At 42.3% G+C, this 576716-nt stretch overlaps 1 protein-coding gene across 3 annotated transcripts; it reads left to right on the top strand.

Moving 5' to 3' along the window:
* Positions 1-121525: 121525 nt before the first annotated feature.
* Positions 121526-544278, top strand: tbc1d5 (TBC1 domain family member 5). 3 transcript variants are annotated; one of them, XM_033050914.1, is made up of 24 exons: positions 121526-121644; positions 216166-216235; positions 233768-233827; positions 277882-278033; positions 322148-322217; positions 352525-352633; positions 356211-356300; positions 356386-356460; positions 363278-363345; positions 377341-377443; positions 378171-378259; positions 380562-380612; positions 380699-380768; positions 383356-383528; positions 418303-418445; positions 422440-422546; positions 453235-453320; positions 456712-456956; positions 471056-471121; positions 478457-478623; positions 510678-510777; positions 523868-523947; positions 532013-532189; positions 542433-544278. In XM_033050914.1, exons 4-24 carry the CDS (start codon positions 277916-277918, stop codon positions 542757-542759), a joined length of 2514 nt encoding a protein of 837 aa, XP_032906805.1. In that variant the 5' UTR covers positions 121526-121644; positions 216166-216235; positions 233768-233827; positions 277882-277915; the 3' UTR covers positions 542760-544278. The 3 variants fall into 3 exon arrangements, with proteins under 3 accessions (XP_032906805.1, XP_032906813.1, XP_032906799.1); XM_033050922.1 differs by lacking the exon at positions 471056-471121 and having other exon boundaries at positions 121528-121644; XM_033050908.1 differs by lacking the exons at positions 121526-121644; positions 216166-216235 and adding an exon at positions 146207-146229 and having other exon boundaries at positions 542433-542759.
* The last annotated feature ends 32438 nt before the right edge of the window (positions 544279-576716 follow it).

Raw genomic sequence — 576716 nt, 5'->3', positions numbered from 1 at the left:
CTGTTTTCTCTCTCCCGCCTTTCTTAAAAAGTGGGATAACATTAGCTACCCTCCAATCCACAGGAACTGATCCTGAGTCAGGGGGTGTGGTGAACTTAAGCTACCTCTATCGGGTTCATATGTGTGTAAATCTGGCTCTGATACTAGCCAGTGCCTCCCCAGCTCACTGCAGCTTGAAATCCCAGATAACCCTGGGAAAGAAGTTGCTCCTAAGTCTGGACTATCAGACTCCTGTATCAATCACCTCTTTCAGAATAGAATAGACTAGTTTCTTTATTGTCATTGTAACATGAACCATGTACAACAAAATTTAAAAATGTCAGCCAGTCAGTGCACCATTCAAACATTCCTAAAAGCTAACGATACATACAAGATAAAATATTTTAAAAAAAGATAAACAACTAAAATAAATAAACACCCAACCCTACATCCTTCTGTCGATTTCACAGTGTACCACAGACCCTTAGTATGTATCACCCCTGCGTTCCTTGGCGGCTATATTTAGTGCCTTTATAGCAGTGGGGTAAAAACTGTTTTTAAGTCTGTTTGTCCTTGTCCTTGTAGATCTGTACCGTCTGCCTGACGGCAACAGTTCAAACAGGGAGTGTCCGGGGTGGGAAATGTCCTTTATAATACTCTGGGATTTTTTGATGCAGCGGGAACTATGTAAGTCCTCCAAGGTAAGGAGAGGGCAGCCGACAATCCTCTGGGCGTTGTCAATGGCCCTCTGGAGCGCTTTCCTCTGAGCCGCTGTGCAGCTGGTGTACCACACGCATACACAGTATGTTAGGATGCTCTCAATGGAGCACCGATAAAAGGACAGCAGCAGTCTCTGAGTGATGTTATTCTTCCTGAGCACCCTCAGGAAGTGCAGTCTCTGCTGGACCTTTTTCAGCAGCGCAGAGGTGTTCACGCTCCACGTCAGGTCCTCCTCAATATGGATTCCCAGGAAACGGAAATCCGCCACCCTCTCCACACAGTCCCCTCTGATAATTAATGGTACCATGTCCGTTTTATTCTTCCTGAAGTCTATTATTATCTCCTTGGTCTTTAAGGTGTTGAGGAGCAGGTTATTTTCTCCACACCACACTGTCAGCTGCTCCGCTTCATCCCGCTCACACCCCTTCCCAAAGTTACAACCACATACTCTTACTCTTATGTGCAAGAAAGGAACTGCAGATGCTGGTTTACACTAAAGATAGACATAAAATGCTGGAGTAACTCAATGGGTCAGGCAGTATCTCTGAAGAAAAGGAATAGGTGACTAGGTTGAGACCCTTCTTCAAACTCTTACTTTTAACTCTATTTCAGTACTTATTCTATTATTGCACTTTAGTTTTTTTTGTGCCTGACCTCAGATTGCCGCACGATCTTGCACTATTCTGGTGTTTGCCATTTGTTATTGTAATTACAGTTGTATCAATCATTATCATATATGCTGTTTACAGGGAACTTCATTGCACCCACGTCCATATGACAATAAATTAATCTAAATCTGAAGATCCATCGAATCCATTATTCTCTTTCATGGAAGGAAGGAAGCCTGCCAAGCATTCTTCCACAAGCCTTCAGGTAACTCCAGATCCATCAATGTTACTGAAATAACTGTAAAGGGCCTGTCCCACTTGGGCAATTTTTTAGGCGACTAAGCTGTTGCCACATGGTCACTGGGGTGTCGCCTGTATGGTTGTGAGTAGTCTCCTCAGCCGCCCAAAGAGTCGCAGTGTCGTTCTGGTCGCCGCTGGATTTTCAACATGTTGAAAAAAGTTCTGAGACATTCGGCAACAGTGGGTTTGACGCCAATGAGCGTAGCTTGACTTCTCCTGACTTAGGTGCTGTCGTAGTTGTCACCAGGTTAACCTAGGTTGTCGCCAGGTTAACGTAGGTTGCCGCCGATGCTGGCTTCGTTTTTTTTGTTGTTAAAGTAATGATTCTATTTCAAATTTCATATCGTAGGGGGGTCTAGTTCCCGGTTTTACGGCAACCTGCTACGACTATGACAGTCGCTGGCAGTCGCCTGAAAATAGTCGAAGTGGGACAGGCCCTTTCGTTTTTGCGTTAAGGGAGCAATTATTAATGCCCAACAAATGCTGGCCGAATCAAATCTGTCCACACCCCATGAATTAAAAGCAAAATAAAACACCTACCGCAAGATTGATTCCATTCCATTTTACTTTTCATTTTAAAGTGCTGTATCACAAAGTTCCTCAGATGTGAAATAGCTTCAAATCTCACTGTTTATTAAAAGATGACAGATTGAAAGCATTTACTACTACTTAAAGTATAGTTTGGATTTATATCCTTATATCCCCTTCTTTGGCAATGAACAGGTTAGTGGGTTAGGCCTTTGAGATGGAAAATTAAATAGGTCCTGATGAGAAAAGAAATGAAATGGTAGAAAAGCCTGAATCCATTAAAAACAGATGAGCTTGTTGGTCCTAATGGCAATTCCCTGCTCCCAAAAAAGTTTCAAGGTAGGTTTTCCTGGATGTGTCATTTAATTAATGTCTGAAAAATGGTGCCTAAATTTAGGAAAATGTTGTTAATTGTGTGCTTGAAATCAACTCTCCCAAATCTCCTGATGCCTTTCTGGTTGCTGAATCTGTAGAACGTTCAGATAAATGTCAAGCGTATCTGAACACAGATGGGTAATAGATTCAGAATAGATTTCAGTAGCTGATTCCAGAACTATCAGTTAGGCAGAATGCAACCTTGTCAAAAAAATATTGTTTTCCTCTTCACAAGAAGTATAATCTCATATACTTAGTGAACAAGGCCATTACTAATCCCAACTCAGACCAAGTCCCATTTACCTCCAGCTCCTGCTTATAATCTACATCACCTTGCAGAGGAAACAAAACCCTGATTTTAAACTACTCGGCCTTGTTTTCAACTTTGCTATATGTTTTTATCTCTTTAGCCTCCTCCAGTTCTAAAAACTTCTGGACTACTTGTGCCTCCATGTCTGGACTTACATGCATCCTGATTTCAATCATCGAACCATCAGCTTTGTCCCTGCAATTGTCATAGCCATAAACTTTCACCTTCTTCATTTTATTGAATTTTTTAAATAACAAAAGTTAACTGTGTGTATAGTATTTACAGGCCTGGTATGGAGCTGTAAGTGAGAATTGTTCTTATGGCCCTATCTCACGGTGCGAGTCCACCCACGAGTGATCCCGAGTGAAAGAAAAAATCACACTCGTGGTTGTTTACGAGATTCCAAGTTTATGTTCACGAGTTTAAATGAGTTCCCACGTGTATGTCTAGGTTTGCCGTTTACTTCTCATTTCTGCGATGTACCAAGTTCCTCGTCCAAATTACCAAGTTCCTCTCCCAATTTACTCTTGAGCCAACCGTGAATGAAAGTCTGTTTTAAGTATCAAATAGAGGAGCTGGACAGCATCTCATACAGTAAGTATATTCTGAATCAGCATTGAAAGTTATTCAATTTCAGAACTTAAAAAAACTAGGCAGGATCTCGGCCCCTCACTCGCTGCCATTGTGCAACAAGGAGGCGGTGGTGGCGAAGCAACAGTGTTAAAGAATACAGTTCCATCCTGCGGCTTTGAGTTAAAGATAGAATTCAGCATGGCCGCATTTATTGATGTGACCTACAAAGGGAAAATGTACACCGTCCAGTGCCAGATCAGTTATACTTAAGATTTGTTTGAAACATGCATCACGTCGTTAGAAGACCCGCATGCGGAGGTTTGCTATATTTTAATTGAATTTACTGCCAGGTCTACACACTGCGGGGAGACGGGAGATGAAATCTTTGAATGTGGATGGATGTCTCCACGCCTGCTCGTTCTAAGCGGAATATATTTTTAGTTGCCTTTCAAGCCGGGCTTTGGTTTTATTCCTTGTTTTTGCTTATTCGGACACACTTTTCGTGTGTGAGGGTGTGAGAAGTCCATGCCGGGTGCTGGCCGGCTGCAGCCGCTGTTCTTTCACATCAGTTGCACATCAGATTGTTGGGAGACGGAGCTCAGAGTTCGCCTCCTGAGCTGCTTTGGTACCAGGCATGAGTTGAGGTGGAGGGAGGTTGGGCTGAGGGGTGAGGGGGGGGTGCGCAGGCGTCATTAATCTGTCTGAGGTGACAAGGCTCTTGGGCTAGGCTGGGATCATTCTCTGCTCTCATCTCTCTCTTTCTGTGTGTGCATTAGAAGGGAGAAGAGCGGTCTACCTCGCTGGGGCACAAGACCTCTGCCGCCTGCCCCTTGCAGCCATCAACTTGTTTGTTCCTTTGGTGCGCCTCATCTGCCCTGCTCCCATCCCAGCCCTGCCCCAGCTCTCTGCCCCATTCTCTTGGAAATGTCGCTTCCGCTGCTGTAACGAGGAGGTGTCCGGCTGGCTGGCTTGGTGGGTGGGTGGGTTGGTGGGCAGGGAGGGGGAGTGGGTACAAACCACCGAATCCATTCTCAAAAGTCGGGCTGAGCCGCGTAGAACTCACGTTTCTCTTTGCTTCATATACGTAGGAATTCCCTCAGGCAGCATCTCTGGAGAGAAGGAATGGGTGATGGGATGACGTTTCCAAAATTCTGCTGCGTCTTTGTGTTACTCCAGCACTGTGTGTTCACTTTTTGTCAACCAGCATCTGCCCTTTCTTGTGTATGACATTATTTGTATCCGTGGCAGTTGATTGTCGCTCCCTTCAGTTTCCCAGGGGGTCGGGACGGGACTTCCACAAATTTGGATGAAATATAATAGAGAAGGATGTCATAACTCGTCAGTGCTGAAAGTTGCACATTAATTAATTAAACTAATTAGAAAATGAGATTGGGAAAGTAAGCACCATCTAGTGGGCAATGCCCATCAATACCTATCAATAACCCCTGCCTGCCTTCTCCCCATATCCCTTGACTCCACTAGCCCCTAGAGTATCTAATTCTCTCTTAAATCCTCTAACTCTCTCTTAATACCTCTAACTCTCTCTTAAATGCAGTCCATTGCAGTCCATTAAATTATATCTTATTATACATATATATATATATATATATATCTATATTACTAAAACTCTGTTCTTGAACGGTTTCGGCTTTCTGTGCTGCGGTTTCCGAGAGTACGCCGCCACCTACGGCCGTCATTTTTGGCCACCTCGCTCAGAGCCCCTCTCCGCCATGTGTGTGCCGAGGATTTTTCCCGTCGATGAAAATTGACAGAGATATTAATGTTTTTACAACATTCCCCATTCTCTCTGTTGCCCCTGCTGGAGGGAGGGGGAGCGACTATAAAACCAGGAAGTGGTGTGCCTCAATCAGTCTCTGCAAGTGGTGTGCCTCAATCAGTCTCTGCAAGTGGTGTGCCTCAATCAGAGCTTTGAATGACACTGACAAATGTCTACAACAATGTGAGTACCCTTAATTTAGTTTGAAAATGAAAATATGGTTAGAGGTAAAAAAGCACTGCCTGCAAATAGTTGTTTGGGTTGAAGTGAAAAGGCACTCTCTCTTCCCCCCCCCCCCCTCCCTCCCTCTCCTTTCCCCCCTCCCTCTCCTCTCCCCCCTCCCTCTCCTCTCCTCTCCTCCCCTCCCTCTCCTCTCCTCTCCCCCTTTCCTCTCCCTCCCCCTCAACCCCCTATCCTCTCCCCCCCTCTCCTCTCCCCCCCCTCTCCTCTCCTCCCCTCTCCTCTCCTCTCCTCTCCTCCCCTCCCCTCACCCCTCCTCTCCTCCCCTCTCCTCTCCTCCCCTCTCCCCACCTCTCCTCCTCTCCCCTCCCCCCCTCCTCTCACCCCCCTCCTCTCCCCCCCTTCCACTCCCCCCCTCCTCTCCCCCCCCCGCCTCTCCCCCCCTCCTCCCTCCCCTCCCCTCTCCCCTCTCCCCCCCTCCCCCCCCCCCCCCCCCCCCCCCCTCTCCCCCCTTCTCCCCCCCCCCCCCTCCCCCCCTCTCTCCTCCCCCCCCTCTCTCCTCCCCCCCCTCTCTCCTCCCCCCCCTCTCTCCTTCCCCCCTCTCTCCTCCCCCCCCTCTCTCCTCCCCCCCCCCTCTCCTCCCCCCCTCTCTCCTCCCCCCCCTCTCTCTCTCTCTCTCTCTCTCCTCCTCCCCTCCATTAGCGTGAGTGCGGGGGGGGGGGGGGTAGTTAATGTGTGACGCTGCATGCCGCCTCCCCCCCCCACAACCACACGTTGGGTGTACAGACCCAACGGGTCTGCACTTGGTCTAGTATATATATATATATATATATATGACTTGTAAATATGACTGTAATCATATATAATTAAGTATAATTATATTATATAAAATTAATATGATGAATATAATTGTGAGTGTTTCATTAATGACATTGTCGCAGAGGTCCTGCTCCTGAACCAGCCTAATTAATGGGTGTGGGCAGTTCTTGTGGGTTCCTCCCTTTACTGAACCCCACTGACTGCCAGTGTGCAGAGTGGGGGTCACAGCCATAGTGGGACTGGGACAGTTCCTGGCTGGGGGACAGTCCTGCAAGGCATCTTCCAGTCGCTTTAATAGGAAATTTAATGAGACTGCAGCAGAGGTCCCAGGTTTTAAGGGCTCATGAACCTGCCTAATTAAAAGGTCAGGACAGATCCTCTAGGTTCCCCCATTTACTGAACCCCACTGACAGCCAGAGTGGGGAGAATGGGGGTAACGGCCATAGTGGGACTGGGGCAGTGCCAGACCTGTAAGAGGCCTGTCTTATTTCTGATGTAAATGTCACATCCTGACCAATAATCAAATGCTCTGATGTTTACTCGATGAGTATTCATTTTAAGCTACAATGAGCCTATATGTGTGGATGGATGTGTGGATGTATGTGTGTGGATGTATGTGTGTGCATGGATGTGTACATGTATGTCTGCGTGCGGATGGATGTGTGGATGTGTGTGTGTGCGCGGATGTATGTGTGCATGTATGTGTGTGTGTGCATGCATGGAAGTGTGCATACGGATGGATGTGTGTGTGGATGTGTGAATGTATGTATGTGTGGATGGGTGGATGGACTCTCGCACTGTCATTCACCAGCACGCCATTATCATGTTATTCACTCATTGTTTAAATAATTTGACCAAATAAACATTGAAACGATCGACATTAAAATAAAACTTTATATAAACATTTATTTCCCCAATTTATTTGTTTACATTACATCTGATCTTCATCTGAATATTCTTCATCAGATTCCAAGTCTTTTGATAAGTCCATTGATAAGTTAGTTCAAGTTCAAGTGGAGGGTCAGGCTGAGGCTACAAAAAAAAACATCTCATAGTCATTAAGTCTGCATGGACTTCAATTCATAAAATGTCAACTTCTTCTTAATGTTAATGAGGATAACACTGTTACTACCATAGATAAATTAGTTCAAGTTCAAGTTCACATACACCAATTCATTTCTACATAGCCATTTCTGACCATTTCTCACTCCAATGAAAGCTTATAAAGTGCAGTGAATATTTCTGTTTTTCTCCCGTGGTTGGGGCCTGGAAACAGCCTCCCCCCCCCATGAATGAATGAATGAATGAATGAATGAATGAATGAGTGAGTGAGTGAATGAATGAATGTACAGCCTCCAAATCTCATTGTTTCACATTATAAAAGGGTGCAATTAAATTAATTAAAGTCCATACAGATTAATTTTCATAAATTCAGACTTTAGATCTTACCTTTCAGTTCCAGTTGATTCACAAAATGTCACTGGTTTCACGACTTGGCTGTCCTCTTTGTGTTGCAGCACCTCAGCAGGGACTTTGCTTTCAAGGCTTTGTTCCACTTCTATCCACTTAGCTGCACATTCTTCATACTTCTAAATGCTTTTCTCACTAAATTCAATTACCCTGCTGCAAGTTTCCCCGACATGTATTCCACAGAACAACAAAGAACCTTCATCGGAATCTCCAGTAAAACAGGCATCAGTAGAAGCACTCTCAGCCATGATGTGGGCTCCCTGCCTAGCTAGCCTGAAACAAAACGCGTCATTGGCCAACTGGCGTCTGACTCAATGTCAAACGTGCTTTGATTGGACTAAAAATACTCTAACATTTTCTGTTTTTTTTCTAATTTAATTAAAATGTGCAAGTGTTGTTCTTGACGAGGTTCAGGAATGATTTATATAATATTTTTACACAATATGCGAAAATTTCATGTAGTTCCGTGAGTTGGGTCACGAAACTGCACAAAAAAAGCTCCTCGGTAAACATGGCAATGAAGTACTCTTGAGTCCTTGACTCTTTCTAAAACCTCAGCATCTCGACCTCTCTCTCTCCACCTAAGACAATCAATAAACCACATTGAAGGCGCTATAGCAATGAACGTTACAGTTGTTGTATTGAGGTCTTGTAATCTTTTCCATCATCCTATTTGATTTCAAATGGGGAAATCCTGAGAAATTTAAAACAAAATCAGAACTCTTTAAAACTACCAAAAGCTATTTCAGAATAGGATTCCATCTCCCTGAATACATGCAGCTCTGTATCTGGGATTAAAATAAAACTCTTCCTGCAACACCGCTCATCCTTACCTTTGCTTCCTCCTGTCCCTCCAATTTCTGCTTAAATTGTGACCCCCTTATTAACTCCCTCCACTGCAGAATGCAAGGATACCCAGACCAGTGCTTACAGTGCTGCTGTTGTTCCATTTATAACACAAACATACTCTCAGCAATAGGCTTCTTAATATAATCGGAAAGAGCAGAGAGCTTCGTTTTTATTTGCTTCCAGCTGACATAACAGATTAGATCATGCTCAATTATTCATACCATCTGACAGAGTAAAGATCAAGCTGCAATAAACAATAGCAACTGGCTACATTTATGTAATTCATGGATGGATTCTTTATCCTACAATTGGCAGTAAAGCCTGAATTGTTCACAAGTCATGACCACATTTTGTACACCCCAGGTACCCAAATGCCACCTTCAACATATAGATTTGTGGCGAGGAGTTGCAAGGTAAAGATAGAGGGAGGTACTGAAGGAAAACAGTATGAATGGGACTGAGAGCTATGCAATCCCCAGGGACTGATAACCAAGATCACAGAGAGCTAAAGGAAGTGTTCCTGGAAATAGTGGAAGCATTGATGCTCGTCTTTCAATTTTTTTAACTGCAAAGCCGGTCCTACAGATTGGCGGATGGCAAATGTAACCTTACTCTTTAAAAGAAAGGAATAAAGGAAAAACAGGCAGATCAGTCAGTTTAATGTTAGTATTGGGGGAAAAAGCTGGTATTTATTGTAAAAAATGTAAATGCAAATCACTTGGAAAACATAAATGGGATTGGACAAAGTCGGCATGGGTCTATGGAGGAGAAATCATGCTTAACAAATCTACTAGGGTTCTTTGTGGATGTAAATAGTAGAATAGATAATATTTGTGGTTCATTTGGAATTGGAATGTTTTGTAAGTTGACAAGGTTTGAAAGGCAGGGGCGGAAATCCCGGGGGACGATGACAGGGGGGACACGTCCCCCCCTGTTTTGTAATCAGTATTTTAAAACTGTAAACGAAAGCTATTAAAAATCTCCGCTTTCCGCGAGACAGTGGGGGTGGGACTGATGACCAAAGGCGCCGATTGGACGAAAGAGAATTTGGTCAGCAGGCAGATTCAGCGCGATGATTGGAGGAGGGAGGTGTCGGTCAGAGGCGGAAGTAGAGGGGTGGGACTGAGGATAGAGCACGGTGATTGGAGGAGGGAGACGTCCTGGTCGAGCAAAGATCATAGAGCAGAACTTGAATCGGCACGTTCGCGGGGCTTTTCATCGCACCGGCCTGCGGTCAAATTGCGCCATCAAGGCGATCGAGGCTCCTGATGTAGAAGCCCTCGCGAACAGGCCGATTGAAGCCTCACGATTCACGGCGGACAAAGTTGCTGTTGCTGGAGTTCGGAGTCAGTCACCAACCAGGTCAGCTCCCGATGTTACCGCCCACAGAGCCCATGGCCGAAGCCTCGCATGTGTGCGTGTGTGTGCATGGCCGCCAAGAAATTGTGTCCCCCCCCATGTTTTGATTGCGATTTATGTGCCTGTTGAAAGGAGCAATGGGTAATTGCTCCTTGCCAATTACTCTCACAGTGCAATATGATTTGGAGAACGATGGAAGGCACAGGGTGAAGCAAAGCCTGGAGGGCGATGGAGAGAAGAGCTAGAGCAGGGCCATAATTGTGCATAACTGTATCAATCTGTCTTGGCTCCTACATTCGTTCAATGCACCAAGAAACCATTTACCTGTTTAACCACATGTGACACATGCAGATTTGGTTTTAGTAACTGGTGTACAAAAGACACCCGGGTATTTGTTAGAATTAGAGTTAACTCTTATGGGCCTGTCCCACTTAGGCAACTGTAGGAGACTATGTGGTCGCCACTTGGTCGCCACACGTTCCCGGGTGGTTGTCAGGGAATCGCCTTCATGGTTGTGAGGAGCTCCCGCATTCCGGGAACTAGTCGCGGCCTCATTATGGTCGCCGCAAATTTTTCAACATGTTTAAAAATTAGCGGTAACCAGAATGAAACCGCCATGGGGAGTAGCGAGAATTCTCGTGCCGTAGGTGCAGTGGTAGTGGGTTGTAGGAGGTCGAAGGTTGTCATAGGTTCTCATAGGTTGTAGCCGGTGCTGACCGGTGAATTTCATTGGTTCATTGGGAAAAAACCCATAAGCAGTAGTTTTCAGAACGAAGGATAACCGACCGGTAATGGTAATGTCCGCCGAGCCGTGTATCTCTGGCTCCTTAATAGTTGTCTCCCCCTTCTCCCCCCTGTCTCCCCCTTCTCCCCCCCCACCCTCTTTTAAAGGAGTTACATGACCCTTCCCGTACACTTACGTTTCCCCGTCTTAATTACAGCGCCAACCTTCCTGTTCATCGCGATGTGTGTCTGTATCACTTTGGCTTTGCACCGTGTGAATTTCACTAAAAAGAGCTCCCCATGCTTGACCTGTCCCCCGCCTGCATAACGGGCTGGTGAAGGAAGCGATGTGTGTGTGTGCTCCACTCTGACAGTCGCCGTTCCCGGCGCCGGTTCCTGTTGACAGTCGCCGGCAGCCGCCTGAAAAATCGCCTAAGTGGGACAGGCCATTAGGGCTAAAAGGAATCAAGGCATATGGGGAAAAAGCAGGAACGGGGTACTGATTTTAGATGATCAGCCATGATCATATTGAATTGCTGTGCTGGCACAAAAGGCCGAATGGCCTACACCTGCGCCTATTTTTCCATGTTTCTATGTATCTTTGTCCATCGATATTTCTCAGACTCTCATCATTTGAGTAATACTTTGTCTTTCTACGGTAACCACGTTAATTCACATTATACTGCATCTGTTTGGTTCTCTCATTCATTGATAGTCAAGTCAAATAGATTGATGCAGTGTGGAAACAAGCCCTTCGGTCCAACTTGCCCACACCGACCAATATGACACGGCTACACTAGTCCCACCTGCCTGTGTTTGGTCCATATCCCTCCAAACTTATCCTATCCATGTGCCTGTCTAACTGTTTCTTAAACTTTGGGATAGTCCCAGCCTCAACTACCTCATCTGGCAGCTTGTTCCATATACCCACCACCCTTTGAGTGAAAAAGTTACCCCTCAGATTCCTATTAAATCTTTCCCCTTCACCTTGAAGCTATGTCCTCTGGTCCTCGATTCACCTGCTCTGGGCAAGAGATTCCGTGTATCTACCCGATTTATTCCTCTCATGATCTTATACACCTCTATAAGATTCCCCCTCATCCTCCTGCGCTTCAAGGAATAGAGGCCCAGCCCACTCAACCTCTCCCTATAGCTCAGACTCTCTAGTCCTGGCAACATCCTCGTAAATCTTTTTTGAACCCCTTCAAGCTTGACAATATCTTTCCTATAATAATGGTGCCCAGAACTGAACACAATACTCTAAATGCAGTTTCACCAACGTCTTATACAACTGCAATATGACCTCCCAACTTCTACACTCAATACTCTGACTGATGAAGGCCAATGTGCCAAAAGCCTATTTTACCACCTTATCTACCTGCGACTCGACCTTCGAGGAACCATGCACCTGCACTCCTAGATCCCTCTGCTCTACAACACTCTCCAGAGGCCTACCATTTACTGTGTAGGACCTGCCCTTGTTAGACGTCCCAAAATGCAACATCTCACATCTCTCTGTATTTTACTTCGGAGTCACGTGAGTGACTACGTGAAGAACCCCGCCACGATGCATGCGTGTCATATCGCTTCACGCTTGCGAAACGACAGGCGGGGGGGAGCGTTCCCCCGCAGCGGTAAGTTTGAAACCGCGACCTGCAGGTAAGAAATTTACTCTGCGGTAGTTTTGTTCCCCGCGCTGTTTTTTCACAGGGGGGGAAGCTGGACAAAATAGTGTCCACAAGTGCTGCGAGTGAAGCTGGCTGGGGAGGACCGCGAAGTTGCGGGAGCCAGCAGCAGCTGAAGGCACAAGCCCCGTAAGGGATCAGCTGTGCCGACTTTTGGTCCCGCGCCGGCCAGAACACCACGGCCGGGCAGGAGACTATTCAGAATGGGGCCGTCGACTTTTTGGACAAGTCAAAAACGGCAGGAGACGGGGTGGAACGACGTTCCCCCGTAGCGACAATTTTAACCTGGACCTACAGGTAAGAGCTGCGGTCTTTTTGTGTTTTTACCATGCTGATTACAGGTGGAGAAACCAACGGGCTGCGACAAAGCTGGTGGGCTAGATGGGATCAGCTGCGCCCGATGTCGCCTCCGCACCAGGGCCAGATCCACTCCACGGAAGGGCAGTAAGGACAAAGCTGGTGAGGGAGGACCGCGGAGCAGCGGGCAGCCAGCAGCAGCCAGCGGCACTCGGATCACCGATAGTGGGTTCAGCTGTGCCCGATGTTGCCTCCGCACCGGCCAGATCCACGCGGCCGGGCGGTAAGGCTAGACACAAAAACAAACAAGGTCGTGGACTCAGAGGAGTCCGACTTTGAACAACCGCGGGCGGCCAGCGCCCGAGAGCGCTGGAGCCGGATGGGGCGGTGTGTGGAGCATTTGCTCCAACGTGACAGACTCCGGGAGATGGAGTCGGGTCACTATGGGCCCTATGATAAACCCACAGCAGTACCTCTTGAAGGTCTGCACAGTGCTTCTACCTCATCAGAGGGGAGCACTGCGGGTCAGTTCTGGGCTGACCTGGAAGAGGGGTCCGCAGAAGGAAAGACAAGTGTGCAAGTGGTGCAGGAACAAGAGAACCTACTGGAACCCACTACAGCCAAAGACAGCACCCTACGCTCCCACCAGCAGAACTGGTGAAAGCTCAAAGGCCCGGTACTCAAAACATGAGTCTTTTTTAGGCCATGGCCCAGGCCGGCCTTCTTGGAAGATGCGGGGACCTCCAACACCAACCAAACCGAAAATCCAGACACCAGCGCAACAACAGCAGCGAAGAACCTACAAAAAGAAGTAAACCTGCCACTGGTAACTATGGAGGTAGGTGGGTCTGGTTCCCTACAAAATACAGGGAGCATGGAGGTTGGGTGGAGATTACACTCTCTTCTGAAGGCATGGAGCATGTTAACAACCGATACTTACATCTTAAGCAGTATCCAGGGATATATAATAGAGTTTATACACAAGTACAGCCCTCCAGTTCAACATATACTGAACCGAATGTTCGTGCCTTCTGATAAAGAAAAATCAAAAGCGCAAGCTGAACTGGAGTGGCTTTACATAAAAGGTGTAATTGAGAAAACTCAACACGAACCATTAGAATTCGTGTCCAATATATTTATCAAAAACAAAAAAGATGGTGGTTGTCGCATCATCATAGATCTGACAAAATGGATACCTTTGTTACTGCTAAACAATTAATTTCCAAAGGTTACTTCATGGCCAGCATCGATTTAAAAGATGCTTACTATTCAGTGCCTATACGAGGTGAGCACAGATGTTACTTAAAATTCAACTGGACGGGACAACTCTGGCAGTATAAAGCACTGCCAAATGATTTATCATCAGCCCCAGGCTGTTCACAAAATTTTGAAACCAGCCCTAGCGTCTCTACGGAAACGTAAACACATGGTCATGGCATATTTAGATGACATACTCATTGTGGGCAAAATTTTGGAATTGGTCAAATAAACTGTAACAGCCACAAAACAGTTATTTGAAAAACTGGGATTTATTATCCATCCAGTTAAATCTAAACTAACGCCTTCCACTACTATGGACTATTTGGGGTTTCACCGTTGACTCAGTTCACATGTCGGTGACTCTGCCTAAGGGAAAGGCTAGAGATTTAATAGAGGCTTACAATAACCTCATTGACATCAGCAAACCATCCATCAGATTGGTAGCAAAAGTAATTGGCAAAATGGTGGCTGCCTTTCCAGCCACACAATTTGGACCTCTACATTACCTAAACTTACAGAGAGCAAAAATACAAGCACTCTAAATTAATGCAGGTCACTTTGACAGACCTATGAAACTACCAATCAAGCTAAAATGGAACTAAAATGGTGGATAGATAACATCTGGCTTTGTTCCAATCCAATCATTGTCAGTAACCCTTCCATGGTACTACAAACTGATGCCAGTGCACTTGGGTGGGGAGCCACCAATACCATCACCAGCTGTGGAGGTAGATGGACTGCTCAGGAGGCATCATTATTACTCACACTGGGCATAAACTACCTGGAAATGTTGGGTGCATTACATGGCCTAAAGTCATGTTGTACTGGGTCATATCACCAGCATGTTAGACTACAGATAGACAATACCACCGTGGTAGCATACATTAACCACATGGGTGGAAACAAATCGACATCATGTGACAATCCGGCTAATACAATTTGGCGATGGTGTATCCAGAGAGATATTTGGATATCAGCCACTTACCTACCAGGAAGACTAAATTTAGTGGCAGATACCAGGTCACGCAAATTTAATAAAAACACCGAATGGATGTCGAATAAAAAAGTATTTGCTGATATTACAGCAAAATATGGAACACCAGATATCGATCTATTCGCATCCAGACTTAACCACCAGTTATCAAATTATGTTTCATGGGAACCAGACCATGGGGCAGCGGCGACAGATGCATTTTCGCTGCATTTGGGGGGGGGGGGGGGGGGGGGAATTGTTTATTTACGCATTCCCTCCTTTCTGCCTCATCAATCGGGTATTAAGGAAAATACAACAAGACTCTGCGTCTGGTATTGGTAGTACCCGATTGGCCTACTCAACCATGGTTCCCAGTGGTATTAAACATGGTATTAGAACCATGTATCACCATCCCACATAGACCAGATTTATTGCTACATCCCGTAACAAGGGATAGCCACCCATGCCATAAACATTTGAATTTATTAATTTGTAGAGTTATAAAAACACCTCTACTACAACTGGGACTGACGGACGAACAGTGAACATGATCTCGGCGGCCCAAAGACAGTCAACCAAAAAACAGCATCTGGTCTATATCAGGAAGTGGGCGATGCACGGCCATAAAAACAACATCACCTACAGAGACATGAACATCCCGTCTGTTCTGGAATATCTGGCAGGCCTCCACTATGATAAGGGGCTCAGTTACAGTGCCATCAACTGTGCCAGAAGTGCCCTATCGACTTACCTATGGCAGGGGACAGAGCGTTACTCTGTTGGGACTCGCCCACTGGTAACAAAACTTATGAAGGGAATTTTTAATACTAATCCCCCAAGAACCAGGTACTCCCAAATATGGGATGTAATTATTATCCTGAAGATGCTCAGGAATTGGTCTCCTGCAACAGCTCTGTCCCTACACAGACTGACATTAAAAACAGTCATGCTAATGGCATTGGTCACGGCACAGAGGGTACAGTCACTGCATAAACGAAGACTGGACAACATGACTTCCTCCACAGAAAATATTACGTTTCATATCTATGAGTTAGTAAGCAGAACAGACAGGGATCAGCAGGCCTCAATATACAATTTAGGTCATACCCAACAGATGACCGTCTGTGTATAGTAAGACATCTGTCGTTATACATGGAGAAAACGAAAATCCTAAGAGGCAATGAGAAGGCACTTTTTGGTCAGCCACTAGCAACCACACAAAAGAGTGATGGTCCAGACCATCTCAAGATGGCTGAAACAGGTGCTAACACAGGCTGGGGTGGATACTAATATTTTAAATCTCATCCACCAGGGCTGCAGCTACATCGGCAGCGATACAGTTGGATGTCCCAATGGACCAAATCCTCAAGGCAGCAGGATGGTCTGGGGGGGAAAAAACATTCCAATTATTTAACAATAAACCAGTAATGAAATCTGGAACGTTTGCAGAAACAATTTTAAGTTCTGTAAATTAATTTAAACCCATAAAAAGGGGTTATAAATTTGTGTTAATAAATTTTATGATTTCAATGTCGAATTCATGTCCAAATTATGTTAACACAATTCCTCCTACAGTCATCAAGGCAGACGTGATGCATGGACTCGTTTCCACGGCATGAAATCACAAAGCTTTAAAATCTTCACGTAGTCACTCACGTGACTCCGAAGTAAAATAGTAAGATTAAACGAGAATTTACCAGTTTGAAGTTTGATCTGTATTTTATGAGGAGTTACGATGAGGGATTACGTGCCCTCCGCTCCCACCCTTGATCATATACTTAACTGGTATCTCTTCTCTAATCTTACTATGTTTAGTCATTACAGTTATCTGTGATTTCACACCGCTGCTTTGAAGAATGACATGCATGCGTCGTGGCGGGTTTCTTCACGTAATCCCTCATCGTAACTCCTCATAAAATGCAGATCAAACTTCAAACTGGTAAGTTCTCGTTTAATCTTACTATTAAATTGCATCAACGATTCCTCAGCCCACCTGACCAATTGATCAAGATCCTGCTGCAATCGTTCACAACCATCTTCACTATCTGCAAAATCACCCACTTTTGTATCATCAACAAACTTGCTAATCTTGCCCTGTATGTTCTCATCCAAATCATTGATGTAGATGACAAACAGTAACGGGCCCAGCACGCTACTTGTCACAGGCCTCCAGTCCGAGAAGCAACCTTCTACCTCACCCTCAGCTTCCTTCCATTAAGACAATTTGTTATCCATTCAGCTATCTCTCCTTGGATCCCATGTAATCTAACCTTCCAGAGCAGCCTACCATACAAAACCTTGTTGAATGCCATGTCCATGTATACAACATCTACAGCTTTGCCCTCATCTACCTTTTTGGTCACATCTTCAAAAAACTCAATTGGATTTGTGAGTCATGACCTCCCACGTACAAAACCATGCTGACTATCCCTAATCAGCCCTTGCCCATCTAAATGCCTGTATAACCTCCTCTCCGGTAACTTTCCAACTACAGATGTTGAGCTCACCGGCCTATTGTTCCCACCTTTTTCCTGCAGCCCTTCTTGAAATGAGGCACAACATTTGCAACCCTCCAGTCTTCCGGCACCTCTACTGTATTTAAGGAAGACTCGTAAATTTCATCCAGGGCTCCCGCAATTTCCTCTCTAGTTTCCCTCAATGTCATCGGATATATCTGATCAACCCCTGGAGATTTGTCTACCTTCATACATGATAGTACCTTCAGTAATTCTTCTCTGGTAATACTGACTGCTTTCAAGACACTTCCATTGACTGCCCCAACTTCCTCCGTCCCTCTATCTTTCTCCTCGGTAAATACAGAGAAATACTCATTAAGGACCTTGCCCATCTCCTGTGGCTCCACACTGAGGTGACCGCTTTGATTCCTGAGAGGTCCCACTCTCTCTCTAATTACCCTTTTCCTCCTTATGTATTTATAAAATCTTTTGGGATTGTCCTTAATGCTACCCGCCGGAGCTATCACCTGGCCTCTTTTTGCCCTTCCTTTTTTAGTTTATTCATTAGTTCCCAAAACACCTCCAGCGATGCACTTGATCCCAGCTGCTCATACGTGTCCCATGCATCCTTCTTGTTTATGACTAATGCCTCAATTTCCCTCGTCAGCCAAGCTTCCTTACGTTTGGCTGCTTTGTCCTTCACTCTAACAGGGACGTACATATCTTTTGTCTGCACACTTTTAAAAACATCCCACTTGGCTGTTGTTCCTTTCGCCTCAAATAACCTCCTCCAGTCAAGTTGAGCAAGACCTTCTCTCATACCCCCAAAGTTGGCCTTACCCCAGTTGAGCATTTTAACATGTGGACCCTCTCTGTCTCTATCCATAAATATCTTAAACCTAATCGAACTCTGGTCACTGGTCCCAAAAGGCTCCTCCACAAACACTTCATTACCTTGCCCTTCCCAATTTCCCAATACTAGATCCAGTGTTACCCTCTCATGTGTGGGGACCTCTACATACTGCTTGAGAAAACTCTCCTGAACACGTTTGAGGAATTGCACCTCTTTTAAACCCTTCACACCATGCTTTTCCCAGTCTATATTGGGAAAGTTAAAATCCCCCACTACAACAAACTTATTTGACCTGCAGCTGTCTGCAATCTCCCGGCATATTTGTTCTTCTAATTCACATTAACTATTCGGGGGTCTGTGGTACACCCCCAACAAGGTGATCATCCCTTTCTTGTTCCTCACCTCCACCCATATAGCCTCACTAGATGATCCATCCGTATTGTCAACTCTGACCACTGCTGTGTTATCCTCCTTAACCAACAATGCAACCCCCCCTCCTCTTATTCCCTCACCCCTGTCTCTCCTGAATCTCCTGACCATTGAACTGCCAGTCCTGCCCCTCCCTTAACCTGGTTTCAGTCATAGCTACAACGTCCCAGTCACTCCATGCCCTAAGCTCTTCTGTCTTACGCGTCATGCCCCTTGCATTAAAATACATGTAGTTTAAACCTTGCTCTCCGCCTTTCACCTGCATATTCTGTCCACTAACCTTTCCCTCACCACCCTCCATTCCAACTTCTGACCTCTCACCTTCCTCTGTCCTGTATGAGATCCCACCCCCCTGCCAATCTAGGTTAAACCCTCCCGTGTAGCATTAGCAAACCTACCTGCCTGGATGTTGGTGCCCCTCCAGTTAAGGTGCAACCCGTCCCTTTTGTACAACTTACCCCTGCCCCAGAAGAGATCCCAATGGTCCAGATATCTAAATCCCTGCCCCCTGCACCAACACTTCAGCCACATATTCATTTCTCCAATCTTCCTGTTCTTACCTTCACAAGCACGAGGTACTGGAAGCAATCCTGTGATAACTATCCTGGAGGTCCTGCTTATCAGCCTTTCACCTAACTCCCTAAACTCATGTTGCAGAACCTCCTTCCTCTTCTTACCTATATTGTTTGTGCCAACATGCACAACAACCTCCTGCTGCTCCCCCTTCCTCTTGAGGATGCCGTGCAGCCGTGCTGAGACGTCTGGAGCCTGGCACCAGGGAGGCAGCACACCGTCCTCGAGTCTTGCCTGTTGCTGCAGATATTTACTATTCATAGATGGGGCTCAAGTACCGGTTCCTAATCTTTTTCAAGTCACTCCTGCCACTCTGAAAAAGGTTAGTTCTATACCTACTCTCTGTTTCCTGTCTGTTACCCAATGTTCAATCCATATAGTACCCTTAATCCCATGTGCTTTAATTTTGAACTCTAATCATTTACTTGAGACTTTGTCAAAGACTGACTGGAAATACAAATGCAACTCTTAGAGAGTTACACAGCATGGAGAGAGGCCCTTCAGCCCATCATGTCTGCACTCACCATCAAACATTCCTTTATATAAATCACATTTTATCATCCCCATGTTCCCATCAACTTGCCCCAGGTTCTACCATTCATGAACACCAGGGACAATCTACAGAGGCCAACTTCATTGCCACTTATGGCTATGGAGGCCAAGGCACTGCGTATTGTTAAGGCGGAAATTAACTTGATTAGTATGGGTGTCAAGTGTTAAGGGGAGAAGGCAGGAGAATGGGGTTGAGAGGGAAAGATAAACCATCCATGATTGAATAGCAGAATAGATTCAATGGGCCTAATGGCCTAATTCTGTTCCTATGACATAAACTTAACAAACCAACCTGCACAGGATTTAGGATTTTGCATGGAAACTAAAGCACTCAGGTAAATTCCACTAACTCTGCACTGACAGAGTTGCAGGTCAGGATTGAACTTGGGTCACTGGTGGTGTGAGGCCAGAGCTCTATTAATTGCACCATCCTGGGACATTGCTTGTAAGCTTTTCCATTAAGATAGAATGAAAGATTTTGTTTAATTACTCTGCTACTCCTTTGTTCTCCATTACAAACATTTCTGTTTGCTACATTTTTCTTCCCTAATCTTTTTCGGTTTTCGTGCTTGTAGAAGCTTTACAGTCCATTTTTATGTTCCTTGTGAGCTTACTCTTGGAGACTATTTTCCCTCTCTTAATTAATCTCATGTTCCCTTTTGGCTTAGAGTTCTAAACTGTTCCCAATCCCCAAGCCTGCTACTTCTTTTGGCAATGTATATGCCTCTGCTTTAGACACAATGTTTTCCATAATTTCTTTTATAAATCATGACTGGATTTATTTTCCTTTTGCATGGAAAAGGAATATATAATCATTGCACTTCCTGCATTCCTTCCTTAAGCTTCAAATCTAAATGGTGCTAATCCACTGCTGTGCCTTTTACTGAAACTTCGCCAATATATCATACTCACTCCTCACACCTTTATAGATTCCTTTTTGTAAATGTGGGGTCCCTGTTTCAGATTGAAATATATCACTTTCTATCCCAATGAAAATTGTAATTGTATTATAGGCATAGTTCCCTAAAGGACACTATTAACAAGATTAACAACCTCTTCTCTTTGCACAATATCCAATCTTAAATAGTCAACTCCTAGTTGGCGTCTCCATAAAAAATAACTAATACGCATTCGAGTAATTCACTCTCCATGTTATTATTGCTAAGTTGGTTTGGGGTAAAGACCTCCATGGTTATTGAAATACCAATTTTTTGCGAGAAAACAGTATGTTTGAAGAACTCAGATGGTCAAGCAGCACCTGTGGAGAAAAGGTGTTTCGGGTGAAGACCTTGAATCAGGACCCCTTGCTAGCATTCTGGGTTTTTTTGTTCCTAATTCCTTTCCTCCTTGTGTCTCCCAAGTTCCTATTTGATTAATCAATGTTGTACACTCACAAAATCGAGCACAATGGGGTTCCTGTAATGCAATAACAGCAAACCTAACCGTGGCCTGTGCAATGTTGTACGAGTGTAAGTTAATTGTCATGCTAATTCTGGCACCCATTTGTTGACACATTAAATCCCCGTAATGTTTGCCTTACACCAGGAGCTGCAAACTAACCTGCCCTTTGCAAACCCATGAACACGCTGCAGGATGTGATCTTTCACCCTGGCAAGTCGATTCAATACCCCTGTCCTTCCCTGGATCACCACAATTGCAGTTATCAGCTCTGTCCAACTGATAACAGCCTTCCTATTAGTTTGACTATTGCTCAATTTAAACTAATTTCCTGCCTGGCACTTCAAAGGAACATGAGGGGAAATTAAGACTATCCCAGATGGTTAATGTGATGTAGGGTGCTTCTATTGTTTGAGCTAATCTGATATTAATTCTTCACATTGGATGCTGCCACCCCTTCTGCTTGAAGCTGCTTCGTCATTGCTGCAGCCGGTTTCTAATATTAGCATGTCTTAACCAGGGTCATGATCCCTTGAACTGATTAACTCCTGGCTTCCGTCAAAAATCGCCAATTAACCATCGTCACCTCTGAAAATTTGTCTTATTATTTGCTTATGTAATAGGAGAAAATGAAAGGAAGGAAAAAGGGTCTTTCAAGTTAAAAAAGGAGAAAGTATTTTGCTTACAGATAACAAGTCAACCTGTCTTTGTGAAATCGCCACATAATTGTCAATATATTGGCGACGGCATTTAATCAAATTGTTCAAATCTGACCCAATTTGTAAGCGCAAATTATGTTTATTAGCAAATACACACATCAAATAAGACCTATTCTAGCATAATGGACAGCTTGAACTATTATGTGATTGACATAATATTTAGATGAACTATAATTGGATCTTATTTACATACACTGTTATCATTTATCAACCATTTTACGTATTATGTATCAGTAGAAGTAGTCTTAGTTACATACAGAAAGACAGGAAACTGAATTAATGTGTTTAGAGTTTAGTTTTTAGGTTTTCTCTTTTGTTATAATATTAAGCCAATCTTACGATTTTGTTTCATTCTTTAATTTAGAACTGCCATGTTTTTGTCTTCATTGTGAATGTAAAATGTTACTTTTATTAAATATCATTTATGCCAATGGTTATACAATGGAAAATATTCTGAAACTAATTAAAATAAATACTAAACCAAAAATAAAATAAATTTGAATCTGAATAGGCATCTCAAAGGCATTTTCCCATATCCTGCTCTAACTTTGCCAGCAGTTCATCTTACCTCCAGGCAGTTACATAAACAGCATTTTACACCATTTCCCAGGTGTTCTATAGGACAAAGCCCGCAGAAATTCCAAGCAAATCCATCTTTCATAAGATCAAATGGTCGGTCATAAGGAGTAGATTAGGTCATTCGGCCCATCAAGTCTACTCCACTATTCAATCAAGGCTGATCTATCTCTCCCTCCTAACCCCATTCTTCTGCCTTCTTTCCATAACATCTGACACCTGTACTAATCAGGAATCCATCTATCTCTGCCTTACTATCCACTGGCTTGGCCTCCATAGCCTTCTGTGGCAAAGAATTCCATAGATTCACCACCCTCTGACAAAATAAATTTCTAATCTCCTTCCTGAAAAAACGTCCTTTAATTCTGAGGCGATGACCTCTAGTCCTAGACTCTCCCACTAGTCAAAACATCCTCTTGACATCCACTCTATCCAAGTCTTTCACTATTCTGTATTTTTCAGAGGTCTCCCCTCATTCTTCTAAACTCCAGCGAGTACAGGCCCAATGCCGACACATGCTCATCATCGATTAACCTACTCATTCCTGGAATCATTCTTGTAAACCTCCTCTGGACCCTCTCCAGAGCCAACACATTCTTCCTCAGACATGGTGCCCAAAATTGCTCACAATATTCTTAATGTGGCCCTACCAGCGCCTGATAGAGCCTCAACATTACATCCTTGTTTTTGTATATAAATGCTAGTATTGAGTTTGCTTTCACCAGATCACCAGATTTTGCCAGATCACAATAAATTCTATTTTTGAAATGCACATTGTTTGATTAATGATGGAATTTGACTGGATGTAAGCAAACAAAATGCATTAAATTCATGAGTTTTTTGATACAATGTGGAATCTGCATGCCTGAATAATAGCTTTTCCCCTCATTTCAATAATCACTCGAGGTTTAAATGTTTTAGACTATGACCATCAAGAAACATGATTTAAGAGATTGTGAACATGAGTAAAATGTAATCAAACTGAATTTTCCAAGAAGGTAACAAAGAGGGTCATGAGGGTACCACAACTGATGAACTCTACTTAGATTTCATTATCATTTCAAATATCATTAATCATTTGATAAGTTCCCACATAGGAGATTATTGGGCAAAATTAGATGCCGCCTGACCCGCTGAGTTACTCCAGCACCTTGTGGTCTACACTTATAGGTGAAGTGATTTACAAAGTCTATAGATGATACAAAAATGAGCTGAGTTGGTGGTAATGAGAAAGAAAGGCTTGGATTGCAGTAAGATATTGAGGAGTTGACTACAAAGATTGCAAGTGGAATTGCATCTGGAGATTTGAGATGGTAAGCAAAACATGGAAATGAACAGTGAGTGACAAGAAATTGTAAAGTGTACTAACGTCATGGATCCTGAAGAGCCCAGCCACAGATTCCTGCAGAGAGTCTGAGCAAGGGTCCTGATCTGAAATGCCGCCTATCAATGTTCTCCAGAGATGCTGCCTGACCCGCTGAGTTACTCCAGCTCTTTGTGTCCTTTTCTCTCTAGAAGGAAGATGCCCTATCCTGCAATACAAAGGAGCTCAAGTGAGCTGCATTATTTAAGCTGTGATGATGATGCCCCCAAAACTCAAAGTCAGCATTGGTGAAGTGAAATGCTTATTCCCATGCCTGTTACACTAAACTTGCAAACACATTTCCCCCAAAGATTTCCAATGGCTTTCAGCAATGATTAAGCGGAGGAGGTCCAAGTGGGTCTGATTGTTGTAATGCTTTTAACTCCCAACATTCCTCATTGTTTGCATTAGCCAAGACCCTGATAGCTGAGCTTTGTTGTGAGGACTATATGTAACGATTCATCCAAAAGCTGGTTAGTCTCAGCAACGAGATGAATCCTGGCACTATCAGATTTATTTAATTAAAACACACAACTCCTTGTGTGGTAAATTCCAGTTCTTAAGTTGTTATCATATCACATTTAATGTCTACACTTCCTCTAATTTTAATTGAATAATCACATCCTTCATGATATTTTGCTGTCACGCAGTCTGTAACCATGTAAAGGGTTCGTTGGGACATTGACAGCCTTAGACAACTACAGGAAATTACTTCTTTTAGAACAGGAAATGTACTCTCAAATTGTGTATTTGACACCATTTAGCGAACATTTATGCATTTCTCATTACTTTGTCATTTATTCATTGTTTTGTTTAGTTTTGTTTAGAGATACAGCACGGTAACAGACCCTTCGACCCACCGGGTCCGCACCGACCAGCGATCCCCGCACACTAACACTATCCTACACACACACCAGGGACAATGTTACATTTATACCAAGCCAATAAACGTACAAACCTGTACATCATTGCAGTGTGGGAAGAAACTGAAGATCTCGAAGAAAACCCACGCACGTACAAAATCCGTACAGACAAGCACCCGTAGTCGGGATCAAACCCAGGACTCTGGCGCTGTAAGGCAATAGCTCTACTGCTATGCCATCATGCCGCCCAAATTATTTCTGTCCAAAAGCAGAGCATTTAATTAAAATGCCGAAAACAGGCTCCCTTTTGATTCAATGAATTTATCCAACAAATAGGTGAGTCCTACCAATGAGAAGGGCCAACCATTTAATATCCACTGCCAGCCAATAACTCTTAGCAGCCTGAAAAAGGGTCTCAACCCAAAACGTTACCTGGCCATCCCCTCCACGAATGCTACCTGCTGAGTTCTCTAGCGCTTAACAGCAAGACTAGCAAATGAATTCATCTGTCTCTATGTGCCACAGCATACTCAGCCTGCCCATTAACCTTTCCTGCCAGAGGTCAGAATAATCTACATGTTCCTGGTCACCCAAACTCATCCATGCAGACCAGCAAGTAGCCAGCTGGACTCTGGTCACAGCACTTCATATTCCACTTGGGTAGCTTACAATCTAATTGTATGAACCTTGAATTCTCCAATTTTAGGTAGTCATCAACAAACCACCCCCCACCCCACCCCTCCTTCCCTATGCCGCACCTGGATACGCGCCTATCTCTTCCCTCCTCCTCCTCTTCTATCTATATTTCTTCCTCTATCATTATAGTTCGCACTTCTAACCTTATCTCACACCATTTGTCTTTTCATCTCTGGCCTGTGTCCAACCATCTCTGCTTATCAAAAAATCCCCATCACCTGCATCCACCTGTAACTCACCAGGCTTTGTCTTGCACCTCCTCCTTTTCAGTTTAAAATCAGTCTGAAGAAGGGTCCCGACCCAAAACGTCACCCATCCATATTCTCCAGAGAAGCTGCCTGACCTGCTGAGTTACTCCAGCGTTTTGTGCCTTTTTTTTTTATAGATACTAGTCTTGAGGGACAGGCTTGAGGGGCCTGGTGGCTTTCTCCTGCACCAACCTTCTTGTGCTTGTGTATTCTTGTAAAGGCAGCTGGTCTGTCCCAAAGCTGGCAGCCTTTCTTTAACTGCCACATTTCTGGGTAAAACAGGTTAAATCAGAGGTAGATACCCTGATTAAAATGTGTAAATTGCCAATTTAACTCTGGCGAGCAGCTACCTGTTTTCTAGTAAACCTGGAAAGTGGCAGGTTGGGCCCAGCAGGAGGTGGTTTGGTTGAGATTTTGTAATATTTACCCGTTATATGAACTGAACCCACTATTCCTGACACTTGGCCACAAAATATCAGCTGTTAGATACATAGAACATAGAAAAGTAGGTGCTGGAGTAGGCCATTCGGCCCTTCGAGCCTGCACCGCCATTCAATATGATCATGGCTGATCATCCAACTCAGTATCCTGTACCTGCCTTCTCTCCATACCCCTGATCCCTTTAGCCACAAGGGCCACATCTAACTCCCTCTTAAATATAGCCAATGAACTGGCCTCAACTACATTCTGTGGCAGAAAATTCCAGTGATTCACCACTCTCTGTGTGAAAAATGTTTTTCTCACCTCAGTCCTAAAAGATTACCCCTTCATCCTTAAACTGTGACCCCTTGTTCTGGACTTTGCCAACATCGGGAACAATCTTCCTGCATCTAGCCTGTCCAACCCCTTAAGAATCTTGTACGTTTCTATAAGACCCCCCCTCAATCTTCTAAATTCTAGCGAGTACAAGCCAAGTCTATCCAGTCGTTCTTCATATGAAAGTTCTGACATCCCAGGAATCAGTCTGGTGAACCTTCTCTGTACTCCCTCTATGGCAAGACTGTCCTTCCTCAGATTAGGAGACCAAAACTGTACGCAATACTCCAGGTGTGGTCTCACCAAGACCCTGTACAATTGCAGTAGAACCTCCCTGCTCCTATACTCAAATCCTTTTGCTATGAATGCTAACATACCATTCACTTTCTTCACTGTCTGCTGCACCTGTATGCCTACTTTCAATGACTGGTGTACCATGACACACAGGTCTCATTGCATCGCCCCTTTTCCCAATCGGCCACCATTCAGATAATATGTTACTGTTACAGTACAGAGGGGTGTTACACGGTCAACAGTGCCATCTTTCAGCTGAGATATTAAGCAGAGGCCTGCTCTGCTCTCTGAGATGAAGATACTGTAGCATATAGCACTTACCCTGGACATATCCCTGGAGTCCTGTACATATTTACCCCTGAGTCGACCTCATTAACACAGATTATATTCACATTACCATACTGCTGTTTGCGGGTGCTGGCTTTGTATATATGACTGCTACACTGTATGTGTATGTGTACATTGACTGGTTGTGTATGTGGCTACAAAGCAGCATTGACTCAAATTTAGAAATTACCTTATTGCCCATAAAGAACCCTGAGGTCATAAACGATACTTTTTAAATATAAATAAACTAAACTAAACAAAAAAAGTGTTTTGTTTATTTTTCTTATTGGTTGCTAAAATCTGGTACAACATTTTTCGGTGAAAGCACAACTCCAGTGGCAAGATTTAATTCCATGGAGATACAGCGTGGAAACAGGCCCTTCAGCCCACCGTATCCGCTCCAACCAGCAATCCCTGCACACTAACACTATCCTACACACACACTAGGGCCAATTTACAATTTTACACAAGCCTATAATCCTACAAACCTGTACGTCTTTTGCGTGTGGGAGGAAACGAGAGCACCTGGAGAAAACCCACGCTGAGTTATAGGGGGGGAACATACAAACCCATAGAGACAGCACCCCTAGTCAGGATCTCTTGCGCTGTAAGGCAGAAACTCGACCGCTACTCCACCATGCCGCTATATCTGATATTTTTTGCTGCAAATATTTTGTGAGGGTGAAAACATACATATAAATATTGAAGGTAGATAAAAAAGCTGGAGAAACGCAGCGGGTGAGGCAGCATCTATGGAGCGAAGGAATAGGTGACGTTTCGGGTCAAGACTCTTCTTCAGATTCTGCATCTGCATCTGCAGTTCCTTCTTAAAACGTCACCTATTCCTTCGCTCCATAGATGCTGCCTCACCCGCTGAGTTTCTCCAGCATTTGTATCTACCTTTAATTTTTCCACCATTTGCAGTTCCTTCCTAAACATATAAATATTGATGCTGCATTCAATGGGCTGTTCTGGCCACAACTTAACCCGGTGCAGGGTCAGTGGACTGATTACTCACCGCCCCGTAAATTCCACCAGGAGTTGTGGCAGGCAACATACTGCAGAAATCCCACTGCAACCTTCACCCGGGAATTGCCCAGTTACCAGCAAATCCACCGCCAGATGCATTGCGGATCTCAATAGAAAATTTGCTGGATTGTTATTTTCCATTTACAGAACATTCATTAGAAAATGGATAATCCTAATGAATATCAAACAGCTGAGACCAACATAAGTACCTTGCACAGAATTACACTGGAATGCAACTGATTCCAGGAGAAGTGATGTAATTGAGGCCACAGTCAGCAAGACATAACAATTTGACATTCATGGGCAACAATTCTCCACACATTCTTCACAGGTGTTGGCTATAATTATTTTCTCCCACAGGAAGATATGTTAATTTAACAACTTGACATTCTCTGTCAACTTTATTTATTCATTCATGGGTCTGAGCATGACGGCAAGGAAATTCAAGTTGGGACGTTATGTCGCAACGTTACTAAGTGCGGGTGGGACTGCATTGATAGAGTGGACAGTCAAAACTTTTATCCATGGTATCAAAGATATAAAGATGTAAACATATCCAGACAAGAGTGCTTAGGTTTAAGGTGAAGAAAATTAAAAGGGATTTGAGGGAAATGTTTTATTTGCACAGAAAGTGTCCATTATCCTTTATCTCTGGAATTCTCTGCCACAGAAGGTAGTTGAGGCCAGTTCATTGGCTATATTTAAGAGGGAGTTAGATGTGGCCCTTGTGGCTAAAGGGATCAGGGGGTATGGAGAGAAGGCAGGTACAGGATACTGAGTTGGATGATCAGCCATGATCATATTGAATGGCGGTGCAGGCTTGAAGGGCTGAATGGCCTACTCCTGCACCTATTTTCTATGTTTCTATGTTTAGACAGGTGCCCAGAACTGCACACAATACTCCAAGTATGGTCTCTCCAACATCTTGTGCAGCTGTAGCATGATGTCTCAAATCATGTACTCAGTATCCTGACCAAATAAGGCAGTTTCAAACGTTGTCTTCACCACCTGAGCCTCCACTTTCAAGGGATTGCGTATATATCGGTCTGTGTGCGCTACAAAACTTATGAGCTCGACATTCACTGAGCAAGTCCTACCCTGGTTTTATTAACACAATGCATAATCTCATAATTCTTCAAGTTACATTCCATCTGCCGTTCCCTGGCTCACTTCCCTAGTTGATCTAAATCCTTTTGTGAAGTTATGCCCCTGTCCCACTTAGGAAACCTGAACGGAAGCCTCTGGAGACTTTGCGCCCCACCCAAGGTTTCCGTGCGGTTCCCGGAGGTTGCAGGTGGTTGCCGGAGGTTGCAGGTAGTGGAAGCAGGTAGGGAGACTGACAAAAACCTCCGGGAACCGCACGGAAACCTTGGGTGGGGCGCAAAGTCTCCAGAGGTTCCCGTTCAGGTTTCCTAAGTGGGACAGGAGCATAAGATAGCCTTTCTCACTCTCCACTATACCACCAATCTTGGTCTCATCCACAAATTTACCAATCATGTTAACCACCATTGACATCCAAATCATTAATGTTGATAACAGGTAACAGTTAATCCAGCAAGATTCCTGTGTCACACCATTGGTCACAGGCCCAGTCACAAAAACAAACCTCCACGACCAAAAGATCATGTGATAGGAGCAGAATTAGACCATTCGGCCCATCAAGCCTACTCCGCCATTCAATTATGGTTGATCTATCTTTCCCCCCTAACCCCATTCTCCTGCCTTCTCCCCATAACCTCTGACACATGTATTAATCAAAAATCTATCTATCTCTGCCTTAAAAATGTTCATTGATTTGTCCTCCATAGCCTTCTGTGGCAAAGAATTCCCTCATTCAAAGGTTCAAAGGTTATTTATTGGTCACATACACCTAGGTGTAGTGAAATGCTTCTTGCCAATGCAGCAGCAACATTCTTCTAGCGAGTAGAGGCGTATATATGATATGCTCATCATATCCACTCATTTCAGGGATCATGCTTGTAAACCTCCTCTGGACCCTTTCCAGAGCCAGCAAATCCTTCTTCAGATATGGTGCCCAAAATTGCTCACAATACTCCAAATGTGGCCTGACCAGCTCCTTATACAGCCTCAACATTACATCGCCATTTTTGTATCCTAACCCTCTTGAAATAAGTTCCTGACTATTCCTAATCCTTGCCTATCCCGATGCTGGTAGATTCTGGTAGATCCATCAGAATTCCCTTCAATAACTTATTCACCACTGACGTCAAGCTCACTGACTTGTACTTTGATGGCTTGCCCTTGCTGCCCTTCTTAAAAAAAGGTACAACATTAGCCACACTCCAGTCATCCAGTAAGTCTTCTGGTACCTCAAATAATGTAAGTAACTGTATCTACATCTCGTCTAAACAGCAAGTCATCTCAAACAAAAACTGAAATGCTGGAAGAACGCCACCAGTTGAGCAACATCTGCAGAAAGGGAAACAAGTTAACATTTTGGATCAATGACCTTTCCTCAGACTGGGCTGGGCCCAGGACAGATCTGCAGAGAAATGCAAGTTGAGGAATATGAAGCTGTTGACTCTCTCCCGCTGTCATATCGATGAAGACGGGTTCATTGATCCTCAGCTTTCCCTTCCTGTAGTCAACACACAGCTCACAGTGGCTAGCAGTAGAGTTGCTGCCTTACAGCGAATGCAGCGCCGGAGACCCGAGTTCGATCCTGACTGCGGGTGCTGTCTGTACGGACTTTGTACGTTCTCCCCGTGACCTGCGTGGGTTTTCTCCGAGATCTTCGTTTTCCCCCCACATTCCAAAGACGTACGGGTTTGTAGGTTAATTAGCTTGGTAGATGTAAAAATTGTCCCTAGTGGGTGTAGGATAGTGTTAATGTGCGGGGATCGCTAGTCGGCGCGGACCTGGTGGGCCGAAGGGCCTGTTTCCGCGCTGTATCTCTAAACTAAGCTCCTTGGTCCTGCTGATGTTGAGAGTAAAATTGTTGTTCAGTCAGTTTCATTCTCCATCCTATACTCTGACTGGTCATTACCCATTTTTTGTCTAACAACGGTGCTAACATCGGCAAATTTAAAGATAGTTGGAAATGTGTATGGCCACAAAGTCATGCGTATAGAAGCTCACAAGAGTGAGGTGCTCCTGTGTTGATCGTTATCGGGGAGGAAATGGTGTTACCGATTTGAATGAACGTAGTCTACTGATGAGGATATCAAGGATCCAGTTGTATCAGGATGAGTAGAGACCCAGTTCTCTGAGTTTGAAGATAAGTTTGGAGGGGAAGAAGGTATTGAATGCTGAGCTGCTGTCGGTGAACAATAGCCTGACATATGTGTTCTTATTGCTCAACTGGTCCAATATAGAGTAGAGAGCCAGCGAGATCACAACCCTGTATATCTGTTGTGGTGGTAGAACTTCAACGATCCAGAAAGAAGACATAACACCATCTTTTCAAGGGCAAGCAAAGAAATGCCAACCTTGCTCATCGTACCCACATCCTGAGAATGAATAATAAGAAGTGAGGAATAGATGTGACAAGAGGCTGTACATCCTAGAAAACCTTGCGAACTGGAATAAGAGTTGTAATTACATCTGCCCGAGCATGGTGTCTCTACAGAATGGTGGTTATGCCAATCATATTTGTGCACAAATGAGCTTACAAGCTCACTTGTCCAGATGGACAGACGAAAACATAATTCATCACATCTAGGATTGAGAATTCATCTGGGTCAAAGAATTGAGCACGTCCAAATCTACCTTGTTTGATCAAAATGAGTTAAATCAAAACCTTTGCCAACTCAGTTATAATTTATGTTACATTTTTAATCATAATTATGCATGTAGATTACACTGGCCCTTCAACACATTGTGTTACTGGCAATACGTGCCTAAGGTGCTCCACTTTTGAGTCTCTAATTTTGATCATGTCATTCCATACATGCACGACAGCGCCTTTCTCCTTTACTGTGCAGAAGGAGGAGAAATCAAATGGTGATTCATTTTCGAGGTAACTAATGCTTCTCACAGCAAATTATCAAGGAATAGTAAAATAAATGATTGGAAAATATTGTCTTGTGTCACAAGAAGTGAGAGTTAGAATGGATAAATAAATAAAGAAATAAACATGAAAACAAAGAAGAAAATCTTGCGTAAAGCAAGATTTGTGATCACTGATCAGTGATCACAAATTGCCAAACACCGCAGATCATTTCATTACAATCTTGGGAAAGAATAAACAAATAATACACATCTATGCATCTTCTAATAATACTAAGTGACCATTCTGAGAAATTACAACAGCAAAGGGCAGCACAGTGGCTCAGCAGTAGAGTTGCTGCCTCACAGTGCCAGAGACCCAGGTTCAATCCTGACCATGGGTACTATCTGTACGGTGTTTGAACGTTCTCCCAGTGACTGCATAAGTTTCCTCCGAGTACTATGGTTACCTCCCACATTCCAAAGTTGTGCAGGTTTGTAAGTTAATTGGCTTCTGTAAATTGCCCCTGCTGTGTTGATTGCAAAACTGGGATAACATAGAACTAGTGTACAGGTAATCGTTGGATTCGATGGGTCGATTGGGCTTGTTTCCACACTGCATCTCTAAACTTTAAACTCAAAGATAAGATGTGGGTGAATTTCTAAATATTTTCGAGTTATCTGGGAAGATTGCAGCTTGACAATGCTGGTCCTTAATAGTTCTCCAAACTATTACTTTCTAAATACAATGCCATCCATGTACTGACAGTTAAATAATGCACGTAGGTGGCTGTCACTGGTGGTGAAAATTCATGCTTAAACGGTTTCAGAACGGCAGCAAGTTCCCAAATGACTTAATGAATTTATCCAGTGAATAATTTAATCATTCAGAGCAGAAAGGTCACAGATTCTATCATGATGTTACTAAATTGACTGAACTCTGCTAAATTGAAGGTAGACAAAAATGCTGGAGAAACTCTGCGGGTGTGGCAGCAACTACGGAGGGAAGGAAATAGGCATAGTTTCGGGCCGAAATCCTTCTTCAGACTGATGTGAGGGTTGGGGGGGCGGGAAGAAGAAAGGAAGAGGAGGAGCCAGTGGGCTGAGGGAGAGCTGAGAAGGGGAGGAGAAAGTAAGGACTACCTGAAATTAGAGGTCAATGTTCATACCACTGGGGTGCAAACTGCCCAAGCGAAATATGAGGTGTTGCTCCTCCAATTTACGGTGGTCATGGAGGAGGCCGAGGACAGAAAGGTCGGATTCGGAATGGGAGGGGGAGTTCAAGTGCTGAGCCATCGGGAGTTCAGGTTGGTTATTGCAGAACGCAGCCGCCCGACTCATCACCCACACCAAATCCTGGCATCACATCACTCCAGTCCTCAAAAAACTTCACTGGCTTCCCATCTCCCACCGGATCACCTACAAAATCCTGGTCCTCACCTACAAAGCCCTCCACCATCTGCCCCCCCCCATATCTCACTGACCTCCTCTCCCCCTACCAACTCTCACGGTCCCTCAGATCCACATCAGCCGGTCTCCTCTCCATCCACAAGTCCAACCTCCGCAGTTTTGGGGACAGAGCCTTCTCCAGGGCAGCTCCCAGGCTCTGGAACTCCCTCCCCCAACTGATCCGCAATTCCGTGTCCCTCACCATCTTCCAGTCCCGCCTCAAGACCCATCTCTTCACCTCTGCCTATCCTTAGCCCCACGTCCCCGTCCCTTTTCATCTGTGCATTAATTGCCTCATACTGTGTTTTGTATTGAATTCTGTCTTTACTTTGTGTACTAGTCATGTCTCTACTATTTATTTCATTCCCCTTACATGTTTTTCCTCTACATGCTCAATTTTTGTAAGGTGTCCTTGAGACTCTTGAAAGGCGCCCATAAATAAAATGTATTATTATTATTATTATTATTATTATTGCGAACCGAGCGGAGGTGTTCGGTGAAGCTATCGCCAAGCCTACGCTTGGTCTCACCGATGTGGAGCAGCTGACATCTAGAGCAGCGGATGCAGTAGATGAGGTTGGAGGAGGTGCAGGTGAACCTCTGCCGCACCTGGAAAGACTGCTTAGGTCCTTGAATGGAGTCAAGGGGGGAGGTAAAGCGACAAGTGTAGCATTTCTTGCGGTTGCAAGGGAAAGTGCCCGGAGAGGGGGTGGTTCAGGTGGGAAGGGACGAATTGACCAGGGAGTAATGGAGGGAGCGGTCTCTGCGGAAAGCAGACAGGGGAGGAGATGGGAAGATGTGGCAAGTGGTGGGGGCACGTTGGAGGTGGCAAAAATGACGGAGGATTATTTGTTGTATGTGACGGCTGGTAGGGTGGAAGGTGAGGACAAGGGGGACTCTGCCCTTGTTACGAAAAAAGTTCTGACTGTCTACCCTATCTCATAACTTTATATGCTTCTATCAAGTTTCACTCAACTTCCGATGTTTTAGAGAAAACAATCCAAGTCTAACCAACCTCTCCGTATAGCTGAAACCCTCTAATGCAGGCAGCATTCTGGTGAACCTCCTCTGCACCCTCTCTACTCTTTCCCGTATTGAGGCGACCAGAACTGCAAGCAATACTCCGAATGCGGCCTAACCAAAGTCCTATGGTCCTGCATCAGATAGAGATGAGAGGAACTTTCTTCTCCTTGAGGGTTGTCTGTCTTTGGAAGCTTGAGAGAGCTGTTAAGGCAGAGTAACTGTATATGTTCAAGGCTGAGTTGTAAGGGAAACACAGGGGATCAGAGGAAGGGGCCAGAAAGTAGTATTTAGACTGGATTGTCCATGATCTTATTGTGGGGTTGAGTGGTCTACTCCTACTTCTATTTATTTGTGTTTATATTTTTGTATTTATGTATGATAAATACAACCTGAAATGCATCAGGTTGAAATGGGCAATCTCCATTATGGATGCAATTTAAAAATGAAACCTGAAACATGTGGTTAGAGGGTTGTCCAGAAAGTCATTAATTCAGTTGCTGTATTTTATAATCATGCTCATTGTTTTTACTCTGAGAGAACTACATGGAACGTATAATTGAGATAAATGCTTGGGCAGACTTTGACCATATATAAAACATTACACACTCTGAAGAACATCCTGCTGTTCTGTGCTTACAGCAATTTTTGCTTTTGTTTGACAATAAGATTTAATTTACTCTTACTTGGTTCTTAAGCAAGTGAGTTGTATATTGTGACATCGGATTAATAATATCACTGGGCTGAACTCTGGCAGAGCCGCTGCCTCACAATGCCAGGGGCCCAGGTTCGATCCTGACCTCAAGTGCTGTCTGTGTTTGCACATTCTCCCTGTGAGCTCGCGGGCTTCCTCCAGGTGCTCTGGTTTCCTGCCACATCACAAAGATGTGCGGATTGGTAGTTTAATCAGCCTAGTGTGTAGGGAGTACATGTAAAAGTGGGAAAATGTAGAATTAGTGTGGACAGGTGATCAATATTTGGTGTAGACTCGGTGGGCCGAAGGGCCTGTTTATACGCTGTATCTCTAAACTAAACTGAACTAATTGAACAATCCACACCCGTTAGCTGCCATGATTTATCATTGAACTATGCTAAATGAAGTAATCTATCGATTAAAATTGTACAGTGTGGTATTCAATTTCAATTCTGGATTCCCTCCTCAAATTCCATTTTGAAGAGCACGTCCATCTTTGATGAAAGAGATATCCTGTTGGAGGTTTTCTCCTGTCCACTAATTACATCTAAATCTGCCTTCCTGCCCCACTGAGTCAATCATATCCCTGAACAGCAGAAGATTATCAGATATCTTCTGACTGGTTACAGCACAGATCTGTTCCAGGTTGATGAATGTGACAGTATTATAATTTCCTGCAATGTCTTTGGATTAGATAACAATTAAGTCCGTGGTTAGACGCGACTGAATGACCAACTGCTGCTCGCTGTTAAGAGTCACATGTGAATAATGACATGTAGATAAACGGCAATACCCAACAAGTGAGTATCTTCAAGATAAACATGAACAGTATTCAAGGTAAAAGGGCAGAGGAGAGCCCGGGGAGGAGAAAACTTACAATGATCAACCTTCAAGAAGTCACTGTCAAGTTGATTCTGGACCTGGTGGATCCAATTCATGCTCCATCCAGCAGGAAGTTTTCTAATAGCCGCACTCTATTTAAAAATGTGATTGCCTATGCATGGGACAGGAAAGAAGATATATATTTAATCTGCAGACCCAGAGAACATCCAAAACAAAATATTGTTTTCACACACAAAGGAACAAATCCAGAACAGGATCAGGCCATGCTGCCCCTATTCACCACTTAATAGGTCAACTCGGCACTCCCATCCACATGCAATAACCTCTTGGCTTATCAAAAATCCATCTAACTCTAGTTTAGAAATATCCAACAGTTTCCATTACCTTTGTGGAAATAGCCACTTACCGAAACAGTGATACCTGTATCACAATGGTTCTGTATTCTCCCACAAGAGGAGAGGTCCTGTCCATATTCATCCTATCAAGACCCACAAGATCCTATCCGTTTCAATTAAGTCTTTTCTCTAATGTATAAACTCAAACAGATGCATGCCTAACCTCTCCTGCCTTTTCTCACAGGGCAATCTTACCTTACTCTTGGAGAATGGTTTATTTTTCTCCTGTGGCTGTCTCACCAATTAAAGCTGATCGGTAGTTTTAAATATTTGTTGTCTATTAAAATTGCAAACCATTCTGAGATTGGAACTGAACTTGTACTACATGTGTAACTATTGCCTCATTTGGCACTATCGTTAAATATATTTATTTTCAAATTAAGTCAACCCACAATCATTTAGATTAAGAGAGATAGCAAGAGATTGCATGAATAAATATTAGATTTATTGTTTCATTTTGGGGTTTCTGCTGAGCATGCCATTTTGGGTTGGTAAGTCAGAGAGTGAAGCCATTGTTCAGAATTGTTTTTGCAGGAGTATTAGGAAGACAAACAACTGAAAATGGCAGAAATGCTTTGTATATGTGATTTGGTTGCTCCCATATGAATGATTTTCATTGTGGATATTATGATAATGTAGCAGCTTATTTCTGGCATTCAGTCTAATTCTGGGCAAATTGCCAGTCAATTTAAGAATATTGAACTGAATCAGCCTACTCAACCAAACAACACATGGTATAAATCCATGGCTCAGAGGTAGTTATCTCTGGTTGCCTCAAGCGAAGGAATGGCTGTATTGTTGAAGCTGAGCCGAGAGTTGACTGTAGATATGAAATCTCTATTCTTAGGCAGACTGCATTTGTGAGCCCAGCTGTTGAAAATGAAAGATTCAATTCAGGGACTTAAATTACAAATAAGTGAAGTATGAAACAGATGTGATTGGTAAGAAGTTGAAAATGCTCTGCTCAAAAGCCATATTCCGGCTTTAGCAGGGAACGTGGACTGTCTGGAGACCGCATATAAAAACAACCTGCTGTTTTATAAACTCCCTGATGGTAACACAGGCTCTAGATTGTAAAAGCCTGGTAAAGCAAGTCATTAAACTAAAATTGGCTATAACTAAATTTAAATCTGTGATAAAAATGCAGAGGGCCAGCAGAAAATGAGACAGTCAATGTCGTTATAATATAAAGAATGTGTTCCGTCAGCTGCTAAAGAACAAGAGGAAATGAATTGCTGTCCACTTTGTTTAAACTAATTCTATAATAGTGGAATTGGACAGAAGAAACATCCATTGATTAGATGGTGCACTAATGACACTTTAAAAAAAATAAGTGGCTAAACTGTGCAGTTTGTGTGAAAGGGATAAGGTGTAGTAAAATCCCCATGTGTTCATTTTCATGTTTTGTCAACAAAATTTCTAACACAAATCAATTGAAATGAAGCCAATTAAATAGCACTAACAGCTGCTTAGTATCATGTTCCAGATCATGCCACCATCTGATGGTGTCTCCCCTGCTTTTGAACTTCAGGTACTGAGGTTAAAAACATAGTACATGTTATAACATATCAATTAACATTTAACATATATCATATAATAATCAATGGATACACAATATGTAATGGGCTTGTTCACTTGCTGCTTAATTGCATATTTCCCCGCATTGATTTTTGTACGACAGTTTTTTGCCTTTTAAGAATATTTCTATTAATTGTTTAAATATCAAATTCTGTGTTTACATGAATCTGTGTATCTGTGTGTAAGTGTGTGTCTATGTGTATATACAGCGTAGGTATAGAATAATGATCTGTGTCACACAACACTGACTGGCACAGAATAATTTTGGCTTTGATTAAGATGCAAAATGAATGTGCCTTTTGATACTTCACTGCCTATTTATAACAAAAAAAATGACAATAAGCACATAATCACATAAATGCACCAGAGATGCAAATATTAATCATTCTTTGAGAAATATAACTGATGTAGTACAATATTAGTAAGGACAAATGCAGGCAATTAAAACAAATAAGATGAAGCACATTGCATGCAATGCAGTGGCGACAGAAACAACAACAGCAGGGTAAAGCACTGGAAAAGTCATCTTGATTAACAGTAGGCTGACATGAAGGGTTGGGGAAGAGTATTCATTTCCAGGATGTGGGCGTCACTTGCAAACCTAGCATTTATCATCCATCCCTAATGGCCTTTGAGAAAGTGATGATGAGCTGCCCTCTTGAAATACTCCCACTGCACTGTGATGTAGTGAGTTCCCGTATTTACAACCAATAATGATGAGGGAATGACTAAATATCTTCGGAATTGTATGTAACTTAGCAATTCCACAGGTGGTGGTGTTCATGTGTCCCGGTACTCTTGCTTTTGGTGATAGCAACCCAGGCAAGTAGCTGCACCACCAGTTTCACAAACAGCTTCTTCCCTCTATTATCAGGTTTCTGAGCGGTCCTTCCCGACGATAGGGTACTGTCGATTCACCTCCACCTCATCACTAAATGTGATCATGGCTGATCATCCACAATCAGTACCCCGTTCCTGCATTCGCCCCATATCCCCTGACTCCGCTATCTTTAAGAGCTCTATCTAATTCTCTCTATCCAGAGAACATCCAGCGAACCGGCCTCCACTGCCACCTACACAGATTTTCCTCATCTCTGTTCTAAATGGCTTGCCCCTTATTCTTAAACTGTGGCCCCTGGTTCTGGACTCCCCCAACATCGGGACTGTCATATAACCATATAACCATATAACAATTACAGCACCGAAACAGGCCATCTCGACCCTTCTAGTCCGTGCCGAACACGTATTCTCCCCTAGTCCCATATACCTGCGCTCAGACTATAACCCTCCATTCCTTTCCCGTCCATATAACTATCCAATTTATTTTTAAATGATAAAAACAAACCTGCCTCCACCACCTTCACTGGAAGCTCATTCCACACAGCCACCACTCTCTGAGTAAAGAACTTCCCCCTCATGTTACCCCTAAACTTCTGTCCCTTAATTCTCAAGTCATGTCCCCTTGTTTGAATCTTCCCTACTCTCAGTGGGAAAAGCTTATCCACGTCAACTCTGTCTATCCCTCTCATCATTTTAAAGACCTCTATCAAGTCCCCCCTTAACCTTCTGTGCTCCAAAGAATAAAGCCCCAACTTGTTCAACCTTTCTCTGTAACTTAGTTGCTGAAACCCAGGCAACATTCTAGTAAATCTCCTCTGTACTCTCTCTATTTTGTTGACATCCTTCCTATAATTAGGCAACCAAAATTGTACCCCATACTCCAGAATTGGCCTCACCAATGCCTTGTACAATTTGAACATTACATCCCAACTTCTATACTCAATGCTCTGATTTATAAAGGCCAGCACACCAAAAGCTTTCTTTACCACCCTATCTACATGAGATTCCACTTTCAGGGAACTGTGCACAGTTATTCCCAGATCCCTCTGTTCACCTGCATTCTTCAATTCCCTACCATTTACCATGTACGTCCTATTTTGATTTGTCCTGCCAAGATGTAGCACCTCACACTTATCAGCATTAAACTCCATCTGCCATATTTCAGCCCACTCTTCCAACTGGCATAAATCTCTCTGTAGACTTTGAAAATCTACTTCATTATCCACAACCCCACCTATCTTAGTATCATCTGCATACTTACTAATCCAATTTACCACACCATCATCCAGATCATTGATGTACATGACAAACAACAGTGGACCCAACACAGATCCCTGTGGCACCCCACTAGTCACTGGCCTCCAACCTGACAAACAACCATCCACCATTACTCTCTGGCATCTCCCATTCAGCCACTGTTGAATCCATATTGCTACTCCACCATTAATACCCAACCATTGAACCTTCTTAACCAACCTTCCGTGAGGAACCTTGTCAAAGACCTTACTGAAGTCCATATATACAACATCCACTGCTTTACCCTCATCAATTTCCCGAGTAATCTCTTCAAAAAATTCAAGAAGATTAGTCAAACATGACCTTCCAGGCACAAATCCATGTTGACTGTTCCTAATCAGACCCTGTTTATCCAGATGCTTATATATATTATCTCTAAGTATCATTTCCATTAATTTGCCCACCACTGACGTCAAACTAACAGGTCTATAATTGCTAGGTTTACTCTTAGACCCCTTTTTAAACAATGGAACAACATGCGCAGTACGCCAATCCTCAGGCACTATTCCCGTTTCTAATGACATTTGAAATATTTCTGTCATAGCCCCTGCTATTTCTACACTAACTTCCCTCAATGTCCTAGGAAATATCCTGTCCGGACCTGGAGACTTATCCACTTTTATATTTCTCAAAAGTGTCAGTACTTCCTCTTCTTTGAATCTCATAGTTTCCATAGCTACTCTACTTGTTTCCCTTACCTCACATAATTCAATATCCTTCTCCTTGGTGAATACCGAAGAAAAGAAATTGTTCAATATCTCTCCCATCTCTTTTGGCTCTGCAGATAGCTGTCCACTCTGACTCTCTAATGGACCAATTTTATCCCTCGTTATCCTTTTGCTATTAATATAGCTGTAGAAACCGCAACCTCATATCTTCTTTTAGCTTTTCTAATTTCTTTCTTAAGATTCTTTTTACATTCTTTATACTCCTCAAGCACCTCATTTACTCCATGCTGCCTATAATTATTGTAGATCTCCCTCTTTTTCCAAACCAAGTGTCCAATTTCCCTTGAAAACCATGGCTCTTTCCGATTTTTACTATTTCCTTTCAACCAAACAGGGACATAAAGATTCTGTACTCTTAAAATTTCACCTTTAAATGTACTCCATTTCTTTTCCACATCTTTCCCATAAAACAAAATGTCCCAATTTACTCCTTTTAAATCCTTTCGCATCTCCTCAAAGTTAGCCTTTCTCCAATCAAAAATCTCAACCCTAGGTCCAGTTCTGACCCTCTCCATATTTATATTGAAACTAATGGTATTGTGATCACTGGTCCCGAACTGTTCCCCAACGCATACCTCTGCCACCTGACCCGTCTCATTTTCTAACAGGAGGTCCAGCACCGCCCCTTCTCTAGTAGGTACTTCTATGTATTGCTGCAAAAAACTATCCTGCACACATTTTACAAACTCCAACCCATCCAGCCCATTTACAGAATGTGTTTCCCAGTCTATGTGTGGAAAATTGAAATCTCCCACAATCACTACCTTGTGCTTACTACTAATATCTGCAATCTCCTTACATATTTGCTCTTCCAATTCTCGCTCCCCATTTGGCGATCTATAATACACCCCTATAAGTGTTGCTACCCCTTTCCCATTTCTCAGTTCCACCCAAATAGCCTCCCTAGACGAGCCCTCTAATCTATCCTGCCAAAGCACCGCTGTAATATCTTCCCTGATAAGCAATGCAACACCTCCACCTCTTGCCCCTCCAATTCTATCACACCTGAAGCAATGAAATCCTGGAATATTTAGTTTCCAATCACAGCCCTCCTGCAACCATGTTTCACTGATCGCCACAACATCATACTTCCAGTTGTCAATCCAGGCTCTAAGTTCATCCACCTTTCTTACAATGTTCCTAGCATTAAAATATACACATTTAAGAAACCCACCCTCTCTTATTCTCTGTTTATTGTCTTTTTCTTCTCTCTCCCCTACATTTTGGGTCAGAGTGCTACCATTCTCTGCCTCCTGCCTCACACACTGACTGCTAGCTTTCCCAATTTGAGTCCCTCCCCCCAACCATACTAGTTTAAAGTCTCCCCAGTAGCCTTTGCAAATCTCTCCGCCAGGATATTGGTCCCCTCGAGTTCAAGTGCAACCCGTCCTTTCTGTACAGGTCGCACCTTCCCCAAAAGAGGTTCCAATGATCCAGAAACTTGAATCCATACCCACTGCACCAGTCCCTCATCCACTCATTTATCCTCCACCTCGCTCCATTCCTACTCTCACTGTCGTGTGGCACAGGCAGTAATCCTGAGATTGTTACCTTTGCAGTCCTTCTCCTTAACGCTCTACCTAACTCCCTAAATTCTTCTTTCAGGACCTCTTCTCTTTTTTTACCTATGTCGTTGGTACCTATATGTACCACAACTTCAGGCTCCTCTCCCTCCCATTTCAGGATTTCTTGGACCCGTTCAGACACATCCCTGACCCTGGCACCAGGGAGGCAAACTACCATCCGGGTCTCTTGTCTGCGTCCACCGAATCGCCTATCCGACCCCCTGACTATAGAGTCCCCTATTACAATTGCCCTCCTTTTCTTTTCCTTACCCTTCTGAGCAACAGGACCGGTCTTTATGTCAGAGGCCCGGCCGCTGTCGCTGCCCCCAGGTAGGCTGTCTCCCCCACCCTTACTCAAACATGAGTACTTATTTTCAAGGTGTACAGCCACCGGGGTACTCACTAGTCCCTGCCTCTGCCCGTTGCCCTTCCTAACTGTGACCCAGTTTTCTGTCTCCCGTGGTCTTGGAGTGACCACCTCCCTGTAACTCCTATCTATGACCTCCTCGCTCTCCCTGAGCAGACAGAGGTCATCGAGTTGCTGTTCCAGGTTCCTAACACGGTCCCTTAGGAGCCCCATCTCGACGCACCTGGCGAAGATGTGGACGTCTGGAGGGCACTCAGACTCCATGACCTCCCACATCTGACATCCAGAACAGTAAACTGTTCTGGCACTCATTCTCCCCCTTAACCGAATACAATAAAGCCTTACCCGGGATACAAGCCAATCAGCTGCTTCCTCTAGTCCTGTAACGGCTGCTTCCTCTAGTCCGTTTGACCAATCAGAGGCTTCCACCAGCCCCCTTAATTTGAAGTGTGATCTGCGAATGGAACGTTGCAGATTTTGATAGTCCTCCCTCTGTAACGGCTCCTGGGCCTCTGTTGAGACAAGCCCCGCGATGGGTTTTTTAACTCACCACACGAAGGTCGCTCCTCCCTCTGTAACGGCTCCTGGGCCTCTGTTGAGACAAGCCCCGCGATGGGTTTTTTAACTCACCACACGAAGGTCGCTCCTCCCTCTGTAACGGCTCCTGGGCCTCTGTTGAGACAAGCCCCGCGATGGGTTTTTTAACTCACCACACGAAGGTCGCTCCTCCCTCTGTAACGGCTCCTGGGCCTCTGTTGAAACAAGCCCCGCGATGGGTTTTTAACTCACCACACGAAGGTCGCTCCTCCCACTGTAACGGCTCCTGGGCCTCTGTTGAAACAAGCCCCGCGATGGGTTTTTTAACTCACCACACGAAGGTCGCTCCTCCCTCTGTAACGGCTCCTGGGCCTCTGTTGAGACAAGCCCCGCGATGGGTTTTTTAACTCACCACACGAAGGTCGCTCCTCCCTCTGTAACGGCTCCTGGGCCTCTCTAATTTCATTTCATTTCCATTTCCATTTCCATTTCCATTTCATTTTCAAGCACAGGGCAGGCCAAACAACTCATTTCATTTTCATTTCATTTCCACTTCCATTGCAGTTTCAAGCACAGGGCAGGCCAAACAGCTCATTGCATTTTCATTTCATTTCTATTTCCATTGCAGTTTCAAGCACTGGACAGGCCAAACAGCTCATTGCATTTTCATTTCGTTTCCATTTCCATTGCAGTTTCAAACACAGGGCAGGCCAAACAGCTCATTGCATTTTCATTTCATTTCCATTTCCATTGCAGTTTCAAGCACAGGGCAGGCCAAACAGCTCATTGCATTTTCATTAAGGGCTAACAAATCATTTATTGCAAGTACATTGCAGACTCACAGTTCAGTTGATTCACAACTTAAAATCACAGTTGTGGCCTCTCCCTCTCGATCTTCCAGAGTGACTGACTCAAATCCAGGCATCCGGGGTTTTATAGTCCTGCTCCCCCCCCCCCCCCGCCCCCCCCCCTCTCCCTCCAGAAGGGGCGTTACCTTCATCATCATGATTTTCAGGCGAGATGTATACAATAGAAATATGTAGAAGAATTGACTAGAGGGTACACAAGAATGCTGGAGAAACTCAGCGGGTGCAGCAGCATCTGTGGAGTTAAGGAAATAGGCAACGTTTCGGCCAAAAACGTTGCCTATTTCCTTCGCTCCATAGATGCTGCTGCACCCGCTGCGTTTCTCCAGCATTTTTGTGTACCTTCGATTTTCCAGCATCTGCAGTTCCTTCTTAAACAGAATTGACTAGAGGACAGGCCATCCTAGATTGGGTATTGTGTAATGAGGAAGGATTAGTTAGCGATTTTGTTGCACAAAGCCCCTTGGAATTCTGCATTAGGATGGAAAGTGACACAGTTAATTCAGACACTAGTGTCCAGAACTTAAAGAAAGGAGACTTTGAAGGTGTGAGACGGGAATTGGGAATTGGCCAGGATAGACAGGCAAATTATACTTAAAGGGTTGACGGTCGAGATTCAATTATCTAAATGGTGTCAGATTAGGAAAAGGGGAGGTGCAACGAGACCTGGGTGTGTTGTACATTAGTCTCTGAAAGTAAGCATGCAGGTATAGCAGGCAGTGTAGAAAGCTAATGGCATGTTGGCCCTCATTGCGAGAGGATTTGAGTTTAGGAACAAGGAGGTCCTATTGCAGTTGTACAGGGCCTTGGTGAGACCGCACTGGAGTATTGTGTGCAATTTTGGTCTCCTCATTTGAGGAAGGACATTTTTGCTATTGAGGGATTGCAGTGTAGGTTCACAAGCTTAATTCACAGGATGGCAGGTCTGACATATGATGAAAGATTGGGTCGACTGGGCTTGTATTCACTGGAATTTAGAAGGATGAGAGGGTATCTTGTAGAAGTATATAAAATTCTTAAAGGATTAGACAGGCTAGATGCAGGAAACATTTTCCCCATATTGGGGGAGTCCAGAACCAGGGGTCAGTATAAGGGCTAGGCCATGTAGAACGGAGATAAGGAAAAACTTTTTCACCCAGAGTTGTGAATCTGTGGAAATCTCTGTCTCAGAAGGCAGTGCCGGACGATTCTCTGGATGCTTTCAAGAGAGAGTTAGATAGAGCTCTTAAAGATAACAGAGTCAAGGTATATGGGGAGAAGGCAGGAACGGGGTACTGATTGTGGATGATCAGCCATGATCAGGTGCTGGCTCGAAGGGCCAATGGCCTACTCCTGCATCTATTGTCTATTGTCTATTGTCTATTGTTATGGGTTGAAAGCAGGAGAATGGGGTTGAGAGGGAAAAATAGATTAGCCATGATCGAATGGCGAAACCGACCCCATGGGCAGAATGGTCTAATTCTGTTCCTACAGTATGTCTCATGATCTTATGAATTCAGAGCTTCACATACTTAACCATAGAATATCTATAACCCACCACATTATATGAAATCCTAATGTAACAAATTGGCAGTTACACTTCCCACAATTCTCTCTTTTTTGTAAATTCCAATGATGAATTCATATTATTGTTGAAGATATTTGGATGGTAGACATAATTATTTGAATTTGAATTACTTTGAGATTGAAATTCTTATTAAATTTTAAAGATAAAGAAAAATAGTTGCCAGCGATGGTAAGTTGTTGCAAATCGTTTTGATCCAGATGTATTTTCAATAATTAATACCGTGCAATGGTATTTCACTGGAAAGAGTGGAGTAATTTGGACAAGATGTTGCCTGGGATGAAACACTTTAGACTTTAGAGTTTAGAGATGCAGCACAGAAACAGACCCTTCGGCCCACTGAGTCCACGCCAACCAACGATCATCCCATACACTAGCACTATCCTACATACTAGAAACAACATAATTTTACTGAAGCCAATTTACCTACAAACCTGTACGTCTTTGGAGTATGGGGGGAAACCGGGGCACCGGGAGAAAACCAACGCAGTCACAGGGAGATAGTACAAACTCCATACAGACAGCACCAGTAGTCGGGATCAAACCCGGATCCCTGGTGCTGTGAGGCAGCAACTCCACAGCCATTGTGCAGACCCATGTGAAGGACTAAATTGGCTGAGTATGTTTCCCTTGGAGTGAAGGCATGTGAGAAGGTTCTGATAGAGATGTACAAAAATTATAAGAGGCCTGGGTAGGGTAGCAGGGAGAAACCTTTTCCCTATGCACGGGAGACGTTGGAGGAAGAGGAGGAGTTTCCGGGCGGTGAGTGTTTAAATCGGGCGTGGGGCTTTACTCCACAGAGGCCCGGGAGACGTTGGAGCAAGAGGAGGAGTTTCCGGGCGGTGAGTGTTTAAATCGGGCGTGGGGCTTTACTCCACAGAGGCACGGGAGACGTTGGAGCAAGAGGAGGAGTTTCCGGGCGGTGAGTGTTTAAATCGGGCGTGGGGCTTTACTCCACAGAGGCACGGGAGACGTTGGAGCAAGAGGAGGAGTTTCCGGGCGGTGAGTGTTTAAGTCGGGCGTGGGGCTTTTACCCAAATCTGTAACGTTCCACACTTCATAGGAAGGGTTCTGGTGGAAGCCGCTGATTGGTGGAAGCAGACTAGAGGAAGCAGCTGATTGGGTGCAACCTCAGGTTAGCATTTCTGCTTTCTGGTTAAAGGTACAGTGAGCTAAGGGTACAGTGTTTTTTCTTTAGTATAGGTACAGTTTAAAGGACAAGAGGGAGCAGCTGATTGTGAGTCAGATCCCTGCTGATTGTATTGTATTGTACTTGTATTGTATCCAGGGTAAGGGGGAAGTATGAGGGCCAGGGCAGCTTACTATTCTGGATGTCAGATGTGGGAAGTCATGGAGTCGGATAGCCCTCCAGACGTCCACATCTGCGCCAGATGCGTCGAGATGGGGCTCCTAAGGGACAGTATTAGGAACCTGGAGCAGCAGCTCGATGACCTCTGTCTGGTCAGAGAGAGTGAGGAGATCATAGAGAGGAGTTATAGGGAGATGGTCACTCCAAAACCATGGGAGACAGACAAGTGGGTCACGGTTAGGAAGGGCAAGGGGCAGAGGCAGGGACTAGTGAGTACCCCAGTGTCTGTACACCTGGAAAATAAGTACTCCTGTTTGAGTACGGTTGGGGGGGGGGGGGCCAGCCTACCTGGGGGTAGAGACAGTGGCCGGGCCCCCGGCACAGAGACCGGCCCTGTTGCTCAGAAAGGTAGGGAAAAGAAGAGGAGGGAAATAGTAATTGAGGACTCTATAGTTAGGGGGTCGGATAGGCGATTCTGTGGACGCAGTCAGGAGACCTGGATGGGTCTCGGATGTGTCTCAACGCGTCCAAGATATCCTGAAATCAGAGGGAGAGGAGCCTGAGATCGTGGTACATATAGGTACCAATGACATAGGTAAAAAAAGAGAAGAGGTCCTGAAGGGAGAATTTAGGGAGTTGGGAGGAGAGTTAAGGAAAAGGACCAAAAAAGTAACAATCTCAGGATTACTGCCTGTGCCACGCGACAGTGAGAGTAGGAATGGAGCGAGGCGGAGGATAAATGCGTGGCTGAAGGACTGGTGCAGTGGGCAGGGATTCAAGTTGCTGGATCGTTGGGACTTCTTTTGGGGAAGGTGTGACCTGTACAGAAAGGACGGGTTGCACTTGAACCCGAGGGGGACCAATATCCTGGCGGGGAGATTTTCAAAGGCTACTGGGGAGACTTTAAACTAGAACGGTTGGGGGGAGGGACTCAAATAGAGAAAGCTAGTAGACAGAGTGTGAGGCAGGAGGCAGAGAAGGGAAGCACTCGGACCCAAAATCAAGGGGAGAAAGAAGAAAAACATAGAAACATAGAAAATCACTGCAGGAGTAGGCCATTCGGCGCTTCGAGCCTGCACCGCCATTCAATATGATCATGGCTGATCATCCAACTCAGTATCCTGTACCTGCCTTTTCTCATACCCCCTGATCCCTTTAGCCACAAGGGCCACATCTAACTCCCTCTTAAATATAGCCAATGAACTAGCCTCAACTACCTTCTGTGGCAGAGAATTCCAGAGATTAACCACTCTCTGTGTGAAAGTAAACAGAGAATAAGTGAAGTAAACAAGAAAATAAACAAGCTGCAGTTCCTTCTTGAACAGAGAATAAGAGGCGGTGGGTTTCTTAAATGTGTATATTTTAATGCTAGGAGCATTGCAAGAAAGGTGGATGAGCTTAGAGCCTGGATTGACACCTGGAAGTATGATGTTGTGGCGATCAGTGAAACATGGTTGCAGGAGGGCTGTGATTGGAAACTAAATATTCCAGGATTTCGTTGCTTCAGGTGTGATAGAATTGGAGGGGCAAGAGGTGGAGGTGTTGCATTGCTTGTCGGGGAAGATATTACAGCAGTGCTTTGGCAGGATAGATTAGAGGGCTCGTCCAGGGAGGCTATTTGGGTGGAACTGAGAAATGGGAAAGATGTAGCAACACTTATAGGGGTGTATTATAGACCGCCAAATGGGGAGCGAGAATTGGAAGAGCAAATATTTAAGGAGATTGCAGATATTAGTAGTAAGCACAAGGTTGTGATTGTGGGAGATTTCAATTTCAACATAGACTGGGAAACACATTCTGTAAATGGGCTGGATGGTTTGGAGTTTGTAAAATGTGTGCAGGATAGTTTTTTGCAGCAATGCATAGAGGTACCTACTAGAGAAGGGGCAGTGCTGGACCTCCTGTTAGGAAATGAGACAGGTCAGGTGGCGGAGGTATGCGTTGGGGAGCACTTCGGATCCAGTGATCACAATACCATTAGTTTCAATATAATTATGGAGAGGGTCAGAACTGGACCTAGGGTTGAGATTTTTGATTGGAGAAAGGCTAACTTTGATGAGATTGTTTTATGGGAAGGATGTAGAAGAGAAATGGAGGACATTTAAAGGTGAAATTGGAAGAGTACAGAATCTTTATGTCCCTGTTCGGTTGAAAGGAATTAGTAAAAATTAGAAAGAGCCAAGGTTTTCAAGGGAAATTGGACACTTGGTTCGGAAAAAGAGAGAGATCTACAATAATTATAGGCAGCATGGAGTAAATGAGGTGCTTGAGGAGTATAAATAATGTAAAAAGAATCTTAAGAAAGAAATTTGAAAAGCTAAAAGAAGATATGAGGTTGCTTTGGCAAGTAAGGTGAAAGTAAATCCAAAGGGTTTCTACAACTATATTAATAGCAAAAGGATAACGAGGGATAAAATTGGTCCATTAGAGAGACAGAGTGGACAGCTATCTGCAGAGCCAAAAGAGATGGGGGAGATATTGAACAATTTCTTTTCTTCGGTATTCACCAAGGAGAAGGATATTGAATTATGTGAGGTATGGGAAACAAGTAGAGTAGCTATGGAAACTATGCGATTCAAAGAAAAAGAAGTACTGACACTTTTGAAAAATATAAAAGTGGATAAGTCTCCAGGTCCTGACAGGATATTCCCTAGGACGTTGAGGGAAGTTAGTGTAGAAATAGCAGGGGCTATGACAGAAATCTTTCAAATGTCATTAGAAATGGGAATAGTGCCGGAGGATTGGCGTACTGCGCATGTTGTTCCATTGTTTAAAAAGGGTTCTAAGAGTAAACCTAGCAATTATAGACCTGTTAGTTTGACTTCAGTGGTGGGAAAATTAATGGAAAGGATACTTAGAGATAGTATATATAAGCATCTGGATGAACATGGTCTGATTAGGAACAGTCAACATGGATTTGTGCCTGGAAGGTCATGTTTGACTAATCTTCTTGAATTTTTTGAAGAGGTTACTGGGGAAATTGATGAGGGTAAAGCAGTGGATGTTGTCTATATGGACTTTCGTAAGGCCTTTGACAAGGTTCCTCATGGAAGGTTGGTTAAGAAGGTTCAATTGTTGGGTATTAATGCAGGAGTAGCAAGATGGATTCAACAGTGGCTGAATGGGAGATGCCAGAGAGTAATGGTGGATGGCTGTTTGTCAGGTTGGAGGCCGGTGACTAGTGGGGTGCCTCAGGGATCTGTGTTGGGTCCACTGTTGTTTGTCATGTACATCAATGATCTGGATGATGGTGTGGTAAATTGGATTAGTAAGTATGCAGATGATACTAAGATAGGTGGTGCTGTGGATAATGAAGTAGATTTCCAGTCTACAGAGAGATTTGGGCCATTTGGAAGAATGGGCTGAAAGATGGCAGATGGAGTTTAATGCTGATAAGTGTGAGGTGCTACATCTTGGCAGAACAAATCAAAATAGGACGTACATGGTAAATGGTAGCGAATTGAGGAATGCAGTTGAACAGAGGGATCTAGGAATAACTGTGCATTGTTCCCTGAAGGTGGAATCTCATATAGATAGGGTGGTAAAGAAAGCTAGCCTTTATAAATCAGAGCATTGAGTATAGAAGTTGGGATGTAATGTTAAAATTGTACAAGGCATTGGTGAGACCAATTCTGGAGTATGGTGTACAATTTTGGTCGCCCTATTATAGGAAGGATGTCAACAAAATAGAGAGAGTACAGAGGAGATTTATGTTGCCTGGGTTTCACCAACTAAGTTACAGAGAAAGGTTGAATAAGTTAGGTCTTTATTCTTTGGAGCGCAGGAGGTTAAGGGGGGACTTGATAGAGGTCTTTAAAATGATGAGAGGGATAGACAGAGTTGACGTGGATAAGCTTTTCCCATTGAGAGTAGGGAAGATTCAAACAAGAGGACATGACTTCAGAATTAAGGGACAGAAGTTTAGGGGTAACATGAGGGGGAACTTCTTTACTCAGAGAGTGGTAGCTGTGTGGAATGAGCTTCCAGTGGAAGTGGTGGAGGCAGGTTCGATTTTATCACTTAAAAATAAATTGGATAGGTATACGGATGGGAAAGGAATAGAGGGTTATGGTCTGAGTGCAGGTAGATGGGACTAGGGGAAAATAAGTGTTCGGCACGGACTTGTAGGGCCGAGATGGCCTGTTTCCGTGCTGTAATTGTTATATGGTTATATGGTTAACTTAAGGTACTTAAGTACCTTAAGACCACAGAGGTACTTAACGGCTAGGTTTTAAGAACACTTAAGAATGTTGTGTCCTAAAAAATAGGTTTTAAGGATACAACATTTAAGAAGTATCTACCATGTGAATTACCAAAGCAGATAGAAACATAAAAACATAGAAAATAGGTGCAGGAGTAGGCCATTCGGCCCTTCGAGCCTGCACCGCCATTCAATATGATCATGGCTGATCATCCAACTCAGTATCCTGTACCTGCCTTCTCTCCATACCCCCTGATCCCTTTAGCCACAAGGGCCACATCTAACTCCCTCTTAAATATAGCCAATGAACTTCCCTCAACTACCTTCTGTGGCAGAGAGTTCCAGAGATTCACCACTCTCTGTGTGAAAAATGTTTTTCTCATCTCGGTCCTAAAGGATTTCCCCTTTATCCTTAAACTGTTACTCCTTGTCCTGGACTTCCCCAACATCGGGAACAATCTTCCTGCATCTCGCCTGTCCAACCCCTATAAAGTCATGGACCATATGGGACTGTCCAAATGGTCGTCATTGAAATGGTTGTTGAAGGGCTTGCTTCTGTGCTGTATGTTTCTCTGTGACTGTATGATTCTATAGGGTAAATTATTAAGATATTTATATAAATAGAAAAGTTATTCCAAAATTACACATTAAATTTGAGCGGATCAATATTAGTTGCAACCACAATAAATTACAGATTGCCATTAGGGCATCAATTTACCACTTTACATAATTCTTCATAACTGTAAAAAGAATATTAGTTAGGATCCTCCTCTGGCTACCTGTAATTAAAATGGCATAAATATGAACTGTGTGTCGATGAAAATACTTTGGACTGTAACCTTTCATCAAACAATCCCCATAGAAGCAAATATGATTGGAAATCAAACTCAGCCTGAATGGAAACAAAATGATTATTAGTTTTTAACATTCTGAACTGTTCTTGAAAAAATGTTCAGAATGTTAAAAACTAATAATCATTTTGTTTCCATTCAGGCTGAGTTTGATTTCCAATCATATTTGCTTCTATGGGGATTGTTTGATGAAAGGTTACAGTCCAAAGTATTTTCATCGACATACATTTTAATATTTAACAGTATGGCACACAATTGTCGAGGTATTGGTATACGTTGACTGATTCCTCACAGTTTATACGAGGTGTTTGGGGATCAATATGAAATGCTAGTACAATGTGTGAGAGGGGCAGGTTTGAAGGCACTAAATGTGACCCTGACCCCTGGACCCATTGTGGCCAGTCATGTCGATGTCCTACTCCTCAGTATCACAAATCCTCATTATAACATTAATAATTGACCCCACAGTGCATCTGGCATTTTGATTATATTTTTTTGGCCTAATGTTGAGAAATCAGGTCAGGATCAGCTAGATTAAGCAAGTATGTAATTTTCATCGCACTGAATTTCGGTCAGGAAAGGCAAAATGTTTTCTTCATACTCTGTACATTGCCTCCGTTTGGTTCCATGATGCTTAAATCCCCCTTCAATCATCAATCTTTGCCTCATTTCCTTTCATTTGCCATCTCCTGAGCAGAACATTCCATAAACCACCCCCGATCTTTACCCTAATCATATTTTACAACCCAATTGTATAAAAATTGAATTCTCCAATTTTAGGTAAATACCGAACTAACCCCCCAATATCCCTCCATTCTCCCCCCCCCCCCCCCCCCCCCCCCATCCCCCCTGTTCCCCTGTGCCTCACCTAGACTCCCATTTCTCCCCTCTCCCCCGCTACTATCGTTCCTGTTTCCTGCCTCACAGTTCTGATTTTTACCTCTGGCCTTTGTTCCAATCAGCTGTCTAGCAAAACCCCTCCTTGCATGTGTCCACCTATTACCTGTCATGTTTTCTCAGATGTCTCACCTCTAGCTTTCTTCTTTCACCTACAATCAGTCTGAAGAAGGGTCTCGACTCCACAGTCACCTCTCCATGTTCTCCAGAAATGCTGCCTGAGTTACTCCAGCACTTTGTGCCCTAGCGTGTCAATCTGTCTAAGCTGTTCTGTTCCAGTTTAGAAAAACAATGGAAAAATGGTAGTGACGATTTAACATAAAAGTCATTCATCAGGCCCTGTCCTGCCATCCTGTAAATAATATGTTTTTTATTATATCTTCCACAGAACAATGAAATCCATCCCAATATTTTGTTCGTGAAATATAGACTTGTTCAGACTCTGAAAAAATGTATTTAGCTATTCATATAACATAAAACATAGCACAGTACAGCATAGGAACAGGCCCTTCAGCATACACTGTGCCGAATATGATGTTAAGATAAACTAATCTCATTTGCCTGTAGATGATCCATGCTCCTCCATATCCATGTGACTATCTAAAAGTCTCTTAAATGCCTCTGTTCTATCAGCCTCCACTGTATCTGCCTCCACCACCTGACCTAGCAGTATATTCCAGACACCCACCATCTTGTGTGTGCAAAACTTACCCAGTTTTCATCGACTTTAACTGGGTAAAAGTTGTGCAAACAATGATAAATTATCTGGATACTAAATACAATAATTTGTATTGCATGCCATCACCAGTAAAGGAGTCGAACGGTAAAATCACATTCAATTGATTTTGTTCAGGCCTTCATGCTTACAGTCACCAGAAATCTGAATGTGTCAGATTCTGTCTTCGTCATAGTCATACAGCACAGAAAGAGGCCCTTCAGCCCATTTTCCCATGCAGCCCAAGATGCCCCATCTACACTAGTCCCACCTACCAGTTCTTGGCCAATAATGTTCTTAAACGTTATTGTCCAAATGTCTTTCAAAATTTTCTGTTGTTATTTCCTGCAGAAATTAGGAGTGGAGCTTCCATCGATCTCACACATAGTTTCCCATACCCGAGAAGATACGGCTATGAGATGGAACTCACAGACTCGGGTGCCACACACATTCCAAACCTACAATTCACTGGTCAACTTGCAAACCTGAATCCTCTAAAAGTCCTCACCAAGTCTATCTTTTACTGGATCACCAAGTAGGAATCTACTGGATTATATCACTTTCCTTCAGGAAGGGTCTGCAAACGAAACTACTTTGTAATAGCGCTGGAGGAAGACGGTGCATGTGGACAATGTGATGAAACAGAAGATGCGCTTTTAGTCGTGCAGGGCCAGACAGCAGCATACAAATAGATGGCCTTGCACTGACCCTGAACCGTTTGGTAGGGTCCTTGGAAGGCAGCATTAATAGATACATCCCAGGAATTACGTTGAGATGGATTGGAGTCCAGACAATTGAATGGGTCAATAGTAATGCACCAGTACACAACAATTGTATTCGTTAATATACTTTCAATAAGCGGATGAGTAATGCAGGCAAATGGAATTAATGTAGAGGGGCATAAAGGTCAGCATGGACATGGTGAGCCAAAGGATCCATTTCTTTCCTGTGCAACTCTATGACCCCTTATGATGATACAATTATTGTCTGTATTTGCTCTTCCCAGTGTAACATGATTTTCTTTTATATAACAACCAGCATAGACCATAATTCAAATTGATTGATACCACATTAAGAATTCTGCTTGCTGGTACAGATCATGAATACTGTATTCAAGCTATAACATGCAACTTAATAAAATAACTTCTGTTGTAAGCATTGCAGTATTAAGCTATGATGTGGAATTTATCAAATTTAACTACATCATATTGTCATATATACTACTTAGTGAATAGGCTTGTAAGTCACTGTTAAAAAGACTGACTAATGGTACCCTGACAAATAATGGTATAATCCCACTCACAACAATCAGCACACATTGCACAATGCCGTACCCTCACAGCAGCTCAGCTGAAGGGAAATTGCATTTGCTTTCATTCCATTAATGTCTATGACACATATTGCACATTTATGCATCCATATGTAAAGCATACCTTGAGATGCAATTTTGGTATTCTATCCTTCTGGTTAATTCATGTGTGTCAAACCATTTTTACAGTTTCCAATCATGAGTGCAATGCAAATTAAATGCAAATTATATTATAATATATTCAAATTAGGCACATTGGCACATAACCAGGCATCCTTGAGGCTGAGGCCCTCACAATGAGGCACTGAAAATAAATGGTAGAAAATAACTCGAGCTCTAGCAATAGTACGGGAAAGCTTTCTGCAGCAGGAAATTGTACTCCTAAAAGCAAGATTTAGGGTGTCATGAAAAGCATCATACGCAGAGACAACCAATATATCCATGCCGTAAAACTATGCATGTAGTAAAACAACTTAAAATAATAAAAAACGCATATAAATAAGGCATTTCGATTGTAGCCTTCCAACTCGACTGTAAATGAGGACAGTGTAACTAAGCAGTCCCAACAAAGCGGGCAACGGTAGAGGGGCAGAAGGGGAAGGTGCCTCCTTGGGCACTGCATGGGGTCTTTGTAAGTTCTCCCTGTGACTGCATGGGTTTCCTCCGGGTGCTCCAATGTCCTCACATATACTGAAAACGTGCGGGATTGTAGGTTAATTGATCTCCTTCCTGTAAAATTGCTTCCCTAATGTGTAGGAAGTGGATTAAAAAGTGGGATAACATCCAACTAGCATGAAAGGGTGATTGATGGTCGGCGTGGACTTGGTTGGCAGAAGGGCCTATTTCCTTGCTGTATCTCTAACTTAAAATTTTAAAAAATCAAACTAGGTGAAGAGGATGATACTTAAAAATGGCACCAACTGGCATGGCTGTACATTTATGACCATAATGGAATATAATAATGAAGTGCCCACATTCACATCATAGCAGATGCAAAGCTGAAGTACTGTACTATAAACCGAAGTCAGTCAATCTCACAGGGAAAAGGGCAGACTCAGTGTGGTCTACTAACTTACAGTACACTCTTATATTTAGTACGATGGTGCCTAATGTATCGTAGGATAGCCACTGAACTGTACGCAAAAAAATAATTTCACCGTACTTAGCTACACGTGACAATAAAGTACCATTGAACCATTGAGGCTAGAATAACAGGCTATTCTTTTGGAAATTGATTAAAATGACTGGGCCACATCTATAATGGATAGGCATATGGATATGCAGGGCAAGGAGGAAAATGGATTATGTACAGGTAGACAAATGGTGGTCTTGCTATCAAGTTCACCACATACATTGTGGGCCTAGGAGCCTATTCTTGTACTGCACTGTTCTATGTTCTAATGGCTGTATTTAATTAGACTAAAGATTGCAATTGTGTTGGGTCAACTAAAATTAGCTATATACATGGAACACTCCAATGGACCTAGATACAAAGTTAGTAGCATCAAAGATATTTACAAAATTCCACTTCTTCTATTTGCATGTTAAATTAAATGTTGACAAACAAAAATAATCATCACCACAGAAACATCGACATGAAGAATGTGCTCTACCAACGCACAAAGTTGCCTGATGGAGTCAATTCGTTAACCAGGAACTTCCAGACAATGACGAATATTTTTTTCAAGTGGTGGATCACCACATCAGTAATCAAAGTGATCTGTTGACTGCTATGTTCACAGGAGAAGAAAATATTCTGAATTTGGTGCAAGCGTTGAGGAGCTTATATGAGCACAATGTGAAATTGAAATGAAGCAAATGTATATTGAAGATAGTATTAGATCAAAGCAAAAGCCTTACAATGTTGCCAAAAAGAGCAGTAAGCCTGAGAATTGGGAACATTTCAGAATTCAGCAGAGGATCTAAAGCATTGGTAATAAATGAGAAAGTAAAAAATACGAGAGTAATCCAGCGAAAAACATAAAAAAGATAGACACAAAATGCTGGAGTAACTCAGCGGGGCAGGCAGAATCTCTGGAGAGAAGAAATGGATGATGTTTCGGGTCGAGGCCCTTCTTCAGACTTCTTCTCGACCCAAAACATCACCCATTCCTTCTCTCCAGAGATGCTGTCTGTCCCACTGAGTTACTCCAGCATTTTATGTCTATCTTCGGCGTAAACCAGAATCTACAGTTCCTTCCTATGAAAAACATAAAAAACAATCAATCAGTAGGGACTGAGAAGGGGTGATATTTCCACACCCAGGAATCTTGTCGTTTTCTATTCATGTAGGTGTGGAGACACAGTCTCTGAGTATAGCGGGGGGGGGGGGGGTTGGTGGGTGGGGGGGGAAGAGGGGGGGGGATAATGGGATAAATTGATGTGTACTGGGGTGGGACACAGGAAAGAAGGAATGGGCACTAGGAATGTTCCTAAAAATGCTTTCTCAAATTTTACATAACACCTTACTCGCTGTGGAGCTTCAGTGAACATTTCTCTTACTGAAACACCATTGAGTAGCAATGTCACAGGCGGGTTTCACAAAGGGGACTAAGATGGAGCTCTATTGCCTGCTGCAGCTACAATCCAACCATTGACCTAGGACATGGGTAGAGAAGGAGATACAACAAATTGCAGATGCAGGAATCTTGAGCAAAACACTAACGGCTGGAGGATCTCAGCAGGTCAGGCAGCATTTGTGGAATGAAGGGACGTGGATCATGTGCAGGTAAAGGAGATTAGTTTAACTGGGCAACATGTTCAGCACAGACATTGTGGACCAAAGGGCCTGCTCCTGTGTTGTACTGTTCTATGTTCTAAAGGTACCTCTCAGCAATTACTGCATACAGTATTGTTAACAAAATTGTCTGCACAGCTAAAGTGGATCAAGATAGTCCTGGTGATGTAATTTTGCTTTTCTATCAATGTTATGCACATAATTTGTCTTTAAATTCTGTATTTGGGGCATTTACATCACCATTTTTCGAGCTTCCTAATACAGCATGAAGAATGAATTCTGGCGAAAAGGGCTTCTCAAATCGCCTTGATATTGTTAAATACAGTAGAACAAGTAATGCAGCCTGAAACTTTGCTCTTTTTACACAACAATAATAATTGAGGAGACCTGCGAAAGGACAACTAGTTCCATGTCACCAAAGAACAATTGATTTCACAAGCTTTTGTGAAAACCAAACAATATGAAATATTTTCATTCATGACTTTAAGTCGTCCCCAAATTATTACTGGCCAATTCAATATTTTTTAAGTGTACTCTCTGTTATGTAAGAATTACAACAACTATTTTTACATTGAGTAAGATCTCTCAACCAGAAATCGGACACTGATCTCAGATGCTCTAAGTATTCTTGGTTGAAGGATAAATATTCCTATGATCTTTGACAAAATAGTGTCATGTGATATTCATCTCCATCAAGAGGACAGACAGTACTTCAGTTTATTCAAAGGTGTCATTAGTGCACTGAGGCCCCTGCTTATATTTGCTCTTCAGTATCTAGATTGAGCCATGAACCAACAACCCTCTGTTGTAAAAGTGAGAACGCTATCAATATGCCATAGTGTGAAGTAAAACCAATAACAAATGATTCAGGAAATTTATAGCAGCAGGATTTATATTTTCAGGCTCTTCCAGTTTGTAATAATGTTTATGTGGCCTTTGATTCCAAACTTTAAAAACTGATTTGGCATAGTTACGTTAATAATCGCTTAATATTGTACAAACTGAGCAATGACTTCAGAGGGTTTTAAGAGCTGTATATAGTTTCTCTGCACAATCCTATTTGCCATGTACATGGGTACTAAAAGTGTTTTTAAATCTAAAGCAGAGAGAAAGTCCCTAATTTTATATATAGAATATGTATTTGGATCAATATCCCCTTTGAAAACATATAATCTTTTGAATAATTTTGCAAATATTGCTTTAAATATAAAAATATGTAAAATGAGAGTGAAAATGAATTAAAAAGGCTGCAAGATAACTTTCAGAATGATTTGTTGCAGTGCTTGATTTTCAGCAGATGTTGCAGCCATGATCCAAATTACAGAAAATGAATAGATTTAGCAGTTAGTAGAGTTTCTGACCACAACTTTTCTCTTCATAGCAGTTGCTGTGGCTGCTGTTCATTCCCAATACCATTTCTATTGGGACGTCCGCCCCCTCCAGATGAACTGAATGAGGGTTAGAAGAAGATGAGGATAGATTATGCTCCAAATGATATAAAAACAGACAAGATACTCTGATCTGCTGAGTGTTTCCAGCATTTTCTCTTTTTGATTCAGACTTCCAACATCTGTAATGTCTTGCTTTTCATTTGCTTCGCTTCACCCAGCATCACAGAGCCACAGAGCATGGAAACAGGCACTTCGGCCCACATTGCCAACACCAACCAACATGCCCCAACTATACTAGTCCCACCTCCCCACATTTGCTTGTGTTAGGCTGCAGTGGCCTCATTAGAAGTGCAGCAGCAGTTACATCGACAGCTTATTTCTGATGAAGTTGCAATGGAGAACTGTGACAGCTGTCTGGTAATTCATGGCCTTTAATGCTTTCCACTATAGCAGACCCACTATGTTGATGAAGAGAGTCTTATAGCATAGGAGGAATATATGTGATTCATGTAGGGACACGAAGTGCTGGAGTAACTCCGCAGCTCTGGCAGCATCTCTGGAGAAGATAAATAGGTGACGTAGTCATGGGGTGAGCCTGGTAAGTTAGTAGGATTGGGAAGTCATAGTTTTGGGTCGGGACCCATCTTCAGGTGTCCTTTTGTGTAAACCAGCATCTGTAGTTCCTTGTTTCTACTGATTCATTCAGCATAATCATTCAGCATCATTATTTGTTCATCTGCTGTCATACTTGTTTTTGATTCAGGAGTTAATTTTGAAATTCAGATCTCCTTTTTTTCCTTCATGCAAATCTTTTACATGCCTTGACTTTAAATTGAATTCTTGCTCCTAACTCTGCCTCATTTGTCCTGTTGCTTATTCTCCATTTCCGTGGTCTTCACTCCCATTACACCTGTGCCTACCAGACTAATTCAGCCTGAGTTACCTCCAGCCTTGCACCTGTGCATAATTTCTCTCTGAAGGATAACTGTCAAACCTCCTGTGGTTGACATCAAAAAACGTCATTATCCGGTCTTCATTACAAAACAACCCCTGCACAACTGTGTGAGCCATTTCAAGAAATCATTTGAAGCACACCTGTCAATAACACAGACGTTACAATTATTTTATGAGGTCTCATTGCTGCCATTAGGTATGATGCTGTTCTTCCTGAATTAGCTTTCTTGTAGCAAGAGTTGATCTTCTCCCTGAAGTTAAATCCTTAACATAAAAACTAGTTGTATATATTACTTAAGACATTTTGACAGAAGGAATGTCCTGTAACAATCCGGATAGCTTAAAGAACAGCAGAATTGGACAACAGGTTAAACTTGTCCCGAACCATGGCATGGATCATTTAAATAAATTTGCACAATCTTAATATATTTTGTGTTATATAGGAACTACATCCAATGAGATATTGGGGAGGGGGGGAATTATAGTTATGGATTAGTGAGGCTGGGAATGCAACTAGAATCTTGTAGAGGAACGTGGGTTAGCCAGTGAGGGGCTGCTCTTAAAAACTCCCCAGGTTGTCTCTATTGACCTATAAAATCAATAAATATGTGTAATTGTGATAAGTTACTCATGTTTATTTAGCATGTTTCAGAGACCTTAGAACACAGACAAAAATCCTGGAATATGGCTGCACTAAAAAGTATGTTGTAACTAGTGCACATGGAAGATGAATGTATTCATTTCGACACACAAGGTTGACATTTGGCTCATTGGGCTACTAGCAGAGCAACCCCTAGGATATGGGAGGAAACCGGAGTTGTGGCGGAAACCCAGGCAGTCACACAAGGCAAACATGAAGGCATACTACATATGTCATCCAAACATTGACAAGAATATTGCATTGAACAAGGCGACCTTCAACTGCCAACCTTTGCTTGCATTCTTCAAAGGCATTGTGTAGCTCCTTGGTGTAAATTTATTTCACATTCTTTTTAAACTAATGATACAATTGGGTCAAGGCCGATTTTGGAGGCATTATGCGAGAACTTGTAGAGGTTGATTGGGTGAGTTTGTTTACAGGCAACAGGGTGGCTGACAACTGGGAGGTTTTCAAAAGTGAAATAAGAAGAGTGCAGAGGAAGCATATTTCTGTTAAGCGGCCTTTTCACGGGGCGACTTGACGCAAGAGTTAACTGGAGTTTAACATCGTGGGAACCTCGTGCGATAACAGTGCGGCATTCGTGGACCACCGTGGACCACCGTAGCGCTAACGGCAGGTCATCGTGTAACTTGGTCACTCGGGAGAAAATTCAAGAAAGTTTGAATTTCTCCAAGATTGACTTGTACACTTGTGGTTGAGTATTGCAACATTATATGAACGTAGTGGCCAGTGCGATATCCGTAATAACTCTTGCGGGTACCGTGGGAACTCCTGCGAACGGTGAACCCGGAAGCTGGACAGAGGGAACAGAAGGTGAGTAAAAATTATCTTATGTGGGATTGAATTTAAAAAATAAATAAAAATAAAGATTTGCATCCGCATATGGACATCAACTTATTCATGAGTTATGTTAATGAGATTCAAGAAAATAACTATAATCTTTAAAAGGGACTTTAAAAAGGACTTTACTGAAAGGTTACGCATTTTTATGGTCCGTGAGAATTTTTTCACATGTACTTCTTTGAGAGATACAGGTCGGAGTCCTCGGGTCCAGGGGTCCGGAACGCTACCAATCAATGTTGTACAGAGACCCGTGTAAGGAGTGAACTGTACATGCTGGTTTAAACCGAAGACAGACACAAAAAGCTGGAGTAACTCAGCAAGTCAAGCAGCATCTCTGGAGAAAAAAAGCTGATGTTTCGGGACGAGACACATCTTCAGACTCAATTCCGATTAGGCTGTCTGAAGAAGGGTTCCGGTGTTGGGGGAGTCCAGAACCAGGGTCCCAGTTTTACAGTCTACCGTGGGAACTCTTTAACTCAGTAAAGTAAAGTAGCCTTTATTGTCATATCAGCGCACAGGCAGCAGTTGACTGTTGCTCTATTCAGTTTCCCAGGGGGTCAGGACGGGACTGGGGTTGGGAGAGAAAGGTGGGGGAGTCGAGGGAGAGGAGGGGGAGACAGATGGGGGTGTCTTCATTTACTGACGGCGGGTGTCTGTCACTGAAACAGGCAGGTGAGATTTCACATCCACCTTGTGTGTGCCTCTCTCTCTCTCTCCCTCCCTCTTACACAGGCTGAGAGACTCTGCCTCTGTGAGTGTACGTCTCTTTCTCCCCCTCTCCCACACACAGTAAGACCGAGGTACTGTGCTCAGTCCATCTGTGTCTCCCACATACACAGTAAAATATGTCTCCAAATGAGCCAATTCAACCAAGGGAGGATATATATAGTGTGTGAAAAAAAAAGTTACATCATTTGTGTCACGTGTAGTTCACGATGTTCATTCAAGATTTAACGGGAATGCTCGGGAAACGGACAAGTCACTCGCACAAATAGCAGAAATGCCGAGTACCGTGGGAACTCTTTATCTACTGCCGTTATATCGTGCGAGACTCGTGCTGGACCACGACCTCTTCACTCTGGTGACATCTTGCGTCAACTCGCCCCGTGAAAAGGCCGCTTTAGGGTAAGGAGCAATGCTGGCAAGTTTAGAGAACCCTGATTAAGGAGAGATGTTGAGGCTCTGGTCAGAAATAGGCAGCATGTGCCAGATTTAGGAAATCGAGATGAAGCAAATCCCTCAGTGAGGATAAGTTTAAGAGTGTATTTAAGAAGGCAATCAGGAGGGTAAAAAGAGTACATGAAAAATAAGGGCAGACAAGGTAAATGAAAACCCTGGGAGATTCTACAGTTATATTAAGAGTAAAACAGTGACTAAGGAGAGAAGAGGTGCCCTTCAGCATGGCCCTCATTATGCAGAGGCACACGACATGGGAGATTATTAAATTATATTTCTCATCAGATTTTATTGAGGAAAAGAGCATGGAAGATAAGGAATTGAGGCATATGAGCTGTGATGCTGCAGACCACATACGAATGACCAAAGAGGTACCCGGACGTGGCGCCGATGGATGAGAACCGAAGCGAAGAAGTCGAAGCCAAACAACCAAATGGAAACGAAGCCAAAACGCCAAAAAACTGAAAGAGTACAAAGACGAAACGCCAACTAACTGCAAGGATGGGACGCCTAAATGCAAACTAACTGAAAGGGCGGGACGTCTAAAAGCCAACTAACCGAAAAGCTGCGTCGCCTAAAAGCAAATTCACCGAATGGCCGCTCTGTCAAAACGCCACCTACCCGAAAGGCGGCGTCGCCTACAAGCCAACGAACCGACTGCCGCTTAAAAGAAAAGTCTCTCATCTTTTTTCTCATTTTCTACTTTCTATCATCTTTTTCTCCCTTTATCTTTATTCTTTAAAAAAAAACTGAAGCTATGTAAGAAATCTGTAATTAAATTGCCGCTTACTAGTATTTGTAAACATGCTTCTAGAAAACCCCCCAGAAAAGTCCAATAACAGACATGGCGTTGCCGGGGGGCGGGACTTGTCAGCGATTGGCCCAGACCCCCACGTCCATCACATCACTGTGGAGGGATGAACATTGTCCCACACCTCTGCTCCACCCGACCCACAGCCCATGGAGGGTGGCTGTGGGAGAGTGGAGACTGTCCCGAGGGATGCGCACCTACGGCTGCTTACAACTTGGTGCTTGGGTTCAGATTTCCCAGTCACCTATGGCTTGTGTGGAAAAATGACCCCCACCCTCCTGTCTCCCCCTTCTCTCTCCCCTCTTGTCTCTCTCCCTTCTCTCTCCCCTCTTGTCTCTCTCCTTTCTCTCTCTCCTCCTCTCTCCCCACTCCTCTCTCTCCCCCTCCTCTCTCTCCCCTCTTCTCTCCCCCTTCTCTCTCTCCTCCTCTCTCTACCCCTTCTCTCTCCCATCCTCTCTCCCCTTCCTCTCTCCCCTCTTCTCTCTCTCCCCCTCTCTCTCCCTTCTCTCTTCCTCCTCTCTCCCCTTCTCTCTCCCTCCTCCTCTCTCACCCCTTCTCTCTCTCTCCTTCCCTCTCTCTCTCCCTTCTCTCTCCCCCCTTCCCTCTCTCTCTCCCCTTCTCTCTCCCTCCTTCTCTCTCTCCCCTTCTTTCCCCCTACACTCTCTCTCTCCCCCACTTATGCAGAGCGGCTATGGAAGTTGAGTAAACTGGCAGCGTTCCGTGTGAAAATACAGAACCTACCAACAATGCAGGCACTATAAAATCAGTTGACGCTTGCCCTTCCCACGGGACGAGGTTTTAACTCGGCATTAAAAATCAAAACAGAGTTACATAGGATTTATAAACAAAAATGTTACATATATAAATCGTTCTTACATTCGGGAACCTGGTTAATTAACTGGTGGTATTATTTCCCTGTCCTAACTGCCTTTGCTTTAGCCAGTGGTCACATCCCTCCCTCGCAAAGATGTGAGATTTCAATTTGAGCGCACTTGGTTGAATAGATGCAAGCGGCATGTAAAGCGTCTCTTCTAGGCACGCAATACATGAAGCCGATGAAATGAGACAACTGTCACACCAAAGATAGACACAAAATGCTGGAGTAACTCACTGAACAGGCAGCATCTCTGGAGAGAAGGAATGGTTAGTGTTTCGGGTTGAGACTCTTCAGACTCCGTCTTCAGGTCTGAAGAATGGTCTCGACACGAAATGGATGTAGCTCTTCTTCCGTCGCCTCTGCCTCACAGCGTTCTTCCATGGGAAGGAGTCCTAGCCCCCCCATTGATGATCCCTTTTCCAGTCTCCAATGGACCCCCTCCTCTTGGACCCCCCCTTATGGCCATCTTCCGGCTTTAGACCTTTTTATTATAAACTGCCGGTGGGACATCAACCGCGTCAACTTCTCCACTCCCCTGTCTCATTCTAACCTCTCCCCCACTGAACGTACAGCCCTCCACTCACTCCGCAACAACCCAGACTGCGTGATCAAACCCGCCGACCAGGGAGGTGCTGTGGTTGTCTGGCGCGTCGATCTCTACAAAGCTGAGGCCACGCGCCAAGTCTCAGACACCTCCTCCTACTTATCATTGGGCCATGACCCCACAGACTTTGAAATGTGTCTACCAATTGATGAAAGAGGAAGCCCAGATTAATCCCAGTAAGGGGTGTTGAGACAATGTCTGATGTCTTTGAGGTATGCAGTGAAATTTGGGGTCCCCATCCGACGTCGGAACGGGAGAACATTCTCAGCGGCTTCGACTTCTGAATTGGCCACTTCTTACCGGAGACCGTGGCTCCCGAAGTCCACAGGCTGAGCTGGGCGGAGATTCACGCTGGCGGCCCTCGGTAAAGGGATCCCAGGGCTCCGCGATGTTGAAATCAGCACGGTCCGAAGCTGGGAGCTCCGCAAACCACAGTTCTGATGTTGAAGCAGCAGGCCCAACACTCCGGAGCTTCAAACGGCGATCCAGGTAAGGCATCGCCCACTCCGCGGTGAATTGAATATGTATTTTAAAACCAACTGTTTAATGACAACATACAGTAGGATCTAAAAGTGTCACACTGTCACTGTCGGATAGTCATGGTCCTCTAGTTGTGGGGGTGGGGGATTGGGAGGGGGGGGGCTCACAAGTGAAATAGCCTACGGCCTCTCTTCATCTAAATCCGGCCCTGCCCGTACAAGAGGTTTGATGGGGTCCATGAGTGTGGGGTTGAAGGATTGAAGTGTACATGAGAGTCATGGATATAGAGAACGTTCACAGTTTTTTACCCCAGGGTAAAGGATTCTAAAACTAAAGGGAATAGGCTTAAGGTGGGAGGGGAGAGATTTAAGAAGGACCTCAGGGGCAACCATTTCACTCCGAGGGTAGTCTGTATCTGATTGAGCTGTCAGAGGAAACTAAATAAGCTGATACAATTATGTATTTTAAATGATATTTGGACAGATATATGGATAGGCAGAGCTTATAGAGCTAAGGGCAAATGGGACGTTCAACATGCCAACTTGGATGGCATGGACAAGGTGGTCCGAAGGTCCTGTTTCTGTGCTGCAAATGACTCTAAATCAGTTAAACTTTTTTTATTATTTCTTTTGAGTACGATGGTAATTACTTCATGAAAACTATCCACTTGATATAATCTATCATGACATTGGTGACTAAGGAGCTTGGATTGGAATATACTCTCTGTAGACATAAGTCTGGGCATAAAGAGAGGTCACTGAAATATTTGGGGTGATTGTAATGGAATTCAAAGAAAACCCAGTAATGGTCGCTGCTCACACTGAATGTGCACTAGAACATAGGTGCTGCAACAGAGGCTGTGCCGAAACCCCTGGAGTGGGCTACTTTCCCCCAAAAATTGCCGTCTCCCTGGCTCAAATCATGATGTTATGGAGTTCTCATGCTTTTACCTTCTCTGCCAATAAAAAAAAATCTCCCAACACATCACAATATTTGGCATTAAGTGAAAAACTATGGATTTCTAATTTCAAAAGAAGGTCTTTGTTATCCAGCCTAATTGTAGAATTTCTGGGGTAACTTAATCAGAAATCAATGTTTGGACCCTGATGCATGATAACTCTACTTGCGCCATCAAAAAGACTGATTGCCACACAATGGAAATTGGACTTAAATCTAACCACTTAAGCAAAACCATATCAGCTGAATCCTGAAATTCTGAAAAGCATTTTTAACATATAACTATACAAATATGTCAACACCATGTAATGTAGGCTAACATGACAGATTCCCATATCAACCTGCACAGCATGTAAAAGACAGATACTGCATTTTTTAAATGCTTTTATCTCCATCTCATAAAATGTGTAAGAAAAAAAAATAAAATACAGTGTCTCTTGCTACAGTTTAAAAGCAGATGATGCAGAGCCCAAAGTGACATGTTTATAAATCACATTTTCATACCCAAATAAATGAATCATCTGTATTCCTGTCCAACACTGATTCCCCAGAAGAAGCTGCATTGTCTTGGCTGAGGAAGAAGATGAAGACAGAGTGGAAAGAGCAGATGAAGAGAAGGGAGTTGATACCACTGGCATTGCTTATCCAACGTCTCAAGGGCATATAGCACAGCCAAGGCTGAAGGACAGCAGCTCAGCCAAATGATGCACCACCTCCTGAAAACATGAAACATTAGCCAAAGGGATCACATTTGCTTCCTAAAATTTCAGATTCCCTTACGGTGACTGTCAGGTCAACACATCTGCAAGTGGTGATAAACAAATGCCAATGGGACTTGGAGAGCCATTTTATTCCAAAACCTCTTGATTCCAAACACAGCTGCAGGTTTTTAACCAACCATCTTTTTTATAAAAAAAACAAGGGTAGCTTGAAGGCCACAAATATCTGTGAAGTGAAATATAAATTCACAATCGTTGTGTACAGACAGATGCTAATTGCCATCAGCTTGATCCTGCAGCTCGGATCAGAGAGTGTAGAGGTCCCAGCATACATGATTTTATTATATATCAGTGGAATCTAAAATCTATCGCTGGATTCTAGACTTACCTACATGCACTTTATGCCCAAACTTTACATATGAAATGTGTTTTTTCATTGGTGGCCATGATAGATTATTGTTAACTGATGGAGCTTCAGGCATCATCAGTTTCCTCATTATCATGCCCTCCTCAACCATCCTCCATTGCAGGTACTACTTGTCATGCCCCCCACACAATATCTAGAGTGAATGTCTCTCAAATTCCATCAGGATTCTCCTGGTTGCTCATCAAACTTTCTCTGTAATCTGTGGATAACATGAGTAGGTCTGAAACCCTTTAATCTCTGTTATGTAGAATCATAGAATCCTATTTCACAGAAACATGCATGATAACCATAATACCTATCTATGCTGATCATACTTATCTGCATTAGGCTCATATCCCTCTACATCTTTTGCATTGAAGTATCTATCCAAATGCCTTTCAAAACGTTTATATCTCCTGCATAACTACTGTGTAAATTCCCATTCCCTAACAAGGCAAGTAGTGGGATAAGATTAAGAACATCTAACATTCCCAGTCTGAATGAGGACCAGGCATGTCAATGACAATCAGTAAGCAGAAAGGAGAGTAAAAGTAGACACAAAATGCTGGAGTAACTCAGCGGGACACGCAGCATCTCCGGAGAGAAGGAATGGGATTCCTTCTCTCCAGAGATGCTGCCTGGCCTGCTGAGTTATTTCAGCATTTTGTGTCCAACTTCCATTTAAACCAGCATCTGCAGTTCCTTCCTACACAGGAGAGTAAGAGTGTAGAAGAAAAATTAAAATCTCCAGATACTTAATTATGGTTGGAATTAGATAAGGCAACGGAAGGGTGTACGGATGTGGCAATTGGCATCACTTGTTGACCAGCTGCAGAGAAGATCATGAAAATCTTGCAAAACAAGTTTTCTCGTCCGGTCGAAGTCTTCCTTGAGATAGATAATACTCTTGAAAGATGAGATAGAATAATGTCAGGATGTCCTTGTATTATGTTTGACTTGTATTAACCATCCGTTGTTGAATAAGATTTACATAAACAAACACTATATTATGACTAATTATATAATTAATAGCCATGTAGTAGATAGTAATAACAGGAAAACATATAGCCAAGGACGAAGTATATTTCATATAATTGTATCTAACCGAAAAAATGTTGTTTACTGCACTGTATAATTATCGGCTAATTCTGCAGCAAGAAAGAGAACTGATGAGCAGTTAACTGCCGCCATCTCTCCATGATTTCACGCAATAAAGCCTCTTGAACCGAAACTCGGTCTCCCTTTTTCCTTCAAGTCAATTTCCTCGACAAAGAGTCATGGGTTTAATGATTCATATAGTGATTTAAATTCTTTGTAGTAGGTCTTTATTTTCAGATCTTTGTGCCGGATAATACATTTTACGAGAATGTTGCCAAGGCTTGAGGCCCTGAGTTATTGGGAGGGATTGACGAGGCTAGGAGTTTATTCAGTAGAGAGGCAGAGGTTGAGGGGTGATCTTGTAGAGCTGTCTAAAATCAAGAGGGGAATAAATAGAGTGAATCTATTCCCCTCATGACTGTCCATGTCTTTTTCCTGGGGTAGGAGAATCATGGACTGGAAGGCATCGGTTTAAGGTGAGAGGGGAAACATTTGATAGGTACCTGAGGGGAACTTTTTCATGCCGGGGGCAGTGAGTAAATGGAATGAGCGACCAGAGAAAGTAGTTGGTGGAGGTACAATAACAACATAAAAAATACATTTTGACAGGTACATGGATAGGAAAGGTTTAATGTTATATTGGCCAAACATGGGTAAATGCGAATAGCTTATGTGGGGCATTTTGGTTGGCATGGACAGGGTAATCCACAAAGCCTGTTTCCGTGTTGAATGGCTCTTTGATTATATTTATACTGAAGGGGGCTTCCAGAAATCATGTCTTGCGTACACTCCTCTAAGTTCTAATCTGAGAATGACTCCTATGGAAACCATTGTTGTCAGGTCTCAGGATTGTGTGGATTGCTGCAAACAGGGGTGAAAACTGGACAGCAACCAAACATGCTAAGACATCATCTGAAAGAATAGGCATCACCAAATCAGATGGTCAGTGGTGGGCAGGAAAATAAATTGATTTTGATGTCCTTGAGGTATCAATGGAGAGTAACTACTTTCCACTGGTGCATTTCCCAGGGTTTCTGCTTCCCTGCTACCAAGCAATATGGACATTGAGAAGATATTGGCAAATTGCCATTACCTGAATAGACATGGAGTCCTGCAGGGACTTCAGAAAATTTGTGGCTTGAAGACACTGACCAGAAGTTGTATCGTTTTTTGAGCTCATTTTAAAAATCTCAATCATTGATGAAGCTCACCTTTTGAGATCTTGGATATTTCAATGCGATCCCACCCCAGCTCCAGATATTCAGACTTTCAGAGAGATGGGTGGAATGGAAAATTTGAGATGGGAACAAGTGTCTCTAATAGTTGGCCATCAATTTAATGACCATATCATTTTAATGTGGAGCCAGGAAGAGCACAAAGGAAGAAAAATCAGTTAACTTCCCAGTCCATGACAGAGTTTGGTGGGCCATTTAACGCACAGCTATCTCAAGCCTGATGAAACTGATTACAACATGCAAGATTTATGTTGTGATCAGATGCTATCCCCATTTTCAATATCCTTGTTTTGTCAGGCTCCCGGGGTGACCTGGGAATAACCTAACAGCAATGGAAAATTTGATTTTCAAAAAATCAGTACCAAAATGGTTATCAACTATCCACATCACATCACATCTCATACAGAAACAGTAATAATGGATCCACTCTTCACCACGTTTCTTCTGGAAAACTGTTTGTTCCCATGCATATATTTCCAGAAAGTTGACCTGAATATGCTCTGGATATTTGCTGCCTGAGATCCTATTTCTTTAAGCGAATGTTGCACTCTGACCACACTTTCTCTGTAAAATATTTACTTTGCTTTCATTATTTAAATATCCTCCCATTTCAAGAGGTCTGGAAACAAGTCCTACCAGAGGTTTGCATGTATCATTTAGATTATCACGCTAAACTGAATTCTTTTAGCTGCTCTCCGTTGTTGTGACTCCGTTCCCAATTTCAACATTCTTCCGAACAATGCCACTGCATAAAATCTTCAGCAGTCAGTCATGTCCACCTTGTTGTGACTATTGCAGCATAACATTTAAACTGAGTTTGTGCTTCCAACTCATTTGCTTCTCATTTTTACACAGAATTCTTAGTTGGGCATCCTCTCCCACCTTGCTTATGGTGATGATTTTTAATTGGTGTGTGTAAAACTGGATTCTTTTTTGTATTTGTTTCTTTTTCCAGAAGACTCAGAAGTGTAGAAGATGTTTTGTTTAATCCTAATGCTGCAGCTGCCTGATTTTTGTGATAGGAGCGTACATATTTCCATCAGTTAGTATTACTCATTAAAACACTATTTAATGCAAGACTTGGTTTAAAATACTTCAGCACTGTGAAGATGGATTCCACTCATAACTGGCTTTAGCAATGAAACAATTATATGCTGTCTGATCACCTTCCAACTGCATTTTACATTGTTTAACTTAGTTAATTGGCATGAAATGTTATTTTGGAACAGGAATGGAAACTCCTCTGACAAAAACTGTCACTTTCAAAAGACTGGTAAACAGAAAATTTGCGTTTTCTAATTTTCTACAACACCTGCAAGCATTGATGCTTTCTTTCTTGTTTGACAATGAACAATCAGCAGTTATTGTTGAGCAAGCAGAAAATCTCTTTAACCGTGAGTAAAAGATGCATTATTGATAAATGAAAATCAGAAATACTGCAGATGCTGGAAATCTGAGAAAGAGAAAATTCCAGAAACACAGCATTTCCTGTATTTATTTCATATTATTGATAAAGCTCTAGGATTGCACAGCAAAAATAATCACGATTGATTATGGATGAGTTAGTACAAAGGGCCTGTTTCCATGCTGAACAGCTACGTGACTTTATGTATATTGAAGGGAGAGTTACAGAGGTCATGTCATTGAAGGATGAGGGGTGAACCTTATTGAAAGTTACCGAATCGTGAAAGGCCTGGATAGAGTTGATGTGGAGAGGATGTTTCCACTTGTGGGAGAGTCCATAACCAGAGACCATAGCCTCAGAATAAAAGGACGCACCTTTAGAAAGGAGATGAAGAGGAATTATTTTAGTCAAGGTGATGAATTTGTGGAGGCCTAGTCATTGAGTATTTGTAAGGCAGAGATTGACTGATATTTGATGGTGAAGGTGTCAGGGATTATGAGGAGAAGGCAGGAGAATGGGGTTGAGAGGGAAAGATAGATCAGTCATGATAGAATGGCGGAGTAGTCTTGATGGGCCGAATGGCCTACTTCTGCACCGATAATTTATTAAAAATTTATACAGGATATATTGGCAAGAAGGGCTCATCTGTCCACATGGACAGGAACGTTTGTTTCAGACTGTATAAAGGGAGTCTCCAGAAACTGTCCACCTCAAGGACTATCTGAATAAGAAAGTTGAGGTATCAATATATGTGATTGCACATAAACAAGCCCTTCGACCTGCAAAGTCCACACCGATATCAATCTCTCATTTTCAGTAACTTAACATTAATCCCATTTGATTCTTCCCCAGATTCGACCCCTCATCCATACATTAGGGGCAATTCACAGCAGTCAATAAACCTACCAACATCTTTGGGATGTGGTTGGAAATCACAGCACCCAAGGGAAACTTATGCAGTCATAGGGAGAATGTGCAAACATCACTCGTACAGCAGCCAAGGTCAGGATCAAACCTGTGTCTCTGCCAGCTGTGAGGCAGCAGCTCTGCCAGCCGTGCCACTGTGTCAGCCTTCGACCATTCATTCAATCTGCACATATCACCTATCCTCATACTTTTCCTCAGTTTTTGATTGTTAGGGGTATTCATTCACGAGGAGCAGCATTGCAAAATGTTCAAGAACCATCTGCTGCAAAAGCTTCTGGTTTCATTTCAAGGGCAATCTATTTATAATTCTTCTATTTGCCTCCGTTGGTATCCAACTGGATCTGCCTTCAGAAGTGAATTCATCCAGAAGCATAAAGCATGGGCTTCAATTTAGCATCTGCTGTGAGCAACATACACCACCTGTGTAAATCTTTAATGTCCTACATTTGGATTTTGTTTCATTTCAGAGTTCCATGGAGGGATTGGGATCCTTATCATCATCATCAAAACAACTTGCTTAGTTTCTGCTTGCTTAGAGTTAAACTGCTTGCTTAGATTCTTATAGTTCCCTGTTCATGACATATGAGATGGACATTAATATTTTAAAAACATCCAGAAAGTGAATTTGATGATGCAGTGACATGGTTGGACCATACTGCCAACCTCTCTAAGTCCTCCTACTCTCTGGCCAGTGTATGTGCACTGTGAGGATTGTGCAAAAGAGAATCTGAAATTCTTATGAATATCAATGAAGCTGCTAACTTCTAAATGAACACATCAACGAGCAAAAAACAGATGCAGGCATAAAAGGTAACAAACTCGTCCTAAGAAGACAATTGATTAAGTGTCAGATGCCCCTGGCATCCACAAAGCAAAAAGCTATGGGCAGAGTGTCAACCAAATTTTCCAGATTATGTGCGAGGCCTCATTGCCTTCATTTAAATATTAATGTGAGGCTTACATGCCCCTGTTGTGCAGCCCCCTTTAACTCCCCAAATAGGGTTTCATAAAATCAGCGATACAGTAAATCCGATTTAAAGAACCCTGCTGGCTCCTTTGTGGAGTGCATGTTAACAGTGGGCAATCATTTCCTCAAGCCAACTGAGTGGGAGTTATTATTCATAGCTACACGGCTTTTTTGTTATTCATTGAATCTTTTCTATTATATGTCATTTTCTTCTTTAAAACCCAATTGAGATTTGGAAGTCCAATGAATTTCTAGTAAATATTGCATTTCTAAGCTGTTACGATCCGTTTGCACCTCTGCCTCTTTGTTGATAACTTTGATTTGGTTCCAAAAAATCTTTCAATTTTATGGGACTGATGGTATCTCAGTTGACATGTCTGGAAAGATGCAAACGTCTGCCCCCACACCACTTCCCAATGCCAAAAAATCACAGAGCTGCATCCCTACTCCTTCTTCAATGCTGCCTGCTGCCCATATTGTGCCCAGCTTCTTCATCAAGGTAGGCCAAGCATATTCTGAAGTAAAGGACCTTACTATCAATAGGACACTGGTATCATTCTCACTCACTAATACGGGCATAGACCTCAGAGATTAAAGCACATTTATTTTCCTCTGTTGCTAAACATTCAAGATGTTCAGCACATGGTTAGTGTCTTTCAGATCAGTTATTGGAGGTAAAATAGCAGAAAAGGAAAAGGAGCAACAGAATAAGATAGGCCTAAATTGCAGATACCACCATAATGTTTAAAAAACATTTGGACAGGTACATGGATAGGCTAGGTTTAGAAAGATATGGGCCAAACGCAGGAAGGTGGAACTAGTGTAGTTGGGGCAGGTTGGTCGGCATGAGGAAGTTGGGTCTAAGGGCCTATTTCCACGCTGTATTATTCTATGACTCTAAAATGAGAATACAGAGACTGCATGAGAATGCCAGTCTGTAAGCTGCCCTACTGTACCAATTGGGACTAAAGGCCTAGAGCAGGTTATCTAGATTTTAGTCAAAGGCCAGCCCAGCAGGAAAGCTTCACAAGGCTTACCATAAAGCAACACACTCATCCTACAATCCACTCTCTCAGGTCTCTAGGCATTGCTTTGAGACAGTGATAATGGCCTTTAAAACGTTTTTCTTTTGCCTTAAGCTCATTTCAGTCAATAGCAAGTGAAAGTCACATTCATCACTCTTCAGTCCATGTCTGCATCAAATAGATCACAAAAGGGCTTGTCCCACTAGGTGATTTTTTCAGCGACTGCGGCATCATTCACTGACGTATCATGTCACCGAAAAATAAGCGGCGTGACGACATATGACGTGGCGTGATGACGTATGACGCAGCGATGACGCGGCGTGATGACGTATGACGCGCAGTGTTTTTTCAAGTGTCGCAACCACTTTTTTGTCGCCGCTGGATTTTGAAATGTTCAAAATCTTTTGGCAACACTGATATGACGCCGGCAAAATCGTCAAGTGGAAAAGGCCCTTAATATCCTCCTTGCCAGGGCTAATGACTTTATTAGTGGCACATGAGTGTTGCTCTCCAGCTCCAACAACCCAGATTCAGTTCGTAACTCTGGTGCACTCTGTGTGGAGTTTGCATGTTTTCACTGTGTGAGTTTCCCAGGGTGCTTGAGTTTCTTCCCACATTCCAAAGACATGCCAATTGGTGGATAAATTGGCACTGTAAATTATCCCTATAGTGGGCGAGGAGATAGGATCTGGGGGAAATTGATGTGAAGGCAGGAACGGGATACTGATTGTGGACGATCAGCCATGATCACATTAAATGGCGGTGCTGGCTCGAGGGGCCAAGTGGCCTACTCCTGCACCTATTGTCTATTGTCTAATATGACAGAATAAAAATGCAATTAGTATAAATAGGTGCTTGATGGTTGCCAGAAACCAGAAGATCCTGTTTCTATGCATTATACTCTATTACATTCCCCGTTGACATTAATTGTCAGGAGTGAACTTTATTGCGGAAATGAGAGGTCATACTAATTATCCAATAGCCTTGATAAATGGGAAAAAGTTACCACCCTGTTAATCATCACATGATCCCTGACTGTAAGTCATATAGCTGGTCACCTAGTTTCTTGTCAGTTCTTAGCACCAGCTCATCATTCCCAATGATTTGCCCAAAGTCAGCATGTCAGTGAGCAGATCCTTCAAGACAGAGCAATCTGCTTCCTAGTTATATTAGATTGGTGATGCTCCTATACAGTCACTTTGTTGGAATGGGGAGAGTGCTAGAGTCATGGTGTCATCGAGTAATACAGCAGAGAAACAGAACCTTCAGCCCAACTCATCCAATGCTGATGAAGATCAAAGCTGGTTCCATTTGCCTATAACCTCAAAACCTATCTTACTCATGTATCTGTCCAAATGTCTTTCAAATATTGTAATTGTATCTGCCTCAACAACTTTCTCTAGCAGTTTGTTAATATACACACTCCCTTCTGTGTGAGGAAGTTGCCCCCCTCCAAGTTCCTTTCTCATTTTTCCCCTCTCACCTTAAACCTTCTAGTTTTTGCTTTCTCTTCCCTGGAAAAAAGACTATGTGCATTCACCTTATCTGCGCCCCTCATCATTTTATACACCTCTATAAGGTCATCCCTCGGTCTTCTATCAGTCTCACTAAAACTTAGGCACTTGAATACTGGCCACACTTTCATAAAGCTTCTATGGGAGAAGGTTATAAGATCAAGTGATAGGAGCAGAATTAGGCCATTCGGCCCATCAAGTCTACTCTGCCATTCAATCATGGCTGATCTATCTCTCCCTCCTAACCCCATTCTCCTGCCTTCTCCCCATAACATCTGACACCTGTACTAATCAAGAATCTATCTATCTCTGCCTCCAATATATCCACTGACTTGCCCTCCACAGCCTTCTGTGGGAAAGAATTCCACAGATTCACCACCCTTGAACCCTTGAATTCACTCGGTGTGTGGTCTTACCTTCTAGTAGTACAAAAAGCAAAAGCAATGCTAGCATTTATTTCAAGAGGGCTTGTATATAAAAACAGAGATGTTATGCTAAAGCTCTGTAAGGCGCTGGTGAGGCCGCATTTGGAATATTGTGAGAAGTTTCAGGCATCATATGACCAGTCAGCGTGTTAGTCATTTCTACTTGTTTTTTTTTAGTATGTCCAAATGTGCGTTTTAATGTCTCTCGGTGTGTCTTGTGTGGGGGATGGTGAGGGGGGGGTAAGGGGGAAACCTCTTTCGGTCGCCTCCTCTACGGAGAGGTGACTTTTTCCATGTCGCCTCCTTCGTGGCCTAACGCCAAGCATTGGTGCGGCCTTTCCTGGAGTCAGGCCCGGAGCTTCAGCAGCGGGCGCAGCGTGGACTTTTTCCGATCAGACTGTTCAGCCTGAAGCCGCAGTCCGTGGAGCTTCTAGCCACGGGCGCGGCGCCTGGAGCCTGGGATCTCACGTTGGGGATCCCCAGAGAAGAAGAACTCGGACCATTAACATCCTGAAGCCGCGGTCTGCGGGCTGCGGAGCTTCAAGCGCGGGCGCGGCGGGAACTTACCATCCGGAGCGGGATCCCTCACCAGGGATCCCTGGAGAAGAGCTCCAACCGCTGGCCTGCGGCCTACGTCATCTTGAAGCCGCGGTCTCCGGTAGGGAAGCACTGATTCGGGACTTACCTTCCAGACGAGAGGGACTGTACATCTGCCCGCCCGCAGCGGCGACTGTGGAGGTTTATGGCCCCGACCACGGGGGAACAATGGAGGAGGACTGACTGTACTTTGTGCCTTCCACCACAGTGAAGATTGCTGTAGTGGATGGTTGTGTTAAATTTTTACTGCGTATTGTGTGTTCTTTTTGATTGTACCGCTGCTGACAAGTTCATTTCACTGCATTTTATTGTGTTTGTGATGAATAAATCTGATTGATTGATTGATTGCTTGATCATATCTGAAGAAGGATGTGCTGGCTCTGGAGAGGGTTCAGAGGAGGTTTACAATAGTTAATCCCAGGAATGAGTAAGTTAACATATGATGAGTGTTTGATGGCACTGGGCCTGTACTTGCTGGAGTTTAGAAGAATGAACAAAAGAATCTTGGGATCCTAGTCCATAGTTCCTTAATACAACAAGTAGTAAAGTGGTAAAGGAGGCATACGGTATGCTTGCCTTCATTGGTCATAAGAGTAAGGATATCATGTTGCCGCTTTATAAAAGCAGGTTGCCCCAATACAGGAGGGATGTGGAGGGTTTGGAAAGGGTGCAGAAGAGGCTCAACAGAATGCTGCCTGGATGATAGGGCTTTAAGGAGAGGTTAGACAAACTTTGATTGTTTTCTCTGGAGTGCTGGAGGTTGAGTTCTCATAGAAGTTCTTTAAATTATGAGAGACATAGATAGGGTAGACAGTCAAAACCTTTATCCCAGCATAGAAATGTCAAAGACTAGAGGGGCAAAGTTTAAAGGAGATGTGCAGGGCAATTTTTTGTACACACAATTTTTTGTGTGATGGGCACCTAGGACACTCTACAAGGGGTTGAACGATACGATATACGATATAACTTTATTTATCCCAGGAGGGAAATTGATCAATTTGTGGAAGCAGATAAGACTGACATTTAAGCTACAGAACTGCTGTAGCATTGGGAGCAACAACAACAGCAGCAGCAGGAGGAGATTAGCAAGAGATACGACTGATTGGCTCTAGCCCAAGTAGGAGGAGAGAAGTGAAAACAGTTTAAATACAGGTCAAGGACAGGCAGACTTGACTCAGAACTGCTGTAGCTTTGGGAGCAACAACAACAGCAGCAGCAGGAGGAGATTAGCAAGAGATACGACTGATTGGCTCTAGCCCAAGTGGGAGGAGAGAAGTGAGTCAGTGCTGGGAAAACAGCTGAAAACTGAGGAATTTGGTTTGTAAATTGGTAAATCAGGCAATTTATCAGTCAATTTAAGTAAGACTGCTCTTAGGGAGCGGCAGTGTGTGAGCGGCCCTGTGAGTGAAGTGTGAGTCTTTGGCTCGAGAGTCTTAGGAGAGGAGACTATGCAAAACACTGCAGAGGGAGAGACGAAAGAAGGAGATGTCAGGCAAGCTGATTCAGTGTGATGCTTGCAGTATGTGGGAGGTCAAGGACACCGCTGGTGCCTCTAGCTGCTACAAATGCGAAAAGTGCATCCAGGTAGAGCTCCTGAAGGGCCGTGTTGGGGAACTGGAGAAGCAAGTGGATGACCTCCGGTTCGTCCGAGAAACGGAGTCGTTCCTCGACAAGTCCTACAGTACGATTGTTACACCTAAGGTACTGGAAGAGAGAAGGTGGGAGACAGTGAGAACGGGAGGGAAGCATGGAATGCCAACGTCCCCGGGGGTTGTACCTCTTGTGAACAGGTTCACCCACTTAGAAGCTGTCGGGACAGAAGAGGTGTTTACACTGGGCGGCGGACTGGCTTGTGATGCGAATAGGGCTGTTGAGCCAAAACCAAAAAGGCCTAAGGCAGGCAACGCCATTGTAGTAGGGGACTCCATTGTGAGAGGTACGGACAGGGGTTTCTGCGGCAACAGACGGGATGCGAGGATGGTGTGCTGCCTTCCTGGTGCCAGGATCCAGGATGTCACGGACAGAGTGCAGAAAATCCTCAAGGGCAAAGGTGAACATCCGGAAGTGGTAGTGCATGTCGGCACAAACGATGTCGGAAAGAAGGGGATGAATATTCTGCAGCGTGACTTTAGAGAGCTCGGAAAAATGCTGAAAAACAGGACCTCCAGGGTTGTTATCTCCGGTTTGCTTCCAGTTCCTCGTGCTGGCGAGAGCAGGAACAGGGAGATACGGGACCTGAACGTGTGGCTGAGGAACTGGTGCACGGGGCAGGGATTTAGATTCTTAGATCACTGGGATCTGTTTTGGGGTAAGGGGGAACTGTACAAAAGGGACGGATTGCATCTTAACAGGTATGGGACCAGCATTCTGGCAGGCAGGTTTGCCACTGCTACACGGGTGGTTTTAAACTGAATAAGGGGGGTGGGGTGTCGAATGGGCTAGTGGAGGATGGAGTTAAAGGGAAAGGGTTTCTTAAAGGTGTGAGCGTAGAGACAGAGGGGTGTAAAATGAGGGTAGAAGCAATAGGTAGCAAGGTGAAAAGTAAAAGTGGCAGGCCGGAAAATCCAGGGCAAAAATCAAAAAGGGCCACTTTTCAACAAAATTGTATAAGGGGTAAGAGTGTTGTAAAAACAAGCCTGAAGGCTTTGTGTCTCAATGCAAGGAGCATTCGTAATAAGGTGGATGAGTTGAATGTGCAGATAGCTATTAATGACTATGATATAGTTGGGATCACGGAGACATGGCTCCAGGGTGACCAAGGCTGGGAGCTGAACATCCAGGGATATTCAATATTCAGGAGGGATAGAGAGAAAGGAAAAGGAGGTGGGGTAGCGTTGCTGATTAGAGAGGAGATTAACGCAATGGAAAGGAAGGACATTAGTTTGCAGAATGTGGAATCGGTATGGGTAGAGCTGCGAAACACTAAGGGGCAGAAAACGCTGGTGGGTGTTGTGTACAGGCCACCTAACAGTAGTAGTGAAGTTGGAGATGGTATCAAACAGGAAATTAGAAATGCGTGCGACAAAGGCAAAACCGTTATAATGGGTGACTTCAATCTACATATAGATTGGGTGAATCAAATTGGCAGGGGTGCTGAGGAAGAGGATTTTTTGGAATGTATGCGGGATAGTTATCTAAATCAACATGTAGAGGAACCAACGAGAGAGCAGGCTATTTTAGACTGGGTATTGAGTAATGAGGAAGGGTTAGTTAGCAGTCTTGTTGTACGTGCCCCCTTGGGAAAGAGTGACCATAATATGGTTGAGTTCTTCATTAGGATGGAGAGTGACATTGTTAATTCAGAAACAATGGTTCTGAACTTAAAGAAAGGTAACTTTGAGGGTATGAGACGTGAATTGGCCAAGATTGACTGGCAATTAATTCTAAAAGGGTTGACGGTGGATATGCAATGGAAGACATTTAAAGACTGCATGGATGAACTACAAAAATTGTTCATCCCAGTTTGGCAAAAGAATAAATCAGGGAAGGTAGTGCATCCGTGGATAACAAGGGAAATCAGGGATAGCATCAAAGCGAAGGATGATGCGTACAAATTAGCCAGAAAAAGCAGCATACCGGAGGACTGGGAGAAATTCAGAGACCAGCAGAGGAGGACAAAGGGCTTAATTAGGAAAGGAAAAATAGATTATGAAAGAAAACTGGCAGGGAACATAAAAACTGACTGCAAAAGTTTTTATAGATATGTGAAAAGAAAGAGATTAGTTAAAACAAATGTAGGTCCCTTGCAGTCAGAAACGGGTGAGTTGATCATGGGGAACAAGGATATGGCGGACCAATTGAATAACTACTTTGGTTCCGTCTTCACTAAGGAAGACATAAATAATCTGCCGGAAATAGCAGGGGACCGCGGGTCAAAGGAGTTGGAGGAATTGAGTGAAATCCAGGTTAGCCGGGAAGTGGTGTTGGGTAAATTAAATGGATTAAAGGCCGATAAATCCCCAGGGCCAGATAGGCTGCATCCCAGAGTACTTAAGGAAGTAGCTCCAGAAATAGTGGATGCATTAGTAATAATCTTTCAAAACTCTTTAGATTCTGGAGTAGTTCCTGAGGATTGGCGGGTAGCAAACGTAACCCCACTTTTTAAGAAGGGAGGGAGAGAGAAAACGGGGAATTACAGACCAGTTAGTCTAACATCGGTAGTGGGGAAACTGCTAGAGTCAGTTATTAAAGATGGGATAGCAGCACATTTGGAAAGTGGTGAAATCATTGGACAAAGTCAGCATGGATTTACAAAAGGTAAATCATGTCTGACGAATCTTATAGAATTTTTCGAGGATGTAACTAGTAGCGTGGATAGGGAGAACCAGTGGCTGTGGTGTATCTGGACTTCCAGAAGGCTTTCGACAAGGTCCCACATAAGAGATTAGTTTACAAACTTAAAGCACAAGGCATTGGGGGTTCAGTATTGATGTGGATAGAGAACTGGCTGGCAAACAGGAAGCAAAGAGTAGGAGTAAACGGGTCCTTTTCACAATGGCAGGCAGTGACTAGTGGGGTACCGCAAGGCTCAGTGCTGGGACCCCAGCTATTTACAATATATATTAATGATCTGGATGAGGGAATTGAAGGCAATATCTCCAAGTTTGCGGATGACACTAAGCTGGGGGGCAGTGTTAGCTGTGAGGAGGATGCTAGGAGACTGCAAGGTGACTTGGATAGGCTGGGTGAGTGGGCAAATGTTTGGCAGATGCAGTATAATGTGGATAAATGTGAGGTTATCCATTTTGGTGGCAAAAACAGGAAAACAGACTATTATCTAAATGGTGGCCGACTAGGAAAAGGGGAGATGCAGCGAGACCTGGGTGTCATGGTACACCAGTCATTGAAAGTGGGCATGCAGGTGCAGCAGGCAGTGAAGAAAGCGAATGGTATGATAGCTTTCATAGCAAAAGGATTTGAGTATAGGAGCAGGGAGGTTCTACTGCAGTTGTACAGGGTCTTGGTGAGACCACACCTGGAGTATTGCGTACTGTTTTGGTCTCCAAATCTGAGGAAGGACATTATTGCCATAGAGGGAGTGCAGAGAAGGTTCACCAGACTGATTCCTGGGATGTCAGGACTGTCTTATGAAGAAAGACTGGATAGACTTGGTTTATACTCTCTAGAATTTAGGAGATTGAGAGGGGATCTTATAGAAACTTACAAAATTCTTAAGGGGTTGGACAGGCTAGATGCAGGAAGATTGCTCCCGATGTTGGGGAAGTCCAGGACAAGGGGTCACAGCTTAAGGATAAGGGGGAAATCCTTTAAAACCGAGATGAGAAGAACTTTTTTCACACAGAGAGTGGTGAATCTCTGGAACTCCCTGCCACAGAGGGTAGTCGAGGCCAGTTCATTGGCTATATTTAAGAGGGAGTTAGATGTGGCCCTTGTGGCTAAGGGGATCAGAGGGTATGGAGAGAAGGCAGGTACGGGATACTGAGTTGGATGATCAGCCATGATCATATTGAATGGCGGTGCAGGCTCGAAGGGCCGAATGGCCTACTCCTGCACCTAATTTCTATGTTTCTATGTTTCTATGTAAGAAGCTTTTAGATATGCAAATACAGAGGATGGAAGGATATGGATCACATGCAGGCAGAGATTGGTTTAACTTGCCATCATGTTCAGCACAGACATTGTGGCTGGAAAGCCTGTTTCTGTGCTGTACTGTATTGCTCCATGTTCACTTTCACCTGCTCAATTACATCTTTCTTAAAAGTGGAGAGCCAAATCACCAAACGTGATTTTCTTTCTCCCACAAATGTGAAGTGGAGTGCCATTCTGCATGTCAAGTTCTCCTGTGGGATAAGAGAGAAAAGAAAGTTGCAAAGGGTAGTGCCCTTGCAGATCCTTTAACAGTGTGTTATGAGAGGAACAATGGAAAGGATTCCTAAAGAAAAAAAGTGCCTTCAAAGTGGAAGCTCTGAGATGATGGGTGCTATGTTTTGTGGTTTCTATCAGGTATAGGCAAAATGTTGCTCCTGCTTGTTGCAATGGTAATAACAGGTGAATGAATGGCCAGAATGTGCAATTAATATAGTGTCTCCTTGTGACTGGAGAAGCATGTGAACCAAGAGGGGATATATTTAGAATGATGGCTGCTAGGCACTGGAACACTGGAAATGGTGTAGCTAAGACTAATGCAGAGAATTAGAAATTGTAATCCTATGGTAATACATGCTCTCCTGGTCAGATTGATGACGTACTTGAGCACCGGAACTGAAATGCAGTCCTTTGCATTATCTGCCACTAACTGATGGGTCGAGGCTTGCTGTCCAACTGTGGCAGGGCCTGGTGCTGGATCCTTATGCCCCTGTCCCACTTAGGAAACCTGAACGGAAACCTCTGGAGACTTTGTGCTCCACCCAAGGTTTCCGTGCAGTTCCCGGAGGTTCCCAGAGGTTTTTGTCAGTCTCCCTACCTGCTTCCACTACCAGCAACCTCCAGCAACTACCTGCAACCTCCGGGAACCGCACGGAAACCTTGGGTGGGGCGCAAAGTCTCCAGAGGTTTCCGTTCAGGTTTCCTAAGTGGGACAAGGGCATAAGTGGCTCTCCTCTGTGTTATCGATTTGGAAGACTCTTCATTTTAAAAGATGCATTTACTTATTAAGTAGTTACTGTACTTTTTCCTCATCTTCATCTTCAAGTTGGCTGTCATTGCTGGAAACAAAAGAAGAGGTGCAATGATTAAATTCAGGTTAGATGTTAGGTAAGTAGTCTAATCATCTTTCACTTTCATAAAACACATAATAATAATAATAATAATAATAATAATGGATGGGATTTATAAAGCGCCTTTCTAATACTCAAGGCGCTTTACATCGCATTATTCATTCACTCCTCAGTCACACTCGGTGGTGGTAAGCTACTTCTGTAGCCACAGCTGCCCTGGGGCAGACTGACGGAAGCGTGGCTGCCAATCTGCGCCTACGGCCCCTCCGACCACCACCAATCACTCACACACATTCACACACATTCACACACAGGCAAAGGTGGGTGAAGTGTCTTGCCCAAGGACACAACGACAGTATGCACTCCAAGCGGGATTCGAACCGGCTACCTTCCGGTTGCCAGCCGAACACTTAGCCCACATGCGGTGCTCCTTCAACTGCAACAATGGCTACACTTCAAAACTCCTTATTTAATAGTTAATAATTTTTGGAAATTACGGGGCCATAAGAGTTGAAAGGTATATTTTCACTTTTTACTTCCTATCCATATTTTCTAAAAACATTGATATTTTGTTTATAACAAAGTATAATATTGGTGCTCTTGATGGCGGATGTGCGGGAGTGGGCGCCGTCTGTGTATGGCAGCCTGCCCGCAGTCCGTCTCTACACCTTTTTTTTTAATTTTATTTTATTTTGTCCTGTTAAAAAATGTTAGTGGAGGTCTTCTATGTGGGGGGTGGGGGTGGGGAAGGGGGAAACTTTATTTCTTAGTCCCCTACCTGGTCGGAGAGGCAGCATCCCTCCAAGCTGCTTCTTCGCCCCGTCCTCGCGGCCTACCATCGAAAATGGAGCGGCGTTTCCTGTCGGGACCGGCCGGGACTACAGCTTCGGCAGCGGCGGTGCAGCGCTGGGATACCAACAGGGAGCGGGCGATGCCTTACCAGGTCGCCATGCGGTAAGCTCCGGAGCGCTGTGGCCGTCGATCCCAACATCGCGGAGCTGGGGCTGCGGGCGTCCGGCTGCGGGCGGCGCTGGATTTGGAGCGCCGCAGAGCCAGGGATCGAGTTCGCCGGGGTCGGAGCTCCAACCGGCGCGTCCTGAGGGCTACGAGTGCCCCGGTCTCCGGGGAGGAGGCAGCCGCTTCAGACTTTTCCAAGCCGCTGAGGAATGTTTCATTCGACGCCGAAGTTCCATCTTCACGGCAAGAGGGCCCTGAAAATCATCGGACTGGCTGCACGGCCACAAATGGGCTCCAACCTCGGGTGTTTCACAGAGGAAGAGGACTTAACTTTCTGGTGCCTTTCCCCACAGTGGAAATTTTTGATTCTGCTGTGGGGGGACATTTGTGTTGAACTCTATAATGTGTCCATTTTATTCTTTTTTTTTTTTAAACCTTTTTCTATGGTTTGTATGGAAAATTATTATTTAATTTATGTAAAGCACTTTGGTGTCAATGCGAGTTGACTTAAAACGTGCTATATAAATAAAACTTACTTACTTACTCTTTTTAACAGGTGTAATATCACAAAAATATTGTTTTTACTTTGCACTTAGACTCCATTTTCTTCTCTTTACCACAATCAACATAAAAACATCATATTGATATACATCAATTTATTTCAGTTTGTTTGTATGCCAAATTTTGACTACTTTTGGCAGTGTGTCATTGAGCATCTTTAATAATGCAATGGTGAGATGAAGAGACTGGAATATATAACATTAATAGCTGGGCAGTAAATGGTATGCAGTTACCATCAGATCTCTGCATTAATTTAATACTCAATAGCCTGAATATCTGCCCTATTGACATAATTATTATATTTTATTGCTGATAACATAGGATGATGGCATCTCATTAAATAATTCAGTCATTCCTCTCTCTATCCCTATCTTCTAACATTAGTCCCAGTCACACTTGCTCCATTGAACTTCAACTAACAGTTAGATCAGGCTATACATCACTCTTCCTTAATACACAGTATACTCATTTTATATCTTGTTTCCAAGTATTAATTAAACTTTTATAATTTAATCCACACAGGAAAAGAAGATATAATAGTGATTGTTTCTGCTTAATGAGAAAAGCAATTTATTGCTTTCGAGAGATTATCAGTGGCCATCAGAACAAAGATCCTCTGCCTGTGTTCTATGTTCTTAAGAAAGTTTTGTATGAAAGCACAGAGATAAGGTCCAGTGCCAACTTTCCTTTACTTTGACCCAATTGAATTTTGATATGTATAGGATAAGGGGTGGGGGGGGGGTTAGTTTACCATCTTTGTGTTGCCTGCTTGCTGAACCAATCCAAATAAAACCCACTGCCTCACTCTCTTGTCATAATACCAGATCTTCCCCTGGTTGAACTATTCTTAACATTTCCTTTGAAAGATGCAATGAGCTTTGCCTCATCTATTTCTGCTGCTGAAACTATTATTGGAAACAGAATGTGTAAGACTTATTACAATCAATAGTCAGAAAGCACGAGCAGGACTGGACAATGGTTCAGCTTTCCCCGTGTCAACATTTGTCCATGTAGACAATTTTAAGATTGTTGCAAAATTAAACTTCTGTTTTTCAACTCTGTTTTCCCATTTGCAATATTAAAATATGTATTCCAATCTGCTTGAGGTAAAATTCCTTCAGGGTTTCCTCGATCTCCTGCCTTTTATGTGACTTCTTTAGGATGTCTGCCAACTTCCCGTAGGAAATAGGAAGGATTCCCTTGGCAGTTACGTTTGCTGTTTAAAAACAATTTCAGTTTACAAACCATTTCAGTTTTGCAACAGTATCTTACAGGAATACATCAACATTTAACAAAGAAGCTTTATAGCACTTCAGTTGGGCCACATTTGGAGTATTGTGTGCTGCTCTTGTCGTCCCATTACAAGAAGGATGTGGAGGCTTTGGAGAAGGAGGTAGATTTACCAGAATGCTGCCTGGATTAGAGGGTATGAGGAGACGTTGGACACATGTGGATTGTTTTCTCTAGAGCATTGGAGGCTGAGGGGAGACCTGATAGAAATATTAAGAGAGGCAGAGATAAGGTAGACAAAACCATTGTCCCTGGGTGGAAATGTCAGACTAGAGGGCATCACTTTAAGGTGAGAGGGGAAAAGTGTAAAGAAGATGTGCAGGGCAGGTTTTTTTTTACACTGAGTGTTGAGTGCCTGGAATGCGCTGCCAAAAGTAATGGAAGCAATTACAATAGTGGTATTCAAGAGGGTTTTAGATAGACAAATGGATATGCAAGTAAAGGAGGGATGTGGATATGAAGGTAATGGAAGGATATGGATAATGTGCTGGCAGAGGAGATTCGTTTAACTTGGCATCAAGTTTGGCATGACATTGTGGATCAAAGGACCTGTTCCTTATTTTTTATGTTCTATTTTCTGTAGATAACACTACTTCTGATCTTCGATGTAAGTAAGATCACTGATGAAGCAGCCGAGGTGGTTAGGCTTGGGATACAGAAATAATGTTCTGGAACTTGAATGATTGAACTCAAAAGATCACTACCATCCTTATTCCAACAATTGGCTTTCCCCTTACTGCCCATTGACCAGTTCTACCAGAGCTCCCTGATGCTTAACTCAGTCAAATTCTGGAATGATCTTGAAATGACCTGAAAATGGGGCGACACGGTGTTGCTGGGATAGAGTCGCTGCCTTACAGCATAAGAGACCTGCGTTTGATCCTAACTACGGGTGCTGTCTGTATGGAGTTTGTATATTCTACCCGTGACCGCGTGAGTTTTCTCCGGTTGCTCCGATTTCCTCCCATACTCCACAGACGTACAAGATTTCAGGTTAATTGGCGTTGGTAAAATTGTAAATTGTCCCCAGTGTATAGGATAGTGTTATCGGATCGCTAAGGGGATCGCTGGTCGCCGTGGACTTGGAGGGCCAAAGGGCCTGTTTCCTCGCTTTTTCTCTAAACTAAACTAAACCAAACCTCACCTCTGAAACTTAATTCATTGGTCCGTGTTTGGGATCTAGAGTCAAGTAGTCCTGATGAATTCTAAATTGGGCATTGGTGAGCAGGTTTTGGTGAATAAATGCATCTGGACCCCACTGTCCATGTTATCTATATTACCAAAACTAAGATCTTGACCGCTTTTGACTTACTCTATCGTGATGTCCGAGAGAACGGCGCCACCTATGGTCATCATCTTTGGCCACCTTGCTCAGAGTCCCCCTCTGCCAGACTGGACCAGAGGATTTTTCCCATCGATGAAAAATCAGAGAGATATTAATGGGTTTTTTTTAATTTGCCATTCTCTCTGCATTCTCTCTGCTGCTCCCGCCTCACTGAGTCTCTGCCAGACAGAGGAAGCGAGAGGGTCACGGCTCTCTGAGCTGCAAATAACACTGAATGCACGTCTACTCCACAGTGAGTCCTCTCGATGTGGTTTTCAGAAAAAATGTGTTTGTTGCTTGCAATGTGTTTGCCCAATTGGCTTGGCTTTTAAAGGGCTTTCAACAAATGTGTTTTGTTGGTTTGCAAAGTGTTTGCCCAATTGGCTTGGCTTTTAAAGGGCTTTCAGCAAATGTATTTTGTTGGCTTGCAAAGTGTTTGCCCAATTGGCTTGGCTTTTAAAGGGCTTTCAGCAGTTTTCGGATGGATAAAGCGTGAATAAACATTTTATTAGATCAGGACTGTGTTTAATTGCAAAATTGGCGCTCATTCTGTGACTTCCGGTTAGCGGCAAGATGGCGCTGAGTGCGTCATTTACGGTTCGTGGCAAGATGGCGCTGACTGCAGAAGGTTTTACACATTAATCAGAAAAGATAAGGATGGCAGATACCGGTTTCCTTCCAATCAATCGATCAATCAGATTTATTCATCACAAACACAATAAATTGTAGTGAAATGAATTTGCCAGCAGCGGTACATTAAAAAAGAACACACAATACACAATAAAAATTTAAGACAAACATCCACCACAGCATTCTTCACTGTGGTGGAAGGCACAAAGTACATTCAGCCCTCCTCCATTATTCCCCCGTGGTTGGAGCCATAAACCTCTGCAGTCGCCGCTGCGGGCAGCCAGATGTACAGGCCCTCTCGTCTGGAAGGTAAGTCCCGAATCGGTGCTTCCCTACCGGAGACCGCGGCTTCAAGATGACGTAGGCCACAGGCCGGCGGTCGGAGCTCCCTTTAGGGAACCCCGACGAGGGATCCCATTCCGGATGGTAAGTAAGTCCCCGCCGCACCAGCGGCTAGAAGATCCGCAGTCCACGGCCTCAAGATGTTGTAGGCCGCAGGTCGGAAAGACATTAGTGAACTAGAGGGATCATCATGACAAACTGGTACACTCATTATTAGTCTTAGTCTGATTTACCAAAAACATCACCTATTCCTTTTCTGCAGAGATGTTGCCAGACCCGTTGAGTTACCCTTTTTGTGTCTACCCTCATTACCAAGGTTATTTAAAAAATAATCACATGTTATTAACTGCATATATATTCCACAACTGCCATGGTGAGTTTGATCTCTTATCTCCAAATTGTTAATCCAGGCCTTTAAATTACTAATCTATTAACAGCTGCACAATCAATGATAATAAAAAGAAAAACAACTTTACATGTTTTTTCAGAATATTCTATATATAATTTTTAGTAAATGGTGAAGCATTACCAAATCCATATTAAATATGTTTTTAAAATGTTACTTAGGTTGGCGTGTCTGGCTATGGAATTAGAAAAACATTTGCTTCCCAAAGGTTTCATTAAGTTTTAAAGCAGGAGGATCCTGGTAACAGGAAATACATCAGGAAACACCACATGGAGATTACACAACTAATCCATTTTTCAGAAACCAAGGGACTGATGTTATTTAAATCTTTTAGTGACTATCTGGCAATCTGCGTAAATAGAGAAGTCATTTATCCATTGAAAGTCTGTAAAATCTTGTACTTCCTTACTAGAAAGCCATTGATTCAAGGTCTGACACTATACGTTCCAGAATGCCTTGTGGAAACAGAGGGATATAAATACAAAACAGATAAGCAAGCCCCTGTGCCTCAAAAATGCTTCCAACTACTTGTCAGCTGACAACGGAGTACAGAGACACTACTTGAAAATAATTTAACTCTGGATGGTGAATAGAAACAAGAAACTGCTGGACAGTGTTATTGATGTACACATACCCAGGTCCTCCCTCCAGCAATTTAATAATTGCATAAATCCATTCAAAATGTACAGATAAGAGAATCATAGAGTAAAGAGTTATACACCATGGAAACAGGCCCTTTGGCCCAACTTGCTCGTGCCAACTAGGATGCCCCATCTACGCAAGTCCCACCTGTGTGTGTTTGGCCCATATCCTTCTAAACCTTTCCTATCCATGTACATATCCAAATGTCTTTATGCTGTTATAGTACTTGCCTCAACTATACCGTCTGGCAGTTCATTCCATCTGGCCATCACCCTTTATATGAAAAAGTTGCTCCTTAGGTTTGCATCTATCCCCTCTCACCTTAAGGAAAGATATTGTCAAGCTTGAAAGTGTTCAGAGAAGATTTACGCGGATGTTGCCAGGACTAGAGGGTCTGAGCTATAGGGAGAGGTTGCGTAGGCTGGGTTTCTATTCCTTGGAGCGTAGGAGGATGAGGGGTGATCTTATAGAGGTGCATACTGTAAAATCATGAGAGGAATAAATCGGGTAGATGCTCAGAATCTATGCCCAGAGTAGGGAAATCGAGGACCAGAGAACATAGGTTCAAGGTGAAGGGGAGAAGATTTAATAGGAATCTGAGGGATGGTGGGTGTATGGAAGAAGCTGCCAAATTAGGTATCCAAAGCTGCCAAATTAGCTATCCCAACGTTTAAGAAACAGTTAGAGAGGTGCATGGATAGGACAAGTTTGGAGGGATATGGACCAAATGCAGGCAGGTGGGACTAGTGTAGTTGAGACATGTTGGCAGGTGTGGGCAAGTGGGCCGAAGGGCCTGTTTCCACACTGTATCCCTCTATGACTCTATAAATATGTTCTCTAGTTGATTCAACTACTCTGTGCAAAATATTATGGACATTCACCCTATCTATTCCCCTCGTGATTTTATACACTTCTATGAGATCTCCTCTCAGTCTTCTTTGCTCCAAGGAATAAAATCCTAGCCTGCCAAATCTCTCCTTATAGTTCAGGGCTTCAAGTCCTGGCAAAATTTATTTTATTTATTTATTTATTTATTTTATTATTTATTTCGAACAGAATAAAAGAATAAAAAGCAAGTGTGAAACAGCATACAAAAAAATAAATAAAAATATTTATAAAGTGTCATAAACAATATCTATAAATAAATGAAATCATATGTGTCCGAAAAGGAGCAGGAAGAAGCCAAAGCTTCTTCTCTGTGCTCTTTCCAGCTTAACATCATTCATGTAGCAGGGTGGCCAAACCAATGACAATAATCCAAATGCGGCCACACCAACGTCTTGTACAACTGTAACATGACATTTTTTATATCAGCAAGAATGCTAGGTTGTATTCTAGGTAACATGTCAGCTTCTATATTTTATAGAAACAAAGAACTGCAGTTGCTGGTTTACAAAAAAAGACACAAAATGCTGGAGTTACTCAGTGGTCATGCAGCATCCCTGGAGAATGTGGAAAGGCGACATTTCGAGTCGGAACCCTTCTTCAGACTGCTTGTAGGAGGGCGGGAAAGAATACTCTTCCGAGAGAAGAGGATAACTTCTTCAAAGTAATATATCTTCAAGAGACTTAGCAGTGGACTTAGCAGACTTAGTCATTATAGTTTAGGTTACGTTATTGCCCCACACACTTTTTAAAGGTAAAGTTCAGGAATATTGTGTTTAGCAGATTCCTATAAATAATTTACACTTCCTATACAGATGGCCCAAACAGCAAGCAACCATGTGCGAGCATTTTTGGAAGGGCTACTGTTCACATTTAGAGAAAAAGTTTGTATTGAAAGCCGCTGTAAGCTGTAGAAGCAAGTCACTGAATACAGGAATTTACAAATTGCTCTGCACTGCTACTGCTAAAAGCCTTGGGTCTTCTTCTAATTACTGGATCCTAGTGTTCCCACTCCGAGTGTGCGACTGGAAAAGACTGTCGTAGCCCTCCAAAACAAAATGAAATGTTAAAATTCAAAAAAAGGACTATTTTGTTTTGTTTCTGAATTCAATTTTTAAGTTAAAGGAAGAGATTATTATTGAAGAGTCATTATAATTGTGAGAAATGTGAATATTAAAAATGTGCTTCCTGATGATGGCCATTATATATAACAGCAACTGTTAGGCTATTTTCATTGGAGAGGAAATTAGATTTTTTGAGAATATATACAATGTGACCTTGCTGCAGCAAGTACCATGGCAGATTTCAAGAAAAGGAGTCAACACGTAGCCACGAGAAGGAAGGGTGCTATAGATGATTCAGAACACTTCAAGGTCACTGTGACAATTTTCTGCCAGTTGGTCAGTGAGCAGATACAAGTCAAGTTTTTCTCTACTACATCCATCTTGTAAAATTATTGAAATGTAATAAAAAGGACATGCAGATGATTGTTTCATATCAAAGATAGACTCAAAATGCTGGAGTAACTCAGCAGGATAGGCAGCATCTCTGGAGTGAATGGATAGATGATGTTTAGGGTCAGGACCCTTCTTCAGACTGAATGTAAAATTATCGACTTTTCTAAAACTTTATGTCTAAAATGAACTTCAAACAGTAGAAGAAACATCACAGAAATAAATGGTTTGTGTTACTTTAACTGCACTTTATGGTAAAAATTAGAATTCCAGAAGCAACATACAACATGCTGCAGTTGTTATAAGACCCCAAGTCTGGATAATGTTTGCACAATTGTTTTTATTTTGCTCGAAGAGGGTGTATTGTTAATAGTATTCCATTGTTCATTATTGTAACGTGTGCCGAGATACAATGGAAAGCTTTGTTTGGATGTTATCCAATAAAATCATACTGTACACATAAGCTCTACTTTCAGTATTAGCAACCAGCTCTGATGTATCTGTGTCTTGGACAAACTATGTAGGTTATAGTGTTTTAATTTTCAGAGTGACTTCTGGAGAAATACATTTTGGCATGCAACTGCTGTTAATGCAAGTGTCACCTAGTCAAACCTAAATGCTTCAGAGCATTACTATTGGAGAACATTTCTGACAAAAACAGCCTCTCATCTGTGATCAGAACAGTGCACCAACCATTTAATACACTCCTCAGTTCCACCATATACCTCCATCAGCTACCTATCCATCTACATTTAGACCTAGCATCCATATATCCAGCATACCTCCAAACACTGCCCACAAATTCAAACCTCACTCCCACATCTCACATGTGTAGCTCTGTGCAGCAGCCATGTCAGCAGCGCGTCAGTTTTTTCAACTTTTTTTATTTTTTCGTATGTTTTAAAGTATGCATTTAATGTTCCTTCATGTGTTTTGTGTGGGGGGTGGTGTGGGGGGGTGAGGGGGAAACCGCTTTGGTCGCCTCTTCCATGGCCTAACATCAAGGATCGGCGCGGCCTTTCCCGGAGACGCGCTCGGGGCTTCAGCGGCGGGCGCAGCGTAGACTCTCGTCGTGGAGCGGGTGAGCCCTCGCTGGAGGGGAGCGCTCCGTTTCGCTGGCCTGGGGCAGCCGGCAGCCTGAAGCCGCGGTCTGCAGAGCTCCAGCTGGTGCGGCGTCTACAGCCCGGGATCCCTCGTGGGGGACCCGGGGGAAGAAGAAGCCATCACTGCCGGCCCGCGGCCAACTTCTACCGCGGGCCCGGCGTGGACTTACCATCATCCCTGGAGGGGAGCTTCTACCGCCAGCCCTGCAGTCTACGGTGCTTCTGGCTGCAGCGGAGACTTTAAATCTCGACCGCCGGCCTGCGGCCTACGCCATCTTAAAGCCGCGGTCTCCGGTGAGGAAGAGCTGATCCTGGACTGACTCTGGACTCTGGTCCTGTACACGGGGGGGAAATGGAGGAGGACTGGCCTAATTTTTGTGCCTTCCACCACAGTGATGAATGCTGTGGTGGATGTTTGTGTTACAGTTTTATTGTGTGTTCTTTATTATTGTACTGCTGCTGACAACCCAAATTTCCACCGACCCTGGTTGTGTGGCAATAAATTATATCTATCTTCCACACATTTCCAACTATTCAACGACAACAAACGTAATTCTCACGAATATGTATACCCTACTTCAGCAGTAGATGGTGGAACATCAATGACCCAGGACAGGACAGGTATGATCACATCACTTTAACCCTTGACATAGAGAGCAATATTCATAATTGGAACAACAATGATGAAAAAGTCTGCAGGCGTCCAGACCCAAAACATAATCTTTCCATTTCATCCACAATGCTGCCTGACCGGCCGAGTTTCTCCAGCACTTTGGATTTTTGATCAAGATTGCAACATCTGCAGCAATGTCTAATGTCCAAATACAGTAAATAAGTAAATACAGCCAAATTAGTCGACAGGCCAAAAAACCTTCATGCAATGTCAAGGAGAGGTTGAGATAGGGAAGTGGGAAGTCTGGATCTAAACATATAATCTCCAAGCAACAAGCAAAGCTCTTTCTATCTCTATCTCCTCCTGCATGGTAAAGGCAACAAACCAACCATAAATGCAGTTCCACATGCCCAATGGCTCTAATTATATTGCTATATTAATAGAAGCCAGTGTGGGTTATAGACAAAGCTTTGAAGTTTGTTCTGCAAAGGCTGACTGATGTTAATTTAGTTATGGATACCACCATTCAAAAGAATGTCACAGCAATTGAATAATCTGTTCTCTGGAAGGTTAATAGGGTGGCACAGTGGGAAAGTTGCTGCCTTACAACACCAGACACCCAGGTTGGATCCTGACTATGGATACTGTCTGTATGGAGTTTGTACGTTCTCCCTGTGACCGTTTAGGGTTTTTTTTCTGGGTGTTCCAGTTTCCTCCCACACTCCAAACACGCAGAGGTTTGTAGGTTTTATTGGCTTCTGCAAAGTGTAAATTGTCCCTAGTGTGCAGGATTGTCTTAGTGTATCACCACTCAACACGGTTTCATTGGGCCGAAGGGCCTGTTTCCACGTCTAAAATTAAGTCTAAAGTAAAGTGAAAGTCTAATACAATTGCTGTGACATCCAACTGGGTTTGAATCAATAGATCTGTGAGGCATGAATTGGATGTCTCCTCATTGAATTGTGGCATTTGTCCTTTCACACTTGCCAAACCACAGTGACCATTCCATTTCCTATCAGTCATCCATACCAGTTTCTGCTAAAGAGAAGTCTGTAGCTGGAACAGAGTTAGTTTATAAAGAAATCTGAAATCATCCTTATCTCTTTCCATTCCAAGAAGTCTTTACAGGTGAAGCATGCATGCACGCGCTTGTTCTACGCTAGTGCACAGCATTCAGTGCTAGCTGTGCTCTCCTCTGCATTAGAGAAACCAAACCAGATTGGGTAATCTCTTTATGAGGCACCTGAGTTCAGTCCACAGGAGGGACTTATGCGTCCTGTTGCCTGTTACTTTAATTCTCCATTGAAATCAGATCCGGGCCTGCCCCTCTATGGCCTCCTGCACTGCAATAATGAGACCAAATGCAAATTTGTGGTGGCACCTTTGGCTTCAGTGATGCAGGGCAAATTATTCATGCTTATTGCCTCTGCCAGGTCACCATTTGGTTACGAATTAGTCCAACTCTTTTCTTATTACCCATCAACTAATTACTGCTCATAAACCTCCAATTCCTTTTTATAATAGTATACTTCTGCTTTAAAATTCACTTAACATTTTTCCACCCTTGCCTTTTTTCATGGTCATCAAGCTTTAGCCTACTGTGCTAAGTCTGTTTGTTAAACACAGTTTTGAAAGCCTTCGGAAATGATTGCTGCAAATGGGCATAATGGTGTCAAAGCCATGATATGAGCACAGCATACATTTCAAACACTGAATTACTGCTTAATCTTGTGAAGGAAGTCTAATTACAATATTGATTAATCAAACAATGATTGATTATATGTTTTGATCAATAGATTGCTGAAATGTCATAACTGTTACAATCATTACTACTGTTACTCAGCAGAACAAACATCATTTGGAGCATCAAAAACCTAATGAGCCTATTCCTTAAATCCAGAAAATTGATAAACAATGTTTCTCCATGCTTTAAAAAATAACTTAGTGACAGCATAAATTAAGCAAAAGCTGGATATGACAATTAAGTTTGAAATAGAATAGGCTTTTACTACAAGTGAAATTGACTTTGTCCATTTTAGAGTATTATATGAAATGAAACAAATAGAGTAGAATTGATAAACCGAAATACTCCAGATAGTTGAAATATGAAAAAATAAATAACATACAAATATACAGAATACAAATATACAGAATACAAATAAATAGTCGCCAGATAAGAGTGTTTTACATAATCTGGCAATAGAATGTTTCCATCCAGGGCAGATTAGATACCATAGGTGGAGGATACATGAAGCAATGCATGAAAATAAGTGGGATAAAGACAGTAATTCAGGGTTTGTCAAAGCATATGGATCAGTTGCAGATATGGGCAGAGAAATGGCAGATGGAGTTTATTCCGAGCAAGTGTGAGGTGTTGCACTTTGGGAGGTTGAATATAAGGGGAAAATATACAACTAATGGCATGAGCTGTAACAGCCTTGATGTACAGAGGGAACTTGGGGTCCAAGTCCATAACTCGCTGAAAGTGGCAAAAGCCTGTAACTTTAGACAGAGACTGTTAGGGATAGTCAACATGGATTTGTACATGGGAGATCATGTCTCACCAATTTCATTAAGTGTATTGAAGAAATAACCAAGAAGGTTGACAATGGCAACCCGATAGTCATTATTAATATGGACTTTAACAAGGCCTTTGATAAGGTTCTGCATGCTAGCCTGTTCTGAAAGGTTAGATTGCCTGGCAACCATGGAAAGTTATCAAAAGGTTTCATAGCAAAAGGATTTGAGTATAGGAGCAGGGAGGTTCTACTGCAGTTGTACAGGGTATTGGTGAGATCACACCTGGAGTATTGTGTACAGTTTTGATCTCCAAATCTGAGGAAAGACATTCTTGCCATAGAGGGAGTACAGAGAAGGTTCACCAGACTGATTCCTGGGATGTCAGGACTTTCATATGAAGAAAGACTGGATAGACTCGGCTTGTACTCGCTAGAATTTAGAAAATTGAGGGGGGATCTTATAGAAACTTACAAAATTCTTAAGGGGTTGGACAGGCTAGATGCAGGAAAATTGTTCCCGATGTTGGCGAAGTCCAGGACAAGGGGTCACAGTTTAAGGATGAAGGGGAAATCTTTTAGGACTGAGGTGAGAAAAACATTTTTCACACAGAGAGTGGTGAATCACTGGAATTTTCTGCCACAGAATGTAGTTGAGGCCAGTTCATTGGCTATATTTAAGAGGGAGTTAGATGTGGCCCTTGTGGCTAAAGGGATCAGGGGGTATGGAGAGATGGCAGGTACAGGATACTGAGTTGGATGATCAGCCATGATCATATTGAATGGCGGTGCAGGCTCGAAGACCCGAATGACCTACTCCTGCATCTATTTTCTATGTTTCTATGTTAGCTACCTGTATAGAGAATTGGCTTCATAGAAGGTGATAGTGGAAGGTTGTTTTTCAAATTAGAAGTCTGTGACTTCAGGCATCGGTGCTGGGCCCATTGATGTGCAAGGCATGATTAGTAAGTTTGCAGATGGCAGTAAAGTAGGTGGTATCGCAGACAGTGAAGATGGTTATCAAATGCCAGGATCACCTCGGCAATGTGGGTGGAAGAATAACCATATAACCATATAACAATTTACAGCACGGAAACAGGCCATCTCGACCCTTCTAGTCCGTGCCGAAAACGTATTCTCTCCTAGTCCCATATACCTGCGCTCAGACCATAACCCTCCATTCCTTTCCCGTACATATAACTATCCAATTTATTTTTAAATGATAAAAACGAACCTGCCTCCACCACCTTCCCTGGAAGCTCATTCCACACAGCCACCACTCTCTGAGTAAAGAAGTTCCCCCTCATGTTACCCCTAAACTTCAGTCCCTTAATTCTCAAGTCATGTCCCCTTGTTTGAATCTTCCCTACTCTCAGTGGGAAAAGCTTATCCACGTCAACACTGTCTATCCCTCTCATCATTTTAAAGACCTCTATCAAGTCCCCCCTTAACCTTCTGCACTCCAAAGAATAAAGCCCTAACTTGTTCAACCTTTCTCTGTAACTTAGTTGCTGAAACCCAGGCAACATTCTAGTAAATCTCCTCTGTACTCTCTCTATTTTGTTGACATCCTTCCTATAATTAGGCGACCAAAATTGTACACCATACTCCAGAATTGGCCTCACCAATGCCTTGTACAATTTTAACATTACATCCCAACTTCTATACTCAATGCTCTGATTTATAAAGGCCAGCACACCAAAAGCTTTCTTTACCACCCTATCTACATGAGATTCTACTTTCAGGGAACTGTGTACAGTTATTCCCAGATCCCTCTGTTCATCTGCATTCTTCAATTCCCTACCATTTACCATGTACGTCCTATTTTGATTTGTCCTGACAAGATGTAGCACCTCACACTTATCAGCATTAAACTCCATCTGCCATCTTTCAGCCCACTCTTCCAACTGGCATAAATCTCTCTGTAGACTTTGAAAATCTACTTCATTATCCACAACTTCACCTATCTTAGTATCATCTGCATACTTACTAATCCAATTTACCACACCATCATCCAGATCATTGATGTACATGACAAACAACAGTGGACCCAACACAGATCCCTGTGGCACCCCACTAGTCACTGGCCTCGAACCTGACAAACAACCATCCACCATTACTCTCTGGCATCTCCCATTCAGCCACTGTTGAATCCATCTTGCTACGCCACCATTAATACCCAACCATTGAACCTTCTTAACCAACCTTCCATGAGGAACCTTGTCAAAGGCCTTACTGAAGTCCACATATACAACATCCACTGCTTTACCCTCATCAATTTCCCGAGTAACCTCTTCAAAAAATTCAAGAAGATTAGTCAAACATGACCTTCCAGGCACAAATCCATGTTGACTGTTCCTAATCAGACCCTGTTTATCCAGATGCTTATATATATTATCTCTAAGTATCCTTTCCATTAATTTGCCCACCACTGACGTCAAACTAACAGGTCTATAATTGCTAGGTTTACTCTTAGACCCCTTTTTAAACAATGGAACAACATGCGCAGTACGCCAATCCTCCGGTACTATTCCCGTTTCTAATGACATTTGAAATATTTCTGTCATAGCCCCTGCTATTTCTACACTAACTTCCCTCAATGTCCTAGGGAATATCCTGTCCGGACCTGGAGACTTATCCACTTTTATATTTCTCAAAAGTGTCAGTACTTCCTCTTCTTTGAATCTCATAGTTTCCATAGCTACTCTACTTGTTTCCCTTACCTCACATAATTCAATATCCTTCTCCTTGGTGAATACCGAAGAAAAGACATTGTTCAATATCTGCCCCATCTCTTTTGGCTCTGCAGATAGCTGTCCACTCTGACTCTCTAATGGACCAATTTTATCCCTCGTTATCCTTTTGCTATTAATATAGCTGTAGAAACCCTTTGGATTTACTTTCACCTTACTTGCAAAGCAACCTCATATCTTCTTTTAGCTTTTCTAATTTCTTTCTTAAGATTCTTTTTACATTCTTTATACTCCTCAGGCACCTCATTTACTCCATGCTGCCTATAATTATTGTAGATCTCTCTTTTTCCGAACCAAGTATCCAATTTCCCTTGAAAACCATGGCTCTTTCCAATTTTTACTATTTCCTTTCAACCGAACAGGGACATAAAGATTCTGTACTCTTAAAATGTCACCTTTAAATGTACTCCATTTCTCTTCCACATCTTTCCCATAAAACAAACTGTCCCAATTTACTCCTTTTAAATCCTTTCGCATCTCCTCAAAGTCAGCCTTTCTCCAATCAAAAATCTCAACCCTAGGTCCAGTTCTGACCCTCTCCATAATTATATTGAAACTAATGGTATTGTGATCACTGGTCCCGAACTGTTCCCCAACGCATACCTCTGCCACCTGACCCGTCTCATTTCCTAACAGGAGGTCCAGCACCGCCCCTTCTCTAGTAGGTACTTCTATGTATTGCTGCAAAAAACTATCCTGCAACATTTTACAATCTCCAACCCATCCAGCCCATTTACAGAATGGTTAATGGAGCTCAAGTAAATAAATGTGACATATTGCATTTGGGAAGTCAAAACAGGACTGGATCTTCACAGTGAATGCAGGTCCCTGGAGTGTGGTATGTAGGTGCAGTATCTAGGAGTCAAGGAATCTAGGCGCAGGTACATAGTTCCCAGTAAATAATGTCACAATTAGATAGCGTGGTTAAGAAGGCTTTTGGTAATCAGTAACTGTATTGAGAATAGAAGTTAGGATATTACGTTACAGTTGTACAAGACATTGATAAGGCCACACAGAGTATTATGTTCAGTTTTGGTGACCTGAAATAGGAAGGATACCGTTAACTGAAAAGAGTGAAGAAATGATTTACAAGAATGTTGCTAGGAGTGAAGAAATGATTTACAAGAATGAGCTATAGGGAGAGGTTATGCAGGCTAGGACTTTATTCCTTGGAACGCAAGAAGCTGTGGTGTGATCTTATAGACGTGTTTAAGATCATGAGGGGAATAGATAGGGTGAGTACACAGAGTCATGGATAGGACAGGTTTAGAGGGATATGGGCCAAATGCAGGCAGGTTGGACTACTTAACAGGAACGATTTAACAGGAAACTGAGAGGCAATTGTTTTCCACAGAGAGTGGTGGGTACATGGAACAAGTTGCCAGAGCAGGGGCATCTTATTGGCATGGGTAAGTTGGGCCATGGTGTATGACTCTCAGTAATGTTGCAGCTTTATATGGCTTTGGTTAGGCAGCATTTGAAGTTTCACATGCAGTTCTGGTCGCCCCATTGGAGGAAAGATGTGGAGGCTTTGGAAAGGGTGTAGAGGTCATTTTATCAGAATTAAATCTGATTTGGGGGTATTAGCTACAACAAGAGGTTGGACACTTGGATTGTTTTCTCTAGAACACCGGAGTTTGAGGAGAGACCTGATAGAAATAGATAAAATTATGAGAAGCATTGATAGTCTTGACAGTCAGAACCTTTTTCCCAGGATGGAAAAATCAAATACTACAGAACATAGATTTACAGTGAGAGGGGCAAAGCTTGAAGGAGATGTGCGCGGCAATTTTTTTTTTACACAGAGGGTGGCGAATGCCTGGAATGATCTGCCAAGGGCGGAGGATGAAACAGATAGGACAATGACACACAAGGGGCTTTTGGATAGGCGTATGAATATTCAGGGAATGGAGGGATATGGATTATGTGCAAGCAGATAAGATTTTGACATCATGTATGGCACAGACATTGTGGACTGAAGGGCTTGTCCCTGTATTGTACTGTCCTATGTTCTATGAAGAGAAATGTCCCTGTCCCTGGAGCTTAGAAGAAAGTAATCTAATTTAAACATACTGTATATGTTTCTACAGGGTCTTGAAAGCATAGGTGCTGATTAGATGTTTTTGCTGGTGGTGGTGGGGAGGGAGAGAGGGAGAATAAAATAATTTCACATTATTTTAGCAGCCACTTAACACTAATAAGAATGTCCACTCAGAGGTTTGAGAATCTTTGGAATACTTTATGCAAGTGAATTGTGGATGCTATGTCATTAAATATAGTCAAGATTAATTTAGTGGTGTCAAAGATTACATGCATAGGGAGAAGAATGCAATTAAGATATGATATTGAATGGCAGAGCAGGCTCATATGACTTTATGACCTACCTCTGCTCCCATTTCTCATGCTCTTAATTAGTTGAAACATTGTATGCAAAATCGTGGAGGTGACATTTGAATCATAAAAACAGTTTTTATCCACGAGTAGTTGCTCTACTCAACAGCCAAAAATCTGTAGCCTCCCTTTGATCTGGTATTTTGTTGGTTCACATGCTTGATCAATGGTGTTTTATCATTAATGTTTTATTATTATTAATGTTTAGTGTTTTCTGAGTCATTCGTAACTGTCACTGTATGTCATGTTGTTACTTGTGGGCGGAGTACCAAGGCAAATTCTTTGTATGTGAATACTTGGCCAATAAATTTACATACTTACTTATTTAAAACACTGGTTTGGACAAAGCCAGAAGAACTGTGCGGTCCTGGTCACCATACAGCAAGGATGGTGTAGGCGGGGAAAGGATTATAAGGTCTGGTGAACTAGATGGAATACTACTGTATCATAATCATAAGTACCAAGACAAGTTTTCTTTAAAATATCCTGATTATTAACTGGAGGATTCTAATTATTTTTCTACGAAACAAAGGAAACTGGGGAGGATTTAATGGGGCTACACAAAATTACAAGAAGCCTGTGCAGTATGACCAGGAATGATTTATTTCTCTCTGCAGAGAGATCAGTAACAGGAGACTCAATTAGTGGAAAGATTAGAAGAAATCGAGACAAACTTTTCTTTTGATCAAAAGGGTAGTAGGGGTCAAGGACTCCATTGGATGAGAAAATGGCAAAGGCAGGAGATTTCCCATCACATTTACCTGGATGAGCATAGGAAGAGCTGCAGCAATCGATCGATCAATCGATCAATTTGATCCATAATATTTTATGTCTCTATGATTTCATCAGCCACTTTGAGTTTAAAGATGCCTCCAACTACACTAACAAGTTCAACAGGATATAATGCAAAGTGCCAGAAATGTTCTCCTGTTATCATCTTGTGCATCTCCCTCTTTTCACTAGGGATACAAGGAGAAAGGGACACATGGAAAATGGTTACAATTAAGAATTAAATAGAAGAATACATGTAATCATTCACTCTAGTTAGATTGTGGCACACAGTATTGTTAACAATGACAAATAATAACAATACACTTCACAGTGCATTAAGTAATTACATTGGGAAAAGTGATGTCGAGTAACATGACTTAACTCCACTGTCATTTATTTGTAGATATTGGGATCAAGTTGATTACATGTATATGTGGATAAAATGTAAAAATTAATTTAGAAGTATAAAATATAGAAAACAAAAAGGAATCCATTAAAACAATAAATTAGCGATTATTCAGAGCTGTAGATGTAAATATAATTTTGTAAGTGGACGAGACTCCTTTCCAGAGAAACACAAAAAGAAAATTCAATGTATAGAACTTATTTAATTTATTATTAATTCTTCTGAAGTTGAATAACTTGAATTTGGTGTCTTGGTTCTTTTTCTTGTGTGTATGACTGCAGAAACCAATTCACAACTCTCTGGGTGAAATTTTTTTTCCTCATCTCTGTTCTAAATAGCCTACCCCTAATTTTTAAACTGTGGCTCCTGGTTCTGGATTCCCCCAACATTGGGACCATGTTTCCTGCCACTAGCGTGTCTAATCCCTTAATAATCTAACATGTTTCAATAAGGTCCTCTCTCATCCTTCTAAATTCCAGAGTATACAAGCCCAGCCGCTCCATTCTATCAACACATGACACTCCGGCATCCCGGGAATTAACTTTGTGAACCTACATTACACTCCCTCAATAGCAAGAATGTCCTTCCTCAAATTTAGAAACTGCACACAGTACTCCAGGTGTGCTCTCACTAGGGCCCTGTACAACTGCAGAAGGACCTCCTTGCTCCTATGCTCAACTCCTCTTGTTATGAAGACCAACATGCCATTAGCTTTCTTCACTGCCTGCTGCACCTGCATGCTTACTTTCAGTGACTGATGAACAAGGACCCCCAGAACTCGTTGTACTTCCCCTTTTCCCAACTTGACACCATTCACATAATAATGAGTCATCTGCAAAGCTTTGTGTCATCTGCAAAGCATGGTGTCATATCAGATGCTCCTGAGCGAGACCAACTCCAGCACTAACCATTCTATGTGGTCAGTCAGGGTCTTTAGCTTCACACTTCCCAGAGGATTTCCCTGTGACCATCTTAGATACTGTTTGGGGAGATGGTGGTGGAGGAGGAGGGGGGGAGACAAAATGGCTTTTCAGAAAAGAGCAGTGACTGCTCTGATTGCTACCTCTAAACTATCAGGACTACAGAGGAAAGAGAAAGGTTTTACGTTAGCTTACCTCTCAGTCTCTGCACTGAAGCCTTGCAAGGCATAGTCTTAGCACTTAAAGCCCTGTCCCACGGTACGAGTTCATTCCAAGAGCTCTCCCGAGTTTGCCCTGATTCGAACTCGGAGATTTACGGTAATGGCCACTCATCGGTACTCGGGGCTCTCGTGGACATTTTTCAACATGTTGAAAAATCTTCACGAGTCTTCCCGTGCTTACCTGCCATTAGCGAATCTTCCTGAGTACCTGCCGTTAGCGTTACGAGCCCCTAAGTGACGTCCCCGAGCTCCGATGTACCCGTTACGTTCATTCTCCGTGCTTAACACGAGTTTGATTTTTTTTAAACTCGGGAGAGCTCTTGGAATGAACTCGTGCTGTGGGACAGGGCTATTACACTCAAAACCATCACTTTGAGTTCAAAAAGTGATCAAGACAGCCATGAAGTAAGTTTTCTTTTCATGACTTTCTCTTTCATTCCTAAGTGCTGCATCTGATTCAAGGCTGACACCCAAGTACACAACATGACAAAAGTTGAAGGTATGACGGCTTGGCTCCCAATATTTTGCTCCATGTAGAAATTTCAAATGAAACTAGCTTCATTAATGCTTAAACTATTTTATCTAAATGAAATGCAGCTGGGATCAATTTCATATAAACAGTAGCTCATGCAGAATTCTGTTTTGAACCAATCTATATCTGTTTGATGATGCAGATGACTGCTCTGATTGCTAAAGCCGAACAAGACTTTGTGTCAAACAACCTTACCACAGCAATGAAAGAAAACGTCAAGCAATTTTGGTCTTATATGAAACGTTTGGGTAACGGAGAGAAGGGAGCTGCAGACCTCATGGTGAGCAACACGGTTGTAAGTGATGGGAAATGGAAGGCCGAAGCACTTAATTCAATTCAATTCAATTCAATTCAACTTTATTGTCATTACACAAATACGAGTACAGGTACAACGAAATGCAGTTTAGCGTCTGGTCATAGTGCAAGATAGTAGAAATAAAAATAAAAGTACAAAATAAAAACACAAATAAAAATACTGGTTAACAATGTGTGGACTGTGGATGAATTAAACTGGTACATAGGCAAATAAATGTATACAAATGGGAAAGTCTAAAGATAGCTAGCGACGGGACTGTGAGTTCAGCAGTGTAATGGCGTTATTGAAAAAGCTGTTCCTCAGCCTGCTTGTGCGAGACCTGAGGCTCCTGTACCGCCTCCCTGATGGGAGGAGGGCAAATAGTCCATGGTTAGGGTGAGAGGGGTCCTTGATGATTTTCCCGGCCCGTCTCAGACACCGTTTGTGGTGGAGGGCATCCATGGCAGGGAGCGGGGCACCGATGATGTGCTGAGCGGTTTTCACCACCCGTTGCAGTGCCTTCCTGTCAGCTGTGGTGCAGCTGCTGTACCATACCGTGAAGCAGGTGGTCAGGATACTTTCGATGGTACAGCGGTAGAAGTTGGACAGGATCTGGGGGGACAGGTGAGCTTTCTTAAGCCTCCTCAGAAAGTAAAGGCGCTGCTGCGCCTTTTTGATCAGTTTTGTGGTATTGAGGGACCAGGACAGATCCTCTGAGATGTGTACCCCGAGGAATTTGTAGTTGGAGACGCGCTCCACCTCAGTCCCGTTTATGTGGATGGGGGTATGTCTGCCACCTCTGGTCTTCCTGAAGTCAACAATGATTTCCTTCGTCTTCTTGGAGTTGAGGACGAGGTTATTGTTGGCACACTAGGCTGCCAGGTTCTGGACCTCCTCCCTATAGGCTGATTCGTTGTTGTCGCTGATCAGTCCTACCACCGTGGTGTCATCGGCAAATTTTATGATGGCGTTGGAGCCATACTTAGGGACACAGTCATGGGTGAAGAAGGAGTAGAGGAGAGGGCTGAGCACACAGCACTGTGGCACGCCGGTGTTCAGTGTTAGAGTGGAGGAGGTGAGGTTGTTGATCCTAACAGACTGTGGTCTGTTGGTGAGGAAATCCAGTGTCCAATTGCAGAGGGAGGTGGTGATGCCAAGTCCGCTGAGTTTGGTGATCAAGCTGGCGGGGATGACGGTATTAATTGCGGAGCTGAAGTCGATGAACAACAACCTGATGTAGGAGTTGTTGTTGTCCAGGTGGGTCAGGGCAGAGTGTAGGGCCGCAGATACGGCGTCCTCTGTAGACCTGTTGGGCCGGTAGGCAAACTGATGGGGGTCCAATGTGGGGGGGAGGCTGGCTTTGAGGTGAGCCAAGATCAGCCGCTCAAAGCACTTCGCGATGACGGGGGTGAATGCCACTGGGCGGAAGTCGTTGAGACTCCCTGAAGCTGACTGTTTAGGCACTGGCACAATGGTTGAGGTCTTGAGGCAAGTAGGGACGACACCCTGGGCCAGTGACAGATTGAAAATGTCAGTGAAGATCAGGGATAGTTGTCCAGCACATGCCCTGAGTACACGCCCGGGGATGCCATCGGGGCCGGCAGCTTTGTGCTCATTCACTTTGCTCAGTGCGCCTTGTACAGCAGAGGTGGAGAGACTGAGGGGTTGTTCGTTCGGGGGTGGGGCAGCTTTGATGGCTGGTGTTTTGTTGTCCCGGTCAAAACGAGCATAGAAGTAGTTTAGCTCGTCAGGAAGGGAGGCGTTGTCTGGGGGGGGGGGGGGGGTTAACTTTATGGTAGTCGGCAATGGACTTGATGCCTTGCCACATGCGTCTGGGGTCGGAGTTGTTTTGAAAATGTTCCTCGATCTGTCGTTTGTGTTTGAGTTTTGCGCTCCTGATTCCCTTTTTCAGGTTGGCCCTGGATGAGCTGTATCCCTCAGCGTCGCCGGATCTAAAAGCGGCATCGCGAGCCTTCAGCAAGAGTCTGACCTCTCTGCTCATCCACGGCTTCTGATTAGGGAAGGTCTTTATTTGTTTATGGGTTGTGACGTTGTCGGTGCAGAATTTTATGTAGTCCAAAACGGATGAGGTGTATGTGTTAATGTCCACTTGGGAGTCAAAGGTGGCCTGAGTGGCAAACAGACTCCAGTCTGTTTGCTGAAACTGTTCCTGTAGCACAGAGACAGCCCCTTCAGGCCAAACCTCACGGTTGGTTTCACATGTCTGATGAGAGGTGTGTATTTGGGGAGCAGGAACAGAGAGAGGTGGTCAGACTGTCCCAGGTGGGGGAGGGGGAGGGCTTTGTAGACTTCAGTAATATTAGTGTATACTAAATCCAGAATATTGTCTCCTCTGGTTGGACAGGAGACATGTTGATGGAACCTGGGGAGTACAGTTTTAAGGTTGGAGTGGTTAAAAATGCTCAATTCACCAGTGGATTTACGAGGGAAAACAAGTCATACATTTCATCGATGGGAACCAGTAACATACAGGATATACCTGAACTAGTGATCCATGAGGCAGGAGTACTAACACAACTACAGAACCTAATGCCAAACAAAGCAGCGGGCCCAGATCAGTTGCCTCCATGGTTTCTAAAGATGTTCGCATCGAAAATAGCACCCGTACTCACAGATTTATTCCAGTCCTCAATTGATTGTGGGTCACTACCACGACAGTGGAAGGAAGCAAACATTTGTGCAATATTTAAGAAAGGCAATAAGGCTGCGCCTGAGAATTACAGACCAGTTTCACTGACCAGTGTTACATGTAAGATCATGGAACACATCATACACTCTATCATCATGGACCATTTCGAAAAGAATGGGACACTGGTGGACTCACAACATGGCTTCAGAGCAAAACGTTCAATGGAAACACAACTTATTATCACTATTGATGACATCACAAGGGCATTAGATAAGGGGAAATCTATGCATATGGCAACCCTGGACTTTTCGAAAGCATTCGATAAAGTTCCTCATGAAAGACTCCTAGGAAAACTGGATTACTATGGCATCAGAAATAGTCTACATAACTGGATTAGGGACTTTCTCACAAACCGAACGCAGATCATTGACGTACGTTAATGATCTACCTGAACACATAAATTATAAAACAAGACTCTTCGCAGATGATTGTCTTGTATATACACCTGTCACTGATGTAGAGGATATGAACTCCTTACAAGAAGACCTTAAGTCCTTGGAATTATGGCAAAACACACGGAAGATGAGTTTCAACCCAACCAAATGTTCAATTATGGTAATTTAAAACAAGAAGAAACCACCTACTCGAGACTACGTCTTCTGTGGACAAATACTTCATCATACAAGTTCACAACAATACCTTGGAGTTCATCTTGATAACAAGCTTTTGTGGAGGGAACACATGAACAACACGGTCACTAAAGCCAACCGGACACTAGGATTCCTTAGACGAAACCTCTGGTTCTGCCCAAAGGAAGTGAAAAACAAAGCATATATAACATTGGTTGGACCCTTACTGGAATACGCTTCATGCGCCTAAGACCCATACAAAACTGGTCATATCAACAAACTAGAAGGGGTACAGAGGAAAGCAGCACGCTTTTGCATAGGGAACTACAATAGAGGTAGCAGTGTCACCCAGATGCTGTCCGACCTGGAGTGGGAAATGCTGGAAACAAGAAGGGCAAGGAACAGACTAGCCATGTGGTACAAGATTCAAAAGGGGATGGTGGGCATAACTACAGATAGATACATAACGTACTCAACAGAAAGGAGAACAAGAAAGAGATATGATATGCAAATAGAAATCCCATTCACCAGGACAGATATTTATAAGAACTCATTCTTTGTAAGAACCTTAAGGGAATGGAATAAACTAGACAACAATATGGTCAAATCACCTTCACTAGACAGTTTTAAGGGGGCACTAGCAGCACGTTAGTATGCACAACACATCCAAGTTGGCGATATGCAGAGTACTGCCCTGCCGACTACAAATTCAAAAGATTCAGAACATGAATCTGATAAGCGTTTCCTCCAACCAAATTTGCAAGATACAGGAACAAGAACTTATTTATATAGCTAGCCAAAACAGAAAGCCGAACATTCCATTTACTGCGCCTTTCACACACAAAAATAGTCAATTAAAGAAGTAGGGTTAATATTTTCGTTTTTCAGTTCTTCCACCAGCTTTTCTTCTCATCTTTACCACTGATATGCAACATTTTGGAACAGCAGATACCATAAACTGTATATCCCCGGTGTAGTGTTATATGTCCATTAACCCTAATGGATAAAAAACAAGTCTGGCAATGGAGTTTTTTTGTAAATATTGCAGCATGACAATTCCTTTACAATTACCAAGCTGAGAAGTTGGTAGTGGGTAGTAATAAATAAAGTTATCTGTTTTTATAGAGAAGCAGTTAATCGGAGTTAAACTGAAAACTTTACTCGAGTGTTATTCTTCGAACATATTCACAGTGAGCATGGTACTATGTGCCTACTTGTCAATTATTTTTATTTAGCTGTAGCATTTCAATTGCCACTTTTTTTCCAATGGAAAATGTAGAATTTAGTTAAGGACAATATTAACAGAGAAGAAAGTTGTATTTGATGGCAATGAAAAATGTCAAAAATGAGAAGAACCATTTTTCCCATTGAGTTCTGCCTTCTAGAATTTTCATTTGTCCAGAACATGCAAACTCTGCACAAACAGCACCGGAAGTCATGATTGAATTTGGATTGCTAGAGCATTGGGAGGCAGTAAGTCAATACACTACATTATTGTGTTTGGTGTAGCGGCACCAAACGTGGTGAATAAACAGTTGCTTTATTCAGGTGTTACATGTAAGTTTGGTCCACTAACATAATTGTCATTGCTGCTGTAGCTGAGTGAGGGTGTTGTTTCGAGCTCAGCTACCTGTTGACTCTGGAGATCTCAAGGTGAGATAAGCTTATGTAGCAGGACACTCCCCCTAGCCCATGAAGTCACGTGCCAGCCCTCGTAGCTACTGACGAGGGTTCGACCATAAGTGGTCGGTGTATCAGCTGACGCCACATTGGTATCTTTTGTAGCTAGTGTAAATCGTGGCTTAACAAAATTTAATGTTACTGCATGTAGATCAAAGGAAAGTAGAATCAAAGAAAATTATGATTCCTCCGGATGCCATTCAGTCCATTCAGTCAATCCTAGTCTAAACACATCCTAATTCCATCAAATTACTTTTCAAATTTCCTTTGCACTTCTGATCCAATTACTTCATCTTGTTAATTATTTCATGAATTTATTATGTTTTAAACAATTTCATTTTCTCATGTTTAAATTTCCTCTTCAACTAAGTTATTACTCAAATTCAAGTCCTTGCCCTTGAAATGCTAGCACTTCGGAAAGATGGGAAAGGTCAGCTTATCCCTGAATAGAAGGAGTGGTGATGAAGGTGATGAGGAGGTGGAGGGTTGGAGCTCTGTTGAAAAACCTAAATTATATGGTTTCCACCATATGTTAACTCCATCAACACTGGAGAAATGTTGAGGGGAATTTTCAAACTTCCCCAAATTTCACTTAAGTTCAAGTTCAAGTTTACTGTCATGTGTCCCTGATAGGACAATGAAACTCTTGCTTTGCTTCAGCACACAGAACATAATAGGCATTGACTACAAAACACATGAATAATTAAACTGATAAAGTGCAAAATGACAGATAATGGGTTATTAATAATCAGAGTTTTGTCCGAGCCAGGTTTAATAGCCTGATGGCTGTGGGGAAGTAGCTATTCCTGAACCTGGTCGTTGCAGTCGTCAGGCTCCTGTACCTTCTACCTGAAGGTAGCAGGGAGATGAGTGTGTGTTATTATATACTCATAAGAACCATGGCTATTAATTGTGCATGTTTCATGCAACACTAGCCTTGTTACTCAGATTCCAGAGCAGGCAAATTATTTTTATTGAAAAATAAACTTGTTCCTAAGGAATTATGTAGAACTGCACAGAATCCACAGCAACATGTGTACCATTCGATTGAACTACTCTGTTTCGCAGGTTAAACTTCATCTGCTTGTTCCCTTTCCACATTATAGTTATATCATAGCATTTTTTTTTCTCTCTCTCGTGTACTTTAGGTTCCTGTGAAAGGATCTAGCCATTTACTTCAATCTCCATCAGGTTAGCAAATTCTACATTTAAACCACCCCTGTAAGATAGGAATCTGCTGGACTATGTGCTGCAAAGGAATAATCTTATTGCCCACAAAATGCAATCTGTATCTTTATTAAATTAGTTTGTTAGTTTGTTCATTTATTTATTGATTAGTCAGTCATTTGCTGTATATCTCTTGAATTGATAGACACAAAATGTTGGTGTAACTCAACAGGTAGGGAGACTGACAAAAACCTCCGGGAACCTCCGGGAACCGCACGGAAACCTTGGGTGGGGCGCAAAGTCTCCAGAGGTTTCCGTTCAGGTTTCCTAAGTGGGACAGGGCCATTACTTAGTTAATAATATGTATACCACTCGCAACAAAATTAGTATCTTGGGAAAAGCAAGACAAAACTACAGAAAAAACAATGACTAACAGCATAGTGGCAGAGCTGGTAAAGCCTCTGCCTCACAGCATCAGAGACCCGGGGTCAAACCTCACCTTGGTTGCTGTACGTGTGGTGTTTGCACATTCTCCTTGCGACCTCGTGGGTTTCCTCCAAGTGCTCCAGTTTCCACCCACATCTTAAAGATATGTGGATTTGTAGCTTATTTGGCCTTTGTTAATTGTTCCTAATGTACACAGAAAGTGGGATAACATAGAAGTAGTGTGAAGTGAACGGATGATCAATGGTCGGCCTGGATTGGGTGGGACGAAGAACCTATTTCAATGTGGTATCTACAGTTTAAACCAAACTAAATTAAAGGCAGCTCACTCACATTGGCAACCCATTCCATTACCTTAAGCATGCACTTCCAAATTCACCAGCACGCTGTAGGCAATAAATTCTGGCCTTGTAGCAACATCCATGTCTAGTAAATAGAAAATAAATTTGTACTTTGCTTTTTCTTAAACTTCTATCCGAGCACTTCGGCTTCAGATTTAATCTCTCTTTTTTAAATGGGGAAGATTGTTTATAATGTAAGGAACATAACAGGAGAACTGATGTTCTGGATGGAGCTCCTTCTCCAACAAACTGGAAGATCCTATGGCAACCCCCCACCCTGTCAACATTAACAGAAGCTGTTCCCCTCAGCCCTCCTGTGTGCCATCAAATTAGTTCCAAACTGTGTAATTGTTAGACTAATTATTGCCATTGAAGCAGAATTGCCACCATTTTAAGAGAGGATTCAGGAGATTTAGCAATCATGGTCAGCAGAGATGGAATCCATGAGGACTGAACTTTGCTCTTGCAAACTGTTATCTCCCTTTATCTGCAACCTCTGCTGAATTTTACAATCACTAGCCAAGTGTCTTATGGGCCAAATTTTCTGGGCAAGCTACTCCTTTGCCTGTAGCTCTTTAAATTAAAGGGAAGGCCATCAATCACAATATTCAGTGTGGTGCACTCTCAATGGAGGGTGAAGAGAGCCTATAGCACTGTGGTCAGCATTCCAATCAAGTTTTATTTATGAATTATCCATATTACATTTCAAAGTAGTCGTTTTCCTCAATAAAATTATGATTATCATTCTTATATTTTCATTTCTAAACAATTTCTTTGATGTTTCATGATTTTTAGATAATTACAGAATTAAATATGTGAGACCTCACTGTTTAACCATTTTTCCAGGCTTTGTGTCATCCACAAACTTGTTCATTTTATGTCGCACGTAAAGTGTAAGTTGCCACTGTACTATGAGTTACAGTCTAAGCACATTTTTAAAAAAACATTGGTCACTGAGGATCATCACCATTGTCCTTCAGTCAGAAAATGGCTTTAGTCAGTTCATTTTGATTGCTGCTTTCAACCATTTTTCCTATCTATTCTGCCTTTGACCCTCCAATCTTGTGGGGCTCTGTTTTGCTAACCATTCTTATGTGAGGGACTTCATGAAACAGAAGATTGAGAGTATAGGTGATTCTTTCATGACCACGGTACACGACCAGAAAGAGCGCTCCCCACTCACAATGCAATCTGTGGCTGCTCAGGGAATTTCATAAGGTTCATATGTTCATAAGTGATAGGAGTAGAATTAGGTCATTCAGCCCCTTCAAGTCTACTCCACCATTCAATCATGGCTGATCTATCTCTCCTTCCTAACCCCATTCTCCTCCTTTTCCCATAACCCCGACACACGTACTAATCAAGAATCTATCTATCTCTGCCTTAAAAATATCCATTGACAGCCTCCACAGCCTTCTGTGGCAATGAATTCCACAGATTCACCACCCTCTTAAAGAAGACTTAAAGAAATTCCTCCTCATCGCATTTCAGCTGAGCTCTCATAATTTTGTCCGGATTATCGGGCCGGGCGGAGCATCAGTTGCCGGAAAATCGGTGTTCAACCTGTACAAACTTTGAAACTTTACTTATAAGAGTTTTCTCTTCTTAAACCATTCTGCTATTCTGCTATTGACCCTTAAACGCCATGAGCCTCAATTCTTCTCTCCGGGCTCTCAAACATTTCATCCCGAACATCAATATTTACAGCTTTTATTACATTCCTTTCAATGTTCACCCAACATCCAAATTTAGGTTGAGCTGAATGGATTACTCTTCAAACAGCACCATAGCTCATCCCTTTTTTAGCAGCTGATCTGCAAAGACTGGTTCTAGGGCACAACCAGCTCCTATTGTATACTCAGGCATATTAAACTTCGGTCATTTTCCTTGAAATAAATGATCAACTTCCTAGATTCTGCTATGCAACTCGGCATTGACTAAAATGGAAGGTGGCTGATGAGGGGTGGGTGGGAGTCGGGGGTGGAGAAACTGTTTATAGCCCTGACTCACGGTGCGAGCTGACCCACGAGGTACCCCGAGTGAAAGACTTGTGGTTGTGTATGAGATTCCAAGATTTTAACCGAGTTCCCACGTGTGTGTGTGTGTGTATAAGTTTGCCGTTTACTTCTCATTTCCGCGATGTGTCAAGTTCCACTCCCGAGTTACCAAGTTCCTCTCCCGAGTTACTCTTCTTTCAGTTCCCATTTCGGACCCAAACTCATTGTTTCATACGGCCTTCCTCCCGTATTAGTGGAATTGTAAAACAAGTATTAATAATTGTATTTCGAAATAGGACATACGGGGTGAATTCAGTAGGTCAGGCAGCGTATGGGGAAAGAGGAACAGTTAGGGTTTCGGCTCTTCTGCTTCCTCGTCAAATTGGGAAACTACTGTTGGAAGGAACTGCAGAGAACTGCTCCCAGTTTGCACAGAGCCTGCCTTCCCAGTAACGAGACTGGGGCTGTTCTAGAGATTATAAAAGTACAGTAAGTGACGCCATATACACGAGCGGGTTCTGATGAAGGTTCTATCATGGGGCTGCACAACCAATTAAGAAATGCACTTGTTTTCTTCAAGGGATCTGGAGCTTCTGCAACCATGGCTCTAGCTTCAGCTGGGGTCCAGGGTTTCAACACGGGGATTTCTCCTATCATAATATGGGGGGCTCTATCAGAGACTCGGGCTTAGACTCTTCCTTAACATTCATCACCTGGAGCTTTGTTTGCTCATCCTTCTTGATATCTATTTTATTTCTTCTCAATCGTGTATCTGGTCCCCACCCATTGGTAACATCCGCTTCTTCTGGACTAGCCGGAGGAGCTGTGACTCCTTTACCGGTAAACCAATCCATCTGAGCCACCAGAGGTGGAAACAGAGCCTCAGCAACTGATGGGGCTGCAGCCTGTTCTTCCTCTATATACGCCGGGTTATAGGGAGGTTGGCGCTGGCGTAATGCGGCCGCCATCATCAACAGATCATTAAAATCATCCTCTACCGGGTTGCTTTCTCCACAGGGTGTCGGGGATATTTTGCTGCCACTTGCTTTGTTATTATAGGCACAGGTCCATCATTTCCCTCTTTCTGCTTAACACGTTTCTCTTCCCCTAGGGGATTTTCTCCATCCCTGCCTATTTCCTTATTATTTTCATCCATTTTAACATATTCAGCACTCCAACTATCACTAATAATTCTACCTTTGCAAATACTAATTGTGCTCCCATCTCGCCAAAACCATTTTTTTCCAGAGATAAGTAGGACAGAGATGGCTTATAACTTGCCCCCACCCACCGGCCAATCTCCATTTGATCGATCAGCTAGACTACCACAAGATAATTACCGGACATTGGTCATCTCCATTTATTTTTTATTACCACATCTGCTGGCGATCCCGGTGAAACAACTCCAGGCCCGTCCCGACCCCCTGGGAAACTGAAGGGAGCAACAATCAACTGCCACGGATACAAATAATGTCATACACAAGAAAGGGCAGATGCTGGTTGACAAAAAGTGAACACACGGTGGTGGAGTTACACAAAGACACAGCAGAAATTTGGGAATGTCATTCCGTCACCCATTCCTTCTCTCCAGAGATGCTGCCTGCCCGCTGAGTTAAAGAGTTCCCACGGTAGACTCACGAGACACTAAGGTAAATGCACGGGCCACTACATTCTTAAAACGAGTTTAAATGTTTCAATTTTTAACTTCAGCAGTACATTTTATTCGTGGAAAACTTTAAACATGTTTCAATTTTTCCAAGAGTTAACAAATTTCACGGGTACCTGACGTTAGCGCAACGAGTCGCTAAGTTGCGTCCACGAGTTCCGACATTCCCGCTACGTTAATTGTACGTAGTTACCACAAGTTAAATTTGTTTTAAACTCGGGTACCTCGTGGGTCAATATGTCACCGTGTGACACGGGGGTTTCAGAGTATGAACTGAAGTTTGGAATGTTTGCCCTGTGTTTCAGTAAATTTGCTTACTTAGGACTGGATAAAGTTCAAAATGTGATGCATTTTCATTTGTGGAGGCATAGCAGTACAGATTGAGACTCAGAATGCTTATTTTTATTCTATTCCTATGGCTCTATATCTGTTCCTCAAGTTGCTATCCATTTCCATTAGAAATCATCGATCATCTCTGTTACCTCAACCATCATGGGTAGTAAGTGACAAGTCATTAACATGCGATGGGTAAAGTATTAAATCCTCACATCTAGTTATTGTCCAAGAATTTCCAATCTAAGATACTGGGAACTGCAGGTACTGGTTTACAAAAAGAACACAAAGTACTTTGCGGATCAGAAAGCATTTCTAGACATGAATAGGTGATGCTCTGGGTTGGGACCATTCTTCAGACTGAAACTTCCAATATAAGTTATGTTTGTTTGAGGCACTCAAACATTTTAGATCACAAGCTAAAGTTAAGTTACTGCATCACAGAGTTGCACAAATAACTAGTTCAATGACCTGCCTGCGATCAACCACACCTGAATATAAATACAACTGCAGCCAGTGCTTCATATAACCACAGTCAACCCTCCACACGACCAAAGCAAACTAAACATTCCCTTGGGAATTTTGCTTGGGTAGCATACAACCCAGCGGTATGAATATTGATTTCTCTAACTTCAAGTAATCCTTGCTTTCCCTCTCTCCACCCCCCCCCCCCCCCACCCTAGTTCTCCAACTCGTTTCACTGTCCTTATTGATTGTACTCCTCCTTGTCACCTTCTCCTCGGCTAACAATGAACCATTCTACATTTCCATCTCAGCTTTTGCTTTGATCTGTCGTTTTCACACCTTACCCTTCCGTATCCCTAGACTCCCTCTGTTGACTCTCAGTCTAGAGAAGGGTGTCAACCTGAAACTTCACCCATTCCTTCTCTCCAGAAATGCTGCCTGTCCTGCTGAGTTACTCCAGCATTTTATGTCTATCTTTAGTGTAAACCAGCATCTGCAGTTCCTTCCCAAACATTCCCGACGTTACAATAAGGGAAATCTGTGGTTTGATCTCATGCTCCATAGTAAATGAGTCTCTAGCATCTCCGCACTATATTCTATTAAATCACATACTGCATTTTCACCCCAGAGTACATCCAAACCACAGATGGCAACAATGTCAAGTTCAGATAGAATGGGACATTTCACCTGCAGAGGAATATTCCGTCCAACATTCCTTCTTTAGCCAAAATGCGGCTAATTAATTTGCTGGTCGTCTGCATTCAATGTGCTGAACTCAGTGAGTTTTGTGTCAGGTGTTCTCCTCCAGGCTGTGGAGTCTGATAGGAGTTATGCAAACCTCTTGCCAAACACAATGCCTGCTGCCACACATGCACAGAAATGCTATCTTGTTACAAGATGATCTACACAGCTAAAATATTAATTCACGTATCAAATTTGTAGAAGAAATAAACTGTATAGCTACCATTTTCTGAATGTCTAAATAACATTTTAAGCAATAAAGGAATGATTGAATTGAATTCTTGCAATTTTTTCTAGTCTACAGTAACTTTTCATCATACTTATTCTCAATGCAACGAGCATATAGAAATCAATCAGCCTACTTTGGATGTCAACTTTGTGTCCTTTATCCCTTTCCTTCAGGCATGATCTCTAGACGAGATAGAAAAAAATATTATGATGATCAAGATCTGATATTGATGTTAAGAGTAAAGTTAATAAATTAACAGATAACCATATAACCATGAAACAATTACAGCAGGGAAACAGGCCAACTCGGCCCTTCTAGTCCGTGCCGAATACCTATTCTCCCCTAGTCCCATCTACCTGCACTCAGACCATAACCCTCCATTCCTTTCCCGTCCATATACCTATTCAATTTATTTTTAAATGATAAAATCGAACCTGCCTCCACCACTTCCACTGGAAGCTCATACCACACAGCTACCACTCTCTGAGTAAAGAAGTTCCCCCTCATGTTACCCCTAAACTTCTGTCCCTTCATTCTCAAGTCATGTCCTCTTGTTTGAATCTTCCCTACTCTCAATGGGAAAAGCTTATCCACGTCAACTCTGTCTATCCCTCTCATCATTTTAAAGACCTCTATCAAGTCCCCCCTTAACCTTCTGCGCTCCAAAGAATAAAGACCTAACTTGTTCAACCTTTCTCTGTAACTTAGTTGCTGAAACCCAGGCAACATTCTAGTAAATCTCCTCTGTACTCTCTCTATTTTGTTGACATCCTTCCTATAATTAGGCAACCAAAATTGTACATCATACTCCAGAATTGGCCTCACCAATGCCTTGTACAATTTTAACATTACATCCCAACTTCTATACTCAGTCAGTCAGTAATACAGTAATACAGTCTAAATACAGTCAGTAAATAAGTTTGTTTCTACATTTCACATATTTTGAAAAAAACTGTGTTTTTCTGTTTTGTTTACATCGTGTTTCAGTGAACTTTTTTTTACCAGTATATTGCACCTATATTGAAATTTTCACTGTGCAACATACAAGTAACTTCACAGAAAAATGATTAATCGGTAGTTGGAGGGGAGGAACACTAGTGAATTACAGTCAGGGAAGTGATACTGAGCATATTGATAGATCTGTGGGCCAGAAGTCTCAGGTCGTAAAAGGTGTGGGCGGTGAGATATTTGATGAACGTTTTAATTTTCCAACATTTTCTGGATTTGATTTTTGATCGGAGAATCGCAAATATAATTCCTTTATTGAAAGACACGAAAATTGATGGTGTTAGTGTAGTGTAAGGGTTAACAAGGAAGGTAATCTAAGGCTACAGCAGGATAATAGATGGAAAGATGGGAAGTGTTGATTGTTGAAATTTAATTACAACTAGTTCAGGATAATGCATTTTAGTAGGTCAAATTGAAAGTCGAATTTCAGGACAATAGTGGGGCACTGAGGAATGTTGATGAACAGAAGAGCCTTTAGGTTCAAGTTCATAGTTCCCTGAAAGTGCCAACAGAGGTAGATAGGGTGCTGAAGGAGGTACATAGCATGCTGACCTTTATAGGGCAGGGCACAGAATATAAAAGTTGGGATGTTATATTGCAACATTACAACATTGGTTAGAGCGCACGGAGCATTGTATGCGGCTCTGGTCAGCACGGGAAGGATGTGGTTGCACTGAAGAGAGGACAGAGATGATTTACCAGGATGTTGATTGGATTGGAGAACTTTACCTATGGCTAGAGATTGGGTAGATTGGGCTTACTTTCCCTGCAACACAGGAGAGACTGTGGGGTGATTTGATAGAGGCACATAAAAAATTAGGCACAGACATGTCGGATAGTCAGAATCTTTTACCCATGGTAGAGTGCATCAAAACCAACAGAGCATAGATTAAATGTGAGAAGGAGTTTTTAAAAGGAGTTTTGAGAGGATTTTTAATATATAAATATATATAAAGTGTTTTGAGGTGCAACGAGACCTGGTTGTGCTTGTATATCAGTCACTGAAAGTAAGCATGCAGGTACAGCCGGCAGTGAAGAAAGCTTATGGTATGTTGACCTTCATTGTGAGAGGATTTGAATTTTGGAGCAAGGAGGTCCTACTGCAGTCGTACAGGGCCCTGGTAAGATCGCACCTGGAGTATTGAGTGCAATTTTGGTCTCCAAACCTGAGGAAGGACATTATTGCTATTGAGGGAATGCAGCGTAGATTCATCAGGTTAAGTCCTGGGATGGCCGGACTGACATATGATGAAAGAATGGGCGACTGGGCATGTATTCATTGGAATTTAGAAGGATGAGAGGATATCTTATAGAAACATATAAAATTATTAAGGGATTGGACACGCTAGATGCAGGAAAAATGTTCCCGATGTTGGGGGAGTCCAGAACCAGGGGTCAAAGTTTAAGAATATGGGGTAGGCCATTTAGGACTGAGATGAGGAAAAACTTTTTCACCCAGAGAGTTGTGAATCTATGGAATTCTCTGCCACTGAAGGCGGTGGAGACTGATTCACTGGATGTTTTCAAGAGAGATAGATTTAGCTCAGGGCTAAAAGCAGGAACGGGGTACTGATTTTAGATGATCAGCCTGATCATATCGAATGGCAATGCTGGCTTGAAGTGTAGGCTGTACGGCCTACTCCTGCACCTATTTTTCTATGTTTCTATGATTCTATTGTGTACAATTCTGGTTGCTTATTACAGAAAGGGTGGGGGCGTTGGGGGCGCTGCGAGTCGGCTGCCCTGCCAGTAGCGTGTTCGTTATTTCGACTTTAAAAAAAAAAATGTTATATGTCCGAGTGTTTGGTTTTTTATGTCTCTTGGTGTGTCTTATGTGAGGGGTGGTGGGGGAAAGGGGAAAACGGTTTTTAGTCTCTTCCTCATGGAGAGGCGATTTTTCCATGTCGCTTCTCCGCCTCCCCTCTCGCGGCCTAACAGCTTGGATTGGAGTGGCCTTTCCCGGAGTCGGGCCCAGAACTTCAGCAGGGGGCGCAGCGTTAACTTTTCCATCACGGAGCGGGGGCAAACCCTTGCAGGTGGTTGCCAGAAAGGAGTGCTCCGATCGCTGGCCTGGAGACTTTGGCATCGTGGGGCTGTGGTCTGTGGAGCTTCTAGCCGCGGGCATGGCATGGACTTACCTTCCGGAGTCTAGGATTGCCGGAGAAGAGCTCCAACCACCGGCCTGCGGCCTATAACATCGTGAAGCCTCGGTCTCCGGTTGGAAGTGGCCGATTTGGGACCTCCAAGCCGACGTCGGAATTTCGACCATCCCGATGAGAGGGCCTGAACGTCGGGCCGGCCATATCGGCAACTACGGAGGGTTCATGGCTCCGACCACGGATGAACAAAGGAGGAGGGCTGACTGAACGTTATTGCCTTCCACCACAGTGAAGAATGTTGATTCCACTCTGGTGGATGTTCATGTTATATTCTATTGTGTATTATGCTCTTTTTGATTGTGTGGCTGTATGGTAAATCAAATTCCACTGTATCATAACTGGTGCATGTGGCAATAAATGTGAACTTGAACTTGAAGCATGTGGAAGCTTTGGATAGGGAACAAAGGAGTTTTGATGCCTGGATTAGGGAGTATTATCGAAAGGGAAAGGTTCAACAGGTTTGGATTGTTTTCTCTGGAATGCTCGAGACTGCAGGGAGACCTGATGGAAGTATATAAATTTACAAGAGGCATAGCTAGGATAGTCAGAACCTTTTTCCCCAGAATGGAAAAATCAAATACTAGAGGGCATGGGTTTAAAATGAGAGGGGCAAATTTTAAAAGAAATGTGCATGGCAACTTTTACGCAGAGGTTTGTGAGTACCACTGCCAGGCATTTAAGAGACGAGGAATATGGATTGTGTGCAAGTAGTAAGTGATGCGCTACAGGTCTCTCCGTTGCCGGACCAGCAGGTCCAGGAACAGCTTCTTCCCTGCGGCTGTTACATTACTTAATTCTGTACCTCGGTGATTGCCAGTCACCCCCCCCCCCCCCCCCCCCCCCCCCGCCCACCCGGACACTCCTTCCCCCAGAAAAATTGCACTACTACGACTGTATGTACGTATATATTTATTGCTCATATTCTATGTTCGCTCTTCTGGGGAGATGCTAACTGCATTTCGTTGTCTCTGTACTGTACACTGCACAATGACAATAAAGTTTGAATCTGAATCTGAAAGCTGAATCTGACATTGTGGGCCGAAGGTCCTGTTTTTGTGTTATATTGTTCTCTGTTCTAGGACTGATCTCCTAAGATTTACATTTCTATAATTCAGCTTTTTCTCTCTGTTGACCTGATACTTTTCTTGAATATAGTCTTGATTCCAAGCTCCAAATACAATAATCCTAGCAAAACTAAACTGATATTATAATAAGAGCACAGATTTAAAGTGTGTAAACATGTGTGATAAAATTGATGGCACAGAAATATTAAGTATCTATTTACACTAATATCATTTTCCAGCTGAGGCTGCCTTGTATTCCACGGCATTTCAGATAATGTTGGTTGTTAATGTTGTGAAACTACCTGCTTCCACCACTCACTCAGGGTCTCCTCCCTCCTTCCTTTCGACGTTCAATCGCAGCAGAGCGTGAGCTGCGCAATTCTTTTGCCAGCTGCCGGCGTGCAGTAGTACGCATGCGTAGTCGCTGCTGTCGGCGCACAGCAGTGCGCAGGCGTAGTCCCGGTCGTCGGCTGCCGGTATGCGGTAGTACGCATGCGTATTTCCGACGTTCGGCTGCCGGCGTGCGGGGATGCGCAAGCGGAGTGCCGGCCGCCGGCTGGAGGCGCTGCTGGTGCGCAGCCGCGCTGCCGGTTGTCTGGCCAGTGGTGGCGGCGGCGCGGTGCTGGAGACTCCTATCTCTGGGACAGGGTGGTGGAGGCGGAGTCCGTGGCGGCGGCGGATCAGGTAAACAAACACAATCAGCTTTGCTGGGCCTGAGCTCAGCTGCACACGCTGGGGGGCGGAGGGTCGGTGCTCCTGCACACTACAACCCCATGTGTCCCACGAGTTGCTCCCAGGCCTAGAACCAAGGCTTTTGGTGAGGTCGAGTAAAGGCAGAGAGCTCTCAATGTATGGATCCACCAAAGGCTTGAAGTTAAATATTGGTCATTGATAAGATCTTGATTTGATTTCGAGGATGAAATAGACATGCCCTGGTCGCGTGTGGCGAGATTACAGCTGCATGTAAAAGAAAATAAACTTTTTCTCTTCTCTTCTTTATTTATCGTTTTGGTGGTTCTGTTTGATTGCAACCACCCGGATTGAGGAAGTGTCTTTTTGAAGAGGGTTAAACTAATATGAATCGAGTGCACTCCCCTGTATTCATTATATCCAAAAGGCGAGTGAGATTTTATCCATGTAAATTACATGCAGACACTAGTTCGTCAGTGAAACTTAAAATAAACAAAAACAAAAAGATACAGTAATCGATCAACAGATCAAACGGCGTCTGTGAAAAGAGAAACTTGGTTGTTGGCGTAAGACTCAATTGAATCTTGGAGAAAGACACCAATCTGAGATATTGTACATCCATTCCTCTCTACAGATGTTGCCTGACTCGCCAAGTTCCTTCAGCTGTTTGTTTTTTACTAACTGAGTTAAAGTTTCAGGTTGAAAATGCAATGAGTTTCTAGCTTCTGTTTTTATCTCATATTTCCAGCCACTGAAGTATTTTTTAAATTTTGTGATCAATAAAGAAAGATGTGCAATCATCTTTCACAACTGAAGGCAGTGTGAAAAGGCCTTTGTCCAACCATCTACCTATCAAATAACCTGCCAGGCTTTCTCCTGCCCCTCCTTTCTTCCAGATTTCTTCCTAAACCCCCCACCCCCTCAAATCAGGCTGTAGAAGGGTCTCGACCTGAAACGTCACCGATCCACATTCTCCTGAGACTGACCCGCTGAGCTACTCCAGCAGTTTGTCGTCTTTTCGTAAACCAGCATTTGCATCTGTAATTATAGAAAGATAAATGATTGTAAACACTTTTAACTGTTTCCATTTGTTATATGCCAAATTGACTATGTTTAAGTTCCTTGTTTCTACTAGTTCTCTTCCATGTCCTGGTAAATTAGCGTGCAACGATGCAAGGACATGACATGCATGACAATACAACATAAGATTCCATCAGTCGGTAGATACCAATGACCTTTCATCTTTCCATTACTACATTGTTAAAATACTCCAGCTTTCTACAGTCACAAGATAATTATCAAAATATGAAATTGTTCATTTTCAGCTGAAGTTACTTCAGTTGAAACATACAGTTGTTTATATGAAATTTGTGTCGGAGTGGCACCTTGTTTTGGTATTTGGCTATCCATGAAATAGTCTGAGTTGTAATTATAGAAAGATACATTATTGTAAGCACTTTTTTAACTGTTTCTATTTGTTATATGTCAAATTGACAGTTTAAGCGCTTAATGCAATAGTTTTGTAATGGAGAATTACCATTATTACCAGAGTCACAAGCACATGTGGATTTGTGTTTGCATTAATGGGTGCATCGCGGGATTTTGAGTTGGGAAACTAAAAAATAAATATATAAAAACTTTCTTATGACTCTCCTATTCAAGGATGTAGATGAGATTTTCGAGAACAATACAGTGATTGTGGTGAGATGGGATATTCGGGCACAGAGAAAGTTAAAGGGAGATGTAATGGAGGTAATAAAAAAATAGAGGTGTTTTAATTGGGGGATAAAAGAGAGAAAAGGGATTGATAAACTGAAAACACAGATTTTAAAATAAATGACAAAACATTCCGAGGAGTGATTTTCTTTTTAAAATTTGCCCTGTGGGTTGTTATAAACTGGAAAGTGCTGCCTGAAGAGATGTAGACGAAATTCAACAGTAACTTTCAAATGATAATTAGATATACATTTGTCAACAATTTATGGAAGATATTTGTGTGAATCTAGTTTGTTGCTGTAAACAATATAACAATGTTTTCAAAAGCATATTTTCATTTTGCTATTGTGAATGGTTAAATATTGTGACATTGTTTTCTAACTCAAACAAGTATTTTATGCATGAAAATCACACAGTGAAAGAAGGTTATTGAAATTCTAGTGCAAAATGTAAGATTTTTGTTTCTAAACGATAATGGATCTATTGAGTTATTTTGGAATTTTCTGTTTTAGAGTAGTTGCAAAACCATTTCATTGAGATTTAACCTTTTGTTTTTCTTTTGTTTTGACGTACTGTGATGTGCAGTCCAGTACTTTATATAACTGATAAACATGTCTAAAATTCACATAAAAGCTACAGAATGTGGAATTCTGCAAGGCTGTTAAGAACTCGTTTTGAGTTTCGATTAGATGAGTTGATTTGTATTTACCACTGTTTTCATATATGTGACCTCTAAAAAATTAACGTGGGAATGATTTATTTTCCCTTGCTGGTCTGTTTAGAATTGGGGATAGCAATCTAAAATGGATTGGATATTCATACTGGGCACGAGAGAAATTTCTTCGCACAGACAATGCTAAATTTTTGAAATTCTCTTCCAAAAAAGCTGTGTCAACTCTGTTGTGTATATTCAATGTACAGGTAAGTGGCACTGAGGTTAGAAATCAGCTGTCATCAACTTGTTGAATGGCAGGAAGGCACGATGGGATAATTGGGTAATTCTCTTGTAAATTATCTAACTTTTTTCTTTCCATATTTCTTTTCCCTCTTGGCTTTCTTACCGAAAAGTTTTTCTAAAAGTGTAAAAAAGGTCCTCGATAAAAGGATGAAAACAGACTATTTTCATCAGTGTAGACAGAAATGCTAGCGAAACCTAGCGGGTGAGGCAGCATCTATGGAGAGAAGGAATAGGCGATATTTCAGGTCGAGACCCTTCTTCAGACTGATGTCGGGGGGGGGGACGGGAAAAAGAAAGGAAGAGGCGGAGACAGTAGGTGTGTGGGAGAGCTGGGATCACCAAGCCAGCGCTTGGTCTAGTCGATGTAGAGAAGTTGACACCTGGAACAGCGGATGCAGTAGATGAGGTTGGAGGAGGTGCAGGTGAACCTCTGCCTCACCTGGAAAGACTGCTTGTGTCTTTGGATGGAGTTGAGGGGGGAGGTGAAGCGACAAGTGTAGCATTTCTTCTACATCGGCGAGACAAAGCGCGGGCTTGGCAATTGCTTCGCTCAACACCTCCGCTCAGTTCACACTAACCAACCTGATCTCCCGGTGGCTCAGCACTTCAATTCTCCCTCCCATTCCGAATCCGACCTTTCTATCCTGTGGCTCCTCGATTGCCAGAGTGAGGCCCAGCGCAAATTGGAATAAGAGCACCTCATATTTCGCTTGTGTAGTTTACACCCCAGCGGTATGAACATTGACTTCTCCAATTTCAGATAGTGCTTAATTTCTCCCTCCTTCCCCTTCTCCTTTCCAGCTCTCCCACAAGCCTACTATCTCCGCCTCTTCCTTTCTTTTTCCCGCCCCACCCCGACATCAGTCTGCAGAAGGGTCTCGATCCGAAACGTTGACTATTCCTTCTCTTCATAGATGCTGCCTCACCCGTTGAGTTTCTCCAGCATTTTTGTCTACCTTTTTCCAGCATCTGCAGTTCTTTCTTAAACATTTTCATCAGTGTTCTTTTTAATATTCAGACAGGCTGTATTCCAATAAGTGGTGGTGTATTTTATGTTTAAACTTTTAATATTTTACTTCCATTGTTCTTAACGTCCTTTCAAAAATGTTGTGTAGGTAACCCCTCTGTGTAAGAGAAACCACTCATATTCCCAACTTTAGTGGAAATCCTATTGAAGACAAGATTGACCTTGGCTTTGGAGCTCCTGTTTGATAATGGCAATTTTTCCATCAGATACCTACATACCCTTATGACTTGAAGGTTCTTAAATATCTTTGCAGATAGCTAAAATGGGGAGTATGGGTGTGGGTAGGAGAGGGATGGGGGAGGTTAGCTGTCAGAACTATACACTGAAATAAGAAATTCTGGGCATTATTAAAGACAAAACAACCAACATGGCAGAGATGAAGGTTGAAGACATTGTAGTACTGTGCAGTGGTTTATTTTTATACATTACAAACTTCATGGATTAATTACCAGAAGTTGGCAGAGTTGTGAACATAGAGCCCCAGAGGGTTCAGTAGTTTAAAGTGTCCTCTAAGAAATACAGCCCCCAGGATAGTTGGAAGTTTATAGCTTGGTCAACTTCGATTATCTTGACACATGTGGGAAAACCAGGTTGTCATAGATTTGCACAGCATAGAAAAAGACTCTTTCGCCCATCTCATCTGTGCTGACCATCATGTGTATCTGTGCCAATCCCACTTGTCTGCATTAATTCCATATCCCCTGTGCCTTGCTCATTGGGGACCTTGGCATTGAAGGTTCTGCACTCAGCTGGCTCTGTTCCTACCTTTCCAACAGATCCCACTTCATCTCTCTCCATAACCACACCTCTGCTACAGCCACAGTCACTCAAGGCGTTCCCCAAGGCTCCGTACTCGGCCCCCTCCTCTTCATCATCTACATCCTCCCCCTTGGTCAGATACTCCGCCACTTCAACCTGGACTTCCACTGATACGCCGATGACACCCAGATCCACCTCGGCACCAAATCCCCCCACAACCCCCCCCCCCCCCCCTCTCCCATATCAACTCCTGTTTGTCAGCTATAAAAACCTGGATGCAACATAACTTCCTCAAACTCAACAGCGATAAAACAGAATTCCTCCTCATAGGCTCCAAATCCACACTCAGCAAAATCAATAACCCCACTCTCACCATCGACTGCACCACTGTCTCCCCCATCTCCCCAGGCCCGCAACCTTGGCGTGATCTTTGATTCCACCCTCTCCCTTGAGCCTCACATCCGCCATGTCATTAAAACCTCCTTCTATCACCTCCGTAACATCGCCAAGATCAGACACTCTCTCACATCTCCCGCTGCTGAAAGACTCATCCATGCCTTCATCTCCTCCCGACTGGACTACTGCAACTCACTTCTCCTTGGCATCAGCTCCACCTACATCAACCGACTCCAACTGGTCCAGAACGCAGCCGCCCAACTCATCACCCACACCAAATCCTGGCATCACATCATTCCAGTCCTCAAACAACTTCACTGGCTTCCCATCTCCCACCGGATCACCTACAAAATCCTGGTCCTCACCTACAAAGCCCTCCACCATCTGGCCCCCCCATATCTCACTGACCTCCTCTCCCCCTACCAACCCTCACGGTCCCTCAGATCCACATCAGCCGGTCTCCTCTCCATCCACAAATCCAACCTCCGCAGTTTTGGGGACAGAGCCTTCTCTAGGGCAGCTCCCAGGCTCTGGAACTCCCTCCCCCAACTGATCCGCAATTCCGTGTCCCTCACCATCTTCCAGTCCCGCCTCAAGACCCATCTCTTCACTTCTGCCTATCCTTAGCCCCACGTCCCCCTCCCTTTTCATCTGTGCTTGAATTGCCTCATATTGTGTTTTGAATTGAATTCTGTCTTTAATTTGTGTACTTTTTATTTCATTCCGCTTACATGTTTTTCCTCTACTTGCTAAATTTTTGTAAGGTGTCCTTGAGACTCTTGAAAGGCGCCCATAAATAAAATTTATTATTATTATTATTATTCAAGTACATGTCCCGCTGGCACTTAAGTTACTGCTCCCTCCTCCACGACCCCTCTCTCAGTTCATTCAAAACTCTTAACTGCTCTTCTTTTGAAAGATATTTTATCCTGCAAATCTTCTATAAACCTGCTCCCACTCATCTTATGCCTTCTAGTTTTAGATGCCCCTACCATGGAAACATGGGAAAGACTTTCTATCCATTTACCCCTGATAGTTTAATATACCTTTGTCACTTCACAACTCAGCCTCCATTGCTTCAAGGATAACTGACCTAGCCTATTGAAACATAGAAAATAAGTGCAGGAGTAGGTCATTCAGCCCTTCGAGCCAGCGCTGACATAATCATGGCTGATCATCTAATCAGTACCCTATACCTGCTTTTTCCCCCATATAGCTTGATTCCTTTAGCCCTAACTGCGAAATCTAACCCTCTTGAAAACATCCAGTGCATTGGCTTCCACTGCCTTCTGTGGCAGAGAATTCCACAGATTCACAACTCTCTGGGTGATAAAGTTTTTCCTCATCTCAGTCCCAAATGGCCTACCCCTTATTCTTAAACTGTGACTCCCAGTTCTGGACTCCCCCAACATCAGGAACATTTTTCCTGCATCTACCCTGTCCAATCATCGAAGAAATGTATATGTTTCTATAAGATCCCCTCTCATATGTCAGTTCTGCCATCCCGGGTATTAACCTGGTGAACCTCCACTGCACTCCCTCAATAACAATAATGTCCTTCCTCAAATTAGGAGACCAAAATTGAACACAATACTCCAGGTGCGGTCTCACCAGTGCCCTGTACAACTGCTATAGGACATCCTTGCTCCTAAACTCAAATCCTCTCGCAATAAAGGCCAAAGGTAGTGGCTTTCTTCACTACCTGCTGTACTGCGTGCTTACTTTCAGAGACTGATGTACAAGCACACCCAGATCTCGTTGTACCTCCACTTCTCCTAATCTGACACGATTCACATTTGCACCTCCTCCAACCTCATCTACTGTATCCGCTGTTCCAGGTGTCAACTTCTGTACAAAGCGCAGGCTCAGCGATCGTTTTGCTGAACATCTTCACTCAGTCTGCCTTAACCTACCTGATCTCCCGATTGCTCAGCACTTTAAGTCCCCCTCCCATTCCCAATCTGACCTTTCTGTCGTGGGCCTCCTCCATTGTCAGAGTGAGGCCCTGCGTAAATTGGAGGAACAGTACCTCGTATTTTGTTTGGGTAGCTTACACCTCAGCGGTTTGAACATTGACTTCCCTAACTTCAAATAGCCCTTGCTTTCCCTCTCTCCATCCCCTCCCCCTTCCCAGTTCTCCCACCAGTCTTACTGTCTCCGACTATATTGTGCCTCTGTTCCGCCCACTCTCCTGACATCAGTCTGGAGAAGGTTCTCGACCCAAAACATCACCTATTCCTTCTCTCCAGAGATGCTGCCTGCCCCGCTGAGTTACTCCAGCATTTTGTGTCTACCTGCCATTCAGATAATAATCTGCCTTCCTGTTCTTGCCACCAAAGTGGATAACCTCACATTTATCCACACTATACTGCATCTGTCCACTCACCCAACCTATCTAAGTCACCCTGCAGCCTCATAGCATCCTCCTCGCAGCTCACACTGCCACCCAGCTTTGTGTCATCCACAAACGTAGAGATGTTATATTTAATTATCTCGTCTAAATCGTTAATTGTAAACAACTGGGGTCCCAGCACTGAGCCTTGGGACACCCAGCTAGTCACTGCCTGCCATTCTGAAAAGGACCCCTAAATTCCAACTCTTTGCTTCGTGTCTGCCAAGCAGTTCTCTATCCATGTCAATACCCTACCCCCAATACCATGTGCTCTAATTTTGCTCACTAATCTCTTATGTGGTCAAACGCTTTTTGAAAGTCCAGATACATCACATCCACTGGCTTTCCCTTATCCATTCTACTTGTTACATCCTCAAAAAATTCAAAAAGTTTAGTCAAGTATGATTTCACCTTCATAAATCCATGCTGACTTTGACAGATCCCGTCACTGCTTTCCAAATGCACTGCTATAATATCTTTAATAATCAACTCCAGCATCTTCCCCACTACCGATGTAAGGCTAACTGATCTATAATTCCCCATTTTCTCTCTCCCTCCTTTCTTAAAAAGTGGAGTTACATTGGCTACCCTCCAGTCCACAGGAACTGATCCAGTGTCGACAGAACATTGGAAAATGATCACCAAAATGATCATCCACGATTTCTAGAGCCACTTCCTTGAGTACTCTGGGATGCAGACCATCTGGACCTGGGGATTTATCTGCCTTCAGTCCCAACAGTTTACCTAACACCATTTTCTGACTAATGTGGATTCCCTTCAGTTCCTCCCTCCCACTTGATCCTTGGTCCCCTAGTATTTCCAGGAGATTGTTTGTGTCTTCCTTAGTGAAGACAGAACGAAAGTACTCGTTTAAATGTTCTGCCATTTCCTTTTTTGAATTATAATTTCACCTGTCTCTGTAAGGGACCTACATTTGTCTTCACTAATCTTTTCCTTTTTACATACCCATAGAAACTTTTACAGTCTATTGAATTTCTCATAATCTAAGCCCTACAATCAAGGCAACATTCTTACAAATGATTTCTTCACCCCGTCTAGCTTAAACACACCTTTTCTCCTGTGTGGTATCAGGAACTGCACAATAGTCCAAGTATGGCCAAACCAATGTTTTGTACAACTGTAACTCTTGTACTCGGTGCCTCATCCTATGAAGGCAAGTAGGCCATGCACTGCCTTCACTTCCTGTTTACATTTATTGTCACTTTCAGGGACATACAGTAAACCCTCAATTTAACGGATCTCTTTATAATGGATTTCTATCATACAGGACTGCCCTACTGAAAGCGGCCCACGCCACCCCCGGCTTGGGCCGTCTCCCCTACCACTCACAGCGCCAATCACCCGTGACGCCACCAGCACGCGCTGCCTCCCCCGGCGCAGCCGCTTGCTCTGCCACCCTCGCCACTTGCAGCACCTGTCGCCTGTGCTGCCCCCATCCCGCATCGCCCTGCTCGCAGCGCTGGTCGCTCATGTTGTCTCCCCCGCCGCTTTCTGCGCTGAACAACTGCACTGCTCTCGGCTTGCACCGTCACCCATGCCACTTGCAGCGCCGGCCACTCGCGTCACCTCCGGGCCGGTCCAACAGCTGCCACCACTGGAACCGCTTTGAAAGCGTCTGGACCTGATCTACCTATCCATGTTCTCAAAACCTGGCTGTTGATCTGGGTCATCTTCAACCTCTTATTGCTAAGGATCGAGGTTCCTACTTGCTTTAAAAAAGCATCAGTAATAACAGTGCCCAAGCAAAGTAAGGTGACACGCCTGGATGGTGGAGCTAATGTTTGTTGGTGGTGAAGGGCTTTAAGAGGTTGGTTGTGGCATCTATCAAGTCTAACCTTAGCAAGAACATGGACATGCTACAGATTGAATACCATCACTGAAGATCCAAAGGGGATGCGATCTCGCTGGCTCTGCACTCCACCCCCAACAATCTACTCCCTTGCTACCCATAACGTCCTAGGATAAACCTGATCAGGTGCCAGGAATTTATACACCTGCATGCTTGTCACAATCTCCAACACCTGCCCCTAACTACCATGTCCCTTCTCCACAGTATGTACAGACTAGAAGTATTCATTTAAGATTACACATAACATGCAAATTTGATTCTTAAGGGGACCCTTCTCTCTCCCCACCTATCTTTTTACTCTTTACATGCTTACAGAATCTTTTGGGATTATCCTTTATCATGTCTGCCAGGAATATTTTATTGCCCCTTTTGCCCTCTTTATTTCCTCCTTTTGTGTTTTGCATCAAGGGACTTGTTTGACCTAGCTGCCTATACCTGATATATGCCTCATTTTTCTTGACCAAATCCTTAATATCCCTCGTTTAACAAAGTGGCAGTCATGCTCTTCACTCTAACGAGCATTGCTGATCCTGACTCTTTTAAAAGACTCCCACGTGTCAGATGTCCCTTTACCTGTAAACAACTGTCCCAATCAACTGTTGAGAATGCCTGTCTGACACTATCACAATTGGTCTCCCAATTTAGGATTTCAACTTCAGGGACAGATCACTTTTTCCATCTTGAAACTAATAGAAGTTGAGGGAACACTTATCCCAAAATGTTCCCCAACAGACTTCTCAAACCACTTGCTCAGTCTCATTTCGTAAGAGGTGGTTTATTTAATTACTTGTCAATTAGTGGAAAACTTGTATTAAAAGAAACATACAAAATATATTAATGTCAAATATTAAAGTTTGTTATTTAAAGAAGTATTTCCCATCCAATTCATGCAATAGTTTTGTTAACAATGGGAAAGGTACTTATTGTCGCAAGAGCCAAATGATCCTGAAATACCCTGTAGATTTACTGTGTGGGATTGGCTTTGCCTATGACAAGTAGCCATTTCGGCAAAGTATTAGTGGATATCTGGGTCTTATGGAGGCACACTCTAGAATATGTCAGCAACATCAAAAGATGAATTTGACGAAACAGTATATGATATATGCTAAGTATTGCTTTCTGGATCATAGAATCATAGAATCATAGAAAGTAGGTGCGAGAGTAGACCATCAGGTCCGTCGAGCCCGCACCGCCATTCACTCATGGCTGAACACTAAACAGACACACTTACCCACAAACAGTAGACACAAGACACAGAACACAAGACACTACCCTCCCCTCTATACCGCTATCACCCCTCTTCACCCCAAGAACCGCGTGATCTCCTGGGGGAGGCAAAAAACCGGATAAAAACCCAGGTCCAATTCGGGAAAAGAAATCCGGGAAATTCCTCTCCGACCCCAATCCAGGCGATCGACACTTGTCCAGGAGATCACTCAGGTCTACTATACTAACCATACCTAGGTCCATATCCCTGCCCTCTCCCCGTAGCCCCTTATCCCCTTGGCAGCTAAAAAACCATCTATTTTTGACTTAAATAAATTTAACGTTACTGCTTCCACTGCTCCCTGGGGCAGTGAATTCCACAAACTAACCACCCTCTGGGTGAAGAAGTTCTTCCTCATCTCAGTTTTAAAAGAGCCCCCCCTCACTCTGCAACTATGTCCCCTAGTTCTAGCCTCCCCGATCATTGGGAACATCCTCGGTGCATCTACCCTTCCTTTCCGTTTTTGCCCCTTTTACATCTAGAGCTTTATCTTCACACATTCTGGATCCTCCTGTCACATTTTGATTTTCCGCTTCCCTAGCCTCCCTTAGCTCACTGTACCCTTACTAAATCACTGTACCTTTAACCAAAAAGCAGAAATGCTAACCTGAGGTTGCACCCAATCAGCTGCTTCCTCTAGTCTGCTCCCACCAATCAGCGGCTTCCCCAGAAACCCTCCCTATGGAGTGTGGAACGTTACGGGATTTGGTAAGCTCTGACCCTCCACCGCTGTCTCCAACGGTCCTGGGTCTCCGCGAGAACAAGCCCCGTGCCCGACCCAAGCCCTCACCGCTCTGACCCTCCACCGCTGTCTCCAACGGTCCTGGGTCTCCGCGAGAACAAGCCCCGTGCCCGACCCAAGCCCTCACCGCTCTGACCCTCCACCGCTGTCTCCAACGGTCCTGGGTCTCCGCGAGAACAAGCCCCGTGCCCGACCCAAGCCCTCACCGCTCTGACCCTCCACCGCTGTCTCCAACGGTCCTGGGTCTCCGCGAGAACAAGCCCCGTGCCCGACCCAAGCCCTCACCGCTCTGACCCTCCACCGCTGTCTCCAACGGTCCTGGGTCTCCGCGAGAACAAGCCCCGTGCCCGACCCAAGCCCTCACCGCTCTGACCCTCCACCGCTGTCTCCAACGGTCCTGGGTCTCCGCGAGAACAAGCCCCGTGCCCGACCCAAGCCCTCACCGCTCTGACCCTCCACCGCTGTCTCCAACGGTCCTGGGTCTCCGCGAGAACAAGCCCCGTGCCCGACCCAAGCCCTCACCGCTCTGACCCTCCACCGCTGTCTCCAACGGTCCTGGGTCTCCGCGAGAACAAGCCCCGTGCCCGACCCAAGCCCTCACCGCTCTGACCCTCCACCGCTGTCTCCAACGGTCCTGGGTCTCCGCGAGAACAAGCCCCGTGCCCGACCCAAGCCCTCACCGCTCTGACCCTCCACCGCTGTCTCCAACGGTCCTGGGTCTCCGCGAGAACAAGCCCCGTGCCCGACCCAAGCCCTCACCGCTCTGACCCTCCACCGCTGTCTCCAACGGTCCTGGGTCTCCGCGAGAACAAGCCCCGTGCCCGACCCAAGCCCTCACCGCTCTGACCCTCCACCGCTGTCTCCAACGGTCCTGGGTCTCCGCGAGAACAAGCCCCGTGCCCGACCCAAGCCCTCACCGCTCTGACCCTCCACCGCTGTCTCCAACGGTCCTGGGTCTCCGCGAGAACAAGCCCCGTGCCCGACCCAAGCCCTCACCGCTCTGACCCTCCACCGCTGTCTCCAACGGTCCTGGGTCTCCGCGAGAACAAGCCCCGTGCCCGACCCAAGCCCTCACCGCTCTGACCGCTGGATCAAAACTTGTGCTGAAGTACATGTTCATCTTGATATGTGTTCTGAATGGCTTACTGGAAAATGGAAAGTGTCTACTGAGTGGAAAGATAGGAGAAAACACATTAGGCTAATTGGTCTGTAATTCCCTGGTTTCTTGTAAAAATGACATCATTTTTTAATTCGAAGATCAGCTTCCTCCTGAACTAAGACATTTTAAAAAAAGGTTATTGTTAAATCTTCTATAATTATTGCATTTTCTTTAAAATTCTGGGAGGAAACTACTTGGGCCATGTCACTTTCCTTGTTATTTTTCGGTCTGAACGAAATTTCGTGCCTTGCAGTCATACATATAATAAAAATAACAAAAACACACAATAAACACAAATTTAACATCTACCACAGTGAGTTCACCAGGCACCTCCTCACTGTGATGGAAGGCAAAAGTCTTAAAGTCTTTGTCTCTTCCCTCCTTGTTCGGCTCTTCCCTCCTTGTTCTCCCTCTGCTCTGAGGCGATCCAGGCTTCCGATGTTGTGACCCCGCCGGGTGATGGCAAGTAAGTCAGTCCCGCGGCTGAATCCGAGCTCCGCGAGCGGGCCGGTTCAAACTCCGCGGCCCAGGGTGGTCGAAGCTGCCGCCCTCAAGTCCAGCAGACAAAGCTGTTGTTGCGGGAGCTCCGGAAAAACAGGTCACCAACCTGTGACCTGCGAGCTCCCGACGATGTCGTCCACTGGGCCCGCGGCTGAGCCTCCAAAGTCGGGTCGCCGCCGCCACAGCCCCGAAGTCGGGTCCGCCGCCGGAAAGCCGCCACAGCTCCGAAGTCGGGCCTCCGCTGGAAAGCCGCCACAGCTCCGAAGTCGGGTCGCCGCCGCCGGAACGCCACCACAGCTCCGAAGTCGGGCCAACGCCGGAACGCAGCCACAGCTCCGAAGTCGGGCCGCCGCCGGAACGCCGCCACAGTCCCGAAGTCAGGTTCCGCTGCCGGAACGCCGCCACAGCCACAAGGCTGCCAGTTCCGCCATTAGGCCTCAGCGGAGACGGAGACAGGGGATACGACAAGAAAAAGTCACATCCCCCCGAAGGAAGAGACCAAAAACATGTATCTCCCACCCCACCGCCACTTCCGGGTCTTCCGTTTCATTGCCCATCCCTAATTTGGATTCAGGAACCGCTTCTTTTCTGCTGTTATCAGACTATGAAATGGTCCTCTCATAAGCTAGGATGTAGTGCCGATCTTTCAACTTACCTCATTGTGGATCTTGGACTTTCCTCAGTAACTGGAACACTATAATTCTGTAATAGTATTATTCTCTGGATTTTTCTCTTTGTTCCACCTATTATACTTGCGAGTGGTTTATTGTACTCGGAAATAATATTGATGTCAGGATAACACCCAAAGACTCTCTGTATCTCGGTATGTGTGACAATAATAAAGCAATACTAATATCAATTGCCCACATGAGGTTTAGGTGAACTGTTGCAACCCTACTAAATGTACTCCAAATAGTACTGTTAAGTGAACGATTCCAGATTTTAGACACTACAACAATGATGAAATGGTGCTATATTTCCAACTTGTAGATGAACATGAAAGACCCATAACTTCAGACAACAAGGACAAGGACAATTCAATATTCTGAAAGAAAAGTCTGATGTCACCAACTATCATTTGCTTCTATGTTTCTTAAATAAATGATAGTTTGGTGACTTTTCTTTCAGAATATTGTAGGTTATAGGCGAAATGGAAGACTATATAAAAGGTGCTTCAGTTCCGAGATCCTGATAAATACAGAGCAAGGCGAGATGATTGCACGATTAATTTGTCAATGAGGAAAATATCATTTTGTTTTAAAGGTATGCGTTTGAAATAGAGAAGTAGGTAAAGGAGGTGGAGGAGTTGCCCTACACGTTGATGTAATCACAAAGGGATCCCAAGGTAACCCACACGAAACAGCACCTATCTATGTTCTCCAGAGATGTAGCCTGAGCATCCAGCACTTTGTGTCCTTTTGTAAGGTGCAGAGAATACTGACTGGTTGCATCTTAGCCTGGTTTGGACATTCAAATGCTCAGAAACAAAAGGCAGAAAGTGGTGGACACTACAGTCCATCACTGGAAGGCAGCTAATATCACAGATCCACATCACCCTGGCCTTCTTACTGCTATCATCAGGAAGAATGTATCAGAGTCTGAGAACCATTACCTCCAGTTTCAAAAACATCTTGCTCCTATCAACCTCCAACCTAATTTGAGGAAGGACATCCTTGTGATTGAAGCAGTGCAGCGTAGGTTCACGAGATTGATCCCTGGGATGGCGGGACTGTCATATGAGGAAAGATTGAAAAGACTAGGCTTGTATTCACTGGAGTTTAGAAGGATGAGGGGGAATCTTATAGAAACATATAAAATTATAAAAGGACTAGACAAGCTAGATGCAGGAAAAATGTTCCCAATGTTGGGCGAGTCCAGAACCAGGGGCCACAGTCTTAGAATAAAGGGGAGGTCATTTAAGACTGAGGTGAGAAAAAACTTTTTCATCAGAGAGTTGTGAATTTATGGAATTCCCTGCCACAGAGGGCATTGGAGGCCAAGTCACTGGATGGATTTAAGAGAGAGTTAGATAGAGCTCTAGGAGCTAGTGGAGTCAAGGAATATGGGGAGAAGGCAGGCACGGGTTATTGGTAGGGGACGATCAGCCATGATCACACTGAATGGTGGTGCTGGCTCGAAGGGCTGAATGGCCTCCTCCTGCACCTAGCTTCTATGTTTCTAATCACCCTGCACAACCCTAGCAACAACCCTGCCTCAGCACCAAACCACTGTGCTTTGCACTATACTTGTTGCTTTACACACTTTAGTATTTGTATGATCATATATAGTTTACTTAGAATTATTAATCATTTATTGTTTAGTTTAGAGGTACAGCGTGGAAGCATGCCCTTCGGCCCACCAAGTCGACGCCGACCAGCGATCACCCGCACACTAGTTCTATCTTACACACTAGGGACAATTTACAGAAGTCAATTAACCTGCAAACCTACATGTCTTTGGAATGTGGGAGAAAACCGGGGCACTCAGAGAAAACCCATATGGTCACAGGAAGAAAGTACAGACTCTATACAGTAGTCAGGATCGAACTCCGGTCTCTGGCACTATAAGGCAGCCATTCTATCGCGGCGCCACTGTGCCGCCCTTGTGTATTATTCTATCTTTGTTTTTTGTTATTTTTGCACCCGATGTGTCTGTCGAGCTGTAGCAAATAAGTGTTCAGATTTAAGTACATATGCCAAATATATACACTTGATTCTTGACTTTTGTGACTAATGATGCACTTGAAAATGTGAACAAAGTGAGTGATTTGATATTATGTGCAATTTTCAGAACTTCATTCCATGTCTCTCTCATCTTAACCATAGTGATTTCAATTATGAAAAAAGCAGTGAATCTATGCTTTTTGGGATAAGTTACCAGAGCTGAAATAGAACTGGAAGATAACTGGTTTTTAATTCAATTCAATTCAATTCAACTTTAATGTCATTGCACAAATACAAGTATGGGTACAACGAAATGCAGTTTAGCATCAGTCCGTAGTAATAGTGCAATATAGAAATAAAAATACAGAATAATCAAACAATGTGGACGGAGAGACTGGAGAAATCTATCGGCGGGACTCCGAGTTCAGCAATGTGATGGTATTATTGTAGAAGCAGTTCCTCATCCTACTAGTACGAGACCTGAGGCTCCTGTACCGCCTCCCTGATGGGAGGAGGGCAAACAGTCCATGGTTGGGGTGGGAGGGGTCTTTAATGATCTTCCCGGCCCGTCTCAGACACCGTTTGAGGTTTTAAGGTTGTACCTTATTAAAGTTTATGCAAGTCGTTGAAATAAGGAGAGAGTTATTCGATACTTCAAAAAGCCTGGAGCATTTATAGAAATATAGTTGCTGAGATGAATGGTATATCATGAAACAACACTTAGAGGCAGCTTTACCAAAGTCCTTACCAAGGCTTAAATTTATGCTGCTCTTTTTAAAGATGGACATTGCTGTTCTTTCAAATGCATTCATTTTTTGTTTTGTTTTAATTAATCTTAACATGTCAAGAATGTAGTAGCTTTGTTTTAAATATAGTTGTTGAGTCTTTCTCGCATTTTTCTATATAGTTTATAAGGTGATGTGATGCTTTGGTGAGATTTCTTCTTTGGTTTTGCCTGATGGATGACCTTGGCTTGTAATTGGAGCTTGGTCCTGATGAGGCCAGAACTGGCAGTGCAATGGGAGTGGGAGTGGTTGTAGGATGGAGGTGAAGTGGGGGAATACAATTTTAAAATGTGGTTCAATGTGCAACAGAAAACTAGAATTAAGACTGAGCTCTTGAGGCACAAAGCTTAAGTATAAGCTGGCCATTTTCGTGAAAATTATTTCTGCTGCGCTAGTGGAGATATAATAATAATAATTATAATAATACATTTTATTTATGGGCGCCTTTCAAGAGTCTCAAGGACACCTTACAAAAATTGAGCATGTAGAGGAAAAACATGTAAGGGGAATGAAATAAATAGAGACATGACTAGTACACAAAGTAAAGACAGAATTCAATACAAAACACAGTATGAGGCAATTAATGCACAGATGAAAAGGGACGGGGACGTGGGGCTAAGGATAGGCAGAGGTGAAGAGATGGGTCTTGAGGCGGGACTGGAAGATGGTGAGGGACACGGAATTGCGGATCAGTTGGGGGAGGGAGTTCCAGAGCCTGGGAGCTGCCCTGGAGAAGGCTCTGTCCCCAAAACTGCGGAGGTTGGACTTGTGGATGGAGAGGAGACCGGCTGATTTGGATCTGAGGGACCGTGAGGGTTGTTAGGGGGAGAGGAGGTCAGTGAGATATGGGGGGGCCAGATGGTGGAGGGCTTTGTAGGTGAGGACCAGGATTTTGTAGGTGATCCGGTGGGAGATGGGAAGCCAGTGAAGTTTTCTGAGGACTGGAGTGATGTGATGCCAGGATTTGGTGTGGGTGATGAGTCGGGCGGCTGCGTTCTGGACCAGTTGGAGTCGGTTGATGTAGGTGGAGCTGATGCCAAGGAGAAGTGAGTTGCAATAGTCCAGTCGGGAGGAGGTGAAGGCATGGATGAGTCTTTCAGCAGCAGGCGGTGTGAGAGAGGGTCTGAGTTTGGCGATGTTGCGGAGATGAAAGAAGGAGGTTTTAATGCTTGGGGAGATGGGGAGACAGTGGTGCCGTCGATGGTGAGAGTGGGGTTATTGATTTTGCTGAGTGTGGCTTTGGAGCCTATGAGGAGGAATTCTGTCTTATCGCTGTTGAGTTTGAGGAAATTATGTTGCATCCAGGTTTTTATAGCTGACAAACAGGAGTTGATATGGGAGAGGGGGGGGTTGTGGGGGGATTTGGTGCCAAGGTAAATCTGGGTGTCATCAGCGTAACAGTGGAAGTCCAGATTGAAGTGGCGGAGTATCTGACCAAGGGGGAGGATGTAGATGATGAAGAGGAGGGTGCCGAGTACGGAGCCTTGGGGAACGCCTTGAGTGACTGCGGCTGTAGCAGAGGTGTGGTTGTGGAGAGAGATGAAGTGGGATCTGTTGGAAAGGTAGGAACGGAGCCAGCTGAGTGCAGAGCCTTCAATGCCGAGGTCTTTGAGTCTGGTGAGCAGGATGTTATGGTTCACTGTATCGAAGGCTGCGCTCAGGTCGAGGAGGATGAGGATGTTGAGGGAACCAGTGTCAGCAGAGGTGAGGAGGTCGTTGAGGACTTTGAGGAGAGCAGTTTCTGTGCTATGGAGGGGGCGAAAGCCAGATTGGAGGGGTTCAAGTAGGTTATACGCAAGGAGGTGGGAATGAAGTTGCGACGCAACGATACGCTCCAGGGTTTTTGAAAGAAAGGGGAGGTTTGAGATTGGGCGGTAGTTAATGAGAGAGGAGGGATCAAGACCAGGTTTCTTTAAGATTGGTGTAACGGCAGCAGTTTTGAAAGCGGAGGGGACAATTCCTTGGGACAATGAGGAGTTGAAGAGATTAGTGAGGTAGGGGCAGAGAACGGGGAGGCAGGACTTCAACAGGGGAGTGGGGAGAAGGTCGAGGGAGCAGGTAGTGGGTTTGGAAGAGCTGATGAGTTTGGAGATTTCAATAGGGGTGACCAGGTCAAACTGGGAGAGGAAGCAGTGTGGAGGAGGGGTAAGGAGGTCAGTGGAGATGTTGAAAGGAGGGGCCTTGGTAGGTATAGGCATATGAACATTAAAATATTGAGATGAGAAAGACAATAGAACAGTGAGAGATTTTTGCCGGGACACTTGAGTTCGGGTGAGAATCTTTTTACTGTTTAGAGGTTTTGGTCCTTAGATGAGTGCATCAAGTTTAATGAATTTGAATCACGGAATCAGAGAAAATAATTGTCACAATAAAAAGCAGTTTAACTCGTGTCCATTTTGATCGGAAAAGAGCTGGTGAGCCTTGTAGGTCTTGGTCTGCAACTTTTCAGGTCGTGGCTGTTCTAGTGCATTATAAGACACTTACTTTGAATAAACTGAGGATTTCTACATCAGACAATGAATTCCAGCCCCCACTAGTACTTCTAACAATTATTTTGTAAATCAGGGACCCTTAATCACTATGGGGTTTTTTTGTTTTTTTTTTAATTTTATTTTTATTAGAAGTACAATAAGTTACAGTAATACACACCACAAATATCTTATTACATTTGTTGTACCCCTTCATTTTTGAGCTTTAAGAAAGATAGAAATAAAAGAAGTAAGGAAAGTGAGAAAGAATCGTGAAAGTGCAGGAAAGTGTTGGAAAAAGAAATCCCATTAGAGAGAGAGTTAGAGAAGAAAGTTAAGAAATAGACCCTAGAAAAGAAAGAAAGAAAGAGAAACAATCGCTCTATTATAAAAAACTCCGCAAAAAGGGATATACCAACCATATTTTTCATGTTACCAGATCCTGGCACCATTTATTTTTTAAATTACTATTGCATCTTAAGCTTCTAGTAAGCTCATAAATGCAGACCACGTCTTTTGGAAGTGGTCTGCTTTGCCTGCGAGGAGGAGTCTCATATCTTCCAGGTGTAATGTTTGGAACATGTTTGAAATCCACATTTTTATTGTTGGTATAGGAGCTTTTTTCCAGAATTTGAGTATAAGCTTTTTTCCCGTTATTAGCCCGTAATTAAATAAATTCTTTTGAAACACATTTAGTTCAGGGAATCTCTATGTTAAAAGTAATGTTTTCCTGTTCATAATTTTGTACCTCTCAGTTAGGTCTCCCCTCAGCCTTTTCTGTTCCAAAGCCAACAACCTCAGTCTGTCCAATCTTTATCCGTAGCTAAAAATGTTGAATCCTGGCAACATCCTTGTAAGTTTTTCTGCATCATGGACTTTAGCAAGTCCTTTGACGGTTCCCTGAATGTGATGGTTCAGGTAGACAGGGTGGTGAAGGCGGCATTTGGCACACTTACCTTCATTAGGTTGAGTACAAAGGAAGGGATATCATGTTAAAGCTGCACTAGTCGTTGGTGTAACCACACTTGACGTACTGTGTTAAGTTCTGGTCGCCCATCTACAGAATGGATGTCAATAAGTTGAAAAGGATGCAGAAGAGATCTGGAGCAGCGGACCATGAATTACTGCTTTAATTAATCGGCTGCTGATACGTGGAGGGCCTTCACGATCAATTCTGGCTCTCTGCTTGGATGTCGGTGGTGTGGGCTGAATATTCTCTGAGCCTCAATCCTCGAGCAAATGGGACTAGCCTAGAATGGCGATTTGCTCGACAAGGCCAAGTTAGCCCCACGGGACTGTTTCCTTGCTGTGTAACTTTATGACTCTGGCTTTAGATGGCTTTACAAGGGGAGTAACTCGGGTCATATGTGATTGTAATGTTGAACGACTGTCTAGAATCCAGCAATCTACTGAGTTTGTTAATTACTGTGATAACATCAAGGCACATGGTGTCTCATGACGGGGAAGATTGTGAAGAGACAATTTAATTGCTGCTAACCCAGTTGAAATCAGCTAAGTTAGTGGAGACATTTAAAAACAAACTGTTGTTAAGAGCAAAATTTTATTGACCGACTAAGTGTTTTATGTTTTCTTGTTACTTTCCCAAACGAGAAAGAATGAAAACTGAATGAATCGGTTAGTTAGTTGCCACTCATGCTCTAATACCTCCACAAGTGACCATCTGTGCTGAAGTTCGGCAGAGTATCTTAACTGAACCTGGATAATTCCCTGACCCCATCCTTGTCTTGGATTATTGCTGTTGTCCTAGCTAAAGTTAGCTAACTAAGTATTATCAGGGAATCAAATGCTATTCTTGGACATACATTGTCCTCAAATTGAATATGTTAATTTAATTTAAAATGCTGTTTTTCCTTCTCATTGAAAATTCCTTTAACTTGTAGCTTTTCTCATATGACTTAATGGCCTGTCCCACTTTCACGACCTAATTCACAACCTTTTTTACTCGTGGACATTTTTCATCATGCTAGAAAAATGCCCCGACCTACTTGATGCCAAGAGTACCTACGAATAGCATCACGGCCTGCTATGACCTACCTACGACCTCGTGACGACTATGCTGCGAGTATGAGTCAAGGGCAAACTCGGCAGAGCTGGTCCTCACACTCAACAACCCCTCCTTTGACTCCTCCCACTTCCTCCAAGTACAAGACATAGCCATGGGCACCCACATGGGCCTCAGCTATGCCCGCCTCTTTGTAGGGTACGTTGAATAATCCCTGTTCCAGGCATATACTGGCCCTATCCTCGAACTCTATCACAAGACCGAAAAAGGGTCTTGACCCGAAACTTCACTCATTCCTTCTCTTCAGAGATGCTGCCTGTCCCGCTGAGTTACTCCAGCTTTTTATGTCTATCTTCCCCAAAACTAGCATCCTTCATCTTTTTTACAGCATAAAAAAATCACCAAAGTTGCTGAAAAAGGGAGGGGGTGAGATTCAAATCATGGAAAGCCAAATTAATGTTGAGCCACTGTCAATTATGCTATTAAATCTTTTTTCAACCCTTTCACCTGCTGAATTATGCTCTAGGTAACATTTTCCTTTTTTCCACTTGCCCAAACCCTTTACAAAATCTTACATTTTGAAAGGTTCTAAAAACAGGAACCCCTTTTGGATAACCTGTTAGCAGCTAACTGAATTGAGATGTAAAATGCATAACAAAGCATATCAAGCATTTTTGCTTTTGTAAGCAGGATAGATAAGTGATTCCATAACCTGAATATATCAAGTTCAGCAAAATTGTTATATATTGAATATTAAATAATGTGTACTTAAGATTATATCCACTTTATAACTAATTTTCAACTAGAGTGTCAATTCTTGGTAATTAAATCTTGACTTTGCAGGACAGCAATGGCATCAAATTTGCTCAGATTATTAGCAATTGTGTAAAATGGCATGTTGTTGTTTTGTGAGTAACTCGGGAGAGTGGGACAGGGGCTTAAGTTGGATGATGTATCTTTTCCTGGGATGTCAGGACTGTCTTATGAAGAAAGACTGGATAGACTTGGTTTATACTCTCTAGAATTTAGGAGATTGAGAGGGGATCTTATAGAAACTTACAAAATTCTTAAGGGGTTGGACAGGCTAGATGCAGGAAGATTGCTCCCGATGTTGGGGAAGTCCAGGACAAGGGGTCACAGCGTAAGGATAAGGGGGAAATCCTTTAAAACCGAGATGAGAAGAAATGTTTTCACACAGAGAGTGGTGAATCTCTGGAACTCTCTGCCACAGAGGGTATTCGAGGCCAGTTCATTGGCTATATTTAAGAGGGAGTTAGATGTGGCCCTTATGGCTAAGGGGATCAGAGGGTATGGAGAGAAGGCAGGTACGGGATAATGAGTTGGATGATCAGCCATGATCATATTGAATGGCGGTGCAGGCTCGAAGGGCCGAATGGCCTACTCCTGCACCTAATTTCTATGTTTCTATGTTTCTAAATGGGTATTTTGTTTATGTGCAAACTTAAAAGAGTTTGTACGTTCTACCTGTGAACGCGCGGATTTTTTCCACATTCCAAAGACGTCCAGGTTTGTAGGTTAATCGGCTTTTGCAAATTGTCCCAAGCATGTAGGATACAACTAATATATGGATGGTTGCTGGTCGGCGTGGACTCGGTGGGCCTAAGTGCCTGTTTCCAAGCTGTATCTCTAAACTAAACTTAACAATAATTTCTACTGGTATCTCTTATGTTTTTTGGTTTTTTTTGGACTGGTTTTAATATTTCTAATTTGTCTCCGGCTTTACAATGGCACCAACATTTCATTACAAATCTTGAGTAATATGTTGTTTGAGAGAAGTACTGAGAAAACCTTGGAGTTGGAGTCCAGACTGACTTGTAAAAACTGTCAGGGTAAATGAAACTCTTGAACAATGTTTAACTTCCCAATTTATTTAGTCACAAGGTATATAACTTTTTAATTATACCCCATCTCTTAATGCGATTCAGTAAATTTGAAGGTGACTAAATGACAATTATGTGATCTACTTCTGATTTTGCACCTGGCAGTCCTTCTGAGTACTTGATAAACCGTTACTAAGTGGTCTTTGGATAACGGTAGCTGAATAAAAGCTAGGTACATTAAAACCACACTGATGTTTCCTCCCACTCAAGTCGTACAGGTTCGTAGATTAATTGGCTTGGTGAAAATGTAAAAAAATTGTCCCTAGTGCGTGTAAGGTGGTAATGTGCGGGGATCGCTGGTTGGTGCTGGTTGGGACTATGTGTGTCAATGGGTATGTCTAAACTAAATATTACAAAACATTACAAAACAAAATATTACAATATTTGGGATCGGTAGCTTGGTTTGTTACAAGTTGAAACAAAAGCCTTACTGTACTGTCAGTCTGAGTGTGTGGATTCAGTTGTTCGAAATTAGTATTCCTAAATTTCAGATATTGATTTTAATCCTCTCAAGCATATAAAATGCATATTTTTAATACTTAAAAGATAGCTAACTTTTGTGTGAAATTGTAAGTGAAACTTAAATTATGTTAGTTTGATTATTCATATTAATGCATAGATTTATTATTTAGACTTATTTAGGGAACTATTTATGCATTCCATTATTTATTTGATTATTAAATTATTTATTTTATCAATTATTCATATTGCATCATTTTTAAATTATTTATGTCTTAATTTTGATATTTACAAAGGTGCTGACACTGCTACACAACACTTCTTCTTGCATTGTAATACTGTACTGAATAATACAGTGTGACCTCTAAGATTTCAGTGCTGTCATTAGGTACAGTACATTCCAACAGTCCCTCATGAATGGAGTTATTTGTTATGACTGATTTGTTGCACTGAGTTTTGAACTTATACCATTTGTATTTTAGACATTTTATTAATGTGGAACTTGTTTTTATGCTCTTTATTTTCCTAAATTCAACCAGCATTATAGTAGGCACTTGCATGAAGTAATTTTATTATTTTTGTTTCCCTGCTGATGTTCCATACATTGTTCCCATTTACCAACAGGAATTTCACATTTCACATTTCTCATTTGTCTTTGTGACATTAGAGTAGGCCATTGAGTTTGTACTGGGCTTTCAGAGAGCCATCCCATTGTTTCCCATTCGTTTCCCTCCAACCCAATCCTTCTCATCCCACTCCTCCAATGTTCTCCAACATATAGATTCAATAAGAATAAATGTATAGATTAAAATGGAGCATATTTTCAAAAAGATGGCTTATTTAGTCATGATTGATGTCAGCGTATTGTGAGGCTTTTGGTTTTCTATTTATTTGAGTAAGGACATGCCACAGACTAATTGTTTTGATATAATGGTAATTTATATAAAAATCCTAAAAACTGAATTATTCTTGGAATGCTAAATCTTTGTTGCACAGTTCATCCGTGCATAAATATGCAGGTGTACCTTGGATTCAAGCTACGACCACAATCTGTATTCAAAACTGTGTATTTTATTTACGCAGTGCTGCTCTTCAAGTTGAAATGTATAGGTCCAGATAACTGTATCAGTACCATACACCTGCAAGCCCACTCCTTTATGTAGAACCAGGAGCAAATTATTTCAAGAATGGAAGTGGTAATAACATTGGCGTCCCCTGGAGTAGAGGTTGATAATGGCATTTTTATTTTGCTTTATTTAAAGAACCGACAGAAGACTAAAGTTGTTTGTGATTGTCCAAGATGCTAACCCCACTGTCACAATGAGCTAAAAATGGTAGGCCTAGCAAGGCCACTTGGTAGGTTTCTATGATAAATAAAGTAGTAAATGTACAATTAGTAAATGTGTTTTCATTATCATTACAAGGTTTTATGATTTCAATCAAAAGTACAGATGGAAGGTTCAGAGAGTCTTTGCGAAGATGGAAAAGCAAAGGTAAACTGAAGATTTTGTAAATCTAAAAGGGAATGCTTGAAATATTTAGAAACGAGGAACGACAGATGCTGGTTTACGAAAAAAGACCCAGTCAGGCAGCATTTCTGGCGAACATGGGATAAGTGATGTTTCGTGTTGGGTCTTCAGATTAAAAGAGAGAACAAGGGACAAAGGGAGATGGAATGATAGGAATGGTGGTGGTGCCATGTGAGGATGACAAAGGTCATTGCGTATATCTGTGGAAGGGATGAATGAAAATAAGGAATGCTGGAACTGTGAGATACAAAACAGCATGGAAACAAGAAACCTGAAATAAACTATGGAATCTTGAAATACTCAGTAGGCCAGGCAACACGTGGAAAGACGGGCTGAGTTAATGTTTCAAATGGATAATTTTCATCAGAACTGCCCAATACTGATTCAAATACAAAGGCCTTTTATTTGACATTGTTGAATTCCTGTTAAGACCTCGGAGCTGTTATGTTGTAATGAAAGTGAGCAAGTGATGCAAACAAAAGCTTTTCACTGTACATGTGATAAAAATAAACCTTGACCTTAAATATTAATCATAACAAATTCCGCAGAAAATAAGTGCATGCGCCCTGGACTAATCTATTTTGTGAAAATTTCCAGATAATCACGTAGCTGTTATTGTATGGAAACCTGGAGATCAAAGCATTCAAAAAATAATGTAGACACTAAAAATTCAATTGAAAATCCGGAAATTGGGTAGGTAGGAGAGTCCATGAACTTGTATCCTTGAATGTAAACCTTGACATTTTAATCCAGTGAAAAATCAGTCCTTTGTATCCTACAAAATAAATGATTCTTCAATTAGCAACATAGAAACATAGAAAACAGGTGCAGGAGGAGGCCATTCGGCCCTTCAATCCAGCACCGCCATTCATTGCGATCATGGCTGATCGTCCCCAATCAATAACCCGTGCCTGCCTTTTCCCCATATCCCTTGATTCCACCAACCCCAAGGGCTCTATCTAACTCTCTCTTAAATCCATCCAATGATTTGGCCTCCACTGCCCTCTATGGCAGGGAATTATACAAATTCACAACTCTGGGTGAAAACGTTTTTTCTCACCTCACTCTTAAATGGCCTCCCCTTTATTCTAAGACTGTGGCCCCTGGTTCTGTTTTCAACATTGGGAACATTTCCCCTGCATCTAGCTTGTCCAGTCCTTTGATAATTTTATACGTTTCTATAAAATTCCCCCTCATGCTTCTAAACTCCCGTGAATACAAGCCTAGTCTTTTCAATCTTTCCTCATATGACAGTCCCGCCATCCCAGGGATCAATCTCGTGAACCTACGCTGCACTGCCTCAATCACAAGGATGTCCTTCCTCAAATTAGGAGACCAAAACTGTACGCAATACTCCAGATGTTGTCTTACCAGAGCCCTATTAACTGCAGAAGAACCTCTCTACTCCTATACTGAAATCCTCTTGTTATGAAGGCCAACATTCCATTAGCTTTCTTCACTGCCTGCTGTACCTGCATGTCAACTTTCAATGACCGGTGTGTACAAGGACACCCAGGTCCCGCTGTACCTCCCTCTTACCTAACCTAACCCCATTGAGATAATATCTGCCCCCTTGTTTGCCGCCAAAGTGGATAACCTCACATTTATCTATATTATACTGCATCTGCCTACTCACTGCAACGTGATTTGTTTCAGTTGGGCACTTTCATGTTTTGTCTTTAGTAGCCTACTGTTTTTGATTTCCCCTGAGGTTGTATACCTGAGGTCAGGGTTTTGGCTATAGATTCTGCGTAATCCTATTTTTTATAAGCCAAATTGATTTGCTGAGATCCATAATCCTCTGGCATTTTCGGCACCTCTAATGGGATCCCACCACCAGAAACATCTTCCCACCTTTCCGTATAGAGCGTTTTCCGCAGAGACGCTTTCCGCAGAGACCGTTCCCTCCGCAACTCCCTGGTCAATTCGTCCCTTCCCACCCAAACCACCCCCTCCCCAGGTACTTTCCCTTGCGACTGCAGAAGATGCTACACCTGTCCCTATACCTCCCCCCTCGACTCTGTCCAAGGACCCCAACAATCTTTTCATGAGACAGAGGTTCACTTGCACCTCCTCCAACCTCATCTACTGTATCCGCTGTTCCAGGTGTGGCCTATATATCGGCGAGACCAAACACAGGCTCGACGATCATTTCGCTGAACTCCACTCAGTCCGTCTAAACCTACCAGATCTCCCGGCTGCTAAACACTTTAACTCCCCCACACTGACCTTCCTGTCCTGGGCCTCCTCCATTGTCGGAGTGAGGCCCTGCGCAAATTAGAGGAATAGCACCTCATATTTTGCTCGGGCAGCTTACACCCCAGCGGTATGAGCATTGACTTCTCTAACAAGAGGTACCAATTGCCACATCCGCACACCCTTTCGTTACCCCCCCCCCCCGCCGCTGTGGATTAAAGGCGCAGAAAGATCGAGAAAGTTCTGCAGAACAAATATTCTACAGCTCCGTTCCGCTATAGGATCTTTCTTCTGCAGATCTCGGATCAGCGGCGCCTCTCGCGCTGAACCTTTTCCTCACTGCTCGCGCAGCTCGTGAAGCCCCGCCCCTCCAGAGCCTTGCGGACTCTGGAACTGTACCTGGAGGCCTTGTTGGTATTCACAGTACTTCCAGTAGTCTCTGTGCTATAACATTCTGTTTATTATGTCTTGTGCACTACTTGATGTACTAATGTATCATATGATTTGCCTGAATAGCATGCAAAACAAAGTTTTTCACTGTATATCCGTACACGTGAGAATAATAAACCAATAATACCGATAATAGTTGCAATGCAGATAGGTGGCAGATGCTAAGAAAGTGTAGGGTAGTTCTTGATCCCCAGGATCTAGCACTCTGTAGCTCAGCAGCTGAAGTATAACAGCAATTCAGAATTGCCGAAGAGGGTACATGACTGACCGCAATAAATGTCTTCTTGTGATCGACCATGAGCTGTGCGTTGAGGCAATGATGGCCTGCAATTCAGAAAGCCGGAGTATCATACCCCACAGAAAGATGCCCATCAAGTGTATGTCCATACTAAAACGTACCAAGCTTATCTATTCTCTCCTCATAGCTGACACTTTCCAACCCAGGCAGCATCCTGGTGAATCTGATTTGTACCCGCTCCAGAGTAATCATGTTCTTTCTGCAGTTGTCCCATTTTCCAGCGCTTGGTCTTCTCTAACTTAGTTTTTCAAGTTCTCATCAAAATATGTCGTAAATATTGCTTCCACCACATCTAGGGAATGTCTTTAAAATTTTAACATTTGGGTGAAAACAATATCTTCCTCCGATCCTCCCTTAATCTCCTAATAGTACCAACGATCTGTTGTTGATCAACCAAATTGATACGACAGACAAGAAGGCACATCAACGCCTTGACTTCCTTCGAAGACTGAGGAAATTTTGGATGTCTCCAATGACTCTTACAAACATCTACATATGCGCCATAGAAATCATACTACAGGTGCACAACCTTTTATCCGGAGTTCCGGAAACCGAAAAGCTCCGAAAACTGGACATTTTTTCCAGGATGTCGTCTGCACACCAAAGCTCGCGTTTGGCGCCAAACTTGACCCGAAACGACCCACGGTCAACCCAGGTCTGTACACTGTAGCGGCTGCCTCCTCCCCGGAGACCGGGGAGACACTTAAACATCTGTAAATCATTGCTTAAATGTTAGTCAATTAGTTTGGAGGGCTTTTATGTGAAGGGGGGTGAATGGGCGCTGTGGCCGCCGACTCCCAACATCGCGGAGCTGGGGCTGCGAGCGTCCGGCCGCGGGCAGCGCCGGTTGTAGCTCCGACCCCGGCAACTCTACCCCTGGCTGCGCGGCGCTCCAAATCCAGCCCCAGCTCCGCGATGTTGGGGTCGGCGGCTACAGCGCTCCGGAGCTTATCGCACGGCGACCCGGTAAGGCATTGCCCGCTCCCCGCCTCTCCGACCAGGTAGGGGACTAAGAATTAAAGTTTCCCCCTTCACCCCCCCCCCCACCACATAAAATCCCTCCAAACTAACTGACTAACATTTAAGCAATGATTCCCCGGTCTCCGGGGAGGAGGCAGGCGCTCCAGACTTTTCAAGCCGCCGGCGCTACCTACCTAATCTACGCTAAAAATCTTCCATTCCGATATCCGAAAAATTCCGAAATCCGAGAAGTGTCTGGTCCCAAGGCTTTCGGATAAAAGGTTGTGCACCTGTATCAGGTTTCATCACCACTTGGTTTAGAAACATATATTCCCAGTTCATCACACAGATCATAGTTCCCACAATTGACTATCGACACTTCACACTGCTTCAGAAAACCAGCTAACATAATCAAAGGCATATCCCATCCTGGTTATTCTTCCTCCTCCCTGCTCCTTTTGCTCGACTTATTGTACTTGAGTTTGATGTGATTGTATTTATGTGTAATGTTATCTAATCTGATTGTGTAGCGTGCAAAACAAAGCTTTTCATTGTACCTCAGACACGTCACAAAACCTAAATATTTGTATGCCCTTTGTTAAAAGACATGTTAAGCATAATAAATTCTAACATTTTACCCAATTTATGCAACTTATGATTTTGTTTACATCAATCCGGCCATTCTTCAGTCTTCTCTGCTCCAAAGAAAACAAACCAGGCCAATCCAGTCTTTCCCTATAACTGAAATGCTCCACGACAGGGAGCATCCTGTGGAATCCCCTCGGCAACCACTCTAGTGCAGTCACATCCTTCATAAGGTGTAGTAACCGACATTATGCACTGTACTCCAACTATTACATAACTAATGAATTATGTAATCGTGGAGTCATTCACCACAGAACCAGGCTCTTAAACTCACCATATCCACAGTGGTCATCAAAGTACCTATTGAAAACCAAACCTACCTGGATTAGAGCCTACTGTGCCTTGGTAATTTAAGTGCTGGCCCAGATACTACTTAAATGTTCCTGCCTCCATAACCTGCTCGGGCTGTGCAATTCAAATTCCATTAATCCTCTGCTTCAGAGAGTTATATAGTGTTGGAGTGGCTTAACTCGTACATACTGACCCAAGATGCCTTCCTAAGCTTGTCCCATTTGCCTGGATTTGGCCCATATTCCTCTCAACCTTTCCTATCAATAAACCTAACGGAGTGTCTTTTCGGACTTAACAGCATAGGACAGGATCAGGCCCTTTGCCCCACAATGTGTTAGTCAAACATGATGCCAAGTTAAAATCTCCTCTGCCTCCATGTGTTCCATATCCTTCCATTCCCTGCCTATCTAAAAACCTCTTAAATGCTACTCTCTTATTGAATTGAATTGAATTGAATCCCTTTATTGTCATTCAGACCTTACGGTCTGAACGAAATTTCATGCCTGCAGTCATACATACATCATACAATAATAAACAACAGTAAACACAAATTAACATCCACCACAGTGAGTCCACCAAGCACCTCCTCACTGTGGTGGAGGCAAAAAAATCTTAGGGTTACTGTCTCTTCCCTCCTCTTCTCCCTCTGCGCTGAGGCGATTCCCCACCGGGCGATGGCACAACAGTCCCGCGGCTCACTGAACCCCGCAACGGGCCGGCTCAAACACCGCGGCCCGGGGGTGGTCGAAGCTGCCGCCCTCCAGTCCAGCATACGCAGCCCGCGGCTCAACCCAGGACTCAGGTCACCGCCGCCAGAACGCCGTCCCAGCCACCGGAGCACCGTTCCAGCCCCGAGCCGGATCGCCCTCACGTGAGTGCCGTTCTCCCTCGGGCTGTGCCACTCCGACGGGAGTGCCGTTCCTCCCTCGGGCTGGGCCACTCCGACGGGAGTGCCGTTCTCCCTCGGGCTGGGCCACTCCGACGGGAGTGCCGTTCCTCCCTCGGGCTGGGCCACTCCGACGGGAGTGCCGTTCCTCCCTCGGGCTGGGCCACTCCGACGGGAGTGCCGTTCCTCCCTCGGGCTGGGCCACTCCGACGGGAGTGCCACAGCCCCTCACGGGAGAGTCTCGGCCCCTCGCCAGGCCGTCCTCACGGGAGCGCAGTTCCAGCCCCGAGCTGGGCCGCCCTCACGGGAGCGAGCCCAGGGCGAGTCCTGACAGGCTCTGCCTCCGGAGTCCCGAGGTCGCCAGCTCCGCCATTAGGCCTCAGCGCAGACGGAGGTAGAGAGGGGGGATACGACGAAAAAGTCGTATTCCCCCCAAGGGAGAGACAGCAAACCCCGTTTCAACCCCCCACCCCCCACCCCCCACATAAACACAACCTAAAAACCAAAAACGCAACTACACAAAACGAAAAAAAACAACACAAAAAAGTAAAGACAAACGGACTGCAGGCGAGCCGCAGCCGTTCTTATCTGCCTCGCCCACCACCTCACTGGGCAGCACCACTCTCCATTAAATTTTGCCCCTCTCACATGAAAGCTATGCCATCTAGTCAATAATAAATCCAAAAACAGGCCTTTCAGCCCAACTAGTCTGCCGGCAAAAACGCTGCATCCCACCTATGCTATCCCACCTGAACACGTTTGACCCATATTCCTCTAAACCTTTCTTATCCATGAAGCTATACAAATGTCTTTTAAATGTTATTATAGTACCTCAACTACTCTAATAATTAGTGGATTCGAGGGTTGGGTCGAAGGTGATGGTGATGGTGAAGTTGAAATAGGCATGTTTTGCACGCGTGCAATTAGGCAGTTCCAATGCAGCAGATAAAGAGTTGTGGATAGTGCCAGGGTGCATTTGAAACAAAGTGTTCAGTTTAGCAAATGAAAACCCAAACATAGTTAGGGCTCATTGAAATCTCCTTTGTTTTGAGAAGAATCAAAAGTTGTTGGTGAGAAGAAGTTCCACCAGGCAAAGGAAAATGTTAGTTGAGGAGATCTGATTGTATCTGTTCTTGGAAGAATGTTTTTTTTTTGTAGAGATAAGAGCATTTAAAGGGCCTGTCCCACTTTCACGACCTAATTCACAACCTTTTTTACTCGTGGACATTTTTCATCAGGCTAGAAAAATGCCAGACCTACTTGATGCCACGAGTACCTACGACTAGCATCACGACCTACCTACGACCTCCTACGACCTCGTGACGACCATGCTACGAGTATGAGTCAAGGGCAAACTCGGCAGGTCGTGAAAGTGGGACAGGCCCTTTAGACTCTCGTCATATTGTATCCAGTAATGTTAAGCCTGTAATTACCAGGCATTCTACTTGAATACCAAATTTGCTGCCCTACATTTATCTACTACGTCTTCTGAGACCAGAGAATAGAAACATAGAAACATAGAAAATAGGTGCAGGAGTAGGCCATTCGGCCCTTCGACCCAGCACCGCCTTTAAATATGATCATGGCTGATCATCCAAAATATGTACCCCGTTACTGCTTTTTCCCCATATCCCTTGATTCCGTTAGCCCTAAATAAGTCTTGAAAACATCCAGTGAATTAGCCTCCACTGTCTTCTGTGGCAGAGAATTCCGCAGATTCACATCTCTCTGGGAGAAAATGTTTTTCCTCATTTCAATCCTAAATGGCCTACCCCTTATTCCTAAACTGTAACCCTCTGGTTCTGGACTCTCCCAACATGGGGAACATTTTTCCAGCATCTAGCCTGTCCAATCCCTTAAGAATTTTATATGTTTCTATAAGATCCCCTCTCATACTTCTAAATTCCAGTGAATATAAGTCCTGTGCCGCCTCCCGGGAATTAACCTGGTGAACCGACGCGGCACTCCCTCAATAGCAAGAATGTCCTTCCTCAAATTAGGAGACCAAAACTGCACACAATACTCCAGATGCGGTCTCCCAGGGCCCTGTACAACTGCAGTAGGACCCCCTTGCCCCTATACTCTAATCCTCTCGCTATGAAGGCCAACATGCCATTTGCTTTCTTCACTGCCTGCTGTAACTGCATGCTTACTTTTAGTGACTGATGTACACGGACCCCCAGGTCTCATTGCACCTCCCTTTTCTTAATCTGACACTAGTCAGATAATAATCTGCAGCCTTGTTCTTGCCACCAAAGTGGATAACCTCACATTTATCCACATTATACTGCATCTGCCATGCATCTACCCTCTCACCCAACCTATCCATGGCACCTCCTGCCATTCTGAAAAGGACCCGTTAATTCCTATTCTTGGCTTCCTGTCTGCCAACCCCCAATGCCATGTGCTCTAATTTTGCTCACTAATCTCTTGTGTGGGACCTTGTCAAAGGCTTTTTGAAAGTCCAGATACACCACATCCACTGGCTCACCCGTATCCATTCTACTTGTTACATCCTCAAATATTTCGAAAAGTTTAGTACAGCATGATTTCCCCTTCATAAATCCATGCTGACATCCAAATGCGTTGCTATAACATCTTTAATAATCGACTCGAGCATCTTCCCCACTACCGATGTAAGGCTAACTGGTCTATAATTTCCTGTTTTCTCTCTCCCTCCCTCCTTTCTTAAAAAGCAAGGTTACACTAGCTAGCCTTGAAATATCTGAAAATTTCTGCCAGCACCCCAACAATCTCTCTTGGTTCCCATATCAGCCTTGGATACATATTGTGAGGCACCAGTTATTAATTCACTTATATCCCAGTGAGATATCTTTTTGAGGGATTTGGTTCAGAGCCCGAGCCTCAATTCTCCAGCTACAATGTCCTTTTCCACTGTGAACATAGATAAGAAGTATTCATTTGAAACATCTAGATCCTCCAGCTTCAAAGTCAGATGCCTTCAAGGTCGGCAGAAGAGCGGCAGGTGAAGGAGTGAGTGCGGATTTGCTGCAGTAGTTAAAGCCTTGGTGAGTTTTTCAAGAGTGGGTCATTTAAAAACCGATAACTAAATTTGTAATTTCGCTAATTTGTTCATTGAACAGCAAATAAAAGTAGGTCGCTTTGTTGAAGTGAAATGCCTTGGTGAATAAAGTGTGTGTCTTTGGCGAGGAGGCTACACTTGATTCAAAATTTGTGTTTTGTGATGTTTTGTCCACTGAAGAAATGTCAGGCAAGTTGGTACAGTGTGTTTCCTGCAGGATGTGGGAAGTCAGGGACACCGCTGGTGCCTCTGACAACTACACCTGCGGAAATTGTGTCCGGGTGCAGCTCCTGAATCAACGTGTTGGGGAACTGGAGCAGCAGTGGATGACCTTGGGGCCATCCGGGAAAACGAGAGTTTCCTGGACAGGACTTACAGTGAGGTTGTCGCACTAAGGATACCGGAATAGCGAAGGTGTGTGACTATGAGTAAGAGGAGTAAACGTAGAGTGCAGGATACCCCGGTCACTGTACCTAATGAAAACAGGTACACCCTCTTGGGAGCTGTCGGGGCAGCCCCCAAGCGATGCGACTCGATCGGCAAGACCAACGTCGGGCAGAGCTATAGTGGTGGGTGACTCCATTGTCCGAGGTGCGGCCAGGGGATTCTGTAGCAGCAGACGAGGCTCGAGGATGGTCTGTGCTCCCTGGTGCCAGGGTTCAAGATATCTCGGACCGACTTCAGAACATCCTCGAAAAGGAAGGTGAGCATGTGGGCAAAAACGACGTCGGGAAGAAGAGGAAAGAGTTTAGAGAGTTAGAAAGAAGGCTGAATAGCAGGATTTCTAGGGTGGTTATCTCTGGAGTACCTCGTGCTGGTGAGGGCAGGAACAGGGAGATAGGGGATCTGAATGTGTGGCTGAAGGGCTGATGCAGGGAACGGATTTAGATTTATAGACCAGTGGGATCTCGTCTGGGGTAGGAGTGACCTGTACAAAAGGGACGGGTTATACCTTAACTGGAGGGGACCGACATTCTGGCAGAATAGCGGGGGGGGAGGGGTTGAAAAATTGAGAGTATAAGGATGGATTTAAAGGGAAGAGAGTACAGGAAAAATTATGAAATACATCCAAATTAATGGGATGGAAAGTTCAAGATGGGAGAATAGAGTAGAATGCCTTTTATTGTCATTCAAACAGCTTGATTTGAACGAAATTGCACTTCCTACAGTCTTAACATTACAAAAAAAAACAAGACCCACACTTAACACAATTTACACAAACATCCATCACAGTGAATCTCCAACACCTCCTCACTGTGATGGAAGGCAAAAGTCTTATCTCTTCCCTTTGTTCTTCTCCCGCGGTCCAGCATTCCAACTGCAACGTCGAGGCGACTGGGGCTCCCGATGTTAAAGCCCCCGGAGGGCGATGGTAAGTCCCGGCGTCGTTAAGCCGCGCGGGGCAATGTTAGGCCCCGCTCTGTCATTTAACCCCGTGATTCCGGCGGGAGAAGTTGCCGTTGCGGGAGCTCCGAAAAGCGGTCTCCCTCCAGGGACCTGCGAGCTCCCGATGTTACCGTCCACAGGGCCTGCAGCCGGAGCCTCCGAAGCTCCGAAGTCGGTTCGCAGCCGCGCGCCACCACAGCCCTTCCCGCTCCAAAGTCGGCCAGCTCCGCGATGTCAGGTCCGCAGGCTCCGCGACTGGAGCCCTCAGGTTGGTCCCGGCCACTGCCGGCTCCACGATGTTAGGCCCAACGACATCGGAGACCCGAGAGAGTAAGGTCGGGTGAAGTAGAAACCGGTGTGAGAGGGGAGATGAATACCAAATTTAAAATGTTATATATGAATGCACAAAGTATAAGAAATAAAGTGGATGAGCTTGAGGCTCAGTTAGAAATTGGTAAGTATGATGTTGAGGGAATTACAGAGACATGGCTGCAAGAGGATCTGAGCTGGGAACTGAATATTCAGAGGTATACGTCCTATCGAAAAAGACAGACAGGTGGCTCTGTTGGGAAGTTAGTAAGTTCAGTCCTTTGCGAGGGTTGACAGAATCAGAAGATGTAGCGTCATTGTGGATAAAATTGAGAAATTGTAAGGGTAGAAAGACCCTAATGGGAGTTATCTACAGGCCCTCAAACAGTAGCCTAGAGATAGGGTGCAAGTTGCATCAGGAATAAAAATTAGCATGTAACAAAGGTAATGCTACAGTGGTTATAGGAGATTTCAATATGCAGGTAGACTGGGAAAATCAGGTTGGTACTGGACCCCAAGAAAGGGAGTATGTAGAGTGCCTCTGAGATGGATTCTTACAGCAGCTTGTACTAGAGCCTACCAGGGAGAAAGCAATTCTGGATTTAGTGTTCCCAGATTTGATAAGGGAACGCAAGGTAAAGGAACCATTAGGAGGTGGTGGCCATAATATGATAAGTTTTAATCTGCAATTTGAGAGGGAGAAGGTTAAATCGGCAGTTGAACAAATGGGACTATGCAGGCATGAGGTAGTAGCTGGCCAAAGTTGACTGGAAAGGGACCCTAGCAGAGATGATGGTGGAACAGCGATGGCAGGTATTTCTGGGAATAATCCAGAAGATGCAGGATCATTTCATTCCAAAGAGGAAGAAAGATTCTAAGGGGAGTAAGAGACGACCATGGCTATCAAGGGAAGTCAAGGACAGTATAAAAATAAAAGAGAAGGCATATAACATAGCAAAGATGAGCAGGAAGGCAGAGGATTGGGAAACATTTACAGATCAACAGACGGTAACTAAAAAAGCAATACGGGGAGAAAAGATGAAGTACGAAGGTAAGCTAGCCAAAAATATAAAGGAGGATAGTAAAAGCTTCTTTAGGTATGTGAAGAGAAAAAAATGAGTTAAGACAATTGTGGGTCCTTTGAAGACAGAAACATGTGAATTTATTAGGGGAACAAGGAAATGGCAGACGAGTTAAACAGGTACTTTGGTTCTGTCTTCACTAAGGAAGACACAAACAATCTCCCAAATGTACCAGGGGACAGAGGACCTTGGGTGATGGAGGAACTGAAGGAAATTCACGTTAGTCAGGAAATGATGTTGGGTAGACTCATGGGACTGAAGGCTGATAAATCCACAAGGCCTGACGATCTGCGTCCCAGGGTAATCAAGGAGATCTAGAAATTGTGGACGCATTGGTGATCATTTTCCAATGTTCTATAGATTCTGGATCAGTTCCTGTGGATTGGATGGTAGCTAATGTTATCCCTCTTTTCAAGGAGAGAGAGAGAGCGAGAGAGAGCCTGACATCAGTGGTGGGGTCGATTATCAAAAATGTAATAACGGGTCATTTAGATAGCAGTAACAGGATCGGTCCAAGTCAGCACAAATTTACGAAGGGGAAATCATGCTTGACAAATCTTATGAAATTTTTTGAGGATGTAACAAGTGGAATGGATAAGGGAGAGCCAGTGGATGTAGTGTGCCTGGATTTCAGAAAACCTTTGATAAGGTCCCACACTGGAGATTAGTGGGCAAATTAGAGCACATGGTATTGGGGGAAGGGTATTGACATGGATAGAAAAATGGTTGGCAGACAGGAAACATAGAGTAGGGATTAACGGGTCCCTTTCAGAATGGCGGGCAGTGACTAGTGGGGTGTTGCAAGGCTTGGTGCTTGGTTCAAAAGGTTAATTCCCGGGATGGCGGGACTGTCATATGATGACAGAATGGAACGACTGGGCTTGTATTCACTGGAATTTAGAAGGATGAGAGGGCATCTTATAGCAACATATAAAATTATTAAGGGATTGGACACGCTAGATACAGGAAACATGTTCCTGATGTTGGGGGAGTCCAGAACCAGGGGCTGCAGTTTAAGAATAAGGGGTAACATAGAAACATAGAAAATAGGTGCAGGAGTAGGCCATTCGGCCCTTCGAGTCTGCACCGCCATTCAATATGATCATGGCTGATCATCCAACTCAGTATCCTGTACCTGCCTTCTCTCCATACCCCCTGATCCCTTTAGCCACAAGGGCCACATCTAACTCCCTCGTGCACCTATTGTCTATATATCTATGGCCATTTAGAACTGAGATGAGAAAAACCTTTTCACACAGAGTTGTGAATTTGTGGAATTCGCTGCCTCGGAAGGCAGTGGAGGCCGATTCACTGGATGCATTCATAGATAGAGCTCTTAGGCAAGCAAAATCAAGGGATATGGGGAGAAGGCAGGAACAGGGTACTGATTGTGGATGATCAGCCATGATCACATTGAATGGCGGTGCTGCTCGAAGGCCCACTGGCCTACTCCTGCACCTATTGTCTATATATCTATGATCACTTTGGTTCTCTAGTTACCCTCATGAAACAAATCCCTCAAGTAGATATCTCACTGGGCTTATAAAGTGAATTAATATGCTGAGTGGATGAGAAAATGGTATACGATAGAACTAGTATGATCAATGGTTGTCGTGGACTTGATTGACCAACGAGCCTGTTTCCGTGATCTATCTCTAAAAATAAAAATAAAGTATTTTGCAGTTCAGTTTTTCGGCAGAGATCGTTCTGTAATGATATGGCTGAGGAACAGCTTCTTTCTTGCTGTAATTAGACGCTTGAATGGTCCTCTCACATACTAAGATGAATTGGTGATCTCCCAACTTAGCGTGTTGCGGCCCTTGCACTTTACTATCTGCTTTTTCGCTGCAGCTCCAACACCATATTATCCATTGTGTTCTTTTTTATTCTACAATATCGTAGATATGTATTTGTATAAGCAAATTTTTTCTTGATACATGTGACAATAATAATAAATCTAAGTTGTTGGTTTATTCACTGCTTTTTAACTTTGAAATGCTACCGAAGATATGAATAGTTTGAATGTTATTTACAATTAAATTTGAATTTTATTAAATTTGAACATGGTGAAATTTTCAGTTTTAACACTGAAAATTTTGAATATTTGAATTTTAATCTGTAACAAATAAATGTTCAAAATCAATCTGTTACTTGCCTGGATAGTCATCAAATTGTATTGCACAGGAACTGTGCCTTTTATGGCTCCCCATTTCCAGGCCAACATTTTTAAAGAAAATATAGCAATAATATTTAAATAATGAAAATGTCATGTGTGACAAAGTTTTCAGACTGAACTGCACTAAGGCAAATAAAATGAGCTTCAAACACCAGGTTTTCAGGGGTTTATGTGCAGTGCAGAAGAGGTGCTATTTGCATAGCAGTTCTGAAACAAACTGGTCAAACAATTCTGCACAATCACCCACATCAATAAAAATGGTTTTGTTTGGTGTAGTGAGATGTATGCTCAGCTAACTTCACTACAATATTTTGGAAAAATTAATAAGAATGTGGGTTGAATCTCTGAAATTGAGAAACAGTGCTAGAATCTGTATGCATTTAAAATTGTGATGATACAAAAGTACATAAGGATATATCAAATATTAAATTTGATAAAAAATTACCAAGCATTTGATGCATTGTAGAATCTCCACAAGGTTACGGTATAAATGTAATGACGTAGAAACTGAAATTCAAAGAACCTGTTATAAATTATAGAGGCAGTCTGTTTCCTGTTGTATTTTGTCAGCCATCTTCCTGTATTAACCGGCTTCATACAAAACAAGCAGTAGTTTTTTGTCATATTTTGATGATTATTTTCTGGCAGTTTTGTAAAATCTTGAATTAGCTCTGGATCTAAACACTGTTATGAACCCAGTGTCACCTTTTTGTTTAATGTTGTACTTAACCGGAACTAATTGTTTTATCACTTAAAGTCTAAAAATGAGAATACATAGATCTGGACAAGCATGATAAGCTCCTTCCAAGCAATATTCTTCCACTATATTTGATTTGATTAGATTTCACAATTTAAATAAAATATATATATATGTTCAAACTGAATACTGTAAAGATAAAGTCGGTCTAAATAATTATACCAAACTAACATGAGGAAGCATTAATGATTTTTTCCAATCAAGTATGTTCGGTATTCTTTTCGCAATTAGCTTGCACTGATCTTTACTTGGCCTTTGTCTCCTAGCCTATTGTTCTGGATTCAGATATTTCATTTTCTGTGCATGTACTCTTCTAAATACTTTACCAGAAGAGATGTGGAATATTAACACCTACAGTCTGTTCAAAAGCACAGTGAAGGACTATTTAATCCAACTGCCGAGGCATTTGATTTAATCATGCATAGTACCAGTCTAGTATAGCATCTGTTTAGTAGGTAAACTCTCATCAAATCCATTCTTGCACTACATAAAATAGTCAATTTAGTATTCTTCATGAAACTTAAATGCTAAAATATGTTTCATTAAATGTCCCCACTACAGTTTATTGCTTCAGCTTATTGCCTGTGGTCATACTGTATTATATATGAGCCCCTCAACTCATTATGCCTCCAGTCTACTTTTTTTTTTACAGTATCTGTTTCACTTCACTTCTGATTTCAGTGCGTTGAAGTAAAAATGGAAGCCCCACAGATTTCAGAAAATTTCATTGCTTTACTTTTTTCAAATAAATTTGAATACATTGCTGCACATGTTAGCTTCAAAGTCATTTTCGACAAACTGATAAAGCTTTGCTGGTTGTATCAATATGATATTTGATAAATGCTACATCAAAAGTTATTGAGGAAAATGAAACCTCATGGACAGAAGTTGTTAACTAATGCAAACTAGAGTGACGGCATAAAATTATGTTTGACAGGTTGGTCATGTGTCATGAGTGGTCTTCCATTGGAATTTGGACTCTGACCTCAACCTTTTACAATTCGTATAAATAATGTTTATATAGGGATCGAAGGTTCAGTTGATAAATTTATTCTTGGTGCAAAGATAGTTAGGAAAGTATATTTTGCAGAAGATGGCAGTCACCTGTAAAGAGATATAAATGTTAAGACCTGGCAAATAGAATAAAATGAGGGAAAATGAGAAATGGTCCATTTTGGTTGGAAAAAATAAAATAAAGCACATGATCTAAATGCAGAGAAAATGTATTCTGACAAATGATTCACAAAAAGCTGTTATGCGAGAATAGCAGTTGATTGAGTCAATTAACAATATATGATGCTAAATTACTAAGTATATTCAATGCAAAAGAAGGGAGTTTAAGCATTAGATAAGTAGGGCATTGGTGTGGCCACATTGGGAGTTGTATGCTCAGCACTGGTCTCCTTGCTTAAGGAAGGGTACATAAGGATGCCAAAGGTTATGGGGCGAAGGCAGGAGAAAGGGGTTGAGAGGGAAAGATCGATCAGTAATGATTGAATGGCAGAGTAGACTTGATGGGTAGACAGATGCTCCTAGAACATGAATATACATAGGGAGCAGCTCAAAGAAGGTTTGCCAGGCTAATGCTTTGATTATTGGATTGTTTCATGAAGAAAAATTGGACAGATTTTACTCGCATTCATTTAACAATGCGAAGGAATTTGCATGAAACATACATAGCATAGTACAGAACAGTTACATGCCCTTCAACTCGCCATGATGCCAATATTATGAATTACATCTGCTTACACATGGTCTATATCCCTGTATTCCCTTGATGTTTCATTTTGTCTAAATGCCTTTTAAATATCATTATCATATCTACTTGTACCACCTCATTTGGAAATGGGTTCCAGTCAGCTATCACTCGCTAAGTTGGGAGAAATAAAATTCTCGCAAGTCATAGTCATACAGCGTGGAAACAGGCCATTCGGCCCAACTTGCACCACACCGACCAACATGTCCCCTCTACATTAGTCCCCCCCCTGCCCATATACCTCTAAATCTATCCTATCCATGTACCTGTCTAAATGTTTCTTAAACATTGCGATAGTACCTTCCTCAACTACCTCCTCCATCAGCTCGTACCATACACCCACCACCCTTTGTGTAAAAAAAGTTATCTCTGGGGTTGCTATTAAATCTTTCACCCCTCACCTTAAACCTGTCCTCTGGTTCTTGATTCCCCTACGTTGGGCAAGAGACCCTATGCTTTTAGCCGATCTATTCCTCTCATGATTTTTGTACACCTTAATAAATCACCCTTCACCCTCCTGCGTTCCAAGGAATAAAGTCTCAGCCTGCTCAAACTCTCCCTTTTGCTTGGGCACTCGAGTCCTGGCAACATACTTGTAAATCTTCTCGGCACCCTTTCCAGCTTGACAATATACTAAAAATAGGTTGCCCCTCAGCCTCCAATAGTCCAGAGTAAATCAATCTAACCTTTTGGTTACTGTCTAATCTAGGCTTTTCCCTTGTGAATCTCCTGCATCCTCTCCAAATTCTTTAAATTATTTTTGCAGAATGGCGACCAGAGCTGCACACAGTACTCCAACTGTGGCCTGACTAAAGTTTTATACAGCTGCAGCATGACTTCCCAACATTTACACTCAATGCTCTGATCGATGACGCATGCATGCCGTTTCCCTTCTTTATCACCCTATTCACGTTCATATAAGGTACTCTGTACATCATTGTCCCAAGAGTCCCTGCATTTACTGTATAATTTCCACTTATACGGGAAATTGAGTGGTGTTGACAGGTGGTATGTGTAGTGAATGTTTTCCTTAATGTGAGAATCTAGAATTGAGTGATTAAAAATAAGGGCGCCCAATTAAAGTAGCTTTTTTTGAGGCTTTGGAACTCCATCTCAAAGAGTAATGGAAGCAGAGAGTTTGGATGTTTAAAGAAAGTGTAAATGGATAATTGATAGGTAATGATGTGAAAGATTCTTGGAAGGTAACCTTGGATAGATTGGAATGGGGAGTTGAGATTACAGTCAGGTGATCCATCATCCTCTTAAATGCATAATATTCTGCACTGACTTTATATCTTTTTACTTGGTGCCTTGACTTAGGCAAGCATGCTCCAAGCCGCCTTGACCACCCTATCCACTTATGTTGTTTATTTCTGGGAGTTGCGGAGGAGTTACATTCCTCTTGCATTTAACACCCAAGTGGCATCATCATACACTTGTCTGGATTAACCTTTGTCTACCATTTCTTATTGTATCCTACTGTATCATTCAACAATCTTTCACCCTCCATAACTGCACCAATGTTCGTACTGTATGCAAACTAATTAATCAACTACCTCCATTTTCATCCAAAATCATTTATTTTTTATTGTAAACAGCAAAGGTCCCAGCACTGATATCTGCAGAGTACTCTTGATCACAGACCTCCAGCCAATATAATCTCGACCAGTAATCTCGTCATATACCAAGCTAGATTTGCTAGATTAATGAGGGACCTTGTCAAATGTTTTACCGAACTCCATGGAGACAACATCCACAGGCCTACCCCCATATCAATCATCTTTGTAACCTCCTTTTAAAAAAAAACTCATTCATATTTGTAAAGCAGTATCTCTTTTGCACAAAGCTATGCTGACTTTCACTAGTAAGTCCATGCTTTTCCAAATGCAAGTAAATCCTGCCCCTAAAATTTTTCTCCACCTCAGATGCAAGATGTGTCACTGATGTGTCATTTTTTTTGGATTATCCTTAATGCCATTCTTGAAAATAGGAACAACATTGATTATTCTCAAGTCTTCTGCTGGGAGGTTAGAAGCTAATAAATATTAAGGATGTTGTAGCAGGGGACTTACAAAAATAGAGGTAATGAACGTCAACTATTTTATGAAATGGAAATCCTGTTTAGCTAATTTAGAAGTTATGTGCTATGCGTAAAAGGGAATAAGAGGATCGTAATATCTTTACCTTTCCAGGAGGCATTTGACAAGATGCTGCATTACAGTTTATTGCAGCATTTAAAAATTCCATCGTATCGGAGGTAACACATTGTGGAGAGAAGATTGGCTGGCTAACAGGAAATGGGATGAGGCAAAAAATAGTGCAGAAATTGGAGTCAGCAGTGCAACCCAAGTCCATAGGAGTTCATAATTGCTGAGGTTAGTGTTGTGCTATGTTCAAGTTGCTGGGAAAAAGCTGTTCTTGAACCTGGTCGTCATGGTTTTAGGGAACGAAATGAGAGCTTGGCCAGGTTGGTGTAGTTCTCTGAAGATATGAATTCTCTTTTTTGAGGGTGCTCCTCCTGTATATCCTTTCAATGGTGGGGGGGGGGGGGGGGGGTCAGTTCCTGAGCCGTGTGGCAGTGTCCACCTCACTTTGTAATATATTTTATTCCTGGGTGTTTGAATTACCGAACCAGGACGTAATGCAACCAGTCAGTGTGGGCTTTGCCATGTACCTGTGGAATTTCAATAAAGTATTCAACAACATACTGAATCCTCTGAGTCTTCAAAGGAAGTAAAGGCATTATTGAGCTTTATTTGTGATCACATCAATGTGCTGGGCCTAGGACAGATCTTCAGAGATATGCAAACCCAGGAACTTTCAGCTATTGACACTGTCCACTACTGTCCTGTTGATGTATTTTATATCCATGTGGAAACAAAAAACTGCAGATGCTGGTTTACCAAAAAAGTGCTGGAGTAACACAGCAGGTCAGGCAGCATCTCTGGAGAGCATGGGTAGGTGACATTTTGGGTTGTGACCCTTCTTCAGATTGAGGAAGAAGATTCTGAATCTTTCTTTATGTCCTCCATCTTTGAAGTAAAGTAAGGTTAAAGGAAAGTAATCTGGTTATATTTTAAAATATAGCTTTATGGATTTTTATGTGGCTCTTGCAAATTTGTTATTTGTTTGATTAGCTGAGCAGGTGTTTCAAGTGTACTCATTTAAAAATAAATATGGTATAATTGTTGTCCTTGGGTGACTAAGCAGTAACTTGGAAAATGGCAGCAATTTACTTCATAAAAAAAAATATTCAGGTCGAATAGCAAAGTTAATTCACCCCCTGGTCTGTGCCTTCTCAACAGATATATATTTAATAGGGCTATTTGATATTTATTAAGTGGTCTATCATACAGCTTTTGCTTTGCAGAAAATACAATGTTTGATCTGTATTTTCATGCGTTTCACTTTAATATTTTGTCAAGGATCATACCTGAAGTATATAGCCATTGACAAAAAAAGTACAAAATGAAAGTGAGTGGTAACATAAAAGCTTTCAATGCAGGAGAGGAGGAGGAGGATGGCTGAAACGTACTAAAATGCAGGTTTTAACAAGACTTTATATTATACAAAACTACAAATTACGCAGTTACTATGTGCAGCCTATCTTAATGTTTGATCTTTCCAAAAAGTACAAAGCTTAAAAAGTTGTTTGCTAAAATACGTTGGGAAATATTCTTCAGTGTGTAAAGCTCACCCAAAAAGTGTGTGAAAATTATATAGCCAACAGATGTGCTGGCAATAAGCTCATACATTATGCACTGAAGAAAATAATTCCTTTTTAGTGATATATGTAGCTTTATTTCACAATTTATATCATAGTTCTTTTAAATGCATGGTTGATTTATTAAAATAGGGCCATCTACAATGGTAATGGATTTTGATATGTTTTTGTTGACATATTTTATATTATTTACGAGAATGTAGTGATGTATAATGGAGTTGAAATGCGTGGTACTGTGTACTGAAATGATGTTGCGAAATACAGAGCTTTCTACTAAGAGGCTTCTTATTTGAAAGTCTAGCTTCAGTTCTACTCTGTCTTTTCTATTAAATGTTTTATTTATCTCTTCATTTTTGTGAGACTGAAGACCTGAAGTCTAAAGTTGGTTTTCGTGCTATTTTTCTCTCTCTCTCTCTGCAATCTCTCACCAATAGACTGAAAGTCAACAATCCAATACTAGTACAGCTACAACAGGACCTTCTGAGTATTTGAACTGAACTGATTTAGCAATATAGCTAATATCTTATTGTTATCTTGCACTAAGACAGTAAGACTGATATTCTTTGGGAGGCTCTACCTGCCACTTGAATGCCTCTTTTACAAGGCTGATGGCATTCCATTGTTATGCTCACTGCAGAAAATGCTGGTGACTTTTTTCAACTTTTTTACATTTGCCTTTAATTTACTGTTTAAATGTTCTTATGAAATGGGAACAGGAATGGACCATACATCTTTGGTCCACAATTTGGTAAGATTAAGGCTGATCTGATCTTTGAAATTATCATTTTAACAAAATGAGAAAAATATTTTGAGGCGCAGCTACATTGTCCCTCAAATGTTCATAGCCTAGAAAAAACCTAAACTTAAAGTCTGCTTTGGATTCTATGTTTATCTTGAAACTGTGTTAACGACATCGAGCTTTGTCAGTGAAATGGAAGGAGTTAAGGATTATTCTTAACATAAATTGTTAACTATTTTTAGGTGGATAATGAAAAGTAGTTGCTATGGTTGACAAATTTAATATACCAGGTTATAAACTCCATTGTGACACCAGAAGAGCAAAGGAGTGAATTTGAAGATGTATTTTCATTTCTGAAGTACACAAGAAATGCAGTTATCGATGAAGTAGATTACCCCCCTCTCCATTGCTTAAAATTCTGTCTTTGAAAAATATCTGCCTCATTATTTCTTGGCACTAACTAATTCATCTAAACTTGATTTGAAAACTGCTAAGGAAGTAGAGAATTTCCCAAATTTTGTTTCTCTTGCACAGTGTACATTGATCAACTAGATGGGCATTTGAGTCGAGAATGAACTTACAAATCAAAACGACCTTCCCTCTGTAATATAGTTTTCAATTTGAGTGTTAACTTCCCAGTATTTGGTATTGGTAGCATGTTGCAGAATCTATACTTAAGAGTCATAGAGTGATACAGTTTGGAAACGGGCCCATCGGCCCAACTTGCCCACACTGGCCAGCATGTCCCAGCTACACTCCTCCCACCTGCATGCGCTTGGTCCATATCCCTCCAAACTTGTCCTATCCATGTACCTGTCTAACTGTTTACTTGTTGCTCTCCCCATTTTTTTGTAGTTCCATAGTATGTAAAATGAATTATCCATTTAATATCGCATTATGCATTAGAACAACTTTAAGTACGTGTGAAGCACATTGAGGTGGATCTCAGAGATATGACACACATTGAAGACTATAATCTTACATGAAATTATATTGCTTTGCATACACTTCCACATAGGACCAGATGCTATGCAATAGTCTTTCCTGGTTGTGTATGCTCCTAACCTTATGTAAAACTGACAATTATTTAAATGTAATTCCATCAAATCTACTTGGAAAATCATTCTAAACTATATGATTTTTTATGTAACTCTTCACCTTTTAGAAGATTTCTAATCCCAATTTGTTTCTGGTCCTTCAGAAGTTTTGTGGGATCTTTATTTGTTATTAAAATGTGTACATCTCAGAAAAACTTAAAGTTAAAACATAAGTTGCTACTGCACCATAAATACATTTTTTTAGTCCCTAGCTTGGTTAAAAGACTGAACAAATATTCTAGCAAATATAGGTACACACATAAAATTTTATAATTACGAGACTAGAAGTTATTGTTTTGGAGGATTTGATATGAAAGATTAAAAAATTGCCTTGAATACTATCATGAGCAAATAAATCTCTGCAAAATGCAGGGTGGTTCCAGTTCTAGCTTTGGCTGGATCTAGTCATTCACAACTGCATGCAGTGGGTAATGATGCACGTAGGCACCGTGTGTGGCTTTTGTAAAATCAATAAATAGATTATCTCAAATTAAAATTCAGAGAATCTGGGTCTTAATTACTAAAATTAAATTGCTTTACTTGATTAGATCATCAGGTCTGTGCAACTTTTAAAATTTCATTAATGATTATATTTCTCAAATATGGTATAAAAACAAAGTAAGGGAGTATGTTTTTGCAATCTGGGTCTATTTCTTCAATTTCAGTTTTTAGGCTTTGCTGGATTAGTTGCATCATTTCCACAGCTTTTGATGCAGAATTGTTGAAGAGCTAATCGAGAACAACGGCATATTTTTCTCGGCATCATCAGTGACAATGAATTTGGCAGCTCTCCAGGTGGCTATATTATAATGTTGATATGGTATTGTATGGGATATACCGTGAATTTGGTGTGACTACTTAACCTTTAGACACTGTTAAATGGGGAAAAAATCCCTTTGTATTGTATTTTTAATGCTTTGAAATACCCACCAGAGTTTAATGCATTTTGGATACATGGAGGAGAATTAATGATTTGAAGACACTGACTCGGTAAATTATTTATTCTGGCCCTGAGGAAGCTGAGTGAAAGACTAATAAATCATTTGTGGTGCTGCTGGTTGTCACTTCCAATTATTTTAGACGGTTTTGTGATAAACTACAGCACCTGCTAGATATCTCCATTCCATCCCTTGGTGCTTGCGATGCAGCTTGTTTTGTGATTGTCAAAGACAAGTTTCTGAGAACTACTGTTTCATTACAAAAATATTCCTGTATAATCTGACATTTCTTAAATTCTAGTTCCCATGGAGACTACAAATACTGAAATCTTAAAAAGATTACCATGAAATACTGTGTTTTGAGGAAATGTATGTTTATGACATATGCTTTCCAAAAATAGTCATCTTTAATGATATGCAGTGGAACAAATGTTCAGACTTTGCAAGTTTCAATTGCAATGTAATTTCAAAAATGTTGAATAAAATAGAAAAGATGAGGAATTACATGGTTTTGGAAAGAAAACTACCTTGTACTAAATGTATTAATTTTAAATGCTTATAAGATAAACGTTATTCATTAATGCATGTGCAAGGAAGCTTTCAGTTCATTTGTAATGACATGGAACTTGTTGACTCTGGTTTCCAAAAGGAAAGAGATGAGAAGAATTAGAGTCTCCTAAATGGTAATGAATCTGGAATTCTCTACTCTGATGAACTGTGGAAGCTCTCCGAGTACATTCAAGAAAGAGATCAGTAGTTTCTTTAGTTACGAACGGAATCAAGAAGTATGGGATTAGTGCATGAAAGTGACATTGAAGCAAAAGATTGCTTACAATCCTATTGAAAGGTGGAACGGGGACTGATATCCTAGTTCCATATCTTGTGTTCTTATGAATGTTTACCTGCATCAGAGCATGACGCAGAATAACAAATATGATTGATTCTCTTGATGGACTATGTGCAGTTGTTGTAATATTAAAATCTATAAAACATCCCATTCTGAGGCATATAAACAACCATAAACATAAAAAACCTTTAAGATCTGTAAATTTCAGTCTGGGTAAGTTTTGATGTCAAAAGCTTTTCATCCCATTGTGACATATGATCTTTTCTCAGTATAAACAGAACAATGAACTAACGTCTGCTAAAAGTATGGAAGATTATAATAAAATATTCTGCTAGTCTTTTCATAATAATTATGACGTGAAATTTCTGGCATACTTTAAAGCTTTTCCAGTAAGCTATTGTTATATCCCTTATATTCTCAAATGCTCAAAAGTTTGAATTTGCTTTTAAGTTGTTTCTTGTGTCCTAATAACTACCATTTTGGTTATGTACCCATTCTTGTGTTTGAAGAACACAGGTAATATTCAGCATTCACAAATTTGTTTTCAAAGTCCCACAGTCGGTTGGAATTCTTCCTTTGTTTTTTACGTTGATGGTTTATACTTCTATTAAATTCAAATGTTCTTGTGCTTATATCTTGATTCATTTCCATGACTAGTTGCTTGATATATTTCCTTGATCAATAGTGTTTTTTATTGCTATGGATTTTGATTTATTTGCTGGAATTATAACTTAAGAATGGTGAATGCTTCTTCACATCCTACCTATTTATTCAGAATAGTATTATTTAGCTCATTAATTCCCACTAGACCTATTTCTGCCAAAGTTCTTTTGCAGGTATTGAGGATGAATTGACTCACTGAGGCAATTATTGGTTTACTGTATACAATGTATTTAATTCTTAGTAGCTATTCCGCTGCCGAATCCCGTTGGAATAAATTGAGCATGAACTATTGTACTAATTTAAGCCCTGGCTCTTGAGTTGTTCTTGACCTGACTTAAACCTTACACACCCCTGTCCAATTACATTTATCCACATTTAATTATTTATTTCTCAGTTGCTGTTAAGTAAGCCTGAGTTTGTCTCAAAAGTTTGTTGCTCTTAAGACCCGTTAATTTTTAAAATGAACATTTACAAAAAGCTGACATTTAATGGAGGGAAGATTAGTTGTAGATGCAGCTGGCAGTTGCTGTTTGAGATAACACATTTCTAGCAATGACAGACTGATATGGAAGCATTCTGGATATTTGAACAGGTGTATTATTGTATGATGTAAGGAGAAGTAATTGCAGTTTTGCAACAGTTCTAATACAAATGCACCTCTCTTAGGCATGCACTCAGTTAGAGTATAGGCTAGAGGGAGACTGAGGGAGGCAGGCAGAGAGTCAGCAAGGGAGACTGGGGAGAGAGCAAGGGTGGCAGAAAGGGAAGAGAGTGAGAGCAATATGGGTGGGAGATGGACAGTGAACAAGAGGGAGCGAGGGGGATGGGGTTTCGATGGGGGGAAGCGAGGAAGGGGGGAAAGCGAGGGAGATGGAAGTGGGATGAGCAAGGGAGGCGGAAGTGGGGGAGAGAGGGAGAGCAAGGGAGGGGGAGAGAGATGGCATGTTTTCATTCAAAATTTAGGGCATAAATATAAAAGTCGGGACATTAGTCACAACTTTACAAAACACTGGTTAGGCTGCAGTTTTGTGGTTACCACTCTGTTGGGACGAAATGGTTGCACTGGAGATAATGCAAAACAAATTCACCAGGAGTTTAGTTATGGGGACAGATTAGATAGATTAGGTTTGTTTTCCCTGGAGCTAAGAAGACTGAGGCATGACCTGATAGAAGTATATGAGAGGCATAATTACCATACATAGTCAAAATATTTCTCCCATGGTAAGGTTTCGAAAACAAGAGGATGTAGGTTTAAGGTTAGAGAAATATGTTTAGGAAAGGCTTTTTTGGGAAGGCTTTTTTTACACAGTCTTTGGTAACTGGAGCTCACTGGAGGTGGTGGCTTCGCAAACATTTGTTATGTTTAAGAGACATTTGGATAGTGACTGAAATAGGCAAGGCACAGAAGGATATGAACCTAATACAATATATTCTTCTGCCTGAATAAGTAGCTTACAGTGTTATACAGCATAGAAACAGCTGTATGGCCCATCATGTCCATGCTGACCATCAAGTACTTGTATATACTAATTCTATTATGAACTACTTGCCAGCACCTAGGTCTGTAGTCTTTTATACCTCTGATTCGAGGGCTCATATAGACATATACATGCTATGAGAATACCTGCTTCCACCAAATCTTCTCACACTGCGTTCCAGATTCCAAGCATATTCTGGGTGCAATGATTCTTCCTCAGATCCCCTCATAATAATAAAAAACAAATTATTTGTATAGCACATTTAAAAACAACTCACGTTGACCAAAGTGCTTCACATCAGTGCAGGTACTAATTTGATATACAACGGTAGACAGACCCAACAATACATACATAAATTGTTTACAGCGCCCCCAAGAGGGGCTCAAAAATGCTAAGGAGTAGAAATAGGTTTTGAGTCATGACTTAAAGGAGTCGATGGTGGGGGCAGTTCTGATGAGGAGTGGGATGCTATTCCACAGTCTAGGTGCTGCAACCGCAAAAGCACGGTCACCCCTGAGCTTAAACCTAGACCATGGGATAGTCAGTAGCCCCAAGTCGGCTGACCTGAGGGACCTGGAGGTAGAATGGTGGGTTAGAAGATATTTGATATGGGCGGGGGGGCAAGCCCGTTAAGGGCTTTGTATACGTATAAGAGGAGCTTGAAGTTGATTCTGTACCGTACTGGGAGCCAGTGGAGAGATCATGGAACTGAACAGTACAGGAATAGGCCTTTCAGCTCACAAAGTCTATGCCAACCACCATGCCAGTCTAACTAATCCATGTATCCATCAATTCTCTGCCTGTTCATGTAACTTTGGAAATGTCTGTTAAATGTTGCTGTCACATCTGTGTCTACCACCTCCCCTTTTAGCACATCTCAGGCACCCACCACTCTCAAATAAATCTTAGCTTGCAAATCACTTTTAAACTTTTTTTGCTCTCACCTTAAAACTAAGTTTGTGCAACCTCTCCTGAGAGCTGATGCACTCTAATTCAGGCAACATCCTGGTGAATCTCTTCTGCACCCTCTCAAGTCTCCACATTCTCATATAGCATTCTGACTCTGACCAGGATTGTGCCGAGTACTGCAAATGTACTGAGCTAAAGTTTTGTGCAGTTATTTTACAGCTAATCCTTGCCCTAACCCCTTGCCCCCCTGTGTTTGGACACTTCTGCAATGGAAGAAAGCTTCCTGCTATTTACCAAATTTATGCCCCTCATCATTGTGTACACCTCTGTTTGGTCTTCCTCAGCCTCCTCTCCAAGGAAAACAAATGCAGCCTCTCCAGACTCTTCATAACAATATCTTGGTGAATCTTTACTCTCTCTTATACAGTTGCATACTTCCTATAGTTTGGCAACCAGACCCCAACACAGTACTCCAGTTATAGCCTAATGGATGTTTTTCTAAATAACTAACGAAAAGGGACAAATATTGTTTTTCTTAAAACTGTCATTTATATAGTTATTTGTGTTTTATTTATTTAGCGAATGCAAAGTCCTTTAGCCAAGCAGTTGCCTCTTGATCTGCTGTATGAAGGGTGACAAGTCCTCCTTTGAGTCTTTGTTGAGGGCATGCTTCAATGAGGTGTTGCATTGTTTGCTGCTCTCCACAAGCACACCATGGGGTTGGACTGCTGCCCCATTTGTGAAGGCTGGCCAAGCAGGGGCCATGTCCAGTCCTGAATCTATTCAGCTTCGTCCACTGCTTCCTTGGGAGATTGGTGCCAGGGACCGGTAGGGTGGGGTCTGACACCAGATGTTTATTTGGGACGTCCTTGGACTCCCATTCCCTTTTCCAAGCTGATTGGATGGTGAAATCAGCTGGTGGTGGGTTCTTCCAAATTGGTCGTCTAGATGGAAGTCGAGCAGTGGGTGGGTTGAAGATGTCCATGTGAATTGGCAGATGAGGGGAGTTTTTGGTCTTTTGGAGCATCCTTTGAGTGAGGACTACTCGCCAGATGTGTGGAGGGGCTATGTTGGATAGGACAGGGAGCCAGGGGAGTGGTGTTGAGCGGATTGTTCCTGTGATGATCCTCATTGTTGAGTTCAATTGGATATCCACATGGTGTGTGTGGGATGACCTGGACCAAACAGGGGCACAATATTCGGCTGAAGAAAATGCAAGGGCTAGTGCTGAAATGCGCAGTGTGGGGGCTGCTGCCCCCCACTTTGAGCCAGCAAGCTTACTGAGGAGATTGTTTCTGGACTTCACCTTAGCTGCTGTTCTTTTAAGATGTTCCTTGAAGGATAGGGTCCTGTCAAGGGTCACTCCGAGGTAGGTTGGAGTGGGGGCATACTTCAGTTTGGTCCTGCTCAGATAGATGTTTGGTTCTCTTGTGGCTTCTGCATTATGGAGGTGGAACACACTGGAGACCGTTTTTGCTGGACTTGGTTTTAGGCGCCAGGTTTTGCAGTACTCGTCCAGTTTAGCAAGGTCTTCATTGAGCACCTGTTCCAATGTTCCAAAATCTGGTGCTTGGAAGGCCAAACAGATGTCATCTGCATAGATGAATTTGCGGGATTTGGTGGTGGGTAGGTCATTTGTGTAAAGGTTGAACAAGGTTGGGGCTAAAACTGACCCTTGCGGGAGCCCATTCTTCTGCATTCTCCATGCACTCTTGTTCTGTCCAAGGTGAACTCTGAACCTGCGGTTGAAGAGCAGAGATTTGATGGTTTCTGATGCCCAGGCAGGGAGTGCTTTGGTGAGTTTTAGGTGGAGGCCTTTGTGCCACACAGTGTCATAGGCTGCGGTGAGATCAAGGAACACTGCCCCGGTCTTCAGTTTGTTCTCGAAGCCGTTTTCAATGCAGGTGGTTAGGGCCAGAACTTGTTCTCCTGTGCTGCGGTCCTTGCGGAAACCTGCCTGATCCACACTGAGAATCTCTTCTACTCCTGGAGATATACGTTGTAGTATAAGGCGTTCTAAGATTTTGAGTGGGACGCAGAGTAGAGAGATTGGGCGGTAGCTTGCTGGTAGTTTTTCGTCTTTGCCAGGTTTTGGTATAGCAATGACTTTTGTGTGATAACAGGTGAACATGGAAGAAAATAGAACGATAAGCCAAATTTTAAACCTAGCTGCAATTTACTGCCCTCTTATAGTGTAAAACACAGTTTACATTTGTTTACCAAGCAAACTTTGCATCAAAGAATGGAGGATAATCATCAAATATATATTTATGTTACATAGAACACAGAACAATACAGCACAGGAACGGGCATCTATCTGCCTGCACACAATTTTTATTCCCTGCTTGCTAATGAAGGTATCAAAATGACTCTTAAACGTTACTATCATCTCTGCTTCAACCATCTCCCCGAGCAGCTTGTTCTTGGAGCCCACCCCTCATCATGCAAAACAAATTTTGCCCTGCAGATCTAATTTAAGCTTTTCCTCACACCTTAAAGCTATCCCTTCTTGTATTTGAAATTTTCATCTTGCAAAAACGTCTTTTGACAATCTACCTTAGCTATGCTTCTCATAATTTTAAACATATCTCTCTGTTCACGCTACAGAGAAAGCAATCTAAGTTTAGCCAACTTCTTATAGCTGATACTTTCTAACCCAGGCACCATCCTTGTGAAGCTCTTCTGTACACTATAGCTTCCATATCGTTCCCAAGTGTGGCGACTAGGCCTGCACACAGTAATCAAAATGCGGTCAAACCAAATTTTATGCAGCTGCAACATGACTTCCCAACTTTTATGCAAAGCAAATATACTTTACCACCCTTTCCGTTTGCGTTGCCACTTTCAGAGAGTAAAGGGGCTGTCCCACTTGGGCGACCTAATTGGCGAGTTTATACGAGTTTAGGAGAGTTTGAAAAAATGTCATGTTGAAGACCTCCTTCGACTATGTTGAAGACTAGCTACGACTAGCTGCGACTAACTTCGGGAAAATTGAACACCGAATAGTGGAGAGTGAAGACGACCTCCATCGATCTGCTTCGACCTCCCTTCGAATATGATGAAGACTATCTACGACTACCTTCGACAACCTTTGACTACCCTCGATTACCTACAACTAACACGCCGACCTACTACGACTAAACCTAGGAGTGAAAAAAGTATCGATTTTGTTTTTCCATGGCGACCTCTTTTTACTCGTAGGCATTTTTCAACATGTTGAAAAATATGCCACGACCTAGTTGAGGCCTCGAGTAGGCGGGGACTACTCTCGAGCATGAAGGAGAGTTACAAAGACCTACGACCTCGTGTCGACCATGCTGCGAGTATGAGTCGATGGCAAACTCGCCAGAACTCGCGGACTAGGTCGCCCAAGTGGGACAGTCCCTTAAGGGGCATTCAAAGATCCCTCTGTATGGCAGTGCACCCAAGTCATGTGTTTACTGTATTTCTCTTGCATTTGACTTCCAAAAATGTTACACCTCACACTTGTCTGGATTAAATTCCATCTGCTATTTCCAACCATTTATATTCTGCTGTGCCCCAAGACAACCTTCCTCACAATCCACAGCTGCAACAATTCTCGTGTCTTTCGCAAACTTACTATTAAGACCACTTACATTTTCATTCAGTTTATTTATCATGAACAGCAGAGGCCCCAGCATCGATCACTATGGAACATCCTGGTCACAGACTTCAGTCAAAGAAACACCCCTCCACCATTTCTCTGTCTAATATAACCAAGCCATTTTGTATACATTTTATCAACTCACTTGGGATCACATATTAAGCGATGGAATATTTGAAAACACTAGAGACTATTCTAAACGAGAGAAAATTAAAAAATATCTGTTGACATTATATTAAAATACAGTTTTATCATTTGGAACACCAGTATTAGTTCTGCAGTAAACCTGATGGTATGATAACAATCAGAGCGTGGAAACAAATCCTCCAGCCCGACTTATTTATGCTGACCAAAATGTTCCATCTAAGCTAGCCCCATTTACCCATGGTTGGCCCTTAATCCTCAACATTTCCTGTCCATAGACCTGTTCAAATGTCTTTTAAATGTTGTTATTGTACCTGTCTCAAATATTACCTCTGGGAGTTTGTTCCATATACCTACCACCCTCTCTGTGAAAAGGTTGCCCCTCGGGTTCCTACTAAACCTTTCTTCTGTCATTTTAAATCTAAGCCATCCGGTTATTAATTCTTCTACCCTGGGGAAAAAAACGGTACATTCAACCTATCTATTCCCCTCATGATGTTATCACCTCTATCTGATCACCCCTCAGCCTCTTGCGCTCCAAGGAATAAAGTCGTAGACAGCCCAACCTCGACTCAGAGTAAATCTACTCTGCACCCATTCCAACTCAATGGCATCTTTCTTATAGCTGGATGACCAAAACTGAACACAATACTCTAAGTGATGCCTCTCTAACGTCCTGTACGACTGTAACATATTGCCCCAACTTCTGCATTTAATTCCTTAATTGACGAAGTCAAATGTGCTAAAAACTACCTTCATATGTAGTCCTATGTGTCCGTGCCGCTACTTTCAATGAACTGTGTGCTCGGACTCCCAGATCCCTCAGCTCTACATTTTCCAGGGCCCTACCGTCCACTGGGGAGGTCCTACCTAGGTTTAACTTTCCAAAAAGGTTACACCCCATGCTTATCTAAATTACTCTATTGTCCATTCCTCAACGCAGCTGATCACGAACTCGCTGTAATTCTTGATAACCATCTTCACTAACTATGATATCACCTATTTTAGTGTTTAAGAAGGAACTGCAGATGCTGGAAAATCGAAGGTAGACAAAAATGCTGGAGTAACTCAGTGGGTGAGGCTCCAGAGGTGCTGCCTCACCTATTTTAGTGTAATCATATTATCTCCAATAAGTCAACACGAAAATAGCTAGAATTGTAGACTGTATTTGACACCTTTAAAGACATAATTGAATGTAAAAGGTAATGTAGATTAAGGGCTCTCACTTAACTTTTTTTCTCTGTTACCAGCCGGGCAACCTAGGCAGCTTTTTAGGTTACCCAATGACAGTTTGGGTGGTCATTTAAGACGGCTTGCATGACGCGTGCGATAATGTGCTCGGACGAAGTGTGTAGTTACCAGTCGGAATTATGCTCAATGAAGCATTCACATATTATTTCTGCTTCAAATAAAGTCACAAACTAAACATATTCACCAATCAAGACATGATATATACCACAATGACGCAGTAAAATTATAGTACTGTATCTCAACTATTTTTACACGTTGCAATGAATGCAATTTCTATTATTTTTTTCCACTTCCAAACGAAAATGTGGTTAGATTATTCAGCGTATGATCAACCTGTGTCAATAAATCCTGGACCATGGTAACATATATGCTTAACCATGCACACTACAGATTGATGCAAGCATGTTTTCTGTGAAGGACTGACAATTATCATGAAATGGACATAGCATGGGGTCTTTTCCTTTTGAATCTTCAATCATCTAAAGAATTGAATCGATCTGTTTGACACCTTTGAAGGTAGACACAGTAACAACATCAAGAGGGTAAAAATAGATACATAATATGTCCCTTCTGCTCTAGGATTTTGTAATTTAAAAGAAATAAAGAGAATGGAACTGTACTTTGATTTTATTTTTCTTGTAACATACTTGTCAGAATTTTCTTTTTCTTGTAACATACTTGTCAGAATTTTCTTTTTCTTGTAGCATACTTGTCTGACCAACACCATACTTTTGAATGTACATAGTACCTCTTTCACTGTGCCCTCTAAGAACATGAGTTATGGAAGTAGGTGACTATATTGAATCAATCACAGAACTTGGCAAGTGAGATTGCCCAGAAGGGCAATAAAAATGGCCGGTGGTTATTTATTTATTTTGGGGGGGAGATATCACCTTTAAATGAACAGAAACATTATATTTGTGAGAGCTTGTGTAACTTTTCTGCTTGATATTTAAACCCTCCTGAAAAGCAAAGCAAAGTCACTTTAATTGTCATCTGAGTCGCTTTCGAGCAGAGCATCCTCCTCATCAGACTTGTCACTGTCAGGGTGAGGCCCAGAGACAGATGCTGCTGCTGGGTCTTCTCCCGTGTCAGCCCTCCTTGTCCTCATCCGTCCTGCATGCCACGAACTGATGGCTGGCCACGGATCAAAGTCCTTGATGTTACTGGCATGCAGCATGACTAGGAGCTGGCCCTGGAGGGAACTTCTGATGTACACAAAAATGCTGGAGAAACTCAGCGGGTGCAGCAGCATCTATGGAGCGAAGGAAATAGGCAACGTTTCGGGCCAAAACCCTTCTTCAGACTGATGGGGGGTGGGGGGCGGGGAGAAGAAAGGAAAAAGGAGGAGGAGGAGGAGCCCAAGGGCTGAGGGAGAGATAGGACGGGGAGGAGACAGCAAGGGCTAACAAAATTGGGAGAATTCAATGTTCATGCCACCGGGATGCAGACTCCCCAAGTGGAATATGAGGTGCTGTTCCTCCAATTTCTGGTGGTGCTCGCTCTGGCCATGGAGGAGACCCAGGACAGAGAGGTCTGATACGGAATGGGAGGGGGAGTTGAAGTGCTGAGCCACCGGGAGGTCAGGTTGGTTAATGCGGACCGAGCGGAGGTGTTCTCGCTCAGCCTCAGTTGAACTTGCCGGTATGGTAAGGACGAGGTCAAGGAGAGTGCAGATGTTTGTAGCTCTTCTGGTGTGGGACTTCAGGAACACCATGCTATATCACAACAACCCTTTCAGCAACATGGCTGTTACTTGGCACTACACTGGAGCATTAAGGGGAGCTTCAATGCCCAAATTTTGCGGTGGGTTTCTGATGAAAAAGTGGGGGAGCACTGGTAAGCGAGAGACAGAGACAGAGAGAGACAAAAAGAGCAGAGACAGAGATAGACAGAGATGGAGACCAGGACAGAGAGGCAGAGACAGGTAGAAAGACAGGGACAGAGACAGGTACATGGATAGGACAGGTTTGGTGGAATATGGACCGAACGCAGGCAGATAGGGCTAGTGGAGCTGGGACATGTTGGCCAGTGTGGGCAAGTTGGGCAAAAAGGCCTGTTTCCACACTGTATCACTCTATAATTCTATGACTATGAGACAGAGATAGACATTTAGTTAGGTAGACACAAACTGCTGGAGTAACTCAGTGGGACAGGCAGCATCTCTAGAGAGAAGGAAAGGGTGATGTTTCGGGTCGAGACCCTTCTTCAGACTGATGTTAGGGGAGTGGTTGCGACAGAGATAGAATGTAGTCGGAGACAGTAAGACTGGTGGGAGAACTGGGGAGGGGATGGAGAGAGCGAGGGAAAACAAGGGCTGATGGGTTGTAAAATATTCTTCCATCAATGCATGGATTTTAAACATTAATATATTAAAATTAATACAATAAAATTAATTGTGAAAATGAAAAGATGTCTGAATCGTTCAGTTTTATTTTGTACTGGTCCGCTTCCAGATCCAATTCACAGGGATGGATTCATTGAGTGTAGACTGAACTCCCCTCTCCCCTCATCCCTCCTGTTCCCCCCTCCCACCCCCATCCCTCCTTCTCCACTCCCCCTCTCCCTTCCCCTCTTCCCCATTCTTCCCTTCCCCCTCTTCCTCGTCCCCGCTTCACTCTTCTCCCCCTTCTCCACTCCCACCCCCCCTCACATCCCCTTCTCCCCCTTCTCCCATTTTCTAACCCCCCCCCCCTCACTCCTCCCACTTTCCCCGACACCCCTCATTTGTGGACCCAGCCTGTGACAGTTAGATCCCACTAATAGTACTGCACAAAGTCTATTCCACATCATCTGCTTTGGTAACATTGACTATGGCTTGATACTAGATACCCCCCCCCCCCCCCCCCCGCCTTGCTTCAAAATGGGTGGTGGGTATCTAGACTCAGTAGCGGGAGCAGGTGAGTGGTACTAGTATATTGACAACATTGCCTGTACTCAGTTGAAAAGTCCGTTGCCTCTGAGGGTTTGGAGAGACCATTGGAAGAGAGATCTGCCAACTCATGGCCAACAGTTTAGTTCCAATGCAGAATATTGGGGGTTCGAGTCCAACCCCTGGGGCCCCTGTGTCACATTTAGTTCAGAGATACAGTGCCCTTCGGCCCACCGAGTCCGCACCGACCAGCGATCCACCACACACTATCCCACACACACTAGGGACAATTTATACTTAAATACCAAGCCTATCAGCCTAGAGTTAGGGTTAGGGTTTCCTCCCGCACTCCAAAGGCGCACAGGTTTGTATAAATTGTCCCTAGCGTGTGTGGGATAGGGTGCGTGGGATTGCTGGTCGCAGGCTGGGTCCACAAATGGGGGGCGTCGGGGGAAAGTGGGGGGGGGAGGTTGGAGAAGGGAGGGAGAGGGGGAGAAGGGGATGTGAGGGGGGGGGAGTGGAGAAGGGGAAGAAGAGTGGAGCGGGGGGGGGAGAGGGAGGGGAGAAGGGTGGGGGTGTGGAAGAGGGGGTGGAGGGGAGAGGGGAGTTCAGCCTACACTCACTGAATCCATCCCTGTGAAAAGTTAGAGACTGATTGGATCTGGAAGCGGACCAATACATCTGTAAAACTGAACGACATCTTTTCATTTGCACAATTGATTTTATTGTATTAATTTTAATATATTAATGTTTAAAATCCATGCATTGAAGGATGAATATTTTACAGCCCATCTGGCCAAACAGCTCATTGCATTTTCACTACATTTCCATTGCCATTGCAGTTTCAAGCACAGCACAGGCCCAAGCCAAACAGCTCATTGCATTTTCACTTCATTTCCCTTGCCATTGCAGTTTCAAGCACAGGGCAGGCCAAACAACTAATTTCATGTTCATTAAGGATTAACAAATCATTTATTCAAGTACATTGCATACTCACAGTGTTCTGTAGTTTCCCAGCTCAGACCGAGAGTCGTGACCTCTCCCTCGCCATCTTGCAGACAGACTGAGCTACGCCCACACTTCCGGGTTTTATAGTCCCTCACCCCTCCCACCGGAAGGGGTGTGGCCTTCTTGGCGGTGATTGACAGGAGAGAGAATCTCAAGATTTTTTAAACACTAATAAATCTTTTATTTTTCATTGATGGGAAAAATCCTCGGGGCCTGCGCAGCGGAGGAGGACTCTGAGTAAGATAGCCAAAAAATCACAGCCATTTGTGTTAGCGTTTTATATAAAATCGAAGCACAGTGCAAAGAGGAAGTGGTCAAGATGAGACGTTTAATTATATAGATGTTACTAGAATAATCACATTGAACTAGGACATATTTCTATTAGTGAAAATCCTTGGAGAATTTGAATATAGTTTAAATTAACACCCGTATGTATAAGGCTGACTGATATTTTCAGTCTAAAGTAGCCTTATTAAATAGCTAGTTGTAAGAAACCTTTTAAAAGGTAATTAGTAGCAATAATTAGTCAAAATTAAAAAATTTACGGATTGTCATCTCCCTAGTAAATAAATGTCCAATCTCCTACTCCTGGTGTTTATTCATGGATGTAAAATATTGATTCATAAAATTACATGAATTGTATACTGCAAGGAATTTATAAACAATTGCAACAGGACTTAAAGAAAACATAGCTGTGTATTATCTATTTAAGAAGAACAATATCTTGAAGTATTACAATAAGTGTGATAAATTCAGTTTAAAGATCATCTCCCAAGTTTGCTGCAGTGTGCTCAATTAGAATTTTTAAAAGACTCACTTTTTGAGCATATCATATTAATTGAAGAACATCAGTTTAGTTGATCATTTTTTTCATATTTAATTTCGAAATTAGCCAGAATTATGGTGCAGTTTCCTTTAAATAACATTGATCTTTTATGCCAGTTGCATGGTAAGTGAAATTTGAATAATGCGGCTGCTAGCTTTGGGGTTGAGTGGACTTTTTGAACTTCTAGGATTGTTTACAAAGAATACTGATATAACTAAATAATGAGAGAGTTTTTGAAAGTAGGGTGACTAACAAAGTTGATAAATGGGAAAAAATAGAAAATGTGGACAAATAGGATGAGTAGACCAGTGCATGTTACTAAAAATAGATCTTGAGCTTTTGCAAATATGTGCAAGAGTTACAAAAGTAACCATTGTCCCCATAGAAATTAAGAAGGGGAACAAGTGAAAAGCAGAGATATGTAAATATGTTTAATTTACTGCCAGTGAAAGACACTAAAAGGCTATTAAAAGGGGTGGGAAGAAAAAGGATGAAAGGGTAAGAAGAACTTTAAGCAACTTTTATCATTAGAGAAAAGGTAATGTGATTAAAACTTATCATTACTTCATCCTACACCCGAGGCTCCAGAAATAAAGGGCTACAGTGATAGTGGTGTATTAGTTGCAATATTTCAAGAATTCCATCAAATTTGGGAAACCACGAATGTAACACTGCTATTCAGCTAAAACATGCAAGAGGCAGCAATGTATCATATCCAGTAATGCCAATGATGCAAAGCTGGTTGGGGAAAATGTGTGGAGGATATAACATCTGCAAAGGAATATCGATGGGTCATGTGAATAGGCTATGAAGTGGCAAATAGTTTATGGTAAACAATGGAGGTTAATCATTAAGATTGGACATATAGGGACTTGGAATCAACTTTAAATGGTGTGAGACTAAAGAATGTTGAGGCTCTGAGAGATCAGGTGATCCTTGTACAAGAAACACAGTGTAAGTATGCAATATAGGGAAAAAATCCAAAGGCAAATAGAATGTTGGACATAATCTCCAGAGCAGAAATGGGGAAGTATTTTAGAACTTTAGTGAGACCACATTCGTAAAACTGTGTACCATATTTGCATTTGTGCTTTTAAACTGTCTCAGTAATCAGATATTTTAAGAAAGATTGAAGTTGAAGTAAATGATTAAAAGGAAAATAATTCTGCATTTAAAAATGAAAATGGGTTAGTTAAAAGCACAAAATGCTAATAAATAATTAAACATTAAAACGCAGTAAGACAATTTTAATTGCTGATTTTTAGAGATACAGAGCAGAACAGGCCCTTTCGGCTCACCAGGTCCACGCCGACCAGCGATCCTCGCAGATTAACACTATCCAATACCCACTAGGGCCAATTTTTACATTTACCAAGCCAATTAACCTACATACCTGTACGTCTTTGGAGTGTGGGAGGAAACCGAAGATCTTGGAGTAAACCCACCCAGGCCACGGGGAGAATGTACAAACTCCGTAGAGACATAGCGCCGAAGTCGGGATCAAATCCGGGTCTCCGGCGCTATAATCGCTGTAAGGCAGCAACTCTACCGCTGCGCCACCGTGCCCCTGCACGCAAGGGTTTCAGATGCCACACCAGTTCTCCTGGAGTAGGATCTGAGTGACAATTTCCCGTGTGTGCTGTTAGGTAATCCCTGGAAGACTGGGCTTTGTATATAATGTGTTGATGGATCTGCATCAAAGACCCACACCATCCTGGCCACACACTCATCTCCCTGCTATCTTCAGGTAGAAGGTACAGGAGCCTGAAGACTGCAACAACCAGGTTCAGGAATAGCTACTTCCCCACAGCCATCAGGCTATTAAACCTGGCTCGGACAAAACTCTGATTATTAATAACCACTTTCTGTTATTTGCACTTTACCAGTTTATTTATTCATGTGTGTATATATTTATATCATGGTATCTGGACACATTTATCTGTTTTGTAGTAAATGCCTACTATTTTCTGTGTGCTTAAGCAAAGCAAGAATTTCATTGTCCTATACAGGGACACATGACAATAAACTCACGTGAACTTGATCCATTAGCCTGAAGAAGGATGCCAATCCAAAACGCCGTTTGTCCATCTCTCTTCAGAGATGCTATCGAACCTGCTGAGTTTTTTCTAGTAGTTTGTTCTTTGCTCAATGTTTCAGAATTTGCAATATCTTGTATCTCCACACCATTTATTGCTGGCTTCGGACTTCTGTGTACAAGGGCACTTGCTTGAAGTTTCAGCTGCAGAAGGCCAGTGATTCCATTGAGAATTATTACTTCCAACCTGAAAGATTTGCCCCAAAATATTCCTGTTCTTTTATAATCACAACCTGTTATTTCCCTCTTGGTTACTTTTGCAACTCTTTTCATTGTAAGTGTCACTTTTGCATGTCCACTTTCATCCAACAAATACACTTTCAATGTAGTTTGCCTGTTATACTTGTCATACCCCATTTCTTGTAAACTATTATTGTAAATGCAGTATGTACTTTGCATAATGAAACAAGCAATTTATACTGGTTGAGATTGATTGGCTTATAAGGATGTCATTAGAACATATCAGGGATACTGATACATTATTGAAATGTGTAAGGGCTGACTTATTTGAGCAAAGTAAATATCTGGATTAATAATAAATATCAGGATTAATATTTACTTGTCTTTCCACTTGAAACTATATTATTGAAGTAGCAAACATTTTTTAAGGACCCAATTCAATTATTTCCCATGAATGTTAAAGATACGATTAATTGTGATGAAAATGTAGGTCTACTTAATAATGGTTGGTCATTTTATTTTTTTTAAAGTTTGATTTAAACATTGTTTAATGATGAAAATATGATTTGTTCTAGTTGATTTTGTATAGCACACATCAGTCATCTGCCATTCCGTTCTGTTGAGATGTTTGTGAACTTGGTTGGATCTTTAAATGCAGAGGTAAAGATTTAAATTGCCATTGAGGTGCTGGGGAAACCAATTTGTAAATGTGAAAACAGTCTGCATGAAAGAAAATCTAGCTGGAAATAAAACCAGTGCTTTCAATCGGCAAAATAGTCTATCCTCCTTATTATGGGCCTCTTTATAATGGATTTCATTTATAAAGGGCAGAGCGTCCCCACAGTAATCAGCCACCATTGTCTCTTTAAGAACGCAGGCTGCTAGTTACACTGCAGGAGGCCATTGAAATTGACAAGCGATTGCTCAGATCGAACTTGTGCAATGAAACTATATTAATGTAAGAAACAGCCTTCAGTATTTTTCCTTGCAGTAACAAAAATACATTTTTAACTGTTAAAAATAACTTTGTATCTGAAAACAACTCGTTATTTCAAGGAGAGACCAGTAGGTGGTTGGAGAGAATCCTTTACTCAGTTATACCAGGCAATTGGCAATAACAGGCACCATTTCCTTCCCCCCCTCTCCCCTCCCCTCCATGGATTGTTTTTGGAGTGTTGATATGCTTTGAATGTGAAGTGTAGCGATACTGCCAATGGAACTTGGGTGAGATCTACCTCTTACCACTGAGTAATCCTTCCTGAACTTTGGGGGAGGGAAGGTTTCAGCATGTTTATGTACACTTTAGCATTGGGTCTTGGTCTAAAGTTCATACTGCAGTTACACTCCTGCAATTCTAGCGATCTGATATCTACTTGTTTTTTAACACCAAAAATATTGTTGAAATATTGTGAAAGTTTAATTCTCCTAAACAGTGGCAAAACTTATTATGATTAATATTATTTTGCGAATGGCCTCTTAACTATTTAATGGACTGTTTAGAGCCAGAATTTAATTTTCAATTGCTTTGTGGCATGTTTGTTCCATCGTGGCTGGTATGCATATCTTTCTTTCACTTACAGTAGATGTATTGAGGCTGTTTGATTAAAAATATTTTGTTGTAGACATGGGAACTGAAGGCTCTTATACAGTTGTGAAGATTGACACTGGTGACTTTGGTAATTGTAACAGATCTGTGAATCCATTAAGCTCCAGATGGAACTTTAATCAGGGTTCTGATTGAACCTGGTGTCCTTGTAAAGTCTCTCAGCATCTGCTAGGAAAAATATAAATGACATTATTCAAGATTTAAACAGAATGCAGCTATCCAAGGACCATAATTTTGTTTTGTTTATTAAAAGTATGCTGATTATTATTCAAAATTTTCAGTATCAGCAATGCAAGATTAAAATAGCCTTGTTAATGTTTTAAAGCAAAATGATTGTTTACAACCATGCACAATGCATTTTTCTTTCAGAAATATTAAGAAAATTGAATCTTTTTTTTTCTGACATCCCTGTCCTAAAGGCAAAGTGTTAATAATAATTACACACTTATGTTTGAAATAGTTCTGCCTTCATCAATTATATTAAAAATATCTGTTTTTTGAATATTTAATATTGAATCTGCCATTTTCATTCTGTACCTCCTGCCACACATTAACAAACTGCACAAAGTGGAACCGCCTAGTCCCATATACCTGCGCTCAGACCATAACCCTCCATTCCTTTCCCGTCCATATAACTATCCAAGTTATTTTTAAATGATAAAAACGAACCTGCCTCCACCACCTTCACTGGAAGCTCATTCCACACAGCCACCATTCTCTGAGTAAAGAAGTTCCCCCTCATGTTACCCCTAAACTTCTGTCCCTTAATTCTCAAGTCATGTCCCCTTGTTTGAAGCTTCCCTACTCTCAGTGGGAAAAGCTTATCCACGTCAACTCTGTCTATCCCTCTCATCATTTTAAAGACCTCTATCAAGTCCCCCCTTAACCTTCTGCGCTCCAAAGAATAAAGCCCTAACTTGTTCAACCTTTCTCTGTAACTTAGTTGCTGAAACCCAGGCAACATTCTAGTAAATCTCCTCTGTACTCTCTCTATTTTGTTGACATCCTTCCTATAATTAGGCGACCAAAATTGTACACCATACTCCAGAATTGGCCTCACCAATGCCTTGTACAATTTTAACATTACATCCCAACTTCTATACTCAATGCTCTGATTTATAAAGGCCAGCACACCAAAAGCTTTCTTTACCACCCTATCTACATGAGATTCCACTTTCAGGGAACTGTGCACAGTTATTCCTAGATCCCTCTGTTCACCTGCATTCTTCAATTCCCTACCATTTACCATGTACGTCCTATTTTGATTTGTCCTGCCAAGATGTAGCACCTCACACTTATCAGCATTAAACTCCATCTGCCATCTTTCAGCCCACTCTTCCAACTGGCATAAATCTCTCTGTAGACTTTGAAAATCTACTTCATTATCCACAACCCCACCTATCTTAGTATCATCTGCATACTTACTAATTCAATTTACCACACCATCATCCAGATCATTGATGTACATGACAAACAACAGTGGACCCAACACAGATCCCTGTGGCACCCCACTAGTCACTGGCCTCCAACCTGACAAACAACCATCCACCATTACTCTCTGGCATCTCCCATTCAGCCACTGTTGAATCCATCTTGCTACTCCACCATTAATACCCAACAATTGAACCTTCTTAACCAACCTTCCATGAGGAACCTTGTCAAAGGCCTTACTGAAGTCCATATATACAACATCCACTGCTTTACCCTCATCAATTTCCCGAGTAACCTCTTCAAAAAATTCAAGAAGATTAGTCAAACATGACCTTCCAGGCACAAATCCATGTTGACTGTTCCTAATCAGACCCTGTTTATCCAGATGCTTATATATATTATCTCTAAGTATCCTTTCCATTAATTTGCCCACCACTGACGTCAAACTAACAGGTCTATAATTGCTAGGTTTACACTTAGACCCCTTTTTAAAGAATGGAACAACATGCGCAGTACGCCAATCCTCCGGCACAATTCCCGTTTCTAATGACATTTGAAATATTTCTGTCATAGCCCCTGCTATTTCTACACTAACTTCCCTCAATGTCCTAGGGAATATCCTGTCCGGACCTGGAGACTTATCCACTTTTATATTTCTCAAAAGTGTCAGTACTTCCTCTTCTTTGAATCTCATAGTTTCCATAGCTACTCTACTTGTTTCCCTTACCTCACATAATTCAATATCCTTCTCCTTGGTGAATACCGAAGAAAAGAAATTGTTCAATATCTCCCCCATCTCTTTTGGCTCTGCAGATAGCTGTCCACTCTGACTCTCTAATGGACCAATTTTATCCCTCGTTATCCTTTTGCTATTAATATAGCTGTAGAAACCCTTTGGATTTACTTTCACCTTACTTGCCAAAGAAACCTCATATCTTCTCTTAGCTTTTCTAATCTCTTTCTTAAGATTCTTTTTACATTCTTGATACTCCTCAAGCACCTCATTTACTCCATGCTGCCTATAATTATTGTAGATCTCTCTCTTTTTCCGAACCGTGTCCAATTTCCCTTGAAAACCATGGCTCTTTCCAATTTTTACTATTTCCTTTCAACCGAACAGGGACATAAAGATTCTGTACTCTTAAAATTTCACCTTTAAATGTCCTCCATTTCTCTTCCACATCTTTCCCATAAAACAAACTGTCCCAATTTACTCCTTTTAAATCCTTTCGCATCTCCTCAAAGTTAGCCTTTCTCCAATCAAAAATCTCAACCCTAGGTCCAGTTCTGACCCTCTCCATAATTATATTGAAACTAATGGTATTGTGATCACTGGTCCCGAACTGTTCCCCAACGCATACCTAATTCAATCTAATTTTTTCCCCAGAAATTCATGTTGGCAATTCAGGAAAAACTAATCTGGCCAATTAATTCCTCAGCAGTCAACAAGTCAATTGGGTTGGAAGATTGCAACCTTCACGCTGTCCGCCCTGTTTCGACTAAAGCAATCAACTCGACGTACACAAACGGAAGATCAAATAGAACAAGTTGTCCAACAACTTTAGGCTGTGCACGCCACACGAAAGAAGAAGAAGAACATCCAATTGTTGGCAATGTGTTGGAAGCTGTGTTGCGATACTTACTCATTATAAACCTGCTCACAAGAACTCCATTTGGATTAGCACCACATGCCCTTTCAGCCCAACGTGTCTATACCAACCAAGTTGCCATTCTGTAATAGTCCTATTTACCTGCATTTGCCCCATATCCCTCTAATCCATTCCTGTCCATGCATCTGCCCAAATCATCATCATCGGCAGTCACTCGAAACAAGTATGACTGTCCTTTCCTCTCCATTGGGGCATCTACTTTTGGGTTTGCAGATGTCTGTAGAGGCCGATGCGCTATTCACACACCTTGGTACAACGTGGGCAGTGGAGACTGGCGGTGCTTGGTAGTCGTCGAGCCCCCTTCTGTCTCTCTTCTTATGATGCTGTCATTTTGTCTCTGTGGCATGGCGTAGTTCCATTTCGTGATGTGCAGCTCCTTCCTGCACGGATTTCTTCCAGGAGCGCCTGTCCAGTGCAGATAACTTGAAATTCATAATTATATCCATTAATTTCCTCTGGCAATTTGTTCCATATATGGACTACCTATCAATAATGAAATGCGATTGTGATCCCTCTTAACTCTCTCATCTATTCAATCATCTACTTTGGAGGGAAAAGACCATAAACGGTCACTTTGTCCATGCCTCTCATGACATTTAAATAGGCTCACCCCTCAGCCTTCCACACGCCAGAGAAAAAAGTCCCAGCCTATCAAGTCTCTCCCTATAACTCTAGCCCACATCCTGGTGAATCCTTTCTGCATCTTTTTCAACTTAATGACATCCTTCCCATAGTTGGGTGGCCAGAACCACACACAGTACTCCATGTATGGTCTCACCTATGACAATACAGCTAGCTGTATCATGACGTCCCAGTGTTTGTGAGCTTCCCGGTCAAGGCAAACATGCCAAATGCTTTCTTAATCATGTTGGTCTCCTGAACCACCTCTTTCAGAGAACCATACACCAGAACACTCACATCTCTCCGTTCTACAACACTTTCCAGGATTTTATCATTGACAATGTTCTGCCCTGATGTGACATATCAGTGCAATACTCCACACTTGTTAGTTAAATTATATTTCCCATTCCTTGGCCTGTTTTCTGGATTGATCGAGATCCAGTCCTAAACTTGGATATCTTTTCACACTGTTCACTATGCTTCGTCCAAAAATGATAGAAAGAGCTGACTTCACAAGGTTATCTAGGCTTAACTGCCCTTATTAGCAAAGCAACATTCCTTTCAATACCATTTGCATATCTTTATATGATAGTTCTTACTTGCTTATAAGGTAGTTATAAGGTACCTTATATCTTACCTTACTTACTTATAAGGTAGTTCTTACTTTCATGTCTATTATATAAATAAACATCTTCCACCTGATAAGATTATTTTGATAATCATATTCATGAGGGAAATGCGGTAGATATTGCACTTTTGTGAGGTCTTAAGGCAAGATCCCACATAGATCCCACATGGTGCAACAGGTTAGAGCCCATGTGATTCGCACAGGTTGGCAAAGTGGATCCATAATTGGCTTAATGATTCATAGAACATAGAACGGTACAGCACAGGAACAGGCCTTTCAGCCCATAATGTCCACGTCAAACATGAGATTAAATAACCTCTGCAAGTGTTTGATATCCCTGTATTCACTGCATAACCCGTGTGCTTATCCAAAAGCCTCTTAAATGCCACTATTGTATCAGTCTCCATCACCCCCCTGCCAGTGTATTCAAGGCACCAACAAATTTCTGTGTAAAAAAAAGACTTGTCCCACATAATTCCCTTAAACTTTTCCAGTCTAATTTTAAAGCTATGAATAGTCTATGACTTTTCCACCCTGGAGTAAAGGTTCTGACCTTATCTATGCCTCTCATAATTTTAAATACTTCTATCGGCTCTCCCCTCAATATCCGACACTTCGGAGAAAACGATCCAAGTTTGTTCAACCTTTCCTTGTAGCTAATACCACCTAACCTAACCCCGGCAGCACTCTGATAATATACTTCTGCACCCTCTCCAAAGCCCCCCCCCCCCATCTTTCCTGTAATGGGACAATCAGAACTGCACACAATGTGGCCTAACTAAAATCATATAAAGCTGTAACATGACTTCCTGACCTCTCAATACCCCAACCGATGACAGAAGATAGAGGGTGATGATGAAAATTAATGCTTCCCAGGTTATTTGAACATGGGGAAACAAAAATCCGCTTTGTTGTAGGAAATATTTTATGTTGCAAAAAGATGGCGCAGACTTTTTTGATAAAATATGTTACAGTTCTTGATTAGCAAATAAACATATTAGGAAAAATATTGTATGGAATAGAATTATTTACTTGATTCAAAATTTCTTGATTCAAGTTATACATTTTCTCATCTATCTGGAAATGAGAAGAAGGGAGAGAATCATTGTTTGTATTTGTGATATAGTTGAGGCTCAAGATATTTTGCTGTAATCATACACATGCTATTGCTACTTGTGTTAAGTTGTCAACAAGACAAAGATATTTATGTTTTCTGTCATGTAGCTGAATGTTTTAGTTGTACTTCCAAGGTTCCATATTGTACACTTCAATAGTATAGACATTTGTAAAAGATATATGATTGGCATGAAAAGCTATGTTAATGAGAACTTGGTATTTGAAAATCTATTAAAATTATTCAAACTTTTAAATAATCTCATGTTAACTGAAAATGTATCCAATCCTGTTAACATTTTATATATTTGCTCCTGTCATGTTTTACACTGAGTCCTTGAGAACTGACTCCATGAGCATTATTGAACATGACAAACGAAAGTCATGGATAAGATTCAACAGTACATTGGATTTGATCACTAAACTAGATGGAGTGCAGATGACAATGTTGCCAAGTGCCTAAGCTATAGAGAGAGATTGGACAAGCTAGGACTTTATTCCTTGGAGCAGAAGAGACTACAGTGTGATCTTATATAAAATCACAAGGAGAATTGATAGGGTGAATATACAGACTCTTTCACCTAGGGTCAAGAGCCAGATGACATAGGTTTAAGGTAAGAGGGGAAAGATAGGACCTGAAGGGGCAACCTTCATAGGGTGGTGGGATGGAATGAGCTGCAAGAGGAATTCATTGGCAGGTACTATAACAGCAACATTTGGGCAGCAGACGGAGAAGAAATGTTTAGAGGGATATGAGCCCAATGGGGACAAAATGAACGATCATAGATGAGGAATCTTGGTCGTCATGGACAAGATGGGCCAAAGGACCTGTTTCCATGCCGTATGACTGTGACTCCATCATTAATTTGTACTACAAAAACAATTAAAATCACAATTTCTTGTAAATTCTCACATTTACTTGTGTTCAAGATCACATTCAAGTGGAATAAAAAGTTTAAATTGAATCTATTACTTTAAATGTTAATTAAAGGGTGTCCTCTGATCAAAATCTACTAACCTTATTTCTGACTTTCTTGATTTGAAAGTTATGCAATACATTACAACCCATGCAAAAATAACTGCAACATTTTAAATTGTTGCCTGACAAGCTAATTATTGACGATGAACAATCACACTCCACAACTCACAACAGCTTGTCACTTTTCATCCTTTATTTTATTATTTTTAAATTATCAACTACTTTGCACTGCATCTGAAACATATTTGCGTGTTAACTTGATAATTAATTCATAAAAGATCGTGAATACCTGAAAATCATCTTTTTCATAAATAACAAAATAATTGTGCACCATTAGCTCATCAAAAAAATGCTAATATCAGATTAAGGTTAAAAATCTAGTGATTTAAAGAAAAAAGGATATCCAGAAATGCATAATAAATAAATCACTGAATAAGCAAACTTAAGGTGTACATTTGTGGACCAACTTTACAATTAAAGAGCCTGAGGACCTGTGAGCAAGTTCAATCACATAGTATCCTCTTTGTTATTCTCTAACATGTTTGACTTTTAATCCATCACCTTGATGTCATAAATCCCAGAACAGAAAATTGGGAAAATATTCAAGCACAAAAAGAATGGAAGAGCATTAATATAACTGAAAAAAGAGATTGTTACCCTTTTGCTTACTTGTGGGTTGCAGATGCCACTGAAAAGGTCAAAATGTATTGCCCAATGCCTAAACACTCTTAAATAGTTACAGGAGCGCCACCTTCTTGAATGAGTGCAGCGTGGGTTTTCTCCAAGATTTTCGGTTTCCTCCCACACTCCAAAGACGTTCAGATTTGTAGGTTAATTGGCTTGGTGTATGTGTAAATAGTCCTTAGTGTGTGCAGGATAGTGTTAATGTCGGGATAGTTGGTCGGTGCGGACTCGGTGGGCCGAAGAGCCTGTTTCCGCACTGTATCTTTTAACTAAACTAATACTAAATCGGCAAAGGTTCTCCAAATATTGTGGTAAATCTCTTCTGCACCCTTTCCAATTTAAAGACATTGGCGACCGTAATTGCACACTGTACTCCAAGTGTGGTCTCACCAACAACTTTTATAGTTGCACCATGATGTACCAACTTATGTACTCGGTATCCTTCCCAATGAAGGCAAGTGTGCCAAACACCTTCTTCACACTGTCCACTAACTTACCACTTTTATGGAACCATGCACCTGTTTTCCCAGATCTCTGTTCTACAACACTCTCCAGAGCTATATAATTTATGGTGTGAGAACTGTCCAGGTTTGACATACCAAAGTGCAACACTGGTCAAAGTTAAATTCCATTGACCTTTCCTCATCCCACTTTCCCAACTGATATGGATTCTGTTGTAACCCTAAATATCCTTCCTTACTGACCACTATACCATCAAATTTGATGTCTTCTTCAAATTTACTGACAAAGTTAACTACGATAAATCGTTAATGTATGTGAACAAACAGCAGTGGACCCAACCCTGACTCTTACACTTCTTATACTCACTGAGGGATTTGCTTGATTCAGTTGGCCTAAACCTAATGTATGGCTCTTTTTCCTGACCAGAACCTCAACAAATCTCGCCAACCACGGCTACCTAAATTTGACAGGCTTGCCTCTCACCAGAACAGGCTGCTCCTATACTCTTACTATCTCCTTTTTGAAATCTCCCATTACCATCCGTCCATCCGGTAACCTGCAAACGGACTCTCCTTGACCTCTGCAAGATTCAGCCTGGCCCCAATTTAGGATCTTAATTCAATGATTCAAATTTAGAGTAGCTAGAACATAGGAAAGCACAGCATAGCAACAGGCCCATTGGCCCATAATGACCTTAATTTGTGGACTGATCCCAACCTTCTCAATAACTACTTTAAAACAAATAGAATCATGGTCACAGATTCCAAAGTCCCCGTCCACTCCAAGTGACACCTCAGTTACTTTCCCTACCTCATTGCCTAAGTCGTGGTGTTGCACCTTCTCTAATTGACCTTCCAAATATTGATCAAGGAAGCTTTTCTTGGACACATTTTAGAAATTACATCCTGTTCAAGCCCTTTACACTATGGTAGACCATGTATATATTGGGGAAGTTGAAATTTTCTACTAATACTTCCCCATTATTTTTACTGCTAACTGCAATCTCTATTCCCATTGACTAATGTAAGGTCTATAATATAGTGCAATCAAAGTGATCATTCTCTTCCTATTTTTAATTTCTGCCCATATAGCCTCACAGTACGATCACCCAAGGTTATCACCAACAGACAGATTTTGGAGTGCATGGATACAGGCCCTTCGGCCCAACTTGTCATCCCAACCAAGACGCCCCATTTCAAGCTACTCTCATTTCCCTGCAATAGCTACACTTCCCTCTAAACATTTTCTATCCATTTGAGTCATTTTACAATACTGGAGAGATTTTGATGAACGAGATTATTATTCAGTTTTTTACACCATTACCCTGTACTTAACAAAAATCTACCCATCATGTGAAACCTTACAAATAGCAGAAATAAATTAGATAACTTCAAGACCGAAAGTCAAAAACTTTTTTCATAACGGACAAATTTTCATCATTTTAGCACCAATTTGGACACCAAAAATGTGACATTAAAAACTCTGCCACATTTAGTCATGAATATTTAATTCATAAATAAACTTCACATGGCCCCATCATATATACGTTTTGATAATGATCTAGGGAAGTATGTTCATCAATACCAGGAGAAAAATACAGTAACATGTCCGGCATTCCACCTAGCAAAGATCCCGTAGCAGTCGTTGTGCTTCGTGTCCATTGTCACAACAACAGTTATCGGGGTCGGTACCTCCGTAAGTTAAACCACGGAGGCTCCAAACCTCTATAATGTTTTTCAAAAATCCAACGAGGTATCCTGTGGTAGTAGTGATTTTTGGGCGAGTTAATTATTTTTTCTTATTTTCCAATTTAGATATCAGAAACATCGTGGTGTCAAAAACGCAACGACCGCCTACGATATATTTTACGACTTTTTAAAATCAACAAAAAAAAATATTTGGATTTAAATTGGTCGTCAAAACTAAGAAACTGAGCCAATCTTCTAATTTGGCAACACACTGTCTCTTGTTTACCTTTTGTACAGTCCAAGCCGCTAACTTCATTCCTTCATGTCAACTTCCGGAAGCTCCACAACGACCGTTACGGAGACATTTTACTTACTAAAAAATCATCCCAAATCAAACCTTCTGACGAATTGTATGGGGTTTTGGTTACCTTTACTCCACTTCGGGCCCAACTGCCCGAGTGATTCTTTCCCTTGTCGGAGGGTCAAACGACCATCACTCCACTCGAGCGATTCCCAAGAGAGAATACAAAAAAAAAAGGGTTCCCCTGGGTTCTAGACTTCGGAATTATGGTGGGATATGATAAAAAGGTTAACTTGACCAGAGCGTGCTGATGAGAGAAAACAGAAACCAAGACGGACTCAAAGCAAGTCTAAAATTTACAGGCTTTATTAAACAATGAGAAATCGAATCTCACCAACACTACATAATACGTGGCTAAACTTATGCTTTAAACTAAGACTATGGAAAGAAAATTATCGGGCACGTCGTAAAAACTTACTTTACACAATTTTAATTATAGATGCACCCCCTTTCCCTTTCTTCCCTCAACCTCTATCCTATTTCGGGAACCTCACCAAATCGTCTGGGGTACTTACAGCTGGATCGATACAGGGTCAGGAGGAATCCAACAGAGCAGAAAAGAGAACAAGTTCTGGCATGCCTGTCCCTTTTATATCCAAGTTTTTCCCTTGAAACCCCCCAGGTGGTCCTCTGGACAAAAGGGTCTTTCGATGATTCCCAGTTTCGATCTGGCATGAACAATAGGCTTCTGATGATAATGGGTTTGCTGATGTCATGATGCCTCAGCATGCTCGTTATCCCATCACCTGGATGGGCTCCCATTGTCCCGATGGATGGGCAATTTACGATGGTGATTGTCTTGCTGCTGGGCTGTTTACCCCTGTCTACTGAGGCTCGGTTCCTTCCTTTGTCTTTCCAATAATCTCGTTATCTCCGTCCCGGCCTTTCCTGTTCACACCATTCGCATAGTCATGTAATGCCCAGGCCCACAGACAGGTTTTAAACTGGTTCTTCCTTTGTGGATTGGGGTTTTTTCCTTTGCAGCCAGCAAGTCTGTTTTAAAAATGTCCATGGCCCTCATCCCCGAGTTCTTCCATAATTTTGGAGGATTTGCCCCAATAATTTACAGAATCATCGGCCATTGATACAGCTCAAATCCATAAGGCAATATACCGTTTAGATCACATTGGTGAAAATGTTTGGTTTTCGCTAATAATGTAACGTTTGTTTTCTGGGACACCAAACCTTTGAGTGTCCACCGCAACATACGTTTGTGTGTATGATGTGTAACGTACGTTGCGGTGTCCACTCAGATGGATGAAGTATTCTACTACATGATCAGGTGAATGAAGTGGAAACGGTGTTTGCAATTTTATTGTTCCCTGTGGTCTTCATAAACATAGAAAGGAATAAGAAATACGTGCACTTACTGTGCCATCCAGGTCACTGGTGGACACCACGCGACAACCGTTACAGAAAATGTATTTGTGTATTCTGATGCCATTTTAGGAAACTTGCCATCATTATGCTATCTTTTCTTATTATTTGTTGATACTTTGTTTGTCAGGGACCCAATAAAGTGCTTGTCAACTTTTTTGAAGGAATTTGAAATTTGACCCATTTGTCACTTTATTATATGCAGTATTGTAAAAAGACACATATACATTTCCAAATGTCTTTTAAGTGTTGTTATTGTACCTGCCTCAACTACTTCATCTGGCAGATTGTACTATCTACCCATCACTCCCTGAATGAAAAGGTTTAGTTTAGTTTAGAGATACAGCGTGGAAACAGACCTTTGACTCACCAAGTCCTCGCTGACCAGCGATCCCTGCACACTAAAGGAATGGGTGACGTTTTGCGTCGAGACCGTTCTTCAGACGTAATGCTGAGGCTCTATAAGGCGCTGGTAAGGCCGCATTTGGAATATTGTGAGCAATATTGGGCACCATATCTGAGGAAGGATGTGCAGGCTCTGGAGAGGGTCCACAGGAGGTTTACAAAAATGATCCCAGGAATGAGTAGGTTAATCTATGATGAGTGTTTGTCGACACTGGGCCTGTACTTGCTGAAGTTTAGAAGAATAAGAGGGGACCTCATTGAAACATACAGAATAGTGAAAGGCTTGGATAGAGTTGTTGTGCAAACGATATTTCCATTAGTGGGAGAGTCTAGGACTAGAGGTCATAGCATCAGAATTAAAGGAGATGAGGAGAATTTTCTTTAGTCAGAGGGTGGTGAATCTGTGGAATTCTTTGACACAGAAGGCTGTTGAGGCCAAGTCAGTGGATAGATAGATTCTTGATTAGTACAGGTGTCAGAGGTTATGGGGAGAAGGCAGGAGAATGGGGTTAGGAGGGAGAAATAGATCTGCCATGATTGAATGGCGGAGTATACTTGATGGGCTGAATGGCCTAATTCTACTCCTATCACATGCCCTTATGACCTAATCCCCTATTCTCCTCTAGGAATATATTTATTCCCAGCTGCCGATATTTCTGACCCATGCCTCCTTTGTCCTGACCAGAGCCTCAATTTCTCTCGTCAACCAGGGTTCTTTATTATTACCTGCCTGATCTTCACTCAAAACGGGGTGTTATAGTTGGGACTTAATGTATGCTTGCAAACAAATTGGAGGTGTTGTAACATGGAAAGAAAACAGTACAGCACAGGAACAGGCTCTTTGGCCCACTCTGTATGCACCGAACATAATGCAAAGATAATCCTACCTCCTCTTCCTGCACATGATTCATATCCCTCCATACACTGGATATCCATATTACCATCTATAAGCCTCTTAAATACCACTATTGTATCTGCAGCTCCAGGAGCACATCAATCTCTGTAAAACAAAACCCCTGCTCCGCACAACTCCATTAAAATTTGTCCCATTAACCTTAAAGCCTTTGACATTTTCACCCTGGAAAAACATTTCCGACTGTCTACCCTATCTATGCCTCTCATAAGTTTATATATCTCTATCAGGTCTCCCCTCAACCTCCAGAGTTCCTGTGAAACAGTTCTAGTTTGTTCAACCTTTCCCATAGCGAATGCGCTCTAATGCAGCAATTTTCGGGAATACCTCCTCTGAACCTGTCTGGGTGACCAGAACGGCACACAGTACTTCAAATGCAGCCTACCAATGTCCAATAAAGCTGCAACATGGCTTCCTGATTATTATTCTCAATGTCCTGGCCAGTGAAGGCATACCAAGCACATTCATTACCATTATCCACTTGAATTGACACTTTCAGGGAGTTATGCACTTGGACCCCAAGATCCTTCTCTACATCAATGCTTTAAAGAGCTTGCAATCAACTATTTCTACATCTGATATATGTTTCTTTTTGAGCAAATTTACAACCTCTTTGGTCATCCATGGTCCCCTTACCTTGTCACCCTTGTTCCTCTTCCTCGCTGGAATATGTCAGTTTGATCAACTGGTCTTTAAATGACTCCCACATGACTGATCTAGACGTCCAATAACAACTACTCTCAATAGCTCCTGCTTAAGAGTGTTGTAATCTGCCTGACCAATTTAATGCCTTCACCCAAAGTCCAGACTTACCTTTATTCGTCACTCTCTTAAAACATGTGGAGTTGTGATCATTGTTCACAAAATACTCGTCCACGGAAACATCAATTACTTGATCAGGCTGGTTTCCCAATGCAATGTCCAGTACGATTCCCTTTTGAATTGAAATAGAGGTTCTGCTTTCCAGTTTGGGATGAGTCTTCTGAAACTGTTACCCTATTTGCCCTCTCAAATGGGCAACTTTTTCATCTATACTAGTTTGAAGCTGTGGATAAATCCCATGTGACTTTTCCAATTTTTATTGTTCATTCAACATTTCTTACAATATAACAGAGCATGTGATCACTATTAAGTTGCTGATTGTGTTTACTGAATGTAAATTTGTTGCTAAGGTGGCAAGGTGGAGCAGCAGTAGAGTTGCTGCCTTACAGTGCTTACAGATCCCGACTATGGGTGCTGTTTGTATGGAGTTTGTACGTTCTCCCCGCGACCTGCGTGGGTTTTCTCCGAGATCTTTTGTTTCCTCCCACACTACAAAGACGTACAAGTTTGTATGTTAATTGGTTTGGTAAATGTTAAAATTGTCCCTTGTGCGTGTAAGATAGTGGTATTGTGCAGGGATCACTGGTCAGCACAGACTCGGTGGGCCGAAGGGCCTGTTTCCGCACTGTATCTCTAAACTAAACTAAATTATACATTACAGCTGTAAGTAACCTTAGAGTACTTCACTTGTTATAAACACATTAGGATATCCTGCAAAGGTGGTGAAAGGAATACTGTCCTTTGTTCTCAAGATAAGCAAAAGCACATTTCAGGTGGTTCTTTATTTGAAATACAGGATATTCTAAGTCACTGTGTTAAATGTTCACGTCATATGCAGCCAGTAACCATCAACAGAAGTGGCAGAAAAACAAGAGAATGTTCCCTGGACAGTACACAATGTGCTTCAAAGTATAAGTGCAATTTCATATTTTCATGAACAATCTCTCAAATGGATAGTTTCTGTTACCACTAATTTACATGTGAAATCTAGTGAAGTATATAAAAAAGATCTCATACATAAACTGACATTAATTTACTTTGTCTACAAATACGTCCCATGACAAAGGCTTAAATTCAAGATAGAAATGTTTAATTTGCTAAGTGATTAAAACTAGGTCAAGATTTAAGTTAGTATCTGCATGATTTTTTTAAAATCAATATTCCATGATCATTATCCCTAAAATAAGATCAAATACATTTTAAATTATGGCACCAAGAAAAGTATAACAGCAGGTAAAAATATCTGCATTATTTTCCCTCTGCTGGGTCCATTAACCGATATACAACTATAGTTTATACACTGCGAAATAATAAAACATATGATACAACCAGAGTATAAATATAGAGTACAATCTGCAAATAAGTAGCATGTAATGATTATTTTATTATTGGTGGAAGCTTTTTGGTGAATACTGATGAAAAAAAATGGAACAAGTTTAGAACAATAAAGAGCATACCGCCAAGGATGGATTTCTGAAGCAAAGCGTCGAAAGGTCAAACAAAGCAGGGTCAAAAGTAAAATAAAAAAAATTAAAATAGGTTCTCCCTTAGAACTTCTTTTATTTTCTTTAATAACGAGGAAAGGTTCACCTTCAAATTGCAATTGTTTTATTTTTGTTCCTCAAATCCCAGAAGATGTGCAAAACATTTTGAGGATTTTGTTTAGGAAGGAACTGCAGATGCTGGTTTCACTGAAAATAGACACAAAAAGCTGGAGTAACTCAGGGTTAGGCAGAATCTCTGGAGAAAAGGATAGATGTTTCAACCCAAGGCCCTTCTTCATACCAAGGTTTTCGGACCAAAGATTTTGTTGTTTTTCACTCTGATTCTGGAAACCGATCTGTCATCCTGAGCATAGTAAAACATACGGGGAAGCACAAGGGCACGACTATGATAGCCAGTTGAAATTTTGCACAATTTGTCATTCCATATTCATTACAAATTTACTGTTATGACCTCCAGTATTTCTCTGTATCACAAAGCAAATGGACAAAACAAAAAGTATTTTAATTACATTGAAACTAAATTGAAGGATAAATGATGGGAGAAGGCAAAATGATAACATATATAAGTAGTAGCAATAGAATTTTATATCCACTTTAAGGACATACTGTATGTGGTCTTATTTGATATCTCATTCAAAATATTGCACCTCTGACAGTACCTTGCATACCAGATTGGACAGTGAGCCTCCACTGTGCATTCAAATCTCTGATGTGACACTGGAAACTACAACTACAGCCTTTATAAGAAAGACACTGCCAGGAAGTTGATGCATAACCCTTGTCATAGAACAACCATAATCAAAAGTGAAGCTAGCTTTATGCTCATTATCTAAAATATTTCTCCTAGTTATAAATCTTCCTTGCCAATGGAAGCATTTTGTTTTCCTATTTATCAACATCCTTCATGAATCAAACAATATCTGTCTAAATTTTGTAGCTCTAACATAACATGTTAGAAATTTAGGGTGACACAGTGTCACAGCAGTAGAGTTGCTGCCTTAGAGTGCCAGAGACCCAGGTTCAATCCTGACCATGGGTGCTATGTACGGAGTTTGTATATTCTTCCTGTGACTGCATGGGTTTTCTCTGGGTGCTCTGGTTTCCTACCACCCTTCAAAGACGTACAGGTTTATTGGTTAATTGGCTTGGTAAAACTGTAATTTGTCTCCAGTGTATAGCATAGTGCCAGTGTGCGGGGTGATCGCTGGTCGGCACAGACCCAGTGGGCTGAAGGGCCTGTTTCTGTGCTGTGTCTCTAAAGTAAAATAACAAAAGTAACGTTTCTAACATTGTGAGATGTAGATAATGGACAATATAAACAATAGACAATAGGTGCAGGAGTAGGGCATTCGGCCCTTTGAGCCAGCATCGCCATTCAATGTGATCATGGCAGATCATCCACAATCAGTACCCCTTTCCTGCCTTCTCCCCATATCCCCTGACTCCGCTATCTTTAAGAGCCCTATCAAGCTCTCTTGAAAGTATCCAGAGAACTTGCCTGCACCGCTCTCTGAGGCAGAGAATTCCACAGACTCACAACTCTGTGTGAAAAAGTGTGTCCTCATCTCCGTTCTAAATGCCTTACCCCTTATTCTTAAACTGTGACCCCTGGTTCTGGACTCCCCCAACATCGGGAATGTGTTTCCTGCCTTTAGCGTGTCCAAACCCTTAATAATCTTATATGTTTCAATAAGATATCCTCTCATCCTTCTAAATTCCAGAATATACCAACCCAGCCGCTCCATACTCCCAGCATATGACAGTCCCACCTTCCCGAGAATTAACCTTGTGAACCTACGCTGCACTCCCTCAATAGCAAGAATGTCCTTACTCAAATTAGGGGACCAAAACTGCACACAACTGCACAGATGTGGTCTTACTGGGGCCCTATACAACTGCAGAAGGACCACTTTGCTCCTATACTCAACTCCTCTTGTTATGAAGGCCAACATGCCATTCGCTTTCTTCACTGCCGACTGTACCTGCATGCTTACTTTCATTGGTACACAAAATTGCTGGGGAAACTCAGCGGGTGCAGCAGCATCTATGGAGCGAAGGAAATAGGCGACGTTTCGGGCCGAAACCCTTCTTCAGACGCTTGCTTACTTTCATTGACTGATGAACAAGGACCCCCAGATCCCGTTGTACTTCCCCTTTTCCCAACTTGACACCATTTAGATAATAACCTGCCTTCCTGTTTTTGCTACCAAAGTGGATAACCTCACATTTATCCGCATTAAACTGCATCTGCCATGCATCTGCCCACCCACCCAACCTGTCCAAGTCACCTTGCATTCTCATAGCATCCTCCTCACAGTTCACACTGCCACCCAGCTTTGTGTCATCTGCAAATTTGCTAATGTTACTTTGAATCCCTTCATCTAAATCATTGATGTATATTGTAAATAGCTGCGGTTCCAGCACCGATCCTTGTGGTATCCCACTAGTCACTGCCTGCCATTCTGAAAGGGACCCATTAATCCCGACTCATTGTTTCCTGTCTGCCAACCAATTTTCTATCCATGTCAGCACTCTACCCCCAATACCATGTGCCCTGATTTTGCCCACTAATCTCTTATGTGGGACCTTATCAAATGCTTTCTGAAAGTCCATGTACACTACATCTATGGGCTCACTCTTGTCCATTTTCCTAGTCACATCTTCAAAAAATTCCAGAAGATTAGTGAAGCATGATTTCCCCTTCGTAAATCCATGTTGACTTGGACCGATCCTGTTTCTGCTATCCAAATGTGCTGCTATTTATAGACAGTCTGAACCTTTTTCTCTGGTTGAAACTGTCAAAGAGTAGAGGGCATAGCTTTAAGGTTAGAAGCACAAAGTTTAAAGGCGATGTGCGAGACAGGGATTTTATTCAGTGGTGAGAGCCTGGGACACGCTGCCAGGACTGGTGGTAGAGGCAGATACAAATGTGAATTTAACAGGCTTTTAGATAGGCACATGAACATGGCGAAATATGGATCATTTGGTCCCCTAATACTTATCACTAATATTCCTTCTGGATGCATTAGCTTCCTCTTCTACCATCCACAGCACAGCAGCGCCTTTACTTCCTGAGGAGGCTCAAGAAAGCCCACCTGTCCCCCCAGATCCTGACCAACTTCTACAGGTGTACCATCGAGAGCATCCTGACCGCCTGCTTCACGGTATGGTACAGCAGCTGCACTGTTGCGGACAGGAAGGCACTACAACGGGTGGTGAAAACCGCGCAGCACATCATCGGCGCCCCGCTCCCTGCCATGGATGCCCTCCACCGAAAACGGTGTCTGAAACGAGCTGGGAAGATCATTAAAGACCCCTCCCACCCCAATCATGGACTGTTTGCCCTCCTCCCATCAGGGAGGCGGTACAGGAGCCTCAGGTCTCGTACCAGTAGGATGAGGAACAGCTTCTACAATCATACCGTCGCATTGCTGAACTCGGAGTCCCGCCGATAGATTCCTCCGGTCCCTCCGTCCCCATTGTTTAATTATTCTGCATTTTCTATTGTTCTGTATCCTCTTTTTTTTTAAATTTCTATATTGCACTACTACGGACTGACGCAAAACTGCATTTCGTTGTACCGATACTCAGTATTTGAGCAATGACATTAAATTTGAATTGAATTGAATTCTACCATCTACCATTCAGTGTTCTATCCTAATCTCAATTCAGTTTACAACTAATTTCCAGCCCTTGCCTTTTCATGCTCTGGCACTTTCCTCTTGTGGCTATCTCTTCCCTTTATCTTTAGATTGCATGATATATTTGGGATCTCCAACTCTTCTACTTTCGGCTTATCAATCTCTGTTTGCAACAGGACCCTTGACTTCCACTTGTGCAGAACTCATCAGTGTGCATCGGTTACAATATTTCCTCCTCACTGACTATCGACAAATGTGTCACGGCTGCTTGGTTAGCCCCCAGCTCTACTTTCTTTACCCCAATGGCTGCATGCGAAGCACACTTGCAATGTCATCTATAAATTCACTAACTATACCACTGTTGTTGGGTGAATGACAGCAATTAGTCAGTGGACAGGAGAGAGTTGGAATAGCTGGTTGCATGATGCCATAATAACAATCTCTTACTCAACTTCATCAAAACCATGGAACTAACCAGTGACTTCAGAAAGAAGTTGGAGACCAAGTGCCATGGTTTTCAGTGGTGGGCCGGCCATGTAAAGAGTTAGCAGCCACAAATTCCTGGGCATTAACCTCTCAGATGGTCTGCCCTGGGCCCAGCACACTAATGTAATCAAGAAGCCACATCAGCACCTCCTCATTCTTAGCAGTTTAAAGAGATTCAGCATGTCACAGAAAACTCCAACAAGACTTCTTCAATTAATTATCCTGACTAGTTGCAACATGGCCTGGTATGATAATCTAACGCACAGGAACAGAAGAGGCTGCAGAGAATGGTAGACTCAGCCCAGTCCATCATGGGCATAGTCCTTCCTACCATTGAAAGTGTCTACATGAGACACTGCCTTAAGGAAGTAGCATCAACAAAGATCCCCATTGCTGGGTCTGGTCCTTTCTGCTGCTACCTTTGCCTCGGAGTTACCGAAGCCTGAAGTTGTGCACACCGGGTTCAAGGATAGCTACTTTCCTAAAACTATCAGGTTCTTAAACCACCTGCATAACCTTAATACTACCATAGCAACGGAACACTAGGGAAACCTCTTGCACCACCATGGACTTGTTTACTAATTGTGTTTTGTGTTAATAACTTGCTTTTTACACAATCTTTCTGCAATTGTTTTTTGAAATGTATGTATAGGGGGGTTGCAAGTAAGGTCACTGGGTCATAGGGCTTGACGCACGGAGCCGCTCAATCCATCAAATTGACAAATTTTAACGGGCCCGCTACGCTGGAAACAATGGTCAGTGCTCACCTGCAGTTCATCGCGTGTACTCCAATTGGCGTAGCGTAGCAACAGTACGGGGCATGGGTCGTGATCCGACTGCCGTGCAACCTCCCTATAGATTGTGTTTCTGAGTTTATGTGCCTCTGATGCATCTTCCATTGTCCCTGTACCTCACCATACTTGCGCATATGACAATGAACTCGAATTTTTAATGAGATTGGGAGAGTGTAGTAGTTAAAGCTGAGTCTCACGTTGCGAGTTGACACAAGAGGTACCCCGAGTGAAGGACTCGTGGTTGTGTACGAGATTGCAAGTGTATGATCAAGAGTTTAACCGAGTTCCCACGGGTATGACAAGTTTGCCATTTACTTGTCATTTCTGCGATGTTCCAAGTTCGTCTCCCGAGTTACTCTTGAGCCAGTCCTGATTGAAGGTTTGTTTAAGAGGGAGTTAGATGTGGCCCTTGTGGCTAAGGGGATCAGAGGGTATGGAGAGAAGGCAGGTACGGGATACTGAGTTGGATGATCAGCCATGATCATATTGAATGGCGGTGCAGGCTCGAAGGGCCGAATGGCCTACTCCTGCACCTAATTTCTATGTTTCTATGTTTTAATAAGCAACAGTGTTATGTTTTAATAAGCAACAGTGTTAAAGAAGACCTCTCCATCCTGTGGATTTGTTTTTAAGATAGAATTCAGCGCGGCCGCATCTATTGATGTGACCTACAAAGGGAAAATGCGCACCATCCAGTGCCAGTTATACTTATGATTTGTTTGAAACACACAGGTTTGATATGTTTTAATTGAATTTACTGCCATGTCTACACACTGCATGGAGACGGGAGATTAAATCTTTGAATGTGGACGGATGTGCACATCAGATTGTTGTGAGACGGAGCTCAGGGTTCGCCTCGTGAGCTGCTTTGGTGCCCAGGCGTGGGGGGGGCGTCATTAATCTGTCTGGGGTGACATGGCTCTTGGGTTAGGCTGGGATCATTCTCTGCGGGATGATCTTAGTGCGGGAGACAAGTGTAGGATAGGTGTACTGACTGTATGGGCAGACACTTTGGAAGTGATTGCCCACCAGTCTCAAAAGCCGCTGTGTCTCCCTGTCCCTGGGATAGCAGGGGGCGATCAAACAGCACAATACCCCCCTGCCCCTCCACGGCAACACGAAGGGCAACGCTCCCAAGGCTTTAGCGTCAGGAACAGCGGGCAGGCGACAATCACCTGCCATAACGCGAGAGAGATCATGCACTGTTGTAGGTCTCCTTTGCACGTCGGTGTTTCTATCTTTCTCCACTCATTGTTGGCCCTATCTGTCACCACCCCCACCTACACCCCTCTGCTTCCCGGCCATGTGTGTGACCCCTTCCCTCCCCTCTCCAGCTCCCCGCCCATTGCACCGGCACGGGGGCTTTGCACTGTCTTCACGTCGGCGATGCCAGCAGGTCAATGCCAGTCGCCCCGGGGTAGTCGCTCCCCTCAGTTTCCCAGGGGGCCGGGACGTGACTGGGTTGGGAGGGAAAGGTGGGGGGGGGGGGGGGGAGATGGGTGGGTTAGGTGAGCAGGGGAGTGGGGCTGTTTGCAGTTGCAGAGGGAGGGGGCAAGGGCGGTACAGTTCCCAGTCTCAGCAACTGTCCAGGGGGGTGGCCGGAGACGTCAGGAACAACGGGACACCGACCCCCAGGCCCACCAGGCCCACTGCAAGCACGGAGAACCCTAACCCTAACCCGTTGGTCCTGACGTCTCCGGCCACCCCCCTGGACAGGAGCTGAGACTGGGAACTGCACCGCCCTTGCCCCCTCGCTCTGCAACTGCAAACAACCCCACTCTCCTGCTCCCCTAACCCCCCCATCCACCCACCCCCCCCCCCCCCCACCTTTCCCTCCCAACTCCAGTCCCGTCCCGATCCCCTGGGAAACTGAAGGGAGCAACTGCCCCGGGGCGACTGGCACTGACCTGCTGGCATCGCCGACGTGAAGACAGTGCAAAGCCCCCGCGCCGGTGCAATGGGCGGGGAGCTGGAGAGGGGAGGGAAGGGGTCACATACATGGCCGGGAAGCAGAGGGGTGTAGGTGGGGGTGGTGACAGATAGGGCCAACAATGAGTGGAGAATGACAGAAACACCGACGTGCAAAGGAGATCTACAACAGTGCATGATCTCTCTCGCGTTAGCAGGTGATTGTCGCTGGGAAACTGAAGGGAGCGACAATCTGCTGCTGCCTGCCCGCTGAGTTAAAGAGTTCCCACGGTAGACTCACGATACACTAAGGTAAACGCACGGGCCACTACGTTCTCACAACGAGTTAAAATGTTTCAATTCTTAACCACAAGAGTAAAATTGACTTGTGGAAAATGTTAAACATGTTTGATTTTTTGCAAGAGTTGACAAGTTTCACGAGTACCTGCCGTTAGCGCCACGAGTCTCTACGTTGCGTCCACGAGTTCCGTACGTTAATCGTACGTTATTACCACGAGTTTTAACTCGGGGTACCTCTTGTGTCAACTCGCAACATGAGACTCAGCTATAAATCTTTAGAAGTCATGGAGAAGATGTTTTCTTTTGCTCCGAACTTGGTTACATATACTGGATGTTTCCCTATTGTTACCTCAGCTGAAATCTTCTAACTTACTTGATGTTATGGTCAATACATTTTCAGCTAACTAATGTGTTAATGGAACATTTATTTTTCTTTGAATTAACATAAAATAAAAGTTAAAGTAAGAGAGGATTTTGCAAAGACTCCAAAAAACATTTTTCAATTCATTATTCAAGCTGCAAGACTGAAGTTTTCATTGAACTGTTATTTCAAAAAAGGTGCTATAATCAAAGTACATACAGCACAGTTAGTTAATATTTGTGGTGGGCAAATTATTGAAATCCATTCTGAGGGATAATATTGACTTTTATTTCAAAATACACAGATTAATTAAAGGTATTTGGCATGGATCTATGAATGGAAGATCATGTCTGACTAATATTGAATACTTTGAGGAGGTAACAGTAAGGGTTGACAAGACCAGAGTATTTAATGTGGTGCACATGAATTTTAGCCAGGTTTTTGACAAGGTTTCACATGGCAGGCTTCTCAAAAAACGTAAACTGTCCTGGAGCCCATAGGAGAATAACAAACTGGATCCACATTTTTCTCTGAGCGAATGGGCAAAGAGGAATGGTTGGATGACGTTAAAAAAAACGTATTTGTAGCATAAATAATTACTGATTTAGCAGAGAAATACACATACATGGTAAGGAGGAACGTTTATGACTGGAAGGTTGTTACCACTTGCCTCGATATTTGGTCCTTTGCTGTTTGTAATTTATTGTAATAATTTGGACAAATATAGAGGGGTAATAATGTTCCACATGGTTAATGATTAACGGTGAGGAGGAAAGCTTTAAACTAAAGGAAGATATATATGATCTGGTCAGTTTGGCAAAAAATTGATAACTTCAAGATACAAGATACATTTATTTGTCACATGTGCCAGTTGGCACAGTGAAATGTGATCACCATGTCATCACATGGTGGGATTAACTGGGACTAACAGTAGAGACGTGAGTTTTATGAATTTGAAGGTGCATGTGAATATTCGTTGTGGAAGAATGGAAGACAAATGGAGCATGGAAATGTATACCCATAGATCCCAAAAGTTAGCATGATGGGTCAGTAGGTAGGTTGATAGGCGTATGGGGATCTTTCCTTTATTAGATGATGAATGTACTATAAGAGCAGGGTAGTCTTTGGGAATACAACACTTATTTACATTGAATGTTAAACACTGCTTATAGTTTCTGGCACTTCGACTAACAGGAGAGTTATGGTTGTACCAGAGAGGATGTTCTAGATTTAAAAGGGTATAGCCTGTTGTTTTTATTTGGAGTGGTAGAAACTGAGGACAGCTGTAATTAAGAGGGATCTAGATTGAATTTCAAGGACAAACTTGTTCCTAAATTGGGAGTTCAAAAATCAAAGAGCGCAGAAACAATGTGGGTTAGAAGGCTGTTGAGGAAGAATATTTTCACCGAGGAAGTGCAGTAGCTGAAATTTTCCCACTGAAACAAACACAATGGGCTGAATACACAATATAGTACATTTTCTGATTTCTGTGAGGTGGATAGAAGTTCAGGACTGCACTCTTGTTGTGGTAGGATGGTTCATTTTTCCTGATAACAGCTGGGAAGAAACGGTCCCTAAATCTGGAGGTGTCTGGGACCCTTGATCAGAACTGAGGGAGAGAGAAAAGGATCAGGGTAAGAAGAGCAGGATAAAAGTGCATACATGCTTAATATAACTCTTATTGACGAAGCAGCGATAGTGGATTGACAAAATATCAATGTTGCTCTGCTTTCCCTTTTCTTCTATTTACTGTGTGTAAATAAACTACATAAACTCCAGTCATTAAAATTGTGCATTAATAATGCATTTTGCCATCTGGGAAGATTTAAACTGCATTAGATTGGATTGACAGTACATAAATTATGCAGTTGGTACCACCTTCAGTTCGCCGACTTATTCCAGTTTTAAAATTTCTCTAACTATTTTAAAAGTCTGTAAGGGCAAGACATGTCATGAGATTTTAGTTCCATGGAAGATTTGCAGACTAATATAGATGCTAGAGCTTGAGCAATTTATTTTTCCAATATGTTGGCCAAACTATGATCAAAATCATGTAAGAGTGGGTTTAGTTGAGAAAAGGCCCCCCAACACAATAAAAGCAGATTTAGGTCACACTCCTTTTCAACTGAGTGAAATTATTTTAGTTAAGGAATAATTTTAAATTGTTTTGTGATAGATTAGCCAACCTATATAATACTCCTGTAAAAAGATAAAATCTAGTTTTACTTTAAAATTTTAACTGCATTTTCTTGCTACTTCCACTTACATCTTCTCGATTTATCAGATTCCAGATCACAGTCAACTCTTTCTTTCCCCACCCCCTATCAGTCTGAAGAAGGGTTTCGGCCCGAAACGTCGCCTATTTCCTTCGCTCCATAGATGCTGCTGCACCCGCTGAGTTTCCCCAGCAATTTTGTGTACCTTCGATATTCCAGCATCTGCAGTTCCCTTTTGAACTCTTTCACATTCCCTCCTTGGTGCTGCCATGCACTTTTAACTCTTCCTCAATATTGTCCATTATTGCACATTTCAGTAGCGATCATTGTCATGTATACTGAGTATTTTGAGCTTCATGCCAACAAGGAGTTTCATTGTACCCTGGTGTAATAAACTGATCTGAATTTGACCTATTTTTAGTTTCTTGAATTGTCAGATTGTCCTATTACTGCGTTCTGTTGCTTGGTACCATTATCTCTTTTGTTGTTTAACCTTACTGGCCTGCCAAACTATCATAGATCTTCCCCTTTTGTTATTTTTTCCTCTCATTTATAGAATTATTCAGCCTTATGGCACAAAAACAGACTCTTCATACCAACAACTTTGCAAATTTACATTAATTCCACCTTTTTTAAACAAAACACTCTTCTGTGTTCCCATCAGATTTGATCGGGCATCGCCATGCTAGGGGCAAATTTCAGTGGTCAGTTAATCTTCCAACTAGCACATCTATCTGGGATGTGACGAAACTGAAACACTTGAGAAATACCAACTTGATCACATGGAGAACATGCAAACTCCATATAGGTAGCATTTGGAGGTCAGGATTAATAATAATAATACATTTTATTTGTGGGCGCCTTTCAAAAGTCTCAAGGACACCTTACAGAATTTAACAAGAGTAAAAAACATATAATCGGAGTAAAATAAATAATAAAGACATCACCAATACACAAATTAAAGACAGAATTCGATCCAAAGACAAAAAAATCAAAAACACAATGTGAAGAGAGAGCAGCGGCAGCTAAACCGCGCCAGCGTACACTCTCCCTTCCGACAGCCATCTTGGACACAAACTAAAATAATCACTTACACACAAAAATCATCCCTCCACAATGGTTACCACTGTGGGGGAAGCTGGGCCACTGAAGCTGCCACCAATTCTTCCATTGTGCCACTGTTCTTTATCTCTCCATTTAAATTATGTAATATCATAAACTTATTCCATTATTGCCAGAAAAGTAGATGTTAATCAGTCTACACATTGCTGTGATGAATTTTGAGATGGTCATGGGCAGTAATTTATTCTTACTTATGTGATTCTTTGATTTTAATACATTTTAATCTCCTTTGATTTCCCATAATTCAGTAGTACCTTCATCTTGTTGATTCCTTTGGCTTAAACTTTTTTTGGCAAGTTTACAGACTTTGAATAAGTAAGGGTTTTTATTAAATTTTGATTATTCATATTATATTGTAAAACCACTTATTCCTCAATATTTAATCGTGAACTTGCAGATTTCTTTGTTTAGAAATCTCTGAGAATAACTGATGTGCTTCATCTTCATGCCCACAATAATGGAAAGCGCAACATTCCACATGTAAACTCTTAGACAAACTTAAATCATTGTATTCTGATGCAAAGTCATGACCAAAATGGTCATTCTTTTTTCACAGATACTTTTTTAGCTGTTGAGTAAATCTGGCATTTCCATTTCATTTTGTCAGACGGCCTTCAAGATTAATCAATAGATTTTTGTGTGCATTCCATGCACGGTCATACCATACACAAACATAAACCATACATGAGTACAACAGGTCTTGCAAAAAAGAAAGAGTGCACAATGTAGTGTGACAACTACAGAGAAAGTGCTGATATGATTAAAAGTGTAAAGGTTATAACAGGGTAGATTGGAAGATTAAATTTATGAGAAGCGTTCAAGAGTCTGATAACAGCAGGGAAGAGGCTGTTCTTGAATCTTGTGGAAAGTGCTTTGAAGCATTTCTATTTCCTGCTTGACATGGAGAAGAGGGAATGACGGGGATATGATAACCGGGCCTGGAGTATGTTGGGTGCTTTCCTGAGGCAGTGTGAAGTGTAGATGGAGATGATGATGGCTTGCTTGATGGACTGGGCTACAACCGTAACTCTGCTTTTTTTTTTCGTTATCTTGGGCAGAGCGGTTGCCAAACCAATCTGTGAGGGATCCTGATATGATACTTTCTATGTTGCATCTTTAGAAATTGGTAAGAGACATTGGAGAAATGACAAACTTCCTTAGTCTTTAGTAGTAGATGTGTTTCTTGGCTGTAACATCAATGTGGATGGGCCAGGACAAATTGCTGATGAGAATTACCTCCAGGAATTTGAAGCTCTTGACAATCTCTACTTCAGCACTTTTGATGCACACTGTACTTCCTGAAGCTGATGATTTCCCCCTTTATTTTGCTGAAGAGAAGAGGGAGGTTGTTGTCTTGACACAGGGTCACTAAGCTCTCTTATCTCCGTCCTGTACCCCCGTCTCAACATTGTTGGAGATCCAGACCACCATGGGTGGAATCCACTTGTAAATGGAGTTAGAACACAATTTGGCCAAATGGTATTTAGTATATAAAGAATATGATAAAGGGCTGAGAACATATATCAAATATAACAATTTTCCCAGTCACATGGTTGCAATAGAATATGGGTTATATTATTCGATCAGCAGCCAAAATGTGGGACCAATGATTGAGAGACACAGGTTCACATCCTGCCATTCCAGCCAGGGAATTTAACACCAGAATTAAAACAACCCAAAGTGAGTAAAGATAATCGTAGAATTATTGGACTATTATAAACATCCATCTGATTCAGTAATGTCCTCCAGGGAAGGAAACCTGCCATTCTTAGCTGGGCTTACTTGTGACTTCAGACTACCAATGTGCTTGGCCTGCAAGTATATTTTCTGTTCAGGAACAATTGGGGATGGACAATAATAAATGGCAGCATTGCCAGTTGCATCCACATCCTATGAACGATTAAATATAAAACTGGCGATAAACAATTAAAAAGCTAATCGGCAAAAACTTCAACAAAGTGTTAATTTCAAATTACTGAACCCAACATTTGTGTGTCAAAGAAGAGTGAAACATTTGCAGCCTTCCACCAGAAATCCTGGCTGAATTCTCCATCTCAATATCCTTCTAAGATTTCCATGACTGCTGAAGCCAATCATGTGCCATTTGATTTATTCATGTAATGTCAAGATACAACTGAGAGACTGAATGAAATTAAAGCAATCGGACTATTCTGGCTGTAGTTCTCTGCTTGCACCAGAATTAGTCAAGCTGTTCTCGTACAGTTATGCCCCTGTCCCACTTAAGAAACCTGAACGGAAACCTCTGGAGACTTTGCGCCCCACCCAAGGTTTCTGTGCAGTTCCCGGAGGTTGCAGGTGGTTGCCGGAGGTTGCAGGTAGTGGAAGCAGGTAGGGAGACTGACAAAAACCTCCGGGAACCAAACGGAAACCTTGGGTGGGGCGCAAAGTCTCCGTTCAGGTTTCCTAAGTGGGACAGGGGCATTACAATACTCCATAGGCCCAACACTGTGAAAAATTGTCTAGCTATATTCCATCATATGCTATGTCGCTCTTCCAGGGAGATGCTAAATGAATTCCGTTGTCTCTGTACTGTACACGGACAATGACAATTAAAAGTTGAATCTGAATCTGAATCTGATCTGCAAACAGCAAGTTCAATCTAAATTGGCTGGTTACTGTCCAATCAATCTGCTTTCAATAGTCAAGAAGGTTAGTTGACAAAATTATTGGGCTGGTATTTATTCCCTAAAGGTCTGTCCATTGATATCCATTTTGGCTATCGACAGGATTATTGGCTCAAGGGTCTAAAAAGGTACCAAAGAGCTGAATTCCCAAAGTAAGGGAACAGCAACCACCACTCAAAGAAGTGGTTGAAGAAGGTGGCTCCTCTCAATCTTTGGCAATAAATGCTGTCCACCAATGTCCACTTCCCAAACAAATTAATTAAAAACAATTAGTAGGCTTTAGTTTAAACAAATCATGTAGGCTTTTAAGATGGCCAGGTAAGAATGGCTTGTAATTTATGTGATGGGGTAACGACCTGGTTATTGTGTTCATATTTGTTTTAACATCTTTCCACATGCTACTTAAAGGAATTTCTGTGCCTTGCATCTGTAAGTTTTATATTATTTTGGCAGAAGAAGTACACTAAAGGGCCTGTCCCACTTTCACAACCTAATTCACAACCTTTTTTACTCGTGGACATTTTTCATCATGCTAGAAAAAATGCCCCGACCTACTTGATGCCACGACTACCTACGACTAGCATCACGGCCTGCTACGACCTACCTACGACCTCGTAACGACCATGCTGTGAGTCTGAGTCAACGGCAAACTCGGTAGAGGTCGTGAATTAGGTTGTGAAGTGGGACAGGCCCTTTAGCGAGTTAATATATGATTTTGAATGTTTGAATCAAAATTTTATTTATTTTTGTTCTTTCATCATTAAAGCGGAAAATGCTAGAATTACCCCACAGATCAGACACCTTTTGTTAGAAACAATTAATATTTCAGAATGACCTTTCATCGGTAATTCTCTTTGGTTCTAATTTCTTGGTACTACATTTGGATAACAATTTGAATTAAATTTTACCCGTGAATGAGGTAGCCTGGTCTGCCTGCATTGAAAAATGTTATACTAAATTTCCTAAATCACCTTCGACAAAACACCTTAAACAGAGTCATTGAGTTGCATGTAAATTGCGGGATTTTGGATGGGTTTAAAAGGTTGAAGTGAATCAAGAAAGTAATCTCTTAAACTCAGTGTTATATCTGTTACTGCTATTAGTTTTATCATCAAATTTCTCTGATGGCATATTGTTGCTGAATATGATTATTAGTTTGATGGAAACAATTAACTTTTGTGTACGTAAGGATGTACTAAGGTTCATGAGTTAATCACAAAGTGCTGGAGGAACTCAAAGGGCCAGGCAGCAACTGTGGAGGGATTGAGCCATGACATTTTGAGGCCGTCGTCGCCACTCCATTACCTCCACAGTTGCTGCTTCACCTGCTGACCTCCTCAGCATTTTGTGTTCTACGCATCTGCAGTTCCTTGTGTCTCCAGGTTCATGGATTGTTTTTATTTTTACATTATTTGTGGGGCTGCTTCAAGTACTGCTCATTGTTATCATGAAAACTTAATAGGTTAACTAAAAACAATTTTGTAACTGGTTGGCAGCATAATAATGTGCTTTCATAATTTTCATCTTTTAGGTGCTGACCTGAGTTCATGAAGTGTTAAATCAGATATTACTGAACGATTTGGAGTCAAGTTTACCTGCCAGTGAGTTAGTTTGTATCCGTTTAGAAGTCTATTTTGCAGGCTGGAGGTTAATTAAAATTATATTTTGCAAAATATTTTTACTGTGGGCATGTCATTAGCATTGAACAGTGTGTAGCATTGCCTGTGTGACGTAAACTTTGAAGATCAAAATATTGTAGTCTTGAAATTGTATCTTTTAGTGTCTGTGTTTTATGTGCAAATCGACCAAAAATAAGTAAATCCCTCATGATCATTTTTGGATTAAACAATGCTTATCAATAAATTGGGCCAGTGACTTCCCAGTACTTAATGACATAAGGATTCAGACTGTGCCCATTTCAGCCTTTAATTTTTTTAATTTTAAATGTCAGACTGTTAGAAACTGTCATATTTTGCTTTTAATAATCAAATGGAGGAATCGATTTGAAAATTATTAATCACTCACATGCTAATTCCAAGTCCTTCAACAGTGGGTATAAGATATCAACTAATTACTGTGTAGGAAGGAACTGCAGATGCTGGTTTAAACTGAAGATGGACACAAAAATCTGGATTAACTCAGCGGGTCAGGCAGTTGAAGAAGGGTCTCACCCCGAAACATCACCTATTCCTTTTCTCCAGGGATGCTGTCTGACCAGCTGAGTTACTCCAGCTTTTTGTACCAACAAATTCATCCTTGTTCAATTACTGAAATGGCATAGTACAACTGCTTTCAGTGGTTTACAGCTCACCCTGGTTTTATTTTTGTGAGGACATAAAATGTATTTGTGTACTGCTTATATGTGGATTTTTGCAACTAGTGGAGAGACTGTGATATAGTTTCTAACTCTTATGGCACACAAGAGCACCCTCCTGGCATGCCCAGGTATCTTTTCTAAATCAGAAGTGTCTTTCTGTTCATTGCAGCGTCTCTCCATCTTGGCAGCCACAATGTGTGTTGCTGCCTTCTCATCAATTTGCTTGTTTTGCTGTTACGTATTGATTCCACTTTTGGCTTATTATTTTGTTGTAGACAAGGTAGGGTTTTAGCTTGAAATGGCACGATTGATTAATGCACCAAATAAGGGTGCACTATCCAGCTTCCTCAGCATGATGAATTTATTTATATTAATCTTACATTGTCGCTATGAATGACGCCATGAGGATGCAGGGTGAGTTGGACAGGTTGGGTGAGTGGGCAGATGCATGACAGATGCAGTTTAATGTGGATAAATGTGAGGTTATCCACTTTGATGGCAAGAACAGGAAGGCAGATTATAAGGAGAAGGATATTGAATTATGTGAGGTAAGGGAAACAAGTAGAGTAGCTATGGAAACTATGAGGATCAAAGAAGAGGAAGTACTGACACTTTTGAGAAATATAAAAGTGGATAAGTCTCCAGGTCCGGACAGGATATTCCCTAGAACATTGAGGGAAGTTAGTGTAGAAATAGCAGGGGCTATGGCAGAAATATTTCAAATGTCATTAGAAACGGGAATAGTGCCGGAGGATTGGCGTACTGCGCATGTTGTTCCATTGTTTAAAAAGGGGTCTAAGAGTAAACCTAGCAATTATAGACCTGTTAGTTTGACGTCAGTGGTGGGCAAATTAATGGAAAGAATACTTAGAGATAATATATATAAGCATCTGGATAAACAGGGTCTGATTAGGATCAGTCAACATGGATTTGTGCCTGGAAGGTCATGTTTAACTAATCTTCTTGAATTTTTTGAAGATGTTACTCGGGAAATTGATGAGGGTAAAGCAGTGGATGTTGTGTATATGGACTTCAGTAAGGCCTTTGACAAGGTTCCTCATGGAAGGTTGGTTAAGAAGGTTCAATGGTTGGGTATTAATGGTGGAGTAGCAAGATGGATTCAACAGTGGCTGAATGGGATATGCCAGAGAGTAATGGTGGATGGTTGTTTGTCAAGTTGGAGGCCAGTGACGAGTGGGGTGCCACAGGGATCTGTGTTGGGTCCACTGTTGTTTGTCATGTACATCAATGATCTGGACGATGGTGTGGTAAATTGGATTAGTAAGTATGCAGATGATACTAAGATAGGTGGGGTTGCGGGTAATGAAGTAGATTTTCAAAGTCTACAGAGAGATTTATGCCAGTTGGAAGAGTGGGCTGAAAGATGGCAGATGGAGTTTAATGCTGATAAGTGTGAGGTGCTACATCTTGGCAGGACAAATCAAAATAGGACGTACATGGTAAATGGTAGGGAATTGAAGAATGTAGGTGAACAGAGGGATCTGGGAATAACTGTGCACAGTTCCCTGAAAGTGGAATCTCATGTAGATAGGGTGGTAAAGAAAGCTTTTGGTGTGCTGGCCTTTATAAATCAGAGCATTGAGTATAGAAGTTGGGATGTAATGTTAAAATTGTACAAGGCATTGGTGAGGCCAATTCTGGAGTATGGTGTACAATTTTGGTCGCCTAATTATAGGAACGATGTCAACAAAATAGAGAGAGTACAGAGGAGATTTACTAGAATGTTGCCTGGGTTTCAGCAACTAAGTTACAGAGAAAGGTTGAACAAGTTAGGGCTTTATTCTTTGGAGCGCAGAAGGTTAAGGGGAGACTTGATAGAGGTTTTTAAAATGATGAGAGGGATAGACAGAGTTGACGTGGAAAAGCTTTTCCCACTGAGAGTAGGGAAGATTCAAACAAGGGGACATGACTTGAGAATTAAGGGACTGAAGTTTAGGGGTAACATGAGGGGGAACTTCTTTACTCAGAGAGTGGTAGCTGTGTGGAATGAGCTTCCAGTGAAGGTGGTGGAGGCAGGTTCGTTTTTATCATTTAAAAATAAATTGGATAGTTATATGGATGGGAAAGGAATGGAGGGTTATGGTCTGAGCGCAGGTATATGGGACTAGGGGAGATTATGTGTTCGGCACGGACTAGAAGGGTCGAGATGGCCTGTTTCCGTGCTGTAATTGTTATATGGTTATATTATATGGTGTCAAGTTAGGAAATGGCCAAGTACAACGAGATCTGGGTATCCTTGGTACATCAATCACTGAAAGTAAGCATGCAGGTACAGCAGGCAGTGAAGAAAACTAATGACATGTTGGCCTTCATTGCAAGAGGTGTTGAGTATAGAGCAAAGAGGTCCATCTGCAGTTGTACAGGGCCCTGGTGAGACCACACCTGGAGTATTGTGTGCAGTTTTGGTCTCCAAATTTGAGGAAGGACATTCTTGCTCTTGAGGGAGTGCAGCGTAGGTTCACGAGCTTAATTCCCGGGATGGCTGGACTGTCATATGTTGAAAGAATGGAGCGACTGGGCTCTTATACACTGGAATTTAGAGGGATGAGAGGGATTGTTATTGAAACATATAAAATTATAAAAGGATTTGACACACTAGAAGCAGGAAACATGTTACCGATGTTGGGGGAGTGCAGAACCAGTGGCCACAGTTTAAGAATAAGGGGTAGGCCATTTAGAACGAAGATGAGGAAAAACTTTTTCACCCAGAGAGTTGTGAATCTATGGAATTCTCTGCCTTAGAAGGCAGATTCTCTGGATGCTTTCAAGAGAGTTATGGGCCTGTTCCACTTAGGCGACTTTTTAGGCGACTGCAGGAGACTATGCAGTCGCCACATGTTCGCAGGTGATTGCCGGGGAGTCGCCTTCATGGTCGTGAGGAGTTCCCACATTCTGGGAACTAGTCGTGGCCTCATTATGGTCGCCGAGAATTTTTCAACAAGCCGCCATGAAGAGTAGCGAGAATTCACGAGCCTTAGGTGGGTCGCAAGGAGGTCCTAGTGGGTTGCCTGGAGGTCGAAGGTTCTCTTAAGTTCTCGTGGGTTGTAGCCGGTGCTGACCGGTGAATTTCTTTGGCTCATTGGGGAAAAAAAAAGTAAGCAGTAGTTTTCAGAACCAAGGATAACCGACCGGTAATGTTAAATGTCCGCCGAACTTCACAGCTGTGTACCTCTGGTTTATTAAAAGTTGTCTGGCTTCTTAAAGGTTGTCTCCACTCCTTCTCTCTCCTTTTCCCTCGTTCTCCCCCCTTCTCCCCCCCTCCCCCTTTCTCCCCCCTTCTGCCTCCCCTCTTTTAAAGGCTTTACCGTACACTATGCTAGCTGTCTTAATTACAGCGCTAACCTTCCTGTTCATCGCAGTGTGTGTCTGTATCACCTTGGCTTTGCACCGTGTGAATTTCAGACAGCGCTCCCCCCGCTTGCCCTGGCCCCCGCCTTTGCGATGTGTGTGTGTGTGTGTGTGTGTGTTCCACTCCGACAGTCGCCGTTCCAGTTGCTGGTTTTTCAGGCGACTGCCGGCAACTTGACAATCGCCGGCAGTCCGCTGAAAAAGCGCCTAAGTGGGACAGGCCCATTAGATAGAGCTCTTAAGGATGGCAAGGGATATGGGGAGAAGGCAGGAATGGGGTACTGATTGTGGATGATCAGCCGAAACCCTACTCCTGCACCTATCATCTATTGTCTAATTGTATTTATCTTATTCAGCAAACTTTCATGTGGCGAGTTCTACAGTTTTACTGTAAGGTATTAAATGACTACTAGACTGTTATTTTCGGTTGGTATTTAAAGATAAAGCAAATTTTATTTCTTCCTTCACTTTCCACATTGTTTTATTTTCGTATCAGTAAGGGTCTGAGTGGAGATTTGTTGAAAGTAATTTTAACTTAAGAACTCGAATGGAAATGAATTGTCTATCCTTTTACACCTGACTGATTGTATTAAATGCATGTTTTATATTAACCCATTGTCATATTGTCAAATATTGTTCTTATCTGCTTGACGTCTACTTTATTTGGGTTTCCCTTACCTGTGCAATTGTATATCTGTTTTTATTATGTTTAGAAGCAGTTGTGAGATGCATATTTATAGCTGCAGAATTGTTGATGAGAGGTTTTTTTGCTTTGGAGGAGTTGAAATTCCAAACTAAAGCTCGTCAAGATACTGTCTGACAAGTGCGTGGTGATGCATTTTGGGAACTTGAACCAGGGCAGGACATGCTTATTAAATAGCAGGGCATTGGGGAGTATTGTCGAATGGAGTATGCATGAACATTGTTCCCTGAAATCTGAAACACTGGTTGACAAGGTGGTGAGGAAGGGATATAGCATGCTTACCTTCATCAGCCAAGGCATTAAGTACAAGAGTTCGGACATCAACTTCCAGTTGTGCAAAACATTGGTTAGGTCGTATTTGTCAGATGTACTAAAGAATTTAAAATAATTTGAAAAGTGTCATTGTACAATTCTCTACCTGCCTATTGTCTGTCTACTCAAAATCAATTCATAATATTCTAACAGAGAAAATTATGCTGCTTTCAGGAAGCATTCATACAGGTAGAAGATCACAAACATTTAAGTATTGTTTTGGAGGATAAAAGGTTTTAGTTTTTTAATGTGTACTGAGCCCATCATGAACAAAATGAACAACAGATATGACAGGGAAATTCAGAGACGTCATAATCCTGCCATATTCAAGAGCATGGACAACTCTGACTGTGATAACTACAACAGGATCTTCCTGAATAGAAGATCCTTAAGTTCAGGAAATTGTACAATGCTGACATCTGAAATGGATCAACAGTTGATTTTAATTAGCTAATAATGATCACTAAATTCTCCAAGCATAATGTATTTTTTTGTTTTGGAACATTCCTGTAAGCCTGAGGCAGCAACCCTTAACTCATCTGGTGACAATTCCATTCTGTAATATGTAGTGATGCAAAGGAAATGGTCATTGCAAGTTGAGTGAATTTGGAAACTGAGATAAAGAAATAATTAACTGGAAGCACTTTTAAAGGAAATATAGTTCAAATTTGTATTAAGAAATTAATTCATTTTGCTTATGTTGTTCCTTGTGTGACCAATATAATTACAAATATGCCCTTCTGAATTTAAATACATTTTTGTGTTACATTTTTCTCTATAGAGAGTCATAGGGTGATACAGTGTGGAAACTGGCCTTCAGTCCAACTTGCCCACACCGGCCAACATGTCCCAGCTGCACTATCCCCACTTGCCTGCGTTTGGTCCATATCCCTCCAAACTTGTCCATCCATGTACCTATAACTGTTTCTTAAATGTCGGAATATTCCCAGCCTCAACTACCTCCTGTGGCAGCTTGTTCCATACACCCACCACCCTTTGTGTGCAAAAGTTACCCCTCAGATTCCTATTAAATCTTTTCCCCTTCACCTTGAACCTATGTCCTCTGGTCCTCGATTCCCCTATTCTGGGCAAGAGATTCTGGGCATCTATCCTATCTATTCCTCTCATGATTTTATATACCTCTATAAGATCACCCCTCATCCTCCTGCGCTCCATGGAATAGAGACCCAGGCTACTCAACCTCTCCCTATAGCTCACACCTTCTAGTCCTGGCAACATCCTCGTAAATCGTCTCTGAACGCTTTCAAGCATGACAATATCTTTCTTATAACATGATGCCCAGAACTGAACACAATACTCTAAATGCAGTCTCACCAACATCTTATACAACTTTGTATAAACCATTATACACCAACCACTTGTACATTGGTCATCCCAGTAGCTCTGAGTAGCCTTTACAAGCTTGCACAGAAGGAATTTCAAGATATTTTCTTCACTTATTCGGGATTGATTCTTTAATACAAACTTAAAGCACACGGCATTGGGGGTTCAGTATTGATGTGGATAGAGAACTGGCTGGCAAACAGGAAGCAAAGAGTAGGAGTAAACGGGTCCTTTTCACAATGGCGGGCAGTGACTAGTGGGGTACCGCAAGGCTCAGTGCTGGGACCCCAGCTATTTACAATATATATTAATGATCTGGATGAGGGAATTGAAGGCAATATCTCCAAGTTTGCGGATGACACTAAGCTGGGGGTAGGTGTTAGCTGTGAGGAGGATGCTAGGAGACTGCAAGGTGACTTGGATAGGCTGGGTGAGTGGGCAAATGTTTGGCAGATGCAGTATAATGTGGATAAATGTGAGGTTATCCATTTTGGTGGCAAAAACAGGAAAGCAGACTATTATCTAAATGGTGGCCGACTAGGAAAAGGGGAGATGCAGCGAGACCTGGGTGTCATGGTACACCAGTCATTGAAAGTAGGCATGCAGGTGCAGCAGGCAGTGAAGAAAGCGAATGGTATGTTAGCTTTCATAGCAAAAGGATTTGAGTATAGGAGCAGGGAGGTTCTACTGCAGTTGTACAGGGTCTTGGTGAGACCACATCTGGAGTATTGCGTACAGTTTTGGTCTCCAAATCTGAGGAAGGACATTATTGCCATAGAGGGAGTGCAGAGAAGGTTCACCAGACTGATTCCTGGGATGTCAGGACTGTCTTATGAAGAAACACTGGATAGACTTGGTTTATACTCTCTAGAATTTAGGAGATTGAGAGGGGATCTTATAGAAACTTATAAAATTCTTAAGGGGTTGGACAGGCTAGATGCAGGAAGATTGCTCCCGATGTTGGGGAAGTCCAGGACAAGGGGTCACAGCTTAAGGATAAGGGGGAAATCCTTTAAAACCGAGATGAGAAGAACTTTTTTCACACAGAGAGTGGTGAATCTCTGGAACTCTCTGCCATGAGGGTAGTCGAGGCCAGTTCATTGGCTATATTTAAGAGGGAGTTAGATGTGGCCCTTGTGGCTAAGGGGATCAGAGGGTATGGAGAGAAGGCAGGTACGGGATACTGAGTTGGATGATCAGCCATGATCATATTGAATGGCGGTGCAGGCTCGAAGGGCCGAATGGCCTACTCCTGCACCTAATTTCTATGTTTCTATGTTAAGATTTTTTGAAATATATATCAACAAACTAAGAATGTAGGTCTCAGCTGAGTCGAAATTATCTTGTATTCATTATGTTTTACCAAGCAATACTGAACATATCAAAACTTTGGTTGGCAAGGCCGTAAACATGGTGGGTAATACAATTGCTACGTAAGAACAAATGCAATAAATCTATCTATATATATATATATATTACTAAAACGTGTCTTCTTTCTATCTATGTTTGTTTGTGTTTGTTGTCCCATGTGATCTTGCAACTACGCCAAAACGGTACACGGTAGCGCTAAAATCTTTGCACCACCTTATGCACCTTTGTCTCGTGGTCGTTCCTGTCAACTTTCCTTCAGATTTGATGTTATATTTCACAAGTTATTCATGAATTTTAAGTTTAAATATTCAACTTTCAAAAGATTTTTACTGCTAAATCCTTGCTGGCCCAGCTTGCAACAAACTTCCATACAAAATTGCAATCCAGGAACACTCTGTGCTTCCACCAAGTTTTCACCTGAACAGGAGCTATAACGTCACAATGGGATCTCACAGTCCTCCATCCTACATTTGCAACAATGTTGCCATCATACAACACTTACTGCAGCTCCTGGCAGCAAGTGCTTGAACAGGAGGGGGAGGGTGAATTGGTATTGGAAGTAACTGTGGCAGGCAGGGGAAGTGCAATTGGAATTTTCTTTAAAGTCCAGTGCTTGGGAGACAATAGACAACAGGTGCAGGATTAGGCCATTCGGCCCTTCGAGCCAGCACCGCCATTCAAGGTGATCATGGCTGATCATCCCCAATCAGTACCCCGTTCCTGCCTTCTCCCCATATCACCTGACTCCGCTATTTTTAAGAGCCCCATCTAGCTCTCCCTTGAGGCAAGGGGTGGTGTGATCTTACGTTGGGGAACGGGTTGAGTTGGGGCCTATGGCTTAGTGGTGCAATATTGTGTTGGGGTACCAGGCTTCCCGTGTGACAGGGACCCAACTGGTCCCATTTGGTCTAGTATATATATATTACTTAAACTCTAATCTTGTTTGTTTGTATGCGTGCGTGCGAGTGTGATTCCGAAACGACGTCAAAATGGTACACGATAGTGGTACAATTTATGGCCCACCTTACTCACTATTGTCCTGAGGTGTACTGTGGCAAGTTTCGTTCGGATTGGTTATATTAAGTTATTCACATTTTAAGCTTGCAAAAACCACTTTTACAAAAATCACTTTTCCACGCCCTGCCTGTTAGCAGCATACGGCATCACAATGACGTCACAATGGGATCGCAAATCTAATTTACATTAAAAATCGCGATTTTCAAAAAGACTCAATTTTAATCAAATTCTTGGAGGGGAGGTTTCATTAAAAAAAAATATCGCAGTTTTCATTGTGGGGGGGGGGGGGTGGGATAAGGGGCAGTGAGGAATGGGGAGCAGGAGGATAAAGGGAGAGGAGGGGGGTAGGGAGGGGAAAATGGGGGAGGTGAGGAGGGAGAGGGGGTGGAGGGGGGATAGAGGGAGAGGAGGCAGGAGTGGGAGAGGTAGGGAGTGGGGGGTAGAGGTAGAGGAGGGGGAAGTGGGAGAGGTAGGGAGTGGGGGAGAGGAGGGCAATGGGGGAGGTGAGGAGAGAGCATGGGGGAGTGCGATAGGGGGGAGGTGAGGAGTGGGGGAGCATGGAGACGGAAGGAGAGGCGGGGGTAGGGAGCGGTGGGCAGGGAGAGGCCGCGCCGGGAATCTGGGGCCTTGGCGTGCGTCTGGGGGCGGTGGGTCTGCTGCTCCGGGCCCGCGCGGTGGTGTACGGGGGCGGGGAAAGGCCACGCTGGGGATCCAGGGCCTGGACGCTGACGCTGGGGTTGGGTCTGGGGGCAACGGCACTGCTGCTCCAGTCCCGCGGGGAGGAAGAGGAGCGGGACCCTCGAGATCCTGGGGAGGTGAGGAGGGAGAGTGGGGGATTGAGGGAGAGTGCGGGGATTGAGGGAGAGGAGGGGGTAGGGTGTGAGAGGGAGGGAGAGTGGGGAAAGTGGGCGAGGTGAGGGGGGATAGAGGAGAGGAGGGGAGGAGTGGGGGAGATAGGGAGTGGGGGATAGAGACAGAGGAGGGAAGTGGGGGAGGTGAGGAGGGAGAGTGGGGGGTTAGGATGGGGGGATGGTGAAGGGTGGAGGATAGGGGGTTAGGGAGGGGAGAGGGGTTATGGAGGGAGGGAGGGAATGACTGAGGGTAGGGGAGGGAGTGGTGAGGGAGGGAGTGGGGGAGGGGAGGAGGAGAGGGGAAAGGAGGGTGAAGAGGAGGCAGTGCTGAGAATGAGGGGGAATGGAGGAGGATTGGGGGAGGAAGAGGGATGGCGAGGCGCAGTTGGGGGGGGGGGTTGCTGTGACTCGCGTCAGAACGGGATCTCTGGCGTCACAACGGGAACCCCTCAGCCACGCTTGCGCAGTTGGGGGCTATTGGTCAGTGGTGGAATATTGCCTTGGGGACGGGGCCCAACAGGTCCGCACGTGGTCTAGTATCTTATAAATGTACTAAAAATTAAATCAATTTATTTAAAAGTAACTTGTTTCGGTGCAAGTTGATTCAAGATGACTGAAGTTTTCACTATTTTATTTTTGTTGGCAACTAATCTAAATGTAACTTCTGGATTTATGAGGATGTGGCCTGGTTTGGCAAACTCTCAATTCCCTTTAGAGAATGGTTAAACAGTGATTAATCATTGTTTCTTTACCAAGTATGCAGGGGAAGGGGAAACCTGCATCACATACCTCTGAAGCAATTAATCCCTGTGATCTTTGCCAGCCTCTTCCTGATGATAAGTCTAAATACGAAACTGTGCCTAATTTATTGAATCATGCATGGCAAAAAGTATAAAATGTATCATTTATATCCCATTATTTTGCCAAGCAGAAAGTGAAAACTTGCCATTTCTAAGAGTGCCACACACTGTACGTGGATAACAAATTAAGTGTGCTAGGTAGCTGTGATTACAATGTAGCAACTACTGCTATTTTTTTCAACGTGCGCATCTGGTGTGCTTTTTTCATTCACTTGCTGGCATTTTTTAGTGATTGTGGCATAAATCATTTTGCTAATCAGAAGCACAAGTGACTGAGAGTCATTTCTTCTTTGCACAATAGAAAAAACATATGGCTTTCCAGTCATCTCTGGTAAACAAAAAAAACATTGACATGAAGGTTTGTTACTTTTTGATAGGAAAAATGGGCAGCATGCTCTGTACCCTAAAACCTGAAAGTCAGCTCTTTTTTTGGTTTTAGGCCTTGATGTAATTTTAATCAGAAATCCATCGAGATCAACAATAAAGGTAAACCAGATACAATTTTTAAGCTGTTGATTTCATAATTGTCAATGGTGTTTTATCAGCATCATTCTTCCCTCAAGCAGAGATCTATTTATATTTTAGGTGGGGGAAAAAGTGGGTTTTTTTTAAATTCAGGTCCTTTAGAAAATAATTTTAAAGAGATAATCTAAGTTAAATTAATTTCTAGATGACTGTCATGCTTTATAACTATAGTTTCATTTAACTTAGACATAGTTTTCAAGGTTTGAATTATGGAAAAGACAATACATTTAATAAATGCTCAGCTTTATTATGTGCTCTGTTTCTACACAGTTGTTGGATGAACTGGTTAGTTGTGACTCAATTAATCACAAATTCCCTCTGAATCAGAAAATTGTGGTTTCAAATCCCACTCCAGAAACTTGAGTACACAATCTAAATGACATTTTAGTGCAGTGCTGAGGGAATGCTGAGTTGTCACAAATGAGACATGATACAATTGCAAATCCAGGCTCTGTCTGCCCCCTTTAGTTATTGGATGTGATCACCTGGTGCTATTTTGATGTAGTGAAGGAGAATTCCATCCAGTATTCTACCAAATGATTTAACCATCAACCAAAATTACCTTCTGGTGTGTGTATACATTTTAAAAGGTACATTCCATGGACAAATTGGCTCTAGCACTTCCTAAATTATAACTGTGATTGCATTCAAAAGGCACTGTCCTTTTCAGTGCCTTGGTATTGAGGATGATTTGCTTTCATTCTGAATTTATGGGTGCTGAAATGGCTGATGAAGCAAATGTGAGAACTGCAGACTGTTCCACAGCAGATGCATGATGAGTTGGGTAGGTGGTTTGTGGGTGGGTGGATCCATTTATTTTACCATTAATTCAGGGCTTCTGTGTATTTCTGATTCATGGACTCGAGGTTTTCAATACATTCCCGATTGTTGCTCCTTCACCTGAATGGTCATGGGCCAAGGATTCCCAAGGGTCAGTGAATCTTTTTGTCTGTCTGCTTGATAATCCCTTTCTGTGATAGAACTCTAAACTGTATGTCTATTTCACAAGTATTGGTCCAGGGTAATGTAGCCTGCTCAACGGGGCTAATTATGTGCATTAGGGCCTCTACTAGATTTGTTGACCTGGGAGATAACACTGGCATTAATTTGAATATAACTGTAGATTCTGAGGATTTAGCATAGGTGGCATTATTACTATGTCTTCTGTACATCAAAATAGAAATGTGTTATTTTTGTTTAGAAATTTGCATCTATCTTAATAAAGGATTTATGGGTCAATTATTTCAAGCATGCTTTATATTTGCATTGCATCACATTTACTTTGTACCAATTCTTTCCAACATGTGTTTGAATCAACTACCTGAAAGTTTACACTTTTTAACCACGGGTAAACAAGGGGATCACTACATATCAGGAATTAGGGAGCAGATTCCATGCATTATCCATTCTCTAAATGATTTTGTTTTGGAGAAATTGTATTGTAGAAACAGTATGATATGTGTGACTTACTATTTGGTCCTCTTTTGTAGTCATCTCTGTGCAAATTGTGGGAAGCACTGTTGGATCAGGATTGCAGATTTTCTTCTGTAGAGAAGATCAGTGAATTAGATTGGGGTTTTGCTGAAAGTCCTGTAATTTTACTGTTGTGACTGACATTAGCTTTTTACGATCCACATTTTATTTAATTATTTGAATTTTAATTCCCTCATCTGTCACAGATCATTTGAACTTGTAAATCTGTGTCGATGGTACATAATCAAGTCCAATAACTTTATCATAAAGCAACATCTTTCCAACTATACCATAAACACTGTATCTTTTGTACCAGTCTTTCAGGCAACTGCCAAAGAAGGTGTTATGCCTTTTGTGGAAATTGTCGGACATTGAGGAGAATTGCATTTGGAATGAGTGGTTGAAGTGCTGATGTTTGCCTCAGATGATGAGCAACTTCTTGAATTGTTTTAGTTCCAACCTTCCAGGTAATTGGAGAATATTCTATCATCAGCATTCGACAGAGGGTGGCGTCAATGTGTCCTGGTAAAATTGAAGTCAGCGAGCGTCAAAGGGAAAGCACTCCAACCGTTCGAGTCATACCTTACACGAAGGCAGGGGTGGTTGTCGGTGGTGAATCACCCCAACTCCATGACACCACTTGAGGAGAGTGTAGAAGATGGGGTGTTTGATAACTGCACAATGTAAAATGTGAGAAGTAGGGGTGTTGATAACTGCACAATGTAAAATACCACTCAAAACGACAAAGTAAATGAAGAAGCCCATGCCTGCATGCAGCAGGATCTGGAAACATTCCGATGTATTGATAGGTGGCAAGTAACATTCAATGCTTAGAAATGCCTGGCAAAGAACATTTCCCACAACTCTATCCAATGGGCTTACTATTGTTGAGTTCCAAATTGTCAATAATATAATGATATAGATATGCATTTAGATAGACAGATATATTAGTGTGTTTATCAGGCAGTGTGATCTTAATTAGATGGCTTAAGATGTAACTGCCAAGGTTTACCAGCTCACGTTGCTCACGTTGCTCCACCATGAAGTTCACAGCAGATATTTTGTTCTGTTAATGGTGTTTTGTTTGATGCTGGAAATAAGCCTGATGAATATCTGATAGTGAGTTTTATCGATATTAAATAATAATTGTACTAAGTGATTAATAATTATCCAGTAATCTTTTGAGTACTCTAATTAAAGTTCAGATAATCACTTTTGCATGCCTCTGCATCTTTAACAACCAAGAATCAGCAAGTTTGATGAAAATATTGAAGTATTATGTAGATAGAATGAGCTGAAATTTTCCGGCTGTAGCTGGCAGTTGGCTGGCTTAGGGAATTGCCAATACTCAACCATTTGAACAGAACTACATTGCAGCCTCACACAAACCTACTGAGTCTGGGACTAAATGAGTGACAGATGCTGCCATGTCTGTTCGTCTTCTCCATCGCCTGATTCGCTTAGACACTGCAGTGTTACACTGGGGAATCAGTTATCATCGCATAGAACTTTTCAATTCACTAGACATTCTACATCTGAAGAATGAGGGACATGAATGTATTTCTCATTTTAAGGACTTAGAACATCCTTTTTTTTCAAAATTAATCATGAAATATATGTCCATAACCATGAATCACAATCTTCAATTATAATTTTTTTTAACTGCAGATGCTGCGAGTTTGAAATACAAACGAAGTATTGACAACACTCAAAATGTAATAACAAGGAACTTGTATATATTGAAAACACTCAGCAGTTCAAGCAGCATCTCTGGAAAGAAGATTAAAGTTAGCGTTTCAGGTCCGAGAGCCTTCATCAGCACAGAGTCTGATGAAGGGTCTAGGACCTGCAATGTTAACTTTATTTCACTTTCAACAGATAATGCCTGATGTGCTGCTTCCAGCATTTTCTGTTTTCATTATTATAATCTTAAAATCTGAGCTTAGCCATGAGGAGAAATGCTTTTACATAAATCAAGGGGACTGTGGAGGCTAAGTTGCTGAGTGTATTCAGGCAAGAGATCAATAAGATTGATAGATATTATTGGAATCAAGGGATATGGGATTAATGTAGAAAAGTATTGGACAGAAAAGAGATTAGCCATGATGAAGGCACACAGATTCTTTTTATTTCTCATGTGAGCATTTCATTGCATTTTAATAGTCATAAGTCTCTGGATATCTCCTAACTTTACCTTTTGTCAAATCCTGCCACTGAGATTGGTCCTCAACATCTGGTGCCAACAGGCAGCAGTTTTGGTTGGCGGGCTGTGTTCTAAAAGATCTGGCATGTTGTATTTTCCCCTCAGTGATTTGCTCATGATCAAGAATTAATCCTCTGCTGAAATTGGATGGACATCCATTTCCAGGTTTTTGTCATTATTGAAAACTATGACAATGATCTGTGTTACTTTGGATTTGTTTCAATCCGTGGAGAAATATCTCTGCAGCAATGTCAACACAATTCTATCTTTTAGGTAAATCATATGACATAGCAGGGTGCTGTCTCATCAATGTTGACAGATGTAGCAATGTGTTATGGTTCCATTATTTTTGGTGCAAATATTGGTTTACTAATGTAGGAACTATGGTGAGACTCCAGAATATATTTGATTACCATATTTATATAAATATATCACTGCACATCAAAAGTAAATTGTTATTTGTGAAGCACTTTGAGAATTTATTTTGCGTTATTGGTGAACTTTTGTCCATTCAACTTTTTCAAAGATCAACAAAACAAATACATCTTCTTAAGAGATCTCACTCCTGCTTTTCCCAGATATCTTTTTGCCAATTTGTTCTCAAATGTTTCCTGTGTGGCTGAAAGATAAGAGCACAAACAAATAAGAGCAGGAGTAGATCACCAGGCTGCTCAGTCATTCAGTACGATCATGGCTGATATATGTGTAGGAAGGAACTGCAGATGCTGGTTTAAAGCGAAGATAAACACATAAAGCTGGAGTAAATCAAAGGGACTGGCAGCATCTCTGGAGCGAAGGAATGGGTGACGTTTCGGGTCGAGACCCTTCTTCAGACTGATGTATGCTGGTTTCAGTTCCTCTTCTATGCTTGTTCCCAACAGCCCTTAATTCCTTGGTCTTTCAAGTATTTATCTATCTCTTCCTTAAATGTATCTAATGCTAAGTCAGCGAATTCCAGGCATTCACTACACTCTAAAAGAAGACATTTCACTGTTTGAAAGAAAAAGATTTGACATCAAAAACATTTGTCATTAACTCTTGATGAAGCAGTTTTACAAACAAAAATAGAAAAAATTGTTGAATCTGAGCAGATATAATGTATTTGGAAACTGCATGGCAGAATACTATTTTTACTCATTAATGCTTATATGAATTTGAAATGTTCACTGACTTTACATGAATAAAATCAGACTTTTTCAATTTATTTAAATCTTGCATTAATTTAAATTAGTCTATAAAAAAGGAGATTTATTATTGTAAAATTCAAAAGAAGGGGTTGTTTTAATGATTTTATTACCTTAAATATTTCCATCTTGTAACATGTATGCATTAGTTGTATTTGCTAACATGCAACAAAGGTGCTTCTATTCAGGCATTTTGAAAAATACAATAATTTAATTCCTGTTTTAGTTTTTGCTATTAAATGCAGACAATTTGTTACGTGTAAATTTGAAGTTGCCTCTTGCATTGAAATATTAAAGTGGTTCCATCATTGCAGCAGTACCGATTTTGGAATGTTGAATCTGGCTAAAAGTCATATCCATAAGAATAGATTTGTGTATATTTAAATGTATACTTTTCTCTTGAATGTGTTCGAAACAAATGCATTTTTATGATGAGTAATCAAATATACAATTAACACAGGACAATCCACCAAAACAGGGGTTTCTCTGGCATCTAACTCCTGTGTTGAAAATGACTTCACATATTTGTATTAATGTATTCAAGGCTGTAGAGGGAAAGTTAATTTTCCAGCTTAAATATTTAATTCAAGCTTAAAATTTAGCCTGTAATTAGAGCTCCCAAATGGCAAGAACATGGGGTATTTGTCCATTTTAATTAGATTGTTGTTTACCTATTAATTATATAGCATATCTTGTCACTTGGTTTTGATGATAACAGATGGTGCTAGGAGTTGAAGGTTTCAACAAAATAAAAATTCACATGATTTATTAAGTTGCACTTTATTATTGACTGCTTTACGCTAATCAGATCATGCAATTTTGAAACATTTAAAGCGTTTTTAAATTTAATTTGGTTGATAGCTGTGAGAATTCTATATTTTAAAGTTATCTTTGATAAGATGAATACATCAAGCACATTATCATTTAAAATATATTGTTTTTTTAAGAAGCACTATTGTGATCCAGCCTTTAAAATATCTTTCTAAGTTTTTAATGTGAGTCAAAATGTGTGGGTGCATTAATGTTCTGTTTGGTTCTGTGTGACAACAGTAAAAGAATGTTAAAAATATTTTTCATTAATTACATTCTTTTTAGTTTAGGATTGTTAAGTAATAATTCTGAACCAACAACATTGTTGTGATTTCTCATTATGCCAAAATTCTTCACAAGAAGTACAGAAGCAGTAACTGCAGAATATTTACACCCAGTTTAGGATGGAACCCTTTGACTAAAGAAATTGAGTATCTTTGATTTTTAATTACCCCATTATTCATGGCACTCTTGCCTTCAAGTGCTTAGGCTTTAAACTCTGGAATTTTTGTCAACTATTTCTCCCCTTACCCTGCCCATCCCATTGGATCTCTTTAATTTCTTTGCGCTAATCCTTTATGATCCGCCCTACGGAAATCAGCCCTATTGACGTATCTTAAAAATGCCATTCCTGACTTAATATCTAAATTTAGTTTATAATGCTCCTGTGAAAAAGCGGTTCATAAGATCAACTTTCAGTTGCTGATCACACTAGCCATGGCATGATCTTTTCACTTTTGATTAACAGTTTATGTCGAAGTAGTTTAATGCATTTATCATTCTTTCCTTTTCAGGTTTCCAACTGCGTAATCAAGCTGTCATTTTTGACCATGTGCCTTTAGGTGGTGCTGTCGGTAAGTATCTTTCAAACATGTTACTGTTTCTTTTCCACGGGGTGAGGTTCATATAAATTCAATAGCAGCTGTCCAATGGCTTTGCTCGCATTAGTAAAAGTATTCATTCTTACTTGACATCTTTCTGTTAATACTTCTGTCTGTTGTACCTTCTTTCCCCCTTGCTGATGTTCAGTCATGATCATATCTGTCTCTTTGATACTAGTCATACTATCATCCTCTTACCTTTAATTACCCTAGTTCTAGATTACCCTAGTTCCCCACCCCTCTACTTTTGTTCTTTACCTCACTTTTTCCTGATGCTATACTTGTTTGAAAGCTGTTAATCTTTTACATCGATGACGTGATGTGTAATAGTTTCTTTCAGCCATGCTAGAAACAGTTCAAATAAGAATTCCTAACACACTCTGCTTTTATTTCAAATTGCCAGAAATGTACTTTTGTTATATTTCATCTTTTCTGTCTGCATCTTACTCCGTTGCTAATCTAAGTTATTTTCTCTTGTTTTTGTTTTGTTTTCTCTGCTCCATAGGTGAGAAATGATGCGTAGTTTGTGGTTGTGTCACAGGATGCAAAGTAGGGTGGGGATCTAAAAGTGCTGTCTTTGGCAATATTTTGTTATTGGGACATAGGCAAGTGGATTAATGTTATCAATTGATATCTGCATTCAAAGGTATTTTGAAGGGATTTCCTTGCACAATTGAAGCCGTTGCACACACACAGCCCTTATGCTGGCAACATGTAGGGGGTTTCCAGGATTTTAATGTTGAGCATAACAATTAACCAGAAACTCCATATGGTTTGGAAGTGACATTGCTTCTACATCTATTGCTTTTGTGGTTTTGGTGGTAGAGTTGGGTGGTACTTGTGAAATAAATTTGAGTTGCTCCAGATATATCAAGCAGAGTGCCAGAAAGGTGGTTCAGCGAACAGCTCTTTTGCTTCTTGGTCTATCAAGAAGAAACAAAATGCTCTTCTTTCGATGGCTTATCTGAGGTACTCGGCAGGGTGTTCACATCAAGGCAAAGGCTAAGAAGCAGGGCAAAATGGTAGGAGGCAGTGAGAGGGAGATAAAATGGATAGTTTTAGTTTTATTTTAAAGATGATATTATGGGAGATGACAAGAAGTAGAGGAATAAATGAAGGTGATTTTGCATGCAGGTTTTAGAGATGGTTAGCTATAAATGTCGGGAGCTAAAAAGGCTATAAGGTTAGGCTGCGGCAGATTTGAAGTGAGGTTGCTTGGTGCCAAAGTCAAGCTGAAGGAAATTAGCTAATGAGTTTTAGATATTACATTTTTAAAGCTGTTTTATAATAGAAGCAGCAATTTGTTTTCAAAGGATACTAAACTCTTGTTAATTATTGAGTGTTGAATAAAAATGAGGGAAGAGGATATCTGCTAGCTTGAGTTAAGTAATACTCTGAACAGTGGTGGAAATTAAGGGGGTACAGGGGTCAGGGCTAATCACAGAAAGGGATGTTTGCTAAAGGCTAATGATTGAATGTGGAACGTTTTTTTCTCGGATCCCATGAGGGGAATACTCACAAATAACTAGGCAGGCTCAAGGGTTGATTGATGAGTGATGCAATCATCTAAAAAGCAATCAGGTAGGAAGGAAGGAGGATCTGGAAACCTGGGAAAATAGAAAATAGTGGCCTAAGGATCTGGAAATCTGAAAAAAAACAAAAAATGTTAGTCAAGCAGAATTCACAGAAAAAACAGATCTGAAGCACTGGTCTATAACCTGCTAATCATGGAAAGGCTGCTGACGCAACATGCCATTCCTATGTCCCTTCCAATAAACACCACCCGGATCTCAGAGCATTCCCTGCTCTTGGGTTTCAACTGGCTGCTCCTGACATACCCTGGATAGGCTGATTATCAAAAACCGTTAAACTCAAATTTAAAGCACAATGGCTGAGGCATGTGAAGATGGAAATTGAGGGTTAATGTTTGAGATTATGTTGGGCTTCATTGGAACGATGCAAGAAGCCAAAGACTGCTCAAATGACAATGGAATGGAGAATTTAAGTGACAGGTACCTGGAAGTTCTGGTCATTTTCCAGACTAAACGGAGGTAACTGTTAGAGTCCATCCCACTTCAGCTCACTTCTACTTTTCCACTCGCAACGATCCAGAGAAGCCTGAGATGAACAACCCATTTCCCATCGGAGAGTACTGTAGTCCTGGAGGATTCAACAATTTCTGATGACCATCTTTTCCAGTTTATGTTAGAACTGGCCAGTTCCAGTCTAAGAGCAGGAGATGCAGGATGTGTTCAAGTGGTGATTCTGGGGAAGTCTTTTGATTGGCTAAATGTTACTGTTAAGTCATTTATTGCCATATTCACAAGTATAGTGTAGTACACATACAATGAAAATCTGGGTTGCAGCAGCATCACAGGCAGACAGGCACAGGGAACAAACTAAAAACATAAATTTACATAAATTCTATTTAAGAAAAGACTGCAAAATAATAAGACATTAGTCCAAAAATATACAATTTAAAGATGTCCATAGTAGTGAAAGAGGTGGTCCACGGTGTTCCATTGCTGGGGTAGATTGTAAGAAAATAGCTGTTCCTGAACTTGTTGGTGTGGGACTTCAGGGGACTTCAGACGTCTGTAGCTCCTGGCTGGTAGCAGGGAGAAGAGAGTACGGATTGGATGATGGGAATACTTGATGATAGATACCGCCTTCTTGAGGCAGCATCTCATGCAAATGCCTTCGATGGTGGGAAAGGTTGTGTCCATGATGACTGGAATGTCCACCATTCTTTCTGCAGCCTCTTGCATTCCTGTGCCTTACCAGGACAAGATGCAACCAGTTATAATGGTTTCTACAGTGCATCTGGCTGGATTTGTTAGAGTATTCGATTAAGGGCTTTTTCTGGGGTATTTGTTCTGTTTGTCCCACCATAATACCTTGGCCTCGTTGAATGAGTGTCTCCAGCATATCTGTTATTATTTTGGACTTTGAAAGTATATACATATGATTTACATGTACATATGTTTTGATTTTCAATGCCTTTCCAGTTCTAATATAACTATTTTTCTTTCCCTTTTTTGGGTTTTCCCAGCGTTCTCCTTTATTTCAGATCCAGTAACAGCTTTGTTCTGTTTCTCACAGTTCCAACAAGTTATTTTTATTGGTTCCTCCTATCTCTGAGTTCACTTCTTGACATTAGTTCCTATTAACAAGCTTCACCATCCTCTTTAACCTGCCACAAATCTACCATCCATTTTCCTCTATGTGCACCGTTGCAGATTTAAAAATTCTGATTCAGATTAGTTTACTGCCACATACGTCATTGTGCAATGGATTCCCTTGTTCACGTGAAGCTCATAGTGTAAACGGTATACATGCAATGATAAATACAACAATATATACAACAATAAATGGAAAACAACAGAATGATGCAAATATTGTAGTAAAATCTGAAGGAGTACAAAATAAAATGTAAGTGCAATAATGAAATATGAGCTTCACGTTGAATAAACAAATGTGTTAGAGTTAAGAGTAAGGTATGCGGCAGCAACTCTGTGTAGGGGATATAAAAGAAGTGATTGGTTCAGGCATCTGATAGCCGTGAAGAAGAACCTGAACCACTGAGCTGTAATGTCAGCATTGGTCTGGAGTGTTAGAACCCCTCATGGGACAGTAAACATGCTGATGGCATTTGGGAAGAGCATTCTTGAACATAGTAATCACGGTCTCTATAGAGTTGATGATTGTGTATACTTCATTCCGTGCCACCTTGGCATTGGCTTGAGGTGATATGTAGACCGTTGACACAATGATAAAGGTAAATTCTCCTGGTCGATAAAGGGACGCCATTTTATAATGGGGTATTCCAAGTTGGAGGAACAGAATTGAGCTAAGAATGTACCAGGAAGCATTGATCAAAAAATTTTCTCCACCCCAAACTCCTCTGTGACTTAAAAACATGCCTGCTTTTTACATTTTTCCAATTCTTACACAGGGTCAGAAATGTTAATGCATTCTCTCTCACCACAAACCTCGCCTCACCCAAAAAAACAGTATGGTACCTAATTTGCCGAATATTTCCAGCATTGTGTATTTTTATGATAGATTGGATGCATTTGCAACATTGCCGCATGTGGCATAAAACATTATAACTGATCTAAAATATAAAATATAAAACAAAAAGCTTTGTGTATCCATTGTGTCTTGTACAAAAATTCTGATTATAGGTAAATTACAATAAAAATGATCCATTTTCAAAAGGATTTGAAAACTGAGCCAAAAGAGTTGAGCTACAGCCTAATAAGTTGGTAACTTGTCTATTTCTTGTACCCATCTTTGTTCTATTACTATTTATTATTATTTTCTGCCAACCTGAGTTACTGCTTATTTATTTCTTACCGTTCTGTTCCTCCTGCACTTTTTACGGTGTTTATTTATTTTCAGAAATAGATTGGCTTTTATAACCAATTTGTTCAGAACAATGGTATTTGAACGTCATATTCTACTTCAAACACTTTGATTAAGAGAAGATAGACACAAAATGCTGGAGCAACTCAGCGGGACAGGCAGCATCTCTGGAGCGAAGGAACGGGTGACGTTTCGGGTTGAGACACTGCCTGACCCGCTGAGTTACTCCAGCATTTTGTGTCTATCTTCAGTTTAAACCAGCATCTACAGTTCTTTCATACACACTTTGTTTAAGAGGTTGCACGTGTGACCCAATAAAATATTAGAATTTATATATTTATTCAAAACAAAAATGTTGTCGCCCCCATATAGTAACGTAACATTTTCGGCAAAAATATTATAAATGCCATTGATAGCTTTGCTAAATGATTTTTGCATGTGACAGGTGTACGGTAGTTGGATTATCAAATCATTATAGCATGTTGATGCAATTACCTCGGCTAACACAGGCACTTTCACAACCTTCAATAAAAATCTGAATATTTTGCTCATGTCAGGGGTTCTTTAAAAAAACATTGGTGGAGGTTTATCAAGTTAAAGTATCACTAGTAAAAGATGTGAATGAAATTATTCTTGACATTTTATTGGTGATGAAATTCCACTCAATCCTATTATCTTTCTGAAGGTGGTAGCATTTGTAGCATTTATCGTGCAATTCAAAGTGCCGGGGTGGAAGATATATGCCCTGTTTCGACGAATGCAATCAACCCGGCGTGCACAATCAAATAAGATCAAATAGAACAAGTTGTCCTACAACTTTAGGCTGTGCACGCCATACGCAAGAAGAAGAAGAAAGTGCCAATGGAAAGGTAGCGGTGACAACAGGGTCCCCACAATATTAAAGTGTTCCAGGATTTTGACCTAATGGGTGCTGGAGAAATTATTTGTGACTTAAAAAATCACAGAAAGGAATGCCAAATAAATGGTAGAATTACCTTGGATATTATAGAACTCCAATAAAGTGTCATTGCAAATCCACTCATCCAGCCAGGTGAAAAGTATTCCTTCTCACTCTTCACGTTAATAGTTCTGGAAATGTATTAGTGTGAAACATTCATTATAGACTATTCAAAATCTAATCTGTTCCAGCAGCTGCAGCATTCGTGTGGCAAGTTCGGTTACTCCCCAGGGTTAGGTTTAGGTTTATTATTGTCATGTGCACCGAAGTACAGTGAAAAGCTTTGTCTTTTGCATGTTATCCATACAGTCAGATCAGATAATACCATGAAACATAGAAACATAGAAAATAGGTGCAGGAGTAACCCTTCGAGCCTGCACCGCCATTCAATATGATCATGGCTGATCATCCAACTCAATATCCTGTACCTGCCTTCTCTCCATACCCCCTGATCCCTTTAGCCACAAGGGCCACATCTAACTCCCTCTTAAATATAGCCAATGAACCGGCCTCAACTACCTTCTGTGGCAGAGAATTCCAGAGATTCACCACTCTATGTGTGAAAAATGTTTTTCTCATCTCGGTCCTAAAAGATTTCCCCCTTATCCTTAAACTGTGACCCCTTGTTCTGGATTTCCCCAACATCGGGAACAATCTTCCTGCATCTAGCTTGTCCAACCCCTTAAGAATTTTGTAAGTTTCTATAAGAAATATAGAATAAATATAATCGTCAAACCCAAGTACAATAGGTAGAGCAAAGTGGAAGATACAGAGTGCAGAACTCTCAGCATTGAAGAACATCAGTTCCATAGACAAAGTCCAATGTCCACAATGGGATAGAGGTGAATTGGTCTGTATCCTAGCTTACAAAAGGACCATTCAGAAGTCTGATAGCAGAGAGGAAGAACTGTTCCGGAATTTAATGGTGCACACTTTCAAGCTTGTACCTTCTGCGGGTGGATGCAGGGAGAAGATGGAATGACTGGGGTGGGGTGTCTTTAATTATCTTGGTTGCTTTTCTGAGACAGTGTAAAGTGTCAAAGGTGAGCGGTCTGGTCTGAGTGATGAACTAGGCTACATTCACAACCCACTATAATTTCTTGAAATCTTGTGCAGAGCTGTTCCTAAACCAAGCTGTCATCCAACCCTATTGATGAGAGGGATTTTGGTGATGATCATATAATTGACCCTGCACCCTCTCCTTCCCATTCACCACTTCACACCTACTTAAGGCAAGACTCCAGTACGAAAAGACTGGACCATTTCCCACCCCATCCAACACTTCACACCCACTCTCGGCCTGACCTCAGTCTGCAAAGACTGGGCCCTTCTGCACCCACACCCCTCCAATCACCACTTCACACCCAGTTAACCACACCCTCCTTGCTGAACAACATCACTTCACCATCTTCAAATCCTCCCTAAAAACTCATTTTTATTCTCTGGCTTTCGACACTGGCTGAGACATTGCTCCTGTTCTTAGTGCTTTTAATGTCTTTTAATTTTTACTGTTTTTAGTCCTTCGTTTTACGGTTTTTAATGGTTTGTAATAACTTTTTGTCCATGAGTTCTCATGTACAGCACTTTGTGGCAACTGCGGTTGTTTAAAGCGCTTTATAAATAAAGTTTATTATTATATTATCAACAATAAAAAATAGAGGAGGTGGAGAGGCTTTTCAGAAGACAGAAAAGCCAGAAATCTCCAGGACCAGACAATGTTTCCCCCTCTACTCTCAAGCTCTGTGCCGAACAACTGGCACCGGTCTACACAGACATTTTCAACCAGTCCCTGCAAACATGTACTGTTCCTGCCTGCTTCAAAGTCTCCACTATTGCCCCTGTACCCAAAAAGGCAAGGATTACTTGCCTTAATGACTACAGGCCTGTCGCACTGACCTCTGTAGTCATGAAGACACTTGAAAGGCTTGTGCTGGCCAAGCTGAAAAATATCAAGGTCCCCCTGCTGGACCCTATGCAGTTTGCATATCGGGCCAATAGATCTGTGGATGATGAAGTCAACCTGGGCCTGCACTTCATCCTACAGCACCTAGACCGCCAGGGGACCTATGCGAGGATCCTGAGGAGCCAGAGCTACTACACTCCAAACTTTCCGAGTTGACTAGAAACATAGAAATTAGGTGCAGGAGTAGGCCATTCGGCCCTTCGAGCCTGCACCGCCATTCAATATGATCATGGCTGATCATCCAACTCAGTATCCCGTACCTGCCTTCTCTCCATACCCTCTGATCACTTTAGCCACAAGGGCCACATCTAACTCCCTCTTAAATATAGCCAATGAACTGGCCTCAACTACCCTCTGTGGCAGAGAGTTCCAGAGATTCACAGCTCTGTGTGAAAAAAGTTTTTCTCATCTCGGCTTTAAAGGATTTCCCCCTTATCCTTAAGCTGTGACCCCTTGTACTGGACCTCCCCAACATCGGGAACACTCTTCCTGCATCTAGCCTGTCCAATCCCTTAAGAATTTTGTAAGTTTCTATAAGATCCCCTCTCAATCTCCTAAATTCTAGAGAGTACAAACCAAGTCTATCCAGTCTTTCTTCATAAGACAGTCCTGACATCCCAGGAATCAGTCTGGTGAACCTTCTCTGCACTCCCTCTATGGCAATAATGTCCTTCCTCAGATTTGGAGACCAAAACTGTACGCAATACTCCAGGTGTGGTCTCACCAAGACCCTGTACAACTGCAGTAGAACCTCCCTGCTCCTATACTCAAATCCTTTTGCTATGAAAGCTAACATACCATTCGCTTTCTTCACTGCCTGCTGCACCTGCATGCCTACTTTCAATGACTGGTGTACCATGACACCCAGGTCTCGCTGCATCTCCCCTTTTCCTAATCGGCCACCATTTAGATAATAGTCTGCTTTCCTGTTTTTGCCACCAAAATGGATAACCTCACATTTATCCACATTATACTGCATCTGCCAAACATTTGCCCACTCACCCAGCCTATCCAAGTCACCTTGCAGTCTCCTAGCATCCTCCTCACAGCTAACACTGCTCCCCAGCTCAGTGTCATCTGCAAACTTGGAGATATTGCCTTCAAATCCCTCATCCAGATCATTAATATATATTGTAAATAGCTGGGGTCCCAGCACTGAGCCTTGCGGTACCCCACTAGTCACTGCCCGCCATTGTGAAAAGGACCCGTTTACTCCTACTCTTTGCTTCCTGTTTGCCAGCCAGTTCTCTATCCACATCAATACTGAACCCCCAATGCCGTGTGCTTTAAGTTTGTATACTAATCTCTTATGTGGGACCTTGTCGAAAACCTTCTGGAAGTCCAGATACACCACATCCACTGGTTCTCCCCTATCCACGCTACTAGTTACATCCTTGAAAAATTCTATAAGATTCGTCAGACATGATTTACCTTTCGTAAATCCATGCTGACTTTGTCCAATGATTTAACCACTTTCCAAATGTGCTGCTATCCCATCTTTAATAACTGACTCTAGCAGTTTCCCCACTACCGATGTTAGACTAACTGGTCTGTAATTCCCCGTTTTCTCTCTCCCTCCCTTCTTAAAAAGTGGGGTTACGTTTGCTACCCTGCCAATCCTCAGGAACTACTCCAGAATCTAAAGAGTTTTGAAAGATTATTACTAATGCATCCACTATTTCTGGAGCTACTTCCTTAAGTACTCTGGGATGCAGCCTATCTGGCCCTGGGGATTTATCGGCCTTTAATCCATTCAATTTACCCAACACCACTTCCCGACTAACCTGGATTTCACTCAATTCCTCCAACTCTTTTGACCCGCGGTCCCCTGCTATTTCCGGCATATTATTTATGTCTTCCTTAGTGAAGACGGAACCAAAGTAGTTAATTAATTGGTCCGCCATATCCTTGTTCCCCATGATCAAATCACCTGTTTCTGACTGCAAGGGACCTACATTTGTTTTAACTAATCTCTTTCTTTTCACATATCTATAAAAACTTTTGCAGTCAGTTTTTATGTTCCCTGCCAGTTTTCTTTCATAATCTATTTTTCCTTTCCTAATTAAGCCCTTTGTCCTCCTCTGCTGGTCTCTGAATCTCTCCCAGTCCTCTGGTATGCTGCTTTTTCTGGCTAATTTGTACGCATCATCCTTCGCTTTGATACTATCCCTGATTTCCCTTGTTATCCACGGATGCACTACCTTCCCTGATTTATTCTTTTGCCAAACTGGGATGAACAATTTTAGTAGTTCATCCATGCAGTCTTTAAATGTCTTCCATTGCATATCCACCGTCAACCCTTTTAGAATTAATTGCCAGTCAATCTTGGCCAATTCACGTCTCATACCCTCAAAGTTACCTTTTTTTAAGTTCAGAACCATTGTTTCTGAATTAACAATGTCACTCTCCATCCTAATGAAGAACTCAACCATATTATGGTCACTCTTGCCCAAGGGGGCAAGTACAACAAGACTGCTAACTAACCTTTCCTCATTACTCAATACCCAGTCTAAAATAGCCTGCTCTCTCGTTGGTTCCTCTACATGTTGATTTAGATAACTATCCCGCAAACATTCCAAGAAATCCTCTTCCTCAGCACCCCTGCCAATTTGATTCACCCAATCTATATGTAGATTGAAGTCACCCATTATAACTGTTTTGCCTTTGTCGCACGCATTTCTAATTTCCTGTTTGATACCATCTCCAACTTCACTACTACTGTTAGGTGGCCTGTACACAACACCCACCAGCGTTTTCTGCCCCTTAGTGTTTCGCAGCTCTACCCATACCGATTCCACATCCTCCAAACTAATGTCCTTCATTTCCATTGCGTTAATCTCCTCTCTGACCAGCAACGCTACCCCACCTCCTTTTCCTTTCTCTACCCCTCCTGAATATTGAATATCCCTGGATGTTCAGCTCCCAGCCTTGGTCACCCTGGAGCCATGTCTCCGTGATCCCAACTATATCATAATCATTAATGGTTATCTGCACGTTCAACTCATCCACCTTATTACGAATACTCCTTGCATTGAGACACAAAGCCTTCAGGCTTGTTTTTACAACGCTCTTACCCCTTATACAATTATGTTGAAAAGTGGCCCTTTTTGATTTTTGCCCTGGTTTTGTCTGCCTGCCACTTTTACTTTTCACCTTGCTACCTCTTGCTTCTACCCTCATTTTACACCCCCCTGCCTCTCTGCTCTTGTACCCATCCCCCTGCCACATTAATTTAAATCCTCCCCGACAGCACTAGCAAACACTCCCTTAAGGACATTGGTTCCATTCTAGCCCAGGTGCAGACCATCCTGTTTGTGCCTGAATCCATCTGTCGGTGGATCACCAGCTTCCTGACAGACAGGAAGCAGCATGTGAGGCTGGGAAAGCACATCTCGGACCTGCAAACGCTCAGCATAGGAGCACCGCAAGGCTGCGTACTCTCCCCTCTCCTCTACTCTCTCTACACCAACGACTGCACCTCCACAGACTCCTCTGTCAAGCTTCTCAAGTTTGCGGACGACACAACCCTGATTGGACTGATCCAGGATGGGGAGGAATCTGCCTACAGACAGGAAGTGTCACAGCTGGAGTTCTGGTGCCATCGCAACAACCTAGAGCTCAATGCTCTTAAGACAGTGGAATTGATTGTAGACTTTAGGAAAGCTCCCCCTCCCCTTACCCCACTCACCATCAACAACACCACAGTCACATCTGTGGAGTCTTTTAAGTTTCTGGGAACCATCATTTCCAAGGATCTTAAGTGGGGGGCTACCATCGACTCCACGGTCAAAAAGGCACCACAGAGGATGTACTTCCTACGGCAGCTGAGGAAGCACAATCTGCCACAGGCAATGATGGTCCAATTCTACACGGCCATTGTAGTGTCTGTTCTCACCTTCTCCATCATGGTCTGGTTTGGCTCAGCCACCAAGCACGACACCTGGAGGCTGCAGCGAATCGTCCGATCAGCTGATGAGATTATTGGCTGCAACCTTCCCTCCATTGATGAACTGTACACTGCATGGGCCAGGAAGCGAGCGGGCAAGATCATCTCTGACCCCTCTCACCCTGGCCACACACTCTTTGAATCACTTCCCTCTGGAAGGCGACTCTGGACTGTCAAAGCTGCCACAGCCAGACATAAAAACAGTTTTTATCCACGAGTAGTTGCTCTACTCAACAGCCAAAAATCTGTAGCCTCCCTTTGATCTGGTATTTTGTTGGTTCACATGCTTGATCAATGGTGTTTTATCATTAATGTCTTATTATTATTAATGTTTAGTGTTTTCTGAGTCATTCGTAACCGTCACTGTATATCATGTTGTTACTTGTGGGAGCACCAAGGCAAATTCCTTGTTAGTGAATACTTGGCCAATAAACTCACTTACTTACTTATTTACTTACTCAAGGAGAAATGGGGCAGGTTAAATATTATTGGAGAGTCACGTTGCTTGGCACTTAAATGGCATAAATGTTTCTCACCACTTTTCAGCCTTGACTGAATGATATGTTGGAGGTTGTAGGTGGAACTGGATAATTTGAGTGTATCACTTCTGACTTTAATATTAGGAACACCTGAAGATGGCTAGTTCTTGGTATTGGCTTATTATTCTCACATGTACCAAGATATGGTGAGAAACGATGTTTTAAGTATTATCCAAGCACATCAGACCACACTTGAATGGCAATGACTTATTAAACGTCAGATTAATGTCCAGCAACCACAGTCTTCTCTCTTTCCATATGGTGGAAATGTTTTCCATTCCACGCAGATTGCGATGGACATCATCTTCACTAGATTTCCTTGCTGGTGTACACAGTTCAAATGTTGCCTTGATATTAATGTACACCCTAACTCTTTTTGTCCATATCTGGGCATAATAATGTCTGAAATTCAGTAATCCAACTGACCCCAAACTCAAAGCTGCTGAGCAAATGAAGCACGCATAAGCACTTTCTTCAACCCTTCTCAATAATTTACTGATTGAGACAGATAGATTGATTGATGGACAGTAATTGGTCAGGTTGTATTATTGCTGCTTTTGTTTTCACATTGTTGAGTGGATACAGTGTTACAGTTGAAGTAGAGTGATTGTAGTTATGTTTAGTTGTGGAGTGCAGGTCTTTAGCGTTAGAGCCTGGATATGACATAGAGCCCATAGAGTTGTACAGTACATAAACAGGCTTTTGCTGACCTTAGTGTCCATCTACACTAACATCACTAGTTTGCATTATTTCTATAAGCCGCTGTGCCTTACCTCACTCAAGTATGTGTTCACATGCCTCGTAACTGGTGTTACTAATCCTGCCTCCACCACCTCCTCTGACAGCTCATTCAGATTCAGGTTCACATTGGTTTATTGTCATATACACCAGAGTGCAATGAAATTCCTTGTTTGCATGAAGCACATGGAGTTCAGAGTGTACATGATAATGATAGAAACAATAATAAATACAACGATGAATGCAAACAGCAGTCTGGTGCAAGGATTGGAGTGCAAACTGAAGTAGTGCAAAAAAAACAAAAGTATGATAACAGAATAATTGGATACTGTAGAGTCAAGAGTAAAATTATGTGATGTCGCTTCCAGGATTAGGTTGAGAAAGAGGTCATTAGTTCAGGAGTCTGGTATCAATGGGAAAGAAGCTGTTCTGAAGTCTGGATATCTGGACCTAAAATCCTGTATCTTGACCAAGAAGGTAGGAGAGAGACAAAAAAAAAGACCAATATGGCAGGCATCCTTGACGATACTTCCAGGCTGCCTGATGCAATGGAACGTAGAGATGGACTGAATGGAAGGAAATGACAAGCCTGTGGTGGACTGGACTGAGTTTACCACTCTCTCCAGATTTAGGTGGTCAAGTGCAGAGCAGTTCCCATACCAGTTTATTGGTATACAAATTATGAACCTGCCTAGGGACACCATCTGTCTTTTGCCACCGAGATGTATGGGCCAGAACCAGTGGAGGATGGGGGGGATGCGCCTTTGCCTGTTAGAAGCAAGCATAAAAGGCATTAAGCTGGTCTGGTAGAGTTGCATCACTGCCAGAGATAACACAAATTTTGGTTTGTAGCCTGTGGAAATGTTTAGGCCCTGCCATAATCATTTGGAATCCGCACATGTCACCTCTCAAATTCCATTGCTCTAGTGAAAACAGATCCAGCCTATCCCATCTATCTGTATTACTTCAGGGCTGTCAACTCTCATGCTTTGAGCGTGAGAATCACGCATTTGGCCAAATTCTCACGCTCTCACACTGATCACAAATTTCTCACGCGAGTCGTGAGAAATTCTGTGATGAACGAAAATGTCAAAACTCATATCAACTGCATGGGCCACGGGTGTTGGGAGCAGAAGCAGTGGCGGGAACAGATGCGGACGGGGAGCCGGGGCTGATGAGTGTTTGCCGGGGTGGCGAGTCGCTCACTGCAGCTTCGGCCATGGAGCTGCCTCATTGTAAGAGTCCCGCGCCGTCGGAGGTGTCGGAAGCGTTGCGCCGCTGCCGTGAGAGTCTCTGTGCCGAATTCGCCCAGGTGACCGGCCTGGATCAGGCTGCGGATCGGTGCATCCTGGAGGACAACCAGTGGCTGCTGGAAGTAGGTACCAAGCACTGGGTAGAAACGGTGGAAGATAGTGGCCTTCAAATGGGAGTGGTTGGAGAAAGCATTCTGCTTGCCTGCTAGATTTTCGCTTACTGTAACTGCAGGAAAAATGTTACCGATGTTGGGGGAGTTCAGAACCAGGGGTCACAGTTTAAGACTAAACGGTAGGCCAGTTAGGACTGAGATGAGGATAAACTTTCTTCACGCAGAGATTTGTGAATCTGTGGAATTCTCTGCCACATAAGGCAGTGCAGGCCAATTCACTTGATGTTTTCAAGTGAAAGTTACATTTAGTTCTTGGGGCTAAAGAAATCAAGGGATACGGGGGGAAAACAGGAAAGAGGTACTAATCTTAGATGAACAGCCATGATCATATTGAATGGCAGTGCTGGCTCGAAGGGCCGAATGGCCTATTCCTGCACCTAATTTCTATGTTTCTATGCTTGAGTATATGGCAATAAAACTCGACCACTTGATTTTGAAGCATTCACGCATGGTGGAGGTATAATGTAGTCATAGAGTGATACAGTGTGAAAACAGGACCTTCGGCGCAACTTGCCCACACTCGCCAACATGTCCCAGCTACGCTACCTGCTTTTGGTCCATACCTCCAAACCTGTCCTATCCATGTGTCAGTCTAACTGTTTCTTAAATGTTGGGATAGTCCCTGCCTCAACTAACTCCTCTGGCAGCTTGTTTCATACACCCACCACCCTTTGTGTGGAAAAAGTTACCACTTAAAAAGTTACCTCTTAAAAATACTTCAAACAAAAACATTGAAATCATACTTCTACAATGCACTAAAACATGATTTTAATACATCAAATTTCAAAAAGTCCCTACCGTGGGAGGGGGAGCACCACCCTTCCACGCCCTGCCCCCACTCAGTTGCTCCACACCCTCACCGGGTACCCCCAAGGCAGTGACGTGCGGTGAGGTCAATGGCTGGGGTGGCACTGGCTAGTATCAGTGGCCCGGCCCTCCCTGTATTGATCACCGCGTCTCCCCTAGGAGAGAGAGGGGTGGAGCCGTGGCTGGGAGGGAGGGAGAGAGAGAGAAGGGAGAGAGAGAAGGGAGAAAGAGGAGGGAGAGAGAGGAGGGAGAGAGAGAGAAGGGAGAGAGAAAGAAGGGAGAGAGAGAGGGGAGAGAGATAGAAGGGAGAGAGAGAGAGAAGGGAGAGAGAGAGAGCGAAAGGAGAGCGAATGGGAAAGGACTTGGGGAGATAGAGGGGCAGCAGCCTTGTTCGATCCTGAGACTATGGGGGGATACCTCTCAGGGCGCGAGAATTGGTAGAGAGAGAAAAAGGGGGGAGAGAGAGAAGGGAGAGAGGAACGATGGCACGTTATAACCTGCAGCCGTCCCATTCTGACCGCTGCCGAACCCCCCCACCGCACCATTGCACCTTTCATGGCGGCCCAGTGATGTCTCGGCTCTGACAATTCGAGGGATCTAACTGGTAACAACACTAAGAGCAGCCCCGGGCCGCCACGTTCCCCGACTGCTGAAGCTAGCTAACGTGGAGGGAGAGCGAGGCAGCGTCAATTACGTGGGCTCTTCCTCCACTGGGCTCAAGACACGCCCCCTTGTGAGGCAGATCTGATCGCTGCCTCCCCTGGTACTTCTTCATTGCAGTTTTATGATGAGATCAGCGAGCACAAATGTAATATATTTATATGTGAAATAAGCTACCTGGACTATGGAAGGTAAGGACATGTGATGAAGGGGTTTATAAATATTTATTTGGTGACATACAGAGAGATAGTAACAGGCACACGCGTATTGCCCGTGCTCCATGCAGTTTCTGAGGGGTTGCGCAATCAGAGGGGAGGCTCAGCTCGTCGCTGCCTCACCTCCTATCTCCCTGTATTTGAAGCGCAGCTGCGAAAATTTGGCGCTTTTGACTATAAAAAATGATTAGATTCATATAGAAATGACATTTATAACACAGATCAGTGGAAAAATATATTTATTTTATTTTATTATTATTTTTCTTTACTTTTCTTAACAGCTATTTTCATTGGGAGTATGACAGGTGAGGCTCTGCCTCCCCTGCCTCCCCGCACCGCAAGTGTAAGTTAAAAGACTCGCAACAGTATGCATAAATTCAAGCTGAAAAATGCAAAAGCTCCGCACCAATTAGAGGGGGGATACCATCCTCCTACACCCTCCTGCCCTCTACCCCCCCCCCCCCCCCCCCCCCCCCCCCAGTCGCTACGCTCCCTTGGGCTTGGTCTCTTGCAATTTCTCACTCTCAACTCTCACCCAATGTTGGCAGCCCTGTTACTTCCTATTTGTAATAAACCACTTTCCATGTTGATGTGGTCCAGGATATCATCATTCCCGTCTGAACTCGTAGTAAATGTTGACACGAAGTATACATTTAGGATCTTGCCCATTTCCTGTGGCTGCACGTTGATCAAGGGAACGTAATCTCTCCCTCGCTGCACTTTCTGCCTCTGCTAAAAAAATTAGGATTCTCCTTTATCTTATCTGCCAAATATATCTTGGCAGATATCTTCCCATGGTCCCCTTTTGCCCTCCTAATTTCCTTCTTAAGCATACTCTTACATACCTTATACACTTCAAGGGACTCCCTTGATCCCACCTGCCTATACCTGCAATGACCCCTTTTTCCTGACCAGACCCTCGATGTCCCTTGTTAACCAAGATCCCCCAAACTTGTCAGCCTTGCTTTTCACTGTAACAGGAACATGCTTGCTCTGAACTCTTCATACTTTCAATAGCATCCTACCTGCTAAATGTCCCTTTCCCTGCACATAACTTCCCTTAATCAATGGAGGTGCCACCAATTTAAATGAGATTGTGTGGTAGTCTCTTGAGATGGATCAATTGGTGATGATGTCAAGTAGATTTTCAATTAAAAAAATTTAATCAGTGAAGGGGAGGCAGTAGATGGCAATCAATGGATGGTTTCCTTGTCCATGTTTGCCCTATTACCATGAGTTTTCATGCAGTCATGATTCAATATAACTTTCAGGGTCATTCCTCTCCTGCACTGGTAACCCTGGACTTCAGTTCGAACAGATGTTGGGACCCATCAACATTCCAGCATCTGCAATTCCTTGTGTCTGCCTTTTAGTTTGACTGGACAATCCCAAGAATATTGAGGGAAGGTGACAATCTGCTTGTCTTTCCTATAGGACAGGTGTCTTCATTTTGGCATAGTCATAAGATATATTAATGAGGAAAATATTTTGGGAGTTTCTATTTAAGCCAATTTCTTCAACTAAAATTACTTTCATTTCAAAAATGGTATGGCAATTCAGAGTAATGTAGAGCCTACTGGACTGGCTAATTTAAGCAACTTTGAGAGCCAGATAGTGTTGATAAATTGATTTGAATCATTCGTATGACTTCTCTAAATGAGGAAAATGGGGAAAAGCTCAGACTTTTACACGCAGCAAAAAAAATGAAGCAGCTAATTGTGCTGCATTTATAACTGTGCCCTTTTTAATGATATTACTTCAAATCCAATGATGAACTAGTACCTAATATTATTTTGATTGCTGACGAATGAAAACATTTAGGAATTTCTATTTAAACAAAAATACCATATTTCGAAGAACAAGAATGTCTATTAGCCTTAATGTTGTATAGGATAATAATTGTTGATGCATTAATGGTCTGAAAATGTTTTATGTGATGTAAAAATTACTGTTCTATGTCAGTAAAGTTGCATTGGATTTTCATTTTAACTCGATATAATATGTTTTAAAATAAAGATATAATAGCCTAGAATTTGCTGGAAAGATGGTGGTGAGTTTAGTTGCGTGTGGTAATTTTTGCACAAATAACCCAGTAATTTTTTAATGAAAGGATACCCTGCAAACTGCAAAATGTCGTAAGTTACGGCATGACTCATGTTGTTTTGCTACGAGCTTGTCACAAAATAGTTTATTTTGAAACATTACAACAAAATAAGTTCTCTATGGAAATTTAAGCCTGGTATTAAACAATATAGAAAAGGACACAGTGGGGTAAAGTCAAAGTCAATTTTATTCGTCACATACACCCGAAGGTGCAGTGAAATTAATTTGCCAGCAGCGATACAATTAAAAAGAACACACAATACACAATAAGATTTAACACAAACATCCACCACAGCATTCTTCACTGTGATGAAAGACACAAAGTTCAGCCAATCCTCCTTTGTTCACCTGTGGTCGGGGCCATAAACCCTCCGTAGTCGCCGCTATGGACAGCTGGATGTACAGGCCCTCTTGTTGGGATGATTTGAAACTCCGATGTCGGGACGGTCAAACGCTTGGAGTTCCCGAATTGGCGCTTTCTTACTGGAGATCGCGACTTCAGGATGTTATAGGCCACAGGCCAGCGGTCGGAGCCCTTCTCTGGCGATCCGCGGCGAGGGATCCCGGGCTCCGGATGGTAAGTCCACACCACGCCCGCGGTTAGAAGCTTCGCAGACCATAGCCCCATGATGCCAAAGTCACCAGGCCAGCGATTGGAGCACTCCTGTCTGGCGACTCACAGCAAGAGTTCGTCCCGCTCCACGATAGAAATTCCACGCTGCGCCCACTGCTGAAGCCCCGCAGACCGCGGCTTCAGGATGTAACAGTCCGCGGGCTAGCGATCGGAGCACTCCTCTCTGGCGACCCCCGGCAAGGGTTCGCCCGCTCCACAATGGAAAGTCCGCTGCTGTAACTCTGGGCCCGACTCCGGGAAAGGCCGCTCAACTCAGCAGGTCAGGCAGCATCTATGGAGAACATGGATAGGTGATGTTTCAGGTCGAGACCCTTCTTAACAACGCAGCATCCCTTAAAGAACAACATTACTGCAACACCACTTGACCTCCCTAGGCCAGAAAGGGAACAATTGAAATACAATATTGTCTTTTATTACCCTGAAGCATCCTATTTTCTTTCCTTACTATTTCACTATAGTTTCATTCATTACATCTCTTAGGTTATGGAAATGTGTTGTGTATTTGGATGCTTGGATCAGACTAATAAGGCTCGGACACGGGAGTAATCTAACAAGCTTCTTTATTCCAGGACGCCACCTTGAGTCTCCTCCGCACATGCGTACTTGCACAAGACATCACATCTACTAATTATATATGCTAATTATATCACACACCTAACACTCCTCCCCCTTTAACTTGGAGGCAGGTAACACCATTTCTATTACATACCTAACACTTAACAAAATGGATTCATGGTCCTGTGTCATTTTTCACCAGTGTCATTTCCAGTGCCTGTCTGTCCTTGCCACACTGATATCTACTCACATTTCAAATCCTGGGCTAATTAAACAAGGACTAAACAGAAAGAAAATCTGAAACCATTATCGATTGGTAGCAATTCAATTCTGACAGCATATATTGACAGACTTCATTGTCTGATTCAGCTGTATAACACTGAATCGCTCCTGGTTATGCTGGAGTTTCTCAGTATCATGCAGCTGCACTGAACAGAACAGTACAGTACAGCTACAGACCCTTCAGCCCAAAATGTCTGTGCTGAACATGATGCCAAGACTAACTCTTGTCTGCTGCACATAATTTCTGTGGTTTTTAAAGGTATTCTTTAACATTTAATGCTAATCTTTAGAAGCAATGAACATTTGGGTATCCAGTATTTTATTTGATTTTAATATTTGTCCTCCGTGCTTGTTCATTTTCTGTTTTAATTGCTGATATTATTTAAACAAAATATTGCTATTATTATTTTGAACACTCAGTGATAAAACAGCCAAGGCTGGGTAAGGGAAGTAAAGTTCACATTGTCAGAAATGGCAAAATTGCTTACTAAAGTGAATTCCAGGGGTGGTTTTCTAATTGAAAGCTCATTTTCTAACAGCAGTATACAGAAGTTCACAGTGTAGAAAAGCTTGTAAAGGTACCAAATAAATTTATAACAGCAGAAAGTTCACTGAAGGGTTTGCGTTTCTCATTATAGAGGTACTTCTGCTGCTGAGATTATACTAAGAGCATCTTTAATTGCTTAAAAATCTGAATGCATGATAAGAATGGATTAATTTGATTTTTCTGTTACTACAAGTGGCAGATGGTTTATGTCTCTGGAATGCTCATGTTGTTAAAAGAGATCCCTGACTTGCTTGTGATTGGTTGTTGTTAATGAAGCATGCTGTGCTGATTATTGATTTAGAAAATGAGTATGACATGAGTATTGTATGTGTTGCTGTAATAAATTAAAGAGGAGTTTTCTAATAGCCAACAGACATACACCTTAAATAACATGAAATGTTTGATTTCTATTTGGGTGGTCTCTGCGCCATCTAACTGGTTTTATTGCATCATGAAAAGGTGCACTTTACTGGTTTAGAATATCAGACAGATGGTGGTATTTTCACTTGTTTCTCTAAATTTTTGTCTGACAGACAAGAATCATGATAGGAACAGCAATCAGTCTGCAGCATTGAAAAGAAAATTCCAGAGTCAAACTTTTTTTTGACGAACAGCATTCTTTGAACGTTCTACATTAGTTTGCTTTAAGATCCTTAATATCCTTAATATCATCATCATTCTCTGTTAATCTCTTACAGTCCTATGGAGTGCATACTGTCGTTGTGTCCTTGGGCAAGACACTTCACCCACCTTTGCCTGTGTGTGAATGTGTGTGAGTGATTGGTGGTGGTCGGAGGGGCCGTAGGCGCAGAATGGCAGCCACGCTTCCGTCAGTCTGCCCCAGGGCAGCTGTGGCTACAGAAGTAGCTTACCACCACCGAGTGTGACTGAGGAGTGAATGAATAATGCGATGTAAAGCGCCTTGAGTATTAGAAAGGCGCTATATAAATCCCATCCATTATTATTATTATTATGATCCTCTAAGGTAACTGTGGTTCACTAATTTTCCCCTCTCGATCATTTCCAAATGTAATCACTGTACCATTTGTGACCTTGCCTTTGACGTTTTAGGCCCTAATCCCGTAATTCCCCCCCTCCACTTCCTTGCTTGTCCAAAGGGGCTGTCCCACTGCGGCGACCTAATCCGCGAGTTCAGATGAGTTTGCCCTCGACTCATACTTGCAGCATGGTCAACACGAGGTCCTAGGAGGTCTTTGTAACTCTCCTTCATGCTCGAGAGTAGTCCCCGCGTTATCGAGGCCTCAGCTAGGTCGCGGCGTATTTATCAACATGCTGAAAAATGCCCGCGAGTAAAAAAAGGTCGCTATAGAAAAAATCAATATTTTTTTTACTCGTAGGTTTAGTCGAGGTAGGTCGTAGTAGGTCGGCATGTTATTCATAGGTAATCGAGGGTAGTCAAAGGTAATCGAAGGTAGTCATAGATAGTCTTCAACATAGTCGAGGGGAGGTCGAAGGAGATCGAAGGAGGTCGTCCTCACTCTCCACTATTCGGTGTCCAATTTTCCCGAAGCTAGTCGAAGCTAGTCTTCAACATAGTCGAAGGAGATCGAAGGAGATCTTCTACATAGTCGAAGGAGGTCTTCAACATGACACTTTTTCAAACTCTCCTAAACTCTTCAATTAGGTCGCCGCAGTAGTACAGCGCCTTTACCTCAAAGATACTATGTAAAACCTACCTCTTCGACAAATGTTTTGATCATATATCTCACCGTGGTTTTTGTGTGATATTGATCATCTTTATGGCATATGAAAGAGAGTAATAAGTTGGGGAGGGAGAGTAATGGGATCACACCCTTGGGCGACAGTAATAAGTTGGGGAGGGAGAGTAATGGGATTACACCCTTGGGAGACAGCATGTGCCCATTGGGACAAATAGCCTGTTACGATGCAATTATAATGTGCCTTGAAATAATCCTGCAATGGAATGGAGCTTCATGAATGAAATCATTCATGTTATATTGTAAACACCACTGGAGAAACATTCAATATCAATTTGAATGGAAGAATGAAAGTTCAGTCAGTCCTCCTCCTTTTGTTCACCCGAGGTCGGGACTTAGAACCCTCCGCAGTCGCCGCTACGGACGGCCCGATGTACAGGTCCTCTCACAGGGATGAAAGAAACTACGACATCGGGACGGAGAAACACACTCTGCGGCTTGGAGTTCCCGAATCGGCCGATTGTTACCGGAGACCGCCGCTTCCGGTCCACAGGCCGAGCTGGACGGAGCTCCAACACTGGCGATCCTCGGCAAAAGATCCCAGACCCCGCGATGTTAAAGTCAGTAGACCCCTTCTTCGAACTCAGAAGAGAAAGAGTTGAGGAATACCGGTGCTGGGAACAAGGTGTGTTCAACTGAACCAACAAAAAAGAGAGGCATAGCTGGAGCCTATGCGAGTGCCCATGGCTGCACCTTTGATTTGAAGAAAGTGAGAGGAGTCCAAAGAGAATTTATTGAGGGTGATGACGCCCCACCAGATGCAGGAGACCATTAATTGAGGGGACCTGATTGGATCTCTGTTCAAGGAGTGGAGAAAGAGTATGGGAATGGTGCCAGTGTCAGAAGAAAGGTCCCAAACCAAAATGTCGTCTGTCCATTTCCTCCCCAGAAACTGCCTGACCTGCTGAGTTCCTCCAGCACTATGTGTTTGCTCATATTGATGCAGGTTTATTTAATCTTGTTTATTTGGGCAGTGAATTTGTTTGTTTACTTAGCCACATTCTGAATAGTTTGAAAGTGCTTGAAGACCGAAAAAGGTGAATTTATTATGGGGAACAAGGAAATGGCAGATGAGTTGAACAGGTACTTTGGATCTGTCTTCACTAAGGAGGACACAAACAATCTTCCTGATATAGTAGTGGTCAGAAGATCTGGGGTGACGGAGGAACTGAAGGAAATTCACATTAGGCAGGAAATGGTGTTGGATAGACTGATGGGACTGAAGGCTGATAAATCCCCAGGGCCTGATGGTTTGCATCCCAGGGTACTTAAGAAAGTGGCTCTTGAAATCGTGGATTCATTGGTGATAATTTTCCAATGTTCTATAGACTCAGGATCAGCTCCTGTGGAATGGAGGGTAGCTAATGTTATCCACCTTTTTAAGAAAGGCGGGAGAGAGAAAACAGGGAATTATAGACCAGTTAGCCTGACATCAGTGGTGGGGAAGATGCTGGACTCAATTATAAAAGATGAGATAGCCGAACATTTGGATAGCAGTAACAGGATCGGTCCGAGTCAGCATGGATTTACGAAGGGGAAATCATGCTTGACTAATCTTCTGGAATTATTTGAAGATGTAACTAGGAAAATGGACAATGGAGAGCCAGTGGATGTAGTGTACCTGGACTTTCAGAAAGTATTTGATAAGGTCCCACATAGGAAGGCAGATTACTATCTAAATGGCGTCAAGTTGGGAAAAGGGGAAGTACAACGGGATCTGGGGGTCCTTGTACATTAGTCTATGAAAGTAAGCATGCAGGTACAGCAGGCAGTGAAGAAAGCGAATGGCATGTTGGCCTTTAAAACACGAGGAATCAAATATAGGACCAAAGAGGTCCTTCTGCAGTTGTACAGAGCCCTAGTGAGACCACACCTGGAGTATTGTTTGTGGTTTTGGTCACCTAATTTGAGGAAGGACATTCTTGCTATTGAGGGAGTGCAGCGTAGATTTACAAGGTTAATTCTCGGGATGGCGGGACTGTCATATGCTGAGAGAATGGAACAGCTGGGCTTGTACACTGTGGAGTTTAGAAGGATGAGAGGTGATCTCATTGAAACATATAAGATTGTTAAGGGTTTGGATACACTAGAGGGAGGAAACATGTTCCCGATGTTGGGGGAGTCCAGAACCAGGGGCCACAGTTTAAGAATAAGGAGTAAGCCATTTAGAACGGAGACGAGGAACCACTTTTTCTCACAGAGAGTGATGAGTCTGTGGAATTCTCTGCCTCAGAGTGCGGTGGAGACAGGTTCTCTGGATGCTTTCAAGAGAGAGCTAGGTAGGGCTCTTAAAAATAGCGGAGTCAGGGGATATGGGGAGAAGGCAGGAACGGGGTACTGATTGGAGATGATCAGCCATGATCACATTGAATGGCGGTGCTGGCTCGAAGGGCTGATTGGCCTACTCCTGCATCTATTGTCTATTGTCTATAAAACATGAATGTTAAAACATTCAGGGAATTCTGATATTGTTACATGAGTGAATAATTACATTGAAAGCCCAGTTGGCATAGATATTTTCCTGGGCTTAAGCAGTTGAAAGTATGCAAGTAGGTAGGAAATTCTGCAAAGTGGAGCCAAGGAAGTTATTAGGAAATGAAGGTGACACGAAAATAGACAAAGATTATGTTGATATAGATGGGCAATATTGTGTAAATAGTCAGTTTTAGTAATGGATAAGTTGGAATATTTGAAACCAAATTATGGGCTGAATGGAGTGAAGTGGTCTTTGTTAATCTTGGGTAATCATTTCTTCCCACTGCTAGCTTGCTAGGCAGAAGGAAGGGAATTTTCCAGATTTAAAATGTTATATCAATATAATGTGACATGCAGCATCTTGAAGAAGTTGCAACTTGCTATTACACACAGTGGAACTAAACCCTATGTCCATCAGTAATTTAATGGAAAGATAATTTGGTTAAAGAGAAGTAGTTGAAAGGTAGATTATTTGGAAACTTCTGTTCAGCCTAAGTATATTTAAAAGACTTGAAAATATTTCACTTCTATCCACCCTTGAGACTCCTAGATGAGATTAATGCTGATTTTAATTCATTTTCCCTTGCCAAAACCATAAAAATCTATCAGCCTTCTGTGGTTTGCATTTGGATAACCTGCTTGCAAATCAAATCTTCTATGCTGTCCTTCTTTTGTGTGGGCAGCACACAATCCTGTTAAATTGGCAGGAGTCTGGGCAACAGGGTATTTGAAAATTTGGTAGATAAAAAGAAAAAGGGACAGCAATTCATGTTTGGCCATTTTGCTTCAAGCATTACTTCCAAAATGATCTTTCATTGAACCCAATCGAATCTGAAGGATTGAGTTTGTAAACCTACAACTGACCTTCTGGGTCAGTGAGATGAGTTGGGAGACACTAACAATTATTGTAGAATTTAAAGCATTCTTAGCATATTGATAATGAAATGAATTTCTGTGGCAGGTTTAGCGAGAAAACAGTCTGTATGCAACAATTTCACAAACATCTAGAGACTGTGTGTAAATCATCTAGAGACATGATGATTTGCAGTTCATGCTGCAAATGCTGTCCCCTTTTCATGCGAGTAATGGCAAGCACCCTTCACTCATCATTATTTTGTTGAGTAACTTCAATGAACATATTACTACCACATCAAGTTAAGTTTTATTGGAGTGACTGAGCAACTTAAAAAAGCTGAGCTTAAAAAGCTGCACAAAGCTTGCAAGGTGCCAGTTGTCCATCATTATTGTTATGCTGTTACATCATTAATTAATAGAGCTTGATGGTTCTCCAATTTAAATCAACAAGGTTTGAAGTTCATTCAGAAGTGCAAACCCAACTATATGTAGTTATTATTAATCTCAACAATTGATTGAAGCTGGACAAGTGATAGTTAAATCAAGCAACCAATACTTTCCTATTTATGTAATTTAATATGGCATTTTATTAATGAGCTCCTTTTAGCCAGCAGTGAGGTTATGTATTCAGAATTACACACATCACCTTTTTGTCTTATGCATTTCTCAAGGTTCCCAAAACAATGTCTGTTTTCAGCTTTGAAAATCAATTAACATCAAGTGCACAATGTAATTATACAAAGATTGGCTGGATAGCGCTGATAGCTAACCGGAGGTTCAATAGAGAAGTGACAGCAACAGCATATGTTTCAACGTGTTCCTGACATCAATGCAAAAGTAGGCAATGTGATGCATTTAAAAATGCTAATACATGGGCGACATGGCGGTAGAGTTATTGCCTTACAGCGCCAGAGACCCAGGTGTGGGATCCTGACTACGGGTGCTGTATGTATGGAGTTTGAACGTTCTCCCTGTGATCTGCATGGATTTTCTCCAGGATCTCTGGTTTCCTCTCATGCTCCAAAGATCTACAGGTTTGTAGGCTAATTGGCTTGTAAAAAATTGACCCTAGTGTGTGTAGGATGGTGTTGGTGTGCTGGGATCGCTGGTCGGTGCGGTTTCGGTGGGCCGAAGGGCCTGTTTCCGCGCTTTACGTCTAAACTAAACATTTGACCCCCTGGATTTTGTCCTAAGTATAAGGAAGATTCTAATCTTAGTCAACCGCCAGGTCAGATCTGGCTCCAGCTTTACACTAGCTATTTTGAGTTTAACCATCTAAAATTAAAAACTGCCTTGACATTACTGCTTGTTCATGGAAGAGAGAATTCCAGTTTCATTTAATGCACAGAATCTATCAAACTAAACACACAAAACAAACTAAAAACTATCAATTTATCAGATAATGAGCTGAGGGGAGTTTCAATTGGGCAAGCTGAAAGCAGTTGCGGAAGAGCCGGACTTTTAAGAGACCAGCCAATTACTGAGGCCCACAGTTAATGAGCTGAGGTGAGTTTCAGTTGGACAGACCAAAAGCAGTTAGCATCCTTGAGTGGTTGCGTAATAGAAAGGTAGATACAAGTGGAGTGGCTGTGTGGAGGCTAAGTGTCATGTGAAGAGCCAATGTGAGGCTTTGGGTCAAGAGGTTTTAGAGTAGAGGATGACAGCGGGATAAGGTATGGTCTGTTCTTTTTCTCCCTTCGTAAACTTACCTTGGTCTAGTACAGTATATATGGCAGTTAGGGTAGTTGTATACTCCTCCTGCAGGGTGTGAGAAGGCAGGGAGAAATCCAGCATCTCAGAACGACACCTGTGCGAGATGCATCCGGCTGCATCTTCCTAGAGATCACGCTCGGTAACTGGAGCAATAGCTGGAGGATATTAGGATCATCCGGGAGACTGAGGATATCATAGATAGGACTTGCAGTGAGGTGGCCATGCCTCGGGTATAGGCAAATAGATGACTGTGAGGAAAGTGAATAAACACACAATACTGGAGACCCCTGAGGCCATTCCGCCCGACAACACGTATGCCCCTTTGGATATTGTAGGGTGGGGTGAGGGAGATGTCTGGTCAGGGGAGGTCACCAGCAGTCACGTCTGTGGCATTGAGCCACGGCAGGGAAGGGCAGGGCAGAGCATTTGTGATAGGAGACTCGTTAGTTCGGGGCACAGACAGTAGATTGTGTGACAGCAAACAAGACTCGAAAAACAAAAACCTACAGAAGTTGTAAATCTGAAAAAAAAACTAAATATGTCGCTGAAGTTTTGTTTTACTGTCCACCTATGCTATCTGACATACCAGGTATCTCCAGCATTTCTGCTCTTAATGGGGTAATATCTCCAGCAATGTAATACTTTCATCCTCATTGCTCACTATACCGAATATCCCTGTGGGACAAGCGAATGAATATAAAAAAAACTTCTTAAAGCCTCTATAAACTAAAGGTTGCTGTATGTTTCTGCTCCCCCAAGGGGTAAATAAACTGAGTACCACCAAAAGGATAATTATCAAGATACACACGATAAAAAAAAGAGAAATCTCAAGCTATTCAGCTGTTATGTATGTGTGATGTTATCAGTGTTACTGATGATAATGAGTTTTAAACTTGAAATACAACCCAAACTGTTGTTCCTGTTCAGGTGAAATGACTGCCAGTTACCAAGGGAATTACTTTATTTGTTGCACCATATGTTTTTTAAGGGCTTGGTCTATAGAAGACTAATAAAGCTTTTTTTCCCCTTTGAATGCCTTTGTAAGATTCATCACAATTTCAAAGGTTTAAATCAATGATGTCGAGAATCATACTAAGTCAAGAATGTTTATTTCTTGTACGCCCTGCAAATGAGCGGAGCAATGAAATTCTTGCTTGCTGCATTAGATACTACAACAACAATAAACGATAAATATACAATATATTATCAGTTATTCTGTAAACTAGACTGTAATAGTGGCAAATCCAAAGTACCTCGAGCAACCACAATATTGCAAAGTCTTTAGTGGTCCGATGCTGAGGCAGGGTTGTGTTTAGGATTGCGCAGGGTTGCTTAAGGTCCTGGTGGTCGATGGGAAGAAGCTGTTCTTGAATCAGGAGAAGGATTCTCCGGCTTCCGTCCCACCGTCCTGATGGTAGCAGTGGGAAGAGAGTATGGCCAGGATGATATGGTTCTGTGGTGGTATTAGTTGCCGTCTTGAGTGGTGAGGATGGTGGTACATGCGATAAACCAGGCAATTTATCGAAAGGTAGACAACAAATGCTGGAGAAATTCAGCGGGTGAGGCAGCATCTATGGAGAGAAGGAATTGGCGACGTTTAGGGTCGAGACCCTTCTTCAGACTGATCTAGGTTCACTAGTTCGACCCTATTCCCTAAAAAGCTGTGTAGACAGTCCTTCCAAGCATGCTGCTTTTTGGTTTATGACAGAGCAGAATTCATGAAGAAGTCAAGCCACAGAAGGCTGGTTAATGGTTTGGTAAGAATGGATACAATCATTTGCTTGGATGTGGTGGGATGAAGGCCTTGCTGTCGAGGAAATTGACAAAGGATAAACGGAGACGGAGTTTTGCTTCAAGAGGCTTTATTGCGTGATATCATGGAGAGAGGGCGGCAGTTAACTGCTCATCAGTTCTCTGTCTTTGCATCAGAATTGGCCGACAGTGCAGTAAACAACTTTGTATTTTCAGTAAGATACAATTATACGAAAATAACTTCTTGCTTGGCTATATGTTTTCCTGTTATTACTATCTACTACATGGTTATTAATTATTTCATTAGTCATAATATACTTTTTGTTTATGTTAATCGTATTCAACAACAGATGATTAATAGGTCAAACATAATACAAGGACATCCTGACATAATTCTATCACATTTATCAAGAGTTTTATCTATCTCAAAGAAGACTTCAACCGGACGTGAAACTTGTTTTCAAGGGGCTATGGAATGTAGGGCTGCTAATTTAACTGATAACTCCATTTGGCATTTTAGCTGAAATTGTCTGTTTAACCCTTACACTACACTCCACCCTTTATCAGAGCAGACTGCGCCACTGCCCCCTCCCCGAGCCAATCATAAGCCCCCCTTGTCTGCAATGTTTCTGCGCTACTAGCGGCAGGGTGGTCTACCCAACTATTGCTGTTGTGTTTTGATCACCAACACTACGCATTCCCATAGAATGGCCTGAGAAAGGCCATGCTCCCAGACAATGAACAGAGATGCAAGGTCAATTCTAGGAGATAACGTGTCTGAAACTTGTTTTGCAATATTCGCATGATCTTCTCTGCAGCTGGTCAACAAGAGATGCCAATTGCCACATCCGCACACCCTTTCGTTACCTTATTTAATTCCAACCATAATTAAGTATGTGAAGATTTTATTTTTTTTCTACACGGGCTCAATGACTCCATGACTAGTTGCCAATTTTGCAAAAAAGCAAATTGACTCGTGATTCTCGTTTTCTTTAAGAACTGATCACTCGGGAACACATTTTGCTGATAAGAACGTGACATCTGGAAATAAATTAACACTGTACAATGGAATAATGATTTCTCAATATAACCTGCAGGGATGGGCAATTTTTTAAGGCATGTAATAAACCACGTGAAAGTATGATCTGCATAGTGGACTTAAATATGATCTGCCTTCATAGTGGACTTAAATATTTCTAGAGGGAATGTTAATGCAGGAATGAATTTTTAGGTGTAATGGAGAGTGGCTGTTATGTAAAGCTCTGGGTGCATCATCTCTGAAAATTATTTTATTCAAATATTTTGATATCTATTATTTCTACATTTTAATCCAAACTATCTTAATTAAGATGCTATTAAAATAAAGACAGGTAGTAACAGATGTGGCCTTCTCCTTACCTTCAAAATGCTCCCAAATAGAGTGTAAATTTAAATATCAAGTGTATTTTGAGTGTTATATTTTCATGGCTGCTTTGTATATAAAAAAAACAATCAGTATGTGCGACACTGACAGCTGGTGCAACATACTAAATTCTTTAGCAAATGAAACATGCTTAAAAAGGAATGAAATGCTCAATAGTATTTCATGTATCCTTGCATTGTGCATCTTTACGCACATTGTATCTTCATCATCACTACATTTATTTCATAAAAACTGGTCAAAATATGGAGGAAGCCAAAGTGACCACTTTGCCAGGTAATTGGTGTAGAGTTGATACATGGCACACCACTGCAAATCTCATGCTGCTGCTGACCATGCAAAATGTGATGTGTGACCATACACTAAAGAAGTTGCACTGTGATGGCTAATGGACTAGCTCCTGGCATTGTTTTGTATAAGACTAAATGATGCACTAATCCAAATAAAAATACATATGGTTGTTATTTAGCTGCATTAGCCAAAGAATTAGCCCATATAAAATAACTTCTGGGAGATAATTTTTTTAAATTATTTTCCGCACCTTCTGTAACCACATACTGCTTTGTCATCCTCTCCTCCATTTGCAAATCTTGAATTGTATTTTAATCGCTTTTTTCCTTTAAGTATGATTAATTTTAACGGCACAAGAAATCTAAATTTGAGAATGCCACTTAATATGGCCTTTGGAAAGTTTAACATTTAAATATTTAATTTCCATCCAAAACAAAATTCTAATGCTAGTTCTAGTCTTAGTAAAACCACAGTAATCTCTCTTAATTCCTAACTTTTCAATGTAGATTTCCACACACTTTCTGTTCAGAACTGAAGTCAGATGTGCAATTGTTTAAAGCAGTGAATGGTAGCATTCAAAAGTTAATTTCCTATTTGTATTTACCAGCAGGCACATTAAATCGTTGATTTTCCACACTAAATTAGTTATTTGATGCTCATGTTGTGGACATAACCTATTTTATTTTTGAAATATTATGTGGCAGATGTAAACTTAGATTATTGGGCATGTGTGATGGTTCATCTATTTTACCTGTTTCATTTTTCAATATATTCAGCTTTATACATTAAAATACAGCCATTTTATTGTAAATTAATTCATAGGATGTACATGAAGTGAGATTTGTAGAACTAAAGGGCATTATATGCTGTGATGGTATTTAATTACATTTTGTTTTCAGTAAACACAAGGGCATACCTTTCAAAATGCATTAAAACAAATGTTTGATTTTGTTCATGGCCTGCTTTTCTTAAAGCTGCTTGGCTCCCTAGTACACAAGAACTTGACTGTGTATTTATGTTGAAATATGATAATTGTGAAAACTGCATTTGGTAGTTGAATAAGTTTCCACAAACATAATGCATGTTCCTTGTGACAAGCTACGTAGTTGGCTTGCGCTTAATTTTGCTTCTAGCTGCGTACACTTTTAATCTTTTATTCTGCGTTTGCTCAAATAAATTACCAGATTAGATGCTTCAACATTGCATTCCTCTCCAAATTTGCAGATGACACAAAGCTGGGTGGCAGAGTGAGCTGCGATGCGGATGCCATGAGGCTGCAGGGTGACTTGGATAGGTAGGGTGAGTGGGTAGATGCATGGCAGATGCAGTATAATGTGGATAAATGTGAGGTTATCCACTTTGGTAGCAAGAACAGGAAGGCAGATTATTATCTGAATAGTGTCAGATTAGGAAAAGGGGAGGTGCAACGAGACCTGGGTGAGCTTGTATGTCAGTCACTGAAAGTAAGCATGCAGGTACAGCAGGCAGTGAAGAAAACTAATGGCATGTTAGCCTTCATTGAAAGAGGATTTGAGTTTAGGAGCAAGGAGAACCTACTGCAGTTGTACAGGGCCCTGATGAGACTGCACCTGGAGTATTGTGTGCAATTTGGTCCCCTAATTTTAGGAAGAACATTATTGCTATTGAGGGAGTGCAGCATAGGCTCACCAGCTTAATTCCCGGGATGGTTCACCAGCTTAATTCCTGGGATGACATTTGATGAAAGAATGGGTCGACTGGGCTTGTATTCACTGGAATTTAGAAGGATGTGAGGGGATCTTATATAAACATATAAAATTCTCAAAGGATTGGAAAAATGTTCCCGATGTTGGGTGAGTCCAGAACGAGGGATCACAGTTTAAGAATAAGGGGTAGGCCATTTAGGACTGAGATGAGGAAAAACTTCTCAGAGTTGCAAATCTGTGGAATTCTCTGCACAGAAGGCAGTGGAGGCCAATTCACTGGATGTTTTCAAGAGACGGTAAGATTTAGCTCTTAGGGCTAAAGGAATCAAGGGATATGAAGAGAAAGCTGGAACTGGGTACTGATTTTAGACGATCAGCCATGATCATATTGAATGATGGTACTGGCTCGCAGGGCCGAATGGCCTATTCCTACATCTATTTTCCTATGTTTCTCAAAGAAAAATGGAAATGCTGGAAGAATTCGGCCAGTCAAGCAGCATCTGTGGAATGTTGCAACAAAAAGTAGAGCAGTTGGAGGAACACAGTGGGTCAGGCAGCATCTGTGGAGGGAAATTGGCTTTTGACATTTTGGGCTGGGGACCCTCAGTTAGCTTGTAAGAGTAGAGGGAAGTAGCCAGTAGACAATACTTTGCCTTCCATCACAGTGAGGAGGAGATCCACTGTGATGGATGTTTGTGTAAATTGTGTTGTCCTCTCTCTGTTTTGGTTCTTGTTGTATGACTGCAGAAACTAAATTTCGTTTGAACTTCTTTTGAGGTTCAAATGACAATAAATGGTAATGTATTGTATTGTATTGTATAAAAAGCTGGAGTGAGACCAAAGCTATCGAGTGATAGATGGATACAGGTGAAGAGGTGTGGATTGGCAGATAATAGTCAGGTGAGAGAGGGTGGAGATAGCGACAGGTTAGGAGGTTACAAATGGAAAGCAAAATGATGAGATTAAAACAGGGTACACTACAGCACAGAAACATGCCCTTCCACTCACGGTCTATGCTGAGCATAATGTCAAATTAAATGACTCCGTTGTGATCCATATTGCTCCATCCCTTACATTCATGTGTATTCAAAAGTCTTTTAAATGCTATGCTAGACAAAAATGCTGGAGAAACTCAGCGGGTGAGGCAGCATCTATGGAACGAAGGAATAGGTGACGTTTCGGGTCGAGACCCTTCTTCAGACTGGAAGGATCTAGACCCGAAAAGTCAACTATTCTTTTGATTTTTCCAGCATCTGCAGTTCTTTCTTAAATGCCTCTATTATATCTGCTTCCACCACCATTCCCTGAAGTGTGTGACGGATACCTATCACTCTGTCTCGGAATCATACGCATGGAAACACACTTTGGCCCATCCTGTCTATGCCGACCAATATGCCCCATTTGCACTAGTCAAACCTGCCCGTGTTTGGTCCATATCTTTTAAACTTTTGATATTCATGTACCCATACAAATGTCTTTTAAATGGTAATGCCCAGTGTGTGAGGTTTTCACCATAGCATATGCATGCTAAGTACAGACAGTCGGAAATTCTTGCTTTGCAAATAATGGCTTAACCCCTGGTGTTGATCTCATTTACTGATTCACTTCAGTAATACTCGACGATTCCCAGGAGGACCTCCCAGACACCTTGGGGGAACTAATGTTTGTAAAATCATCAGAACTAAATTTGGCCACATAGTTGTGAATATTGTTGGGATTATAGTAGGGAACTGGGAATCCATTCTTGCGGGGCGCAAGTGATGAGCATTATTGTGGAGGTGGTGGTTACAAAATGTATCTTGCCTCCAGAATATTCTCTTCAGGAACCAAAGACCATTTCAGAAAAAAAGCCAGCCAGTTAAATTATGAAAGAAAAATTAAAATCATGTCATCTGCGATTTCTCCTCAATAATTTAACGTAAAAATTAGAATTTAAGCTCCAAAAATTAAAAACTGATTTCACAATAATGTGTATTGTAACACTTCATTTGTAATTGAACTAGTACTTATATTAGTCCTCAAGAAGCATAATGAGTGAATAGTTCCTAAGCTTTTGTGCATTGTCTGTTATCTTTTCCATTTATCTTTTATCCAAACTGTTATTAAAACTTGGCACTGGGTAACTACTTAATGCCATTATATTTTTCTGTTTCATGCCCAAACCTTTCGACTAAGATTGAATTAACTGTTGTATAATTACCCAAAAAAGGACAAGAAGTACTGTCGTAACTCAATGGGTTAGGCTGCATCTCTGGAGAACATGTATATGTGACGTTTTTTTTAGTCCAGGAAAGGATCCCAATGTGAATATTGCTCCTATGACATGAATTCTAGCTATTGGCAGGCTGAAGAAAAAGCAGCAATAAACAGCAGAGCATTTTAAATTGGTTATGCACAAAAGGCTAGAATTAGAGTAGCAGAGATCGCCCTAAAGTGTTTTCAAGGTGGACAAGGATTTCAAATCAAGACATTGCGAAATCAAAAACCAATAGTTTTCCTCAAAATATGTCCACCTTGAACAACTTCCCCTCTAGTATGAAGAAGGGTTCTGACTTGTACGCCATCTGTACATTTTCGTTTATGGATGTTGTCTGATCTGTTGAGTTTCTCCATGTTGTTTGTTTTTTTGCTCTAGTTTCCAACATCTACACTATCTTGTGTCTCCAGAGTTTTGGGTGACCTTGTTGGCCAAAGAGACTCAAGAAATGTTAGAGATTATAAATAATAAAGGTAAAGCTAAGATAGCATGATTTTATAAAAGGAAGCAGATTTGCCAAAATTGCTAGTGTTTTTTGAGGATGTGACAGATATGGCGGTTGTTGGGGAACTAATAGATCATACGTAAATTCATGTAATAGGAGCATAATTAGACCTTTCAGCCTATCACGTCTACTCTGCCATTTAATCATGGCTGATCTATCTCTTTCTCCTAACCCCATTCTCCTCATAACCCCTGACACCTGTACTAATTAAGAATCTATGACTGCCTAAAAAATATCCATTGACGGCCTCCACAGCCTTCTGTGGCAATTAATTCCACAGATTCACCACCCTCTGACTAAAGACATTCCTCCTCCTTCCTAAAGGAATGTCCTTTATTTCTGAGGCTATGACCTCTGGTCCTCGACTCTTCCACTAGTGGAAACATCCTCTCCACATTCACTCTATCCAGGCCTTTCACTATTCAGTAAGTTTCTATGAGGTCCTTCCCCCTCATCCTTGTAAACTCCAGTGAGTGGAGGCCCAGTGCCGTCAAATGCATATATAGATTTCCAATATAGTGTCAATAAAATAAGACCATACTGGGTAATTTCAAAGCATGACAGGGGTAGGTGACAGAACTTTTCAAAATATTCAAGGTAACTGATAGGGGAGACAAACTACTTCCACTACTCAGACACAAAAAGAATTGTCTAAAAATTAGAGTTGGGCTTTTTAGAGATTAGGCAACATAAAGGAAATCAACATAAAGGAAATGACTGAACATGGCATGTCCGAAATCAATTGCTGAACACGGCGTGTCTTTAGTTTTATCAATCTGTCGTGTTCTGCAAAAGATTGAAGCCTGTGAACTTCTAATTTGGATTTCCAGCTTCTATTCAAATTGGACCTAAAATGAATGGGACCCTTATTCCCAGTTCTTGCCATGAAATGCCCAGAAGAGCAATAGAATGTGTATTCAAACAAGTGGCACATTTTGCTTTTATTATACAATCACATTCTGTGGGGAAATGATGGGGCAGGCTACGTTAAGCTAGAAAACAATTATATTGCATTCAAAGAATTTAAGGTCTATTTTATATGCTTTAAATATTTCAAATTGGAGTGTTGAAATAAGAATGTTTTTTTTTTAATTGATAGTTACAGGTCCAGCCACAATTACCATTTAAACCAACATTTAGAATAACCTTTGACAAGTAAAATAAATGTTCTGAATAATTTACAAAAAGCAAACATTTGCTGTTAATGCTTCCTAATTATAACAAAAGGTTGAACAGGGAAATGGTAATTTATGCTCTTGGGTATAAGTTGTCATATCTACTGCAGGAAACTTCAATTTATGCATGCAGCTCGAAAGCTGAACATAAATGCACTAAAGTAAACCACAAGGTTTAAAGAGTCCTCTCGTTTCCACACAGCAACATGTTCAATTTCATATCACAAATCATCACAATGAACCGCCACCAAAAGCCAATCATTTAGCTGGTTGGAAAATGTTGTATTTTAGCACTTCAACATTGAATATATTATCGTTATGGTGAATATCTAATCTTATTTAATAACTTTTCGTTTGACTCCTCCCAATTCCTCCAAATACAAGGCGTAGATATGGGCACGTGCATGGGTCCTAGCTATGCCTGCCTCTTTGTAGGGTACCTCGAACAATCCTTGTTCGAGGCGTACCAGGGCCCTATCCCCGAACTCTACCTCCGCTACACCGACGACTATATTGGTGCTACCTCCTGCACCCACACACAACTCACTGACTTCATCCATTTCACCACTAACTTCCATCGGGCACTCAAATACACCTGGACCATTTCCGACATTTCCCTACCATCTCTTGACCTCACTATCTCCATCGCAGGTGACTCCTGACCGACATCCACTATAAACCCACTGATTCCCATGGCTATCTGGGCTACACTTCTTCCCACCTTGCTTGCTTCCTGTAAGGACTCCATCCCCTACTCCCAATTCCTCCATCTATGCCGCATCTGCACCCAGGATGAGGTGTTCCACACCAGGGCATCGGAGATGTCCTCATTCTTCAGGGAACGGGGGTTCCCCTCTTCTACCATAGATGAGGCTCCACCAGGGTTTCTTCTATACCCCGTGACTCTGCTCTCACACCCCATCCCCCCCACTCGTGACAAGGGCAGAGTCCACCTTGTCCTCACCTTCCACCCTTCCAGCCGTCACGTACAACAAATAATCCTCCGTCATTTTCGCCACCTCCAACGTGACCCCACCACTTGCCACATCTTCCCATCTCCTGCCCTGTCTGCTTTCCGCAGAGACCGCTCCCTCCGTAACTCCCTGGTCAATTCGTCCCTTCCCACCCTTCCCACCCCCTCTCAGGGCATTTTCCCTTGCAACTGCAAGAAATGCTACACTTGTCGCTTTACCTTCCCCCTTGACACCATTCAAGCAGTCTTTCCAGGTGCAGCAGAGATTCACCTGCACCTCCTCCAACCTCATCTATTGCATCTGCTGCTCTAGATGTCAGCTGCTCTACATCGGTGAGACCAAGCGTAGGCTTGGCGATTGCTTCGCCGAACACCTCCGCTCGGTTTGCAATAACCAACCTGATCTTCCGGTGGCTCAGCACTTCAACTCCCCCTCCCATTCCGAATCCGACCTTTCTGTCCTCGGCTTCCTCCATGGCCAGACCGAGGACCACCGTAAATTGGAGGAGCAACACCTCATATTTCGCTTGGGCAGTTTGCACCCCAGCGGTATGAACATTGACTTCTCTAATTTCAGGTAGTCCTTACTTTCTCCTTCCCTTCTCAGCTCTCCCTCAGCCCACTGGCTCCCCCACTCCCTTTCTACTTCCCCCCCCCCCCCCCCCCCCACCCTCGCATCAGAAGTACGTTCATCATTTGCCAAATAACAATTATCACTGTACTTCAGAATCAAATTTCCGATCAAATATTTCTACATTAATGTCCAATCCTGACAAGAGAGGCTGAACAACATGTGTATTCCTTGGAATTTCAAAGAATGAGGGGTGACCTTACTCAAACATTTGATATTTTAAGGTAGCTCGACAGTGTAAATGTTGAGATGTTTTCATGAATGGATACATCACAAACAAAGCCACATAGCTATTAACAAATGGTTGAAGATTTAAAATTGAGGTCATTAAAATTTCTTTTGAGGTTAGAACATCTCTGAAATTCTCTGCTCGAGGTGGTGGAAGCCAGATCATTAGATATATTTAAGGTGGAGATAAGATAGATGAATAACTAGGTAGTCAGATAGCACAGGTAGAGAGACAAAAACAGAACCTCTGATGGCCAAGTTGGATACACCATCCTTGAAGCGAACACTTCCAATAAAGGCAAAAAGTAGACGTCAGAAATAGGATATAGATTTAAAGTGAAAACAGTTGGAAGATCAGGGTCACTATTTTCAAAAAGATGTTTTGCAAAGTGGTTGCCCTGTCCATCTTGAAGAGACAAATGCCGTAAATTAAGAATAGTAATTTTTATAGTATTCTCCACCAGGGAAGGGAACGGGAAGCGAAGATGTAAAAGCGCAAACTTTGCACAGTTGTGTAGGAAGATGGTATGAAAGGGGAGTGGGAGTTGAATGGATGGAGGAGTGAACCAGGGAATTGTGGAGAATAGTATCATTGAAATGCTGAAAGAGGAAAGGGAAAATGTTCATCTGCTGGTGGGGCTGTTATTGCAGAAACAGGCGTTGTGATGCAGAGGCAGATGAGTTTTTCATATTAAAGGGCCACAAATTGCTGTGTTGCAGCTTTCTGCTATTTTTTTCCATTTAAATAATGTTTTGCGTTTTATTCTTGCCTCCAAATTGAACTTCTTCAGTTTTTCACATCATGCTCTATTTGCCAATCTTTTTCCCAGTGAAATAACCAACGTAGCAATATCTCCCTTTAACTTGTGCCTATCTTCCTCACAGCTTGCATACTCATCTCCCTGTATCATCAGTCAATCTGACTAGAATACATTTAGTTTATTTCTCTAAAACATTAAAGCATTAATATATATTGTCTTTGGCTGGCTTTTTTTGTGTAAATTTGAGTATAGGAGCAGGGAGGTTCTACTGCAGCTGTACAGGGTCTGGTCTTGGTGAGACCACACCTGGAGTATTGCGTACAGTTTTGGTCTCCTAATCTGAGGAAGGACATTCTTGCCATAGAGGGAGTACAGAGAAAGCTCACCAGACTGATTCCTGGGATGTCAGGACTTTCATATGAAGAAAGACTGGATAGACTCGGCTTGTACTCGCTAGAATTTAGAAGATTGAGGGGGGATCTTATAGAAACGTACAAAATTCTTAAGGGGTTGGACAGGCTAGATGCAGGAAGATTGTTCCCGATGTTGAGGAAGTCCAGAACAAGGGGTCACAGTTTAAGGATAAAGGGGAAATCTTTTAGGACTGAGATGAGAAAAACATTTTTTCACAGAGAGTGGTGAATCTCTGGAATTCTCTGCCACAGAATGTAGTTGAGGCCAGTTCATTGGCTATATTTAAGAGGGAGTTAGATGTGGTCCTTGTGGCTAAAGGGATCAGGGGGTATGGAGAGAAAGCAGGTACAGGATACTGAGATGGATGATCAGCCATGATCATATTGAATGGCGGTGCAGGCTCGAAGGGCCGAATGGCCTACTCCTGCACCTATTTTCTATGTTTCTATGTTATTTGCCACAACACTCCATGCCTAATTGTTGCCTTAACCTTGAAATGGTTTATTTGTTGTGAACAGAATGGAAAATTGTCTAATATCAGGGATTGCCTTTGGCTATGATCTTTTGCTGGAAGATAAGTCCAGCAGCTGAAAATGATTGGGGCTGAGGATATTGCCCTGAAGAATTCCTACAGAAATGGTTTGGGCGTGGGATCTCTGACACCCACAACTATCTTCCTTTGTGCATGTTATTAGTCTAATCATTGAATTGCTTTCCCTTAATGCCCATTACATTAATTTCTACTTGGGGTCCTTGATACCACACTTGGCCAAATGTGGCCTTGACATAAAGGGCAGTCGTTCGTGGGGAATCAGTTTGTTGCTGTTTGCTTGGGCCATGATTGTAATGTCTGAAGCCATATTCCTAAGTTCTAAGAGCAGTATTCGGCCCATAAAGTCTACTCTGCCATTCAATTATGGCTGATCTATCTTTCCTTCTCAACCCTATTCTCCTGCCTTTGTCCCATAACCCCTGATACCCTTACTAATCAAGAATAATGTCCCAGTGAAATCCACACTGGGCATCGGTGATCGGGATATTGACAAATAATTCTGGCCTGATAATGCTATCCATAATCCCTCTGATTCACAATTTGAAAATTGTTTAATAAGCATATATTTCTTATCCCCTCCCCCACTCATCAGAAGCTCATCCTTAGAACAAGAGATTTGTAATGTCACAAAATAATGTCACTGACTTAATTCATGTCCAACATGGAAACATAGAAAATAGGCGCAGGAGGAGGCCATTCAGTCCTTCGAGCCAGCACCGCCATTCATTGTGATCATGGCTGATCGTCCCCAATCAATAACCCGTGCCTGCTTTCTATAGAATAGAATAGAATAGTTTCTTTATTGTCATTGTAACATGAACCATGTACAACGAAATTTAAAAATGTCAGCCAGTCAGTGCACCATTCAAACATTTCTAAAAGCTAACGATACATACAAGGTAAAATATTTAAAAAAAGATAAACAACTAAAATAAATATCATGAAAATAGCACGCATAAACACCCAACACTACATCCTTCTGTCGATTTCACAGTGTACCATAGTCCCTTAGTATGTATCGCCCCTGCGTTCCTTGGCGGCTACATTTAGTGCCTTTATAGCAGTGGGGTAAAAACTGTTTTTAAGTCTGTTTGTCCTTGTCCTTGTAGATCTGTACCGTCTGCCTGACGGCAACAGTTCAAACAGGGAGTGTCCGGGGTGGGAAATGTCCTTTATAATACTCTGGGATTTTTTGATGCAGCGGGAACTGTGTAAGTCCTCCAAGGTAAGGAGAGGGCAGCCGACAAACCTCTGGGCGTTGTCAATGGCCCTCTGGAGCGCTTTCCTCTGAGCCGCTGTGCAGCTGGTGTACCACACGTATCCCTTGATTCCACTAGCCCCTAGAACTCTATCTAACTCTCTCTTAAATCCATCCACTGATTTGGCCTCCACTGCCCTCTGTGGCAGGGAATTCCATAAATTCACAACTCTCTGGGTGAAAAAGTTTTTTCTCACCTCAGTCTTAAATGACCTCCCCTTTATTCTAAGACTGTGGCCCCTGGTTCTGGACTCGCCCAACATTGGGAACATTTTTCCTGCATCTAGCTTGTCCAGTCCTTTTATAATTTTATATGTTTCTATAAGACACCCCCTCATCCTTCTAAACTCCAGTGAATACAAGCCTAGTCTTTTCAATCTTTCCTCATATGACAGTCCCGCCATCCCAGGGATCAATCTCGTGAACCTACGCTGCACTGCCTCAATCACAAGGATGTCCTTCCTGAAATTAGGAGACCAAAACTGTACACAATACTCCAGATGTGGTCTTACCAGAGCCCTATACAACAGCAGAAGAACCTCTTTACTCCTATACTGATATCCTCTTGTTATGAAGGCCAACATTCCATTAGCTTTCTTCACTGCCTGCTGTACCTGCACGCCAACTTTCAGTGTCTGGTGTACAAGGACACCCAGGTCTCGCTGCGCCTCCCCCTTACCTAACCTAACCCCATTGAGATAAGCAGGTTGTTCACTTTCAGCTATCCACCCATTTCGTTAATTAATTCTGTTTCAATTCACTAACTGAGCAATAAATTCTGAATTTCAACCAATCTGAAAAGAAATTAATTTTGTTTCATCTCCCTGGTATATCTGGCTCAAAATGTAAAATGTATCTCCTGGCTAATGGGAACAGCTTTCTAATTTTTCTAAACCTGTTGAGATCTTGCAAACTGTCATAATTGCCTCTCAAAACACAAAGTGCTGGAGGAACTCAACAGTTCAGGCTTCCAGGACTTTCTAATTTGATCAAGATTCCAATCTGCAGTTTCTTGTGTCTCCAAAATTCCCTCTCCTCTTTGTTTTTAGCAAAGAGATCATGTGCACCTTCTCTGATATACTATGGTTGAATCTTTCATTGCTGGAACTAGTATATTAAATGTTCTTGTACTCCCTCTGAGATCTTCACCTTTTTGATGAAGGGTGAACAGATTTTGATGCCATACTCCAGTTGTGACCTATTGTTGTCCTAAAGAGGTCCAACATAACCTCCCAGGTATTGTACTCTTCATTTTGAATCTGAAGATCCCAAACACTTTTTCAACCACTTTCAATATGCCCTACCACTTCCAAAAACATTTTAGACACTTGTTCCCAGCTTTTCTGTTCCTGCATACCATTTAGAGCAGTGCCATTTTGTCTGTGCTAGATAGCCTAGATGCTAGGTCTGTAAAGGCTAGTTGATGCTCAAGTTCTGTTTCGGAGGGCCCAGCTGTATAAAGAAATGCTTGGTGCATAGGTGGCCTTGGCACATGAGGAAACCATCTCCTCTTTGTTCCTGGATTTATACAGCCTGTCCTTTCCAAATGGTGTCCAGCACTGCTTCGAGGCATTGACACAACTTCCTACAGCCTCTGTTTCTGTTTCCATTGCAGGCAAGCAGAAGCCACGTGACGTCTCAGCACTGCTATAGATGCTCAAATGCTTACAACACAAGAGCAGGCTAATGCCATTGAGTTCTGAATATCTGTACTAAAAGAAGCTTTGAGTGTGTTGAGCACAGTAGCAGTTGGTTGTCTAACAGCTCATTGCTGAGCAGCTGCCCTGGTAAAGCGACTTTGTGTCAAATAAATCAGCCGTCCAGACTCGGAATAATAACATATGTGATTACACTGGTGTCATTTCACCATTGCCCTTCCTGTTTCCTGTCAGCTAGCCAGCACACAGTGCAGCCACACTTGGCAAGATGGGTGTAGTTTGAAGCTAGGCCATCTGGGCATATAACTGATTTTGGGGTTGACATTCTATGGCCATCTGCAGTATTTCACCAGGCTGGCTACTGGGCAAACACTGTTCAGGAACATTAGGTGTGGCAAGGACATGGATAAGGCACCTACTAATTGTGTGTACAATGATGGTTACTTGACATTGAATCATTCTGCCATAATTGTTTGAAATGTTAATTGATTTTGTTTATATAATTTGCAATAAGAGGTCATGTGGACATCAAAGTGAACAGCAAAAAGGGAACTGACAGTAATGGAGAATTTTCTTCAGAAACACAAGAGACTTCGGGTGCCAGAATCTGGAGTGGAAAACAAATTGCTGGAAGAACTCAGCGGGTCAAGGCAAAGGGATGGTTGGCAATTCGGGTTGAGAATCTGCATCAGACTTAATTCTCTTCACTTTTGTTCACTCATAGACATGGGCAGATGTGGTCAAAGCCAGTGATAAATAGTCATCCCATACGGAGATGATGTTGCGAATCTCCATCTTGAACTCTTCACTGAGCACTAAAGTGTCAGGATTATATGACTGAGGCAACTGGCTGCTTTCTAAGTGGTAGAGGTTGATAGTGAGGAGGTGTCAGCTGGTGAATTTTATAGATGGTACAAACGGAATGGATTTTGTAGAAGGTACGAACAAAAGCCACAAGGAAAGTAAAGGTTCAGCGTATTATTCAGGTGGGATGCCTGGTCCTGGGCGATAATCTGTTGCAGTAATGGATGTATATAGCTGGTTAAACATTAAGATCAAATCATGCTCATGGTAATGTTAGAAGCCTTTGTGAAACCTGCAGTATTCTTGGCTTCGGTTCTTGTAGTCATACTAAGCTGCTGGCTTCAGATTTTTGATCACTGAAAGGGCAATACTACAGTCAGTCGTTGACTACACAATTGAAAAGGGGCTCCAGTTGTTCACTCCTCAACTTCCCCTTTCTCTTTCATCCCTTTCTTTTCATCCCTTTCCCTCTCTTCGTCATGCTTTTGCTTCCTCCTGAGAACTGTGAGGAGTTAGCAAATTTTATGCCCCTGACAACATCCCTGGCAGTCAACCAATGGTTTGAGGCATTGGCTGAAAAACAGTGGGCACAGTGGCACACTATATCATTAACCATCATTACCTTTTATGACTGTGGTCATAGAATATTTTACATGTTGAGGCCATTCATGAACAACTGAAGGTTTTGACAAGATCACAACGTGACAAGGTTCAGACAATAACCCCTTGCATTAGAAGGAAAAGAGCTAGAGGCTTAGAAATGTACTGTCCGCTAAGACCTGCTAGAGCTTTTGGTTGCTAATCATTTTAATTGCCCTCCTCATTCACATAATGACTTCCTGTCCTCCATATATATCACTTATTCTGTGTTTTTCTGTAGCAAATATGCCACTGGTCTAACTAATCTGAATGGCACAAGTCACACAAAATGTTTTGAACAATTGGAATCAGATCACAATTATAAATGCCCAACAGGTGCTGTGGAAACTATATTTCAGTCTCGGATTCTTAGTTCGGAACCTCAATCAAAACTATGCAGTTCTGAGTCTTGCACCTTATGGTGATGATTGGACTGTCAGCTAATTGATATTCATTCAGTAGTGTACTGTACCAACATATTGCTTTTTTTCTGCTTATAGGTAATTTATTTGGGTACTTGAGGTGACTATCAAGATGTTGTCCTACTCGAGCAGAATTTCAGCCTTTGAAACTAGACATCCTTTGGAAACAGATGCTCAAGAAACTGGAATAGATCCATTACAAAATGAACTGGTAAAAAATGATGATGATGGTGAGTTACAATAAATTGTGGCAGGTGTTCAGTGTTGCAATACTATAATAGCATTGCATAAGCCAAAGTTGCATGTGTGATATCAATAACATCACGATTACTCCTCCACTGAGTTAATACGTGTCCTTTTGCATGTCTAAGAGTTAAGGTTCCTTTCCATCAGTACTTTGCTTCTCACAATGTTCTCTGTGAAACAGGAAATATGTAACTGTCAAAAAGCCTCACATGGGATTACCTTTCAAATTTTAACCAATTTTTTAAAAAAATGTTGTATTTATTATTCAATGTATTAACTGATCTCTAACAGTTTATTTGCTTTTGCTTAAGAAGGAGCAGCAGATGCTGGTTTACACCGATGATAGACACAAAATGCTGGAGTAACTCAAATCACTGGATAGAAGGAATGGGTGATGAGCCTTCTTCAGACTGAAGTCACACATTCCTTCCATCCAGAGATGCTGCGTGTCCCGCTGAGTTACTCCAGCAATTTGTGTCTATTTGCTTTTGCTGATGAAGATGCAGAATTGTCAAATGCCCCCAGTTAAGACTGGTTTTAATCTTCAGCAATTTGAACTTAATATAGCTTCAAGATAGTTACATCAGTCGGGTATTGATGAAATGGACATGCCATTGGGACTGTTTTTCTATAGGTATGATCAGTTAATGAAATGAACACAAATACAGTTCTAATAGTTGCTTGAAGCAACCCCATGTTCAATTGTTACCTCCCAATTAATAGACAATAGACAATAGGTGCAGGAGTAGGCCATTTGGCCCTTTGATCATCCCCAGTCAGTACCCCGTTCCTGCCTTCTCCCCATATCCCCTGACTCCGCTATTTTTAAGAGCCCTATACATAGAAAATAGGTGCAGGAGTAGGCCATTCGGCCCTTCGAGCCTGCACCGCCATTCAATATGATCATGGCTGATCATCCAACTCAGTATCCCGTACCTGCCTTCTCTCCATACCCCCTGATCCCTTTAGCCACAAGGGCCACATCTAACTCCCTCTTAAATATAGCCAATGAACTGGCCTCAACTACCCTCTGTGGCAGAGAGTTCCAGAGATTCACCACTCTCTGTGTGAAAAATGTTTTTCTCATCTCGGTCTTAAAGGATTTCCCCCTTATCCTTAAGCTGTGACCCCTTGTCCTGGACTTCCCCAATATCGGGAACAATCTTCCTGCATCTAGCCTGTCCAACCCCTTAAGTTTCTATAAGATCCCCCCTCAATCTCCTAAATTCTAGCGAGTATAAGCCGAGTCTATCCAGTCTTTCTTCATATGAAAGTCCTGACATCCCAGGAATCTGTTGCTCAGAAGGGTAAGGAAAAGAAGGGGAGGGCAATTGTAATAGGGGACTCTATAGTCAGGGGGTCGGATAGGCGATTCTGTGGACGCAGACAGGAGACCCGGATGGTAGTTTGCCTCCCTGGTGCCAGGGTCAGGGATGTGTCTGAACGTGTCCAAGAAATCCTGAAATGGGAGGGAGAGGAGCCTGAGGTTGTGGTACATATAGGTACCAACGACATAGGTAAAAAAAGAGAAGAGGTCCTGAAAGAAGAATTTAGGGAGTTAGGTAGAGAGTTAAGGAGAAGGACTGCAAAGGTAACAATCTCAGGATTACTGCCTGTGCCACGCGACAGTGAGAGTAGGAATGGAGCGAGGTGGAGGATAAATGAGTGGATGAGGGACTGGTGCAGTGGGTATGGATTCAAGTTTCTGGATCATTGGGACCTCTTTTGGGGAAGGTTCGACCTGTACAGAAAGGACGGGTTGCACTTGAGCTCGAGGGGGACCAATATCCTGGCGGGGAGATTTGCAAAGGCTACTGGGGAGACTTTAAACTAGTATGGTTGGGGGGAGGGACTCGAATTGGGAAAGCTAGCAGTCAGTGTGTGAGGCAGGAGGCAGAGAATGGTAGCACTCTGACCCAAAATGTAGGGGAGAGAGAAGAAAAAGACAATAAACAGAGAATAAGAGAGGGTGGGTTTCTTAAATGTGTATATTTTAATGCTAGGAGCATTGTAAGAAAGGTGGATGAACTTAGAGCCTGGATTGACACCTGGAAGTATGATGTTGTGGCGATCAGTGAAACATGGTTGCAGGAGGGCTGTGATTGGAAACTAAATATTCCAGGATTTCGTTGCTTCAGGTGTGATAGAATTGGAGGGGCAAGAGGTGGAGGTGTTGCATTGCTTGTCGGAAGATATTACAGCAGTGCTTTGGCAGGATAGATTAGAAGGCTCGTCTAGGGAGGCTATTTGGGTGGAACTGAGAAATGGGAAAGGGGTAGCAACACTTATAGAGGTGAATTATAGACCGCCAAATGGGGAGCGAGAATTGGAAGAGCAAATATGTAAGGAGATTGCAGATATTAGTAGTAAGCACAAGGTAGTGATTGTGGGAGATTTCAATTTTCCACACATAGACTGGGAAACACATTCTGTAAATGGGCTGGATGGGTTGGAGTTTGTAAAATGTGTGCAGGATAGTTTTTTGCAGCAATACATAGAAGTACCTACTAGAGAAGGGGCGGTGCTGGACCTCCTGTTAGGAAATGAGACGGGTCAGGTGGCAGAGGTATGCGTTGGGGAACAGTTCGGGACCAGTGATCACAATACCATTAGTTTCAATATAATTATGGAGAAGGTCAGAACTGGACCTAGGGTTGAGATTTTTGATTGGAGAAAGGCTAACTTTGAGGAGATGCGAAAGGATTTAAAAGAAGTAAATTGGGACAGTTTGTTTTATGGGAAAGATGTGGTAGAGAAATGGAAGACATTTAAAGGTGAAATTTTAAGAGTACAGAATCTTTATGTCCCTGTTCGGTTGAAAGGAAATAGTAAAAATTGGAAAGAGCCATGGTTTTCAAGGGAAATTGGACACTTGGTTCGGAAAAAGAGACAGATCTACAATAATTATAGGCAGCATGGAGTAAATGAGGTGCTTGAGGAGTATAAAGAATGTAAAAAGAATCTTAAGAAAGAAATTAGTAAAGCTAAAAGAAGATATGAGGTTGCTTTGGCAAGTAAGGTGAAAGTAAATCCAAAGGGTTTCTACAGCTATATTAATAGCAAAAGGATAACGAGGGATAAAATTGGTCCATTAGAGAGTCAGAGTGGACAGATATCTGCAGAGCCAAAAGAGATGGGGGAGATATTGAACAATTTCTTTTCTTCGGTATTCACCAAGGAGAAGGATATTGAATTATGTGAGGTATGGGAAACAAGTAAAGTAGCTATGGAACTATGAGATTCAAAGAAGAGGAAGTACTGATCCTTTTGAGAAATATAAAAGTGGATAAGTCTCCAGGTCCGGACAGGATATTCCCTAGGACATTGAGGGAAGTTAGTGTAGAAATAGCAGGGGCTATGACAGAAATATTTCAAATGTCATTAGAAACGGGAATAGTGCCGGAGGATTGGCGTACTGCGCATGTTGTTCCGTTGTTTAAAAAGGGGTCTAAGAGTAAACCTAGCAATTATAGACCTGTTAGTTTGACGTCAGTGGTGGGCAAATTAATGGAAAGGATACTTAGAAATAATATATATAAGCATCTGGATAAACAGGGTCTGATTAGGAACAGTCAACATGGATTTGTGCCTGGAAGGTCATGTTTGACTAATCTTCTTGAATTTTTGAAGAGGTTACTCGGGAAATTGATGAGGGTAAAGCAGTGGATGTTGTATATATGGACTTCAGTAAAGCCTTTGACAAAGTTCCTCACGGAAGGTTGGTTAAGAAGGTTCAATTGTTGGGTATTAATGGTGGAGTAGCAAGATGGATTCAACAGTGGCTGAATGGGAGATGCCAGAGAGAAATAGTGGATGGTTGTTTGTCAGGTTGGAGGCCAGTGACTAGTGGGGTGCCACAGGGATCTGTGTTGGGTCCACTGTTGTTTGTCATGTACATCAATGATCTGGATGATGGTGTGGTAAATTGGATTAGTAAGTATGCAGATGATACTAAGATAGGTGGGGTTGTGGATAATGAAGTAGATTTTCAAAGTCTACAGAGAGATTTATGCCAGTTGGAAGAGTGGGCTGAAAGATGGCAGATGGAATTTAATGCTGATAAGTGTGAGGTGTTACATCTTGGCAGGACAAATCAAAATAGGACGTACATGGTAAATGGTAGGGAATTGAAGAATGCAGGTGAACAGAGGGATCTGGGAATAACTGTGCACAGTTCCCTGAAAGTGGAATCTCATGTAGATAGGGTGGTAAAGAAAGCTTTTGGTGTGCTGGCCTTTATAAATCAGAGCATTGAGTATAGAAGTTGGGATGTAATGTTAAAATTGTACAAGGCATTGGTGAGGCCAATTCTGGAGTATGGTGTACAATTTTGGTCGCCTAATTATAGGAAGGATGTCAACAAAATAGAGAGAGTACAGAGGAGATTTAATAGAATGTTGCCTGGGTTTCAGCAACTAAGTTACAGAGAAAGGTTGAACAAGTTAGGGCTTTATTCTTTGGAGCGCAGAAGGTTAAGGGGGGACTTGATAGAAGTCTTTAAAATGATGAGAGGGATAGACAGTTGACGTGGATAACCTTTTCCCACTGAGAGTAGGGAAGATTCAAACAAGGGGACATGACTTGAGAATTAAGGGACAGAAGTTTAGGGGTAACATGAGGGGGAACTTCTTTACTCAGAGAGTGGTGGCTGTGTGGAATGAGCTTCCAGTGAAGGTGGTGGAGGCAGGTTCGTTTTTATCATTTAAAAATAACTTGGATAGTTATATGGACGGGAAAGGAATGGAGGGTTATGGTCTGAGCGCAGGTATATGGGACTAGGGGAGAATACGTGTTCGGCACGGACTAGAAGGGTCGAGATGGCCTGTTTCCGTGCTGTAATTGTTATATGGTTATATGGTTATATGGAATCAGTCTGGTGAACCTTCTCTGCACTCCCTCTATGGCAATAATGTCCTTCCTCAGATTTGGAGACCAAAACTGTACGCAATACTCCAGGTGTGGTCTCACCAAGACCCTGTACAACTGCAATAGAACCTCCCTGCTCCTATACTCAAATCCTTTTGCTATGAAAGCTAACATACCATTCGCTTTCTTCACTGCCTGCTGCACCTGCATGCCTACTTTCAATGACTGGTGTACCATGACACCCAGGTCTCGCTGCATCTCCCCTTTTCCTAATCGGCCACCATTTAGATAATAGTCTGCTTTCCTGTTTTTGCCACCAAAATGGATAACCTCACATTTATCCACATTATACTGCATCTGCCAAACATTTGCCCACTCACCCAGCCTATCCAAGTCACCTTGCAGTCTCCTAGCATCCTCCTCACAGCTAACACTGCCCCCCAGTTTAGTGTCATCCGCAAACTTGGAGATGTTGCCTTCAATTCCCTCATCCAGATCATTAATATATATTGTAAATAGCTGGGGTCCCAGCACTGAGCCATGCGGTACCCCACTATTCACTGCCTGCCATTGTGAAAAGGACCCGTTTACTCCTACTCTTTGCTTCCTGTTTGCCAGGCAGTTCTTTATCCACATCAATACTGGACCCCCAATACCGTGTGCTTTAAGTTTGTATACATTAATAATCTCTTATGTGGGACCTTGTCGAAAGCCTTCTGAAAGTCCAGATACAACACATCCACTGGTTCTCCCCTATCCACTCTACTAGTTACATCCTCGAAAAATTCTATAAGATTCGTCAGACATGATTTATCTTTCGTAAATCCATGCTGACTTTGTCCAATGATTTCACCACTTTCCAAATGTGCTGCTATCGCATCTTTAATAACTGACTCTAGTAGTTTCCCCACTACCGATGTTAGACTAACTGGTCTGTAATTCCACGTTTTCTCTCTCCCTCCCTTCTTAAAAAGTGGGGTTACGTTAGCTACCCTCCAATCCTCAGGAACTACTCCAGAATCTAAAGAGTTTTGAAAAGTTATCACTAATGCATCCACTATTACTGGAGCTACTTCCTTAAGTACTCTGGGATGCAGCCTATCTGGCCCTGGGGATTTATCGGCCTTTAATCCATTCAATTTACCCAACACCACTTCCCGACTAACCTGGATTTCACTCAGTTCCTCCATCTCCTTTGACCCGCGGTCCCCTGCTATTTCCGGCAGATTATTTATGTCTTCCTTAGTGAAGACGGAACCAAAGTAGTTATTCAATTGGTCCGCCATATCCTTGTTCTCCATGATCAATTCACCTGTTTCTGACTGCAAGGGACCTACATTTGTTTTAACTAATCTCTTTCTCTTCACATATCTATAAAGTCTTTTGCAGTCAGTTTTTATGTTCCCTGCCAGTTTTCTTTTTATAATCTATTTTCCCTTTCCTAATTAAGCCCTTTGTCCTCCTCTGCTGGTCTCTGAATTTCTCCCAGTCCTCTGGTATGCTGCTTTTCCTGGCTAATTTGTACGCTTCATCTTTTGCTTTGATACTATCTCTGATTTCCCTTGTTATCCACGGATGCACTACCTTCCCTGATTTATTCTTTTGCCGAACTGGGATGAACAATTTTTGTAGTTCATCCATGCAGTCTTTAAATGCCTTCCATTGCATATCCACCGTCAACCCTTTTAGAGTTAATTGCCAGTTAATCTTGGCCAATTCACGTCTCATACCCTCAAAGTTACCTTTCTTTAAGTTTAAAACCATTGTTTCTGAATTAACAATGTCACTCTCCATCCTAATGAAAAACTCAACCATATTATGGTCACTCTTGCCCAAGGGGTCATGCACAACAAGACTGCTAACTAACCCTTCCTCATTACTCAATACCCAGTCTAGAATAGTATGTGGTAACCAGTGGTAACCATTGTGGGGGGGATGATTTTCTGTCTCTACGTAATCCTGTTAGTCTTTGTCCAAGATGGCTGCCGTGAAGGGAGAGTGGACGCTGGCGCGCTTTGGCTGCCGCTGCTCTCTCTTCACATTGTGTTTTTGATTTTCTGTTTTTGACTGAATTCTGTTTTTAGTTTGTGTCTCTGTGATTTCTTTATTATTTATTTTACTCTGATTATATGTTTATATTCCTGTTAATCTATGTAAGGTGTCCTTGAGATGTCTGAAAGGCGCCCAACAAATAAAATTTATTATTATTATTATTATTAGAATAGCCTGCTCTCTTGTTGGTTCCTCTACATGTTGGTTTAGAAAACTATCCCGCATACATTCCAAGAAATCCTCTTCCGCAGCACCCCTGCCAATTTGATTCACCCAATCCAAATGTAGATTGAAGTCACCCATTATAACTGTTTTACCTTTGTTGCACGCATTTCTAATTTCCTGTTTGATGCCATCCCCAACTTCACTACTACTGTTAGGTGGCCTGTACACAGCACCCACTAGCGTTTTCTGCCCGTTAGTGTTTCGCAGCTCTACCCATGCCAATTCCACATCCTCCAAGCTAATGTCCTTCCTTTCCATTGCGTTAATCTCCTCTCTAACCAGCAACGCTACCCCACCTCCTTTTCCTTTCTGTCTATCCCTCCTGAATATTGAATATCCCTGGATGTTCAGCTCCCAGCCTTGGTCACCCTGAATGAATGAATGAATGAATGAAAACTGAATGAAAACTTTATTGTCATTCAGATATACACCTAGACACAGTGCACCTTGAACGAAATTTCGTTGCATTTGACTCTCCAATCAGGTAAATAGTAAAAGTAAAAGTGCTAGGTGCGTCCATAAAAATGCCTCATGTGCATGGTTCTGTAAAATAAATATATATAAAAAGTTTTTTTTTAAAAAAGTGTCGATATTTTAAAAGTTCTAGCCTCGGTTTTTTTTGATTGTTCAGTAATCTTATGGCCTGGGGGATGAAGCTGTTGCAGAACCTGGTTGTCCCGCTCTTCATGCTGCGGTACCTCCTCCCAGAGTTAAGCAGTATAAACAGTCCGAATTGTGGGTGTGTGGGGGCTCTGGTAATGCCCTTAGCTCTAATCAGACAGCGCTTGTACCCCATGTCCATGATTGAAGGAAGAGAAGTCCCAATGATTTTTTCCGCTGTCCTCACCACTCTCTGAAGGCACTTCCAGTCCGCAGCTGTACAGCTGCCACACCACGTAGAGATGCAGCTGGTCATGACCGACTCAATTGTGCTTCCTCGCTCTCCCTGACCAGACGGAGGTCATCGAGCTGCTGCTCCAGGTTCCTAATACGGTCCCTTAGGAGCCCCATCTCGACGCACCTGGCGCAGATGTGGACGTCTGTAAGGCTGTCAGATTCCTTGATCTCCCACATCTGACATCCAGAACAGCAAACTGCCCTGGCCCTCATACTCCCCTTACCCTGGATACAATACAAAACAAACTGTCACAATACAATCAGCAGGGATCTGACTCCCAATCAGCTGCTCCCTCTTGTCAGCTTCCACCAATCAGCGGCTTCCTCAAGCCCACTTGTTTTGAAGTGCGAATGGAACTTGGAACGTTGCAGATTTTGGTTCTCCTCCCTCGGCGACCTCTCCAAAGGCTCTCGGGCCTCTGTAAGCAACAAGCCCCACGCTCGGGTTTTATCCCTACCGCTCGGGTGTAGCTCCTCCCTCTGCGACCTCTCCAACGGCTCTCGGGCCCTATCTAGCTCTCTCTTGAAAGCATCCAGAGAGCCTGCCTCCACCGCCCTCTGAGGTAGAGAATTCCACAGACTCACCACTCTCTGTGAGAAAAAATGTTTCCTCGTCTCCATTCTAAATGGCTTACTTCTTATTCTTAAACTGTGGCCCCTGGTTCTGGACTCCCCCAACATCGGGAACACGTTTCCTGCCACTAGCTTGTCCAAGCCCTTAACAATCTTATATGTTTGAATGAGATTCCCTCTCATCCTTCTAAACTCCAGAGTGTACAAGCCCAGCTGCTCTCAGCATATGACATTCCCGCCATCCCGGGTATTAACCTTGTAAACCTACACTGACCAAAACTGCACACAATACTCCAGGTGTCGTCTCACTAGGGCTCTGTACAACTGCAGAAGGACCTCTTTGCTCCTATATTCAATTCCTCTTGTTATAAAGGCCAACATGCCATTCGCTTTCTTCACTGCCTGCTGTACCTGTATGCTTACTTTCATAGACTGATGTACAAGGACCCCCAGATCCCGTTGTACTTCCCCTTTTCCCAACTTGACGCCATTTAGATAGTAATCTGCCTTCCTGTTTTTGCTACCAAAGTGGATAACCTCACATTTAGCCGCATTAAACGTCATCTGCCATGCATCTGCCCACTCCCCCAACCTGTCCAAGCCACGCTGCATTCTCATAGCATCCTCATCACAGTTCATACTGCCACCCAGCTTTGTGTCATCTGCAAATTTGTTAATGTTACTTTGAATTCCTTCATCCAAATCATTGATGTATATTGTAAATAGTTGCGGTCCCAGCACCGAGCCTTGCGGTACCCCACTAGTCACTGCCTGCCATTCTAGAAACATAGAAACATAGAAAATAGGTGCAGGAATAGGCCATTCGGCCCTTCGAGCCTGCACCGCCATTCAATATGATCATGGCTGATCATCCAACTCAGAAAGGGATCCGTTAATCCCTACTCTTTGTTTCCTGTCTGCCAACCACTTCTCTATCCGTGTCAGCACTCTACCCCCAATACCATGTGCCCTAATTTTGCCCACTAATCTCCTATGTGGGACCTTATCAAATGCTTTCTGAAAGTCCAGGTACATCCACTGGCTCTCCCTTGTCCATTTTCCTAGTTACATCTTCAAAATATTCCAGAAGATTAGTCAAGCATGATTTCCCCTTCGTAAATCCATGCTGACTCAGACCGATCATGTTATTGCTATCCAAATGTTCGGCTATCTCATCTTTTATAATTGACTCCAGCATCTTCCCCACCACCGATGTCAGGCTAACTGGTCCATAATTCCCCGTTTTCTCTCTCCCGCCTTTCTTAAAAAGTGGGATAACATTAGCTGCCCTCCAATCCACAGGAACTGATCCTGAGTCTATAGAACATTGGAAAATTATCACCAATGCATCCACGATTTCTAGAGCCACTTCCTTAAGTACCCTGGGATGCAGACCATCAGGCCCTGGGGATTTATCAGCCTTCAGTCCCATCAGTCTATCCAACACCATTTCCTGCCTAATGTGAATTTCCTTCAGTTCCTCCGTCACCCCAGATCTTCTGACCACTACTATATCAGGAAGATTGTTTGTGTCCTCCTAAGTGAAGACAGATCCAAAGTACCTGTTCAACTCATCTGCCATTTCCTTGTTCCGCATAATAAATTCACCTTTTTCGGTCTTCAAGGGTCCAACTTTGGTCTTAACTAATTTTCTCCTCTTCACATACCTAAATAAGCTTTTACTATCCTGCTTTATATTCTTGGCTAGCTTACCTTCGTACCTCATCTTTTCTCCCCGTATTGTCTTTTTGGTTATCTTCTGTTGTTCTTTAAACATTACCCAATCCTCTTGCTTCCCGCTCATCTTTGCTACGTTGTACTTCTTCGCTTTAATTTTTATACTGTCTCTGACGTCCCTTGTCAGCCATGGTCGTCCCTTTCTCCCCTTGGAATCTTTCTTCCTCTTAGGAATGAACTGATCCTGCACCTTCTGTATTATTTCTAGAAACACCTGCCATTTTTGTTCCACTGTCATCCCTGCTAGTGTATCTTTCCAGTCAACTTTGGCCAACATGGCCCCATAGTCCCCTTTATTCAACTGCAACACTGACACCTCCGATCTACCCTTCTCCCTCTCCAATTGTAGATTAAACCTGACCATGTTATGGTCACTGCCTGCTAATGGCTCATTAACCTCGAGGTCCTTTATCAAATCCGGTTCATTACATAACACTAAATCCAGAGTTGCCTTCTCCCTGGTAGGCTCCAATACAAGCTGTTCAAAGAATCCATCACAAAGGCACTCTACAAAGTCCCTTTCTTGGGGTCCAGTACGAACCTGATTTTCCCAGTCTACCTGCATGTTGAAATCTCCCATAACAACCACAGCATTACTTTTGCTACATGCCAATTTTAACTCCTGATTCAACTTGCGCCCTATGTCCAGACCACTGTTTGGGGGCCTGTAGATTAGTCCCATTAGGGTGTTTTTACCCTTACAATTCCTTAGTTCTATTCATACTGACTCCACATCTCCTGTTTCAATGTCACCCATTGCAAGGGACTGAATTTCATTCCTCACCAACAGGGCAACCCAACCCCCTCTGCCCACCTGTCTGTCTAACATCCATTTAATTGTATACTACTAATTGCAAAGAATAGCGTAACAAATTTTATTTGGAATATAATCAATGTTAATTTATAAGTGCAGTTCTACAAATTATGAAGGTCATTTGGAGTCGTTCAGTTTGAGTAATTGCAATTGAGCAATTGAAATTCAATTTTCATTTTGGTAACCTAAAGCAGAAAAAATATTTTTCCCAGGTATAATGTATATCTTCAAATAATGAGAATTTATGCTCATGTTGAGGCTCAATCATTTGTTTGCCTCTAGGTATACTGGAACATGTGTAATGTTTTGTTTAGTCACTTAATGCAGAAACCAGCATACCAGGATTCAATGTTACTTTGAATCCCTTCATCCAAATCATTGATGTATATTGTAAATAGCTGCAGTCCCAGCACCGAGCCTTGCGGTACCCCACTAGTCACTGCCTGCCATTCTTGAAACATAGAAACATAGAAAATAGGTGCAGGAGTAGGCCATTCGGCCCTTCGAGCCTGCACCGCCATTCAATATGATCATGGCTGATCATCCAACTCAGAAAGGGATCCGTTAATCCCTACTCTTTGTTTCCTGTCTGCCAACCACTTCTATATCCATGTCAGCACTCTACCCCCAATACCATGTGCCCTAATTTTGCCCACTAATCTCCTATGTGGGACCTTATCAAATGCTTTCTGAAAGTCCAGGTACATCCACTGGCTCTCCCTTATCCATTTTCCTAGTTACATCTTCAAAATATTCCAGAAGATTAGTCAAGCATGATTTCCCCTTCGTAAATCCATGCTGACTCGGACCGATCATGTTACTGCTATCCAAATGTTCGGCTATCTCATCTTTTATAATTGACTCCAGCATCTTCCCCACCACCGATGTCAGGCTAACTGGTCCATAATTCCCCGTTTTCTCTCTCCCGCCTTTCTTAAAAAGTGGGATAACATTAGCTGCCCTCCAATCCACAGGAACTGATCCTGAGTCTATAGAACATTGGAAAATTATCACCAATGCATCCACGATTTCTAGAGCCACTTCCTTGAGTACCCTGGGATGCAGACCATCAGGCCCTGGGGATTTATCAGCCTTCAGTCCCATCAGTCTATCCAACACCATTTCCTGCCTAATGTGAATTTCCTTCAGTTCCTCCGTCACCCCAGATCTTCTGACCACTACTATATCAGGAAGATTGTTTGTGTCCTCCTAAGTGAAGACAGATCCAAAGTACCTGTTCAACTCCTGCCATTTCCTTGTTCCGCATAATAAATTCACCTTTGATTGATAAATAATCTAGTTTGCACATTTACTGTACAGTTTTGAACTAAAGTTGTATGTACTTATACTTTTCTCCTGTGAAACGGCCTCTTCTTCCATGTGGCCCTTTCTCGTTCTTCACTTGTGTATCCCTCTCTTCACATCTGTGTGCACTTCCATCTTTCATTCTCTTTTTGTTTTGCCCCACTCCCATCTTTCCTCTAAGCTCCCACTGCCCTTGTAATCTGTCCTTCTATTTACTTTTGTCTTATAGACACGGGCACCCTCTCAGTATGTGGCCGTGTATTTCTCCGTGCAGTCTCCTCTCTACATCTGCTCTGCCCCGCTCATCTTTTCCCATATGTTCTTCCTTTGCGCTATGTTTTTCTGCACACAACTCGCATATCCTAATCCCCCCCCCCCGCCTCCCTCCATGGTCAACTCAGTCCAGTTTTCATCGCAACAAATCTTGGACAACTCGATCTGCTCTCCATCTCGCTTTCCCCGTTTCCATTTTTTTCAAATTTTCACTTTTATCCGTCTCCCTTCCCCGAGTTAGATATTCACTAGGCTATTCACCGCCCACTCCCTTGTCTGAAGAAGGGTCTCGACCCAAAACGTCACCTGTTCCTTTTCTCCAGAGATGCTGCAGTTATTCCAGCATTTTGTGCTTATCTTTGATTTAAGCCAGCACCTGCAATTCCATCCTACACATTCACTGGGCTAGATTGTTTTTGACCTACCTGCATCTCGTATTCACTTCCCATTCGTCTCCGTGTGTGCATACAATGCTTTTGTGGTCCTGTGCCTGGCTTTGCCGCAGTGCAGTGGAGCAGTCCATCATCAATGACGGCATCAACAAGTGTATACAATCATTAGCGGAATAGATAAGGTGAATGCACAGTCTTTTACCCATAGTAGGGGAATAAAGAACCAGTGAACCCGTTTAAGGTGAGAGGGACAAGAGGAGGCAGATACTGTAACAGCATTTTGTACGAGTAGGTAGACACAAAATGCTGGAGTAACTCAGCGGGACAGGCGGCATCTCTGGAGAGAAGGAATGGGTGAAGTTTCGGGTCGAGACCCTTCAAGTACATGGATATTAAAGGTTTAGAGAGATATGGACCAAATGCGGGCAACTGGAGCTAGCTTAGATGGGGCATCATGGTTGGCATGGACAGATTGAACTGAAGGGTCTACTTCTGTGCCGTATGACTGTGATTGGACCTCATACAGTTCCTCCATCAGAATACCCTGACAGTCTTTTGACAGATCATGCCTCTTCAGCTTTTTCGCAAAGTCTCTGATGGTCAAAGATGATTAAAGATAATATAAGTAGAGAACAATAACTTAAAATAAATAAGTACATTTATTTGAAACACTTAACTGATGAATTAAAAATATCAGTATCAATTAAAGTAAGATATAGAGTTCAGCAATGGAGCAGGAGGTCAGATGTAGTGAACTACTTCTGAATAATATACTACTGGTAAATACCAACAACTGGTTCAACTGGTACCAACAACGTGATCAGAATGATGGTTTGCACAAAGACTGAACTGTAATTTACCAAATTTTTGAAGAGACCAACATTTGCAAAAGTAAATCTGCATTGCAGATACAAGTCCAGGTTTGGTAAAATAAGGGAAGTTAATCAATATTTCATCTTACTACTTTGTATTCTTGCTAATGTGCAAGTGTTGGTAAGGACAGGTGAATTTGTGGCTGAGGAGTTGGTGTTGGGGGCAGTTCAGATTTGTGGTACATGCGACTGGAATATTTTTATAGTAACTGAAAACTGACTAAGGGACGTATAGGACTGGCAGCTTAATTTTCCAGGATACAGGTGCTACAGACAAGACGAGGAGTTGCTTTATTGATTAAGGACAATGTCCCGGCAATAGCCCGAGAATACATTACTGATGGGTCATCCAAGGGCTTAGATGTGGTGGCTTTTGTCAAATGTATTCAGGAGAATTTCATTCGGCATTATGTAAGGGACCCTACAAGGGTGAGGGCAAACCTTGACCTACTCTTAAGAAGTTGGGATGGGTAAGTGACTGAATTGTCGGTGGCTGAGCCATTCAAGAATTAATGTTCTGAATTGGGACAAGTCAACTTTAACTTGCGGCCCATCTCGTCCTTATCCATAACTATTTTAAAGATACCAGAAGTATGGTCACTGGTCCCAAAAGGCTCAGCCTTTCTTCAGCCCTTCATTCCTTTGTGTCAACTTCGGGAAGCTCCGCAACGACCGTTATGGAGATAATTTACTTACTAAAAAAACATCCCAAATCAAACATTCTGACGAATCATCGGCCATCGATATAGCTCAAATCCTTAAGTTAATGCACCATTTAGATCACATCGGAGAAAATGTTTGGTTTTCTCTAATAATGTAACGTTCGTTTTCTGGGACACCAAACCATGTGATGTTCATAAACATGAAAAGGAATAAGAGATATGTGCACTTATTGTGCCAACCAGGTCACTGGTGACACCACACGACAACCATTGCACAAATTGTATTTTTGTATTCTGATGCCATTTTCGGAAACTTCCTTTCAATATGCTATCTTTTTTTGTTTTCTTTTGATACTATGAACCAAATAAAGTGCTTGTCAATTTTTTTTGAAGGAATTTGAAATTTGACCCCCTTTGTCACATTTTTATGTGCAGTATTGTAAAAAGACAATATATATATGCACTTGGATGGACTGATTAAGGAGGCTGCCTGGGAGAGTGTGTCTTAAAAATTGTTTGAGTTTGTTGTAGAGGTAACCAAGAAGACTGATGAGAATGTAGTCTTTGGAGTCTTCAGCATGGCCTTTAATAAGTTTCGACATGGTAGGCTGCTGTGAACATTTAAATTGCATGGGATGCAGGGAAAGCTCGGAAACTGGATACATAATTGGCTTCATGGAAGGAAGCAGAGGGTGGTGGTAGAAGGCTGTTTTTCGGACTGGGGGCCTGTGATGAGTGGTGTGCCTCTGGTTGTCAGTCAAGGACTTCATTCCTTGCAGCACAGCAGGCGGGAGGGAGGACCTTAATGAGGTGTGTTTAATCATAAGAAGAATAGATAGGGTAAATGCAGAGTCTTTTACCCAGGGTAGGGGGAATCAAAAGCAAGATTGCATAGGTTTAAGGTGAGAGGGACAAGATTTAATAAGAATCGGAGGGGCAACTTTTTTATTCAGAGGTGTATGGAATGGCCAGTTGAGGCAGTGTGTGGAGGTAATTGAGGCAGGTACCATAACAATATTTAAAAGAACGGTACATGGATCGGAAAGGTTGAGAGGGATATGGGCCAAACTATGGGACCAGATTGGATGGGGCATCTTGGTCGGCATGGACAAGTTGGGCTGAAGGCCCTGTTTATGTGCAGTATGACTCTATAGCATCTGCTTTTTTAGTCTTGCTATTGTTTAATATTATTAATAATCTGATTAAAAGATTATGCTAATGGTCAAATCTTCAGATATGTAACATTTCTGCACGTATGAGGGCTCCTGTCATTTCTGATTAGATGTTCATTAGTCAATAAATAATTGAGAAAGACTAATCAACCCTACTCATCTTTGTCATTCAGACACTTGAAATTCAGCTTATTCTGGGCATGATTCTTTCACAGTTCCTTGCTTCCAATGTTCAGAGTCTGTTTAATGTGCAGCTCATTCATTGTGTTGCGAAGTCCTAAAAGCACAGTGTAAGACAGTTTTATTTTTGTTGGATTGTATTTGACTTTTTCTATATCTATATTACTAAATCTCTTATCTTGACCGCTTTTGGCCGACTGTGCTGCGATTTCCAAGAGAACGCTGCCACCTACGGCCGTCATTTTTGGCCACCTCGCTCAGAGCCCCCCTCCGCCGTATGAGTGCGGATGATTTTTTCCGTCGATGAAAAATGAGAGAGATATTAATGTTTTTACAAAATTCCCCATTCTCTCTGCTGCCCCTGCTGGCGGCAGGGGGTGGGACTATAAAACCAGGAAGTGTCATGACTCACTCAGTCTCTGCCAGACCAGGAAGCGAGAGGGTCACGGCTCTCTGAGCTGCGAATAACACTAAACGCACGTCTACTCCACGGTGAGTCCCCTCGATGTGGCTGTAAAGTGGCTGCAGCCCTTTTTAACAAGTTTGTGTTTACAAAATGAATTTTGGTTGTCGGGTGTCTGCAGCCCAATTGTTTGCCTCTCCTTTTTGACAAGTTTGTGTTCACAAAATGAAATTTGGTTGTCGGGTGGCTGCAGCCCAATTGTTTGCCTTGGCTTGGCTTTTAAAATCGTTGCAACAGTTGGATGCCTGCCCAAGCATCCATACGGCCCACAATGTCTATACTAGCCCTCTTGAAACCAGTACCTTCGGCCCGCAACAACCATACTAGCGCAACAGACAGCCCCTCCACTGGCGAGCAGTATTGGAATTGGTGGAGAGGTGGAATATTGCGATGGTGACCAGCCCTCCCGTGTGATGCTGGGACCCAACGGGTCCCACTTAGTCTAGTACTTATTAAAAATCTCATCTTGTATGTGTGTGTGTGTGTATGTTTCCATATGTGTTTTTCTACTTTCGTCAAAACGCGACGCGCTAGCACTTAAATTTTTCCATATTCTGACTCACAATTTTCCCCTCCACGCAGTAATCATTTCAGATTTCATCCTATATTTCACAAGTTATTGACGATTCACGTTTTTGAAAAAAAAACGGTTCTCACACAGCCTTTTTCCAGGACTTTCCATTGATGATGTCATAATGATGTCACAGTGCACCAATCACAATGGGCTCTCAAGGTGCCGAGTGCCACACCCCCCACCCCCTCCCCCCTGGGTTATTCACACCCCCCGCACCCTCCTGGATTATTCACACACCCCCGCCCCCTCCCCCCGGGTTATTCACACCCCCCACCCTGGGTTATTCACACACCCCGCCCCCTCCCCACCGGGTTATTCACACCACCCTTCCCCCCTCTGCCTCAAAGGCAGCTAACACCCCCCCCCCGGGTTATTAACCCCGCCCGCCCCCTCCCTCCCCAACTAACGCTTGAGTGATTTCATTCCGCAGGAAAGACGCCATTTTGACGCCAATTAATTTGAGATTGTGTTCAGGCGTTGCATTTATCCCTTTTATTTTTTTTTAAACTCTGATTTTAAAGCACCTCGCGGTTTTAATCCGTTTTCCACCCCCACTTCCCCCCCCCCCCCCCCACACGGAACAGTGATTTCATTCCACAGGTAAGACTCCTGTTTATTTACAGCACCGCGCGGTTTTAATCCGTTTTTCACCTCCCCACCCCCCCCCCCCCCAACGGTAGACTGATTTTATTCCACAGGAGAGACTCCTGTTTATTTAAAGTACCTCGCGGATTTATTCCGTTTTCCACCTCCCCTCCCCCCCCCTCCCCCCCCCCCCCCAGTGGCAGTGTGATTTCATTCCAGAGGAAAGCAGTATTTTTTTTTTAAACCTCGGGTTTTAAAGCACCTCGTGGTTTAAATCTGTTTTTCTCCTCCACCCCTCCCCCCCCCAACACACACCCCTCCCTGCTCACACACACCTCTCCCCCCTCCCACCCCCCCCCTCCCCTTCCCCCCACACCCCCAACACACACTTCCCATTCCCCCCACACACCCCCCCGCACACCCACACCCCCCCTGCCAACACACACCCCCCCTATCCCCACACATATCCCCACACCCCCCATCCACACCCCTCCCGCCCATACACTCCGCCCCTCCCACACACACACCCTTTCCCTCCCACACACACAACCCTACCCCGCACAACACCCCCGCCCACACACCGCTTTTCCCCTCCCACATCCTCCCTCCCCATCCCCTCCCCCCAAACCCCGCCCAAATCTCCCCCACTCCTGCTCCCCGCCCCCTCCATAAATTCCATTATTTTACTTGTGGGGGGTGATGTGGGCGTTTGGCTCTGGGGGGCTGCCCAATGGGAACGGTGACGGACTCACCACACATCTCTGTTCCTACGGACTTCCGCCACTGGAAGTACAAGATTTTGGTGTGTGTGCTTCATCATCATTCCTTACAATGCTATGTACGACAGTGATCGCAACTTCTACTGAAGTGTGGATGGCCGTTGGCTCGCTAGTAGCTCATCCGCCCTTTGACAGGTCTTGTTTTTGGTCCAGTGGGGGTCCACAGCCCCCTCCTCACCTAGCAAACCAGGTGGGGGAGACGGTTTAGAAACATTGAAACATAGAAACATAGAAAATAGGTGCAGGAGTAGGCCATTCGGCCCTTCGAGCCTGCACCGTCATTCAATATGATCATGGCTGATCATCCAACTCAGTATCCTGTACCTGCCTTCTCTCCATACTCCCTGATCCCTTTAGCCACAAGGGCCACATCTAACTCCCTCTTAAATATAGCCAATGAACTGGCCTCAACTGCCTTCTGTGGCAGAGAATTCCAGAGATTCACCACTATCTGTGTGAAAGATGTTTTTCTCATCTCGGTCCTAAAAGATTTCCCCCTTATCCTTAAACTGTGACCCCTTGTTCTGGACTTCCGCAACAGCAGGAACAATCTTCCTGCATCTAGCCTGTCCAACACCATAAGAATTTTGTAAGTTTCTATAACCCCAATCTTCTAAATTCTAGCGAGTACAAGCCAAGTCTATCCAGTCTTTCTTCATATGAAAGTCCTGACATCCCAGGAATCAGTCTGGTGAACCTTCTCTGCACTCCCTCTATGGCAATAATGTCCTTCCTCAGATTTGGAGACCAAAACTGTACGCAATACTCCAGGTGTGGTCCCACCAAGACCCTGTACAAATGCAGTAGAACCTCCCTACAATACAATACAATACAATACAATACAAATTTATTGTCATTTGAGCCTCAGTGAGACTCAAACGAAATTTCGTTTACACAGCCATACAAACAAAGACAATGTCCTACAGACATACACACAATTAAATTCACACAAACGGGTCTCCCAGACAGGGAAGGCAAAGTCTATTCTCTCCCCTGTTCTCCATGTCTCTCCCGATGTCGAAGCCCCAGGCGGGAGATGATAAGTCCCACGGCCATTTTAGGCTGTGCCGGGCGATTTACGGCCCCGCTCCCGGTCTGAAAGTACAAGGTTGGAGCCCCCACGGGCGATGGTGAGTCCCACGGCCATGAAGCCGCGCCAGGTGATGTACGGTCCTGGTCCGGGTCGTTCCAACCCCGCGACACGGGCTGGAGAAGTCGCGTTGCGGGAGCTCCAGGAAGCGGTCTCTCTCTCTCCCCCCGGACCCGCGAGCTCCAGATGTCCCAGTCCACCGGACCTGCGGCTGCGTTGCTGGAACCTCCGAGCCCCAGGAGTCGAGTCGCAGCAGCGAGTCACCACCGCTCCCCACGTTCCGAGGCCGGCCAGCCCCACGATGGTGAGTAGTCCGCTGCTCCGCAGTCTCCCGAGCCCCCGGGTCGTTCAGGTTGGAGGCCGCTCCACGGTGCTCGGCCCCAACGACAACGGAGACCCGACAGGGAAAAGGTCGGGTCTCCCAGACAGGGAAGAGATTTAAACAGTTTCCCCCCCCCCCCCCGCCCCCCACATATACACATTTAAAACTAGTATTAAAAAACACCAAACACTACATTTAACTAGACAAAAAATAAAAGAAAAGACAGACAGGCTCTAGGGGCCGCTGCAACGGGTGAGTCGCGCCGCCCACTCCCTGCTCCTTTACTCAAATCCTTTTGTTATGAATGATAACATACCATTCGCTTTCTTCACTGCCTGCTGCACCTGCATACCTACTTTCAATGACTGGTGTACCATGACACCCAGGTCTCGTTGCATCTCCCCTTTTCCTAATCGGTCACCATTTAGATAATAGTCTGCTAATAACCTCACATTTATCCACATTATACTGCATCTGCCATGCATTTGCCCACTCACCCTGCCTATCCAAGTCACCTTGCAACCTCCTAGCATCCTCCTCACAGCTAACACTCCCCCCCAGCTTAGTGTCATCCGCAAACTTGGATGTTGCATTCAATTCCCTCGTCCAAATCATTAATCTATATTACTAAAAGTCTGATCTTGACCGCTTTTGGCCCACTGTGCTGCGATTTCCCAGAGAACGCCGCCACCTACGGCCGTCATTTTTGGCCACCTCGCTCCGCCTTTTGGGACAGGAGGATTTTTCCCATCGATGAAAAATCAGAGAGATATTAATGTTTTTTTTTTAAATTCCTCATTCTCTCTGCTTCCCCCTGCTGGCGGCAGGGGGGTGGGACTATAAAACCCGAACGTGTAGTCCCTCACTCAGTCTCTGCCAGACCCAGGAAGCGAGAGGGTCACGGCTCTCTGAGCTGCGAATAACACTGAACGCACGTTCACTCCACGGTGAGTCCCCTCGATGCGGCTGTAAAATGGCTGCTGCCCAATTGTTTGCCTGGCAATATTGGAATTGGTGGAGAGGTGGAATATTGCGTTGGTGACCAGCGCCCCTGTGTGATGCTGGGACCCATCGGGTCCCACTTAGTCTAGTATATATTGTAAATAGCTGGGGTCCCAGCACTGAGCCTTGTGGTACCCCACTAGTCACTGCCTGCCATTCTGTAAATGACCTGTTTACTCCTACTCTTTGCTTCCTGTTTGCCAGCCAGTTCTCTATCCACATCAATATTGAACCCCCAATACCGTGTGCTTTAAGTTTGTATACTTTAGTCGCTGACTATCTGACCATGGTGCAGGTAGCACGGGATTACATGGTACCCGTGGTGGGGGGCTCCTCATGACCTGACCTGCAACATGGCGGAGAATATACAGGTTGGTTGCATCATGGCCTGTTTTAGTAACTCAAATGCCCAAGCATGTAGAACGCTGCAGAATGTGGTAGTCGTTGTTGGGACCATGAAGCCATCCACAAGTGCAACGGGAAAATATCAGAGTGCAGAGTACAGCATCTATACATACGTTGGGGAAACAGCTGAGTGATGGAATATTGCGTTGGGGGAGGAGATCCAACAGGGCATTTGGTCTAGTACATAACTAAAACTCTGATCTTATGCTCATCTGGTTTGCGTAGTTTTTCTATTTGCGCAAAAATGGTACACGATAGCTGGGGTCCCAGCACTGAGCCTTGCGGTACCCCAGTTGGGAAGAAGCTGTTCCAGAATCTGATGGCACGTTGTTTCAAGCTTTCATATCTTCTGCCCTACTCGAGAGTGAATCAGGGAATGGCACGGCGAAAATGGTCCTTGATCATGTTGGCTGCTTTCACAAGGCAGCATGAAGTGCAAAAGTATCATGGGAGGTTTGGGGGCTGGTTTGTGTGATTTAGTCATAGAGTGATATAGTGTGGAAACAGGCCCTTCAGCCCAACTTTCCCACTCCGGCCAAAATGTCCCAGCTACACTAGTCCCACCTGCCTGCGCTTGGTCCATATCCCCCCCAAACCTGCCCTGTCCATGCACCTGTCTAACTGTTTCTTAACCGTTGGGATAGTCCCAGCCTCAACTACATCCTCTGGCAAATTGTTCCATACACCCACCACACTCTATGTGAAAGGGCTACATCCTGGGCTATATCCACAACTTGGGCAGAGCATATCAGCCAGGGCACCTGCAATTTCCTCTCTAGCTTCCCATGGTTTTCTTGGATATACCTGATCAGGACCCGAAGATTTACCTACCTTAATACATTTTAAGTCATCCAGCTCCCCCTCTTCAATAATGTGAACTTACCCTGCCTCCCCATTAACTTTCTTGAAACGGTTTGATACTGATATGAATAATTTATTTTCTTGTGTTAATCATGTAAAATAATATATAATGTTCATAAAGCATTTAATTTGAACAAAAATGCCTTTGTAGATGAGAATTTGTGAAAACAATGTAGTGCATTTATTGAAAGTCCAAAATAAGAAAAATCCTGTTGATTTGAATAGAGAAACCATGTTAATGTTTCAGATCTACAACTGTTCATCAGACCCACTCTTGTAGTTTAATTAGAACTGTTGTTTGAGGTAAATTATTTGCTGATTTTAAATATCGTGGAGTTTGGTAATTCATGTTTGAGAGAAAGTTTAGCTTTGCGGTGTACTATATTTGTAAAACCCAGGTGCAAAATGAATCATTTATGTACTCAATAAATTTGAGTGCAGGCTTTTGACTGGTGATGTTCTCCCATGAAAAAAAATAAACTCATTGCATTACATAAAGTTATTAACGCTGAATTGATACTTACAAGTGCCATTAATACATTTACCACAAATGTTCATTAACAATGTAAATTTATGCTGATGTACTCTGAGATGAGCTAGTGAGTAATGACTTAAAAGACTAACAGCACTTAAAATAGAGAGAAACTTTAGAGAGCAAATCTTTCAGGGTAAATTAATCAAGATCTTTATTCAATGGTATCAAAATGTCTCTCTATATATATACAAAAAAGCAGCTGCTTGCTGGCACAAATTGACATCTAAAATGCATATAATTTAAAATTCTCTGGACTTCTACTTTGTTGATGATTATTGATTACTTTTCTGTTTGAAGCAATATTAGATTTGAGACATTAGGATGTTGAAAGTTGACAGAACAGCGCACTGCAGAAAAAGGCCTTTGTAAAGGCTACCTACATGGACCTCCTCCTCAATTTTGTTTCCCTACTGCTTGCAAATAGTTTCTCCCAAAGCATTTATCCAAATTCTTTTAGAAAATTGCCGTTAATTCCACGAAATATTTGGAATTTTGTTTGGTTAGAATATTAGAGTCATACAATGTGGAAACAGGTCCTTTCGGCACAACTTACCCACACTGATCAACATGCCCATCTGCACTAGTCCCACCTGCCTGCTTTTGGCCCATATCCCTCTAAACTTACCCTATCCATGTACCTGTCTAAATGTTTCGTAATGTCACAATGTTTCATTGTGTTAATACCTGCCTCAACTACCTCTGGCCACTTGTTCCATACACCGTTCCCCCCCCCCCCCCCTTTGTGTAAAATAAGTTACCTCTGGTCATCTCTGTAAGGAGCCGAAGAAGATGAGCAAGATCGTTAATGAGTATTTCTCCTCTGTGTTTACTGTGGAGGAATATGTGAAGACTGGAGAACTTGGGACAGGTATTGGAAGTGTCTTGAAGATAGTCAGTATTATCGTCCAGGAGGTGCTGAACATCTCAGTGTGTATGAAAATGGATAAATCTCCCGGGCCAGATTACATACAAAATACATACATACAAAATAGGTGCAGGAGTAGGTCATTGGGCCCTTCGAACCATTCAATATGATCATGGCTGATCATCCAACTCAGTATCCTGTACCTGCCTTCTCTCCATACCCCCTGATCCCTTTAGCCACAAGGGCCACATCTAACTCCCTCTTAAATATAGCCAATGAACTGGCCTCAACTACCTTCTGTGGCAGAGAATTCCAGAGATTCACCACTCTCTGTGTGAAAAATGTTTTTCTCATCTCGGTCCTAATAGATTTCCCCCTTATCCTTAAACTGTGACCCCTTGTTCTGGATTTCCCCAACATCGGGAACAATCTTCCTGCATCTAGCCTGTCCAACCCCTTAAGAATTTTGTAAGTTTCTATAAGATCCCCCCTCAATCTTCTAAATTCTAGCGAGTACAAGCCGAGTCTATCCAGTCTTTCTTCATATGAAAGTCCTGACATCCCAGGAATCAGTGTCTTTCCTCAGATTAGGAGACTGTACGCAATACTCCAGGTGTGGTCTCACCAAGACCCTGTACCACTGCAGCAGAACCTCCCTGCTCCTATACTCAAATCCTTTTGCTATGAATGCTAACATACCATTCGCTTTCTTCACTGCCTGCTGCACCTGCATGCCTACTTTCAATGACTGGTGTACCATGACACCCAGGTCTCGTTGCATCTCCCCTTTTCCTAATCGGCCACCATTCAGATAATAGTCTACTTTCCTGTTTTTGCCACCAAAGTGGATAACCTCACATTTATCCACATTATACTGCATCTGCCATGCATTTGCCCACTCACCCAGCCTATCCAAGTCACCTTGCAGCCTGCAGTACTTCCCCTTTTCCCAACTTGACACCATTTAGATAATAATCTGCCTTCCTGTTTTTGCTACCAAAGTGGATAACCTCACATTTATGCACATTAAACTGCATCTGCCATGCATCTGCCCACTCACCCAACCTGTCCAAGACGATGCATTCTCATAGCATCCTCCTCACAGTTCACACTGCCACCCAGCTTTGTGTCATCTGCAAATTTGCTTGTGTTACTTTGAATCCCTTCATCTAAATCATTGCTGTATATTGTAAATAGCTGCGGTCCCACCACCGGCATGACGTAGCGCGTACGCGCGCAGGCGTATAGCGGTCCCATGATACCCGATAGAAAATAGGTGCAGGATGAGTGAAATTACGGCATGGAGGGGAAAAATGTGAGTAAGAATATGTAAAAAATTAAACGCTAGCGCATCGCGTTCTGAGGAAGATATAAAACATACATACACGCGCACATACACACATACCAGATGAGACTTTAGACAGACAGACAGACAGACCCACCCAAGTGTGATGGGAGGGTTCTGTTTCTATGCTCTATCTAATAAATTAAAAAACTAAAAACTTTAACAAAAGTAGTCAATTGCCAAGTCTAGGTTTTAACCCTCTGGACACAAGATATTTGGATGATATGATGTGACACCTCTACTGTGTGAGGTACTTCCATCCAATGCACACTGCACAAAAGAATGTAATTGAACTATAAGCTTTGCTTAATAAAGTATAAATGCTTTATTGTGTTATAATTAATTTTAAATTTCAATATAGATATTGTTCAACACAGTTTGATCTAGGAAACAAATTCATTACATATTTTTACAGTATAAAGCATCAGAAATATAGGATAGAATTATTGTAGGTAAAAACAATTAAAAATATTTGAGTTTTGAAAGAAATTGAGACTATTACATAGAATTGGTGTGGACCTAATGGACCAAATTAGTTTAGTTTAGGGATATAGCACAAAAACAGGGTCTTCGGCCCACCGAGTCTGCATTGACCAGCAATCCCTGCACATTAACACTATTTTACATACACTAGGGACAATTTTAAAATTAATACCAAGGCAATTAACTTACAAACCTGTACGTCTTTGGACTGTGGGAGGGAACCAAAGTTCTTTGAGAAACCCCACGCAGGTCAGGGGGAGAACGTACAAACTCCGTACAGAAAGACACTGTAGCCAGGATCGAACCTGGGTCTCTGGCGCTGTAAGGCAGCAACTTTACCACTGAGCCACCGTGCCGCCCTTAGAAGCCCTTTGAGCTGTAACCATTCTATGATTTTTATTTTTACTCCAGTATATTATTTTATTGAAACAAATAATCAGAGATTATTTTGCGCAGGAAAGAGTTTCTAAAAACATAAATATGTGTGGTTTACCACACAATTTTCATGCCTTTTTTACAAAGTAGGTGGTTTGTTATGAAAATATTGTTTCTAATTGACATGGTGGAAAATCATTTGAAATATTATAAATGTAGTTTTTGGATTTTAGCATGTCATATTCATATGGTATGTTAAGAGACCCTTCAGCCCAACCAGCCCAAACAGCCCACGCCGGCCAGCATGCCCCATCGACACTTATCCCACCTGCCTGCCTTTGACCCGTAACCCTAAACCTATCAGTTTCCTGTTAAATCTTTCACACGGAGCGAGAGAGAAAATGGGGAATTATAGACCAGTTAGCCTGACATCGGTGGTGGGGAAGTTGCTGGAGTCAATTATTAAAAAGTAATAACAGCTCATTTGGATAGCAGTAAAAGGATTGGTCTAAGTCAGCATGGATTTATGAAGGGGAAATCCTGCTTGTCTAATCTTATGGAATTTTTTGAGGATGTGACAAGTAAAATGGATGAAGGAGAGCCAGTGGATGTAGTGTATCTAGACTATCAGAAAGCCTTTGATAAGGTCTCACACAGGAGATTAGTGGGCAAAATTAGAGCACATGGTATTGGGGGTAGGGTAGTGACATAGATAGAGAATTGGTTGGCAGACAGGAAACAAAGAGTAGGAATAAACGGGTCCCTGTCAGAATGGCACGCAGTGGCGAGTGGAGTGCCGCAAAGCTCGGTGCTGGGGCCACAACTATTTACAATATATATTAATGATTTGGATGATGAAATTAAAAGTAACACTAGCAAGTTTGCAGATGACACAAAGCTGGATAGCAGTGTGAACCTGCGAAGAGGATGCTAGGAGGTTGCAGGGTGACTTGGACAGGTTGAGTGAGTGGGCAGATACATGGCAGATGCAGTATAATGTAGATAAATGTGAGATTATCCACTTTGGCTGCAAGAACAAGGAGGGAGATTATTATCTCAATGGTGTCAGATAAGAAAAAAGGGAAGTGCAACGAAACCTGGGTGTCATTGTACACCAGTCACTGAAAGTAAACATGCAGGTACAGCAGGCAGTGAAGAAAGCTAATGGCATGTTGGCCTTCATAACGGGAGGATGTGAGTATAGGAGTAAAGAAGTCATTCTGCAGTTGTACAGTGCCTGGGTGAGACCACATCTGGAGTATTGTGTGCAGTTTCGGTCTCCTAATTTGAGGGAGTGCAGTGTAGGTTCACGAGGTTAATCCCCGGGATGGCGGCACTGTCATATGAGGAAACATTGGAAAGACTGGGCTTATATTCACTGGAATTTAGAAAGATGAGGGGGGATCTTATAAAATTATAAAAGGACTGGTCAAGTGTGATGCAGGAAAGATGTTCCCAATGTTGAGGGTGTCTAGAACCAGGGGCCACAGTCTAAGAATAAAGGGGAGGCCATTTAAAACTGAGATGAGAAAAAACGTTTTCACCCAGAGAGTTGTGAATTTGTGGAATTCTGCCACGGAAGACAGGTGGAGGCCAAATCACTGGATGAATTTAAAAGAGTTAGATAGAGCTTAATAAATTAATAAAGTCCTAACCTGTTTAACCTACCCTATAGCTCAGGTCCCAGTCACACGTTGGGGCCCAGTCACACGGGATGCCTGGTCCACTCACCCATAGCCCATAACTGCACAGGCACGGCTCATTTCCCCTCATACCCGAGCACTCCCTCCCCCTCCTCTTCATGTGTGGGAGGGGAGGGAAGTGGGGTGTGTGGCCGGGGGGGGTGGGGAGGAGGGGTGTGTGTGGACGGGGAGGTGTAGAAGGGGAGGAAGATGGGTGTGCGAGCAGTGGGAGGGGGGGGGGTGTGTGGGGGCGGGGTGGGGGTTGTGGGGGAAGGTGTGTATGTGGGCAGGAGTGGTGTGGGGGGGGAGGAGGGATGTGGGAAGGGGGTGGGGGTGGTGTGTGGGGGGGAGGGGTGTGTGGTGAGAGGTGTGCGGGCGTTGGGGTTGTGTGGGGGCGGGTGGTTGTGTGGGGGGAGGGGTGTGTAGGTGGTGGGATGAGGGGGGGTTTTGGGGGTGGGGTGTGGGCAGCACGGTGTGTGGGGTGGTGATAGTGTGGGGGTGGGTGTGTGTGCGCGGGGGCGTGTGGGAGGGGGTGTGGGCGGGGGAGGAGTGTGTGGGGAGAGTGGTGTGTGGGCGGGGGGGTAGTGAGCTCGGAGAAAATAGGTTCAAGAGCCATGGGGCAGAGGGGGGCATCACGGGGGAGGGGGGGAAGGAGCCTGCGAGGGGGACCAGAGTGGTAGTGGCTGGAATTGGCGGTGCGATGGGGACTCATAGTGGTCGCTGGTCGTTCTCCGCCAAGATCAGTCTCCGCTTTCCGTTTGGCAACATCGGCGACATCTCCGACTGGGCTGGGTCGGGTCTCTGACGCTGGGCTGCTGCTTGGGGCGGGGCTGCTGTTTGGGGCGGGGCTGCTGCTTGGGGCGGGGCTGCTGCTTGGGGCGGGGTTGCTGCTTGGGGCGGGGCTGCTGCTTTGGGCAGAGCTGCTGCTTGGGGCGGGGCTGTTTGAGGCTGGGTGGGGTGGGGCTGAGCTGCTTCGGGTCCCTGCGAAAGCCTGGTTGTAAACCTCCGCCGGCTTTCCTCAACTCCAGTAAAGACACGATGGCGCAGGAAGGGGCGGACTGTCCCGGGGAGTGACGGGAAGAGACTAATTCGCACGGCTCTGACTGGCAGGAGAAGAAATTGATCTGCTCACGTGCAATTTTTAAGATTTTTAAACCTCACTAACTTTTACGACATTCAACCGAAACTTGGCGGACTCGCAGCACAGGAGAACGGTGAGCGAACGTTTTTGCGCAAATAGAAAGACCGCCAAACCGGAAGATAACAAGATCAGAGTTTTAGTTATGGATAGATAGATGTACCTGCACTCCTTGATCCCTCCCCTCTACAACACTTTCCAGAGCCCTGCCATTCACAGTGTAGATCCTGCTCTTGCTAGACTGCCCCAAATGCAACACCTCGCACTTCTCTGTATTAAATTCCATCAACCATTCCTCAGCCCATCTGCCTAACTAATCAAGATTCTGCTGCAAGTTTTGACAACCATCTTCACTATCTACAATACCACCCGCTTTCATAAGGTCATGTGATAGGAGCAGAATTAGGCCATTCGGCCGATCAAGTCTACTCCACCATTCAATCATGTCTGATCTATCTCTCCCTCCTAACCGCATTCTCCTGCCTTCTCATGACCTTTGACACCGGTACTAATCAAGAATCTATCTATCTCTGCCTTAAAAATATACGTTGACTTGGCCTCCACAGCCTTCTGTGGCAAAGAATTCCACAGATTCACCACCCTCTGACTAAAGAAATTCTTCCTCATCTCCTTCCTAAAGGAACGTCCTTTAATTCTGAGGCTATGACTAGTCCTAGACTCTCCCACTGGTGGAAACATCCTCTCCACATCCACTATCCAAGCCTTTCACTATTCGGCACGATTCAATGACGTCCCCCCTCATTCTTCTAACTCTTCTAAACACCACCAAATACAAGCCCAGTTCCGTCAAACGGTCATCGTGTTAACCCCTCATTCCTGGGATTATTCTTGTAAACCTCCTCTGGACCCTCTCCAGGACCAGCACATCCTTCCTCATGTATGGTGCTCTTCCATGTCATCTGCAAAGTTGCTAATCATGCCATGTAAGTTTCCAAATCATTGCTATAGATGACAAACAGCAATGGGCCCAGAACCGAACCCAGAGGTACACCACGATTCACAGGCTTCCACTCCGAAAAGCAAGCTGCCATGAAGCCAATTTTCTATCCATTCTGCTATCTCTCCTTAGATCCCATGAAATCTAACCTTCCAGAGCAGCCTTCCATGTGGAAGTCATGTTTTTACATTTTTATGTTCATAACTGACTACATAATGAAAAGTGGCAAGGTAGTCTGATGCTGATTTTTTTTTTAAAAGGTGCTCTCTGGCTTATTTCTGGCATTTTTGCTGACCTACCAGCCTGCAAATCTTTCCATTTTTCTCCTTTGCCACGTATGATGTGCCTTATTTCTTACTTTTACTACTTGAATTTCTTCTTTGGGAATCCTTTCCGAAATCTTTCACCGAATTGTGAATTTATCGTGTCATCGAGTCCATGCTGGATCCTTGTAAAGCTATCTATTCAGTCCATTTTTACAACCAGGTAAATTACTTTCCCTCAACTGCCTTTCCGTCCTTTTTGAAAGCTCAAATTGATTGTTTCCTCTGCTGTTTCCGGCATTGAATCCCAGTTCATAACCTTTGTCTGCATTAAAAAAAATGTCCTTCAACACATTCCCTCTTTTGATCTTTTGCCGTTTTGAATTTTTATATCCTGGTCCACAAAACCTCTGCTTATAATTTTGACAGTTCTTGAGAATTAAGCAGTTTAACCCAGGTGGTCAAACTGCCCAATGTCTGATTTATATTTCTGAAATGCTTTCTGACATTTTATTGTTGAACCAAGTGACAAAGCAATCAGTCCATAGTTACATTTTAATGCACTGCTCCTCTGCTCTGAAAAGGACAGATTGCAATTTTATATTGCAGTCAATAAGGACAAGCAGCTCATGTGGGGGCCTGCATTTTAAATCTGGAGATCAGACACCAATTACGTAGGAGTTTGTTTCACACTTGCCTGCCACCCATGCCAAACTAAGCAGATTTAAAGTCAACACTTTACTTCAAGCTTTGCACCAATCTATTGTAGTGGATTCATCTACTGGAAAATGTTGAACATACGGTGGATAGCTGGGGCTTCAGTATCTAGGGAGTTAACAGTTTCCTTTGTGAGCAATTTTGTGCAGACTGCAAAACCAGAGTAATTTGTGGTAATTCTTCACTGATGTTTATTATTTCCTTTTGAAAGGCTAAGTTTGTGCAAAATCATTTTTGTCTTTGCATTTGATATCTGAACTAAGTTTTATGGAGAATTAAGATCGCCACGTCAAAATCAAACATGTGCTAAATGTAACCCACGGCTTTAAAGAAGATAGTGTTTGAAGTGCAATTTTACTTACACTCCTATTAGGACTATTAAAATGATAATTTAATTTAGCTTTAAATTATGACTATTTTAACATTTGTTTTGGTGCTAACTGGGTTGCATTGTGATAATGCATTTCACCTCTAATGCCTATGGGCATTGTAGCTAACAAATGATAGAGGTAGACAACATATCCGCTCTGGCATAATTCATACGCAGATTCAAGAGGTGACCCAGTGTTCTAATTTGCTTTGTCACCAAATCCCACAGACGGTGATGTGAAATATTTATCACTTGTAACCACGACCATGATTGACAAATTTAGGTCATTCAAATATTGTGGGCAATGGATTCTATCTACAGTGGAATAAATACTTATTCTATATATTACATCTAAACAAAGTTTGAAACATAATATTCCAGGAAAATAAGAAAAATACAAATAGCGCGGGGAAATGAGAATCTCTAGATGAGAGTTGCTGAAATGGTTGAGCAGTAACTCCTGACAAATTTTCATATTTATCATTAAGTGAAGATATTTTACTCCTTCAATATGCCCATGGTAAAATGTCTTTTAAAATTTAAAACAATTAATTATTTTTACAATCATCGATTTTTGCTGCTACATCTCACAATGGAATGATTGGTCCTTTGTGATCACTATTTAGCAGTTTATTTTCAAGTGGAAAAGTTTGCTTAGTGTTTTTAAACCTCTTTCGTGCATGTTCTTCCCACTTCTGTAATAAGCCATGTCAAGATGTTTGTTGCAGTGAAACTATTCATGTCTTCAGCAATCAACTTTAAATTTGTATTTTTTTTAGTTTTTGCCTTTTCTATTTATGGACAAAATGTGTCTTCATATCGAGTCCACATCACACGATTAGAAATTGTTCAGCCAGAGCTTGCGCTTACAATGGCGTCTTGCGCTTCTTGTGCGTAGTGGTGGAAAGATTGATAGAAACAGGGCCGCGATGTGAATGTTCTTTCCTTGACCCCGACAGAATGTGTGAACATTAATGATGAGATACAATTATTTAATTACTTATTTTAATCCAAAGTCTAGTAATTTGGAAAATATCATTTGACAATGTTGGTGCTTGAAGGAAATGATTTAACTTCAGTATTTGGCATTCATAAAACTGCTAGAAGTTTAGCTACAACTTTAAGTCATACAAATTACCTCCTCCTGTTGGGTGCTTAAATCAGTCAGTGCTATTAATTGACATATTTGGAGAATTATCTAATATTCAAAAAATATAAACTGTCCGTTTCCATTTCAATTATGCCAAACCTGGTTTTCAATATGGCAAGTATTAATCCACCGTATGCTCTCTTTGCAATGTAAGTTGTCCGGCAAAATATTATTTGTGATTACGGCTCAATATTGAAAAGGAAAGTGCTCAGTAACCATAACTGTAAAACTGCACACACAATAATAAAATGAATCTTTCAATAATTACAACATTTTCAAATTTGAGGGTGACAATAACGAATGTCAAATTTTAATGATATTTTCAAAATATTGTTGCTGTTACTAATTTCTATTACTTTCCTGCAATTCACATTATCTTTAATTTGCTTATCCATAGCTATACTTTTCAATTGCATTCAGGCCATAGAGATGCATTTCCTGCAGTCAATGGCCTTGACTACATTTTCAGTTCACCCACGCCTGATTTCTTGGCAGAATTGAGTTTGGGGTTAATTGCCATTGTTGTGGGTGGCCATTGTTGTGGGTGGCCTTTGTTGTGCAAAGCAATTTTCAATGGCTGTGTGAATATAAAATATTATTGATCAAGGACTGGAAATACTCTGGGTTATGTGGCCATTTCAAGGGCAGAAGAGTCATTACCTTCAGTCTTGATGCATATCAAGTGAGCTCACATTTATCTTAATATTTATAAGATTTTGTGTTGAACCGTTCCTTTATTTGCTATGCCACTTCAAAACATACACCTATATTAAAATCCCACTAAATGAGATAAAATTGAAATATACATTTTATTTTTTAATGATTTGGGACTTGTTATTCTTTTAGTTTCCTGTTGCAGAAGTATGGGTCATATTAGAACTTGATTCTCAAGTGACCATTCCTGATGTTTTATCTTAGAATTCATGTTTGCTGGCTATTTAACTTGGGGAGCCCACCGTTAGGACTTTTCTGTTCCATTTCAATGTTTACAGTTGTATATCTAGACACCAGTAAATTCTTGGCTTATTGATCCTTTTCCAAACCAGTGACACAATCAATTGAGCTGTATAAAAACCAAGATTAATTAAAAAAATTCAGCAATGGTACAAGATCAGTCAGATGCTGAGTATTTCCAGCAGTTTCTTCTTTTCTTATAATAAATTCTGTCACAGTTTGACATCAATGAAATGAGAAATATTGTGGTTTTCAATAAAGCATTCTCTTTAGTGTTTTGCCGATGAACTTTCATGTGTCAGTTCCCCAGTTTATGTTTGGTAGCTACTTTATACCATGTGTTAATGATCACATTTGATCAAGTGAAACATTAATTGTTTAAATTAATTAACAATGTGTGTTCTCTGATTTTACTGCAACATCATATAATATCTAATTAACAAAGTGAAAATGTTTTCCTGACCATAACTTGAATTGCCAATAAAGTAATTACTTTAAATAAGTAATACTCCTTTGTATCAGAAACTAACCAACTAACTCTGAACAGAGGATATTCACAAGAATGTATTCTGTCTCTGCTTATGATGTTCACAGCCCTTGCATCATATCAGATATCAACATGTTAAATATGGGGAACTATCAACCTTCCTGGGTATTAAGCCTAGGAAATAGTTGAAGACCAACTAAATTCATCAAAGTTCAAATCAGTTTGTGTGCAAGATGCCAAATGAAGATTTCCCAATTCCAATTACCATTTCCAAATGCAGGTAACCCAATTCTGCAAGAGAGAGTTTGGCATTAAAGTTATGGAGGAGCTGATAATCACTAATGCACAGTTGTATCTGAAATGTAATAGTGCACTTAACAAATGACATGAAATAATTTGCTGAAGTTGCAACTAGTATTAGTTGCAACTAGTATGTGAAATGCTGTACAAACATTGAAATGGTAAAGGAGTCAGCCTTACCAAAGTGTAAATAAAATGAGAACATGAGGAAGTGTCAAATTACCCAAGTATGTTTAAGAAAGAACTGCAGATGCTGGAAAAATCGAAGTTAGACAAAAATGCTGGAGAAACTCAGCAGGTGAGCATCTATGGAGCAAAGGAATAGGCAACATTTCGGGTCGAGACCCTTCTTCAGATTGATCTACCCAAGCAGATGACTTGTACTTAACCTATTTTCGGCACTCTCCAAAGGCATAAAGGGGGTTGGGGTGAGAAACACTAATGATAGGTCTCTTTTAAAACAAAAATGGATCCAGCATGACCATCTTTACCACGTTCATAATATGTTTCTTGTAAACTGCACCTTAATTCCTTTATCATAGGAATTGAATTGAATTGAATCCTTTATTTGTCATTCAGACCTTTCGGTCTGAACGAAATGCTGTTGCCTGCAGCCATACATGTAATAATAACAAAACACAATAAACACAAATTAACATCCACCACAGTGAGTTCACCAAACACCTCCTCACTGTGATGGAGGCAAAAGTCTTAGAGTTACTGTCTCTTCCCTCCTCTTCTCCCTCTGCGCCGAGGCGATACCCCACCGGGCGATGGCATCAGTCCCGCGGTTCAAGCTCCGCGGCCCGGGGGGTGGTCGAAGCTGCCCGCAGCTGTTGCAACGGGTGCTCCGGAAAACAGGCACCAGCCTGTGACCTGCGAGCTCCCGACATTGTCCTCCATTGGCCTGCGGCCGAGCCCCGGATCCAGGTCGCCGCCGCCAGAACGCCGCCTCAGCCGCCGTAGCACCGTCTCCGCTCCGCACCGGGCCGCCCACAAGGCAGCGTCTCAGCCCCGCACCGGGCTGCTCACACGGAAGCACCTTCCAGCCGGGAGCCGGTCCGCCCACACGGCAGCGTCCCAGCCCCGCACCGGGCTGCTCACACGGGAGCGCCTTCCAGCCGGTAGCCGTGCCGGCCGCACAGGAGTGTCTCAGCTCCGCACCGTCCACCCTCACCGGAGCGCCGAGTCGTGCCGCTACCCGGACGTCGCCACAGCTCGAAGACGGCCAGCCTCGCGTTGGTGAGTCCTGGCTGGCTCTACCTCCAGACCCTCGAGGTCGGTCGCAGGTTGGAGGCCGCCAGCTCCGCCATTAGGCCTCAGCGCAGACGGGGGAAGAGAAGGGGGATACGACAAAAAGTCGCATTCCCCCGAAGGGAGAGACAGAAAGCTCTGTTTCACCCTCCCCCCACATACATAACACCACCTAATAACCAAAAAAATTACTAAACTAGACAAAAAAAACCAACATAAAAAGTAAAAACAGACAGACTGCAGGCGAGCCGCAGCTGTATCACAGCGCCGCCACCATGTGCAAAGTGCAGGCTGAAGAACAGAGCAAAACTAATGCCACCTACAATCAATAGCCCATATCAACAAATTGATTATCAACATTGAAGATTAAAATTCTTAAAAGAAAACAGAAGGTTGAATGAATGATACTTTATTGTCACATGTGACAAGTCTCAGTGATATTCTTTGTTTTGCATACCCAAGGTGTGCAAAGAGTCGCCACATAAAGGGCTCTGACTACGTTACAAAGTATTCCATTTTGCACAAACCATTTTTGACACATTCCATTTGTGGTCCACCTTAGTTCACAGCGATCCCCCCCCCCCCCCCCCCCCATGCCGGGACTTCCTTTGTTCTCCCTCTCGGCGGTTCCCCCACGGTGGGTCCCCCTTTGTTGTCATTGAATTTATTCAATCTCAATGTGTAAATATATAAAATTCCTCAAACGAAAGCAGAAATTTCAATTTGACCTGTTACTCTATACTCTATAACATTCAACACCTTAATTTTACTTCGGAGTCACGTGAGTGACTACGTGAAGAACCCGCTCAGTGCGCAGGCGCGGCATTACGCCAGCAGTGCAACAGCGGCTGCCACGGGAGTTAGGCTGTCCCGTTACAGGATGAACCGGACCGTCAGGTGAGTACCCTGAGGTCGGGTTTTCTTTTACAGGTGAGCCTTTTTCTGCTTGTGTTTTTTACAGGCAGAGAAAAAGGCTCTGGAACAAAACTGTCCCCCGTTTTCCCGTTGGGGAGGGGGGCAGCAACAGGCGGTAGGAGCGTTACCCGGTGTTCCGTAATTCCCCGACACCGTGCCGAGGCCAGCCCGCTAGTACCTGAAGCAGCGGGCTGGACGCATAGCCACTCGAGAGGCATCCAGCAGGTGTTCCCGATGTCGGACGGGACGTCTCTCCACCCGCATGGGGGGAGAGAGAGCCGCCTGAGCCGCTGGAGCGGCTTACGGAGCAGGTGCCTGCGAGACGCGCTGCTTGAGGGGCGCTCTCGCTACTACAAGGCAAAAGCTCCAGAAGAACCTGTCCCCCGCTCGACTCCAGCGGAGGAGCGTTCCATTGCAGGGGGGGCAGCAACAGGCGGTAGGAACAATTACCGGTCGCTCCGCTATCCCCATCACCGCGCCGAGCCCAGTCCCGCTAGTGCCTGAACTGCGGGCTGGATGTCTAGCCATCCGAATAGGCATCCGGCCGGTGGCGTCCGATTCGTCGGACGGGGACATGTCTCCACCTAAATGGAGGAGAGACAGCCGCCTGAGCTGCATCCAACAGCAATTGGAGCAGCTCCAGCGAGATGCGCAGAAAGAGCGCTCTCGCGGAGGGAGGTCAGGCACCCCCTCCACAGTGCTTCATGCACTGCCCTCTGCTCCCTCATTACTGGAGGCTAGCATTGGTGACCAGGGCTGGGCTGGTCTGGAACAGGGGCAGGCGGACGAATTCGGGAGTATGCCAGGGGTGCAGGAACATGAAGAGCTGTTGGGTGTGATGGACCGCTTGTAGCAACCCCACGGGCTGGAGCACCGCTGGAACCAAGAATGGCGGCCAGCATCAACCATTACTGGAAAAGGTGCTCGCTGAGGTGCTGAAACAACACAGCACCAGAAAACGGTGAGGCCCTCAAAGTAAAAAGTGTCAACAGCCAAATCTGGGGGCATGTGGGTCACACATCCAGACCCAAGAACTCAAGCTACAGCGGATCCTAAGGCTCCTGACGTCAGCCATCACAGCCTTTGCTCGTCCCGTGGAGACCACGGAGATGGATACCTGCCAGCAGCATGTGCTGGCATTAATGTGTACCACACAATTTGAGATCAACAATCTCCGGAGGGAAACATAAGACCTGCCCTCAATCCCAAATTTGCTGGCTTGTGTAAAGCCCCAGCTGCGGAGACGGACGCGCTGCTATTTGGGAAAGATTTCAATAAAAAACTGAAGGAGATGCAGGAAGCATCAAAAACCTTCGGCCTAATGAGGGCAGGCCCCGGGACGAGCAAACCAAGACCTCCGATACCCAAGCGGCAGCACCCCACGGCATCCACCAGTCGACGTCCGCAATATGGGACTGGTAAACGCTTGGGGTCCGCACATTATCCCCAAAGATCTTTCAGATCAGGGCCCGCAGCGGACCCTCTGGAAAATGCGCCTCCCCCCAACATCGCCAGCACGTCAGAACAAAATCTTCAGGAAAATGAAGAAACAGAATCGCCAATAACCATGGAGGTAGGTGGGTCTGGTCCCTACCAGCATATAGAGAATAAGGGTACACAAAATTGCTGGGGAAACTCAGCGGGTGCAGCAGCATCTATGGAGCGAAGGAAATAGGCGACGTTTCGGGCCGAAACCCTTCTTCAGACTGGTGCTTTATAAGGGTGCTTTAAGGGTGCTTTATTAACAGGGGGGAGATTACACTTGTTTAAAGAAGCATGGGGTATGGTCACGAGTGACAAGTATATACTCAACAACATTACAGGATATAAAATACAATTCATGTCAGAAAAAACGCCGCCAGTTCAACAATGGCCCCAAAGGGTATTTTCCCTCCGTCAAAGAGAAACGTGAGGGACAAGCTGAACTGGTGAGACTTATCACAAAGGGGGTCATCGAAAAGACCAAACATGAACCTTTGGAATTTGTATCGAATATATTCACTAAAACCAAAAAAGATGGTGTCTGTCGCATCATCATTGACTTAACATCACTAAACAAATTTGTTAAGTATATACATTTCAAAATGGAGACATATGTTACTGCCAAACAACTGAATTCCAAAGGACACTTCATGGCAAGCATTTATCTTAAAGATGCTTACTATCTAGTACCCATATACAAGGATCATCGCAGATACCTAAAATTTATCTGGATGGTACAAAGCATTGCCCTATGGGCGAACTTCAGCCCAAGATTATTCACCAAAATATTGAACCCAGCCATGGCAATACTAAGAAAACAAAAACATATTGTCATGGCATATCTGGAGGATATTCTCATAGTAGGGAAAACGATGGAATTGGCTGTGGCAGCAGTATCAGCTACAAAACAGCTCCTCGAAACTGGGGTTCGTCCTACATCCAGATAAATCTAAGTTGAAGCCATCCACTATCATGGACTACCTGGGCTTCACAATTAACTCAGTCCATATGACTGTTACCTTGCCAAAGGCAAAAATGGTTGAATTAGCACAATCATGCAACAAATTAATGGTCAACGAGCGACCAACTATTCGACAAGTAGCAAGAGTAATTGGGGAAATGGTAGCAGCATTTCCGGCTACACAATTCGGACCTTTGCACTATCAAAATTTTTTACAGAGAGCAAAGGTACGGGCAATAAAACGACATACAGGTCACTATGATCGTGTCATGAACTTACCCACTGAAGCAATATCAGAGCTACAGTGGTGGGCAGAAAACGTTTGGCATAGTTTCAGCCCTATCTTTATCACTAACCCTACTTTAGTTATTCAAACAGATGCCAGTGCTCAAGGCTGGGGAGCGACTAACTCCATATCCAGCACAAGTGGTAGATGGACTAAACTAGAGTCATCATTACTACTTACACTGGGCATTAACTATCTAGAGATGTTGGGCGCCTTTTATGGTTTAAAAGCATATGTATCTAATATGCAGCACTTGCATGTTCGGTTACAAATTGATAAATACTACGGTGAGGCTTATATTAACCATATGGGTGGCATAAAATCATTATCATGCGACAAATTGGTCAACATGATTTGGCAATGGTATGTCGAAAGACATATTTGGCTATCAGCTACTTACCTACCAGGTAAGCTAAACACCCATGCCATGAGAAAATTAAACGCCTGGGTTGCAAGTTTGAACAGACCTTACCTGGAACTGGGATTGTCCAAACAAACCATCACCACCATGTCGGCATCCCTTCGAACATCCACCAAGAGGCAGTACTTAACCAGCATCAAAAAAGGGAGAAGTACTGCCAGGAAACATGGACAACATACGCAACAGCTACAGCCACCAACATACTGGAGTTCCTGGCCATCTACACCACGATGTAGGGATCAGCTACAGTGTCATCAACACAGCGCAGAGTGCTCTTTCTGCTTATCTCAAACCAGCGGCAGGACAACAGGCGATGGGATCCCATCCACTGGTGGTAAAACTGATGAAGGGCATTTACAATATCAAGCCCTAAGCCCAGGTATACTCATATTTGGGATATCAGTGTGGTCCTGACATATCTCAGGGAATGGCCACCAGCCAGATCCCCCGGCCTCGAGCAAGCTACACTAAAGACGCTCATGTTGATGGCACTTGTATCCGCTCAGAGGGTCCAGTCACTACACCTATTGCGACTGGACAACATGATCACAGCTCCAGACCAGATCTGTCGTTATCCAGCGACTGGTCAAACAGAGCAGACCAGGAACACCTAATCCAGTCGTGGCTTACCCACCAGAACCACGGTTATGTGCCATGACCCACCTACTATCCTACATAGACACAACCAGAATATTCGAGGGAGATGAAAAGCCTTGTGGGTCAGTCACAAGAACGTTATGGTGGGGTACGAGCCAAACCATTGCGAGATGGCTCAAGCAGGTGCTAGAAACTGCTGGGATAAACACTAACATGTACAAATTTTATTCCACCAGGGCAGCATCCATGTCGACGGCTAAAGAATGGACATGCCTATAGACCACATCCTGGCTACAGCAGGATGGTGGGAAGGGAAAAGACCGTTCAGAAATTTTATAATAAGCCGTTGGCAAAACCTGGTTTATTTGCAGTAAAGATTTACGAACTGCAAATATTTAAATTAAGCCCAGGGGAGCAACTTAATTCTTTGTTGTTATTGTTTAAAAAATACCATTGTGTTTTTCTACAAATAGACTCATTTGTTCATTACGATAACACTTCCTCCCTCAAGAACTTCGGCTGTGAGTGAAATGAAACTGTTACACGGTTTGAAATCACAGAGCTTTGAAATCTTCACGTAGTCACTCACGTGACTCCGAAGTAAAATAGTAAGATTAAACGAGAACTTACCAGTTTGAAGTTTGATCTGTATTTTATGAGGAGTTACGATGAGGGATTACGTGCCCTCCGCTCCCACCCTCATTATATGGATCAAACTAATAAATTGATGTCTCCTTATCTTTACTATGTTTACTTCAAAATAACTGTGTCTATCTGTGATTCCACACCGCTGCTTGGAAGTATGCCGCGCCTGCGCACTGAGCGGGTTCTTCACGTAATCCCTCATCGTAACTCCTCATAAAATACAGATCAAACTTCAAACTGGTAAGTTCTCGTTTAATCTTACTATTATCTTCTGCTTCATAAAGACTGTGATATGTTTAAAAGCATGTAAATATCTGTCTCAGCTGTTGCCTACAACTGATTTGAGTGGATTTTGCCTTTTCTTCCAACAGAATAATTTTAACATTCTAACAATTAACCTTAAACTTGTGAATTTTTTTTTCTGTCTACCACGAGCAATTTCTTTGGCTGATGGAAGTGTTTATTTCTAATAAGCAGAAACGGAATCAGCTTTCAATCACACACTGCTTGATCTCCAGTTGAACAAACAGAGCACGTTCCTGAAACGGATGGCATTCATTTACCTCTGATATGATGATCAATGTATTTACCCAAGTATTCAGGCTTTAATAAATAAAAACAGAAAAGCAAGTCAAGAGGAATATTGAGAGAGAGAGAGAAATAGAGTTCCAATTGATGCCATTTCCTCAGAACTATATTCTAACCTGGAAGAAAATGCCTAAAATGTGGTTGATTGGGATATTTACTGATGCTTAAACTTAATTTAACATGCAAGTGCCTCGGTACGTTCAAAATGAAGATTTATTCTCATCATTCCAATAATGTGATTTTTCTGCAATACGCCATATATCTCGACTTCATCTTCACATTAAAAAAAGAGGAAATAGTGAACCCAGTTGAATGGGTTTTCTTCTTTGGGTCCATGGATAAGCCACTATCTGTTGTTCAGTATTTCAAATTGATGCACAAACTCTAAATCAACTTTTGTGACTAACATATTGAAATCTGGAAATGACTATTCTCTAGAAAAAATATTCAGGAGCATGATTGCTGTGATATTATTTGCTGTAATATGAGCTTCTAAAAATGACAATTACTTGAATTGATTAGCAGATTTTTAAATCGAAGCAATACTTTTAACAATCTTTAAAAATGCAGTTATATCAATTTAAGATTAAGAACTTTGTGACTGATTGCTCTGATGAACTGTTTTATTCACGAGTACTCTGAGCACAAGATTAGATTTTGGTACTCTAGTTGATATCAGACAACAAGTTGAGAGCAAAATTGTTCATTAAATCACTTACTCTTGATGCTTGAACTCTTATTGCCTGTGAACTAAAGAAAGCAATCAGCTTTACAGCTGGCAAACGTATATTCATCCATGTCTATATTATTTAACTGCATGACCAATCATGCATGGTACAGTTTTTTTTGTTTTTTTTGCAATATTGATCACCCTTTTACCATGTTTAGTTTATAGATACAGCGCGGAAACAGGCCCTTCGGCCCACTGAGCTTGTGCCTACAGCGATCCCTGCACACCAACACTATCCTACACACACTAGGGACAATTTACAGTTATACCAAGTAAATTAGCCTACAGACATGTACATCTTTGGAGTGGGGAGAAACAGGAGCTCCCAGAGAAAACTCACGAGGAGAACATACAAATTCCTTACAGACAAGCACCCGTAGTCAGGATTGAACCCGGATCTCTGGCACTGTAAGGCAGCAAGTCTACCGCTGTGCCACCTTGTGATGGTGTTCAGATTCTAACTATCATATTCTTTGGTTTGCCTTCAATTTGCAATATCGCCACTCTAGAATCACATGTGGGCTTTTCCAGTCCCAGAACCGAGATTGCAGATTCTAAAGATTTGTTGAGTTTTCAGATCACTTCAAGCCATCCAGACTGTTAAAATTCATATATAATCCTTGTGCAAATTTTCTGTTTACTTCATAATATTCAACTAACCCTTCCATCCCTAAATTCAAAGAAGTTTGCTACCTCGTGAGAATATGTTGCCTATCTTTGTGCCTTTAGTTATCATCTTATAGCTAGTTATTCATAGTTCAAGTTTGAAAAACATTGTTGTGCATTATCAGCCTCTTGCTACATTCCCTCTACACTCACGACATATTTCACCCATGACTTTATACGTTTATGTGGATGGTACCAAAAATGAATTTGACATTCTGAGTTCAGTTAATATTTTGTGAAGGAGGCATCATGTAATGAAGAAGCTTCAGATACACTGTTTATCCCATGAGAGGATTGAGTTGATTTTTAATTGCCGGTGATTGAGTTTGTTAGTACTCTGGTGGAATACAAAATATAGCTCGTATGTTTTTATGTCAAATAAAATAACTTTTCTCTGTCAACTAAACTAACTTTTAACTGTCAACTTATAAATATTTTCTCGCCATGCGATTTAAAAAAAAATTCTATATCATGAATGAAATACAAAATCTATTTAAAAACAGCCACACTCTTAAGAGTTTGATGTGGCATATGAAAAGTCCTCCTTGATTATTAACCTGCCAACACCAATAGTTTTTTTAAATAAATTGAAATGTAATCATTTAAGAATTGAAGGATCATAAGCTCATTTATCTCCTGAACTTGTTCTTGTTTGATTTTTAGTTCCGCTTCATATATCTATTCTTGCACTTTATACTATGATACCCTTATGTGATGTAAATTCTGACAACATCTTTTCAATTGATGCAGTATTTTCAAGAGACAGATTTATTTTGTCCTTTGTATGTAGTATTTCCTGATTTCACTCCTAAAGGGCCTGTCCCACTGTACGAGGTAATTCAAGAGCCGAGTTTAAAAAAAATCAAACTCGTGGTAAGCACGTAGAATGTACGAAGCGGGTACGTCGGAGCTCGGTGCGTCTCTTATCAGCTCGTAACGCTAACGGCAGGTACTGGGAAACGCGGTAAGCAGGTGAAGACTCGTGAAGATTTTTCAACATGTTGAAAAATGTCCACGAGAGCCCCGAGTACCTACGACCGGCTATTACCGTAATTCTCCGAGTTCGAATCAGGGGAAACTCGGGAGAACTCTTGAATTAGCTCGTACAGTGGGACAGCCCTATAAGTAATGTGCAAATCAATCTTATAACCATATTCTGTTTTCCTCCACCAATTTTCAAACAAGGCTGGACGGAGAGAAACTTTCAAATGTGTTTAATATAATGAAGACTTTTATTCCATCATGTCTCAATCGTCAGCATTTATGCTGGTGATAAGCTGAATTGGACAAGGCAGCAAGACTGCTACATGGATCTTGCTGATTTCAGGCAACAAGGGAGAGAAACAAAACCACTCCAGGCCTTCCCCTTCAATTTTTGCTTAGTGTCTTTGAGGAAAATACATGAGCAAATATTGGCAGTGATCTGTATCAAACTTGTCCGTGATGTCTCAAATTTAAATATTTTGTTTGTGTTTATTGGCTAATTTGTATATGAAGACTAATCCCTTTGTTAAATTTTTGTGGGCCTAATATTTGCTGTGCTAACTGTTTAGAATAATTTTTATTATTGAGACATTTAGTCTGATGAAGGATTCTGACACGCAATGTGGTCTGCCCATTTCCCTCCACATATACTGCCTGGCCTGCAGAGCTCCTCCAGCCCTTTGTTTTGCATAATAATATAAACTTAAAATATTATGCTATAATGGATTTTTAGGAGCTTGTTGATATTTGAGTGATTAATGCAATAATTATGACATTATTATTTGTTCAGACTAGCCATTTTATTAATGATGAAACTTATTCACTTTTTGTTTTTGTGTTCTGTAGGTGAGAATAATGAAAACGAGGAAACAAAAATCCTTTCAGAATTTGACAATGGGAAATACAGCTCCTATAGGTATTTTTCTTGCCTACATAAAGTGATTCTTTGCAAAGTTCCTTGTATCATTTTTCATCTGAAAGAAAATAGTTTTTATTCTTTGGTAACTTGAATTAATGTGTCCTTTTGTGTAAATTGAATGCTTTGAATTATGAAAGTTAAAATATAGATATCTTTATCTATCATGCTAGCTGCGATAGCAAATGTGGCAATGGAGAGTTCTCATAATGTTTTTTTTCTAAAATTCCTCAGTTAGATATTAGGCCCATCAGATTGAAACAAAGAAACAACTTGCATTTATATATCTCTTTTCACAACCTGTAATATTTAGTTATACAGGTGCACAACCTTTTATCCGGAGTTCCGGAAACCGAAAAGCTCCAAAAACCGGACATTTTTCCAGGATGTCATCTGCACACCAAAGCTCGCGTTTGGCGCCAAACTTGACCCGAAACGACCCACGGTCAACCCAGGTCTGTACTACTGTAGTGGCTGCCTCCTCCCCGGAGACCGGGGAGACACTTAAACATCTGTAAATCATTGCTTAAATGTTAGTCAGTTAGTTTGGAGGGCTTTTATGTGAAGGGGGAAACTTTAATTCTTAGTCCCCTACCTGGTCGGAGAGGCGGGGAGCGGGCAATGCCTTACCGGGTCGCCGTGCAGTGAGCTCCGGAGCGCTGTGGCCGCCGACTCCCAACATCGCAGAGCTGGGGCTGCGGGCGTCCGGCCGCGGGTGGCGCCGGTTGTAGCTCCGACCCCGGCAACTCTACCCCTGGCTGCGCTGCGCTCCAAATCCAGCGCGGCCCGCGGCCGGACGCCCGCAGCCCCAGCTCCGCGATGTTGTGTGTCGGCGGCCACAGCGCTCCGGAGCTTACCGCACGGCGACCCGGTAAGGCATTGCCCGCTTCCCGCTGGTATCCCAGCACTGCGACGCCGCCGACTCCCAACATCGCGGAGCTGGGGCTGCGGGCGTCCGGCCGCGGGCGGCGCTGGATTTGGAGCGCCGCGCAGCCAGGGGTAGAGTTCGCCGGCGTCGGAGATCCAACCGGCGCCACCCGCGGCCGGACGCCCGCAGCCCCCAGCTCCGCGATGTTGGGAGTCGGCGGCCACAGCGCTCCGGAGCTCACTGCACGGCGACCCGGTAAGGCATTGCCCGCTCCCCGCCTCTCCGACCAGGTAGGGGACTAAGAATTAAAGTTTCCCCCTTCACCCCCCCCCCACCACATAAAATCCCTCCAAACTAACTGACTAACATTTAAGCAATGATTTACAATGATTCCCCGGGGAGGAGGCAGCCGCTCCAGACTTTTCAAGCCGCCCGCGCTACCTACCTAATCTACGCTAAAAATCTTCCATTCGGAAATCCGAAAAATTCCGAAATCCGAGAAGTGTCTGGTCCCAAGGCTTTCGAATAAAAGGTTGTGCACCTGTAGTTCTAAATTAGAATGTAGGCATTGTATAACGCATGGAAATTGATTGGACAACATGTGCACAGTGAGGTTCAACATATAGATTTGAAAATAAATGGCGAGAATAATTGTAGGCTTGTTGATTGAGGATTAAATCACTTCAAAATAATTACCTTCATTTGTTTGCTTCCATTAAAGAGATCAATAAGGGCCACTGTTTAACATCTTAGCAGTATAAGACTTCTCTGACAACGAAGTACTCCCATAGTTTTATGCTGAAAGATCAGCCGTGATTTTACACTTGATAGGCTGGAGTGCGGCACTGACATGAAAGTAAATCTTTAAATTCAGACAGCAAATTAACTATTATTTTAATCAAGATTCAAGATTCAAGAAAGTTTATTGTCATGTGTCCCTGATAGGACAATGAAATTCTTGCTTTGCTTCAGCACAACTGAACATAGTAGGCATGACTACAGAACAGATCAGTGTGTCCATATACCATTATATAAATATATACACACATGAATAAATAAACTGATGAAGTGCAAATAACAGATAATGGGCTATTAATGTCCAGAATTTTGTCCGAGCCATGTTTAATAGCCTGATGGCTGTGGGGAAGTAGCTATTCTAGAACCTGGTCGTTGCAGTCTTCAGACTCCTGTACCTTCTACCTGAAGGTAGCAGGGAGATGAGTGTGTGGCCAGGATGGTGTTGGTCCTTGATGATGCTGCCAGCCTTTTTGAGGCAGCGACTGCGATAGATCCCCTCGGTGGAAGAGAGGTCAGAGCCGATGATGGACTGGGCAATGTTTACTACTTTTTGTAGTCTTTTCCTCTCCAGGGCGCTCAAGTTGCCGTACCAAGCCACGATGCAACCGGTCAGCATGCTCTCTACTGTGCTCCTGTAGAAGTTAGAGAGAGTCCTCCTTGACAAACCGACTCTCCGTAATCTTCTCAGGAAGTAGAGGCGCTGATGTGCTTTCTTAATAATTGCATCAGTGTTCTCGGACCAGGAAAGATCTTCAGAGATGTGCACTCCCAGGAATTTGAAGCTCTTGACCCATTCAACCATCGACCCGTTGATATAAACGGGACTGTGGGTCCCCATCCTACTCCTTCATCACCACAGGCGTTAGTGCCACTGGTTGATAGTCATTGAGGCACATCACCCTACTCTTCTTGGGCACTGGTATAATTGATGCCTTTTAAAGCAGGTGGGAACCTCAGACCTCAGAAGTGAGAGGTTGAAAGTGTCCGTAAAAACTCCAGCCAGTTGGTCAGCACAGGTTTTTAGAACACGACCGGGTATACCATCAGGTCCAGGCGCTTTTCAAGGGTTCACCCATCTGAAGGATTTCCTGACGTCAGCCTCTGACTGAGACTGAAATACCATCACAGCGAATGGGGGCTCGGGAAGGCACATCAGTGTTCTCCCTATCAAAGTGTGCGTAAAACGCATTGAGCTCGTCAGGGAATGATGTTTCGCCAACATTCGAGCTGCCTCCTGATTTCGCCTTGTAGGAGGTGATTGCATTCAGGCCCCGCCACAGCTGCCGAACATCTGTCTCATCAGTTTGGAGCAGAAGTCCCTTTTGGCCTTTTTTATGGCCTTACGAAGGTCGTATCTGGACTTCTTGTAGACCACTGTATTATCAGACATGAATGCCCGGTGTCTGGTCTTCAGAAGAGTGCGGATCTCAAAGTTCATCCAAGGTTTCTGATTGGGAAACACTCGGAAGGTTTTTGTAGGGATGCAGTCCTCCGCACATTTCTTTATGAAGTCTGTAACGACTGTGGCGTATTCGTTCAAGTCCGTTGCCGAGTCCTTGAACATTGCCCAGTCTACAGACTCCAAACAGTCCTGGAGTTGTTCCTCTGCCCCCACCCCCCCGACCAGCTCTGTACTGTCCTCACCTCTGGGGGTGCGCTTTCAATTGCTGCCTGTAGGCAGGAAGTAGCAGCACCGCGGTATGGTCGGATTTACCGAAGTGAGGGCGAGGGATAGGCATTCTTCATGGTGGTGTAGCAGTGGTCGAGGGTGTTTTGTCCTCTGGTGCAGCAGGAGATATGTTGGTGGAAGCTAGGGAGTGATTTCTTGATGTTTGCCTTATTGAAGTCCCCAGCAATGGTGGTAAATGCCTCGGGGTAAGACGTTTGGTGTTTGTTGACCACGGCGTGCAGCTCCTCCAGTGCCAGACGGACGTCTGCATGGGGTGGGATGTAGACCACGGTCAGGATGATGGAGGTGAATTGGGAGATAGAAGGGATGGCACTTCACCGCCAGATGTTCGAGGTGTGGAGAGCAGGGGTTGGACAGGTCTGCCACGTCGGAACACCACGCAGATTTGACCATGAGGCAGACACCCTCTCCTCTCCCTTTCCCAGATGCCAGTGTACGGTCCATACGGTGGATGGAGAACCCTTCAGGCTGCACCGCTGAGTCTGGGGAGCTGGGGGTGAGCCATGTCTCTGTGAAACAGAACACAGAGCATTCCCTCAGCTCCCTTTGATAAAGCAGCCTTGCCCTTAAGTCCTCCACTTTATTTTCAAGGGACTGTACATTGGCCAATAGGATAGTAGGGAGAGGGGGCCGAAGTCCCCTGCGCTTCAGTCTGACCTGAAGACCTGCCCGTCGGCCACGTTTCCGGACACAACGGAGGCCTCCCCTTTGTTTCCAGGTACTGTGCTTATTGTACCTGCTGTTTCTGCGAACCTGCGCTGGAACGGGGATTCCTTCACAGACGGCAGCTCCAGCTCCGTAACGAACGGGGGTTCCCTCAAAGTCGGCAGCTCCAGCTCCGATGTTCCTGGAAGATCCAGCTCGTCAGCTCTGGAGGTCATCCCGGAGTTTCCAGGTACCGTACCTGCGTTCCTCCGTCTGGTCGGGAGTTTTACAGCCAGCGTGGGAAGGTTTAAAGTCTGGGGCTCCCGCAGGTGCGGGAGATCGCAAAATCGCAAGAGCCTTGAGGTGCTTAAGCAGCTTGTCCAAGACGGCACTGATTTCTGCCGTTTCCCTGATCCAGGTGAGTTGATGGAAGTTGTATTTAAAACTTTTATGTTCTGGTGCTCCGCAAAAGTCGCCACAGGCAGGCGCCATCTTGATAGTCTTGACATCTTGACAATCTTAGAAATATATACATTTTCTGTGTGAAGCATCATTCTTGGGTTAACTATAATCAAATTTTATGGGAGTGATTTTCTTGGTGTGGCATAATGTTCAGTTCCTTTTTAATTAACTATTGAATCAGGCATCTGGATGTACCAATTTACCTGGAAGAGGCAATCCAGTTAGGTTCAATCAGGGGCCATAATGCAATGTGTAACAAGTATCAGAGATGCGAAGAATGTTGGTGTTCAACTGCATGTTTATGTTAAAGGAATAAAGAATATTAATTTTGCACATCAGAATATTCATCTTAATCCATTTCAGATGGTTACTGGTTTACAAATATTCTAATTTAAATATATCCTGCCACCACCAACAAATACTTTTTCTATTTATATCAACACCTTCGTGGAGGCTATTAAGTAAAGTAATATCTAATTAAATTAAATATGCTGTAAATTTAAAGCACTTTTATTGAAAGTTGGTTTCTTCAAGATGTAGTTTGTTTTAAATAGGATTGTGTGTATATCATGTATGTTATGATGCTAACTAAATTACATGGTGATCAATCTTATCGTGGTATGTTTTGACAGGGTGGAGCAGTGAAGGAGGGATGAAAAACTAGCTTTAAAGTAACATGATTAATTTGCAGTATTGTTTCATTTTAGCGAGTTATATCTTGTATTATAAACCATTGTGCATGCCCCAAGGGACATAAAGCTTTGCAGATACTATATGTTAAAATTCACACAAATTGTCATAATTTCTCTTTATACAAGATTAGTTACTGGCAAAAAAGCTTGTTAAAATGTTCAGGTTTTTCCTAAATAACTGGATTTGGACATCAGAATTAAGTGTAGTTTGTTATCTAGAAGCGATACAAGAAGGAACCAAGCAGGATTTGCCGGTGATGTTGCATAATAACAATAATATGCAGAAAAGAAATGTCAACCATAGGCTAAGGTTTATGGCAACAATGACAAATTGTTTTAGACAATAGACAATAGGTGCAGGAATAGGCCATTTGGCCCTTCGAGCCAGCACCGCCATTCAATGTCATCATGGCTGATCATCCACTATCAGTGCCCCATTCCTGCATTCTCCCCATATCCCTTGACTCCGCTATCTTTAAGAGCTCTATCTAACTCTCTCTTGAAAGCATCCAGAGAATTGGCCTCCACTGCCTTCTGAGGCAGAGAATTCCCCAGATTCACAACTCTCTGGGTAAAAAAGTTTTTTATCATCTACATTCTCAATGGCCTACTCCTTATTCTTAAACTGTGGCCCCTTGTTCTGGAATCCCCTAACATCGGAAACATGTTTCCTGCCTCTAGCGTGTCCAATCCCTTAGTAATCTTATATGTTTCAATGAGATTCCCTCTCATCCTAAATTCCAGAGTGCACAAGCCCAGCTGCTCCATTCTCTCAGCATATGACAGTCCCGCCATCCCGGAAATTAACCTTGTAAACCTATGCTGCACTCCCTCAATAGCAAGAATGTCCTTCTCAAATTAGCGGACCAAAACTGCACACAATACTCCAGGTGTGGTCTCACTAGGGCTCTGTACAACTGCAGAAGGACCTCTTTGCTCCTATATTCGATACCTCTTGTTATAAAGGCCAACATGCCATTCACTTTCTTCACTGCCTGCTGTACCTGCATGCTTACTTTCATCGAGTGATGAACAAGGACCCCCAGATCTCGTTGTACTTCTTCTTTTCCCAACATGACACTATTTAGATAATAATCTGCCTTCCTGTTTTTGCTACCAAAGTGGATAACCTCACATTTATCTGCATTAAACTTCATCTGCCAAGCATCTACCCACTCACACAACCTACCCAAGTCACCCTGCATCCTCATAGCATCCTCCTCACAGTTCACACTGCCACCCAGCTTTGTGTCATTTGCAAATTTGCTAATGTTACTTTTAATCCCTTCATCAAAATCATTAATGTATATTGTAAATAGCTGCTGTCCCAGCACCTAGCCTTGCGGTACCCCACTAGTCACTGCCTGCCATTCTGAAAGTGACCCGTTAATCCCTACTCTTTGTTTCCTGTCTGCCAACCAATTTTCTATCCATGTCAGTACCTTACCCACATTACCATGTGCTCTAATTTTGCCCACTAATCTCCTATGTGGGACCTTATGAAAGGCTTTCTGAAAGTCCAGGTACACAACATCTACTGGCACTCCCTTGTCCATTTTCCTAGTTACATCCTCAAAAAATTCCATGCCGACTTGGAACAATCCTGCTACTGCTATTGAAATGTGCCGCTCTTTCATCTTTTATAATTGACTCCAGTATCTTCCCCACCACCGATGTCAGGCTAACTGGTCTATAATTCCCTATTTTCTCTCTCCCGCCTTTCTTAAAAAGTGGAACAACATTAGCTACCCTCCAATCCACAGGAACTGATCCTGAATCTATAGAACATTGAAAAATGATGATCACCAATGTGTCCACGATTTCCAGAGCCACTTCCTCAAGTACAATGGGATGCAGACCATCAGGCCCTGGGGATTTATCAGCCTTCAGTTCCATCAGTCTACCCAACACCGTTTTAAGTGAATATTTTCATTGCAAGTTTCTAGTAATCTTAGAGAAAGTGTACACACTACATTTTCAGTATATCCATTCGTGACCTTGGAGTCCACACGTATTTTCAGTGTAAGAAATCTACAAAATACATACAGTTATGGGCCTGTCCCACTTGCCGATTTTCTTTAGGCAACTGCCAGCGACTGTCATAGTTGTAGCAGGATGCCGAAAAACCGGCGACAACCTACATCATCCTGGCGACAACCCATGACAGCACCTACGTCAGGAGAAGTCAAGCTACGCTCATTGGCATCAAACCCACTGTCGCCGAAAAATTTTCAACATGCTACGACTTTTTGCGCGTCTGAGGAGACTACTCCCGGCGACCAACGGCGAAAATGTGGCGACAAAGTAGTCGCCTGTAGTTGCCTAAAATATCACCTAAGTGGGAAAGGCCCATTAGATAATTCATGCTTGACCAGGAAGTCGGTATTTGTTACATTTTATAAGATGAAAAACCATTTGGCGAGTAGTTATGTTCCATGTCCCATTGTTAATTTGTAAACTGAATTTGTGAATCTTTGTTCAGTAATTTATTCTGCATTTGTGACCTTTTCAGCGCTTGTGAACACATGATTCACATGTCTTTGCAGCCACCTGTTTGTTTAACTGGTCTCCATTAGATAAATATACATAATTGCAATCAGCTATTTGCAGAGAAAGAAATGCTTGTGTTCTTCTACAATGCCAACCAGAGTTATTGATTTAAAAAAAATTCTGATGTGATTAATAAAACATTATAATTTAAAGACATTTCATCTTAAATTAATGTATTGTCTTTTTTACTTTTTCTTTTATGTAAAGCACCTTGAATTGCTGTTTGCACGAATGGTGCTATATAAATAAATTTACCTTACCTTACCTTACCTTAAACTCTGCTAATAATCTTTCAAAAAAAGTGCTTAATTGACTCCATCTACACTTCATGTTGCCATGGCAAGGCGACAAGCGTAATAAAGGACGAGTCTCACACTGGTCATTCCCTCTTCTCCCCTCTCCCATCAGGCAAGAGGTACAGAAGTGTGAAAATGCACACGTTCGGTTTCAGAAACCATTTCTTCCCAGCTGTTATCAAGCAACTGAACCATCCTATCACCAACTGGAGAGCAGTCCTGACCTACCATCTAACTCATTGGAGGCCCTCGGACTATCTTTACTGATCTATATCTTGAACTAAATGTTTTTCCCGTTAGGCTGTACTGTACACTGTGGATGGCTTGATGTATACGTATAAATTTAGAGATACAGCATGGAAATAGGCCCTTTGACCAAAGATCACCGATACACTGGTTCTATCCTACACGCTAGGGACAATTTACAGAAGCCAATTAATCTACAAGCATGCAGACAACACTCATAATCAGGATCGAACCTGGGACTCTGACGCAGTAAGGCAGCGACTGTGCCACTGTGTCATCACCTGTGCCTCTGTGCTGCCCCTAATCTTTTCGCTGACTGAATAGCACGCAACAAAAAAGGTTTTTACTGTTTTGCTGTTCTTGGTACATGTGACAATACTAAAGTCAACTAAACTAAACAAAGTTCTCTCGTAATTTGTCTGTCGCCAGAGACGACATAAGGATCTTCATCAAGGCTCCTGAATCTCCTGTATTGCCTCTCTCTATAACCTGGAATCGATCACATCAGGCCCTGAATATATTTACACCTTAATGTTTTTCAAGTGACCGAACAAAATCTCTTGCTAGATTCAAGCTTGCTGATGATATGAAAACAGATGGTAGGGTACACTCGGGTGAGGATATTTGGACTCTGCCACAAGATTTACATAGATTGATGGTGTGTACAGAAACTTGGTAAATGAAGTTTAATGACGAAAAGGGTGAGCTCATGCACTTCATTAGGAGGAATCAAAAAGCAGATTGTTATCGAAATAGAGATATTCTGTAAGTGGTTGGAGAATTGATCAGGGTGTTCTTGTGCATGAAACACAAAAAGTCCGCAAGCGAGTACGTATTTAAGAAGACATATTGACCTATTGGCCTTAACTGGTGGTGCTTGGAGTTTTAAAACATAGTATAGTATTGTTATAATTGTAAAATATATTGGTGTGTCTGCACCTGAAGTATTGTGTATTTTGTCCCTTTAGTTAATGCTAGCATGAGAGGCAGTTCAGAGAAGATTCGCCATGCTAAATCCCAGGATGCGAGGAATAGTCACGAAAGTTAGTCAATGGTGGTCCATAGTACTTTATTGTCACGTATCTAGATACAGAGACATAAGTTTGTATACAATCCTATAATCATACATTCTTTGGAATTGAGAAGAAAGAGGGGTGAGCTTAATGTGTGATAGGATTGATGCCAAGGTATTTCCAATATGGGAGAACCTTGAACAAATGTTCACTGGTACTTTATTGTCACTTTGTGGTGAAGGTCTATAATTCGCTATTCCAAAGGATTGTGAAAACCATGTGGAAATGTTACTGAAGGAGTTGTGGGGCAGATCACTCCTGAGGGGCAGGTAACCTTCTCCTGCCATTTTCTTGCATTGTCAGAGGCTGCAACCATGATCACAAATTTCTATGGGGGGGAACTAAGAATTTAATAAAGTCAGCCAATATTGCTTAGAAATTGGAAACAATTTTGTGCAATCAGTGTGAGAAGATACTTGTGGTGTTAATTTGCATTATCTGGTTTAAAATTTTTAATTGTGATCTTCAGTGTGGAACGTCTGGGATTGCTCTTTTTATTAACATTGGGATAGCAATGCAGAATTTATGGGTTTTCAGTGCCTTGTAGCTCATCAGTTGCGAGCCATTATTTCAGTGTAGTCATTGAATGTGAGTTTGCTTGATTTTGCCTTCAATGATGTAGTTGCGTTTTTGTGCTGTCAAGGTCTATGATCACAATAACCACTTATGGCTTAGGCGGTGTCACTTTTTAGCCTACACCTTTTGTCTTCCCACTAATGAGAAATTCAGACTTTTTCTTGTTAAATTCAAACTGAATTCTGCAATTTCTTATTGAATTTGCTGAAGAATTTGCCGAGGAATTTGCCTTAGTTTATTCAATTCAAAATCGGCGATCTGCTATGTCTCTTGACTTGGTTTAAAATAATCTTAAATTTAAGAGAATAGGCAGAAATGTACTTCGCATTTTTTAATCAATTTGTAATCTGTAAAACATTACTTGTCGAAAATGTGGAAATAATCACCAAAATATAATGTGCAGAATTCTATTGTGGATTATAAAGTAAGACATTTAAAATATTTTGTGGTTGTATCTTGCCAAAATAACTGCACAATGTTGTGTCCAAGAGTCAACCATGGTGACTCTGGAATGTTATAAGGACATACTGTTTCTCTACAGTCACTGTGACTGACTGAGCACAGTCTGACATGTGTATGATCATTTTAAATTTGATAAGCTGCTTCTAAAGTACACAAAATGCTATGTAACAGAATAATCAGATGATAGCATTATTTCGATTTGGCAGAAATCCAACAGGTTTTGAGATTTATAAAGCTTGATCCAAAGATGGTGATGATACATTGTTTCCCCATAAATTAACATAGATTTAAATAAAAAAATAATTCGCAAGTTTCTGCAACCAGGGAGAGCTAGCTGCCTGGATACAAAATTGGCTTCATATAGAAGGAAGCAGAGGGCGGTGGTGGAAGGTTGTTATTCAGACTGGAGACCTGTGAATAGCGGTGTGACTGGGGGATCGGTCCTGAACCCATTGTTTTTTATGATTTATATAATCGATTTGAATGAGAATTTACAATGCATGATTAGTACGTTTGCAGATAACACCAAAGTAGGTGGTATCGTAGACAGTGAACAGCTGGACCTTGATCAACTGGGCAAGTGGGTTGAAGAATGTCTAATGGAGTTTAATTTCGAACAGTGTGAGATGTTGCATATTGGGAAGTCCAACCAGGGCAGGACCTTCACAGTGAATGGTTGGCCCAAGGGAGTATTGTAGAGCAGAATTATCTAGGAGCACAGATACACCAGGGAGGGGGAGGTTTATGGAGGGGGAGGTTTATGGGAATGGGCGGATGGGCAGTATTAAATGACGGAACTTTTAACTGGAGGAACAACACATCATATTCTACTTGGGTAGCTCACAACTCAATTGTATGAATGTTGAATTATCCTACTTCAAGTAATACCCCCCACACCCCCTCTTTCTTTCCTCTGCCTCCCACCTGCTTCCTCCCCACCATCCTACTCCTTTCCACTCCTTGCCAGGCTTTGTCCTACCCCCACCTTTCTTGTCCAGCTTTCTCCCCACCCACTCTTATCAATCTGAAGAAGGATCCCGACTTGAAACATCACTCGTCCATCCACAGAGGCTGCCTGACCTGTTGAGTTCCTTCAGCACTATGTATTTTGATGGGGATACAGAATAAATGGCAAAAACATGACAGATGAAACATAATATGGAAAAATATCAACTATTTTAATGCTCAAAAGCAAAAATGAACTTTTAAAATAATGTATGAAATATTTGATGTTCAAAGGGACTTTGGTGTCCTTGTACACTGAAAGTCAATGTGCAACAAATGATTTAGAAAGGCAAACGATATATTAGTTCTTATTACACCAGGCATTATCTTAAGGACCTGTCCCACTTGGGCGACCTAATCTGCGAATTTAGAAGAGTTTGCCCTGGACTCAAAATCACAGCATGCTCGCGGCCTCAGCTAGGTCGCGGAAATTTTTTCAGTATATTGAAAATGTTTCCGCGAGTAAAATTTGGTCGGCATGGGTCTTTTTAACTGGTAGTGCAGTGGTGGGGTCGCTATTTACTTACAGGCAGTCAAGCGCAGCCGTAGGCAATCTCCTTCGCTGACCGGGCATTTTGATTGGCTCATTGGAGTTTCAGGACCAGGGAAAGCAGACCGGTAGGTAAAATGCCCGCTAAACATTATTATACTTCTTAAAAGTGTCTCCACCCCCCCTCTTCCCCCCCTCCCCTCAGGAGGTTAAAGACTCAGTATTGGGAATAGGCATTTTAGAACTGTGTGGGAGATCTTTTTTTTAATGTACCACATGGTGAATTTTAGAATCCTCTACCCTACCATTGCAAGGGAAATGTGGCTATATTATTCCAGAGACAACAGAATTGCAAAATATCCAGATGAGTACGTCTGATAATGCAATGTCAAAATATCCCTTTCTCCTTGCAATTGCCCCATTTATTAATATAAGATAGTGTAATTAGTCGAGTCAAACACACATCAAGATACAACACACGTTTATTAAAGTTCATAGAAACATAGAAAATAGGTGCAGGAGTAGGCCATTCGGTCCTTCGAGCCTGCACCGCCATTCAATATGATCATGGCTGATTATCCAACTCAGTATCCTGTGCCTGCCTTCTCTCCATACCCCCTGATCCCTTTAGCCACAAGGGCCACATCTAACTCCCTCTTAAATATAGCACTTACAGCATCGGTCTGCAGGACATTACAGTTCCTAGCAGCTACTCATACTGAATGGCGTAGGCAAGCTCTTGGTAATATGAATCGCATATTAGGCGGAGCAACTATGAACAAGCACTACAATTGGTTAGTAGGAAATAACCAATCTACATCTTTCCTTGTAGAAACAAAATAAAGCATAGATACGTGGGAACATGGTGGCTAAGCAATATAGGAACCGGAATGCAAATACCGCATATGGTGAAGTTTAGCTAGTTACACAAAATCATCGTATCTAATGGGTGGCCTACTAGCACGTCCGGCACGTGTGCGGTACAAATCCGCTTCTCCTTCTTTCACCGGGTAAGTTACCGGGCAGGTGACCGGGGACCCACCGGGGAGGGGAGGTGATGAGATAGGCGAGCTAGGCGCCGAACGCTGCTGGGAGGCCGCAGGAGAAACGGTCTCTGATAGTGGAGCAGCAGGACCGGTAGTGGGAGGGTGTACAAAACGCGAAACATCAGGACGCGGTTCCTTCACTGGAAGGAGATGTTGATGGTTGCGTCTATAAATGGCTCCGTCCGCTTCAACCTGGTAGGAGCGCGGTTCTTTGGCAGGGCTGTGGATGTGACCCAGACGGCCATAGCCCTTGTTGGTCTGGAGTGGCTTAAGTGGTTTACTGGATTTAAGTGGCTTGCTGGATTTGTCGATAAAACGTTTTTGTGTATCGCGTTTGAATTGTAGTTGTTGATGGACCACAGACGGAGAACGAACTTGTGGCTGCAAAAGCTGCTGGGACACAGGCAGGGGAGCACGGGTTTGGCGAGACATCACTCGTTGGGCTGGGGAACCCAGTATGCGATCCCTTGCAATGTTCCTTAAATTGAGCAGTTCTAGGTAGACGTCCGATTTTGCAAGATATGAACGCTCCATTAGTTGTTTTGCGCTTCGGACGGCTCGTTCGGCGAGTCCGTTGGACGGCGGAAACTCAGGGCTGCTGGTGATATGTCGAAAGTCCCATCATTTTGCAAAGTTTTTGAAAAGCTGGCTGGTGAACTGACTGCCATTGTCAGACAGAAGGCGTGCAGGGGAGCCGTGCACGAAGAAATAGCGCTGCAACTTGTGGATAACTGCTTCAGATGTGATGGTTTGGAGTAGATCGATGTCAAACCAGCCCGAATAAGAGTCGACAAGAACCAGGTAGTGTTTCCCATGCCATTCGAATATGCCTGTGGCTGCCGTGGACCACGGTAGAGGAGGAACCGGGTGCGGCAGTAAGGGTTGCTTCTGCTGATGTGGCGTCAGGCTTTTGCAGACGGCGCAGACTTCAGTTTTGTCACGTATATACTTGGCCATACCAGGCCAGTAAAACATGCTTTGTGCCCGTTGTAAGGTTGCCTCCACGTCAGGGTGGCCCCTGTGCACAGCGTTGAAGTACTTGTCCCGGAGGACAGCTGGGACAACTGCTTTGTGGCCCTTGACTATAATCCCATCCTGTTACACCAGTTCGTCGTGAACCAGGAAGTATGGGCGAATTGCGAGCGGGGTGTTATGTTGTTTATCCGGCCAGCCAAGCCGGATGACTGTGGACAGCAATTGTAAAGTCTTGTCAGCAGCCGTGTGCTCTGCCAGGCTGCTTAAGCAATCAGTAGGAACATACGATACCTTCACTACTGAGAACTGGTCCTGTTCAGAGAGTTGTTGTTCGCTGGTTTTGCGTGTCAGCTATGTGCATGTCCTTGCCTTTTTTCTAGACAGTGTTGAAATAAAACCGCTGCAGCTGCATCATCATCCGTTTTAGGCGGGCCGGAGCAGCGTGAATGAGTTTATTCAAAATAGTGACCAGCGGATGGTAGTCTGTTTCTATAGTCACAGACTTTCCAAAAATAAAGTCCTTGAATTTTGTGCAGGCGAAAACCACTGCGAGCAATTATTTTTCAATCTGGGTGTAACATTGTTCAGTGTCAGTTAATGTGTGAGAGGCATAAGAAACAGGATTGCAGTCGCCATCGGTAGTGGTCTGCAGGCAGCAGCACCAAGTCCGTACTGGGATGCATCGCAAGTGAGCGTTACTGGTAACTTCAAAGCAAAGTGGGCGAGAGTAGGTGTGCTAGCCAGCTGCAACTTGAGGGTATCAAAAGCTCTTTGGTGCTGCGGATACCAGGACCATGCAGCGTATTTGTGTGTCAGTTCCCGCAGGGGGGCAGATATGTCACTGAGGTTAGGAATAAATTTCCCCAGGTAGTTGACCATTCCAAGGAACCTTTGCAGATTCACAACGTCAGTAGAAGCGGCATCTCGTTGATAGCTGCAGTTTTTGATGGGTCTAGTCTGAGACCATCACTTGTGAAGACATGTCCGACGTAGGTAACTTCCGGGACTCGAAACTTGCACTTCAGGGGATTGAGTTTGAGCTGAATGTCTTTGGCACGGTCCAGTACTTTCTTCAGATTAGCATCATGTTCAGCCAAGTCACGCCCGCAGACGAGAATGTCATCAACAATGATGGCGCATGGATAATCAGCAAACAGTTGTTTCATCGTGCGCTGGAAAACTTCGCTGGCAGAGTTGATGCCAAAAGGCATTCTCAGGAATTTGTAGCGACCGAAGGGGGTGCCGAACGTAGTAAGATTGGATGAGTCTGGGTCCAGTGGAATCTGCCAAAACGAGCTATTGACATCCAGAACGGAGAACACTGATGCGTTGCCTATATGAGCAGCAACTTCCTCTACTGTTCGCATAGGGTAGTGTGGGCATTTGATAGCAGCGTTGAGATCTCTGGGGTTTATGCAGATACGGATCTCCTCCTTGTTTTTTTTAGTTGCGACCACCATGGTGGAAACCCAGTCAGATGGGTCAGTAACTTCAGCAATGACACCCATGGAGACCATCCGCTTGAGTTCATTGTGTACTCTGTCAGGCATGGCATGCGAAACACTATGTGGTGCTCATACCACAGGAGTGACGTTGGGATCAACGGCAATGTGGTACTTGGGGGGCAATTTGCTAAGCTCATCATTAAATAGTTCTCTGTATTGAGAGAGTATTTGCTGAGTGGGGTCCTCAGCGAGAAAGAGTTGATGGACAGTGCGGCAAAAGTATACTAGGCCTATACCGAGCAGAGTCTCAGAATCCCCCTTGACAATATAAAACTTTAGGGTATGAGGTTGCAAGTCTGGTGCATTTTAAATTAGTCTGTCCAAGCGGGTGTAGAACATCTCCCCTGTAGGCCCGAAGCGTGGCCGAGGCCTTTTCAATATGTTCAGCATTACGAATTTTTTTTAATTCAGATAACGAGACGACGTTGCACTTCGCGCCCGGATCAACCTTCGCAATCACAGGCCTGTTATTCACTAACATGGTTACCTCAGGGTCAAGTTGCTCGTTAGAGGAAGGGAGGAGAGAGTGGATGGCTGAACTGTTATCTGTGCTTTCATAGAGCTGCGCGGAGGATGGCAAGTCAGGCTCTTGGTATTCGTTATCAGCAAGCTCAAGTTGTAACAGGTGCAAACTCGGCCTTGAGATGGATTGAGTCCCACGGGAACAGCAACATCTTGCAAAGTGGTTGGATTTCTTGCAGAAATGACAGATTTTATCATAAGCAATACAGAATTCTCGACCCGTAGCATGAAAATAGTTGCAATTAGGACATCGAGCAGCAGACCTTCTCTGCTGCCAGGCCGGGGAAGGCTGGGAACGGCTGTTAAGACAGGAGGTGTCTGTAAGATTGACACTATACTGCGAACGCTGGCCAGAGATCACAAACTTAGTGTGAGAAGATGTTATCTCAGCAATCCGACAGGCGTGGTCGGCTTGATTACGGGTCAGGTCAGTGTTACGGAGCAGTTCGTCTCTTCACTTGTTATTAAGCATATCTCCAACAATCTTGTTACGGATTAGTTCATCGCACAAATCATGAATTTGGCAGCGTGCAGCCATGTGTTTTAAGTCTCAAATAAAACATTCTATCGGCTCATCAATCTGTTGCATACGAGCATAAAACTTGATACGTTCTATAATGTAGTTCGAGGGGAGGTCACACAACTGTCTGAACTTTGCAAGTAAGATAGCAGGGTCATCAATTGGCTCTGCAGGCACTTGGACCTGTCCATTTGCATCTAAAACAGCAGGCTCAAATGTGAAACTGTCCACACGTTTCATTGCCTGTGGGCCAGCCAGGTTGAGTAATACAAAAGCACGTAGATCTGGAGGATCGTTGCGATGAACGATGCAAACATAGTGAATGTAGTCACGCTCGAAAAGGCGCCAGCATTCAGCAATGTCAAAGATCAGAGGACTAGGACAGCAGGACGAGTTTGCCATGGTAGAGATAACTGGCACATAAAACAAATATTAAAAAAAACAAAACCCGATAAACGTGAACGGAGTAGGTAAGACTCACTCTCTGACACCACAGTCGAGTCAAACACACATCAAGATACAACACATGTTTTTAAAGTCCACTTACAACATCGGTCTGCAGGACACTACAGTTCTTAGCAGCTACTCATACTGAATGGGGTAGGCAAGCTCTTGGTAATATGAATCGCATATTAGGCGGAGCAACTGCTAACAAACACTACAATTAGTTAGTCGGAAATAACCAATGTACAGATAGTGTCAGGTGTGATGATGTAATTTAGGCAGCAGAAATTTAAGTGACAAGTTTACAACGGTAAAATTGCTGCCTCAAAGGGCCGAATGGCCTCCTCCTGCACATATTTTCTATGTTTCTATGTAATATTTATCATATCTTTAAAAGCGTACCTGACTTCCAAATTCCAGCCCTAACTTTTAGTGGTGGGTTTAAATAAATATGAAACCCTGCAAAGATTTAGTAGCACAGTAAGGCTTAAGGTGAGATAGAGTTTATGCAAAGCATATGGTGGAGGGGCACAAATTGACCAGCAGCTCCTGCACATTTACCACATACAGTGTAATCTGCTGATGTTGCTGATTAGTTTTCACTTTAATAACAGCATGCATGATCATCATGCTATTATTTTTCTAGCGTGGTATAACCTTTAACCTTGCATGACTCACAAAATCACTGGCTAGAAGAACTTCTTTGCAAAATGTATGCATGCCTTCTGCTAAACACAATTAGATGAGTTAATATTTCTGACGAATACATTGTATAAAATTAAAACAAAATAAAACTGCTTTATTTTTAAGTTGTTTACCTTCCTGTACATTGTTGTTCAGGATAAAATTATCAAAATGTCAATGGATGACCTGAATTATGTTACTTATTTGTCATTAATAGTCACTGATGATAACCAAAAGATAACTTTGGAAAATATTGGAAGTACTCAGCAGCATCTCTGGAAAGAAAAAGAATGTCAATGTTTCATGCCAGTGACCTTCAACAGAGGTCCTGCTGTGTGACCGGCTGAATATTTCTACCATTTTCTGTTTTTTGACTTTGGATTACCAGTACCTGCAGGTTTTTGCATTTCAATTGATGGGAATAATTTGTTTCTATTAATTAATTCAATCAGAACTAAAAATACAAGGCTGCTTCAGATTCGGACGGAATGGACTGTTTGTTTTAGTCAGTGCTGAACCAGCAGATGTGCTCCATGGAGATTGTTGCCATATCTAATGTAATCTGAGTGAATCCTTATCATCAAAATGTGTGTTCAGTTCCGTGGAGAAGAGCTCTTCAGCTACTGATTTCTCTGAAAGAAGTACTTAAAAAGTGGAATGCATAAAGGGATAATTGGTTTACATTGAAACCACAGTTACCTTCTTAAAAGGGCCAACTCTATTAAAATCCATTCACTGAATACTGGAGAAGAATTATTTTGGTACGAAGTGTCATTTCAGTCTTCAAATGGTTATAATTATTAACTGAGTTGTTTTGATTATGATATAGCCAGAGAAATGTTTACAGTTTCAGGCTGTGGTTGGTCATGCAATCTTTGATATTTCACCGCTGTACTTAAAAATCTGTAGCTCTGGCAACTCTACTTATGAACCAGACATCTTATATAATTTTTTTTTGTTTCCTCAAAAACGTCTTGTTGACAAAAGAGGAATTTCAATTTGAGAACTTCAGCATGAAATTATAGATTGCATTAGTCTAGAGTTATTTTTGGATGATCAAGTGACAACAATGAAATGAAGTGCTACTTAAATTGCCAGAGACCTGGGTTCGATTCTGACCTCTGGTACTGTCTGTGTGGAGTTTGAACATTCTTCCTGTGACTGTGTGGGTTTCCTCCTGGTGCTCCGGTTTCCTCTCACATTCCAAAGATTTGTCGGTTAATAAGCCTCTGTAAAATTGTCCTTGTGTGTGTAAGAGAGAACTAGTATACATATAGTATGGTCGGTGGACTATTTCTGCACTATTTGTAAACTAAACTAAAAATGTTTGTTTCCTCGATTACTTCCTTTTTAATGCCCGCTGCCATTTTTGTTTATCTTAGTCCCGTTTGTTTAGACAATATGTTAAATGTTGTGGTTGAGTAATCGCCAGGAAACAGCAGGAGTAAGCCACCTACCCTCTCAAGCCTGACCCCATTCATGGCTGATTTGCCTCTGGCCTCCACTCCTCTATTGCTCCAGTTCACAACGGCCCCAACTTCCTGATCTATCAAAATCTACATCCTATTTATATGCCTCCGTATCCTTCTGTGATAGAGAATTCCAGCAGTTTTCCACTTTTGGTATCCTGGTTGTCCAGCTAGAGTTTAGTTCATGAAATTTAAGACATATTTCTGCTCTTTTGAGCCGTATAAATTGCTTTAAGTTTAGATCTTGCTTGTATTGCAAATGGATTATGTGGCTTGCTACTTACCAGTTAATCTCTGGGTTTGCCCATTCAAACACTTTTTTAGTGATTTAAAATGTTTTCTATTCAGTGATACTTCATTTTGTTGACTGCACTAGTTATTTTACTCAAAGCTGTTTTGTTTTAGTTTATATCGCTAACATTGATACACTTTTGTCAATGTGGGATTTTGATTTGCACAGAGGAGAATTATTTAGGGGAGATGCTGATTAACACTTTCAGTCTGTTCCATATGCAATGGACCAGAATTGACCCAGATTATTTTGAAGATAAACAGAAATTTCAGAGCCACCAAATGGAAATGCTCTAAGATGTGCTAGTATCAAACTACATCCGCGTGTACCTGCGTATATCAGAGTCTGTCACGGTTTTACAAAACAAGCAAAGATGTTCTGCAGAAACCATATGGAACAGGAATGATTCTTTATATAGAAGTGAAGGTCACCATACCATTAGGTTTTCGTGCGACTGGCTTCTTTCAAACCATCCTAGGGATCTGTGCCATCGTCTTCATCTGCAGTGTGTTGAGCAAGTGACAAGTACCATGTTTCCAAAGGGCAATACATTCATCACATTCCCGAGGAAAGGGCGCATCAGCTGGGTAGGCCTTTGGCAATTCCGTGAAGTGCAAAAAGACACATATGGTATCCTTCTGAGCATCAGATTTCCTCATGTTAACATTATCGCTTATGCGCAAAGAAAAGTTTTTCATTTACTTTAATGGTCAATTGATTTCTGAACACAGGTTTCATTATGTACATCAGTGACTATCATCACAGAACAGGGACTTCAGCATTGCTCATGGTGAATGCATTTTTATAAGGAGAAAAACACGAGGAGAGAGAATATTTTTTTAAAGGCCATGGCTTACGTTAGCTGATGAATCATTTGGCAAATTGATGTTACATTAAAAAAAAATGCTTTACACTGTCAACTTGATATTCATTTGTTAATGTTCTGTACTTCTGAGATAAAATAATCAAGCAGCACTGCTAAAATAAACATATGAAAGCGCAGAACTGATGAGAAGGTATGCACCAATTAATAAAAAAGACTGGTAATACTCGTTCTGAAATTCTAAAATTTGACAGAGAGGAACTTCAGTCATATTCACAGAGAACATAATCACAAATATAGGATCTCAGAGGTCTTTTTGCATATACCTATACTCCTCTTCCCAGCAATAACCATTATAAATGAACAAAACACAAAGTGTTGGATTAGCACAGCGGGTCAAGCAGTATATGCGGAGGCAGCGGATAGGTGATGTTTTGGATTGGGACCCTTCTTCAGACTGGCTCAAGATTTCAGCTTCTGCAGTTCTTTGTGCCACAACCACATATGACCTTTTGACATCAAACCACTTGATACTGGCAGTCAAGAGGGACTGTGTAGGCTATTACTTGAATTTGGCTGACTGCTAAAGTTCGTTTCTGCTACCTGATGACATGCAAACTGATCTCAATCAATGAATCCAAAAACCAATGTCAAGGTAGTCCGGTGCCACAACTCTTATTTCAATCATTCATATTGTAATAGTGCACCTCATCTCATAAGTTTTCCGCTGGAGTACAGCAGATACACAGAACAAATGGGAAACTCCACTTCATGACCAAGATCACTTCAACTTGGGGGAAAATGAGGAGAGTTAATATCGAATGCGTGATACTGTTCTAAAACTAGTGGAGGGTCTAGATACCTGAAGGAATGTACACATAAATGTTGGAAAGAGTCAGAGCAGATTTACAAAGCCATTTTAAGCCATATTGAATTCTAAGCTTTATTTGGCACTGGGTCTGCATTTGTTTATTGTATACATTGTTTAAAAAAGATGGTTAACCTGTGGAATTCATTGCCACAGACGACTGTGGCCAAGGATATTTTTAAGGTGGAGATTAACAGATTCTTGATTAGTAAGGGTATCAGGGCTCAATGGGAAAATGCAGGAGAATGGGGTTGAGATGGAAAGTGTTATGCGCTCCTTCTGCTGGTGTTAATTATGTACTAACCTGTTTCTCTGATTTCCATTAGTACCTCCTGCTGCCTGGCTGCTCCTGTACCTGATTGGAGGCTCCTGGCCCAAGCTGCATCACGTGAGCCTGATGACGGAGCCTCAGCTTAAAAAGACCATGTGCACTGGCAGCCCCCCTCTCTGTCTCTCTCTTCCCCCTCAGACTGGTGGCAGCAGTCTGGTGTTGGTTTAGTTTGTTTGATTGCATAGTGTTCTTTATGTAACTCTTCATTCTGTATTAACTTATTTTGCTTGGGAAGGATGGGACTGGCATTATTGTTTTCGTGGTTTCGTTTCAGGTTTATTTTCACACTGAGGCAGGTTTAGAGTCTCTGGTCCGACGGCCCATTGAGTGGTCGGCCAGAGCACCCTTTATCTTTTGTTTGCTAGCCCATCCGACCCCTCTTTGTTTGTTTGATCCAGGTTTAGTTCTTTTTGTTAGTGAAAAATAAATAATTTTTCCATTTGAACCTGGTTTTGTATTATGTTATTGGTTTTTGAGGTATTTGATTTTGGCGGCCGTAACATAATTATGGGGGTTCGTTCAAACTTTTGAGTAAACCCTAAACGTTTTGTGTACTTTGATAGGCTTTTTGTGGCAGTGGTAGTCTGTTTGTGTAATCATTTTTTTCTGCTTTGTGGTTCTAAAACCTGTTGTTTTGGCTATTTTGTAGCATTTGTGAGCAGGAAAAATGGAATTTAAGGTGGAAGAGTTTGTTGAGGCTCCTAGCCTAGAGATGTTTGATCGCTGTACTAAGGAAAATTTAGTGTTGCTTGCAGATAACTATGGCGTTTCTATTAATAAACAAGCAAAAAAACAGTCAATTAAGATGTTGTTAAGGACTGCTTTGGTTGACAAAGAGGTGTTGCCTAGTAATCCTGACAGTCATACATCTCCTATACAGCCAATTCAGAACATGGAGGTCGTCATTAAACTGAAGGAGATGGACCTTGAGTCACAGAGAATGGCCTTAAAAAAGGATGAGCTCATGCATGTTCTTGAAATGAAACGGCTTGAGCTTGAGGAGGAAACCAAAAGGGCTGAATTTCAGCTGCGGGAGAAAGAATTAGATACTTCCCTGGTTCTCTTCTAAAGAGCATGAGTTTGATGTGAGCAGAAATATTCGTTTGGTTCCACCGTTCAGTGAAAAAGATGTTGATAAATATTTCACTGTGTTTGAGCGTGTGGCTATATCACTGAAATGGCCTAAGGGCGTGTGGACATTGCTGTTGCAATGCGTCCTTGTTGGTAAAGCGCGTGAGGTATATTCGTCATTGTCTGTAGACAATAGCCTTGACTATGAAATTGTAAAATCTGCCGTCCTCAGAGCGTATGAGTTGGTTCCCGAAGCGTACCGTCAAAAGGTCCGGCGTTTCAGAAAATTTGATAACCAAACATATGTTGAATTTGCTCGCGAAAGGAGGCTCTGTTTGAACGCTGGTGTGCTTCTCAGGGGGTAAAAGATTTTGTCCAGTTAAAGTCCTTGATGATAATGGAGGATTTTAAAAACTGTCTTCCTGAAAGAGTGACAACATATCTTAATGAGCAGAAAGTCTCAGACGTGTCTAAGGCCGCTGTATTGGCGGATGAATATGTGCTCACTCATAAGGCAGTTTTTGGGGAGCGATCATGGTTTTAGTGGGAGACCAGTTGATCGTGGTGGTGTTGCTGGTAACAGTATAAAAACTTTTTCTGTGCCAGTTGATAGCAGCACTCCAAAGCAGTGGGAAGTGAAACCTGATAAAAACTGACAGTGATTTGGGGGCTAAGGACAGTTCAATGTGTTTCTACTGTAAGGAGAGAGGGCACATTTGTAAAACGTGCCCCATTCTTAAAAAGAAAAAAGCGAAGCCGGTGGCTTTGGTCAACACACAGAAGGCACATGCAATCCCTGTGGTGCCTGAGACTGATGATTTGGTGGATTTTTTTCCTTTTGTCATGAGGGGTTTTGAGTCTATGGAGGATGGGGACAGTAAAGTACCTGTGACAATCTTGCGTGATACTACTGCCTCTCAGTCCTTCATTTTGGAAGATGTGCTACCATTTTCAGCTGAAACATCTGTTGGTTCTAGTGTCCCAGTTGTAGGGTTTGGTATGGAGGGCATGGGAGTGCCATTGCATACTGTTAACCTTGAGTCTGAGCTTGTTTTGGGTCGAGTAGCTGTGGGGACACGGCCACGTTTTCCCATAAAGGGAGTGTCGTTAATTCTGGGTAACGATTTGGCTGGGGGAAAAGTTTTAGTCACTCCTGAAGTGACGCCGGTTCCTATGTTGCAGTGTCCAGATAAACTTGCTGAGCAGCATCCAAAAGTTTTTGCATCATGTGCTGTCACTCGCGCTATGGCTAGAAACCAAGCTACGTTTGATGATGAAATTGACTTGAGTGAGTGTCTCCTTGTGGATCAGGATGGTGGATCCTGTGTTGCGCAGGGTGTGTCTGCATCACAAGTTGGTGAAATGTCTGAGACTAAGCCGGTGTCGTTGTCACGTGACCAGTTGGTTGCTGAGCAGAAATGTGATGCCGATTTGTCTGCTTTGATTGACAGCGCAGTGTCAGAGGTGGAAGTGGATTCCTTGTCAAAGGAATATTTTCTGAGGGATAACTTGCTAATGCGTAAATGGTCTCCTTTGAATGCATCTGGTCAGGATGACTGGAGCGTTGTTAAGCAGATTGTAGTGCCACATAGGTATCGGAATGAAATACTTACTTTGGCTCATGATAATGCTCTTGCTGGCCATTTAGGAGTTAATAAAACATGCGACCGTATATTACGACATTTCTTTTGGCCTGGGTTAAAGAGGGATGTAGTGCAGCATTGCAAGTGTTGTCATGCATGCCAAGTAGCAGGTAAACCAAATCAGACTATCGTTCCTGCACCCTTGTATCTGATACCTGTAGTTGGTGAACCTTTTGAACGTATTATGATAGACTGTGTGGGTCCACTGCCTCGAACGAAAGTTGGCAACAAGTTTTTGTTAACCATAATGTGTGCATCTACCCGTTTTCCAGAGGTGATTCCATTACGGAAGATAACTGCTCCCACTATAGTGAAAGCTCTTACTAAGTTTTTTTCCTTGTTTGGTCTACCTAAGGTGATACAAAGTGACCAGGGATCAAACTTTATGTCTAAAGTATTTGCTCAAGTGTTGAAACAACTAGACATCAAACATTGTCATTCAAGCGCTTATCATCCTGAGAGCCAGGGCGCTCTCGAGCGTTTCCATCAGACATTAAAGTCTATGTTGCGTACGTACTGTCTGAAATTTGAGAAGGACTGGGATGATGGCGTTCATCTGGTGATGTTTGCAGTACGAGAGGTCGTGCAGGAATCTTTGGGTTTTAGTCCTGCTGACTTAGTTTTTGCCCATACAGTACGTGGTCCTTTAAGAGTCCTAAAAGAAAAGTGGTTACAGGAAGAAACTAAACAAAATGTTTTGGAACACGTCAGTAACTTTAGATTTAGACTGCGGCGGGCATGTGAATTGGCTATGGAAAATCTTGAAACTGCCCAGACAAAAATGAAAGAATGGTTCGATAAGAACGCTAAGAGCAGAGACTTTTTGCTGGGTGACAAAGTTTTAGTATTGTTGCCAATTCCTGGGTCTAGTCTGCAGGCTCGTTATAGCGGCCCTTATCTGGTAGAAAAGAAAATGGGTGAGAGAGATTACCTAATTGCCACTCCTGATCGGAGGCGTAAAAATCAGCTTTACCATGTAAACATGCTAAAACAATATCACGAGAAAAAGGCTGTGGGTTTTGAATCGGAGACGCTGTGTCCCACACTATCGTCCAAGCCTGTTTTGACTGCGATGGTGCTGCCCCCTGACACTGGTGCTGAAGTGGGTGAGGCACGTTTGTCTGTGGCTGTGACGCATGGTAAACTGTCCAATTCTGAGGCGTTGAAAACACTTCCATTGCGTTTGTCTCATTTGACTGAGAGTCATCGGAGAGATCTGATTGCTTTGATTGAGTCAAATAAGTCGCTGTTTTCTGATGTGCCGTCTCAAACTTCCATTCTAAAACATGACATTGACGTGGCTGATACTAAGCTAATTAAGCAACACCCATATCGTGTCAATCCAGACAAGCGCCGCCGTATAAAGAGTCAGGTTGACTATATGCTGCAGCATGGCATTACCGAGCCTAGCTGTAGTTCATGGAGCTCTCCTTGTCTGTTGGCTGCTAAGGCTAATGGTGACGACCGGTTCTGTACTGACTTTCGTAAGGTTAATAGCGTAACCAAAACCGATTGTTATCCTCTCCCATGTATGGAGGATTGCGTGGATCGTGTCGGTAGCGCCTCTTTTGTCACAAAATTGGACTTATTGAAGGGATATTGGCAAGTCCCTCTAACTGAGCGTGCGAAAGAAATCTCTGCATTTGTTACACCTGATGATTTCCTTCAATATACTGTCATGGATTTAGGTATGCGTAACGCGCCGGCAACTTTTCAACGGTTGGTAAACGTAGTGTTGTCTGGTCTGTCTTATTGTGAGGCATACCTTGATGATTTGGTTGTGTGCTCCAGATCGTGGATCGACCACTTGACAGAGGTATTCAAATGACTCGCTCATGCAAACTTGACCATCAATCTTGGAAAGTGTGAATTTGGCCAGGCCACGGTAACATATCTTGGTAAAGTGGTGGGCCGGGGTCAGGTTCGCACTCTCCAGGCAAAGATAGAGCATATTGTCGCGTTTCCAGCTCCTACCTCTAGGACTGAGCTCCGTCGTTATCTGGCAATGGTGGGGTACTATAGAGGGTTCTGTCCAAATTTCTCTGTGGTGGCTGCTCCTTTAACGGATCTGTTAAGTCCGAAAGTCGTTTTTGAGTGGTCCGATGTGTGTCAAACTGTTTTTGAACAAACAAAGAGCCTTCTTGTGTGCGCACCCGTGCTTGCAGCACCCGATTTTGAGCGGCCGTTTAATTTGGCAGATGATGCTAGTGACAGTGGAGTTGATGGAGTTCTTCTCCAAGATGGTTCTGATGGGGTGGAACATCCAGTTTCATACTTTTCTAAAAAGTTTAATCGCCATCAGAAATGGTACTCTACCATCGAAAAAGAAACTCTTGCGATGTTAATGGCTCTAGATCATTTTGAGGTCTATGTTGGTTCCTCGAATGTTCCCGCCGTCGTATACACAGATCACAATCCGCTGGTGTTCTTAAATAGGATGAGAAATAAAAACCGACGGTTAATGAGCTGGAGTTTACAGTTGCAGGGCTACAATCTGGAAGTCAGGCATATCCGTGGCAGGGATAATGTCTCTCTCTTCCCCCTCAGACTGGTGGCAGCAGTCTGGTGTTGGTTTAGTTTGTTTGATTGCATAGTGTTCTTTATGTAACTCTTCATTCTGTATTAACTTATTTTGCTTGGGAAGGATGGGACTGGCATTATTGTTTTCGTGGTTTTGTTTCAAGTTTATTTTCACACTGAGGCAGGTTTAGAGTCTCTGGTCCGACGGCCCATTGAGTGGTCGGCCAGAGCACCCTTTATCTTTTGTTTGCTAGCCCATCCGACCCCTCTTTGTTTGTTTGATCCAGGTTTAGTTTTTTTTGTTAGTGAAAAATAAATAATTTTTCCATTTGAACCTGGTTTTGTATTATGTTATTGGTTTTTGAGGTATTTGATTTTGGCGGCCGTAACAGAAAGATAGATCAGCCATGATTGACTGGTGGAATAGACTTGATGGGCTGAATGGCCTAATTCTGCTCCAAGAACTTACGAATATAGGTGGTGTGATGATTAATTTTGCAAACTATACCAAAATTGGTGATATAGTGGATAGTGAAGAAATGTTCTAAGGTTGCAACATGATCTAATTCAACTGGGAAAATGGGCAAAAGAATGACAAATGGAATTTAATGAAGCCAAGTGCAACGTGATGTCTAAGTACAGTGAGGCACAAGTACAATGAAGAATGTTGCTTGCAGCAGCATCACAGGCACAGAGATTCAGACAAACACATAAAAACAAAAAAGTGTGCAAAAAACAAGACGTTAGTGCATTTAGAACAAAAAGCAAGCATGAATGATATCCTGCACTACAACTAGGCCATGCTCCTATGAAACTCGGTCATCAAAATCTTTATAGGATTTCCATGGTTAGTGCTGGTCCAGTTCTTCCTAAATGGTTCTGGACAATTAATTTCTAATTATTCCTGTTGCAGAATTTATTCAGTCTATATTAATGAGGCACAGGTGTTTATTCCCTGGTATCTCTAAATCTTGGAGGCATGCAATCTTGGAGTTGTTTATCCAGGTGTTCATGTCCGGTACTGCAATTTATGTGAGTATGTAACCATATAAACATAGAAAATAGGTGCAGGAGTAGGCCATTCGGCCCTTCGAGCCTGCACCGCCATTCAATATGATCATGGCTGATCATCCAACTCAGTGTCCTGTACCTGCCTTCTCTCCATACCCCCTGATCCCTTTAGCCACAAGGGCCACATCTAACTCCCTCTTAAATATAGCCAATGAACTGGCCTCAACTGAGTCTGAAGAAGGGTTTCGGCCCGAAACGTCGCCTATTTCCTTCGCTCCATAGATGCTGCTGCACCCGCTGAGTTTCCCCAGCAATTTTGTGTACCTTTGGCCTCAACTACCTTCTGTGGTAGAGAGTTCCAGAGATTTACCACTCTCTGTGTGAAAAATGTTTTTCTCATCTCGATCCTAAAGGATTTCCCCATTATCCTTAAACTGTGACCCCTTGTCCTGGACTTCCCAAACATCGGGAACAATCTTCCTGCATCTAGCCTGTCCAACCTCTTAAGAATTTTGTATATTTCTATAAGATCCCTCCTCAATCTTCTAAATTCTAGCGAGTACAAGCCGAGTCTATCCAGTCTTTCTTCATATGAAAGGCCTTACATCCCAGGAATCAGTCTGGCGAACCTTCTCTGTACTCCCTCTATGGCAAGAATGTCTTTCATCAGATTTGGAGGCCAAAACTGTACACAATACTCCAGGTGTGGTCTCACCAATACCCTGTACAACTGCAGTAGAACCTCTCTGCTCCTATACTCAAATCCTTTTGCTATGAATCCTATAATCAAATCCTTTTGCTATGATATACTATACCATACTAGAAACAATGATAGACACAAAAAGCTGGGGTATCAGCGGGTCAGACAGCATCTCTGGAGAAAACAATGAGATATCATTTTTATCATCTGTCTATACATGGCAATTATTTAAGTTTGATTTACCAAAATGTAATTTCTTCCCAAACATCCAGAGTTTTCTTTGCCTTGAAAAAAACTGGAGCTGTTTTCCCATTGTTCCAAATTGTCCAAATTATATTCTTCAATTCGATACCTAGAGCATAATAACAGCAAGTTAAAAATCATCCTTTACGTTCTGTATTTTTTGAACATATCATTTTCACAAACAAAATCTTTGCAACCTGTTTTCATCCAGTGTAAATTACACCGCGATAGACCTGGTCATTTACTCAATCCTTTGCATGTGGCGGACTTCTGTGTCTCCATATCTGCAGCATACATCCACAAGTATAGTCACCCATTCGATCCTCTTCTCCAGGGAACAGCCACTATTCAGTTTCACTCCTGTTTGTTACAATGCAGCTAGTGTATTTACACTAATGACTTTCCCTTCTTTTACCACCAGGTCTATGCTATGATTGACTTTTTTTCCTTTGTCTCTGAATCATTCTCTTTTATTAACTTTGGAAATGGGTTCTAATTCTTGATGAAGTGCAATAATGCACTTCAACTCCCCCTCCCATTCCCAATCCGATCTCTCTGTCCTGGGTCTCCTCCATTGCCAGAGTGAGCAACACCGGAAATTGGAGGAACAGCACCTCATATTCCGCCTGGGTTGCTTGCGTCCGGATGGCATGAACATTGAATTCTCCCAATTTTGCTAGCCCTTGCTGTCTCCTCCCCTTCCTTAACCCTCGAGCTGTCTCCTCCCATCCCCCCGCCCTCGGGCTCCTCCTCCTCCCCTTTTTCCTTCCTTCTCCCCCCCACCCCCCATCAGTCTGAAGAAGGGTTTCGGCCTGAAACGTCGCCTATTTCCTTCGCTCCATAGATGCTGCTGCACCCGCTGAGTTTCTCCAGCATTTTTGTTTACCTTCTAATTCTTGATAATTGGCTGACTGAAAGATGGAGCAAGGAAACAAGCCCTTCGGCCCACTGTGCATGCCGACCATTAATCACACATTCACATTAGTTCAATGTTATCCCACTTTTGCATCCATTCCCTACACACTAGGGACAATTTTCGGAGGGCAATTAATCTACAACATGTATATCTGTGACCTGAGGTAGATCAGGCTTTAATAGTCAGGTGGTTTGGTCTTGCTCCTATTTTTAGTGTGACCTTGAATAGTCCTACTACTCTGCCACTACCCCCAATCCAATGCTCAATAATGCTATCAGATGTTTGTCTGATAATGGTGCTTTGAATTAAATGTGTTAACATTTCTGTGAAGCGTATATGTGCTGTTTAAATTGATTTTGTTGTCGAGCCAAAACATTCTCCAATTAGGCTACCCTCATTTTATACTTCCTATAATGCTTTGGAACATATAAATGCAAGTTATTATTGTAGTTTAGTTTTGCATGGAAAAACAGTATAATTAAACTCTCGCAATGCCTTCACGCAAACCCACCCCCACCCCCAACCTCTCCAAATAGTTAATGCAGCAAACTAAATTAGTAGTTCTTCATAGACTCTTTGTATTATAGATACAGAAAATATCCCTCCAAAACTGCCTGCAGCTCAGAGAAAATTATCAAGGCATCTGCTCTAATAAATAATCAGTTCTTTAAAAAAACTCATATATGAAAGATAAACCCAAACAATCTTTGTTGCTTTAAAGTGCTGAGTGGAATCAAAATTGTGCGATTTCAGAGAATGAAAATAGAGATCTATTAATACTGCTTTTCAAAAAAATAAACCCTGACGTGAAATGAGGCATTGTAACAGGTATTGCGATGGTTTTTATGTTGTTTTCATTTTTCAATTTTAGCAAGGAGTGGGAAGACCTGTTTGAACACAGTAATTACTTTGCAAGAATAAGACTGATGGGGATTAATGGGCAGTTGAGAAGCAGCCGCTTCCGAAGTGTTTGTTGGAAGGTAAATGAATGTTTCTTCCTTAATATTTTGTTCATGACATTTTATTATTTTTTGAATAACTGATATTTCAGCTGCAAAATGTCAACATTATGATGTAATTCTATATTTTTCTGGGGTAGCCCTGCTTATCTGTGAAATAACATTCGGTTGGCACTAGTGAAGTGGTAGAGGAGGATCTTTCTAGATTTTGAAAAAATAATAATTTTGGGAGAAACATTTTCTAGGCTTGGGATTGTTTTCTTTGGAATGGAGGAGGACAAAGGCAGATTTAATTGAGATGTGTAAGATGATACCATTTTTATTTAGACTGAATAAGAAGAATACAATAACAAAGGGTCTTAGGTTTGGAATAATTCATGAAAGGTTTTTGAGCTGAGGTAGTAAAAAATATGGCAGTGTAGAGGCATAACAGAACGATCCCTTGCTATTGGAAAGTACTTGAATACTTGAGAAAACATTTTGGATACCATAATCTACCAGTTTCAAATTGGCATTGTTGGATAGTTTTCTTACTACAGTTTGGGTGTGATGAATGACCTGTGTGGTAAATGTCCAGAATTTCAATGTTGATAGCCAAAGTTAAATTGCTAATAATTGAGCTGTTTTATATTATGGCCTGAATTTTAAGTTGTATGCATGAATGTTTTTGAGAGCAAGTCAGGAATTAAATTTACTGAAAGTGAAAACTCATTGGTAAAATGACTCCAATCACCCATATTTTGCAACTTTGGCCACATCTGAGCATTCCCCACGGAGAAACACGTTGCCAAACTCAAAATGTCATTAGAGTAATCTTAACAAGAGTTTCATGGCTTAAACAATTTGTGCAACCTGCCAATGAACGTAAAGCATGGAAAACGGGAGAATAAAAAGGGGGCAGGAAATAGCTCTGACAGTTCATATTAAAGAGAACCCAAAGAGAATTTATAGACACATGAAGGGAAAGAGGACAACTACAGAGAGAAAAGAAGGCTCTATAGAAACCAAAGTGGTCATCTCGGTGTAGATCTCAGGAGATGACTAAGGTCCATGATGGGTATTCCTCTTTTATTTTACCATAGAGAAACGCTTGAAGACTGGGGAACTTGGGACATTTAATGGAGATGTCCTGAGAACAGTCTATATTACGTCCAGGAGGTGCTGTACCTCCTGGATTTTATGGGATAATGTATATACGTATTTTGGGTAGACGGGCTGATTAAGGATAGTCAGCATTGTTTTGTATGTGAGAAAACATGTCTTATGAATCAGAGGGTTTTTTTTAAGTAACCTAAAAGGTTGACGAGGGCTAAGCTGTAGACGTTGACCATGTAAACAAGAAAGTTGAGGAGGGCAGGGCTGTAGACATATTCCATGTGGACTTCATTGATAAGGTTCCCATTGAGAATGTTAGGTTAGGTCAGAATGGAAGGTTGGATCGCATGAGATCTTGGATGATCTAGCTGACTGGATAGTGATTTGGCTTTGTGCAAGGAAGCAGAGGGTGATGGCGAAGGGTTGTTTCACAGACTGTAGGTCTGTGACGTGTGTTGCTGTTTGTAGTTTATATCAACAATTTGAATGAGAGTGTACAAGGAATGATTTTTAAGTTTGCAAATGATACTAAAGTATGTGGTATCATAGGTAGTGAAGATGGTTATCAAAAACAATAGTAGGATCTTGACCAGCTGGGCAAATAGGCTGAGGGATGACTAATGGAGTTTAATGCAGATAAGTGTGCAATGCTGCATTTTTGGAAGTCAAACCAGGGCAGGATCTTCACAGGGAATGGCAGGGCACTGGGGAATATTGTAGAGCATAGGGATCTCGGAGTGCAAGTACATTATTCCCTAAAGGTGGCGTCACAGGTAGAGTTGCGTCACAGGGTGATCAAGATAGGATGGCCACGGTAGCGTAGCGGTAGAGTTGCTTCCTTGCAGCGCTGGAGACCCGGGTTTGATCCCGACTACGGGTGCTGTCTGCATGGAGTTTGTATGTTCTCCCCATGACCGCATGGGTTTTCACTGTGATCTTCGGTTTCCTCCCACACTCCAAAGACATACAGGTATGTAGGTTAATTGGCTTGGTGTATGTGTAAATTGTCTCATGTTTGTGTAGAATAGTGTTAATGTGCGGGGATCGCTGGTCGGTGCACACTCGCTGGGCCAGATTCCGCTGTATCTCGAAATTAAACTAAGAGGTTTTTAGTACATTGGTATTCTTCAGTGATAATATTGTATCAAACTTGGGATGTAATGTTGCAGTTGGGGTGGTCGCATTTGGAGTATTGTGTTCAGTTTTTAATCACTGTGCTATAGGAAGAATGTCATTAAGCTGGATAGAGTGCAGAGAAGATTTACAAGGATGTTGCTAGGACTTGAGCGCCTGAATTACAAGAGTTTTTCGAAAGCGACAAGCACAGGCTGAAGGCTGAACTTACAGAGTTGGATAAAATAATGAGGTGAATAGATAGGGTGAATGCATAGTCTTTTAACCAGAATAATGTAATCAAGAACCAGAGGACTTAGGTTTAAAGTGCGAAGGGAAGGATTTAATTGGAACCTGAGGGGCAACTATTTCACAGTGTATGGGGTATATGGAGCGAGCTGCCAGAGGAAGTAGTTCGGACAGGTACAATAACTACATTTGAAAAATATTTTAACAAGTATATGGATAGGAAAGCTTGGAGGGATATCAGCCAAACGCAGCCAGGTGCGACTAGTATAGGTGGGACATGTTGGCCGGTATGGGCTAGTTGGGCCGAAGGGCTTGTTTTCATGCTGTAAGACTCTATGACAATTTGACTGAGAATTTTATTATACCATTGCAAATTTCTGTAAGACTGTAAATTGTGGAATTAACTGCCAATAATCTGCACTATTGAACTTTCAATTACCAGAGCAGAATGGTCCATTTAAGATGTCTTGCTTTGGAACTTGAGTGAGAACTGAGATAAACAACTTATGGGCAGTTTTTCATGTTTCAGACTTGCTGTTGTGATCCTTCCAACCATTTAATATTCTGTATATTATACATTATGGTACAAGTCTACATGCAGGAGGGTACATTTGGGTTACCTCCTGTGTGTCAGTTTCGGAATGTGGGTTGTCATACCACAGACGACGACTGTTCAGCCCAATGGTATTGAGGCGTATTCAGATTTTGCCAGAATTTGAATGAACTCATTAATGAAAGCCTTGATTTTAAAATGACCATGAATTAAATAATGCACTCAAACTGACTAATCCTTAATGTTTGTGCCATGCATTTTTGTTTACTGTTGATGCGTAGAGTCGTTATTCATTATGGGCTTATTGCCTCTTTGCAGATATCTGTAATAATTACTATCTGCCTAACTATGTTCATAAGGGCTAATCATACTGTGTTGGTTGCTTTATATCTATTTTTTGTGTTGAATAAATATAATACATCATTGGTTTCAGTGGGAGAGAAAGTTTATTTCAATGTTGCATTAGATTTATCATAACTCCTGAGTGATGTTTTTCTTCCCCTATGGATAGGGCTTTTATCCCTCTGGAAAGCAATGATGTATTCTCTGTTTATTTTGTACTAACTGTTGAGATTCGTGTCCTTGCAGCTGTTCTTGGAAGCTCTGCCTGAGGATAAAAAGCAGTGGCTTAATAAAGTAGCAGAATTAAGATCTCACTATGAACAGATAAAAGAAATTGTAAGTGATTTTTATATATTATTTTCATTAACTACATGCATAATTCTAACAGAAAAGCACTAATGGTGATTTTATTTAACAACAGCATATCACAAACCCTCGGAAAGCCGCTGGACAGCAAGATCTAATTGTCAATAACCCACTTTCACAGGATGAAGGGGTAAGCATACTTGGATTTATTTAGTTGTAAAATTTCCTGATGAATTTTGGTTTGCCCTTTATTACCCATTCTAGTTACCAAAAGCAAATAACATGTCATCTTTGGTTAATGCATTAATCTGCCATTTCATTGTTTTGTGTAAAACTACTTGCACCTTGCTTCTTGTAATGTAAAGCACCACTCAATTGAATTGCTGACTTATATTCATTGTTATGTGTTGAAAGTTAATCGCTGATTGAATTTAATTCTCATGCCACAAACTGAGATGGAAAAAGATTCTACTCAATGAACGTTGTGTCTAATTGCATTTCTCCCATCAAATTTAATGTAAGTAATTTGAGCTGAGCTAGTAGGACAGCATCAGGACAGCCTTCACTTACCTCTGTTATATTGTCTACCTCCATCACTTCAACCTCTGCCTAAAGCCTCCTCAATAACTTTGTTGCCCCCAAACTGATTATCCACTTGGTTTCCCTTTTACTTCCAAGGGCATGAACTCATTGAGCTCTGTTGGTGAGGAATGAAATTCAGTCCCTTGTAAGGGGTGACATTGAAACAGGAGATGTGGAGTCAGTATGGATAGAACTAAGGAATTGTAAGTGTAAAAAGACCCCAATGGGACTTATCTACAGGCCCCCAAACAGGAGCCTGGATATAGGGTGCAAGTTGAATCAGGAGTTAAAATTGGCATGTAGTAAAGGTAATGCTACGGTTGTTATGGGAGATTTCAACATGCAGGTAGATTGGGCAAATCAGGTGGTACTGGACCTCAAGAAAGGGAGTTTGTGGAGTGCCTCTGTGATGGATTCTTGGAGCAGCTTGTGGAGCCTACTAGGGAGAAGGCAATTCTGGATTTAATGTTGTGTAATGAACGGGATTTGATAAGGGAATTTGAGGTTAAGGAGCCATTAGGAGGTAGTGACCATAATATGTTTTAATCTACAATTTGATAAGGATAAATCGGAGGTGTCAGTATTACAGTTGATCAAAGGGGACTATGGAGCCATGAGGGAGGAGCTGGCCAAAGTTGACTGGAAAGATACCCTAGCAGGGATGATAGTGGAACAGCAATGGCAAGTATTTCTGGGAATAATACAGAAGGTGCAGGATCAGTTCATTCCAAAGAGGAAGATAGATTCCAAGGGGAGCAAGGGGCGACCGTGGCTGACAAGCAAAGTCAGGGACAGTATAACAATAAAAGAGAAGAAGTACAATATAGCAAAGTTGAGCAGGAAGCCAGAGGATTGGGTAACGTTTAAAGAGCAACAGAAGATAACTAAAAAGGTAATACGGGGAGAAAAGATGAGGTACGAAGGTAAGCTAGCCAAAAATATAAAGGAGGTTAGTAAAAGCTTCTTTAGGTTGAATTGAATTGAATTCCTTTATTGTCATTCAGACCTAACGGTCTGAACGAAATTTCGTGCCTGCACAAATTAACATCCACCACAGTGTATCCTCCAAGCACCTCCTCACTGTGGTGGAGGCAAAAATCTTAGGGCTGCAGTCTCTTCCCTCCTCTTCTCCCTCTGCGCTGAGGTGATTCCCCACCGGGCGATGGCACAAACAGTCCCGCGGCTCACCGAACCCCGCAAACGGGCCGGCTCAAACACCGCGGCCCGGGGTGGTTGAAGCTGCCGCCCTCCAGTCCAGCGGACGCAGCCGCTGGCCCGCGGATGAACCCAGGACTCAGGTCATAGCCGCCAGAACGCCGTCCCAGCCACCCGAGCACCGTTCCAGCCCCGAGCCGGATCGCCCTCACGTGAGTGCCGTTCCTCCCTCCAGCTGGGCCGCTCCGACGGGAGTGCCGTTCCTCCCTCGAGCTGGGCCGCTCCGACGGGAGCGCCATTCCACCTCGGGCTGGGCCGCTCCGACGGGAGCGCCATTCCACCCTCGAGCTGGGCCGCTCCGACGGGAACGCCATTCCAGCCCCGAGCTGGGCCGCCCTCACGGGAGCGAGCCCAGGGTGAGTCCTGACTGGCTGCCTCCGGAGTCTCGAGGTCACCAGCTCCGCCATTAGGCCTCAGCGCAGACGGAGGCAGAGAAGGGGGATACGACAAAAAAGTCGCATTCCCCCGAAGGGAGAAACAGCAAGCCCCGTTTCAACCCCCCCCCCCCCACCCCCCCCCCCCCCCCCCCACATAAACACAACCTAAAAACCAAAATCTTAACTAGACAAAACGAAAAAAAACAACACAAAAAAGTAAAGACAAACGGACTGCAGGCGAGCCGCAGCCATTCACCAGCGCCGCCACTTCCGGATGTGAAGGTATGTGAAGAGGCAAAAATTAGTTAAGACCAAAGTTGAACCCTTGAAGACTGAGAAGGGTGAATTTATTATGGGGAACAAGGAAATGGCAGATGAGTTGAACAGGTACTTTGGATTTGTCTTCACTAAGGAGGACACAAATAATCTTCCTGATGTACTAGCCAGAGGATCTGGGGTGATGGAGGAACTGAAGGAAATCCACATTAGGCAGGTAATGGTATTGGGTAGACTGATGGGACTGAAGGCTGATACATCCCCAGGGCCTGATGGTCTGCATCCCAGGGTACTTAAGGAAGTGGCTCCAGAAATCGTGGACACATTGGTGATCATTTTCCAATGTTCTATAGACTCAGGATCAGTTCCTGTGGATTGGAGGGTAGCTAATGTTATCCCACTTTTTAAGAAAGGCGGGAGAGAGAAAACAGGGAATTATAGACAAGCTAGCCTGACATCGGTGGTGGGGAAGATGACTGGAGTCAATTATAAAAAATGAAATAGCGGCACATTTGGATAGCAGTAATATGATTGTTCCGAGTCGGCATGCATTTACGAAGCGGAAATCATGCTTGACTAATCTTCTAGAATTTTTTGAGGATGTAACTAGGAAAAAGGACAAGGGAGAGCCAGTGGATGTAGTGTACCTGGACTTTCAGAAAGCATTTGATAAGGTCCCACATAGGAGATTAATGGGCAAAATTAGGGCACATGGTATTGGGGGTAGGGTGCTGACATGGATAGAAAATTGATTGGCAGACAGGAAAAAAAGAGTAGGGATTGACGGGTCCCTTTCAGAATGGCAGGCAGTGACTAGTGGGGTACCGCAAGGCTCGGTACTGGGACCCCAGTTATTTACAATATACATCAATGATATGGATGAAGGGATAACAAGTAACATTAGCAAATTTGCAGATGACACAAAGTTGGGTGGCAGTGTGAACTGTGTGGAGGATGCTAAGAGAATACAGGGTGACTTGGACAGGTTGGGGGAGTGGGCAGATGCATGGCAGATGAAGTTTAATGCGGATAAATGTGAGGTTATTCACTTTGGTAGCAAAAACAGGAGGAAGATTATTATCTAAATGGTGTAAAGTTGGGAAAAGGGGAAGTACAATGGGATCTGTGGGTCCTTGTTCATCAGTCAATGAAAGTAAGCATGCAGATACAGCAGGCAGTGAAGAAAGCGAATGGCATGTTGGCCTTCATAACAAGAGGAGTTGAGTATAGGAGCAAAGAGGCCCTTCTGCAGTTGTACAGGACCCTAGTGAGACTACATCTGGAGTATTGTGTGCAGTTTTAGTCTCCAAATTAGAGGAAGAACATTCTTGCTATTGAGGGAGTGCAGTGTAGGTTCACAAGGTTAATTCCCGTGATGGTGGGACTGTCATATGCTGAGAGAATGGAGCGGCTGGACTTGTATTCTCTGGCATTTAGAAGGATGAGAGGGTCTCTTATTGAAACATATAAAATTATTAAGGGTTTGGACACGCTAGAGGCAGGAAACATGTTCCCGATGTTGGGGGAGTCCAGAACCAGGGGCCACAGTTTAAGAAGAAGGGATAAGCCATTTAAAATGGCGATGAGGAAACACTTTTTCACACAGAGAGTTGTGAGTCTGTGGAATTCTCTGCCTCAGAGGGCAGTGGAGGCCGGTTCTCTGGATACTTTCAAGCGAGAGCTAGTTAGGGCTCTTGAGGATAGCGGAGTCAGGGGATATGGGGAGAAGGCAGGAACAGGGTACTGATTGTGGACGATCAGCCATGATCACATTGAATGGCGGTACTGGCTTGAAGGGCCGAGTGGCCTACTCCTGCACCTATTGTCTATTGAAACATATAGATCCTTTATGCTCTATGTCACATTAAATACCATTCAGTCATGCACTCTCTGGCCACCTGCATTACTCCATTCTATTTCACTGGTAGCTGTAGATAACACCTAAGCACAGAAATTTGCTCCATAAGACACACTATGTATTTATCTAAAGTTAGTTTTTAAAACTTATTGCTTTAAATAAGAATAAGACAATTTGTCATTTATGTTGTGCTTTACGTAAAGGTATTAGTAATAAAGTCACACAGCATGGAAATGGACCCTATGGCCCATTTTAGCATTGGCCACCAAAGTGCCTCATCTAACCTGGTCCCATTTACCTGCATTTGACCATATCCCTCGAAACCTTTCCTATCCACGTCCTTGTCCAATTGTCTTTTAAATTTGCAAGTATTGTGCCTGCCTCAACTACATTGGCTGCTCATTTCATATATCCATCACCCTCTGTGTGAAAAGGTTGCCGCTTGGGTTCTTACTAAACCTTTCTCGTCGCACCTTAACCTTAATTCTTAATTTCTTAATTCTCCTACCCTGGGAAAAAAGACTGTGCACTCACCTTATCAATTCCCCTCATGATTTTATATACCTCTTTAACACCAAATTTCAATGTCCTGTGCTCTAAGGAATAAAGTCCTAGTGTGCCCAAAGTCTCCGTATAGCTATGGCCCTCCAGGCACATTCCACATAGATCTTCTGTGCACCTTTCCAGCTTAATGGCATATTTCCTTTAGCACTATGACCAAAACTGATCACAATACTCCAAGTGCACAACTGTAACATTATGTCCCAATTTTTCTATACTCAGTTCCCTGACTAATGAAGGCCAATACACCAAAGATGTTCTTTACTGCCCTATCTACCAGTGACTCCACTTTCAGGAAGCAATGTAATTGTACTCCTAGATTTCTCTGCTCTGCTATCCTTCCAGAGCAGACTATCAAAGGCCAACCTGAAGTCCATATAAACTACATCCCTGCCCTCCTCAACCTTGGTTACTTCTTCAAAAATGTCAATCAAATTTGTGAGACATGATCTCCACACGCAAAACCATGCTGACTATCGCTAATCAACCTCTGTCTTTCCAAATGCATGGATATTTTATACCTCTGAATCCTCATCAGTAACCTTCCTACTACAGATGTTACTCTTACTGGTTCATAATTCCCAGGTTTTTCTTTGTAACCCTTTTTAAATAGATACATACTTTAGCCACCCTCCGGGATTTCAGGACCCCACCTGTGTCTAATGGTGATTCAAAAATCTCAGCCAGGGCTCCTGTAATTTCTTGTCTAGCTTACACAGTGTCAGTGGATGTATCTGATCAGGCCTGGGCGATTTATCTACCTTCACGATCCTTCGTCCTGCACCTCCTTCACTGTAATACGAACTGTCCTCAAGACATCTCCATTAACTGTTTCAGTTAACGATATTGATGGGACTGCTCTGAGAGCTGGCATAGACTTGATGGGTGAAATGGCCTCTTGCATTATAAGCCAATAAGGGTTTTGCCAGTTGAGTTGAAGATGTGCATCTCTTCTCGATAACATACTTATTGTGATCCCGAGCAACAATGACGTGGCAGCTGTGATCTTTGTGGGCAGCTGCCATTGGTAATCACACAGCTTGCTTTTTAATATGCCAAAATAAGGGAAAAGCACCTTTAATGTTTTTTTAAAGAGGTAAATGCCACTAATTTAGTGGCTTCTTTTTCTGGTCTCCTGATTAAGGCACAACGATCAGATTTAGCACACCAGAAATGGGTGAAATCCAGGCAGTTATTTTCCATGTTTTAAATCTTCGTGCAACTTTGGATTTCTTCTTTGTCAATACTTGCAAACATTTGTAGATTTGCGATTTTTTATTAACAATGATTATCTGTGTACTTTGTACCAAAGAGATTTTCTTCAATTGTAGGCTTTTATTTACATTTGTAATTCCAGTGAAAATTAAGGGAATCATTTAATGGAATAGTGCACCCATCATAGTGCAGCATCTGCCAGGAGTGCACGTGAGGATTTTGGGCAGAGGTCAATGAGTCCTCTCGGTTTTTCCATCCATTTGAATTGAGCCACTTCACCCAAATGCCTGATATGCACTTCAGACAGTAAAGCTCTCTACTCGAAGTGTCAACTTACAAAAACGTACCTTTGTATGACAGTTATTGTGCACACAGGATGCCAGCTGCAGCTCATTCTTTTTGTAGAATGCATTCTCCCTTTTTAATTCATCCTCAACCGTCTTTTATTCTGCGTTTTATTTTTAGTGACATTTTTCTGCAAATTGAATAAAGATTGCGTGCTATGTAACAGCTAATGTAGAATGATCAAAATCTTTGAGCAAAAAATTTAACAGTTGTGTAAAATGAATTATAAAACCTTCTGGCATCTTCTGCCCACTTTCCTTGAAATTAATCAGTGTTAACTTGTATTGATATGGATTTGTAAACTGTATTTTTAAATCAACAATCATTTTTGTACATGATGAGCAGTGTTACAGTAGAGTGCATCTTGTACATCTGTACTCTGTTGCATTATGCTATATCCTTGCAGGAAATAATGTGATTAGATAGAAGATTTCAAAATGCTGCAAGGTATAAAACTATTGAGGTGTACAAAAGGGCAATTGGAAAGGGCTACATTAAGTAATTAAATGATTGAGTAAACAATTTGTTGCTGCTTTTAGGTTTGAAGATTTATTGTTTGTTATTGTCTTTTTATGTAGAGTCTTTGGAACAAGTTTTTTCAGGATAAAGAACTTCGAGCAATGATTCAGCAAGATGTGACAAGAACGTATGTGTGCAATTAACAATGTTTAGTGTTTCTATTAAATATTAGTGTTTCCTTTCAAACAATTATTTGCAATAAATTAGTGATTATTTATTTTCGTGAAATGACAGATGTGTATAATTGACCACTGCCTATTTTAAAAAACCCAATAACTTCCAACTAGAACGTTATACATTTCTGTATATATTTTACAGACGTTAAATCATGTTACTTCCCCAAATTTATAATGAATTTATTATTGAGATTTACATGGCATGGCCTATGCTTTGATGACCTTTGTCCTTATTATTTCTAAATTTCTGTTTTTTATAATTTATTCTAGCTACATGCTGCAATTCATTTTATAAACAGTTAAAAAGGATAGATTTGGTGCATTTGGCTGTTTTAATTATGAATTAGCTCAATTTTGTGAGGGCAAACAAGATTTTAGCACTATGAATTATTTTCATGGTTGCAGTTGTATTGAATCACTTAGTGGAAGTAGTATTACACCTTCAATACTAGATTGAAAGTTAAAATTACCCAACCACCTGCCTAAATACAATTTAAGGCTTTGACTTTGCGTTAAAAATATAATGTGGACTTAATCAGACTCTAGTTCCTGTTTTGCTTTTGAGCTTCAATAAGGCATGATGTTACCATGTTCAGGATTCAAGTGTGTGTGGAAATTTAAAACTCACTGCCCAATCTCCAGTGAAATTTGACGGTAGACAAACTGGTTTGCAACCTAGTGGTATGAACATTGACCTCCAATTTCAGGTAGTCCTTACTTTCTCCTCCCCTTCTCAGCTCTCCCTCAGCCCTCTAGCTCCACCTCTTCCTTTCTTCCTCCCGCCCCCCCACCCTCACATCAGTCTGAAGAAGGGTTTGGACCTGAAACGTTGCCTATTTCCTTCGCTCCATAAATGCTGCCTCACCCACTGTATTTCTCCAGCATTTTTGTCTACCTTCGATTTTCCAGCATCTGCAGTTCCTTCTTAAACACTCCAGTGGAGTTTTCCTGGTTGTGCTGCACACAGAATCCCAGATGTGGAAAGCTATTTTGCTAGTTCCTCCAACCCAATCTAATGAATTCACTATTCCCGATGCGGCTGCTTTATATTGGTGAGACCCACGCATAGACTAGATGGCCATTTTTCCGAAGATTTACACTCGGTCTGCCAAGGCCTGCTGGAACTCCTGTTTGCTAACCATTTTTACTCCCCGTCCCATGCCAATCATTTTGTCCGTTTGGGTAGCTTAAAACCCAATTATATGGAAATTGAATTCTACAAATTAGGTAACTAATCTACAGACTCTCTCCTCCTCTCTTCTGTGCCCCACCTGGATGCACACCCATTTCTCCCTTTGCCCAATGACATGGATGCACAAAAATGAATCAAAAGATATTTCAGATGTGATCCGCAAGTTGTGAAAATCATGGTATAAAAAAGAAATGGGGCAATACATATGCCTAAGAAGGAATAAACTTAGGAGTGTATAATCAGCCAAGATGAATGTTATTGATTTGGAAGAGAACTAGTTAATGAGATAGAATAATCACCTTAGAGAGTCATAGTCATACAGCATGGAAACAGGCCCTTTGGACCAATCGTCCATGCCCACCAAGATGTCCTGTCTAAGCTGGTCCCATTAGCTTGCATTTGGTCCATATCCCTCTAAACCTTTCATATCCATGTACCTGTCAATGTACCCTTTAAATGGTGCTATTGTGCTTGCCTCAACTACCTCTTCAGGCAGCTTATACTCACCACCCTCTGGGTAAAACGGTTGCCCCTCAGATTTCTATTGCATCTTTCCCATCTCACCTTAAACCCATTTCCTCTGCTTCTTGATTCCCCTACCCTAGGTCAAAGACTCTGTGCATTCACCTTATCAATTCCCCTGAGTGTTTTCCTACTATGGTAAAGATGAAAGCCGACAATTGCAGGGAACTGACCGCTAGGATCCCAGTCGCTCGCATCATCTCTTGTGGCTGGTGGTGTAAGCTGCTGCCTCTCCCGCTCTTTGATTGTACAGCATTTCCAGCCCAGAGAGTCCGCCATGGTAACAAGCTTAATGGCAGTCATTGGCCATTGAGACATGCGGCCAAACAAAGAGATGGAGAAACAGCAGCTTCCATTACATCCAATGAGTGGTAATGAAAAAGAAAGTTGGATTCGTGTGGTTTGCCAACACATGGACGAGCCGCTGCCATACTCCACCAATGCACTGTGCTGGTCAGGGTACATCCCCGAGCCATGTGTCATCACTGAGCACCCGTCTCTAGTCATCCCAGGCCGTCCAACACCAGCCTTGAGAACCAGATGCTCCACATCAAGGCAAGGAGTGACACATTGCTGGAATTGCACCAGGTTCCTGGCATAGCAGTGCTGACAGAAACACATTGCACTTCATACAATGCTATAATGATTCCCTTTAGCACTGATTCCATTAGCACTTTCCTTCCTGGAAATGCATCCTGGTGTGTTGAGCAAGTAGTGAATAACAAAAGGTATGTCTGGAGCAGTTATAGATGGAAGAAGCTGAATACTTAGATGAAATTGCCAGAAGGGAACAAAGAAAACTAAAAATGGGAAATAAGAAAATAGAATTGCATTATTTTTTTGAAATTGTCAAATGCTCAGCATCGAGTTCTGTCATGTGCTTTGTGTCAGGAGAGAGGGTGTCGATGCTTCAATTTAGATTATTTTACTGGAAAATGGTCGAAAACCAGAAATAAAAATCAGACTTCCCGGCTCTGACAAGCAATCTTTGGCATGAAGGGTTAACTCTATTTCTACCGATGCTGCCTGACTAGCTGAATACTTCCAACATTTTCTGTTTTTGTTTCAGATTTCCTGCAACTGCAGGTTTTTTTAAATTTTCAAAGCATGGATGTTTTGTACTCATCATTAAGTTCTTCCCACAATGCCTGTGCCGAACATGATGGCAAGACCACCTTTTATCTGCCTACATATATTCCATTCCCTCCATGTCCATATGCCTATCCAAAACTCTCTTCAATACCACTATCAATTCTGCCTCAACCACCACCAGTGCAGTGCGTTACAGGCATTCATCACCCTCTGTAAAACTTTCCATGCACATCTTCTTTAAACTTTGCCTCTCTCACCTTAAAGCTAAGCCTTCTAGCATCTGACTTCTCCATCCTGGAAAAAATGTTCTCACTGTCTATGCATAGGAAAGTACTGCAGATGCTGGTTTACATTGAAGATAGACACAAAATGCTGGACTGACTCAGGGGGTCAGGTAGCATCTCCAGAGAATAGAAATAGGTAACATTTCAGTCTGCAGTCCGAAGAAAGGTCTCGACCTGAAACATCACCTATTCCTTTTCCCCAGTGATGGTGCCTGTCCTGCTAAGTTACTCCAGCATTTTGTGTCTATCTTCTGACTATCTTCTATCTATGCTCCTGATAATTGTACATGCTTCTATCTGGCCCTGCAACCTCCTATGTTCCATAGAAAACAATCCAAGTCTGTTCAACCTTTCCCTATAACTAATGCCCCTTATTCCAGACATCATTCTGGTCATTCCTTAAGTGTTGTTTAAGTGGCACTCATCCAGGCACATGCAGATTATTTCATTACACAATTGCTCAAATGGTAGTTGATGAAATAGCACTGGACGTGTGGTGAACCGTGGTTAGAAATTGTTTTGCAGTTGAACCAATCAAGATAGGTACAAAGTATTCCATCGTGTTGATATGTTTTTTAGCATAGCTTAGAGATACAGAGTGGGAACAGGCCCTTCTGCCCAACAGGTCTGCGCTGACCAACGATTGCCCGTACACTAGTTCTATCCACAACACTAGGGACAATGTTTTGCAGAATCCAATTGACCTACAAACCTGCATGACTTTGGAATATGGGAAGAAAGTGGAGCACCTGGAGGAAACTCGTGCAGTCACAAGGAGAACGTACAAACTGTGTACAGACAACACTCGCAGTAAATATCGAACCCAGGTCTCTGGTGCTGTAAGGCAGCAACTCTACCTCTATGCAACGGTGCCATCCTAATGGGATCCAGGGACAGCTAGCCCGATAGAGACAGATAGTTGGCTGCATGGAAGAAAGCAGAGGGTGATGGTGGAAGATTGTTTTTCGGACTGGAGCCCTGTGACTAGTGGTGTGCCTCAGGTATCAGTGCTAGGCCCTTTGCTGTTTGTGGTTTGTATCACCGATTTGCATGAGAATGTACATGGCATGATTAGCAAGTTTGCATTGACTCGAAAGTAGGTGGCCTTGTACATAGTGAAGAAGGTTATCAACATTTGGAGAAGGATCTTGATCTGTTGGGCAGGTGGGCTAAGAATGTATGATGGAGTTTAATACAGGTAAGTGTGAAATGTTGTATTTTGGGAAGTCAAACCAGAGCAAGACCTTGTGTTACCTGCAACTTTGGGGCTCTGGGGAGTGTTGTAGAGCTGAGGTTTCTAGGAGTACTGGTACATAGTTCCATGAAAGTGAGGTCACAAGTAGATGGGTTGGTCAAGAAGGCCTTCATCAGTCAGAGTAATGAGTACAGAAGTTGGGAGGTCATGTTGCAGTTGTAGAAGGCACTGGTGAGGGCACATTTGGAGTATTGTGTTCCGTTTTGGTCACCCTGTTAAAGGGAAAGATGTTGTTAAACTGGAAAGGATGCAGAGATTAAGGAGGATAATGCCAGGATTCATTGGTCTGAGCTATAGGGACAGGTTGAGCAGGGTAGAACTTTATTCTTTGGAGCGCAGGAGCGTGGTGATCTTATAGAGGTGTATAAAATAATGAGGGGATTAGATAGGGTAAATAAAAATAGCCTTTTACCCAGAGCAGGGGAATCAAGAACCAAATTTAAGGTGTGGGGGGAAAGATTTAATGGGAACCTGAGGGGCAACTTTTTTTACACAAAGGCTGGTGGTTATATGTAGCCAGCTGCCACATGACGTGCGTGTGGCAGATACCACCACATTGTTTAAGGACATTTGGACAGGTGCATGGATGGGATAGTTTTAGAAGGCTGTGGGCCAAACAAAGGCAGATGAGGCATGTTGGTGAGCATGGGCAAGCTGGGCCAAAGGGCCGGTTGGCATCTTGTATGACTCTGACTCAATGTGACTTGTGGGCTGGTAGTGTGAGGGATCAGGAAATGATTATAGATAATAGGTGCAGGAGTAGGCCATTTGGCCCTTCGAGCCAGCACCGCCATTCAATGTAATCATGGCTGATCACCCCCAATCAGTACCCCGTTCCTGCCTTCTCCTCATATCCCCTGACTCTGCTATTTTTAAGAACCGTATCTAGCTCTCTCTTGAAAACATCCGGAGAACCTGCCTCCACCGCAGGCTGAGGCAGAGAATTCCACAGACTCACCAATCTCTGTGAGAAAAAGTGTTTCCTCGTCTCCGTTCTAAATGGCTAACACCTTATTCTTAAACTGTGGCCCCTGGTTCTGGACTCCCCCAACATCGGGAACATGTTTCCTGCCTCTAGCGTGTCCAAGCCCTTAACAATCTTATATGTTTCAATGAGATCGCCTCTCATCCTTCTAAACTCCAGAGTGTACAAGCCCAGCTGCTCCATTCTCTCAGCATATGACAGTCCCGCCATCCCGGGAATTAACCTTATAAACCTACGCTGCACTCCTTCAATAGCAAGAATGTCCTTCCTCAAATTCCTCACAGGAACTGATCTCGAGTCTATAGAACATTGGAAAATTATCACCAATGCATCCACGATTTCCAGAGCCACTTCCATAAGTACCCTGGGATACAGACTTCAGTCCCATCAGTCAACCCAACACCATTTCCTTCAGTTCCTCTGTCACCCTCCGGCCACTACTATATCAGGAAGATTGTTTGTGTCCTCCTTAGTGAAGACAGATCCAAAGTACCTGTTCAACTCATCAGCCATGTAGGTCCTGTCCAGGAGATTCTTGTTTCCCCGGATGGCCCTGAGCTCATCCAGCTGCTTCTCCAGTGTCCCAACACGGTCCTTTAGGAGCTGAAGCTGGACGCACTTGCCACAGTTGTAGCAGCCAGAGGCTCCATCCGTGTCCCTGGGCTCCCACATTTTGCAAGCCTCACACTGTCTCATCTGCCCCAACATATGTTCCCCACGTTCCATCCTCGCGAGCTTTATGCATAGCCTCCTCTCCTCAGCCTCCTCGCTGAAGACTCTCGAGCCAAAGACTCACACTTTACTCACAAGGCCGCTCCCTAAGAGCAGTCTTGCATATATTGACTGATAAATTGCCTAATTTACCAATTTACCAATTTACAAACCAAATTCGTCAGTTTTAAACTGTTTTCCCCCTCTGACTCACTAACTCTCCTCCCACTCGGGCTAGAGCCAATCAGTGCTTTTTCCTGCTTCTCTTTGCTGCTGTTTCTTCAAAATCCACGGGAGCTCTGAGTTAAGTCTGCCTGTGCCATGCCTCTCTTTTTAAACTGTTTTCCCCCTCTGACTCACTTCTAACTCACCTCCCACTCGGGCTAGAGCCAATCAGTGCTTTTTCCTGCTTCTCTTTGCTGCTGTTTCTTCAAAATTCACGGGAGCTCTGAGATTAGATTGCAGAATACAAAGCAACGATCGTCCAACCCAGATGTTAATCTGGCAGCTTCAGTGGTTAACTGCTTGATGACAGTTGCAAATTTTGCATCAACAGTACCCATGCAAGGTGGCACCATTTGCCTGTATGTGATTGGAGACTATCATCAACCCAAACCTGGTGTTGTGCTGTGCTTGGTGTATTCCCTGTCTTTGCTTCTTCGTCTGCCAGGAGCTACTTTATTGTCATTGGAGCTGTCAATAAAGCAGAGCATGGAAGAGCTGCTGACGGACAACCCTGTTACAAATATTGCGAGAAACACACTGATGAATCAGCTGAAGTTTGTTGGTTCAAACTATGACCCAGTGAAAATCGTACAGCTGTGCTATTTTCTAAATATTAACAATCGCGTATTTTCTTCTCTGTCTGATATGACTCCAGATGTTAGAGATTTCTCTCTATCTCCCGTAATGGTATTGGTTTTGCTTGAACACAAGTTTCATAATCAGCCAGCTACACCCTCCCCTAATTTGGAATTCAATTCATACATCCATGTATAAATCAAAGCTGTGTCTGAGTTAAAAGGTTTGACGGTTGGCAAGCAGGTTACTTGAAACTAGGTGTCACTGCTGTAGATAATATTTATTTTTCCCGGCTTGTTATTGATGATTGGAATAGGCTTACAGGGCCTAATTAAATATTTTATTTGGATTTCTCAGGCAGGTTTTAATTGTGCATAATCTTCCCATTGTTTCTGAATGCAAGAAAACTGGAGAATAACACGTGACGGCCCTGTTAAAAAAGTATGTCAGAGCTCGTCTTGCAACTGCAGATCCATCAATTTAATCAGAGTTGGGGAAGCTTTTGGAAACATGATAAATTAACATACACTTGGAGATATTTTAGTTAATAAAGGAAAGCTATAACAGGTCTGTTAAAGGCTAATCACAATCATATTTTTTTAATGTAGTAGCAGAGAAGATTAAGGCAGGGAATGCAGTTGATTTCAGTTGGATGGATTTCTCGAAGACATTTGACAGCCACACATCAACAGAAAGTTTACAAAATTGAGGTCCATAAAATAAGTAGATCATTAAAAAGATATGACTGTGATTAGTCAGACCTGATTTGCCTTTAACAAATCCATCATAGCTTTCCTTTATTAACAAAAATATCTCCAAGCAGCAACATGGATTAAAGAATCGTCTATTGCTAGGTAAAATATTGCCGTTATATCAGTGGTGGTAACCCATTGTTTCTCAGAGGGTATATGTACCCGTGGAGTTGACACTTGTGTTTTTTAATGTAAATGACTTTGATATGTATGTGTACAGTAAAATTATGAAGTTGCAGGTAACACAAAATTTGGAGGTGTGATAAACATTGAGAAGGATGTAACAAAATACAAAGCCTGTAGTTAGGCTGGCAGATTGTGCTAACAAATGGCCGATGAAATATAACAGAAGTGTAAAGTGTAACATTTTGTAAGGAAAAACAAGGCAAGGTTCTGAAGAGTTTGTAGGAGGCATATAGATGTATATGTGCATAAATGTTTGAAAGGCAGAGCACATTGGGAGTTTCTAAAAAGCGTATAAATGTAGCTCTACATAAATAGACTACATTGAACCGTTATAAATAACTGGTAGTGGTTGTAATTGGAGTATTTTGTTCCCTTTTGGTTATGACCTTTGAGAAGTAGTGCAAGTCTGAGAGAGAGAGAGAGAGAGAGAGAGAGAGAGAGAGAGGGAGTGTTGAAGAGATTTACTGGAATAGCTCCAAACTTGAAAGATTGAAGTTAAATAATTAGACTGGCAAGTTTGTGGTAGGTCTCCTTGGAGTAAAGAAGGATTAAGAAGTGGTTTGCGGTGTTTAGCTAATAGGGAAAATCTGTTCCAAATAGCATGGAGCTGGTGTACAGATTCAAAGTGATGAGCAAAACCACAGCAAGGACATGAGGAATTTAAAAAAAAAGTTTAGATGTAGAAACAAAGAACTGCAGATGCTGGTTTATACCAAAGATAGACACAAAATGCTGGACTAACTCAACAGGTCAGGCAGCATCTCTGGAGGAAAAAGGATGGGTGACGTTTCGGGCCGGGACTCTTCGTCAGACCCAACCCGAAACGTCACCCATCCTTTTTCTTCAGAGATGCTGCCTGCACTTACTCCAGCGCTTTGCATCTATCTTTGGAAACAGAGTCTGTCAGGGTTATTGGATAAACGGTTGAGAAAAAATAAATTGTTACGAGGAAAGAACAATGCTATGGAACAGACTATGAAAAGACAAAAGAATTGCAGGTGCTGGGAATAGGAAATAAAAGCAGAAAATACTGGAACTGCTCAAACAGCACCTGTAGAGAAAGAGAAACAGTTAAGAGGTCAGTGAACTGGATCAGATACAAGGCTCCTCAGTGATGCTAGTTTAATATTTCCGTTAAAATTTTGTATAGAACAACAAAGTAAATAATAATCAATCAGTTCCTTACTTTCAGCTTGTATATGCACTTGGGGCGTTGCAATTTTATATGTGCAATCTCAAGCTAACAACAATCACCTAACTTCCTTATGCATATTGTAATTAGAAGTAACCTGTTATCTTGACAGTTACTGTATCAAATTTTTGCAGCACAGCTTGCATTTGTTGTCAACATTTTGTACTTTTTCTTGTTCATGTCAAAGTGAATTGTGTAACCATTCACAGTCTTTTCTGTACACACAACATGTGACAAAGAGGGCATTCGTGTAGGTTAAGAAAGCCTCCCAATGTATTTAGGCCTAACTTGTTTGTGCTTATTGACACCATCTTATGGAATAGACTGCCATCTAGTGTGGTAAATACTGTCATGGTGGAAATATTCAAAGGAGAAGAGGATCAATTTTAAATTTAATAGTAAGGAACTAGTGAATGTCCAGATTAGGTCTTGGGTAACTCAATAAATACAGTGGGCTTTTCATATGTCCGCACTTACACAATTTTGAATGCCATTTATTTGGCTCTTGTTGGCAAGACTGGGTGTACATATTTGTGTATTGCTATATTTTAGTGGATTGTTCAGTGTACTGCAAGAAATATTGTTTTGTTGCAATAGGGATGTCCTGCCATTGATCATAAATTAAGGTCAAATTCTGTTCACATTATAACTATAGCTACTTCTATGTGTAGCTTTCAGTCTGGAGAAGGGCTTCGGCCCGAAACGTTGCCTATTTCCCTCGCTCCATGGATGCTGCCGCACCCTCTGAGTTTCTCCAGCATTTTTGTCTACCTTTGATTTTCCAGCATCTGCAGTTCCTTCTTGAACATACCTGTACAAGACTTGTAGTTTAGTATATAAACTATTGGTAGAGCTAGAGTAGGCAGCTTAGTTGGCACAGTCGTGTTGAGCTGATGGGCTTGTTTCCCTGCTGTGTAAAGGGCCTGTCCCACTTTCACGGCCTAATTCACAACCTTTTTTACTCGTGGACATTTTTCATCATGTTGAAAAAACGCCCCGACCTACTTGATACCACGAGTACCTATGACTAGCATCACGACCTGCTACGACCTATCTATGACCTCCTACCACCCACCTACGACCTCGTGACGATCATGCTGCACGTCTGAGTCAAGGGCAAACTCGGCAGAGGTCGTGAATTAGGTCGTGAAAGTGGGACTCAATTTGTTATTCTGAAATTTTTGACTGTTGCCCCAGAACAGTAGTTTTATAATACCATTATTCTATGAAAGCCATAATTGAGTTGCCTATATGAGCACATAAACAGCGTTGTAGCTGAGAATGTACAATAAATGGTATGCAAAAGATCATTGGCTGGGATTTTTTTTCATGAATATCCTTTTTGATTGTGGGAATTATTGCGCTTCTGTATTATTGAGGTAATGTAATGAGTTGTTAGTTGCGATACACTGGGAAGGTACATTTTGAAGGGAATCCCAAACATGAAAATAGCATGAAGGACAGCATGCATTCAGTGTGAATGGGGCGCGCCTCCCAATGTATGCTCATGTCTGACACAACTGACTTTAATGTTCTAAAGAGATGTCTGTAATTGTCACATGATTTTTTTTGTTGCTTTGGAATTCACTCACTGCTTCTTCACATTAGCTTCTATGTTTAGCTTTTTTTCTCCTACCCTACCTGTAATGCCTACATGTTTAATATACTTGAAGTCCATATGAAATCTTTACCATTCAAAACTAACAGAAGTTGAAGTGCTTGTGTGATTAGTATAATCTGTTTACAATTTCTTAACTGCTCATTCCCAACCGCAGGAACTCTTTCTCCCACCAGCAGACACACGCAGCAAATTAAACCATGGTTATTTGTTGTCAAGAGTTGGGTTGAACGATAGAAGCAATTGAGCAGGCTAGGACTTTATTCCTTGGAGTGCATGATGCTGAAGGGTGATTTTACAGTGATGCACAAATTCATGAGAAAAATAGATAGGGTGAATGCACAGCATCTTTTTTCCAGGGTAGAGGAATCAAGAATGAGAGGCATAGACTTAAGATGAGAGGGGAAAGATTTAATAGGAACATGCGGGGCAACTTTTAAAACAGAGGTGATGGAACAAGATGCCAGAGGAAGTTGTTGAGCCAAGTATAATAAACTACAAGCTTTGACATACAAATTTCTGAAAGTAGTATAAAATACTGCAGATAAAATATATGGGACTAGGGGAGACTATGTGTTCGGCACGGACTAGAGGGGTCGAGATGGCCTGTTTCCGTGCTGTAATTGTTATATAATAGATGTATGAAATCAAAACAGATTGGTTGAGTATTCCCAATAATTTCTGTTTTGGGTTGTGATCACTGCAATTGGCAACCTTCTAAACTCAGGAGAATATAGGCTCAATCTTCGTAACCTCTCCTTATGTGATACGTTTTCCATCAAGGAATAAATCTGGTTAAATACACTCCCCCATACACATCCTCCCTTGGTATTCCAGATGAAGTCTCACCAAGGCACTATATGATGGGAGCAAGACATTTCTACTCTTCTACTCGATCTCCTTTCAGTAAAGTTTTACTTGCCTTCCTAGTTGCATTCTTTACCCGCATGTTCACTTTTAGTGATTCGCGTATAAAGATACCTAGGCTGTTCTGAACCCCAATGCCAATTATGAAAGAAAGTGCTATTTGGTTGAAACCATTGTTTGCCTTGAACTTTGGAATTTTCGTCATTTAAAATGTAATGTACATTTCTATTTTTTATTTCTTAACAGTTTTTCATGTTATATTACATCTGCCATGTTCTTGCCTATTGCTTAACCTGTCTGTCTCTTTGAAGTCTTTCTGCATTCTTCACAGAGACCACACAGCTACCCAATAATTCTGTTGATTATCTTAGACTATGATCAACAACAGACAGTTGACCAAAGTAATCTCTGAAGCGTTTATCCTTCCCCAGAGTCCCATCCCATTCTAAGAGCATAAGGAATTAAAAAAGGAATAGGCTACCTGCCCCTTGTGTTCTGTTATTCCATAAAATGGTGGTTGATCATTAACACCAGTGCGACCTACCTCCACTAAGCCCATTTTCCTTAATACCTTTCATGTCTAAAATAAGAACATAAAGCAGTACAGCACAAGAACAAGCCCTTCAACCCACAATGTCTGTGCCGAATATGATGCCAAGACTGTCACATATCTACCTGCATATAACCCATATCCCACCATTACCTGCTTATCCACTTGCATATTTGAAAGCCTTTTAACTGCCACTAACGTATTTGCTTCAACCACCACCACCTTGGCAGCACGTTCCAGGCACCACCCTCTGTGTAAAAAAAAAGTGCGCCACACATCTACTTTCAATTTTGCCCCTCGCACCTTAAAGTTATGCCCTTTGTTATTTGATTTTTCCCATCTTGAGAAAAAGATTCTGACAGTCTACCCTATCAATGCCTCTCGTAATTGTTTAAGGGCCTGTCCCACGAGCATGCGACTCCATGCGGCAAGCGCGACATAACGTGGTCGCTTGAGCCGTACGGCCTCGCGGGGCCGGTCCCACTTCTATCGCCGGAGCCGTATGGAGTTGTGCGGAGCTGGTCCCGACATCTCGCGGGGCTCTGAAAAACTGACCGTGTTCAAAAATTCCGCGTGGCAACGGCCTGCCGGCCCGCAGCTGCATTGAGGCCGTACGCACCGCCTCGACGCCGTACGTCACACGCGAACTTCCTGCGGACTTGGCTCGAACTTCATGTCACTCACTCGACCTCCGCACGGCCCTGGCTTCTGGTTTGTTCGCGCTTGCCGCATGCAGTCGCATGCTCGTGGGACAAGCCCTTTAGGTCGCGCTTGACGCATGGAGTCGCATGCTCGTGGGACAGGCCCTTTATACTTCTATCAGTTCTTGCCGCAACCTCTGGTCTTCCAGAGAAAACAATCTAAATCTGTCCAACCTCTCCCTGTAGCTGATACCCACTAATCCAGGCATCATTCTGGTCAACCTCCTCTACACCCTTTCCAAAGCCTCCATATTCTCTCTGTAATGGGGCGACCAGAACAGCGCACAATACTCCAAATGCAGCCTAACCAAAGTCCTATCAAGCTGTATTATGACTTCCTGATGCTTATACTCAATGCCACAACCTATGAAAGCAAGCCTGCATATGTTTTATTTACCACTCTCTCTACTTGTGTTGCCATTTTCAGGGAGTTATTGACTTGGAACCTAAGATCCATTCTGTATATCAATGCTGTTAAGGGTCATGCCATTAATTGTAAATTTTCCGCTTACATTTGTTTCAAACTATGTCATCCTTTTTCAACTGGCTTTATCAGCTTAACCCTCTGCTCCTAATATCATGCTTCCCATACCATGCATCTTCACTCCTCCCTGTGGTCGCTGGTTCTACATTCATACCATAAATTGGTAGAATAAGTTTGATTGTTGGACGATGATCCTAGAATATCTTGCCTCACACCATCACTCCACCGATCGTATTGGTTCAAAAATGAAATCTTTAATTCCTCGGGGTTTTAAATTAGGTGTTGTCAATGGCATATATATCTTGCGAGCTTTTAGTTTAAATGTGCTGTAGGTCAGGACATTAAAGTTCAACAGTGAAGCTGCTTGGTTAAGTGATGTGAGCACTTGCTGTCCAGACTCAGATAATGCATACTCTCCCTGAAGTCAGGTATTCACTGTCTGGCACTCACAATGCCCAAGTGTTTTTGCTTTCACAGGAGGTTAAAATGCATTCATTTATATGCTAAAATGTATAGGTAATTAATTTTAATATTTATAAATTGATTTAATAGATTTTATATTGTGATTGTCTTTTTTATTTTTTATTACAAACTGGCTGGCTTCAAATAAAATCATAAGGCCATCATGACACAAAAAAGGTCATCTGGCAGGATTACTGAAATTGGCCTGTACAGGGAAGAAAAAAGGAACAACATTTATTCAGATGATGTGCGTCAACAACTATTTTAATAACTGAGATGTTGTGTCTTTCAGGTTTCCTGAAATGCAGTATTTCCAACAGGAAAGTGTGAGGCATATCTTGACAGATATCCTGTTTTGTTATGCGAGGGAAAATGAGCAGCTGCTTTACAAGCAGGTAATGAAATACTGTACAGGTTTGGTTGAATAATTAAGCAGTTTAAAATTGGACTGTGAGAAAAAGTGTCTTGTGACATTTACTAAGAATAAATATGTATTCATTCTGGGTGTAACATTCTGTCCCTAAAGCAGTTAAGTCTGCTCCAAGTTATACGTTGCATATGTTTGTGTGTTGTGTTCCCATAGATTTTTACAGATGCAACATCTATGCATTTAAATTCAAAGATTTTCTCATTAATAATTATTCTGTCATTTCTCATTTCCATTTCTATCTACAGAGAGATATATACCTTTAAATCATAAAGCAAGATAATACTGTATTATAATACTGTATTATTATTTAAATGTCCATGCAGGCTATTAGAGATGTTAGATCTAACATTATTTGTCTATTTTCTATGGCACCTAAAGTTGTAAAGTTCTAAAGTTCATTAGTATTTTTTGACCAAGCTGGAGTTATGTAGTAGCAATGTGAAATTATTATTTATGAAGTATATACTGTGTAATATTAAAAATGTATCAGAAACAAAAACCTTGAGTCCATAGTAGTCGCAATGGTATGCCAAAAGAAAGTCAAGTTCCCATTGCCTAGTCTGTGTGCCTATTTCACTGCTTAGATTAGCTGACCCATTAAAGGGATTCCATTTTCCTGGCACCCACCACATTTTCCAGAGTGTTTTTTATCGTTTGATCGGGAATAATTTGTTTTAATCCAATCTTTTTAGGGCATGCACGAACTACTGGCTCCCCTTGTCTTTGTTCTGCACTGTGATCACCAAGCCTTCTTGCATGCAAGTGAAACAGCAAATCCAAGGCAAGTTTTATCCACATAAATGTTGGATTTTTGTAAATGATTGATTTTACAGTTCTAATTACCCTATTTTAGGTACAATGTGACAGATTATGCAGAGTATAGATCTACTCTTAATAGAGGCAGCATTACTTGTAGAGGTTAGGAGGTAGAGGTACTGCAATCTATCACTTGTATTTGTAGTTAGAAAAGCAGTGTTACAAATATCTCAGTCTTTTCTGATAAACTAGATGAGTAAGAGAATATAGCCCGAGATAATAGATAATTTCCCACATCTCTATAGGAAGATGTATTCCTACATCTAAACTAAACTAATCTCTAAAGCATATCAGCTGCAAGTCTACACGCCTTTGGGTGCAGTGATTTCTAGTGGATAACTGTTCTAGTGGATACCAATCATCTTAGGTAGAGCTATTGCTAAACCGAGCTGTGATGCATCCCAGTAGCATGCTTTCTATGATGCATGTATAGACGTTGGTAAGAATCTTGGAGATGTGCTGAATTTTTTTAGTCTTCTAAGGAAGTAGAGGTGCTGGTGTGCTTTTTTGACCCTGGCTTCAATGTATTTGCTCCTGGACAAATTGTTGGTAATATTTACACGTAGAAACTTGAAGCATTTGATCATCTCCACTTCCATACTGTTAATGCGGATTGGGGCATGTACACCATCTCCATTGTCTTGGGGAGATGTTATTGTTGTTTCACCATGTTCGTAAGCTCTCCAATTTCTTCCCGTACTCTGTCTTGTCATTGTTTGATATCCTGCCCCTCTACAGTGATGTCATCTGCAAACTTGTAAATGGAATTAGAGCAGAATTTGGCCACACAGTTGTGTGTCATATAATGAGGTGCTTGAAGGTCACCTGTATTAAAAGTTACCATGGACGATGCTTTGTCGTCTACTCTCACTAATTGTGATTTATGAATCAGGAAGTTGAAGATCCACTTGTGGGGGTTGGGGGAGGAGGGTGGTTGCTGACTCCGAGCCTAAGGAGTTTAGAGATGAGTTAGGTTTTGGATTGTGGGGTTAAATGAAGTTATTGTCAATAAATAGGAGTCTACAACATAGATGTCCTTGCGACAATAGATGAAATGCAGTGGCTCAAGGTTTACATTTATTATTATCACATGCACCAAGGTACAGTGAAAAGCTGGCTGAAGTTAATGTGTGCCATGATCAGCCTCTTAAGGAACTTCATGATTTTTCTAAAAAGATAGACACAAAATGCTGGAGTAACTCAGCGGGTCTAGAGAAAATGGATAGATAACACTTTGGGTCAGGACCCTTCATCAACCTGATTGTGGTAAGGAACAAAAATAGAAACATAAAAAACAGGGCAAATCATGGCTGGCATTCTCAGGCAAGGAGGTTTCCTGATAGGTAGATAGTTGGACAAAGGTTAGATATAGAAACAGGTATGAGCACAAGAGGGTTACATAGTCTCGGACTATGAAGCCAGTTAAAGCTTTTCGTGGAGGGTGGGGGGGACTAGTGCGAGGTCAACCAGGGTTCAGAGGGAGGGAGTTGGGGGAAATCTCGATTTAACCCTCCCCCCCTCCCCACCCCCAACAAAATGAAATTGTTTCTGATTGACCATCATGCTTTTATCACAAGAATGTTTTACTTGCATAAATGGCGCTAATATAAGACTTAACTTGCCATCTGGTTATTACCCAGAATACTATTATTGTTATGTCTGTATTCTTTCTTTATGTGCTGCACGGAGAGGACGCTGGCGCTGTTTGTTCGCCGCTTCTCCGTTTGCTATTGTCTGTTACTATTGTAAAGCGACTTTGAGTCTTAGAAAAGCGCTATAAAAATAAAATTTATTATTATTATTATTAAATAGATGATAATATATAATGTAAGTGTTACAGGGAAAATAACAAAGCATGGATATCAATCTTGACTTGTATTTCTAGAGTAATAGATCTTGGGATAAAGAAAAAACATAGGAAATAACAGTATTCTTCCCGACACACTTAATTAGTAAATTGTATCTGAAGGGTGCAAAAAAAGGTCATGGTTCAATGTATACTAATTTTCAATGGATGTATGGAGCTGGTTTCACAAGGAGGAGGGCGGAATTCATTGTGCTAATCTATAGATAAACATATCAATAATCTCAGTTACATTACTTGTCGATATCACTCAATCTAAAAGGTGGTTATAAAAAGTTATATTTATTGATGCCTGCTGTGTATGTAGATTTTGCTGTTCTTACAGATCTTGAAGCCAGCATAACTGAATGTATTGATGTAGGAAAGAATATTTTACTAATTTTGCAGATTTATATCTCTACAGTGAGGAAATGAAAGCACTCCTCAACCCTGAATTCTTGGAACATGATGCTTAGTAAGTTAAGAGAAACAATTTTAATATATCTATTTTCTTGATATTTTGCATGAATTTTTTTTAAGCTTGCATTATTCTCTCATCAGTGCAATGTTTTCGCAACTTATGGACACTGCAGAACCATGGTTTTCGAGCTTTGAAAGAGAAATAAGAAAGGTATGTTCATATCAATCATCAGTTTATGGCAAGCTATATTTTAATAATATTTAATTAATATTTTAATATTTTATTTCCTCAGGAGTTGTCAATACAAAGCTACTTAATTATTTATTAATTTTGTGTTAAATTATGATTTCTGATTCTATGAGGGCATCCACTGCACGTGAAACCATCCAGTTTTAATAGATGTATTCAAGGTTTGCTTATAGAAACATAGAAACATAGAAATTAGGTGCAGAAGTAGGCCATTCGGCCCTTCGAGCCTGCACAGCCATTCAATATGATCATGGCTGATCATCCAACTCAGTATCCCGTACCTGCCTTCTCTCCATACCCTCTGATCCCCTTAGCCACAAGGGCCACATCTAACTCCCTCTTAAATATAGCCAATGAACTGGCCTCGACTACCCTCTGTGGCAGAGAGTTCCAGAGATTCACCACTCTCTGTGTGAAAAAAGTTCTTCTCATCTCGGTTTTAAAGGATTTCCCCCTTATCCTTATGCTGTGACCCCTTGTCCTGGACTTCCCCAACATCGGGAGCAATCTTCCTGCATCTAGCCTGTCCAACCCCTTAAGAATTTTATAAGAATTTTATCAGAAATATTAATAAAAAGAATGGTGATTAAATATTGTTGCACCAGTACTATTTGCTGAATTCACAGTTTAACTTCTGTTTAAGATAACAGTTCACAGTAGATATCTTAATATTTCTGACCAAAACCAATTCTCCGGTGATGATGGGTGCACAAAATGTGTTAGTTTTGCTTAGTTTAATTGACCTTACCTTCTTGGAACAGAAAGAGAAATGATAATTGGCAAGTTGTTGCAGATTTTGACTTTACAGTGAAGTACTGGTGTAACTCAGTGGGTCAGACAGCATCTCTGAAAGGAATAGGTGACATTTACGGAGTAGACCCCTCTTCATACTTGACTTTACAATAATTTATTCTTTAAAACCAGCAATTTTGTTTGTTCTGTTCAGGAACAAAAGTATAAGTGGTCATGAAAATTGCTTGTGATAATCATTGGAACAGATGATTTGTACAGGAGCAGCTGCCTCATCAGAAGTCCATAATTTGACTTCTTTGGGTGGCAGTGTATTGATTTATATTAAATCATGTACATTATATTTTCCTAAGTCTTTTCAATGGATACAGTCATATGGATAAGATGTAACACATAAGATCAGATGCAATATTTAGTTTAATCAATATTATGTAATGTTAACATTTCTAGGGGGGAAAAAAATGTGAGAAAAAATAAACATGTTGGACAGGGTTCGGAATATGGAAAACCAAACTTCATCCAGAAAGGTAGTTCTAAATGGCCTGGGCTAGGAAGGGAGTAAGGATTGTAGAGAGCAGACAGAAAATGATTTGTATCACAAGCATCTCTTGTTGAAATGCTTAGAAAGTCAAAGCTGTACAAGGCCTCGGGTGCTAACAATTTATATCCAAGCATAGATTTGTAATTGATTGAAGAGGTGGTAAATTTTCTCTCTGACACCTTTCAAAGCTAATTATAATCAAGTAGCAAACTAATAGATTGGAAAGCATCAAATGGAGCAAAAGATGAACTCCCAAATCACAGATCTGTGAGCCTTGGCTCAAAGATGTGGAAAGAATTGAGAGTAGAGAGTGGTTCTTAATGAAGTCTCACAGGCATCAATGTTAAGCCAATATTTCTTATTGTTATAAATGACTTTCAGAATATAATTTTGGCCAAGGTGTCCAAGTCTGTAGCTGATGCCAAATTAGGAGTAGTGGCCAATCACGCTAAATGATCAGGATTGCCAATTTTTGTTGATCTGATTTCTGGAGGATTGGTCACCAATCATTCGTGTTGTTTGCAAATGTTATTACTTAACAGCCTAATAAATAATAACAATTTTCTTAAATTCACAAGTTTTGGGACAATTGGTAAAACATTGTGTTCTAAGGAATGTGGATGCATAAATGTAATACTTTACTAATAGCCTGAATTGAGTATGATGGTTTGGTCTACAAAAGTGCTTTATAAGAGTGCGTGATGACCTGAGACAGTTGACAATTTAGACGTAATTACGCCACTAGTGAAAATTTAAAGCAGGAGATAAGGACAGTCCTATTTATATTTGTAAGAAAGAACTGCAGATGCTGGTTTAATTCGAAGGTAGACACAAAATGCTGGAGCAACTCAGCGGGTGAGGCAGCATCTCTGGAGAGAAGGAATGGGCGACGTTTCGGGTCGAGACCCTTCTTCAGACTGATTTATTTATATTACCTATTTATATTACTGACCTATTTATATTACCTGTTTAGGAAGGAGAAAGTTGCTGTTAAATAAATAACTAAATAAGTAATTAGTTATTGTTACTTCAGGGTGAGTTGGTTACTATTCATGGTTTTGAATCAAGAGTACTTTGGTCACAGTAGCTTTTATGATTACATGGTACAAGCTTGAAATCTTGTTAGTAACGTTAATAAGAATGAATAGAGATTTAATCAAATTTACATAGCATAAAATGTCTGATATTTAGTGATTAGGGGCAATATTTTTTATAAGCAATAGGTTTTTGATCTGGGTGCTCATTTTATCTCTTTAGGGTAAAGAGGAGATGGTTACAGCTGTGCCCTTTGCAAGACCTCAGGATTTGGGACCATCACTTGCTATAGTTTCTAAAGTGAATCGCATTCAAGATCAGTTATTAAAAAAATATGACGCAGAGCTTTACATGCACCTCAATCGACTTGAAATAGCTCCTCAGATTTATGGAATGTAAGTGATGCTTTGTAATTCTATCAGATTTATTGTGTTAAGATAATACTTAAAGGTTCTATTGTGATACATTTTTATTGTGTAAATTATCTAAAATAACATTAGATACAAATTTAACCTTTGCCACTACTGGTAAACATCCAATATCGTCATTTAGCACATTGAATTCAGCTTCCAAAATGTACAGTGCATTCAGAAAGTATTCAGACTCCTTCACCTTTTCCACATTTTGTTACGTTACAGCCTTATTCTAAAATTGATTTTTTTTAAATCATCGATCTATACACAATACCCCATAATAAAAAAGCAAAAACAGGTGTTTAGAAATTTTTGCAAAGTAATTCAAAATAAATAACTGAAATATCACATTTACATAAGTATTCAGACCCTTTACTCTGTACTTTGCTGAGGCACCTTTGGCAGCAATTACAGCCTCAAGTCTTCTTGGGTATGACGCTACAAGCTTGGCACACCTGTATTTGGGTAATTTCTCCCATTCTTCTCTGCAGATCCTCTCAAGCTCTGTCAGGTTGGATGGGGAGCATCAATACACAGCTATTTTCAGGTCCCTCCAGAGATATTTGATCGGGTTCAAGTCCGGGCTCTGGCTGAGCCATTCAAGGACGTTCACAGATTTATCACGAAGCCACTCCTGCGTTGCGTTGGCTGTGTGCTTAGGGTCGTTGTCCTGTTGGAAGATGAACCTCTGCCCCAGTCTGAGCAGGTTTTCATCAAGAATCTCTCTGTACTTTGCTCCATTCATCTTTCCCTCGATCCTGACTAGTCTCCCAGTTCCTGCCGCTGAAAAACATCCCCACAGCATGTTGCTGCCACCACCATGCTTCACCGTAGGTATGGTATTGGCCAGGTGATGTTTTTTCCAGACGTTTTTTCCACGTTTTCTCCAGACGTGACACTTAGCATTCAGGCGAAAGAGTTCAATCTTGGTTTCATCAGACCAGAGAATCTTGTTTAGGTGCCTTTTGGCAAACTCCAAGCGGGAAGTCATGTGCCTTTTACTAAGACGTGGCTTCCGTCTGGCCACTCTACTATAAAGGCCTGATTGGTGGAGTGTTGCAGATATAGTTGTCCTTCTATAAGTTTCTCCCATCTCCACAGAGGAACTCTGGAGCTCTGTCAGAGCTCTGTCGGGTACTTGGTCACCACCTGACCAAGCCCCTTCGCCCCCGATTGCTCAGTTTGCCCGGGCGGCTAGCTCTATGAAGAGTCCTGGTGGTTTCAAGGTTCTTCCATTTAAGAATGACGGAGGCCACTGTGCTCTTCGGGACCTGCAATGCTGCAGAAATTGTTTTATACCCTTCTCCAGATCTGTGTCTCGACACAATCCTGTCTCGGAGGTCTACAGACAATTCCTTCATCTTCATGGCTTGGTTTTTGCGCTGACATGCACTGTCAACTGCGGGACCTTATATAGACAGGTGTGTGCCTTTCCAAATCATGTACAATCAATTTAAGTTACCACTTGTGGACTCTAATCAAGTTGTAGAAACATCTCAAGGATAATCATTGGAAACAGGATGAACCTAAGCTCAATTTTGAGTGTCATGGCAAAGGGTCTGAATACTTATGTAAATGTGATATTTCAATTATTTATTTTGAATTACTTTGCAAAAATTTCTATACACCTGTTTTCGCTTTTTTATAATGAGGTATTGTGTATAGATTGATGATTTAAAAAAATGAATTTAATCCATTTTAGAATAAGGCTGTAACGAAACAAAATGTGGAAAATGTGAAGGGGTCTGAATACTTTCTGAATGCACTGTAGATCCATCACAACTTGAAGTTTTGGAAATTGAGTTAAGCCCGTGTTATTATACTATCCAACTAAAAACAAGGTCCTATTTTTGTGTATTTGATAAGGACTGTGCCATATATTAGTAAATTGTAGAACAAGAAATCATTTTTTCATAAAGGAATAGAAAATAATAACTCCATAGTACATTGGAACAATATTCATATCAACAATATATCTATTCTGGCTGATTTTTCCTTTCTTTTTCATCTTCTTTTGCTGCTTCCTGACTTTCCCAGCCAAGACAATTGCTCTGCATCTTCCACCCATCTACCACCCACTTTACATAATTTTCTATTTTACTTTCCAATTGAAAGATCAAACATCTTGGTATATTTAGTTCTAAAAACCACTGGACATTATCCATCTGTTTCAATGCCCTCCGTATTGCTGCATTAAATACAATTTAAATATATGTATCAGTTAACTCAGACGTAGAATATTTTACCATGTATTCTTGTTACATCATTGACTGCATTTCCAAACTACTTAATTAGAAACATACTGAGGTTGTGAAAGGTTCCACTTTCCTTCAAATGTCTGTAAGAAACACTTGTATTTCACTTTAGGTTACAATATTTTAATAATGTGACAGCCATTTACTTTAATTACAATGGGATTATGAATACCTGAGAACTTATTGCTCATCTACCATATTGTACCAAATGGCACAAGGTAGAAAGTATATATTTAAAATATATTCTCATGATTTATATAATTTCTTAGTATGTCAATTTTTCAGTTCTTTGCATTTAATAACGAAAGGGTTAAATTATACAGCAGCTATGAAGAATAAGTGAAATTTGATGTACAAATTTAAAACCATATAATTTTAGAATAACAAGTATTACACTAATGAACTGTACTATACTTAACAATTTTGTGGTTAAGCTCTCCTTAAACATCTAAACCACAAACATTTTAATTAAAAACAGGAAACCTCAAATGGTACTGTTTTTTTCGAGAATTGTGAACTCACTTAGCATTGAGGAACTTTTTTTTTACATTTAGACTTTTAAAAACATTTATCCCAACAATGTTTGCATAAAATAGTTGGGTAAAAATGTATAACATAATATCTGGTTATTTATTGTAGGTGATAGTCCAAAAAATGTGTAGGGCCCCATTTGTCATCATAACATTAGCCTGAGTAATAATAAAATGATCTCTAGCAAAATGAGCTGTGAGAAAAGAAAATAGAATATGGAATTTAATGTGGAAAAATGTGAGGTTATTTACGTTGGTAGGAAGAACGGAAAAACAATACTTCTTGCAGCCAGAGTAACTCACAAATGTTGATGCACAAAGTGCTCTACACAAGCTAGTTTTTGAGATACTTGTACAACATGCAATGTGGAAGACAACTGTTGTGTTGACCTTTTTGTAAGGAATTAGGCTGCAAAAGTAAAGAGGTGTTGCTGAGATGGAACAGGATTTTGTTGAGACTTAATTTGAAATCATGTGTAAGAAGGAACTGCAGATGCTGGTTTAAACCGAAGATAGACACAAAAAGCTGGAGTAATTCAGCGGGACAGGTAGCATCTCTGGAAAGAAGGAATGGGTGACATTTTGGTTCGAAACTGAAGCAGTCTGAAAAAGGGTCTCGACCCGAAAATGTCACCCATTCCTTTTCTCCAGAGATGCTGCCTGTCCCGCTGAGTTACACCAGCTTTTCGTGTCTATCTTCATTTGAAATAATAGCTGTTTTGGTCTCCATACCAGAAGAATATACTTGTATTGGTGTAAGTGCATGGCAAATTCTCAAAATTGGTCCCTGGATTTAGGGGTTGTCTTACAAAAATATATTCAGGAAGATTGGTCCATTCGTACTGAAGACAATTGAAGGGAAGTAATTGGGTAGAAGCATGGAGACTATTCAGTAAAAGAGCCTGGAACCAGGGGATGGTCTCAGGATAAGGATGATTTGCAATGTTTCATCATGGAGGAAGAATTCTGCTTCAGAAGGCTGGAATGCTTGCCAATGGCTATACTTAATGCTGGGATCAATAGATTTATGGACCTTTCGGGAACTGTGGATCTAGAGTTAAGGAACAATAAATGAACCTTTGAAGGCAATGCAATGGATATAAGGTACAAAGCTAACAGATCTTATGAATGTCAGAGCAGGGTTGATAGGGCACGTGATCTATTCCTGCTACTATTGTAGATGTTCTAAATTTTGTATCAATTAGTAATGTTCCTGCCTCTGAAATAAAACATTATACTGGTAATTTCTGGTATTTATCCATTCTGAAGTATTATGCAACTGGCAAACATTTCTCAGATTATTTAACAATTCCATTGTTCTTTTTTCATTAAATGTTTAGTCTAAAATACAGAATTACAATATATGTTATTAAATGAGTGAGGAGGTGGTATATCGTTAAGCAACTTACATAAAGGTTTATGTATAGAATATTTGTGACTGATATTCAGGAATGTTTTTTGGAGCAATGCACATGCAAGCCGCATATTCATGCAACCAACACAGACACCCATTCCAAGAGTACATTGTAATAAGATTATCTAAAGATGATCCGTAAGGTGATTTAAGACAAATGATGCAATGATGCAAATTACAGGTACACAACCTTTTATCCGAAAGCCTTGGGACCAGACACTTCTCGGATTTCGGAATTTTTCGGATTTCAGAATGGAAGATTTTTCGCGTAGATTTTAACGTTTTTTAGGGGACCGGGTGGCTCAGTGGTAGAGTGCTCGGCTCGTGGCCGCAAGGTCGCGAGTTTGCGCCTCGATCCCGGCAGTTACTCGGTCGCGAGTTTGCGCCTCGATCCCGGCAGTTACTCGGTGAGGGAGGTAGTGCTCTCTTGTCACCCTAGCGGGGCTACATGGCCTTAGGTGGCCTAGCTCGGGGATTCTTGAATCCCCCGAATAAATAATAAAAAAAGAGATAAAACATTAAGTAAAACTTTAAACATAAACTGGCTCAAACTAAGCTAAACTAAGCTAAACACATGAAAAAATATTTACATGCAGTAAAAGCACAAAACAACTATTTTGAGGATCCTGGAGAAACATCAATGTCGTCATCGTTGTTATGGTGACCATCGTCTTCGTGCTTCACATCGTTCCCATCGTGACCATCGTTCTCGGGCTTAAAGACTTCCTCCAGTGTCATCTGTCTCATTAACAGAGGTTTCTGTCCAAGCAGTCTCTCTTTGCTTGAATAAACTGCCATAATCTCATGGGCACTGAAAAATGTACGTTGTTCCATGCCACCAATTAACTGATCACACAGTTTTACCATATCATCTATGGGCATTTTTTCACCTGTGTTCACAATGTCATCATCCTCATCACTGCCTGTACTATCCTCATGCTTATTGTTATCTAATACCATTTCAGCAATTTCTCCATCACTCAAGGAATGCACAACAGGTGCGTCATTGTCAACATTCAGCACTTCTTCGATATCAGCTGACTCTAACGTTTTTACATTTTCTGTTGCAACACTTTTGGCATAAGCAATGAGGTTTGATATCATCTTCTTCTCGTCAGTGACACGAAATCCTTCAAAGTCTTCATCTGCAGGCTCATTTTCATCGAACATTGTTGCAGGCCAAAGTTTGTGCCATGCATTTTTTAATGTTGATTTAGTTACATCTTTCCAAGCATTAACAAGTGCAAAAATGGCATCCTTAAGAGTGAACTCTTTCAGGAAGTCTTTGATATCTACGCCTCTGTTGACTGCAGCAAGCATGCAGTTCAGAAAAAAGTCTTTATACTTTGTCTTCATTGAGCGCAAAATTCCTTGGTCACAAGGCTGTATTAAAGATGTCACATTGGGGGGAAGATAAATGCCAAAAACATTATTTTTCACAAGAACTTCAGCAGGGGGATGTGCGGAACAGTTGTCTAGGAGCAATATAATTTTGCAGTTTTCTACCAGTCCAGCTTCTCTACAATGAGCTCGTGCAGCTGGTACGAAATGGTTATTGAACCAATTGGTAAACATTTCTCTGGTTACCCATGCATTCTTGTTTGCATAATAATGCACAGGTAGATTTGTTACACCTTTAAAACATCTTGGACGTTGGCTTTTTCCAAGCACTGCCAACTTTAACATGTGTGTGCTTGCAGCATTTACACACCCAAGAACAGTCACCCTGTCCTTAGCGTCCTTGAAACCTGATGGTGCTCTTTCATCAGCCGTTGTTAATGTTTTTCTAGGGACGTAGCGCCAGTAGAGATCTGTTTCATCAGCATTGTATGTTTGCTCCGGACTAAGGTTTTCATCAGATTCCATCTTGGCAAATTCATCAATGTAACGTTCAGCTGCATCGTAATCAGCAGAAGCTTTTTCACCACAGATTTTTAGATATTTTATACCATGACGCTTCTTAAATTTCTGCAGCCAACCTTCTGAATATTCACACTCGCCTCCAATGCTCAGTTCTTCATGGTATTTTCTAGCTTGTTTCATTACCATCAAACCAGTCAGTGGCATACGCTCACTTCTTCGTTGTCAAACCCACTCCATCATCACACGGTCAAGATCTTTGTTTTTTGCCCTATGCAGCGTTTTCCTATTTTTCATTAGTTTCTGGTCATCACTGTCACTGTAAAACATCAACAGCTTATGTTTCTGTTTCTTTAGGTCGTATATGGTGGTAATTCCCACACCATAATCTTCAGTAAGATGCCGCACAGATACACCACGATCAAGCTTCTGCAATAACTCTATTTTCTGTTCTATCGATAATGACAGACGCTTCCTTTTCTGCTTCTCACTGTTATCCATAGGGGAATCTGCAGCTCTTTCTGACATTTTCACAGTCTTATATCCGTGAGCAGCAGAGGCGACGTGTGTTTGGCGCCAACGCGAGCTTTGGCGTGTCAAGTTTGGCGCCAAACGCGAGCTTTGGTGTACAGACGACATCCTGGAAAAAATGTCCGGTTTCTTCCAGGTAGGCGAACCCGCCATCACCTCTAAAGAATGGTCGCGACCCGAAACGTCACCAATTCCTTCTCTCCAGAGATGCTGCCTGTCCCATTGAGTTATTCCAGCATTTTGTGTCTATCTTCGTTAAACCAGCATCTGCAGTTCCTTCCTACTCAACTAGGTCTTGGGATTCCTACTCTCCCGGGCAATATACCCTCCCCTTCTCTTTTAGGAAGGGGATTTAGTTCCCCTTTCTTCCAGGACCGACCGGAGGTTCCGCTGTCACCTCTCCGGGCCACCCTCGGTGGACGCTCACTCAACTAGGTCTTGGGATTCCTACTCTCCCGGGCAATATACCCTCCCCTTCTCTTTTAGGAAGGGGATTTAGTTCCCCTTCCAGGACCGACCGGAGGTTCCGCTGTCACCTCTCTGGGCCACCGTCGGTGGACGCTCACTCAACTAGGTCTTGGGATTCCTACTCTCCCGGGCAATATACCCTCCCCTTCTCTCTTAGGAAGGGTATTTAGTTCCCCTTTCTTCCAGGACAGAAAACGTCCGGTTTTCGGAGCTTTTCGGTTTCCGGAATTTCGGATAAAAGGTTGTGTACCTGCATATACAACATATTATGTGTAAAAAGTTGAAAAATCACATGTCATTCACTACTGAAAAATTGATAATGGACAGGATCCAAACTAATATGGTTATGGGTACTGTCCAGAGTTTAGGGAGCAAAAATAGTATATTTCAGGTATTACTGTTACTGGATCCAATGTTACAATCAGCCAAAATCCCAGACCAGTATTTAATTGAATTGATGGAAGTAGCGACTGGATGCATATAACGTTTTATCAGTTTCAGTTCAGTTTAGTTTTTTTTTTTTAATTAATTTTATTAGAAGCGATTGTACAAGGATAAGGCGGTCGACATAACAGTTATACAATTATTGTACAGCTTCATTTTTAACATTAGAACCTAAATCAAAAAAAGAAAATAAATGAGAAAAAGAGAGAAAAAAGGGGAGAATGAAGAAAGAGAAAATAAGAAAAAGACCTCTAAGTTACCAAAGAAGTGCAAGAGAAAAGAAAAGAAATAAGAAAAGAAAAGATGGAGATATACCTCCCCCCCCTCACCCATCCCTGGCATCGGATTTAAATTTGTGTTTAACCATTTAACTGTTGCAGAAATTCAGTAAAAGGGAACCATGTCTTAAGAAATTGATCTGCTTTTTCCGCCAATACAAGTCTAATATTTTCCAAATGTAGTGTATCGGACATATCAGTAATCCACATCTTCACTGTAGGGACCGTTGTCTGTTTTCAGAGTTTGAGTATTAATTTTTTTCGCCGTTATTAGGCCGTAGTTGAGGAAACGTCTTTGGAATATCGTTAATTTAGAGCAGGCATCTAACATACCTAAAATGATCAGTTTTATATCTGGTTCCAATTTAATTTTAAGTATTTTGGAGAAGATATCAAATATTCCCCTCCAGAAGTTTTGTGACTTTATACAGGAGGCGAAAGAATGGGTTGCAGTCGCTTCTTGGAGGAGACATTTATCACAAATAGGAGAGACATTTGGGAAGATCTTGTTTAATTTGGTCTTTGAATAGTAGAGTCTATGCAATATTTTAATGTGTATCAGGGAGTGCCGAACATTGAGAGAGCAGTAGTGTATGTATAGAAGGCTTTCCTCCCAGCTATCTTTTGAAATGAATAAACCCAATTCGTCTTCCCATGCTCGCCTATGCCTCTCAGAAGATGGGATGTGTGGAGTTAAAAGAGTATTGTAAATGTAGGATATTAACTTGCTTGTATCAACATGTCTATTCATGCAGTCATCTAGTATATCTGGACCCATAGAGTGACAGTCTTGTGTATATGTTTTCACATAGTCTCGGTTTTGAAGATATCATAAGAAATTACTTGCTTTCAAGTGATATTTCTCCTGTAATTCTTGAAACAAGAGGAAAATCCCCTTCTCGTAAAGATCTCCCACCGTTTTATTTCCTGAGTTTTTCCATTGTGCAAACGCCTTATCTAAAGTTTAAACGAGGGATTATTAGCGATTGGTAAAAGGAGAGGGAAATTTCTCAGTTTGAGATTTGATTTTAACTGTTTCCAAATGCGTAAGGTACTGTGTATTATCGGATTTTGCTCATACATTGATTTATTCAGATGTGTTGGAGAAAGAAGAATCGCGCCTATATTAAAAGGCAAACAATCTTCCCTCTCCATTTTTAACCAGTTTACCTGTTGACATGTATCATCCATCCAGTAAATTACGTTTCTAATATTAGTCGCCCAGTAATAGAAAAGGAAATTGGGAAGTGCTAAACCACCATTTTCTTTAGATTTACATAAATGTTGTTTGTGTATTCTATGGGTTTTATAGTCCCAAATGAAATTTGTGATAACTGAGTCAAGTTTTTTTTTTTTTAATTTCGGGAGATAAACCGGTATTGATTGAAATAGATATAGGAGTTGTGGATGGAAAATCATCTTTATGGCATTTACTCTACCTATAAGGGAAATAGGGAGTATTTTCCAAAATTGAATGAGGGCATTTAATTTAGTAATTAATGGTGGGAAATTTGTTTAAAATAGGGAGGTGTATTTTCTAGTCACATAAACTCCAAGGTATCTAAATTTTTCAGTGACAATTCTGAAAGGGAATTTTTGGAGATGTAAAAGGTCTTGAGCTTTTATTGGCATAACTTCACTTTTATTCCAATTTATTCTATACGCTGAGAAGGAACCAAATTGTTCTATAAGGTTTAAAATATTTGGGACACTGACTTGAGAATTGGTGATGTATAAAAGTACATTGTCTGCATATAACGAAATCTTGTTATTGGTATGTTTAATATTGTATCTGTGAATGCCCGGATGTACTCTTATGATTTCTGCTAAGGGTTCTATGGCTAAGGCAAATAACATTGGTGAAAGGGCACATCTTTATCTATTACCCCTGGATAATTGAAATTTAGGTGACAGAATTTGATTAGTCAATATTCTGGCGGCCGGGTTATTATATAACACCTTTATCCATGAAATAAAATGTTCTCCTAGTTGGAATTTTTCCAACACTGTAAAGAGATAGGCCCATTCTACTTGGTCAAATGCTTTTTCTGCATCTAAAGAAATAATTGTTAAGTCTTCATTTATCTTTCTGTGCATTATATTAAACAGGCATCTCAAATTATGAAACAAATGTCGTTGAGGTATAAATCCAGTTTGGTCTGGATGTATTCATTTACTGATGTACAAACTTAGTCTTCTTGCCAAAGTCTTAGCTAAAATTTTCTGATCTGTATTTAGAAGAGCTATTGCTCTGTATGATCCAGGCTCTTCAAGATTTTTGTATTTTTTAGGTATCAATGTGATGATTGATTCGGCAAGGGTTTGTGGTAAAGTCTGTTCTTTAAAAGCATGTATATAAAGGGCTCGTAGACGTGGGGAAATTAAATAATTGAATTTTTTATAAAATTCATTACGGAATCCATCTGGACCTGGCATTTTCCCACTATTCAGTGATTTAATGGTCTCTTCAATATCTTTTATTGTAATCTCAGCACCTAATTCTTCTCGACCCTCCTCATTAAGTGATGGAAGGTTGCAATTGTCAAGAAAGTTCTTGATCTTTGCAGAGTCGGCTGATGTTATGGATGCATATAGATTTTGATAGAATTTTAGGAATCTTTCGTTAATATGTTTGGATAGTGTGAGCAGCTCACCGTTTTCTGATCTAATTTTCTTATTGGTGTGATCTTTTTCAATTTTTCTCAGTTGGCGTGCCAGAAGTTTGTGCAGTTTATCACCAAATTCGAAAAAATTTTGCTTAATATATTGAAATACCTTAACAACTTTTGCCGAGAGGATCTGATTTAATTTAAATTTTAATGCTGCTATCTTATTATCTTTAACAGTAGATGAATCAATCGTATTTTCTGAATCAAGCTGTTTAAGCTGTTTTTCTAATTCCAATTGTTCCGACCTGTTTTTTTGTTTTGAAAAACTTAGTACGAAATAATGCAGCCTCTGATAAAGGCCTTGAAAGATTCCCACAATAATGTAGCCGAAATACTAGGTGTGTCATTTGTCTTGTAGAATAATTCCATCTGTTGCTTCAGGTAATCACAGCAACCTGGTTCAGTTAATATTTGTGGATTAAATCTCCAAAACTTTTTTTGTTATGCATTCCTTCTAGTTTTAAGGAGAAGGTTAATGGACAATGGTCAGAAATTATGTTATTGTGACATTTAGGATTGAATGTATAAGGGATCAGTTTTGAATCCATCAGAAAATAATCCATTTGTGTATACATTTTGTGAACACCAGCATAAAAATAGTATTCTCTTCCGGATGGGTTGGCAATCCTCAATACATCGATTATGTTTGTGTTTTTTATGTAAGTATTTAAAAGTTCACTGGATTTTGATTTTGAAGTGTTTCTCCTTTGCTGTGAAGATTTATCCAAATATGGATCTAATACACAATTAAGGTCTCCTCCAATTATCAGATTTTGCTGCCAGGAATCTGAAATTATATTAATTATTTTATAAAAAAATTGTGGGTTATCAAAATTATGAGCATAGATATTCACCATAGTAAGTGGGGTTGAATGTAATTCCCCAGATACTATAATGTACCTACCTTCCTTATCGGCTATAGTGGATTTGTGTTTAAATGGTGTACCTTTGCGAATTAGAATTCCAGTACCTCTTGCTTTGGAAAGAAAAGTAGAGTGATACAATTGACCAATCCAGCTAGCCTTCAGCCTGCTGTGAGCTCCATTTTTGAGATGCGTCTCCTGTAAAAATATTATATCAGTATTAATAGATTTCAAATGGGCTAAAACCTTACCCCTTTTAATTGGCTCATTAACGCCCCTGACGTTCCAACTACAAAATGTAATTCCTCCAATTTTTCTAGTGGCGTTGTCTTGCATTTTATAGCTTACATGGTCTCCTTTGTTTCAAATGGTCCAACACTATATTTAAAGTGAATCTTTTAGTTGCTGGGTGGGTGAGCCCTATTCCCTTTCCCCCTATCCCCCTGAAGGTATCTCCCAGAAAAAAGTGCGTAAACAAGAATAGATAAACTATCTCGTAGAAAAAAATAGTAGATGAAAAAAAAGATTACAAAAATTGCAGCATAAAGACAAGTTGTTGGTGAATACCACCCCTTGGTGGTGTAATTCGTGTTAACTTCCGTAGATGTTAATATCAAATAACTCCGCTCCTTAGGGAGTTAAAAAACACTGAACAGAACAGAATAAAAAACAGTGTATATGTTTGTCAAGGAATCAATATTCCCAAAAGGTTAAATATATTTTTGTACACTAAGTAGATAAATGGATATTGGGTATTTAAATTAATATATAAGACTTATTAGATAGTTTTCTGATATTAATGTGTTAAACTATTGACCAAAGTCGGTAAACTTATAGTAATCTGTAAATTCCACCTGCAGTTTGCATAGACAAAGCAGCCTTCTCTCCTTCCCTCCCTCTCTGCCTCCCAGCACATTCCCCAGACATTCCGGTGCAATCTTTAACTTTCCCAAAACTTACCACAACTTACTCAATGCCTTCCTACATTTACTCAACCCCTCTCTCTCTCTTTACCTCTCCCCTCTCCCTGTCTTTCTCGCCTTCCCCCATCGCTCCCTACACTCCCCAAACTTTCCACAACTTCCCCTAAGTAATTCTCACTTACGATGGCTCTCTATAACACTCCCTGGTTCCCTTTTCCTGCCTCTAGCTCTAGCTCTCTACAGCTCTACCCCTACCCCTCCCTTTCTATACCATACTCCCTCTCGCTCTGTCATGCAATCTGTCAAGTTCTCTATTTAACATTTTAGCCGACTTTGTATCGGCAGCTTTATAACAGCATATTAAGTATAAACACAATATAAAAACATACAATAAATCTGACAATCAAATATTGGATATTAGATTAATATACGAGACTTATTGCGTGACTTACTAATATTAGTATATTAAATATGCTATTAAACGATTCAGTCGGGAGCCTTTGGCAGGTTGTTGATTACAGATGTGGTTTACATAGACAAAGCAATCTCTCTCTCCCTTCCTCTCGGCCTCCCTCTGTCTCCCACCAGCTTCCCACACATTCCAATTCAATCTCTGACCTTCCCCCAAACTTACCAAAACTTACTCAATACTTCCCAGCACTTAGCCACACTCTCTCTCTTTTCCTCCCTCTCCATGTCCCTCTCATCTACCCTCATCACTCCCCAGTCCCCCAAACCTTCCCAAAACTTCCTCTAACCGCCTCTCACTTACATTAACTTTCTATAACACTACTTCACTCCCTCTCTTGCTCTCTCTCTCTCTCTCTACAAGTCTGCCCCTAGCCCTCCCCCTCTCTGCCTTGTTCCCTCTCTCTCTATCATACGGTCTCTCAGGTTCTCTGTTTGAAGTTTTAACCGACTGTGTCGGCAATCTTATAACAGCATATTAAGTATAAACACAATATAAATGCATACAATATAAATGAATTATAACCCCTAACCCTATTTTATGACCACTATATAAGTGGATACAGTTAGAATAAATTAAAGACACAGTATATAGTCCTCTTGATTGGCATAATAATAATAATAATAATAATAATAATACATTTTATTTATGGGCGCCTTTCAAGAGTCTCAAGGACACCTTACAAAAATTTAGCAGGTAGAGGAAAAACATGTAAGGGGAATGAAATAAATAGTAGAGACATGACTAGTACACAAAGTAAAGACAGAATTCAATTCAAAACACATTATGAGGCAATTAATGCACAGATGAAAAGGGAGGGGGACATGGGGCTAAGGATAGGCAGAGGTGAAGAGATGGGTCTTGAGGCGGGACTGGAAGATGGTGAGGGACACGGAATTGCGGATCAGTTGGGGGAGGGAGTTCCAGAGCCTGGGAGCTGCCCTGGAGATGGCTCTGTCCCCAAAACTGCGGAGGTTGGACTTGTGGATGGAGAGGAGACCGGCTGATGTGGATCTGAGGGACCGTGAGGGTTGGTAGGGGGAGAGGAAGTCAGTGAGATATGGGGGGGCCAGATGGTTGAGGGCTTTGTAGGTGAGGATCAGGATTTTGTAGGTGATCCGGTGGGAGATGGGAAGCCAGTGAAGTTGTTATTGAAAGAAAGAAAGAAAAAAAAGGTTTTTTGAAAGAAAGGGGAGGTTTGAGATTGGGCGGTAGTTAATGAGAGAGGAGGGATCAAGACCAGGTTTCTTCATGAGATAAACTCAATAAGACAGTTACTTATCCTTGACGGAATCAGCAGTATCTTGGGCAAACTTGAATGCCTTATCCGGATCGGTTCGGTGTTCCTTCGCTTTATATGTAACTCTCAGTTTGGCTGGGTACAGTAGACCGTATCTGAAATCTGGTATATCCCTCAGAATGATTCTCGACTTGGTAAACTGTGCTCTTTTCTTGACGACTTCGGCTGGATAATCTCTGAAGATTCGTATGTTATTCCCTTCAAAGCTCAGATTTCTGTTGTTGGCAACTTTCTTCACGATGTCGTCCAAAACGTAGGAGTTGTGTATCTTCAGAATCAGTTGCCTTGGTTGAGCTGTGGGTCCTGGCTGGGTTCTCAGAGCTCTATGCGCCCGATCCAGTTTGGGTTTTTCATCCAGGTTAAGTACATCTTGGAGTAATTGGGCCGCAAAATCACGAGGGTCTCTACCCTGTTCTTTTTCTTCTTTCACCCCAACAATCCTTAAATTCTGGCGTTTAGAACGCCCTTCCAAATCAAGACATTTTTCAGTCACCTTGACAAGTTGCCCAGAAATACGTTCCAGTTCAGCCATCCGTTTGTGTGTTGTCTGAGCATTTTCGGTAGTAGCAGATTCCAATTCTCGAATGGCTTCACTATGTTGTTTAGATGTAACGAGAATGGGTTCCAACTTACGGCTGATATCAGTTTTGAGACTTTTAATTTCCCCTTTCAGAGAGGCATTTACTTCTTCTATGCGGACATCTATCTTATCAATCTTTTCACAGATTTCGGCTCTCCCAGCAGCGATCTCCGACTTTACAGTCGCAAGTTGCTCACCCAGTAAAGTTTTGATTTCTTCCACTAAAGATGTTTAGCTGCTTCCATACTTGAAGTGGAGGCTTCTTCTTCAGAGACTTCTTCACTTTCCACAGTTTTCACAGGGCGTTTCTTCCGAGGTGATTTAGAGCCTTTAGGAACTGTAGGAAGTCTTCTTGTGGGGTATCTTCTACCGGTCATTTAAAATACCGGAGTCGATTTCTGATGATGTCACTTACGCGACAACAAGCGTCTGCCGGTAAGTGATTTCTTCCGTTTTTATGTATTATCGGCTGTTTTAGCGATTTCAATGGAGCGGAGTTAAATGGCGCACGTCTTAGGTCGCCATAACAGTACCAGAAGTCCTCGTTCAGTTTAGTTAAATCTTAGGAAATTATGTTAGGTAAACAGTTGGGACTGAAGGCCGATAAATCCCAAGGGCCTGTTGGTCTGCATCCCAGAGTACTCAAGGATGTAGCCCTAGAAATGGTGGATGCATTGGTGATCATTTTCCAATGTTCACTCGCCTCTGGATCAGTTCCTGTGTACTGGAGGGTAGCCAATGTACCTCCACTTTTTAAGAAAGGAGGGAGATTAATTATAGACCAGTTAGCCTTACATCGGTAGTGGGAAAGATGCTTGAGTGGATTATTAAAGATGTTATAGCAGCGCATTTGGAATGCAGTGACGGGATGGTCAAAGTCAGCATGGATTTATGAAGGGGAAATCATGCTTGACCAATCTTCTGGGAATTTTGGAAAATGTAACAAGTAGAATGGATAAGGGAGAGCCAGTGGATGTGGTGTATCTGGACTTTCATAAAGCCTTTGACAAGGTCCCACACAAGACATTAATATTGGGGTAGGGTAAATGCCAGTGCCCCTTGAGGCCAGGAGTGGAAGCTGGCGAGTGTGCCTGTGCCTCATGACTGAGGTCAAGTGACCTTCTAGAAGTTTCTGTTGGTTGTTGAAAATAAACTCTTCTTGCAAGATGTCGGATGTGTATTCATTGTGCTAGTCACAACAGGATCATACCAAAAACATTATATGGTGTCAGAAGTAAAATGGAGGGACTCAAACCACTGGGACCACTCTCCATGCAAGAAGAAGAAGAATGAGCGACTGCGGGCCGAAAAAGAAGAAAGCTCGGAGCCAGGACAGTTAACCAGTCCCAATGCTCAGTCAAAAGAGAAGGTCACAGTCCAAGTCAAAGAGCAAGCCCAAAGAGTAAGCGCGTGGCCTCGCCTCGCAAACAGCGGAGGGCCCAGAGCCAATCAGCCTCACGAGCCTCTACCACGTCCTGCAGCTCCTCATACTCACCCAGCAGGTCGAAAAGTCCCGTTCGGAAGGCCGGCTGATCGTGGATTCCACCCACCCGCGTGACAGACAATCGGGCGGGGGAGATGGAGAGGAGGTCGCCCCCTGTGATGGCCAGAGATCGGCAGGGGGATCGTGATCACCAGCGAGGAAAAGGCGTCACGAGTCCCCGACAGAGGAATCGTAGGTCTCCATAGACTGCCTCTCCCAGAGGGAGTAATGGCCGCCACGGCCACCTTCCCACCGCGCTGCCCCTCACCCGCGCCTGCGCGACGATAACGGCCGCCGCCATGTTCGAGAACTTAAAGGAGCCCAGCGTTGCGCGTAGCACGACCTGAGCAGCAGTTTAAAGACGCTAAGTGACAAATTTAAAGAAGTAAAAGTTAAGAAGCCAAGAAGTGCAGATGATTTGCCGAAGTTTCTGCAGGAGCTGAGTTATGCAGGAAACAAAAGAGTAAAAATATTGCTTTGAAAGTTAAGTTGGATGAAGTACATGCCAGCAACAGAAATCAAAAGAGCGACAAAAGTTTTTTTTTGAAGGGGGAGTCCGCTTCCCAGATGGAGCAAGTCTCCAAGATGAGGCGGAGAGTCAGTCCAGGATAGAGCCCTGTAACCCAGGATAGAGCCCTGTAGCCCAGGATAGAACCCTGTAGCCCAGGATAGACTCCTGTAGCCCAGGATAGTCCTGCAGCCTAGGATAGACTCCTGTAGCCAGGGATAGGCCACCTGTAGCCAGACGCGGCAAGAAACCTAGACAGAGGAGCCAGTCTCCCAGATGCGAGAAACCTAGATGGAGGAGCCAGTCTCCTAGAAGCAAGAAATCGTCTCCCAGAACCAAGAATTCGTCTCCCAGAACCAAGAAATCGTCTCCCAGAAGGGGCCAGTCCCCCAGACGACACGATGCGCCGAGACGCAGCGAGAGGCAGGAGCCAGTCTCCCAGACGCAGTGAGAGGCAACGAGACAGAACCCTAGGTTTCTAGGTTTTCAGGTTAAAGTGGAAAACAGCAGCACCCTTAATTGATTCTAATGTAAAACTTTATGTGGATATTAAAGTTCATAAGCAGAATTTAAATCAAATGCAAAAGAGTATTGAAGGAAAATATATGGGAAATGTACAAATGTTCTGCTGAATTAAAAGCCAAACCTAAATGGCTTTAATAGTACTGTATTTTCATTTATATGCCATGGACGTACATGTAAATGAAACCCCAAAGTTGAAGGGGGAGATGTAATGTTTGTATTTGTCATCAATATTAGTATTGAAAATAATTTGTTATCCACATTAAATTGATTAAAGGTTAAATTTATGACCCCAACGTTGAAGGGGGAGATGTAATGTCAGCGCCCCTTGAGGCCAGGAGTAGAAGCTGGCGAGTGTGCTTGTACCTCGTGACTGAGGTCAAGTGACCTTTTAGAAGTTTCTGTTGGTTGTTGGAAATAAACTCTTCTTACAAGATGTCGGACATGTATTCACTGTGCTAGTCACAACAGGATCATACAGAAGACATTACAAATGTTATAGCATCGCATTTGGAAAGCAGTGATGGGATCGGTCAAAGTCAGCATGGATTTATGAAGAGGAAATCATGCTTGAAATCTTCAGGAAATTTTGGAGAATGTAACAAGTAAACAGGATAAGGGAGAGCCAGTGGATGTGGTGTATCTGGACTTTCAAAAAGCCTTTGACACGGTCCCACATTAGTATTGGGGGTAGGGTATTGGCATGTGTAGAGAACTGGTCGGCAGACAGGAAGCAAAGAATAGGAATTAACGAGTCCTTTTCAGAATGGCAGGCAGTGACTAGTGGGGTGCCGCAAGGCTCGGTGCTGGGACCCGAGTTATTTATAATATATATTAACGATTTAGACAAGGGAATTAAATGCGCCATCTCCAGGTTTGCGGATAACACAAAGCTGGGTGGCAGTGTGAGCTGCGAGAAGGATGCTTTGAGGCTGCAGAGTGACTTGGATAGGTTGGGTGAGTGGGCAGATGCAGTATAATGTGGATAAATGTGAGGTTATCCACTTTGGTGGCAAGAATAGGAAGGCAAATTATTATCTGAATGGTGGCCCGTTAGGAAAAGGGGTGCAACGAGACCTGGGTGTGCTTGTACATCAGTCACTGAAATTAAGCATGCAGGTACAGCAGGCAGTGAAGAAAGCTAATGGCATGTTGGCCGCCATTGCGAGAGGATTTGAGTTTAGGAGCAAGGAGGTCCTACTGTAGTTGTACAGGACCCTGGTGAAAGCACACCTGGAGTATTGTGTGCAATTTTGGTCTCCTAATTTAAGAAAGGACATTATTGCTATTGAGGGAGTGCTGCGTTGGTTCACCAGGTTAATTCCCGGGATGGTGGGACTGACGTGATGAAATAATGGGTCGACTGGGCTTGTATTCACTGGAATTTAGAAGGATGAGAGGAGATCTTATAGAAACATACTAAATTCTTAATGGATTGGACAGACTAGATGCAGGAAAAATGTTCCTGATGTTGGGGGAGTCCAGAACCAGGGACCTAAATTTAAGAATATGGGGTAGGTCATTTCGGACCGAGATGAGGACAAACTTTGTCACCCAGAGAGTTGTGAATCTGTGGAATTCTCTGCCACAGAAGGAAGCAGGGGCCAATTCACTGGATGTTTTCAAGAGGAAGTTAGATTTAGCTCTTAGGGCTAAAGGAAACAAGGGATATGGGGGGAAAAGCAGGAACGGGGTACTGATTTTAGATGATCAACCACAATCATATTGAATGGCAGTGCTGGCTCGAAGGGCCGAATGACCTATTCCTGCACCTGTTTTTCTATGTTTACAGTGAAAAGCTTTTATTACATGCTATCCAGTCAGCAGACAGAGATCAGAAAGTTTGTGTTTTTCAGCATGCTTGCTTTCCTTTCCTATATCAAAATCATCTTTAGTCGATGGTAATTTGGTTAAGAGTTGCTGTCATTTACCAAAAATGTTGGCACATTCAAAATAAGAAATAAAGGCTGTCCCTGGATATCATGAAAGTTCTGTTCCTGAGAACTGGCGGTTAGCTTATATCTCCATGGCAGAAACATTTGTTTCCTGCAATAACTCATATCATATCATACAAACACCGTATAATTATTTTATTTTATTAATTATTCACCTTAACACAACTAATAATATAAAGCCATATATAATGTAACCATTCTTTAATGATTACCACAAAGCACTTTATTATTATTATTACTGTCTTGAAAATGCTTGGAAAAACTTTGGGAGAATTTGCAGAAAGATAGATTTCTGTAAGTCAGGTCATCCATAACGATTAACTCTTTTGAAGATGCACTGCTTTTTTGACAAGGATTCAACTTCCATTGTGGTACAATCATTCTTCCTGTAATCAGGGATTTGCTTTCAAACGCTAGAATTTCCATGGGGATGCCTACAAATTTAAAAGTTATCCACAATTGATATGTACTCCCAACACATGCCTGGCATATGAAATATTTAGTGACGTCTGTTCTTTTTGTTATGACATATGGGCACTAATTTATCAGCCAGTAACGTGGCTCTTTAATTGTTTTCCTCTGCAATAAATAATAAAAGCATGGTGTTTTTATTCTATTTTGCTGTATGAGAGTCTTACTTTCATCCCCATGAAATATATCAGTTAATCAACAGCAGCTGGCACAGATGTGTTTAAGAGGTTATGTTGGATAAATCTGATTTTTTTTTTACAGAGGATTAGAGGGATATATTAGATATGAATATAGATTATTTGAAGAAGTTCACAAAAGTACATGTTTACAGTATGCATGTTCAAAAAAAAACCATGGTCGATGCAGGATTAAACAGTAGCATACTGACTAAGTTAGTTAATAGATTGAAACCAAACAGTAAGATTGATGGATGCTGCTCAGACTGGAGGTTAATTGGTTAACCAGGCTACTTCCCTTCCTATGCCTCCATAAATTCAGCAAATCTGTATTTCAACCCACACCTACACTTCTCAGAAATCTCCATATTTAACATTTTGGAAACTTCTTTAGCACTGTGAAAGGGCCATGACCTCTATGATTTCCTGGTCCCCTCCTAATCACATCACACCCTTTCACTCCAGTAGCACCTTCCAAGCACCTGCCTCCTTACCTTCTAACTCCTAGTATTCATTCCAGCATTTACAGGTAAGTTCATTTACAGTAGTCTGTTTGCTGCAATCATTGCAGTCCCCTCTCGATTAGGAAAACCAAATGCACGTTTGCTGTGCCTGTCTGTTCAGTCCACAAGTGTAGCAGCAAACCTCTGGTTGCATTTCACTCAGTCCTCTAAACTAGGCTATTCAAACCTGAATGGTCTTGGTGGCAGTGAGCACAATGTCATAATTTCCCCTGCTGCTCAACATTTGGAACATTGTCAAAGATCATTGTCAAAGCCATATCGCCACTCCTACACCACTGCTTCAATCATCAACAAACCAACAATTGCTACTTCATCCCTCTGTTATCTTTATTTTAGTACTTTAGAAAAGCAGGCCCTTCAGCCCATTGAGTCCCCGCCAACCAGCACCAACAATAAACTACAAACTAGGAACAATTTTACAAATTTTACCAAAGCCAATTAACCTACAAATCTGTACATCTTTGGAGCGTAAAAGAGAAACCGGAGCACCTGATGAAAACTCACGTGGTCACAGGGAGAACGTGCACACTCCATACAGACAGTACCGGTAGTCAGGATCGAACCCAGATCTCTGGCACTGTAAGGCAGCAACTCTACAGCTGCGCCACTGTGCCACCCTATCCTGACTTCATATGTAAAGGTCAAGTTGCAGCTTCAGTAAAGGTCCAGTTGGAGCCCAGTATCACACTCGCCCAACCCCATTTCCAAACATGCTGCGGCTTTTAGGCTGCATTTATGTAAACAGAAAATGCTGGAAATACTCAGCAGGTCAGGCAGCATCTATGGAAGGAGACACAATAGTAATGTTGCAGGTCTCTGATCTTGATTTTTCAGGTCTCTGATCTGATTTTCATTTATGACATTTCTATTCTCTCAGCTCTAGAATTATCCAGATATAAACACATTCTTTCTGTTTAATTTCAATAGGAACAACTGCTTTCTTAGAGACATAAGCCTTCAAATACAAATATACATGCTGCTGTTACCAGTGTCATGAAGCTCTAATACAGAGCTATTGTACATTGAATTTTTTTAATTTTGATATCTTGCAGCGATGGCTCCTGTTACACTTTACTGAGTGGAAATTACTCATTTCCAGCCACAGACGTAGTTGAAGCAAAACAATATTCTTGAAAATTACTGGTGAATGATAGGCATTTGTGAGGTCATACATCCAAACAACCCGTTCGACTTGTAGTTTAGCATGCTTCATCCATTGGTTGCTGTTCTTAAATAAAAATGTTTAACATTTCGGTGAAAATAATAAAATGGCAGTGGCCATTATTTTGTATTCTACGTTTCAGATTAAATGAACTGCTGAGATTCTGAATAGATTTTAGATATTTGTTCATATATGTTTAAATGCAGGTTTTGCACTTTAAAATACATGCCTGATCTTAATTTCATTCCAATTAAATTAATTGTATAACACATTGGTGAGGCTGCATTTGGAGTATTGTATTCAGTTTTTGTCACCCTGCTATGGGAAGGATGTCATTAAGCTGGAAAGATTGCAGAGAAGATTTTTGAGGATGTTGCCAGGACTTGAGGGTGTAAGCTATGCAGATAGGTTGAGCAGGCTGGGACTTTATTCCTTGGAGTGCAGGAGATGAGGGATGATTTTATAGAAGTGTATAAAATTATGAGGTGAATAGATAGGGTGAATGCAGGGTCTTATACCCAGAGTAGGGGGATCATGAACCAGAGGACATAGGTTTAAGCTGAGAGGAGAAAGATTTAATAGAAACCCAAGGGCTAATTCTTTCGCAATGAGGGGGATGAGTATATGGAACAAGTTGCCAAAGGAATATTTGAGGCAGGTGCTATAACAACATTTAGAAGTCATTTGTACATAGTCCGAAAGGTTCAGAGGGACATGGGCCAAACATGGGCAGGTAGGATTAGCGTAGATGGGGTATCTCAGTTGGACAAATTTGGCCGAAGGTCTCCGTTTCTGTGCTGTATGACACCATGACTCATTAATTAATGAACAGACACTTTCTATAAAAGACATGCTGCTTGGCGGTGTAAATCCAACCCTAATTTTATTTAACACACAATATAGATTGTTAAATATTTTAAATAAAGGCAACTATTTTCCCTCTGGTATTGTGTTAAATCTTAAGATATTAGATATAGTAGGTTGATAGCAGTAACTTGGATTGGCCAATAACTTGGATTTGCATCTGAGTTCAAGCAAAGTAATTATCAATGTTTTTTTTATTTCTCTCGCGCCTTCATTTGTGAGAATTGCTCTGATTATTCAAACAAAACCTTATCTGCAGTAAAATGCATCAGCTGGCTCAAGGTTTTCATCATTTACTCAATAAACCATTAATACAGTGATGTTGCCCAAGCATTTTTATAACAACAAATTTGTGGTAATTCTAATCAGCTACAGCAGCTGGTATTAAGCAGCAGATGTTGGAGAGTCTACACAAATATCCTGATTTGATGCCATAAGGATCTTATTTTTTGTGAATTCTCCTTAGCTGTTCCTCTCATTTTGTCAAAGCTCCAATAATCTCTTTTTATATTGGCTAATACAAACTGCATTTCAAAACACTATGTATAAGTATTTTAGGTTCTATATAGAATCCCAGCAGCAAAGCTGCCCAAATTGGTAAATATTTTCTGGTTGCAACTTGGCAAAGGTAAGCAAAATGTGAAGCTTGCAACGTTTCTTTCATCCAAGTTAATATGTTCTGCAAAAGCCAAGACTGCACAACAACTTAAATTAAGCTTGATTTACATTACAGCTACGTATTAATACCTCTTTGAAAGTTTATAAACTTCAGCTTGATTGATATGAAATAAAATAACCACAAATGAAGAACCTGTATGTCTAAATATAGCTCTGTCAATAAAATAAAACAAAGCATTTCACTTTTATGACACTTTCATTTATTCTTTATTAATTATAAAGAAACACATTCCACTTACAAAGCACTTTTTTATTTGTAACATCTTGTGAGAATCATATCAGGTTGGTGAAGACAGTCTGTTTAGGTTTGTTTAGCATATTTGACAAAAGACACTTTGATGTATTACCAAGCATGGTGGTGGGTTTGGCCTGACTAGAAGTAGCTCTCACTGCTTTGATTAATGGCAATTGTTTCAAAGAAAAAGCACTTTTTATGTTGCAGGTTTGGAATAGGAAGGCAGAAGTCAGACAGCAATATCCATAATTGCTTATTTTATTTTGGAAAACGGATGCAGGGATATTAGTGCTCAAGTTATTTGTAGAATTGGTGTTGAGGCAAAATATCCATTTTGTCAGAAAGAAGACCTTGCTTTATAGAAAAAATGATGGGTTGCAGCTGTGATTTATGGGACTTCATTAGGCAGCAGAAATTGTTGTGCGCCAATGGTTATGAATTTTTCCTGATTAATAATACTGCATTGGCAGGCTACCAGCAGATTCGGATTTAGAAGCAGGTGTAATAAAGGTGTGATATAAAGTGATTGTTCTGTGGTTGTTGCAGCTTTAGATATAAAAGCAAGTCTGAAAAGAGAAATGATAAATAGACTGCTTGCAGGGTCTAGTAAAACAGATCCAAAGGAAACAATTAGAGAATATTCAAGGAATAAGTCTAACCTGCAACTCAAGCATGTACAACTGATGCTGCACTGAAATGTGTAGAGTTTTAAAATGGTATATTTTAAACTCATTAGTGTGGTAGAAAGGTTATTTGTTAGGTATATTTAATTTCAACTATACTATTTTTTTAATTATTGGAAATAATAGCTGATAGCTTAAGTTTTGATCGGAGGTTTCTGAATGGTATGTAATTTAGACTCAATTAAATCACCTTTATCAGGTATTAGTTGAGGTCTTCTTCTTATCGAGTCCACACACAAGATTAGAAGTTGTTCAGCTAGAGCTGAACACACTTCTCGGCATCTGCATACAATGGTGTCTGCCTTGCGATTCTTGTGCCCTTCTTGTGCGTGGTGGTGGAAAGATTGGTGAAAACAGGGCCGCGACGTGAACGCTCTTTCCTTGACCCCATTATTTGAGGTAGTGAAGGAAGAAGGGGAAAAATTCAAAAATACATTAAGACTCGTACCTCATAGCATCCCTCTCATACTTAATGTTTCTCTGATGAATTCCTCTATCGGTAAACCTATAAACACACACATGTGACAATTTGTGTGAAGAACTTCCTGACATCAGTTTTTAATTTGTTTATACCACTTATTCTGATGCCAGGTTTAATTTGGATTTACTTATCTTTTACTGCTTGACCTTCAGTACCCATTCGAGTTTTATTATCAAATTGCCTTTATTTCAGAACTCAAAAAATAAGGATGCCCTTCCACATCTACATTCCCTTTCTAAATTGGATAGTTGATCAGTCATGGGTTTGTTGCAGTTACTTTCTCGCTGCTAACTAGAAGTAGGGATAGTGTGGAGTATGATAGTATTCAAATCAGGATATTTGATAGTATGGAGTGCTAGCTTAACTCTCAGGTTCGAAAGATTGAGAGAATTATGATTATTATGAATCTCAAATCAATCTAATTAATGGCATTAAAAAGTAACTGCCAGACTTTTGGAATGGTATGGAAATCATCAATTGGACAGGTATTCAGCTAGGAAAGGTTTAGAAGCATATGGGCCAAATGCAGGAAAACGAGTCTAGCCCAGAATGCCAACATGTTGACATAGACAAGTTGAACCGAAGGACTTGTCTCCATGCCGCATAGCTCTGTGACTCTACATGTTTTATTGTGTTCAAAATGTTAAGTAGAGGAAAAAAAGCTTCATTAAAAAAAGTGGGATTTTAGAGAACATCGTAAGAGAGGATAAAAGTAGGGATATGGGGAAGGAATTCATGATTTCCTAGAACATTTTTACTGTGTCCATCCAATCCAGAATTTTGTAAAGAGCTCTTACAAAGTCACTTCCCATAACAATGTTCTGTCATGTCTACACAAAAGGGCAGGATTGGAGGAGACATTGAGAAGAAAACAGAGCAGGGAGAGAGAGAGATAAATGGAATATTGGACAGGTCAAGAGAGAGAGAGACAGAATAGGACAGTCAGGTTAGTGAAAAGTGGAGGAGAAAACTATATCATTAATGATTTTGAGAGTGGTTTGGAAAGAGAGCTAGAACGGAGCAGAAGGTCACAGAGGGGAAGGGATGAGAGGCAGAGTGAGTGAACCCAGGCATTTATTGCAGCACAGTTGGGAAGTGGCAAGAGCCCAGTTATGTGGGTCCCCATTCCTCTCCCTTTGCTGTGTCTTAACCCAAAACAAATAATTTCATAAGAGATATAAACAAGGAATTGCAGATATGATCATAAGGTGCTGGAGTAACTCGGAGGTTATCCTTCAGACTACAATAATATATAAGTTCTGTAGTGAGTTTAGGAAGCTATTACCAAGCAATAGCCCACACAATCGTCAATGTTGTGAAGCACAAATGGGGAATGCACAGTTTGCGAAACTGAAAAAAATACCCAGATATGAGGGTCATGTCTGGAGGCGGTTAGAAAGATGGACCAAGCCCACACAGAGATTCAAGTATGAGCAGAGTTTTAATTTACATCATTGGAAGTTATTAAGGCAAAGCCTTTTCTATTGGACCCGTGAGGAGTAAAATAATTTTTTATGAGAACCATTATTTTTTAATAGTGCCTCTAAAACTGAGATTAACCAACATTTTATTTGGTTACTAAACAATGCCACTCTTACATACTTGGCCATCTTCTGACCTTGCAACCCAATCAGATGGCAGTCGGGGACACACACCAAATGCCCACATGGCCACCAGTGTCCACATCATGTGAACAAGTGAAAAATGTTGGTCCCTCCCTTAAGGGCTCAAATACAAATGCAGAGAAGTGCAACCAAAACATTATAAAACTGCCTAAATGCCTTAAATGGGAGGGGGAAAGTAAAAATCAGAATGATTAAAACTTAAACAATTTAAGTCTGGTTCAAAATCACTTTCCAGATAATTAAAAAATTAAGGCACCTTAAAATACTTTCAGATTACTTATTTCTTCATTCCTTTTGTAAAACTATTCCTGCTTGGCTATTCCTGCATTTTCTTAAAATTAAAGATACTTAATGGGATATGGGTCATAATAGGGAATAATGGATGTGACCCATTTTTACATCATATCTAGATGACAGCACAACATTTTTCATATCTAGTATGAATCACTGCCAACTCTTGAGAACTTACCCTCAAAGATAAGAGACCTCTGTGTTCACTCATTATAGTTTGTCTGTTTACCCAGTGAGTTATGATTTTGAACTTAATATTTTTATTTTGATAAACCATATGTTTTCTTAGCTATCAGCAGAGTAAAGTTGACTTCCAGTTTACTTTTCAACTATGTGGGTTATTGCAACTTTTGCTTGATGTTCCGTATTCCAGCATTGGAAAACATCATGGTGCATGAAGTCTGTAAAATGGAGACACAAGGGACGGCAGATGTTGTAATCTGGTGCTGAAAACAAACCATTGGAGGAACTCAGTGGGTCAGGCAGCATCTGTGGAGGCAGAAAGATGATCATCACTTTGGTCGAGATCTTGCATTTTATAAATGCAGTCTATAAAATGAGTTTTTCTACATCAAAGCAAATCAGAATTTCCTTCACATTGTTTGGTAGGCTAACTGTTGACAGTAATGCAGAGATGATTTTGTAGAGTGAGGGATTTGGGGCAGTTTTTTCCATTTGTTGCTCTGATATTAAAATTACCTGTCGGGTTATGTAAACAGCACAGTATAATTATGAAGCAGTTTTTTACGTTTAGAAAAAAATCTTCTCTGCAATGCTGCCTGCCTTTTTATTTATAGCCATCTGGAGTATTAGAACAAGTTTAGCCCATGAGAATACTGTGTAAATGGTGAAATGCTGAAAAAATACATGTTAATGACAGTGATTGTGCTGGTCAATTTCTTTCTTTGAGCGTGGTTTGATGCTGACAGGCAATTTATTAAGCTACCTTGTGAGTAACACTTGGTTTGATGGGACCTCATAGACCTTGTTTGACATTTGTCCCTAGTAAGATCGGATGCTGCATGAAAAATTTACCCAGGCGAGGAGCTCTTAGGAATAAAGTGTTCTCTCACTCGGCACACATGGGATTCTACAAGGTGAGCGGAACTTCAACTTGTCACGGATGCAGTACATCTGACAAACATAAGTAGATGCTAATGGCCAAATCGTGACAGAATAAAGTCCCATAACCATATGGCTAATTGCCACAACAATATCTTCAGTGTTATTAATCAAGTTTTCATAGTGTGCCATGATAATTGGAATAATTAGAAAGAACCTAGGCAGAGCCAGCCTTCACAGCATACTTAGTTCACAGGGACTTGAAAGAACAACATTTGCACTTTCTCCTGCACAGTTAAATGTTGTGGTTCTCAACAAAAGCTATAGTTAATTAGTGAATTACCATCCCATCATTGGAGCCTTTGTTATCAGCAAGAGTATTATGGAACACAAAGGTAGCCAGGGAAACACACGGCCTGCCATTTCAGAACTTCTATTAATACCATTATGTGAACTGTCAAACTAAGCAGGTCTCAGTCAGCAATTTACAGGTAGTCAACATTAAGTGTTAAATATTATAACCTCGCGTCAAAACATAATTAAAAACAATTTTGAAAAATTACCACTGACTTCTAAATAATGCCTTATAATTTCCATTAAAAGCAAACTGGTGTTAAAATAAGTTAAATGTCACCTAATGCAACTAATATTTTGCTTAAACAAATATCTTTTGCCGACTGTAATAAAGTCTGAAGAAGGGTCTCGACCCGAATTGCCCCTAACCATGTCCTCCAGAGATTCTCACAAAAAGCTGGACATCATTCGAGAGAAGGACTGGGTGACGTTCCCAGTCGAGACCCTTCTCCAGAGATGCTGAAGAAAGCTGGATAAGATAAGAGGCAGGCCAAAGTGTAGTAGATTATACGTTGACATGTTGGGAAAAGGGGGTTTTCGATTGGCAAATGGTTGGAAAAAAGGCCAGATAAGGGTCCCAACCCAAAATGTTTGCTATCCATGTTCTCCAGAGATGTTAGTCTGACACGCTGAGTTACTTCAACACTTTGTGTCAATTTGTGTGCTCAGTGATAGTAGATACTTACAAAGCCATCAGCTACAATGTTATTGACATATTGCCTGATGGGAAGTGGTATCACATTAGCTATCATGAAGGTAAAGGAAAACGTTGGACGGGAATTGGTTACGAAGGATGGAGGTGATTGGGAGTAAACGGCGTAAGAGAAGCTTAGCATGGAGAGGGATATAAATGCCATAGAGATGAGTAAGTGAGGTCTCTTACAGTGAAGAGAGTGCTACGATGGAGCTGCTGCCATAACAACCATTAGGATTAAGGTGCTAACAATCAAATGCTATTTTGCACTATGGTGCATTCTCTATCAGTACTGCCTGAATACGAAAGGTAACACATGGCAATCTTTGCGTGCAACACAGAAGACAAATGGCATCAGGGTGAAATATAACACAAAAGTTCCGAGCCCAGTTCTTCAATGGGCAAGACTTTATTGGAGAAATACTTCAAAGTTTGCAATAAAATACTTTATTTTATTCGCAATTTCAATATTCACTATCAAAATCTTCCATAATCTTATGTACTCCTTTGGTACATCCAGCAAGATACACCACATTCTTTTTAGAAATAAATCTAGTTAGTGTTCCATGATATTTGTAACCTCTCAGTCTAGTACCATTTTATTACATTTCTTCTGCACCTTATTCAGGTCCATTTTTATAATATGGAAAAATATAATAAAAGGATAGTACCACGTGTGTGGTCTAACCAAGGTTCAGTACCAGTTTACAAGATCAATACAATTTAGTGTTTTACTTTTCTTAATCTCCATAAATAAACCAATGTTTTGTGTGGTTTTCTTACTAACATGTCATTATTTTAAGACATCTCTGGATTTGTAGCTCCAGAAATCTGTTCCACTACCCTATTTAGATGTTTGATTGCAAAGAAGTATTAACCTACTAAAATGTATTACTTTGCATTTAACTACGTTGGTGCTCACTTGGCAATTAAGTGCAAGTTATACCAGTTTATTAATGGATTGTTTCATGTTTGATTCAGTCCACCGCTTGGACTCTACTCCTGTACTATCCCTGATTATATGGTCGGGTCGTGTGGCATCTTTGTCCTTCTAATTCTGGAGTCAGGCAGCAGGATATGGTGAGACCTCAAATGACATTCAGCAGAGTCTCCACTCCTGGAATAAGCTTTCTGCCTTAGATGGCACTCTGCGTTCGAGGGTTTTTCAATTGTTTATTAAATGTCTGGGAGAAACTTTTAAAAGCTATTACAATAAATTTAAATAATTACAAAAGTTTAAAAGTGTTTTTAGTTTCAGCTGCTTTTGGAAAATGCACATTAAATAACTTTTATCACCTGCATCAGATTTACACTGTTATATTATCTATAACGTATGGCTGGCGGATCTCCCATGGCATTACTTGAGGCAACATTTTAACAACATATTGTTCTTAAAAGAAACTTTTAATTTCAAATAATATATTCTGATATTCCTACTCATTATGCCTTGTGGGCAAAAGAAGATTTCAGATGACAGTTCAAACAGCTATTCATATATTTCAACATATTCCCAGAGCAACCTGCTAAATCTGCTTCCTGCAGATCTGCCAATTGCTGAACAATTGTTATGGTAGCAAACTAGAAATCGTATTCATTAATGAATTGGATGTGAGGACAAAAATAGTAATTTTAAAACTTGGTGATGATTAAAACTGGATATGTGCAACATTTTCCTTAATTCGTATCTCCTTTTTTCTGGCACACTTTCAACTTTCATCAGTTTTCTAAGGCACTCACTATTCTACCAATACATATACTTTAGATTGATTGCTGTTATTTTTGCATGTGAACACAAATGCTTACCTTTTATATTGCTCACTTTCTATATTGGTTGAATGTAATTAATTTTGTATGATCGAATAAGGTTATATCAAAGTGAGAGAAGATGGAATCCAAACAGTGTGCTGATTCGGTATTTTGTACACTGTCCATGATTAGATTCACAACATTATGTCTTTAACTCAATAACATCATCCCTCACATTGATTGTTGGCAGTTTTTAGCATTATTTCTTGGGTGGTAATCCATCTAATTTGGATCATCAGCATGTCGTCTGCGCCATCACTTCACTATTTGAACTTTTTCTTTTCGTGTCCATCTTGTTTCAAATGTTGACCTCGCTGTCATCGTCCGTCCTGAAAAGGACGCAAGCTTCCGGCGACAATCAGTGGAAGCCACCACTTGTCGCAATAGATGATGTTGGTAGCAGAATTAGCTCAGGATACTTCCAGTTTCCAGCCTCGCGACTATTCGATGAAGGAGAACATTAACCCCAGTTGTCACCTGCTATTTTCCTCTCCATAACTTGATGACCTTACATTTAAAATCTTCAAATCAGTCTAGCCCCAAGGTTTGTGTTTTAGTTTGCTTCAGTTAATAAGAGCAGCAATTTTCAATGTCTCCTGTAGATTCAGATTTTAGGTTATAATGCCTAGATTAGTCGCAGAACAACCTGTGCTTGCTGAGTGTTATTTATGCTTAAGGTAGCATGCTGGAAATCATCATCATTGTTACACCATGCAACATGATTACTATTCAACAATTCTACGCTCTAAAAGAGAGATCCAAGTAGTATTATATTTTTAATTAATTTACACTAACTAGGAAGTGACAGCCCTAACGAAGACCAAAAGGATTCTTAATGTATATGTTTTTGATTCAATTTGTTTAAGGGATAGCTGCTGACATCCAGTTGCTGCTTTTCATTCTTGAGTGCTAGTTCCCAATTACTGTTTACTGTTAGAATGTCTTTAATAATTATAAAGGTTGAGCATATGGAAAGTATCAAGAGTGATAACGAGACAGGAAATGTGTATGTTTATTTTTAACATGGTACATCAGATAATGGTCTGTTTTACATTCCATCACTGGCAAATCATTGGCCCTGATGTATTGCCTGGAATACTATCAGATTTTTATGATGAGCAATAGCAGGAAATGTTTGTAAGCAAAGTATAAAACTGATACATCTAGCATGCATTTCCTGACCTTCACACTAATTAGATTCAATCTTAATTTTCTGTCAGATTTCAAAATATGAAAAAAACACAGAGAAATTCAATAGGATGCGTTAACAACTAAGTATATCTCTGCCCAAAAAGGCAATGTGATTTTTAGAAATGGATAATAAGTCTTTAAACACTGAGCGCTTCAGACCTGCATTTTCTAATCTCCTACATGGGATTCCAGGAACTACAGTTCCCTGACAAAATAATAGTTACATCTTTGAATGGTTAACCTCTTTGTTTACTTAATTGTGACAAAAAACTGGCTCATAATTTACTGTCAAAGTAACAAGGATAGCTTTCACAGTTTTTTTTACTAAAGTAGTACATATTATTTGGACGAGGAACCGTATGTACTGTTAAATGCAGAAATTTAAAGTTTTTCTTTGAGAGGATATGACCCACTTCTACCTTTGTTTAAAAAGGCATCTTGCTGTCTGGCTCACCAGGGAAATGCATTTGAATCTTCCCACTGTTCCTATTCATTTTCCCTCTTCCTACCCCCACTCCCCCCCACCTAAATAAATCAGAATACTGTTCGAGATGGCCAAACCACAGGGCAAATGGTTTTGTGAGCAGTATCTAGACCTTATGCAGATCCAGAAGCCCTGCTCCCTCAAAATTCCCTAATATAAAATAATCCATTTACTTAGAAATAACTTAAACTAATTAAACTTAATTTTATAATATAAAGTTTAAAAAAAATAAACCACTTCCAAACATTTATCATTTTAAATAAAGCTAGTCACGGTTCAAATGAACCAAGTTATTTACGCCAGCCATCCCTTGTGTAAACCTGAGTGTCATCGATAGTCATTGAGACATACCGTGTAGAAACAGGCCCTTCGGCCCAACATGCTCACACCGACCAACATGACCAATCTACACTAGCCCCACCTGTCAGCATTTGGCCCGTATTCCTCCAAACCTATCCTATCCACGTAGGGCACATGGTCCGCATGTCAAGTGCATCCAGATCCTCTGCGCAGCTAGATTTTTTTCTTTGCTCCTGGACCTGCACCATAATCATGAATCAAAGGAACACACTGCTGCCAAATGCCCACAGCCAAATCTAAAAAGAAAGCAGTCTTAAACTTACTGAAAAAAATGATTATCAATAATTTTAATAGAATTGGGTTGTAATAATTATCTTTCAACTATTTCGGGCAAAGGTAATGGTGGACTGCACAAGAGTCCATGGAGAGAAATTGGTGGTATGATTGACAACTTGTCACATGCTTCATAATTTCCTATTTTAGCCTGTTCAGATATAGCGCGGAAACAGCCCCTTCGGCCCAGAGTCCACACCGACCAGCGATCACTGCACATTAACACTATCCTACTACACACACTCGGGACAATTTACATTCATACCAAGCCAACTAACCTACAAACCCACGTAGGTCACAGGGCATGGGGAGAAGGTACAAACTCCGTACAAACAGCACCTGTAGTCGGGATCGAACTCGGGTCTCCGGCGCTGCAAGCGTTGTAAGGCACCTGGCACTTTTTGCAAACAAACCTGGGTCTGCAAATATACTGCAGGTCAACAATCTGTGGTATTAGCTCAGTTTTGTTTCTCTCCTTTAATGTAGCCTCACTGGCTGTTTATATTCTTCTCCTTTAAGCTATGACTTCCTCAACTTATCCCTCAGCAACCCTGAACTCACCCATTTTAAAAGTTCCCTTTGCTGTGTATGTCCCTCACCCTCTACCCAATCTTTTCTGCAATTTAAATGTAATTTGTTTTTCTGCCTTTCCCAGTTTTAAAGGAAGGTTTTCAACTTGCACCATTCACTCTTTTTTTCCGTCGATATATACTGCAGGACCTGCAGGATGTTTCCAGCAGTTTTTATTTTTATTTTAGATTTCTAGCTGTTCTTTGATTTTTCATTTAATTGACGGTCAGTTTGTGGAATGGGCCCTTTGTGAAATTGATGGAAGCAATTGGCATTGGTCCACATGGAACCAAATTAGATGGATTACATTTAGAAAATAATTTGTGATATCGTATGAGTGGTTTTATTCATGAGGCATGGCAATTGTAACACGATCAGCTGAAAAAAGGCTTTCTAAAGGGCTTTCACCACCTACTTCACGACCTTTTTTACTCGTGGACATTTTTCATCATGCTAGAAAAAAATACCCCGACCTACTTGATGCCACGAGTACCTATGACTAGCATCACAGCCTACTACGACCTACCTACGGCCTCTTACGACCTCGTGACCACCATGCTGCGAGTATGAGTCAAGGGCAAACTCGGCAGAGGTCGTGAATTAGGTCGTGAAAGTGGGACATGCCCTTTAATATCTTCAGTAATTTATGGGTTGGGTATAGACTAATTAATCAAAAGTAATTGCTGTGATTGGTCTACAACCACATATTGTTCTGTTACCATGCTGCTAGGATGGTAAAAGGTGAATTTGGTATGTTTTTGTTGTCAGCTTGGCAAGGTTCAGTCCAAATCAAGCGACCAGAATTGAGAAGCAAATGTGAAAGATATACTTAATGAATATTGCTACTGTTACTTTGGCTTTTTGCATGACCTATATCCACTGTTGGGGCACATCTCACGTTCATTGAAGGGTTGGTATTCCACCATATTTGAACAAAATATAAGACGATTCAAAATCGATTTGCATGAATGGCTTTGTCAGTCTTTTAAATAACCTTGTACAGTACCATTGTCATTTAATAGAATCAGGCACTTTGTTTAATACTAGGTAGACAAAAATGCTGGAGAAACTCAGCAAGTGAGTCAGCATCTATGGAGCGAAGGAATAGGTGACGTTTCTGGTCGAGACCTGTCCGAAACGCCACCTATTATTTCGCTCCATAGATGCTGCCTCACCCGCTGAGTTTCTCCAGCATTTTTGTCTACCTTCGATTTTTCCAACATCTGCAGTTCTTTCTGAAACATTGCTTAATACTAGAATAGACACTGATAAGAATTGGAAAATAAACCATAGTTAAGATCTTAACTTTCAGCACAAGTAAAGGTTTAGTGGAGAATATACTAAAAGGTACAATTTAAATTATCAATGTTGGTAAAGGTTGCCTTTGCCCCATTCTTTCCTAGAAACATAGAAAATAAGTGCAGGAGTAGGCCATTCGGCCCTTCGAGCCTGCACCGCCATTCAATATGATCATGGCTGATCATCCAACTCAGTATCCTGTACCTGCCTCCTCTCCATACCCCCTGATCCCTTTAGCCACAATGACCACATCTAACTCCCTCTTAAATATAGCCAATTAACTGGCCTCAACTACCTTCTGTGGCAGAGAGTTCCAGAGATTCACCACTCTCTGTGACATATTGAACACATTTCATGACGTATTGAACATCTCTGCAATGTAGTCTGCATAGCTGACGTTATTCTTGTTTCGCTTTTACAGACGATGGGTCAGACTTTTGTTCGGAAGAGAATTTCCCCTTCAGGACCTTTTGGTGATCTGGGATACGTTATTTGCTGACAGTGTCACCCTGGATTTAGTTGATTATATTTTTCTAGCAATGGTGTTATACATAAGGGATGTCTGTAAGTATATTCACATTGATAATACTTTCATATGACTCCAATGATAAGATAAGAATTGTAAGATATCTTAAGTAAAATCTTTGTGTTATATGCATAAATTGTTGGAAATGGACAAAGTATAATTGCATTTTCAGAGACATGGCTCCAGAGAGACCAGTGCTGAAGCTGAATTTCTCTGGGTATTCATTGTTTAGAAATGGGTAGTCAAAAAAGAAAAATTATTTGTGGGTGGCATTGTTAGTAAAGTATGAAAGAAGAGCAAAGGATATCAGAAAATCGAGATGAAATGTCTGTCTGGGTAGAGCTAAGAAGCACCAAGGGTGCTGGTAATGTAGGGATGGCATCAAACAGGAAATTCAAGAAGCGTGTGAAAAGAATTGTGAAGTAAAAATAGGTGTCTCTAATCTACTTGGAGACTGGCCAGAACAAGTTAGCAACAATGTTACATGTTCTGGGAATTCACTCTCAGAACAATGTCTTTTTTTTAAATAGGTTTGTGGTAAACCCAACTAAGGCGCAGGCAATCTAAGATTGGGTACTCTGCATTTTGATTGGTTGAGTTATTAATTTGTTTTGGCGGTTCCTTTAAGGAACATTGACCATTAGAAAATGGAAATTTTCAATAAGACAGCAAATGAAGCAATTTTATCTGAAATTAGGATTTCAGGTGTATCTTCAATTACAGTTATACCGCCTTTTCTCGAGCTAAGACAAAAGAAAAAGCAATCCAACCACGTCATGCAAAAGAAGTTAAGTATTAGATCCGAAAAGGCAGCATCACACGTTGCCAGAAAAAATCCTTGCCAGCTCTTGGAATGAAAATCATGTCAATCACTTCCTCCCAGTCTATGCCTATAGCCTTCAAGTTGATTTCCTACAAGCACATGTCCAGTTTCCAATTGAAATCATTGATTGTCTTTTCCACCGCCCTCATCGCTGGTGAGTTCAGGACCATTGCATTCACTGTGTTTTAAAACAAAATCCTCACATCCCCAAGGATCCACTGCCCATAAAATATTGCGTTTAGAACCATTAGTTTTAGTATTAGTATTTAGTTTTAGTCTTAGTACCATTTGTTTATGGGAACAGTTTGTTTTTCTCCACCTAATCTAAATCTGTCTATCTTGTACATTGCAGATTCAGATAAATGTGAACTGTTGCATTTTAGGCTAAACCAAGGCAGGACCACACTGTGAATGGCAGTGCCCTGGTGTGTTGCAGAGCAGAGAGATCTAGGAGTCCAAGTATGTAGTTCCCTGAAAGTGACACCGCAGGTACATAGGGTGGTGAAGCTGCTTTTGGCACGCTGGCCTTCATCAGTCATGGCGTTGAGTATAGAAATTAGAACTTCAGATGCTGGAATCTTAAGCAAAACACAAAGCAACTCAGCAGGTCAGGCATCAGAATCAGGAATGCATAGGCGATGTTTCGATCCTGAACTCCTCTTCCGAAGATGAAACATTAAGTTACAGTTGCACAAATATTTGTGAGGTCGGATCTGGAGTATTATGTGCAGTTTTCGTCTCCCAGCTATAGGAAAGGTTCCATTAAACTGGCAAGAATCCAGAAGAAGATTTACGAGGATCTTGCCAGGACCTGAACTGAGAGAGAAGTTGGGGAGGTTAGGACTTTATTCCTTGGAGTACAGGAGGCTCAGAGGTGATCTTATGTAGGTGTATAAAATCATGAGGGAAATAGACAGTGAATACCTAGGGTACGGGAATCAAGAACCAGAGGACATTGGTTTAAGGTGAGAGGCAAAAGATGAGGCAATACGAACTTGAGGAGGAATTTTTCCACACACAGCATGGTGGGAAAATGGAATGATTTGCCAGAGAAGCAGTTGAGGCAGGTGCAGTAATAACATTTAAAAGACATTTGGATCAGTCCATGGATAGGAAAGATTTAGAGGGATTTGATCCAGACACAGGCAAATGAAACTAGCTCAGATTGGGTATCTTGGACGGCATGTTCGAGTTGGGCCGAGGAGCCAGTTTCCATGCCAACTTTATAAATCTATCTCTATCAAATCTCCCCACAATTGATCTTTGAGCAAAAGGAAACAACCTCAAATTCTCCAAACTTGTAACATAATTCATTTTTATAAGGACTATCCTGTTAAATCTTCTCTATATGCTCAAACGCCTTTGGATCCTTCCTAAGTGTGATGACCAAAACCAGTTGTCTGGTGATGCCCTACCCAGAGCTTCAGAAATCTAAACTTACATGCATTTGTAAACATTGCATCCATTTATGAACCCAGGATCTGACATGCGTTGCTAGGTTCTCTCTCAATATGCCATGCCACTTTCAATCTTTGCATATGAACCTCGAGGTCTCTGCGTTCCTTCACATTCTTTACAATTGTCCCATTAAGTCTATATTCCTTCACCCTCTCCATTTTATATCAGCTCACACTACTCTGTATTAAATTCCAATAGTCGCCTTTCAACGTATTCTGCTAGCTTACCAACATCCTTTTTCATTTGATCACTAACCGATTGCCACACATCCAGGCTTGTAATTTTTACTCTATATTCCAAAATTCAAGTTATTCAAATATATTAAAAGCAAATGGCCTTAGCACTAACGCTTGGGAAACTCTGCTGTCAACTATCCTCCAGTCTGAGGAATAACCATTTATCATGACGTGCCATTTTCTGACTGTAAGCCAATATTTTTTTTCAATCCAATCTGACACTTACCCATCTATTTCCTTGATTAGGCTCATGGGGAAAAAAAGATTAAAATTGAGAAAATAATGTGATAATCGCTCAATAACTATGTATCTACGAAAGTTGCTATTACCTGGTCAAAATTCATATCTGTTGGAAAAGTAGATATAAAGAAACCGATGTGCATTGTTATGTGGAAGACTGCCACCTTGTGACTAAACCATCATTGCAATCTGATACAAATACTCAGTCCCTGCATGTCCTTTTATAAACATGGCATAGTTTTTGTCTGATGTGTTTATATTCCAAGAGAACACGATTAAAAGCAGACCTTAATAAAGATTGATATTTTATTGCTTTAATTAAATTACCTTAGGCAATATTATATTTACAAATACTCCAGATGTTTTGCAGATTAAATATCAAAACATGCTTCTGACCGATTCAATTGCTGTTTTATTAATATTGCTTTAAAATGTCAAGATCATAAGTAAACTATGATCATCTAAGTTTTGTAAAGATGCAGTACTGTGTGGTTTAGCACTCAGAAAGCACTAACTTACATTATTAATGTGCCATGTGTTTTTGGCTTTAATGACTTTCACAAAAAGTACAGTAAATGGTCACAAGAGAACAAAAGTATTATGGAAGAGTGAGCACGATAAGCAAGTGCTTCACAAATGAAACCAGATGTATGAAATTACAAGCTGTCGGATCAGAAAGGAAGTGAGGATGATGAAGTGGTTCTCACAGTAGAATAGAATTATTTGTTTCAATCACATGCTTCTTTTGCTCTTGATTTTTAAATATCAAGGTCTACAATGACAAAGTATGCGACTAGTCAGTTAGAATGCATAATATTGTCTTGAATGTTTTTCCTACTACTTTATGTTTTCAACAAAGTGCTTTCAATACAGTGCATTAATAGCCGGTGCTGAAATATTGTCATGGAATATCTAAACAAAATATGATGAAGGGCCCTAAGATTTTGGGGAAAACCTGTGATTGTATTCCATGATTTTTCTATTGCACTCACTTATCTCTGTTGATTGTGTAAAGTGCAATATTTTTAAGTAAACCTGTTTTGTAAATACGGCATCACAAACCCAATACTTTGTCATTCGTGTAAAGAAAATGATGCAAAATATTTTCCTGCCCAAACAAAACAGTTGTCCAAAACTCTTCAACTCCTTGCATTTTAGTTCATCATTTCACTTTGTGCTGCAGTTAGTAAAGGCTTGCAAATATTCTAGTAAGTGTATATAAAATGTGCATAAATTATGTAAATAAAACACTTCTATTTGTTATATTTTCTTCAGTAATTGCCAGTAACTATCAGACTTGCCTTGGACTGCTTCTCCATTATCCTTCTATAGAAGATGTCCATTCTTTTATCCAGAAGTCACTCTTTTTAAGAGATCCAAAGGTAATAAAGCATTTTTTGAGGTTCGTACTCATAATGAGTGTTGTTTGTAGAATTATACCATTCATTAAACCCTAAGATTAAGATGTACAAAGACATAATTTAAAATACGTAATATAAGAGATGCTTAATATCCAGTAAATAAACTGAAATCAATTAAACATGCAAGATTCTCAATTTTAGTTGCTGTTAAAATGCTTAAATCTCAGTAATAAATGGCAACATTAAATATAAGAGATTATAGAGGGTATATTTCAGAAGCATATGCACTACATATGTTTGTACAAAGAAGGATTAAATCAGCTATTAACATTTTTACTGGAGAGAAAAACAAGGATATTGTTGCCGTATCACCACCGTGGTTTGCTTGTTTTACAATGGTCATTTGCTGGCCTATAAAAGGAAGAGAATTTTCTGAATTATTGTACATTTGAGGGCACATCTGTAACCAGAGCAGTAATAACTCATCATTTATAGCCTCAGAACGGCAGTCAATATTTGTTTTATTGTACCCATGAGCTAAATTTATTTTTCAAATGGGAGATGTTTTCACCCATTTTGAATGGTTAATATCCTGTGCTTTGTGGTCACTGAAGATTATTGCCAACTGTCATCATTTATTTGTCAAGAGTGAAAATATTTTCTCATGTATAATTTTCAGCAAACCATGTATTTATTTCTGAGCACAACTTTAATAATTGCATTTTCCAAAGAATACAGGTCTTATAACATGATAGCTATATGTAAAGTTCAGCAATATTCTCTTAATTAACCTCAGTGATGTTTTGTGTTTCCAGGTGGTCATTAATTTGGTGTTCAGTCTATTTTCTGATTTCAGTAGGTCAGCCTTGGTTCAGTGATATCAGTTGCCAGATTCTTGATTAGTAATGCCCCTGTCCCACTTAGAAAACCTGAACGGAAACCTCTGGAGACTTTGCTCCCCACCCAAGGTTTCCGTGCAGATCCCGGAGGTTTTTGTCAGTCTCCCTACCTGCTTCCACTACCTGCAACCTCAGGCAACCACCTACAACCTCCGGGAACCACACAGAAACCTTGGATGGGGCGTAAAGTCTCCAGAGGTTTCCGTTCAGGTTTCCGAAGTGGGACAGGGGCATAAGGGTGTCAATGGTTATGGGGAGAAGGCAGCAGAGTGGGGTTCAGAGCGAAAGATAAATAACTGAATGGCAGAGTAGACTCGATGGGCCAAATTGCCGAATTCTGCTCCTAGGACTTATGATAGCAATGTTGCATCACAACTATTGGATTGAGTCACAAACCCATTGCAGATGTTTTTGGCTGATTTTTTTCAATACATTGTGAACTGCACTGTTATGCTGAAATTGGGTCCCAGCTACACTCTCTGATGTCTGCAAATATACCTTGACATTTTTGTAAAATGTGGGCAAGTTCTCCTGGTGGTTTTGATTAACAGCACTAAACAAATCATTTATCACATTACTGTTTATGTGACTTTGCTTTGCAGTAAAGGAGTAGAAACAAGTACACCAATTAACCTTTTTAAGGGTGTCTCATCTTAATTGACAGTAGCATCAGAAGCAGATGCATAGGTTTGTTCATTTTGGATGTTGCTTGTTGTTCAGTAGCAGTTAAACTGGCTAAAGAAAATTTTATGAAACAACTTTTAAAAAAGAATGCTAATTATCTGACAGAATAGGACTAGGATGCAAATAAAGCACAACTCCCTTATAAAGTGGAAAGTTAGCAGAGAGTTATCCATATAGTAAAACAATGGCCTGGAATTTACAGATGTAATGAAGCAAAACAGTTGGTGCCAACATGTGCAATTAAACACAAATACAGAGTAGCGGCCAGTGATTTCCTGCTCCTGTAGAGGGTGCAATGTTTGCATTCATTCCAAAAACATTTCACACGGAGTCAATGTTTTAACATAAACTTTAACTTTTTACACAATACTCTCACTGTAAAGACTATTTAAAATGTTAAGCCTAGTTTAATGTGGTGTAACCAAACCCAATGAGTAATTTTTAATTACTTCCGAGCAAATTATCTGGTATTGAAAAGCTGGTATATAAGGGTATAATTTTATTCCTTTATTCCTGGCAAATAATATTTTTGAAAATAATAAAAATGGCAAGTTAAAGTTGATGTTACTTTAGCCTCAAAGATTTGTTTCAATCTCTATTTAGTTCTCTGTAAAAGGATTTAAAAGGAATTATGATCTGTGCTCTTTACTCCTTGTTTCCAGTCTGTAAGACATGCGTAACCTGATTAGTTATTGAGTCCATTTGAAGCTCAAAAAGATCCTATGTAAAGGCACCAAATTGAAAGTTGTATTAGAATTAGAAAATATGATACAGAATTTGTTAAATCTTTGTAGCAATTTATGTTGAAGTCAGTAGAGAATGCCATTGTTTTGCTTCTGACTACAAAATAAAAAACCTAACGGCAGAGAATTCTGTAAATAGAAATGATTTAAGACAAACAGGCGTGACCCCTGCCTTTTTCCTCGCAGTTTTTAAAGCCCAGTTGAAATAAATGCATTTATCGATCCTGCTCTAGTGCTAGGGAATCTCAGTAAGGTCATGCTGCACAAGCAGAGTCCTGTGGCAGTATGCCCTGGTAAATTTGGCAGTCTGGCATCTACCTGCATGTTTGGGATCTCCACGTTTGGAAAAGTGGGCTAAAGTCTGGGCATGCCGGTATTTGCAGGGTAAATACTGGCAAATTATTGGGGCATGATTGAATGGCGGAGTAGACTTGCTGGGCCGAATGGCCTAATTCTACTCCTATCACTTATGATCCTATGAAATTACCACGGAGCTGCCAGCAATTTACCAGAGATTCTGGTCAACCATCATCCAGTATGTACTGCCTGAAAGAATAGCGGAAATGCTCATGCAACACGGGAGGGTTTAAACTAGATTGGCAGGGGGGTGGGATCTCATACAGGACAGAGGCAGGTGAGAGGTTAGAAGTTGGTATGGAGGGTGGTGAGGGAGAGGTTAGTGGACAGAATATGCAGGTGAAAGGCGGGGAGCGAGGAAGGAGGTTTGGTTTAAACTGCACGTATTTTAATGCAAGGGGCCTGACGGGTAAGGCAGATGGATCAGATGCCGTCCATTCTACCTTCCCCGGGAGCTCAGCTCAGTCATCATAACAGCCGTCTTCATACCACCACATGCGGACGCGGCACTATTGGTCCTACATGATGTGTTATGTCAGAACAGAATCCTGATGCGGCTATGGTGGTGGCTGGGGATTTTAATAAGGCAAACCTCAAAAAAGTTATGCCTAACGTCTGCCAACACATCATGTGTGTCACCAGGGGGGAAAGAACTTTGGACCACTGTTACACGCCGCTCAGGAAAGGATACAAGGCCGTTTCTCTCCCTCCTTTTGGAAAATCTGACCACGCTGCCATTTTCCTGCTGCCGGAGTATAAACAACGGACAGTATGGGAAGCGGCAGTGACGAGGGACGTAAAGCGGTGGTACGACCAGTCAGAGGCCACGCTACAGGATGCACTGAGTGACGTCGACTGGAATATGTTCCAATCAAGTTCCAGGTATGTCAGTGAGTTTGCAGAAGCTGTCATGGACTCCACTGCAACAATAGCCAACAACATCGTCCCCACAGTAAGGATTAGCATCTTTCCTAACCAAAAACCCTGGGTGGACAGGTCCATTCGCGTTGCTTTGAAGGCTCGCATCGCTGCTTACAACTCCGGCCTGGCATCCGGCAACCTGGATGACTACAAGGTAGAGTCCTACAGACTGTGAAGGGTGGTGAAGGACGCAGAAAGGAGGCACAGGGACAGGATGGAGTCGCAGATGGAGCAGCATGACACCGGACGCCTATGGCAGCGGCTACGGACTATAACTAACTACCAAAGCAGCCCCTCCTCAACCGGGAGTGCCGGCACCTCCTTAGCTGATGACCTGAACTCTTTTTATGCACGATTTGAGACGGGCAACAAAACTCCTAGCTCGCCGGCTAACAGCAACATCATCAGCGCGCTGGCTAGCGAGGCTTGAGTGAGTTCCACCGCTGGGGATGTGCACACATTCTCGGTGTCCGAGCACGACGTGAGGAACGCACTGACACGTGTGAACACGAGGAAAACTGTAGGCTATCCTGGCAAGTGCTAAAGTCTTGTGCTAATCAGCTAGCTCCAGTGTTCACCACAATATTCAACCTCTCCCTGACCAAGTCCGTGGTCCCTGCCTGCTTCAAGAGATCCGCCATTGTACCAGTGTCTAAGAATGCCTCTCCATGACTCCGCTTGAATGACTACTGACCGGTGGCCCTCACCTCACTGGTCATGAAATGCTTCGAGAGGCTGATCAAGAACTACATCTGCGCCTTCCTCCCTCGCACCATGGACCCGCTACAGTTCGTATACCATCCAAACAGATCTACGGATGATGCGGTCTCCCAGGTTTTACACACCACTTTCTCTCACCTTGACAGCCAGAAGGGGGGCTATGTGAGGATGCTGTTCATTGATTTCAGTTCAGCTTTCAATACCAATGTCCCCACTAGACTTGCTGAGAAGCTGCTGGAACTAGGACTGAACACTCCCCTGTGTGCCTGGGTCCTGGACTTTCTCACCACCAGGCCCCAGGTGGTCAAGATGTGGAGACATACCTCCAACCCCGTCACCCTGAACACAGGATCCCCCCAGGGTTACGTCCTCAACCCCCTACTGTACTCCCTGTACACACATGACTGTGTGGCCAGGTTCAGCTCCAACTCCATCATCAAGTTTCTGATGACACTGTGGTGGTGGGCCTGATCTCTGATAACGATGAGAAGGCCTACCTGGAGGAGGTGGCTGATCTGGCACTCTGGTGTCAGGACAACAGCCTCCTCTTGAATGTCACTAAAACTAAGGAGCTGATTGTGGACTTTTGAAGGGCAAAACAACCGAGGACATACACGCCACTGGGGATAAATGGGACTACTGCGGATAGGGTGAGCAACTTTACATACCTGGCAGTCCACATCACAGAGGATCTGACATGGACAACACACACTGCCGCACTGCAGAGCCTTTACCACCTCAGACAGCTGAGGAAATTCAGAGTCTCTCTGAGGATCCTTCAATCCTTTTACTCTGATGCAGTAGAAAGCATCCTGACCGGAAACTTCTCGATCTGGTTTGGCACCAGCTCTGCCCAGGACAGGAAGACTCTGCAGAGAGTAGTGCGTTCGGCCGAACGCACCATGGGAACTGCACTCCTCCCCCTGCAGGACCCATACACCAGGAGATGCAGATCCAGATCCAACAAGGTCATGAAGGACCCCTACCACCCCAGCAACGGACTGTTCCAGCTACTACGGTCAGGCAAGCGCATCGGCTGTCACGCTGTGAAAACAGAGAGGATGAGACGGAGTTTCTTCCCACAGGCCATCAGGACTGTAAACTCTGATCTCACCAGGGCGTAATTATTGTTGTGTCTTTTTAATGCAAATACTGGTTCTGTTCTGTTGTTTTACACAATCCTGCAGGCATTGCCACTTTCATTTCACTGTACATCTTGTATGTGTATGTGACAAATAAAGTTGACTTGACTTGAGCTTAGGGCATGGATAGGTACGAGCGACTGGGATGTTGTAGCCATGACTGAAACCTAGTTAAGGGAGGGGCAGGACTGGCAGCTCAATGTGCCGGAGCTTTAGAAGAGACAGGGGTGAGGGTAAAAGGGGAGGGGGGGGTTGCATTGTTAGTTAAGGAGGATGTCATGGCATTGGTCAGACATGACATTATGGATGGTCCATCTAGTGAGGCTATATGGGTGGAGGTGAGGAACAAGAATGGGATGATCACCTTGTTGGGGGTGTACTACAGACCCCCGAATAGTCAACGGGAATTATAAGTACAAATTTGCCAGGAGATTGCAGACAGCTGCAGGTCAAATAATGTTGTTGCAGTAGGGGATTTTAACTTTCCCAATATTGACTGGGAAGATCATAGTGTGAAGGGTTTATGGGGTGCAATTCCTCAAAAGTGTTCAGGAGATTTTTCTCAAGCAGTACGTAGAGGCCCCCACACATGAGAGGGCAACACTGGATCTAGTATTGGGAAATTGTGAAGGGCAAGTTAAATGAAGTGTGTGTGGAGGAGCCTTTTGGGACCAGTGACCAGTTGGGAACAGTTCGATTAGGTTTAAGATCGTTATGGATAGAGACAGAGAGGGCCCACATGTTAAAATGCTCAACTGGGGTAAGGCCAACTTTGACGGTATGAGAGAAGGTCTCGCTCAAGTTGACTGGAGGAGGTTATTTGAGGAGAAAGGAACATCTGCCAAGTGGGATATTTTTTAAAGTGTGCTGACAAAAGCTCAGGATGTGTAGGTTCCCGTTAAAGTGAAGGGCAAAGCAGGCAAACGTAAGGAAGCTTGGCTGACGAGGGAAATTGAGGCATTGGTCAAAAACAAGGATGCATGGGACAGGTATAGGCAGCTGGGATCAAGTGCATCCCTGGAGGAGTTTTGGGAATTAAGGAATAAACTGAAAAAGGACATCAGAAGGGCAAAAAGGGTCCAGGATAGCATTAAGGACAATCCCAAAAGATGTTATAAATATATAAGGGATAAAAGGGTAACTAGAGAGAGTGGGACCTCTCAGGAATCAAAGCGGTCACTTCTGTGTGGAGTCACAGGAGATGGGCAAGGTCCTCAATGAGTATTTCTCCTCTATTTACTGAGGAGAAAGACAGTAGGACAGAGGAACTTGGGGTAGTCAATGGAAGTGTCTTGAGAGCAGTCAGTGTTACCGTCGAAGAAGTACTGAAGGTACTATTGTGTATGAAGGTAGACAAATCTCCAGGGCCTGATCAAATATATCTGAGGACATTGCGGGAAACTAGAGAGGAAACTGCGGGAGCCCTGGTTGAAATTTACGAGTCGTCCTTAAATACAGTAGAGGTGCCGGAAGACTGGAGGGTGGCAAATGTTGTGCCTCTTTTCAAGAAGGGCTGCAGGTAAAATGCTGGGATCTATAGGCCGGTGCGCTTAACATCTGGAAAGTTACTAGAGAGTATTCTGAGGGATAGGTTATAAAGGCATTTGGACGGGCAAGGGCTGATTAGTGATAGTCAGCATGGTTTTGTAGGTGGGAGGTCGTGTCTCACAAATCTGATTGATTTTTTTGTAGACGTGACCAAAAAGGTCAATGAGTGCATGTAAATATTGCGTACATGGATTTCAGTAAGGCATTCGACAAGGTTCCGCATGGTAAGCTGCTCTGGAAGGTTAGATCGCATGTGATCCAAGGAGAGATAGCTGAATGGATAGCAAATTGGTTCCATGGAAGGAAGCAGAGGGTAATGGTGGAAGGTTGCTTCTTGGATTGGAGGCCTGTGACTAGTGGTGTGCCTCAGGGTTCGGTGCTCGGCCCGTTACTGTTTGTCATCAACATCAATGATTTGGACGAGAACATACAGGGCAAGATTAGCAAGTTAGCTGATGATACAAAAGTGGGTAGTTTTGCAGATAGTAATGATGTTTGTGAAAGATTGCAGCAGGATCTGGAACGATTGGCCAGGTGGGCTGAGGAATGGTTGATAGAATTTAATACAGAGAAGTGTGAGGTGTTGCATTTTGGGACGTCTAACAAGGGCAGGGCCTGCACAGTGAATGGTAGGCCTCTGGGAAGTGTTGATGAGCAGAGGGATCTAGGAGTGCAGATGCATGGTTCCTTGAAGTCGAGTCACAGGTAGATAAGGTGATTAAAAAGGCATTTGACACATTGGCCTTCATCAATCAGAGTATTGAGTATGGAAGTTGGGAAGTCAAGTTGCAGTTGTATAAGACGTCGGTGAGACCGCATTTAGAATATTGTGTTCAGTTCTGGGCACCAAAGATATTGTCAAGCTTGAAATGGTTCCGAAAAGATTTACGAGAATGTTGTCAGTTCTAGAGGGTGTGAGCTATAGGGAGAGGTTGAGTAGGCTAGGTCTCTATTCCTTGGAGCGCAGGAGGATGAGGGGTGTTCGTATAGTGTACAAAGTCATGGGAGGAATAGATCGGGTAGATGCACAGAGTTTCTTGCCCAGAGTAGGGGAATCGAGGACCAGAGCCCATAGGTTCAAATTGAAGGAGAAAAGATTTAATAGGAATCTGAGATGTACCTTTTTCACACAAAGGGTGGTGGATGTATGGAACAAGCTGCCAGATGAGGTAGTTGAGGCTGGGACTATCCCAACGTTTAAGAAACAGTTGGACAGGTACATGGATAGGACAAGTTTGGAGGGATATGGATCAAGCGCAGGCATGTGGGACTAGTGTAGCTGGGACATGCTGGCCGGTGTGGGCAAGTTGGGCCGAAGGGCCTGTTTCCACACCGTATCACTCTATGACTCTATGTATTCAATAATACTTCCAAAAGAAAGTTGGATGAATTCTTAAGGAGAAAACAGCTCAACTGCGAGGTGTGGGACTAATTGGACAGCTCTTTCAAAGACCCTGAATAAATATGAAGCCAAATGGCCACTTTCTGGGTGCCAACATTCTATAAAATGATTAAGCACCCTCTGCCAATATCTTTAACCTTATTAAATTTCTTTAGAAAATAATCACATTTGCATTGTAATATATTACTGATTCCAAAGTGCCAGCAGGAAAATGTTAAAGGATACCAGGGAGCAACATGTGATCTAATTAAAATTTTACAGGTTCTTTGTCAAGTTTTATTTGTTAAAAATGATCAAGTTCATTAGCTTGATAACAGATGTTTTTTAATAGCCTAATTATAATGACCTTGTTTGTACCTATCAGGTATATCATTTCTCATTGTTGGAATACTGCCCAATTTGCAATGGAGAATATCAGCATCACACTTGCAGTGGTTAAGTGCAGCAAAAAATTCTTGTTTGGTTTCAAAATCTAGCTCTTCAGGCATGACACAGGTAGTTTTATATTTTCTCCCAACTACTGTAATTGACATCTGACATACATGGTCCAAATTGAGGATAGTTTAGAGTTACAGTATGGGAACAGGCCGTTCAGCCCACCAAGTCCACGCCGACCATCAATCACCCGTTTACGCTAGTTCTGTGTTATCCTATTTTCTCATCCACTCCTTGCACACTAAGGACAATTTACAGAGACAATTAACCAGCAAACCTGCACGTCTTTGAGATGTAGGAGGAAACCGGCCGGAGAACCCAGAGGAAACCTACACAGCCACAGGGAGAACATGCAAACTTCATACAGACAACACCCAAGGTCAGGATTGAACCCAGGTCTGTGGCACTGTGAGGATGCGTCTGTACCAGTTGCGACACTGTGTAGTAGCATTCCTTTGTACCTATACATATATATAAATGGCAGCACATCATTTAACAGAATCGTATATCTTTTCTCCATCAGGATACACAAAAATATAATAGCAAGATAAAGGCCATTAAATCTGCTCCACAATTCAATAAGCTGATGGCTGATGTGATATTGGCCTTGTATACACTTTCTGGACTGACCTTCATGATGTTGGATTCCTCTGTAATCCAAAAATCCATTATGTTCAATGACTCGGCATCCACAGTACTCTGGTGTAGAGAATTCCAATGCTTCTCAACTCTTTTAGAGAAGAAATTCCTCCATCTCCCTCTCATGCGAATAACCATTTTGCCAAGAACGTGTCTACCAGCTCTAGACCGTCTGGTAGGTGACGCATCCTTACAGCGTTTACCCCATCAAGCCCTCTCAGAATCTTATATATATCAATTATCTCAAGAGAATCAGGAGCAGTGACAACAGGTAGTTGTTTAACACGAGCCTCAAGCAATTTAAACATAGGCTGATAACTTCTATTATTTAAGTTGTGGTTCTGTTTTATTCATTTAAAAAATGTTTATTGATGCTCTGCCCTCAGAATCTCCTGATAGATAAGAGATGTGTTTTTCCAATGTGTCCACAACATCCCTCCAGGTGTTTTGTTTACCCACGTCCTAATAATCATTGAAACAAAGAACTGCTGATGCTGGTTAATACACAAAAGGATACAAAGTGCCGGAGTAACTCTGCAGGTCAGGCAGGATCACTGAAGAACATGTTAGGTAATTTATAGATCACATATCCACGTTCTCCAGCGATGCTCCCTGTCCTGCTGAGTTACATCTGCACAGTGCCTTTTCCTAATAATTGTTGCATGCCTTAACAAAATTAAGTGCCAAACTTCTGAATATTGTAGCAAACCTGTTTTACTGCACTTTGCAGCCTGGCATCATAACCACAATGCTAATCACCCCACTTTTAATAAACTGCTTTTTTCCACGATGATACTTCATCCCAAAGACCCTTGGGTTTATAGGTTAATTGCCCTCTGTAGATTACCATCATTGTGCAGGGAATATATGAGAAAGCAGGCTAACCCCGAACTAGTATGAACAGGTGGTTGGCATGGTGGACTGAAGGGCCTGTTTCCATGCTGTATCTCTAAACTAAACTGAACTACTATGTGCCGGATCGTGATGGACCACATTAAAATCAACCAAAGGTCCCTGTTTACATTGTCACTATAAGCCTCTTTAATAAATCTCAGTCCATGTGCTAAATATATCACTGGTGATGGCCCACAATAATTATTTCATTTTTATGAAAGTTGAGACTGTTGTAACCTTTCTGACTATTAACTAATTAGCAGCTTCATATTCAATTTACTGATCTGCATTTGGTTTGGCAAGATGCAGCTTTTATATTTGTCAGGTGTGGAAAATCAATGAGTTGTGTTTATAGTAATGCATTGGTTATCAATGAATAGGAATCGCAATATTCCAGATGGTCAGACCTCAGTGTTCATTCAAGGCTGTCTGGTGCTGTTTCTCAACTTGTAGCATGTTAGTGCTCATTCTTATGGTTGATGAAGAAGAAAAATAATTAAGAAAAAGAGTGTCACAGAGGGCATTTTATTGCTTTGGTATTTTCTTTGGTTAAGGGACGGGAAATCATGATGTTGTGCTTACAATATGAAAAAGTTGAAGCAAAAACATTGAATGAAAATTATTAATATTCTCTGAAAATACAGAATGCAAAGTATATTAAGCATTCTTTTCTTTTCAAGCTCCAAATAATATTTCTTTGAAATATTTACATGGATTATGAGTAGATACCTATAGTGTGATGGTCAGTGCACCATAAAGGCATTTTGCATACGCCTTTCATTTCATTTGACTTTCCCGTACTGCTCCCTGCAAATAGTTACTTGGTATTGGTCCTATATAAACCACTGATTCTGAGCTGACACCAACCATACTATTATTACAGCTGCACAATGTGTGTATTTAGACAAAACCAAATGAGACAGCAATTATTGTGTTTAATAAAGGTAACCTTAGCAGTAAATAATATCCAACATTGTTCCAGGATTATCAATATTTTAGTTTGTTGACTATACACAAAAAAACATAAGAGTCGACCACTTACTCTGTACCAAGGTTGTTATTAAAAAAAAAGGATGTCTACCTGATGGTTATACCTGTCTGTGCTTTTGTATTTCACATCTTTAAGTTGAGTCTTTTAATTGCTAGTTAGGTGAAGTAGCCTATTTTCTTTGACACCTTAATTCCACATGTCTCCTCTTTTATACATCAACATTATATTTATCTCAGAATACCTTGCCATCTGGGACTAATAACACAAAAGTACTTGACGTGAAAAGAAAAATATTTACAGGGCAAAGAAGAACAAGCAGGGAAGAAGAGCTAATTGGATAGCTCTTTTGCAAATTTACCACGGAAAATTAGCCCATTCCTCCTCTGTACAAGTATGATGCCAGTGTTCTTTACATTCAGTGAACATTCCAAAATTGCTCATCTCCAATGGCATAACCTTTCTTTGCTATAATAATAAAAATAATAAGAGCTTCTGTTACTTTTAACTTGAGTTATTTATTCACCCTCAAGGATACTATCTTGTATGTTTGTAGCTTGACATTTTTCATGTTCTGTTAGGTAGTTTATTCAGAAACTGAATTTTGCACAGATCAAGGTTTCAATATAATTTTTATCAGCCAACCACAACAAAGTATACGAGTTTGATAGTGGGCTGTCAGGTCACATTGGACTTCTGTGTGCGCTGAGCCAAACTGGACATCAGACGTGCACTTGAAGTTAGATGACGTCGCTCCTCAGTGCCTGCTCGCCCATCATATTTGTAATTGAGCCAAGTGGCAGAGCAGGGGCACGCTGAGCTGCGGGGCGAGGTGCACCACATCCAGACACTCTGTTTTATGTTCAGGCATCTGGCTGACATACAAACGGCCTGCCCGTTCCTTTGAATTAGCTCAGTGACGTGTAGAAGAAAGTAAATTGGTATTTCAAGTATAATTGCAGTTGTTGCTCCTTTCAATACTTAAGCTTAATCCTTGTATTTTCATAGCCATAGATTAGAAAATGATAAATGTGTAAGTTTCAAGATGCTTTAATCAATTAATACTTGTATAACATCCTGATGAGAAAGTAAAATGTCCATGATGTGGAACAAAGAAGCAAGAAGAAAGAATTCAAACTCGAAAGAACTGAAGGTTTATTGGAGGTGATCAAAAACTATGATGAATGGGTTTTTGACATTGGTGAGAAATGTAGTGTGGTAAAGAAGAGTTAAGATAAGGAGTCCAGAATATAAAGGGATCGCGGTTTTGAATTTAATGCTGAAGAGTTACAGGTCGGGATGTCCAGAATTTGAGACTCACAAGTTACAATTGGCATGGAGTAATGCTCCAAATTAGAATATAACACAAAGGTTTTTAGGCATGGAAAATTGATTACAATTAATGAATGAAAAAAAACTCAAAATTATATAACACCTGAATCCCTGAATGTCCCTAACTACTTTATAATAAGTTATGGAACATAAAACAGTACAGCATGGGAACAGGCCCTCCGGCCCACAGTGTTTGTGCCAAACATGATACCAAGTTGAACTGATCTTTTCTGCCGGCACATGATCCATATCTCTCTATTCCTTGCATTTCTATGTGCCTATCTTAAAGCCTCTTAAATGCCACTCTCTTATCTGCCTCCACTACCACCCATGGCAATGCATTCCAGGCCCCAATCACCCTCTGCGTAAACAAAAACTTGGCACGCATACCTCCATTAAAGGTTCCCCTTCTCACCGTTTAGCTATGCCCTCTAGTATTGTACATTTTCACCCTGGCAAAAAGATTCCGACAGTCCACCCTATCAATGCCTCTCATAATTTTATATATTTCTATCAAGTCTCCCCTCAACCTCCAACATTCCAGAGAAAACAAGTTTATCCAACCTCTCCCTGTAGCTGAAATTCTCTAATCCAGGCAGAATTCTGGTAAATCTTCTCTAGTGTAGTTTAGTTTGGTTTATTGTCACATGTATCGAGGTACAGTGAAAAACTTTTATAGCATGCTAATCAGTCAGTGGAAAGACGATACATGATTACAATCCAGCGTAGTGACATGATAAAATAAATACTGAGAATAACGTTTAATGCAGGATAAAGTCCAGTAAAATCTAATCAAAGATAGTCTGAGGGTCTCCAATGAGGTAGATACTAGCCCATGACTGCTCTCGAGTTATTGGTAGCATGGTTCAGTTGCCTGATAACAGATGACCAGCTTCAACTGATGATGTCACAATGGCTCGGCTAGCAGTGATCGGCCTTACTGAATATCTCATCATATATTTGACATGTTATTCGCGATTAAAGCTTTAAAAAGGGGATGGGGTGCAACTCATCCATGATTATGCTGGTGGCCTTGCCCAGGCAGTGTGAGATATAAAGTGAGATAAATGGGAGGGTGGTTGGTTTGTGTGATGGTCTGGACTGCGTCCATAATTAATTGTCTTGGATGGAGCTGTTCCCACACCATGCTAATAAGGTTTGGGAACAGCTCCATCCCGATAAAATGCTTTCTGCGGTGCATCTGTAGAAGTTGGGGAGAGTTGTTCGGGACATGCAGACTTCCTATGCCTTGTCAGGAAGTACAGGCGTTGGGTCCTCTGCACCCTCTCCAATCTTTCCAATATTGGTGGCCAGTGGGGGGGGGAAGATGCTTTCTGGAGCGCTAGTATGGGTGTTGTGCGCTGAAGGGACTGGTTTCCAGAGGGCTAGTATGGACATTGTGGGCCAAATGGATTCCTGGACTGGCAGCTCACTCACTCACGGCTGGTGGGCTCGCAGTTGACTCACGGTTATTCCTTGAAATTCCATTTCAAGCAGGGTGCGAGGGCACCAAATTCAAATGCAGTTTTATACCATTTCAAGCAGGGTGCAAGGCCACTAAAGGCAACGAGTCGTGACCTCTCCCTCCCCCATTTTGCAGAGACTGAGCCACGCCCACACTTCTGGGTTTTATAGTCCCTCCCCCTCCCACCAGAAGGGGTGTGGCCTTCATAGCGTGATTGACAGGAGAAAGAATCTCAACATTTTTTAAACACTAATAACTCCTGTATTTTTCATCGATGGGAAAATTCCTCAGCACCTGATGAGCGGAGGGGGACTCTGAGTAAGATGGCCAAATATCACAGCCGTACGTGGTAGCATTATTACTAAAATCAATATAAAGCGCAAACAGGAAGTGGTCAAGATTAGACTTGTAATTATATAGAAGGCAAGGCAGCTCTAATTAGGCAAGGCAGCTTTAATTAGACAAGGTAGCTCTAATTAGGCAAGGCAGCTCTAATAAACAAGGCAGCTTGCTTTAGTACATTCAAAACCAAAGGCAAGGCATCTTGCTTTAGCACTTTCAAAACCAAAGGCAAGGCAGCTTGCTTTAGCACTTTCAAAACCAAAGGCAAGGCAGCTTGCTTTAGCACTTTCAAAACCAAAGGCAACGCAGCTTGCTTTAGCACTTTCAAAACCAAAGGCAACGCAGCTTGCTTTAGCACTTTCAAAACCAAAGGCAACACAGCTTTAGCACTTTCAAACCAAAACACACTTTTGCATTTTCAAACTACATTTTCAAACCACATTAAGGGCACTGACAGGTCAGTAAAACCACTCACCAGTTTAGTAGACATGTGTTTAGTGTTATTCACAGCACAGACTGAGAATTGTGATCTCTCGCTCCCCCATCTTGCATAGAACTGAGGCACCTCCACACTTCCGGGTTTTATAGTCCCTCCGGAAGGGGTGTGGCCTTCAGGAGAGAGAATCTCAACATTTTCCAAACACTAATAACTCTTTTATTTTTAATCAATGGGAAAAATCCTCTTGGTCTGCGCAGCGGAGGGGGACTCTGAGTAAGATGGGCAAAAATCACAGCCGTAAGTGGCAGCGTTTTTTCTAAAATCAATATACAGAACAACAGGAAGTGGTCAAGATTAGACGTTTAGTAATATAAATACACAAAGAGCAGATGTCCAAGCACAGATCCATGTGGAACTCCACTGGTCACAAACCTCCAGCCAGAATATCTTCCTTCCACCACAACCCTCTGTCTTCAATGACTAAGCCAGTTCGGATTCCATATCACCAAGACATTGTGAATCCCGTAAATCTTAATCTTCTGGATTAATCTATCATGATTAGTATGAGTGTCAGGGGTTATGGGGAGAAGGCAGGAGAATGAGGGAGAGATAGATCAGTCATGATTGAATGGTGAAGTTGATGGGCCAAATGGTCTGGTCATATCACATAACCTAATGACCTTATGAGGGACCTTATCAAAAGCCTTACTAAAATCCATGCGTACAATATCCACCGCCCTACCTTCATCAATCTCCTTTGTCACCTCCTCTAAAAACCGAATCAAGTTGATGAGGTACGACCTGCCGCATACCAAGCCATGCTGGCTATCCCTAATTAGTCCATTCTTTTCCAAATTGATGCAAATCCTATCTTGAAGCATTCTCTCCAATAGGTTCTCTACCACTAACATGAAGGTTATCAGCCTATTGTTCCCTGGATTCTCTCTACTTCCTTTCTTAAAGAAATAAAAAAACATTGCCCACTCTCCAGTCCTCTGGAACCTCAGCTATGGATAGAGAAGAAACAAAGATCTTCGTCAAGGCCCCTGCGATCTCTTCTCTTGCCTCCCACAATAACCTGGGATAGATCCATCTTTATCCAAGTCCTTTTCAAGTGTAGACACCGTGTTATGAAGGAACAGGTCATTTAATGTGTTTGTTGCAGTTTCCCCATAAATAACATTGCTTGCCGTATAAGACAGCTTTAGGGTTCAGCAAGACGAGATGTAACAGGAGTATAGAAGTTGGGATGTAATGTTAAAATTGTACAAGGCATTGGTGAGGCCAATTCTGGAGTATGGTGTACAATTTTGGTCGCCTAATTATAGGAAGGATGTCAACAAAATAGAGAGAGTACAGAGGAGATTTACTAGAATGTTGCCTGGGTTTCAGCAACTAAGTTACAGAGAGAGGTTGAACAAGTTAGGGCTTTATTCATTGGAGCGCAGAAGGTTAAGGGGGGACTTGATAGAGGTATTTAAAATGATGAGAGGGATAGACAGAGTTGACGTGGATAAGCTTTTCCCACTGAGAGTAGGGAAGATTCAAACAAGGGGACATGACTTGAGAATTAAGGGACAGAAGTTTAGGGGTAACATGAGGGGGAACTTCTTTACTCAGAGAGTGGTGGCTGTGTGGAATGAGCTTCCAGTGAAGGTGGTGGAGGCAGGTTCGGTTTTATCATTTAAAAATAACTTGGATAGTTATATGGACGGGAAAGGAATGGAGGGTTATGGTCTGAGCGCAGGTATATGGGTCTAGGGGAGAATACGTGTCCGGCACGGACTAGAAGGGTCGAGATGGCCTGTTTCCATGCTGTAATTGTTATATGGTTGGTAGTATTTAGTATGGGATTAAATATGGCTCATAATGTGAATAACCCAGCTGGGCATCACTTCCACAGTGACATTTTTACAGTGCTCATGATTTGCCTGCACAGTCCATTACATTACTTGTTCCTTGTTTAGTGAAAGGTAATGGTAGAAAACTAATGGTACAGAAGTGTAAATGTTAAGTTTCTCAATTTGCAGCCAGAGTTCTGAATAGTTGATCAAAATACATGAATTTAATACAACTCTGGGTATTGGGGAACTTAAATTCATGCAATTTAATAAAACTAGTCATAGTAACGGTAGCCATGAAGGACATATATTTTTGTAAAAGTTCATTTTGTTCACTTACGGCCATCAGTATTGATGTGGATAGAGAACTGGCTGGCAGACAGGAAGCAAAGAGTAGGAGTAAACGGGTCCTTTTCACAATGGCAGGCAGTGACTAGTGGGGTACCGCAAGGCTCAGTGCTGGGACCCCAGCTATTTAATATATATAGTAATGATCTGGATGAGGGAATTGAATGCAACATCTCCAAATTTGCGGATGACACGAAGCTGGGGGGCAGTGTTAGCTGTGAGGAGGATGCTAGGAGGCTGCAAGGTGACTTGGATAGGTTGGGTGAGTGGGCAAATGTATGGCAGATGCAGTATAATGTGGATAAATGTGAGGTTATCCACTTTGGTGGCAAAAACAGGAAAGTAGACTATTATCTGAATGGTGGCCGATTAGGAAAAGGGGAGATGCAACAAGACCTGGGTGTCATGATACACCAGTCATTGAAAGTAGGCATGCAGGTGCAGCAGGCAGTGAAGAAAGCGAATGGTATGTTAGCATTGATAGCAAAAAGATTTGAGTATAAGAGCAGGGAGGTTCTACTGCAGTTGTACAGGGTCTTGGTGAGACCACACCTGGAGTATTGCGTACTGTTTTGGTCTCCTAATCTGAGGAAAGACATTCTTGCCATAGAGGGAGTACAGAGAAGGTTCACCAGACTGATTCCTGGGATGGCAGGACTTTCATATGAAGAAAGACTGGATAGACTTGGCTTGTACACGATAGAATTTAGAAGATTGAGGGGGGATCTTATAGAAACTTACAAAATTCTTAAGCGGTTGGACAGGCTAGATGCAGGAAGATTATTCCCAATGTTGGGGAAGTCCAGAACAAGGGGTCACAGTTTAGGGATAAGAGGGAAGTCTTTTAGGACAGAGATGAGAAAATCATTTTTTACACAGAGAGTGGTGAATCTGTGGAATTCTCTGCCACAGAAGGTAGTTGAGGCATTCATTGGCTAGATTTAAGAGGGAGTTAGATGTGGCCCTTGTGGCTAAAGGGATCGGGGGTATGGAGAGAAGGCAGGTATGGGATATTGATTTGGATGATCAGCCATGATCATATTGAATGGCAGTGCAGGCTCGAAGGGCCGAATGGCCTACTCCTGCACCTATTTTCTATGTTTCTATGTTTCAGGGAAGGAAATCTGCAATCTTCACATGGTCTGGCCTATATGTGACTCCAGCTCCACCAATAAAATTGATTCTTCATTTCCTCAATTCAGTTAGGAATTAACAATGAATACCAGTGATATCCACATCTGGTTAAATGGATAAAAACCTGTGTGAGCTCCACATTTTGAAAACAATTTCTAGATTTTATAACTGTTCACCATGTCAGAAAATATGGCATTCATAGACATTATGCTTAAAGTGTGACACATGAAACAAAACATATTGTTCATGTTCATTCTATCCAGAGGACACATATATTCTGCTTTGACAAAGATTCCATCAAATCCATTTAATCTCCTGGGGAAAAGTTCTGCAAATACTTCGCACTTCATTCTCTCCTTAAATAAACATAACAAGTAAAATTTCAACTGTTCACAGATCCCTATATCCCTTGCTGTCCCAGCTACTCCATTTATCATGACATGCGCAAGAGTCAACATTGGGAAATATAGGCAGGACAAGATTTCAAATTGTTTCTCCAGCCAGTTCCAAAAATGAATTACCACCGAATTGCCCATCAGTCAAATGACCTCATAACTTTGCCATATTTTACTCAGCATCACCTATTTTCATTTACTTTCAACGTGTACTCATTCAACAAACACCTGCATGTTTTACCTTTTGATGGAAGGGAGGTCATTGACGAAGCAGGTGAATGTAGCCATGTAACTCCTGTCAATAGTGTCGAAAGCTATCCATGCTGTGTCGGTTCGCAAAACAAGATTAATCCATAATTACAACCCAATCAGTCTGCTCTCAATTATCATCAAAATGAAGGAAGATGTCTTCAACATGGAGGGCACATCTACTGAGGCATTATGGGTTGAGCTCATAAAAATAAAAAAGGAGAAATTACTCTAATGGGATTATATTATAGGCCACCGAATAGCCAGTGGGAGATAGATGATCAGTTATGTAGACAAAAGCAAACAAACAGCAGAGGTCCTAGCCCAGATCCTGCGGAACTCCACTGGTCAATGACCTCCAGCCAGAATATCTACCTTCCACCACAACTCTCCCGCTAAACTAGTTCCAAATCTTCAGTTTCCACCCACATTCCAAAGACGTACAGTTTTGTAGGTTAATTGGCTTGGTAAATGTAAAAAATGTCCCTTGTGGATGTAGGATAGTGTCAATGTGTGGGGATCGCTGGTCGGCGTGGGTCGATGGGCCTGTTTCCATGCTGTATCTCTAAATTAAACTAAGAACAAGAAGGCAGATTATTATCTGAATGGTGTCAGATTAGGAAAAGAGGAGGTGCAACGAGATCTGGGTGTCCTTGTACATCAGTCACAGCAAGTAAGCATGCAGGTACAGCAGGCAGTGAAGAAAGCTAATGGCACGTTGGCCTTAATAGCGAGAGGGTTTGAGCATAGAAGCAAGGAGGTTCTACTGCAGTTGTTCAGGGCCCCAATGAGACCACACCTGGAGTATTGTGTGCAGGGCTCCTAATTTGAGGATGGACATTCTTACTATTGAGGGAGTGCAACGTAAATTCGGCAGGTTAATTTACTAGATGGCGGGACTGACATATGATGAAAGAATGGATCAACTGGGCTTGTATTTGCTGGATTTAGAAGGATGAGAGGGTAATTTATTGAAACATATGCAATTCTTAAGGGATTGGGCAGATGCCTCAGGCTAGATGCAGGGGAAATGTTCCCGATGTTGGGGGAACCCAGAACCAGGAGTTCACAGTTTAAGAGTAAGGGGTAGGCCATTTAGGACTGAGATGTGGAAAACCCTTTTCACCCAGAGAGTTGTGAATCTGGAATTCTCTGCCACAGGCAGTGGAGGCCAATTCACTGGATGTTTTCAAGAGCGAGTTAAATATAGCTCTGAGGGCCAGCGCAATCAAGGAATATGGGGAGAAAGCAGGAACAGGGTACTGGTTATGGATGATCAGCCATGATCATATTGAATGGCGGTACTGGCTCGATGAACCGAATGGCCTACTCCTGCACCTATTTTCTATGTTTATATGCCTTCATTGTTGGGGGCATTGAGTACAAGAGTCACGATGCAGCTCTGTAGGACTTTGATTAGGTTGCACGTGGAATATTACATGCAGTTCTGGTTGCCTCATTACCGGAAAATGTGGAAGCTTTGAAGAGGGTGCAAGAAACGGTTTACCAGAACGCTGGCCTAGATTAGAGGATTTCAGCTACAGCGAGAGGTTGAATAGTCTTGGATTCCTTTTCAGGAACGTCAGAAGTGGAGGAGAGAAGCATATAAAATTATGAGAGGCACAGATAGAGTAGAGAATTAGAACTTATTTCCCAGGGCAGAAATGTCCCACACTAGAGGGCATAGCTACAAGATGCGAGGGGGTAAGTACTTTTACACAGAGGGTGGTGTGGGCTTATGCATTGCCACGGGTGGTGGTGGTGGGGGCAGATCCGACAGTGGCATTTAAGAGGCCTTTGGATAGGACAATGGAAATGCAGAATAGAGGTATATGGATTATGTGTAGGCAGAAGAGATCAGTTTAGCTAGGCAACTAATGCTTTTCACTGTACCTCTGTACATGTGACAATAAACTAAATTAAACTCGGGGCTGCCAACATTGGGTGAGAGTTGGGAGTGAGAAATTGCGAGAGACCAAGCCCGAGGGAGCCTAGCGACCGAAGTGGGAGGGTGGGGGTTGTCCTCCCTCCCATTGGTACGGAGCCTTTGCATTTTTCAGCTTGAAATTGTGCAATCTGGTGCATACTGTAGCAACGTACAAAATTCTTAAGGGGTTGGACAGGCTAGATGCAGGAAGATTGTTCCCGATGTTGGGGAAGTCCAGAACAAGGGGTCACAGTTTAAGGATAAGGGGGAAATCTTTTAGGACCGAGATGAGGAAAACATTTTTCACACAGAGAGTGGTGAATCTCTGGAATTCTCTGCCACAGAAGGTAGTTGAGGCCAGTTCATTGGCTATATTTAAGAGGGAGTTAGATGTGGCCCTTGTGGCTAAAGGGATCAGGGGGTATGGAGAGAAGGCAGGTACAGGATACTGAGTTGGATGATCAGCCATGATCATATTGAATGGCGGTGCAGGCTCGAAGGGCCGAATGGCCTACTCCTGCACCTATTTTCTATGTTTCTATGAGTCTTTTAATTTACACTTGAATGCAATATTAATGCTTTAAATTGGATTAGCTATGAATAAGGTTAGGCTAAATTACATTCCTAATTACATTCCACAGTAGAACCAGGCTCTGATCAACAGTTGCAGCACATGAATGATCTTAGTATATTCATGGCTGGAAATCAGATTATAATCAAACACTTGGCCCATGTTGCCCAAACTGGGTCTCACTGCACACATGGTACTACTCCTGACCCTGACTCCAGTTGCATACCTTCTCTCATTCCTGAGTCCAGCCTTACATCTGCCCCCCTATTCTACCCTGATCATAACTGCTTACCTGCTTAGGTTCCCAGTGCTGAACACTCTCATTGTCCCAGCTTTGACTGCACACCTAGTACCATTCCAGACCTTGACTCTGGATGCACACTTGGCCTTGCTCCTAGCCCCTCTGCACTGACAATATATCTGGCCCACACATAAAGCCCCATATCTGACCCCCTGGACTTAACCTATTACGTTAAGCACCTATTAAGTCCATAAATGCTTATCTAATGTGGTAATCTTTTATGGGGCACTTCACTGACCAAATTTTGTATAACAAAATTTGCTTCATCCATTGGCTTCCTTGTTATCTAACATGCTAGTTACTTTGTCAAAGAAGTCATCAATTGGTTGAACATAATTTCTCATCCATAAAATTATACTCACTCAGTTGTATAAGTATTCTGTTACCATTTCCTTCATTTTCCTAACAAACTGTCCTGAAGTCATTTTCACCTCCAATTTTTTCAGTATTTTGCTGTCTTCCTCTCAGCTGGGACTTTTCTGAGATGCAAAGTCCAATAACTATATATTTAAGCAATATTATTCTATTAAATGTGATCTTGAGAGTACATAATATTTTCTGTGGTATTCATAACACAACAATGATAAAAGATCTTTGTTTTGATTGCATCTACCAACATGCATATATTATTATATTACAGTTAATATGTACCGATGCAAATTTTTGTTCCAATGCTCCCCATTCCCAATTACTTTTAAAGGTAGACAAAAATGCTGGAGAAACTCAGCGGGTGCAGCAGCATCTATGGAGCGAAGGAAATAGGCAACGTTTCGGGCCAAAACCCTTCTTCAGGGTTTACTTTTACTTTTTTACAATTACTTTTACATTGAAGTGATTGAAATCCAAGTGAAGTTTCAATGGCATCAGAAAAATAAAACCTCCGGAATGGATGATATTCATTACGTGGTTGGTTGGAGTCAGTATCAGCACAATTACTATATTAAACTTTGAATCTTCAGATGTCCTGGTTCAAGCTAAAACTAAAGACAAATAAACATCGCATCTGAATCAGTTTCCGTCTGATTACACTCCTTGAGGATATTCATCTACGTGTTCAATTAATAAAACAACGAGATTGGGGACATTTCTATTCAACCTGTTAAAGGATTTTTTTGGGGGGGGGGGAGGGTTAGAAGTAGTCAGTGAGGTAAACAAGCATAATAGTTGAGTGGCAAATGACAATAGTGCTACCTTCCGAATATTTAACTGAAGGAGCTGTATGTAATGACAGACAGCCTGACACCATGCATGTCATTTTAATATTACACTTATCCCATCCCCTTCGACATTCCGGATTAATAAATTAAGGTTTTGTCAACTAATTACAAATCAGGTTAATTACAAATCACAAATTACAAATCACAAATCAATACATTAGCCAACTCCGAAACACGAAGCACTGAGCATTGGGATCCAGATGTCACGGACAACTGGCCTCAGTTCCTCGCTCACATCTGGCAATGTTAGTAACTAACATGCTAGTTACTTTGTCAAAGAAGTCATCAATTGGTTGAACATAATTTCTCATCCATAAAATTATACACAGCTGCATAAGTATTCTGTTACCATTTCCTTCATTTTCCACCCCCGGTCCCCTACTATTTCCGGCAGATTATTTATGTCTTCCTTAGTGAAGACAGACCCAAAGTAGTTATTCAATTGGTCTGCCATGTCCTTGTTCCCCATGATCAATTCACCTGTTTCTGACTGCAAGGGACCTACATTTGTTTTAACTAATCATTTTCTCTTCACATATCTATAAAACCTTTTGCAGTCAGTTTTTATGTTCCCTGCCAGTTTTCTTTCATAATCTATTTTCCCTTTCCTAATTAAGCCCTTTGTCCTCCTCTGCTGGACTCTGAATTTCTCCCAGTCCTCAGGTAGGCTGCTTTTTCTGGCTAATTTGTATGCTTCATCTTTTGTTTTGATACTATCCCTGATTTCCCTTGTTATCCACGGATGCACTACCTTCCCTGATTTATTATTTTGCCAAACTGGGATGAACAATTTTTGTAGTTCATCCATGCAATCTTGAAATGCCTTCCATTGCCTATCCACCGTGAACCCTTTAAGAATCAATTGCCAGTCTATCTTGGCCAATTCACGTCTCATACCCTCAAAGTTACCTTTCTTTAAGTTCAGAACCCTTGTTTCTGAATTAATTATGTCACTCTCCATCCTAATGAAGAACTCAACCATATTATGGTCACTCTTGCCCAAGGGGCCATGCACAACAAGACTGAACAAGACTGATGACAGATGAATTCGCTCTATAATAAAGCAAAATCCCCAAACAAGTGTCCGACAGATCAGAAACACTCTTCAGGAGTCAGGTGTGGATTTGTCAATGACCACTGTCTGCAGAAGACTTCATGAACAAAAATACAGAGGCTCCACTGCAAGATGCAAACCACTGGTTAGCCGCAAAAATAGGATGGCTAGGTTACAGTTTGCCAAGAAGTACTTAAAAGATCAACCACAGTTCTGGAAAAAGGTCTTGTGGACAGATGAGATGAAGATTAACATATATCAGAGTGATGGCAAGAGCAAAATATGGAGGAGAGAAGGAACTGCCCAAGATCCAAAGCATATCACCTCATCTGTGAAACATGGTGGTGGAGGTGTTATGGCCTGGGCATGTATGGCTGCTGAAGGTACTGGCTCACTTATCTTCATTGATGATACAACAGCTGATGGTAGTAGCATAATGATAATATTGAAGTGTATAGACACATCCTATCTGCTCAAATTCAAACGAATGCCTCAAAACTCATTGGTCGGCAGTTTATTCTACAGCAAGACAATGATCTCAAACATACTGCGAAAGCAACAAAGGGGTTTTTCAAAGCTAAAAAATTGTAAATTTTTGAGTGGCCAAGTCAATCACCCGATCTGAACCCAATTGTTCATGTCTTTTATATGCTGAAGAGAAAACTGAAGGGGACTTGCCCCCAAAACAAGCATAAGCTAAAGATGGCGGCAATACAGGCCTGGCAGAGAAGACACCCAGCAACTGGTGATGTCCATGAATCAAAGACTTCAAGCAGTCATTGCATGCAAAGGATATGCAACAAAATACTAAACATGACTATTTTCATGTACATGATATTGCTGTGTCCCAAACATTATGGTGCCCTGAAATGGGGGGGGGGGGGGGGGGGGGGGGGGGGGGGGGGGGGGGGGCGTGCTATGTATAAACACTGCTGTAATTTCTACATGGTGAAACCAAAATGTATAAAAATGGCCTTTATTAAAATCTGACAATGTGGACTTTAACCACATGTGAGGAGATATATATTAATGGCAAACACTTAACAGTATTGATGTACAGTGGGATCTTCAGGTTTCAGTCTAAACAGAATCTAAGTGTAGGTCATGGTGAAGTTGTTCCCATCATACACTCTTGGGGATGTAACAAAATTACCTGATCTGAAATCAGAAAGAATTGGTAAAATGAATCATTATTGAGAGATTTCTATTACATCAGATAATAGCCAAACAACAGATATTTACTGCATCAGTGATGATTTTGAAATTTTCCTGCAGAAAGAATTTTGACATTTTGACTAACCCCTGTGTGTAGAAGTTCTGCCCAAACATGATCTCAAAATACAATTTATTCGTTGAGTAATTCTATTTGCAAGTTATTAGCAGGTTTACTGAATACTTTGAATATATTCTTTAAGTACCCAGAGGAATATATTAAGGAACATTGTGTAATATTTCTTTATTTTCAGTGTTGGGGCAAAGGTTGCATTTAAAGGATAGTATAAAGTGGTATCATGTTCAGAACAAACATTGTGGAATGAAGGACCTGTACCTGTGATGTACTGTTCAATGTTCTACATTGTAAATTCTTTATGCAGTGATCAGAGAGCAAAGTAGACTGTCCCTACTTCAGGAGCAATGATCTTTTGTCAATAGTAATTTTTTCTATTACAAATCTCAAATTGTGGAGTACTGAGGCAAATAAATAAATGATGGGTCTTTGTCCCAAACATTATGGAGGGCATCGTATATCCTACTTTTAAAATCCCCTGTTTGCCTGTTATTCTTTGCCTCCTTTGTTAACCACAGATTGTGTCTCTTGTGGAATTTCTCTTTTTGATGAGGATAAACCCGCTGAGCATTATAGATCAGCTATTTGAATGTGTGTTATTGTTCATCAACGAACCTGTCTCTCTGCATGTTTACCCAGTCCACTTTAGGCAACCTCCCTCCTACCATTATAATTGCCCTTATTTAAATTGAAGAAATTGGTAACCTGTGGTGTTCATCCTCAAAATGCATGTTGAAATTCTATTATATTGTAAATATAATTTTTTATCATTTATAACGTATAGATTTAATCTTTGTTATCATAACATTTCCAATTCTGAGCATCATGCTTCAGAATGTCTTCAGGAAATGCATGGTAATTTTACAACAGTAATAGCAGGATTAGTGAAATTAGATTCTGTTTGGGGTCTGGAGATGTTAAAATTGTTTCCTTGGAAACAGAATATACAGATTTAACAGACATTAATAGACATTAATGTTTATATGTCATAATATATATTATATGTCATAAACAGATTTAATAGACATGTTCAAAGTCATCAAAGGTTTTAGTATATTACAGCAGAGAAACAGGCTATTCAGCCCAACTTGTGCATGCTGGGCTTTGATGGAGTAAATAAGTTTGTATTCATCAGCAGAAGGAACACAACATATCCAGTGAACATAGATCAAAAGCAGTTAACGAAAGAACCACAGATATGATTGGTAGTTTTTTTAATACTTAAAGATATTGTGGTCTGGAATGCACTACTAGGTACTAAATTGCAAAGAGGAATTACTTGAAAGATATCTAATTGCAGAACTGAGGAATAATCGGGGAAATAAGTCTAATTGACTAGCAGTTATATAGACCTGGGGAAGCCATGTGAGCCAAATAATTTCCTCCTTTGCTATAAGATACCATGATTTCTATAAATTGCATGCAAATAATATTCCATAGGTATTGAATTCAAGGTACAGGTGCACAACCTTTTATCCGAAAGCCTTGGGACCAGACACTTTTCGTAATTCGGAATTTGTCGGTCTTCGGAATGGAAATTTTTTAGCGTAGATTTTAATGGCTGGCTCAGTGGTAGAGTGCTCGGCTCATATCCGCAAGGTCGCGAGTTTGCACCTTGATCCCAGCAGTTCCTCGGTCGCGAGTTTGAGACTTCAATGTAGTTTTTTCTTGCAGAATAAATGTCTGTATGAAATGCAGTGTGTTGAATGAATTCCTGAATTTGTAAATGTGACCGCAGCATTGAATCACCTCTCGCACTCATGTCACCCTAGCGGGGCTACATGCCCTTAGGCGGCCTAAGGCGACATTTTCACACTCTTATATCCGTGTGCAGCAGAGGCGACTTGCGTTTGGCGCCAAACGTGAGCTTTGGTGAGCTTTGGTGAGCAGACGACATCCTGGAAAAAATGTCCGGTTGCTTCCAGGTAGGCGATATACCCTCCCGGGCAATATACCCTCCACTTCTCTTTTATGAAGGGGATTTAGTTCCCCTTTCTTCCAGGACCGACCGGAGGTTCCGCTGTCACCTCTGCGGGCCACCCTCGGTGAACGCTCACTCAACTTTGTCTTGGGATTCCTACTCTCCCGCGCAATGTATCCTCACCTTCTCCTTTATGAATGGGGATTTAGTTCCCCTTTCTTCGAGGACCGACCGGAGGTTCCGCTGTCACCTCTGCGGGCCGCCCTCGGTGAACGTCCTGTCTCCCTGTCCCTGGGATAGTAGGGGGCGATCAAACAGCACAATACCCCCCTCCCCCTCCAACTCCAGTGGAATCCGCTCCCCGATGGGCCGCTACGGCGACAAGTGGCTGTTCGCCCACAGCCCGAGCTGCGCGACCCCAAGAACAAGACGTACCTTGCACACCATCAGCTTCTGCCCATACGGGGAGCGTGTTCCTATGGAGTTGGAGCGGGGCTGGGCTGGAGTTGCTGATCTGGGATCTCCGTGCTTGCAATGGGCCTGGGGGTCGGTGTCCCGATGAGGGGGCTGTGGGCAAACTGCCACTTGTCGCCGTAGCGGCCCATCGGGGAACGGCTTCTGGTGGTCCTGATGTCTCCGGCCAGTTTGCAGTTTTCCTCTGGAGTTGGAACGGGGCTGGGCTGCTGCTGGCTGTGGGTCTCTGGGATCTCCGTGCTTGCAGTGGGCCTGGGGGTCGGTGTCCCGTTGGTCCTGACGTCTCCGGTGTCTGGCACTGACCTGCTGGCATCGCCGACATGAAGACAGTGCAAAGCCCCCGCGCCGGAGCAATGAGCGGGGAGCTGGAGAGGGGAGGGAAGGGGTCACACACATGGCCGGGAAGCAGAGGGGTGTAGGTGGGGTGAAACTGAAGGCAGCGACAATCTGCTGCTGCTGCCTGCCCGCTGAGTTAAAAAGTTCCCACGCAAGACTCACGATACACTGTGTATCGTGCTACCGTGGGAACTTTTTAACTCAGCGGGCAGGCAGCAGCATATTGTCAATTATTAACCCTCCCGCGCAATATACCCTCACCTTCTCTTTTATGAATGGGGATTTAGTTCCCCTTTCTTCGAGGACCGACCGGAGGTTCCGCTGTCACCTCTGCGGGCCGCCCTCGGTGAACGTTTTCAAGGACCTTTCTTCAAGGACCGAAAAAATGTCCGCTATTCGGAGGTTTTCGTTATTTGGATCTTCGGATAAAAGGTTGTGCACCTGTAGTAATATTCATCTGAAGGTGTATATTTGCATTACTAGTCGGGAGAATGCCTGTCTAAACAAAGTTACCTTTCTCTGGAAAAAAATGGCTAATGAGAAATAAATTGAATTTCAAACATGCCTCTCAGCAAAAAAAAAAAACAAACACGCTGACACTTGCATTCATTAAGTTTAGTTCATCTGTTTACGTATGCTACTGCCATATTTTTGAAAAGTAGCTTCAACTTGTATTACAGATTACATGATTGCTTTAAATCTTCCATGTGAAATAATTCTGCATCTTTCACGGTTGAAAATGTCTTTGTGTTAATTCTCATAAAACAAATTGTAAGAAAGGAAAGGGAGATAAATCTTTGGCTTTTCAGTATCTGAGGTATAAGAAAGAAGAATTTGCCCAGACCTTCCTTCATAGTGAACAGTTGAGCCTTGCGAGCTTATCTTCGTGCCTGATGAATCGGGGTTTCCCAGAGAATCTCAAGTACAAGCTTCCACAGGGCTTCCAGCTCCCAGCTGATTAATCCGTTCCATGTTCATGCACTCAGATTGTTTTCATATTGATGATGTGCTGTGATAATCATGACTAAAATGAAAGGCGATTGCAAGCTTGAGGAACTCTGGAGAAAGTAGAAGTTATTAAGTGAAGTAAGAAGGTAAAAATGAATGTAACAATGTGAATATAAGAAGTTATCATAGAGCAGCAAATGGATAGGGATAGAGTATACAATGAGGAGAAAATAGAAACACTCAGCAGGTCATGCAGCATCATCCATGGATGGAGAAACAGTTCATATTTCCAGTCAAAGACAGTGTGTGAGCGCTGTTTTCATTTCCACATTTGCAGCTTCACCTGCAGCACCTGCTGTTTATATTTCAGAAATCCAGCCTTGGCAATTCTTTAATTTTTCATGAGAGATAAACGAACAGAGTTGAAAAGACCGGCTGTTGGGGGATTAATTTTAGCAAGGGAAACATTTTAAATGTTGTTAACTGGAAACAAATACACTGGTGAGGAAATGTTTTCAACTCCCAGACATAGCAACTTGTTCAACTATGTGGACTGTTGTGGGATGAATTAAATGATAAAAGGCTAATACAAAACTATTGGTGGATTATAGGAGCCAGGTTTACAGAAATAAACAAGTATCGGTAGCTTAATGCTTTTGAAAAATTAGTTTTACAATTTCAGTCATTTTTTATTAACTAATGATTAACAAAAGGTACATTTTAACAAAGGGTATCAGATAAACAAAACCTTGTTGCATTTGAATAATTTAAATTTTTTGAAAGGATAAAGGAGAAAGATACTAATAGAATATTGAAAATCATTTTGACAGTAGTGTACTTTATTGTTAAGTACTTTCATCTGTTTTATTCTTTTAAATCATATAATGACTCTGCATTTTTCTTTGGAAAGATCCATAATTAATTTGTAAATTCTGATATCCAGATAATTTGAATAGATCACTGAAATTCCAAAAATGTTTGACCTAATTATATTAATACCAGTTAGGGCTTTAATTGTTGAATTTTAATTATTGATTCAATTTAAATATGCTTTTTTTTGGAGTGTTTGGAAAAATCTGTTAATTTTGCCTGCTTGTTTCAATGGTGGAAACTGTTCACACCATTCCTGCTCAACCACACAGCCTCTGCAGCAATATACTTTACATCAAGCAATTTTAGCAAAATCTTCAATTTCTTTGGCATCATCTCTTTAGCTTCACATCCCATTTCCACCAAAGTTTTCACTCACTCCTATTCATCACAGTCACACCATTGACTAGTGCATCATATGAGACACTGAGAAAGAAAGTTACTATCAAAATATTCAACATACTCAAGTGGTCCAACATTTCTAGGGCCTGTTACACACTTCAAGTTGTGATGCCAACTTCCTACCACTCCCTCTGTTACAGTGAACAATGCTGATTCTTGCTAGGGCAGTAGTCTACGTGTACCTTATGAAAGACACATGTAGCACGCTGAAAGCAAAATGTAAAATCTGCATGATTAACATTTGTTGATGGTGCAGAGTTTGATAAGTGAAAAGAAAATAAGAGATATTCTCCAAATCAATCTGAAGGAGTTCTTCAGTTTTTATAATTTATAATTGAAAAAGTTGACTCTTAATAATTGTCAAACTTCTGCCAATGTTTCGTTTAAATTCACTTTGAATTTTACACTATAGAATATAAAATAAGTGTGTAATAACTTTTAGGCGCTGCCTGACGATTGGTTTCACACTTTATTTCTTGCCAGAACAATCCAAGACCAATGAATTACCAGTTCCAACAGAATCTAGATTATTACAGGGCACGTGGCGCTGAAATTGTAAACAAGACACGGTAAGATTTCTAGATAGGTGCAACATTACACTTGCTATTCTCCCACGTGTTTTTAAGGCAAATTGTTTATTTTCAGGACAGCTAAATCATTATAGTATTAGAAATGGTGCTCTCTCAACAAGCATTTCACTATTCAGTGAGCTCATTACTAATCTTTACTTTGCTACATTATCTGCTTATACTTGATTCATTGCTACCGCAAATGCCACTGTAGCAGTAACAAGAAGACTAGAACAGCATATGATATTGTATTTGTCGTCTCACCATTCCCTTTGTATATTTTTTGAGATTATATTAACTCTTACACTGCAGACAAGGCAGTAATGCTAAGTTACTATTTACCTTTCTAATTGATCACTGTGCCTATGTATTAACTTTATAATCTCTTTGCTTTGCAACATTTACTAGTCACTTGCTTTAAAAAAAAAAAAGTAGATAGACACAAAATGCTGGAGTAACTAGCTGGACAGGCAGCATGTCTGGAAAGAAGGAATGGGTGACGTTTCGGGTCGAGACCCTTCTTCAGACTGAGAGTCGAGGGAAAAGGAAATGAGAGATATAGACGGGGATGGAGAGAGATGTAGGGGGGTGGGGGATGTGGGGGGGGGTGCGGGAGCGTGCGGGTGAGGGGGGCGTGCGGGTGAGAGGGTGCGTGCGGGGGAGGGGGTTGTGCGGGGAGGGGGGGCTTGCGGGGGAGGGGGCGTGCGGGGGATGGGTTGTGTGGGGGAGTGGTGGATGGGGTGTGTGGGGGCGTGCGGGGAGGGGGGGCGTGCAGGGGAGAAGAGGGGCGTGCGGGGGAGGGGGGCGTACGGGGTGTCTGTGGGGAAGTGGTGGCGTGTGTTGGGGAGTGGGGGAGGTGTGGGGGAGGGGGGGTTGTGGGAGACGGGTGTGGGGAGGGGACTAGGTTTGGGGGTTGGGGTAGGGGAGGGGGTATGTGGGAGGGGGGAGGGGTGTGGGTGGCAGGGGGAGTTTGGGGGGTGTAGGGGAGGGGGGTGGATGTGGGGAAGGGGGGTGTGGGGGAGGGGAGGATGTGGGGGTGTAGGGGAGGGTGGGTGTATGGGAGGGGGGGTATAGCGGAGGGGGAGTGTGTAGGGGAGGGTGTATAATTTTTTAGAAGTTGATATCTCCCACTAATAACCAAGGAATGATCCCAGGAATGATTGGGCGAAGATATGATGAGTGTCTGATGGCCCTGGGCCTGTACTCGCTAGAGTTTAGGGGGGACTTCATTGAAACTTACCGAATAAAAGGATATACCTTTAGAAAGAAGATGATGAATTTCTTTAGTCAGAGAGTGATGAATCTGTGGAATTCATCACCTCAGAATGTTGTGGAGGCCAAGTCAATGGATATTTTTAAGACAGGGATTGACAGATTCCTGATTAGTAGGGATGTAGGGTAATGGGGAGAAGGCAGGAAAATAGGGTTGAAAGGGAAAGATCAGCCATGAATGAATGGCGGAGTAGACTTAATAGGCCGAATGGGCTCATTCTGCACCTATAACTTAATACTATCCTATTATTTTTACAGCTGTCTGCAGTCTCCCTATACCTGGTCCTCTAGTTCACGCAGGTTATTGAGAAGCCTCCAATGTAGTCCCTTCAAAGTGATAATTTACTCGTATTTCTAAGTTCTACCCATAAAGCCTCACAATCCCCCGAGAATATTCTCTGTGAACACTGCTGTTATGTTGTCCCTGACCACCCTTACTCTCTTACATAGATATATAGAAAATAGGTGCAGGAGTAGGCCATTCGGCCCTTCGAGCCTGCACCGCCATTCAATATGATCATGGCTGATCATCCATCTCAGTATCCCGTACCTGCCTTCTCTCCATACCCCCTGATCCCTTTAGCCATAAGGGCCACATCTAAATCCCTCTTAAATATAGCCAATGAACTGGCCTCAACTACTTTCTGTGGCAGAGAGTTCCAGAGATTCACCACTCTCTGTGTGAAAAATCTTCTCTTACCTGCATCTCAGTCATGCCTATTGCATCTATACCCTGGTATATTGAGCTGCCATTTCTGTACTTCTCTCAGTCACGTTTCTGTTACGGCTCTAATATCCCAGTCCCCTGAGCCAATCCGCCCCATGAAGTTGTCCAACTTACCTGTTAAGATGGGTTGATTAGTAAGTTTACAGGTGGCACGAAAATTGCTGGAGTTGCGGACAGTGAAAAAGGCTGTAAAGGCTACAACAGGATATAGATAAGTTACAATTATGGGTTGAGAAATTGCTGATTGAGTTTAACCTGAACAAGTGTGAGGTGTTGCATTTTTGAAGGTCAAATGTGAGGAGATATATATTAATGGCAAACACTTAACAGTGTTGATGTACAGTGGGATCTTCAGGTTTCAGACTATTGCTCCCTGAAACTGGCAGCACCAATAGATAGTGGTAAAGAAGGTGTATGGTATATGTGCTTCGTCTGTCGGAGCATTGAGTATAAGGGTCAGAAAGTTGTGTTTCAGCTTTAGAAAACTTTGGTTCAGTTATGTTTGTGGAGGACTATGCACAGCTCTGATCATCCCAGTTGAGGAGGGATGTGGAATAGGTTTACAAGGATGCTTCCTGGATTAGAGGGTATTAGCTGTAAGGAAAGGTTGGACACATTTGGATTATTTCCTCTGGAACGTCAGAGGCTAAGGGGTGACCTGATAGAAGTTTCTAAAATTCTGAGAGGCATAGGTAGGGTAGACAGTCAAAACCTTTTTTCCAGGGTGGAAAAGTCAACGGCATAACTTCAAGGTGTGAAAGATAAAGTTTACAGCAGAATTTTTTTGAACAGAAAGTGATGGGTGTCTTAAACGTGCTGTTAGGAATGGTGAAGGAAGCAGATACGAGAGTAGCATTTAAAGGATAGTATAAAGTGGTATCATGTTCAGAACAAACATTGTGGAATGAAGGACCTGTACCTGTGATGTACTGTTCAATGTTCTACATTGTAAATTCTTTATGCAGTGATCAGAGAGCAAAGTAGACTGTCCTACTTCAGGAGCAATGATCTTATGTCAATAGTGTAGGTCATGGTGAAGTTGCTCCCATCATACACTCTTGGGGATGTAACAAAATCACCTGATCTGAAATCAGAAAGAATTGGTAAAATGAATCATTGAAAAGAGATTTCCATTACATCAGATAATAGCCAAACAACAGATATTTACTGCATCAGTGATGATTTTGAAATTTTCCTGCAGAAAGAATTTTGACATTTTGACTAACCCCTGTGTGAAGAAGTTCTGCCCAAACATTATCTCAAAATACAATTTATTCGTTGAGTAATTCTATTTGCAAGTTATTAGCAGTTTTACTGAATACATTGAATATATTCTTTAAGTACCCAGAGGAATATATTAAGGGACATTGTGTAATATTTCTTTATTTTCAGTGTTGGGGCAAAGGTTGCTCCTCTCAACATCAACAAGGTGTCCAGCAGTTTACTGAACCTTGGACGGAAGTTGATAAATCCAGCTATCTTAGTTGGGGGCACCAGTGGTTTACAAAATTTTGGTACAAACTACAGCCATCCTTCACCTCAGCCATCGTCCCAAAAAGTAATGGTGGAGCACACTCAGCAACACCAGCAACAGCGAATGATGAAATCGGAAAGCATGCCTGTGCAACTCAGCAAAGGTAATAAACAATCTTACTTTTAAAAATATCTTGGAAAGTAATACAATAAGCAAAATAATCTTTACCTAATTGATTTGATAACCGCAGGTTCTGTTACATTTGTGGCACCAGAGCCAACTGCTGTGGCCAGAGCGCTAACTGTGTTGAGTACACAATCTGTATGCACACTATCATCATCATCATCGGCGGCCACTTGAAACGAGTATGTCCTCTTCTCTCCATAGGGTCGTCTACTTGTGGGTCTGTAGAGGCCGATCCGCGATCCACACACCTTGGTGCAACGTGGGCAGTGGAGACTGGCGGTGGTTGTTAGTCGTCGAGCCCCCTTCTCTCTCTCCTTACAGTGCTGTCACTTTGTCTTTGCAACACGGCATAGTTCTTTTTCATGATGTGCAGCTCCTTCCTGCACGGATTTCCTCCAGGAGCGCCTGTCCAGTGCAATGTGCTCCCAGTTGCTTGATGTGATGTTGATTTTCTTCAGACTGTTCTTGATGTTGTCCTTGAAGTGTTTATTTGGCCCTCCGGGGGCACGCCGACCTTCCTTCAGTTGAGAGTACCGGATCTGTTTAGGGAGACGTGTGTTGAATTGTGGTGGTGATGCTGGTCATGTTGGCTTCCTCCAAAATGCTGATGTTGGTGCGTTTGTCCTCACAGTTGATCCTCGGAATCTTTCGTAAGGATCTTTGATGGTATTGTTCCAGGGCTCTCAGGTGCCTGCTGTAGGTGGTCAATGACTCGGCTCCATACAACAGGGTAGGGAGGACAAGACCAGCAGTTTTGTTTGAGCCTTTAGGTCTCGGTCTTCAAAGACTCTTTTCCTGAGTCTGGTGTAGGCTCCACTGGCACAACTCAGGCGATGATTGACCTCGATGTCAGCTTTTGAGGAAAGAATGCTGCCAAGGTTGGGTAAATGGTCAATGTTTTCAAGAGTGGTGTCGTCCACTTTTATAGTGGGCTGGGTAGACGGCTGGTTGATGTAGAACCTGTGTCTTCTTAATGTTTACGGCTAGGCCCATGGCTCTGTATGCCTTGGCAAAGGCATTCAGGATGCCCTGGAGGTCTTCTGCAGAGTGTGTTGCAATGGCGCAGTTGTCCACGTACTGAAGCTCCATGATGGCGGTGTTACTGACTTTGCTCTTGGCCTTCAACCTATTAAGGTTGAAGAGCCCACCGTCAGTTCTGTAGAGGATTGGGATCCCCTGTGGCAGCTCTTCACCAATGAGGTGAAGTATGATGACGGCAAACAGGATGGGTGCGATGATGCATCCCTGTTTGACACCCGTTTCCACAGTGAACGGCTCGGACTCAGAGCCGCAGTCGCAGAGCACTGTGCCATCATGTAGAAGCCTCAATATTTTGGATGGGCAGAAGCCACACTGTAATTCTGGGAGTACCTCCTCAGACAGTGGTAGAAGTCGGTAGCCTTGTTGTTCATTAGGCTCTTGATGGCATTTTGAACCTCTGTCATAGTGGGAAGTTCTTCCATGTCTTCTTTGATGGGACTCTGGGGGGATGTGGTGGGTAATGTCTGGTTCAGTTGTGCCGTCAAGATTGAGGAGTTCCTGGAAGTGCTCCTTCCATCGGGCGTTAATGGACTCACTGTCATTCTTACTATTGAGGGAGTGCAGCGTAGGTTCACGAGGTTAATTCCCAGGATGGCAGGACTGTCATATGTTGATAGATTGGAGTGGCTGGGCTTGTACACTCTGGAATTTAGACGGATGTGAGGGTATCTTATTGAAACATATAAGATTATTAAGGGTTTGGACACGCCAGAGGCAGGAAACATGTTCCCAATGTTGGGGTCCAGAACCAGGGGCCATAGTTTAAGAATAAGGAGTAAGCCATTTAGAGCGGAGATGAAGAAACACTTTTTCACACAGAAAGTTGTGAATGTGTGGAATTCTCTGCCTCAGAGGGCGGTGGAGGCTGGTTCTCTGGATGCTTTCAAGAGAGAGTTAGATAGACCTCTTAGGGATAATGGATTAAGGGATATGGAAAGAAAATAGGAACGGGGTATGATTGTGGATGATCACATTGAATGGCAGTGCTGGCTCGAAGGGCCGAATGGCCTACTCCTGCACCTACTGTCTATTGTCTATTGTCCTTTGAGCGCAGGGGGTTTAAGCAGCAGTAGCTTGGACCATAGATGGCCTTTGTAGCGCTGAAGAAGCCTCTGGTGTCACCCCAGTCTGCCAGTCTCTGGATTTCCAGAGCCTTTTCTGTCCACCAAGAGTTCTTAAACTCCCTCACCCGGCTCTGGACGTCTGTCTTGGCTCTGGAGTAAGCCGCTCTTTTGGTCTTGCAGGTCACATCATTTTGCCAGGCACAAAAGGCTTTCCTTTTCTTGGAGATGACCTGTTCTATTTCTGTGTCGTTCTCGTCAAAATAGTCCTGGTGCTTTCTGGACTTGCACCCAAGGATGGTTTTGCAGGTATCAAGGATGGTGGGTTTGAGCTGGCTCCAGTGCTCTTCGATGTCATCAGGATATTCCTGTTGGAGGCTTTCCCCAAGAGAAGCCTGAAGTCGCTGCTGGGATGCAGTTTCCTCCAGGCCTTCACTGTTCAGCCTTGGCCGGATCTGCTTCTTTTAAATCCTCCTCTTCCTCTTGAGTTTGATGGACATCATGAGGCGGATGAGGCCATGATCTGTCCAGCAGTCATCTGCATCGATCATGGCCCTTGTGATGTTCACGTCACGGTGATCCCTGGCTCGTACAATGACATAGTCAATGAGATGCCACTGTTTGGAGCGTGGGTGTCTCCAAGATGCCTTAAGTTTGTTTTTCTGACGAAATAGGCTGTGAGTGATGGTGAGGTCATGCTGAGCACATTTGCTGAGAAGCAGAGCTCCATTGGAGTTGATGTTCCCGATGCCTTCCTTTCCGATGGTACCCTTCCAGAGGTGTTGGTCCCGGCTGACCCTGGCATTGAAGTCTCCCAGGAGAATAATCTTATTCTCCCTGGGGATTCTAGACAGTGTCTCGTCCAAGCAGGTGTAGAAGGTCTATTTTCCTTCCTCTTCAGAGTCTAAAGTAGGGGCATAGGCACTCACAACTGTTGCCATCTGGTTGTTGGCATGCACCAGACGGATGGTCATGAGACGCTCACTGATTCCCACAGGAAGTTCAGAGAGGTGGCTGATGAGCTGGTTCCTGGTGGCAAACCCAACACCATGGATCCTGGGTTCATCAGCAGCTTTTCCTTTCCAGAAGAAAGTGTAGCCACCTTTCTCCTCCTTCAGTTGTCCTTGGTCTATCTGCCGGGTTTCAGAAAGGGCAGCTATGTCAATCCAGCATCTTCTCAGTTCTCCAGCGATGATCGCTGGTCTGTTACTGGTTGCACTAACCATCAATGTGTGCACATTCCATGCTCCAAAGTTCATATTCATATTTCTGTGTTTCTGACCTCATGTGATACCTCTGGACGCGGTAATACAGTCGGTAAGTTTGAGGCAGGCTATTTTTAGGACACCTTTTCTAACCCTTTCCCCAAGTGGGGTGTGCAGAGTGGATCCTAAAGAGGACTGTTCAATCGTGGGTGCAGCTGCCGAAGGGCTCTTCTGCCTCGTTCCAAGAGTCCAGCGACTGAATCTAGCACCCACCGCCTTATGTGCCAGCTCATGACTAGAGGCTTCCAGATCTCAATTCGGGGTGTTACGGTGGATTTCCTATATGGAGGACGCCTGTGCGTGACTTTGTTTAACATGGGGAAACGTGGGGTGCACAGACACCCACTTCACGGTCCTTGACAGATCTGGGTCAGGATCCAGTGGCATGGTGTCCAAGACGACCAGGGACCCTTTTCTGCTGCAGCCTTCATCCTCCTGCCCAGCCGTTGTGACGTTCCACTAAAATCAGCCATCATCCTCCGCCAGTTCCATCGTTGAGTCTTGCTTGGATTGCTCTTTGACAGGGACCTCCCCCTCGACTTTACCGCCATGGGTGGCCCTACCAGGAGCATAGCTCCAGACGGCATCGCTCTCTTGACCTCAGGACCACACAGGCTTCTCCACCACGACAAGGTGACAATCCACGGAGAAGTACACAATCTGTGTACACACTCTGTTCAATATACAATCTGTGTACATGCTCTATCTTATATTTGTTGATTTATTTTGGTCACATATCCCAAGGTACAGTGAAAATATGTTGTTTGTATACTACCCAGTGAAATAGGATCAAGATATAATCAGATTATACAGATCAAGCCAAAATACAGTATAAGTACAACAGGTAGTATTAGTATCACTAAAAGTAGTTGGGGGAGTCCAGAACCAGGGGCCACGGTTTAAGAATAAGGGGTAAGGCATTTAGAACGGAGATGAAGAAACACATTTTCACATTGAGAGTTGTGAGTCTGTGGAATTCTCTGCCTCAGAGGGTGGTAGAGGCCGGTTCTCTGGATACTTTCAAGAGAGAGCTAGATAAGGCTCTTAAAGATAGCGGAGTCAGGAGATGTGGGGAGAAGGCAGGAATGGGGTGCTGATTGGGGATGACCAGCCATGATCACATTGAATGGCGGTGCTGGCCCAAAGGGCCAAATGGCCTACTCTTGCACCTATTGTCTATTGTCTAAATACTGATAGATTTACATTTGGAGTAGAGTGGAACGATTGTATTGGATGATAATAGACGCGTTCAGCGCACAATTTCTCTGAAAACTGGATATCACATTCTCTAAATACTCAAACTGAGGTTAAGCTGATTTTTATTAAGAATCAATATAGTGCAGTTGAACACTTCATTAAACGGTTGACACTTTACCCTCTGGGCTGTGGAAATCTGGCACTCTGTCTAAACGGCTGCCAAAACCTTCATCAGATACAAATTAATCCAAGATGAATACTGGATGTACTGAAACTTCAAACAAAGAGTTGGGAAGTGATATTGGCTGTTTTTATTTTTTGCCAACATGGACCTTTATAGCTAAATGGATTACTTCTGATTTGTACATTTTTACAGCTCTATGCATTCACATTTTGCTTTCTGTGTGGTCCCTTCCCACGCAGTGTGTGATTGCTCTTAAGGGATTCTCAGTAGTTAGAGTAGATGACAGTAGCCACTGTCTTTTGATTCAAACGCCAGCAATTACCACTTTAGGACACAGTGCTAGCAGGTCAGACAACATCTCTGGGGAACATGGATAGGTGACATTTAAGGTCGAGACTCTTCTTCAGTTTGCACCCTTAAATCTGGGGAAGAAATCACTTGGACCGCAATTTAAAGCTAAACAGTCCAAGCTTAATGAACCTTGGATGGAATGATGCTTGATTTGCTGAGGTTTAATTCTGTTTAAATTTGTTCTTTCTCTTGTCCTTCCTTTTTTTTTCGATCACTTCTTGCTCTGTAAGATATCATGATCACCATGATCAATAGCATATCAGAGACTTTCTTTATAAAGGGGATTAATTTCATATACATATTTTCATTTGCAGTTACCCCGCATATGAACTTGTAACATGATAAAAAAAACACCAGCGCCATAGGGAGTTCAGCTACAGTTGTGGAAGAGATATTTGATAATGATATTTGATAATGATAATAAACCATTTATTGTAAATGTCTCCCTTGTCCCAGGCTACCTGGTGAATTTTTTTGAGTCTGAAGAGAAAAACTAAATTCACAGAAGTATCATGAAACTTGTACCAGTAGGAACAGTAAACAATAAATAATTTGAAGATGGAACCGCAGGAAAATTGTATATTTAAAAATGACTTGGATGAGTTAGCCGGAAGGCATCCAAACGTAAAGAAACCAAGACGATTAGTAATCAGACTTGCATAAAGTCGTACATTTTCTTTTTAATTAGCATTTGTTTTATTGTACAGTAATTAACTAAATTCTAATTTATTGTTCTGTTGCTCTTGAGCTAAAAAGAGACATTTCATTTCTTTATTGGCTTAGAAATGCCTATAGATAACTCCAAAATGTAATGTATGAAATAATGATGATCATATAACCATTAATTTATACTTTATTGAATTAAGTATTGCCAGTTGTAGTTACTCCAGTGTGTGGATATGAATACTTAGCAGACTACTGTTTTCTGGCATTTAACATTCCTACATTAGGCATTCACAATGAAATTGGTTTGATTAAAATTAAGTGCAGTTGAGAGAAAACTAAAGGGTTTATAACTATTTAATGTTCTGAAACTAAAAACATTCTGGAGCTTAGGGCAAATAAACTATTAAATGTCTCCTCTACATTTTAATTCTTCAAAATGTAATATATAAGGGCTAGTATTATAACTAGCTAGCGCCTAAGGTTTCTTTGATATTTTCAAGGTTTTGAACAAACTTTGTTAAAGGCATTGTGTGCATAATACATTGTGCAGAAGCAGAAGCAGAGCCAGTGTCTTCTCCAATTCCAAGTGACATGAATCAAGTTATAATATTAGTAAGATAGGTACAAAATGCTGGAGTATCTCTGGTTAGGCAGCAGCTCTGTAAAAAAAGGATAGGTGACAAGTTCACAAGTGAGAGAGTAGAATTAGGTAATTCGGCCCATCGAGTCTACTCCGCCATTCAATCATGGCTGATCTCTGCCTCCTAATCCCATTTTCTTGCCGTCTCTCCATAACACTTGACACCCGTTCTAATCAGGAATTCGTCTATCTCAGCCTTAAAAATATCCACTAACTTGGCCTCCACAGCCCTCTGTGGCAATAACTATCCTCTGACTAAAGAAGTTCCTCCTCACCTCCTTTCTAAAAGAGTGCCCTTTAATTCTGAGGCTATGACCTCTGGTCCGAGACTTCCCCACTAGTGGTAACATCCTTTCCACATCCACTCTATCCATGCCTTTCATTATTCTGTAAGTTTCAACGAGGTACCCCCTCAACATTCTAAACTCCAGCAAGTAGAGGCCCATTGCTTTCAAACGCTCATCATCTGCTAACCCACTCATTCCTGGAATTATTCTCGTAAACCTCCTCTGGACCCTCTCCAGAGCCAGCACATCCTTCCTCAGACTGGGGCTCAAATTTGCTCACCATACTCCAAATGCGGCCTGACCAGCGCCTTATAGAGCCTCAGCATTACATCTCTGTTTTTGTATTCCAGTCCTCTTGATATAAATGCTAATATTGAATTTGCTTTCCTTACTACCGATTTGACTCGCAAATTAACTTTTTGGGAGTCCTGCACCAGCACTTCCAAGTCCCTTTGCACCTCTCTATTTAGAAAATAATCTACGCCTTTATTCTTATTACCAAAATGCATGACTCTGCACTTTGCTATACTGAATTTCCTGCCACTTCTCTGCCCACTCTCCTAACCTGTCCCATTCCTTCTACAGTCTTTGCTTCCTCTACAATGCCTGCTCCTCCACCTATCTTAGCATCACCTGCAAACTTGGCCACAAAACCTTCAATCCCCTAATCCAAATCATTAGTATACAACGTGAAGAGAAGCGGCCCCAACACTGACCCTTGCAGAACTCCACTGGCAGCCAACCTGAAAAAGCGTCTTTTATTTCAACTTTACCTTCTGCCATCCAGCCAACCCGCTATCCATGCTAGTATCTTCCATTTAATAACATGAGCTCTCATCTTCCCGAGCAGCCTGACGTGCGGCATCTAATCAAAGGCCTCCTGAAAATCTAGATAAACAACATCTGCAGCCTCCCCTCTGCCCTGCTATTAACTTCCTTAAAGAACTCTAGCAGATTCGTCAGGCAAAATCTTCCCGTCACAAAACCATGCTGACCGGCCTATTTTATCATGAACTTCTAAGTATCGCATAACCTCATCCTTTATAATTGACGCTAGAATCTTACCAAACCATCGGTCAGGCTAACCGGCCTATATTTTCCTCTGTTCTGCTGTACTCCCTTCTTGTACAAATTTCCAATCTCCAGGAAGCACTTCTAACGCTCGTGATTCTTGAAATATCACAACTATTGCCTCCACAAACATTTGCCTTGCTTCCTCTCGTTGATCAGGACATTAGTACAAAGGTGGGGGCACATGTACCTTGGTGAGATTGTTCTAATTGCCAGCTATAGGAAGGATTCGTAAATGATTCACGAGGATGTTACCAGGACTGCAGGGTTTAAATTTAAAGAGTAAATAGGCTGGGGCTTGGCTCCCTGGAGCATAGGAGGATTGGGGTGACCTTGTGGAGATGTATAAAATCATGAGGCCATAGATGACGTGAATAGTCGTGGTCTTTTTCCCATGGTGGGGGAGTCTAAAACTAGATGGCATCGATTTAAGGAGAAAGGGGAAAGATTTATAGAGGACCTGTGGGGCAACATCTTCACACAAAAGATCGTAGATATGTAGAACAAACTGCCAGTGGAAGTGTTAGAGTTTTGTAAAATTACATTGTTAAAATACTTTTTAACAAGTACATTGATAGGAATGGTTTAGACGGAAATGGGCCAAATGGGTCTCCCATCGCAAAGCAATTTAGTCATACTGGCGAATTGGGCCAAAGTGCCTGTTTTCATGCTGCTCTGTGATTAACTCTTCCAAATCACAATATCAGAAGAAAAGGCATTTCACATTGAGTGAAAACTGGTTGTTTGCCCTTTTTTAAAATAAATTCTCAAGAGTTTGACATGACTAACAGAGCTGCATTTATCGTCAATATTCAATTGCTTTGAGATGGTCTTCAACAGCACCTTATTTAACTACAACAGTCAGTTAAAATTGAGTTGACATGAGGTGATGCAGATGCTGATTTACAACAAAAGTGCTGGAGTAACTCAGCCAGTCAGGCAGTATCTGTGCAGGGAATAGGCGGGAATGAGACGTTTTGGGTCAGAGCCCTTCTTCAGCAACTTGTAGTGGGGGGGAGCTGGCAAAGAGATGTGGATGAAGGGACAAGGCCTGGCAAGTGATGGGCGGATACAAGCGAGATAGGTTGATTGGCAGATTAATGGGCAAAGGCCAGAGATGAAAAGACAAAAGATTGTGATATAGGGAGGGAAGAGGCATGAAATGTGAAGCCAAAGGAAGAGATATGTGGAAAGAAAATGTGGTGGAAGGGGAAGGGGGAGAGGAAGGGCGGGTTAGTGGGAGAAGTCAGTATGCATCTGGGTGGGGCACAAGGAAGAGGGGGGAGAATGGTTGCTACCTAAAATTGGAGAATTTATTGTTCATACCATTCGGTTGTGAGCTACCCAAGTGGAATATGAAGTATTGTTCCTCCAGATTGCGTGTGACTTCACTCTGGCAGTGGAGGAGGCCCAGAACACAAAAGTCAGTATGGAAATGGGAAGGGTGTGAAATGTTTAGCAACCAAGAGATCCAGCAGGTCCAGTGGACCGACCCAAGTGTTCAGCGAAATGGTTGCTTAGTTTATGCTGGCCTCGCCGATGTAAAGGAGGCCACATCAGGAGAACAAAATGTAGCAAATAAGGTTAGAGGAGGTGCATGTGAATGTCAGCCTCACTTGGAAGACCCGGTGAGTTCCTGGATGGATGTGTGGGGGGAGGTATAAGCACAGGTATTACATCTCCTGGGTTGCAAACACATACCTGGAGAACGGGAAGTTTGGGTGGGATGGAATGAGTGAACCAAGGAGTTGCAACGGGTGTGGTCTCTACAGAGAGCGGAAAGGGTTGATGGGAATATTTGGCTGGTGGCTGGATCACGTTGAAGTTGGCGGAAATGTCAAAGAATGATGAGAAGGCTGACGGGGTATTGAACAGAGCTACTCTGTCCTTGTTCTAGAGGAAAGGATATAGATGGAAGGGCCTGGGGAAGGGGAAAAGGGGGTGGGATAAGTAGGAAATACAGGTGCAGATCTGGGTGGGGCACAGGGAGGAGAGGTGGGGAAAAGGTGGGGTAGTGGAGGGGGGGTTGTTACCTAAAATTGGAGAATTCAATGTTCATACTGTTGGGTTGTAAGCTGCCCAAATGGAATATTAGATACAAATAGAGCAGTTGGCACATTGCATGCATTTAAGAATTTATTAAATTAAATAAAGGAATAGTGCTGTAATGTTGTCAGATAGCTTACAGTATATTTAAAGTTAAGTAGGGAGATATCCATGACAGGGCACTATAAACCAATTAATTTCAACATTGGTCACGGGTAAAAGGATTGGAATCTTTCCCAAAGAAGAAAGCAGATAGTCAGAATGAACGGAAATCTTCCTTGATCTTCCACCAGCCCTAACTGACATCATTAAAGTAGCAAAAATGTTAAGCAATCCAATAGTCTTTCTATTTGGAAAATTCTAATTCCTAAACTGCAATGAGGTCACATTCCCCAAATTATTAAATGAGATTCAAGTTAACAATAACAAAGCAATATATGGTAGTCCCTGAACTAAACAGAAGGCCTTTTGGCCCAGCAAGTCCATACTGGTCTGTGCAAACGTAATCCGTGTGGAATTTTAACAGGTTTTTAGCTCCAACTTGGTGAGCAAAATGATTAAATACATAATTGTTAAATATATCATTATGGCCAACTGAAGAGATGTTTAAGCACAAAATCAGAAAGCAATGAAAGCTAAAATTCTGAATAAAAACATAAATTCCTGGAAACACTAACGACCAGACAGCATCAATGAAAATAATGCTTTTGTGTCAGTCAAGCAAGATACAGCCGGACTTGGCTCAGATTTAAATATAATAAAAAAGCTTTTCTCCTGGACGTATGGGAAATAAGTATGATGTTACTTTTCCTAGAACCATCATATTTTACTTGCTCTTCCTCCTGACATGCATATCAAATATTCCACATAGAATAACCACTTAGCAACTTCTGCATGTTGAGGCAAACATTTACTTCAAAAACCTGAATATGCAATGGGGCAAAAGATACTGGGAACTTTTCAGGAACCAGCAGCAGAACATTATAAAGCTAATGAGGTAGAAAATTAATAATAAGAGTAAACTGGAAGGTAACAAACAGCAAAAAATGTTGCATATAGAAAAAGACGATAGCTAAGGTAAATGTGAGATCCTTGGATATTCACTAAATCATTATTGAGTCATGAATTATTGAATCAACAATATTGTTGAAAATGTAATTCCTAAGAAACACACACTTAAGCAGTGGCATCAAGAGAAGGAAAGAAAATATTGGTTGAACCATCACAAGATACCCTGATAGTGAACCACAAAGTAAAAGTACCATGCATCAGGGCATGGGAAAAAAACAAAAAGCTGCAAATGAAATAAATCTGAAGGGCTAAAGGTTAATACACTGATAACAATAAAGATCATGGAGAATAAATCTTTCATGCAAATTATGAAATTTCTAGAGATATGTGAAAGTTTATGTTTTCTACATGAAATGCTCCCTTCTCTGGGGACATGTGAAAGGTATTTGGGCAGTTATTTGGATAAGAAAGACATAGGCGATACATGCTTAATTCAGGGATTAGAATAGCTAGGCATCATGGTCAGCTTGGATGCAGTGGGCTGAAAGACCCTGTTTTGTTCTGTACGATGTTATGATTCTATAATTTGGAAGAGCGGATTCCAGATAAGATATCTAGGTTTCTTACAACATGAAAACAGGTGGGAGGGAACACTGAGATGAGATCATTGGACTGCAACAAGATACAGATAGGCTGATTGAGTGGGAGAAAACTTGGCAAATTTATTTCAATGTGGGAAAGTTTGAGGTTGTGCACTGATAACCATATATAACCATATAACAATTACAGCACGGAAACAGGCCATCTCGGCCCTTCTAGTCCGTGCCAAACACGTATTCTCCCCTAGTCCCATCTACCTGCACTCAGACCATAACCCTCCATTCCTTTCCCGTCCATATAACTATCCAATTTATTTTTAAATGATAAAATCGAACCTGCCTCCACCACCTTCACTGGAAGCTCATTCCACACAGCTATCACTCTCTGAGTAAAGAAGTTCCCCCTCATGTTACCCCTAAACTTCTGTCCCTTAATTCTCAAGTCATGTCCTCTTGTTTGAATCTTCCCTACTCTCAGTGGGAAAAGCTTATCCACGTCAACTCTGTCTATCCCTCTCATCATTTTAAAGACCTCTATCAAGTCCCCCCTTAACCTTCTGTGCTCCAAAGAATAAAGACCTAACTTGTTCAACCTTTCTCTGTTACTTAGTTGCTGAAACCCAGGCAACATTCTAGTAAATCTTTACTACTCTTTAGTGGGAGGAATCAACAAACAGACCTATTTAATGGAGAAGGACTGCAAATGAATAAAATACAGGGTGTTCTTGTGCATGAAACTAAATGTTAGGCAGGTACAAGCAAACAAGAATGCAAATAGTATATCGGACTTTATTATTTTTTAGACAATAGGTGCAGGTGTAGGCCATTCGGCCCTTCGAGCCAGCACCGCCATTCAATGTGATCATGGCTGATCATCCACAATCAGCACCCCGTTCCTGCCGTCTTCCCATATCCCCTGACTCCACTATCTTTAAGAGCCCTATCTAGCTCTCTCTTGAAAGTATCCAGGGAACCGGCCTCCACTGCCCCCTGAGGCAGAGAATTACACAGATTAGAGGCTTGGCATTACAAATGTACACGGTTTGATGAGGCCGCACCTGGAATATGGTGTAAAGTTTTTGTTGCATATTTTAAAAAGGACATACTAGCATTGGAGGCAATTCAACGGAGTTTCAGTCAACTAATTTGTGAGATGAGAGTGTTCTCCTAAAATGGACAGCTAAAAAAGTTGGATTATATTCTTAGGGGTTAAGAATTTGTGGCGATTTTAATGAAACCGAAGATTCCAGGGTGGCATGACAGGACAAGATGTTGAGCTGTTTCCAAAATGGAAAAATGAATAGTTACAAAATAAGGGACTGGTCATTTAAAACTGACGTGCATAGGAATTTTTTCACAAAGGGGGTGGTGAGTCTCTTGAATTGTGTATCTCTGAGGGTTGAGGAAGCGAGATCAATGGGGGTATTTAAAGGGAAAATAAATATTTTTTCAAAAGATCAGTTGAGGGTTGTGGGGAATTGGCACGGAAGAGGAGTTGAAGCCATGATTTTATTGAATGGTGAGGCAGGCTCAAGGGACCTGGTGGCTTAATCCTGTTCTTATTTTCTTGTGTTCTTATGTACTGGGAGTATGCATCTAATTCATTCATCACAGTGCATTTTGTGGAGGAAAATGCACTTTTTAATGACAGCCAAGACAAAAGTAGTGAGGAGTAGATTTTTAGATCATACTTCCAAATACTTTGGGATTTGTTTAATTGAATAATAGGGCGGGATGAACATCAGTATTGTAAATATTATTAAGACTCTGCTTACGTTGAAAAGGTACAAATTGAAAAGTTAATGCTGGCTCACCTAGACGTTTAAGCAATTAAAACACCGAGAAGCTAAGCCATGCAGACAATCAATGGAGTGGGGACAATTTAAGTCTGTGCTGAGATGGCTATGTTCACAAATGAACAGATCTGGTATTTGGAAGGGAAAATCAGTCATTGCCAGAATTGGAATTGATGGAAATATTCATTGCATTCAATAGCCAGCAAATAGTTGATCTTAGGCTAAGAAATAAATAATGACTACTTGGTAGTCAGAACTATGGGGACCATATTTTCTTACAAAACCGATCTAACTTTATCACTTTTAAGTAAACTGCAATTAACTAAGCATCCATGCAAATAAGTCTGATTTATTTAACCTTTATTTCCATATGGTAAAATTTCCATCTTGCTTGGTTGATTTCCTGGTAATTTAACATGTAAATATAGTACACAATTAATTCATTTCCAGAGTAAATATCCAATGTGATATTGTACTAGGAAGACTGGAGCAGGCAAGTTTAATTCCTGGTTTATTTCTTAGTTCTGCTGAAAAGGGATTTGTGTGTGACTAGCTTTGACTGGATTGGATTACTTATGTCTCCATTGGGGAAAGATCCTGACATACACATTTATAGCAAAAAGAAAAATTAATTTAAAGAAAGTGTCAAGCTATAATGTTTCTGGTTTTCATCAGAGATGGATGATCTATTATTTAAATTAATTCCACATATAATTTTGAACAATAAGCTCCACCACACTGTTATAAAAGCAGTTTTTCTTGTAATGAATGTCCTGAGGAAGAAACAAGTACAACATTTACAAAGAAATAGAGTTTAAAAACTTAATCCTGTCTATGCAAATAACTTTTCTTATTTACTAGGACAGATAGTTACAGGAGATGATGCTAAGGCTTGTATCCCTGTCAAGACTATAACTGAGCTTCCAGGTAAAAATCCCAGTAGTATTGTGCTTCTTTAGTTGGCTTTTGTAGTTGTTTGTGATCATTGAGACATGTTGTGGTCCGTTTCTGTTTGCTGTTTCATTCATTTCGAGTTACTAAAGTTCATTGTCAGGCATTCACCACTGTGGGGCAGTGTTGTTCAAATAATTAATGAGTTTCATATATCTGTATTACTGTGCTTGTTGCATGTTTAATTAAAACTTTAAATCCCAAGGTTATTGTTTTTCCGTTTCATTCTTACAAGGTAATGTCCATTTCTTTCTTTCCTTAATGATATATAACTGCAACACTGACCATGTACATGTAGTAGGAAATTAGTAGCTCTTTGAATGATTTAACCTCAGCTTTACTAGTATAACCAGGTGGTATTATTAACTACAGAATTAATACTGATCTACTCAAAAATCATTACATTGTACTTCTCTCTTCCCCCCATCCCCCAGCTTGTCAATGTTAGTTAAATTTTATTTATGTCACATTTAGTTGTGTAATTGATTGCATCAATCTCATCATTACATGCTTCGCCAAATTAAATCCCTTAACAGGCCACACTCATTGATTTTTATGCAGTTTATATTTCCTTGGCATTTATTCTCAGCAGTTCTGCTTCTTCTTCTTGCGTATGGCGTGCACAGCCTAAAGTTGTAGGACAATTTGTTCTATTTGATCTTACTTGATTGTGCACGCCAGGTTGATTGCATTCGTCGAAACAGGGCGGACCACGTGAAGGTTGCAATCTCCCACCTCCTCAGCAGTTCCTGATCCCCCTTCCCAGGCTGGCGTCTCCTTGTACATTCCTTGGTACGTTGCAGCGAATTTCATGAATATAATGGAAAGTTCTTCCAGCGTCGTTACTAATGCAACAAAGGATCATCCAGACATTCCCAAAACAGACCTAATTCATGTCCAGCTATTTTGCCTATCTGAACTAGAAGCATGTTAATATATGTGATGGAACAAACAAATACGGAGAGCTGTGCTAAGATTAAGAGCAGTGTCCTGCAGAAGAGACAAGCAATTGTCTGACGTGGTTATATTTATTCTTCCTCTGGTTCCCACTCCTGCATCACTTCTCCAAGCTCCCCTTCATTTGTTCTCTTGTCTCTATTTCCCATTCAATATCTCTTCCTGGCTAAGAACAGCAACAATTGGTGAAGCTACAACACAGAAGGACATGCATTTAAATAGTGGAAGCAACAAGCTATTTGCAAACTTAAGCAATTCCACAACCAGTGGATCAGATCAAAGCTTTAGTCGTATTGCATCCATTTCTTAGAAATAGTGGTCAGTTGGACAATAAATGGGTAGGAAAGGTGTGACCATGAACATCCCCACTCTCCATGCTGGCAGATTCCAGGCCTGAAGAATTTGCAACCATCCTCAAAAAGAGTACTGGGTAGGTGATCCATCTCTGTTCTGCTGAGAATTCCGCCAGGATAGATAGCAGCTTCCAGCCAATCTGCTTCACTACTCGTGATACTAAGAAATATAATATGCAGAGGTATTGCCAATAACTTGTTCATGCATGTTCAGCTTGGAATCTGCTGTGACAACTTAGTTCCAGATCACATTTCAGTTTTGATCCAGACACAGCCTGTGAATTTGATGATAAAAAAAGGGTAGAATGAAAACATTTAATCTAGTGTAGCATCAAGCAGCCTTAATGTCAGGGAGTCTAAGAAATAGGGGACCAAAGTTAAACAAAGCAAAGTACCTGTGGCTGTTGGAGGCTAACCATCTAAGCCCAAGATATCACTGTAGGAATTCCTCAGAGCTGTGTCCTAGCCCTTCCATCCATAACTGCTACTTCAATGGATTTCAATCTATCTCAAGATTGGAAACTGAATATTTGCTGATGATTAATTGATCATTTGCTGATGATTCCGAATAGTGTTCGGTTCCATTTGCGACTCCTTGGGCAATTAAGCAGTTCATGCCTAAAGAAAGCAAGTCTTGGATAATATATAGGTTTGATAAGTGGCAAATAATTATTATCTCACAAGTTCCAGGTAATGTCCATATTCAGTATCTCCATTGACATTCAAAGCATTATCATATCTGAATCACTTCCCATCAACATATGGGCGTGGGGATCACCATTAATTAGAAATTTGACCGAATCATTCACATAAATATACAATACGATGCAATAGAACTTTATTTATCCCAGGAGGGAAATTATCTGCCAACAGTTATAAAAACACAAAATACATGTAACATGAAATTAAATTGACGAGTGGAAAGGCTTGGAGGATGTGCAAAGATTTGGGGGGATGGGGGATGGGGGGGGGGGGGAAAGATCTTCTGGGGCGTTCTGTCCTGCATCTTAGTGGAATCAATCTTTTGCTGAAGGAACTCCTTGGGTTGACCAGTGTGTCATGAAGGGGGTGAGCTGTATTGTTCAAGATGCTCCGCAGTTTGAGGAGCATCCTCCCGTCCAAGACCACCTCCCATGCATCCAACTCCGCCCCCAGGGCGGAGCCAGCCTTCCTGATGAGTTTGTTGATCCTACTGCTGTCCGCAGCCTTTGCCCTGCTGCCCCAGCACATGGCAGCGAAGAAGATGGCACAGACTACCACCGATTGGTAGAACATCTGCAGCATTTTACGGCAGAAGTTGAAGGAGTGGAGCCTTCTCAGAAAGTACAGCCAGCTCTGTTCTTTCTTGTACAGGGCCTCAGCATTCCTGGACCATTCCAGTTTACTGTCCAGGTACACTCCAAGGTATTTGTATTCCCTGGTAAACGGCACATCCCACACCATTGAGGGAGACAGGGGTGTTCCTCTCCTAAAGTCCACCAATAACTCCTTAGTCTTGTCAGTGTTGAGCTGCAGGTGATTCAGCCCACAACACTCAACAAAGTTGTTGACTACACCTTTGTTTTCAGCTTCCCTCCCTTCAATGATGCAGCCCACATTTGCAGAGTCATCTGAAAGGAGATGCAGTTATATCTGAAGTCCGAGGTGTAGATGGTAAACAAGAAGGGAGAGAGGATCGTCCCCTGTGGGGTCTCTGTGTTGCTCACCACCATGTCTGAGATACAGTTCTGTAGCCTGACATATTGTGGTCGTCCAGTCAGATAGTTGGTGATCCAGGACACCAATGGAGCATCCACCTGAATCTTCGTCAGTTTGCTCCCTAGTTGTGCAGGCCGGATGGTGTTAAAAGCACTGGAGAAGTTAAAAAACATGACTCTCACAATACTTCCCGGCTTATCCAGGTGAGCATGGGAACGATGGAGCAGGTGGATGATGGCATCCTCAACCCCCATATTTGTTTGGTAAGCGAATTGCAGGGGGTCCAGGTATGGTTTAACCAGGGGTCGCAGGTGAGTGAGCACCAGCCTCTCCAGGGAGTTCATGATGTGCAAGGTCTGTAATCATTGAAGGAGCTGGGACACGTCCTGTTTGGTACAGGAACCAGGCAGGATGTCTACCACATCACAGGAACCCTCTCCAGGCTCAGGCTCAGGCTCAGGCTGAAGATATGCTCGAGTACTGCGCGCAACTGGCTGGCACAGGCCTTGAGTACCCTAGGGCTGACATCATTGGGACCCGCGGCTTTGCTTGAGCGGAATCTGCTCAGCACCTACTCAGCATTGATGGTCAGGCATGACAAAGAAAGGGCAGAGGAAGTGGACCAGGAGGATTGAGAGGGAGAGACTGTCAGGGAGCAGGGGGGAGGGTGGTCAGAGGCACCACCATCAAATCTATTAAAAAACAGGTTTAACTCGTTGGCCCAGTCCTGATTGATTTCCCTCCCCAGGCCACTGGTCTTCTTGTAGCCTGTAATGCTCTTCATACCGCTCCACACATCCCTCATGTTGATCTTCTGAAGTTTCAACTCCAGCTTCCACCTGTAGTCATCCTTGCCCTGTCTCTGTCTCGCCTTCAGGTCTTTCTGTACCTGTTTCGCCTCCTTCCTGTCACCATTGCTCAAGGCCCCCTTCTTCTAGTTGAGAAGTATCTCACTGGTGACCCAGGGCTTGTTATTGAGGAAACAGTGTACAGTCTCCTCAGTGACAACGTTAACCACACAGAACTTTATGTAGCTGATAACACAGTCCGTAAGTCCATCAATGTCTTCTCCATGGGAACTACAGAGTGCGTCCCAGTCTGTGACCGCAAACAGTCATGTAGAGCGTCATAGGTCTCCTGTGACCACCTCCTCACTGACCTTGTGATAACAGGCAGCCTCTGGACCATTGGCTTATATCTGGGTAGGAGGTGAACCAGGTTGTGGTCAGATCTTTCCAGGGGCAGAAGGGCTATGGAGCTGTACACCTCTTTAACATTGGCATACAACAGGTCCAATGTGTAGGAAGGAACTGCAGATGCTGGTTTAAATTGAAGATTGATACAAAATGCTGGAGTGACTCAGCGAGACAGGCAGCATCTCTGGAGAGAAGGAATGGGTGATGTTTAGGGTCGAGACCCTTCTTCAGACTGATGCCATGGGAATGGGTGGTACACAGATAAGGAAGTGTATCATTAATACACGTAAATATCATGCCAATTCAAATGGAGGAAGAATGAATATTCTGGAGAAAATGACATTCCCTGACCCCCCAGAAATCTCCATTGCCTACAAAGCACTGGTCAGGCTGTACTCTCTGCTGATCTAGACAAGTGCAACTCCAAAGCCACTCAGGAAGTCTAATGCCACTCAGGGCGCAGCTGCTCACTTGATTGGCTTCCATCCATCACCTTAAACATTTAATCTATCCAGTACTGGTGTACCACGACTCCTGAATATACAAGGTACATATCAGCAACTTCTGAACATTTCCTTGTCAACTCCCCCCCACAACCAATAAACTCCACCATTTCTCAACAGACACATTGATATACCAATGAGTCCTCAAAGTCAGAAGTCATCCTAACTTGGAAATACATCACTGTCATTACTTCACTGGCATGTGAATATTCTGTAGATCCTTACTCAAAGGCACTGAGGATATAACTTTGTCACTTTAACCCACAGTCTACATCTGTTTATAAGGACATGCATTGTTCCAGAGGAAAGCAAATCAATACATGGTACTCCTCCTCATCAAAATATCCATATCGCATAAATCTATTTTAGAAGACTGATAAATATTGAAACACTGGTATGAATGGAAATATGACCATTTATTGTTCTTTTTTAATTTTCACAGAAATGCACAACCACAGCCAGGTATTTGGAACTTTCTAAAGACTGGTTTTACTTGTAAATACATCCTGTGAAATTTGATCACAACAGTAGACACATTTGGTGATTTTATTTCTTGAATAGATAAGAACCGATTTAGAGATACAGAACTAAATACAGGAAGTAGCTGAAGGTAAACAGTCCTTATGTTTGTGTATTTCTGTAAGACATAGCTCTCCACAATGCAGCTCAACATTATTTTTAACGTATACACGACTACTTGTCTCCAGTCTTGTTGTAGGAAACTCATCAGCTCACATGAACAGCTAAATTGCTCATTTGGGATAACCTGCATTTATTCTTGATTCATCTTGTCTGTGAACTCTTAAAAACTGTACTATAGCCAACAATGTGGCTGTTTACAAGATGTTGTTAATATTTAATGCCTTGCAGATAAAAAAACAAAATATTCCAACAGATACCCCATTTCCCTCCTGAAAAAGAATCCATAGTATCAATAGATGTCCAAAGGTTCTAGATTTACTCTGAAACAACATTGAATAACACTTTGGACTACATGGAGCCACTTTTTTGAACAATACATAGTGTGAATTACAAATGTGAATCAGTGGTCCTTGCGAGTTGCCACTGATCATTTTGAATTATATGTTCCTGACTCAAGGTAATCATGGGCCAGTTATCATTATGCCTGTGTGGCCTATCCTCATCCTGGCTGCTGGCCCCAGGTCTGCTGACCTTACCCCGCAAATACATTTTTGTTGGAGAAAACCATAGATTTTCATCTGACCAATCCCAGCATGGAGAGGTGACTCAATTGAAAATAAAAGTTTATTTGGAGGTTTCGACAGGGAAGATGTAGCGAGGTTGTTTCCAGTCGATAGATACTCCTGAAATTCTCAAAGTATTACATTTTTTCAATCTATTAAAATAATGTAAAATCTTAAGTTAAAACAATTAAAACAATTATAAACATTTTAATAAAATCCAACAATGAAAATAAAACTTAAATTGTGTGTGAATTCAAAATCACCTTTGCCCCTGCAGGAGGTCCAACTTTGTTCAGATTGTTTGGCTGGAGTCCTTGGTATAATGGTACAACTTGTGCTTCCAGCTGGACTCTAGAGGTGTCCAATGTCAGGGCATGCTGGAAAAAAATACCAACCAACTTTGGCACTTCTGCTTCATCGCTAACAGGCACAGAAATCCTAAACTTGCCAGAACTTATGCAGGCAATTGCTGACAGTAAAACTGAGGCAGGCAGGCAGTGGAACTGAGGGCATTTGCTGCAAAATTTATATCTTCACAGTGCCTCATGTACCTCATCACAATTCCCTCAATATCTGCAAATCATATTGCATACTGAAGGATTTATACATGATCTAACAATAAAAAACTATGCAAAGGACACAAAGTGCTAGAGTAATTCAGTAAGTTAGGCAGCATCCCTGGAGAAAATGGATAGAAAAGAGCCAAGACCCTTTTAAAGGCTCTATATATGTTTCTACATCATTAAAAAAAAATGTATTCAGTTTTCGACACATTTCCTTGATCATCTGTGAAATTTCAGAGAACATTGATGATAAATACAGTATTAACAGAGAACTTCAGAGAGCTTTCTATTCAAATGTTGATGCATAATGGATCACACAGGGAATGATTCTGAGAGTTTGGAATGTGGGTCATGTTTGTCAACGGAGGATTTGTCATGAACCAAGTTATTTAACATCGTAGTTTTATGTTCATTCTCAACAGGGCTTCAAGAACTTCAGCTTTTGATCAGACTTTCTTTTAATTTTAAATACTGTACCGTGAATCAATCTCTGCTCATATATATTTGGAAAAATTGTTTGCAATTTGATGTTGACAGACTTTTTAATTGTTTCATGTTTGAAATCTTTAAAGAAATACATGCATTTATCTTTTTTGAAGTTTCTCTTGCAATACGGGAAGAAAGTGTAAATTTTAGAACAAGACACATTAAATAATGTATTAGGAATGTTTTGCACACTTCTGCACTGTTTTTGATATGCCTGGTAGAATAAGTCAATATTATAAATAAATTATATTATACCAAACAATTATGATATGGAAGAGAAGAAAATGGCTTTTTAAAAACAGTGAAATAATTTTGGTGATTGTTATGGTCTTTTGCACTATTTCCTTTAGGTCACAGCAGCAGTCACGTTAGTGCTTCACCAAGTACTGAGAGTTTGCCCACTGCGAGGGATAACACAGCATCCCCTCCACATTCTACTGCTAAAAAGGATTCATTCTTTAGTACAATCTCTCGTTCACGATCGCACAGTAAAACAATGGGTGGCCGAAAAGATACGGTGAGTCCTTTCAGGCAGCTCTCATGTTAAAAGTAAAAACTTGCTCTCATGTTATAAATGTTATAAGAAAGTCTTTTTTTAATTCCCTGTTTTTTTTTCTTGCAGTTTTATGTTAACCTTCAATGCACTTTTATTTCTTCAGCAACAGAAAAGTATTTATTTCTGCCCTTGATACCTTGAACCATATGTTTGCCAAACACCTTTAATGTAATAGAGCTGTTAAATATTTAAATTCTTGATTAAGGCATCTCCAGTAACTACTGAATAATAATTTGTCTAAATATTTTCACTCACAGAGGTGGTGTGAATAACTTTATAATTAATCTTTCAGGCCTCAATATTATTCAAGTACATACTTACAAAGGCAGTCCCATCTGTTAAAAATCTTTTGTGCATGATTGGCATAATTGGTTCATACTGCTACACAAATTTTTAGTTAGTTCATTTGTAACCCAAACTTTGCTGTTTCAGTGATTTCCTCGGAGGCGGCACGGCAGTTAGTGCTGCTGCCTCAGCTCCAAAGGTCCAGATTTGATCCTGATCTCTGGTGATGTCTACGTGAAATATGGATGTTCTGTCATGTGAATTTCACCTGGGTGCTCCGGTTTCCTCGCGCTTCACAAACATGTGCTGATTACTCAGTTGGCTACTGTAAATCACTCTTTAGTGTAACTTAATGCCAGCTTATGGACAAATTTGGGAGAGAATAAGTTGCAGGAAGATAGGGAGAAATTAGCATACTCCCCTGCACGGACGGCATGGACCTGATAGATCGAATATCCTTCTTCTATGTCTGTATAAGATAAGGATGATGTTTGAATCATCCCATTACCTATGTAGCTCTAAGCTAAATCATTAGTAACATTCTATGAATGTCAAGGAAGAGAAAGCTGGACATGATTATCCTTCTCAACTTGTCTGCAATTACACATAATTGGCTGTGACCGTTTGGATAAGTTGGGGGACAATGTAGATACAGTGTAATGAGACAACTTGTTTTTAATTCATTTATTACCGATAGCCGATTTCCCCTTGAGAAAGTGCTGGAGAGTTGCTTTCTTCAACTACTGTATTCCATGTGGTGGATTTTGCTTGGGATTTTTACACATTACAATATATTTTACACAATTTGCTGTGTGGTGATGCTTTTATGCCTCCAACCCCTGTCCCAGATAGTGTCAGAGGTTTAGGAGGTGCAGTAATGCACATCACAGATTACATACAGAGCCGTATGGTTCATCAGTGGGTTTAAGGGAATGGAGTATCAGTCAAGCAGCTTACCTCGTCATGAATACATTTGAGGATCTTAAATATCGCGAGAGCTAAGGCTGGACCAATGCACATCTAAATTAAGCCTTTTGAATGATGGAAATGCTGTGGGAAATCCCATCTGACTGAGTTAAATCACACCACAGAATTTCCAGCATCAGACCTGCCCGTGTAGCCATAGTAACTTTGTGGGTGGTCTGTTCTGGCGAAGGGTCACTGACCTGTCTCTGACTGTTTCTCTTCTCACTGGTGTGGTCGGAGTATTTACAGCATTTTCTATTTTTGTTGTGGCTGGTCCAGCACTTTTATCGTGGCACCAGGAATGCCAATGATTGAGCACGTGCCAATGACCATTCTGTGAACTTTCTAAGCTAGACTTTGCTTGTGGAAATCATTGCAAGGCATTTTTTCCATTGATTGATTGAAAGATATAGTATGGAAACAAGCCCTTCAGCTCACCATGTGCACACCGACCATCAAGCACACGTTCACACTAGTTCTATGTGATTTCCCTTTAGCATCCACTTGCTGCACACCAGTAGTAATTTAAAGAGACCAATCAACCTGCAAACCAGCATGACTTAGGGATGTGAGAGCACCTGGAGGAAACCCACGTGGCCACAGAGAGAATGTGCAAACTCCACACAGACAGGACCTGAGGTCAGGATCAAACCTGGGTCTCTGGGACTGCTGTGCCACTTAGCAGCCCGTGCTTGAGTGTTGATAGGTTTTACTTTGTGAGGACACAGCTTCATTGACTGAGAAATTGTGAATCTTAAACTTAAGATGGAAGGAATATCCCAGGAAAGGAGAGAGGAAGGAGGCAGCAGAATTGGCCACTTCTGAATACCAATAAAGAAAGCAAGTTAACTTAAATTGTAGTATTTGATATTGTACTTGTTAGACTGCGCAGATAAATGAGTTTGCTGTTCCCCAAACTTGCATTTAACTTGTTTGTAAGTGCAGTAGGCCACAGGCATTATGTGAGTGTGGGACAGACAGTTGAGGTGCAGGCAACAGGAAGCACAAAGTTACTCTGTGGATTGATTGCAGCTGCTCTGCCAATATGCATTTGTTTTCTCCAATATAGAGGAGACCGCATTATGATCTGCAAATGCAGTACAGTGGATTAAAAGAAGTGCAAGTGAATTGCTGCATCACCCGGAAGTACTATTGGGTTGGGCGGTGGTGCAGCGGTAGAGTTGCTACCTTACAGCGCTTCGTGGTACAGCGCCAAGACCCGGATTCGATCCCGACTATGGGTGCTGTCTGTACAGAGTTTGTACATTCTCCCCGTGACTGCGTGGATTTTCTCTGAGATCTTCGGTTTCCTCCCACACTCCACCCACCAATGACATAAGGCAGAATTACAGGGTTAATAGTTCTCAGGCTTTTCCTTGCAGCCTTTCTTAAACAGAGGCACAACTTTAGCCATGCTCCAGTCTTCCAGCACCTCATCTGCGGCTATCGTTAATATAAATATTTCTGCAATTTCCCTGGCTTCCCACAATGTCCGATAAATTCCCAAGGATTTATCTAGCTTAGTGCTTTTATAAGACATCCAGCATTTCCTCTTCTGTAATGCGAACCCTCTCAAGACTTCACTCAACTTCCCCGAGTTCTCTAGCATCCATGTCTTTCTCCACAGTATATACAGACGAGTTATATTTTTTTGGCACCTTGTCCATCTCTTGAACCTCCACAACAGGCAATCTCATTAATCGTCAAGGGGCCCTGTTCTCTCCCATGTTACTCTTTTGTTCTTGATATACTTGTGGAATCTCTTTAGACAATAGATAATAGACAATAGACAATAGGTACAGGAGTAGGCCATTCGGCCCTTCGAGCCAGCACCGCCATTCAATGTGAAATTGGCTGATCATCCCAAGTCAGTACCCCGTTCCTGCCTTCTCCCCACATCCCGACTCCGCTATTTTTAAGAACCCTATCTAGCTCTCTCTTGAAAGCATCCAGAGAACCTTCCTCCACCACCATCTGAGGCAGAGAATTCCACAGACTCACCACTCTCTGTGAGAAAAAGTGCTTCCTCGTCTCCGTTCTAAATGGCTTACTCCTTATTCTCCTTTACCTTACATGCCAAAGCTTTCTCATGCTCCCATGTAGACCTTGCACAGAGGCTGGAAATTCGAAGTAGCCATCGTTTGCATCCGAAGCAATCGATGCACATTGTGTGGATTATAGTCCTTGCTCCTCTTTATTACACTGACCATCTTTTATCCCCAGAATATTAAAAATAGAAATATAATAAAAAGGAACTGCAGATGCTGTGTAGGAAGGAACAGCAGATGCTGGTTTACACCGAAGATAGACTCAAAATGTGGAATAACTCAGTGGGTCAGGCAGCATTTCTGGAAAAAATGAAGAGGTGAAATTTCGGGAAGTGACCCTTCATCAGACTAAGAGTCAGGGGACAGAGAAACTAGAGGCATGAAGAAACATAGAAAATAGGTGCAGGAGAAGGCCATTCGGCCCTTCGAGCCAGCACCGCCGAAGGGCACAGTACTTGGCCCACACCTATTTTTGCTTTACATAAATGACATCCATGAAAAAGTCGCAAGTACGACCAGACTATTCGCTGATGATTGTTTGCTGTACCGTCCAATTAAGTCAACTGATGATGAAGATGCTCTCCAAAAGGATCTCGATACTATGGTTGAGTGGTCACAACAATGGGGCATGCAGTTCAACCCTTCCAAATGTGAAACCATGCATGTCACCAGAAAGAGGAATCCAGGCGTCACATCCTACAACATACTTGGTGTCACCCTTGAAGAATCCAAACAAACCAAGTATCTTGGCATCAAATTGCAAAATGATCTGCGTTGGAATGGTCAGACTCATCTTGCAACGGTGAAAGCAACGTGTCCTAAACTTCCTGAGGCGCAACTTTCATCATTGTTCAGCTTCTGTCAAGGAGAAGCTGTATTTCACCCTCGTTAGACCTCATTTGGACTACGCAGTTGCAGCTTGGGACCCATACACAGATAAAAACATTTCATCCATCGAACGTGTCCAAAGACAGGCCGCTCGATTTGTTACTAACACCTATGAGGGAGAAGCGAGTGTCACCAAACTTCTGAATTCTCTGGGGTGGAACCCTCTCCAAGACAGACGTGAAGCTCACCGTTTGACCTGTTTTTACAAAATGTTAAATGGTCAGCTCGACATAGATTACAAGACCTACACCAAACCCAAACCAATTAGGAGCAGACGAGGGCATTCGATCCAATTTGTGATCCCAGCTACAAAGACAGATGTGTACAGCAATTCGTTCTTCCCACGCACAATTAAAGCATGGAATAATCTCCACGAAACTATAGTTACCCAACCAGATGCAACTACATTTAAAGTAGCTCTTTCTTCCCAATAACCCTTTCTGGCTTAATCCCTCCCTTCACCACCTCCAGTTTAAATTCCAGTTGGAATATTTTGGAGGACCAAGAAACCAAGAACCAAGAACCGCCATTCATTGTGATCATGGCTGATTGTCCCCCATCAATAACCCGTGCCTGCCTTCTCCTCATATCACTTGACTCCATTAGCCCCTAGAGCTCTATCTAACTCTCTCTTAAATCCATCCAGTGATTTGGCCTCCACTGCCCTCTGTGGCAGGGAATTCCATAAATTCACAACTCTCTGGGTGAAAAAGTTTTTCTCACCTCAGTCTTAAATGACCTTCCCTTTATTCTAAGACTGTGGCCCCTGGTTCTGGACTCGCCCAACATAGGGAACATTTTTCCTGCATTTAGCTTGTCCAGTCCATTTATAACTTTATATGTTTCTATACGATCCCCCTAATCCTTCTAAACTCCAGCGAATACAAGCCTAGTCTTTTCAATCTTTCCTCATATGACAGTCCCGTCATCGCAGGGATCAAAACCCAGAACAAATCAGAGCTGGCAATGATGGCCAAGGAGCCCACAATGGACATTGTTGGCTGTGGAGGAGGTGATAACGGAGGGATACGAACAATGAAACTAGCAGGACGACGAGGGTGGGCGAGGGGGACGGAATGAGAGGGAATGCAAGGTGAAGTGTGCGCATGTGCAGGGCCTTTCCAGATTGTGCGCATGTGCGGGGTCTCGGGCCGGCGAGGCCTGCGGAATCAGCGATATTTTCCAGACGCTTTGAAGTTATGTATTACAGAAATTAGTTGCTTAAAGCTTAAATAAAGTTTAAGTAAATTACGAGTAGCGTAAAAGTTTCATTTGCCTCACAACAATTTAAGCAACTCAATCTCAGAAGTTAAGCAATGTGACATCAAGATGGAGAAACTATTGAAACCACAACGCTTGGATCTGGATCCCAACTCACCTACTGCTGCAAGGAATGGAAGCACTGGCTTCGTACACTAAATAACTTCTTTGATGAATGTGGCGACAATGCACCAGACAAATTCAGGACATTAATAAGCTCTGTCTCTGATGATGTATTTGATTACATCGAGGAATGTACTTATGATTCTGCTATTGATGTACTAAGCAGACTCTTCATTAAGACACCCAATATAATATTTGCTCGACACTTCCTTGCTACTCGTAAACAAAAACCTGGTGAGTCACTTGATGAATTTTTACAAGAACTTCAAAGACTTATTATAGACTGTGCTTTCAAAGCAGTTACAACTGATCAATATCGACAGGAACTTATTTGAGACTCTTTTATCAATGGTTTGGCATCGCCTTTAATATGACAGACTATTAGAAAACAAAACCTTGGATTTACAGTCAGCTTACAATCAAGCTTACTCACTAGACTTGGCTCAGAAAAATTCAGATGCTTATGGCTCATCTAATGTGTACTCTGCTGCAACTACTACAAAAGAATCTCACCCAAGTACTAATATGGAGCAAGCTGAAACAATTTCTACTGATAAATGTGCCTTTGCTGCAGCATATACCTAGTCAATAAGGAAGTGTTACTTTTGCGGGGGTAATATTCATAATAGAGAGATATGTCCTGCTCGAGAGGCAACTTGTAATAGTTGTGGCAATAAGGGACATTATTCGAGAGTATGCAAGTCCAAAGCAACTATTAAAGATGTGACTGCTGCCATGTATGCCTTCTTTATGTGCAATTACAGCTGCATTTCCTCAGAGCTTGTCTCATGCAGCTACAACGGTATCCATTTAGCATAATATGCAAACATACCAAGAACCCTTCGTAGAGAGTTTAATATAGTTGGAACAGGTATCTTGGAGTGGGCAGAATCTTTCAATGGTATCCATCAATGGCCATACGCTTAATGTAATACTTGATTCTGGCAGTTCAGAAAGTTTTATAAGTGAACAAGTTTTGTATCGACTAAATCTAACTATAATTCCTTCAAATAGAGAAATCTCAATGGCTCTGACAACTCTCAATACTCAAGTTATTGGATCTTGTATTGTAGTCTTTATTCTGAACAAAAATAGTTATAAATCAGTATGTCTTGGTATTTTGAAAAATTTGTAGCGATATAATTCGAGGTCAGGATTTTCAGAAACAGCACAGATCACTTCAAATAATGTATGAAGGAACTGTGCCTGATCTTGTATTGTCAAAACCTCCAGTATTGTGTGCTTTTTCTGCTGCATCTGGTGAATGTCCTTCATTATTCACTAATTTATCCTCTGAGTGGAAGCCAATTGCTACAAAATCAAGACATTTTAGTAAAGATGATAGGAACTTTATCAACACAGAAGTAACTAATCTTTCACAAGAAGGTATTCCCCTTGGAGGGCACAAGTTGTCGTGGCTAAGGACCCCTTGGAGAGACATAGAAAGAGACTCTGCATTGATTACTCTCAAACTATAAACCAGTTCACGGAGCTTGATGCATATCCATTACCTCGTATAGAAGAGATTATCAATACATTAGCTAAGTATAAGATATTGTCTACTTTTGACCTAAAAAGTGCTTACTACCAAATTCCTTTGAAAGAATCGGAGAAGAAATACACTGTGTTTGAAGCAAATAGGAAATTATACCACTACTGCAGAGTTCCCTTTGGTGTAACTAATGGTGTGGCTGTTTTTCAGAGAGAGATGGACAAACTTGTTGAACATGAAAACCTTAAAGATACTTTCCCTTATCTTGATAATATAACTATTGCAGGAAAAGACCAAGCTGAACATGACGAAAATGTACAACGGTTTTTAAAAGTTGTACATCCTAAAAAGCTAACATTAAATGAGGCTGTCAATAACATCAGTGTCATCAATTAATATTCTTGGTTATTGGGTTGGAAATGATATAGTCAAGCCTGATCCAGAAAGTCTCCGCCCACTCCAAGAGATACCTGTTCCAGCCACATTAAACTCTCTACGAAGGGTTCTTGGTATGTTTGCATATTATGCTAAATGGACACACTAAATTTTTCTGACAAAATTTAACCTTTGATTAGAGCAAAATCTTTGCCCCTTGACTCTACAGCAATTGGTGCCTTTACTTTAAAGAAATAATTAGAATCTGCGACATTATACACCATCGATGAGAATCCCTTTGTTGGTGAATATGATGCCTCTGATTTAGCAGTATCAGCAACATTAAATCAAGGAGGACGACCAGTGGCTTTCATGTCACGTACTCTCCAAGGTAGTGAATTGCACTACCCACCCGTCGAAAAGGAAGCTACAGCAATTATTGAAGCAGTGAGAAAATTGATTCATTTCCTTGCTCGCCAGCACTTCAATTTGATAACAGATCAGTGTTCAGTAGCTTTTATACTGGATAATCGGAAACGAACGAAGATTAAAAACAGTAAAATTCATGAATGGAGGATTGAATTATCTGCATATAGTTATTCAATTGAGTACCGCCCTGGTAATGGATAATCAAGTCAAGTCAAGTCAAGTTTATTTGTCACATACACATACGAGATGTGCAGTGAAATGAAAGTGGCAATGCTCGCGGACTTTTGTGCAAAAGACAAACAACCAAACAACCAAACAAACTATAAACACAATCATAACACACATATTCTGTTACATAATAAATAATGGAAGGAAAAACGTTCAGTAGAGTTAGTCTCTGGTGAGATAGGCGTTTACAGTCCGAATGGCCTCTGGGAAGAAACTCCTTCTCAACCTCTCCGTTCTCACCGCATGGCAATGGAGGCGTTTGCCTGACCGTAGCAGCTGGAACAGTCCGTTGCAGGGGTGGAAGGGGTCTCTCATGATATTGTTGGCTCTGGAGTTGCACCTCCTGATGTATAGTTCCTGCAGGGGGGCAAGTGAAGTTCCCATAGTGCGTTCGGCCGAACGCACTACTCTCTGCAGAGCCTTCTTGTCCTTGGCAGAGCAATTCCCAAACTAGATGGTAATGTTCCCGGACAAGATGCTTTCCACCGCCACTGCGTAGAAGCACTGGAGGATCCTCGGAGACATTCTGAATTTCCTCAATTGCCTGAGGTGGTAAAGGCGCTGCCTTGCCTTACTCACGAGTGCTGAGGCGTGTGATGCCCATGTCATATCCTCGGAGATGTGGACTCCCAGATATTTAAAACAGTTCACCCTATCCACAGGATCCCCATTTATCCTCAATGGAGTGTACGTCCTCGGATGATGTGCCCTCATAAAGTCCATGATCAGCTCCTTCGATGTTGCTCCGGATACATTAACTTGAGCATTTTGTGCCTCTGTTCATTCTTCTGTACTCACTAATCTTCACAATGGGCTGTGTCATCCTGGAGTCACTCGCATGTCACACTATGTTCATTCCAAAAACTTACCTTTCTCTACAGAAGTTGTGAAGATGACGTGTGCTTCATGTAGAATCTGTGCTGATTTAAAACCAAGATTCATCCATCCTGAAGAAGGAAGATCGATCAAAGCTACTCAACCTATGGAACGTTTGAGTATTGACTTCAAAGGGCCTTTACCATCCTCCTCTCGAAATGTTTATATACTTACCATAGTTGATGAATATTCGAGGTTTCCATTTGCCTTTCCTTGTCCAAATATGTCAGCTGCTACGGTTATCAAATGTTTAGATCAACTGTTTTCATTCTCTGGATTTCCAAGTTACTTACATTCTGATACGGGCATCTCATTTATGTCAACATTTAAAAGACTACCTTTCTAATGGAGGAATTGCAACAAGTGAAACAACACCACATCATCCTATTGGAAATGGTCAGGTTGAGAAGAAAAACAGAATCATTTAGAAAGCAGTGAATCTGGCTTTAAAGTCAAATGACATACCAGATCAGCAGTGGGAGTGTGTTCTACCAGGTGCATTACACTCCATCAGATCTCTACTGTCAACTGCTACCAATACTACTCCACATGAGCAGTTCTTTAACTTCAAACGGCGTTCTTCTAGTGGTACTTCTCTGCCATCATGGTTAACTAGCAATTGGGCCTGTGTTGCTTCGTCGGTATGTCCGTACAAATAAGAATGAGCCTTTTGTTGATGAAGTTGAACTGACTGATGTCAACCCTTCTTATGCAACTATCAAGTTTCAGGATGGACGTCAGTCAACGGTCTCACTTCGTGACCTTGCACCATGTCCGTTTTCTCCATCAGCTCCATCACTCCTTGATAATATTAATCAAGAACTTCCTTCAACACTCCCATCATCCCCTATGGAAACTTCTATAAGTAATTCTAAAATTGAAAATGTAAATAACAACATGAGTGAAGTTGATGACGAAGCAATATATGTACCACCAGCTATTGAAACACCATTATCTCCTGATGCTCCAGTGCTGCGACGGTCATCAAGACACACTAACCCTCCTGACCGTCTCAACTTATAAATAGGAGGGGAGAATGAAGTGTGTGCATGTGCGGGGCCTTTCCAGAGTGTGCGCATGTGCGGTGTCTCGGGCCGGCGCTTTGAAGTTATGTATTACAGAAATTAGTTGCTTAAAGTTTAAGTAAATCAAGTTTAAGTAAATTACGAGTAGTGTAAAAGTTTAATTTGCCTCACAACACAAGGGCTACTTGAAATTAGAGAAATCAAATTCATACCGCCTGGTTGTAAGCTAAAGGGCCTGTCCCACGAGCATGCGATTTGCATGCGGCAAGTGCGACCGAAAGGGCCGGTCCCACCAGCATGCCCCTGCATGCGGCAAGCGTGACCAAACCAGAAGCGGGGGCCGCGCGGAGGTCGAGTGAGTGAAATGAAGTTCGAGCGAAGTCCGCGGGAAGTTTGCGCGTGACGTACGCCGTCGAGGCAGCTGCGGGCCGGTAGGCCATTGCCGCGCGGAATTTTTAAACACGGTCAGTTTTTCGGAACCCCGCACGATGTCGGGACCAGCTCCGCACAACTCCATACGGCTCCGGCGATCGAAGTGGGACCGGCCCCACGAGGTCGTACGGCTCAAGCGACCACGTTAGGTCGCGCTTGCCGCATGGAGGCGCATGCTGGTGGGACCGGCCCTTTAGTTCGCGCTTGCCGCATGGAGTCGCATGCTCGTGGGACAGGCTCTTAACAAAGCAAAATATGAGGTTCTGTTCCTCCCAATTTATATGTGGCCTCACTCTGACAGTGGAGGAGGCACAGGACAGAAAGGTCAGCATGGGGAGGAGGGTGAAAATGTTTGGCAACTATGAGATCGCGTAGGCCAAGACGTGCTGAGCATAGGTGTTCAGTGAAACGATCGCTCAGTCTGCACTTGGTCTCGCCGATATATAGGAATCCACACTGAGAACAACAGATACAGTAGATGGGGTTGCAAGAGGTGCCTGAACCTCTGCCTCATCTGAAAGGACTGTCGTGGTTCCTGGATGGACTCGAGGGAGGAGGTATGGATAGGTGTTGTGGTTGCAGGGGATGGTACCCAGGGAGGGGTGGTTGAGTGGGAAGGGATGAGTGAACCAGGTAGTTGCGGAGGAAATGGTCTCTGCGGAAAGCAGAAAGGGGTGGAGACTGGAAGTTATGACTATTGGTGGGATCGAATTGGAGGTGGCGAATATGTCAGAGGAATATGTGCTGTACATGATGACTGATGGGGTAAAGATGAAGACTAGGGGAACTCTGTCCCTGTTGCGACTGGAGGGGGAGGATGCAAGAGTGGAACTACAGGATATCTCAAACATGTGAGGGCCTCATCTATGATGGAAGAGAGGAACCCCCATTCCCTAAAGAATGAAGACATCTCAGATGCCCTGGATGCTGGTTTATACCGCAGATAGACACAAATGCTGGAGTAACTCATCTCTAGAGAAAATGATAGGTGATGTTCCGAGTCTGGATTGAGTTACTCCAGCATTTTATGTTAAATAGAAACTTTGTTGATAACAAAGCATTCATAGCAAAAGGATTTGAGTATAGGAGCAGGGAGGTTCTACTACAGTTGTACAGGGTCTTGGTGAGACCACACCTGGAGTATTGCATACAGTTTTGGTCTCCTAATCTGAGGAAGGACATTCTTGCCATAGAGGGAGTACAGAGGAGGTTCACCAGACTGATTCCTGGGATGGCAGGACTTTCATATGAAGAAAGACTGGATAGACTCGGCTTGTACACGCTAGAATTTAGAAGATTGAGGGGGGATCTTATAGAAACTTACAAAATTCTTAAGGGGTTGGACAGGCTCGATGCAGGAAGATTGTTCCCGATGTTGGGGAAGTTCAGAACAAGGGGTCACAGTTTAAGGATAAGGGGGAAATCTTTTAGGACTGAGATGAGAAAAACATTTTTCACACAGAGAGTGGTGAATCTCTGGAATTCTCTGCCACAGAATGTAATTGAGGCCAGTTCATTGGCTATATTTAAGAGGGAATTAGATGTGGTCCTTGTGGCTAAAGGGATCAGGGGGTATGGAGAGAAGGCAGGTTCGGGATACTGAGTTGGATGATCAGCCATGATCATATTGAATGGCGGTGCAGGCTCGAAGGGCCGAATGGCCTACTCCTGCACCTATTTTTTATGTTTCAAACAATTAAAGAAAAGGAACAAATAATAAAAACAAGAAAAATAACTTAATGAATGATGAAGAATTATAGTTGTTAGACTTCCCTTTCCAGCACTGAAACACAAATCAGCCTAGTCTTCAGATGTAGACATTGACATAAAGCAATGTAATTCCCCAAAGCACTAAATCATAAGTTACAGGCTTGGCGTTGTCACAAATCTAGCAGTATGTTGCAGGAGCTGTTTCCATTTGTTTCTGGTTATGTGTTCTGCTTTTCTTCAGCACGGAGTTGGCTTTCTACTCCGTGATCAAAGGTCAACAAATGAGTTCCAGTCCTGAATGAAGAAGAGCAAAATGTGATCATAAGCCAAAAGCTGTTTCTCATTGTTTGAAGCTGCTCATATGTCTGTGAGAGAACATGATGTATAAAGGGCTGCTACACTGATAACCTAATCCACATTTGTATTCAGTGGTTGAATCAGTAGGAAAACTGCTTGTTGTAAGTGGTCACCCTGTGTTTGACCAGCTTAAGACCAATCAAAAGGTTCAAAACCTTGTCTGTGAAGAAATACGAGGAATATGAAGCACGGAGGGAGCTTTTAGTTTCCTTACATAGATCTGCTAATGCAAATAATGGCATTAAACAGGCCAACTTTCATTCATATTTTTCATAATATAGGTGGAACCCAGGTAAGGGCAGCACAGTGGTACAGCAGTAGAGGCTGCCTTACAGCACCAGAGACTTGGATTTGATCCTGACCACTAGTGCTGTCTGTAGAGTTCGTACATTCTCCCTGTGACTGCATAGGTTTTCTCCTGATGCTCCCATTTCCTCCCACACTCCAAAGACTTGTAGGTTTGCAGGTTAATTAGCTAAATAAGTTGTAAAATTGTCCCTAGCGTAAAGGATATTGTTAGTGTATGGAGTGATCGGCGTAGCACAACCTCGGTGAGCCAAACGGCCTGTTTCTGTGCTGTATCTCTAAAATCACATACTCACTTCTATCCTAAATACATACTCGGTTTTCCAGTTACCTTCCCCATCTTGTCAATCAACCTCAGTATTTTATGTTTCAGTAAATTCCCCTTATTTTTTATAAACTCCAATGTATAAAATTAACCTACTCACCATCACTTCAAAGATCAACCTCTTCATCCCATGAATCAACCAAGTGAACCATCTCTACTGCCTCAATGTAAATACATCCTACCTTAATTATGGTCGAAACCCTATGCAGTAGTCCAGGTGCAGTCTCAGCGGCATTGTGCAAATTTGCATTAGAACTTCCCTTGAAAGAGGGGGCAATTTACATTACCCCTCCTAATTACCTCTTCTACCTGCAGGCCAATTCTGTGTTTATGCACGCATTTCCAGATCACTTTGTACAGCAACATTTTGTAGTCTCAGTACATCTAAATAATAATTTGTCATTTTATTCGTCATTCCACATTGGATAAACTTACATTTCCCCCACAGCATACCTCTTGTGCACTTAATAAGTCGATCCAGGACAAGTCCGATCCAGGACAAGTTTAAGGATAAAGGGGAAATCCTTTAGGACCGAGATGAGAAAAACATTTTTCACACAGAGAGTGGTGAATCTCTGGAACTCTGCCACAGAAGGTAGTTGAGGCCAGTTCATTGGCTATATTTAAGAGGGAGTTAGATGTGGCCCTTGTGGCTAAGGGGATCAGGGGGTATGGAGAAAAGGCAGGTACAGGATACTGAGGTGGATGATCAGCCGTGATCATATTGAATGGCGGTGCAGGCTCGAAGGGCCGAATGGCCTACTCCTGCACCTATTTTCTATGTTTCTATGATCAATATTCTTTTGTAGGCTTGTTGTTCCCACCTCACAATTTGGTTACCTATCTGTGTTTGTATCACCAACAAACTCCCCAACAATGAATACCACCCTTAATTTCCCATGTCCTTCATTCGTCAATGATGGTAAATCCTTGTTATGGAGCCTAACTTTCCCACTGCGATGAGATTCTGTTCTTATTTATTAAATACATCTGCCTTTTGTCGTACCCTGAGTGTGTTTTCTCACTTCACTTTGGGCAACTCTATCTTCATACCATTGTAACTGACATTGTTTAAGTATAGAGCACTATCTTCACACCCAGGTTTCTCACCTTCACACAGAAATCAAATGTTTTACTCTGCTCTGATTACTCATTCCTTGGGGATGCATCACTGTGAGGTCATTAATAAATCAGGTCCCTGGTTGGTATCTTAATGTGTTGCTCTACGAAATCATTGCAGATATATTCTGTGCCCTTGTCTTCAACGCTACATATGCCTGTTTGATGTGTCCCCATTAAGTGATGATTAAAATCACCTGCAATTATTGGAGCATCTTTCCTTTCATACAAGCCCTGTTTTTTCCTGATTGATACTTTCCTACAATATAGCTCCTATAGAAGAGACCTCTATAATTGCGCCAGTGAGTTCTTCTCACTTTTTTATTATTTTCATCCAAATTGATTCTACATCTTCAGATTCGGAGCCAGTATCATGCCTCAACACAGCCATGGCCTCTGGCATTTAAAACTCCATTACCTTTTCATTTCTAACTAGTCGCCTTCCAAAATGTAAAATAACCCTGAGTATTTCATTTCTAGATATACACATTTATTTCTGTCCATGCCATCAACTTGTCTATCTTGCATTCAAATAATGAGACTTTGATTTTATCTTAGCATTTTTCCTTGCTCTGACACAACATGCTGGCGCTTGTGCACCGAGTCATAGAGTGATACAGTGTGGAAACAGATCCTTCGGCCCAACTTGCACACACCGGCCATCATGTCCCAGCTACACTTCTGAAGAAGGGTCTCAACCCGGAACGTCACTCGTTCCTTCTCTCCAGAGATGCTGCCTGTCCCGCTGAGTTACTCCAGCATTTTGTGTGTACCTCCCAGCTACACTAGTCCCACCAACCTGCGCTTGGTCCATATCCCTCCAAACCTGTCCTATCCATATACCTGTCTAACTGTTTTTTAAACGATGGGATAGTCCCAGCTTCAACTATCTCCTCTGGCAGCTTGTTCCATACACCCACCACCCTTTGTGTGAAAAAGTTACCCCTCAGATTCCTATTAAATCTTTTCCCCTTCACCTTGAACCAATGTGCTCTGGCCCTCGATTCCCCTACTCTGGGCAAGAGACTCTGTGCATCTACCCGATCTATTCCTCTCATGATTTTATATAGCTCAATAAGATCACCCCTCATCCTCTTGCGCTCCAAGCAATAGAGACCCAGCCTACTCCACCTCTCCCTATAGCTCACACCGTCTAGTCCTGGCAACATCCTCGTAAACCTTCACTGAACCCTTTCAAGCTTGACAATATCTTTTCTATAATATGGTGCCCAGAACTGAACACAATATTCTAAATGCGGTCTCACCAACGTCTTATACAACTGCAACAAGACTCCCAACTTCTGTACTCGATACTCTGACTGATGAAGGCCAATGTGCCACCTTATTTTGACCACCTTATTTACCTGCGATTCGACCTTCAGGGAGCCATGCGCCTGCACTCCTAGATCCCTCTGCTCCACAACACTCCCCAGAGGCCTAACATTCACTTAGACATCCCAAAATGCAACACCTGTATTAAATTCCATCAACCATTCCTCAGCCCACCTGGCCAATCAATCCAGATCCAGCTGCAATCTTTCACAACCATCTTCACTATCTGCAAAACCATCCACTTTTGTATCATCAGCAAACTTGCTAATCTTGTTTTGTATATTCTCATCCAAATCATTGATGTAGATGACAAACAGTAACGGGCCCAGCACCGAACCCTGAGGCACACCACTAGTCACAGGCCTCCAGTCCGAGAATCAACCTCCCACCATCTCCCTCTGCTTCCTTCCATGGAGCCAATTTACTACCCATTCAGCTATCTCTCCTTGGATCCCATGCGATCTAACCTTCCCGAGCAGCCTACCATGTGGAACCTTGTCGAATGCCTTACTGAAGTCCATGTATACAACATCTACAGCTCTGCCCTCATCAACCTTTTTGGTCATGTCTTAAAAAAAATTAATCAGATGTGTGAGACACGACCTCCCTTGTACAAAACCATGCTGACTATCCGTAATCAGCTCTTGCCCGTCCAAATGCCTGTATAACCTATCCCTAAGAATGCTCTCTGGTAACTTTCCAACTACAGATGTTAAGCTCACCGGCCTATAGCTACCAGCATTTTCCCTGCAGCCCTTCTTGAAAAGAGGCACAACATTTGTCACCCTCCAGTCCTCTGGCACCTCTCCTGTATTTAAGGAGAACTCGTAAATTCATCCAGGGCTCCCGCAATTTCCTCTCTGTTTTCCCACAATATCCTCGGATATAGACAATAGACAATAGGTGCAGGAGTAGGTCATTTGGCCCTTCGAGCCAGCACCGCCATTCAATGTGATCATGGCTGATCATCCCCAATCAGTACCCCGTTCCTGCCTTCTCCCCATAGTCCCTGACTCCGCTATTTTTAAGAGCCCTATCTAGCTCTCTCTTGAAAGCATCCAGAGAACCTGCCTCCACCGCCCTCTGAGGCAGAGAATTCCACAGACTCACCACTCACTGTGAGAAAAAGTGTTTCCCCATCTCCTTTCTAAATGGCTTACTCCTTATTCTTAAACTGTGGCCCCTGGTTCTGGACTCCCCCAACATCGGGAACATGTTTCCTGCCTCTAGCATGTCCAAGCTCATCACAATCTTATATGTTTCAATGAGATTCCCTCTCATCCTTCTAAACTCCAGAGTGTACAAGCCCAGCTGCTCAATTCTCTCAGCATATGACAGTTCCGCCATCCCGGGAATTAACCTTGTAAACCTACGCTGCACTCCCTCAATAGCAAGAATGCCCTTCCTCAAATTAGAGGACCAAAACGGCACACAATACTCCAGGTGTGGTCTCACTAGGGCTCTGTAAAACTGCAGAAGGACCTCTTTGCTCCTATATTCGATTCCTCTTGTTATAAAGGCCGACATGCCATTCGCTTTCTTCACTGCCTGCTGTACCTGCATGCTTACTTTCATAAACTGATGTTCAAGGACCCCCAGATCCCGTTGTTCTTCCCCTTTTCCCAACTTGATGCCATTTAGATAGTAATCTGCCTTCCTGTTTTTGCTACTACAGTGGATAACCTCACATTTATCCGCATTAAACTTCATCTGCCATGCATCTGCGCACTCCCCCAACCTGTCCAGCTCACCCTGCATTCTCATAGCATCCTCCTCACAGTTCACACTGCCACCCAGCTTTGTGTCATCTGCAAATTTCCTAATGTTACTTTGAATCCCTTCATCCAAATCATTGATGTATATTGTAAATAGCTGCGGTCCCAGCACCGAGCCTTGCGGTACCCCACTAGTCACTGCCTGCCATTCTGAAAGAGACCCGTTAATCCCTACTCTTTGTTTCCTGTCTGCCAACCACTTCTCTATCCATGTCAGCACTCTACCCCCAATACCATGTGCCCTAATTTTGCCAGCTAATCTCCTATGTGGGACGTTATCAAATGCTTTCTGAAAGTCCAGGTACACTACATCCACTGGATCTCCCTTGTCCATTTTCCTAGTTACATCTTCAAAAAATTAGTCCAGCATGATTTCCCCTTCGTAAATCCATGCTGACTCGGACCGATCCTGTTACTGCTATCCAAATGTGCAGCTATCTCATCTTTTATAATTGACTCCAGCAGCTTCCCCACCACCGATGTCGGGCTAACTGGTCTATAATTCCACGTTTTCACTCTCCCACCTTTCTTAAAAAGTGGGATAACATTAGCTACCCGCCAATCCACAGGAACTGATCCTGAGTCAATAGAACATTGGAAAATTATCACCAATGCATCCACGATTTCTAGAGCCACTTTCCTAAGTACCCTGGGATGCAGACCATCAGCCCCTGGGGATTTATCAGCCATCAGTCCCATCAGTCTATCCAACACCATTTCCTGCCTAATGTGGATTTTTATCTGATCAGGCCATGGAGATTTGAACTTTTAGTACTTCTTCGACAGTAACACTGACTGCTCTCAAGCCACTTCTATTGACTGCTCCATGTTCCTCCGTCCTACTGTCTTTCTGCTCGGTAAATACAGAGGAGAATTTTTCATTGAGGACCTTGCCCATCTCTTGTGGCTCCATACAGAGGGACCTCCTGAGAGGTTTCACTCTCTCTCTAGTTACCCTTTTCCCACATGTATTTATAACATCTTTTGGGATTGTCCGTAATACTACCTGCCAGAGCTACAGTATCTCCTTGCCCCTTTTTGCCCTTCTGATCTCCTTTTTCAGTTTATTCCTTAGTTCACAAAACTCCTCCAGGGATGCACTTGATCCCAGCTCCCTATACCTGTCCCACGCATCCTTCTTGATTTTGACTAATGCCTCAATTTCCCTCGTCAGCCAAGCTTCCTTCCGTTTGCCTGCTTTGCCCTTCACTCTAACGGAAACCTACATATCCTGAGTTTTTGTCAGCACACTTTTAAAAACATCCCAAATGGCTGATGTTCCTTTCCTCTCAAATAACCTGCTCCAGTCAACTTGAGCGAGACCTTCTCTCATACCTCCAAAGTTGGCCTTACCCCAGTTGAGCATTTTAACATGTGGACCCCCTCCGTCCCTATCCATAACTATCTTAAACCTAATCAAACTGTGGTCACTGGCCCCAAAAGGCTCCTCCACACACACTTCATTAACTTGCACTTCCCAATTTCCCAATACTAGATCCAGTGTTGCCCTCTCATGTGTGGGGACCTCTACATACTGTTTGAGAAAACTCTTGTGAACACTTTTGAGGAATTGTACCCCTTTTAAACCCTTCACACTATGCTTTTCCCGGTCAATATTGGGAAAGTTAAAATAGCTCAATACAACAACATTATTTGTCCTGCAGCTGTCGGCAATCTCCCGGCATATTTGTTTTTCTAATTCCTGTTGACTATTCAGGGGTCTATAGGACACCCCCAACAAGGTGATCATTCCTTTCTTGTTCAAGAAGGAACTGCAGATGCTGGAAGATCGAAGGTACACAAAAATGCTGGAGAAACTCAGCGGGTGCAGCAGCATCTATGAAGCGAAGGAAATAGGCGACGTTTCGGGCCGAAACCCTTCTTCAGACTGATGGGGGGTGGGGGGGAGAAGGAAGGAAAAAGGGAGGAGGAGGAGCCCGAGGGCGGGGGGATGGGAGGAGACAGCTCGAGGGTTAAGGAAGGGGAGGAGACAGCAAGGGCTAGCAAAATTGGGAGAATTCAACGTTCATGCCATCCGGACGCAAGCAACCCATGCGGAATATGAGGTGCTGTTCCTCCAATTTCCGGTGTTGCTCACTCTGGCAATGGAGGAGACCCAGGACAGAGAGGTCGGATTGGGAATGGGAGGGGAATGGGAGGGGGAGTTGAAGTGCATTACTGCACTTCATCAAGAATGGGGAGAGAGAGCAGTTTTGCGGGGTATGGATGAGACCCTGGTGCGAGCCTCATCTATGGTGGCGGAGGGGAATCCCCGTTCCCTGAAGAACGAGGACATTTCCGATGCCCTGGTGTTGAACGTCTCATCCTGGGAACAGATGCGGCGTACGCGGAGGAATTGGGAGTAGGGGATGGAGTCTTTACAGGGGGCAGGGTGGGAAGACGTGTAGTCCAGATAGCCATGTGAGTCAGTTGGTTTGCACTGTTCCACACCAGGGCATCGGAAATGTCCTCGTTCTTCAGGGAACGGGGATTCCCCTCTGCCACCATAGATGAGGCTCGCACCAGGGTCTCATCCATACCCCGCAAAACTGCTCTCTCTCCCCATCCCCGCACTCGCAACAAGGGCAGAGTCCCCCTAGTCCTCACCTTTCACCCCACCAGCCGGCAAATACAACACATAATCCTCCGCCATTTCCGCCACCTCCAACGTGACCCCACCACTCGCCACATCTTCCCATCTCCCCCTATGTCTGCCTTCCGCAAAGACCGCTCCCTCCGCAATACCCTTGTCAATTTTTCCCTTCCCTCCCGTACCACCCCCTCCCCGGGCACTTTCCGTTGCAACCGCAAGAAATGCAACACCTGTCCCTTCACCTCCCCCCTAGACTCCATTCAAGGACCCAAGCAGTCGTTCCAGGTGCGACAAAGGTTCACCTGTATCTCCTCCAACCTCATCTACTGCATCCGCTGCTCTAGATGTCAGCTGATTTACATCGGGGAGTCTGAGCGGAGGTTGGGCGATCGTTTCGCCGAACACCTCCGCTCAGTCCGCAATAACCTACCTGAACTCCCGGTGGCTCAGCACTTCAACTCCCCCTCCCATTCCCAATCCGACCTCTCTGTCCTGGGTCTCCTCCATTGCCAGAGTGAGCAACACCGGAAATTGGAGGAACAGCACCTCATAGTCCGCCTGGGTTGCTTGCGTCCGGATGGCATAAACGTTGAATTCTCCCAATTTTGCTAGCCCTTGCTGTCTCCTCCCCTTCCTTAACCCTCGAGCTGTCTCCTCCCATCATCCCGCCCTCGGGCTCCTCCTGCTCCCTTTTTCCTTCCTTCTCCCCCCCACCCCCCATCAGTCTGAAGAAGGGTTTCGGCCCGAAACGTCGCCTATTTCCTTCGCTCCATAGATGCTGCTGCACCCGCTGAGTTTCTCCAGCATTTTTGTGATCATTCCTTTCTTGTTCCTCACCTCCACCCATATAGCCTCACTAGACGGACCATCCGTAATGTCACCTCTGATCACTGCCGTGACATCCTCCTTAACCAACAATGCAACCCCCCCTCCTCTTTTGCCCTCGCCCTTCTCTCCTGAAGCTCCTGTATCTCGGAACATTGAGCTGCCAGTCCTGCTGCCCTGAACCAGGTTTCAGTAATGGCTACAACGTCCCAGTCGCTTGTACCTATCCATGCCCTGAGCTCATCTGCCTTACCCGTCAGGCCGCTTGCATTAAAATGCATGCAGTTTAAACCAACCCTCCTTCCTCACTCTCCGCCTTTCACCTGCCAGGATGTTAGTCTAAAAGGTGCAACCAGTCCCTTTTATACAGGTCACCCCTGCCCCAGAAGAGATCCCAATGATCCAGTAATCTAAATCCCTGCCCCCTGCACCAACTCCTCAGCCACACATTCATTTCCCCTATCTTCCTGTTCTTACCTTCACTAGCATGAGGTACTGGAAGTAATCCTGAGATCACTACCCTGGAGGTCCTGCTTTTCAGCCTTATACCTAATTCGTTAAACTCAGGTTGCAGAACCTCCTTCCTCTACTTTTCTTATTTGTGCCAACATGCACAACAACCTCCGGCTGCTCCTTCGCCCTCTTGAGGATGTTGTGCAGCCGCTCCAAGACGTCCTGACCCTGGCACCAGGGAGGCAACACACCATGCTGCAGTCTCGCCTGTTGCCGCAGAATCGTCTGTCCACACGTCTGACTATCGAGTCACCCACCACCATGGCTCTGCCTGAGGTCACTCTTCCCCGTTGAGCCTCAGCGCCAGGGTTGGAGTTACAGCCCTGGCTGCCTCTCAAACTTGACATGTCGTCCGCCCCGACAACTCCCAAGAGGGTGTACCTGTTTTCAAAAGGTACAGCCACCGGGGGCTCCTGCACTCCATGTTTACTCTCTTCCTCGTCATCACCCACCTTCGCTCTTCCTGTATCCTCGGTGTGCCAACCAACCTCACTGTAAGTCCTGTCCAGCAAACTCTCGTTTTCCCAGATGATCCTGAGGTCATCCAGCAGCTGCTCCATTTCCCTAACACATTCATTCACGAGCTGCACCTGGACACAATTTCTGTAGGTGTAGTTGTCAGAGGCACCAGCGGTGTCCCTGACTTCCCACATCCTGCAAGAGAGGCACTGTAACAACTTGCCTACCATTACTTCAGTAGACATATCACAAGTAGACACACTCACAGAGCTGAATGAAACCTATTCCTTTCTTTGTTGCTGATAGCCTCCTTCAATAAGCCACTGCAATAAGTCACAAGATTAAATATCGGAAAACACGCAGAACCGATTCAAGTGTAGCCTCAGCCTCCTCGTCAAAGACTCTTGAACACAAAGACCTCCCAAGGCACTTCACCTCAACAAGGCCATGTTGTTGCTTACTAAAACACTGGTTATCGTTCCCCCTATCATCGGCCTACACTATTGCCTCTTTTTCCTTCATAAATTCTCTTTCATTTGAATCTCTTTCTATTTCTCTCCCTTCTGATTTTGCCAGGAATCCGAAATCTTCCTGCATCATTACTCATCTGTCCTATCTTCCCATTTTCCGGGCTCACCAGCACATGTAGCAATCTGTAGATCACTATCTTTGTGATCCTTCTTTTTACTCCCTGTCATAGCTCCCTAAAGTCGACCTGTAAATAATTATCCCTCTTTCTGCTGATGTCATTGATACCGATATTGCCCATGACCTCTAATTGTTCACCTTCCCCCTGCTCTCAGTGACCTCCTTTGATTTTGGAACCAGGGAAGTAGCATAAAAATCATTTGTATTTCTTATCTTATTTTGTGATTGTTATAATACTAATAATAATAATAATAAATTGAATTTATATAGCGCTTTTCAGGGACTCAAAGTCGCTTTACAAGGCAAGGCAAAAAAACAAAACAAAAACAAAAACAAAACAAAACAAACCAAAAAATGAGCAACAATTCAAGCACAGATGAAAAGGGAGGGGGATGTGGGACTAAGGATAGGCAGAGGTGAAGAGATGGTCTTGAGGCGGGACTGGAAGATGGTGAGGGACTCAGAATTGCGGATCAGTTGGGGGAGGGAGTTCCAGAGCCTGGGAGCTGCCCTGGAGAAGGCTCTGTCCCCAAAACTGCAGAGGTTGGATTTGTGGATGGAGAGTAGACCGGCTGATGTGGATCTGAGGGACCGTGAGGGTTGGTAGGGGGAGAGGAGGTCAGTGAGATATGGGGGGGCCAGATGGTGGAGGGCTTTGTAGGTGAGGACCAGATACTGATATTTTGGGCTTTATGGAGGTTGACGGGGAGGATAGGTAGACACAATCAGGAGATCTGTGGAGACTCAAAACCTGTCTCGGGGCTCACAACCTGGGGATTTTTTTTGCGAATGTGTATTTATGTTTGCAATTTGATTTTTTATTTCTCAGCAGTTTCATTGCAGTGTTTTCTACGATTGAATTTTCTCCTTCAGGTTATTGAACTGGACGAAGGCTTGAAGTGATTGATGATGAAATCCTTCTGCAGATCATTAGTTTCTGTCAACTGGTGAAGTTCCATTTCTATGAGTGTGTTTACGAGATTGCAGTGAAAAAATACTTCCCTCTTGGCAGCACTAAATGTGATGGTGGCTGCACATTCTACTTTGCTTCCTTAATTTGGTTTCATTAACTTAAATGGAACTGAATTTCATAAGCAGAGTAGAATGTGCCCTTGTTATTGTAGAGCAGGTTTAGTATTACTGATGGGTTGAATAGCTAGAAGAGCATGTTTTCCTGCTAACTGTAGATCTGTTTGCAACTCCTTGGATTGCTCTTCTGTCTAATAGGCCACAAAGAGCCTTGTCATTCGTGCTGCTAAATACAATCTTTCTTCTTTCTATAATGAAAATTGCATTTGCTACTGCCAGCAACATGTCCAGATGAAATATATTTGCAACATTCACAATTTAAGCATGGATAGCAAGAGTGACATTGTGATCATAAAAGCTTCTCAGGCCAAAATAACCTCTTCATTCACCATCCACAGCTTTTTGCCGACCAAGCCCCTTTCCAATAGTCATGATTCTAGCTACCAACTGAATTTGAATGCAATCTTATCAGCCCATCCTATGCTTAAAAATCAGGCTTACAAGTCACTGAGCATTTTAACTAACCACCCTGTTAACCTTTCTTGTTATCAGCCATGCAAAGCTTTCAAAAAGGTCACCACAGTTCTCCAGATTGGGTCTACCTATCCTCCCCATCAACCTCCTGATTAATATTTTCAACAGCCAAACTGCTTCTTACTGAATATGTTTCAAGAATGACATACTTTCCTGTCAGTCAGCCAGTTATTTCCCCCCACTAACCCCCCTCCCTCACCAAGAATCATAGTCAGCAATTCCTCCCACAAATTCAAAGCAGAAAAGAAACTTGATTCAATTCAATTCAATGAACTTTATTTATCCGTTAGGAACTCTGGTTTCTGCAGCCATACAACAAAAAGAAACAATTTTATAAGACATACAACCAATTCAATTCACACAGACATCCATCACAGTGAATCTCCTCCTCACTGTGATGGAAGGCAAAGTCTTGTCTCTCCCCTGCTCTCCATCCTTTCCTGATGTTAAAGCCCCCGGCGGGCAATGGCAAGTCCCGCGGCCGTTAAAGCCGCGCCGATCGATGTCAGGCCCCGCTCCGGGTCATTTTCTGCCCCACAACTCGGGAGGGAGAAGCTGCCTCCTGAGTTGCGGGATTTGGTTGTCACAGAAAGCGGTAGAGGCCAATTCACTGGATGCATTTAAAAGAGAGTTAGATAGAACTCTTGAGGCTAGTGGAATCAAGGGGTATGGGGAGAAGGCAGGCACGCGTTACTGATTGTGGATGATCAGCCATGATCACAATGAATGGCGGTGCTGGCTCGAAGGGCCGAATGGGCTCCTCCTGCACCTATTTTCTATGTTTCTAAGATGAATGGATGATGAAAAGGGAACTAAGAAGCTGAGAGGTTGTGAGGGAAGCATAAATAATGGAGAAAGGAGATAAGATGGAATCCACTGAATGCAACTACAACGGTTCAACTAAAATGAAAATAATTTTTAAAAGCCTGCAGAGGCTGGAAATCTGTAATAAAAGCAGAAAGTCTGTTTTGGGCGGCACAGTGGCACAGAAGTGGAGCTGCTGCCTCGTTGCGCCAGAGCCCCAGGTTAGATCCTAACTACGGGTGCTGTCTGTCTGTTTTCTCCGGGTGCTCCGGTTTCCTCCCACACTCCAAAGACGTAGAGGTTTGTAAGTTTGTAAATTGACCCAAATTGGTAGGATAGTACTAGTTTATGGGGTGATCACTGGTCGACACAGAGGCGGTGGGCCGAAGGACCTGTTTTCGCACTGTATCTCTAAAGCTAAAATCTCAGCTGGTTCTGTAGCATCAGAAATTTTGAAGGACGTAAAGAGTTAATTTTTCCTCTCCATAGATGCTGCTAACACTTTACTTCTGCAAACCATAAGTGTAGCTTGCTGTCATTTGTGCCCCTACTACTCTGAAACTGAAATAAAGAACAATAAAAAATCAATAGATGAATTTGGAAGCAAAAGTAGGCGCAAAGTGAAAATTGGCAAACAAGAGCAAGTAAATTCTCAGATGTATAATGCACAGATTTCTCCGTTGTAACTGCACAGCGCCTTTTATCCAGAGTCAAGAACCAGAGGACCTGTTTACAGTGGGGGAAAATTTAATAGGAACCTTAGGGGCAACTTTATCATACAAACGGTGGTGGGTATATTGAACGGGCTGTCAGAGGAGGTAGTTGAGGCAGGTACTATCACAACATTTAAAAGACATTACGACTGTACATGATCAGGTAAAATTTAGTAGTATACTAGACTAAGTGGGACCCGTTGGATCCCTGTCACACGAGAAGCCTGGTCCACCAACGCAACGCGTTCCCCAACGCAATATTCCACCACTCACCCATAGCCCCCAACTGCGCAGGCACGGCTTATTTCCCCTCATCCCCAGCACTCTCCCCCTCCACTTCACCCTCCCTCTTCTTTCCCTTCTCCTGCTCCCCTCCCCCAATCCCTCTCTCACCCCTCCCTCGCCACTCCTTTCCCCTACCCTCAGTCATTCCCTCCCTTCCTCCGTAACTCCTCTCCCCTCCAACCCTCTATCCCCCACTCCCCCGCCACACCACCCCCACTTTCCCCTCCCCTCTCTCTCCCTACCCCTCCTCTCCCTCAATCCCCCGTCTCCCTCCTCACCTCCCCCACTGACTTCCTCTCCCTCTATTCCCCACTCCTTACCTTCCCCCATTCCCTCCCTCTATTCCATCTCCTCCCCCACTCTCCCTCCTCACTCCTCCCTCTTTTCCCCTCCTCCTACCCTCCAATCTCTCCCTCACCTCTCCTTTCCCTCCCTCCAAAACTCCTCTCGCCTCCCTACCTGTCATCTCCCTCTATCCCCCCCTCCTCCCCCATTGTCCCTCGTCTACCCTCTTCTCTCCCTCAACCCTCCCCCCCCCCCCCCCCCATTCTCCCTCTTCACCTCCCCAGGATCTCGTGGTTGCCTCTCCTCCGACCGGAGGTTGCCTTGACCGGAGGTTGCCTTGAACGGAAGCCGTGCCGACCGGAGGCCACGGCGACCGGAGACCGCACCGACCGGAGGCCGCACCGCCCGGAAGCTGCGCCAGGCAGAGGCAGGCACCGACGGTGACAGACTTCCGTTCAAGGCAGCTTCCGTTCAAGGCAACCTCCGGACGCGGCCAATCAGTGCAGCGTTGGTGCAGGAAGGGGCGTCGCCGTCCTTTCTGATTGACAGAAGAGGAGACCAATCTGAGCATGCGCAGTTTTAAAGATTTTTAAACCTTAATAACTTTTCAAATATACCACCAATCAGAACAAAACTTGTTGCACTTGCAGAACAGGAGAATGGTGAGTAAGGTGGCGAAAAATCGTACCGCTATCGTGTACTGTTTTTGCGCAAATGTAAAAACAATGCAAACCGGAAGATGACAAGATTAGAGTTTTAATTATGCACAGATAGATAGATAGATGGACCAAACGCAGACAGGTGGGACTCGTGTAGATGGGATATTTTGGACGGCATACATAAGTTGGGTCAAAGGGCATATTTCCATGCAGAACAGGTTCGATCCATAATACTGCATAAATATGCATTTGTATTGAATTAATTTGATAATACTGTAATCTCTCCTTCATGTAGCTATTATGATATTAACAGTTATGTATGTTTTCTGTTAGTAATACCAATTGTATGGCAAAATAGACAATAGGTGCAGGAGTAGACCATTCGGCCCTTCGAGCCAGCACCGCCATTCAATGTGATCATGGCTAATCATCCCCAATCAGTACCCCGTTCCTACCTTCTCCCCATATCCCCTGACTCTGCTATTTTTAAGAGCCCTATCTAGCTCTCTCTTGAAAGCATCCAGATAACCTGCCTCCACCGCCCTCTGAGGCAGAGAATTCCACACACTCACCACTCTCTGTGAGAAAAAGTGTTTCCTCGTCTCCGTTCAAAATGGCTTACTCCTTATTCTTAAACTGAAATGTTTACATCGTGCAATTCCACTTAAAAATAGTCAGCTTTATGCCAGTCTACCAAGTCCATTAACCGTTTCAGAAATACTTTGTGATGCATTAAAAAACGAACATATTAATTACATTTGAACATGCATCTTATTTGATGCTAGTTTATTTAATTAATCTGTTTACAGATTACTTTAGAATAGATCTTGGTCTGTCAAAATGAAATCTATGGTTTGTACAGCAGAGGGCAGCTCTCTAAAGTAAAATTATAACAGCAAGATTTGCTACTGAGTAATGAATAATCTTAATAAGCATCTAAACCCCCCCTCGTTTATTCTAATGAGCAAACAACCGATCTATTTTAAAAGACTTGATATGTAGTCCAGGGCATTTTCAAAAACTGAAACAACTACACACAATGCTGAATGATATTTCTCTCACCGAAATTTCATGTTCAAAAAATAATTTTCTAAATTACTACTTGTGTCAAAAATATTAGTCTAAATTTACACTGATTAATTAGTGAGTCTCTGGGACCAAAATGAATTAACGATTGTAATGACTCACTGGCTGAATGCATCTTGCAACTATAGCCCATGGCTTCAGAGTTGCTATTATAGTTATGATGTTGATGTAACAACTAAAATATAGCATCTATTCCATAGTGGTCACAACTTCTTGGGACAAAAACGAAATAATTCGGATACTGAAAATCTGAAATTAATATAAAGATTGGTGGAAGCCCTCAATATGTCAATCTGGGTGTGTGATGAGAGTTGCAGGATTAAGATCTTAAACTATTGACCATTGATTAGATCTTTCCTCCAGCAATCTTGGTCAGGTGCCAGTTTCATTTCTATGCAGGAACAGCTTGGCTGGTGTATCTGTTAGCCCTGCGGTCTTGGCATCAGCACCATTGTCTCAATGTTGACAAAGCTTGAAAATCTTTGGTATGCCCGATGCTCTCAGCTGTGTAGAATCATGAACTTGTGATCATAGCTGAAAACACATGAGCCTTGTTCCCCACGTTTGTAAGCTCAGTTTCATTGTGGTTCGGGTAAGTTCATAATCAAGTGATGAATTATCACAGAATAATTTTATTTTTAGGATTAGGTTTATTATTGTCAGGTGAAAAGCTTAGTTTTGCATGCTATCCAAACAAATCTGATATGTATATCCATAAATACAATCAAATTCAAGTACAATAAATAAAGCAAAGGTGAAGATACAGAGTGCAGAATATAGTTCTCAGCATTATATCGCATCAGTTCCACAGATGAAGGCCAATGTTCGCGATGGGGTAGAGGTGAATTGAACAATACCTTAGCTTATGGAAGGACTGTTCAGAAGCCTGATAACAGTGGGAGGGAAGCTATTCCTGAGTCTAATGGTGTGCGCTTCCCCAACGGGTGCAGGGAGAAGAAGGGTTGAACAGGGAAGAACAAGTCTTTGATTCAATCAATCAATCAATCGAAGACTTTATTGTCATTCAAAAATACACCAACAAATGCAAGTCTGAATGAAATTTTGTTGCATCTGGCTCACCATGCAACATAAAATAACAAAAGGATAAAATAGATAAAAAGATAAAATAGATAATAGTGGCGGCACATTATATGGATTTCAAGAGTCTGATGGCTCGGGGGGAAAAGCTGTTGCAAAACCTGGCCGTTCTGCTCCTTAAACTGCGATACCTTTTGCCCAAGGGCAGCAGAGTGAACAGTCCATGATGTGTGGGGTCTTTCATAATGCTGTTGGCCTTGGACAAGCAACGTTTGCACGCAATGTCCTGGATTGAAGGAAGTGAAGTCCCGATGATTTATTTCAGCCGTCCTCACCACTCTCTGCACGGACTTCCATGGAGGCTTTGCAGTCCCCAAACCAGACAGAGATGCAGCTGGTCAAAATGCTCTCTGTGGTGCCCCTGTAGAAAGTGGTGAGGACGGGATGGGAGAAGTGAGCTCTTCTCATCCGGCGCAGAAATTGCAAACGCTGCTGCGCTCTCTTAACTAGTGATGCGATGTTTTGTGACCAGGTCAGACTGTTCGTGATCTACACCCCCAGGAACTTATGTCCCTGTCCCACTTAGGAAACCTGAACGGAAACCTCTGGAGACTTTGCGCCCCACCCAAGGTTTCCGTGCGGTTCCCGGAGGTTTTTGTCAGTCTCCCTACCTGCTTCCACTACCTGCAACCTCCGGCAACCACCTGCAACATCCGGGACCGCACGGATACCTTGGGTGGGGCGCAAAGTCTACAGAGGTTTCCGTTCAGGTTTCCTAAGTGGGACAGGGGCATTAGTGCTACTGACCAACTCCACTTCGATGTCATTAATGTGTAGTGGTGTGTGACTGCCGGTTTCTCCTGAATATTGACACAAAATGCTCGAGTAACTGAGCAGGTAGTATCTCAGGCAGTATCTCTGGAGAAAAGGAATATGTGATATTTTGGGTTGAAACCCTTCTTCAGTCTTTGATTATGTTGGCTGCTTTTCCAAGGCAGCGTTGTGTGGGTCGAGTCAATGGTGGGGAGTCTGGTTTGTGTGATGAACTGGGCTACATCTCTGTAATTTCTTTCGGTCTTGGACAGAACTGTTCCCAAATCAAGCTGTATTGTAACATGACAGTGTGCTTTCTATAGTGCATCTGCAGAAGTTTGGAAGAGTCATTGGAGAGATGCTGAATTTCCTTAGTCCCCTAAGGAAGTAGAGGCGTTGGTGTGCTGACTTGGCTGTTGCATCAATGTGGTTGATTCATTTATTTGTCACCTTGTGTAGATTCTAATTCTGATTTTGAACAGATATGATGGTTATGCCATGAAGAAATTATTTTCACACCTCAATGGTGCAGTAAATGATCGGCGGTATTTTAAATGTGTTCTTTGATTAAAGATAGATGCAGTCACAAATTCAGTTACTTTTACAAATTCTGCCTACAAATCAGAGGTATAATATTCCATATAACCATATAACAATTACAGCACGGAAACAGGCCATCTCGGCCCTACAAGTCCGTGCCGAACAACTTATTTTCCCTTAGTCCCACCTGCCTGCACTCATACCATAACCCTCCATTCCCTTCTCATCCATATGCCTATCCAATTTATTTTTAAATGATACCAACGAACCTGCCGCCACCACTTCCACTGGAAGCTCATTCCACACCGCTACCACTCTCTGAGTAAAGAAGTTCCCCCTCATGTTACCCCTAAACTTCTGTCCCTTAATTCTGAAGTCATGTCCTCTTGTTTGAATCTTCCCTATTCTCAAAGGGAAAAGCTTGATCACATCAACTCTGTCTATCCCTCTCATCATTTTAAAGACCTCTATCAAGTCCCCCCTTAACCTTCTGCGCTCCAGAGAATAAAGACCTAACTTATTCAACCTATCTCTGTAACTTAGTTGTTGAAACCCAGGCAACATTCTAGTAAATCTCCTCTGTACTCTCTCTATTTTGTTGACATCCTTCCTATAATTGGGCGACCAAAATTGTACACCATACTCCAGATTTGGTCTCACCAATGCCTTGTACAATTTTAACAATTACATCCCAGCTTCTATACTCAATGCTCTGATTTATAAAGGCTAGCATACCAAAAGCTTTCTTTACCACCCTATCTATATGAGATTCCACCTTCAAAGAACTATGCACGGTTATTCCCAGATCCCTCTGTTCAACTGTATTCTTCAATTCCCTACCATTTATCATGTACGTCCTATTTTGATTTGTCCTGCCAAGGTGTAACACCTCACATTTATCAGCATTAAACTCCATCTGCCATCTTTCAGCCCATTTTTCCAAATGGCCTAAATCACTCTGTAGACTTTGGAAATCCTCTTCATTATCCACAACACCCCCTATCTTGGTATCATCTGCATACTTACTAATCCAATTTACCACCCCTTCATCCAGATCATTGATGTACATGACAAACAACAAAGGACCCAACACAGATCCCTGAGGCACCCCACTAGTCACCTGCCTCCAACCCGACAAACAGCCATCCACCATTACCCTCTGGCTTCTCCCATTCAGCCACTGCTGAATCCATCTTGCTATACCTGCATTTATACCCAACAGTTTAACCTTCTTAACCAACCTTCCATGAGGAACCTTGTCAAAGGCCTTACTAAAGTCCATATAGACAACATCCACTGCTTTACCCTCGTCAATTTCCCTAGTAACCTCTTCAAGAAATTCAAGAAGATTAGTCAAACATGACCTTCCAGGCACAAATCCATGTTGACTGTTCCTAATCAGACCCTGTTTATCCAGATGCTTATATATATTATCTCTAAGTATCTTTTCCATTAATTTGCCCACCACTGAAGTCAAACTAACAGGTCTATAATTGCTAGGTTTACTCTTAGAACCCTTTTTAAACAATGGAACAAAATGCGCAGTACGCCAATCCTCGGGGACTATTCCCGTTTCTAATGACATTTGAAATATTTCTGTCATAGCCCCGGCTATTTCTACACTAACTTCCCTCAATGTCCTAGGGAATATCCTGTCAGGACCTGGAGACTTATCCACTTTTATATTCGTTGCTTAATTGTCTAAATCTGGAATATAGAAACATCTAGGTTTAATTGTTAATAGATACACAATAAGGCAGCTTATTCTGCAGATGCAAGAGTGAACAAATATTGTTGGCTTGTTCAAGATTTTATATGTTCACTGGCTTTTATATTTCAGGAGGACGAATTGGAGAGCCAAGTCTCATTTCTGCAAGGTCAACTGAATGACCTCGAGGCAATGTGCAAATTCTGTGCCAAGATGATGAATACACATATATGTAAGTATTGGTGGTACAGTCATTCGAGGAAATAAATCTTGAAGGTCTTATGACATCTGCACAATTTACTGAGACAATTTTGATTCTTCAGCAATGAACACTTAGTTTTCCTTTCCATTATCTGTCATTAATGGTTTAAAATAATTATTCCTTTTGGATCTAAATTTAAAGAACTGATCAAGTAATGGTTACCCAGAGTAAAATCGAGTTTACCAAATCTAGGCAGCTGAGTTGGTTGCACTTGAATCACGTAAATTGCTGTTCTGTTTTGTTCAGTGTGTGTGCTAGAACATTTTGCCTGGAAAATGGATGATTCTAAATCAAAACATTAAGTTTGCTATTAGAATCATGTTATGCATGTGAATTCAAGATAATTTAGTTAAATATTATTTATAACTATACAAAAACATTCATCTGTGCAACTTTTGGTGGCTTTCATGATAATTAACACTGACTTAATACTTTCAGTAATAAATTTATCTCAATGTTTTTTAAATGATTTCTATTTATGGTGAAAGTATCTGAAAATATTTCTTAACTTAGTCTGTTGGTGGAAATATTATATAAGTATCAAGAATACTAAATTTGTATAATCAGTTGATTTAATGGATTCTAATTATTTAAAGCATTTAAACTAACTTTCTAAATCAAATGATTTTTCTCTAATATCATTTATATATTTAAGAACAACCGATAACATGATTAGCACTTGCTTTAACCAGTTTAACTACATTTCAGAAGGACATGTGCAAGTTTGCTTTTATGTCCATTCCTGCAAATGAAGTATGGGCACTTAAGAACATTGAGCAGATTATTCATGTGTCTGCATCAAAGTTGGCTGTGGCTCAGAACTTGAAATGTTTCCATTAATGGCTGCTTTCTGTTTCAAGGTTACTTTCTTTAAAACTAAATTCTGCCCGATGTACGACTCCTAAATTAATCTTCATGGCAAGACCCCGGTCAAAAATGCAGTAAAACTGTAAAATGAAACCTTTTGGGAGAGTTGAGCATGGACTATCACCTAAAGTAGCACATTTAGCCTCAAGCCTCCTCCACATTCTAACAGACTTTGGCTGATCTTTTCTCCCTAAACCATTTTCTTGAACTACTCCTATTTCCTTTGATCCCTCTAGCATCTAAAAATCTTTTGATCTAATTGGATGTACTTTTATCTTGGATTTACTCAGCATCTAGTGCTTAGTCACAGAGTATATTATGGTAGGTTCAGCATTTACTGTCCATCCCTAATTGCCTTTGAAATGACAATGGTAAGTCACTATCCTGGACTGAAGAAGGCACTGCTACAATGCTGATGGGGACGGATCACACAAAGTTAGATCCAGCAACAAGAAATAAATAGTTTAAGAAGGAACTGCAGATGCTGGAAAATCGAAGGTAGGCAAAAATGCTGGAGAAACTCAGCGGGTGAGGCAGCATCTATGGAGCGAAGGAAATAGGCAACGTTTCGGGTCGAAACCCTTCTTCGGACTGAAAGAAATAGTGATGCATTTGCAAGTCAGGGTGAAGTGGGGCTGGGAGGGGAAACTGTAGGTGTGGTTCTTCATGTGCCCAAATCTGTTTTGGTGGTAGAGGCTGTGGATTTGGGAGGTTTTTGTGAAGTAGTCTGGATGAGTAACACTAATGCATTTTTCTGCTTGTTACTCTGGCCTTTTATTGTGACAGGGTTGGAGTATAAGATTATGGATGTTTTGTTAGATTTGAAATCCGCTGCCCCCCGCAGATCGTGAAGGATAGATCATTAGGTATATTTACGATGGAGATAAATAATTATTTGAAAGATAAAAGAATTGTTGGTAACTGGCACAGAAAATAAGTTGAGGCAGCATCAAACAGCCTTGAGCGGCAGGGCAAGTCTAAACTGTCTGGTGGCTTACTCCCACGCCAATTGCTTGTGCTCAAAGCAAGGCATTGTGATCATTAAATTTAAATAACTAAAAAGACTAAAGGATAAATTTAAAAATGCCTTAGAACATTTAAAAATAATTGAACATAGTAACACTAAAGCAAAGTAATCTTTTGAAACAAAATTCCTTCCCCATTAAACAGGCTGGGAATTTTCATTAAAATGCCCAAGGTTTCTGATCTTCATACTGCCAGATCCAACCTACTGTAATGTTCCAACACCAGCGACATGGTGTAACAAATGCATGTGTGCATCGGTTTGGGGCATTTTTTCATCAGAACAGCTGAATGCAGGCATCTCCATTTGCAAACACTGACCGATAACCAGCAAAACTGGCCTTTTGTAGATTGCTTTAAATCATACTGGTTAGAGTTGATTTTTTAATTGAATTCCTTGTTATCTGATTAATATTGGTTTTATCATTTAGCTATTTGTCTTTCCCATAAATTTAAATTAATAGGAGATGATAGGACAGTGTTTGTGGTGATAGATATTTTATATTATCCTGTTAAAGGTATATCCCGAAAGAATTGTTGGGCATTTTTATTTTACATCTATGTTGTTGGGCAAAGTTATTACTCCAAAGAATGATTCCAAGCAAAGCGTGTTGCAGATCTTGTAGGTTTCACAATAGCATAGTTAAAATACCACAATAAACAGCATTAAAGCATGAAAAAAGTGATCATTTCTGCCCACGTTAATGTATGGATTCACTGAAGGCCCTGCTGAATCATTGATATTTGCCTTCGTAAAGAGAACACTCCCAAGATATGGTCCATGCTTTCCAAAGGTCTTGTCAGAGCAGTGCTGTGCAGTGGATGTAGATTGGTGGAGGAACATTATGTTAAATGCTAATGGAAGCAAATGTTAAATGTAAGGCCCATTTCTCACCTACACTTCAATGAATGAGCTAATCTTAAAGGGCCTGTCCCACTGCACGAGCTAATTCAAGAGTTCTCCCGAGTTTCCCCTGATTCGAACTCGGAGAATTACGGTAATAGCCGTTCGTAGGTACTCGGGGCTCTCGTGGACATTTTTCACAGTGCTGAAAAAACTTCACGAGTTTCCGCGTTTCACGAGTAGCTGCCGTTAGCATTACGAGCCGCTACGGGACATCCACAAGCTCCAACGTAGCCGCTACGTACATTCTACGTAATTACCACGAGTTTGATTTTTTTTAAACTCGGGAGAGCTCTTGAATTACCTCGTACAGTGGGACAGGCCCTTAATTAAGAGTTCAAATCCAGAAACACATACAAAGAAGGGTGAAATGGGTTTGGAGTATAATGTGCAGTTGTAGTCACCCAGCTGTCTCTAAGTTGGGAAGGGCGCAGAAGAGATTCACCTTGTTATTACCCGGACTTGAGAGCTTGAATTTTAGGAAGAGGCTGATAAGCTAGGGCTTTGGAGTTTAGGAGACCAATGCCTTATTGAGGAGCATCGATAAAGTGAAGCTCACTTTCTTTTTCCCAGCGTAGAGTATTCTAAAACTAAAGTGCGTAGGGTTAAGGTGAGAGGGGAGAGATTTAAAAACATCAGGGGAAACCTTTTTCACTCAGAGGATAGTCTGTATCTGGACTGAGCTGCTAGAGGAAGCTGTAGAACCAGATACAAGTACAACTTTTAAAAGACACATGGACAGATATTTTGATAGGATGGGCTAAATGCAGGCACATGGGAATAGCCCAGAAAACTAACTCTGTTAGCATGGACAAGGTGGGCCGAAGGGCCTGTTAGATGTCATGTCAGGTACTTGTTAGAAGTTATTTAGTTGCATCACCATTGATTTGTACGCTGCCATGAAGAACATCAGCATATTTCCATTGTTAAATGGTGCTGTGAAAGGTAAGTTGTTGTTTTAACCATCTCTTCATGATCATATTTATTTGGTTTATGCTTAATTGCTAATTCCCTGTACTTATGAACAATATAATCCATTATAATGATCAAAAAGGCATAGTCAATGTGACTTAATATATTTGTCATGAAAATAAATTGATACAACGCTTCTTAAAATGGTTGAGAATATAATGGTTCCAGTAGTTAAGTCTATATTAGTGTGGATTCAGATTCTGTGCATTCAACCACTTGCTCAGGCTGCATAGCAATGGTCACACTTCTCAATCCTTTGTTTCTTTACAATGCACGTTATTACTATCACAGTAAATGAAGCAAGACGCTCTTTAATAGACTTTTTTTTAAAGTAAGGCCTATCATCAGCAACAAATGTAATTGCCTCTATTTTGTTGGCCTTTGGCAATGAGTATCCAATCTTGCGCAATTTGTTAATTCTCCAAGGAACGATTTGTGTACGAATAATGAGGCCCTGCCACAATAATGTTAATACCATTACAGAGATTGCAAACACATATTCTGATGTTCTAGGTAAGGTTATGCACAGAATTCAGCAACAACGTGTCAGTCCAGTGCAGTAAAGCATTGCAAGACACTTCACAATGACATTATAAAAGAAAGTTTAACATGAAGCCTTCTAATTTATAATGAAAAGTAAATATCAGCATAGTCAAAGGGATGATTATCGAGAGCATCTCAAAGCAGGAAGAGGCAAAAAAGCTTATATGGTGAATTCCAGCAGTTAGTTTCTAGCTCATTGAAGCCATTGCCATTAGTGGTTGAGTTGTGAAAATCAGAATGGAGACATAAGAGACTGCAGATGCTAGACCTGGAGCAATAAACAAACTGCTGAAGGAACTAACGTATAAGAGAATACAGGGTCTCGTCCTGCAATGTCTACCTTTGCATAGCCTAAACAGAAGCAACTTGACCTTCTGAGTTGGAGGAGTTGGGGCCCCTCCCAAGGAGGACGAACCTGAGAGTAAAGGGCCTGTCCCACGAGCATGCGACTGCATGCGGCAAGCGCGACCTAACGTGGTCGCTTGAGCCGTACGGCCTCGCGGGGCCGGTCCCACTTCGATCGCCGGAGCCGTATGGAGTTGCGCGGAGCTGGTCCTGACATATATAAAAGTAAACTCTATAAAAGGACGGCACAGTGGTACCATATAACCATATAACAATTACAGCACGGAAACAGGCCATCTCGGCCCTACAAGTCCGTGCCGAACATCTTTTTTCCCTTAGTCCCACCTGCCTGCACTCATACCATAACCCTCCATTCCCTTCTCATCCATATGCCTATCCAATTTACTTTTAAATGATACCAACGAACCTGCCTCCACCACTTCCACTGGAAGCTCATTCCACACCGCTACCACTCTCTGAGTAAAGAAGTTCCCCCTCATGTTACCCCTAAACTTCTGTCCCTTAATTCTGAAGTCATGTCCTCTTGTTTGAATCTTCCCTATTCTCAAAGGGAAAAGCTGATCCACATCAACTCTGTCTATCCCTCTCATCATTTTAAAGACCTCTATCAAGTCCCCCCTTAACCTTCTGCGCTCCAGAGAATAAAGACCTAACTTATTCAACCTTTCTCTGTAACTTAGTTGTTGAAACCCAGGCAACATTCTAGTAAATCTCCTCTGTACTCTCTCTATTTTGTTGACATCCTTCCTATAATTGGGCGACCAAAATTGTACACCATACTCCAGATTTGGTCTCACCAATGCCTTGTACAATTTTAACATTACATCCCAGCTTCTATACTCAATGCTCTGATTTATAAAGGCTAGCATACCAAAAGCTTTCTTTACCACCCTATCTATATGAGATTCCACCTTCAAGGAACTATGCTCGGTTATTCCCAGATCCCTCTGTTCAACTGTATTCTTCAATTCCCTACCATTTACCATGTACGTCCTATTTTGATTTGTCCTGCCAAGGTGTAGCACCTCACATTTATCAGCATTAAACTGCCATCTTTCAGCCCATTCTTCCAAATGGCCTAAATCACTCTGTAGACTTTGGAAATCCTCTTCATTATCCACAACACCCCCTATCTTGGTATCATCTACATACTTACTAATCCAATTTACCACCCCTTCATCCAGATCATTGATGTACATGACAAACAACAAAGGACCCAACACCGATCCCTGAGGCACCCCACTAGTCACCTGCCTCCAACCCGACAAACAACCATCCACCATTACCCTCTGGCTTCTCCCATTCAGCCACTGTTGAATCCATCTTGCTACTCCTGCATTTATACCCAACAGTTGAACCTTCTTAACCAACCTTCCATGAGGAACCTTGTCAAAGGCCTTACTAAAGTCCATATAGACAACATCCACTGCTTTACCCTCGTCAATTTCCCTAGTAACCTCTTCAAAAAATTCAAGAAGATTAGTCAAACATGACCTTCCAGGCACAAATCCATGTTGACTGTTCCTAATCAGACCCTGTTTATCCAGATGCTTATATATATTATCTCTAAGTATCTTTTCCATTAATTTGCCCACCACTGAAGTCAAACTAACAGGCCTATAATTGCTAGGTTTACTCTTTGAACCCTTTTTAAACAATGGAACAACATGCGCAGTACGCCAATCCTCGGGGACTATTCCCGTTTCTAATGACATTTGAAATATTTCTGTCATAGCCCCGGCTATTTCTACACTAACTTCCCTCAATGTCCTAGGGAATATCCTGTCAGGACCTGGAGACTTATCCACTTTTATATTTTTTTAAAGTGTCAGTACTTCTTTTACTTTGAAACTGTAAATTGCAGCTCAATAAAATGGCGACATGTCATACCCATGTCAAACTACGCTTTTTTCGCAGAGTGGCACATCTTGCTCTGCTCTATAATCTTTGGTTATAACAAAGAGATTTTGCAGTGTCTGAAGACAGGTCTCGACCCGGAACGTCACCTATCCATGTGCTCCAGAGATGCTGCCTGACATGCTGAATTACTCCAGAACTTTGTGTCATTAGACAATAGACAATAGGTGCAGGAGTAGGCCATTTGGCCCTTCGAGCCAGCACCGCCATTCAATGTGATCATGGCTGATCATCCCCAATCAGTTCCTGCCTTCTCCCCCATATCCCCTGACTCCGCTATTTTTAAGAGCCCTATCTAGCTCTCTCTTAAAAGCATCCTGAGAACCTGCCTCCACCGCCCTCTGAGCCAGAAAATTCCACAGACTCGCCACTCTCTGTGAGAAAAAGTGTTTCCTCGTCTCCGTTCTAAATGGCTTACTCCTAATTCTTAAATTGTGTCCCCTGGTTCTGGACTCCCCCAACATCAGGAACATGTTTCATGCCTCTAGCGTGTCCAAGCCCTTAACAATCTTATATGTTTCAATGAGATCCCTCTCATCCTTCTAAACTCCAGAGTGTACATGCCCAGCTGCTCCATTCTCTCAGCATATGACAGTCCCGCCATCCCGGGAATTAACCTTGTAAACCTACGCTGCACTCCCTCAATAGCAAGAATGTCCTTCCTCAAATTAGGGGACCAAAACTGCACACAATACTCCAGGTGTCGTCTCACTAGGGCTCTGTACAACTGCAGAAGGACCTCTTTGCTCCTATATTCGATTCCTCTTGTTATAAAGGCCAACATGCCATTCGTTTCACAATACACAATACAATTTATTTGTCACTTGAACCTCATAGAGGCTCAAATGAAATGTTGTTTCTGCAGTCATACACATTAAAAAAAATACCCAAGACACAACACAATTTACCAACCTTCCATGAGGAACCTTGTCAAAGGCCTTACTAAAATCCATATAGACAACATCCACTGCTTTACCCTCGTCAATTTCCCTAGTAACCTCTTCAAAAAATTCAAGAAGATTAGTCAAACATGACCTTCCAGGCACAAATCCATGTTGACTGTTCCTAATCAGACCCTGTTTATCCAGATGCTTATATATATTATCTCTAAGTATCTTTTCCATTAATTTGCCCACCACTGAAGTCAAACTAACAGGCCTATAATTGCTAGGTTTACTCTTTGAACCCTTTTTAAACAATGGAACAACATGCGCAGTACGCCAATCCTCGGGGACTATTCCCGTTTCTAATGACATTTGAAATATTTCTGTCATAGCCCCGGCTATTTCTACACTAACTTCCCTCAATGTCCTAGGGAATATCCTGTCAGGACCTGGAGACTTATCCACTTTTATATTTTTTTAAAGTGTCAGTACTTCTTTTACTTTGAAACTCATAGTGTCCATAGCTACTCTACTAGTTTCCCTTACCTCACATAATTCAATATCCTTCTCCTTGGTGAATAAATTGTTCAATATCTCCCCCATCTCTTTTGGCTCTGCAGATAGCTGTCCACTCTGTCTCTCCAATGGACCAATTTTATCCCTCGTTTTCCTTTTGCTATTAATATAGCTGTAGAAACCCTTTGGATTTACTTTCACCTTACTTGCCAAAGCAACCTCATGTCTTCTTTTAGCTTTTCTAATTTCTTTCTTAAGATTCTTTTTACATTCCTTATACTGCTCAAGCACCTCATTTACTTCATGCTGCCTATACAGCTAGTGAAGCCCCTGCTTCACAGCACCAGAGACCCAGGTTTAATCCTAACCTCGGGTGCTGTCTATGTGGAGTTTACATATTCTCCCTTTGGCCACGTGATTTTCCTCCGGGTGCTCCAATTTCCTCCCACATCCCAAAGACGTTTCTGGGTTGTAGAAACAAAGAAGTGCAGATGTTGGTGAATACATAAATGGACACAGTGCTGGAACTTCTTGAAAGCAGTTATAACCAAAGATTATAGAGCAGAGCAAGATAGACCACTCCTCCGAATTCAATGGACTGACGTGTAGTACGTAACGGAACGTCACGGCTGCCATTTGTTTATACCAAACGCGACATCTTTGGTAGCGGGGACGGACTCCACAGTTATACAATCTGCTCTTACATCAGGTCGCAGGAAAAAGCAAAGATACTAGAGGCTCCTCTAGTATCTTTGGGGGAAGAGGACGTTTCCTCCACTCCTGAGTTGATCCAGGACTGATTCTCGGTCCCCCCCGATACCAGATGAAGGCGGCCGGCTGGAGGAGCCTCAAGCGTCCCGCGGTCGGCGCTCCTGAGGCAGCGGGCAATGCTCCTCTAGTATCTTTGGTGTAATCTGTTCCAAAGATTGATCCGCTCTATCATCTTTGGTGTAATCAGTGTTGTAGGGAACATTGTTTTATACAGCATCGATCACTTCACATATTTAGTTAATAGTATTGTAAATTTTATTAATATTTTTGTAAATTGCAGCTCAATAAAATGGCGACATGTCATACCCATGTCAAACTACGCTTTTTTCGCAGAGTGGCGCATCTTGCTCTGCTCTATAATCTTTGGTTATAACAAAGAGATTTTGCAGTGTCTGAAGACAGGTCTCGACCCGGAACGTCACCTATCCATGTGCTCCAGAGATGCTGCCTGACATGCTGAATTACTCCAGAACTTTGTGTCATTAGACAATAGACAATAGGTGCAGGAGTAGGCCATTTGGCCCTTCGAGCCAGCACCGCCATTCAATGTGATCATGGCTGATCATCCCCAATCAGTTCCTGCCTTCTCCCCCATATCCCCTGACTCCGCTATTTTTAAGAGCCCTATCTAGCTCTCTCTTAAAAGCATCCTGAGAACCGGCCTCCCGGCACAGCCAGAAAATTCCACAGACTCGCCACTCTCTGTGAGAAAAAGTGTTTCCTCGTCTCCGTTCTAAATGGCTTACTCCTAATTCTTAAATTGTGTCCCCTGGTTCTGGACTCCCCCAACATCAGGAACATGTTTCATGCCTCTAGCGTGTCCAAGCCCTTAACAATCTTATATGTTTCAATGAGACCCCTCTCATCCTTCTAAACTCCAGAGTGTACATGCCCAGCTGCTCCATTCTCTCAGCATATGACAGTCCCGCCATCCCGGGAATTAACCTTGTAAACCTACGCTGCACTCCCTCAATAGCAAGAATGTCCTTCCTCAAATTAGGGGACCAAAACTGCACACAATACTCCAGGTGTCATCTCACTAGGGCTCTGTACAACTGCAGAAGGACCTCTTTGCTCCTATATTCGATTCCTCTTGTTATAAAGGCCAACATGCCATTCGTTTCACAATACACAATACAATTTATTTGTCACTTGAACCTCATAGAGGCTCAAATGAAATGTTGTTTCTGCAGTCATACACACATTAAAAAAAATACCCAAGACACAACACAATTTACACAGACATCCATCACAGTGCATCTCCTCCTCGATGTGATGGAAGGCAAAAAAACGTATCTCTCCCCTGCACTCCCCATTCCCCTCCTGATGTCAGAGTCAAAGCCCCCGGCGGGCGATGGCAATTGTCCCGCGGCCATTAAAGCCACGCCGGGCGATGCAAGGCCACGCTCCGGGTCTTGTTGTTGGAGCCCCCTGCGGGCTCTAGCAAAGTCCCGCAGCCGTTGAAGCCGCGCCGGGCGGTGATGTAAGGCCCCGCTCCAGGTACTCCTCGACCCCGCGACTCGGGCGGGTGAAGTCGCCGTTGCAGAAGCCCCGAAAAGCGGTCTCCCACCAGGGACCTGCGGGCTCCCGATATTACTGTTGCCAGACCTGCGGTAATGTCTTCACTACCTGCTGTACCTGCATGCTTACTTTCATAGACTGATGTACAAGAACCCCCAGATCCCGTTGTACTTCCCCTTTTCCCAACTTAATGCCATTTAGATAATAATCTGCCTTCCTGTTTTTGCTACCAAAGTGGATAACCTTTCAGGTGTATACGTTCATTGGCCTCTATAAATTGCCCCTAGTGCGTAGGGAGTGGATGAGAAAGTAGGATAACATTGAACTAGTTGGTCGACGTGGACTGAGTCGGCCAAAGGACCTGTTTCCATGCTGTATATCTAAACAAAAAAAAGTATTTTGTAAACATTATTTCCTTCTAACAAAGGAGCACATTGGATTAAAAAGGTAATACAGGTGCACAACCTTTTATCCAAAGATCCAAATAACGAAAACCTCCGAATAGCGGACATTTTTTCGGTCCTTGAAGAAAGGTCCTTGAAAACGTTCACCGAGGGCGGCCCGCAGAGGTGACAGCGGAACCTCCGGTCGGTCCTCGAAGAAAGGGGAACTAAATCCCCATTCATAAAAGAGAAGGTGAGGGTATATTGCGCGGGAAGGTTAATAATTGACAATATGCTGCTGCCGAGTTAAAAAGTTCCCACGGTAGCACGATACACAGTGTATCGTGAGTCTTGCGTGGGAACTTTTTAACTCAGCGGGCAGGCAGCAGCAGATTGTCGCTCCCTTCAGTTTCACCCCACCTACACCCCTCTGCTTCCCGGCCATGTGTGTGACCCCTTCCCTCCCCTCTCCAGCTCCCCGCCCATTGCACCGGCGCGGGGGCTATGCACTGTCTTCATGTCGGCGATGACAGCAGGTCAGTGCCAGTCACCGGAGACATCCGGACCAACGGGACACCGACCCCCAGGCCCACTGCAAGCACGGAGATCCCAGAGACCCACAGCCAACAGCAGCCCAGCCCAGCCCCGCTCCAACTACAGAGGAACCTGGGTTGCGGATGACGGGGCGCAGCTCAGGGCGTCGTAGGGGCCCATCGGGGAGCGGGTTCCTGTTGGTCCTGACGTCTCCGGCCACCTGCCACCCTCCGGCGACTGTACCACCCTTGCAGGAGAGTGGGGTTGTTTGCAGTTGCAGAGGGAGGGGGCAAGGGCGGTACAGTTCCCAGTCTCAGCTCCAGTCCAGGGGGGTGGCCGGAGACGTCAGGACCAACGGGACACCGACCCCCAGGCCCACTGCAAGCACGGAGATCCCAGAGACCCACAGCCAGCAGCAACTCCAGCCCAGCCCTGCTCCAACTCCAGAGGAACACGTAGGGGCAGAAGCTGATGGTGTGCAAGGTACGTCTTGTTCTTGGGGTGGCGGATGAGGGGGCGCAGCTCGGGCTGTGGGCAAACTGCCACTTGTCGCCGTAGCGGCCCATCGGGGAGCGGATTCCTCTGGAGTTGGAGGGGGAGGGGGGTATTGTGCTGTTTGATCGCCCCCTGCTATCCCAGGGACAGGGAGACACAGCGGCGTTTTAGACTGGTGGGCAATCACTTCCAAAGTTCTGCCCACACAGTCAGTACACCTCTCCTACACTGCATTTCATACAAACATTTATTCTGCAAGAAAAAACTACATTGAAGACTCAAACTCGCGACCGAGTAACTGCCGGGATCAAGGCGCAAACTCGCGACCTTGCGGATATGAGCCGAGCACTCTACCACTGAGCCAGCCATTAAAATCTACGCTAAAAAATTTCCATTCCGAAGGCCGACAAATTCTGAATTACGAAAAGTGTCTGGTCCCAAGGCTTTCGGATAAAAGGTTGTGCACCTGTAGAATGAACTGTTGCACTAATGCTCTTATTTCCCCATTTCCTTTGGCTGAAGTAGATGCTTAATGAAAACCTCCACTGGTTTATAGTACGGTATATAAATCAGATAATATTTGAATGCAACATTTTTTTCTTACTCATGTCCTTGAACGTAATGTGGATTGCAAATAATAGTGTGTATTGCACACCAGCAGCTTCTTTGATATCTAAAGTCACTGGAAATATAATTTAGATGACATGGAAACTGTGGGCTGCTTTAAACTGTCATGAAAGTTAGTATTTTAGCTCACTGTGTCTGAAATCTGGCTAAACTTTGCACCATCCAACTTACAAAATAAATTCCATTTAATATAATCAGCCAGTTTACATTATATGCGTTTTGTGGTAAATATGTGCTTGTAAAAGACCAAGTATATGGGTATGTCTTGACTGAATAACAGAGTTTAATTTTCGATGGGATTAGTATCATGCTAACAGTTTTTATCATCACACTACTGTTGTTGTTTATATGGACCTACACAGGAATCACAAAGATCACACATGTGACTTTCATTGAAAATGTAAGTGAGTGGAGGTCAGGTTAAGAGAGACAGAGAGTAGGCATAAATAGATATGTACTCAAGTTGATCAGTGGTGGGTCTGGGACCTCTTTATATTGTACAAAAGCAAAATACTGTAGTTGCTGCAAATGTGAAACAAAACACACGGGACACTGCAAATGCTCAAGATGATCCATGGAGAGATAGAGAAAATTACAGGTTGATGATCTTCCAGAGGTTTATAATTATGTGTCATACCCCATATATTTAAGTATATGCTACAAATTCTGACAAAACAATTCATGTCATTTCTGTAGGACAAATTTGCTTTAAAGTAATGCATTATAATTTTTGACAGGCAAAATACAGGATGTGATTCTAAAGGAAAATCTTCAAAAGGAGGATGAAGTTTTGGTATCACTGGCTGGACTCAAGCAGGTAGATATGATGCAGCATTCTTCTCTATCTGATTGTAAAACATACTTCCCTTTGTACTTTGTACTTTGTTTGCACGGTTTGACTCAGGGAAGTCTTAATCATTAATTCTACCACCATCAATGAAGTCAGAAATATTACCTATAACATAAGCTTTTTAGTATTTATTGCCCTTGCGTGATCACACTTTTCTAATACATTTTTGTTCTGAATAAAAGTTCTATTTTATTCTAATTTCTTCAATAGCTGTCTTGCCATTTCATGAGATAACAGCAAACTAGTTTTTGTGTTTGTAATTCTATAAATATCTTCCAAAAGCTTTGTATTTCCAGCACTGCAAGTATGAATTTCATTGTTCGTTTCGGTACATATGACAATTACACTCTTAACGACATATTTTAATTTTACCTTCTGTGGTACTATGTACACAATTTATCAGGTTTTATTCCAATTAAAGGTACTTTGCTGTCATTATTTTGGGATCACCACATTCTAATTCTTGTGCTTTTGAAAAATAGACTAAAAAGACAAAATGTTAGCCGGCTCTTTGCAAAGTGATCCAATCAGTGTTATTCCCTTGCTCTATCCTAGTGCCTATCACAATTCCTTTAGAAACCACCCTAATTGGCAGCAAATTTGAGGTTATTGTATTTTGCTGCATATAAACGTTTTTCTCATATTCCCCCGTACCTTTTTAATCTGTTTTCTCAGTCCTAGCACTTTCAATTAATGGGAATGGCTTTCTGTTTTTTTAATTGAAATCAGCGATTATCTTGTTTGCCTCTATTGAAATGTTTCCATGACTTACTTTACTCAGGAGAAAAGAACCCCAGCTTCTTCAGCTCAGCTGAACTCCCATTCCTTGAGCCATTCTGTTGAATCGACCCTCCATACTCATGAACCTTCTTGACCTATCTAAAAGTGTGCTGACCAGAAATTGATGCAATACTCTAGTATCGCCTAACTAGAGTTCTATAAAGTTCACTATCTCTGCTTTTCTACTCAAAATTTATGAAGCATAGGCTTTGCTAAACTACTTTCTCAATGATTCTTGCCGCCTTAAAAAATATGGACACTAAAAGATTCAAAAGTGTTTAATTGTCATATGTACCAGGTACAGAAGAATGAAATTCTTAATTGCTACTACTTTACATACACACTGAAACACATTAAATATATAATAATCAATAATAGTATAAATGATCAATAATACTAGGTAACCAGACCATATTACTGCAATCCAACGTTATCATATGTAGTGCAACCCATACAAAGTCCATAGTAGTTCATTGTGAAGATTGTGTTGTGGTGAGGGTTGTGGCTGTGGTTCAAGAGTCTGATGATTGTAAGGAAGAAGCTGTTATTGAATCTGGAGGTAACTGTTACTTCTCGATGGTAGCAGCAAGATGAAAGCATGGCCAATGGTGTGAGTCTTTGATGATATTCGCTGACTTTACAAGGCGGCACCGCCTCATTATCCCTCTGTTGGTGGGAAGCTCAATTCCCATGATGGACTGGGCAGTTTCCACCACTTTCTCAGACACCTTTCAAAAAACCTCCTGACCTGTGTTCACCTATTACTGGCCATGCTTTGTCCTGCCCCTTCTCTCTTCCAGCTTTCTACCCCCCCCCCCCCCCCCCAACCTTGCAATCAGTCTGGAGAAGGGTCCCAACCCGAAACGCCATCTTTCCATGTTCTTCAGAGTTGTTGCCAGATCCGCTGAGTTACTCCAGCACTTTGCCTTTCCACCCTTAGGATCTTATATGATGGAATAAAGTTACCCCTCATTCTGTCCAGCCTCTCTTGATAAGACAACCCTCTCATTTCCAGGAATTAATCAGCTGTAACAAGGGTACAGTAGCATTAAATGCTGCCCAAATGAGATTCACCGGGTTAATTCCTGGGATGAAAGAGGGAGTTGTCCAATCAAGAGAGACCAGACAATATTCCAGGTGCAGTCTCACTAACACCCTGTCCAACTGAGGCAAATGTGGACTTTTCTCTGGTTCAATGTCTCCATACTGTTGCTCATAATATTTTTTTTGTATTTCAATTGATTTTTTTTTAAACACATGAGCAGTACCATTAAGGCCAGAATTAATTGCTCTTGAAAAGGTTTTGATGAGCTGCTTCTTGAACCGCTGTAGTCTGTTTTTTTTAGCATAACCACTTTTAATACAGTTAGTGGAGTGCAAAGTCAACTGCAGTGCTTCTTTGAATTTGACACCTCTGTATACTCAATTCAAATAATCCAACAACTTGTGGATAAACGCAGCGTTATGTTTATAATTGTACAGGTTTCATAATCATAGCTCTAATAGGTTCAGATAGCTAGTAATCACAGCGGACAAAATAATTGATAATCAGCTTTAAAAATAGTGCACTGCAGTCTCCAGTAAGCTCATTCCTGTTTAGCACCATGGATGAGGATGTTTTGCCAACAGCAATTCCACTACGATTAGAATGCAATTGAAACATGATCAAGTCTATTTTTAAACATAAATACTGGAAATATACGGAAATAGGGGGGCGCCGTCCTGTGGTAAGGCTGCCCAGCCTGCAGCTGTTCGTTTTTCACTCTTCTTTTTAATTTTTAGTGAGTTTTAGTGTTTTGTTTTTGGAGCTCTAGTCTTTTTTTATGTGGGGGGGGGGAGGGGGAAACTACTTTTCAGGGTCCCTACCTGGTCGGAGAGGCAGCTTTTCTCCGGACTGCACTTTCGACCCGTCCTCGCGGCCTACCAGCGGGCCTGGAGCGGCGTTTCCTGAGGGGACCGCCCAGTACCTCGACTTCGGCGGTGGCACAGCGCTGGAGCGCTATTGCGGAGCGGGCGATGGCTTGCCCGGGTCGCCGCCCTGGAACTCCGGAATGCTGAGACCGCCGAGAAAAACATCGCGGAGCTGCAGAGCTGCGGGTCTGTGGAGCGGCCAGCTGCGGGCGGCGGCGCTGACTTTAACATCGGGTGCCTGGGATCTCTCGATGAGATCGCCAATGGTGGAGCTCCATCCGGCGAGGCCTTGTTGGTTTCGGAAGCCGCGGTCTCTGGTAAGGGAAGCGGCCGTTCCAGGGTTCCCATGCCGCTGAGTGGACTCTCCCGACGCCGGAGCACCATCACCCGGCAAGAACGGCCTGGAACATCGGGCCTCCTTAAAGGCAACTGTGGAGGCCTCAATAGGCCCGACTATGGGTGGACATGGGATGGGAACTGGACATTGTGCCTTCCCTCATAATGGGAACCATTGTGGGGGGATGTTTTATGTTCACATTTCTTTATTACTGTTATGTCTGTATTCTTTCTTTATGTGCTGCATTGGCAAGAAGCATTTCACTACACCTAGGTGTATGTGACCAATAAAATAACCTTTGAACCTTTGAACCTACAATAAGACAGGGATAGACAGACCGTTTTATCTGATGAGCGATCACCAGCCTGAAAATTTGACTCTGTTTCTTTGTAGATGCCGTCTGATTTGTTGAGTATTTCCAGCATTTGTGGTTTTTGCTTTTTAATCTTGACTTTTAAGTTAGTTGCTTCTATCAGGTTACTATTCATTTACCTACGAAAGCTCCATTGCATAAAAGAACGACAGCACATAGCCAGACACACCAACCGAAGAATGGTGAATGGTGCGTTTATTGTCACATGTGCAAAATGTAAACACAGTGAAATTCTTTAGCTTACAAACAGTCCAGTGGATTATTGCCTTCCCACCCCCCCAATCCCCGATTAACAAGTGTACAGAAAGAATCCACTGAGCCTGCATGCAAGAGGCACAATGTTTTGGTGTCATTTTCAAACTCCACGCTTTGGTTCTTGTGAGCGGTGCCTGTTTCAGGCTAGTCCCAGGCTGTTGCGGGCCTCAGGCCATCTACTTTCTTGGACGCCACATCCCTCTGCTCGCCCATCCACCTCTGTTCCTCACGGGTGCATACCACAGCCAGTAACGTGGGCACGGTCGGCCAAACCCCAGTGCCCTCTCCCTTCCTCCCAGCCTTGCTCCTTGCCCCTCACCACTGGCTCCATTCTCTCGGTCTCTGGTCTTCAGGGGACGAGCCATTGCGCTTCTACATCTCAAAGTTTAAGCCTGAGAGGCTCAGTTGCTTATAGAGCCACTGATCGATGTGTTTTAACAATCAAAATAAGTGAGATTGTAAGTATTCACGTTTATGTATAACTACACTTAGTGGGGAATGCTGTAGCAGAGTAGACAATCAGAAATGCCTTCGCATCTATTGGGTGGATGTTGTCTCAAATTAAATCACTTTGAGTTAAGTTATTTACTCAAATAATTTTGGTAAGGCATTTGATAAAATCCGTCATGGTAGGTTAATCCAAAAGATTAAGATGCATGGGATCCAGTGTCTTGGTGATTTAGATTTAGAACTACCTTACCCATAGAAGATAGTGCAAACATAGTGTTATTCTAACAGGAAGTCTGTGATCAGTGATGTTCTGCAGGAATCTCTGCTGTGACCTAGAATACGTGATCTAGAATACTTGTGATCTACACAAACCAATTGGATGTAAATGTACTGGTTAGGAAGTGTGCAGAAAACACAAGAAATGGTAGAGTTAGCAACATTGAGGAAGATTGTCAAATGATACAGCAAGCCATATATAAGTTACAGATATAGGCAGATAAATGCAAATGGAGTTCAATCTGTACAAGTGTGAGATTTTGCACTTTGAGAGATCAAATGTAAATTGAAAGTATACAGTTAATGGCAGAACCCTTAACAGCATTGATATAGAGAGGGATCTTAGGATCCACTCCACAGCTCTCTATAAGTAGCACCACGAGCGGATAGAGAAGTAAAGAACGTATATGATATAGACACAAGGAACGGATGCTGGTTTACCAAAGCCATATGGTATGCCTTCATCAGTTGAGGCATTGAGTATAAGAGTAATGAAGTCATTTTGCAGCTTTATTGGAGTTTGGTTGGACTGCAGTTCTGCTCGATCCGGTAATAGGAATGATGCGCAGGCTTTAGAGAGTGTGCAGAAGAGGTTTACCAGGATGCTGCCTGTATTAGAGGGGATTATCTATAAGAGGAGGTTAGACAAACTTGGATTGTTTTCTGTGGAGCATCAAAGGATGACTGGAGAACAGATAAAAGTATATAAAATCATGAGAGGCATAGATAGGGCAGACAGTTAAGGGCCTGTCCCAAGAGCATGCGACTGCATGCAGCAAGCATGACCTTACGTGGTCGCTTGAGCCGTACGGCCTCGCGGGGCCGGTCCCACTTCAATCGCCGGAGCCGTATGAGTACGCCCGTCTAGGCGGTGCGTACGGCCTCAATGTAGCTGCGGGCCGGCAGGCCGTTGCCGCGCTGAATTTTTGAACGTTGTCCCGACATCACGTGGGGCTCCGGAAAACTGACAGCGTTCAAAAATTCAGCGCGGCAACGGCCTGCCGGCCCGCAGCTGCATTGAGGCCGTACGCACCGCCTAGACGGGCGTACTCACCGTCTCTACGCCGTACGTCACACGCGGACTTCGCTCGAACTTCACGTCACTCACTCGACCTCCGCGCGGCCCCCGCTTCTGGTTTGGTCGCGCTCGCCGCATGCAGTCGCATGCTGGTGGGACCGGCCCTGTACGGGGATCACTCGACCTCCGCGCGGCCCCCGCTTCCGGTTTGGTCGTGCTTGCCGCTTGCAGTCACATGCTCGTGGGACAGGCCCTTTAGAATCTTTTTCTCAGGGTAGAAATGTCAAATACTAGAGACCCCAGCTTCAAGGTGAGAGGGGATAAGTTTAAAGGAGATATTCAGGCCAAGTTTTTTTTTCCCTAGAGAATGATAAGTGGCTGCCACCAGCTATCTGGGTTGTTGGTGGAGACAGATATAATATAATTTAAAGGCTTTTAGACAGGCACACAAATATGCAGGAAGTGGAGGGATATGGATCACATGCAGGCAAAGGAGATTAGTTTAATCTGACATGTTCTGCATGCATATTGAGGGCTGGAGGGCCTGTTCCTGTGCTATGTTCTATGAAACTTCAGGCAATGAGCAGATGTAAAGTCAAAAGGCATTTACTGTCCAAGTTACGCACTTGTGCATTGATTTTAGATGAAAGGCATTAACTGATGAGTGAATAATAATCTGATAGAAACAACTGATTAAACAAAATGTGCACGCTAGAAATGGCAGATCAAGGAGAATGCTATCATTTCAATGATTATATCTGATGATCCGCTGAAGTAAGTTAGTGTGCGGAGAACAGAGGGAATGGCTGAGAATGAGTGTAGACAACCTATAAACATTATCTTTGTTCTCTGCTCTTCGCTGCAACTTAACATATGATTGTTTTCTTATGTTTGAAATTCAGATGAAGAATCATTGACATGAGATGTTAATTTGAGCCTTTTAAAGGATAGTGAAGTTAGGGTTCCTCAGTTGCATTTTTGGTGTACATATGTTACACCAAAGTTCCTGTATGGCAGCACAGTTTGAAATCCCAGAATGTAACACTGATCTCCTAGTGAACAGTAGCGGCATACCACTGTGCCAAATTCATCCACTTAGGCATATTAATTTCAGGGCGAGCACGCCTAATAGATGACAATGACTTTCAATATCTAGAATATATCGTGTCATATGTTGTCCTTGTGAGTCCTGTAGGTGCCAACATAACTCTGAAACTTAGGACTATGGCTGGTAAAATGGTTTGTCTGACAGGCTATTATATCAAAAACACATAATAAATATAATATTCACAGCACGGGGATGATCAATCTATTGTGTGAATTATCAATGCATACTCGATGCTACTCTAACTGATCCTTGTGATAGGTTTTATTTCTGGATATGTATCCAGTTTCTCAAACACTTCCAAGTATTTCAAAATATTATTTGTTTTAACCCCCATCCATCATGGGTCTTTGGCATAATTATTTTATTTGTGGTCACAATTAATTTAACCTAGTTATAGAAACATAGAAAATAGGTGCAGGAGTAGGCCATTCGGCCCTTTGAACCAGCACCGCCATTCGATATGATCAAGGCTGATCATCCAAAATCAGTACCCCGTTCCTGCTTTTTCCCCCAAATCCCTTGATTCCATTAGCCCTAAGAGCTAAATCTAACTCTCTCTTATAACCATCCAGTGAATTGGCTTCCACTGCCTTCTGTGGCAGAGAATTCCACAGATTCACAACTCTCTGGGTGAAAACGTTTTTCCTCATCTCTGTCATCCATGTCATATATTTTCTAAGTATCTATGCTGCAGGTCAACTGCTTGATGTGACATGTACTTGACCATTACTCTTTTGTTGATGTTGTCGAGACACGAACTAAGGAATGATAGAATCTATATCAAAAGGCCTTCTAAACTAGAAAATTGTCAGGGAAATAGTATACAAAAACTAAACCTTTCATAACTATTTGCATTTTTTAAACCATTGCTCAGTGTTTAGGGACAGCCTTCTATTTTTTGCTCATTTACATTGTCCAGAGAGGTTTATTTTGGATATTATAAATGATCTCTATATTTTGACCTGAAATATTCATTAAATTAACTACGATAACTATGTTTAGGTGTAATTCTAATTAGGTTTTAAGCATTCCATTGTAATGTGTGACCTATAATGGCCACAAAATTATTCAATCCTACGGCATTAATTGGCTGTGTAACTAAGATTTACAGCATTAATTATCCCTTCATTCTTACACTGCTACTGAGCCATGGAAGATTATTTGTGTAGACATAAAGAACTGCAGATGCTGTAATCCTGCGTAGGACACAAAGTGTGGAGTAATTCAATGGGACAAATAGCATCTCTGGAGGTTACCTGTGGCCTGTTCCACACACCATGGAATTGTGGATTAACATGGAGCATTTAACAGTGGAGGAATGACCATTTTCCTGTCCAGAAAGTGCTTCATCCCTAATGACAGGTTTTTCTCTTCCTTTCTTTTTGCAAAAGGAACTCCAGGATCACCACTGCTACAACTAAATCATGTGTCTTTTGACACCAGATCCTCCTTTAATTAAAAAGTCAACAACCTCAAAAAGTTGAAGTAACCATTCATTGTCTTCAATTTCTTCTACACAAACAGATTAAAGACATTCTGAAAGGCTCCCTGCGTTTTAACCAGAGCCAGCTGGAGGCCGAGGAAAACGAAGAGATTACAATAGCAGATAACCATTACTGTACCAATAACCGAGCAGAGGGGGAGAGCATAAAGCTGCCACAAGCTGACAGGGAGATGCAGGCCACGGTGAAAACTGAAGAGGTAAATCCATTCAAATAAAGATGTTTGCCAGATGTCTGATGAAACGGTTATTAAGCATGACAATGTGCCACACATTAATGTCAAGATGATAAATTAAATTTCTATTCTGTGCTTCATCTGCAATAATATATAATAATTTAGGAAGAATTATTTTAACTTGCATTGTAACTAGTTGGAAGTGAATTTCTAAATATTTATTGTTGAATATGTGTATAGTGAAATATTTGAGTGTAAAATATGTTTTAATAGCATTGCAATATTCTTTGGCTACCAAATAATTGAACATGGGGACACAATGGACTGCAGTTGCAGGAAGCTTATGCAAAATGCTGGGGTAACTCAACAAGTCTGGCAGCATCTGTAGAGGGAATGGATAGACAACATTTTGGGTCAGGACCCTTCTTCAGTCCCAACCCAACGTTGCGTATCCATCCCCTCCACAGTTGTTGCATGACCCGCTGAGTTAATCCAGTTCTCTATGTTTTACTGAATAATTTGAACATGTTGGATTTTGATTAGGTACAATGATTGTTGTCTATAAACAAAGTGGCTTTGTGATTTTGATTTTCTTTATAGTAAAACCAGTCAATGACATGATTGCATTGAAAACTAATGTAGTGCCCTGCAGGACATGCAAAGTCGGATCCTAGCAGCTGTCATTATAAATAAATGATCCAATCCATGGCAACAAAAATTACAACTCATTTGGATTATTGAAGATGAATTATTAAATTCATAATGAATTACTACTAACTTTGATCAGTATGTTTATAGACACCACTAAAGTTGTGGACAGTGAGGAAAACTGTCAAAATACATAGCGGGATATAGAAATGAATGTGGAAATGGCAGATGCAGTCTAATTCGAGTAAATGTGTGGTATTGTACTTTGGAAGATCAAATGCAAGGGGGAAAAAGTACAGTTAATGGCAAAACCTTTAATAGCATTGATGTACAAAGGGATCTTGGGGTCCAAGTACATAAAGTGGTAAAGAGGATGTTGGGTACACTTGCCTTCATCAGTCAGGCCATTGAGTATAAAAGTCAAGAAATCATGTTGCAGCTGTATAGGACTTTTATTTATTAGGTTGCATTTTGAGAATTGTGTGGAATTCTGATCGCCCAATTACAGGCAGGAGGTGGAGGCTTTGGAGAAGCTGGAGAAGGTTTATCTGAATGCTAAAAAAGACACAAAATGCTGAAGTAACTTGGCGGGTCAGGCAGCATCTGTGGAGAACTTGGATAGGTTTCGGGTCGGGACCCTTCTGTGATTCCTGTTGCTCTCCTGCTTGCTCCCCCTCTTTATCATAATGCTATTTGGATTAAAGTGTAATATTTATAATACGAAGTTGGACAAACTTGGATAGTTTTCTCTGGAACGCCTGTTGAGGAGAGATCTAACAGAAATATATTAAATGATGAGAGACGTAGATAAGACGTTTTTTCCACGGTGGAAATGCCAAGGACTAAAGGGCATATTTTTGAGGTTAAAAGAGAAAAGTTTAAAGGAAATGAGCAGGCCATGTTTTCTTTTTTGCAGTGGGTTATGTGGTGGTGGGGACAGGAATGATAGGGGGCATTTAAATCTCATGCAGGCAGAGATTAGTTTAACTTGGCATCATATTCAGCACAGACATTGTGGGCCGATAGACTGTTACTGTGCTGTACTGTTTATGTTCATAAGTCATAGGAGCAGAATCAGCCCATCGAGCCTGCTCTACCATTCAATTATGGCTGATGTATCTTTCCCTCAACCGCATTCTCCTGCCTTCTCCCAGTAACCTATGAGATCCTTACTAATCAAGAACCTGTCAATCCCCATTTTTAAATTACCCGAAAACAGCCTCCACAGTCATCTGTGGCAATGAATTTCATTGATTCACCATCTTCTCACCAAAGAAATTCCTCCAAATCTCCTTTCTAAAAGTACATAATTTTATTATGAGGCTGTGCCCTCTGGTCCTCTACTCTCCTACTAGTGTAAACATAATCTTCAGTTTCACTCTATCCAGGTCTTTCATAATTCGGTAAGTTTTAATAAGGTTCATCCTCATCCTTCTAAACTCCAGTGAGCCCACAACCAAAAAAAAATAAAAATCATACGCTAACCCCATCATACCCAGGACCATTCTCCTACACCTCCACTGGACCCTCTCCAATGACAACACATCAGTCCTCACATCCTTCCAAAACGGTTCACAATACTCCAAATGTAGTCTGACCTGTGCCTTATAAAGCCTCCTGTATTACATCCCTGCTTTTATAGAAACATATAAAATAGGTGCAGGAGTAGGCCATTTGGCCCTTCGAGCCTGCACCGCCATTCAATATGATCATGGCTGATCATCCAACTCAGTATCCTGTACCTGCCTTCTCTCCATACCCCCTGATCCCTTTAGCCACAAGGGCCACATCTAACTCCCTCTTAAATATAGCCAATGAACTGGCCTCAACTACCTTCTGTGGCAGAGAATACCACAGATTCACCACTCTCTGTGTGAAAAATGTTTTCCTCATCTCAGACCTAAAAGATTTCCCCCTTATCCTTAAACTGTGACCCCTTGTTCTGGACTTCCCCAACATCGGGAACAATCTTCCTGCATCTAGCCTGTCCAACCCCTTAAGAATTTTGTAAGTTTCTATAAGATCCTCCCTCAATCTTCTAAATTCTAGCGAGTACAAGCCGAGTCTATCCAGTCTTTCTTCATATGAAAGTCCTGACATCCCAGGAATCAGTCTGGTGAACCTTCTCTGCACTCCCTCTATGGCAAGAATGTCTTTCCTCAGATTAAGAGACCAAAACTGTATGCAATACTGCAGGTGTGGTCTAACCTTATATTTTAGTCCTTGTGAAATGATTGCTAACATTGCATTTGCCTTCTTTACCACTGATTTAACCTGCAAACTAACCTTTTAGGAATCCTGCACTGACACTCCCAAGTCCCTTTGCACCTCCAATTTCTGAATTATCTTCCCATTTATTCCTATGACTAATGTGCATTACCACACACTTTGATATGTTGTATTCTACCTGCCACTTCTTTGCCCAGTCCAATTCCTTCTGCAGAGACCCTGCTTCCTCTACACCACATGCCCCTCTACCTCTCTTCATACCATCTGCAAACCTGCCCACAAACTCATCAATTTCATCATTCGCAAGTGGCTGCAAGATGGCACTTCGGTTGGTTCTTATCTTCCAAAATGTTCCTAGTTTCCAGTAAGATATCTATTTAACACCCACTTTCAAGGAAGGAGAGAGAAAATGGAAAAATATAGGTCAGTTAGCCAAACATCTTTCACTGAGAAATGTTTGTATCCATTTCCAAGAAGTTAGTGGCAGGACATTTAGAAAATCAAAATACAGTCAAAATCATTTAATGAAAGAAAAATTGTGTTCAAGTTTCACTCAATTAAAAGGATGCAAATGAGCAGGATCGATTATAGTGAAATCAGTTGCTGTGTATTTGTAAAAGCCATTCAATGCAGTCGGATAAAAGCAAACTGCTCAAGACAGTAGTAGTTATTATATTTTAGCATGGATAGAAAATTGGCTAACAAAAAACAGAGAATCAAACAATTAATCATTTAAGATAACAAGCTGTAACCAGAAGGGTGTGCACTGGAACTTTTAACTATTTACAACTCATGTTAATGACTTTCATGTCAGCCATTCATATTAGTTCTATAATATCCCATTTTCTCATCGACTCCCTACATACTAAGGGCAATTTTACAGAGGCCAATTAACCCACATGTCATTTGGATGTGGGAGAAAACAAGCACCTGGGGACACCCATATGGTCACAGGGAGAAAGTGCAAAGTCCACACAGACGGCACCAGAGGTCGAGATAGAATCCGGGTCTCTGGCACTATGAGGCAGCAGCTCTAACAGCCAGTGTGCCACCCTTAAACAATAGTTCATTATTAATGATTATCGATAATTATTGCACAATGGTATGATTTTACAATGAAATAATCAGAAAGTAACCTACTGCAAACTAACAGAAGGGACCAGATTTGAAAATTTAAACCTCTCCCCTTAAAACGTAACACATTGAGTAAACAATTTTTTTTTAATGTAACCTTTTAAACAATAGTTTTTCAATATTAATTCTTGGTATTATTGGCAATTAATTAATAACTAATAATTATTGTATTATAATTGTGGTATTATTTTGTAATAAAAAATATTCAGAAAGTGACCCTCTGCAAATGAACTGAGGAACTGATTTAGCCTGAAAGTACAAAAACAATCCATTTTGATTTAACTCAAGGACAACTTGGTGTCCTTGTACACCAGTCACTGAAAGTAAGCATGCAGGTGCAGCAGGCAGTGAAGAAAGCAAATGGCATGTAGGCCTTCATAGCAAGAGGATTTGAGTATAGGTGCAAGGAGGTCCTACTGCATTTGTACAGGGCCCTGGTGAGACTGTACCTGGAGTATTGTGTGCAGTTTTGGTCTCCTAATTTAAGGAAGGACATTCTTGTTATTGAGGGAGTGCAGCGTAGGTTCACCAGGTTAATTCCCAGGATGGCTGGACTGACATATGATAAAAAATGGATCGACTGGGCTTTAGAAGGATGAGAGGAGATCTTTTCGAAACATATATAATTCTTGGAGGATTGGACAGGGAAAATGTTCCTGATGTTGGAGGAGTCCAGAACCAGGGGTCACAGTTTAAGAATAAGGGGTAGGCCATTTAGGACTGAGATGAGGAAAAACTTTTTCAGCCAAATACTTGTGAATCTGTGGAATTCTCAGCCACAGAAGGCAGTGGAGGCCAATTCACAAGATGCATTCAAGAGAGAGTTAGATATAGCTCATAGGGCGAACAGGATCAAGGGTGTTGAGGAAAAAGCAGAAACGGGGTATCGATTCTGGATGATTAGCCATGATCATATTGAGGCTAAAAGAGCCGAATGGCCTACTCCTTCACCAACTTTGTTTCTATAACAGAACTATATGCCTAAAAATGCAAATACAAGTCATCTGAAACAAAAGTAGAAAATCATGGAAACCTTCTGCAGACCAAACAGCAGCTGCTGTGAGAGGAAGAGAGATGTGTTTTGTACAGCACAGTTCTAGCATTCTTTCAAACCCTCCCTTTCTCCCCAACTCAAAATTCAATCTGTTTTCAAAACTTTCCTCTTCTAATAGTTAATTGACCTGGATTTGTTAATATTTTTCTGTCTCACAGATGCTCTCTCATCTGCTCAATATTTCCACGTTTTTCTGCTCTCACCTTGCATATTTGGACTATTTTGCAAGCCACAGAGGATGGTCTGCAAAAAGGAGTGAAACTGATGATATCTGATCTTTTTGAAACAAATTAACTCAAAGCTGACTTTCTATATTCTTAGTTCATGATTTTTTATGATAAGCTATATTCTTAGTTCATGATTCTTTTCACGCTTTATGAATGAGAGACTCCATCCAACATGGACACAGCCCTGCTTACATTCATTTATTTTTACTTTTGTACAACCTACCATCTGATCCATCTCCATCTAACTTGGGTCCCTGACCCACCAAACCTGCTTTCCTGCCCCCATGCTGGCTGTGATTTTTCTTTGTGGGAACACAGAGTGGTTGGAACAGGCAAATTCCATTCCATGTCCCAAAGGTGCACTTGTGGCATTGGGCAAATGCTTCCCTTACTCTGTATCAACAGATTCCCCAGGAGGGAAAGGGTCTACTTTTAAGACAAACAAACCTCACTTCACTGAACACAAATGATAAATTTGCCCTTTTTTTTTTGTTTGATTAACCTCAGGTTCAGAGATAATGTATGTCCATGATCATCAGAAAACATTAAAATCACTGCCTTTAGCAACAAACACGTTAATTTTCATTTAAAATCCATATTACTTTATTGCACATAAATTATATTAGCACTAAAATAGATTCCCTCAGGGAGTATAATTTGATTATTTTCCCAGTGAATGGAGCGGAAATGTTATTCAAGTAAAGGGGAACTTTGGAGATAGAAGAGGTTAAAATGCAACAGAATGGTCTGATCAATTGGGTTGATCTTCCATTAACCCCAGCGTACCTATGCTTGGCCCTCGTAGGCTGTTACAGTGTTGATTTGATGTGGTAGAAGAACTGTTCCCAGCTCAATAGCAGTTTGTCTTAGACAGTCAAACATTTACAATAACTATTAACAAAACCCATAATACTAAACTCATAATACATAATGTACGAAACTCACCCAAAAACCCAAACTTATAAATCAGTTACAAAGGTTTGTTACCATTCCCATTACCACCGATGAGGCTATTCTGCCTAAAAATAATAGAAACAGGCATCACGTCTGCACTGACCATGATGCCAAATTAAATTAATCTCATTTGCTTGCACATGTTACATAGCCCTCCGTTCCATGCCTGTTTATGAGCCTATCCAAATACCTCTTAAATATTGCTATTGTATTTGCTTCCACCTTCTCTAGCAGTGCTTTTCAGGGACATATAAAACTTTTTTTTTTAAAGCTTGTCTCACATCTCTTTTAAATGTATGCCCTCTAGTTTTTGACATTTCCACTTTGGAAAAAGTTGCTGACTCCACTTGCCTTATAATTTTACAAACTTCAATCAAGTTGCCTTTCATCCTCTGGTGCTGCAAATAGCACAATCAAATTTTGTCCAATCCTAATACACTCAAATCCAGGCATCATCCCGGTGAACCTCTTCTGCAACTCCAATGTGGCCTACCAAGGTCTTATACTGCTGTAAAATGATCGGCCATTTTTTCCACTCAATTCCTAGAAATTCATATGAGGAAATTCAACATCATCGACAGAGAAAGAAAAGGGAATGAGGTTGAATTAAGAACAAGATACATGGCAATATCTCTGGAAAAGGGGGAATGGAAGAGGTGATTGGCCAGGATGACAGGCATCCTGGACAATACTTCCAAGAATATGCCTCTGTTCTTAAATGATGTTTACGAGATGCATTTTACTAAATTTCTAATAGATTTATAGAACATGTTCAACAAATAGCCAACAAAGTACATCTTACAGCTGGGACCGGTAGAATGGTTCACCAGAGAATGAACATGACAGTTGTTGAATGATATTTTAATGCACTGCCATCATTTTCACAAGCTGGTTAAAGTGCTATTGCCTTCGGCCTAACATTAAATCAAGAATGGATGAGACTATTCAAAAGCATCACTTAAATTCTAATTTCCTTATTTAAAATAACATTCCATTCCTCAGTTTTACCCCAGTGCTGCTACATTAAATGAAAAATTGCTGGTGATTTAAGTTTAGAATGCCTAATGTAAGAGAAGTCAAGTCAGGAGTCAAAAGAGTTTATTTTCATATGTCCCAGATTGGACAATGAAATTCTTGCTTTGCATCAGCACAGCGGAATATATTAGGCACGGATACAGAAGAGGCTAATGTCAAAGACTAGAGGGCCTAGCTTCGAGGTGAAAGGGGCAAGGTTTTTTTTTTTTTTAAACAGTGGTGGGTGCCTGGAAAACACTGCCAGGGTGTTGGTGGAGCCAGAAACGATTGTGGTATTTGAGATTTTTAGGCACATAGATATAGAGGGATATGGATTAGGTGCAGGCAGAAGAGATTAGATACAAAGATCTTTGTCAAAATTCCTCCAATTAGTCATCCCTCAGCCCACTTGCCCAACTGATCAGGATCTTGCTGCATTGTTGATAACCAGCTTCATCATGTACGATACCATCTATTTTAGAGTTAGTTGCATCTCTGATTAATACATTCGCATCCAAATCATTGCTATGGTTGGTAAACACCAATGGACCCAGCACCATCCCAGAGGCACATCACGTCACAGGCCTCCAGTCTGAAAAACAACCTTCCACCACCACCCTACCATGAAGTTAAATCTGTATCCAGTTAACTAGCTCTACCTGGATCCCAAGTGATCCAACCTTTTACAGCAGCCTACCGTGGAACCTTATCAAAGGCATTGCCTTTGGACTTTATGGAAGTCCATAAAGACTGCAGTGTTGCTCTCATCAACCTTCTTAGTAACTTCTGCAAAAAACTCACTCAACTTCGTGAGACATGATCTCCCACCTACAAAACCATCCTCAATTAGTCTACAAAATGCATACATCTTATCCCTCAGGATCTTCTCCAGTAACATTCCTACCACAAATGTTGGGCTCACTGTTCCCATGTGTTTCTTTTTCAACCGGCATCTCATGGTGATTCTTCTACCCAAGACAGAACTCCTGCAATTTCTCTAGCTTCCCATAGTGTCCTCGGGTAGATCTCATCAGACTCAGGAGATTTACCTGCCTTCATATTGAAACATAGAAAATAGATGCAGGAGTAGGCCATTCGGCCCTTTGAGCCTGCACCGCCATTCAATATGATCATGGCTGACCATCCAACTCAGTATCCTGTACCTGCCTTCTCTCCATACCCCCTGATCCCTTTAGCCACAAAGGCCACATCTAACTCCCTCTTAAATATAGCCAATGAACTGGCCTCAATTACTTTCTGTGGCAGGGAATTCCATAGATTCACCACTCTCTGTGTGAAAAAAAAAAATTCTCATCTCGGTCCTAAAAGACTTCCACCTTATCCTTAAACTATGACCCCTTGTTCTGGACTTCCCCAACATCGGGAACAATCTTCTTGCATCTAGCCTGTCCAACCCCTTAAGAATTTTGTAAGTTTCTATTACCATCGAGGGGATCTATCGCAGTCGCTGCCTCAAAAAGGCTGGCAGCATCATCAAGGACCCACATCATCCTGGCCACACACTCATCTCCCCACTACTTTCAGGTAGAAGGTACAGGAGCCTGAAGACTGCAACGTCCAGGTTCAGAAACAGCGTCTTCCCACAGCCATCAGGCTATTGAACTCAACTCAAACAAAACTCTGAACATTAATAGCCCATTATCTGTTTATTTGCACTTTATCTGTTTTATTTATTCATGTGTGTATATATTTATACAATGGTATATGGACACACTGATCTGTTCCGTATTCATGCCTTCTATAATTCTGTTGTGCTGAGGCAAAGCAAGAATTTCATTGTCCTATCTGGGGCAATGACAATAAACTATCACCTCCTGTGGCATCACATCCTCTTGGGTGGGCAACACCTACATGGCCTTTTTTTTTAGGGTTGTGCCCTCCCCCTGCGCTGCTGTCTTTTTGGTGCCATCTCTAAAACACAAGTCTCCTCTCCAAAAAACTCTCCAGCTATGAATGAACATGCCTTGGAGTGAAAGAGGTGACGTTCTGCTTTTTGTACTGACCTTTTTTTCACCCCGGAGCTATTCGACTGCCTCCGACCACCTACGATTACCTACGACTAGCATCACGACCTGCCTATGAGTAAAAAGCATCGATTTTTTCCACGCTTTTACGCGTGGACATTTTTTTATCAGGCTAGAAAAAACGCCACGACCTACTTGATGCCTCGAGTACCTACGACTAGCATCACGATATGCTACGACCTACCTACGACCTCGTGGCGACCATGCTGCGAGTATGAGTCAAGGGCAAACTCGGCAGAGGTCGTAAAGGTGGGACAGGGGCTTTATGACAATACTATGACAACCTTAATTTTCTTGCAGCTGCCAACAATCTCCCAACCTATTTGTTTTTCTAATTCCCGTTGACTATTTGGGGACAATAATACAATCCCAACAAGGTGATCACCCCTTTTTATTTCCCAGCTTAATCCATATAATCCACTAGACAATCCTTCAGTAATGTCATCTTAGATACTGCCGAGATGTTCCACCTGAATAAATAAAGCAAATATCCCCACTTCTATCTCGCCTGTAGCACCTATACCGTGGAAGGTAAACGAAAGGTTATCAAAAAAAAACTGGAAGATTAAGGAAAGGTTTTTTTTGCTTAAACTTTGTTTGAATATGAAATACTCAGCAACCATCCAAATTTTAAATGGAAGTTGATAAACATTGTAATGGTTTAAAATCTGGGCAGAATTCAGATTATATTTACATCTAATTAGTTCTTAAAAAAATAATTGTTAGATATATTTAAACAAAGCAGTTTAGAGATACAGAGTGAAAACAGGCCCATTGATCACCAGTTCTATGTTTCACATTCTACACACCCGGGGCAGGTATTTGAACCATAAACTTAATTTTAAAGCTTAGATGTTTGGCTTGATTGAAAAGTGGGAACATATTTTGATTTTTACATCATAAAATGGAAAAGAAAGATGGCGGCAATCTGGTTCTTATCTGATGCCTTATTTATGATTTAGGTCACATCGCTGACTTCCCTGAATTCAGACGGTAGAAATTCAGATGACTACATCTTAGTCTCAAAGGAAGATGATGACTTAATGCACGAGCACTTATCCAAGAAACTGGAAGCCACAGGAGCCACATCAGAGAAACAACAAACCTTACGAGCATCCCATGCCTCTGAAGCGACTGGAAAACACACACCGCAGTCTTCCGTCTTCTCTGACCCTCTGACAGGTGGGGTTCTGTGCCTACCATCCAGCAACTCGGAATCCAGTCCAGATGACGACAGCAGCAACAGCAAGGATTCCGATTTCACAATTGTCAGCCCTCTGGACATCTGAAAGGTTCTGAGTCAGAACTACTCTCCCCATCAATGCAAACGCCATTTATCTGCACACTAACAAAATTCCATAAGGATTGATTAACAACTGAAACTCTCCTCCCTCAGTTTGAAGGTGGTATAATGTTTATATATACCTGTGTTTAATAAAGAATATTGGAATGTAATTAAATGTTGGGTCACAGACATCAAATGTAACTCCTTACCTTTTGACTAACTCACTTCCACACCACTCATCAGATATCTTTGAGCTTCTCTCCCAAGTAGGTCAGACTGTTATGCCTTGTAAGATGGGTTTTTTCTTACGGTGGTCAAGAGTATACAAACCAGTGCAGAAATCGGTCTGGAGATTGTGCCCGTTTCACTGCACTGCACCTGCACTCTCACCTCAGCAGAAAAAGGACTTTGGGAGTTTTATTGTTCAAAACAAAATATAACAATTTCAGACATTGAAATTATATGGGTATTTCTAATAACTATTGGAGGGATAAAGATTTTAATTAATTAATAATGGTACTCCCCCCCCCCCCCCCCCACAAGTTTGTGATGGCATTTTGAAATGCAGAAAAGCACGAGTGTCTTTTCCCTTTGTAGAAGCACTGGACCTCTTAGTCCCTGGATCCTTAACGCCTCTATCAATTAATGATTATACAGGTACATGAAATCAGACTTTTGCCGTTTTATTAATCTGCCAATTTGATTCCGAGTCTGGAGCTTTATAGCCCTTTATTCTAATTGCTGTTTGAATACTTCATCAAAGTAATACTGAAATGTGTTTACATTGTGCTTCCAATTTTACAAATATTAGCAATGATATCTTTATTCAAATACTTTCTCTTGTATGTACTCTCGCCTTGGAGCAATTTGCAAAGTTGGGCACTGGGGGCTTCATGAATATCTAGTCAATATTGCTGAGTAGTTGTTTTAAAAGTAGCCGCATGTATATTTTATACTGTTTCTACTATACGAATCTGCTGCATTCCACCAAGCAATTACTGTAACACAGATTTTGCTTCCATTGGTGGTACTTGATTCTACAAATTATTGCTACAAAGCTTAATTTTGGATGTGGTATAAGAACGTGTAGTGTGTAACTGAGAAAAATCACTGGAAAGCATTGTACCAAGATTTACTGTAGCGTTTTTATGAAAAATCTCTTAACCTTTTAATACATCTTAAATCTTCAGTGAGCCACCGAGAAACTACTTAGAATGTATACCAAATGCCATATCCAAATGATGTGCTTATTGAAGTATTGACCTATTATATAGAAAACAATGTTATTAAACAAAATTGTCAGTAGAAAAAGATTTTTTTTACCGAATAGATTTACAGGACCATGTATTGTACCGAGGATAAAACTATTTGCACAACCTGTAATTTATTCTGAACTATACAAATTAAATTGCAGAAGATAATTTTGTCCAGAAACATAATGATGATTCTAATAGTGCAGAACTTGCTTAATGAATTGAAATATTACAAACATTAAAAAAATGAATAAAATTATCAATAGACCATATTCTGTGACTCATTTCACATGCTGGCTTAAGAGCTACAACATATCTTGGAAACAGAGTGTGGTATTCAAGTTCAAAATGCAACCCATAAGGCTCCGTTCAACAGGAAAATTATATGAACTATTATGAATACAAGCAACTTTATTTCCTCCTGGCACAAATTGTCTGCCAGAGATTTCACAGGCTCCAAGTTCACATCTCTGAAATCTTGTAACGTTTCAGGAAATTGCCATTCAATTTGGATTAGAAGAAACTCCCCTGGCACATTACATTTTCAGGATATTCCAACAGCAATGTAAAGGTGGCCCAATCTGGATACATGGTCCAAAAAGCAAACAATTGGCCTAGAATCTATTGACTAGAATCTTTCTGAACAAAGATCAATTTAATCAAACTAGTTACACCGGAAAAGTTTTTCCGGGCACTTTTTGCATTATTTACTTATTAGCATGCATAACACTTTGAGCATCAGGACACACCCCGTGATATTACTATTTACACAACAACAGAAAATTGAATTAAAAACTGCAGATATCATGAACCCAGAGCTGCCAACATTGGATGAGAGTTGGGAGTGAGAAATTGTGAGAGGCCAAGCCCGAGGGAGCATAGCGACCAAAGGGGGGAGGGGGGGGGGAGGGCTTAACACCTTCTTTGCCCACTTCGAAACTGGCAACACCACCAGGAGTAGAATAACCCCGGCCATGGCGGAGGGACAGGTCTTAACATTGGGCACTCAGGATGTACAGTGCGCTCTACGAAGGGTCAATCCACGCAAGGCTGCAGGCCCAGACGGAGTCAAAGGAAGGATACTTAAGGACTGTGCTGAACAGCTGGCTGAGGTAGCCACCAGGATCTTTAACCTGTCTCTATCTCTACCATAGTGCCGGTGACGAAAAAGTCAAAAATCACCAACCTGAACGACTACCGTCCGGTTGCCTTAACACCAATAACCATGAAGTGCTTTGAAAGGTAGTCCTCTCACACATCAAATCCAACATCCCTGCCTCACTGGACTCACATCAATTCACATACAGGGCAAATAGATCCACAATTTCCTGACGGAGCAACCGCAGGCAGTGAGACTGGGCCCACACCTGTCCTCCACTATCACCCTGAGCACCGGCACACCACAGGGTTGTGTACTGAGCCCCATGCTCTACTCCCTCTTCAAACACGACTGTGTTCCTGCATTCGTCACCAACACCATTGTCAAGTTTGCAGACGACACAACGGTGATCGGGCTGATCACCAACGGTGATGAAACACTACAGAGCGGAGGTGCAGAACCTGGCGGACTGGTGCTCAGGTAACAACTTGTCCCTAAACACCTCTAAGACCAAGGAGCTGATTATCAACTTCAGGAGGACACATAATGGGGAATATGCTCCAATCTCTATCAACGGGGACAGTGTGGAGAGAGTGTCCAGCTTTAGGTTTCTGGGCGCACACATTTCAGAGGACCTCACAAGGTCCACCAACACCGCTGCGCTGGTCAAGAAGGCACAGCAACGACTGTTCTTCCTGAGAACACTGAAAAAGACTGGTCTGCCCCAACAGCTGCTGACAACCTTCTACCGCTGCACCACAGAAAGCATACTCAGATATTCAGAAAGTGATATCTCAGCTGCACTGAGGCGGAGAGGAGAGCTCTTCAGCAGATCGTCCACAGAGCACAGATGATAATTGGGACACAGCTACCAGCCTTGGAGGGCATCTACTACACACGGTGCCTCAGGAAGGCCATCAGCATTCACAAAGACTCCTATTCATGTCGCTCATATTCTATGTCGCTCTTCTAGGGAGATGCTAACTGCAATTCGTTGTCTCTGTACTGTACACTGCACAATGACAATAAAGTTTGAATCTGAATCTGAATCTCACACCCTTGCCTGTTCTGTTCGAACATCTACCATCCTGCAGACGTTACACGGCCTTCTACGCCCGCACCTCCAGACTTAGGAACAGCTTCATCCCCAGAGCTATAGCTGCTCTGATCCAGTCCTGCTGAGAGTCCCCCACCCCCATGAACTGTCTCCCTCGGATGGTCACGTCGCACATCGACCCGGCACAGACCTATTTGCACTTTATACTGTTTTAACTGTTTTTTTAATCTTGTTTCTCTGGTGTCTAAATTTTTAGCTAATTAAGTTATTACATTGGATGGAAGTCGCATTCCAAATCCTGTTGTACCTCTGTGCAATGACAATAAAGACATATTATTATTATTATTATTATTACTACCTTGACTCTGGATGCACACTTGGCCTTGCTCCTAGCCCCTCTGCTCCTAGCCCCTCTACTATATCTGGCCCACACATAAAGCCCCATATCTGACCCCCTGGACTTAATCTATTAAGTTCAAGTCTACAGGTGCTTATTTAATGCGGTAATCTTTTATGGGGCACTTCACGGACCAAATTAACAAAATTTGCTACATCCATTGGCTTCCTTATTATCTAACATGCTAGTTACTTTGTCAAAGAAGTCATCAATTGGTTGAACAAAATTTCTCATCCATAAAATTATACTCACACAGCTGTATAAGTATTCTGTTACCATTTCCTTCATTTTCCTAACAAACTGTCCTGAAGTCATTTTCACCCCCAATATTTTCAGTATTTTACTGTCTTCCTCTCAGCTGGGACTTTTCCGAAATGCAAAGTCCAATAACTATATATTTAAGCAATATTATTCTATTAAATGTGATCTTGAGAGTACATATTTTCTGTGGTATTCATAACACAACAATGATAAAAAGATCTTTGTTTTGATTGCACCTACCAACATGCATACATTATTATATTACAGTTAATATGTACCGAGTGCAAATTTTTGTCCAATGCTCCCCATTCCCAATTACTTCTACATTTAAGTGATTGAAATCCAAGTGAAGTTTGAATAGTATCAGAAAAATAAAACCTCCGGAATAGATGATATTCATTATGTGGCTGGTTGGAGTCAGTATCAAAACAATTACTATATTAAACTTTGAATCTTCAGATGTCCTGGTTCAAGCTAAAATTAAAGACAAATAATAACCTCCTCACACATTCCCCTGCAAGTATCTTTGTCACTTCCTTAAAATATGCCCCTTCTTTGAACAAGCTCTTAAACATCGCATCTGAATCAGTTTCCATCTGATTACACTCCTTGAGGATGTTCATCTACGTGTTCAATTAATAAAACAACGAGATTGGGGACATTTCTATTCAACCTGTCAAAGGAATTGGGAGGGGGAGGGGGAGGGGGTGTTAGAAATAGTCACTGTGGTAAACAAACATAATAGTCGAGTGGCAAATGACAATAGTGCTACCTTCCCAATATTTTCAACTGAAGGAAATAATGGGTTATCGGGGCTGACATCATCGGAGCTCGCAGGTCCTAGGTTGGTGACCTGTTTTTATGGAGCTCCCGCAACAACAGCTTCGTCCGCTGGACTGGAGGGTGGCAGCGTCAGCAGCTTCGACCGCCCCGGGCCGCGGAGTTTGAACCGCCCCGGGCCGCGGAGTTTGAATCGGCCCGTTCGCGGAGCTCGGATTCAGCCGCGGGACTTACTTACCATCACCCAGCGGGGTCCCAACATCGGAAGCCTGGATCGCCTCAACGCAGAGGGAGAACAAGGAGGGAAGAGACAAGGACTTTAAGACTTTTGCCTTCCATCACAGTGAGGAGGACCTGGTGGAATCACTGTGGTGGATGTTAAATCTGTGTTTATTGTGTGTTTTGTTATTTTATTCTATGTTATGACTGCAAGGCACAACATTTTGTTCAGACTGAAAAGTCTGAATGACAATAAAGGATACTTGATACTTGATGTTGTGACAGACAGCCTGACACCTTGCATGTCATTTTAATATTACACTTATCCCATCCCCTGGATATTCCAGATTAATAAATTAAGGTTTTGTCAACTAATTACAAATCAGGCTAATTACAAATCAATAACATTAGCCAACTCCGAAACACGAAGCACTGAGCATTGGGATCCAGACATCACGGAAACTGGCCTCAGTTCCCCGCTCACATCTGGCAGTGCTCTCCGTCTGAACCAGGGGCCGTGGGGCATTTTTGAAAGTGGGGGGAGCTGAGCGATGAATGATCACTGATCACTGGCCTTGGGGGTACCCGGCAAGGGTGGAGTGATCCAGTGGGGGGGAGGGACATTTGAAATTTGATGTATTAAAATCATGTTTTAGTGCATTGTAGAAATATGATTTCAATGTTTTTGTTTGAAGTATTTTTAAGAGGTAACTTTAAGGGGTAACTTTTTCCACACAAAGGGTGGTGGGTGTACAGAACAAGCTGCCAGATGAGGTAGTTGAGGCAGGGACTATTCCAACATTTAAGAAACAGTTAGACTGATACATAGATAGGACAGGTTTAGAGGGATATGGACCAAAAACAGGTAGTGTAGCTGGGACATGTTGGCGGGTGTGGGCAAGTTGGGCCGAAGGGCCTGTTTTCACACTGTATCACTCTATGACTACATTTTACCTCCACCATGCATGAATGCTTCAAAATCAAGTGGTCGAGTTTTTTTGTCATATACTCAAGCATAGAAAATAGGTGCAGGAATAGGCGTTTCGGCCCTTCGAGCCAGCACTGCCATTCAATATGATCATGGCTGTTCATCTAAAATCAGTACCTCTTTTCTGTCTTTTTCCTCATATCCTTTGATTTCGTTAGTACCAAGAGCTAAATGTAACTATCTTGAAACCATCCAGTGAATTGGTCTCCACTGTCTTTTGTGGCAGAGAATTCCACAGATTCACAACTCTGGGTGAAAAAAGTTTGTCCTCATCTCAGTCCTAAATGGCCTACCCTTTATTCTTAAACTGTGATCCCTGGTTCTGAACTCCCCCAACATCGGGAACATTTTTTCTGCAGGATGCTTTCTCCAACCACCCCCATTTGAAGGCCACTATCTTCCACTGTTTCTACCCAGTGCTTGGTACCTACTTCCAGCAGCCACTGGTTGTCCTCCAGGATGCACCGAGCTGCAGCCTGGTCCATGCCAGTCACCAGGGCGAATTGGGCGCTGAGACTCTCACGGCAGCGGCGCAACGCTTCCGACGCCTCCGACGGCCCGGGACTCTTGCACTGAGGCTGCTCCATGGCCGGAGCTTCTGCGAGCGACCTGCCAGCCCGGCAAACATTCGCCAGCCCCGGCTCCCCGTCCGCATCTGCCCCCGCCGCTACTTCTGCTTCCATCCCTCCATCCGTCCCGACGCTCCAACACCCACGACCAGGTTGCTCAGAGCACAGCAGCGCCTCGTCCAAAGCCGGAGACATTGAAACATGTCTAGCCAAAAAAGTGGGCCCCCAGCGCCCCTGATTCCGCGGCCCATGGACCTCTCTCCTGCCGCTCGCCGGCCTCGCTCATGTCAGCCGCTTCCCGCAAATCCTTAAATTCCGACTGCCGCCGGCCGGGAGCAGGACATGGCCTCACTTGCTGCGCTGGATGACAATCATTCACTGCCGTGTCTTTTAATGTAAATTTGCATGGGAACATGTTTTGGAGGTGTGTGATGGTTCGGTCAAGTTATGCGGCTTTTTCACGGGGCGACTTGACGCAAGATGTAACCAGAGTGAAGTGGTCGTGGTCTAGCACGATATCACACGATATAACGGGGGGTAGATAAAGAGTTCCCACGGTACTCGGCATTTCTGTTATTTGTGCGAGTGACTTGTCCGTCTCCCGAGCTTTCCCGTTAAATCTTGAATGAACATTGTGAAGTGTTGTTAAATCATCACGTGGCACAAATGATGTCACTTTTTTTTCACACAATATAAATATCCTCCCTTGGTTGAATTGGCTCATTTGGAGACATGTTTTACTGTGTATGTGGGAGACACGGATGGACTGAGCACAGTACCTCGGTCTTACTGTGTGTGGGAGAGGGGGAGAAAGAGACGTACACTCACAGAGGCAGAGTCTCTCAGCCTGTGTAAGAGGGAGGGAGGGAGAGAGAGAGAGAGGCACACACAAGGTGGATGTGAAATCTCACCTGCCTGTTTCAGTGACAGACACCCGCCGCCAGTAAATGAAGACACCCCCATCTGTCTCCCTCGACTCCCCCACCTTTCCCTCCCAACTCCAGTCCCGTCCCGACCCCCTGGGAAGCTGAATAGAGCAACAATCAACTGCTGCCTGTGCGCTGATATGACAATAAAGGCTACTTTACTTTACTTTACTGAGTTAAAGAGTTCCCACGGTAGACTGTAAAACTGGGACCCTGGTTCTGGACTCCCCCAACATCGGGAACATTCTTCCTGCATCTAGCCTGTCCAATCCCGTAGATACTGATTAGACCGGTATCTATTTATTTACTTTATTAATTATTTCAATTAAATATTGGGAACATCAGGCCGCAAACGTTATTTCTTGAGTGTTAGTGCTGGACTTTGACTCGACCTTCCTAGTTAGCCGGCGCCTGAGACTGAGCCAAGCAATGTCCAGACCTGACTTCAACACAAAGTGATGGAGGAACTCAAAGGGTCAGGCTCGTCCAACGCTCTGTGTTTTGCTCGTGATTCCTGCATCTGCAGTTCCTCGTATCTACAGACCAGAGTTGCCACTTGACTCCGAGATGACCATCACAGAGCATACGGAAGATAGACACGAAATGCTGGAGTAACACAGCGGGACGGGCAGCATCTCTGGAGAGAAGGAATGTGTGACGTTTCGGTTCGAGACCCTTCTTCAGAGTCTCGTCCCGAAACGTCACCCATTCCTTTTATCCAGATGCTGCCCGTCCATGATGTTATGTCTGTCTCCAGTATTACTGTGTCTATCATCGGCGCAAACCAACATCTACAGTTCTTCCCGACACATTAGAGGATACCGTCTCGCCATCACTCGGATTACCCGCTTCATTTCCATAACGTTGCCACCTCTCTTTACTTTGCTTACTGAAGCCTGATCCTTGTCACACCCAGTGCTCTATCGCCCAGCCTCTCATCTTTCAATCGGGTTCGGCCAGGAAGGAACTGCAGATGCTGGATTAAAACGAAGATAGACACAACATGTAGCTCAGCGGGACAGGCAGCATATCAGAAGGGTCTCGACCCGAAATGTCACCCATTCCTTCTCCCCAGAGATGCTGCCTGTTGCGCTGAGTTCCTCCATTTTGTGGCTACCTTGGGTTTATCCAGGATCTCCCCGTTGATGTCCTAACTCGCTTTGGTTCGTTATTATTGTCTCATATCGAGAACCAGCAGATACAGGTTTAGGTTCGGGGGGAATGGTTTAATGAGAGCCTAAGGGGTAACTATTTTACGCAAAGGGTGGTGGGTGTATGGAATGAGCTATACGTTAAGGTAGTTGAGGCAGGTACTGTCGCAATGTTTAAGACGCATTAGACTGAAGCATGGATAGGATAGGTTTAGATGGTTATGGGCCAAACGCGGGCAAGTGGGACTAGTGTAGATGGGACATATTGGTCGGTGTGGGCAAGTTGGGTCGAAGGGCCTGTTTCTACGCTGAATGATTCTATGCAGGGAATAAACTTTTGTTTGCGTGCTATACAATATATCAGATAATGCTATACATGAATATAACCAAGCCACGTACAGTCTGAAGAAGGGCCTCGACCCGAAACGTCACCCGTTCCTTCTCTTTAGAGATGCTGCATGTCCCGTTGAGTTACTCCAGCATTTTGAACCGTCGAGTTACTCCAGCATTCTCTTTAAACCGGCATCTGCTGTTCCCTCTGACACATGCACAAGAACACCAGGTAGAGCGAAGAGGAAAATACCAGAGTTCAGAATATATGTTTTCAGGACAGTTCCAGGGGGAAAAAGTCCAATGTCCGCATTGAGGTAGGTTGGTAGGTCGGGTCAGTGCCCAAACGAATGGAAGGAAGAACCGTTCTGAAGCCGGATAAGAATAGGTGGTCGGCGTGGACTCGGTGGGCCGAAGGGCCTGTTTCCGCGCTATATCTCTAAAATCTGAACTTAGGTAATGTCTAAAGGAACTGCAGATGCTGGTTAATACGCACAAAAGGACACAAAATGTTGGTGTAACTCAGCAGGTAAGTCAGATCTGGGAAGAAAAACATAAAAAGCTGGAGTAAGTCAGCGGGTCAGGCAGCATCTCTGGAGAAAAAGAATAGGTGGCGATTCGAATCGGAACCCTTCTTCAGACATCCTAATCGGAATTGAGTCTGAAGATGTGTCTCGTCCCGAAACATCAGCTATTTTTCTCCAGAGATGCTGCTTGACTCGCTGAGTTACTCCAGCTTTTTGTGTCTGTCTTCGGTTTAAACCAGCATGTGCAGTTCACTCCTTACACGGGTCTCTGGAGAACATTGATTGGTAGCGTTCCGGACCCTGCTTCGGAAAGGCATTGATCGCTAGTCGGCGAGGACTCCGAGCTGTATCTCTCAAAGAAGTACATGTGAAAATTTTCTCACGGACCATAAAAATGCGGGACCTTTCAGTAAAGTCCCTTTTAAAGATTATAGTTATTTTCTTGAATCTCATTAACATAACTCATGAATAAGTTGATGTCCATATGCGGATGCAAATCTTTATTTTTTAAATTCAATCCCACAGAAGACAATTTTTACTCACCTTCTGTTCCCTCTGTCCAGCTTCCGGGTTCACCGTTCGCAGGAGTTCCCACGGTAACCGCAAGAGTTATTACGGATATCGCACTGGCCACTACGTTCATATAATGTTGCAATACTCAACCACAAGTGTACAAGTCACTCTTGGAGAAATTCAAACTTGCTTGAATTTTCTCCCGAGTCACCAAGTTACACGATTACCTGCCGTTAGCGCCACGGTGGTCCACGAATGCCGTACTGTTATCGCACGAGGTTCCCACGATGTTAAACTCTGGTTAACTCTTGCGTCAAGTCGCCCCGTGAAAAAGCCGCTTTAGAATAACAGAGAATAAGAATGCTGCTGTCTTGTCAACAGGCGCGCACACAAGCAGTTGATATTAGTTTTGAAATTCTCGTTGATTACAGAATTTCTCACGACAGAGCGTGAGAATTTTGTGCTCAGAGTGAGAGCGTGGGAATTGCAAAATGCGTGATTCTCAAGCTCAATGCGTGAGAGTTGGCAGCTCTGTGAACCAGTGTTAACATGAACCAGCACCAACAAAGCCCAGTTCAGCTTGCTTAATCACCTGTCAAAGACTTGAGAGCAAGGCTGCTTATGCTGACTTCCCCCAATGCTATTAATGTCTCAGAGCAGACATGACAAGCAATATAACTAGCTGAGATATTGTACAGTCTGCAGCAATGCCTGTAGCTACCACATTAGTATCACTTATATCTGCACAAGGACGGATGCAATTTGACCCAGGTGAAAGGATATCTGAACAGTGATGTGATCAGAATCTATTTTTAATAGCAAAAATCAGAACAAATATTGACAGTTTTGCCTTTCCCAATCCTTAATATTATATGTGGTTTTTGAGGTACCAGCATAGGTTACAGTCTCCCCTTTGTGACTGCAGTCTGGATATTGAAAGGCTGCTCTTTCACTTTCAGTCCACACAAAAGCTTTTGATGACTCAAGATGTTCTTCCCCCAGATAGTTTCTCCTTGCAGTGACTTGTGCTAAACTCACTTACACACACTACTGTGCAGGCAACCTTATTTGTTGCTGTCCTTATCTAACTGACATTAAAAGAGTATTTCAATATCACCCCTTTGGAAGCTTGACCTCTGTGTGGGGGCTGGAGAGAGTCAAAGGTCATTAGGGTGCAAGGTGTAAAGAAGAGGGCAGTGAGGCGGGTGGATGGAGTGTTCTGTGACAAAGCACTAAAGAGTAATATGACCAGGCTCAGTGCTCACCATTAAATATCCAATAAGCTCACATAATTTCTAGTGGAATTGCAGTACAGTTCGTCACACCTGCTGGATCATCTACCAATGGATCTGGCAGCTCTTCTACGCAGCCCTCAAAACCTGGCACTGAACATCCCACCTAGCCTCCATCTCTCCACCAGGACAGCAATATCACATTTTAGTCATGATCACCAATCTGCATGGATTGTAAGAAAATCCACCTGTTGCACCAACGTCCACAAATCTATTCCAGGCCAGATAAGGTTGTCAAACCTTCCTCTGGAGGGTATAGAGTGATTTTACAAAAGGTCACTGGATCATAGATCCTCACCCACGTGGACGCAAAATTTAACTGGGGTACAAACATCACTTCCGGTACATGTTATTGATGCTGGAAACGCGTACTTTCACACCCGTTAAAAACCGCGAAAACGGCCCGTTTTTGAGCTGTAAATTACTCTGCCAGTCGGGGTGACCGCGAGGCACAGTTATCGTACTTTAGAGTCCAGAAGATAAAGAAAAACAAAGGTAAAGACAAGAGGGAGCTGAAGGGGCAACAACAGCGGAAGTGGCTAGCAAACATTGGCCGTGGAGATATAAAGATAGAAAATATCGGGAATTATCGCGTTTGCTCACAGCATTTCATCAAAAGTAAGGCATTATGTTTTATCTTATTAATTTGTTATATAAAAAGTTTTAAAAGTGAAAATTCCATCATTAAAATTGCAAAATCTTCCATGGTTCTCAAGTGGGTTTTAACATGCAAAAAGAAAATGCTTCTGAAGCTACATTTACCATTTAAATAATCGTAAACCATAAATGCGTTTTGAAATGAATTTTACTCAGATGCAAGCTAAGGAATGGGATAATTGTCAGCTGTTAATTGGACAAAATCAGGACATTTTATTATTATTATCCAACATTATCCAAAGGGGCTGTTGTTGCCCCTTCAGCTCCCTCTTGTCTTTACCTTTGTTTTTCTTTATCTTCTGGACTCTAAAGTAAGATAACTGTGCCTCGCGGTCACCCCGACTGGCACAGTTATTTACAGCTCAAAAACGGGCCGTTTTCGCGGTTTTTAACGTGTGTGAAAGTACGCGTTTCCAGCATCAATAACATGTACCGGAAGTGATGTTTGTACCCCAGTTAAATTTTGCGTCCACGTGGGTGAGGATCTATGATCCAGTGACCTTTCGTGAAATCACCCTATTGGTGGACCAGGATGAAGTCGGTGGCTAAACCCTGGGCCAAATATGGTTTCAAGGTTGCAAGTTGATCAATAATACAAGGTAACAGCCTGGATATCAATGCCCCTTACAGCATAGGTCATTTCATGACTGGACTGAAGTGTCACCTTGGAAGATTCAAGACCCGAGATGGGGCTGGAATCCACAGCATCCTGCTTCAAAAAGGAATATTTCACTAGATTAACATTTAGTAAAAACTGAATTCATAAATAAAAGCTGACATATTTTACAATTTCCAAGTTCATTAAATAATTAGCAAACAACAAGGCAACAAACGTGTCACATTTATCTTCAGTGTTTAGAAGGCCTCTCCTAATGTATCCCCCACAAATCCTGCATCATTCCTTCAATTACAAATATTTCCCACACACCAAAGCTGCCAGCACTACACTGCTATGTGGATTAACTATAAAACCACCAATTTTATTTAAAAAGTAAATGGGGGGAAAAAAAAACTGCAAACATAATATTTTCATTTTACAACGCATAATAGAATTATTAATTCTAAATCTGAAACTAAAACTTTTAAAGATCAAATTTTCTCCGCATTTAAAAAATAATTTTCTTATAAAGTTATTCATTGGCAGACAAGAATTCTGCAATTATTATGTAGTTTGCGGTATACAAAATTTGGAAGGTTGAATTGGTTTCAATTAACATGAGTTTCATGAGTTTCAATTAACATGAGTTAACATGAGTTTCAATTAACAAGTTGCAGCAAACAGCTTTGTAAAGGCCTAGTCATTTTAATTTGTGCTTCTGTGCCAAGAAGAACAATTCCAAATTATCATCAGGGCCTTCAGAATCATTATTCATTCCGCAGCATCTTTACTCATGTGACCTCTGCTAATTAAAAAAAGGAACCTTTTACAGACAACAAGCTGCTGAATAGTTTAAACCACATAGAATATATGTCTGTCAACAAAATAATTAACCAAGGTGCACATCAGATGTTCCAGTCTCCATCGGAAAGAAGTTCAAATGCAAATATATCACATTACTTGTACAACAGAATTAGACTTGATGGGCCGAATGGCCTAATTCTACTCCTATCACATGACCTTAACTAGGACAATAATACCACCCTGATGCTGTCTGTCTGGAGTGTGCACATTTTGTGTGACCTTGCTGTATTCCTCCAGCTGCTCTGGTTGCTTTCCACATCCCCAAAAGACATGGAGGGTGGTGGGCTTATTCTCAGTTGTCCCCAGTGTGTGGGTGAGTGGTAGAATGGAGACTGGGAGAGTGGATTGGTAGAGGGGGGGAGGTAAGTTCAGTGAATAGCAATGTGGGGAGCATAGAGTACAGAAGAAATGAGGGGGGGGGGGGGGGGGGGGGGGGGATGGAATTGTTCCGCAAGCTGGCATTGATGGGATAATATGGCATCCTACAATGTCGTCAGGAAATAGGGGCCAAGGATTGGGTTCATGAAAAGGGGAACAGAGCAGGTGCGACAGGAAGGCAGAGGGGCAGAAGAACCAAAACTAAATGAAGATACAAGTAATGGGATGTATCGAAACACAACCTAAACGCCACAAAAACTGTCAGACAAATCACAAACGTGCTCAAAAGGATCCTATTTTGGTCTTAAACCAAGGACACCTCGGTTACTTGTCCAGCTGACCTCCATCAGACAGATTAGAAGTTGCAACACTCAGTACGGGCTGTGCACAAACATTGTTACAAAATGTCACATCGTTGACCAACTGTCAGCTCAGGTGCATGCAATCACATCTTTGCTTGCAATAACATCCCTCAGTATGAAACCATTCCACACAGCATCCTTAATTATGTTGAGCTTTCTTCAGCGGTAGAATTCAAGAAACTTTTCTTGAGTTGAGAGATTACAATAACATCACCTCATAACTGTCATTACGATTTCTAACATCTCTCTATGTTTCAAGTTTAATCTCGCAAGTCTTTCCTGCCGTTATCATCATCATTGTTCAACTTCTGTCAAGGAGAAGCCATACTTCACCCTCGTTAGACCTCATTTGGTCTACTGAGTTGCAGCTTGGGAACCATACACAAATAAAAACATTTCTTCCATCGAACGTGTCCAAAGACAGGCAGCTCGATTTGTTACTAACACCTATGAGAGAGAAGCGAGTGTTACCAAACTTCTGAAGTCACTGGGTTGGAACCCTCTCCAAGACAGATGTGAAGCTCACCGTTTGACCTGGTTTTACAAAATGTTAAATGGTCAGCTCGACATAGATTACAATAACCTACACCAAATCCAAACCAATTAGGAGCAGACGAGGGCATTCGATCCAATTTGAGATTCCAGCTACCAAGACAGATGTGTACAGCAATTCGTTCTTCCCCCGCACAATTAAAGCATGGAATGATCTTCACCCTACCATAGTTACCCAACCAGATGCAACTAAATTTAAGGTAGCTCTTTCTTCCCAAAAACCCTTTCTGGCTTAAGTCCTCCCTCCACAACTTCCAGTTTAAATTCCATTTGGAATATTTTGGAGGACCAAGAAACCAAGGACCAAGAAACCAAGAATTAATCCCTCGTCCACCCTGATGCTTTACTGGGTTTAGACCAGGAATGTTAAATTACTTGGAGCTGCCAACGTTCCCTACTCCACGAGATTCCCAGGATAGTTCACTGGTAAACGTGCAAACTCCCCACTTGGAGCTGAAGTTGTAGTTGTCTGTTTTAACCAGCTTTGCAGTCGTTCCTGATGCACACTATCTGCTGCAGATCCAACACGTTATTAAATCATTAAAATGACAGCATCAGCCTCGCCCGACCACTGATTTAAGTTACTCCTTCAAAGGCAGCACAGGGATTTGTTAAACAGATGAGGCTTGGACTTGAAGCTGGTGTGAACCAGGCAGAATTTGATATCCCCTGCGTTCATTAACTACAAACATTTATTTTATGCTGTTTGAATTATTTTCTATTTTTACAGCCTTATGTAACTTAATTGCTCTTTAAAGCAGCTGTAAAATAAATTGTCGGGAAGAACCCATGTTAAATTACACGTCATTACTGGGCACTAAAACCCAGTTTCCCTGCTGATGATCCTCCGTTGTTGGTTTTATTTGAGGTTTATTATTGTTACAGATACTGGTACAGTGAAAAGCTTTGTTTGGATGCTAAGTATAATATTTATCAGATAAACCATAGATAAATATAATCAAGTCAAACTCTAGTAAAGCAAGTAGGGCAAAGGGGAAGATAGAGTACAGAATGTGACTATCAGCATTGTGGCACATCAGTTCCATACACAAAGACCAGTATCCATGATGAGGTAGAGGTTATGGAGGGAACATTCAGAAATCTGATGGCCTAGGGGAAGAAGCTGTCCCGAGTCTAGTGGTGCTCGCCTTTCAGCTGCTGCACCTTCTGCGAGACGGCAGGAGGAATAACCAGGGTGGGAAAGTCTGCCATTACGTTGGGTGTTTTTGTGAGGCAGCATCATTGTAGAAGGACAATGGTAGTGAATCTGGTCTGTGTGATGGACTGGGCCACATCTACTATTCTCTGCAATTTCTTGCAGTCTTGGGCAGGGATGTTTCCAAATCAAGCTGTGATGCAAGCTGACAGTCTGCTGCTATGGTGCATTGGTAGAAGTTGGTCAAAGGTGTGTCATATGGGGCAAAGGGTGGACAGTGAAAGCCTTTTCCCCCCAGGGTGGAAATGTCAAAGATTTAAGGGTTAAGATTTAAGGCTTTAAGGTGGAAAGGCCAAAATTGAAAGGAGGTATGTGGTGCAAGTTTTCTAAAAATACAGAGTGGTGCTGCCAGAGGTGGTAGAAACATAGAAACTAAGTGCAGGAGTAGGCCATTCGGCCCTTCGAGCCTGCACCGCCATTCAATATGATCATCCAACTCAGTATCCTGTACCTGCCTTCTCTCCATACCCCATGATCCCTTTAGCCACAAGGGCCACATCTAACTCCCTCTTAAATATAGCCAATGAACTGGCCTCAACTACCTTCTGTGGCAGAGAGTTCCAGAGATTCACCACTCTCTGTGTGAATTTTTTTTTTCTCATCTCGGTCCTAAAGGATTTCCCCTTTATCCTTAAACAGTGACCCCTTGTCCTGGACTTCCCCAACATCGGGAACAATCTTCCTGCATCTAGCCTGTCCAACCCCTTAAGAATTTTGTAAGTTTCTATAAGATCCCCCCTCAAACTTCTAAATTCTAGCGAGTACAAGCCGAGTCTATCCAGTCTTTCTTCATATGAAAGTCCTGACATCCCAGGAATCAGTCTGGTGAACCTTCTCTGTACTCCCTCTATGGCAAGAATGTCTTTCCTCAGATTTGGAGACCAAAACTATGCACAATACTCCAGGTGTGGTCTCACCAAGACCCTGTACAACTGCAGTAGAACCTCCCTGCTCCTATACTCAAATCCTTTTGCTATGAATGCTAACATACCATTCGCTTTCTTCACTGCCTGCTGCACCTGCATGCCTACTTTCAATGACTGGTGTACCATGACACCCAGGTCTCGTTGCATCTCCCCTTTTCCTAATCGGCCATCGGTGGTGGTGTAAGCGCATATAATCTTGGCATTTAAGATGCTTTTAGACAGGCACGTGGAAATGCAGGGAATCGAGGGATATAGATCACTTGTTCAGCACATACATTGTGGGCTGAAGTGTATCCTCTCCTATACAGCAGTGTTCTATACCACTATCCCAAATAAATGTATGCAAATCACAGCAAATGTTTATGCTTGATTGGAAAATCCAGTATACATTTAGATTATGTTTTGTCTTGGTCAGCATTTTGGTTACATCGGGACTCTCTAGAATTTAGGAGATTGAGAGGGGATCTTATAGAAACTTACAAAATTCTTAAGGGGTTAGACAGGCTAGATGCAGGAAGATTGCTCCCGATGTTGGGGAAGTCCAGGACAAGGGGTCACAGCTTAAGGATAAGGGGGAAATCCTTTAAAATCGAGATGAGAAGAACTTCTTTCACACAGAGAGTGGTGAATCTCTGGAACTCTCTGCCACAGAAGGTAGTCGAGGCCAGTTCATTGGCTATATTTAAGAGGGAGTTAGATGTGGCCCTTGTGGCTAAAGGGATCAGGGGGTATGGAGAGAAGGCAGGTACGGGATACTGAGTTGGATGATCAGCCATGATCATATTGAATGGCGGTGCAGGCTCGAAGGGCCGAATGGCCTACTCCTGCACCTAATTTCTATGTTTCTATGTTTCTATGTAATTGTGTTTTTTTAAAGTTCAAGATAAATGGCATTTCTGTTTTTCGCAATCGGAGGATATTCCACGTTTCAGCTACTCAAGTATTACTGAGGACAGTGACTATTGCACAAAGGAACTGGGCCAGGTGGCAGGCAACAGCAGAGTGTTAACATTACTGGGTCAGCTGCAGAGGATCTGGACTATTGATCCAGAGACCAGAATTTAAAATAAAAGCAGAAAACACTGGAAACTCAGTGTCAAGCAGCATCTGTGGCGAGAGAAGCAGAGGTAATGTTCAGGATGAGGACTCAGAATAATCGCGTAACAGGATAACTGTCAGCTCAGGTACAAAACCTCTCTAATAACTACACATTTTTAAATGTTCCACAAAGCAAGGTTCACACACCCAACACAGGATGCCCTTATTTTTGGTGATTCTTCTTCGTCAGTAGCTACGATTCCCTTTAATTTATTTGTAACATGCAGCAATCAATATTCCTGAATAGCTGACTGGATAACGGCAAATCTAATGAATGGTCTGAAATGTTAACTCAGTTTCTCTTTCTTTAGATGCTGCCCGACCTGCTGAGAATTCCCAACATTTTTGTTTTTTAACTACCTAGTGCATTGTTAGACAGACCAGCTAATCTTTTAGTGATATTGACTAAGGGACAAGTACGGACAAGGATGCAAGACCCATCTCCCATGGTCTCCATCAAAATGCCATGGAAACACTTGCTCCTTTGGAGAACTAATGGGTTGCAATTTAACGTATCATTACGACATCTGGGTGGCAGAGTGATGCAGCTGTTAGACCTGCTGCCTCACAGCGCCAGAGACCCAGGTTTGATCTATATCTCAGATGCCGTCTGTAAGGAGTTTGCACGTTCTCCCATTGACCACGTGCATTATCTCCCACATCCCAAAGACGTACAGGTTTCTAGGAGGGGGTCCTGACCCGAAACTTCACACATCCATTTTCTCCAGAGATGCTGATGACCTGATGAGTTACTACAGCACTGTGTATCTTCCCTATGCACCAGCATCTGCCGTTCTTTTTTTTTTACAGGTTTGTAAATTAATTGTCCTCTCTAAATTGCTCCTAATGTGTTGTGAGTGGATGAGAAAGTGGGATAAAATAGAACTAGTGTGATCAATGGTCGGCGTAGACTCTGTGGGTCGAAGGGTCTGTTTCCACGCTATCTTTATTAATAATAGAAATAACATAGAAACATCATAGAAACATAGAAAATAGGTGTAGGAGGAGGCCATTCGGCCCTTCGAGCCAGCACCGCCATTCATTGGGATCATGGCTGATCGTCCCCAATCAATAACCCGTGCCTGCCTTCTCCCCATATCCCTTGATTCCACTAGCCCCTGGAGTTCTATCTAACTCTCTCTTAAATCCATCCAGTGATTTGGCCTGTGGCAGGGAATTCCACAAATAACATCTGATGATAAAACACTCCCTCACTGGCATGTCATCCTAACTTTCTGTTCCTGCATCTCTGGAGTGGGACTTGAACTCACAACCTGCTGGTCCAGAGGTGTCATTGCCAGCATCTGTTATCAGCCCAACACACACCAGGTCTGGAATTGGTATTAGTTTATTATTGTCACATGTTGTCACATTATTTTCACTGAGATCGTGAGTTTGTTTTTCGTATTATCCACGTAGATCACACCATAGAGAAGTACAACAGGTAGCACAAAAGAGAAAGGAAACAGAGTGCAGAATACTTTCACAGCTACAGAGGAAGTGTAGACTTTTAAAAAGTAAAGGGCAAGGACCAAAATGAGGTAGATTGAAAGTTTGTGAATACATCCTCAACTAATGGGGAGGCTATTTAACTGTCTCAATAAAACAAGGAAGAAACTGTTCTTGAATCTAGTGGTATGCGCTTTTAAGCTTCGACATCTTCTGCTTGACGGGGAAGAGTGGTCCTTGACAATATTGGCTGCTTTCCCGAGGCAGCGTGATGTGTAGATAGAGTTGACTAGGCTGGAGGGGTGGTGGGGAAGACTGCTTTGTGTAGTGGCAGAGGAGTTAACAGACCCAGCTGTGCTGCATCCTGTTTTCTTCAGAACCTCTGAAGCAACTCTATTAGATTCTTGTAGTTACTGAGGAGCAAGAAACAAAAAACATGTTTGCAATTTTGACCACTAAGAGAAAGATCCTAGCAAAGTGCCAGAGAAAGGGTTGGTAAAGTATTTGGGGCCTGATGCGCACAATACAATCTAACTCTCAGAGTGTTACACCAGATTCTGTTTGCAACTGACAGGAGGAAGAGGAGGAAGAGAAATGACATTTACTAACTACAGACACGGCTCCAGAGAAAACTGATGCATCTATCATTCAATATCACTTCAGCAGTGGAGTACAGCTCAGGATCCCCAGTGTCAAATCGCAAGAGTTTCTAATACGTTGTCTGGATTTTATTATATTGCACACTGCCTATTTCTGTGTAGAAAATACAATTAATGCTTGAAGAATTTGATTGCTGAATACCTTTTAGTGAATTTGTAGACCATAACTGGTTGCTTAGACACTGTCAAAACATAATTCATTCATTTGCTGGAGATTTTTTTTAAATTGTGAATTAATGCAATGTTAAAACCATCATAACTCTACAACTGGGATAATGGTGGATATGAGCCAGCATGAAAACATTTTTACTAATGTGTGCACTGGAGTGACTTCAAGAAAATCATCCGTCTCTGCTTTCAGTCAACAGTTCCAGACAAATGTTTTGTTCCATTTGCAACATGATCTTCTCAATTAGATCACTTCCTTATAAATGCAGACAAAGACTGTTGTTGTTTACAGTTTGTTATATTTTGCTTAAGTAACAGTTGCTTCAGACCACTAGTTACAATCTCGATGCAGTTCCAGATTTTGCAGACAGTGATATTAACATCACTGTCGCTTATTATTTATGGCAGTTTCCATTTGGAAAGATTTCCAAAATGATTTTGTTTAACTTCTTCTTGATATAAATTACATTACTTAGGCTTAAATCAAACAAAATGGAGGCAAATAATTCCAAACCTAGAAATTCTATTCAATGGTAAAACATTTAGCTGTGTTTTTTAAATATTCATACTTGACTAAGTGGGACCCGTTGGGTCCCATGTTCACAGGGGAGGGCTGGTCCCCCAACGCAATATTCTACCTCGTAACCAATTCCAATATTGGTGGCCAGTGTGGGGGGGAGGGGGCTTTCTGGAGCACTATTATGGGTATTGTGGGCTGAAGGGACTGGTTTACAGAGGGCTAGTATGGACATTGTGGGCCAAATGGATTCTTGGGGTGACAGCTCAGTCACTCAAGGCTGATGTGCTGGCAGCTCACTCACGGCTGATGGGATAGCAGTTGACTCACTCAATTCAATTTCAAGCACGGTGCAAGGCCACCAAATTCAAGTGCAGTTTCTTACCACTTCAAGCAGGGTGCAAGGCCATCAAATTCAATTGCAGTTTCATACCACTTCAAGCGGGGTGCAAGGCCACCAAATTCAGGTGCAGTTCCCTACCACTTCAAGCACGGTGCAAGGTCACCGAATTCAAGTGCAGTTTCCGGCCACTTCAAGCAGGGTGCAGGGCCACCAAATGCTAGTGCTGTTTCATGCCATTTCAAGCAGGGTGCAAGGTCACCAAATTCAAATGCAGTTTCATACCATTTCATGCAGGGTGCAAGGCCACCACATTCAAATGCAGTTTCAAACCATTTCAAGCAGGGTAAAACCACCATAAAACCAAGACAAACACCACACTCACAGTTCAGTAGGCATTCAGTGTGTTCAGTTGATTCACAGCTCAGAGTCATGACCTCTCCCTCCCCCATCTTGCAGAGACTGAGCCACACCCACACTTCCGGGTTTTATAATCCCTCCTCCCTTCCACCAGAAGGGGCGTGACCTTCATGGTGTGATTGACAGGAGAGAGATTCGCAACTTTTTTAAACACTAATACACTTTTATTTTTCATTGATGGGAAGAATCATCTGCACCTGATGAGTGGGGGACTGAGTAAGATGGCCAAAAATCACAGCCGTAAGTGGTAGCATTTTATCTAAAATCAATATACAGTGCAAACAGTAAGTTGTCAAGTTGAGACCAACAATCGTTTGCAGTGCAGCATTTCAAAGCAACCCCCACCAACAACCGTTTGCAGTGCAGCATTTCAAAGCAACCACCACCACATTTTCAAACCACATTAAGGGCACTCACAGTTGAGTACACGTGTTCAGTGTTATTCACAGCTCAGAGAAACGTGACCCTCTCGCTTCCTCCATCTTGCAGAGACTGAGTGAGGCACAACACGTCCGGGTTTTATAGTCCCTCCCACCTGCAGGGGCAGCAGAAAGAATGTCAACATTTTTTAAACATTAATAACTTTTACTTTTCATCGATGGGAAAAATCCTCTTGTCCTGCGCAGCGGAGGGGGACTCCAAGTAAGATGGCCAAAAATCACAGCCGTAAGTGGCAGCGTTTTTCTAAAATCATGAAACAGAAAAACAGGAAGTGGTCAAGATTTGACTTTTAGTCATTTAGATTCAAGATCTGAACATTGCTGGTCAGGCCAGCACTTATGGCCCATTCAAATGGCAGCAGTGACAGAGCTGAGACCTGGGTTTGAATCGGATCTTCGGTGCTATCCGTGTGAAGTTTGCACGCTCTCCCTGTGACCACATGGACCACAGAGGCAGGAAACATGTTCCCAATGTTGGGGAGTCCAGAACCAGGGGCCACAGTTTAAGAATAAGGGGAAACCATTTAGAACAGAGAAGAGGAAACACTTTTTCACACAGAGAGTTATGAGTCTGTGGAATTCTCTGCCTCAGAGGGCGGTGGAGGCCGGTTCTCTGGATACTTTCAAGAGAGAGCTAGATAAGGCTCTTAAAGATAGCGGAGTCAGGGGATATGGGGAGAAGGCAGGAATGGGGTACTGATTGTGGATGATCAGCCATGATCACATTGAATGGCGGTGCTGGCTCGAAGGGCCGCATGGCCTACTCGTGCACCTGTTGTCTATCTCCTCCGGGTGCTTTGGTTTCCTCCCACATCCCAAAGACGTACGGATTTGTAGATTAATCAGCTTCTCTAAATTGTCCCTAGTGTGTAGAACAGACCTAGTGCATGGGAATCGCTGGGTAGTGTAGACATGATGGACCAAAGGGTCGATTTCCACGCTGTATCTCTAAACTAAACTACTGTAATGGCAAATGTCTGACTCTTCCGGTATTCTCATTTCCGTTGCCATTACTACACAGGTAAGTCGGAGTGATCTTACGCAGACCAAATAGAACAAATCTTGGTTGTTTATTGAAGTAGTTGTCAAGAGATCACGAGATCAAGATAGTTTTATTGTCATGTGTCCCTGATAGGACAATGAAATTGTTGCTTTGCTTTAGCACACCAGAGCATAGTAGGCACGAATACTGAACAGATCAGTGTCTCCATATACCATTGCATAAATATATACACACATGAATAATTAAACTGATAAAGTGCAAATAAACAGATAATGGGCTGTTAATGTTCAGAGTTTTGTCCGAGCCGAGTTTAATAGCCTGATGGCTGTGGGGAAGTAGCTATTTCTGAACCTGGTTGTTGCAGTCTTCAAGCTCCTGTACCTTCTACCTGAAGGTAGTGGGGAGATGAGTGTATGGTCCTTGATGATGCTGCCAGCCTTTTTGAGGCAGCGACTGTGATAGATCCCCTCGATGGATGGGAGGTCAGAGCCGATGATGGACTGGGCAGTGTTTACCACATTTTGTAGTCTTTCCGCTCCAGGGCGCTCAATTTTCCGAACCAAGCCACGATGCAACCAGTCAGCATGCTCTCCACTGTGCACCTGTAGAAGTTAGAGAGAGTCTTCCTTAACATACCGACTCTCCGTAATCTTCTCAGGAAGTAGAGGCACTGATGTGCTTTCAATATGATGGCTTCAGTGTTCTCGGACCAGGAGAGATCTTCAGAGATGTGCACGCCCAGGAATTTGAAGCTCTTGACCCTTTTCACCTTCTTATATAAACGGGACTGTGGGTCTCCCTCCTACCCCTTACAAAGTCCACAATCATTTCCTTGGCTTTGCTGGTGATTAGGGCCAGGTTATTGTGCTGGCACCATTTGGTCAGTCGGTCGATCTCACTTTTGTACTCTGTCTCGTCCCCATCAGTGATACATCCCACAACAGTGGTATCATCCACGAACTTGATGATGGAGTTCGCACTATGACCGGCTACGCAGTCATGAGTATAGAGTGAGTACAGCAGGGGGCTGAGCACGCAGCCTTGAGGTGCTTCCATGCTGATTGTTATTGAGGCTGACACATTTCCACCAATACGAACTGACTGTGGTCTGTGAATGAGGAAGTCGAGGATCCAATTGCAGAGGGATGCGCAGAGACCCAGTTCTGCGAGTTTGGTAACTGGCTTGGAGGGGATGATTGTGTTAAATGCCGAGCTGTAATCAATGAATAATAGCCTGACATTTGAGTTTTTGTTGTCCAAGTTGTCCAGAGCGGAGTGGAGAGCCAGCGAGATCGCATCCATCGTTGATCTGTTGTGGCGGTAAGCGAACTGCAGTGGGTCCAGGTTTTTGTCAGGGTAGGAGTTGATTTGCGCCATGATCAACCTCTCAAAGCACTTCATCACCACAGACATTAGTGCCACTGGTCGATAGTCATTGAGGCACGTCATCTTGCTCCCGTAGTCTGCACTGGTTGTCTGGCGCTGCAAGGCAGCAACTCTGTCGCTACACCACTGCGCTACCCTGAATCTGATTGTCAGATCTACCAGGTCATGCAGGAGTCTGCAGGTATCACACATGCCATGCAGAACATCCCAGCATATCCGTGTCCAGACATAGTTCAAACTCTCTCTACTGACCCTCCATGACTGGCAGTGTCTCTCACCAACTGTGTGCATCCAGCACTCTCTCCCTCCCAAATCACTGCTGGCCAACTGCTGAGGAATCAAACTCAGCTTCATTCACCACCTGGGAGTATATTCCCTGAGAAGGTAGGCAGGACATGATCACAATCTAATTCGATGCCGAATGATATAACTGCTGACGAGTGTTTTTTGCACAAAATATCAACAACAAAAACAAGAAAAGCTACTGAGATTGTTGGATAATTGTACAAAAGGACAGGTTAATAACTGGAACAGATGAAATCTATGTTTGACTGTTAGACTTAATTCTATGTTTATTCAAATATACCTTTGAATAAAAACATACAAAGGAAAACAACCTCATCAACTCACTGCATGAATGAGCAAGCAGTGTGGAACCTGTTCACCAACAGCAACTCTGAACGTGTCAAGTTCATATAGTATAGTTCGATAAAGCACCACAGATTATGGTGCAATGCCAATGGAATTATGAATACACTCAATACCAATTCAGAATGAAATAGTAGCCTGTAATTGTAGTAAAATATCATTAGAGATCTTGATGGAATATATTGATTGCTTTATTTATTTGAGTTCTAAACAAAATTAAATTTGCTGTGCAACCATAAGTAAAAATGTGCTTCAATTATCTGCCTTAAATTCAAAGAATAATAATAATAATAATAAATTTTATATTTAATGGGCGCCTTTCATACAAAATCTCAAGGACACCTTACATAGTAATCGGAATAAAAACATATAATCGGAGTAAAACAAGTAATTAAAGACATCACAATGACACAAATTAAAAACAGAATTCAATCCAAAAACAGAAAATCAAAAACACAGTGTGAAGAGAGAGCAGCGGCAACCAATTCGTGCCAGCGTCCACTCTCTCTTCACGGCAGCCATCTTGGACACAGACCTACAAGACTACAGTTAGACAAAAAAAAAAAAAAAAAAAAAAAAAAAATGACAGAATAGGACTGTTTAAAAACAATACAATATATGAAATAACTGAACCTTATTACATATGGAAATACAATGACTCAAATGTTCAGATTAAAAAACAAGTTCCACCAACTAATCTTTAGAAAGATTAGTTTTCCATTCAATTTGCATTAATCAGAATACAAATCTGCTTGGAAAAAAATACCAGTGGATGACAAATGGAAAAACATTTGACTTTATTATGACAGAAATTGCTCTAACGTAACATTGTGAATAATATGAAGCAGTGTTCACAGTTCACTATGTTATGGTGGAGAAATTTGTGTAATAATTATTATTTATGATTTGATATTTTATTTAGAGAACTACAGCCCATCTGCTGTTATATATCTTTAGAGACACAGGAGGCCGCAGATACTGAAATCTAAGAGCAAAGAAAGGTACTGCTGGGCTAACACAGCAGGTCAGACAGCATCTGTGGAGGGAAACACACAGTCGAATGGTTTGGATCGGGACTTTTCATCTGGACCGGATTACCTTTACAGAGACGTTTCACCACAGCACCATCATTGAACGAGTAGCTAAATTACTCAGCATGGCCATTTTGTCAGTTCTTCCAACAGCATTCATTTAAAATGGTGAGGGACAAAGGGCATGTTGGTGGAGGAAGCATTGGGTCTCCGGTTTGTCTGTAAAGATATATCAGCTTTGTATGAGCAGGCATTGAGCTTTATGTAGGTGACATCCTTTTGGATTGCATTCGCCAAATCAGGCAGTCTTTGGCCTGAAAGGTAGAAGTATCTATTCTGCGAACATAGCTAAATGATTAACAGGGTCACTTGGCCTCAGCAGTGAGGTTATCCACTTTGGCGGCAAAAACAAGGGGGCAGATTATTATCTCAATGGGATTAGGTTAGGCAAGGGGGAGGTACAGCGAGCCCTGGGTGTCCTTGTACACCGGTCACTGAAAGTTGGCGTGCAGGTACAGCAGGCAGTGAAGAAAGCTAATGAAATGTTGGCCTTCATAACAAGAGGATTTCAGTACAGGAGTAAAGAGGTTCTTCTGCAGTTGTATAGGGCTCTGGTGAGACCACATCTGGAGTATTGTGTACAGTTTGGTCTCCTAATTTGAGGAAGGACATCCTTGTGATTGAGGCAGTGCAGCGTAGGTTCACGAGATTGATCCCTGGGATGGCGGGACTGTCATATGAGGAAAGATTGAAAAGACTAGGCTTGTATTCATTGGAGTTTAGAAGGATGAGGGGGGTCTTATTGAAACATATAAAATTATAAAAGGACTGGACAAGCTAGATGCAGGAAAAATGTTCCCAAGTTGGGCGAGTCCAGAACCAGGGGCCACAGTCTTAGAATAAAGGGGAGGTCATTTAAAACTGAGGTGAGAAAAAACTTTTTCACTCAGAGAGTTGTGAATGTATGGAATTCCCTGCCACAGAGGGCAGTGGAGGCCAAGTCACTGGATGGATTTAAGAGAGAGTTAGATAGAGCTCTAGGGGCTAGTGGAGTCAAGGGATATGGGGAGAAGGCAGGCACGGGTTATTGATAGGGGACGATCAGCCATGATCACAATGAATGGCGGTGCTGGCTCGAAGGGCCGAATGGCCTCGTCCTGCACCTATGTTCTATGTTTCTATGAAAGAGCAGGGGAGGAGAAAGATTAAAGAGGCAAAGCAGAAAGGCAGATGAGCAAATACGAGCCAGTCATACACCACGGAAACCGGTTCTTCAACCAAACGTCCATTCTAACCAACATGCCCCATCTAACATGCCCCATCTAACATGCCCCATTTGCCCACATCCATCCAAACCTTTCGGAATCATGTACCTATCCAATTGTCTTTTACATGCTGTTATAGCCTCAGATATAGCTGCCTCTAACCTGCCCGCTATAGTACCTGCCTCTGACAGCTCGTTACATTTAGCCATCACCCTCTCTGAAAAAGTTGCCCCTCAGTTTCCTAATAAATTTTGCCCCTTTCACTTTAAAACTATGCCCTCTGGTTCTTGATTCCCCTACCCTGGGTAAAAGAATCTCTGCATTCACCCTATCAATTCCCCTCATGATTTTATACACCTCTATAAGATCACTTTACAGTCTCCTGGCTCCAAGTAATAAAGTCCTCACATGCCCAACCTTTCCCTAATAGCTCAGGCCCATGAGTTCTGGCAACACCTTACAAGCCTTTGCACTCTCTCCAGCTTAATGACATCCTTCCTATAGCAGGGTGACATGACTGAACACAATACATCAAATGCAGCCTCACCAACATCTTGTAAAACTGTAACATAATGTCCCAAAGATAGACACAAAGTGCTGGAGTAACTCATCAGGTCAGGCAGCATCTCTGGAGAAAAAGGATGGGTGACATTTCGAGTTGGGACCCTTCTTCAGACTGAACCAGCATCTGTAGTTCTTTGCTTCCACGTAATGTCCCAACTTCTAAACTCAATACTGATGAAGGCCAATGTATCAAACGCCTTCTTTACCATTCCATCTATCTGTGACACCATTTTTAGGGAACTATGTACCTGTACTTCCAGATTCATCTGCTCTTCAACATCCACAGGGGGCTTCCATTCACCGCAAAGTTCTTGCCCAAGCTTGACTTTCCAAAATGCACCACCTCACTTTTAACGAGATTAAACTCCATTTGCTGTTCCTCCATCCATTTGCCCAGCTGATCAAGATCCTGTAATAATTTTTGGTAACCATCTGCAACACCTACTGTAGTCTCACAAAAGTTTGTATATAAAATATTGAGAGACATAGATAGGGTAGACAGTCAGAACCTTTCTCCCCAGGGTGGAGATGTTCAACACTAGAGGGCAGAACAATAAGGTGAGGTGGAGAAAGTTTAATGGAAATGTGCAGCACAAGATTTTTTTTGTACACAGAGTGGTGGGGGCCTAGAACACATTGCCTGGGGTAGTGGTGCAGGCAGATGCGATAGTGGCATTTAAGAGGTTTTCAGATAGGCACATGGAAATGCAGGGAATAGAGGACTATGGATCATGTACAGACAGACAAGATCAGATTAACTAGACATCATGCTAGAGTAACTCAGCCAGTGAGGCAGCAGCTCTGGAGAGAAGGAATGGGTGACGTTTTGGGTCGAGACCCTTCCTCAGACTGATGTCAGGGGAGTGGGCGGGACAGTGATAGAATGTAGGTGGAGACAGTAAGACTGGTGGGAGAACTGGGAAGGGAGAGGGGATGGAGAGAGAAAGCAAGGGCTATCTGAAGTTAGAGAAGTCAATGTTCATACCGCTGGGGTGTAAACTACCCAAGCGAAATATGAGGTGCTGTTCCTCTAATTTGTACTGGGTCTCACTCTGACAATGGAGGAGGCCCAGGACAGAAAGGTCAGTTTGGGAATGGGAGGGAGAGTTGAAGTGCTAAACAACCGGTAGGTTACGACGGACTGAGCGGAGGTGTTCAGCGAAACAATCGGCGAGCCTGTGCTAGAGAAGATAACTAAACATCATGTTTGGCACAAGCATTGTGGGCCAATGGGGCTGTTCCTGTGCTGTAGTATTCTATGTTCTACGACTCAACAAGAATTTAACACCCAACAACATACAATGAATGGTCAGTCCTGCAGTCTCTCACATTAGATTTGTAAATTCCCCAAACACCAGGCAATAATCTTATCAAAGGAGAAGCACTGACATTCAATGGCATCTCACATCAACATTGTTGTCTCCACAATCGCCAAATGAACCACATAAATGTCCATTAAAACTAAATGAGGTTGGAATCAGGGGTGCTGCTCACCTCCTACCCTTCTGAACCCTCTGCTCTAGCAACAGTTGTGGGGAGGGGGAGAGAATGTTGTGATGTATTTTCCAATCTCTCAAATAGCTTTAAACAAAATAAAGTGCTTTGCAATATGGAATTGTTTGAGGGTCAAGCGCAGTGTGGTGTCACACAAAATGCAAAGGTACGCAAAGGTTTCGTGCTTTTTAAAAGTAGTGGGTGTAGGAAAAATTTGAGACAAGCCACATCTTTAGCACCACCTCTTTAGTACAAGTCTTTTGAATTTTGGGGTAGTTTACACCCCAGCGGTATGAACATTGATTTCTCTAACTTCAGATAGCCCTTGCTTTCTCTCTCCATCCCCTCTCCCTTCCCAGTTCTCCCACCAGTCTTACTGTCTCCACCTACATTCTATCACTGTCCCGCCCACTCCCCTGACATCAGTCTGAGGAAGGGTCTCGACCCAAAACGTCACCCATTCCTTCTCTCCAGTGCTGCTGCCTCACCGGCTGAGTTACTCTAGCATGTAGAAGAGTACATTAGTAGAAGACTCCTCTGTTTGCATAACTGTGTGATCAAACCAATGCAACTCAGTATCGTTCAGGTCAAAGCAGTCTAGTTTACCCATTGCATATCTAGTCACATAAACCTAAACATGCTCCATGCACCATAGGCTGATGTACTGCAGCAGGTACCAAGTTCATCTTCAATAACACTTCCCAAACTCCACCAGCTGGAAAGGAAAAAGAGTCACGAATCCCACAGAAACCCAGCCCCCCCCTCCAGGTCATTCATGGCCCCAATTTAAACATGTATCGCCTGCTTTTCCTTTGCAGAGCCGCAGCCTGTGAGCTCCTTACCTCCCTGCTGTGGTAACACCTCACAACATGGACTGCAAGACCAATTAGCTCATTGGCTGCTCAGCATCAGCTGATTTCAAGCATTCCCACATTATACAGGAGTTTAAATGCAAAGATTCACATTTAAAGGGACATCACAATATCAGTTTAAAGTTATATAAATATATATATATATTGTTTAAAAATAGGGGATGTTCAATCTCTATAAAACTAGGAAGATGTAAAGCAATGTAAAGGTAGGCTATTTCACATGGAGCAACTAATTAACAAAACAAACATATCTGAAAAGGGAGTGAAAAAAAAGTGTAAGACTTTGCAGATATGACTGGGTAAATGTGACCTGTTGCGACAGTTCCAGCGGAGGGAGAACCTCCAGCTTGAGGGGTACTTGGAGCTGATGGCGAGCATAAGGGAGGCCAAAGGGTTTGGTTTAGTTAAGTTTAGAGGTACAGCATGGAAACTGGCCGTTCGGCCCACCGAGCCCACGCTGACCATTGATGTGTCAGAAGGAACTGCGGATGCTGGTTTAAACCGAAGAGACAGAAAAAGCTGGAGTTACTCAGCGAGTCAGGCAGCATCTCTAGAGAAAAGGAATGGGTGACATTTCGAGTAGAGACCCTTCTTCAGACTGAGTCAGGGGAAAGGGAAACAAGAGAAATCACCCTTTCGTACTAGTTCTATGTTATTCCACATTTCCAACAGACTAGGGACAATTTATGGAGGCCAATGAACCTACGAACTCACACAACATTGAATTGTGGGAGGAAACCGGAGCACCCGGAGGAAAGCCACGCGATCACAGGGAGAACGTGCAAACTCCACACTGACAGCACCCGAGGCCGGGATTGAACTGCACTACTTGCCGTCCTTGGTTTCTGGGGGTTTTCAGGAACACTCTCCAAGCAGCCAGGAAAAATTAAAAAGAGGAAGTTCATGGCCACCCAATAGGAACGGTGAGACTGTTCGGAGGCTGTTTCAAACCAGCCGTCTGTACTGGAGGTGGGCGTGAGTGATGGCATCTTGTAGAACTGCAGTGGAGCAAAGCAGCACAGTAGTGTCAAAGTGTAGTGTCTACAGAGCAATTTAATGGCGGGGAGCAGGCTGCCACTATCAATGGGAGTCCCACACACTGGGAGCTTCCCTGTTCTCACAATAAAACTGCATAAAAGGTTGTGGAATAGTTTTGTGGTGGGAGAGAGTGAGGCAGAAGTACACATGGGGATCACGGCACAGAGAGGACAGAAACTTGAGATTCTCCAATCGGATGAGGGAGGAAACTCGGGTTCAAAATGGGACCTCAGAGGTAATAACATAGATTATTTGTGTACCTGCCAGCGAGAGTGGGAACAGGAGGATGAGGAAGAAGACAGTTTGGGGAATAATGTAGGAGAATTGGGGCAAGCCGCAGGGTCCATGTGAGGCAAGAGGTACTTGTCAAAGCTGGGCCTACAGTAAGGATCTCTAGTTTGGATGGGAAAGGTTTAAACCAAGTTGCCTGCTGGATGAGTACCAATAAGTGTGGTGGTGAGTCTTTTGTTGTTGGCGCAAGTGTTTTGCAGCCTGTCGGAGGTTTTCTTCACGAAGTGCAGCTCCTTTGTGAACAGTGATTCTCCGTGTTGCTCTGTCCTGTGCCAAGGTCAGGGATGTAATGTTGAGGCTCTATAAGGCACTGGTAAGGCCGCATTTGCAATATTGTGAGCAATTTTGGGCACCATATCTGAGGACGGATGTGCTGGCTCTGGAGAGGATCCAGAGGAGGTTTACAAGAATGATCCCAGGAATTAGTAGGTTAATCTATGATGGACGTTTGTCGGCTCTGGGCCAGAGTTTAGAAGAATGAGGGGACACCTCATTGAAACATACAGAATAGTGAAAGACTTGGATAAAGTGGATGTGGAGAGGATGTTTCCACTAGTGGGAGAGTCTAGGACTAGACGTCATAGCCTAAGAATTAAAGGAGGTTCTTTTAGGAAGTAGATGAAGAGAAATTTCATGAGTCAGAAGGTGGTGAATCTGTGGAATTCTTTGCCTCAAAGGGCTGTAGAGGCCATCAGTGGATATTTTTAAGGCCGAGATAAATTTTTGATTAGTACAGGTGTCAGAGGTTATGGGGAGAAGACAGGAGAATGGGGTTAGGAGGGATAGATCAGCCATGATTGAATGGTGGAGTGGACTTGATGGGCTGAATGGCCTAATTCTACTCCCATCACATGACTTTATGACCTCACATAGATGTGGCACTTTTTGGTTGTGCTTCTTCTGATCTTCTGGGGGTTGCTGTCCTGCCCGAGATTGGGGCTGGAGGAAATGTGTTGAGTAGAGGATTTCACAAGCTGTCCACCTTATCACCCAACCTTCTGTTCTCCCGTGGCAGAGTCGGCAGTTCCCTCATCACCCTCATCAGTTTCCTCAGAATCTAGGGAACAGATGTGCAACCAAGCCACTGCCAATATTTTGTTATGATGATCACGGAGAACTGCCTAAAAATGTGTGCTCGGAAGAAATTGTTCTTGAAAAGACTGGAAAAGGCCGGTTATTCTAGGTGTTTTCTCCAGTGTTCTCTAATTATCTCCAATTTCAGGATACTCTGTCTTCTTGCATACTTCTACCAGGCAATAAGTTTATGTTTATTATTGTCACATGTACACCGAAGTACAATGAAAAGGCAGTAGTGGCGCAGCAGTAGAGTTGCTGCCTTACAGTGCCAGATCGTGACTACAGGTGCTGTCTATACTGAGTTTGTACGTTCTCTCTGTGACAGGGTGGAGTTTCTTCGGGTGCTCCGATTTTCTTCCACACTACAGACACATACAGGTTTGTAGGTTAATTGGCTTCGGTTAAATTGTCCCTAGTGTGTAGGATGGTGTTAGTGTACGGGGTGAACGCTGGTCGGCGCAGACTCAGTGGGTCGATGGCCTGCTCCCACACTGTATCTCTAAATTCTAAAAGTCTAAATGTTTTGCATGCTATCCAATCAAATTAGATAAATACCACATATAAATACAATCAAGCCAAACTCAACTACAATAGGGAAAGATACAGGGTGCAGAATATAGTTCTCAGCGTTATAGCACGACTGTTCGAGAGACAAAGTCCAAAGTCCATAACGAGGTGGAGGAGAATCAGACTGCATCCCAGCTGTGGAAGGACCATTTGGAAGCCTGATAGCAGAGCTTAAGAAGCTGTTCCTAAGTCTGGTGGTGTGTTCTTTCAAGGTTCTGTATGTTCTGCCCGACGAGAGTGGGTAAAAGAACTGATGGGGGTGATAAAAATCTGAAGTCATGAAGTGTAGATGGAGTCAGGTTTGTGTGATTGACTGGTGTACATCTACAACTTTGCAATTTGTTGTGGTCTTGGGCCGAGCTGTTCTGAAACAGCTGTGATGCAACACAACATGGTGCACCTGTGGACGTTTGTGAGTCATTGGAGACATGCCACATTTCCTGAGTCTCCTCACGAAGTAAAGGCATTTATGTGGTTTTTTGGCTGTCACTTCTTCAATATGGTTGGTCCATGACAGATCATTGGTAATATTCACAACAAAGACATTGAAGCTCTCAACCATTTGTCAGTGGACCATGGAACTGAATCAATTTAATAATTGATCTATAATTTAAAAATGGAGTCAATATACATTATTTTTACCTTTTAAGATCAGTAAATAAGAATAGAATTAGGGATGGGAAAAGTTTTGACGGTCATGGGTCAAACTTGGGCAAATG

This window comes from Amblyraja radiata, chromosome 2 (assembly GCF_010909765.2).
Source record: "Amblyraja radiata isolate CabotCenter1 chromosome 2, sAmbRad1.1.pri, whole genome shotgun sequence".
NCBI lineage: Eukaryota > Metazoa > Chordata > Chondrichthyes > Rajiformes > Rajidae > Amblyraja > Amblyraja radiata.
The sequence above is the reverse complement of the archived record's forward strand: the minus strand, read 5'-3'. Positions and strand labels throughout refer to the sequence as shown.

Excerpts from the sequence above, each read along its gene's own strand:
- tbc1d5 (XM_033050914.1), top strand. The coding sequence starts at position 277,916 with ATGTTGTCCTACTCGAGCAGAATTTCAGCCTTTGAAACTAGACATCCT. Across the intron at positions 363,346-377,340 it reads CAGCAAGATGTGACAAGAAC|GTTTCCTGAAATGCAGTATT; the intron begins GTATGTGTGCAA and ends TGTGTCTTTCAG. Across the intron at positions 380,613-380,698 it reads TTCTTGGAACATGATGCTTA|TGCAATGTTTTCGCAACTTA; the intron begins GTAAGTTAAGAG and ends TTCTCTCATCAG.